This window comes from Theropithecus gelada, chromosome 1 (assembly GCF_003255815.1).
Source record: "Theropithecus gelada isolate Dixy chromosome 1, Tgel_1.0, whole genome shotgun sequence".
In the NCBI taxonomy this organism is placed as follows: domain Eukaryota; kingdom Metazoa; phylum Chordata; class Mammalia; order Primates; family Cercopithecidae; genus Theropithecus; species Theropithecus gelada.
Window position 1 is genome coordinate 145,164,750 of NC_037668.1, and position 576,716 is coordinate 145,741,465.

At 39.6% G+C, this 576,716-nt stretch overlaps 5 protein-coding genes, 3 non-coding genes and 5 pseudogenes across 16 annotated transcripts; 10 read left to right on the top strand and 3 right to left on the bottom strand.

The window, feature by feature from the left end:
- Positions 1-95,663: 95,663 nt before the first annotated feature.
- LOC112606927 lies at positions 95,664-96,653 on the top strand (annotated as a pseudogene).
- A 1,750-nt stretch (positions 96,654-98,403) lies between these two features.
- LOC112630362 lies at positions 98,404-99,616 on the top strand (annotated as a pseudogene).
- A 49,865-nt stretch (positions 99,617-149,481) lies between these two features.
- On the top strand, positions 149,482-268,457 carry RAB3GAP2 (RAB3 GTPase activating non-catalytic protein subunit 2). Its single transcript, XM_025376852.1, has 35 exons — positions 149,482-150,223; positions 184,496-184,560; positions 203,441-203,564; positions 204,395-204,476; positions 206,328-206,375; positions 206,454-206,529; positions 206,842-206,943; positions 211,356-211,455; positions 214,704-214,802; positions 220,604-220,752; positions 221,620-221,699; positions 221,827-221,916; positions 223,603-223,742; positions 225,670-225,886; positions 226,404-226,547; positions 226,771-226,853; positions 227,147-227,211; positions 231,524-231,614; positions 233,224-233,351; positions 234,392-234,605; positions 234,970-235,067; positions 244,550-244,655; positions 245,249-245,409; positions 246,167-246,395; positions 249,494-249,667; positions 249,770-249,876; positions 252,378-252,444; positions 254,542-254,612; positions 257,405-257,440; positions 258,935-259,009; positions 259,318-259,536; positions 262,763-262,852; positions 263,421-263,642; positions 265,031-265,189; positions 265,379-268,457. Exons 1-35 carry the CDS (start codon positions 150,109-150,111, stop codon positions 265,532-265,534), a joined length of 4,182 nt encoding a protein of 1,393 aa, XP_025232637.1. The 5' UTR covers positions 149,482-150,108; the 3' UTR covers positions 265,535-268,457.
- LOC112619064 lies at positions 154,338-155,771 on the top strand (annotated as a pseudogene). The gene has a single exon (XR_003118165.1). The product of XR_003118165.1 is annotated as an aurora kinase A pseudogene (transcript).
- Positions 216,406-216,536, top strand: LOC112616078. The gene has a single exon (XR_003117558.1). It is a non-coding gene; the product is annotated as a small nucleolar RNA SNORA36 family (small nucleolar RNA).
- Positions 268,458-268,701: 244 nt separating the features above from the next.
- On the bottom strand, positions 268,702-340,233 carry IARS2 (isoleucyl-tRNA synthetase 2, mitochondrial). The gene is made up of 23 exons (XM_025376865.1): positions 339,852-340,233; positions 338,008-338,130; positions 316,352-316,511; positions 315,020-315,168; positions 314,885-314,934; positions 314,693-314,802; positions 314,520-314,610; positions 313,736-313,851; positions 311,231-311,400; positions 310,148-310,238; positions 306,372-306,523; positions 302,566-302,726; positions 291,403-291,505; positions 289,734-289,827; positions 282,456-282,564; positions 279,774-279,876; positions 278,322-278,447; positions 277,201-277,332; positions 275,965-276,071; positions 274,592-274,737; positions 273,455-273,645; positions 271,087-271,231; positions 268,702-269,243 (listed from the first exon to the last, which is right to left on the bottom strand). The coding sequence occupies exons 1-23, from the start codon at positions 340,116-340,118 to the stop codon at positions 269,101-269,103; spliced, it is 3,039 nt and encodes a 1,012-aa protein (XP_025232650.1). The 5' UTR covers positions 340,119-340,233; the 3' UTR covers positions 268,702-269,100.
- LOC112619069 lies at positions 272,383-272,771 on the top strand (annotated as a pseudogene).
- Positions 279,114-279,216, bottom strand: LOC112616432. The gene has a single exon (XR_003117635.1). It is a non-coding gene; the product is annotated as a small nucleolar RNA U13 (small nucleolar RNA).
- Positions 340,234-343,321: 3,088 nt separating the features above from the next.
- Positions 343,322-373,855, top strand: BPNT1 (3'(2'), 5'-bisphosphate nucleotidase 1). Of its 6 annotated transcripts, XM_025361261.1 has the most exons (10): positions 343,322-343,489; positions 350,999-351,126; positions 358,350-358,454; positions 359,456-359,563; positions 362,116-362,164; positions 364,150-364,241; positions 368,594-368,791; positions 371,763-371,868; positions 372,562-372,613; positions 373,677-373,855. In XM_025361261.1, exons 2-10 carry the CDS (start codon positions 351,007-351,009, stop codon positions 373,750-373,752), a joined length of 906 nt encoding a protein of 301 aa, XP_025217046.1. In that variant the 5' UTR covers positions 343,322-343,489; positions 350,999-351,006; the 3' UTR covers positions 373,753-373,855. The 6 variants fall into 6 exon arrangements, with proteins under 6 accessions (XP_025217046.1, XP_025217028.1, XP_025217071.1 ...); XM_025361243.1 differs by lacking the exon at positions 373,677-373,855 and having other exon boundaries at positions 372,562-373,014; XM_025361252.1 differs by lacking the exon at positions 373,677-373,855 and having other exon boundaries at positions 343,340-343,535; positions 372,562-373,014.
- A 16,505-nt stretch (positions 373,856-390,360) lies between these two features.
- EPRS (glutamyl-prolyl-tRNA synthetase) lies at positions 390,361-474,158 on the top strand. 3 transcript variants are annotated; one of them, XM_025379008.1, is made up of 33 exons: positions 390,361-390,884; positions 397,025-397,109; positions 406,192-406,291; positions 407,536-407,692; positions 408,675-408,814; positions 410,459-410,553; positions 415,629-415,755; positions 416,743-416,935; positions 418,701-418,872; positions 420,949-421,182; positions 422,085-422,169; positions 422,665-422,724; positions 423,027-423,047; positions 430,037-430,147; positions 433,695-433,831; positions 434,716-434,923; positions 435,641-435,753; positions 440,067-440,184; positions 444,149-444,508; positions 452,666-452,899; positions 454,053-454,315; positions 457,110-457,161; positions 457,953-458,162; positions 458,514-458,586; positions 459,910-459,989; positions 460,491-460,592; positions 461,109-461,264; positions 461,735-461,932; positions 462,627-462,800; positions 468,013-468,173; positions 469,204-469,282; positions 473,641-473,705; positions 473,801-474,158. In XM_025379008.1, the coding sequence occupies exons 1-33, from the start codon at positions 390,839-390,841 to the stop codon at positions 473,949-473,951; spliced, it is 4,560 nt and encodes a 1,519-aa protein (XP_025234793.1). In that variant the 5' UTR covers positions 390,361-390,838; the 3' UTR covers positions 473,952-474,158. The 3 variants fall into 3 exon arrangements, with proteins under 3 accessions (XP_025234793.1, XP_025234802.1, XP_025234812.1); XM_025379017.1 differs by lacking the exon at positions 423,027-423,047 and having other exon boundaries at positions 390,569-390,884; XM_025379027.1 differs by lacking the exon at positions 423,027-423,047 and having other exon boundaries at positions 390,720-390,884; positions 397,028-397,109.
- LOC112616374 lies at positions 453,847-453,950 on the top strand. The gene has a single exon (XR_003117622.1). It is a non-coding gene; the product is annotated as a small nucleolar RNA U13 (small nucleolar RNA).
- A 5,668-nt stretch (positions 474,159-479,826) lies between the features above and the next one.
- LOC112614999 lies at positions 479,827-480,025 on the bottom strand (annotated as a pseudogene).
- Positions 480,026-510,842: 30,817 nt separating this feature from the next.
- Positions 510,843-525,283, top strand: SLC30A10 (solute carrier family 30 member 10). Its single transcript, XM_025404766.1, has 4 exons — positions 510,843-511,693; positions 512,542-512,619; positions 521,102-521,341; positions 523,607-525,283. Exons 1-4 carry the CDS (start codon positions 511,054-511,056, stop codon positions 524,104-524,106), a joined length of 1,458 nt encoding a protein of 485 aa, XP_025260551.1. The 5' UTR covers positions 510,843-511,053; the 3' UTR covers positions 524,107-525,283.
- Positions 525,284-576,716: the final 51,433 nt, after the last annotated feature.

The window sequence follows — 576,716 nt, forward strand, 5'->3', positions numbered from 1 at the left end:
CTAGAAAACCCTAAAGACTCTGCCGAAAGGTTCATAGAACTGATACATGACATCAGGAAAATTTCAGGATACAAAATCAACGTAGAAAATTTAGTAGAATTTCTATACATCCATAACATTCAAACTGAGAGCCAAATCAAGAACACAATCCCATTTATAAAAGCCACATACAATATAAAATACTGAGGAATACATCTAACCAAAGTGGTGAAAGATCTTTATAAGAAGAGCTACAAAACACTGCTGAAAGAACGCATAGGCAACACAGGGCCCGGCACGGTGGCTCATGCCTATAATCCCAGCACTTTGGGAGGCTGAGGTGGGCAGATCACCTGAGGTCAGGAGTTTGAGAATGGCCTGGCCAACGTGGTGAAACCCCATCTCTACTAAAGATACAAAAATTAGCCAGGTGTGGTGCGGGCACTTGTAATGTCAGCTACTCAGGAGGCTGAGGCAGAAGAATCATTTGAACCCAGGAGGCAGATGTTGCAGTGAGCCATGATTGCACCACTGCACTCCAGCCTGGGTGACAAGAGTGAAACTCCATCTCAAAAAAAAAGAAAGAAAGAAAGAAAGAAATCATAGACAACACAAACAAATGGAAAAACATTCTATGATCGTGGATTGGAAGGATCAACATCATTAAGATGACCATACGCCCAAAGCATTCTACAGATTTAATGCTATTCCTATCAAGTTACCAATGTCATTTTTCAAATAATTAGAAAAACCATTCTAAAATTCATTTGGAATCAAACAAAGAGCCCAAATAGCCAACACAATCCTTGCAAAAGGAACAAAGCTAGAGGGATTGCATTACCTAACTTCAAACTATACTATGAAGCTACAGTAACCAAACAGCGTGGTACTGATACAAAAAAAAAAAAAAAAAATACATAGACCAATGGAACAGAACAGAGAACCCAGGAATAAAGCTGCACACCTACAGCCATTTGATCTTTGACAAGGTTGACAAAAATAAGCAATGGGGAAAGGAATCCATATTCAATAAATAGTGTGGGTATAGCAGGTTAGCCATATGCAGAGGAATGAAACTGGGCCCCCACCTTTCCCCATATATAAACATTTTTTCAAGATGGATTAAAGATTTAAAGGTAAGCCCTCAAACAGTAAGAATCCTGGAATTAAAATCTAGGAAATATGACTGTGGGCATCAGCCTTGGGAAATAATTTATGACTAAGCCCTCAAAAGCAATTGCAACAAAAGCAAAAATTATCAAGTGGTGCTTAATTAAAGAGGTTCTGCACACCAAAAGAAAGTATCCACAGAGTAAACAAACAACCTGTAGAATGGGAGAAAATATTTGCAAACTATACATCCAACAAAGGTCTAATATCCAGAATCTATAAGGAACTTAATTCAACAAGCAAAAAGCAAAAGCAAACAAATTCATTAAAAAGTGGGCAAAAGATTTCTCACAAGAAGACATACAAGTGATAAATAAATATATTTTAAAATGCTCAACATCACTAATTATCAGAGAAATGCAAATCAAAACCACAATGAGATACCATCTGATACCAGGCAGAATGTCTATTAATAAAAAGTCAAAACGAAAGCAAAAACAAAAAACAAATGCTGGTGAGGCTGCAGAGAAAAGGAAGTCCTCATACACTGGAAATGTAAATTATCTCAACCACTGTAGAAAGCAGTTTGGATATTCAGAACTACCATTTGACCCACCAATCCCAATACTGGGTATCTATTCAAAAAAAATACAATTTTCTAACAAAAAGATATCTGGACTTGTGTGTTCATCACGACACTATTCACAGTAGTAAAGACATGGAATCACCCTAAGTGCCCATCAGTGGTGGACTGGATAAAAAAATGTGGTACATATACTCCATGGAATACTATATGGCCATAAAAAAGAATGAAATTACGTCCTTTGCAACAACATGGATGCAGCTGGAGGCCATTACCTTAAGTGAATTAAGAGAAGAACAGGAAACCAAATATCACATGTTCTCACTTATAAGTTGGAGTGAAACATTGGGTTCTCATGAACCTAAAGATGTCAACAATAGATATTAGGGACTATTAGAGGGGGAAAGGGAGGGGAGAAAAGGGCTGAAAAACTACCTGTTGGATACCATGCTTAGTACAGGATCATTCACACCTCAAACCTTAGCAATATGCAATACACCCATGTAATGAACCTGCATATGTACCCCTGAATCTAAAATAAAAGTTGAAATTATAAAAAAGAAATATACCATCCTGGCTAACATCATGAAACCCCGTCTCTACTAAAAATACAAAAAAACAAAAAACAAAAAAAATAGCCAGACCTGGTGACACGTGCCTGTAGTCCCAGCTACTCAGGAGGCTGAGGCAGGAGAATAGCTTGAACCCAAGAGGTGGAGGTTGCGGTGAGCCAAGATTGCACCACTGCACTGCAGCCTGGGCAATAGAGTGAGACTCCATCTCAAAAAAAAAAAAAAAGAAAAGAAAAGAAAAAAAAGAGAAATATAAACTAGTTTATGAAAAAGTCAGTTATTTGTTATAAAATGCATAAATTATAAGATTATAAGGAATTTCAAGATTTAGAAAAAGTTTTCATTTACCCACGAGTTTCATTAACCAATCTGTCAAAAATGTCCCATTTCTAGTGGTGTAATGTGTGTTTCATGTTAACTTAATGCCAGCATTTTATCTAAAATCAGCAAGATTTTCAAGGTTTTTGCAGTGTGTTCAGATGACACACTCCTCTTTGTTATTAGTATTATCAAATAATTCTAAAGCCTTTTCATGGCTTCTGCTTGAAATTTATTTCTCAGACATAATGAATTTCTGTTTTGGGTCTGATCAGAAAAAATATGGTTTTTCATTTTACTGTCATCATCTGACGAACTATTTTATTTTTAACATACTTTTTTGTTTTGTTTTATATTCCATTAAGTTTTTGTCTGTATTTCTTTCATGTTCTATTTAATAAATACATTTTAAAATGGTTGAAACAGAAAAAAAGATGACATGATACACACACACACACACACACACACACACCATGAAATACTACTCTGCCATACAAAAGAATGAATCATAAAAAAGAAAGAAATCACGTCTTTTGCAGCAACATGGATGGAACTGGAGGCCATTATCTTAAGTGCGATAACTCAGAAACAAAAAATCGAATATAGCATGCTCTCACTCATATGTGGGAACTAAATAATGAGTACACATGGACAGAGAAAGTGGAATAATAGACATTAGAGACTCAGAAAACTGGGAAGGTGGGAGGGGGTGAGGGAGGAGAAATCACTTAACAGGTACAAGACACACTATTTGTGTGATGGTTATACTAAAAGCCCAGATTTCATCACTATGCAATATACTAATATAACAAGACTGCATTTATGGCCCCTAAATCCATGAAGACAAAAAAATAAATTAATTAAACTAAATAAAAAACAGTGATGATGATGGCCATGGCTTGGAAAGTGCTTCCTGTGCACCAGTCCCTGTTGTATGAGCTCTATGTGTACTGATTTATATAAATCTCATCACAATTCCACGGCAGTTTCTAAGTAACACCCTATGCTTCTGATATTCTGTCTTCTGAAATTTTCTTGCCCTGAGTATGTGAGTTTAGACTCAAGTGATACCTCATTTTTTGATACCTGATTTTTAAAAATTAACACCCATCCTTTAGAACTTATTTTTCGGTAGGGTATAGTATCTTTAACAGTGTGGACTCTGGAGCCAGCATCGCCTGCCTTGATTTGAATCTCAGCTGAACGATATCCTACTGTAAGACTTGAGGATCATATAATATTTACCAATAAGGTTATTAGGAGATGAGGAAATTTACGCGTATTTCCCAAGATTCCACAACTAGTGACAGAGCTGGAACTTAAACCCTGGTGGAGTTGTCTTCATGTCTCCATTCTGCAAAGGGGCTATTGGTGTTCACCGGCTCCCTGCGGTCATGTTTGCACCCAGCTGGCACATCCTCACAGACAAACTTCTTTGCTCTCTACTTAAAACCAAAGAGAAAGAGAAAAGAACTTCCAGCAACCTGCCAGTGGAAGTCCTTGGTACTTCTCTTTTATTGATTAAAATAGACTCAACATATAGTGACTGAAGAAGCTACTACGTGCGAGGCACTAGTTGAGGGACTGGGAGACAGAGCCGAATAACACAGCCCTTTTCTGTGAGTTGCTTGTAGTCTACCGAGGGAGAAAACCTGAAAACACATAAGCTAAATGTAGTATGTGAGGTGAGTGGCAATATTAACATTTCCAAATTGGAACGGATTCATTTTTAAACACTGTTATTTCTCTCCTTTGCCTTATCCTTACTAAAGCAAGGAAGCCAATCCATACCCATGGCCACAGAGAAAGAATGTGACACAGCAGAAAACAGAAAGGAAGGAGCCTTCCCAGCTCCACCTGTACCAAGGCATTGGCGGTACAATTGGAGACAAGAAGCTGATCGCTGGAAGCAGTTTTTTCACTTACCCACTCAGCATTCAGTCACTTACTGTTTTACTCAACTCATGTTTATTAAGTCACTACTATGAGCCAGGTACAGTTTTAGGCACTGGAGATATAGCAGTGAACATAATAAAGTCCCTATACCTCAAGGTCCTTGTATTCTCAAGTAAAAAAGACTGAAAATAAGCAAACAAATAAATATGAGTCACCAGATGATGATAAATGCTGTAGATAAAAATAAAGCAGGGTGGGGGGAAGGGAAAAGTATTGCTGGAGGTGCAATGGGGAGGAGGTTGCTGTCTTATAGAGAGTGGTCCAGGAACAGCCTCTCTAGCTGAGTGACTGGAAGACGTAAGAGAGCAAACTATGCGGCTCACCAGGGACAGAGCATATCATGCAAGGGGAATAGCAATTCAGAGGCCCTGAGGCAGGAGTGTACTTCATGTTATTCATGGCGGCCAGTGTGGAAAGAGTAACTGAAGAGGACAGAGTAGGAGATAGACGTCCAGATTATGTAGGACTTTAGATGCCACTGAAAAATGGCTGGCCCTTCCAATGAATGAGATGGGAAATTACTAGTGTTTTGTGCAGAGAAGCGTCACAATTTGATCTTATTTTATTATTTTGTTTATTTTGAGACAGAGTCTCCTCCCTCTGTCACCCAGGCTCTGGAGGGCAGTGGTGCGATCTCAGCTCAACACAAGTTCCACCTCCCAGGTTCAAGTAATTCTCCTGCCTCAGCCTCCCAAGTAGCTGGGATTATAGGCACGTGCCACCATGCCCAGCTAATTTTTGTGTATGTTGAGCAGAGACAGGGTTTCACCATGTTGCCCAGGCTAGTCTCAAACTCCTGACCTCAAGTGATTCACTCGCCTTGGCCTCCCAAAGTGCTGGGATTACAGGTGTGAGCCACCATGCCAGCCTTGACTTTTGTTTTAAAAGGACATTCTGGTTTCTGTATTGGTGACTGGGAGCAGGTAAGGAGAGAAGCAAGGAAAAGAGTCTGGAGACTATTAGAGTAATGCCAGGAGGGAGGATGTTGCTTGGACCCAGCAGTAACAGTGATGTTGAGACCACAGGATATACTGATGGGCAAAATGTGGGGTATGCTGTAGAAAGAGCTGTTAAGCATTCCAGCTCCAAGAGTTTTAGCCAGAGCAAGTGGAAGCTTAGAACTTTAGGCAAGATGGGATCTTGCCATTCATCCATTTCAACCCATACATTCACAGTTGTGTGAGAACACTGAGACCTAGAGAGATGAAGTAGCTGCTGCTGATTACATCAGAAATGAGAGACCAGAGTAAAGTTTTCTAAATCCCAGAGCACTGCCACTTTTTCTCTCTCTTTTGGGATCATCAAGCTGATTTATTTACCTTGGAGAAGCTGTCACAGGCAGTATTCACTGATGCTCTGGCTGAAGAGAAATGAATATCTACAGAAGACAATAAAAATTAGGAAACCAGTGAATCTGTGTTTTTTAAAAATAGTGGCTCTATCTACTGTTTAAATATTTTTGTTTGAGAATAGTTTTCAATTTTCAGAAAAACACAGATTCATATCCCCACACCCAGTTTTGCCAGTATTAGTGTCTTAGACTAGTAGTACATTTGTCATAATTGATAAACCAATACTGATACATTACTATTGACTCAAGTTCATATTTTGTTGAGTTTTTCTTTGTTTTTCCCTAATGTCCTTTTTCTGTTTCAGGACCCCACCTAGAACACCACATTATATTCAGTCATCACATCTCTTTAGACTCCTCTTGGCTGTGACATTTTCTCACACCACCCTTGTTTTTGATGACTTTGACAGTTTTGAGAAGTATTCATTAGGTATTTTATAGAATGTTCCTCAGCTGGAACTTGTCTGATGTTTTTCTCATGATAGAACGGGGTTATGTGTCTTTAGGAGGAAGAGCACATAAGTCAAATGTCATTTCATCACATCCTATCGGGGTGCATACAATCAACATAATTTATCACTGTGGATGTTAACCTTGATCCTCTGGCTGAGGTAGTGTTTATCAGATTTCTACACTGTAAAGTTACTCTTTTATTCCTCCTTTTCATTCTGTATGCTTTGGAAGGAAATCACTATGTGCAGCCCACATTTAAGGAGTGGGAAGTTATGGTTCTATGTAGATATATGTGGAATATCTATAAATATTATTTGGAAATCTTCTGTATTGATTTGTCTACTCCCCACATATATTTATTTATTCAATCATTTACTTATACCAGTATGGACTGGGCAAGACACCAACAGTGTCCATTATTTCTGACGCAGACAACGAATGAATGAGTGGTTGGATGAATGACAATAGTTACAGTTGACAATAGAAATTACAACAGCAAGCATATGTCCACCCAAAACCTTATACACAAATGTTCCCAGCAGTATTATTCATAATAGCCAAAAGGTGGAAACAACCCAAATGCATATCAACTGACAAACACATGAACAAATTGTGGTATATCTATCCAATGGAATATTATTCAGCTACACAAAGGAATAAAGTGCTAGTACATAATATAACAACATAGACAAACCTTGAAAACATGGTAAGTGAAAGAAACTATCACAAAAGACCAAATATTATGATTGCATTCATAGGAAAAGTCCAGAACAAGGACATTAAATCTATAAAGACAGAGAGTAGTATAGTATTGTTTAGGGCTGGGTGACTGGGGATTAGGGAGCTCGGGGGAATGATAGTTACAAGGTACAGAGGTTCCTTTTGAGGTGAAGAAAATGTTCTAAAATTGACTATGGTGATACTTGCCCATGTCTGTGAACTTACTAAAAACCATTAAATTGTATACTTTAAATGGGTGAATTGCATGTTATGTAAATTATATCTCCGTAAAGCTGTTTTAAAACATAAATTGTAACAGCATGCAAGCTGGGAAATATAATTTGGTCTCTCTTATTCCAACAGTAGGATGGTTTGTACTTTAATTTAGATCCCTGGTTATCTTCGGTGTGGAAATGAACAGAAACAGATCATTTCAAAATGTTAGGCAACAATTCAGAAGCATTCATATTTGGTTCTAGAAAGCATTACAGTGGACAGGTGTAGTGGCTCATGCCTGTAATCCCAGAACTTTGGGAGGCCGAGGCAGGCGAATCACTTGAGGTCAGGAATTCGAGACCAGCCTGTCTAACATGGTGAAACCCCATTTCTACTAAAAATTACAAAAATTAGCTGGGTATGGTGGCACGCGCCTGTAATCCCAGCTTCTCTGGCAGCTGAGGCAGCACAATCACTTGAAACTGGGAGGCAGAGGTTGTAGAGAGCTGAGATCACACCGCTGCACTCCAGCCTGGGCAACAGAGGGAAACTTTGTCAAAAGAAAGAAAGAAAGAAAAAGAAAGACAGACAGACAGACAGAAAGAAAGAAAGAAAGAAAGAAAGAAAGAAAGAAAGAAAGAAAGAAAGAAAGAAGGAAAGAAAGAAAGGAAGGAAGGAAGGAAGGAAGGAAGGAAGGAAGGAAGGAAGGAAGGAAGGAGGGAGGGAGGGAGGAAGGGAGGGAGGGAGGAAGGGAGGGAGGGAGGAAGGAAAGAAGGAAACATTACAGTGATTTAGAGGTCGCTGATACCCCTTTCTAATTATGTTTTGCCTAGATGATGATATAAATGTATCATCCTGGAGTTAAAAAAAAAAAAAAAAAAAAAGACATACAAGAAGAGATGAGCAAGACATTTTCTAAATGGAAAGTCAACTAGGGATAAAATGTGTTTCAAGTAATCCACGAAGAGGAAGAGCAATATGTGAAAAATGGAGAATTGAACACACATATGCACACATACCAAACCACACCATGTTTTACCCTGAAATTCAGCTGACTCTCTCTCCTTCCTGTGTCTTCCTTCATTAGCTTGATTACCACCTCAGCTAGGAATAAATGACACCACACTGTTCTGCCTAAGGCTCAATGAGATGGGCTATTTAAACATTCAGTGGAGCCAAAGAGACATAAGGGGGGGATACAGTGCTAAGCATATGAACTCGAACTTGTTGGCAGATTCTGACCAGCAAATACAGAATGCTCTTACTGAGCAGAAATTAGCTCATCATTTGTCTGTGGAGTTGGCCCAGGGCAATCATTTATTTCCAAGTTCCATCTGCAGCCCTGCCATCCCTGCAAAATGGGGTTGGCATCCTCCCAGAAACATGTTTTCAAAGAGGACTCAAGGAATTGCCTCCAGCGTTTCTTGCAACCTGGCATCTTGTTCTCCCTTTAAGGTAGGACTCACCTAAAAACAACAAAAGCTTTCTGTGCAGGGGAAGGGAAACACCTTAACGGACTGAGCCTAGCAGCTGGGTGACAGAGGTGTGCTCAAGAAAATATTTTCTCTCTAATGAAATCATACACCACTGCAACGGGAGGAGAGAGGAGAAGCTGGGTCCAGTGTCAATATGAGGGGCTGATATATGTTAGGACACACGAGAAAGAGGAGAAGGAAATCTTCCAGGCCAAACAGAGAGCTTTATTCCATGAAAAAACAAGCAGCTGTTAGAGGCTGGTGCTCCATTCCCTGCTGGACTCCCTATTGTGGTCTTTGACACAGTGAAGAAGTATAGAAGACAGAGTTGTGAGGAGGAGTTAGAAAATAAAGAATTCCGGGCCAGCCTTTGCCAGTATTCTGGACCAGTACTGCCAACTAGTGTCTGCATTCCCGGCCAGTGTCTGCTGAGTTGATGAGTTTGCTCCCCACTCTGCCCAATCCACTTTTCTCCATCCTTGGTACCACTCAGACTTTCTAGATCAGTCCTCATTTCCAGTACTCTTTACTGTGGCCCCATAAACAACCAAAATTGCAGGAAATTCTAACTTACCAAACTACATCTTTGAGACTATTGCCTGCATCTGGAAATGGATCATGTCTTATTCCATTTGGGCTGTGATAACAAATTACCATAGGCAAGGTGGCTTAAACAACAAACACTTATTTCTTACAGTTATGGAGGTTGGAAGTCCAAGATCAGAGTTCCAGCATAGTTGCACATGGTTGAGTTATTGGTGAGAGCCTTCTTCTGGTTAAATCCTCACATGGCCTTCTTTTGTATACATATGGAGGGAGGGAGAGAGAGAGAGAGATTGTGTGTCTGTTCCTCTTTTTATAAGAGCACTAATCCCGTCTTGGAGAGTCCACCCTCAAGGCCTCATCTAAACCTAATTGCTTTTCAAAGACCCCACTTCCAAAGAAGTGGACCCTCACATTGGGGATTAGCACTTCAACATATAAAGTTGGGGGGAAGGGGATACAAACATTCAGTACATAGCAGACACAACTGTAGTTGCTATGGTCTGAATGTGTCACCCAAAATTCATATGTTGAAACTTAATCATCAATGTGATATTATTAAGAGGTGGGGCATTTAAGGAGTGATTAAATCATGAGGGTGGAACCCTCATGGATGGGATTTGGGTTCTCACTACAGGGCTTGAGGGAATGGGCTTATTCTCTTCTCTTCTTCTCTCCTGCTGTGTGAGGACACAATATTTGCCCTTTCTGCCATGTAGGAATGCAGCAAGAAGGCCCTCACCAGACACCAAATGCTAGCACCTTAATCTTGGATTTCCTGACCTCCAGAATTGTAAAAATAAATTTCTATTGTGTGACATTTTCTGACGGAAGCACAACCTGACTAAGACACCACATACCTCTACTTGGAGGCCAGGCTATGGACAGAGAGAAGGGAAGAGTGAATTTCCTCACCTGGAAACTCTTCCCTTTCCCTTGGTTCATAGGAAGCTATCAGTTTGCTGGGCAGAGACCATTGTAATATGCACTATGTTGGGTCATTGATGGGAGTGGAAGGGTGGGATAAAGAAAAGCAAATGTTAAAACAAGAATAACATCTTCAGAGTTTCAGCATTGCCTATATTGGCACATTCAATAAAAAAACATAACTTATGTGCGTAATCTGGAATGACCTTTTCACCACTCTCCACACTCCAAAGTACTTGAAGGTGACTCTTGCAAAAACTCCCAGAGAAAATTCTTACTTAAACTCACTCCTCCCATCCCCTTCCCTTAAGTGCAATGCTTGGCACCATCCACTTCATTAAATGACACTTTCTAGGAGCTTGGCAGATGTTTCTGCTCACTCACCCCAGGAAATCCATTTGCCAGGTGCTGTAGCCTTAACCAACACAACATTTTACTATTGAACTTGTCATTGACGTGGAGAACATGAATCTAACAGATGAAATAAATGAAAACTCCACATGGTTACACAATCCTCTTTTGGTAGTCTAAGAGATGTGCTCATCGTTTTCTTATCTCTCCTCTTTATGGAAAAGTTATCTAAATTCTTTAGCAGATATTCAAGGCCCTCTGTGATGGTCATTCCAGGTTCCTTACACTTCCAGCCAATGACAAGGGCTGTAGTTATGACAAGGGTAGCTTAGCTCTCCCCAAGCATGCTCACTTCTTTCTCACTCCAAAGTCTTTGTGTTTGCAACTTCCTCCCTCCATCAGAAGTGCTTCCTCTCAAATTCCATCTGTTGAAATTCTACCTGTACCTCAAAATTTAATTCAAACACCAGCTTGTCCATGAAGTCTTCCCCAGTCTACATCCTGCACCTCTATCCTCTATTGTAATGGACCTGTCTTTCCTCTATGGCCATATCTGTATATGTGATCAGGAAATTTGGCCTAACAATTATCAAATGTTAGCTATCAACAAATATTTTTCACATGCAACCACATATTTTGAGGGATTTTAACTAAACCATCTTTGTGACTATCATGGTATCTAGAAAATCACCTTGCCTGGATCACTCACCATGTGATAAACTCATGGTATGTAGGACTGGACCTCCAGGTTTTATGAATATTGAATAAGAAGGAACTAAAACAATTGTATAAAATAACTGCTTTTGTTTAAGAACTGAGCCTGGCTTTGAAAAATAGTACTGATGCTACATATTTATGGGATTGTCCTGTTACAGATCACAGGATTAGACCACACTCTGGTGGGTGGAGATGAACAATCCTTCAAAAGAGATAAATATCCAGGTTGCTTAATGGTGGGAAAAGAGAACAATCCAGGGGCAGGGAATGAAGACTCAGAAGGTAGGCTTTAGTTTGGCATGAAGGGAAAAATCCCTTTCTCTTTTAGAGCCAAGAATGAGTAGGACTCAGGCTTGGAGACATGGAGATGCCAATAGCAATTCCAGAGGTGGAAGGAGAGCTCCCCTGGCCACATCAATGCTAGTTGCATGTGAGGCAGAGAGCAGGTGTGAGGTGGGAACCCCACACACCCTGGCCCTGTGCAATGTAGTTATTTCCTTTTAATTATACCCAAATTTTAACAAACTCTCATTACCTGTAGCAGCCTGCTGTATCATATAAAATTAGGTGGAAAGTCAACTTATACTTCAGATGAAGAGAAGAGAGGGAGACCAATACCCTTGTCCCTACATTCAGAAGGATTATCACAATGATGGTAACTCAGCATAGGGGTGATCCATGGGGGATTTGGGCAGCTGAAGGAGTCAGCCAGAGTACACATTGGCAATTTGCTACTAAAAAGAATGTGATATTAAATCCTTTGTAATTAATCACTTTCTAATTAACAAGTGTGCTGCGCTTTACATGTCAGGTATTCTTGACATGTTTGATAACTGTAATTTATTCAAGCGATTACAAACATACATCAGAAGTTAACACAACTCACAGAGGTGCCATTAAACGTAACAGAATACCCAAAATGTTTTTAGCACTTTTCTTTAGGGAATGTGCTACTTGAAAGGAAGATGTCTCAAAAGTCGATACTAAATTAGGTTAAAGATAATTACTAGCAGAATGTGTATAAAAGAACAACTCAAATAAATTGCTAAAATTGATATGCCAAAGGTTGATTTTTTGAAAATAAAGTCCAGATTGTTCTACAGTTTAGATACTATTAGTATTGTCCTCAGCCTTGGGTCACCTCTATCTACAATATTCAATAATACTGAGCAAAAATTTATTGAGTACCTACTAGAATCCCTGGCCACACATTGCAAAACCCTTTAGATAATGAAAACACAATTCATATTTCAAGGGGTGCATAGCTTAGTTGAGATTACAGACCCCTAAACAGATTATTAGAAAATAATTTAGTGACTGCACTGACTGAGATATGCAAAGAATAGCATAGGAATTCCAAAAGGAGGCTAGTTATTGAACACTTTTTGGTGAAAAATCTAGAAAACTTCTTGCTTACATATGTCTCACACTGAATTAATTAGTTTTTAAGTCATGCAAATAGATTTTTAATTGCAATTTGTTTGCTGTCATACCAAGCAGTCATTCACCTGGTTTTTGTGGCTGGATTTTTCTTATAATTAATTATAGCACCAAGTGCCAAACAAAGGTGGTGAGAGGGCTAGCCACTTTTAGAATGGTGGAATGATGACATTGGCAAATCCTACCTTAAAAAGCACTGATAGGTTGGGCGCGGTGGCTCAAGCCTGTAATCCCAGAACTTTGGGAGGCTGAGACGGGCAGATCACGAGGTCAGGAGATCGAGACCATCCTGGCTAACACGGTGAAACCCCGTCTCTACTAAAAAATACAAAAAACTAGCTGGGCGAAGTGGTGGGTGCCTGTAGTCCCAGCTACTCGGGAGGCTGAGGCAGGAGAATGGCGGGAACCCGGGAGGCGGAGCTTGCAGTGAGCTGAGATCCGGCCACTGCACTCCAGCCTGGGCGACAGAGCGAGACTCCGTCTCAAAAAAAAAAAAAAAGCACTGATAAAACTAGCAAAATTATCAAAAGTAGTCACTTCAGAACTCTGAAAATAACCAAATGCATAGATAAACTGAAATAACACATCGACTTTGGCCTCTCAAAGTGTTGGAATTACAGACATGAATCACCATGCCTGGCAGGAAATGTGTTTATCTTGCCTTCATTTTGAAAGTATAGTCCTGCTGGATAAAGAAGATTTGCTTAACAGGTTTTTGTTCTTGTAGACCTTTAAATATGTTGTCCCACTGCCTTCTGGTCTCCATTGTTTTTGATGAGAAGTCAGTTATTAATCTTATTGGGAATTCCTTGTATGTGATGAGTTATTTTTGTCTCTCTACTTTCAACATTTCCTCTTTGTCTTTTGAAAATTTTTGACCATGATGTTTCTAGGTGTGGATCTCTTTTATTTTATCCTACTTGAGATTTGTTGAGATTTTTGAATGTGTAGATTAATGTTTTGTTAATCAATTTGGGACATTTTCAACCATTATTTCCTTGAATATTTTTCTTCTCTCTCTCTCTCTCTCTCCCTCTCTCTGTTCCTCCCTGTATTCCCACCATGTGGATATTGGTTTGATCCATGCTATCTCACAGGTCTCTGAGATTCTGTTCATTTTTCTTCACTTTTTTTTCTGTTCTTGAGGTTGGACAAACTTTATCTCCAGGCTTGTTGATTTTTTTTTCTTGCCAGTTTAAATCTGCTTTTGAACACCAGAAATTGAAAAATTTCTAGTGAAATTTTCATTTCAGCTATTTTACTTTGTAACTCCAGAGTTTCATTTGGCTCTTTTTATAATTTCTATTTTCCTATTATATTCTCCAATTGGTGAGGCATTGTTGTCATACTTTTATGTAACTATTCAAACATGGTGTCTTTTAGTTCTTTGAACATATTTATAATAGTGATTTGAAGTCTTTGTCTACTAAGTCCTACATCTAGTCTCTCTTATAGACGGTTTCTGTTGACTGCTTATTTTCCTGTATATGGACTACATTTTCCTGCTCTTTTGTATTTCTGGTAATTAAAAAAACTAGACATTTTAGATCGTATTATAGCCACTCCTGATCTTAGTTATTTTTGGCAAAGTTGGTCACTTTGCTATCGCCCTTATTTTGGTTTGACCAAGATTATTTTAACTCCCTAGGTAAGCAAATGGTTGGAGGAGAAAAAGCTAAGATATCTTTCCAATCTCTAGGAGAACCTGTCTGGCATATTTCTCTCTGTATATCTGGCATACAAAGTTAGAATAAATATTGGCTAAATGAATGAATAAAACTCAGACCTAAAGAGATTGTGTGGTCTACAGCTCAGGATTTCTCAAAGAGATAAGTCACAAGCTTTCAGTGATTAGGTAAAGTTTGAGAGGCAGTAGTAAATGGTAGTGTAAAACCACCTTTTTCCCCATGATCCTTTCTTATACAGTATCTCTTACTTTGCTCATCTTTCTCCTGTCAACCACCATTCAATGTCATTTTGACTTGTGAAGAAGTCAAGAAAGAAAAAAGCAAAGCTGAAGAAATTGGAGGAAGGAAATTCTGGTGACTGCTAGTTGTTTCTTTTTGAGAATCTGCAGTTTTCCATTTTCTGTTTTTTCTCTGTATCAGAAGGACCTATGACCACTTGAAAAGCCCTAACCTCCAGCTTGAAAAACACTGTTTTAGGCCATTATTATCTAGAAATTGGAATCAATTAACAAAAGAAAGAAGATAAATCATCTGCCAGAGATGCCAAAAGATAAAATAATTCTAAGCATCAAAGGTGAAGTAAAATTTGACCATTCAATTTGGAGGTTGGTATTAAATAATTATTGATGATTAAGCTGCCATTCCTTTTCAACTCTTATGTTGAAGACTGATGTCGCTTAGCTTTTGTTTCCTTTACCCTTTTCATTTCTGCAGTTAGGAGGTGGCAGACTGGAGGTGTTACTCGAGTTGCCGTGGAAACCATTCGTCAGAAGCTAGTGTTGAAGACCCGGGCAACAGGGTGGAAATGGATGAGCAGTGGTGGTGCCCAGATCTGGTTACCAATTTGGAAGAGCAGCTGGAAAAGGAGTCTGTTTGAGGTACAACATATCCCCAGGGATTGTAGAGATACTCTCTCAACCTCTCACTGATCTTCAGCACGTAAGTGTTCTCTTCAACAATGGTGAAGAGAACAAGTAAAAGTAACTGCAAATAGCAAAGAGAGGCCCAGCTTAGAGGAAATGGTTCCAACTCCCTTTTTGATGTAAAGGTCTTAGGGATTACTTTACTACATGGAAGTTTTCAAGAACACAGGAGGGCTATTCATAAGCCCTCTGAAACATGAGACATACATATGCAAGTTATGTCAAGGACAGGGCTGTGCTCTGTGCTCAGCACCATCTGGAGGCATTAGCATGAGTGAATCCACTTGTCTTTTTTGTCCTTTTGTGAATTCATTTTCCATACTTATGTGTCCTGTTCCGGGCTGTTCATGCACAACAAATTTGACTTTTACAACATCTAAGGCCATCAGATTTTTATAAAAGTCAAATTTCGGTTCCTTTCCACACTTAACCCAAAGAAAAAACATTAAACTTTGATCTAGTGACAGAGACATTCTCTGCACACACAATTGGTTTGATCACTATAATGGTCAAGAAAATGGTTTAGCTTATTTTTAACATACTCTTTAAAAAGTTCTAATTAGTGGATAAATGTGTGTGTGTGTGTGTATATGTGTGTGTGTGTATGTATGTGTGTTTGTGTATCCCTAAATGAAACTCATAAGCCCTTTGTTCTGTATGTAACAAACAATACAAACATACCTGACTGGTGAGTACAAGTCTGCCTCCACCTCCTGCAAATAAGTATTTCTGTGCAAGATGAAACACACACTTCATCCAGAGAGAAGCCTGTACAGTAAATGGAGACATTGGATTTATGGTACCAGCAAATTTAACTTTGAATTGATAGACCATACAATGAACTCGACAATACTTTTTAAGCTCAGGAAGGGACTGGATCACAAAATATCAGCTAAGCCAAAACGAAGTGTTCACTCAACCCCTTCTATCATCTCTGTGTCCTTCCATAGGAAAAGGTCTATAAAGTGCATTTCTCTGAGAAATTGAGAAGCATAACAAAGGAAAGTACTCTTCGCTTTCCTCTGGCTGTAGGAAGGTAGAATATCTTTTTATGAACAGTTTAAAGTTAAGGAAAATAGATGTTGTAGATTCAGGATTCTCCTTTTTTCCATGCAAATAAAGGAATGATGTGAACAGATTCTTGGATATTTTACGTCTATTGATGGACATAGATTTGGGGTACATAGATTTAGATACAAATGTCTGCTATTCCCCTTTCTCAGTGCATGCTTCAGAAAAGTTGCTTAATCTCTCTGAATCTCAGTTTCCTAATCTGTGAAATGGAGATAATAGTAAGGGAGGAGACCACCCCTCATATTGTCTTATGCCCAATTTCTGCCTCCAGAGAAAGAAGAAGTAAACACTAAAAGGCAGAATGAAATCCACAAGCAGACAGCCTGGCGCCACACCCTGGGCCTGGTAGTTAAAGATCAACCGCCGACCTAATCGGTTATTTGCATAAAAAAGCACTGTGAAGATCCCTGTCCTGTTCTGTTCTAATTACTGGTGTATGCAGCCCCCAGTCATGTACCCCTGCTTGCTCAATCGATGGCAACCCTCTCACATGGACCCCCTTAGAGTTGTGAACCCTTAAAAGGAACAGGAATCGCTCGCTAGGGGACCTCAGTTGTTGGAGACGTGAGTCTTGAGTCTTGCCGAAGCTCCCAGCCGAATAAAGCCCTTCCTTCTTTAACTCGGTGTCTGAGGTGTTTTGTCTGCAGCTTGTCCTGCTATAATAGTAGCCACTTCATGAGAACGTAATTGGAGCTGAAAAAGATGGCACTCGTAAAATGCCTATAGTGTGCTCAAACAGCTGTTACTCACTTGAGAGAGCATCTCTCTTCTGAATGTCTCTTTCAAATTCTGATTCTCAACTCTTCCCAACTTTGGTAGGTTGAAATTGGCCACAGTGGGAATATTTACATCATGGAAATTGGGCAACAATACAAATCAGGGCTTTGTTTTTAGTTTCACTGAGGTCATTTATTAGCACACTTCTGTGCCTATCTCACAGTAAATGCTCAATAGTAGCAACTCATGTTATACTTGATGATGGTCCATTATCTTTCTAAAACACCCAAAGTTCTGAGCTAGTCCATTTGAAGCTGAATATGGAGAAAGAAATATCTGTAAGTGAATTCAATTAGCTTTCTCTGACTGGGTGGCTGGGGTTGCAGAATGGTAACTTCACTAATATTTCCAGTGATCACAAAGATTGAAAGACAGTGAGCAGTTTGGTCAGCACAGAACTTTTAAAAGAAAACAGCAACTGAAATACAAACTTACTTTCACATGAATGGGTGGCCTGGAAGATAAGCGAAGACTCAGATGGCAGAAATTGACACATGTATCTCTGAAGAAGACAGAGTTGCAGTTTCAACCTTCAGATAATGTTAAACATAAGTTTCTTTAGTAACCTGAGGGTTGAGCTATGTAGCTCTTCTGCTTGGATAGAAGACGATGAGACTTCCTAGAATAGCAAATCTCAGGAAATAGATCTTATCCTGGAGTAGGGACCCAAATGAACTCCTGTAAGAAAAGCTGGACAGTGTTTCCCAGTTCATGATGATACTGCATCTGTTTTTATACTTGTCTTTCCTCTGCTTATTTCCTGTTAGTCACCTGTGAAGGTGAAGAAAAAATGATTCCATTTACAAACCAATTTCTTTATCTCTTTTCCCTCCCCCATTTCTTTCTCTTTCTCTTTTTCTTAGTCTCTCTCCAAGCCTAGCAAAGAGGTGACTAGCAGGGAGAAGGAGATGTTCCTACCTGGATTAGGTAGGCAGTAAAATATCCCACACAGAGGAGAGCCAAATCCTAGAGACCCCAGGTATATTAGTCCATTTTCATACTACTATGAAGAAATACTCAAGACTGGGTAATTTATAAAGAAAAAGAGGCTTAATGGACTCACAGTTCTACATGGCTGGGGAGGCCTCACAATCATGGCAGAAAGCAAAGGAGAAGCAAAGGCACATCTTACATGGTGGCAGGCAAGAGAGTATGTGCAGGGGAACTGCCCTTTATAAAACCATCAGATCTCTTGAGACTTATTCACTCTCGAGAGAAGAGAATGGGAAAAATCTGCCCCCATGATTCAATTACCACCCACCAGGTCCTTGCCAGGATGCATGGGAATTATGGAAGCTACAATTCAAGATGAGAGTTGAGCAGCAACACAGCCAAGCCATATCACCAGGGATAGCAAGAATTCAGGCATCACCTAAAAGGCAGATGTATAGGTAGGAAGGTTGTCAACAAGAAGTTCAGCAGTAAGTAGCAAAGACTGAGCCATAGTGATACAGGAGGGCGGCAGGGAAGTGCTGGGAGAAGAAGGGCAGATCCCTGGCGGGGGCTCCACCCCCAGGCAGTGCCCACAGACCTAGGTAAGGACAGGCACTCCTGCCTTGGCACCCAAATGTTACATTTTCCAAGAGTACCCTGGCCTGCCACGCCCCCGTCCTGTTCCTATAAAAATCCTGAGACCCTAGCAGGCAGACACATAAGTGGCTGGACGTTGAGAGGAACACATTGGCGGAAGAAGACACAAGCGGCTGGACGTTGAGAGGACGTGGATGGGAGCACACTAGTGGAAGAGCACACGACAGAAGCTGCCAGGCCATCGACCGGTGGAACAAAGCAGAGTTTGGCCAGGGCAGTCAGAGTTTCCTCCCACTCCCTGAGGAGTTTGCGGCCCAACTCTAGGGGAAAACCATCTCCCTCTGGCTCTCCCACCTGCTGAGAGCTGCTTCTACTCAATAAAACCTTGCACTCATTCTCCAAACCCACATATGATGGAATTCTTCCTGTACACCAAGGTAAGAACCCCGGGATACAGAAAGCCCTCTGTCCTTGCCATAAGGCAGGGGTCTAATTGAGCTAACACAAGCTGCCTACGGATGGCTAAATTAAAAGAACGCCCTGTAACACACGCCCACAGGGGCTTCAGCCTTAAACATCACCCCTAGACACTGCTGTGGCGTCGGAGTCCCACAACCTGCCCATCTGCATGCTCCCCCTAGAGATTTGAGCAGCAGGGCCCTGAGGAAGCGAGCCACACCCCCATCGCACACCCTGTGAAGGGGACAAAGGAAGTTTTCCTGTTTCAGTGGGAACTAGGGAAAATGGGAGGATCTCAGTTCCTAAAGGTAATGAGCTATATGGGGAGTGAAAGGCAAGAAAGGACCCCATCTAAGAAGAATTGTGTTACAAGGAATCAGGGCGGCATTTAGATGGAGGAATAGAGAGGGAAAAAAACCAGAAATGCAGCATGAGTCATGAGGAACACAAGTCAAAATCAGAGCGGGATTAACAAGGAGACGGGCTTAGTGCAGACTGCCTGGCCCAGGGATCTTGGACCAGTGCAAAATCTATATAGAGAGTTGCTTTGGTAGCACCATCTACTGCAAAAAGAGTGTGCAGTCCCAGAGCCAGGAAAACAGGTAAACGATTGCAATACTCAGCAGTGTGTCTCCACAGAGGCCTCAGATCAAGGCTGGTTTTTCATCCAGTAAAATAAACTAGCCTTATCAAACTACGTTGACTAAATTAACTCTAAACACAGTATGTGTAGGCAGCAGCTACTCTGCTTTTGGTAACAATATGATTCTAAGGAAATGAATTCCCAGAACTTTTTATTATTGAGCTAATAAATATAGCATGTTTACTGAGGACCACTGTTCATTTCATATGCTTTTGACCTGGAATATTTATGTTATTTAAGTAGCAAATAACTAAATCCCACCAGAGACCTAGATCTCCCAAGAATGGTTTTCATAAAAGATGTATTTGTTAGCGGGTACAAGTTTGTCCATAAGCAAAGTAGATAGTAGCCTAGGTATGGTGAAATCCTTCCCCAGTCAGTTACCTTCAAAGACTTCAAGCTCTTGGTGTGAGTTGCTGCTTCACAACCCATCTCAATATTTATTGAGCACCTACTATATGCCAGATAACAAGCAAAGCTTTGGGAATACAAAGAAAGATGAACACTGGTTCTTGACACTGAGAAATCCAAGAGTTAATGAGGAGTATGAGTAAGTATGGAGCGAGTGGTAGTTTGGAAGCAAGGAAGAGAAGAGAACCTGAGAGCTCTAGATATCTGAAGTGTGGATCATCAAAAAGGGAGGGAAGGTCAGGACCAGGATGCTGGCCCAGGATGCTGGGGGAAATTCAGCAAGAAAATACTATACAACTTTGCTTATTTATGCATTTACTCATCAAATACTTATTAAATATCTGTTATGCCCAGTAATTGTTTGAGTTTTACAAGTGTGAAAAAGTCCCCTATTTCTTGAGAAGACAATTAACAAGCCATAATAATAACATATGAAAACATAGAGAAGTATAGTATAGGAAGACATAGCATGACAGGGATTTATGTCTTTTCTTATCTCACTGATGTATCTCCACCACCTAGATCAGTATCTGGTACACAATAGGACTCAATGAACATCTTTTGAATGAGTGAATGAATAAATAAATAAATAAAAGGAGCACCCATCTAACTGTGGAGCTGGGCACTACACATCTGGGATATCTTCCAGCAGGAAGTGACATTTAAGATAGGATACGAGCTCGGTGCAGTGGCTCATACCTGTAATCCCAACACTTTGGGAGGCTGAGGCGGGCAGATCACCTGAGGTCAAGAGTTCGAGACCAGCCTGGCCAACAAAGTGAAACCCTGTCTCCACTAAAAATACAAAAATTAGCCAGGTCTGGTGGTGCTCACCTGTAATCCCAGCTACTCGGGAGGCTGAGGCAGGAGAATCGCTTGAACCCGGGAGTTGGAGGTTGCAGTGAGCCACGAGATCGCGCCACTACACTCCAGCCCAGGCAACAGAGCGAGACTCCATCTCAAAAAAAAAAAAAAAAGATAGGATATAAAGGAGGAGAAGAACATAGGCAAAGAAGAGAAGCAGCTGAGTTGCAAGCATAAGAAATAGAAAACTGGTTTGGGAGGCCGAGGCGGGCGGATCACAAGGTCAGGAGATCAAGACCATCCTGGCTAACACGGTGAAACCCCGTCTCTACCGAAAACACAAAAAAATTAGCCGTGCGTGGTGGTGGGCGCCTGTAGTCCCAGCTACTCGGGAGGCTGAGGCAGGACAATGGTGTGAACCCGGGAGGCGGAGCTTGCAGTGAGCCGAGATCGCGCCACCGCACTCCAGCCTGGGCGATAGAGTGAGACTCCGTCTCAAAAAAAAAAAAAAAAAGAAAAGAAAAAAAAAGAAATAGAAAATTGGGAGACAGTTTTGTGGGTTCAAGAAATTTCTATAGATAAAGTTTAAGAGCAGGATGGGGAAGCCTCCTTAAAGTGTTTGAACTTTTTTCTTAGTACAATAGGAAGCCATTGAAGGATTTTACTCATGGGATAAATGCCACCTATTTTCGCTTTTAGAGAGATTATTCTTGCTGCAATATTAGAGAATCAATGGAAAGGACAAAAGCTTGGAGTCAGGAAGGCCAGCTAGGAGGGAGCTATCCAAGGGAGACATGCCAGCAGCCTGTCACAGCTATCCAAGGGAGACATGCCAGCAGCCTGAATTATGGTGGTATCTGGAAAGATATAAAAAGATGAATGCACTTGGTAAATACTTAAGAAATATTTATGAGGTAGCCCATAGCTAATCCTATACACAAAATTTTAAAGACCAGGGCCAGTGGGTCACACCTGTAATTCTAGCACTTTGAGAGGCTGAGGTGGGTGCATTGCTTGAGGCCAAGAGTTTAAGACCAGCCTGGGCAACATGGCGAAACCCTGTCTCTACCAAAAAAAAAAAAAAATAATAATAATAATACAAAAGTTAGCCAGGCATGGTGGTGCATGGCTGAAGTCCCAGCTACTCAGATGGCTGAGATGGAAGGATAGATTGAGCACAGCAGGTGGAGGCTGCAGTGAGCCATGCTTACGCCACTGCACTCCAGCCTGGGCAACAGAGTGAGATCCTGTCTAAACAAAAAACAAAAAACAAAACAAAACAAAACCACACACATAGAAGAATCAGTCTGTTGAGATGAATACAATACTTAGTTCTTTTGTTTTGTTTTGTTTTGTTTTGTTTTATATGGAGTCTCGCTCTGTCACCCAGGCTGGAGTGCAGTGGTGCAATCTCAGCTCACTGCAACCTCTGCCTCCCAGGTTCAAGTGATTTTTCTACCTTAGCCTCCTGAGTAGCTGGAATCATAGGCATGCACTGCCATGACCAGCTAATTTTCATATTTTTAGTAGAGACGAGGTTTCACTGGCCAGATTGCTCTTGAAATTCTGACCTCAGGTGATCTGCCTGCATCAGCCTCCCAAATTGCTGGGATTATAGGTGTGAACCACCACACCCAGCCATTTTTAGATAATAATTTTATGTGTCAATTTGGAGAGGGTTTTGTGTAAGATTAACGTTTAAATCTGTGAACTTTGGATAAAGCAGCTTGCGATCCATGAAGTGGGTGGGCCTCATCCAATCAGTTGAAGGCCTGACTAGAACGAAGTAAGTGCCCCCACTCCCAAGCAAGAGGAATTCTTCAGAAGACTGCCTTTGGACTTCATTTGCAGCACTGGCTCTCTTGGGTCTCCAGGCTTTCAGCCCACACTGCAGATTTGGACTTGCCTGCCTCCACAATCACATATGTCAGTTCCTTCTTTTCTCTCTCTTTCTTTTGCCATATATATCTCCTATTGGTTCTGCTTCTCCAGAGAACCTTAATGAACACATCTTTAAGAAAAAAACCCACTAAATAATGATGCAGATTTCTCAGGAAGCCATCATTGAAATCCACTCTAGGCAATATGTTATCTCAACATACGCTATCTAACCAATGTTCAGAAAATTGATCTAAAAAGTCAACAAAATGTGAATATAAAATTGCATCAAACTCCAAAACAAATCTGAGGCTGATATGCTGAATGGCATTTTAACTGTTAATACAGCTCTGATTCATGAGCCTGACAACTTTGTGAGGAATTAAACACGATCATCAGAGCTGGGTAAGAATTTGCAGATCGTGTGGTCTGACCCCATTACTTTATAGCTGTGAAAATTGCCTCATTTCATCTACACCCCTGAGCACTGCCTGACATTACATGGTCAGAAGGAAACCCTGGGAGGTAGCCTCTCACCCTCTCGACACCAGTATTAGAGCACTGCCCTGTTCCGCTGGACCTGTGGGAAACAGGGACTCCCATGGAGCATGTGTGTGGGGTGTATTATCCATGGATGATTAACTAGATCAGTTCAAGCACAATATTAATGATGCCAGTGTCATGGCTCTAAGTCTCATGAGCTAATTGACGTCGGTTGTATTATTTTGTTGTGGATGATATTATTATTCTCTGTTCATTTTTCTGTCAAAAATATGTGCTATGGGTCAAAACAGGCAAGAGAATATGACTGATTCAGTACAAGTTTATGCCATTGATCAAAATAATAATTACAGTAGAAATCTCTTGATTTTTATCTGCTCAACATCTCATCTCACCTTATGGAAACAGCGGCCTGTTCCTCAGTGGAACTCCCTTTCTGATGCATGAAGACCCATGGCGGGTCACACATCACAGTCCTCTTCACCCACCTGGGTTAACAGGGTGGAAACATCCAATCTTGGCCAAGCAGATCCTCTTTCCCGGGAATCTGGATCCTGATCAGGGACACAGAACTTCTATGCTGTTGCTGCTGAGTCATGCAGGGATTGTGTCCCATGGTTCCTACTACCCTAGACGCATAGTGATGGTCTGTGGGCTCGTATACTGAGATCCCAGCAACTGACCTCAGTCTAGTTCTCCCTGAGGCCAGTTCAGTTTTCTCCCAATGAATTCCTGTTTCTCATTTAAGGTGGGTCTTTGTTACTTTCACCCAAAAACCCTAACTGATACAACAACTCAACATGCCCAGTTTTCACTGGTTTTTCAGAGACCTCGTCTCTGTATATGGAAGGAATATTTCTATGTCTGGACCATAGCTTATTCATTTATTCATTTAATGAAATGAGAACACACAATATTTTGACATAATTTCAGATGTGTTGAGTTTTTTTTTTATCATAAAGCTAACACATGCTTATAAAACTCAATCAATACAACCATATACACCAAGCAGGATGCTTGTCTCCAGTAAACTCATCTCTCTTACAGAAATAATCACTGCATTATACAGTTTGAGTACATTTGAATTAGTTTGATGTACAGAACTTTCTCAAAATGGGATCATACTACAAACTGTTATAAAACTTTGTTTACTTTTAACAACATAACCATGATATCTTTCCACATTTGTGTCTATAGATCTACTTCACTCTTTGAAATGGCTGCATATTATTTTATAGGTTGTTTTGAATGTAACCATTGTGATGGTTTGAATCTGTACCCCAAAAAGCTTGTGTTGAAAACTTAATCACCATTGTAACAGTTTTAAGGGGTGGAACCTTTAAAACATGATTAGTTCATGAGGGCTTTACTCTTATGAATGAATTTAATGTTGCTATTGCTGGAGTAGTTTCCTTATAAAAAATGAATTTGCCCTCTTCTCAATCTTTCTCTTGCCCTCTCTTCCCCTTTCACCATGGGATGATGTAGCAAGAGAAGCCCTCTCCAGATACTGGCTCCTTGATCTTGAACTTTCCAGCTTCCAGAACCATAAGCCAATACATTTCTGTTCATAATAAATTACCCAGTCTGTGGCATTCTGTAATAGCAGCACAAAATGGACTAAGACAAGGATATTCCTAAGACAGGCATATAGGTGTTTCTAATTCTTTGCTAACTCAGCAATGCTGCAATTTTAAGATACCTATGAACCAGAACTGCTTATGAGCTTTTTGAAGAGGACTGCCGACATGGAGGAAGAGAAAATGGAGATATCGTCAGGAATATTTCCTTGAATCCTGGGAGCAAGGAAGAGATTAGTTGCTAAAGGACAATGGGCCAGTGCCTGGATATTAGGAGATTACCTGATAAGACCTTTGCCATCAATCTATATGGGATCACCAGGTTCCCCCACATTTTACTGAAATTCAGGCAGGATTAGGAGTTGCTATTCATGGTTTCTGCACAACAAATTGGATTAATATTTCAAGTCACATCATGGACACAGAAATGTAGTAACATGACGAGGGTTCCCTCCTACTTGCTAAACCCTTCCTCTACCAACACATTCCAAGAGCAGGTGAGCAGTCTGCTAACACAGAAAGGAGCTTCCCACAGGGGCTATTCAAGAGCTGAGGCCCTGGATAAAGATTGAGAAAGCTCGAACCCTAGAAGAAGGAGGAGAAAGCCTGGAACAAAGTAACTGCAAGGTCAGGTGGTGTTAGTGTTCTCGCGGGTGAGGCCGTGTTGACAAAAAGTTACACATGCTACCTCTGACTCCAGGAGTGCCAGCATAGGAGGTCACAGAACACACCTAGTGGCAGCCCAGGGATAGCACCATTATGCAGATGCCTGTGGCCAAAGCCACAGATGCTATCAACAGGGGTCAGGTCATGAGCTCCATGAGGACAATGACCCCATTTTAATCATTTCCCAAAACCCAGAGATGAATTGTTGTTAAGTGATTGTCCAGTTGAATGTAAATAACAAAAGCAGCTCAGCCTTGATCTACCAGCATCACTAGCCCCATGTACAACCCCATGCTCCAGAGATCCAGGGATTATACAAACGAAATTGGTGAGAAAAAGTAGCCACTGATGGGGAAGGTTGGTCAGGTGCAGAGCTCGGCTTAGGTTGATTTTCTCAAAGCAGAGGCAAGGCATGGGAGAGTAGGGGTACTTGTTGTCAGCCAGAACCTGAAATCCTGGGCTCTGCTGAAGAACTGAAGGAGGGTACATGAGAAGGGGCAAGGCTTTACCTCATCTCAGATGAACACATCCACACTTCCAGCATTATGGCTTCTCAGAGGCATCAAAAATGGAATTAATTTTCCTCTGGGAAACCTCAGCTGATCCTCAACTTACAGGAGAGAGGAGAGATAGCAGACCTGCTTTATAATCTCTCTCAGAAGTTTCTGGATCCCTTTTATTTCTGGTAAATATGTATAAGGAGCTAACCAACCATATTAGCTAAACCACGAATGGATGGGAAAAGAACATTCCAGAAAGTTTTAAATTGTAGAAGTTGATGTTCAGATTGCTGTCTTCCATACTTGCTGCAAATTTTCCTGAAGTAGCCAGTTAAAATATAGGGCTCAGAGAGCGGAAAGATGACAGCTATTTTATCAGCAGCTATTCACACTGCCACAACTTTCCCCAAAAGCAGTGTTTACTACTATTCCGCTAACTCTTAACTCAACAAGAGACTCTCACATGGGGATCTCAAAGCTCCTAAATAACAGTGATGCTTGACATAAAGACAATGAAAGGAGACTTCAAAGCTTTGCACAGATACTCCTTAGTGCTCTTCATATCCCATGATCCTTCTGATGAAATCCCAAAGTCCATAGAGTCTCCAGCCTGTGTTCCCACCTCAGGGCCTCTCCACCAACCTCTTATAAATATGAACAAAGCCCTTGAGCCCCCAGGTGACTGATCCGCTGTCATACACTAGTTTAGCACCTGGGCAAACAAAATGTTCCATGACCCAGAGGACTTCGGTATCTAGCTAACAACAGTCACACACTGACTGTAGGAGACCTTCCAGCTATACTGGAACCTCTGTCTTTATTCCTTCAGAAGCAGGGTGCACCCACAGGTTTCTGGCAATTTCTCATCCAAGGACCCAGGGCCACCGACACCACCTTGTGGTTAATCGAAAGGGAGCATGAAAGAAGAGCACTGCATCCTGCCTGCGATCAGGGCTTGCTTGCATTCCTGCTCTCTGGGACCACTGCCTCAGACCCCTCTATCTGTGGAACCCTGAGCCTCCCGGCCACTGTAACCTTACAGACATAGCTAAGACCATTGAGCCTTGCTATTCTCCTTGGACTTGCCACATTCTACCTACCCCATCTGTCTCATCTTTTCAGTTTTTCAAGTCCTGGATTCTCAGCATATTTGTCTGTCACCTCAGGTAACTACCTGCCTGACTTTGTTAAATTCACCTGAATCCTCAGACTCTCTGGCCTCACACTACTTTTAATCACAGCCACGTAACCTGGAGGGGTGGAGAGGGATAGAGTGACAGGTGCCTATCAGCCGACATTAAGAATGTCCCTTGCCCTCTAAGAGTCAGTTGGGCTGACACAAATAAGACATAGCAAAATGAACTGGTATAGGCCAGGGTGCCATAGTTGAGGTCCAGCCTAGTTCCTAGTCTGGGGTTCCCTCTTATCCCCATAGCAGGGGACTTCTGATTCTTACCTGGCTCAGGCTTATCTCCATCTCCAGAGCCTATGTTGGAGTAGGAGAGATTTAAAGCATCTCAGCCTAATCAAGGGTCAGAACCAGTCACACTCACACTCACCACTTGTCCAACCTCGAGACCTAAAATTCTGCCTCACTTCCAAAGCCCAGTGCCCACTCTGGGTCCTGTTTCTGATGCCTGGGACCTGGTCTTCCCTGTATCTCTGCCCATGTCATGCTGTTCTGAGTTAACCTTGTCACTCCCTCTCCCAGGACCTGGAATGACCAGGATTCTGGTTAATCAGCTTGTGTTCTTTTAATCCTGAGCCTTTCTTAGAATCAGAGACAAAGAAAGAGAGCCTGCTGTGGGTGTGTTGAGAGGCGGTGAGGTGAGAGGGTTGGTGGCATGATGAATCCTACAGTAATGTGTGCTCCCAGCCCTGCGAGCCGGCTAGCCGCTTTCCCAGCTGCTGACTAATGCCTTCTCCCAGCCTCATCTCGGGAATATGATCCCTTTCACATCCACTCCGTGAGTGCACTCGCAATGACCCATTAATTGAAAGTGGCAAGACCTCTGAAAATAACCTAGGGAGAGACAGAGCTAGCCAGCCTGGGACAATGCAGTTTCCTAGCACTTGCCACTTGCTCAGCCTAAACTGACTCCATGCGGAAAACTTGGCTACTGTGCTTTAGAGAAAGTAGCTCAAGTCTTGCTTGCTTTTGACAAACGGGCTCCCGAGTAGCTGGACCTGATCCTAACATTTGGTTTGCATTACACATACATTGCACAAATCTATCTGCCTGAGGGAACTGCACTCTTTCTTTTAGGGTGGCTTCAATGAGAAGGCAGAAAGAGCGAAGGGAGGAATCACTACTTGGACTCAAATATGGCCAACTTGCTGACATGGCAGATAATACCTGGGGCTGATCTAGTGATCTAGTCATCTTAGAGTTCATGAATCCAGCAAGGAAACGCTGGAGATAGCCTAGCAGGGAGAACAGAAGTCAGACTCTCAGAGACAACATAAGGAAAATACTATGACCAGAAGTTCTAAAGGGGATCCTGGTTAATAGAAGGTGAAAGTTTTGAGAATAATTTAAATATAATTCTAATAATGTAATCCCAAACAATCACAATGATGATTTAAGTGGGGCTGGGACAAGTAATTTGTGTGTGTTTGTGTATGTGTGTGTTCTTGTGTGTGTGTTTAGTTGACATTTGCTGCATTAAATTCTTAATGTATACCTGAAACCATGCTAAACTCTTTACAACCATTTCCCCATTCAATCCTTAAGACAACTATATTTAGTAAGTACTCTTATTATACCCATTTTACAGATGAGAATACCGAGGTTCACAAGGTTAAGTTAATTGGCCAAGGTCATACAATTGGTAGATTTTTCAAATCTGGATTTAAACCTAGACCATCTGACTCCAGAACCTGTGCTCTTAACCATTACCTACATGAAAGAGAGTCCTGAAAGAACAATACTAGGATGCATAAAGCCTTCTAGATTAAGCTAGAAGTTATGAAAATACTGAACAACTTATATCCAAAACAGTACTAACACGGGAAGGATAGGCCTACTTTCTGGAGGCAAATGATACAGCCCAGAATACAAATAGATTTGAACATGCATAACAATTCCAGTTGACAGGGCAAGGCTACCTGGAGCACAGTGATACGGAAGTGTCTGAGACAGTGTCCAGGCTGAACTGGAAAGAGTACTAAGGCCAATTACCAATATCTGCGATGGATGCAGGAGAAGGGAAGGATGACAGATGTGCTATGTATTTGCTGTTCATAACAGAAGTCCACAGGTGGCAGAGAGAGGGAGCGGGATTCCTCCGAGGAAACAGGCCAAAGTTGAGACAGATATGTGGCCAGCCACAGAGAGGGCTAACCATAATGAAAGGTGCCTGCCTAGGAAGTGGGCTGCATGTGGCATTGGGAAAGTATGCACACTGCTGGTGGTCCCAGCTTGCTCCTCAGCAGTCACTAGTCAGGTATCCAAGAGTAACTAGGAAAGGCAAGATTCCTCTTCCAGAACAGGATTCTGGAAAGAAGTGAGGCAGTGACTCTGGGACTTGATATGTGGTCTCAAAAAAGCAAGAGCCAAAGGCTTGGTCCCTAGAGGACAAATCAGAGTGAGGTCAGCAACAAGGCTGAGGAACGCTGCCGAGTGATGGATCTTGGGTCTGCAGATGTCTCTCCATGCAGGGTCTGAAATGGTTTTAGAATACAGAGAGGGGCCGAGCCAGCAACTAGGAATTAAGTAGCCTTGGTTGTTTGTGAAGCTTGAGAAAGGACAAGGCAGGAAGCAGTACGTCCTCACACCCACCCTATGAATAGAGAATGAGGGAGAACTGGTTTGGCAATCAGTCAAGGGAAAAAGGCTAGGAGGCTTTTAGTTGACCACTAACTTAAAAAGAAACAACAGCTAACAGGGCTGCTACAAAAGCAAATACAACCTGCACCAGCCCCGGTGTGGTGTCCAGATCAAGGGAAAGAATAGTGTTTTGCATTTGTAAAACCACATCTGGGGAACTGTGCCCAGGTCTGGACAGCCCACATTAAGGGGGCTGGGGCAAACTACAGAGGATAGTGTGAGCTTAGATAAGGTGCAGTTGTAGTAACTGAAGTTGGGTTTTGTTCTTGTTTTCTGGTCGAGAGAGAACGTTGGAGGAACATGTTAGCTTTTTCGAGCCAAGTGGCTGACCTTTGAAGCAAGGATTTGACTTATTCATAGTAACTCCTGAGGGAAGAATTAGAACCGGTGGGTGACAGTTACACGGAGACTAACTTTTATACAATAAACGAGGATATTTCTAACAATTAAGACAGCTTTCCCCTAGATTATTTCCCCACAGGCTACTCTCTAGCTGAATGCTAATAGCCATGGGTAAGTCTAGGGATCTTAGAGTTAGTCAAAGTAAGCAGGTTTCTTCACTGCTGGACTCCTCAAATCCTTTAATGTGTTAGTATGCTTTAAATTTCTCCAAGAAAATGTCCCAAACTTAACTGACCACAGACTCAAACTCTTCTCTTATTTATTAATTTAGTTTTCATGACTCATCTCTTAATGTCTCCTGAAGCAAGTCCTCTGTGAAACACGCTTGAGAATGTTAGACTAAAGTCATTCCATCCTGCAAGGAAATGGGTCACTTTGTGAAGAAAGTAAGAGACCTGTGCCAATTTGAGCAGGTGTCCTTCCAACTCTATCTGAGAAAAAGCTTGTAGAGGAAATTGCTTCATAGAGAAGAAGTTTGAATTAGATGACTCTTGATTCCATTGCCTGCTTTAATGACGTTTGTCCCACAAACAAACATTTCCAAAGGAGGCTGAGTTAATTTCAACCTTAACAGATCCCTAAAACGATGTAGAGGTCACGCATGAGAATATTCAGCTAGTAATACCTCCTGAGATTGTATAGGCCTAGCAGGAGTGTGTTTTTGATACGTGTGGGCTTGTAATATTTTATAGGGCTAGTGCTGCCCCCAACAAAATGCCTTACCAAACTTTCAGAACCTTCCAGGAGTCCTCCATGGTCATCTCAAGTTGATTTCTGAGAGTGTTTTACTGCTTCTAATTCTTCAAATCTTGCAGAGTTGCTCTTATCTAAGATATATCCATGACTAACCTTTAAAATGACTTAACTCCATCTGTTATGAACTGAAAGTTTGTGTCCCCCCCAAAAAAAAAATCATATTTTGAAATCTAACCCCCACTGTGATGATATTTGGAGGAGGGGACTTTGGGAGATAATGAGAGCATGAGGGTGAAGCCCTCCTGGATGGAATTAGTGCCCTTTTAAGAAGAGGTCAGAAGACTATGGAACTCTCCCTCCACCATGTGAGGATACAACAAAAGTCAGCAGTCTGCAACCTGGATGGACCAACCATACTGGCACCCCAATCTTGGACTTCTAGTCCCCAGCACTGTAAGAAATAAAGGCTCATTATTTAAGCCAGCTAGTCTGTGGTAATCAGTTATAGCAGCCCAAACTGACAAAGACCACCATCTTAAATTTTTTAGAAGGGGGAATTGGGATATAAATTTTAAAATAATCTTAAGAGCTGTCTGTCTATTGTAGGCATAATGTACAGTGGCATAACTAGCAAAAAAAGAAAAAAGGATGACAGGACCCAGTGTAAAATCTGACACACCTCGGTTGAACGAAAAAGACCCCACCCTTTTCCTTTCAAGCAAAGGACAAGGGTTTAGTTACACAAGGTCAGGTTCTGGTTAAGGGATGGGCTGAGAAAGAGCATTTTTCTTCTGTGAAACATAGCTAAACTGATTAGAAAGAAAAGACAGATGCCTCAGTAGGACAGCAATACAATTTTTGCATTACCATGTACCACTCTAGGGACTTCCATAAACATCCTAGGCAGTTGTGGAATTGAGGCTCATCCTCTTGTCAGCAGCTGGCCCAGCAAGGGTGACCCCACTGACTTTCCCTGTCAGAGGATGTGCTCCTCCTGTACTCACTCACCTAACCTCAGCTCCCCTAGAGACAACAAAGCTGGCTCTCAGATCTGGCATATTCTCCTCGCTCCCGTGCATGCCAGCTACTGGGAAAGGGAGAAAGAACAACTCCTGACTCAAGCTCTGAGGCCTCCTGTGATCTGATCCCTACCCACCCCCGTGACCTCATCTCCCACTCCTCTCCCATCATTCACAATCCTCCAACCACCCCCAACTTCTTGCTGTCTTCGAACCCATCAAGCCAGTTCCTATTTCCAGGCCTTTGCATTTGCCATTCCTGCTGCCTGGAATTCTCTTCCCTAACCCTTTGCACTTGTCTTATTCTCACTTCCTGGAAGCCTCTGCTTAAATGTCACCTCCTCAAAGGATTCCTCTCATTACCCCAAAGTAGCCACCAAATCTTCACTCACGATCCCCTTATTCTACTTTATGTTTTGGTAGCGTTTTTCATCACCTGATGTTAAATTATACATCCATTTGTTTCCTTGTTTACTTCAGACAGGCCTAAAGCATACACCTGCTGGAGGGGTCAGATGCCCAGGAAACAGACTCTGAGAAACTGGACTTCAATCCATCTGGTGCTGCAGCAAGCACACCAAAACACCCAAGGTGGCTCCCTGTCATTGATCCCAGTGGACAAGCATACATCAGTTCCAGCCTCCAGCACCACTGGGAGGGTGCTGGAGGATAGAAAACCCTCCTGAGAGTGGCAAAAGGACCAACTCCTAGCACCTTCTAGTCCAATCCATTCATATGAGAATCATCAGCTGCTGAGGCCCCCCAGGACCAGAAACCCAGGAAAACTTCCACCTTGACTGGAGTCCCACCATATTCTATCTCTGCAGAGCTGTCCATATGGGTGCGGTCAGTTGCAACCTTTATGTGAAAGAGAGAAAACAGATTCTTTGCTGATAGCTTTTGGTATCACCATATCAATCATCATATATCATATCACTGTCGCGTTGTCACCACTGAACAAATCAGAGCTGTCTGTCTCGTTCACCGTTGTATTCTCAGTGCATAAACAGTGCCTGACACATAGTAGGTACTCAATAAATGTTTTTTATGTCCAAATAAAAGAGCAGTGCAAGATCCTCTGCAAGTGAGAGGGCAGAAAATTATAAGGTAAATAGGAAGGAATGGCGGGGTGGAGGGCAGCATTCTCCTTCAGAGGGAGACAACTCCAGAGGTGCTCCTGACCTCGTGACAATAGCTTATGACTCTCACCAACACTCTGTTACCCAGACACAACTCACAGGCTTGTGGTGTCAATGGGCCCATTAGGGAATTTGCCTCCAATGCTCAGCTGGGATTCTTCCCTGATGATGAGCTCCAAAATTTATTGATTGATTGATTGATTGATTGATTGATTGATTTTGAGATGGAGTCTGGCTCTGTCGCCCAGGCTGGAGTGCAGTGGCCGGATCTCAGCTCACTGCAAGCTCCGCCTCCCGGGTTTACGCCATTCTCCTGCCTCAGCCTCCCAAGTAGCTGGGACAACAGGCTCCCGCCACCTCGCCCGGCTAGTTTTTTTGTATTTTTTAGTAGAGACGGGGTTTCACCATGTTAGCCAGGATGGTCTCGATCTCCTGACCTCGTGATCCGCCCGCCTCGGCCTCCCAAAGTGCTGGGATTACAGGCTTGAGCCACCGCGCCCGGCCAGCTCCAAAATTTATGAAATTAGAAGACATCACCCTGCTTGCTCAGGATGATTGTAAACTTCATCTACCAGACTTGCTTCCAATCTCCCTCTAACCCAGGTCACCAAAACTTGCTGTCAGGCTATGACCTTGAACTTGCCCCAGTGGCTCTAAGCTCTGACTTCTCTCCTCCATTATGGCTCACACCTGTTTCCTGGCCTAGCTCTGCTCCTGGGGCTTGTTTCCAGTGCCTCCTCTTATTTCCTTTGTCCTCCACTAATGGGACCTGGAAATGCGCCCCCATAGAGCATCCACACCACTCCAGGAAACAAGACAAGTTGATAGAACATCAAAGGGACAAAATCAAATGCTCATCTCAACATCCGGTGTGGAAAATGAGGAGTGCCTCCAATGGAAGTAGCTGATGACACTGGAGCAAGCTGATCATGGGGAAATGATCTAGTTAAAAATGAATATGAGAAACAAAGGTGGAGGTAAGGAAGTTAACTCCAAAAACTGTAAGTTACAGCACTTTATATCAAAAGCAGGAAAGACTTCCATTTGCTACAAGTTAGCTTGGTTTTTGTTGTTGTTGGTTTTTTTTGAGACAGAGTCTCACTCTATTGCCCAGGCTGGAGTGCCATGGTACGATCTTGGCTCACTGCAACCTCCACCTCCTGGATTCAAGCGATTCTCCTGCTTCAGCCTCCTGAGTAGGCGGGATTACAGGCGCCCACCAACACACCTGGCTAGTTTTTGTATTTTTAGTAGAGACAGGGTTTCACCATGTTGGTCAGGCTGGTCTTGAACTCCTGACCTCGTGATCCACCCACCTCGGCGGGATTACAAACATGAGCCACTGCACCTGGCCAGCTTGTTTTTTTTTTTTTTTCTTTTCCCCCATTTGAAACCACACTCCATTAAAAAGGGTTTGTGTAGGTGGATTACTCTGGGAAACACACACACAAACAAATACACACACACACTGCATTTCACTACACCTTTAAGGAAGTATAATGAAGCAAATGGAATGGTCAATCTGACCTTACATTAAAAGGTCATCATAAGGGAGTTTTCTAAACTATAGTGAATGTTACCATAGAGATTGAGAAGACAAAAAATGTCACAGAGCCAACAACTGCACTTAATGGGAACTGGAAGCTTTCGCATTGCTGTTCCACCCAGGAGTCTCTCAGAGCCAGAGAGCACTGGATGGAGGTCTGTCCTATTTAGGGCCTGCGATGTTGTGCTTAAGTCTGGAGGGACATATGGGTCACGTGGTTCTAATCAGCCCCATGGAGGTTTAGAATCACTGGGATAGTCGCACCTGTCATTTATCTCACACACACACACACACACACACACACACACACACACACACACACAGAGCAGCAAGCAAATGATGCTTTCACAGGAGGAGACAGTATTAAAATCTCAAGAGGGGAGATAGCATCTGGTTCTCAAAAGCATGTTCCATGTGCTTCTGGTGTACTAATACAAACTGCTGAGAGCAAAGTTCCAAAGAAATCTCTGTGTTGATATGCGTTAGCAGACAACACAGTAAGTGAGAAGGCTTTGCTCGGAGATGACTCTTAAAAAGTCATTGAGAACTGCTGCTTGAGTTTGCACCTATCCTTGGTGAGGTCACTAGAGACACAGCAAGGCAGAGGATGCTGCAGGGCCCTCTGTCTGCCCACAGCACATAAGCCTCAGCATTTGGAGGGAAAAAAACAAATCTGACCTCCAAGCAATTGAGTCCACAGGAAAATCTGCTTGCATTAACCAGCTGGGTGCTGGAAAGATTTACCTCTGCCTCATAAAAATTATTTCACTAACAGATGTCTGATCTCCACCTGAAAGGATTACTGAGCAAACAGCAGATTTGCCTCAAACAGCAGCTTAGTGAGTCATCACGGATGTCAGGCAATGCATTAGCTGAAAACATTTAGGAAACGGAGGGGGGATAGCTGCAATCTCCCATTAGGTGGTATCTTGATGAGGAGACCACACTGGAATCTATGTGATTGGAATTTTAATTCATTGAGATTTTCTACAAGGATTGGATTTTCTACAAGGATTGTAGGATTGTAGGATGTCAAAGCTTGTTAGCTGCAAATCAGTGCATTGATTCCAGAGTTGAAAATAGTTCTTCCACTTAAAAAATAAAGAATATTTAATATTCCAACTGTCTTTACTTGGCAGCAATATAAAGTTTTTTAAAAGCTATGCTGTCAAGGTTGAAAGGGACCTCAGAAGTGATTTGGTCTAAGCAATCATGAGGTCACCTTCTATAGCCTCCAAAGAAGCTGAACTTGAGTAAAAGAAGATGAAGTGCTATTCGGTGTAGATACTGATTTTTAAAAAAAGACCTATTGAATACATTCCAAACCCTCCACAAGTAAAAATGTGTCTATGTGAAAATGTTCACACATACACACATGTTCACACACTTCACACACATACACACACATGCTAAGACTCTTGTAACTCTCCGTCTATGACAACCTTGACACTCACTAGAAGAATCTGGGAAGCTTTCAAAAATCCTGACGCTTAGTCTGCACTCCAGACCAATTAAGTTAAAAGCTCTAGGGGCGGGACTCAGGTATCAGTACTTCTTTAAGTTCCCCAGGTGATTCCAACTTGCAGCTGAAGTTTAGAACTGCTACTCCAGAAAGAGCATATTCATTTGTTCATTCATTCATTCAACAAGTATTTATAGAACTTTCAGTATATGCCAGGCACCACACTAGATGCTAGAGATGAAATGGTGACTGAAAAACATTATGATCTTGGATCTTATGGAATTTTCCATCTAATGAGGGAAGATTAATTAGCCGCATAGTGAACATGTCATTTAAAACATACTAGGTGTTCTGGAGGAAAGACTGTGGTTCTAAGAGCAAGTATAATGAAGTATCTGATATAGATTTGCAGTCAGGAAAGTCTTCCCTGAGAAGTTGGCATTTGCAACATGATCTTTTGATTAAGAGGCGTTAACTGGCAGGGAAGGGAAGAACTCTTCTGCTCTTTCTAAGAGGAACAGCGTGTGCAAAGATTCTCTGGCAGAAGGAGGCTAACACATTCAGGGAAATGGGGGAAAATAATATGGAAGACACCCAAAAAGCAATTAGCAAGAGTGGTCTGGAATGACAGACAGGTTGGCAGAGACCAAATAATCATGGCCTTTAGGCCATCATGTTAGTCACCGTTTAAGCAGAATGATAGAAACCACTCTGAACATTTAAAGCAGAGAAAAAAAACACGTAAGGCATTGGTTTTACAGGTGAAGAAAGAGCTGAAAAGAAAGAGGATGATGAGGGAACCCAGAAATCAGCAACAGCAGGAAGCCACTCTCAGCCTTAATCTGGGAGGCACAAGAAAAGGGACAGTGTTTCTGCAGTCCAGGGTCTGGACTCACCTGGTGGAAGCTCAAACCTTTGTGGGTCTATGTAGCAGGCCAGCTCTTATGGTAATTCCTGCTTCCTCCTAATGTGAAGCACTAACCATTGTACAAACAAGGATGCGTCTTCCTCTTCCCTACAAGGGGAGAAGAAAGTCCCATCAGTCTTTGTAGTCATCTCAAGTCTCCAGGTGATATGAAGTCTTCTCCATCAGGTCCTGATGCGGCTCCTGTGGAGGGCAAGGATATCATGAAATGAGTGGTGAAAGAAGGAAATCATCATTCAGCCATGACCCCAAGATCAGCCAGTACCTGCACCAGGCAGAGAGTTCCTTACCTGATGCTGGCTGAATCACTGGGGACAAAGAAGGAAAGCCCATGCCCAAAATGAGTGTCTACTCCACTGAGGACCAACTGCTATGCCCTCTGCAATGGAAAAGCTCTGGGCCTGCCGTAACAAAGTCCCACAAATTGTGTGTCTTAAATAATAGGAATTTTATTTTCTCAGAGTTTCAGAAGCTAGAAGTCCCAGATCGAGGTGTCAGCAGTGGCAGATTCTTCTGAGGCCTGTCTTGTGGATTGTGGATGGCTGTCTTTTCCCTGTGTCTTCCCATAATCTTCCCTCTTTAAGAGCCTGTGTCCAAATTGCCTCTTCTTATAAAGACACCAGTCATATTGAATTAGGAAACACTTTAATGACTTCATTTTAACTTAATTACCTCTTTGTAGACCCTATTTCCAAATATGATCATATTCTTTGGTACTTGGAGTTAGGACTTCAACATATGAATTTAGGGAGGATACAACTTAGTCCATAACAGGCATCAGCAAAATTAATTTGCCTTCAGGTGGCTGGTTAATTTCCCTATCCCACTCTCCAAAGAATGAGGCCATATCCAGGCTTAGCATTGGCCACCAATATGGGCAGTTGGGCACTAAGCAGTAATAAGTAATGGAATCAGCCTTGGAGCCGAGAAGTCCATGCTGATGAGCCCACCCAGCTGTACTGCCAAAAATCCTACCTAGTGGGAAGATCTTCACTGCTGTAATTCACGGCCACCCCTGCTGGGCCTGTGTGCTGCAACAGTCCATTCTGGGTGGACCAGCATACTGAGTAGCACCATCTATAGCAGCAGGTGTTGTGGGTATCTGAGCCACTGGCTCATGGAACTTGCTAGTGCTTTCCAGGCATGCTCAAACCCAATCTTATATATCCCACTTCCACTTGGCAATTAATTGTGCTGCATACATTATGGTCTGGTGAATCAAACGGTGCCCACTTTGGGATGGACAGCTTAGGTCACATGGTCACTTGCTATGCCATGGTAAAGTGTTTGGTCTCTCCTGGGGTCCAGTGGCAATGCAGAAGCTGTTTTTCAAAAGAAGAATCAGCAAAGGAGCACATGGCTCTGCTTCCAAATCCTAGACTGGCCAGAGACTTTATCAAGAGAAGTCTGTAGAGAGAAAGAGAGAATTCTTATTTTCCACTAACATTCTGAACTCCACTGAATCTTTTGGTCATAAGGCCTACGTGGAAGGGTGGCTGATACCACAATCTGGGCCTATTGCAGAGCCGTCTCTCACTCTGGGCCCCATGCTAAACTGTCAGCCCATTAGGCTGCTCGGCAAAGGGCTGAGCAGCACACCTATAAGTGGTACAAGTTGCCTCCAAAATTCAAAGATACTGAAGACCAGTATACTACATTATTATAAAAACAATGAGAATAGGGGAGTGGCATGGTTTGACTTATATGTTTTTAAAGATCGTTCACTGGGCACGGTGGCTCACACCTGTAATCCCAGCACTTGGGAGGCTGAGGTGGGCAGATCATGAGGTCAGGAGATCGAGACCAGCCTGGTCAACATGGTGAAACCCCATCTCTACTAAAAATACAAAAAATTAGCCGGGCGTGGTGGCACGCGCCTGTAGTCCCAGCTACTCAGGAGGCTGAGGCAGAAGAATCACTTGAACCTGGGAGGCGCAGGTTGCAGTGAGCGAAGATCAAGTCACTGAACTCCAGCCTGGGCAACAGAGCTAGATTTCATCTTAAAAGAAAAAAAAAAAAAGATTGCTCTGCCTGCAATGTGGGTAAATGATTGGAGGGAACCAAAGTCCACCTGAGAAGTTTAGGTAGGAAGCAGTACAGTAGGCCGGGGAAGAAATGATGGAAACAATGAAGCAGAGCATAGAAGATGGACAGAAATAGAGTATCAAGGGCTATGAGGATGAAAGAGTGACAGGACTCAGCAATGCTCTGGAGTTAGAAGAAGCGAGAGAGGTGAACCTTGCCCTGCAGGTCCTGGCTTTCCACACCAGGGCATGCTGGTGCCATTCACGGAGATAAAAAATGTTGGAAGACCAGTGAAATCAGGCTGATCTGGACCCGAGTCACAGCGCCATCAAATGCTGGATTATACAAGAGAGCTTGTATTATCTCTTCAACCTTCTAGATGAGCTCCATTTGTTAAAATTACATTGAATAATACATAAAAAGTGTATAGACCACTCCTTGACACACAGTAAATGCTTATAAATATCAGTATCACTACTACTTCTCTTTCTGCTGCATACATCCACATAGATATCAAGGGTCTGTGCTTTCAAACTATCCAGGAAGAACTATACTATGGAAGTGACCCACAGCATTTACAGAGGAAACACAGACATAGACAAATATAAATCCTAAGTAAGGGAGTGTGTATTAGTCCGTTTTTGTGCTGCTGATAAAGACATACCTGAGACTGGGTAATTTATAAAGAAAAAAAGGTTCAATGGACTCACAGTTCCACGTGGCTGGGGAGGCCTCACAAGCATGGTGGAAGGTGAAAGGCATGTCTTACATGGCAGCAGGCAAGAGAGAGAATGAGAATGAAGCGAAAGGGGTTTCCCCATATAAAGCCATCAGATCTCGTGAGACTTATCTACTACCATGAGAATAGTATGGGGGAAACCACTCCCATGATTCAATTATCTCTCACTGGGTCCCTCCCACAACATGTAGGAATTATGGGAACTACAATTCAAGATGATATTTGGGAACACAGCCAAACCATATCAGAGTAGTAGGACAAAAGGAAAGAACACATGAAGTGTATACTAATTTTTTTCCTGAAGAAACATGATGAGCTTTGGATAAAATTTTAAGTGTTATATAAAGTAGGATTGTATCAATCAACATAAATGTGTAACTGCTGGGCAAATATACCTCTGGCTTCACATCCTCAACCCTGACCTCTACGAATTACTGACCAAGAAGCACTGGTGAGAAGCATTTGAGTCTGGGGTTTGCCAAGCAGCAGGATAACTGCCATGGCACTGCTAGAAAGAGATTGCTGGTGTCTTCCTAGGCAGATACCTCCCAGTAAATGCAGCAACCTAAAGTGGAAATCATGATCACACAGAAAGTGAAGGAGATCAAGGCAGAGATATGGCTCTCTTTCATTCTGCTTTAACTAAAAACACCACCTCCAGTTTCTGTAACCCAGAAAGGCTTAACTTCCCAGACAGAATTTAAATCCTCCTTTTATCCACTGACTGATGTGATCCCAGGAGGAGTACTGCAGGTTTACCCAGTTCATGATTCACAAGTTTTCTGCTGTCCTTCTTCACACCAAAGCATAGAAGATTCATGACAATCATTTGGGTACCTTTTTCAGAATGCACAGGATGGTGTGTGTCAGAGAATTAAGGGACTCAGGCTCACTGGGTTCACAGAGTAAGGGTGTGGCTTCTGGAATTGGAGTGGCAAGGTCATTTGCCCTCTTCACAGTGACTTAGATTTTGCTTATCCTGACAAATCCACCAAAATGGTACCAAAAATATACCCTGACTTAGCAACATTGTTCTTGCCTTTTTGCCACCTAAGTAAAGACCGCGAGGTTTGGCACATGTAGGTGTTGACTCAATGATTGTTAGAGCAATGGTCAAAAGAGAAACTAGAAATCATGTCACCATTTTCGATATTCTGATATGTATTTATTCATTCTGATTTATTCATTCATACTTACTGAGGAACTATTATGATTCAGGCATTATTTCTCTATGCTGGTTGTGGGGCTTTACTAGAGGCAATAAGGCAAGGTCCTGCATTCAAGGAATTCACACATCTAATTAGGGAGTCAATGAATGCCACTTGAGCCCAATGCCGGGTGTGCTACGATAGTGCCCTAGCAGGATTGCCACAGGGCTCTAGGCTCCTTATACATGTGATTCAATTGACCACACAGCAGCATGGCTTTTCATGTACCAAATAGTTGCTGAATGCCTACCATGTGCCAGGAAATGCTTAGAACCTACGGGTTCGACGGGAAACAAAAATAGACACACTCCAGGCCCTCATAAAGATGAAGTCACAGTCTTTGGAATTATAGATGTCTGGGTTCAAATTTTATCTCTACTCTTTAGTAGCTAGGTTATCTTGGGCATATTTTATAATCTCATCAAGCCTCTGTTTCTTTATCTGGAAAATAGGTATAATAATAGCACCCACATCTCACCTTATTGTAAGAGAGTAAGAGAAATGAGAAAACGTATATGCTGGTCACCATTCTTGACAGAGTGCATGCATAAGTGCTATTTTTAGAATGTCTATGTGTGTGTGATTAAACCCAAGATGTTGTCTTTATTCAGACCTTAGAAAGTTAACCTGAAATAAAATGTCAGAGCGGAGAGTCCTAGAGAGTATGAAAAGGAACAAGATTCAGGACAAGGGTGTGTGTGTGTGTGTGTGTGTGTGTGTCTCAGTGATTGGGTTCCTAGCTTCTCACCACTATAGACGCAGCGTGCTATACCCACATGTACATTTCCATTTGACTCACTAGTGAGATTTGTTTAGGGTAACAATTTTTTAAAAAATACTTTTAGCCACAGCCAAGGAAATATCAGAATCCAAATATTAATATCTGTTTAAAAAATAAGGTTCCCGGGCCAGGCGCAGTGGTTCACGCCTGTAATCCCAGCACTTTGGGAGGCGGAGGGAGGCAGATCACCTGAGGTCAGGGGTTCGGGACCAGCCTGGCCAACATGGAGAAACTAAAATACAAAAATTAGCTGGGTGTGGTAACGGGCACTTGTAATCCCAGCTACTGGAGAGGCTGAGGCAGGAGAATCACTTGAACCTGGGAGGCAGAGGTTGCTGTGAGCCGAGATCACACCACTGCACTCCAGCCTGGGTGACAGAATGAGACTCCATCTCAAAAAAAAAAAAAAAAAAAAGACTCCATCTCAAATAAATAAATAAGGAAAAATAAAGTTCCCTCCACTAATCTCAGAAAGCTAGAGGTGTTTTTCCACAAGGGATGTAAAATATGAAAAGTATCAAAATCTTATCAACCATGTCAGTTACATTCATTTTTTTGGCCCTGCTATGTTTTGAGTCCTTGTCTCTCCTAGGTAATCAGGTTTTTAGAGAGACAAATAAGGACCCAGGCGTACCACATCCAAAATATCTTAATACAACATATATAAAAAATCATTCACATATTATTACTAAATTAACATAAAAATATGAAAATGGACATTTATATGAAACCATGTCTTATTTTACATTGTTCGCTTTTCTGTTACATAAATGCTATTACTTACACAAAATAATAGTAGAACTAGCTAGGGTGATTTCGCAGCAATTAATAGTAGGACTAAGTAAACAAAAAATATAAAAATATTTTATAGTGTTTAGTCTCATACAGCAGGGGTCCCCACAGTAGTGGCCATGGACCACTACTGGTTTGTGGCCCGTTGGGAGCTGGGCCTCACAGCAGGGGGTGAGCGGCCTCCAGTGACCTTTACTGCCTGAGCTCCACCTCTTGTCAGATCAGCAGGGGTGTTAGATTTTCACAGGAGCATATCTGCTGTGAACTGCACATGTGAGGGATCTAGGCTACATGCTTCTTATGAGAATCTAACTAATGCCTGGTGATCAGTTTCATCCCTAAATCATCCTCCCTCTCCCCTGCTCCTCTCAACCCTGTCTCTGGAAAATTTGTCTTCCAGAAAACTGGTCCTCGGTGCCAAAAAGGTTGGGGACTTCTGTCACACAGCAATGTATTTTAACTCTTCAATTTTTGCTTTGTTTTGTTTTTAGAGAAAGATACTTGCTCTGTCATCCAGGCTGGAGTGCAGTGGCACAATCATAGCTCACTGTAACCTTGAACTCCTGGCCTCAAGCAATCCCCCTGTCTCAGCCTCCTGAGTAGCTAGGACAACAGGAATGTGCCACCACACCCAGCTAATTTTTCAAAATTATTTTTTATGGAGATGGGGTCTGACTATGTTGCCCAGACTGGTCTTAAATTCCTGGCCTCAAGAATTCAGCCCCCTAAAATGCTTGGATTACAGCCTTAAACCACCACACTTGGCCACTTCTTAAGTACTATAAGCTATATTATTGTGTGTTCTTAAGATACATACATGTAAGGCTTTTTTTAACATAACAGAACATAACTACAATTGGACTAATTGAACTGATATTATCAATATTTAACAAAAAATAACAGTGATTCTTTCTGTACCAAGATATAGTAGGCTATTTTACTATTTCCTTTTCGAATGATCCTTCTCTGGACTACCCATGGCCTTTAGTAAATTCTTTTCTTCTTTATGTAGTGATAAATTGAATACAGTCAAGTTCACTTTGACCCATAGCTCTGCTCTTATCAAGCACACATTACATTTACTCCTGGGGTCAATAAAATGTCTAACATCAAGCCTAATGTTCTCACAACAAATGTATTTGAAGTTGGAATCCTTAGGGTTTTTTTTTTTTTTTTTTGAGACAGTCTCGTTTTGTCACCCAGATTGAAGTGCAGTGGCACGATCCCGGCTCACTGCAACCTCCGTCTCCCAGGTTCAAGCAATTCTCATGCCTCAGACTCCCGAGTAGCTAGGATTAAAGGCATGTGCCATGACTCTCGGCTAATTTTTGTATTTTTTTTGTTAGAGACGGGGTTTCACCACATTGGCCAGACTGGTCTCGAACTCCTGATCTCAAGTGATCTGCCCACCTCAGCCTCCCAAAGTGCTGGAATTACAGACCTGACTGGCTGTAATCCTTAGGATTTTATTGATTAGCAACTACAGAGCTTTAGACTCACAGGAATTTATTTTCCGCTCTCCAAAACTATCTACTGGATTGTATTTGCAGGCTCATTGTGGAAGAGCAGTTGTTTGTCATTCAGGTTCTTTGCATCTATAAATTCATTAGGTAGTCTACCATTTCTTAAATGCCCATTAATTTGAAACACTATGAAGTACACTGGATGTCAACATAAGTTAAACATCTCCTTCTCAGGGAAAATGGTTATAAGGCATGGAGATAATTCGAACTTACAAAATAGAAGTTGACTTCCAAATAAGTTACACTTTTCCTAAAGATATTAAGAAAATTCGGTTTACCTTGACTACCCTTTACTGGTTACTTTTTTCTTTTTTTAGCTCTTAAGCAGTCTTATTCCCTCCCACCCCAAAACGAGTCATTTTTGTTTAGCTGTATGAGGTTTTTATCACAACCAACACACACCACCAAGCAACTCAGGTGTGGTCAGCTCATCCTTTTCTAGGCTCCTTATGTCTTCTTAAAAGATCATCAACTAGTTTAGGGGAAAAGCATATAAATTTCTGTTTTACTGTGATCCTTTTCTCCATTCTCATCTTCAATGCTTTTCTACATTAGAAAACATTCTTTTTTCAAACTTTGAAAATTGATTTTACAGCAGGTCAACATTTTAACATATTTTCAATGGCCAGCACCAATGATATCTCGTAGGCACACATCTAAGGATATCTCCTTCCATGTCTATAAAGTTAAAAAATCTTACTAAGTCCTGCTGCACATTTTGAGGAAACTGAAACTTAATTGGCTAGGCATGGTGACTCATGCCTGTAGTCCTGGCACTTTGGGAGGCCAAGGCAGGAGGATCACGAACTCAGGAGTTTGAGAGCAGCCTGGGCAACCTAGTGAGACCTTGTCTCTAAGAAATAAAAATAAAATTAGCCGGTGTGGTAGCATATGCCTGTAGTCCCAGCTACTCAGGAGGCTGAGGTTGGAGGATTACTTGAGCCCAAAAGGTCAAGGCTGCAGGGAGCCTTGATGGCACCATTGCACTTCAGCCTGGGCAACAGAGTGAGACCCTGTCTCAAAAAGAAAAAAAGACTTCATAACCAAAGACTGTATCTTGAGCAAAATCATTCTGTAACTAATAACCAAAGTCTTAGTATAAAAATGAAGATGTATAATACAGAATAGGGGTCTTCTGCATTTCTTGCTTGCATGCCCAAGAACTTTGAAAACTATGTACCCTCTCACAGATTTTAACGCTGACATATAAAAATCATATATACATTTTCTGCTATATTTAAATATGACATTTCAACATAAAACTCTTACATGATCCAAGAAAATGTAATATCATGACCATTTGATACCCACCATCATTTACTTTAAAAACATAAGAACGTTTATTTTTTAACATTTGGAAATTTAACATATTTCTTTGTCCTATTTAAATTCATGTTTCTCTTCTGCTTCCCCACAAAAAAAAATCTATCCTAATATGTTTTATGGTCAAAAGTCTTTTGTTTACCTTCTTTGATCACCTCATCCTAGCTACAATTTTTAAAAAGTATATTAATTAAAATTTAGAATTTACAATTTTTGATTTTATTTATTTCCGGGGACCTAAAGTGTTCAATGTTTTTTAAAATATTGGATTGCATTGAAACTATGATGATCACAACCAAATAAATATTTTTATAAATATTGATTATAATAATATATCAAATCATATTGGGAATATATTTCCTAGCAATATGAATCATGATCAATTTTGATCTTTTCTTGTATACAGATTTGGTCACTAGCACATATCTTTATTGCTTGTTAATGAGTTTTAAATAAGTTTAAAATTTTATAGGATGAAATAAGGATTGGTTGTAACCGTAATAAATGTAACCATACATTTTGGTTGTAACCATATGAAGTCATAATATGACTTTATAATATAGGTTTTAACTATCAGATCTGAAAAAGAAATCACATAAAAGTTTCATCTGTGTTTTAGATAATGTATCTTGAAAAAGCTTCTTGTTACAATGAAAAGAATTAGTGTCACTGAAACAGGAAAAGTTCCCTTGTCCCCCTCACAGGGCATGCGATGAGGGTGTGGCTCGTTTCTTCAGTGCCCCGCTGCTCAAAACCCCCCGGAGGGAGCAGGCAGACCGGCAGGTCGTGGGGAGCGTGGGCTCTGACCCCGCAGCAGCGTCTAAGGGTGAATGTTTACAGCTCCTGAAGCCTCCGCGGGCCTGTGTTACCATGTGCTCTTTTCGTTTTTGCTGTCTGTAGGCAGCTTGTGTTAATCAGCTCAATCAGACCCTCTGCCTTATTTCAAGGTCAGTGGACTTTCTGTATCCCGGGTTCTTGACTTAGCGCACCAGAAAAATCAGATCATAGGTGGGGTTGGAGAATGAGTGCAAGGTTTTATTGAGTGGTGGCAGTAGCTTTCAGCAGATGGATGGCGAGCCAGAAGGGGTATGGAGTATGCAATGGGAAGGTGGTTTTCCCCTGGAGTCGGGTCGCCCAGCGGCTGGGCTCTCCTCCCACCACCCCGGCCAAACTCCACGTCGTTTTGCCAGTCGATGGCCTGGCAGCGTCTGCTGGTGCCTGTGGCTGTGCTCTTCCGACAGTGTGTTCCTCTCCACGTCCACCCACTTGTGTCTCTGCCCACTAGGGCCTCGGGGGTTTCATGGGCGCAGGATGGGGGCGGGGCGGGCCAGGATGGTCTCGGAAAATGCCACATTTGGGCACAAAAACAGAAATGTCTGTCCTCGCCTAGGTCCGTGGGCACAGGCGTGGAGGTGGAGCCCTCACCAGGGACCCTGTCTTTCTTCTCCCAGCACTTCTCTGCCCTCCTCCGGTATCATCCCTACCCTATATTGTTGTTCAGACATGACTTGCTTTATAGCCATAAAGGAGCAAGCAAAACTCCTTTGAAAATAACTGGGAAACGTTTGCATTTAAATGTCTTACTGAATCTATTTTTAGCTTTCCATATTCCTTATGGATAGTTTCTGCTTTCCTTTATAAGACTCTCCCTCAATAGTAAGGAAATGAAAGAGGCCAGGCTGTGAGAAAAAAGTATGGCTTCTCCTGCCACCCCACTCTACCATGTATCTAAATCAGAACTTCCCAGCATAGGGAATGCCACTCTCCACCTTTAATAGCCAGAAAAAGAAACGCCGGGAAAAGCAGGAAGCCTATGATTCATGGTCCCTTCATTACCCATCAAAGGAAATCCTCCCTTTGCCTGGCTCTTTGAGGTTTTTACACCCTAGGGCAATGTGCCCATAGTAAGATATAAAATAGGTGAGGGATTGAGGAGCTGTCAAGCATAGGTCTCTTCTCTAGGAAAGAATATCTCAAGGAGGAGGGTTGAAGATCCAGAAACTGATTTTCTTAGAAGTGCACACTGTATACCTTCAAAAAATGTATGAAGACGTACACACCCTTTTGGGTGTGTACTCCAGTTAGAGGACCACTGAATAGAAGAGTTTGGTTTTACAGTAAGTAATATGTATGTAGATCGCAATCCCAGAGCTGTTATTACTAGTAGCTGCGTGACCTTAGGCAAGGTGTTCAGTCTCCCTCAATCTCAGTTTTCTCGTGGGTAAAATGAGAATAATGGGGCATATATCATAAAGTTCTAGTGACAATTCAATAAGATAATATATATAAAGCAACTAATATGTAACCTAGCTAATACAGCGGTAAGCCCTGAATAAATAGGTTTTATTATATATTTATTATCATTATAATTACCTTTATTTTTATTTTGGTACAGAAGTTGCTATTATTATCCTCCTGAGGAGGCATAATATTACTAAAATAAAATAGGCACCAAAAGAGAATCCAGAGGAAAACTGAGCCTATTTTGACAAAGGATGGAATAACCTAAGATTTCACTGATTGATGGTGGAAAGGCATTAGTGACTGGAATCAGAATCTGTTATACAACTATTTGGTGTGATTTTTACTACAGAGAATGGTTTAGTCCTTCTCAGTAATCCTGCTGAAGTCTTTGGAAAGTTTCTTATTTAAAAACCCCTTTATGATTCTTCATTATTATAATGAAGTTTCTGGTGCTTGTGGTTTGTGCAATTGGGTAAGTAGAACCCTTTACAGAATTCTTTCCTTAATGAGGTAGAGATCACTTCTTTCAGCTAAAGGGCTTTGGAGGCAGGCAGACTAGAGTCTAGGTCTAAGGACAAGTCCAGCCACCATTTACCAGCTAGAATGCTTGAGTGACTCAACTTTTTCCTATTTTGTAAAAGGCTGTAAGAATGCTAACTTTTCAGGTAGTAAGGAAAAGGTACGTAAATCCTCTAACAAAAGTACCTGATATGTAGTAGGTACTCAACAGATAGAAGTTAGTACCATTAAAGAAGATAAGAAGAAAAGCCATGGTAAATAATCATTTCTGGCAGAATGTTAAGTACCATGAAAAACAGTCAAAGGACTATAATAGTTCAAAGAAGAGAGAAAGAACAACTCTTTATTCTGGAAAGGGTTGATGGAGAAAGGTCGTCTGAAAGAGGTTGAGATTGCCCTAACAGGACAGGTTGGATTTTGACAAGTGAAGTTGGGAAGAAGGGACATTTAAAGGATAAGAGATGGAATGAGGAAAGTGCAGAGGTGGGAGATTCTAGGGACTGATTCAAGGGATGAATACTTCCACATGGATATGTGGATGATAGTGAGAGATGCAACTGTTGCCTCGTTTGTGTACAGTCCCTCCCCAAATGTCAGGTAGAAAAACTGGGAAGGCAGTTTGGAGCCATAGTGTGGGGAACCCTGAATGCTGGATTCGGATCTGAAGGTGAAAGAAGCTGATGTCAAAACTGACTCAGAAATGTCAGGTTGGGTGCAGGCCCTTGGCTACAATATGAAGGCAGAAAATAGAACTGTTTTTATATTCCTTACTTGTTTCTTATAATACCTGGGTTGAATAACATAAGGCTATATTTCAGAATACTGTTTGGAGAATGTTCTTAGGCCAGCATTTCCCAAAACAACTTTTGGATACACAGAAATCTCTTACAGTTAACATACACATACCACAAAATAGTCCACCATGATCACACGAACTCTGTTTCCAAGTTACAGTGTCCATTAACATAGTAAAGATCCTGAGCAGTCCTGAAACAAATGAACCTTTTTCCTTAATTTAATTCAGCATTTCCCATCTGTTTTTCAGCCTAGCATAGTGTCTTCACAGCACACTTATTAATGGCTTGGGAAATGTGTCTTATACAAGACCTGGTTAGGCAGCTGAATTATAGTTTTGAGAGGTTTGGTGGAAGCAAGGAGATGGGGGTGAGAGTGGACAGGGTTGCAGGGAGAATAGCTTAGTGTGTAAGGTCAAGCTGTCTGATCAAAGAGCTGTGTAGATCACCTTCATTGCAGAAAGTTAATGAGCACATAAAATAATTTGGTCATCTTGAAATTTGGCAAGATTGAATCATACTTTCTTCTTTAAACTCTAATTCTTAAAAACTTCTTAGGTGGGGCACCCAAGATGGCTGAATAGGAACAGCTCCAGCCTCCAGCTCCCAGCGTGAGCGACACAGAAGACAGGTGATTTCTGCATTTTCAGCTGAGGTACGGGGTTCATCTCACTGGGTTGTGTTGGAGAATTGGTGCTGGTCCATGGTGCAGATGGACCAATGAGAGCTGAGGCTGGGTGAGGCATCGCCTCACCTGGGAAGTGCAAGGGGGAAGGGAATTTCCTTTCCTAGCCAAGGGAAACTGAGACACACAACACCTGGAAAATTGGGTAACTGCCACCCTAATACTGCGCTTTACCAAAGGTCTTAACAAATGGCACACCAGGAGATTATATCCCATGCCTGGCCTGGAGGGTCCCACACCCACAGAGCCTCCCTCATTGCTAGCACAGCAGTCTGAGATCTAACTGCAAGGCGGCAGTGAGGCTGGGGGAGGGGTGCCCGCCATTGCTGAGGCTTAAGTAGGTAAACAAAGCCGCTGGGAAGCTCGAATTGGGTGGAACCCACCGCAGCTCAAGAAGGCCTGCCTGCCTCTGTAGACTCCACCTCTGGGGACAGGGCATAGCTAAACAAAAAGCAGCAGAAACCTCTGCAGATGTAAATGTCCCTGTCTGACAGCTTTGAAGAGAGCAGTTGTTCTCCCAGCATGGAGGTTGAGATCTGAGAATGGACAGACTGCCTGCTCAAGTGGGTCCCTGACCCCTGAGTAACCTAACTGGGAGACATCCCCCACTAGGTGCAGACTGACACCTCACACCTCGCATGGCTGGGTACACCTCTGAGACAAAGCTTCCAGAGCAAAAATCAGACAGCAACACTTGCTGTTCAGCAGTATTCTATCTTCTGCAGCCTCTGCTGCTGATACCCAGGCAAACAGCATCTGGAGTGGACCTCAAGCAAACCCCAACAGACCTGCAGCTGAGGGTCCTGACTGTTAGAAGGAAAACTAACAAACAGAAAGGGCACCCAGACCAAAACCCCATCAGTATGTCACCATCATCAAAGACCAAAGGCAGATAAAACCACAAAGATGGGGAAAAAGCAGTTCAGAAAAGCTGGAAATTCAAAAAAACAGAGGGCATCTCCCCCTCCAAAGGAACACAGCTCGTCACCAGTAACAGAACAAAGCTGGATGGAGAATGATTTGAGGAGTTGAGAGAAGAAGGCTTCAATCAATCAAACTTTTCAGAGCTAAAGGAAGAACTATGTACCCAGCGCAAAGAAACTAAAAACCTTGGAAAAAAGAAAGGAAGAATGGATAACTAGAATAACCAATGCAAAGAAGTCCATAAATGAACTGATAGAGATGAAAACCATGACACGAGAACTACATGACAAATGCACAAGCTTCAGTAACCAACTCAATCGACTGGAAGAAAGATTATCAGTGATTGAAGATCAAATGAATGAAATGAAGTGAGAAGAGAAGTTTAGAGAAAAAAGAGTAAAAAGAAATGAACAAAGCCTCCAAGAGATATGGGATTATGTGAAGAGACCAAATCTACATCTGACTGATGTGCCTGAAAGTGACGGGGAGAATGGAAACAAGTTGGAAAACACTCTGCAGGATATCATCCAGGAGAATTTCCCCAACCTAGCAAGGCAGACCAACATTCAAATTCAGGAAATATAGAGAACACCACAAAGATACTCCTCGAGAAGAGCAACTCCAAGACACATAATTGTCAGATTCACCAAAGTTGAAATGAAGGAAAAAATGTTAAGGGCAGCCAGAGAGAAAGGTCAGGTTACACACAAAGGGAAGCCCATCAGACTAACAGCAGATCCCTCGGCAGAAACTTTACAAGCCAGAAGAGAGTGGGGGCCAATATTCAACATTCTTAAAGAAAAGAATTTTCAACCCAGAATTTCATATCCAGCCAAACTAAGTTTCGTAAGTGAAGGAGAAACAAAATCCTTTATACACAAGCAAATGCTTAGAGATTTTGTCACCACCAGGCCTGCCCTACAAGAGATCCTGAAGGAAGCACTAAACATGGAAAGGAACAACCGGTATCAGCCATTGCAAAAACATGCCAAAATGTAAAGTCCATCAATGCTAGTAAGAAACTGCATCAACTAACGAGCAAAATAACCAGCTAATACCATAATGACAGGATCAAGTTCACATGTAACAATATTAACCTTAAATGTAAATGGACTAAATGCTCCAAATAAAAGACACAAAATGGCAAATTTGATAAAGAGTCAAGACCCATCAGTCTGCTGTATTCAGGAGATCCATCTCATGTGCAGAGACACACATAGGCTCAAAATAAAGGGATGGAGGAAGATCTACCAAGCACATGGAAAACAAAAAAAAAGCAGGGGTTGCAATACTGGTCTCTGATAAAACAGACTTTAAACCAACAAAGATCAAAAGAGACAAAGAAGGCCATTACATAATGGTAAAGGGATCAATCCAACAAGAAGAGCTAACTATCCTAAATATATATGCACCCAATACAGGAGCACCCAGATTCATAAAGCAAGTCCTTAGAGACTTACAAAGAGACTTAGACTCCCATACAATAATAATGGGAGACTTTAACACCCCACTGTCAACATTAGACAGATCAACGAGACAGAAAGTTAACAAGGATATCCAGGAATTGAACTCAACTCTGCACCAAGTGGACCTAATAGACATCTACAGAACTCTCCACCCCAAATCAACAGAATATACATTCTTCTCAGCACCACATCACACTTATTCCAAAATGGACCACATAGTTAGAAGTAAAGCACTCCTCAGCAAATGTAAAAGAATAGAAATTATAACAAACTGTCTCTCAGACCACAGTGCAATCAAACTAGAACTCAGGACTAAGAAACTCAATCAAAACCGCTCAACTACATGGAAACTGAACAACCTGCCCCTGAATGACTACTGGGGACATAACAAAATGAAGGCAGAAATAAAGATTTTCTTTGAAATCAATGAGAACAAAGATACGACATACCAGAATCTCTGGGACACATTTGAAGCAATGTGTAGAGGGAAATTTATAGCACTAAATGCCCACAAGAGAAAGCAGGAAAGATCTAAAATTGACACCCTAACATCACAATTAAAAGAACTAGAGAAGCAAGAGCAAACACATTCAAAAGCTAGCAGAAGGCAAGAAATAACTAAGATCAGAGCAGAACTGAAGGAGATAGAGACACAAAAAAACCCTCCGAAAAATCAATGAATCCAGGAGTTGGTTTTTTGAAAAGATCAACAAAATTGATATGCTGCTAGCAAGATTAACAAAGAAGAAAAGAGAGAAGAATCAAATAGACACAATAAAAAATGATAAAGGGCTGTAATCCCAGCACTTTGGGAGGCCGAGAAGGGTGGATCACGAGGTCAGGAGATCGAGACCATCCTGGCTAACCCGGTGAAACCCCGTCTCTACAAAAAATAAAAAACTAGCCAGGCGAAGTGGCGGGCGCCTATAGTCCCAGCTACTCGGGAGGCAGAGGCAGCAGAATGGCGTAAACCCGGGAGGTGGAGCTTGCAGTGAGCTGAGATCCGGCCACTGCACTCCAGCCTGGGCGACAGAGCAAGACTCTGTCTCAAAAAAAAAAAAAAAAAAATAGATAAAGGGGATATCACTACCGACCCCACAGGAATACAAACTACCATCAGAGAATACTATAAACACCTCTACATAAACAAACTAGAAAACCTGGAAGAAATGGATAATTTCCTGGACACTTACACTCTCCCAAGACTAAACCAGGAAGAAGTTGAATCCCTGAGTAGACCAATAGCAGGCTCTGAAATTGAGGCAATCATTAATAGCCTACCAACCAAAAAAAGTCCAGGACCAGACGGATTCACAGCCGAATTCTACCAGAGGTACAAGGATGAGTTGGTACCATTCCTTCTGAAACTATTCCAATCAACAGAAAAAGAGGGAATCCTCCCTAACTCATTTTACGAGGCCAACATCATCCTAATACCAAAGCCTGACAGAGATACAACCAAAAAAGAGAATTTTAGACCAATATCCATGATGAACATTGATGCAAAAATCCTCAACAAAATACTGGCAAACCGAATCCAGCAGCACATCAAAAAACTTATCCACCATAATCAAGTTGGCTTCATCCCTGTGATGCAAGGCTGGTTCAACATATGCAAATCAATAAACGTAATCCAGCATATAAACAGAACCAAAGACAAAAACCACATGATTATCTCAATAGATGCAGAAAAGGCCTTTGACAAAATTCAACAGCCCTTCATGTTAAAAACTCTCAATAAATTCGGTATTGATGAAATGTATCTCAAAATAATAAGAGCTATTTATGACAAACCCACAGCCAATATCATACTGAATGGGCAAAAACTGGAAGCATTCCCTTTGAAAACTGGCACAAGACAGGGATGCCCTCTCTCACCACTCCTATTCAACATAGTGTTGGAAGTTCTGGCTAGGGCAATCAGGCAAGAGAAAGAAATCAAGGGTATTCAGTTAGGAAAAGAAGAAGTCATATTGTCCCTGTTTGCAGATGACATGATTGTATATTTAGAAAACCCCATTGTCTCAGCCCAAAATCTCCTTAAGCTGATAAGCAACTTCAGCAAAGTCTCAGGATACAAAATCAATGTGCAAAAATCATAAGCATTCTTATACACCAGTAACAGACAAACAGAGAGCCAAATCATGAATGAACTCCCATTCACAATTGCTTCAAAGAGAATAAAATACCTAGGAATCCAACTTGCAAGGGATGTAAAAGACCTCTTCAAGGAGAACTACAAACCACTGCTCAGTGAAATAAAAGAGGACACAAACAAATGGAAGAACATATCATGCTCACGGATAGGAAGAATCAATATCGTGAAAATGGCCATACTGCCCAAGGTAATTTATAGATTCATTGTCATCCCCATTAAGCTACCAATGACTTTCTTCACAGAATGGGAAAAAACTGCTTTGAAGTTCATATGGAACCAAAAAAGACCCCGCATTGCCAAGACAATCCTAAGCCAAAAGAACAAAGCTGGAGGCATCACGCTACCTGACTTCAAACTATACTACAAGGCTACAGTAACCAAAACAGCATGGTACTGGTACCAAAACAGAGATATAGACCAATGGAACAGAACAGAAATAATACCACACATCTACAGCCATCTGATCTTTGACAAACCTGACAAAAACAAGAAATGGGGAAAGGATTCCCTATTTAATAAATGGTACTGAGAAAATTGGCTAGCTATAAGTAGAAAGCTGAAATTGGATCCTTTCCTTACTCCTTATACGAAAATTAATTCAAGATGGATTAGAGACTTAAATGTTAGACCTAAAACCATAAAAACCCTAGAAGAAAACCTAGGCAATACCATTTAGTACATAGGCATGGGCAAGGACTTCATGTCTAAAATACCAAAAGCAACAGCAACAAAAGCCAGAATTGACAAATGGGATCTAATTAAACTAAAGAGCTTCTGCATAGCAAAAGAAACTACCATCAGAGTGAACAGGCAACCTACAGAATGGGAGAAAATTTTTGCAATCTACTCATCTGACAAAGGGCTAATATCCAGAACCTACAAAGAACTCAAACAAATTTACAAGAAAAAAACAAACAACCCCATCGAAAAGTGGGCAAAGGATATGAACAGACACTTCTCAAAGGAAGACATTTATACAGCCAACAGACACATGAAAAAATGTTCATCATCACTCACCATCAGAGAAATGCAAATCAAAACCACAATGAGATACCATCTCACACCAGTTAGAATGGCAATAATTAAAAAGTCAGGAAACAACAGGTGCTGGAGAGTATGTGGAGAAATAGGAACACTTTTACACTGTTGGTGGGACTGTAAACTAGTTCAACTGTTGTGGAAAACAGTGTGGCGATTCCTCAAGGATCTAGAACTAGAAATACCATTTGACCCAGCCATCCCATTACTGGGTATATACCCAAAGGATTATAAATCATGCTGCTATAAAGACACATGCACACCTATGTTTATTGTGGCACTATTCACAATAGCAAAGACTTGGAATCAACCCAAATGTCCATCAGTGACAGACTGGATTAAGAAAATGTGGCACATATACACCATGGAATACTATGCAGCTTTAAAAAAGGATGAGTTCGTTTCCTTTGTAGGGACATGGATGCAGCTGAAAACCATCATTCTCAGCAAACTATCGCAAGAACAGAAAACCAAACACCACATGTTCTCACTTATAGGTGGGAATTGAACAATGAGATCACTTGTGGACACAGGAAGGGGAACATCACACACCGGGGCCTATTGTGGGGAGGGGGGAGAGGGGAGGGATAGCATTAGGAGAAATACCTAATGTAAATGACAAGTTAATGGGTGCAGCACACCAACATGGCACATGTATACGTATGTAACAAACCTGCACATTGTGCACATGTACCCTAGAACTTAAAGTATAATTTAAAAAAAAAAGAAATTAAAGGATAATTAATATCTAAGCTAAATAAAATAAGAAAAACAAAAGAAAAAAAAGAAAAAAAACTTCTTTAAAAAATTAAGTTTTTAAACTATCTCTTCAAATTCTGTTCGCTGGCTCTTTTAAGAGCCAGAGCTCCAGACTGCTTTCTGCTTGTTTTGAAAGACAATTCTGTAGCCTGTCCAAAATTGAGTGTGAAATGGTTAAAAAGTAAAAATCCCAGGTCATGGCAGCCAGAGCTCTTTTTGAACTAGTGTTGCTCCTGGCATCTTTGACCTTTCTCAGTAACAGAGGCCTTTTCAGTTCAGATTGGAGCTACATAGGTTTCTTCCAACTGAAAATGCAGGGGCTAGAAAGCAGGTCTCCTCAACTCCCACTGCCCCGTCTTCCCTCCTCCTGCTTGGCAGCCTGTGGCAAAACTTGTAGGTAGCAGTTAGAAAGCATTTAGAGAAAAAAACTGAAAAATGACTAAAATATATAGAGAAATCCCTTGGGAGTAACATGTGCCTAGTAATAGATATTTTTTTCAAATAAGATTATAAGGTAGAAACTTTGCTAAACTGCAGTTGATAAATTTGCAGTGCTTAGAATCCAAACTTTGTGCCATTGCAGATAACAGAGACTGAAAATTCTCTGTCAATAGAAAAAGGACCTTGATAGAAAAACAGTGAGTGAAAAACAGGAGAGAGCATCTGCAGAACCAGACCAAAATGATCAAAAGATATCAAAACAAAGACAATTTTCCTAGACACATATGAAAAAAGATTTCAATAATTCCTACTGTAGAGGAATTTGAGGTTAGTTATATGAGCCATAAGAGAGAGTATCTATAGTTTGTTGCAGATAATTATGCTTGATTGAGTTCATTATAAAGCAAGCTATATGTCTATATGTAAATTTAGTCATTCTGAATTAGTGCTTTGTGCTGTACTTACAGTCTAGTGTTTTTAAAAAATCTCTTCAAATATGTATATTAATACATATACCTGTAGCAAATAGACTTTAGTGACAACTGCAGACAAGATTTTGGTTCCTAGAATTAACAGACCAGATAAACAGCATGCCTTGCAATAGACCATCTTTGCCAGGCTTACTCTTAGCTGATAGGCCACAGTTATTCTGCCATATATTGGTGGCATGGCTTTCTCCAAATACTATGGCTATGTATTAGCTTTAGAAACCAAAACTGAGCTTGACTGTGCTTTGCTAAAATGAAATGCTAAAGGCAGCATCATGGGTTTCCTTCTAGATGCATTTATGTCCTGATGGAAAGAGCATTAAAGCTTGACTGTCTTTTTTCTATTGTAGGGAAGTGTGTATTATATCACAAGACTGGTTTGACTCTGAAAAATGGCATTGCTATGGGATACCTACTCTCTCTCTGAAAAATAGGACTATCAATGCATAAGAATAACTTTTCCCACCAACCCCTAGGGCTGATGGCAACCTTAATAAAATATCCGTAGCAGGCAGAAAGATGCTTTATAGACATGAAGTATTAGAAAGTTGTGCTATTAGGAAACAGGGCTACCACTTACTGCTCAAGGATCTCATTATGCTGTTGACCATGTGATACAAATGTATCTTACAGTGGAAAAGTCAGAAATAATAAGAGAATTGCCCAGAGACATGACAACTCAAGGACATGGATAGCAAGAAGAATGCTCTCTAAAGCTCTCCCTTCCCTCCCCTGCCCCTTTCTCAGTTCGTTGTGCTGCCATCACAGCCAGACTCTCTCGCATGGTATTTTCTTTCCAGATTGTTCACTTGGCTCAGAGAATGCAGGGAAAATTCATTCACGAAAATCGAAGTGGCATTTAAAGGGGGGTGAATGCTCACTCTTGCTCTCACTGGCTTCTATTTATTCTGGGAAGATAAAAAGAAAAAAAACAAAAAACAAAAAACAAAACAAAAAAAAAACATGGGACCCAGACACACACACTCTGAATGTCCTGTGCTGACGGGAGGAAGATTTGCTTTGGCTCCAAATCATAGACTGTTTGTTACAGGAGGTAGCTAGTCAGGTATGAGCAGGGCAGGAAAGGGCTTCCCCCCACACACCAGGAGTGTTGGGCAACCATCAAGTGATGGTCAGGCGGCTGTCAACTGTTTCTCTTAAGAAAATGTGGCACATATACACCATGGAATACTATGCAGCTTTAAAAAAGGATGAGTTCGTGTCCTTTGTAGGGACATGGATGCAGCTGGAAACCATCATTCTCAGCAAACTATCGCAAGAACAGAAAACCAAACACCGCATGTTCTCACTCATAGGTGGGAACTGAACGATGAGATCACTTGGACACAGGAAGGGGAACATCACACACTGGGGCCTATTGTGGGGTGGGGGTAGAGGGGAGGGATAGCATTAGGAGATATACCTAATGTAAATGACGAGTTGATGGGTGCAGCACACCAACATGGCACATGTATACATATGTAACAAACCTGCACGTTGTGCACATGTACCCTAGAACATAAAGTATTAAAAAAAAAAAAAAAAGTAATAAGTGGTCACAGCCAGCGCCAGGAGTAGGTAGGCTCCCCATAGATAGAAAACACCTGAAACTGATCAGCAGCTTCCCAATAAAATCCCAGAAGTATGCCAACAAATAAAACCCCAAGTCAAGACGTCAGGCTGTGCACTTGGTTTCTCAAGTCGTCCGCTTGGCCCTCTTCCAAGTTGTACTTTCCTTCTTTACTCGCCTTTCCCTCCTTTCTTTCCTTACTGTTCGAAGACTTTTTAATAAACTTTCACTTCTGCTCTGAAACTTGCCTCAGTCTCTTTTTCTGCTTTATGGCCCTCAATCAAATTCTTTCTTCTGAGGAGACAAGAAGTAAAGTTGCTGCAGACCCACACAGGTATGCCACCGGGGTAACTCTGATACCTGCCACCGCTAACATTTGGTGTTGTGAAACTCGGATATTTGCCACCGGTAACACCTTGGGTTCTCTCATTTCTGGCTCCCACTGCAGAAATCCAGAATGCTGGCCAGTCCCATTGCAAGGCGTCTTTCCTCTGGCCTTTAGTTAGCAGTGATTTCTAAAGAACAAACAGGTATAGAAAAAAGACTTACCCCTCTGGAGGCACATCAGATTCATCTGGCAAAAAGGGGAACGTTTTTATTTTTGAGACAGGGTCTTGCTGTGTCACCCAGGCTGGAGTATAGTGACATGGTCATAACTCCATGTAACATCCAATGCTCCTGAGCTAAAGCAATCCTTCTGCCTCAGCCTCCCAAAGTTCCAGGATTACAGGCACGAGCCATCATGCCCTGCTGGATCTTTTTTACTGTAAAATTTTCCTCCCGCTCTGGGAAAATTTCATACACCCTGAGGAAGGCTTGCTTGATCTTCTACCCACTTCTGTGCAGATTCACTATTTTGGGGAGATACTATTTCTCATGGGATTGGACATATCCCTCAGCTGTGTTGAATCAAAAAAATAAAAATAAAAATAAAAAAGGGAAAAGAACCACAGACAGATATCGAGACTCTTCACCCAACTTACCCAACTTTGAATAAGCTGAAATTTGTGCCAAAGGAAAAAACTAAAGCTCTACTAGTTAAAATCTGAATACTGTTCAAGGTCAGGAACATCCAAACCAGACCATGAAAGATATCTAAGGATCAGGTTGCCAGGTAGAGGAAGAGCTGGGAGAATGCAGAGAGCCATCAACAGGCAGCAAGGTCAGTGACACAAAGGGAGGTTAGGCTCCCATCGCAGAATCAATTTCAGAGCAATGGTCAGAGTTAGGAAAGGGAAGGGAAAGACAATGCTTGAGGCTCAAAGGGCCAGCAGAAAGGACTGTCAAATGGGGGTAAACACGTGGTGAGTCTCCCTCTTGATGAGGCCCTCCGTCCAACCCATCTGCTTCTCTGACAATTTGCTAGCTGCAACACTTTCTGCTTCTGGGGTAGCTTTGCTAACAGGTGTTTTCTAATTACCTGTAGACCTCAGGTACCCCTGCTCAGCATCCTTCAGAAGATCACTTTTTTTTTTTTTTTTTTGACGGAGTCTCGCTGTATCGCCGAGACTGGAGTGCAGTGGCGTGATCTCGGCTCTCTGCAACCTCTGCCTCCCAGGTTCAAGCGATTCTCCTGCCTTAGCCTCCCAAGTAGCTGGGACTACAGGGCTTGCCACCACACCTGGCTAATTTTTGTATTTTTGGTAGAGATGAGTTTCTACCATATTGGCCAGGCTGGTCTCGAACTCCTGACCTTGTGATCCACCCGCCTTGGCCTCGCAAAGTGCTGAGATTACAGGCGTGAGCCACCACGCCTGGCCCAAGATCATTTTACGTGAGGAAAGGAAAGCACACTTTTCTATTGTTTGCCTTTGGTCTTCTATATGAAATAATCACAAAATGTTTGTTGTTAAGGGCCAATTTTTTAAACAAAATATTTGGCTTTTCCCCATGCTGAATTGAATCCCACTCTTAGAGAACTCTGGTTTGTTGATGTGGAGATTGAATTTATGTCTCCAACTCCACATTAGCATCTTCCTGAGAACTCAAAGGCAAAACATAGTCTAAGCCACCCTTTTTCTTCCTATCCCCTAACCCTGGAAGCCTAACACCTTACTCATTCCTTAGCTTTGCACAGATGCAAATGCTGGCAAGACGAAATGCCTGCTCAGCAAGTGCTGCTAGACAAGTGAGATGGCTGCCACAAACCATGGGCGGCCAGTGCTGAATTGTGATACCACTCAGGAGGGGCAGGATCAAGAAGGAATGTTTTGGCCCATGTTTTGCCGTGTTACCATTGCAAGAATAACTGCAATGTTCTGCTATGGATCTCAATTCCAATTTGTATTTCACCCTATCAGGCAGATTTCTGATAAAAGAACTTCGACCCAAAGCCCCTTGATGTCCTATCAAGCCTCATTGGATTTGTACCATTGCTTCTGAGACTCTGTCTACATCTTTGAACACACTTCATCAATGAACTAAATCTAGATCCCCTACATCTCTCTCAAAGCAGAAAGTGGGATTCATTTTTACTTTCAGATCATCAAATGGGTCAAAACTATGGTCAGAGAAGGCAGAGAAAAATGTATAAGATGAGATCAAGTGGTAATAGGTGTTTGGGCAAGATTCTGCCATGTATTCTGGCCTCTCTCTTGAGCTGCAGCAATAAGCACCATTAGTGTCCTTAATTGTAACATTTATAAATTAGTGAATTTTTACAAACACAAAGAAACTAGCCCTCTCATTTTCTTTACTGAACAAAATGTGCTTCTTCATGAAATTATCAGGCTATCATTTAAGGTCAGTGTCACTTGTAATTAATTCATTAAGAAATAATTTTGAAGAGAAAATGATCCTTTCTTCTTAGTATGATAACTACCTTATTTTTTAAAAAAATGGAGTACATGTATTGTAACCTGTCAGAGTAAGGTATTTTGATTAGTTCTGAATCATTTTTCTGGTTAACAGAGAGATGCCATAATAAATCTAGGGCTATTACTTCATAAGAAGGAGGGTCAGGATCATGTTAAAGAAGGGTCAATGAAAGAGCAAAGTTGGGGCTCTCCATGGTATGACTGCTTTTAGGTAATTGAAGAAAAATTAGCCTTGGTTTTTGCTGATGGGGTAATATTAACTCACTCAGAGTTTCTCTTATCCCACACCCCATCCACATGGGCCAAGATGAAGGCTAAGTTCAGGCACACATCCCAGCAGAAACCCCTGGGGAAGATTCCACTGATGTCCAGCTGAAGCTTGAGATGGCTGAGTGCACAAGACACAAGAGGGAACAGGACTTGGATCTTCTAACCCATGAAGAAGTGCAGTGTGCCCCCAGGAAGAAAGAGGGACTTGGAGTATTTCTCATGTAGGAAGAGCATGTGGAAGACTGGGGAGATGGAATTATAGAAAGACAGCTCAGTGAGGCCTCACACTGCCCTCAGCCCATCCTGCCTCATTCAGCCTTGTACCCCATAAAGAAGCAAGTTCACGAAATAAACTCAGTTCCTCATCCTGCCCTCCATAATGCTTTTATGGGACACTTGATTTCTTCCATCCTCCATTCACATTTCAATGTGTGAGTTTTAGGGAGGACACAAAAGGCAGCATTCAGCACTCCCTCAGTCATCTCCCGAAGACTGCACTCCCCTTCCTTGCACTTCTCCAGGCCTTACTGTCTCTCAGGTAGAGAGTTAGTTGATTCATGCCTCTCTCTGCATAGTCATGCACAAAGGCAGGATTCATAGGCAATCTTTCCCTGTGGAAAAAGGAAGAGGCAGTCTCTGCAAGCTAGAAAGAAAACACTCCAAGAAACCTTTTCGGCACAGCTTCCTGTGCCAGTTCACTACAAATCAGAGAAGTTTGAGACGATGTAGTTAACCCTTCTTGAATCATAAGATTCTGTTCTTTAACTCCTATTGTTCAAGGAAAGAAGTTTGGATGACTACATGTGAAAGATCAAAACTAGCTATGAATTCTTTCAACTTCTCGCATTAAAAAGTCGAGTGTATTTCCTACTCCTTAAAGCTGGACTGGCCTTGTGACCTGCTTTGGCCAATAGAATGTAGCAGAAATGTTATTTTGCAAGCTTGAGCCTAGGCCTCACAGCTTCCACTCTTTCCCCTCTGGAACGTGATGCCATGTGAACAAGCCCAGGGTCGCTTCATCTTAAAGATGAGAAACCACATAGAAAGAGACACCCCAGACATGAGTGAGCGGTTCGCACTCCACAGAGTGGAGAAGAGTCATACATCTCTTGGTTTTCAAACAAGTCTGCACATTATTTTTTGGCTGGGCACAGTGGCTGACACCTGTAATCTCAGCACTTTGGGAGGCCAAGGCTGGCGGATCATGAGGTCAGGAGTTAAGACCAACCTGGCCAACATGGAGAAACCCTGTCTCTACTAAAAATACAAAAATTTTCCGGGTGTGGCGGCACGTCTGTAATCCCAGCTACTCAGGAGGCTGAGGCAGGAGAATCACTTGGATCCAGGAGGCGGAGGTTGCAGTGAGCCAAGATCAAACCACTGTACTCCAGCCTGGGCGACAGAGCAAGACTCCATCTCAAAAAAAAATCTGCACACTTTTTGATACACCTCACATAACGTGTTAGAGTTTAATTATCTTGGCCTTAGTCGCTTGCTTTCAGTGAATACAACGCAGTAAAAGTGACGCCACATGACTTCTGAGGGTAGGTTAGAAAAAGCAATACATTGTCCACCAGGCTGTCTCTTGTGACACATGCCTTGGGGGCCCTGAGCTGACACATGAGAAATCTGGCTATTCAGAAGCTGCCATCCTAGAGGGAACACATGGAGAAGCTGCATGGAAATAGAACAAGATGCTCCAGGAGCCCCAGCTGTTTGAGTCAGCCCAACACCAACCAGCAGACACGTGAGTGAGAGCCTTCAGATGACGCCAGTCTTTGGGTGACTCTAGGCTGATGCCAGGTGGAACAGAGATGAGCTGCTCCTGCCAAGCTCTGCCCAAATTATAGATTTATGAGAATAAATGTTATTTTATATATTTATTCATTTTTAATTTTATTTATTTAATTTTTTAAGACAGAGTTTCACTCTTCTTGCCCAGGCTGAAATACAATGGTGTGATCTCAGCTCACTGCAACCTCTGCCTCCCAGGTTTAAGCAATTCTTGTGCCTCAGCCTCCCGAGTAGCTGGAATTACAGACATGCACTACCACACCTGGCTAATTTTATAATTTTAGTAGAGATGGGGTTTCTCCGTGTTGGTCAGGCTGGTCTTGAACTCCCAACCTCAAGTGATCTGCCTACCTCAGCCTCCCAAAGTGCTGTGATTACAGGCGTGAACCACCACACCTGGCAATAAATGTTATTTTAAACCGCAGTGTTGGGGTGATTTGTTAGGTAACAACAGATAACAGATACACTATTACATTTTATTTATTTATTTTTTTACTCACAATTTGATGTAGGACAGCAAAGTTTCAACTTTGTAATGGGAATACTCATAAATAACTGTATAGTCACATGGTAGCCAGTAATTCCAATAAATACTGCATTTTCTTTCATAACTTGGTGAATTCTGGTAAGGGTATGCCTAAGCCCCAGCAGCCTGAGTCAGTGAAGAATATACTGAGAACAAGATGCTAAAATGAAGAGGGGCAAGGGCTGGAGATACCGGCCTCAGCTGCAGAGGCAGCTGAAGAGTTCAACACATGATGTCTAAAGTTAGAGGAACTCAAGTGAAGGGAAGCAAGCCAACAGGTGTAAGAGGGCAGTATGCATTTTCAGGTAGGTGAACAGAGACCACATGGTGGCCACCCGTTCCTGGGAGCTCAACAGGGGTAGAAGTATGGGGAAAACTGTTCTCCATCCCGGAGGAGGGACTTTTCTTCCTGTCTTATAGGACCCAGATAAAGAGACAAAAATAATACACACGGAACCTTTAGAGGGATAATGAAGTACTCAATTACTTGGACTGTATGTTCAAAGAACAGAAAGCTTCAGTGTTTTCAACATGAAAATGACCTCCATACTAAACTATGCTTATTAACTCACCTATCACTAGTTGACCTGGCCTTAGGTAGGAAGAATTAGATTGAAGATGGGTCACAGATGCATTCTATGGCTTGGAAATGATACATAAAATTTCCTAGATATGAATGAAAAGGATTTGTGAGAATAAACCACTACTCTTCAGCAATAGAAAAAGGTTTAGATTCTGCCGGCATTTGAATGTGACAGTTAAATTTCTCAGCCAGCCCCAAATCATCTCTTCCCTCGCAGCATGGTTTTTGGAAATCCATTGTATACTCTCTTTGCTTCATGAACTATTCACTCGAGCATCAGCACCATATTTTTGTATAGGTTAAATGAAATCTCTCATCGTGAGAGAACCCTGTGTTCTAATCAGCAAGCATGAAAAGTAATAATGGAATCGAAGCTATAGATGCTGAGCATTTGTTAGAGGTTGAAGGGTAATATATCATGTGTCCGTGACTGTCTGAAATCATCCCATATTCATTCTGTGGGAGGTTACTATAGATTTTCTACACATTTGCCAACAAGAATAAAAAGAAAGAGAGCAATGTTAGAGACTGTGTTCAAAATAACTATCTGTTGCTATTGGTAACTAAGACTTGCAGTAAATTGAAATGTAGGATTCTATGCCTCTTTTTGATTTTCAGATGGTTGAAACTTTTAGAAAAGGGACTTAGTTTATTTTTGGTTTGTACAGTTCAAATACTTCTCAGAAGGTCAGTAGGCCTTGGGAAGGTTTATATGCCATATTTAGATGACTAAAGCTATGTTTTAAATAAGAATGTTTGGGACTTATCAAAAAAATTAAACTTAAAAAATGAATTGGGCCAGGCGCAGTGGCTCATTCCTATAATCCCAACACTTTGGGAGGCCAAGGTGGGCGGATCACTTGAGGTCAGGAGTTAGAGACCAGCCTGGCCAACATGGCAAAACCCTGTCTCTACTAAAAATACAAAAATTAGCCAGACATAATGGTGGGTGCCCATAATCCCAGCTACTCAGGAGGCTGAGGCACAAGAATTGCTTGAAGCCAGGAGGCAGAGGTTGCAGTGAGCTAAGATGGCACCACTGCATTCCAGACTGGGTGACAGAGTGAGACTTCATCTCAAAAAAAGAAAAATAAATAAGAATTGGAAGATAAGTAGGATGTCAGCTGGTGAACCAACTCCTGGCATGTTCCTACTCAGGGCCATCTTCCTAGATCTCACTTCATGGCAGCTATTACTCATACTCCATGAACCTTTCCAGTGTCCTCTTACAAGTGGTTTGGCTTTTTCTCTCAGTCTTCACCCTGTGCTCACTCTTTGGACTTGATGAAGGCATTTGGCTAACCCAGTAACCACATTGGGACTTTTGCAGTTACACATAACAGAGTGTTCAACCCAAACCGGCCTAAACCAAAAAGGGAATGTATTGGCTCACGTGATTGGAAATTTCAGAAGTTCAGGCACATCATGATGCAGGGGTTCAAATGATATTTCCAAGACCCATTTTCTCTCTGTTCCATGACTAAACTGCTGTATTGATTCCATTCTCAGATGGGTTCTTTCCCTGTGGCCTCAGAATGGCGGCCACCTGCTCTGGGAACAACTTATTTCTAGGTTTAAATCTGGTAGAAAACAGTGGGTGTCTTTGATTCAGAATTTTTAAGAAATGTCCAGACCAGGCGTGGTGGCTCACGCCTGTAATCCCAGCACTTTGGGAGGCTGAGGCAGGTGGATCACCTGAGGTCAGGAGTTCGAGACAAGCCCGGCCAACATGGTGAAACCCCATCTTTGTTAAAAATACAAAAAATTAGCTGGACATGCTGGTGCATGCCTGTAATCCCAGCTACTTGGGAGGCTGGGGCATAGAATCGCTTGAATCTGGGAGGCAGAGGTTGCAGTGAGCCGAAATTGTGCCACTGCACTCCAGCCTGGGTGACAGAGTGAGACTCCATCTCAAAAACATATATATATATACAAGGAAAGAAAAAAAAAGTCCAGAAATTCATACAGATAAGACCAGTCTAGATCCCATCCTTGTGCCAAGAAAATATGGTATGCCAGTTGACTCAGGCCTCAATCCAATTTCCACCCCCAGACCTACAGCTCCATCTAGACCACAAGGAATGAAATGCATAAGGGATGAATCCCAAAATGAAAAAAGGGGCTACTGACAGGAAAGGAAGGATTGGATGCCAGGGAGGCACACAAAAAATATTCCTTACATCTGGCTTTGACCATTAGCTCTTCCTGGGCTGAGATTGCACTCAATACTCTAGTTATATTGAACTCTATTCCTCTAACTTGCCATGCTCTCTTTCCTCGCTGTGCTATCCCGCATACTGAGATATGTGCAATGGAGCCTGAGCCTATTGCTTGCCCATCATGAAAGGGTGAAAATGATTTTACGCTAAAACACAGAGTAAGGCTTCCATAATTGAGGTTATTGGACTCTGCCCAATGAAGCACCCTAGCAACCCCAGAGACCTATAGAAATGAGTATTATTGCTTCCAAAGTGTGTTGATTTGTGTATAGGGAAGCACAACTACTTTTCAAAATCTATCCTGATGTAAAATGAACTATAATAGTGAAGGAGACCAGAATATGCCACCCCAAAATAGGCCTCTTTGGCGTAAGGATTATTCTGAGCTGAAGGCAATTGAGGAACATCAGACTCAGAAAAAGCTCTGAAGCAGAGCATAAATTTCCCTTTCTTAAAGGAAGCTTACATTTATAAAAGACATTTACATTTGCAAAAGTGTCTCCCTCTCCCAAACCAGGAAGGAGGAGGATGGCTGTTGCAACTCCTATCAATGGAGAAGGCACCAACTGAAATCTAGATGACAAACCTTAATAAACAACTCTTGTTTCCACACAGTCCTTTGTTACCTTGCATAACTTACCCCCTCAGCAGGCCCCAAACCCCTTTTTCTTTGTGTAACCTAAGAAGGTATGTAAACACTAAGTTCTGACTGCCTCCTTGAGCCACGTTTTACTTTATCCAGAACCATGTATATGTGTAACTAAAACTGTTTTTTTCACTCATTACTCTATCACTAAGGAGGCTAGAGGAAAAGTTTTCCCTTCCCTACAAAAGAATGTCTGTAGCAGATCTGTGGATCTGTAGTGCCCAGAAGCACTTAACATGGTGGTCAATACTATTTGGGAGTGCTGGCCGGGCGCGGTGGCTCATGCTTGTAATCCCAGCACTTTGGGAGGCAGAGGCGGCTGGATCACCTGAGGTGAGGAGTTTGAGACCAGGTGGACCAACATGGAGAAATCCCATCTCTACTAAAATAAAAAAAAATTATCCAGTCATGGTGGCTTGTGCCTGTAATCCCAGCTAATCTGGAGGCTGAGATAGGAGAATCACTTGAACCTAGGAGGTGGAGGTTGCAGTGAGCCAAGATCACGCCACTGCACTCCAGCCTGGGCAACAGAGTGAGACTCCGTCTCAAAAAACATATATATATATAATATATATACACACACACGCATATATACTCACACATATATATGCACATATATATATATAAAATATATATATGTGCTTTAATTGCTCTTGTTTCAAGAATATTTAAGGACTTATCCTCAAGTAATCAATCCCTTTGAGACTGTAGCAGGAGTCACAGACAAAACTCCTCAGACACTGAGCTAAAGAAGGAAGGGGTTTATTCAGCCGGAGGCATCAGCAAGACTCCTGTCTCAAGAGCCGAGCTCCCCAAGTAAGCAATTTCTGTCCCTTGTAAGGGCTCACAACTCTAAGGGGGTGCACATGAGAGGATCGTGATCAATTGAGCAAGCAGGGGGTACATGACTGGGGGCTGCATGCACCAGTAGTTAGATCAGAACAAAACAGGATAGGGATTTTCACAGTGCTTTTCTATACAATGTCTATAATCTATAGATAACATAACTGATTAGGTCAGGGGTTGATCTTTAACTACCAGGTCCAGGGTGTGGTGCCAGGCTGTCTGCTTGTGGATTTCATTTCTGTCTTTTAGTTTTTACTTTTCCTTTCTTTGGAGGCAGAAATTGGGCATAAGACAATATGAGGGGAGGTCTCCTCCCTTTTTCCCCCCTTTTGAGACTCACTCAATAGTGGGAGTTCTCACTTTCATTTTTATTACCTATGTCTTCTTGCAAGACAGATCGATAGTGATTCATATAGTACACTCGTGCTGAAGCATTTTGGTGAACTAAGGTAGCGATGAAGCTTTTTATCATTTGAAGAAGTACAGGTAGCAAACAAGGGAGCAGTAAGCAGGTTCCTATTACTATTATAACTGTTATTATAAGAGTTTTAAATCTTCCTAGTGCTGGGAACCATTTTCTAAACATGGCCCCAGGATCAAATCCATGCCACACTTGCACAGCCACATGTGCCAGTTTTGTCATATCTCTAACTATGTCTTCAACTACTTGCCTTTGATTATCTATGTGTGGGCAGCAATTAGTAAGGTAAAATTTCCTACAGAACTCTCCTTCAGCTGCTAGCAAGTAGTCAAGAGCTAATCTGTTTTTATAGATAGCATTTCTCATATGAGTTTCTTGCTGGGCCAGAATGGTCAAGGCTCTGCCGGTTTTATTAGTGATTATTTTTAAGACAGCTTGTAACCGTATGATTTGGTTGATCACATAAATGGGGGTCCAGTATCCCCATGAGCTGTCCCGTGCCTAAGTAGCAGGCCCATAATATTGTATGATTCTCTCAGAGGGCCATTTATCATTTTTTCAGTTTCTTATAGCTATGTTTCTCTTTTCACGGGAAGCATAGACAGGGAAGCCCAGGAATTCGCCTGTGTTTATGGGCAGTAGGAAGAAAGATGGTTTAATAGTGCCAATAACATTACTACCTGCCTACTGGTCAGGTAATTTGGCATAAGCTCTATGCCTATATATCTGGTATAATCCAATGGGGGCTGTCCAGACCTGGTGGGACTCCGGGTGGGTCCACACAGTTTGCAACTTTGGGAATTTACTAAATGGATTTCTCTCTGTGTGATTTGAACTCCACCAAGTGACTGTTTTTTGTGGTACCATTATACAGTTTCTGTCTCAGACAACTAAGTCATCCTACGGGGTGAGTGAATTATTTTCCTTCTCTAGCTATGCAATACTGTACAATAATTGAGGCTTTTAGGACCCAGAAATTATCAGGGTGATTCTTTTGAGCCAGAAATTCATTAGGAACTGGGTCTGCAGGTACTAATTCTTGGGCTTCCCAAGGCCATTGATCTCCTATTACAGTTCCTCCACATACATAACATGAAGTGACATTGAGAGACTGGACTACCTGCTTGGCTACTTGCAAAAACAAATTTATTGTTTTTCCTGGAATTTCTGGTACTGTCACATTTAGTTCATCATAGAAAGTTTGAAACACTGGCTCAAGAGAGCATTTGTAAACTTCTCCTCGAACCAAGATATTTACTTGAGGATCCAGTCTGGCCTTGTCGATTCCTAAGGTCACACGCTCCTCTTTTTTCCAGCGAGGATCAAGGGGATTGGCTATTACTAGCCTAAGGGGTTACATTGTCACTTAGTACAGGAAGGACCATTTTTTTCCTTTCTGAAAGTGGGTTGGATCCTTTTCATTTTTTTTTTTTTATTCAAGTGGCCTGAATGACACAAGACCAGTATTTACATTTATTTCCCCACAGTCCTAATTTATGACAGATGTACTTATTTTCTGCCATATAGCCTCTTTTCTAATTAAGAGAACCACACCTTATTCCTAACTTATTAATATTAATGACAGCACAGGCATCACATTTTTAAGGTGGCTTGTTTGGGCACCCCTTTTTCTTCTGTTTTGGCCAACACTTTACTCATATCATTTATGAGCCCCCACCAGTCCTCAGTCCTTAATCTTATTTTAAAAACTGTGGTCATGGGAGGCTCAGATGGGGCATAACACACATCAGGTTGGTCATTTCCTGGGCTACATACCTTGTATAGAATAACATTATACAAACAAGTTCTTTTTAGAGTTCCAGTACACTTATAATAACCATAAAATAATAGGACCATAGCAACTTTTTGTCCTACCTCAGTGACTTGATGTATACATGGGAACAGTCTTCAGTCTGAGGAAAGTCAGTTGAAGTCCTTACTGTAAAAGTCCAAATTTTAAGGAAAATGAGTCCCTCAATGAGTTTTCTCATGCTTTGGCCGAGCGTGGACCAATCAGCTTCTGGGTGTGACTGGAGCAGGACTTGTCATCTTCTTCAGAGTCACTTTGCAGGGGTTGGCAAAGCTGCTCCCATCCATGTACGGCTCACAGTCTACTGTGTTTAAGGATGGTCTTGGAGGTTGGGCCCAGTAGAATAAACTGAGTCCAACACCTCTACACAGTTGTATTCAACTGGGCTCTCTGATACCAGGAGCAAGGTGGTATGGTTTAGGGTGTTGCAAGCTTCAATGGTTATGTGGGGATTTTCACATAGCAAGCTTTGGTACTTGGTTAATCTAGCATTTGCTAACCGATGATGTCCTTTGGTAGTCATTAAAGTCACCACAGCATGGGGGGGAGGGGGCTTTATATTCAGGTTTTGCCTAAGGGTTAGTTTATCTGCTTCTTGTACTAACAAGGCCATTGCTGCTAGGGTCCTTAGACCTGGGGGCCAGCCTTTGGAAATCTTGTCTAGTTGTTTTGAGAGATAGGCCACTGACCTTGGTCATGGCCCCACAGTCTGGGTTAAAACTCCAACTGCCATTTTTTCTCTTTCTGACACATAGAGTGTAAAGAGTTTTGTCAGGTCAGGTAGCCTCAGGGCTGGGGCTGACATGAGTTTTTCTTTTAACTCATGAAAAGCTCGTTGCTGTTGGTTGTAATAGATGTAGTTTAATCTACATTTTTATTAACTGTCACCTATCAAAATATTGACTCAAATCCTGCAGCTATTTGATTTCAAGTTTTAAATTGATCTGGTACTCCTCGTGGGACTCCAATTGCATCTAAATAGACATGAGAGTCGAAAGACCTATAAGGGGCTTCCCTCACTTTAGGATGTTATATGTTTTTCCTTCTGGCTGATGAAATGCCAGAGTGAAAGGGATAGCCAAATGGACAAAAGCACAAGTGCCACTCAAGTTATTCGGCAGAATGCCCAGTATAGGTCCACCACAATACCACCACACATCCATTCGGGGATGAACAAGGGCTGACTGATTGATACGTTCTTGAAAATTCTTAAGCTCACTGCATTCTTTCAGGTCTCCAAGGAGCGCTAAGTTTCCTCCTTGTCGTGAGGGACATGAAGTGAACTTAGTGTTGGGAGATGGAGGCTGGATGGCCCTTGGGGGCTGACCCACAGGGTGCCGGACTTTGGGATATAGCAGAGAGAGCTTGGCATAACTTATTACTCCAGGCTGTGGAATCCTGGAAAAGAGCTACCATGCAGCCCACACCTGGTCGACTGGAGGACCACCTTAGTGGAAAGGGGACAATCTGGGCCTCTGGCCTGCCATGTACACAAGCATAACAATTGCTTTTGTTTAATGTGCAGATGGAATATTTGATCCATTTTAACCAGGCATTTGCATCTTGGTATCCTGTCTTAATTGCTAAAGTTTTGTTTTAAGTCTTCAACTTCTATGATCCTCTAGTAAAATGAATGTATGGTTTTAGCAAATTACAAAAACCAGTTGGAGCAGTCCATCCTTGCTCTTTAGTGGTCTACAGAATGTTGGACCAACTATGGCATGAAAGCTCTACATCAAGGGGCAAGACTCCTTGGTGGCACTGGGGTCTTTATCAAAATCTCCCCAGATTAAATGGTCCTAGTTTATTAATGCCCAGTCTGAGGAGAGTCAGGAGGGACAGAAGTACTTTTCTGAAGTAGAAAGCTGTCTTTGACTTGGCAAGTCCCCACAGGGTATAACAAGGCAAGCATTAAATGCAATAGTTTGAAGTGAAATTGACTTGGTTATGTTAATAACTAGATGGTCAACAATAGAACCAGGAAAGAAGAAAGAGTAATAGAATAGATGAAAAGAGTTAAATTTTTCTTAGCGTTAGTTTGGTAGGGTTTCCCCTGGGACTATGGCCCATGAGTCTGGAGTGGGTGGCACTTTTATGACTCAGGTGTGATGAGTCCATCCTTTTTTGCTGTACGAACAGCAGTCTTGGTGGTTAGCAGCACAAGGTAGGGTCCTTCCAAGGCTGGCTCGAGTTTTTCTTCTTTCCACCCTTTGATGAGAACGTGATCTTCAGGCTGGTGCTGCTTTACTGGAAATTCTAGGGGTGGTACATGTGCTAAAAGACTTTTAGTTTTTGAGAGAAAGGAAAGTGGGAGATAAACCAAGTGTATAATTTTTAAGAAATTGACCTTTTGTCTTAAATATGAGGACTTTGGCAGTGGACTTTATAGTCCTTAGTGCCTTTTCACTGAGAAATTTCCTTTAGCATCTATTTTTATTAGTTTTTAAACCAAAGAAAGCCAAATACCATTTTACATTTAGCAATGCTTCTCATATTATTTTTATACTAGATAAGTTAATTTTATCTTTATATAGTGAGTTATTAATGTTAAACCTAATTTTAATAAAACCTAGTGGATGTATTTATCTAATTTTTAATGTTTGACCATAAGGTAAGATTTTATAGACTCTTTTTAACTTTTTATAATTTTTGCTAAAGAGCAGGTTGGTGCTTTAAGAAAAACCTGTTATGCTTTTACTTTAATGTCCAGTTCACAGAAAAACTGGATGATACTTCTTTAACTTTAGCTAATATGCTTACACACAGAATTTTCTTTACAATTAATTGTTTTAAAACTTGCTTAAACCTTTAAAACAATAATTTTTTTAACTTTTTAATGTATGTAAAAATGTACATTCTTATGCCTCCTTATAATCCTTTTACCAAAGGTATATTTTACTTTTCTTATACACCTTGCACATAAACTTTTTTTTTTTCAATAGTTTTACATTCCGGAGGCCTAGTTACTTTTGAATTATACAACATCTTTTGCATAATTCTTTTTTTAATAACATTTTTCTCTTTCATGACTTTCGCAGACAATTCTTCGACATGCCTCAACTTTCTGACTTATTATAAATATGTCTTTCTTTAAACAACAGTTAATTTATTTCAGGACAAGAATTTACCATATAATACTCTTTTTATATAAATTCCGCCCCCTCTATTTTTTTCCCCTTTTTTTAGTTTTCCTTAGGATACTTCTGAACTGGTCAAGTGTGCTCACAATGAGGTTTCCTCTAAAAGTTATTTTTTTTACTTTTTTTTGTTAGCAAAGCAGTTGCCGCTACAGATTGAATGCATCTGGGCCATCCGCAGGTTACTGGGTTAAGGATTTTTGATAGGAAGGCCTCCGTGCTTTTGGGATATGCCCTTGTTTACACTGACAACAAAGTGGTATTGGAGTGTTATAGGACTATGGAGAATACCTTCAATTATCAATTATAGGTTTTAAATTTACCTTGGCTTTTAAAGGAATAGGGTACACTTTTTTTTCTTAACTACTTGTATATCTCTCTCTTTCTTTCTCTCTTTGACTTTGTCTCTCTCTCTCTGACTTTCCTTTTGCCTCTGTCTCTTCCTCTCTCTCTCTGCCTCTCTCTTTCTTTCTCTCTCTCTCTCTCTCCCTCCTTGACTCCCTCTTTGTCTGTCTCTTCCTCTCTCTCTTTGCCTCTTTTCGTTTCTGTCTCTTTCCTTTCTCTCTTTCTGCTGGTCTTTCCTTGCCTCTGCCAGCTGCTTTTGCTGCTATTCTCTCAACCACTGTGTGTTGGGGGCGGGGTTCTAAAACCAGCTGTAACCAAATGTCTATGTATGGGAACTGGTCTGGGTTCCCTGGCTTACAGGTTACCTTGTGCCATACCTTTGAAACAAGGAACCTGTCCAGGCTTCCTTCTAATGGCCAACCTACCTCTAATGCTGGCCAGTCTATCTTACACAAAGTTTTAAGTTTTCTTAGTGTCATAGTACTCCAGAGTCCCCTTTTAATTCTTTTTTGAAATTTTTCAACATAGTTCCTACTAGGGTGGGCTTATTTGTGCCTGACCTATGCTTCTTCAAGACAAAACACCACACTCACACCACACGCACAGCATAAAACAAAGGATTAAAAGGGCACACAAGTAAAAAGGGCACACACACACTTTTGCAGTTTTCACCAAACCAAAATCAAAACCAAAATCACAATATCCAGAAATCCAAGCCAGGTCAAAACAAAAACCAAAGCATCAAGCAAGTAAAGTCAAAAACAAAAACCAAAGTGCCAGTACAGGCACACCGTGGGTGATCAGGCCACACTTCCACGCAAATGGAGTAGGCAAGTTCCCAAGACCAATCCTGTCAAGCAATTCAAAACAAGTCAAAACCAAAACCAAAGTGCCAATGAAGGCACACCATGGGTGATCAGGCCTTGCTTCCATTCAAACGGAGTGGGCAAGTTTCAAAGACTAGTCTTACCAAGTTTTAGATGTCCAGAATTCCAGTGCCCGTTCCTTCCTGGTGTTCAGCCACTGCGTTGACCCTCCACGGGGGCCTGCCACACACTGCTCTGGTGAGGCGTCCCACCGGGGCAAATGCCTACCCAGGAACTGCATCACTGGGACTGGTCGGAGTCCCCCGCAAGGATGTTCCACAGGGCAGGCTAAAGCTGCCTAAGGAGCTGCCTCGACCATCCACCATTCACCTCACTTCCCAGTCAGGGAATCTAGAAATGTAGCAGGATGAGCCGTAGACAAAACTCCTCAGACACCGAGTTAAAGAAGGAAGGGGTTTATTCAGCTGGGGGCATCGGCAAGACTCCTGTCTCAAGAGCCGAGCTCCCCAAGTAAGCAATTTCTGTCCCATTTAAGGGCTCACAACTCTAAGGGTGTGTGCGTGAGAGGGTTGTGATCGATTGAGCAAGCAGGGGGTACGTAACTGGGGGCTGCATGCACCAATAATTAGATCGGAACAAAACAGGATAGGGATTTTCACAGTGCTTTTCTGTATAATGTCTGTAATCTATACATAACATAACCGATTAGGTCAGAGGTTGATCTTTAACTACCAGGCCCAGGGTATGGTGCCGGGCTGTCTGCTTGTGGATTTCATTTCTACCTTTTAGTTTTCACTTTTTCTTTCTTTGGAGACAGAAATTGGGCATAAAACAATATGAGGGGTGGTCTCCTCCCTTAAGACTACCAGGAATCTGACATGGTTGTTCAACCCAGAGAAAAGAAGGCTGACTTCGAGTATGTGCAGGACTGAGAACTAAGTAATGAAATGAAAAAATAGACTTATTCTGTGATTTTTTTTTTTCAGCATACGAATAGACCTAAAAGGAGAAGTTCAAACAGAACATATTTCGTTCCATATAAGTTTATTAAGAGTAACTAAGTGCCAGGGTTAAGTATATAACATTGCAATGACATAAATAAGATCGGACTCTCAAGTAGCAAATAGTCTAACAAGAATCAGACAAATGAACAACACACACATTATCTCCTTATCAGAGAGTGCTAAAAAATAAAAAATAAAAAATACACACATTAACATGCAAATTAACAAATGTTGCCAGGGTGGCAGTAACCCTGCTTAAGAGCCACTACACTCTTTCCACTTCTCTTCCATCATTCCCACCTGGAAAAGAGGTGAGCAGATGCAGGAGGCTCTGCAACATTCTAGTCTCTGCTTGGCATACTCCAGCTGTGGAATCCTCCTCCCCTATTTTTGCCTTCCCTTTAAATCCTGCTGTGTCAAAGCCATCATGGCACTTTGCTGCTGCTTTCCCTACTGTTGTGAAAGGCCTGTGAACTGGAAGAAGGCTCACTGAATAATTTAAAGGCAGCTTCTCACTTCCAGAAGCAATGCTCTAGTTACCTAAGATAGCATCAGGCCACCCAGCATTCCGTCTGTGCCTGAGGCAGGTATACACTGGTGATGCATTGTAGCTAAAACAGCCAGTGAGTCAGCGATGGCAACAACCACCCAAAGAATCTCATTAATTGTGGACTTCACTCAGAGATGGGGGATGACGCTGCATGTGGAAGAGAAGCCGGTTAGATTAGTTGGTCAGCAGCAGGATAGCAGGCAAAAGTGTGCTGTGTCAACACATTCATAAAGAGCTACATGTTTGTGTTTCTTTTTCAACCAAGGATGCAAGTTTTATCTTTTATCTACTTCTTTACTGCCACGAGCCTGTCAGGCTTTTTTTTTACATTTTTTTTTTTTTTTGAGACAGAGTCTCGCTCTGTTGCCCAGGCTGGAGTGCAGTGGCGCAAACTCAGCTCACTGCAACCTCCAACTCCCTGGTTCAAGCGATTCTCCTGCCTCAGCTTCCAGAGTAGCTGGGACTACAGGCACCCGCCACCATGCCGGCTACTTTTTGTATATTTAGTAGAGACGGAGTTTGACCACCTTGGCCAGGATGGTCTCGATCTCCTGACCTCATGATCCGCCCACCTCAGCCTTCCAAAGTGCTGGGATTACAGGCGTGAGCCACCGCACCCAACCAGGTGTTTGAATAAGCATCTTCCTTGGGGAATTCAGAGGAACACAAATCAATAATACATTTGAGTCCTAAACATAAACAGAAGTAAGAATGCCTTCTGTAAGGGAAACAAAATGTAGGAAGACCCAGAACTCCCCAGCAAGCTTTGTTAATTCAACACATTTTTTTTCTAAACATTCCTTAAATTCCGCATGTACTCATAAGATTTCTAGGTGTGACTACCGAAATGTGCTGATTTAGTTAGGGCTAAATAATGAACAGTTGCTAAAGTTGGAGGAAGAATGGAAACAAATCCAAGAAACAAGGTCCTCTTTATATCCACCCTGTAATGGTTGCTCTTGTTAGTTTAATTAAGCTCCTGGATTAAAGTAGGTAAGCCCTTCCTGATTCATTCCTTATGCATATAGGGAACCCAGCATGAGCCTAAGCTGGGTTCACTCTAGGACTCAGGCATGTCAAGGCTTGTTGCAAAAACTCATGGGTCAGCAACAGAGACTTACTTATGAGAAAGGTACAAGAACCTCCCGGGGAAGAACCTTTCTTAGGAAAGAGAGCTCTAAGACAAACGAGTTTGATACAAGGACAATGGTCCAAAGTAGGAGGGGTAAAAGGGCAAAAGAAGTGAGATGGGGGCTCCCTTGGAGGTTGAAGGAGCCTCAAACTCCTTTTGTTTTTGAGACTCCTGAAATATTACATTAAGAAATACCAAAACTGGGTTATATAAAGAGGCATTTTGCAAACTTATATTTAACATATTAATGTCTTTAACATTAACAAAGCACATTGCAAATAATTGTATTATTCACAAGATCATGAATGGATTTAGAAGTATTAGTAATTCAGAATTTAGTATAGTGATGTGGTCCAATATAGGGACACAAGAAAAGGACTGTGTGGTGAGTGCTGTCTTCTTTCGGTTCAGGTGGCATCTCTCTGAGATGGGATGAATAACCTCTTTTGGAGTCATCTCTGTCATTGGCCTGTGTCTGTCCCTCAGAGTGTCCTCTTGCTTAGCCTTCACTGACCCAGCCTGAAATCTATGCCTAGGGGCTGCAGGAAAATAGCAAGTAGAAACCACAAGAGCTCTTAAGCTCCAAGAGATGCTGAGCATGCAAACCTTCTGGTGCCAACAACTTCTTCAGCAACTTTGTTGACTTTGGCGACCACAGGAGTCAGCTCAGACACTATCGCCTTGACCAGGCGTCAGTAGCTTTGGCACAGGTGTTGCTGGGCCATCACAGCAGTGGAAGTGCCTTTGGCCAACAGCAGCAGCGGCTGCATCTTCCAGGCATATTGGCAACAGAACTGTCGCTTTCAGTATTGGTTATAAGAATGATCGCTGATGAACACCAAGGCTAGCAGGAAAATTGCAATAGCCATGGGGTAACCAGGAGGATCTTGTTCCATCAATTAATTATTCCCTGCCCTCTCTCGGGGACTAGCCTTCTGCCGGGTAGTACACATTCTGTTTGTCCATGGCTGATCTCATGGGGACAAACCATGTAAAGAATCAGTGCCTTAATGGAGTGGGTGAGTCTAAATAGTTCTGGGGGGTTAGTATTCAGGAGACCCTTGGCCATAGACATAAGGCTCATTTTCCCATATAAGCTTTATCAGTAATTTTTTAAATGTTACAACTTTGACTCTATATGCTGGTTCTTTTGACTTATTTCTAGATTGATTCATAACTCAGGAATGAGAAGTGCTGTTTTATTAAGACTCTCAAATACTATAGGAATCATCATTATCATCATCATCATCATCAATCCTTATTTCTGCATTCCCAGGCCCCAGTATTTTATTTAGCTTTAGCAGACATGTAAATATATACGTAGCCAGGCGTAGTGGCTCATGCTTGTAATCCCAGCACTTTGTGAGGCCATGGCAAGTGGATCATCTGAGGTCAGGAGTTTGAGACCAGCCTGGCCAACATGGTGAAACTCTGTCTCTATTAAAAAAATACAAAAAATTAGCCCGGCATAGTGGCGGTTGCCTGTAATCCCAGCTACTCAGGATGCTGAGGCAGGAGAATCATTTGAACCTGGGAGGCGAGGGTGCAGCAAGCCAAGATCGTGCCACTGCACTCAGCAAAATTCCATCTCAAAAAAATAAATAGGCCAGGTGTGGTGGCTTACACTTGTAATTCTAGCACTTTGGGAGGCCGAGGCAGGTGGAATACTTGAGGTAAAGAGTTTGAGACCAGCCTGGCCAACATGGCTAAGCCCCATCTCTACTAAAAATACAAAAATTAGCCAGGCATGGTGGTGTGCACCTGTAATCCCAACTACTCGGGAGGCTGAGGCAGGAGAATCACTTGAACACGGGAGGCAGAGGTTGCAGGGAGTCAAGACCATGCCATTGCACTCCAGCCTGGGTAACAAGAGCGAAACTCTGTCTCAAAAGAAAAATGTGTGTGTGTGTGTGTGAGTGTGTGTGTGTGAGAGAGAGAGAGAGAGAGAAAAATAATGAATATACGAGAAAATATACAATACTCACCCCAGAACAGTATAAAAAATATCTGGTTGGAATTTGAGGGATGTGTAATAAGAAAAAGGTATATCCAGAAAAGGATTGTTACAATGACTCAACTTTTACCTGAAGGCTGGTATATCCCAGGAAACATAGCTTATTGATTGACTGATTCATACTTTCACAAAACATCTTTTGAGCATTTAACATGCACTAGGCATATAGAACTAGAATGCCTACACCTAAGCAATTAATAATCTAGTTGTGTAAGCAGATCTGAGTGTGAGTAACTGAAATTCAATATGATGAAAGATTTATTGACAATGTAAGCCAGTTACTATCATAGCATAGAGGAAGTAACAATTTTGCTTGTCAAGAGAGTTAAGAAAGTTCCAGAAAGCTAAAGACCAAAACATTTCAAGTAAAAGTCTATTGATTCACAGTATGGAAAAGAAAGAGAGGCTTGGGACTTTGAGCAAACCACCAGTTAACTGGCAGTTTTTCTGGAAGCCAGCAAATGGAATGGTTCAAATCAACCAACAATCCGTTCATTCTATAAGTATTAGTTCAGGGCCTACTTTGTACTAAGAACTGCCCAAGGCCTGTGGTTGATGCAAGTATTACCAAAAAAGGACCAAGACACCTGGAGCTAGATGTGAAAGGGGAACATAGACCTTTCCCAGCTGTCATCTCAGGACTAGCTCTAACTCCCAGGCTCTATACTTGGAAGATGTTTCCTTTCTACAGGGATTCCTACAGGGAAGGGGAAAAACAAGGAATTTGGGCTTCAAACCAAACCTGAACCTGATGATCCCAGACACTTTAATGAAGATAATCAAGACCAGAAAAATCTCAGATCAAAGTTGTTTTTCTTAAAAAAGACAGGATCTACCTCGGTCACCCAGGCTGGAGTGCAGCGTGGCATAATCATACCTTACTGCAGTCTTGAACTCTTGAGTTCAAGTAATCCTCCCACCTTACCCTCTCAAGTAGCTAGGACTACATGGCATGCCACTACACTTGGCTAATTTTTAAATTTTTTGTAGAGATGGAATCAATGTTGCCCATGCTGGTCTCAAACTTTTGACCTCAAGCAATCTTCCCACGTCAGCCTAGATCAAACTTTTGAGCAATATTCTGTATCATTGGCAGTAGAATATAAAATTACCTTTGGACAAGAATTCATTTGCCCTGGAATCCTCAATTTTCATAGAAATAACCACCTCAATTTACAAGGTACACACTGGCAGAGCTGTTTATACCATATGATACTTTCTTCCTGGCTATAGTTAATAAGATAAAGAGTGACCACGTAAGATGAACCAATTTTTCTATAGAATTAAAAATGGGGCTAAGAGACACTTGCGAATTAATGATGGCTGCCTGAATTGAAGCAATATAAACTTGAATACTGTGCAATCTTCTTTCTACCTTGCGCATGGACAAACAGAGGCCAATTTGTTAGAGAGGAAGCCGATGCACACTGAGAAAGAACATGAATGAGCCTGGCTGCTAAAGGCTTAAGTCCCTATAAAACAGCCCTACCTCCTGCTCTTGGGTCCTGTTGCCCTCTGATAAATCCTCTACACACCTGCTTTTCTGCTTAAGTTATTTAGCAGAGTCTTCTTATTTGTCATCAAAAGAGCCTTAGACTTCAAAAAAAAAAAAAAAAAAAAAATGGACAGAGGCCCTCTTCTGGGATGTACGGTTTGCAACTCTCCAGCTGCAAAAGGTTCAGTTAGTTTGCATGGTCCTACAACTTCTATTTCATTGTGGAGAGAGTGACTAAAGATGAACTTACACACATCATCCTACAAATTATTGCTTCTTCTTGGAAATGCAGTTGCTCAAGGAGGTTGGCTGCTGAGACCTCAAGATGGTGGTAAGGATGTGCAGGCATGGGTGTTACTTCAAACAGATAATAAAACTGAAAATAAACTGGACTGAATTTAGCAATGCTTGCCCTAGACTGCATGGATTATGCCTCTTATGTGGTGTTATTCTAACTCAGTTGAGAAAACAACTGATGTCCTGTTTTTATGCGCTAAAGGGACTTTGCTTCTGAGTATAGAGGCCACTTTCCATGGGTTGAAGGTTGCACTTTTTCCTAAAGGAAATAGAAATTTCCAGAACCTATCATATTGAATGAACAGATCCAAGTCAGAAAGAAAAGACAGAGAAGGCAGGGAACTTTTTACCTTTTGGGGGATATGGAGACATGAGGCCTGGGGCTCAGCAAAAACGGGGACATGCTGAAGCTCTTCCTCCTATGGTAGGAAGAAGAAAACTGACCTCTACCACTGTGAGGCAGGCCAGAAACTATGCAGGCTTCAGTAGTCTACTCTGAGAACAGTCAGATCTAACACCAGTTTTACATTTCTCTACATTGTAATTTCCTTCTGCAGAATTGAAGCCTTCAGTAAAGTTTTATTACAATCTGGTCTTGGCTCAGATGCAAGTAAAAGACGGTGCTATATGGAATGGTAAAGGGGGTGCAGTTTTTCTTCATCCTGAGGTCAGCTTTATGGTGGCAGCACTGATTGAAGGGAGGTAGAATGTTCTGGAACTGTATCAAGTGACCGGCAGAGAAGTGAATGATGGTCCATGGTAGAGTGGAGTTTGCCAGTCTGGAATCAAGCAAAGCAGAGTCATAGATGTGGCGCAACTGACTTGGGAGCCATCATGAGACAACTTTCCCCCACCCACGTCTTGCTAAGCATGCCTGAGGGAAAGGACAAATTATAGAAGTGATTGGCTAGATGCTCAACAATATCCTTTTCCTCTCCTGAGCACACAGATGACTACATCTTCCAGCCCCCTTGCATTGGCCAAGGGAACATCACTGGAAGGGATGTAGCCCCTTCAATGTAGGGGTATAGACACTTTAATGCCTGGACCCTAAAATCTGCAGGCATCCTCTGCTCAATCTCTCTTTGTTTGCTGGTCAGCTCAATTCAGATGATGTGCAGAGGACTCCGAAAGTAGAAGACAGCAAGCTCCATTGATAGAAGAAGCCCGAATCCCTGAGTCATCACTTAGAGGGGAGCTGCCAGAACTATTTTGAGTTGTGATGGGAGCAAAGAATAAACATTTATTGTGTTAAACCACTGAAATTTTGAGGTTGTTTGTTACTGCAACTAACATTAATTACTCTAATATGGCAACATAAAAAGATGTCTGAAGTCCTATCATTACACAGATGAGGGCCTTTGAATGGTCAGAGATTTGGGTTACATGAATCAGACCTACATCCCTCCCCCAAAGAGTTTGCAGTCCAGTAAGAAGCTTAAAGAAAAAGTAACAATAGAAGGATAGGCAGGAACCTCATAAATGACTTTGTTTTCCTGTTGCAGACTTTAGTGATGAGGCACAGAACACCCAGAAAAGGTTTAGACAAAGATTCTCATTATATTATTCCCTTGACAGAACAGTCAAGAATGGAGAGCTTGTTTTACTAAGGTGGTAAAGTCATTGAAATTCTACCCTTGAATTAAGAGAAACCTTCATTTTTTTCCATCTCTGATCAGGTCATAGGTTTTTGTTTACAACTTTTATTTCTGCATTACCAAGACTGTATTTTACTTTCCTGAAACTATGGGAAAACAAAAGTAATTAAAGAGACAGTATACTAGGTCAGTTATTACTAAACCAAGGTCTTGTTAACACAATGCTAATACAAGTCCACAAGTAGCTACAAATCAAAATGTAACTAAAACTTAAGAAAGAGTTCACCTGGGACAGAGGAACTTTATTTCTTTTAGTCCCCTTTGCCCATTTCCTTGGGATCTGGATAAGGCGCCCAGTCAGAGGTTTGCAATGGCAATTAGTTCACAGCCTGCCAAGTAAAACTGGGTGGAAGGGGATGATATTCAGCCATGTGAAGCTGGCCTGTGACATTTTCCCCTTCTTTAATTTTTAAAAATTTTTTGTAAAATTAAAAAGTAACTCACAATACATGCTATAACATGGATGAACTTTGGAGACATTATGTTGAGTGAAAGAACCCAGACACAAAAGGCCACATATTGTGTAATTCCATTTATATGAAATGTTCACAATAGGCAAATCCGTAGAAACAGAAACCAGATTAGTGGTTGCCAGGGCCTGGAGGGAGAGAGGGGGCTGGGGAGTGACTGCCGCTTAATGGGTACAGGGTTTCTGGAACTAGATAGTGATGATGTTTGCACAACATTGTAAATGTACTAAATGCCACTTATTTACACAATTTAAAATGACTTACATGTTATGTGAATTTTACCTTAAAAAATCCCGATTGAAAAAAAAAAAAACTGGATTTTTTTTTATGGCCTTCCTTGGCACACACATTCCTCCTCTGTCTCCTACTCATTCTTATTCAAGCAGTAGTATAATAATGAGAGTATTAATAATAGTAGAAATTAAATGCAACTCACTGCCACCCGACTGGCAAAAACACAAAACTCGATGTTAGGACAATTGACTCTGCCGAATCAATAGGAAATCTGAAAGTGGAAATCATGTGCTCTTTAGTGAAGTCTCAGGAGAGACTATGCTTCTTCTGCTTGAAGCAGACATAGAATTGCAAGTTCCTTGATGAGAAATTAAAAAACAAAGTGAAAAACTGCTATCTGGGTCCCTTCTCCTTCCCTCCTCCCAATGTGTGTTGATGTTATTTATAAGCCTGGCTGGTTTTTTAAAAAACCCTTACCTCCCAGAACTGGTTTTCACAGCAAATCAGATTTAGATGGTGAAGAATAATGACTGAAGGGCAGAAAACGGGCTGGGGCTGGGTGGTGATTGCCCTGCCAATCCATGAAGAGTCACCCTGTCCGTATGACTAATGCTGCACCAAGCAGGTGTGTAGAAAGACATGAGACTTGAAGAAAATACACTGAAAAAAACTTGCTTTAAATTCCTACCCTCTCCCCTTCCCAGCCATGCTTTCTCCTCAAGGAGAGGGTTTAGCATCTCTGCTGGAGCTGGGAAATAAAGGGCATGGCAGGTGACAGGTGGTGTCACTTCAGAAAGAGGCTCAAGTTCTTGACCAGAGGTCCCCTTGTGTTCTGTTAGGTGGTTTCTAGAAGTCTCAGTATGTAAGGCTATGGAGATGTCAGCAGACTTCCCATGGTCTGGTGCCACAGAGAGCAAACACCATTCCTGCTTCTGGTTACTAAGTCCTACATTCGAGCCCTGCTCTGCAGAAGGCGTAAAGAGAACCAAGTCAGGTGGCTGCCAGCCCCAAAGGCAGAGGTGTGCTGGAGCTGGCTTTACTCACGACAGCCAGTTGTTAAATTGTCAAGAATTCTGCAAGCCAGTTCTTAACCAAATTATTATTTAGGAAAATAAATTATGTTACAAATATTAGTAGAACTGAGAGACCTCTTAGTTTAATGATTGTACTTTGTAACGGAGTGATGAATAGTAAATAAAATGTAGACTACATACAGATGTAATGACAATGGCTTTATTGGGAAAAGATTTAGGAGATTGAAGGGTACACCTTTATTTGTCAAATCACAATGGGATTGCAGTCATAGGTTGGCTGTGGATATATGAAAGCAGCAAAAAGCAACAAAAGCATTTTGTGAGTCAATCGGCTATATGGAATTTATAATGAATTATGTTATGTATTTTGTTAGTTATAACTTGTATGCCACATACCCTTCAAATCAGTAAAATCCATAACAAACTTGTAAACTTACTTTTTTTTCCAGCAAACCAGTTGTTAAACACCACCACAACACCACTGCCTGAAGATCTACAACCCTAGGAGACCTGAATTGAGTTGTTTGTTCATCTTCTCACCTGTGAAATGAAAGAAAGAGGGAAGAAAAGGGAGAGGGAGGGAGAGAGATTACTTCCAGACAATCCTACTTCTTGCATTTCAAGTCTAAAATAGTGAAGAAAATAATAGTGATGGCAAATGCAGGGCTCACTCTGCACACGTAGAGCAGGTGGTCGCCTGTCTGGTATGGTTTGAAAGGTACTCTGAAGCCAGCCAGCCCAGAAATATCTAGCCCTCTGGCTTGCCCAAGCCTGCTTTTTGAAATTCACAGAATTTGAGTATGCTTCCTTTGGATGAGCTTCGTCTCCCATGCCTTTCTCTTGCCTCCAATACTCCTCATTATCACCTTAGCTCATATTTGAGTATAAATAACTAGATGTGACCTTGAAAAGCACTAAACTTCTTCCCAGGAAAATAAGGTGTAATAAAAAGCTCTGATGTGGGGAGGAAGCCGAAAATAATAACAACAAACCAACGTCAGACATGCCCTGACAGCGCAGGCCATAAAATGGGGATCTCAGACACCATGGGGCATAGGCACTGAGGGAACTGTTGGGAGCATAAAGGCTTCAGACAAGGGAAACTGGAAAGATGCAAGAGGAAAGGGACCTGGTGCAGACCCTGGTATTGAGCTTGCACCTTATACCCCTTATGAAAAATAAGGAGGTTAGAGTGAGCTGTAGTGAAAACTATGGAGTCTGGGTAATAATGACGTGTCAATGCGGGTTTATGGACTGTAACCAATGCATCACTGTGACCATGAGCAAGGCTGTGCGTGTGTCGGGGACTGAAGGTGTACAGGAACTTCCTGTGCTTTCTGCTCAATTTTGTGCAAACCTAAAACTGCTCTAAAAAAACAAAAACAAAAACAAAAAAAAACTCTTTTCAGAAAAGGGTGGGGGGAGTTCAGATCCTCAATGTGAACCTCATCACAGTTCCTGTCTTCAGCAGCCCACCCAAAGCCCTCCTGCCCTGCCTGTCACGATTTTCATGCCCTCTAGAGTCACTTATCACAACAGCAACAATCACAATCCTTGGAAAGGTGTCACTATATCTTAATAAATAAACAGGTATACATGTGTGGATTTGTACATCCCAAGAGGTGGGACTGATGAGAGACAGCAGCACCCCATTCCCCCACAATCAATGAACAAAACCTAGTAAATACTCTCTCCATCCCCTGTGCCCTTCAGCTCAAATATTATGACTCTCTTTTTTTCAAATATATCTCAATCTCTTTTCGGATGTGTATTTTATCTTGTACACTGCAACAATCCTGCTTTACAAAATACATATTTTTGAATCTCTTTTCAGAAGTTTATTAAGCGTCCTTCCTGTTACTCCTCTTCATCTCCGAATGTCTACTTGAACTCCTCTTCAAATACTATCATCAAATCTTTGAAGTTTGTTCACTTGCGATGTAAGGGGCTCCCTCCCTTGGATGTTCCTGGAAAGGCTGAATGATCAGGAGAATATTGGGTTGTACTTATGTATAAAACAGATTCTAGGCCGGGCGCGGTGGCTCACGCCTATAATCCCAGCACTTTAGGAGGTCAAGGCGGACAGATCATGTGAGATCAGGAGTTCAAGACCAGCCTGGCCAACATGGTGAAACCCTGTCTCTACTAAAAATACAAAAATTAACTGGGAGTGATGGCACACACCTGTAATCCCAGCTACTCTGGAGGCTGAGGTAGGAGAATTGTTTGAACCCGGGGGGCAGAGGTTGCAGTTAGCCGAGATCATGCCACTTGTACGCCAGCCTGGGTGACAGAGCAAGACTCCATCTCAAAAAAATAAATAAATAAAAATAAATAAAAAATAAAACAAATCCTAAAGCTGATGTGAGACTAGCCTGACTGGTCTTCACTCCCTTCCTCCCTGCCTCATGCATATATTTTATGGGAAATGACACATATTTTTGAGAGGCGAGTTAAGGAATGACTCATTGACTGCACACAGAGAAAGTTAGCTTTCAGCAGCAACTGTAAGTAGCAGGATCAGCAGGGCCAGCTGGAAGTCGGTTCAGGGATGTGGCTCACCCTTTCCCTGGGCTGGGCCTGACCTCCACCTTGCTTGCCGCAGTGTCATTCTAATGAATCTTAAACCTGCATATCTGAACCTGCTTCATTGAAAAAGCGTTCTGGGATGGTTCCCAGGCAACCCACATCACCCCTCTCCACCCAGAGCCCAGGCAACAGCTGTTCCCTCGCCTGTCAGACTTGAATCGACTGAAACTGAAAATACAACCCAGCGTCTAAGAACATTATATTTTTGGTGTATTTTTTTCTCTGTTTGAAAGTTCTCATGAAGACAAATTGAACCTTACTTCCACAGTTTGCGAACAACTTTTACTGAACAGTTTACCACAGTGGGACTGTTCTGGGAATCCAGAATATGTGACCACTGTGCCTGATGCTTCTCACAGGCCATTGGTCCTCAAGCATTGACATCCACAGATATTTCCACACCATGATTAGACGGCAGGGATCAAAACCAGAGGGCAGTTATCCCCACCTAAAAACTGCAGTCTTGGACAATTATTACTATTGTTTTTGGAGACGGAGTCTCACTCTGTCCACCAGGCTGGAGTGTAGTGGTGCAATCTTGGCTCACTGCAAGCTCCACCTCCCAGGTTCAAGTGATTCTTCTGCCTCAGCCTCCTGAGTAGCTGGGATTACAGGCATGTGCCACACTACGCCCGGCTAATTTTTGGATTTTTTAGTAGAGACAGGGTTTGAACATGTTGGCCAGGCTGGTCTCTAACTCCTGACCTCAAGTGGTCTGCCCGCCTCAGCCTCCCAAAGTGCTGGGATTACAGGTGTGAGCCACCATGCTGGCCTAAATTATTCTTTTGTGACTGTTTTCTCACCTGCAAAGGGGAACAATAATAATACTTTTCTCATGGGGTTGTACGGAATATTGAGATAATGTGTGTGTAAAGGAGAAAAATAGCAACCACACTATTAGCTACCACAATTGCTTTCTAAGGCAGAGGGATCTATGGCAGAAGGATCCTCTTGTTTTCCTGAGATTCTTGCCGGGTCTGCTCCGTTTTGCTTAGTAAACAAACAAGATGTATACACGAAAGAAGAAAGAGAGAAAGAGAGAAACAGGAAGGAAGGAAGGAAGGAAGGAAGGAAGGAAGGAAGGAAGGAAGGAAGGAAGGAAGGAAGGAAGGAAGGAATTAATTGAACTTTCCAGGAATAGTTCAGGAGGACGCTCCTGAGGAATGGGACGAAAATAGCAAAAAAGAGAGGATCCAGGCCCGGCGCGGGTGGCTCACTCCTGTAATCCCAGCACTTTGGGAGGCCGAGACGGGTGGATCATGAGGTCAGGAGATCCAGACCATCCTGGCTAACACGGTGAAACCCCGTCTCTACTAATAATACAAAAAAACAAAAAACTAGGCGGGCGCGGTGGTGGGCGCCTATAGTCCCAACTACACCAGAGGCTGAAGCAGGAGAATGGCGTGAACCCGGGGGGCGGAGCTTGCAGTGAGCAGAGATCGTCCCACTGCACTCCAGCCTGGGCGACAGAGCGAAACTCCGTCTCAAAAAAAAAAAAAAAAAAAAAAGAGAGAGAGGATCTAGTGAGAACCTGTGAGGCCAGGAGAGGAGCTTGCAAGTTTAGAGGATTTAAGACCTGGGTTCGGATCCTGCCTCTACTGCTTACTAACCACGGATCTTTGGGCAAATTATTTAGCTTTGTTTTGTTTCAGTTTCCTCATATGGAAAATTGGGATAATACCACTTCCCTCTCAGAGCTGTATTGAAGATTAAGTGAAATAATCATTGTGAAGTGCCCAGTAACAGTATCTATTGTTGCTATTCCCCTGAATAACATTGAGAATGTACATTCTGACCTCTGTAACAGAGAACATCTTGGCAAAAGCACATTCCCTGCATGTTCAACTAAGAATGAACATATTCTTGGCACAACTTCTCCAGAGTCCAGTGTCAGTTCAGATACGGTTGAGAGAACCAAAGGGACATCCCGAGGTTCTGGTGGAAGCTACCCCAGCCTAAGCCCCTTGCCAGCTCTCCAGTCTTTCCACCCCTGCCTTCTCCCTTTAAGATTTTTCTGGTCAATAAAAGCAGCATTGCTTTCTGTGATTCAGATGACACTTGTGAAAGACTTATATTTATGTAAATAAAATAAACTAATTTTCATAAAATAGTTTTAGAAACAAGCTCAACTCTGTTACGCAAAGTAAGGCATTAGAATTATTGTAAGAAAAAAGAGACTTAATGAACACAAGGCTGGATATCCCTCTTTTGTGTCAAGTACAGTTTTCTTCAGCTACATCATCTACGCATTAAGAGGTTTTGAGACCAGGCACAGTGGCTCATACCTGTAATCCGAGCACTTTGGGAGGCTGAGGCAGGTGGATCACGAGGTCAGGAGTTCGAGACCAGGTTGACCAACATGGTGAAACCTCATCGCTACTAAAAATACAAAAATTAGCCAGGTGTGATGGCACATGCCTGTAACCCCAGCTACTCGGAAGGCTGAGTCAGGAGAATTGCTTGAACCCAGGAGGCAGAGGTTGCAGTGAACTGAGATCATGCCATTGCACTCCAGCCTGGGTCAAAGAGAAAGACTCCATCTCAAAAAAAAAAAAAAAAAAAAAAGAGGTTTTAAAAAATTCCTCTCTAGAGAGACACCTAGTTTCTCCAAAGTAACTGAATGAGTGCTAATTTTGCACATAGCATAGTTATATGGTTTCTGCCAAGGTAGAGCAGGCCTACTGATGTGTCCTGGAGGAGGATCAGAGAGCTGTGGCTACCTCCTGCTCTTCTACCTTGGTACCTCCATCCCAGTGACTGTGAGTACCTGCTAGTCCCAGGGCTAAGCACTGGACATAAGAGAGAGGAAGACAGGCAGATCTGTGCTACAAAGGCACTACTGTTGAAAATATCTGACACAAACAAACAATTAACAATATTCATTTACTTCCTTCTCAGTGAGAAGTGATACAAAGCTAACCAACAGAGGTATGCAAATGAAGACCTGGCCAAGTCTGAGAATGTGGGCGAAGACTTTCCTGAAAGTAATTAACACTTACACTGCAGCAAGAGATTAGAATGCACAGAAGAGGGATACAGAGAGAACTCCTTCCGGGAAGAGGGAACAGCACGTGCAAAGGCTCAGAGGCAGAAAGGAGTCTGGTGTTGAGGATATGAAAGCAGATCAGTGCATCTTGAGTCTGGTAAGCAGATGAGGATGATGGGGGAACTGAGAGTGCCCCTAGGAATGAATCTCCCAGTTGTTTACCTTGGAGAATGGTGGAGATAAATTTTACTTTTCACAACTAAGGGAATAACCATTCATAATAAACAACAGAGAGAGGTAGCAGAAAAGTGAGGTGTGTGAGCAGACAGTTGTCGTTAAGTGTGTGAATGCTTTATTCAGCTAACTAGAACCCTGAGACGTTGGGTCCGAGATCAAAGACAGATTGAGTGTTGGAGCTGGCTAGTCTTCCTCTATGTCAAGGCCAGCTTGCAAAAACCTGGGCAAGAAGGAGGCTATTTGAAACTGTGGGTGGTTTTGTGCAAATCTGTTCCCACTAGTAGATGATCATCACAAGTAGAGAAGAGAGCATTAGACGTTAGACACTAACCAAACGTGTTGTCCCAGGTATTCCAGGCACCAGCACACTTAAGAACAGAACCCAAGCCTACTCCTCAGGTAACTCCTCTGCTTCCAGGAAACTTTCCACATGGTGACTTACTTGAGTGAGCAAATCTGCCTGTCAAGACCTGCTTATTTTGCCCTGACCACTTGGAGGCATGAGAACATAAGGGTGTCCCGAGCTGGCCACAAGCAGCCATGCAACCTGCCTCTAATCCTAGCACCAAAGGCCCATGCCCATGACAGCACCAGGACAGAGTAGAGTCCTCCTGCTGGGCTGTCCTAGGGCCTTTAACCCATGCATCCTGGGATGGTATGTTCTACCACAGCACTACACAGATTTATGCATAGTCCCTCCACGTGGGACACACCTACAAGTGTGTCAAGTGGAAATCATCTCATGCCAGCAAGGAGAATCAGGAGAAACCATTGCCCCCACCACCTTTGGATTCACAAGGGAAATATTTTTTCTTTGTAACACAACTGCTGAGAAACACCAGAGAATTTCCAACCCTCTTTGTCTTCCTCCTCCTCCTCCTCCATCACCACCACCACCACCTCTCCCTCATCCTCATCCTCCTCCTCCTTCATCCTTTTCTTTTCCTTCTCTTCCTCCTCCTTCCTTATCTCTCTCTCTCCTTCTCTTCCTCCTCCTTTCCTTCTCCTCCCTCTCCTCATTTTTTTCCCCATTTTTCTCCCCCTCCTCTTACTTATCTTTTTTTCTTAACACTTCTCTATACATTCCAATTTTTCTATAATGAAGACATCATGTTTGAATAAACAGGAAAAAGCAGAGGGGAAAAGAAAACAGAAAGGGGAAACTCAATCCCCAAGTCACCGAAGACTGACTACTGTGTGGCAAGAACCCTGGGGTCTGGCCCTGAACGTTTCACTAATAATCCCTATAACCATCAGCTCCATGGGAGAGGACATGATTTGGATCCTTTCTAAAGTCTGTTCCAGGTCTAAATGGAGCTGGAATATGTGAATAAGTTTATTTCTCAAGGCAAAAGAATCCTTCAGAGACTTCATTGTATTCTCCAGGAACATCATTATAGGCCAATGAAACAAAGAAACAGCTTTGAACAAGGCCACTGGACTCATCCAGGGACCTATCATTTAGCCATGCTAAAAGGATTTAGCTCTCAGATGTCAAGGTAGTCCCACCAAGGGGACAGTGAACACACACACACATATACACACATATACACACACATACATATACACACGCATACACACACATACACACACACACACAAGTACCACAGGAGGACTGCTGAGCTAGCAGGATTTCTTTCGTCACTGATTTGCTTCAAATTTTGTCTAAATTAGAGTCTCAAAGTAATGAACTTGTGTTCATCCTCAGCTTTAGGAATATGTAAGATTGTGGTGTTAGTAAACAGTGCCTATTGAGTAGAACCATTACTAATCAATTATTTATTTCTAAAAATTCATTAATGCCCCACCCTGAAGAAGTCTTCTACTCCTTTCATATCTGGGGCAGCTCTGATAAGTGAATGGCATCAGTCTTCAGCCCCATAACCTTACAGAGGTTCTCCACGTTTTGAGGGACAGGTGGAGTTTTTTCACCCACTTGAAAGAACATGTCTTTGTATATATCACTCCTACCCTTCAGGAAGCCAGAGCCTGGAGGCCTATTGGTAGAATGAAAACTAGAATTGACTTAGTTGACTTTGAGTTTCTATGGGAGTTTTATCATGTGAATACAGTAATGAGGTTCCCTCCCCATCTCTCCCTTCAGTTGAACATGGTGCCGGGTGCAGTAGTTCATACCTGTAATCCCAGCACTTTGGGAGGCCCAGGCAGGTGGATCACTTGAGGTCAGGAGTTAGAGACCAGTCTGGCCAACATGGCAAAGCCTCATCTCTAATAAAAATGCAAAAATTAGCCAGGCATGGTGGCATACCCCTATTCCCAGCTATTTAAAAGGCTGAGGCACAAGAACTGCTTGAACCCGGGAAGCTGAGGTTGCAGTGAGTTGAGATCATGCCACTGCACCCCAGCCTGGGTCATGGAGTAAGATTCCATCTCAAAAAAATATAATAAAAATAAAAATAAAAAAGATCATGGTCGCACCTCACCATCACCACCACTCACTATTTGCACATCCCCAATCCCCAGTGCTCATGGGGATTGGCCTTAACTTGCGAATAGTGATTTATTGATGCCACTGTAGGGGTGGAACCCTGAATCACAAAAATCAATGCAGAAAACTGACTGTCTTAGTCTGTTTTGTTTTGCTATAAAGGAATACTGGAGGTTGGGTAATTTATAAAGAAAAAGAAGGTTTATTTGGTTTATGATTCTGGATGGCTGGATAATTTATAAAGAAAAAGAAGGTTTATTTGGTTTATGATTCTGGGTGGCTGGGAAGTTCAATATTGGGCATCTGCATCTGGTAAAACCTTCAGGCTGCTTCCACTCATGGTGGACGGCAAAGAGGAGCCGGTGTGTGCAGAGGCTGCACGCTAAGAAAGGAAGGCAGGGCAGGAAGGAGCAAAGATGGTTTTAGCAACCAGTTCACATGGGAACTAACAGAGTGAGAACTCACCAGTCCAGAATGGAAGGGCATTTGATATATTCATGAAGGATCCACTCCTGTGACCCAAATACTTCCCACTAGGCCCCACCTCCCAACATTGCTACACTGGGGATTAAATTTCAACATGGGATTTGGTGGGGACAAACAAATTATATCCAAACCATAGCATTCCACCCCTGCCCCCAACCCCAGCAAACTCATGTTATTCTCACATTGTGAAATACAATCATCCTTTCCCAATAGACCCAAAAGTCTTAACTCATTCCAGCATCATCTCAAAAGTCTAAAGTCCAAAGTCTCATTAGAGACTCAAGGTAAGTTCCTTTCAACTATGAGCCTGTAAGATGAAAAACAAGTTATTTACCTCCAAGATACAATGGTTGTTCAGGTATTGGGTAAACCCTGACAATTTGCAATTAAGTGAGAAAGCTATTTTCATATTTTGAATTTATGGTTTAATTATGTCATTTAATCTCCACAGCAGAAAACTGGTTATTAGCACTCCCATTTCATAGATCGAGAACCTGAGGCTCTATAAGTTGTATCAGCTATACATGAATATTAATCCATACCTTAACAGCAGACCTAGAATAACCAGGAATAATCAATCAAATAAAGATGGAGAGGCTAAAAAGAGAAAACAAGACTATCATGAGAGTATCAGCAGATTTCACAATTCCCTGAAATACCTAGAGCTTCACTGTATAATAGGATCACCACTATCCACATGGGGCTATTTAAATTCAAGTTAGTTAAATTTAAGTAAAAGTTAAAATTTAGTTCTTCAGTCATGCTAATCATAAGTTCGGTGATCACACATAGTTAGTGGCTACAGTATTGGACAGGACAGATTTAAATAGCATCTTTATCATCACAGAAAATTCTATTGAATGGCACTGCTCTAGAATATGTCCTCATGAGTGAAGGGGTCTATTCTTAGAAGATGGTAATTTTTCAAGTGCTATTGTGCGAGCTGTATTTATGTGAAGTTCCTAGAGTACAGAAGGCATCTGCTTCCTCCTATTAAAGGGACAAAATGCAGCAGAAAGCCTTTGTTCCTACTTTTTCAAGAACCTCCCCACGTGCCCAGGAGACAGAGTTCTTCAATGGCCAAAAGATAGGATTCCTGGGGTCACACAGGCACATTGTCTTTCTCTGAGCTCTGTTTCCCACTCCATGTGGCATGATAAATAAGTGGACTCAGGCCTTCTCCCAAGAGGCTCTGGCAGATCTTACCTTGACATCCTTTCATCATACAGCAAACCACAGGTAGGTAAGATCCTAAGCTTCAGATTTGACCCACTGTGGGGAACAGGGAGAGAAACACAGGGTAGAAAATCTCATTTATGCCTTGAGCCTAAACCAGAGGCCCACCTATCCCCACCAAAGCTGCACTGAGTGTTATTGACATTGACTTGGGCCTTAATAAAATTGCAATTTGGTTATTATTTGATATTCCTATGTGTACCACTCCTTGGGGAACCTGAAAGGTAGAAATTAACAAGCAGGGAAGAATGAGGGTATTTCTTGGTTGCTAAACATTAATTATTGCTATTAAAACTTTATCCGCTATAGTTTGAATGTGTCCACTCCAAAATTCAGATGTTGAAACTTAATGCAATGTGATAGTATAAAGAGGTGGAGTTTTCTAGAGATGATAAGGTCATGAGAGCTCATCCCCTCATGAATGGGATTAAGGCCTTTATTAAAGAGTCTTCTTTAAAGAGTCTTATTTAAAGAGCTGCAGCACTCAGCTGGCTTGCTCTTTAGCCTTCCACCATGTGAGGACACAGCATTCCTTCCCTCTGGAGGATGCAGATCTCACCAGAAAACATCATCTGCCGTCATCTTAATCTTGGACTTTCTAGCCTCCTGAACTGTGAGAAAATAAATTTCTTTTCTTTATAAATTATCCAGTCTCAGGTATTTTGTAATAGCAGCACAAAACAGACTAAATCACCATTTCCCAATCATTAATAATTAATCAATTTTCTTTCTTTGTGACATGCTATTCTCTCCTTTCTGAAAGTCTCTTTATTTTTCTTCAATGACAGTACTCTCTGAGTTATCTTTCTACCCCTGTGGCTATTCATAAAAAGTGCCTCCTCTCACCAGGTGTCCTCATGAAAGTGACATCATCTTTAAACCCTGTGTGACAATCCCTGATGCACCACTATGATGCCCAGGGAAGACAGGGTGACCTGGAAGTCAACTACTTCCTTAAAATCATCCGACTTTTGGATGATTATCTGAAATGTTTCATCGTGGGAGCAGACAGTATGGACTCCAAGCAGATGCATAGATCCGCATGTCCCTCTGCAGGAAGGCCATAGTGCTGATGGTCAAGAACATCATGATGCGCAAGGCCATCTGAGGGCACCTGGAAAACAACCCAGCTCTGGAGAAACTGTTGCCTCACATTCGGGGGAATGTGGGCTTTGTGTTCACCAAGGAGGACCTCACTGAGATCAGGGACCTGCTGCTGGCCAACAAGGTGCCAGCTGTGGCCCATGCTGGTGCCATTGCCCCATGTGAAGTCACTGTGCCAGTCCAGAACACTGGTCTGGGGCCCAAGAAGACCTCCTTTCTCCAGGTTTTAGGCATCACCACTTAAATCTCCAGGGGTGTCACTAAAATCCTGAGTGATATGCAGCTGATTAAGACTGGAGACAAAGTGCGAGCCAGCAAAGCCACACTACTGAACATCTCTCCCTTCCCCTTTGGGCTGGTCATCCAGCAGATGTTCCACAATGGCAGCATCTACAACCCTGAAGTGCTTGACGTCACAGAGGAAACTGCATTCTCACTTCCTGGAGAATGTCTGCGATGTTGCCAGTGTCGGTCTGCAGATTGGCGACCCAACTGTTGCATCAGTACCCCATTCTATCATCAGTGGGTACAAACAAGTCCTGGCTTTGTCTGTGGAGACTGATTACACCTTCCCACTTGCTGAAAAGGTCAAGGCCTTCTTGGCTGATCCATCTGCCTTTGTGGCTGCTGCCCCTGTGGCCACTGCTGCCACGACTGCTCCTGCTGCTGCTGCAGCCCCAACTAAGGTTGAAGCCAAGGAAGAGTTGGAGGAGTCGGACAAGTATATGGGATTTCGTCTCTTTGACTAATCACCAAAAAGCAACCAACTCAGCCAGCTTTATTTGCAAAACAAGGAAATAAAAGCTTCTTTAAAAAGAAAAAAAAAGTGCCTTCCTCTGGGCATGGTGGCTTGTGCCTGTAGTCTTCGGTACTCCAGAGGCTGATGTGGGAGAATTGCTTCAGCCCAGGAATTCAAGGCTTCAGCAAACTATGATTGCACCACTGCACTCCAGCCTGTGCAACAGGGCAAGACTCCATCTCTCTCTCAAAAAAAAGTACCTTTAGCTTATGCTTCTTTTGCACCCCTTTAAATGTTGATATTCCCCAAGATTTCATATTCAACTGCTTGCCCATTCTGAATTCTTCTTGAACTATTGTACCTACATTTATGATTTATCCACTTACCATATATTAATACTTAAATGTTCTATTTACATCTCACACCTCCACACAGAGATACTCAATGACCTATTACATATCACCTCTTGGATGTCCCACAGATAATCCAAATTTATCTTAGCTCAAACCAGACTTATCATTTTCTCTTCCCATTGCTAAATCTTTTATTTCCCCCCACTGTCAGCCAAAACGAGTCATTGCTAGCACCACTCATCTTTGCTGATCAATTTTAACCAGAATTATGTTTGTGTTATCCTAGGCTTCTTCAAAAAGCCTGAGCCACAGCACTCCACAAAAACAACTAGTAATACATCAAAGGTTTTTAAAAGATAATATTCCATGCTGGTGAGGATACATTGTAAGGAGCACTATTACATACTCTTATGATTGAGTTGTAAATGTATACATTTCTAGAGAGCAATTTGATGATGTGTATTGCTACCAATATCAGAACATTCCTTTGGAACACTCTTGGGTCTCTGAAATAATGTAGTGAGACAGAGACCAGACTGGCAGAGAGAATCTTAAGAGACCATTCTGCCCTGGCCCGCACCAAAGTGAGCAGTAAGCAACATGTCAGGGTGAAAGTCTTTTTTTTTTTTTTGAGACGGAGTCTCGCTGTGCTCCCAGGCTGGAGTGCAGTGGCGCGATCTCGGCTCACTGCAAGCTCCGCCCCCCGGGTTCACGCCATTCTCCCGCCTCAGCCTCCCAAGTAGCTGGGACTACAGGCGCCCGCTACCGCGCCCGGCTAGTTTTTTTTTTTTTTTTGTATTTTTAGTAGAGACGGGGTTTCACCATGTTAGCCAGGATAGTCTCGATCTCCTGACCTTGTGATCCACCCGCCTCGGCCTCCCAAAGTGCTGGGATTACAGGCTTGAGCCACCGCGCCCGGCCAAAGTCTTATTACAAAACTGGAGGCGATCAAGAAGCAGAATAAGAACATTTTGAACTGGACATCACTAAAGAGGTTGCACAGACCCACAGCACTTCAGCATTACCAAAGGCTTGAAACCCATGAGAATCATGTGAAGCAAGTGGAGACTGTAAATATGCAGGAAGAAATAGTTTGATTTTTTTGGTTGATGCCTCCAGAGCGATGTGTGAATCTCAGAGTGAAGATGAGTTGACTCCTTTTGACATGAGCATCCAGGAGTTGGATAATCCAGGTGCAAAACAAATTCTAGAGCTTGACCGGTTTAAGGGGCAGTAGGGACAAAAACGTTTCCAAGACCCGATGGGCCTGGACCTGACTACTCACTCAGTGAAATGTTGTGAGTCTGTGCCAACAACCTCTTCAGCAATGTACTGTACAAGAGGAGTCATGTTGTTCACCAAGGAAGACAACCCCCAAGGCAATGACAGTGTCAAAGCCAGCTGGGCCAGGACCAAAGCCAATAACCACTGAGATACAGGCATCTTCCTTGACTTGATGCACCTGAAGAAACCTGGAGGCTTTGACATACCTTTGTTTTACAGAGATATCATCAGCATAGCAGAGGATGAGGATCTCAGGGCCCACTTTGAGGAATCCAGCAAGCTAGAAGACCTGTTGAGGCAGTTTTGAGCCAAGGAGATCAGGAAGTGAACACTCAGCAGGTTAAAGCTGAAGTTCAACAAAGATATAGTGCTCTCTGTGGGCATTTATAATCTGATCCAGAAGACTCTTAAGCCTCCTCCAATAAAATTCTATCGAGAAATAGATGAATCGGTGAAAACTAAGACCTGGACATGTAATGTAAATACAGGCAGTTTGCTTCTGCCTAGAGATACCATGAGGTTTCAGATCTATGGAAGGCATCAGATTATACTGGAGAAAGAGGAAACAGAAGAGCTAAAATAGTTTGATGAACCAGGTTTGATTCTCATGGGTTTAAGCCCTTGGTAAAGCTGAAGAAGCACCATTACCCAAGGCCCTCCTTCTTTGTGTACTCTGAGGAGTCGCCGATGAATGGGAGCTCAACCCTGTTCAGTGCTCTACTCATCACATGTCTGGAGAAGGAGGTCACAGCATTGTGCAGATACACACCCTGCAGGAACATCCCCCCTTATTTTGTGGCTTTGGTGCCACAGGAAGAGGAGTTGGATGATCAGAAAATTCAGGTGACTCCTGCAGGCTTCCAGCTGGTCTTTTTATGCTATGCTGATAATAAAGGGAAGGTGCCCTTTACTAAAAAAGCCACGGCAACCCCAGAGCAGGTGGACAAGGTGAAAGCTATTGTTCAGAAGCTCCGATTCAAATACAGAAGTGACAGCTTTGAGAACTCTGTGCTGCAGCAGCACTCCAGGAACCTGGATGCCTTGGCCTTGGATTTGATGGAGCCTGAACAAGCAGTGGACCTGACATTGCCCGAGGTTGAAGCAATGAATAAAAGACTGGGCTCCCCACTGGTGAATAAGTTTAAGGAACTTCTCTATCCACCAGATTACAATCCTGAAGGGAAAGTTAGCAACATAAAACACAATAATGAAGGTTTCAGAAGCAAAAGGCCCAAGGTGGAGTATTCAGAAGAGAAGCTGAAGAACCACATAAGCAATGGCACACTGGGCAAGTTTGCTGTCCCTATGCTGAAAGAGGCCTGCTGGGGTATGAGCTGAAGAAGCAGGAGCCACTGGAAGCCCTCACCGATCACTTCCAGAACTGACCAGAGGCCACGCATCCAGCTGCGCTTCCACATTGTAGCCAGGCTGCCTGGCCTTGTTCTCAGCCAGTGAAAACTGGTGTCAGCTGAGCTAGGAAGAGCCTGCCTGACAGAAGCAGAGGGATTTTATCTTTATGAGGCTTTCTGTTGCCATGGCAATGGTGTAGCCCTCCCACTTCGCTGTTCCTTACTCTACTGCCTGAATGAAGAGCCCTAACTTTGTACTGTAAGAAAAAAAAAGAGAGACTATACTGCCCTCCTGATGCCAAGTGTCACTCCGAGCAGCATTAAGGGAGTAAACAATGTGATGTCGGGATTTTTTTTGTTTGTTTGTTTGTTTTCGTTTGTTTGTTTTTTAGAGAGAGAGGGTCCTAGGCTGGAGTGCAGTGGCACAATCACGGCTCAGATCTTCCTCCGGTTCAGGTGATCCTCCCCTGTCAGCCTCCCAGGTAGCTGGGACTCCAGGCATGAGCCACCACGCCTGGCTACTTTTTGTATTTTTTTTAAGAGATAGGGTTTTGCCATGTTGCCTAGGCTGGTGTCAAATTCCTGGGCTCAAGCAACCTGCCCATCTCAGCCTCCCAAAGTGCTGCAAAGCTCTGGGATTACAGGCATGAGCCATCAAACATGGCGTGATGTCTTAAGATCAGTTTATCAGAATGATTTTTCACAAAAGTTTATACTGAACTCCTCTTGAAATCACATCATCCATGTTATCTTCTCAAGCCATTTGTCTTCCACGATTATAACAACTCACAACTCATTACGTCAGGAATCAGGGCTGATGATAGAAGTCTGACTGCAAATGCAGACACCTCTCTCAATTTGAAGGGGTTTATGCTCATGAGTCTCATCCAGTGCTAGTTTCTTTCTCTTGCACCTTCTTAGAATGCTAGATATCAGGCCCCAGTCAGCCAGCCTCAAGACACTCTGATATTTCTGTTGCAATATTGTATAGATCCTAAGTAGCTAATATGAAAAGAGCAAAGAATTCTAACTCTATCATACTATACTCCAATCACAAAAGGAGACTTTCTACTCATTTGAAGGGGCACTTTCTGATGGCGCCTGGTGGCATTTTGCATTAAATAAAATTTACTTTGCAGCAAATAAAATGTAATGCAAAATGCCATCAGGCACCACCAGAAAGTGCACCTTCAAATGAATGGAAAGCTCTATTCAGAGAAATCAAGGAAGCAAAGAATGCAGACCACCTGGCGAATGAATTGGAGATATAATGTGGTACTTTAGCCTCTAGGGCCTGGTGCCCCAAGTGGTGGTGCCCAAAGTGGTGCACCCGAAATCTGTTTAGGGATCTCCATTCTATCTTATGTCTTCTCAACATATATCAGGAATCTCCAGAAATTTATTCTCGATTCCTCCTGAATAAATTTATCCTAAGTCAATAAGTAGAGACATGAGAAAAGATTTGTGGTCTAGGATGTTCAATGCAATATAATTTATAAAAAATTAAAAATATTAAAAACAACCTAAATGTCCAGAAGACATTACAAATTAAAGTACTATGAATATTTTTCTGCCATTAAAAATTATACATTGGAATAATATAATGTCATGAAAGAGTGCTCATAATACAATATTCAATAAAAAATAGGATATACAAGTGTTTATAAATATCATTCAATTAAATGTCTAAATATACATGTGCATTGAAAAGAAGAATTGAGGAAATGATGATGAGATTAGAGGAGATTTTCCTGCAATATGTAGTTACTATTTTTAGAATAAAAAAATAGAAGAGATATTAGGTTGTCTCTGGCTAATTAATTAGTATCTGGTGATATATAGTTTTTATTTACATGTTGTCTTCCTCCAATTAGATTTGAATATCCTGGAAAGCAAAGATCTTGTTTGCTATTCTTTAGTGTTTCTGTCTTATAACACAGAGCTTTTTGCACACAAAGGCAATCAACCAGTAACTCTGAGGAGAAATAGCTAACGCCATCAGTTCAGTGATCACTTCTAGAAAGGCCATATGGTCAATCTGTCAACAAAATGAGTGGTGGCTAACTTCATTCTTCTACAGCAATGAAGATGCCAAAATTCCACGTGTAGAGGAACAGCAATAAAATGAGGGTCACACACATCTGGGTTCCAATTCCAACTTCACCGCTTAATGGCTAAGTGATTTTGACCAAGTTATCTACTTCTGTGAGCCCGTTTGAGCACTAATAAGAATACCACTCCTCACAGTGGTTATGAAAATTAAAGAAGATACAGTGCCTGGCAAATCATTGGTATTTTCCCTTTTCCCTATTGAAGCATGGCTCATTTTACTGAGAAAATTACATTGTAAATAATTAAAAGTGTCATCAGCTCCCACAGTTTGTTAAATATCTTCTTTTGAAGAACTCAAAGGATCTAAAATTAAATTTTACATGATATCTGTATTGGACAGAATCCACCAACATCTGGAAAACTGGAGGCCAAATTTTTTCTTTTTGCCGAAATTAGGTTTTTTGGTATTTTCTTGGAAACCTCTTGCTGTTTTATCAAATCTGATTAAGGAGGGACATCCAACTCCCCAGGGACTAGAGTTAACATTAGATATGAAAGACTCATAGAGACAAGAGAGATGAGTAATATGTTTCAGCTCATTTATTTTCAAAAGCTTCTCTAGGTAGGAGAAAAGAAGAATGGAAGGAACTTGTAAAGAATGACCAGTTTTATGAGGCAAAATGATATCCCTTTCATAATTTAATACTAGGAAGGAAGATTACCTTTGATAAAATAGTTATCTTAGAACTGTAGTTAGAAATGGAGTGATATTTCTTTTGTGTTCCTCCCTTATAGTATGAGGATATTATAATGAATTTAATAAGGTTATATGAAAATTTATTCCTTTTTATTATTATACTTTAAGTCCTGGGATACATGTGCAGAACATGCAGGTTTGTTACATAGATATACATGTTCCATGGTGGTTTGCTGCAACCATCAACCCGTCATCTACATTAGGTATTTCTCCTAATACTATCCCTACCCTACTCCCCCAAACTCCGACAGGCCCCAGTATATTATGTTCCCCTCTCTGTGTCCATGTGTTCTCATTGTTCAATTCCCACTTATGAGTCAGAACATACAGTGTTTGGTTTTCTGTTCCTGTGTTAGTTTGCTGAGAAGGATGTTTCCAGCTTTATCCATGTCCCTGCAAAGAACATGAACTCATCCTTTTTGATGGCTGCAAAGTATTCCATAGTGTATATGTGCCATATTTTCTTTATCCAGTCCATCATTGATGGACACTTGGGTTGGTTCCAAGTCTTTGCTATTGTGAACAGTGCTGCAATTAACATATGTGTGCATGTGTCTTTATAGTAGAATGATTTCTAATCCTTTGGGTGTATACACAGTAATGGGATTGCTGGGTCAAATGGTATTTCTGGTTCTAGATCCTTGAGGAATCGCTGTCTTCCACAATGGTTGAACTAATTTACACTCCCACCAACAGTGTAAAAGCGTTCCTATTTCTCCACATCCTCTCCAGCATCTGTTGTTTCCTAACTTTTTAATGATCACCATTCTAACTGGCATGAGATGGTATCTCATTGTGGTTTTGATTTGCATTTCTCTAATGACCAGTGATGATGAGCTTTTTTTCATAAGTTTGTTGGCTGCATAAATGTCTTCTTTTAAGAAGTGTCTGTTCATATCCTTCACCCACTTTTTGAAGGGGTTGTTTGTTTTTTTCTTGTAAATTTGATTAAGTTCCTTGTAGATTTTGGATGTTAGCCCTTTGTCAGATGGATAGATTGCAAAAATTTTCTCCCATTCTGTAGGTTGCCTGTTCACTCTGTTGAGAGTTTCTTTTGCTGAGTGGAAACTCTTTAGTTTAATTAGATCCCATTTATCAATTTTGGCTTTTGTTGCCATTGCTTTTGGTGTTTTAGTTGTAACGTCTTTGCCCATGCCTGTGTCCTGAATGGTATTGCCTAGGTTTTCTTCTAAGGATTTTACGGTTTGGGGTTTTACATTTAAGACTTTAATCCATCTTAAGTTAATTTTTGCATAAGGTGCAAGGAAGGGGTCTAGTTTCTGTTTCCTAATACAGCTAGCCAGTTTTCCCAGCACCATTTATTAAATAAAGAATCCTTTCCTCATTCCTTGTTTTTGTCAAGTTTGTCAAAGATCAGATGGTTGTAGATGTGTGACATTATTTCTGAGGCCTCTGTTCTGTTCCGTTGGTCTATATATCTGTTTTGGTACTAGTACCATGCTGTTGTGGTTACTGTAGCTTTGTATTATAGTTTGAAGTCAGGCAGTGTGATGCCTCCAGCTTTGTTCTTTTTGCTTATGATTGTCTTGGCTACATGGGCTCTGTTTTGGTTCCATATGAAATTTAAAGCAGTTTTTTTCTAATTCTGTGAAGAAAGTCAATGGTAACTTGACAGGGATAGCATTGACTCTGTAAATTACCTTGCGCGGTATGGCCATTTTCCTATCCCTAAGCATGGAATGTTTTTACATTTGTTTGTTCCTCTCTTATTTCTTTGAGCAGTGGTTTGCAGTTCTCTTTGAAGAGGTCTTTCACATCCCTTGTGAGTTGTATTCCTAGGTATTTTATTCTCTTTGTAGCAATTGTGAATGGGAGTTCACTCATAATTTGGCTCTCTGTTTGTCTATTACTGGTGTATAGGAATACTTGTGATTTTTGTGCACTGATTTTGTACCCTGAGACTTTGCTGAAGTTGCTTATCAGCTTAAGGAGATTTTGGGCTGAGACGATGGGGTTTTCTAAATATATAATCATGTCATCTGCTAACAGAGATAATTTGACTTCCTCTCTTCCTATTTGAATACCCTTTGCACTCAGAGAAACATACAAAATTAAAGGATTTATTATACTCACAGGCCCTAGAATGGGACACAGACCACACCATGCAAGGGGCCTCGTGGGAAGAGTACTAAAGAAGCAGACTCAACCAAGCAGGAGTGGAGCCAAGAGAAAGGACCCCTGGGCAAGTGGATTTACTAGGAGTCCAGCTGAAGTACACAAGCAAAAAACATGAGGGGGTTTCATCGGTGCATTTGAATGTCTCTAGGTCACAGTCAAGTTATGGTAAAAAGTTAACTTGTAGTAGGGACCAGCTTCATCCAACTGGTGCACCTGGTTGCTTAGGCAAGATGCTCACAGCTTGTTTGTGGACATGTTGAGACACCAGAAATATATGAAGCTTTAAAAATTTACAACATACCCTTCCTCTGAAAGGTAGTTCAAGGATAGTTGCAATAATAAGCTTCGACTATTTGTGCATTAAGCAAGCCAGTCATTTCAGCAGGGGAAAAAAACAGTGATAATGATTGGCTGAATTTTAGTGTATGTAACTCAAGGCTGTTTAATGCTACGTCTGGGTACAGTTCCATAAAAAATGGTCTCATTCCCTACCATGCTTTGGAAAATACTGCTTCTGTTAGTTATAATATCATCCATATTGCAGAATTCTTGATCCTTGTCCTACAAAATCTTTAGTATGTGGTTTTTGTTCTCTTGGTCTCAAGATGGTTCCTCTATGTCCTTCAGATACCACATCCTCATTCCAGGCAGGAGGAAGGAGTGAGGACACCAGAGCGAGTGTGCCAGCTGGTCTTTGATTTTTCATTGAAAAATAATAGTTTTCCTAATATTCTTACCCAGTAGAAGGCAGCTTGCATCTCACTGGGCAAAATTATGTTACTTGCCGATTCGTAAGTGCAAAAGAAGCTGGGAAATCATCATCATGAAACATTTTTTTTCTCTGCAAGTTCATCAGATACTCTATCAAATCCATTTTCATCCCTAGAGACATCTCTCCTGGTGTGCTCTGTCATCCCACCCCAATCTGAGCTGGATACACCGTAGGCTGGATGCTCAGTCAGAAAACTTGGGACACTTATATTTCCACCATCTTAGAAATTTTCTTCCTTACTCCGGTGTTATATCCTCTGTTTCTTGGCTGCTTAGTTCTTGGTTTACTCCCTTGTTTGGTGGTTCTCATCCTTCAGTAGCTTTTTGAAAGGGGAAGTAAATATTTGAGACCTTACATGTCTGAACATGTCTTCTATCTAGTATCAAACTCGACTGGTAGCTTGGTTGAGTAGAATTTTAGATTGAAAATAATTTTTCTGGCAGGGTGCAGTGGCTCACACCTGTAGTCCCAGCACTTTGGGAGGCCAAGGTGGGCAGATCCCCTGAGGTCAGGAGTTTCAGAAAAGCCTGGCCAACATGGCGAAAGGTCTCTACTAAAAACACGAAAATTAGCCAGGTGTGGTGGTGGGTGCCTGTAATCCCAGCTACTTGGGAGGCTGAGGCAAGAGAACGCTCGAACCCAGGAGGCGGAGGTTGCAGTGAGCCGAGATCACACCACTGCACTCCAGACTGGGCAACAGAGTGAGACTCTGTCTCAAAAAAAAAAAGAAAGTAATTTTTCTTTGGCATTTGAAGGCATTGCTTTCCTATGATTCCAGTGATTGAGAAGTCTGGTCACATTCTTATTCCAGAAGTTATGTATATATTCTATTTTTCTCTCTGAAGATTTTCAGTGTGCTCTGTCACTGGTGTTGTAAAAGTTGGCTTGATTCCTTATTTATTAGGCAGTTGTGGGCCTTCGTAATCTGGGGATTTATGTCCTTCAAATCTAGGAAAAGTTCTCTTACTCCTTCTTTGATCATATATTTTTGTTTCCTCTGTTCTCGTTACCTAGAATGACTATTAATTAAATATTGCACCTATTGGATGCTCCTTTTAGTTTATTGTTTTTGTTTTTTCTCGTTAACCATCTCTCTTCCTATTTATTCTACTTTCTCATGATTAGTATTTGCATAATATATCTTTTCTATCATTTCACTTTTAATCTATGTGTTTCTTTTGATTTCATGTACATGTCTTGCAAACAAATACAATGTGATCTTGCTTTTTATCCAATCTGACAATCTTTGCCTCTTAATGGGTTTAGTTCATTTACATTTATTGTAATTATTGATATGGTTGGATTTAAGTCTTGCTGTTTGTTTCTTATTCATCCTATGTGTTCTTTGTTCTTTTTACACCTCCTTTACTGGTATCTATTGAATTAGTTATTACTTTAATACAATATCAAAGCATACAACATTTTAATGCACTATATTAATACAATATATTTAATAAAATATTTGATTGTATCTATTACCTTTTTAGTTATACTTCTTTGTTTACTTTTTGTTTTACCTTGAATTAGCATTTTACAGTTCACATGTAATGTAAGAACCTAACAACACAATGCTCTCACTTACCCCTTCCATGTTCCTTGTGTTGATTTTGTCAAAAATTTTAGTTCTATATATGTTATAAAACTTATAATATATTATTATTATTATATTCACTTTGAACAGTCTATTGTCTTTTAGAATATCAAGGAACAAGAAAAATTATTGTCATTATTATTATTTTGAGACAGAGTCTCTCTCTGTCACCCGGGCTGGAGTGCAGTGGTGCAATCTCGGCTTACTGCAACCTCTGCCTCCTGGGTTCAAACAATTTTCCCCTTCAATGTCAGAGTAGCTGGGACTACAGGTGTGTGCCACCATGCCTGGCTAATTTTGTATTTTTGTTGGTAGAGATGGGGTTTCACCATGTTGGCTGGTCTCAAACTCCTGACCTCAAATGTTCTGCCCACCTCAGCCTCCCAAAGTGCTGGGATTACAGGTGTGAGTCATAGCTCCCAGCCTCAAGGAACAGGAAAAAAGTATTTTTTAATAATTACTCACATATTTACTATTTACAGTATTCTTCATTTAGGTTTGAGTTTGTTTTATGTTATTTTCCTTCATCCTGAAGAACTTACTGTAACATTTCTTGTAGTACAAGTTTGGTGGTATCATATTCTGTCAGCTTTTTTTTTAATATCTTCTTTTTTAATTTCTTTTTTTTTTTTTGTGACAGGTCTCAGGTCTTTCTTTGTTGCATAGGCTGGTCTGGAACTACTAGGCTGAAGCAATCATCCTGCTTCAGTCTCCCAAAGTGCTGGGATTACAGGTGTGAGCCACCAGCCTTAAAATATCTTTATTACCTTCATTTTTAATGGATATTTTCCTTCTAGGCTAACAGTTTATTTTTTCTCTCAGTACTTTTCTGTCATCAGTACAACTGATGTCATTCAGTTGTCTTCTGTCTTGCATTAGTTCTGATGAGAAGTTCAGCAGTCATATCTATTATTGTTGTCCTGTATTTAATACATCCTTTCTTCCTCTCCAGTTGCTTTCAAGATTATCTTTGATTTAGCAATTTTACTATGATGGGCATACCTATGATTTTCTTTGTGTTTATCCTGATTGAGGTAAGTTGAGCCTGTTGAATCTCTAGGTTGATATTTTCCATCAAATTTGAATTTTTTTTTAGTCAAAATGTCTTCAAATACATTTTTCTGTCTCTCCTTTGCCTTGGACTCTAATTACAAATATGTTAGACCACTCAATATTTTTCCAAAGGTCACTGAAGTTGGTTCTTTTTTTCTGCAGTCATTTTTTTCTCTGTGTTTCTGTTTTGCTAGCTCCTATTGATGTGTTTTAAAGTTTATTGATTTTTTTTTCCCTTCTGCAGTGGTCAAATTAATGTTAACCTCAGTCAATAAATTTTTTATTTCATGTTTTTTTTTTTTAGAATTTCCACTTGCTTCTTTAAAATAGTTTCCATTTCTGTATTGAAATTTCCCATCTGATCATTCATTTTTTATACATTTTCTGTTATGCCCTTGAACATATTTATAAGTTATTTTACAGTCTTTGCTAATTCCAATACCTGTGCCATATCTCAATATCTGGATTTGCTTCTACTGAATGTCATTTCTCCCTATTATGGTTCCTGTTTTCTAGTCTCTTTATAGATGAATAATTTCTTTTATTGAAGTTGGACATTATGGATAACACAATGGATTTTACTGTCTTCTTTTAAGACTGTTAAATATTGCTCTTGCAGATAGTTAACTGGTGATTTAGTTTAATCTTGCTGAAGCTTAGTTTTACTATGTATTAGGCCAGGTGAAGAGTTACCTTTACTCTAGGACTGACTTAGCCCTTCCCTTAAAGTGTAACCTTTCTATGTTCTTATCTAAATATTCAGAGTACATAGAATGGTCTCTTTACTCCGGTTAGAATTTAAATGCTTCCCCAGCACTGTGTATCCTCCAGGATCTCCAGTTGATTTCATAGAGTCTTCCTATCCACTTGTGCAGCTTAGTATTTGACCAAAGATTGAAGAGGACTCCCTTGCAGAATTCTAGGTCTCCCTCTCTGTGCAGCTTTCTCCTTCCCAATACCTTGTCACACATATTTCAGCTATTTCATCCCTGAATTCCAATTTCTGTTTTCATCACTCTCTGACTCCATTTCCTTATGACATATTTTGGAAATAGCCCCCAAGCAGAAATCCAGGATGAATGTGGAGGTGACTGTGCATTTTCTCCTTTTCTCAAGAAGCTTAGTGTTCCAGTGTTTGATGTTTAGTAACAGAAAAAATCATTTCATATATTTTGTGCAGTTTTATAGTCACTTGCTATAGGAAGGTAAATCCATACCAGCTACTTCATTATAATTGGAACTAAAAGTCTGATTAACGGAATTTTTCACTTTTGACTTTATATTTTCAATGCATATATAATAAAATTTAATTCAACACTTTTAAAGGGAAAATTTTTGTAGTGTTATCAATTCTAAAACTCCTCACCCCCAGTATTTAATGATCAGTATAGGAAAAAGTGAGAGGTTTTAACTGAGGATAGGTGATATAAACACTTACAGCATAAATGCTGGTAAGATTGAGTTCTCACTATAAAGTGAGGCATGAGTCAAAAAGTATGTTTGTCATTGGAATAATCCAAGGCAGGCTTAAATTCCTACCTTCACTGGCTACCCAGAGGCTTTTAACGTTAGCTCCAGATGAAGCGGTTCCCAACTTAGGAATGGAGAGAAGATTCTGCCAGAATAGATATATGTAGTGGTATTTTCTATTGTAATTCTGGCACTTAGCTTAGTGAAACAATTTGTTGGACCCAGAAAGCACCAATAGACAATGAAAACCAATGTTCAAAAGAAAAGCTTATTTATTTATACTCTAATACATGCTGTGGACAGAAACAGCAGCTGGGCTCCTTTTCTAATAGCTGCAGAGCCTGAGTCTGCACTTCTGTGGTTTGGAAGGTTATTAGTATACTCCTCACACTCTTACGGATTCAGGTTTTGCCTTTCTCAGGCGTTGAGAATCTAGCACTTGATAGTCTCTCAGCACAGAGGTGCTGGACCTAAACTAACTAGTATTCAGGCCCCAGGTGCTTCCTACAAGTTGTGTGTCCATTAGCAAGTTACCCCGTCTGAGCGTTGGTTCCCCACCAGTAATATGGCAGAAAGCACCACTCTTTCAAATATTTGCTTCTGCTCTGCCAAGCTGTTGGCACTAAAGATCCATCACTATCTAAAGGCAGTGCTTGAAGTTGAGTCCCATAAGAACCTGTGCTGCAGTGGCGCGATCGTGACTCACTGCAGTTTCAATCCCCCCAGGCTCAAGCGATCCTCCCACCTCAGCCTCCTGAATAGCTGGGACTACAGGCACTCACCACCATGCCCAGCTAATTTTTTAATTTTTTGTAGAGATGGGGTCTCGCTATGTTGCCCAGGCTGATATCAAACTCCTGGGCTCATCTGCCCACTTCAGCCTCCCAAAGTGCTAGGATTACAGGTGAGAGCCACCATGCCTGGCCTGCTTCTCTTAATATAGCGTGCATCGCAAGTGTAAATATTTAATATCAGTTTTCTCTGCTAGATTTTAAACTGCAGGGGAGCAGGAGTCATGCTAGAGATCTCCAGGACCTAGTAGATGCTCAGTAAGCCACTGTTGGTTTGAGCTGTTAACTTTAGTGGTGATGCACACGTGCATATATATTTGGAGTATGCTGAGTGTTTGAAGACACAGTATGCGGAAATGGGAAGGCAAGGTGGGGGCTTAAGAAGGGGTTCAGCAGAAAGGTATTTTTACAGTTTATCTTTTTATATGAAAAATTTCACACATTGAAGGAGTCAGATGGCAGAGTAGTGACTGAAGGATTCAGAGTTGAACAGCTGAGTACTCTGCCCATGAAGTTCCTTAAGGAACCTTTGCTGAATATGAGACAGAACAAAAAAACTAAGCATCACAGAACAACTCTATTCATCTGTGGTTGGTAAAAATGGGTGGAAACTGAAAGTATTCGAATCCTGGCCATTGTCTCGTTTGGCCAGGACTCCAGATAATCCATTTTACATGCTCAGCACTTGCCTTTCTTCTTTGGTGAAATTCAAGAGGCAGACAGTATGTTTATGTTAGTGACAGCTGTCTTCTTTTTTATACTGAGAGGGTAAAATCTCAGTATTTTGAGAGTAAAATTATATAGCTTATCTTTAAGTGTAAGAAAGCCAAATACGAGAACAAACTTCTTGATTCTAAAGAAGAGATTCTCAACATGGGTGAGACGATTGAAAAGGAGAGGAGGAAGTGACCTTGGTTGTAAAAAATGTGTATACTTTATCACAATGCTTCAGAAAATTGACTGATAGGCAGGTTGCTTTATTTTTCCTTTTATGTAATGTATATGTAACGTTACCTGAAGGTGTGTGTGTGGGTCTGTTTAGGGAATATCACCTAAAGACATTTATGTATGTATGTGTGTGTGTGCGCGCACGCATGCACACTAATGGGAGAAAAATTAAGCACATATGGAAAAACGTTAATTGATGAGTCTAGGTGAAGGACATATATTGGTATTTCCTTGCATTTTCTTGCAGTTTTTTGACAAATTTGAAATTTTACAATTAAAAATGTCATCATGATTAATAAAGGCAAATCTTTGAATTTAAAAAAACATATTTAGTCCATCCAAAAGGCTACAGATGCTTTATTTACTGACCTTTACATTTTTCTCCCCAAGATTCCATCTCTCTTCTCACAAGATTGCATATGAATCTCTGCTGGAGGAACATGCCCAAACCCTCCCCCGTGGCCACCCCTTCCAGACATGGGGCTAGGCCGGCTGAGTCTTTAGAGCCAGTTCACTGCTCTAAAGATAGTGACATTGGAGTCACTCACCAAAGGAGGTTATGCATCATCATTCTCCTGGAGGTTTTCATATGCTTTGAAGTTTTAGATAGAATCTTCCTTAGAGGCAGAAGTTTGAACCAGATAAAGCCTCCCAAGTTCCTTTCCATTACAAATTTGTCTGAGTGCTGAAAAGTGAAGGTTTAGAGTCTCTGGAGTAAGTATTACAGTTCTCTTTCTCTCCCCTTGTGATTTGACTGCTCAGAGTTTTGAAGCTGGCATGTAGCTTTTGTTTTGCTCTGCTTTGTTTTCCTGTCTGTCTCCTGAAAGAGCTGTACTCCAGTGTCTGCCCAGTAAAGTTGCTAGAGGCGGCATTCCTGGAAGCTCCCTGCTCCAGATGATGTCAGACCTCATGTGACCCAACCATCGCACGTCCGGAAACATTACATCATTCTAGGAAGTGATTCCTTTTAACACAGAGCTTGCTGTTATTGTGCTGTTGCTGTTGCTGCTGCTGCTATGAGCAGTAAGCCATAACCTCAGGCGGAGGCAGCATTGTACAGATCAGCAATAGACTCACCTGAGGATCATGCTGTCCCCCCAAAAATGCAATGACTTCTGGGCAGCCCACATGCCACGTTAAACACGAATAAAACATTTCATAATTAAAAATCAGAAATAAAATGAAGATGATATTTTTTTCCTGGCAAGATACGGTAACATGTAGTTCATATTTTATTGAGTTAGATATTTTGGCATATCAGGTTCACATTATGTGGGCAAATAGTGCCTGTTGATTGGCTGAAGGAAACTGACTCTGAGTGTGTAATTCTCTTTTTTTTTTTTTGAGATGGAGTCTTGCTCTGTCGCCCAGGCTGGAGTGCAGTGACCGGATCTCGGCTCACTGCAAGCTCCGCCTCCTGGGTTCACGCCATTCTCCTGCCTTAGCCTCCTGAGTAGCTGGGACTACAGGCGCCCGCCACTTCACCCGGCTAGTTTTTTTGTATTTTTTAGTAGAGACAGGGTTTCACCGTGTTAGCCAGGATGGTCTCGATCTCCTGACCTCGTGATCTGCCCGTCTCAGCCTCCCATAGGTATATGAATGGGACATGAAATCTATAGAGGGCCATTAAAAGAAGACAAGGCAGGCTGGGCACAGTGGCTCACGCCTGTAATCCCAACACTTTGGGAGGCTGAAGTGGGAGGATCACTTGAGGCTGGGAGATCGAGGCTGCAGTGAGCCATGATTGCACCACCGCAATCCTGAGTGACAGAGCAAGACCCTGTCAAAAAAAAAAAAAATATATATATATATATATATATATATAATTTGTAATTCATGTCACTTCAAAATAATTATACAAGCAAAATCTTAGGGGTGAAGGGAGTAGAGGAATATTCAATACCCATTGGTAAGGACCCTTATAACAATAACAATTTGAAAACCAACCATTTCTTGAGCTCTTACCATGTGCCAAGACACTGCGTCAAGCAAATTCGTGGCCTTGCTAACAGCATGACTGAGTAAGTAGAGTGCCCTTTGCTTTGGAGTGGCCTTAACCTTGTGTCCTAAGGGTGTCCCATCAGGGTCCAGTTGACCATTGCTCCCCACGCAGTAACACTGAGCTCTACTGGATCACCCTCTTGCTATTCAGAGCAATTCAAATACATCTGCACTTGGATCAGTGCTTCCTGGAGACGAGATCGGGCCCAGGAGAGATGGCATCAGACAGTCAGTGGATCTTAGCAGTCCTGCAGGCACCCAGCCATCGTGGCAGCCCTGAGGAAAGCAGACCACTATTAGTCTCATTCAGGTTCACCGGGAGTGTCAATCAAAATGACTTTTGTTTTTATCTCCTCTGAGCAATAAGCCTTTGGTGTCTGCCATCTACGCAGCCTCCTGCAGTGCTCACCTCCTGTAGCGCTTCATGTCGCATCCCCGCCTCTGATCTAGATTCTCTTCCCCGAAACTTCCTCCCTTTCCGTTCCCAGCCCACCCCCATGTGTATTTACCTCAGTCTTTTAAAACTAGATCAGGAGTCCAGGAAGTATTTGTTTCCTTTTTCACTCAACTGTTGTGTTCACCCTTGCAGCTTTCCCAACTAGCTGAGCTCCTCTGGATTCTGCCTGTCTGCCACCCTGGTCTCCTAGCAACCCTCCACTCTGCAGTCTGGGAGGTGGATGTGTCAAAGGGAGTCTGGGCGGCAGAGGTGAGAATGCGAAGAAATCACTTCCCTCCTAGGCCCTGAAGTACAGAATCGCTGCTTCACAGTAATGAATATTTCAGAAGAAGAGATTCGCTTTCCCTGGCATAGCTGAAACAGGCCTAAGGGTAACAAATAATAAGGAGGGCAAGGGTTCCTTTGTGCCAGAAGCAGAGATTTCTATTTGAAAGATACTGAATGATATTGCAAGTGGCTTGCCCTAAGGACTAATGAAAAAACAGTGGAGTTAAATTGTGATATCTTTTTGATATAAGAACGGAGAGGTCAATGCCATTCACAGGGGATGCATTTGAGTTGTTCTTTGATAATAATGTAATTTTAGAGCCAGAAGGTATCTTAGGATCTTGTCCAAGTATCCCTTTTTTTGTAACCTGATAAACTAAGGCCCAGAGAAGTCAAATGTCTCAGCAAGGGGTCTTCCAATAAGAAAAGAATGGGGTTGGGACTGGACCCCTCTCTCCCAAGGCTCAGTCTGGTGCTCCTTCTATCACCCCATGCTGGCTTCCAGAGTCAGTGTAGACATGCCACACTAGCTCACACCACTCAAAGGTACGGGTTGCAAAACAGCTGGATATTTGGGTAGTAAGTCTTGTGCTGTAGACAGAAAAGAACTAACTAAGCCACCTGACCACCGCTCTTGGCCTCAGTAGCAACTTGTCCTTCCTGGTTGAGCTGACCAAGACAGACAATAGTGAGGAAATACAAAAAGCTGATCACTACTCACCCATGAGGTTTATACTGAGAGACTGACTTCTGGCTTATCCTTCCTTAGTTTAGGGTCAGAGGAAAGGCGATATTACCCTACACCCACAGTGACTACAGACAAACTATTTACCTAAAACAGGGGGTGTTTTTTGGTATGTTTGGTTTCTAGAATTTCTAGTCAAAATTTTTCATTGTGAGTGATAAAAATCTAATTCCAACTATCTTTAAACAAAAGAAGGGAATTGATAGGCCCATGTAGCCAGGCATAATAAAGTAGGGTAACTTGAAGAATCTGAGAAAAGATGTCAGATCCAGGGCTGAAGAATTGGGATTGTGATTCAATCTTACATCCAGCTTTTCTCTCTGAGTCTCTGCTTAACTCTCTGATCTGCTCCTATAGCAGGTCTTCTTTGTTTGGTTAGAAAGATAGCCACAGTCTTCTAGCTTCATATCCTTATGGTACCATGACCCCAAGGAAACATCACTGCTTCTCTTGTTTTTAAACTCAGAAATCTCAGGGAAGGACTATAACAAAGCCAGCTTGAGTTTATACCTTCTCCTGAACCATTGCTGAATGGGAAGAAATGGGGAGCTGTGATTAGCCAGAACTGATACTGGCCCCTGCCTCTGCAAAGGGAGTGAGGAGGAGGGAGGGCAATTACCAGAATAAAGGGAGATGAGAAAGCTTGCTTGGATGACAAAAAGACAATAGCTAGCAACATCCACTACATCTTGTTTTCCACAGGTGGTGGAATAGAGCATAATTTCCATTACCTCTTGCTACTCCTCCCTTTAGCCCACACACATACCTATGGACCATTCATAAATTAATGTGGATAATCACATTGGTGGTTCAAGGAATTCTTGGTGAGTTCATCAGTCTTGTCAAAATTGATCCATAGCTGGCCAGGTGCAGTGGCTCACGCCTGTAATCCCAGCACTTTGGGAGGCCGAGGCGGGCAGATCACTTGAGGTCAGGAGTTGAAGACCAGCCTGGCCAACATGGTGAAACCCCATCTCTACTAAAAATACAAAAATTAGCTAGGCGTGGTAGCAGATCCCTATAATCCCAGTTACCTGTGGGGCAGAAGCATGAGAATCACCTGAACCTGGGAAGCAGAGGTTGTAGTGAGCTGAGATCGCGCCACTGCACTCCAGCCTGGGCAATAGAGCGAGACTCAGTCTCCAACAAACAAACAAACAAACAAACAAACAAACAAACAAGCAAACAAAATTGATCCATATCAGTAGACCAGACCCTGCAAGAGTCCTCCAAGGACTGCAGGGCAAGAGGCAGTGTGCTGGAGGAGAAAGCACAAGGTCTGGTATCTAGGCCTAGTTTTGTCACTGATCAAGTCTGTAGCCTTAGGCAAGTTTCTTCATCTCTATTTGTTTAGAAGATGGGAGAAGGTGGCCCAGGAAGTCATTAAGATCCATCTAACCCTAATATCCCACAGGTACAATGCAGGTGCAGCAGCAGAGCAGGTCACTGCCCCCTCTAGTGGTTCATTTAAAGCAGGGAAAGAGCTCAGGCAGTCTCAATTTCTCATCAAAAGGAGGAATAACTTCTTCGTAGAGCCTGACAGGCACATTCCCAAGGAACACGTTAAAAGGCAAAGTTCTGAGGGTGGAAGGACTCCACTGCCTTATCAGTCCAAGCCCTGGAGAAGTGCAAACAATAAGAAACTGCTCTCCAAAATGGAAATGTGTAGCCACCCTGACATCTACTCCCCAAGACATGGGTTCAACCAGTAGTGGGTAGGAATGGGAAAGTAACAGTAGGAAAACAAAAATAAAAACACAACAAAACAACAAAAAAAAACCACACCAGTTTGGAAAGGATGTAAATCACCATGTAGAGTAGAGGATGAGAAGAAGAGAGAGACTAGTCTCATAAATGCGATTGATCAAAACTCATTTATTCCAGAAATGTTTACTGAGCATCTATTGTGTCTTAGGCATTGATTATAAATAATAGCCCTGAGGATAAGGGAATGTTACAGACTTCCTGGGGTTCTTATTCCAGTACAGAACACAAACATTACATAAATAAAAGTATAGTAAGTGCTATAAAGTAGAAACCTAAACCTAAGGTGTTCTCTGAACTCATAATAGGGGGCCCAGACCTTAGCTTTGGTATTAGAGAAGGTATCCCTGAGGAACTGATCTCTAAGCTGAATTATCAGTTCCTGGACTAGGGGGTACCAGGTCAGTTGTGTGGGGTAGATAGTAAAGAGAGCAAACCGTATGCACATTGTTTGTGAGAAATAACTTAATTTTTTAAAAAACATTATTTAGGCTTGGCGCGGTGGCTCACACCCATAATCCCGCCACTTTGGGCGGCTGAGGTGGGCAGATCACTTGAGGTCAGGAGTTTGAGACCAGCCTGGCCAACATGGTGACACCCCGACTCTACTAAAAATACAAAAGTTAGTTAGGTGTGGTGGTATGAGCCTATAGTCCCAGCTACTCAGGAGGCTGAGGCAGGGAGAATTGCTTAAACCCAGGAGGTGGAGGTTGCAGTGAGCCAAGATCGTACCACTGCACTCCAGCCTAGGCAACAGAGCAAGACTCAGTCCCAAAAAAAAAAAAAAAAAAAAAAATTAAACTATTATTACATGCTATGCTCTGGGGATGCAAAGATGAATAAAATACAAAGTTCTTGCCCTCACAGACAGCAATCTATGAATGACAGAGGAGAGGGTTTGGAGCCAATAATAGCTGTAGTCCCAGAAGTCTGTGGTTGCAAATTGAGGATGGTTATGATTTTACTAGAAATGTTGGAGGATATAAAAGGTGAATTTTTTCTTAATAAACACCACACTTTAGGGACTTAGACCTTTCTGGACATGCATTTTGACAGAGTACACTCCTGCAACAACTGAGGAAGGGAGGCAGCCTGTGTTCTCAAGTGCCATGTCCCAGCATCCACACGTCGCATGTGATAGATGATGCATAAATGAATCACATTGCTTCCCTCAGACTCTTCAGCCTCATCCATTGAATTCATTCAGAATGTGGAATGGATATTGAGACAAGGGGCAGGGAGGAAGCGGTGGCCAAGTAATGCCTGGCACAGAGTAGGTACTAAAAAGCATTTGCCAAAGGCATGGTTGAATGAATGAGTACACTAATAGCTCAAACTGGTGTTGAACAACTAGATGATGAGAAAGTATAATCGTCCCTTAGAGATCTGAATGAGATCCTGACAGGATTTTAAGAATCAGAAGAAATCTTTTATTTGAGGCACAATTAACTTCATGTTTTTGTTAGCCATTCTCACTGCTCAGCACCCGAGGCTTGAAATCTTCCTGTCTATAACCAATAACTCGAACACTGGTAAGTGCAGTCTTCTATTATTCTAAAGATGAAGAAATCCAGTCCCGGCTCAGCAATGCCTGGGCTGAGGACCACTTAGCAAGGTGCTGAGATAGAATAAACATTAAAATCCCTCTTCCCTTCACACTTAGACTTTATTTCATGGAGTCAACACATATATCAAAGACTCGGAAGAGAATATGTTGGAAATTAAATCATTTAAAACATATGGGAAGGTCTCATCATTTAAAGGATGGCAATTGATGATCCCTTTTTCACAATTAACTTCTTCTGACTGATGCTCTGTGTGAACTTTCACCTTGAGTTTCTGAAATTGTGACTGAGCTTTAAGGCTGAAATTTGTGGTGAAAAACAAACTGGTTTCTTATCTAAAAAAGACTTTTAAGAAATCTTCACCTCATTATCAGTAAAGACTTTTTGTTATAAATAATCAAAAACAACTCCAACTGAATTAAAGAGAATGGAATTCATTAAAATGATAGGTATGTCATAGAATCACAAGTAAGGTTGAAAAACAAGTCCAGGGCAATGAATCAGAAATGAAGCCTCAAATCACACCCTAGAACTGGCCCCCTGCAGCCTGCACACTTTCATATTGCAGCTTGTACCACCAACAATGCTTTGATTAAGATTAACTTCAGCAGCAAGTAACAGAGACCCCAAATTACTGACCTTAAATAAGATAGATGTATACTTCTCTTTCTCATATGAAAGTCTGGAGGTCCAGGACTGATAGGTAAATTCTGTTGCTTGGAGTCCCCAGAGATGCAGGCCCCTTCTATTTTCTTGCTCCCCCATGCCGGGCCTCCACTACTGTAGTTATCTCATTGTTTATGGTACTAATCCAGCTTCAGCCATCCTGATCCACATTCAAGCCAAAAGAAAAGAGAAACGGATGAAACTCCAGCTGTTCTTTAAGGAAAGAAGATCCCCGAAGAGGTAAGGCAACACTTCTGGTTACAGCTCATTAGCCAGAATTAGCCAAACCTGGCCCCAAGGAGACTGGATAATATAGTCTTTATCCTGAATGGCAAGTGCCCATTTAAGAAGAAGAGACTTCATTACTACTGATGAAGGAAAGAATAGACAACCAGCAATCTCTCCCACACATATCAAGCATAGACACAAAGCATTACTATTACCTCTGCTGCCCCTGCTGGTACCCAAGAATTCGGGTTTTCTATAATCCTTGGCACTGCAAGGATCTCTGGTATAGGTGCATGTGATTGCAGGGCCAAGGTCATATGCCTACACCCCAGTGAAAGGCAGTTTGAGAAATGAAGTGTCTGGCCTAATCAGCATTTAGAATGGGAAGCAGACTACACATGCAACAATATTCATAAGATATGAAAATGCCCAAACATAGAGAAGGGTGGAAGTATTGAGTTGCCTAAAAGAACAACTCCTTTTCTTTTTTGCCACCAAGGCAATCTGAATTCTAGATAGATCCTTAAATAATTATAATTCTAGACAATGCTGATTGTTCTCTTCCTCATGTGGGATTCCATTGTGAAACTATACGAAAATACTACTTTTGGCAATGGTTTCCTAGATATGATACCAAAATCATAGGCAACGTAAGCAAAAATAGACAAATAATATTCTACTAAACTTAAAAACTTTTGTGCATCGAAGGACACAATCAACAGTGAAAAGAGAACCTACAGACTGAGAAAACATTTGCAAATCATATATTCAACAAGAGGTTAATATTCAGAATCTATAAAGGGCTCCTATAACTCAAGAACCACAAAAAAATCAACAACCCAATTAAAAAATGGGCGATGGACTTGAGTAGTCATTTTTCCAGAGAAGATATACAAATTGTCAAAAAAGTACATGAAAAGATGCTGAACATCACTAATTATGAGGGAAATGCAAATCAAAATTCATACCCATTAGGATAGCTACTATTATAAAAACAAAACAAAACAAAACAAAAAAACAAAAAAAAAAAAAACCAGAAAATAACAGGGGTTGGCAAGGATGTGGGAAAAGTGGGACCCTGTAGACTGTTGGTGGGAATGTAAAATGATGCAGCCACTATGGAAAACAATATGGTGGTTTCTCAAAGAATTAAAAATTGAATTATCCAGCAGGGCACAGTTGTTCACGCCTGTAATCCCAACACTTTGGCAGGCCGAGGCAGGCCGATCATGAGGTCAGGAGATCGAGACCATCTTGGCTAATGAGATGAAAACTTGTCTCTACTAAAAGTACAAAAAATTAGCTGGGCGTGGTGGCAGGTACCTGTAGTCCCAGCTACTAGGGAGGCTGAGGCAGGAGAATGGCGTGAACCCAGGAGGCAGAGCTTGCAGTGAGCAGAGATCATGCTATTGCACTCCAGCCTGGGCGACAGAGTGAGACTCTGTCTCAAAAAAAAAAAAAAAAAGATAGAATTACCTAAGATTCAGCAATTCTACTTCTTTCAAAAGAATTGAAAGCAGGTATTTGAACAGATATTTGCACACTAATGCTTACAGCAGCATTATTCACGATAGACAAAAGGTAGAAGCAATACAAATGTCCCTATATAATGAAATATTATTCAACCTTAAAAAGGAAAGAAGTTCTGATGCATGCTACAACATAGATGAACCTCAAGGACATTATGCTAAGAGAAATAAGCCAGTCACAAAAAAGATGAATACTGCATGGTTCCACTTACATTAGGTGCTTAGAGTAGTGAAATTCATGGAGACACAAAGTAGAATGGTGGGTGGCTGCCAGAGGCTGTAGGTAAAGATAAATGGAGAGTTGTAAAATGGTTCAGCTGCAATGGAAAGCAGTTTCAGTTTTGCAGGATGAAAAGAGTTCTGGAAATTGGTTTCACAATAACGTGAATGTACTTAACACTCCTGAACTATACATTTAAAAATTGTTAAGATGGTATATTTTATGTTATGAGTATTTTATTGTAATTTAAAAGAATATTAGTACTACTTAGCACTATTTTCCTGGTGTACACAGCAGTGGGCAAGATTTTCAACTCCCTTGGCATATACCTTGCCCAGAATGTGCAACCACTTAGTAAAGAGACAAATGATAAAAACTATGGCACACAACTGAAATCATAGAAGTCCTTGCCCTTGAGTGAGAAAAAGAAGGGGCATTTTTCATTTTAATTCAATGGAATTTATCTCTTATGGATATAGGGAATAAGGTTAATTATAGTTTTAGTATTCTATGAAGGGTTAATTCACCTTTCTCTTTTACAAAAAACAAAGTTCTGGGATTCAAATATAAGCATATGAGTGGGCCAGACCCACAATTCTCAGAGACATTCAACTGCAGGGAACAAATGCAAGCGCAACTTACCAATCCTATTACTACTTGAAAGTACCTAGCAGTAACTATCATTTGCATCATGTTTTACAATCTACAGAAAGCTGTCGCCTACTATATGTTATTTCATTTGAACTTCTTAATAACCCTAAGAAGTAATTAAACAAGTATCATTTTTCCTATTCACAGGTGAAAACTAAGGATGTCAGAGGATAAATTACATATCCAGAGTTAAATAGAGAATAACAGAGAGGGTAAAGACTCAAACCAGAAGGCAAAATATATTTCTTTCAATCACATTATGATGCCTCCTTAGCACTTCGAAGAGCAAGTTGATTAATACAAAAAGCAGGCAAGGATGCTATGTCTTTTAAATACATGTACTGATTTAATTTTCATTCAGATTTTTGTGCTTTGCTCTTTCATTATATTTTTTTCCCAAAGGAAAAAAAATACCTCAAAGTTTATTTTAAATAAAAGCAAAATTTAAAGCTCTTAAAAAGAAATTTGAGAGAGTTCTGGTTCTAGCTACAAAGAAAACTATAAATATCTGACAAACTTTCAGCTATAAGCACATAGAAATGCTGGATAAAATATAACACATACTCTTTTAAATCATAGTTAAGGCCACCCAAACAAAAGGAATATCCCAGGTGATAGAAATGAAAAAGGAAAACTAAAAAACAGAGAAGCAAGCTTGTGGGCTGACAGAGACTATGTCAGAGCAACAGGCTGTCTCAGCCTTCATAATCCAGGGAGATTTAATGCCCATCTGGAAAATGGCACTTATGTCTTAAGCTTGCCCAAAACAGTGTTTGGAACTGAGAACCTCCTTCATAAAACCAGTATCCTAAAAGGGCTGCTACATTAGTGAAAGAATAGTTTAGGAGACAATTCACCTTCCAGCCCTGGGAGTTAATAAAAGAGCTCGTCTGAGTAGTCCTAGCTCTGTGTGGGAAAAAGTCTCCCTGAAAATTTAACTATGGGAATCCACTTCCTCACCACCCCAACAAGCAAGCCAAATAATTAACATATAAATTGGTTCAAGCTTCTGATACTCTTATAACATCTGGTCAAGGCAACCAAAACCTACTCCAGAAGACCACACCCTTAACCCAGGCTGCAAAGGGTTCTCACACATAAATTCTCCTAAAAATTAGAGAACAGTCCAAAACTACAAAACAGATGAAGAAACAATCCACTCTGAATCAGAGTCAGAATAAGATCCCCAAGAATATTTGATATTAAAACAATTTAATAGAAATCATAAAATAAGTATATTTAAATGTATTAAAGATATAAAATAAGAAATTGAAATGAAAAAATTAAATCATACCATTTAAACAGGGAATATTTTTGAAAGAACCAAATGAATTTCTAAAAATTAAAAACATTGTAATCAAAATTTTAAATTACAATAAATAGGATGAATAGTAAGTTAAATACAGCTAGAGAGAGAATTTGTGAACTAAAGGATAAGTCTTAGAAAATTGCCCAAACTACAGCTCAAACTAAAGAAAGAGATTTAAAAAAAAAAAAAAAAAAAAGGACAGGAGAATGAAAAGTGAAAACCCAGCATATGTTAAATAGAAGTTCCAAAAGGAGATAGAGGCAATTTTGAAAAGCAATGAAGAATTAATGACTAGGAATTTTCTAAGATGAATGAGAAGACATGAATACGTGGGCTCAAGAAGTCAAGAGAATTTTGAAATGTATAATATAAATAAGTTTATGCATAGAAACATCACAAAAAAAATTTCAGAACACCAAAAAAAAGAAAAAAGGTAAACTAAAAGCAACCACAGAGAAAAGATAAAAATATCTTCAAAGAAAGAAAAATTTCCAGCAGACTACTCAACACCAAACATAGGAGACAGAAGAAAATGTAATACCTTTTAATACTAAAGTAAAGTAACTCTTAACCTAAGAAACTATAACGACTTTATATACTCTTTAAGAGGAGAATGGTACTAAGACATTGTCTGAAAAACACTGAAAGACCTACATTCATGAATCCACAATGAAAAATACTATCTAGGAACGCACTTTTCACACCTGTAACCCCAGCACTTTGGGAAACCAAGGCAGGCGGATCACCTGAGGTCAGGAGTTTGAGACTAGCCTGGCCAACATGGCAAAACCCCATCTCTACTAAAAATACAAAAATTAGCCAGGTGTGGTGGCGTGCACCTGTAATCCCAGCTACTTGGGAGGCTGAGACAGGAGAATCGCTTGAACCTGGAAGGTGGAGGTTGCACTGAACTGAGATCGTGACACTGCACTCCAGCTTGGGTGACAGGGAGACTCCGAGAAGAAAGAAAAGAAAAGAAAAGAAAAGAAAAGAAAAGAAAAGAAAAGAAAAGAAAAGAAAAGAAAAGAAAAGAAAAGAGAGGAAGGAAGAAAGGAAGGAAGGAGGGAAGGAAGGAAGGAAGGAAAAAAAGAAGAAAAGAAGTAAAGAAGGAAAGAAGGAAGGAAGGAAGGAGAGAGAGAGAGAGAGAAATAAAGGAAGGAAGAAAGAAAGGGAGAGAAAAGAAATTGACTGGGCATGGTGGCACACGCTTGTAATCCCAGCATTTTGGGAGGCTGAGGCAGGCAGATCACTTGAGGTCAGGAGTTCGAGACCAGCCTAGCCAACGTGGTGAAACCCCGTATCTACTAAAAATACCAAAAAATTAGCTGGTTGTGGTGGCACATGCCTATAGCCTCAGATACTCAGGAGGCTGAGGCAGGTGAATTGCTTGAACCCGAGAGGTTGTCGTGAGCCGAGGTCACGCGGCTCCATTCCAGCCTGGGCGACAGAGTGAGACTGTTTAAAAAAAAAAAAGAAAGAAAGAAAAGAAAAGAAAATTTAATGCAGATGGAAGGAAAGGGATCTGAAAAACAATGGTTCCTGCCATATATTTCTATGTTTGAAGTGCTAAATAATTTTTTCTAATTCTTAAACAATAAATTAAATCCAAATGCACAAATCACTTCTCTTTCTACCCATCTTAAGTCCCATATTTTGCTTTTACAGTGAATTGTAGATCTTACCAGAATCATGTATTTATTTTTTCTTTCAGGTATTTTAAGGGATGGTCAAATATTTAAGCAGGATAAGATAATGAAAATAATTTTCAGACAAATAAAATAAGAGAACACCTTTTGTGCAAACATGCGTATTCTCCTCAGAACAGACACCTTGGAAGCAACACAATTTTTCCAAAGCTGGTGGATTGCTTGACTTATATAACTCCTCTTTTTAAATGTACTTAAAAGAAATGAAACCTCCAGGGAAAAATTATCTCTGGGTCTGCTACTTAAGAAAATTTTCCTACCGTTCCTTGCTCTGCTCAACTTCACTGTACACCATCCCTTCTTGCTGTCTTTCGTAAGGTAACTGACCAATGACCCTGGGGCTGTGGTTTTTAAATAAATGTGGCCCACATGTCAATTTTGTTCAAACCAGCAAGCATTCAGCAAACCCTCACCATATATATATATATAGTTTTTTTTTTTTTTTTTTGCTTTCAGAGGAAGCAAATACATAAGCAAATAATGGCCGTATTGTGGTCAGTATTATGATAGAGCTATGTACAAAATCAAAATTAGGCAGCAATTCCTTCTGAGGAAGAAGCAATGGGGAAAATGAGAATCGGGGGCTTCAGAGAGTTGACGCTTGATTTGATTATAAAGGAACAGTGGGGATTCTGCAGGTTGACAGAGTGTGTGGGTGTGAATCCTAGGCCACAGTAATGTCATGGACAAAGATAGAGCAGTTGGATAGTGCACAGAACGGAGAAGACCCCAGTGTTTCTAGAACACTGGACGCATTTTGGAGAAGGCAGTGAAAGGTAAAGAAAAAGAAGGGAGGATGGGACAGTCCTATAAATGAGAAGTCAATTTGGAAGGGCCCTTTTATGCCATGATAGGTTGGGGACTATGATTTATTGAGCTTGACACACTGCTAGAAGCTTTTCATATATTCCCTCATTTAAGGAGTGTGTTAGTTTATTCTCGCATTGCCGTAAAGGAATGCTTGACACTGGGTAATGTATAAAGAAAAGAGGGTTCATTGGCTCACCGTTTTGCAGGCTGTACGGGAAGCATAATGCTGGCATCTGCTTCTGGTGAGGGCCTCAAGAAGCTTCCAATCATGGTGGAAGGTGAAGGAGGAGCAGATGCATCACATAGCCAGAGCGGGAGCATGCAGTGAGTGGGAGGAAGTAGGTGCCGCAATCTTAACTGGATCCTGCAGGAACTCACTCACTATCACGGGGACAGAAGCAAGCCATTCATGAGGGATCTGCCCTATGATCCAATACCTCCCACTAGGCCCCACCTCCAGCATTGGGAATTACATTTCAATATGAGATTTGGAAGGACACACATCCAACCTAAGGGAGTTTGAGCTTCACTGTCTGTGTACTGAGGGACATTCAGAAACAAGGCAGTGACACCATTAGATAAGGAAGGAAGGATAATGTAAGTTCATTTGTATCTGCTTGCTTACTTTCAAGGCACAAAGTGGTAATATCTGGGAAAGTGATGGAATGCCAGAAATGTAAAACAGTGGGGGTAGAACCACCCAAATCTGAGAACTGTCTACATTAACTCCAAACTTCACATTCCTTGTAGGCCCTCCAAGGACTCTAACTGCAACTGATTCCCTTTTTTCTTTGGACTAAAGCAGTAAAAATTTCCTGAAAATTTTACACACTAATTAGGAAATACCACAGTTGGAAGTGGGCTAATCTGGAACCCCCACCCAGATAGCCCTTTCATTTATACACTGCAGCACCTTCTTTGCCAGGAGATGTGGTATATTAAAATACAGAATTCCCTGGGGAAAGAGCTACTAAAGAATAGTATGCGTGTTCCTCTTCATTCTAATCATCCTATCTCCATCATATTTGCTGTATACTCACCATGCATGCCTTATTTAACAAAGACGAACTCCTCTATGCAGCTCTAGCTCTAAAACAGCCCCAGTATTCTGTCTCCATTGGTACAACAGTGAGAGGAGAATATTGGACTATGGTGGTCTCTATATTTTCAGCTCTAAATTTCTATGATTCTAATAAAGTGCATACTTACTTAATTACCTTTTGTTAAATGACTGTTTTATCTAGCCAAAGGAATTTCATTCAAATTCTAGATGTTGTGTGAGAAATATCACAAAGCATTGCATTATATTTACAAACATCAGTGTTCTACACTGTGTTAATATCAGTTTATTTAGTTAGTTTACATTGAGCCATACACATGCACACCTGCTTAGGGGAAAACACTTCAGAACCTTTGATAAAGTAAATGTTGTTTTTTTAAAAAATTGATTACAATGATTACAGAGTTGTTGATAACTGTACTGGAGAGTGAACACTTTATATATATAGGTACTACAATTTATAACTATGAAGTTTTCCTATAAGCAAACCAATTACATGAAAATAGAATAAACTCACGGTTAGATGGTTGCTTTATAAAAATAATCTCATAAGGATTTACTTCAACAATGAGGTCCTCTAAATGCAATCTTGACAGTGGTTTTGATTTTTTGTTCCCAAAAGATAATTAATAACCTGGGATGAAATATTCACTGTATATATGTACACACAAACACACACAAAAGGACGGGACTTGTATCCAGAATATATAATGAGCTCTTACAACTCAACAAGAAAATAACCCAGTTTAAAAATAGGCAAAGCCTTAAGTGGACACATCACAAAAGAAGGTGCATGAATGGCTAATTAGCACATGAAAATATATTCAACAGCATTAGGGAAAAGTAAATTAAAATCACCATGAGATACCCCTAGAGATCATTAACAATACCAAGTGCGTTGGTGAAAATGTGGAACAATTGGAACTCTTGCCCATTATTAGTGAGAGTGTAAAATGGTACATCCATTTACCTATGAAGATAAACAAAATCTATCTTATGATACAGTAATTCCTGCTCTAGGTGTTTACCCAAGAGATACAAAAACACATGTTTATAAAAAGGCTTGTTCCTGAAAGTTCAAAATGGCTGTTTTGTAGTAGCCCAAAACTGGAAACGACCCAAAGTCTTTCAACAGGTGAATGAATAAACAAATTGTCATGTCATCAAACAAATGAATATTTCTAAGAAATAAAAATGAGGCCGGGCGCGGTGGCTCAAGCCTGTAATCCCAGCACTTTGGGAGGCCGAGACGGGTGGATCACAATGTCAGGAGATCGAGACCATCCTGGCTAACCCGGTGAAACCCCGTCTCTACTAAAAAATACAAAAAACTAGCCGGGCGAGGTGGCGGGCGCCTGTAATCCCAGCTACTCGGAGGCTGAGGCAGGAGAATGGCGTAAACCCGGGAGGCGGAGCTTGCAGTGAGCTGAGATCCGGCCACAGCACTCCAGCCTGGGCGATAAAGCGAGACTCCGTCTCAAAAAAAAAAAAAAAAAAAAAAAAAAGAAATAAAAATGAACAAATTTCTAATATACACAAAAATGTGGATAAATTTCACAGAGATTAGATTGAGTGAAAGAAGTCAGACATAAAAGGGTATATACCTGTACTTTCTTATTATATTTATATGAAGTTCCACAGCAGCCAAAACTACTCTATTGGGATGGAAATCAGTGCACTTCTGGGGCAGGATTTGGATTAGTGTAAGTCAGGATTGACAGCAAAGTAGCATAATGGAACTTTTTAAGGTGATGGAAATGTTCTATGTCTTAGTTGGGGTTAAAGTTACATGGGTACGTCTATTAAAATTCATCAAACTGTGCACTTAACATCTGCATGTTATTGTATATAAGTTATACTTCAATAAAGTTGATTATACAAGAGTGATCACTGCAGAACACTGATCATTTTCTGTCACTTAAGATAAAGGATTTTCGAGACTGCCTTATATTAGGACTCCTAAGCTTAGATTCCTTCTATAAAACATTTTATGGTAAAATAGAACTGCTTTATAAGGGATGATTTTGTCCTCCAGAGAACATTTGGTAATGTTTAGGGAATGTTTAGGCAATGTTTTTGGTTGTCACAACTAGTTGAAGGTGCTCCTGGCATCTAGAGTGTAAAGGCCAGGGATACTCCTGAACATCCTACAATGCGCAGGATAGGACAGCCACACAACAAAGAATTATCGGGACCAAAATGTGAAAAGTGCCATGCTGTAGAACATTTTCTGAAAGGATATTCTGCTGTGCTGCTTATATAAAAATTGGTGAGATTATTTAATATTCTCGTTAAATGTGAGCAGCTATATAATATCACTAGTGTGCAATGAGTGACCAAAGCAACAGTTTTGCAGTTGAGAGGACTAATACATTCTTCATCCCACCTATGCAAAAATGTCAAATTTTTGAAAATACACTGTTTGCTAAAAGTTGAAATAATAAAATTACAATTTGAGTTTATAAAGTGCATTCAAAAACATTTCAGGCACATATATACGATATGGTGAGAGGCTGTGCATTTAATGAAACAGCAATGATGCTCTTAATATGTGTGTTCAGAATTCATCCTGACAACCTATTTCAAATGGAAAGAATCCTAATCATACAATAAAATCAGATTTAGGGTATGACAAATAAGTATCTTTGCCTGTAAATGTCTTGCACTATTAATGAGTTCATTTATTAAAACTTCCCAAAGTGCCCTTTTCATATTTATTAGTGAGTTTTGTTAAATATTTTATCTATAGATTCATGGTCAATAATACTAAATACTTTAAATTGTAACATATAAAACATTCAAAGAACTCCACTTACTAAGATATTAATGTACATTAACCAGGACTCCATTTAGCACTGAAATATTTATTAATACATTTATGAATAATTTACTCCCTTGTTTTATCCACTGCTTAACATCTCAGCACTTTTTAAATTTAATTTCTTTGAAAAAAAGCTCAAATGGATTTTGCTAGTTTACAGAGTTTAATGTCACACCTCACAGAAAATATTGTTCTCCAAAGGGTAAGTTTTTTCGGGAATGTGATTTAGGTAGAATGTCTGAGATCCAGCAAGCCTGCATATTATAGTACAGTGTCATACACACAGAGTATACAATGAGTGTTTGAGGATGATGTGATGGTGGAGAGGGAGGAAGGAGGAACAGAATAGACAAATTAAAATAGAATGCAAATGGATGCCAAAGGATTAATACTATGGAGCTAAATTAGCTAATAAAATGTGAGATAAGGTTACACATGTTTTTAAAAAATAAAATATGGGTGGCTCATATCCATACATAAAATTTATACTGATTTCATATCATCATTAATGATAATAATTTTTAAAATTGACAGTGGTTATATGTACCACAAAATTAGAGTATTTTATCTGACTAAATAGCAAATCATTTCCTTATCCCAAAGGTTAAGAGACATCCAGTGTGTGAGACCCCTAGAGTTACTTAAAGCATAAACTAAATAATAAACGCTTCTTGTTTTTATTCCTCTTCTATATAAATGATCACTCATCAAGCATTTGGTAACAGTAGCAAAGCTGTTTCAGGGATACATTTTTAAAATTACTGGTCTCAAAAGAAACTACTGGACAATCTAAAGGTTATGGCACTTGCTTTTCAAATTCTGTAACAACAAATTATATCTTATTTTGCTGCTTATAAATGATTATCCTTGTTATTGTCTTTTCAAACACAAAGTTTACTCAGGATAAATTATTTCTACGGTGAATTGCGTTCTTCAATTTGCTTAGATTTTTGACCTTTTAAGAAGCAGCGTTTATTGCCTCCTAGATTTTTTTACCATGTACGTTATTGTTCAATTGCTTAAGACTTTGTTGGTATGACTAAGGCCATGAGCTACCATAAATTATCTGCGGACCAGTTGTATTTTGAACATAGTGAATTCATAATTTACATAATTCCTGATTATTGGTCACAAGTGTCACAATTAAATTTTGTCCTTTAAGTAGCAGGTAGATGTATTACTAAAATGGTTTCCAATAAGATATAAATTATCTAACTGGCAAGAGAGAACCAAATAATTTAGTTCAGTGTTACTATTTGCCATGGTTTATATATTTGTCCTCTGAAACTCATGTTGAAATGTAATTGCCAGTCTGACCATATTGAAAGGTGGGGGCCCATAAGAAGTAATTAGGTCACGAGGGCTCTATACTCATGAATGGATTAATGCCATCATTGTGGGAGTGGGTTAGTTATCTTGAGAGTAGGTTGTTATTAAGTGAGCCCAGCCCCTCATGCTTTCTCTTTTGCACATGATCGCTTGCTCTTCCATCTTTCCACAATGGGATGATGCATCCCAAAGACCCTAACCAGATGCTAAAGCCATGCCCTTTGATTGCCCGGGCCCCAGAACTGTAAGATATAAACTTCTTTTCTGTATAAATTACCCGGTGTATGCTATCCTGTTCTAGTGACAGAAACTGGACTAAGATACTATTGTTATCAATAAATAATTTACCTTGACTCTCACATACAATTTTGGAAATGTTTTTTATTTTCCCTAAACTTTTAAATTTGGAAAAGCCTAGGGAGGAGAGAGGCCATGATTATTAAAAAATAAGTTATTAACATAAACTCCACTTGTGATTTTATACAAACTGACTGGCAAGTCCGAATAAAGTAGAGCTCGAGATGCTAATGCCAATAAACTAACTAATTCGCTTCAAATACTTTTGAAAAGATCACAGAAAAGCGTGGTACTTCTTAAAAGCTTTTTAAAGAAAATGTGTAAACTTGTCCAAAAGTTTAGAAATAAAACAAACCAAAGTCATAGTAATACTTAGGAATGTATTAACGTAATTCCAATGGGAACTCTTTTGTAATTAGTTGAGTCCAGATTCCTCCAAACTATTATTCCTGTAATAAATGGAGTCCAATGTTCTCACTGTAGAAAATATTTGAGTGTTTACTGTCCTATATCATTGATTTTAATATATATTTCCCCATATTTTAACACTTCTGAAATAGAGATGTGTTTTACAAATAATAATGTTATGTTATGGTTTAACTGGCAATGTTTCTTTATTTCTTTGTGATAGACAAAATAAGAATCTGTGCTGAGGCCAGGCACAGTGTCACTCCTGTAATCCCAGTGCTTTGAGAGGCAGTGGCAGAAGGATCACTTGGGCCTAGGAATTCAAGACCACCCTGGACAATATAGGGAGATCCTATTTTTACAAAAAAAATTTTTTTAACTTAGCTGGGTACAGTTACTTGAGAAGCTGAAGTAGGAGGATCACTCGAGCCCAGGAGTTTGCGGTTGCAGTGGGCTATGATTGCACCACTGCACTCCAGCCTAGGCAACAGAGCAAGACTCCAACACTGAAAAAAATAAAAAGAATCTGTGCTAAATCGTTTATATGAATTATCTTTTCCAATCTTCAAAGCAGGTACAATGTATATAGTGTTAATAACCTCATGTTATAGGTGATGAAATTGAGATTATAGAGATTAGAATAACTTGGATGCTATATTACTAAAATATGGTAGTGCTAGAAGTCAGGTTTAAGGTGTTGTGGCTTTAGAAAGAGCCCTTGCTTGAGCCAAACTATACTATCTTACACATTTATGTAAGGCTTAGCAGGAAGTAAGATATGTGCAGAATAGGATCAGTTTCATGTGAAAATAAATGTCAGGTGTTCATCAGAGCCTATTTGAGACTGTTTTTTGAAAAGTGATGTATTAAAAAAACACATTAAGTTAAAAATCTTTTTTTAAAAAATTACCTTGATCACAGTCAGCAGTGTGTTGCTACGCGTTTAACGACTGGCTTTGGCAAGGATAGAAAGGGCAAATCCTAATTTGTAGTGTTTGCCAGTTTCTGTGGTATAAATATTCCCACTGTGGCAGATTTCAGGATACTAAGGTGCAAGCAACTGACTTACAAATTTTTTGAGAAGTTGTCAGTTCTGGTAAGCTGATAGGAGCCACCTCCAACATGCCATTGCCAATAAATATTAACTAATGAAGAAAATATGTTATATCATATGTTATTAAATGTTATTTGCATATTAATTCAAATTACTTGGAAAGGAGGATTGAAAACTGACAAAATTATCATAAGGCAAAGATAATATGGCTAGCCTGTTGAAAGGAAGGTTGTACAAGGGTGAATAATAAATCAGGTCATAATATTTGTCTCAAGTACTTACTGAACTTCTACATTGAAGCCAGCACTTTGAAGTCATAGTCTATAACTGAACAGCATGAATGTGGTGGTCAAACTTCAAAATGTTTTCTATGAGAAAAAAAGCTCAATAATGAAATGTATAGGTTATTCTAAATTTGGAAGTGTTTCAAGCAATAGCAAAGACAAAAAAGCATGCCAAACTGAAAAAGCTTAAAAGACAAAGAACCATGAGGATAAAATAAATTTCAGTTTCATAATGTGAACTATTAAATTCAGAGAAAATAATTTCATACGCTAACATTGGAAATTCTGCAGAAGCTGGGATCATAATTTTAAAAGAGAATTAAACTGGGCACGGTGGCTCATGACTGTAATCCCAGCACGTTGGGAGGCCAAGGTGGGAGGATCACTTGAGGTAAGGAGTTCAAGACCAGCCTGAACAACATGGTGAAACCTTGGCTCTACTAGAAATACAAAAATTAGCCGGGCATGGTGGTGCACACCTGTAGTCCCAGCTACTTGGGAGGCTGAGGCAGGAGAATCACTTGAACCTGGGAGGCAGATGTTGCAGTGAGCCAAGATTGTGCCACTGCACTCCAGCCTGGGCAACAGAGTGAGACTCCATCTCCAAAAAAAAAAAAAAAAGAAAGAAAGAAAGAAATGAAAAGAAAAGTAACATTGAAAAATAAAATTCAAAAATATCCAACTGTGATATGCAAGCTGCAACTGGAAAATGTGTTTACAAGATGATAGGCAAAAATGCCAGAGCGTTGAATAGAAGACTTAGCCAGAACAGAGCAAGTCAAATTCCATTACCCAGGCTCCAAGTAAATGCCCATAGACTTGTTGTTCCAGAATCTTCTCAGTTAAATATTGCCTACAATTTATAGGGTAAATTACTTAGTTGCTTTTGTAAAGAAAAAAAAGATCCTGTTTGAAAATGGCATTTATTTTAGCTGAACAATTAACATCGAGTCTCTGTATACAATAAACATTCATGTCTCTGCACACTTTTAAAAAAGAACTCCAATCCATACCAAAATGTAAATTCCATTCAGGTCAAGCTTATAAGGCTGAGTCTCCTTGCGCTCTAATTCCACGAACAGACCTTCTTTAGATAGGGCCTCTGTCCAGTGCTCTTGTGCCTTTCAGCAAACGCCTTGATGTGCTCAAAACAGCTCTTAAACAGAAGCTAATAGAGAAAGAATCAAGAAAAGTTTGCCCAAAAAATCTGTTCCCTCTTTCTACTTGCCCTTCATGCCTTCGTCTTCATGTGGTAAGATCCAGAAGGCCTTTTTATTCTTTTATTCTTAAACCATACTCATCCTACAGATGCAATTCAGGTTCCATCTCGTTGATATAGGCTCCCTTGGTAATCCCTGGTCACAGCAATCTCTCCAGACTTAACCACACTTGCGTGTATGACTCTTTTTGGTATTAAATCAAATGGGGACTAGTATCTACCGATGTTGACAGATAACGTCTTGTCTATCCAATGACACTGAAGGCAGACAAAAATCTGCATTTCATATTATTTCTAATATATACCACCCACCGGAGTGCTGGGTCATTCCTTTTTTTCTTTGCTCCCTTCCATGAACATTTATTAACCAACCACCTGTTTGATAAGTACAAATACATGAGAGAGGAAGAAATTTAAATAAACTACATAGTCTGTGCCCTTGAGTCATTTTATGATTTTTGTCCCTCCTTACTTCTCCAGTCTCATGTTAACAGTCTTTTTTTTTTTAGCTCCAGACAAGCTGAAAGGTATTTAATTCTTAAATACACTGTCTTCTCACTTATGGAGTTTTGAGCTGTTTCCTCTGTATCTAAGAATGTTTGGCCTCCCTGCTTCCATTCTACCCTGTATCCTATTTATTTCTGGCTTTGGTCTAGTCTTAGCTAACATGGTACTTCCTACAGGAAGACCTCCCTAATCTCCAAAGTGAGGTGACCCTCTTAACTGTTTCTGTGTACTGTTCGCAGCATTGCATTTTCAAAAATGAATTATAATTGCCTGTTTATCTATCTGTCATAGGAGTGTATTATCTATCAGTACACATATGTGCCTCTTTCTGTACTAGGTATGAGTCATGTGTATGTTTTGCTCCTGGTACACAGTATATATATTTTAAATGTGTTGAATGAATGAATGTCACAAGGGTAAACATCACAATTCCTCCCCTTGAGGATATCCCCATCTAGTGGGTGAGACAGTAATGCAGATAAACCATAACACAAGGAGTCAAGGTGTTAAGTTTCAGAATAGACACATAGATTAAAAAGCTATGGGTTGGGGAGTGGGATGTTCGCCTGTAGTCCTAGCTACTTAGGAGGCTGAGGTAGGAGGATCACTTGAGTCCAGGAGTTCAAGGCTACAATAATGCAGTGAGCCACTATCATGCCACAGAACTCCAGCCTGGGCAACACAGCAAGACTTTGTCTCTATAAGGAAAGAAGAAAAAGCTACGGGAGTCCAAAGTGACTAATTTTGCCTGGTAGAGTCAGGCTTTTCACAAAGGAGGTGATATTCGAACTGCGTTTAGAAGGATTTCAACATTTGCTCGGTGGAAAAGAGGATAGCAGATCTTCAGTAATTAACTACTTTCTAATGTTCCAGCATGCCTTTGTGCAGGTCTACAGTCTTGAGTGGTTCAAATCTTCCAAGTGCCTTTCAGTGCAAGAAAGATCGAAAAGAATAGAATACGGCCACAAAGGAGGGATCCAAGTAACTAGAATAGTGGAAAGGATTGAATTTGAAAAAAAAAAGATTTTAAAATTCAAGGATTATATACAAGTCAAATTAGTGGCTACTAGCAGAACAATTAACACTGACCACATCTGCTGGAATAAAGAAGAATAAAACACTCAGTCACCTACGTAAGGAGGGGAAATTGGAGAGCTTCAGAGAGGGAGACACTGAGCAGAGCACTAAAGGGAAACTTCGCCTGCTATGGCATCTAGTAGTCTGTGAAGGTTTCACGAGGGGGAACAGAAAGCCAACCTTCAACACAAATCTAGAGTCCAGTGTAAATGATCAAGGGCACCACGGGGAGCTGGGCTGGGAACACACCTTGACTCTGGACCTACAAACCCTTGTCCCTCCCCTGCAGCTCCTTAGGCTGCAAGCAAGATGTGAAAAGTGGTATTAGTGAAGAAAATGAACCAAAGGAAACATTTCTCATATTTAAGCAAACTTAGATATGTTGCTTAGTCCTTAAATTCCACAGGAAATGAAATCTGACAAAGTTTAAAAATCACTCAGGCCACCTCTGTAGACTCAGCCCCAACCATAATGTCACACTTCACATTTTAGAAAAAGCTGCTTTTGTTTCTCTGTACACACAAGTTACTTCTGCTTCCAGGCCTTTGGTCATGATGTTTCTTCTGCTAGGGTATTTTTTTCGTTTCTCCCTTACGCCCTTGTCAGCCAGCTAAAATCTATTTGGCTTTCAAGACTCAGCTCAGATATTACCTCTTAAAAGTCTTTTCTGAATCCCAAGGCCGTGGTTTTTGTTCTTGCTCTGTTCCCTGGTAATTATCCCTGCTTGTGTATTGGTAAGCCGTACCTTCACCAGTACTGGGTCTTACTTATATTGATATTCTTCGGGCCTCCAGCCATTCATGGCATCTAATGGGCACCCAGAGAATAGTTCTTAAATGAGTGAATAAATTAAAGAAGAAACGAAGGTGTTATGGGGAGATTTACTAAATAATATGATTAGAATTATGCTTCAGGAAGACAAATCTGGCAGCGATGTGTAGGATGATTGAGGTGGAAAGCCCAGAAGCAAAGGCAGGAAGACCGAGGAAGCTATCGAAACAGCTCAGTGAGGAGGTGGAAAAGAGGATGTCAGGAGAGGATCAATCCAAGAGATATTTTGAAAGTTAAATCAATAGAACTTGGTGGCTGATTAGTCAACAAGCAGAGGAAAAAAATATTCATCCTTTCTGTTCATAGCTTATTCACCAACAGAAGAGCGATACCATTAGCAGAAAGAAAAGAGTCTGAAACAAGGGACTTTGAGGAAGGGACTGAAGGAATAGAGAAGGATAACAAGGATGTAGTAACATATTCAGAAAATAAAAAGATCAAAGAGGAAGAAAGGGATCAGGAGGTTGCAGCTTCACTGAAGCTAAGGTTTGGGAAACCTGTAAAGAAAGTGTAGTCCAGAGTAAGGAAACTACAGGAAATCGAAGGAAGGTGTTGGACGGAGCTACTTTATTCACAAATCACAAGGTAATGGCTTCTCAGACCTGTGGTCTTAGTTTATGTACAACTCCAACCAGCAGTTTCCCCTGCTCCTAATCTTCCCTCGATTTTCCATTATGAAATTGTTGATTGGAACTCATCATTCAGCTGCTAAACAACACGGGGGGCATTATTTTACTTCAAAGAATCTTTTAAGAGTCTATTTCAGTTGTGCTAAAAATAAGAAAACAAGAAATACTTGGTCACCTTGGGGCATATTTTTATGTTCAAATGAAGCCAAAAATATTTAAACAATTAAAAATATCCAGGTAATTGGTCTAATCTCATCTGAATTATGCTAGAGAAAAAGACTATCAGAGAAATAAAAATGCTTTTATTTAAAGAAGATACATGGAATAGACCAAATTTCCTTGATCAAAAGTTTCTCTCGTTATTTAGGTCATATTGTGTCAGGATTAGGTTCACCTACAATAACAGAAAACCCAGAATAGCAGTGGCTAGAACACATGCAGATTTATTTTGTCACACGGAAGAAGTCCAGATGTGGCAGTCCAAGCTTGGCATGGCAGCTCCACAAAGCAGAGGAGACTTAGGCTCCTGTCTTCATGCTCCACCACAGTTTAGGTCAATTCATTGTCTAAAAAGGATGCTGGAGTTACAGCCATGGTCAATTTTAAGTAGGAAACAGGAAAGGGGAAGGAGGAGCCAAAAGAGTTTTTCTTAGCAGTCTCTCTTGTAAGTAAACTTCCTGAAAACCCCTCCCAATGATTCCAGCAATTTGTGCTCTATTTCATTGGCCTGAACATAGTGTATGGATACGTTGAGTCAAGAGAGGTTGGAAAATGTGGTTTGTCTTCAAATCTGGGCACATAAGTGTCCCAGTAATATATGGGTTCTCCTGCTAAAGCAAAAGGGGAAATGGATAATGAACAACTAGTAATTTCTTCCACTAATGTCAAATCTCATTGACATTCGGTGGCTTACTTAAACTGACAAGTCCTAAACACATTAAAATTAAGAAGATGGAGACTTAAAAGCACTATGGCACTTACATTTGTTAGCCAACTATGTTAATATCTTCTTTCCTTGGAGGCTGAGGCAGGAGAATGGTGTGAATCTGGGAGGCGGAGCTTGCAATGAGCGAAGATTGTGCCACTGCACTCCAGCCTGGGTGACAGAGCGAGACTCCGTCTCAAATAAATAAATAAATAAATAAATAAATAAATAAATAAATAATAAAGTAGATTTTTGGCCCAATAAAGGTATAAATATTGGAAAATACTGAAAATATAAATATATTTTCTTGCATTCAAAAAAGCAGTAAAACACAATGTTTAGTGAAGCTAGTTCTTCTTTTCCTAACTGATCAATACCAGCAAAAAGAAAAGTCTTCTTTCTGTCTCTATTTTAGTCGTAAAGAAAAAGATGACCTTTTCTTCCCTGGCTATCAGAAAAACAATCAACTTCTGAAGGAAGGTTACAGATTTTCTGCAAAAGAAACAGAGTTTGGCTGTTCTATACACCGGACAATCACTTGTGACTACCTATTCACCAAATGGAATCATCTCTTCTCGGCTTTTCCTTTCTTAAATTCTTTATTGAATTCAATACAATAGGTTTACCAATTTGTGAAAATGTCTTCTTTCTCACTTGGCTTTTGTAGCGTGGTCTTACCATGTGCAGTTTTCTTCTTTGACTATGTCTTTTTTATCTCTTTTGTTAGAGCTTCTTTTTCCATCCACCTCTAAAAAAATAGACAGTTGGTCAGGCATGGTGGCTCATGCCTGTAATCCCAACACTTTGGGAGGCCAAAGAGGGTAGGTTCCTTGAGCTTAGCAGTTCAAGACCAGCGCGAGCAACATAGTGAGATGCTGTCTCTTCAAAAAACACAAAAATTAGCCAGGCATGGTGGCATGCACTTATAGTCCCAGCTATTCAGGAGGCTGAGGCTGGAGGATCACTTGAGCCTGGCAGGCAAAGGTTGCAGTGAGCCAATATTGTGCCACTGCACCCCAGCCCAGGTGACAGAGCAAGACTCTGTACCAAAAAAAAAAAAAAAAAAAAAAAAGATAGTCTTCCCAGTCTGTTTTCCTCATCCAATCCTGCTCTCACGCCATCTAGAATCCACTGGCACTTTCATCTCCTCCCTTCAATATAATTTCTGTGTGGAAGACTTCCATAGGTAGGTTCTAACTCTGGCCTCTGCAATCCCAATTTCCAACTTCAGCTTATGAAAATAACTTTAAAAAAAAAACAAAAACAAAAACAAAACAAACTTTAGCTCTTCCATGGGCACTTCAATTTTAACAAATCCAACACTGAATTTATCCATTTATCTTTTTTTTTGGAGACAGAGTCTCACTTGCTCTGTCACCCAGACTGGAAGGCAGTGGCACAAACATAGCTCTCTGTAACCGCAAACCTGGGCTCAAGCAAGCTTCGTGACTCAGCCTCTCAAGTAGCTAGGATTATGGGCATGCACCACCAGGCCCAGACAATTTAATTTTAATTTTAATTTTGTGTAGAAATAGGGTCTCTCTATGCCGCCCAGACTGATCTCGAACTCTTGACCTCATGAATTCCTCCCACCTCTTCCTTCCAAAGCACAGGGATTACAGGCATGAGCCACCATGCCCAGCCTCATCCTATTCTTTTTTGCCCCAAAGCCATTCCTCCTCTTACATTCTCTATCTTGGTTGCTGACATGACATTGCCACCTTTCCAATACTTTGGACTGAACACTTGAACATCACCTTGGGTCATATTTTCCCTTCCCACACCTATATCTAACTGTAAACCAAAATTCTGTTGATTCAGCCACCAGAGAGGCACTGCCTTTCCACTGTTATTACTTCTCGTTTAGAATATTGCTGTGACATCTAGAGGGGTCTATCTGCCTTCAGTCATCCCACATACTTCTACATCTTCTTTAAAATATCTTCAATTGGCTACACCTTGCACACAGAAAAAGACTAGACCATACTATTGTAACTGCCCAAGGGGTTCACCTTACCCGCTGCCTAGACAGAGTCAATTCACCAAGTCAGGGGAATTGCAAGAGAAAGAGTAAGTCACGCAGAGCTGGTTGTGAGGGGGACTGGAGATTTATTATTACTTAAATCAGTCTCCCTGAGCATTTGGGGGGCAGACTGTCTAAGGATAGCTTGGTGGGTGGGGGAAGCCAGTGAGCCAGGAGTGCTGGTTGGTCAGGGATGAAATCATAGGGAGTCGAAGCTGTCTTCTTCTGCTGAGTCAGTTCCTGCATGGGGGCTACAAGTTCAGATGAGCCAGTTTATTGATCTGGGTGGTGCCAGCTGATCCATCAAGTGCAGGGTCTGCAAAATAGTTCAAGCACTGGTCTTAGGAGCAGTTTAGGGAGGGTCAGACTCTCCAGCTGCATGACTCCTAAACCATAATTTTTAATCTTGTGGCCAATGTTAATCCTACAAAGACAATCTAGTCCCCAGGCAAGAAGGAGGTCTGCTTTGGGATAAGGCTGTTATCGTCTTTGTTTAAACTATAAACTAACTTTTTCTCAAAGTTAGTTCACCTTCTGCCCAGGAATGAACAAGGACAGTTTGGAGGTTAGAAGCAAGATGAAGTCAGTTAAGTTACATCTCTTTCACTGTCGCAGTCATAATTTTGCAAAGCTGTTTTCACTATTTGGATTTTGAAGTTTTCTATAATAACCAATTTGTTTAGTGCCTTTCCTACCTCTTCCATACTACTTCTTTTCCAAGGGACATGCCTAGGAATCTAAATTAATCTCTCCCTTATTTCTCCCACTGCCCTTTATCCAAAAGCCACCCGTGGTACTCATCACACTCTGCTCTTAGAGTATTTATGTTTGTCTGTTTTTAGGTAGTGAATCTCTGGATCGCTTGTCCTTATTGCCTTACTGTGCTTACTACAGTACCTTTAATGTAAAAAGCACTCCATAAGTGTTTGTTGAATAATAATTATAAATAGCCCTTGCTTCTGCTCATTCAATCTTCAATTCAAGGATGACCCTTAGCACAGCTATGAAGTAAGGCTTCAAGGACTCTCCATCCCCTTGCTATGCTCCCCTTACTTTCTCTTAGAGATGTCCAGTACCCTCACCTTTTTTCCTGCAGACCCAAGCTTCTCACTAGGGTGCTTACGCAGACCACTCCTTTTAAGCAATTCCAACTCCCAGAACTTGCCGTTCCCAGTCTCTTACCAAAACCTACCTATCCTTGGGATGAACTTTAGAGGCCAGGCTCTTCATTTTATAAATCAAGAAACTAAGTCCCAGAAACGTGATATGAATTTCCTAAGGTCATGACTCCAAGTCCATTGTTCTTTCTCTCACACCTTCGTTTAGTGCCCGTCTTGCAACTCAACCCCTTTGCTTCAGGCTGCTGCTAAGGATTGGCAAGGGGCTGCTGCTTATCTTCCTTAGTAGCACATCTCTCTCTCTCTCTCTCTCTCTCTTTACATTTTATAATTTTACTTTAAGTTCTAGGGTACATGTGCACAATGTGCAGGTTTGTTACATATGTATACATGGGCCATGTTTGTGTGCTGCAGCCGTTAACTCGTCATTTACATTAGGCATATCTCCTAATGCTATCCCTCCCCCTGCCACCCCCCAGCAGGCCCTGGTGTGTGATGTTCCGCACCCTGTGTACATGTGTTCTTACTGTTCAGTTCCCACCTATGAGTGAGAACACGCAGTGTTTGATTTTCTGTCCTTGAGATAGTTTGCTCAGAATGATGGTTTCCAGCTTCATCCATGTCCTTATAAAGGACATGAACTCATCCTTTTTATGGCTGCATAGTATTCCATGGTGTATACATGCCACATTTTCTTAATCCAGTCTATCATTGATGGACATTTGGGTTGGTTCCAAGTCTTTGCTATTGTGAATAGTGCCGCAATAAACATACATGTGCATGTGTCTTTATAGCAGCATGATTTGTAATCCTTTGAGTATATGTCCAGTAATGGGATGGCTGGGTCAAATGGTATTTCTAGTTCTAGATCCTTGAGGAATCACCACACTGTCGTCCACAATGGTTGAACTAGTTTACAGTCCCACCAACAGTGTAAAAGCGTTCCTAATTCTCCATAGCCTCTCCTGTTGTTTCCTGACTTTTTAATGATCACCGTTCTAACTGGTGTGAGATGCTATCTCATTGTGGTTTTGATTTGCATTTCTCTGATGGCCAGTGATGATGAGCATTTTTTCATATATCTGTTAACTGCATAAATGTCTTCTTTTGGGAAGTGTCTGTTCATATCATTCACCCACTTTTTGATGGGGTTGTTTGATTTTTTCTTGTTAATTTATTTAAGTACTTTGTAGTTTCTGGATATTAGCCCTTTGTCAGATGGGTAGATTGTAAAAATTTTCTCCCATTCTGTAGGTTGCCTGTTCACTCTGATGGTAGTTTCTTTTGCTGTGAAGAAGCTCTTTAGTTTCATTAGATCCAATTTGTCAATTTTGGCTTTTGTTGCCATTGCTTTTGGTGTTTTAATCATGAAGTCCTTGCCTATGCCTATGTCCTGAATGATATTGCCTAGGTTTTCTTCTAGGGTTTTTATGGTTTTAGGTCTAACATTTAAGTCTTTAATCCATCTTGAATTGATTTTTGTATAAGGTGTAAGGAAGGGATCCAGTTTCAGTTTTCTACATATGGCTAGCCAGTTTTCCCAGCACCATTTATTAGATAGGGAATCCTCTCCCCATTTCTTGTTTTTGTCAGGTTTGTCAAAGATCAGATGGCTGTAGATGTGTGGTATTATTTCCGAGGGCTCTATGCTGTTCCATTGGTCTATATATCTGTTTTGGTACCAGTACCTGTTTTGGTTGCTGTAGCCTTGTAGTATAGTTTGAAGTCAGGTAGTGTGATGCCTCTAGCTTTGTTCTTTTTGCTTAGGATTGTCTTGGCAATGCAGGCTCTTTTTTGGTTCCATATGAACTTTAGTTTTTCCCAATTCTGTGAAGAAAGTCATTGGTAACTTGATGAGGATGGCATTGAATCTATAAATTATCTTGGGCAGTATGGCTATTTTCACAATATTGATTCTTCCTATCCATGAGCATGGAATGTTCTTCCATTTGTTTGTGTCCTCTTTTATTTTGCTAAGCAGTGGTTTGTAGTTCTCCTTGAAGAAGTCCTTCACATCCTTTATAAGTTGGATTCCTAGGTATTTTATTCTCTTTGAAGCAATTATGAATGGGAGTTCGTTCATGATTTGGCTCTGTTTGTCTGTTATTGGTGTATAGGAATGTTTGTGATTTTTGCACATTGATTTTCTATCCTGAGACTTCGCTTAAGTTGCTTATCAGCCTAAGGAGGTTTTGGGCTGAGACGATGGGGTTTTCTAAATATACAATCATGTCATCTGCAAACAGGGACAATTTGACTTCCTCTTTTCCTGATTGAATACCCTTTCTTTCTTTCTCTTGCCTGATTGCGCTGGCCAGAGCTTCCAACACTATGTTGAATAGGAGTGGTGAGAGAGGGCATCCCTGTCTTGTGCCAGTTTTCAAAGGGAATGCTTCCAATTTTTGCCCATTCAGTATGATATTGGCTGTGGGTTTGTCATAAATAGCTCTTATTACTTTGAGATACATCCCATCAATACCTAGTTTATTGAGAGTTTTTAGCATGAAGGGCTGTTGAATTTTGTCGAAGGCCTTTTTGGCATCTATTGAGATAATCATCTGGTTTTTGTCTTGGTTCTGTTTATATGATGGATCATATTTATTGATTTGCATATGTTGAATGACCCTTGCAACCCAGGGATGAAACCCACTTGATCGTGGTGGATAAGTTTTTTGATGTGCTGCTGGATTCAGTTTGCCAGTATTTTATTGAGGATTTTTGCATCGATGTTCATCAGGGATATTGACCTAAAATTCTTTCTTTTTTATTCGTCGTGTCTCTGCCAGGCTTTGGTTTCAGGATGATGTTGGCCTCATAAAATGAATTAGGGAGGATTCCCTCCTTTTCTATTGATTGGAATAGTTTTAGAAGGAATGGAACCAGCTCCTCTTTGTACTTCTGGTAGAATTCGGCTGTGAATCCATCTGGTCCTGGACTCTTTTTGGTTGGTAGGCTATTAATTATTGCCTCAATTTCAGAACCTGTTCTTGGTCTATTCAGGGATTCAACTTCTTCCTAGTTTAGTCTTGAGAGGGTGTATGTGTCCACTATTCTGTCAATTTCTTCTAGATTTTCTAGTTAATTTGTGTAGAGGTGTTTATAGTATTCTCTAATGGTAGTTTGTATTTCTGTGGAGTTGGTAGTGATATCCCCTTTATCATTTTTATTTTATCTATTTGATTATTCTCTCTTTTCTTCTTTATTAGTCTTGCTAGTAGTCTATCAATTTTGTTGATGTCTTCAAAAAACCAGCTCCTGAATTCATTGATTTTTTTGAAGGGTTTTTGTGTCTCTATCTCCTTCAGCTCTGCTCTGATCTTAGATATTTCTTGCCTTCTGCTAGCTTTTGAATGTGTTTGCTCTTGCTTCTCTAGTTCTTTTAATTGTGATGTTAGGGTGTCAATTTTAGATCTCTCCTGCTTTCTCTTGTGGGCATTTAGTGCTATAAATTTCCCTCTACACATTGCTTCAAATGTGTCCCAGAGATTCTGGTATGTTGTGTCTTTGTTCTCATTGGTTTCAAAGAACATCTTTATTTCTGCCTTCATTTCGTTATGTACTCAGTAGTCATTCAGGAGCAGGTTGTTCAGTTTCCATGTACTTTAGCGGTTTTGGGTGAGTTTCTTACTCCTGAGTTCTAGTGTGATTGCCCTGTGGTCTGAGAGACAGTTTGTTATAATTTCTGTTCTTGTACATTTGCTGAGGAGTGCTTTACTTCCAACTATGTGGTCAATTTTGGAATAAGTGTGATGTGGTGCTGAGAAGAATGTATATTCTGTTGTTTTGGGGTGGAGAGTTCTGTAGATGTCTATTAGGTCTGCTTGGTGCAGGGCTGAGTTCAATTCCTGGATATCCTTATTAACTTTCTGTCTCATTGATCCGTCTAATGTTGACAGTGGGGTATTAAAGTCTCCCATTATTATTGTGTGAGAGTCTAAATCTCTTTTTGGGTCTCTCAGGACTTGCTTTATGAATCTAGGTGCTCCTGTATTAGGTGCATATATATTTAGGATAGTTAGCTCTTCTTGTTGAATTGATCCCTTTACCATTATGTAATGACCTGCTTTGTCTCTTTTGATCTTTGTTGGTTTAAAGTCTGTTTTATCAGAGACTAGGATTGCAACCCCTGCTTTTTTTTGTTTTCCATTTGCTTGGTAGATCTTCCTCTATGCCTTTATTTTGAGCCTATGTGTGTCTCTGCACGTGAGATGGGTTTCCTGAATACAGCACACTGATGGGTCTTGACTCTTTATCCAATTTGCCATTTTGTGTCTTTTATTTGGAGCATTTAGTCCATTTACATTTAAGGTTAATATTGTTATGTGTGAATTTGATCCTGTCATTATGATGTTAGCTGGTTATTTTGCTCAATATTTGATGCAGTTTCTTCTTAGTATCGATGGTCTTATTTGGCATGTTTTTGCAGTGGCTGCTACTGGTTGTTCCTTTTCATGTTTAATGCTTCCTTCAGGAGCTCTTGTAGGGCAGGCCTGGCGGTAAGAAAATCTCTCAGCATTTGTTTGTCCATAAAGTATTTTATTTCTCCATCACTTATGAAGCTTAGTTTGGCTGGATATGAAATTCTGGGTTGAAAATTATCTTCTTTAAGAATGTTGAATATTGGCCCCCACTCTTTCCTGCCTTGTAGAGTTTCTGCTGAGAGATCCACTGTTAGTCTGATGGGCTTCCCTTTGTGGGTAACCCGACCTTTTTCTCTGGCTGCCCTTAACATTTTTTCCATTGTTTCAACTTTGGTGAATCTGACAATTACGTGCCTTGGAGTTGCTCTTCTCGAGGAGTATCTTTGTTGTATTCTCTGCATTTCCAGAATTTGAATATTGGCCTGCCTTGCTAGGTTGGGGAATTTCTCCTGGATAGTGTCCTGAAGAGTGTTTTCCAACTTGGTTCCATTCTCTCCTTCACTTTCAGGTACACAAATCAGACGCAGATTTGGTCTTTTCACATAGTCCCATATTTCTTGGAGGCTTTGTTCATTTTTTTTTTTTTACTCTTTTTTCACTAAACTTGTCTTCTCACTTCATTTCATTCATTTGATCTTCAATCACTGATACCCTTTCTTCCATTTGATCAAATCTGCTACTGAAGCTTTTGCATGCGTCACATACTTCTTGTGCTATGGTTTTCAGCTCCATCAGGTCATTTAAGGACTTCTCTACACTGTTTATTCTATTTAACCATTTGTCTACTCTTTTTCAAGGTTTTTCACTTCTTTGCAATGGGTTCAAACATCCTCCTTTAGCTCAGAGAAGTTTGTTATTACCGATCATCTGAAGCCTTCTTCTCTCGACTGTCAAAGTATTTCTCCATCCAGTTTTGTTCCATTGCTGGCGAGGAGCTGAGTTCCTTTGGAGGAAAAGGGCACTCTGATTTTCAGAATTTTCAGCTTTTCCACTCTGGTTTCTCCCCATCTTTGTGGTTTTATCTACCTTTGGTCTTTGATGATGGTGACGTACAGACGGGGTTTTGGTGTGGATGTCCTTTCTGTTTGTTAGTTTTCCTTTTAACAGTCAGGACCCTCAGCTGCAGGTCTGTCAGAGTTTGCCGGAGGTCAACTCCAGACCCTGTCTGCGTGGGTATCACCATTGGAGGCTGCAGAAGAGCAAATGTTGCTGCCTGTTCCTTCCTCTGGAAGCTTCATCTCAGAGGGGCACCTGGCCTTACGAGGTGTCAGTCGCCCCCCTACTGGGAGATGCCTCCAAGTTAGGCTACTCGGGGGTCAAGGACCCACTTGAGGAGGCAGTCTGTCCATTCTCAGATCTCACACTCCGTGCTGGGAGAACCACTACTCTCTTCAAAGCTGTCAGACAGGGACGTTTAAATCTGTAGAAGTTTCTGCTGCCTTTTGTTCAGCTGTGCCCTGCCCCTAGAGGTGGCGTCTACAGAGGCAGGCAGGCCTCCTTGAGCTGAGGTGGGCTCCACCCAGTCTGAGCTTCCCAGCTGCTTTGTTTACCTACTCAAGCCTCAGCAATGGTGGAATGGTGGATGCCCCTTCCCCAGCCTCCCTCTTCGATCTCAGACTGCTGTGCTAGCAGTGAGCGAGGCTCCATGGGTGTGGGACCCTCCGAACCAGGCGCGGGATATAATCACTTGGTGTGCCTTTTGCTAAGGTCATTGGAAGAGCGATGTATTAGGGTGGGAGTGTCCCAATTTTTCAGGTGCTGTCATGGCTTCCCTTTACTAGGAAAGGGAATTCCCCAATTAGGTGGGTGAGGCCATGCCCTGCTCTGCTCCGTGGGCTGCACCCACTTGTCTGGCAAGCCCCAGTGAGATGAACCTGGTACCTCAGTTGGAAATGTAGAAATCACCCGTCTTCTGCGTTGTTAATGCTGGGAGCTGCAGACTGGAGCTGTTCCTATTCGGCCGTCTTGGCGCCACCCCTCGACTTTTTTATTAACTTGAACAATTCTTCTTTAGCCTGTTGGAAAAGCGATGTATTAGGGTGGGAGTGTCCCGATTTTCCAGGTGCTGTCTGTCATGGCTTCCCTTTGCTAGGAAAGGGAATTCCCTGATCCCTTGGCTTCCCAGGTAAGGCGATGCCCTGCCCTGCTCCGTGGGCTGCACCCACTTTTCTGGCAAGCCCCAGTGAGATGAACCCGGTACCTCAGTTGGAAATGTAGAAATCACCTGCCTTCTGTGTCGTTCACGCTGGTTGCTGCAGACTGGAGCTGTTCCTATTTGGCCATCTTGGCGCCACCCCTCGACCTTTTTATTAACTTGAACAACTCTTCTTTTGTCTACCTCAGAAAGCACGCATTCCTGGAAAGGAATGTGTTTCAGAAGCAGGGAGAAAGCCAAAAGGAGAGAACTTTTGCTTGCCAGTATATTCCAGTAAAAACCACACCTCCTCCCTGTAGGTAGACATGTTGGGTCACATCTCTGTATCACTAGTTCCACATATCTGGGGAGGCCTTGGAATCATGGCAGGAGATGAAAGGCTCTTCTTACATGGTGGTGGCAAGAGAAAATGAGCACATATCTCTCTCTTAACAGCAGTCATCAGTGCTCTGACTCACACTAATGGATAATGGAGGAAGTTCACATTAGTACCTGGACTCATCCTGCTGTTATTTTGGTCACAGTGCTTTTCCTACCTCCTGAACCCAGACCTCAGAAAGACACTGTCAATGCTGGGATATGTAAGGCCTGCACATTTTTGCAATGTGCTTTCTTATGACTGTGGAATAAGTGATATTCACTGTCTGATGCAATCCTCCCACATGCTACAGAAACCATGGTAGCAGAACTCCAGAGGCATCTCCCCTGCAGCGTTACAACTTCCTGGGGGAAGAGTTCAGTTCATGAATGTGTTGTAATTTCTGTGAAGGGTATCTAAAGTCCTTAAAAACATCCATGAATGAACCCTTTCAACAGTACTTGGAAGGAAGTCAGGGACTTCACCATTAAAACTGAGCCAACACAGTAATGAAATTCAATGACCACCACAGGGGACATATGAATGCCTCAGGGCAGAACAAAGGCCAGCAGAATCAGCCAACAGCGATTACTTCCATAAAATGCATTTACCTGAATAGGAACTTGAATGGTTTTCAAGGAATGACAGTCCCCTTCCAGAAAGAGTCATGTGTTCGTTATTCATCCAGTAACACTAAGAATCTAAATTTAAATTTTAGGTTAGTTTGGGATTGGTGCTGGACTTTAGGGAATAATCATATCAGGGCTGGATTATTCTAGTTAGTGTTGATCTGAGGAAACATTGCATTTCTTCAGATGGAAGAAGGGAGCACCGGCAGCTTGCCTTTTCTGAAAGCTTTGATTACAGAAGTATAGGTCCCTGATGCTTAAAGGGACCTTACAGCATGTCTGATTCAACTGCCTTTTATAGGTGAAGAACTGATTCCTGTTAACCTGATAACATAGAAATTGCCTGCCCTATTTTGTGAAGAGCATCCTACTCTAGAAGTAGGAAATAATGGAGTAGGAACCTAGGTACTAAATTATAGTTGTTATATTATTAGGATTAAGTGTTTATGTCCACAGGACAGACAGAAATGGATGCTCTGGACCCCATCCACTTGCTTTCCATTTATTCCTGTGCCATTTTCTCATACAAAGTGGATGGCCTCTTTAAGTTTCCTTTGGGGAATATGTGCCTACAGGTCTTTGTGTTCACATTAAAATATATTTTTTTGTTTTTACTTTTTGGAAAAATAACTTAAAGTCTGCTCAGAGACGACTCAATTTCTTCATTTAAAAAATGAGATAAGACACACTATTTTTAGATGGTATTTGTGACTTTCCAAATGGACAATGTAAAGTACTTTCAAAAAGAGTGCTTTGTAAAAGAAACAGGTTATTCTATTTACTTTTGTACACATTCCATTTATTTCTTCAGCAAATATTTATGAAGCACTTACTAGCATGATCACAATTTCAGTTAAATAGTTGAGTACAGTAGTCCCCCCTTTTATCCATGGGTTCATTTTCCACATTATTCATTTTAATTATTAGTTATTGTTAATATTTCACTGTGCCTAATTTATAAATTGAACTTTATCATACGTATGTACAGGTAAAAATATAACACACATACATAGGTTTCAGTACTATCCATGGTTTCAGTCATCCACTGGGGGTCTTAGAACATATACCCTTGGAATAAAGTGAACTACTGTAATTAATTTCTTACTGCCTGTATCAGTCACTAGAATTCTAACTTTCTGGGAAAAGGTATTTCTTCTCTTTTGTTCTCTAATGCTCAGCACCCTGCGTGGCTGGCATTTAAAAGACTAACAAATATTTGTTGAATGGATGGATGAATGCATGAATGAAAAACCAAATGAATAATGAAAACGTAAGAGTACAATACACTTTAACACGTACTATATTGGGCTTGCATAGTACTATGGAAATTTATAGCAGGAGCATTTAAAGCCAGCCTTGACGGGGCTAATCTCCGGAAGAGCAATTAATCTTTTCAAAATCCGACTCTTGCAGGATACAGTCCCCCACTGGCCTGCCACTAGTTTAAAACGAATTATTTTCTGTGAAACATCAAGATCGTGCCAATATTAGGGCATCAATAAGATTGGTTGAATGAGTCAAAGGCCTGCGCGGACAAGTCCAATTAGAACACCTCTGGCTAAAAGCCAGAATGAATGAAAGGGTTCATTCCTTGGTGTAGACGCAGAACTGGGACTGAAAATCTGCCCCAAGCCTCCACGTAGACTTTGGCTCCACCTGCAGCAGCGGCGCCCTAGTCACGTGACCCGGGCCAGCCCTCCCTAGGCGCCTGGGCCAGCCTGCGCCTGCGCAGTACTCCGAGACAGCGGACCCGTGTCAGTGACAGCTTCCGGTTTGGTTTCTCCGCCTTCTGCTTGGCTAGAGCTATTGGGGCTCGGCGGCGGCCGCAGTGGGGTGGAGGGGGCAGGGCGTGGTGAGGTAAGGTGAGTGCCGTAGTGGGGTTCCCCGGAGCCATGGCCTGCTCCATTGTCCAGTTCTGCTACTTCCAGGACCTCCAGGCCGCCCGGGACTTCCTCTTTCCTCACCTGCGGGAGGAGATCCCCAGCGGCGCCTTGCGGAGGGACCCCAGTAAGTGCCTCTCGCCTCGCCGTTCCTTCCCCCGTCACCCACGGCCTCTGCTCGGCGGGTTCGGGTCTCCTACTCGCTCTGCGCCTCCTGCCTCTGCCCTCTGGACCCCCAGTTCTCCCCGTGCCTCCCCTCTGTTCCGGGATGACCCCCTGCCCACCTCGTCCTGAAGCCCCATTTGTGTTGTCTTCCTCTCGACCCAGCTATTCTCCTCAGCCCCTCTGATCCCTGGCCCAAAACTGCGTCTCGTTTCCTCTCGCCTCTGCCTATCACCACTTCCTCCCTCCCCCCTCCCCCCTCCCCCCACATTCCTAGCTTTCTCTCTGAGTATCTTCTCCGTCTCCCATCTTCAGCCTGGGGTCGTCCCTTGTTTCATGTTGCCTGCTCCGTGATCGCATCCTCCCCGTTCCTTGCCACATGTCAGCGCTCCACTCTGGTATTGCCCCAGCGCCCACTCTTCCATCCCGGGGACTGTGGCCTTCTGCCACCTCCCGTTCCGAAAGTGTTGACCATCCCCCCACACTCTCCCTTCTTTCATCCGCGTTTCCCCCATTCAGATTTTGAGAACAAATGGCTGACTGACAAATGAGTGACTCTTAAGGTGGTAAGAGTCTCTCAAAGAAGGAAAATAACCTGTCGGGAAGTGAACGAGAATCTACATTAGGAACTAAAATTACAGTGACATAGCCAAGAAAGGTTAATTTGCTTTATTGGGATGAGAAGCCTTCCACCTATTTTTATCATCAAAGTGTTAAATAAGCCTTTCCCCACGTAGTATAAAGTTCCAAGGCTGGTTTCTTAGATACTACATAGGCTCTCAGAATTTCCTACATTTCATCTTTTGAAAGGGTGTGCCTTGTGTATTATTTTATTTTATTTTATTTTTGCATTTCCAACATGAAGCACATTTGGCTTTGTAGTACAGCGTTCTCACTCTGTGCTATGCCGGAACGGTGATATAAGGCCCACTAAGCTCTTCTCCCTTTAAAAAAAAAATTAGAAGATATCAAATCAAACCCATCTGTGAATGATTACATACTCTGTGCCAGTCATTGGTGCTACAAACCAAATAAGGTTGGTGGACCCTGCTTCTAGGAACTTATGGTTTACAGACAAATCACTAACTTCCATTCAATGTGATTGAGATAGATGTGAGGCATTTTCTTCAAGTGGTGATACTTAAGCCTACCTTTGAAGTACTAGTTAGAGGAGTAAAGGAGCGGTAATAGCATGTGCAGAGGAAGGACTGAAATGGCATGGTATTTAGAGAACTAAGAAAAGCTGAGTGGCCAGAGAGGAGGATGGGAGAGGAAGAATTGGGGCAATGAGGCAGTAATAGTGATAAGGAGCTAGACCATGAGAAGCCTTGTGAAAGTTGTGGCGATTCTCTGAAAGTTTAAGTAGAGAAATGACATTGTCAGATTTGTACTTAATGTAATCAACAACGTTTGTTGAAGACCCGTAATGTGCTCTGGTAGCAAAGTGGAGGAGAGATTGGAAGAAGGGAAATGGATCGGGAAGCTCTTCGAGTAATCCAAGCAAGAAATGATATGAGCTTGAATTAAGAACCTTAGCAGGATGAAGATGAAGGACTAGATTAGAAAGACATAAAGGAGTTAGAATCTGCAGGACCTTCTGAAGGTCTGGTGATGGGCATTGTAACTAGTAAGTGAGGGGGAGTTTAGGAAGTCTTTGGCTTGTGGTTTGGACAAGTGTATATAATAAGAGAATAAAGGATACAGATTTTCAACCTTTCGCATTGTAAATGTTTACAGTATGTCCAAGTAAGGACATCTGGTTGAACACCAGATATAGATAGTCTAAACAGTAGGGAGTACTGGGCCAGAGACGTTAATTGGGGAGCTAACAGCAAAAACTGTAAATTCAGTCTCAAGGATTATGTATGTTGTGAAATGCACTGAGTACTAAAGCTGTAAACTTAGAGGAGCACTGGTGTTTAAAAGTCAAGTAGAGGTTACTGGGAAGAAGACTGAGAAGGAGTAAAAGAAAGAGGAAAATCAGGTGAGAGTAAGGCCCTTGGAGCTGAGGAAGGCGAGAACTTGATGAAGGTGAGGAATAGTCAGCAGTTTTGCAAATGCAGCAGAGGTCAGGTAAGAAAAGGATAGAAAAGTGCTCATTGGTTTTGGGAAGGTGGAAGTAACTTGGACCTTAGGACAGTTTCAGTAGGATAGTGGAGGCAGAAAGCATATTTATAGGATAAGGGGTTAAAAAGTGAAGTATACTATTTCAAGGAGCTTGGCTGTGAAGGATAGCAGATGCAGGATTGTAGATAGGGAATGTAGAAAAAAGGAACAGATTTTCTTTATCCTTCTACCACTCTCCTGGTCTAGGCCATGATCTTTTCTCAACCTGGGCTATGATATGATATGTGTCTTCTTCTAGCAGATCTTCCTGCTTTTGCTCTTGGTTTCCCATAATAATTCTCAACAGTAGGTAGAGTGAGCTTTTAAGACATAATTTAGATCACAACATTGCCTTTTTTCTTTTCTTTTCTTTTCTTTTCTTTTTTTTTTTTTTTTTTTTTTGATATGAGGTCTCACTCTGTTGCCCAAGCTGGAGTGCGGTGGCATGATCTTGGCTCACTGCAACCTCCACCTCCTGGGTTCAAGCAATTCTTCTGCCTCAGCCTCCCAAGTAGCTGGGACTACAGGCATGCGCCACCATGCCCGGCTAATATTTGTATTTTTAGTAGAGATGGGGTTTCACTATGTTGGCCAGGCTGGTCTTGAACTCCTGACCTTGTGATCCACCTGCCTCAGCCTCCCAAAGTGCTGGGATTGCAGTCATGAGCCACCGCACCCAGCCTAACATTGCCCTGTTTATAACCCTGTATGGTTTTTGATTGCACTTAACATAAAATCCAAAGTTCTTAAATGGTGTATAGGGCCCTTGAGACTCTGCTTCCTGCCATTTCTTGGACCTTATACACCTCTCCCCTTATTTCTTATGCTTCAGACACTCTTTTTTGTTGTTAAACCAGCCACCCACATTTGTGGCTGAGGTTTTTGCCCTCACTGTTGTCTATGCCTTGGATGCTTTTTGCAGATCTTTGCATGCTAGTTGCATCTTGTCATTCAAGTCTCAGCTCAAATGTCAACTCAGGGCAGCCTTTTCTGACCACCTGATCTAAAGTAGTCAATACAACCCCCTTGTTCCCACTTGTTATTGTCCGTCATATCATCCTGTTTATTTTCATCATTATATCTATACTGTCCAGTATGGTAACCTGTAGGCACATGTGTTTATTGAGCCTTTGAAATGTGGCGAGTGCAACTGAGGAACTGAATTTTTAAAATTCAAGTTAATTTTAATTAATTTAAATTTAAGTAGCCAAATGTGGCTAATGGCTATAATATAGTATGGCACAATTATAGGTGCTAAAACTCAGGTACATACAGATTGAATATGTGTCCAACTTACACAGGCAGTTGGGGATATAAATATACCCCAAACATCTAGATTAATTTGCACTATACCTATAGATTTACAAATACGGTTTAATGTACTACTCTTCTAAATCAAATTCTTGAGTTTGTGTATGTTGATATTATTGTGGCTATGATCAATTCATGTGGAAAATGAACAGAATGGACCTCTTCACCAGTGAGGCCCTTTGCAAAACCTGTACAGATGATCTCACACTTATGATGGTTTGGCTTCCAATTTTTTAGCTTTACAGTAATGTGAAAGCAATGTGTACTTTATAGAAACCATACTTCAAGTTTTGCACCTCGATCTTTTCCAGAGCTAGTGATACAATGGGTAAGATACTCTTTTGTGATGCTGGGTAGCAGCAGCAAATATGAGAGACTGTACTCTACAGTGTACAGTATTCAAGAAATTACATGAGGTATTTTCAACACTTCCTTATAAAATAGACTTTGTGTTAGAAGATTTTGCCCAACTATAGGCTAATGTAAGTGTTCTGAGCACTTTTAAGATAGGCTAGGCCAAGCCGTAATATAAAGAGTTTTGAATGTAAACTTTTGTACAGTGAAATTTTACAGATAAAAAATGAAATTAGCAGAGCAGGTAAATGGGACCTGACTTAAACTGCTGATGGTATTTGCCTTTGCTTTTCTTCACTTTATTTATTAATGTTATAAATGTTTATTGGGAAGCAGAAATCATGAGATCATCTTAAATTTTTTAAGCTGATATAGTTTTAATTTCTTAACCCAGCTCATCTCTAGAGGATATGTAAAAACATAAAACACCCCAATTACTTGTGAATTATAGAGGTGTATCAGTTGGTTTAAAAGTACTTTTATTGGGCTGAGCTCTTGGAAGACTGAGGTCCTAGGGTCACAGGCATCATGGACCAATCTAAAGAAAACTACATTTCAGGGCCTGTTAAGGCTACATCTCCAGTTGGAGGTCCAAAACATGTTCTCGTGACTCAGCAATTTCCTTGTCAGAATCCATTACCTGCAAATAGTGGCCAGGCTCAGTGGGTCTTGTGTCCTTCAAATTCTTCCCAGCGTGTTCCTTTGCAAGCACAAAAGCTTGTCTCCAGTCACAAGCCAGTTCAGAATCAGAGGCAGAAGCAATTGCAGGCAACCAGTGTACCTCATCCTGTCTCCAGGCCACTGAATAACACCCAAAAGAGCAAGCAGCCCCCGCTGTCGGCACCTGAAAATAATCCTGAGGAGGAACTGGCATCAAAACAGAAAAATGAAGAATCAAAAAAGAGGCAATGGGCTTTGGAAGACTTTGAAATTGGTCACCTTCTGGGTAAAGGAAAGTTTGGTAATGTTTATTTGGCAAGAGAAAAACAAAGCAAGTTTATTCTGGCTCTTAAAGTGTTATTTAAAGTTCAGCTAGAGAAAGCAGGATTGGAGCATCAACTCAGAAGAGAAGTAGAAATACAGTCCTACCTTCAACATCCTGATATAATCAGACTGTATGGTTATTTCCATGATGCCACCAGAGTCTACCTAATTCTGGAATATACACCACTTGAAACAGTCAATAGAGAACTTCAGAAACTTTCGAAGTTTGATGAGCAGAGAACTGCTACTTATATCACAGAACTGGCAAATGCCCTGTCTTACTGTCATTCAAAGACAGCTATTCATAGAGGCATTAAGCCAGAAAACTTACTTCTTGGATCAGCTGGATAGCTTAACATTGCAAATTTTGGGTGGTCAGTACATGCTCCATCTTCCGGGAGGACCACTCTCTATGGCACCGTGGACTACCTGCCCCCCGAAATGATTGAAGGTCAGATGCATGATGAGAAGGTGGATCTCTGGAGCCTTGGAGTTCTTTGCTATGAATTTTTAGTTGGGAAGCCTCCTTTTAAGGCAGACACATACCAAGAGACCTACAAAAGAATATCATCAGTTGAGAATTCACATTCCCTGACTTTGTAACAGAGGGAGCCAGGGACCTCATTTCAAGACTGTTGAAGTATAATCCCAGCCAGAGGCTAGTGCTCAGAGAAGTACTTGAATACCCCTGGATCACAGCAAATTCATCAAAACCATCAAATTGCCAAAACAAAGAATCAACTAGCAAACATTCTTAGGAATCGTGCGGGGAGAAGGAGTGTTGGTCTAGTCTATCCAGGAAACCCAGGAAGTCTTCATATAGGAGGTGATATTTTCACATTAATAGTTTAAAGGTGTCCATCAGATGGAGAGAAGATAGACAACAGATGTGAAACAGTATGGGATTGAGAAAGCTGCAAATAGTAAATTGTGGTGGGAGGGTGGGATATGATAAGAGATAAAATTGAAGAGGTTGGTGAAGGAGTTTAGATTTTATTCAGTAGCAGGGTCTTTAGATTGAAGTAAGAGTACCTTGGGATCGTGGAAATTTTTAAAGGTTGCTTGGGAACAGATGATTTTAAGTAAATCATTTTCCACATGTACCTGTGAAAGTGCCTACTGTCCCACCCCACCTTCTACCACTTTACCTCTGACACGTTTGTAGTCTTATTATAGTAAGTTACTTCAAGGTGTAAAAAAACCTTCCCATTTAATCAAAGTGCTGTGAATTCCTCCATTCATTTTATTACGGGTTTTCCAATTTTACTTTTTGTTTAATTATCAAAATATATGGTACATTTATGTTGTTTTCCTCATTTATTTACTTATAATAATTGCAATAACTCAAGCAAGAAGAAAATTGTTAATACTTAAGAGTCTTATGATTACAGGAAAATGTTTTCTCAATTCATATCCTTTTTTGCAGAGAAAGTTTTGTACTGATAATAATAAAAATCTATGTTTATTAGAATAGCATTCTGTGGAGGAAGTAGAATAGAAATAAGTATTTAAGGAGAATGAAGGACTTGTAAAAACTGTTGAGAAGATCAGCATTTTTTTTTTTAATGGATGTTGGTGGGTATCATTTCCCTATAGTGTTTAGAATCCACTAAGTTTTAAAAAGTAATAATAGTTTTATTTTAAAATGTGCATGTTTATAGTATAACTGAAACTACATATTTTTTGCAAGGGATACATACTAAAAAATTGTTTTGGGGCATATATGAACAAAAAAATTTGAAGGCCATTCTCCTGTAAGGCTCAGTGATTCCCAATCTTTTTTTTCTTTTTTTTTTGTTGGCATAATAGCGTACATTAAAAAAAAAAAAGACATATGGACCCCAAACAGCTAAAACAATTTTGGAAAAGAAGGAAAAAGTTAGAAGATTCACACTTTCTGATTTCAAAGCATATTGCAAATATGCTCAATAACAACAACAAAACCCAAACTGTATGATACTGGCATAAAGACAAACAAACCAATGGAATGGAATAGATAGCTGATATGGTCAAGATGATCTTCAGCAAGTGTACGAGGAGCATTCTTTGGGGGAAAAGACAGCTTCTTCAACATGTGATGTTAGAGGAAATGACTATCCATATGCAAAAGAATGAAATTGAATCCTTACACCATATACAATAATAAAATAAAGACCTAAATGCAGCACCTAACACTAAAACTTCTAGAAGAAAACATAGGAGAAAAGCTTCATGACATTGGACTTGCATGCTTTTGGCTATGACACCAAAAGCATAGGCAGCAGAAGCAGAAGTGGACAAATGGGGCTACACTAGCTTAAAAACTTTGTGCATCAAAGGACACAACAGGGTGAAAAGGCAGCTTTCAAAATGGGAGAAAATATTTGCAAATCATGTATCTGATATGGGATTAATATCTAGAATATATAAAGAATTCCTGCAGCTCAATAACAACAACAAAAAATCAACCCTATTTAAAATGAGCAAAGGACTTAAGTATACATTTCTTCAAGGATGGTATACAGATGACCAAAAAGAATATGAAAAGATGCTCAACATCGCTAATCATCAGAGTGATGCAAACCAAAACATAATGAAATGTTACACTTATTAGAAATGGCTACTATCAAAAAAACCAAAGTAACAGGATATGGTGAGGATGTGGAGAATTAGAAACTTTTGTGCACTGTTGGTGGGATAATAAGATGGTACAACCACTATGGAAAAAATATAGAGTTCCTCAAAAATTTTTTAAAAATTATATGATCCAGTAATCTCACTTCAGGGTATATATACAAGAGAATTAAAAGCAGGGTCTTGAAGAGATGTTTGCACACCCGTGTTCATAGACAGTTCACAGTAGCCAAGAGGTTGGAAGCAACCCAAATGCCCATCGATGGAGGAATGGATAAATAAAATGTGGTATTATACACACAATGGAATACTGTTTAGCCATTAAAATCAAGGAAATATCACATGCTATAACATTAATGAATCTTGTTAAATTATGCTAAGTGAAATGTGCCAGTCACAAAAAGACAGCTTCTGTATGATTCCACTTATGTGAGAAAGCTAAAGTAGTCATTTATAGAAACAAAAAATAAAATGGCGGTTACCAGAGGCTGAGGGAAGGGAGAATGGGAATTGTTTCGTGATACAGAGTTTCAGATTTTCAAGATGAAGTTCTGGAGATTATTTATTTATTTATTTATTTATTTATTTATTACAACATTGTGAGTACACTTAACACTACTGAACTGTCCACTTAAAATGGTTAAGATGATACATTTTTTTTTTTTTTCTTGAGACGGAGTCTTGCTCTGTCGCCCAGGCTGGAGCGCAGTGGCGCGATCTCGGCTCACTGCAAGCTCTACCTCCCGGGTCCAGGCCATTCTCCTCCCTCAGCCTCCCGTGTAGCTGGGACTACAGGTGCCTGCCACCACGCCTGGCTAATTTTTTTTTTTTTTTTTTTTTTTGTATTTTTAGTAGAGACGGGGTTTCACCATTTTAGCCAGGATGGTCTCGATCTCCTGACCTTGTGATCTGCCTGCCTTGGCCTCCCAAAGTGCTGGGACTACAGGCGTGAGCCACTGCATCTGGCCTATGTGTGTGTGTGTTTTTTTTAACCAAAATACAAAATGTCAGTCAATTAGATTGATAATAGATTATTTAAAAATGCGACAAAGCTGCTTATGATGGAAAGTGACATAGTTCCAATAGCTCCAGGCCCTACCTGACTACTTTTACTGCTAAAAGGATCAATATCTTGGCTCACCTGTAACCCATTTACAGCATACTAAGAATCTCTGCTATGGGCAGAGGGTAGCCATTGATGGTTTTAAGTAAAAGTATAGCAAAGTATTTTAAGATTTGAGTTTTAAACAGATACATTTGGTAGCTGTGAAGAGAATAGATTGGGCAGTTCAAAGCTAGAGGCAGGTGACCATTAGATAGATAGTTGTAGAAGTCCAAGTTAGAGCCCATAAAGGCAGAACTAAGGTAATAGCAATGGCAATGGAGTTTGAGACTATTAGAATTTGAGCTGAGAAATAGGATAGCCAGACAAATATTTTAGAGACATTTCTTTGTCAGCAAAGAGAAGAATGGATGGGAGTGATGGGTAAAGTGGAAGTAGAGTGACCAGTTAGGAGGCTATTGCGGTATTCCAAAGGAGGAGATTATCTTTTCCTTAGCATGATTTTCCTAAGAGGTTATTTTAGAGTATACACAGTGACAATCCTGGAAGTATGACAAGTAGTTTTGAATGAGTACTATGCTTAATACAATTTGGGACTATTGAGACCTTAAATGAAGAGTAAGTAAGTTGTTGAACCTTCCTTATAGAGAAGAATTCTTGAAACTCCTAAGTATCTGCTGTGACCATATCTTGTCTTTAAAAAGGAGAGCAGAAATGGTCCCTTGAACATAGATTGCTTTTCTTTGTACAAAGTGAGTCTAAGTCTCACATATAAGTTCCCCAGAAGACAGAATCTCATCAGGTCAAGAGAGTAGACATTACTTATTATCACATTGCCCCCTACTTTTTTTAAGGTCTGTGAAATCAGACATAAAAGCCACCACCTGACTACTTATACTCTACCTTTCAGATGTTAAAAGCTCAGTACTGTGCTATCTAACATGGTAGCCACTGGCCACATATGGCTATTTACATTTATGTTTAAATCAATAGTAATTAAATTTTTAAAAATTCAGTCCCTCAGTCACAGTGGCTACATTTGAAGTGCTCAAGCCACATGTTACTAGTGGCTACCATATTGAGCAGCACAGATATAGAATACTTCCATTATTACAGAAAGCTCTCTTGGAAGTATTGCCTTAGTGAGACTTTCTTCTTCAACTTTTAAGTTCAGGGATGCATGTGAAGGATAGGCAGGTTTGTTATATATGTAACTGTGTGCCATGGTGGTTTGCGGCACAGATCACCCCATCACCCAGGTATTAATCCTAGCATCCATTAGCTATTCTTCCTAATGTTCTCTCTCCCCACTCCATTCCAACAGGCCCCAGTGTGTTTTGTTCTTTGTTCTCCCCCATGTGTCCGTGTGTTCTCATCATTCAGCTCCTACTTATAAGTGAGAACATGTGGTGTCTGTTTTTCTGTTCCCGCATTAGTTTGCTGAGGATAATGACCTCCAACTCCATCCATGTCCCTGCAAAGGACATAATTTTGTTCCTTTTTGTGGATGCATAGTATTCCAGGGTGTATATATACCACATTTTTCTTTATCCAGTCTATCATTGATGGGCATTTAAGTTGATTCTATGTCTTTACTATTGTGAATGTGCTGCAGTCAACATATGTGGGCATGTATCTTTATAAAAGAATTATTTATATTCCTTTGGGTGTATATCCAGTAATGGGATTGCTGGACCAAAAGGTATTTCTGCCTCTATGTCTTTGAGGAATCACCACACTGTCTTCCCAAATGGTTGAACTAATTTACACTCCCACCAACAGTGTAAAAGCATTCCTTTTTCTCTGCAACCTCGCAAGCATCTGTTGTTTTTTGACTTTTTAACAGTAGTCATTCTAACTGGCACAAGATGATATCTCAATGTGGTTTTGATTTGCATTTCTGCAATGATTAGTGATATTGAGCTTTTTTTCAATATGTTTTTTGGCCGCATGTATGTCTTCTTTTGAGAAGTGCCTGTTCATGTCCTTTGCCCAGTTTATAATGTGGTTGCTTGTTTTTTTTTTTTTTTTGTAAATTTGTTTAAGTTCCTTGTAGACTCTGGATATTAGACTTTTGTCAGATGGATAGATAGAAAAAATTTTCTCCTGTATGTTATCAGTTCACTCTGATGATAGTTTCTTTTGCTGTGCAGAAGCTCTTTAGTTTAATTAGATCCCATTTGTCAATTTTTGCTTTTGTTGTAATTGCTTTTGGCATTTTCATCATGAAATCTTTGCCTATGCCTATGTCCTGAATGGTATTGCTAGATTTTCTTCTAAGTTTTGGGTTTTACCTTGAAGTATTTAATCCATCTTGAGTTAAATTTTGTATATGTTGTAAGGAAGGGGTCCAGTTTCAATTTTCTGCATATGGCTAGCCAGTACTCCCACCACCATTTATTAAATAGGGAGTCCTTCCCCCATTACTTGTTTTTGTCAAATTTGTCGAAGATCACAGGATTGTAGGTAAGGGCCTTATTTCTGAGTTCTCTGTTCTGTTCCATTGGTGTATGTGTCTGTTCTTATACCGGTACCATGCTGTTTTGGTTACTGTAGCCTTGTAGTATAGTTTGAAGTCAGGTAGCATGATGCCTCCAGCTTTGTTCTTTTTGCTTAGGATTGTCTTGGCAATGCAGGCTCTTTTTTGGTTCCATGTGAATTTTAAAATAGTTTTTTTTTTTTTCTAATTCTGTGAAGAATGTCAGTGGTAGTTTAATGGGAATAGCATTGAATCTATAAATTACTTTGGGCAGTATGACCATTTTCACGATATTGATTCTTCCTATCCATGAGCATGGAATGTTTTCCCATTTATTTGTGTCCTCTCTAATTTTGAGCAATGGTTTGTAGTTCTCCTTAAAGAGGTCCTTCACTTCCCTTGTTAGCTGTGTTCCTAGGTATTTTATTCTTTTTGTAGCAGTCATGAATGGGAGTTCATTCATAATTTGGCTCTCTGCCTGTCTGTCGTTGGTGTATAGGAATGCTTGTGATTTTTGCACATTGAGTTTGTATCCTGAGACTTTGCTGAAGTTGCTTATCAGCTTAAGAAGCTTTTGGGCTGAGACGATGGGATTTTCTAGATATAGGATCATATCCTCTACAGACAGAGATAATTTGACTCCCTCTCTTCCTATTTGAGAACCTTTATTTCTTTATCTTGCCTGATTGCCCTAGCCAGAACTTCCAATACTATGTTGAATAAGAGTGGTGAGAGAGGGCATCCTTGTCTTGTGCTGGTTTTCAAGGGAAATGCTTCCAGCTTTTGCCCATTCAGTATGATATTGGCTGTGGGTTTGTCACATCAGGCTGTTATTATTCTGAGGTATGTTCCTTCAATACCTAGTTTATTGAGAGTTTTTAACATGAAGGGATGTTGAATTTTATCAAAGGCCTTTTCTGCATCTATTGAGATATTCATGTGGTTTTTTTCTTTAGTTCTGTTTATGTGATGAATCACATTTATTGATTTGAATATGTTGAACCAACCTTGCATCCTGGGGATGAAGCCACCTTGATTATGGTAGATAAGCATTTTGATGTGATGCTGGATTCTATTTGCCAGTATTTTATTGAGGATTTTTGCATTGATGTTCATCAGGAACATTGGCCTGAAGTTTTCTTTTTTTGCTGTATCTCTGCCAGGTTTTGGTATCAGGATAATGCTAGTCTCACAGAATGAGGGAGGAGTCCCTCCTTTTCAGTTTTTTGGAATAGTATCAGTAGAAATGGTACCAGCTCTTCTTTGTACCTCTGGAAGAATTCCACTGTGAATCCATCTTGTCCTGGGCTTTTTTTTTTTTTTGGTTGGTAGAGTATTTATTACAATTTCAGAACTCATTATTGGTCTGTTCAGAGATTCAGTTTCTTCCTGGTTGAGTCTTGGGAGGATGTATGTGTCTAGCAATTTATCCATTTTTTTCTAGATTTTCTACCTTATTTCTCTGTGTTTATAAACACAGAGGTGTTTATAGTATTCTCTGATGGTTGGTTGTATTTCTGTGGGGTCGGTGGTGATATTCCCCTTATTTCATATTGTGTTTATTTGATTCTTCTTTCTTTTCTTCTTTATTAGTCTAGCTAGAGTTCTATCTGTTTTATTAATTTTTTCAAAAAACCAGCTCCTGAACGCATTGATTTTTTTTGAATGGCTTTTTGTGCCTCTATCTCCTTCAGTTCAGCTCTGATCTTGGTTATTTCTTGTCTTCTGCAAGCTTTGGGGTTTATGTATTTTTGGTTCTCTAGTTCTTTTTAGTTGAGATGTTAGGTTGTTAATATTCTTCTAGCTTTTTGATGTGAGCATTTAGTGCTGTAAGTTTCCCTCTTAACACTCTTTAGCTGCATCTCAGAGATTCTGGTACATTGTCTCTTTGTTCTCATTAGATTCAAATATCTTTTTGATTTCTGCCTTAATTTCATTGTTTACCTAAAAGTCATTCAGGAGCATGTTGCTCAATTTCCATCTGGGTGTGTGGTTTTGAGTGGATTTCTTTCTTTCTCTTTTCTTTTTTTTTCTTTTTTTTTTTTTTTAGATGGACTCTTGCTCTTTCACCCAGGCTGGAGTGTAGTGCTGCAATCTCGGCTCACTGCAACCTCCGCCTCCTGGGTTCAAGCAATTCTGCCCCAGCCTCCTAAGTAGCTGGGACTACAGGCAGGTGCCACCACGCCTGGCTAATTTTTTGTATTTTTAGTAGAGACAGGGTTTCACCGTGTTGGGCAGGATGGTCTTGACCTCCTGACCTCGTGATCCGCCCACCTCGGCTTCCTAAAATGTTGGGATTACAGGCATGAGCCACCAAGCCCAGCCTTTTGAGTGAATTTCTTAATCTTGAATTCTAATTGGATTGTTCTGTGGTCTGAGAGACTGTTATTTCAGTTCTTTTGCATTTGCTGAGGAGTGTTTTACTTACGATTATGTGATCGGTTTTAGAGTAAGTGTCATGTGGTGGTGAGAAGAATGTATATTCTGTTGAATTTGGGTGGAGATTTCTGTAGGTATCTATCAGGTCCACTTGTTTTAGAGCTGAGTTCAGGTCCTGAATATCTTTGTTAATTTTCTGTCTCCATGATCTAATGTTGTCAATTGGTGTTAAAGTCTCCCACTATTATTGTGTGGGAGTCTAAGTTTCTTTGTAGGTCTCTAAGCACTTGCTTTGTGAATCTCAATGCTCCTGTATTGGGTGCATATATATTTAAGATAGTTAACTCTTCTTTTTGAATTGAACCCTTTACCATTATGTAATGCCCTTCTTTGTCTTTTTTTATCTTAGTTGGCATAAAGTCTGTTTTGTGAAAAACTAGGATTGCAACCCCTGCTTTTTTCTGTTTTCCATTTGCTTGGTAAATTTTCCTCCATCCTTTTTTTTGAGCCTATGTGTCTTTGCATGTGAGGTGGGTCTCTTGAAGGTTTTGGCTCTTTATCCAGTTTGCCATTCTATGTCTTTTAATTGGGGGGATTTAGTCCATTTACATTTAAGGTTAGTATTGTTATGTGTGAATTTGATCCTGTCATCACGATGCTGCTGCTTATTTTGCAGACTTGTTTATATGGTTGCTTCATAGTGTTACTGGTCTGTGTACTTCAATGTGTTTTTGTAGTGGTCAGTAATGGCTTCTTATTTTCATATTTAGTACTTCCTTCAGGAGCTCTTGCAAGGCAGGCCTGGTGGTGATGAATTTCTTCAGCATTTGCCTATCTGAAAAGGATCTTATTTCTCCTTCGCTTATGAAGCTTAGCCAGATATGAAATTCTGGCCTGGAAATTCTTTTCTTTAAGAATGTTGAACATTGGCCCCCAGTTGAGAGATTTGCTGTTAGTCTAATGGGCTTCCCTTTGTAGATGACCTGGCCTTTCTCTCTGGCTGTCCTTAACATTTTTTCTTTCATTTTGACCTTGGAGAATCTGATGATTATGTGTCTTGAGGTTGATCTTCTTGTGGAGTATCTTACTGAGGCTCTTTGCATTTCCAGAGTTTGAATGTTGGCCTGTCTTGCTAGATTGGGGAAGTTCTCCTGGATGATATCCTGAACTATGTTTTCCAACTTGGTTCTATTCTCTCTGTCTCTTTCAGGTACCCCAATCAGTCGTAGATTTGGTCTCTTTACGTGATCCTATATTTTCCAGAGGTTTTGTTCATTCCTTTTCATTTTCTTTCCCTCTATTCTTGTCTTACTGTCTTATTTCAGAAAGATAGTCTTCAAGCTATGAGATTCTTTCCTCCACTTGGTCTGTTCTGCTGTCGATACTTATGATTGCATTGTGATGTTCTCATGTTGTATTTTTCAGCTCCATCAGGTCAGTTATCTTCCTCTCTAAATTGGCTGTTCTGGCTATCAGATCATGTTTGATCATGATTCTTAGCTTCTTTGCATTGGGTTACAACATGCTCCTTCAGCTCAGCAAAGTTTGTTATTCTCCACCTTCTGAAGCTGACTTCTGTCAATTCAGCCATCTCAGCCTCAACCCGGTTCTGTGCCCTTGCTGGAGGGGTGTTGCAGTCATCTGGAGAAGAGGAACTCTGACTTTTCGAGTTTTCAGTGCTTTTGTATTGATTCTTTCTCATCTTTATGAGTTATCTATCTTCAGTCTTTGAGGTTGCTGACCTCTGAATGAGGTTTTTGTGGGGTCTTTTTTGTTCATGTTGTTGTTGTTGTTTTTTGTTTGTTTTTCTTTTAACAGTCTAGCCACTCCACCATAGGGCTGCTGCGGTTTACTGGGAATCTGCTCCAGACCCCAGCTGCCTCAGTTTCTGCTGTACTGGAGGTATCACCAGTGAAGGCCACAAAACAGCAAAGATGGCAGCCAGCTCCTTCCTCTGGAAGCTGCATTCTGGTGGAGTACTGACCTGTTGCTAGCCTGCTGGAGACCCCTGTTGGGAGGTCCCACCCAGTGAGGAGGAATGGGATCAGAGTCCCACCCAAAGAGGCAGTCTGGTCACAGTATGACCAGGCAGCTGTTCTGCATTGTTGGGGACCCTTCCTCACAAACTGTCTATTCTCCACAGCCAGCAGGCTGGAGTGCCTGAGTCTACTGAACCACAGACGGTAGCCTCCCCTCCGCCTCTGGGAACTTGGACCCATCTCAGGTGTATTCTAATCTGCCACCATTGGCTGGTTGGGATTCCAAGCTAGTGGGTCTTAACTTGTGAGGTGCCGTGGAAGCGGGGCCCACAAAACGATGCTGCTTGGCTCCCTGGAATCAGCCCCCTACCTAGGGATATATACAGACAGATTTCCCACCTTGCCAGGGATCCCAGCTGTAGTATGTAAAACTCACGGTTCTCTGTGTGTGCCTGAGTGGCTGCTCTGCCGAGACTCTACACAGCTCTGTGTATCAGACCCAAGGCCCCGGTGGCGTGGCCTCATGAGGGGATCTCCTGATCCGTGGAAAGATCCATGCAGAGATCCATGGGAGAAGTGTGGTTTCCCAGGCGGGGTAGCACAATTACTCACTGCTTCTCTTGGCTGGAGGTGACGGTTTCTTTGGCTCCCTGCCACTTCCGGGTGGGCCGTCACCCCTTCCACTCCCTCACGCTTTTTTTCGTTCTCGTTGGGTCAAGCTGTTCGTCCAGTCAGTCCCAATGCAAGAACCTGGGTATCTCAGTTGAAGGTTCTGAATTCACTTGCCCTTTTTCATTCCTCTCCAGAATTGCAGTAGACCACAGCTGCTTCTAATCGGGCATTTTGTGTTTGAGACTTCTTTCAGACTTTCTGTGCTCGATCAACACATACACACAAGCTAATTGGGAATTTTATTTATTTGTAATTTTATGTTATGATCATTTTTATAAAATGCATATCTGCAACCTTTGGAGTTTAATTATATATTATATAATATCTATATCTTTCCGAGTCATTTATAGTTTTCAGGTATATATAGCTCTAGCATGTTTTTTTCTTCATTTTCTCTTTTTTTTTTTTCTTTTTTTGAGAGAGGGTCTCAGCCTATCACCCAGGTTGTGCCATCATGGCTCACTACTGCCATCACCATCTGGGCTCAATTGATCCTGCTGCTGCCTCAGCCTCCCCAGTAACTGGGACTACAGACATGTGCCACCATGCCCAGCTATTTTTTCTGTTTCTTTGTAGAGATGGGGGTCTCACTGTGTTACCTAGGCTGGTCTCAAACTTGTGGGCTCAAGCAATCCCACCACCTCAGCTTTCCATGCTGGGATTACAGGCATGAGCCGCCCTACCCGGTCTATAGCATGTTTTTTTTTTTTTTTTTTTTTTTTTTTTTTGAGACCGAGTCTTGCCCTGTCGCCCAGGCTGGAGTGCAGTGGCGCGATCTCAGCTCACTGCAAGCTCCGCCTCCTGGTTTCACACCATTCTCCTGCCTCAGCCTCCCGAGTAGCTGGGACTACAGCCGCCCACCACCACGCCTGGCTAATTTTTTGTATTTTTAGTACAGGTGGGGTTTCACTGTGTTAGTCATGATGTTCTCGATCTCCTGACCTCGTGATCCGCCCACCTCGACCTCCCAAAGTGCTGGAATTACAGGCGTGAGCCACCGCGCCCGGCCTATAGCATGTTTTTAATGGTTACATAATGTTCCACTGAAGACTCCACTAGGCTCTATTTAATAATTGCCTGATCGGTGAACATTTTTAAGGTTATTTCTGATATTTTGGCTGTAAGAACAGTGCTCCACTAAGCATCCTTATACATGTGGGTCACAATTGCCAAATTACTCTAAAAATTGGTTTTCAGGTTCAGTCCTATCTATGATAATCAGTGCCTATCTACACATACACTTGTTATCATAATATGATCAGTGTCTTTGACTTTTGATCTTCTAATAAATGAAAAATGGTATATCATGGCTTTAATTCATACTTCTTAAAATTGAGAAAAGCTGAGCATTTTCAATGTGTATCAGTCAAGTAGAACTTGCTTTGTAAATTAACTGTTCACAGCTTTTGCTGACTTTTTAATTGTATCTTTAAACTTTTTCTGTTGTTTTATGAAAGTTTATCATATCCTGTGTATATTTTGCAAATATTTATATAATCATATCTCTTAACCTTTGCCTTTTTAGCTTCTGTTTCATATTCTCCTTTGAAAGATCTTTCCAATCTGAACCTTGTAAAACATTCTACTAGATTTTAATCTAAATCTAAATATCTTTAATCTAAATAACACATTTATGTGCATGTGTGTTTAAGTGTGAAATCTGAGGTGGAACTGTATCCTTATTTTATTGCAAATATATATGCAATTGTTTTAACATAATTAACTAATTCATCAACTTCCTACTAATTCGAGATGCTATTTTTACCCTGTTAACTAGTCAGAAATACTTGCCTCCTTTTTTGACTTCTCTTCTGTTTCACTGATTTATTTGTCAATTCCTGTCCATTTTAATGCGTAGTAGAGACAGTTTCTGCCAAAGTACTTGTATTACTCCATTCTTACACTGCTATAAGGACATAACCTGAGACTGGTAGTTTATAAAGGAAAGAGGTTTAATTGACTCACAGTTCGGCATGGCTGGGGAGGCCTCAGGAAGAACAGTCATGGAGGAAGGGAAAGCAAATACATTCTTCTTCACATAGTGGCAAGAAGGAGAATGAGTGAGAGCAAAGTTGGGGGAGAGCTGCTTATAAAACCATCAGTTCTTGTGAGAACTCACTATCATGAGAACAGCATGAAGGTAGCCACCCCCATGATTCAGTTACCTCCCACCAGATCCCTCCCACAACACATGGGGATTGTGGGAACTACAATTCAAGATGAGATTTGGGTGGGGACATGGACAAACCAAATCATTTTACCTGTCTCCTCCCAAATCTCATGTCCTCACATTTCAAAATACAATCATGTCCTTCCAACAGTCCCCCAAAGTCTTAACTTATTTTAGCATTAACTCAAATGTTCAAGTCCAAAGTATTATCTCAGACAAGGCAAGTCCCTTCCACCTATGAGCCTGTAGAATCAAAAGCAAGTTAGTCACTTCCTATGTACAATGTGAGTACAGGCAAGGGGTAAATACACCTTTTACAAATGGGAGAAATTGACCACAACAAAGGGGCTACAGGCCCCATGTAAGTCCAAAATGCAATGAGGCAGTCATTAAATCTTAAAGTTCCAAAATGATCTCCTTTGACTCCATGTCTCACATCCAGGTCATACTGATGCAAGAGGTGGGCTCCCACAGCCTTGAGCAGCTCTGCCCCTATGGCTTTGCAGGGCACAACTTTCCTCCAGGCTTCCTTCATGGCTGGTGTTGAGTGTCTGTGGCTTTTCCAGGCTCATGGTGCAAGCTGTCGGTGGATGTACTATTCTGGGGTCTGGAGAACGATGACCCTCTTCTCACAGCTCCACAGTACCCTAGTGGGGACTCTTTGTGGGGGCTCGCACCCCACATTTCCCTTCCACACTGCCCTAGCAGAGGTTCTCCATAGGGTTCTGCCCCTGCCACAAACTTCTGCTTGGACATCTGGGCATCTCCATACATCCTCAGAAATCTAGGCAGAGGTTCCTTAACCTCAGTTCTTGATTTCTGTGCACCCACAGGCCCAACATCACGTGTAAGCCACCGACACTTGGGGTTTGCACCATCTGAAGCAATGGCCTGAGCTATATGTTGGCCCCTTTTAGCCATGGCTGGGACACAGAGCATCAAGTCCCAAGACTGCACAAAACAGCAAGGCCCTGGGCCCACAAAACCATTATTTCCTCCTAGGCCTCTGGGCCTGTGATGGGAGAGGCTACCATGAAGATCTCTGACATGCCCTGGTGACATTTTCCCCATTGTCTTGGTGATTAACATTTGGATCCTCATTACTTATGCAAATTTCTGCAGTCTGCTTGAATTTCTCCTCAGGAAATGGGTTTTTCTTTTCTATTGTATTGTCAGGCTGCAAATTTTTCAAACTTTTATGCTCTGCTTCCCTTTTAAACATAAGTTCCCATTCCAAAATGTCTTTCTGAAGTTCAAAATTCCACTGACCTCTAGGGCAGGGGCAAAATGCTGCCGTTCTTCTTGCTAAAGTATAACAAGAGTGACCTTTTCTCCAGTTCCCAAAAAGTTTGTCATCTTCTTCTGAGAACACCTGAGCTTGGACTTCATTGTCCATATCACTGTCACCATTTTGGTAAACGCCATTCAACAAGTCTCTAGGGAGTTCCAAACTTTCCCACATCTTCCTGTCTTCTGAGCCCCCCAAGTCTCTAGAAAGTTCCAAACTTTCCTACATTTTCCAGTTTTCTTCTGAGCCCTCTAAACTGTTCTAACCATTGCCTGTTAACCAGTTCCAAAGTTGCTTCCACATTTTCAGGTATTCTTATGGCAGCACCCACTTCCAGTACCAATTTACTGTATTAGTTTGATCTCATGCTGCCATCAGGACATATCTGAGACTGGATAATCTATAAAGGAAAGAAGTTTTATTGACTCAGTTCAGCATGGCTGGGGAGGCCTCAGGAAATTACAATCATGGCAGAAGGGGAAGCAAACATGCTTCTTCACATGGCGTCAGGAAGGAGAATGAGTGAGAGCAAAGTGGGGGGAAGCCCCTTACAAAACCATCAGATCTCATGAGAACTCACTATGATGAGAACAGCATGGAGGTAACCCCCATGATTCAATTACCTCCCACTGGGTCTCTCCCATGGCATGTGGGGATTATGGGAACTACAATTCAAGATGAGATTTGGGTGGGGACACAAGCCATATCACTACTCTTCTTTCAAAAAAAGTCTTAGGGTTATTCTTATATATTTTTCTTCCCATTGAGCTTTAGAATTAATTTAAGTTCCAAAACAAAACAAAACCAAATTTATACTGGAATTTTAATGAGAATTGTTTTAAGTTTGTATATTAATTTGGGAAGGATTGACATTTTCCCAAACTCTAGGTCTATTTCCCAAACCCCTACCCCTACCCCTACCCCTAGCTTTATTGAGGTGTAATTGACAAATAAAAGTGGTACATATTTAAGATGTGCAACATGATGATTTGATATACATTATGAAATGATTGTTACAATCACCTTACATAGTTAATTTTTTTTTCTTTTGGTTGGGAGAACACTTAAGGTCTACTCCCTTATCTAATTTCAAGTACACAGTACAGTATTATCAGCCATATTTACCATGCTGTACATTAGGTCCTCATAACTTCATCTTGTAACTGAAAACTTTTACCCTTTGACTGACATCTTATTTCTACTCTCTGCTTCTATTAGTTTGACTTTTTTAGATTCCACTTGTAAGTGAGATCATACAGTATTTGTCTAGATAGTTTTATTCATGTTTTTGCATCTTTTAGCAAAGTTTTTTGCTTCTCATATAAATCTTACACTTTAATATATGTCTAAGTGTCTAGTTACTTTATTAAATTTATGCTTATGACCTGGATCTCATAAAATTTTTATTTAAAATTTATTATTTTATTGGTTTTTGTTTACATTTAGTTCTCTTTATCAAGTCTAATTTTTGAAAGTTTCTAATTTCTATTTTCATCTTTATTCATTTTTTTCATTTGTCTAAGATCTGTAGAAAAGTGATACTAAAATTTCCAAGTGGTTCTTTTAAAAATTTTTTCATTTAGTTACCTTTTTATTGCTGATTGCTGTTTTGCTGTATTGTGATTGGAGAGTATAGTCTGTATGTTTTCTGCTTCTTAAAATTTCAACAGTTTGGGGGTACAGGTGATTTTTTTGTTACATGGAGGAGTTCTTTAGTGGTGAATTCTGAGATTTTTAGTGCACCCATCACCTGAGCAGTGTACACTGTGCCCAACATGTAGTCTTTTATCCCTCACCTCCCTCCCAACCTCCCCTCCTCGAGTCCTCAAAGTTCATTATATCACTCTGTATGTCTTTTTGATGGACACTTAGGTTGGTTCCATATCTTTGTAGTTGTGAATTGTGCTGCTATAAACATGCGTATGCATATGTCTTTTTCATATGATGACTTCTTTTCCTTTGGGAGATACCCAGTAGTGGGACTGCCGTATCACATGGTGGATCTACTTTTAGTTCTTTGAGGACTCTTTTCAACTGTTTTCCATAGAGGTTGTACTAATTTACATTCCCACCAGCAGTGTAAGAGTGTCCCTTTTTCAATACATCCATGCCAACACCTATTGTTTTTTGACTTTTTAATTATGGTCATTCTTGCAGTAGTGAGGTGGTATTTCTTTGTGGTTTTAATTTGCATTTCCCTCATTATTAGTGATGTTGAGCAATTTTTATGTGTTTGTTGGCTGTTTGTATATCTTCTTTGGAGATAATGTCTATTCATGTTCTTTGCCCACTTTTTAATGAGTTTTTTTTTTTTTTCTTGCTGATTTGTTTGAGTTCCTTGTAGATTCTGGATGCTAGTCCTTTGTCAGATGCATGGTTTTTGAATATTTTCTCCCACTCTGTGGGTTTTCTGTTTACTCTGCTGATTATTTCTTTTGCTGTACAGAAGCTTTTTAGTTTAAATAGGTCCCATTTATTTATTTTTGTTTTTGTTGCATTTGCTTTTGGGGTCTTAGGAATTCTTTGCCTAAGCCAATATCCAGAAGAGTTTTTCCAATGTTATCTTCCAGGATTTTTATGGTTTCAGGTTTTAGATTTAAGTCTTTGATCTATCTTGAGTTGATTTTTTATGAGATATGGGGATCCATTGTCATTCTGTTTTGCCAAAGATCAGTTGGCAGTAAATATTTGGCTTTACTTCTGGGTTCTCTATTCTGTTCCAGTGGTCTAAGTGCCTATTTTTATATCAGTACCATGCTGTTTTGGTAACTATAGCCCTGTAGTATAATTTGAAGTCCTGTAATGTGATACCTCCAGATTTGTTCTTTTTGCTTAGTCTTGCTTTGGCTATGCGGGCTCTTTTTTTGTTCCATATGAATTTTAGAATTTTTTTTCTAGTTTTGTGAAAAAATGATGATGGTATTTTGATGGAAATCGCATTGAATCTGTAGATTGCTTTGGGCAGTATGGTCATTTTCACAATATTGATTCTTCCCATCGATGAGCATGGGATGTGTTTCCATTTGTTTGTGTCATCTGTGATTTCTTTCAGCAGCGTTTTGTAGTTTTCCTTGTAGAGATCTTCTGCCTCCTTGGTTAAGTATATTCTTAGGTGTTTTATTTTTTTGCAGCTGTTGTAAAAGTGATTGAGTTGCTGATTTGGTTCTCATCTTGGTCACTGTTGGTGTATAGCAGTGCTACTGATTTGTGTAAATTGATTTGGTAACTGTAGACTTTACTGAATTCACTTATCAGATCTAGGAGCCTTTTGGATGAATCTTTAGGATTTTTTATACGATCATATCATCGGTGAACAGCAACACTTTTACTTCCTCTTTTCCAACTTGGATGGCCTTTATTTCTTTCTCTTGTCTGATGGGTCTGGTGAGGACTTCCAGTACTATGTTGAATAGAAGTGGTAAAAGTTTCCTTGTTCTAGTTCTCAGGGGAAATGCTTTCAACTTTTCCCATTCAGTATGATGTTGGCTATGGGTTTGTCATATATGGCTTTTATTACTTTAAGGTAGTGCCTTCTGTGCCTGTATTTTCTGCATTTTGGATGTTGTGTCAAAGTTCGCTTTCTGGGCAGTAACCTAATTAATTTTTGTAAATAGACTTTGGGCATAAGAAAAAACTATTTTCTCTAGGGGACAAAGGTATTTTCTATATAGCTCTCTAGCTTTGATCTCCATAGGAGCCCCTCGTTGTATTGCTTTTTACCGTGTTATGCTGATAGAGAGTGTGAGTGGGCTTAAAACGACCAGTGACAGCATCATACCAGATTCAAAAGACTATCTCAAATAACAGATGGCACTGAAGATGATGTACTCTGGAAAACTGTTAGTTGACTCAAAAAGTAGATGGAAATGACCTCTGAGCTAGCCTGCGTGGGTCTGAATCCCGGTTCTGCCACTTGTCAGTTGTGTGACCTTGAGCGAGTTATGTAATCTCCATTTGCCTCAGAAACTTCATCTTTGAAATGGAAGTAACAGTAGTACATACCTCAGAGGGAAAGCTGTTGTGCTTAGAGCAATGCTTTGCGTGTAGTAAATACATGTGTTTATTATTATGTCTTTTTTTTCTTTTTCTTTTTCTTTTTTTGAGAGTGAGTCTTGCTCTGTCGCCCAGCCTGGAGTGCAGTGGCACGATCTCGGCTCATTGCAAGCTCCGCCTCCCAGGTTCACGCCATTCTCCTGCCTCCACCTCCTGAGTAGCTGGGATACCGGCGCCCACAACCACGCCCAGCTAATTTTTTGTATTTTTAGTGGAGACGGAGTTTCACCGTGTTAGCCAGGATGGCCTCGATCTCCTGACCTCGTGATCCGCCCGCCTCGGCCTCCCAAAGTGCTGGAGTTAAAGGAGTGAGCCACCACGCCCGGCCTATTACGTCTTTTTTTTTTTTTTTTTCCTTAAAGGCTGATGTTGAAGGTGCATGTGGAAGGGTTTTGTTTCCTGAAAAATGAAAATGAATAAAAGCAAGAGTTCTAAGTCAGTGTATTTTCTGTCATTGGGATTTTGAACAGTTTTATCTGTAAATTAATGTTATATGTGACATAATTAAATGTCACATGTAGGCATTTGATTATGTCATCTAAGTGCCTGCATTTACAATGTGTAGTATTCAGATTGCCCAAAAACTTTGTATTTTTGGATCTTCTGTTTGGAAAAATAGATGATTACCTTATATTTGAAGTCAGTTTTTCTTTACTCATTTAAAAAATAATGGTTGGTAAAGTTATTTAGCAAGGTTGGAAACAGTTTATAAAGTCAAAAAATCAGTATACAGTTTCATGTTACAAAGAAGTGTTTATAACTGCAAAAATGTTGAAAACAATACCTGATAGTAGAAGGTTGATTACATTATGCTACATTGACACAGTGGTATAATATGGAGCTGTGAAAGAATAATGGCTTATTATCTATATTAATTGCATGGAATACCTTCATTTCAGAGTATGTGGCTACTTTTTTCCCTAGTTTCCTGTTTTTTTGGTAATATCAGCCTTGTGTTGCATTTGTCTGTTGATGTCTCTGTATTCTGCACTAAATTATAAACCACTTTAGGCCAGGGAATGGTAATGTATTTGTTATATCCCCAGCATTGGTACACAAATGATTTGTAGTAGGAACTTAATAATGAACAAATGTCTACTGTGTGTTGGATTGTGTCTGAGTTGGATGTTTGTCCTTGTTTTAGGAATGCTAACTATGAAATAAAACAATGATAAATATGTTATCTACATTTTTTTCTTTACTATGGAACCAAAATATTCCATGTTATCATGTGATATTGTTAAAATTAGTATCAGACGTTCCTGTGTGTACTTTGAAGAAAAACAGTAACAACAAAATTAGGCTGGTTTAGGAAGGATTTAATTTAAATATAAGGAGATTTTTCAGGGACAGTAGTTGAATAGTAGAGTAGGTTAAGGAAGAAAATAATAGAATTGGTTTCTCTAGGACATGCAGAAGTTAGCTTTAGTTAGCAATTTTTACACACCTTTACCTACATTTCATAATGTTGTACACTTCTTCGCCTTTTTAGACATGCTTATCTTTTTCTGTTGCTTTGGATATTAAAAAAATATATATAAATATGAAGTTGTTAAAAAAACAAAATTGTAATAGACATGTACATTTTTAATGTATGTAATTTAACCCTTTAGTAAGTGACTGACTAATATGAAATTTATTTTCAAATTAGTATTTCTTGCTAACACGAAATTTCATGCTAATATGAAATTTATTTTCCTATTTTCCATTTCCCTAGAAATGGAAAAAATTAATAATTCTGATGTATAGGAATATAAGAGGCAGATTCTCTGTTCTTTAGACTTTTCTTTTTTCTTTTAGCTTTGTACTGCTGGGTGATGCTTTTCTTGCCTTGGCCAAGTAGAGCCAAGTAAAATTCGTTGGATCCCCTGAATTATTTACAAGTCACAGGTTGTAGAGGTTCTTACTTTTTATAGAAGCAAGTACATTATCTCTGTTTTTTCTCATCTCAGAAGAACGGAAATGAATTTACTTCTGTGCTAAGATCTTTTATTAGACCACGGAAACTAAATTAAATTTTCCTTTTCCTAACATTTAATGGTTTCAGTTTCTCATTTAGTATTTGAACTTGACATACTCATATTGGAAAAAGCAAATACTGTCAAATTAATTGCCCGCTTCTAGAATTCAATTTCCTTTCTAGCTTCAGGTTCTTGTTAAATGAAAAAAACATACACTCAGTTTATGAGGACAGACTGTTCAGAAGCAAATTAGGATAATGTATTTTGGGAATTAAATAGAGCTGTGGAAAGCAGAAGTTGAATTTCTTATTTAAACTTCTGTTGTTAGAATAATTCATTGATTGGAAATACCCCTAAATAAGACATCTGTAATTTTTTTGATGATTAATTAAAATGTTTTCTGTATGAAGGTTTCATTTATCAAATGAGAGACATAACAGGTTTTTCATACTAGTATAATCTAATCTCTTCAAAGAAAAAATTCTCTTCAGAAGGGAATTGTGGTTACATTTTACATTTTGAAGTCATTGGTTTTATTTATGCAGTCAAAACATTTAACTTGGTGAGGGTAAGAACAGGAGTTTATGGTTATGTTACCGATTATTCTAGATATTAATAGTTCAAATAGTCCTGTTCAGTGATAGGTATAAAAAAAAAAGTTAAAGATTGAAAAGTCAGGTTACTAATCAATGAGGATGCAGTTGCTTTTTTGTTACTATTATTTATAACTTTATCTCGCTCCTCTTTATTTCTCTTCATATCATGTAAGTTGGTTAGAGATCAGCTTATTAATCTTATTTAGAGAGAGGGTATGATTCAAGATGTGGTATAAACCAGAGTGAAAGAAAATTTCAGCAACTGAGGTGGACAAACAAAATATTTTAAGATGACAAATTTCTTGAAAGACCTAAATGAAATCTTTAATGCAATCTTTGATTTTCTGTGAATTTTAAGGAAAAAAAAATGGATAAGAATGTAAACAGAATAAATTTTAAAGGAAGTTCACCCCTTAAGAAAGGATTGAGGGAAAAAAAGATTAAAGATTTAAAACAGGCCGGGCGCGGTGGCTCAAGCCTGTAATCCCAGCACTTTGGGAGGCCGAGACGGGCGGATCACAAGGTCAGGAGATCGAGACCATCCTGGCTAACACGGTGAAACCCCGTCTCTACTAAAAAATACAAAAAAACTAGCCGGGAGTGGTGGCGGGCACCTGTAGTCCCAGCTACTCGGGAGGCTGAGGCAGGAGAATGGCGTAAACCCGGGAGGCGGAGCTTGCAGTGAGCCAAGATCCGACCACTGCACTCCAGCCTGGGTGACAGTGCAAGACTCCGTCTCGAAAAAAAAAAAAAAAATATTTAAAACAAAGTAGAAATATCTTATATTCCCAGAAATGCTATTTTATCAGTAGATTGTACAACAAATGAGCTGAGAAAGCTCAGTTAAAAACATGAATCTGAAATATTTTTCTTATTGCTGGAACGCTGTCCTGATATAATACAATTGTAACATGGCCACTTTAGGAGCAACATCTCCTAAATGTCTCCTATGGATGTGAATTGTAGCATGAAAGTAACAAGACCTGAGAAGTATTCTCATCGTCTATTTTTAGATTTCTCCAGAAAGCAATATTTGCTATTCTTGAACTGTTTTTAATGTAACCCATTTTATTCACTGTTGGCAAAAAGAATATTTGCATAGTAGACTACATTCCCAAGAATGATGTGGTGTTCTTTTTTTTTAATCTTCAAAATGGTATGGTGTTTATCTGGGAACTCGATGGCTTTTGTAATTATTTCTTCTAGCCCTACCATGAAATCAGGTTGTTGAAAGTCCCATGTAATTGAGCAAATTGGTTTTCCATTACTGATGTAGGATGTTTTGTTAGTAATGATACACATTTTGTTCTGAAATGTTGAAAAATACATTATGTGTGCACATGCGTGTGTGTGTGAAATATAAAAATCATTTAATGCATAGCAAGCCATCTACTCTGAACTAGATTTTTAGAAGATCTTCAGATTTAATCAAATTCTGCCTCTTAGACTTGAATTCAAACAAAATACTATACTATTCCTATTATTTCATGATCAAAACTAAAGCTAAGAAATGGTACTTTTTAATTATTTTTTCTCACTAATTAAAATGGAATGCAATAGAAGAAAATTATTAATATTACAATGTTACATACAAAAGTTATTTGAAGGCCAGATGCAGTGGCTCATGTCTGTAATCCCAGCACTTTGGGAGGCAGAGACGGGCAGCTCGCTTGAGCCTACAAGTTCAAGACCAACCTGGGCAACATGGTGAAACCCTGTCTCTGCAAAAAATACAAAAATTTGCTGGACATGGTGGCGCATGCCTGTAGTCCCAGCTACTTGGGAGGCTGAGGTAAGAGGATTGCTTGCGCCTGGGAGATTGAGCCTGCAGTGGGCCAGGATCACATCATTGCACTCCACCCTGGGTAATAGAGCTAGACCTTGTCCCTCCCCCAAGCCCCACAAAAAAAAGTTGTTTGAAAAAGATGATTTGGATCCTAAATATAAAATCTTTATATGTAAAGTTTATAAAACATAATCTTTTGTATTTCTTGTATTTCTTTTGAAATGCAAAAGATTTAGAAACAACCGCTGATTTGTTCGTTATATTATAAAATATTAATTTAAATACAGCTGCTTTTATGGGGGTATATGGGAAAGTATTTGAGTAAGAATGTCATTTTCAATTACTATTCATTTAGCAAATATTTATTAAGTACTTATGGTACTTTTATGTATGTGTATGTGCGTGCACATACACAGGATACACGTTCTCTGCCCTCTAAAAGCCTAATAATTGTGTAGACAGGGTGTACATTTATGTTAAATCAGATAAGTACCTCTTAACTAACAATGCAGCAAATGACTCAAAACAGTATATAATTAAGTTCTGAATAAGAAACACAGTCAAATGCTGTCGTTTCACAAGAGGGAAAGATCATTGGCGGATACAAGAAAACTTCATAAAGGATTAACCTTAGTTTGGAGAAGTTGGATTTGGAGAGGTAGAGTCACATGGGGAGCATTTAGTTAATGGGTGTAGGATAGGCAAAGGCAAAGAGTAAGAGAGAATGTTGTATTTGGATAGTGGTAATTATAACAGCTATTAAAGGTGTCTATGTGCCAAGCACTGTAAGGTGCAGTTTTTAACTCCATTTTTGCTAAAGTGGAAGCCAACACAGTAAGAAATTAAATTGCCCAAGGCCATGTAACTCTCTAGAAGGTAAAACTGGGCAACCAATCCAGTGCAACCTGACAACTCAATTAAACCTGAGATTTAATTGGTGTTCTAGACTTGAGCTGTCTGATATTGTAGCCACTAGCTACGTGTAGTTTTGAGCACTTGGAATGTGACTAGGAAAAACTGAGATGTGCTCTACATGTAAAACACACATCACCAGCCTGGGCAAAATGGCAAGACTTCATCTCTACAAAAAAAAAGAAAAAAAAAAAAAATAGCCAGGCTTGGTGACACACACCTGTAGTCCTAGCTACTTGGGAGGCCAACATGGGAGGATCAGTTGAACCTAGGAGATCGAGGCTGCAGTGAGCTGTAATTGCACCACTGCACTCCAATCTGGGTGACAGACCCCTTTTCAAAACTAAACTAAACTAAAAAAACACTCATCAGATTTTGAAGAGTGTATATGAAAAATGAATGTAAAATATCTCACCAATAATTTTACATTGATTATGCATTGAAACAATATTCTGGTTGTATTATGATCAACTATATTATTAAGGTTAATTTCACCTTTTTTTTTTTTTTTTTTTACTTTTTAATATGGCTATTAGTTAATTTAAAATTACATAGGTAGCTTGTGATATATTTCTATTAGACAGAGCTGTTCAAGATTGCATACCAGTGAATGAACAGTCCAACTGGAGTGAAAGAATAGAAGAGTGATGACAGGCAAAGGAAAACAATATTTAGGATTAAATTAGACCAGCACTTAGGTTTATCCTTGAGGTGATCCATGCATGCACCATCTGCCTCAAATTTTCAGGGTGGGGAAAGTTGTTAAAATAGAGATTTCTGGGTCCATTGCAGACCTTCTGAAACAGAATCTCTGAGAGTAGGGCCATCTCTAAAACTTTAGTCACCCCCTAAGTCATTATTTTAATTTCTTCATTGTAAAGGTTTTAAGGCCTACCTATCAAGAGGGATCTGCGAGAGAGACTATAATGCTGGTTTTATGAAGACAATTAATGTGAATGCTATTTTCTTAATTTTCTGACCAATTTTGTTGGATTGGACTACAGTAAAATGAAAGACATAGGCAGTTGATAATAGTGTCGTTTAAAGAATTGCTTTTTGGAGACTGGGTGGTTGCTACTTATTTAATAAATAGGGAAAGTAACAATTGAAAAATTGTTGCCGTATAATTTGTAGTCTAGCCTTTCACAGAAATGAGGGCCACATAGCTCTGGCTATGGGATTTGGTGATTGGTGGAATGTTTAGAATCTTTACACTGGATCTAGACTGTCCTAAAGAAGCTGGCTGTCCTGGTGTCCTTAATTCCATGGTACATTTTGTTAAACTGATTTGCCTTTTTAAGTTATACCAGAGCTTAGGGCTTTCAAATTACTCTGTCCTACAAAAGATATTGATCTATTTATTCTTCTAAGAGACAATCATGGTGAGCCATTTTTAGCCTTTTTTGGAAGTAATTGATAATAAGGCAAATCAGTCTTATTTCTTCACGATGACATAGAGTTTATGAACCTCAAGGCCTTACAGTAATATTCCATATTAACCTAAAACAGTGCATAGTTCTCAAATTTATGTTGACCATTGCTTTGGCTACCTACATTCTTGACCAATGATCAATTAAAGAATACTAATGATGTTGATTAAAGAATACCATCCTCCTTAGAAAGGTTACCAGAAGGAAGTACTGTGCCTAAACAGAATTTTTTACATGAATGGCAATTTTATTAGACATTCATCAGCTATCTTCTCAATATATACCTTTTTTTTCCCTAAAGAATGTGCTTGACCTGCTTGCATAACCTGAAGGCATAAGAAATAACTTTGGTAAAGTGCTGGGATTATAACACTTTTTAATAGCTGAAAATAGCTGTCAACTAGCTCCTTGCAAAACAGTCTCAAATGATTTTCAGTAGGACATAGGAGGCTACAAAAATTAAATCACTGTCACTGAGTAGAAATAGCCACAAGGGGCCGAGCACGGTGGCTCATGCCTGTAATCCTAGCACTTTGGGAGGCAAGGCAGGCAGATTACAAGGTCAGGAGATTGAAACCATCCTGGCCAACATGGTGAAACCCCCGTCTCTACCACAAATACAAAAATTGCTGGGTGTGGTGGCACATGTCTGTAATCCCCGCTATTTGGGAGGCTGAGGCAGGAGAATCGCTTGAACCAGGGAGTTGGAGGTTGCAGTGATCCGAGATGGCACCACTGCACTCCAGCCTGGTGATATAGTGAGACTCCGCCTCAAAATAGATAAATAAATAAATAAAAAATAAAAAGAAATAGCCACAAGGGTATTGCCTCACTGGCAAAACGTTTCCCATTTTTTAAGTTGACTATAATTTGGAATGCATTCTCTCATAGTATTATAAATAGACTTAGTCTTCTAGAGCAACCTACAAAAAATATCTTTTAACTTACCTGAATAATAGTGCTGTTTCACCTTCCTTTACCTTGACTTGGTTGGGAAAAATGCATTCCTATGATAATAGAAGATGCCCAATTAAATTCTCCTTCCTTTTTGTTGAAAGAAGCTTTCCAGTCAGGGGCATTGAGAATGGGTAAACCTTCATAAACCTAAATATCTTGTATAAAGTATTTCTCAAGGTCTTTCTTTTCTTGGAGGTTCTGAATTGTGGCATAGGGAGATATTGAATCTCTGCAGGGGTAGGAAATCCAAATTACTGCTGTCTTCTATTTGCTTATATGAGTCATTTGTGAATTGAGTCAGGTGCTTTTTATACCAATATGGAGGAGAAATAACACACTTTTAATAGTTTTATTTTATACACATTCAGCAGAGGTTATGTGCACAAACTAAGCTCCTTGAAGGTTTGTTTGCTTTTATATTTCCAGCATTTAGCACGGTGCCCAAAACATAAACGATGTCGGGTTTGTTGAATGCATGAGTGATTGCAGCCTTCCTGAAGAGTCTAAATTCTGTGTGGTCTTTTCAAGATTGTGGTAATTTGATACATACATTATTTTTATAGCAATTTAAAAATTGAATCATGAACTTTATAGTAATAAGCTCTTTTAGATACTTTGCTTTCTCATATGAGACAATACATATTCTGAAACTTTAAATGGGATAGCCTTGTTGGCTGCCTTAAACCCACAAGAAGACAATTGTTTTTGGTACAGTGGAAAAATTAGCAAAATAAAGATTTGGCTTAATTGAATTTAATTGCCAAAAGACAAACTGTAATTTTCCAAGTTTAAAAAAAATCTCTAAATCACAGTATCAAGGGAATGTGTCTATTTTAAAATAAGAACCTTCTTACTTTTGGCCTTAACTATAAACACCACTTTTCCCTAATCTTACCCTTCACGAGCCATAGTAGGAGTACATATAGTCTAATACTTACAAGCATGGGTTTTAGAACTCAGATAGACCTGAACTCAAGCTTTACTCTGCCACTTACTCCTGTGTGATTTTGGTCAAACTACTTAAACTCTCCAAGAAATCTGTTTTCCCTTTGTAAAATGGGGACAGTAAAGGATCCTGTGAAGTTTAAGTGAACTAATAATGTCTATAAAGCATTTAGATATACAGAAATGTTTAATACATGTTAGTTGTCATATACATTGCATCTTTCTGCCTCTTTCATTCATGCTGACTTTTCCCCCCAGCCTTTCTAGCTACTTTTTAAGGACTTACTCTCTCATCCAAGTTCCCATAGTGGTCCATTACTGTAGTCACCATATATTATGATTCCATGTTTGTCTGCCTTCTGCAATAGATCATGAATTCTTCAAGGGCAAGGAGTACGCTTGTATTTTTCTCAGCTCCTACTACAGGATTTGCCACATGGTGTTTAATAGAGTATTTGTTAAATTGCTAATTGACTTGTATACGGAACTCTTCTATAAATTGTGCAATGTTAATCAAATGATAGTGCTATTTTAGGACTTAATATATGCCTATTAGGAAGTAATTATTTGGCATTTAAGTACAGAAGATTAGACTGTTACTACAAAGCTAATTGAACGATGACTCTAAGTAGTAGACTATAAAAAATTCTTTAATCATCTGTATGTAATTGATTCCAGCAACCTTTAAAACCTTGTATATAAGTGAATCTATTTGCTTCCTTCCTACTGTAAGCCATCAGAATCAGTCCCATCTTTTAAATTGATTTCCTCCCAGAATTTTAAAGCTGATTACTTAAATATAATATTTGATTTAGCTAAACCTTGACCAGCATTGAGAACGTGGTATGTGTCAGGTACTGAGGGCTTTAGTATGCTATCTGGTGTAAGTCCTTACAACAACCCTACTAGATATAGGTACTCTTGTCTTCCATGCCTTTATGATTAGAAACTAAAGTTTAGATGGGTAATTTGCACCATGTCACAGAGATAGTAAGTGCTAGATCCAGGATTTGAACGAGCGTTCAATACTTTATATGTATTACCTCAAGGCCAAGCATGGTGGTCCACGCCTGTAATCCTAGCACTTTGGGGGACCAAGGTGGGCAGATCACTTGAGGTCAGGAGTTCGAGACCAGCCTGGCCAACATGGTGAAACCCTGTCTCTACAAAAAATACAAAAATTAGCCGAGTGTGGTGGCATGCACCTATAGTCCCAGCTACTCCAGAGGCTGAGGCAGGAGAATGGCTTGAACGCAGGAGGTGGAGGTTACAGTGAGCCAAGATCGTGCTACTGCACTCCAGCCTGGGCAACAGAGTGAGACTCCATCTCAAAAAAAACCACAAAAAAACAAACTTTATATTTATTGCCTCAAATTAAATTTTTAAAGATGATAAAGTTCAAATAAAACTTAGGCAGTGTGATTCTGGGGCCTAAACTTTTATTTGCACTTTATTAATGCATATAAAGTATCTCATGCTTGTCTCAGAGTAGTTGTTCAAAAATGATAGTTTTTTCTCTTCTGATAAATTAAAAGATGATTATGTAAAAACCAGTCACCTGGGCCTTGTAAGGAAACATAACTGTCCAAACCTATCTGGGCTTTTACGTTCCTTGTTGCATCGTTGTTGACCATCTTATTTTCCTCTGAGAGGATGTTCCAACATATAAGAAATCAAGAATATCAGAAAAGGGTGCAGAATAATAGGTTTGTCTTGTTTCAAAATTCAGTTTTCTTTTTCACTAAAGATTTGTCTTATCAAAAAACAAGTTACTTTTTTAAGGCATCTGTGTGAAATTTTAGGTGTGGTTTTTTTTCATCACTATGTATATTTGTCTAGTATCTTGAGTAATAAACATTTGTCATTTTTAGATTTTTAAAAAGTCATCTTTGCAGTTTGATTTGAATGTGGATTAACTTGATGTCCAATATCTTAAGATCCGGATAACTCACACACAATTTTAATAATAACTTGCACACAATTTGACTAATATATAAATTTAGAAATTCAGTAGGTCAAATATTTTCTGATTGTTATTATTACATATAGCAAAATCCTGGTATAACACAGTTTACCATTATTTTCTTTCTGAACATCAGCATTATACAGAGGTTGGTTCTATTATGTTTAGAAAAAATGCTTTAAAGATACTTAAAGCCCTATATTTCATGCAGGCATTGTTCATCTTTTTAAAAACAGGTAAATCAACAGACTGGGAAGATGATGGTTGGGGAGCATGGGAAGAAACCGAACCCCAAGAACCTGTAAGTCTTTATAAATGTATGCATGTTTTTTGATAGTGGCATTTTCCTTTTGTAATGATGGTGACATATTTCAGTGTCAGGTTGACATTTTAAAATCTATGTCAAGAACATTTTTGTGCTTACCTAATAGTACTTAACTAGATACTTCTTCTTAAGGAACTTAATGACATTGTAGCTAAAGTGGGTGTCTTCGTTCATTTTGTGTTGCTATAACAAACTACCTGAGACTGGGTAGTTCATAATGAACAGAAATTGGCTCACAGTTTTGGACGTTGGGAAGTCCAGGATCAGCAGCCAGTATCTGGCAAGAGCCTTCTTGCTGCATCATAATACGGTGAAGGTGATAGGACCAGAGGGTGGTGGGGAGGGTGGGAGGGAAGAAAACATGGGCCAAACTCCTCTTTTTATAACCAGTTCGCTCCCAGAATAATGAACCTGCTGCCTTATTAATGGCCTTAATCTATTCACTCTGCTCTCATGACCTAATTACCTCTCATTAGGCCCCACTTCCCAACACTGTTGCATTGGGGATTAAACTTTCAACACATGCTTTTTGGGGGCACATTCAAACCATAGCAGTGGGCTAAATAGAGAATAATTGTTTTAGGATTCTTTATCTTTCATAAATTATTCTTTTACATTCTTTTACTATTCACTCAAATATTTGCTGTACCTACCATATTCTAGGCATTTTTGTAGGTGCCGGGAGTATAGCAAGGAACAAGGTAGACAAAGTTCCTATATATGTTAGTATATTTTCACATATGAGTAATAATAAAAAAAAAATCTAACTTTAATTGGCTTAAATATGAAGAAAACTTATTTGCTTACATAGAAGGAAGTCCAAAGATAGAATGGACTCCTGGGTTGGCTGATCAGGCAATTCAAATATGTCAAGTTCTTTCCTTCTGTCTACTTTGTATATGCAGTGTTGGCTTCATCCTAATGCCTGTTTCACTCACAGATGTAGTGTGGACATGTTTCTTCATTAATGGTTAGAGGGAGAAAAAGACTCCGGCTTTTCATGACTCTTTCAGGAATTGGGGAACTACTTTCTTAGATGTCTGTAGCAAACTTTTCCTTATATCTTCTTGGCCAGGATTGGGCCACATGCTCATTTCTGAACTAATCACTGGCAAGGGATACGAGACATTCATTGTTGAATCATATTATTCCTTGGAGTTAGAGGATAAGAGGGTCAGCTTCTCCTGAGGCCCATGGCAACATGGGAGTTGATACCTGAACAAAATCAGGACTTTGTTTTAAGAAAGAAGAATGAATATTAGATAGGTCTTCTTACAGTCCTATTTCTAGGAGCTTACACTCTATGAGAGGGAGACATAAAAAAGAAAGATGGATGAAAAAGAATTCAAATGGTAGTGTGATAGCAAGTTATCAAGTGACTGCTGTAGGTTGGGTGGTTAAGGAAGTCTTTTCAGAGGATGTGACAGTTCAGCTGAGATCTAAAAGGCAACATGGAGTCAACAACGTGAAAATCTGTCAGAGAGGATCCTAGGCCAGGGCGACAGCTCATGGAAAATCTCAAGGCAGGAATGGGCTTGAGAGTTTGAAGGAACATAAAGGCTAGTGTGATGTAGCAGGACTGAGACTGTTACAAGATGGGGCAGAGAAGAAAGCAGGCCAGATGTCAAACTTTGTGAATTTGGTGTTTATTCTAAATGCAATGGAAAACCACACTTACCTGATTTCTGGCTTTGACAACTCACCTTGGCTGCTCTTTGGAATAGGTTGAAGTAGGGAGCAAAAGTAGAAGCAGGGAGACCAATTTCAAGGCTGTTGCAGTAGCTTAGTTGAGAGATAATTGTGGCCTTGATTAAGGTGGTATTAGTGAAAATGAGTAGATACCTTTAAAGACAGCTTGCCTCACACACAAATGCCTAACTATGTCATTCACAAATATTAACAAATACTATCTTCCCTGATAGTATTAAGTAGGTTAGTTTAATGGATGGATTCTGGATAATTTTCAGAGGTAATGATAAGACTTTCCAGTGAGCTGGTTATGAAGGATGAGAGGAAAGTGAAAAACCAATAATAACTTATTTGATCTGGGGTGTGGTATGAAATAGATAAAACATGATTGTTGAAAGGTTGACATTCTCAAAAGGTGAGTAATAGATGCCATTCTCTTTACTTTTGTTAATATTTGAAAATATCCATAATAAGAAGTTTTTTAAAAACCCTGCCAGATATTTGGCTTGCGTAACTGGAGGGATGTTGTGTCATACTGAGTTGGGGAAGATGAGGAAAAGAAGAGCTTTAGCAGAGAAATCAGAGAGCATCATGTGCTAAGAAGTAGAGATATGCTCATGTAATAGAGATTTATGGAAAAACTCCATGAGGAGATTAAGAACAGGAAACCATTTCAGAAGACCTCTAGGAGAATTAGGATGTGTTGAATAGGATAAAATGCAGCTCAGGGAAGTTGGTTACCACAGCACCTCCATGAACAACACCTGGTCCTCTTCTAATGCTATGTCAAAATGGAGCCTCAGCTACTCTGCTTTTCCTAAGACTGACTGGTTTCTGCTTACTCAGGACTATGTCTCTTGCTTGTGGTTGTCTTAGATTATTTCTCCTTCTTTGTTTCACATTCAGAGCTCATATGAAGATTTTACTGAGTCTGTTGATTACAACCTAATATCCTAATATAGGATATTTGGGGAGGGGGACATACTGTTTATACCAGGCCACTTCATGGGACATCAGCAGCTCTATTTTTGCTGCCTCCTAGTCAGGCATTCATCAGCAGTTTAATTCGCTATGGCAAGAATGAGGAGGGGAGGGAAGGAAAGGAGGGGTTTGTGTAAACAAGCTTGAAGATTCTTCATGACCCTATGAAAGTAACCTTTCAGAAAGGGATGTACTTTGAGAATTTCCCAGAAAGGGATAGTGTAAATGGCAGTTACCTTACATATGGTATTTGGTACACTTACTTTTAGTATTTGCTTTCTGAAATCATGTAGCTAAGTTACCATTGTGAATAATGTAAGAGACTTCCAAGTAAGTTTGAGGTTTTCTGGAATAAACCTCACAGGCATTGCATATTAAAGTGGACACATGCGTTTATAATTTCAGAAGAGGTTCCAGTGCGACAGTTATTATTACATATGTAAAATAGTGCCGGTGCTGAGCTACAGTATAATATTTATTTCAGACCCAGGTGGCTACATGTTAAAGAACCCACTGATACATACTTGGCTTTTTCTGTAATGGATATTTGTTAATATTTGTGAATGACATAGTTAGGCATTTGTGTGTGAGGCAAGCTGTCTTTAAAGGTATCTACTAATTCTTCCCCGATAGTATTAAGTGGGTTAGTTTAGTCATAATGTGCCACAGACTTGCCTTTTGGCTCATCTAAAACGTGCCTTCCTAAGTGTGTGCTGTTTTATGGCATTATAACCTAATGAGTAGAAAAGAAGGAAAAGGTGCTACGCAGTGGGGTCAGAGAAGCAAGTAGGTCTGATGTGAGGCTTTGTAAATTTGAAATTTATTCTAAATATGATCGGAAACCACATTATCTGATTTCTGGTTTTTCAAGCTCATCTTGGCTGCTCTGTGGAATAGGTGTAGTTTTTCTTTCTTTTTTTTTTTTTTCTTAATTAGCTATATTATTCTTTTAATTTCTTCTTAATTAGCTGTATTTCTCATACTCATGAGGGTCATGGGCCTGCAGTATTTCATTTTGATGTGCCAGTGTTGTGGCTGATTCTGAGTGACGTCGACAATAATAGCATAGTTAGAATGCATAAGCGTTAACACAGTTCCTTTAAATCTGACCTGTAAAGCATGGCTTCTTTTTTCAGCAAGGATATACTAAATCTAGAGATAACCTAAATCGAGGGATCTCTAGGGATAAATCTAAGGATCTTTTAACTGATGTAGTTAAAAGCTGAAAGATGCTTCTACTCATTCTAAAAACACATAAAAATACTGACATGTAGAACATTTCTTCATCTGGATAAAATTGGAATATTTACAAATGGCCCTAATAGATGAGAGTAGCTTGGTGTTCTTTTTCTTGATAGATTTGCTCATGCTGTGACTTAACAAACAAAGCAAGTGAAACAGTATTGCTAGACCTCATTCACAACAATTTTGGGTGTACCAATTATTCCTAGCTGTTCTTATTATCCACCTTTGAACCCCTGTACCTTGTCATGGGTCATATGTACATGGTGAGGGAGAATACATTTGAGTGACAGTAAAAGTAGGCAGGTACAATGAAGTTCAGAGGTTATCTAGTTGTTTAAGTTATCCTGTTTGTTCAAGAGAGCTTCTTTGAATTTGGATCCTTTCCTTAAGACATCTTTGTTAAAGGAGACTGGTGGGTGGGAACAAAATGGCACTATGGCCAGAGTAAGGACTATGACCTCTCCCTCGAACAGCCGCTTTCTGTATGTAGCACTATTACGAAGTTTTGCTGAGCAGAATGTTTTATACCAGGCCTATTAGGAATCTACTCAGCTGAGGTAAGAGACTCCTGTTATTTCTACTACCATCTGTGATTATGAACAACTCCAGAACTATAACCAGCTCCAGAGGCAAGAATTAGAATACATGTTGGCAGATGTGTGAAATGTAAAAGTATACGCTCTAGTTGCCTAGTTAGAATGTAAAGGAGTGGAAAGAGAAACTTTTATTCTCTCTTATTAGGAACAGATAGCAGGCTCAAAACCTACCTCCTCTGAGAGTCTGAGTCTTATCCACATTAAAGAAGGAACCAGGATTGGAAGAAGTGGAATGTCTTGAAGTCAACTTACAGTTGTGTCATGGCATTATAATTATAAAAACAATTATAGAGGCCAGGCTCAGTGGCTCACGCTTGTAATCCCAGCACTTTGGAAGGCTGAGGCAGGCGGATCACTTGAGGTCCGGAGTACGAGACCAGCCTGGCCCAAATGGCAAAACCCTGTCTCCAACTAAAAATATAAAAATTCGCCAGGCGTGTTGGCACATGCCTGTAATCCCAGCTACTTTGGAGGCTAAGGCAGGAGAACTGCTTGAACCTGGGAGGCGGATGTTGCAATGAGCCGAGATTGCACCACTGCACTCCAGCCTGAGCAACAGAGTAAGACTCTGTCTCCAAACAAACAAACAAAAAACAATTATAGGATTCTTCACCAGTTGCCATTGGGTTGAGGTTATTATAACCAGAAGAAGGTAAATTTTTCTTCTGCGTTAGTCTGGCATTACGGAGATGGTGTGTTTTGCTCTTCAGGAGTGCTGTGGTACTGCGTAGCTAAGCCACAGGAGGGGAAGCAAAGAGGAAAGGAGCAGCAGCCACTGCCACTGAATGCTGACAGGGAGGCCAACTCGCTGCTACTGAATTCAGCAAAAGACTAAAAACTCCACAGTGCTTTTTATCTCCACAAGTCTGTTAGCTCTTTGAGAGTAGTTTCTTATTTTTATGGCAGAAAATGACTTTTATGTTCAGAGTGACAGTACTGGGATCTGGACAAAGCTTTTTTAGGAAAGGAGAAAGCCTCTTTTTTTTCTGACTCTAGGTTGATTCTGATTCTATTTATAGGTGTTAGCTATAATAATGGCTTAGTGAAGAAAGCATATTTTAATATGCACTATCAGCGTAGCCAGCTATGTCCAAGGAAGTGTGCATGTATGACACTGGTAGGCTTAGGAGCTTTAATGGTTTCTATGATAGAAGACAAACATCTTTCTGCTATAGCTATTTCGTGTCTGTATTCATCTGCTCAGGCTGCCGTAACAGAGTACCACAGACTCGGTGACTTAAACAACAAAAACTGATTTTTTCCCAGTTCTGGAGACTAGAAGTCTAAGATCAAGGTGCCATTGGGGCTGATTTCTGGTGAGGCCTTTCTTCCTGGCTTGCAGACAACTGCTTTCTTGCCGTGTCCTCATTTGGCCTTTCTTCTGTGTACACATGCTGGGAGGGAAAGAGCAAGTTCTGGTGTCTCTTCCTCTTATGAGGACACCAGTCCTAACCAACTCTTATGAGCTCATTTGCATTTAACCTAAATTACCTCCTTAAAGGCCCTATGTCTAACCAAGTACAGTCACTTTAGGGTTAAGGCATCAACATTTGAATTGGGGTGGGGGCAAGGGGACACAAGTCAAGTTCATTGGCAAGTGTACTGAATTGGGCAAGTGACAAAAGTAAGGTTAAGGAATTACTACTTGCCTGTAAATAAGTACAGTAAGAGACTGAAAAGGCAAGTAGAACAAGCTTTTAAAATGGATTGGGATAGAAGAAAGATGGATTGGGATAGAAGAAAGATGGATTGGGATAAAAGACAAGGTAAAACAAAGATCTTCCTCTATACTAACTTGATTTTAAGTGATATGATCACAAGATAGTGGCTGGCTTGGGGACATTGGAAAAGAAGGTAGATGTACTATGCCGTCTACTGACTGATGATCCTATAACAAATAGTAAATAGCTTTGCTGTTGTTTTTTTTTTTTTTTTAAACACAGTATTATAAAGGCTTTTAGTTGGTATTATAATTGTTTTGCTATGAGAAAGAAGTAATTAGAGGAGAATATTTTGTTCAGCCTTATGCTGTAAAGGGAATTGAGGCAGTTTGGGAAGAAGCTTGAAAGGCTTAATTTAATTTCATAGCAAGACTGATTTAATGGACTTTCCTTCATTGGTGTATTAAGGCCAATGGTAGGAAGTATAGACTTGGGAATTTGTGCAATTGTAAATAGGTGGTAAATGGATAGTGGTTACTGGATCAGGAAGCACTGGAAGGTTCTGGGTCAATGTCTTCAGTTAAGGTAGGCAGCCTGGAAAATTTCCATTCAAAGGAGTCTTTGAAATGTGCTCCATCTGTTTTACAGAAACTGTTATAACAGTTTAGAGAGGCAATTATGATTTAGCAGATTAACAGACAATAAAAGCATGCTGATCAGATAGAGGCCCCAGAGAAATGTTTGTTTACAGGCTGAGAAGTGGATATAGCACGACCTGATTAGAGATTCCTAGAATATTAGTAATCTGGGATGATGTTGGAAAATGTTTTGCCTTATTTCATTATTTTCGTTAGACTCTCATGCCACCTGCCACACAGGCGACATGAGCACCAGATTGGCCAGAGGTGGAAGGAGAACACTTGCACAGTAAGGATATGCCCCAGGTTATCCTCTGAGGCTGGGCAAGGGTCTCCTTCTCATTAGGCCATTTCTTATTAGGACTTTGGACTTTGGATTGTCAGAAACACGCATTTTGCCAAAGATCTTCCTCTCTATGTTAATACAAGCTTGGTCTAGCCTAGTAATTCTCAACCATGGGCGATTTTTGCCTCCTCAGTGAATATTTAGCAATGATTTGGCATCATCTGGAGATATTTTTGGCTTTCACAGCTTGAGGGAGGTGCATCTGGTGAGTAGAGGCCAATAATTCTGCTAAGCATCTTTCAGTGCACAGAACAAAGGATTTTCTGGCCCCAAATGTCAACAGCGCTGAGGTTGAGAAACCTTGGTTTATTTAGCCCGTGGCTTTTAATGTAACCCTCCCAGTCTGTCTTTTTGCCTTTTCCCCATTTTGTTCTCCAAAACTTCTTGACCTTCAGAGCATTTGATCTATAAGATCATTAATTTAATTTTAATAGAGTTTGGTGAAGTGATTTGCTGTTGTGAAAAGTGCAGCTAAATAATTGCCAGGAGACAAAACTTAATTTAAGTTCTTCTTGGATCTTTGGCCACAGAGCAACAAGTTATCCAGGCTTGGTCTCTGTGGCATTATTTATGCCTAAATGCTTAAGCTCCATGTAGTCAGCTGCAACTTTTCCTTCCTCTTGTTTATAACTGTTAATTTTAATTCAGATCTGCACTCCTCAGGCATTCCCACAGAGTAGCTTCTGTTAAGTGAGTTTTGGTTTGGTGATTGGGGCCTCTGGTCTTCTACCAGAGATCTGGCTGGGTGGAGTGGGGAAAGGGAGCCTGGGACCTGACTGCTGGTTAAACACACTCTCTACCAAGCCTCCTGATTTTAGCCCCATCCATACCTTTACTTCTAGGGTCCCTGGTGCCAATTCCTAAGGCTGCTGGTGATTTTGCAATGCAACTAGGGCAGCTTCTCAGCTTTCTTCTCCATCAGTTTAGGAGTTAGCTTTCTAGGAACTGTAAACTCAGTTACCACCTGTTCCTTTGCTTTCTAGCTCTCATATTTTGTGCCTTTTCTCCTCTCATTTTTGTTCATTTGTTTTTTGGAGGAAAGTTTTTTTGTCTTTACTGGTTTTGCCTTTTTAAAACAATTCTTTTACTATTGTTTTTAGTGGTGCTGGGGAGACTGAGAGTAAAATTCGTGTGTTTAATTTACCCTCTTTTCTTTAAGGCCAAATAGACTTTAATTTTACACATTATTCTACTTCTTGCTTTTTCTATTTAACGTAATTTGGAGGTTTTTCCATATATGTAAATTATTTTGTTCTTTTCAATTATTGTATAGCTGTACTGTGATTTATTTAATCACCCTTCTGTTGAAGGACATCTAGTTTTTCCTTTGCTCTTTTTCTTTTCTTTTTTCCTATTATGAGCAATGCTACAATAAGCACCTTTACATCTGCCATTCATCTTTGGTTACATGTGGGCACATAGTGTCATAATTGAGAGTCTGTCTGCCTGAATTTCTGTCCGAACTCTGCCACTTACTACTTATGAAACCTTGGGCAAGTTATTTAACTTTTCCTAGCTCAGTGACCTCATTTCTGAAGTGGTATTGATAACAATATCAAACTCATAGGATTGCCATGAGGATTAAATGATATATGCTTAGAATAGTACCTGGAGCATAGTAAGTGCTCAATAAATGTTAGGTAGCCTTAGTCCATCAGAATAAATTCAAAAGATATATACATTTTCCTCTTTTTTTTTTTCTTTTTTTTTTTTTGAGATAGGGTCTTGCTCTATCACCCAGGCTGGAGTGCAGTGGCACGATCATGGCTCACTGCAGCGTCACCCTCTAATTTTTTAGTTGTTTTACAGATGGGGTCATACCACATTGCCCAGGCTGCATTTTACATTTTGACAGAAATTGTTGCATGGTGCTTCTAAAGGGCTACCCAATTTGTGTTCCAAATAGCAGTGTATGAGAGTACCTTTCTCTACTTGTTTAGAGAAATAAAAACACGGCGGGGCGCGGTGGCTCAAGCCTGCAATCCCAGCACTTTGGGAGGCCGAGACGGGCGGATCACGAGGTCAGGAGATCGAGACCATCCTGGCTAACACGGTGAAACCCCGTCTCTACTAAAAAATACAAAAAACTAGCCGGGCGAGGTGGCAGGCGCCTGTAGTCCCAGCTACTCCGGAGGCTGAGGCAGGAGAATGGCGTGAACCCAGGAGGCGGAGCTTGCAGTGAGCTGAGATCGTGCCACTGCACTCCAGCCTGGGCGACAGAGCAAGATTCCGTCTCAAAAAAAAAAAAAAAAAAAAAGAAAGAAAAACAGCTCTGAGCCACTTGTTTATTATCATTGGCTGTGTGCTGTTGTTTATTTTTTTAAGTGAAATATTTCTCTCCATCCAAGACTGTGAAAGATGAATGTGCTTTTCTCTTGCTGTTCTTAAGTATTTGAAATTGTTGACTCCTAGTATGTTATCATACTTTAGTCTTTGCTAAATTAGATCAATGTAAAATGCCATTTCAGTGTTTCAATCTGTGTTTTAAATTTATGGGTAAGGTCTGTCGTCCTTTCACACGTTTTTCACTTATTCTTTTGGGAATGCATACCATTATCTTATTTTTTTTTCTCAATTCCAATAGCAATTTAAGGTTCATTGCACTTACTTTAGCTATTAAATCTATTCTGATTTATATTGAGAGAGAATTCTTATTTACTAGTATTGTTTATCCAACTAGATGATAGTTTCTGAGCAGCAATTTTTTTGTCACTTTCTTTTACTCCATGGCACCTAGATTTAGTATGTAGTATTAAACAGCTGTGGTCAGACAAAGTGACATGTGCCTGTCTGTAGTCCCACCTACTCAGGGGCTGAGGTGGGAGGATCGCTTGAGCCCAGGAGGTAGCGGCTGCAGTGAGCTGTGATTGTGCCATTGCACTGCACTCCAGCCTGGCCGTCAGAGCAAGACCCTGACTTAAACAAAAACAAAACAAAACAAAACAAATAAACAGTTGTTCAGGCAATAGAGAAGTATGCTTTTTAGTTTTTGGTGTTCCATTGTAATTGTTTATGAAATGAACTTTGTATGAGTAATAAAATATATTTGACACGTTTATTATAGAAAATTCAGGTATTACAGAAAAATACAAAGAATAAAATAATCCATCCCTAACATCTAAAAATGATCATCATTATTAATTTTAAGGGGTTCTGCGTAGGGGTCTTTAGGAGGTTTTCTTTGGCACTATATGAATAGAAGGTTGAGTGGGCAGATGAATGGGCGCAAAGAACATTTTATGAAAAGGAGGTCATATTATATATACAATTTAAGAATAAATGGCAGAATTAATCCTACTTGAATTGACAGTTGAAGTAAATAAGAGTCACCGAATTAGTTAAGTTCCTCTAATGCTAGAAAGAAAGGTAATTTTTAAAATTGAGATTGAAGTTACAGTTTTTTGTGTATAATTTATTTGTGAGAATTTTCCTTTGGGCCCCTTCAAATAAAATTTAGAAAGAGTTCATGCCTTTCCTTATGTTGAAAAGATCTCAGGATCTTTCCTTTGAGAATTTTTGTCTCTGATCTGAAATGTGGCCTGGACTAGTACTTTTCATGCTATGTGTGAGAGAGCTCTAGGGTTCCACAGAGGTGCTGTGTAGTTTCCTCATTCATGCTTTTATCTAGTACATATATTGAAATTTTGTATAAAATTTTGTTTGGGAATAAAAAGTTCTGCTATCTAAAACAAGAAAGTTTGAAAAATATTGAGCATTTTATAGTTAGTAGCAGAATAGAGAAAAACGAAAAAATCCTTAGTAACCAGTAATATAGTGATGTTTACTTTCTTTTTGTGTTTCAGAATTGCTGAAGCACTGTCTCTTGCTTTAAAAGTATAGATGAGTGTTTTATTTCTATGGCTTAGGCAGTAAACTACTGAGAATTACAGAGAATGTGCTGACAGCCCTTGGATTACACTGGATCTTTCTGGTACCCCTAAAATGTATAAATATCTGTGAAAGTTAGCATGATGACAGTAACAACATAAATTGCTAATGATGGACGTATCATACAAAAGTTGAAAGCTTTGAAAAACTACTCCTGGCTACTTCAGTGACTGTGTAAATACTACAATAGCTGATAAACCAAAAAACACTGGCCACTGTGTTTACCCAGTAATTACCAGTCCCTATAATGCCAGCTCTAGTTGAAAGGCTGATTTAATTACTACAGTGTTATTGTCTGCCTGCGTTGTGTGCTTAAAATCGAAAGAAAGAAAAATTTAAAAGTATATGCTTTATCCCATATAGAGTTGTTTAGAAAGAATTCCTTTTCATAATGCACATTAGTGGTTTCTGTATTTTTGTAGATTAAGAAAACTTTTTTACTGGTCTTAATTCAAAAATAATTCTTGAAGTTTAGGCCACACTAAAATACAATTATAGATTCCCCCCCCCCAACAACTAGGATTATGTTTTATAGGTGCATTCATTCATTCATTCATTCATTCATTCATTTTTGCCTTTATTAAAGCAAGTTTTATTGTTATTTACCATAGTAGTTTCAGAAAGAGGAGCAGATTAGCTCAGTCCAACAAGATTGGCAGCTGGCAAAATCTAGTGAAGCAGGTGTTCTGATTACTTTAATTTGGGGGGATTTAATTTGGTTGCTTTTAATGCTTAGCCATCTAACACTTCAAACATAATGCAGAATAAATATTTCATCTCCTTCCTTTTTACTTTAATACCACACCCACCTCACTTCAATATGGAAATATCTTCATTAAATATGATTTCTAAAAGAAGAAGCTCCCTGGAGAATATAGCCACGAGGACAGTGCATAAAAAGAAAAACTCAAAATAAAACTCTGTATGATAATTTTCTATTCTAAGGAACAAAAGTTTCCAGTATATGAAGAAATAAACCCAGTCTCAGATGCACTAATAGGTCTGTGAGAAGAGGTTGTGGTATAATAACTGAAAACTTCCAGCTATTTTCAAGATACTCAAGTGGTAATTGTGCACCTAACCCGGCAACAGCCCTCAGAAAAAGCCAGAGTGCTGTCTCCATGTAGGCCAGTGTATTTGTCCATTTTCATGCTGCTGATATAGACATACCCGAGACTAGGCAATTTACAAAAGAAAGAGGTTTATTGAACTCACACTTCCACGTGGCTGGAGAAGCCTCACAATCATGGCAGATGAAAGGCATGTCTTACATGGCAGCAGACAAGAGAAGAGAACTTGTACAGGGAAGCTCCCCTTTTTAAAACCATCAGATCTTGTTAGACTCATTCACTATCAGAACAGGGCAGTAAAGACCCACCCCCATAATTCAGTCATCTCCCACTGGCTTCTTCCCATGACACATGGGAATTGTGGGAGTTACAATTCAAAATGAGATTTGGGTGGGGACACAGCCAAACCATATCAACCATGTACAAAAATCCATCTTCAGCTTTTGCCTCCTCCTCAAGCTGTCCCATGGTTGGGCTGCACTGTCTTATCCACAAACGGGACAGAGGGCTTTTCAGCAGGAAGCTGGATCCTACTGGTGATGATGCACATGGACTGAGTCACTACAATACCAGGTGGCACCAAGGACATCTACTTATCAGGGTCAGCGGTCTGAGAGCCTGGACTTTTTCATAATTGCTGGAACCGGCCGGGCTGTTTTGCATGGATCTTTGGGGACTCCACTCACCTGTGTTCCAGGAGCAGTCCTCTCTGAACACCCACTTCACAGTGGCAGGGAGGGGATGGGCTGGCTTTCATAGCTGTGGAGCTTAGTGCAGCCACCACAATGACGTCAATGGGGGAGACTGCATGCAGATTCAGTGCCAACTTTAGTAACAGGGTTGGGGAGGCAAGTTTTTGTGGAAAACCCAAGGTGGAAGGTGGTCCCTGGTGGAGCACCTTTAAGCAGTGAAGTGCTTTTTTTGTTTTACATTTCAGGCATGGCTTGGGAAATTACCTTGTCAAAAGATTTGTTTTTGAATCACTGGCTTCAAGGGAGCAGCGTTAAAGACTATGGGCCCCATTATTGTTGGGAAGTTTTCCAAAACCCTAATTAGTAGGCAAATGCCTTTATGACACAAAACAAAATGATGAGCTTGCATCTTGTCAGTCACTGAATGTGTGCTGATGCTCAGCAGAGATTCAGTGGCTTCCCAGAGCATTGTTGTTTACAGCGCTATGCCCTATTTCTTGCCTGAGCTTTCTGGAACTGGCACTGGAAATCCTATTTTGTTGTAAAACCTAATACTAGTTCATTGTGATCCAGCCTTGAGAGGGGATTTCCTAATCTCCACTATACCAATATTTTCATCAAGTTATTTGTACTTAGACTTGAGACTTCCCTGAAAAATCTGGCACAGGGGTCACTTCAGACGGACTCACATTCTTTATTCTTGGTTTGTATTTCTACAGCCCTTCTGGAGCAATACTGTGGCAATGTTGTACAGGATACATTAAAGCAGAGAGAGAGAGAGAGATGTGAGAACGTCGAGGGTCTAGTCATTCTCATGGATTCTGACCCACAGGCCATTTCCTCATTCTTCCTCTGACCTCTAATTTTAGAAGTGAAGGACCAGAGTTCTTCTGTAAATTGTCCAGGGACTGTGTGAATCAATGTGTGTTGCTTTAAATGTATTATCTGTAGTATTGGTATGGTTAGTAAAAATCCACTTATTCTTTCTAGAACTTAGTTTCTTTTCTGGAAAGTGAGGAATTTCACTCAGATGATCCCTGTAGTTCCTTCTGTTTCTGTTTAAGATTGTATCATCCTGTCAGTTGGCTTCAAGAGGATTATGACATGTGTAAGAGGGAGATTGTTGATCTATACAGACAAGCAGTTCTAGGATCTTTGATTACATTGTCTTACACTTAGTTTCTTAATTTGTTGATTTATTAAAAGAAATTTGATTTACCTGAGATTTCTCTCATCCACACCTCCAGTGGTTTTCTGTTTTGAATTTGCTTCATAATATGGTAAAATTTACTCTGGCTGGTGGCAAAATATTATAGCTAAGCTTATGGGGAAACAATACATTTTTACCTCTTTATAATTTTAAGGATATTATTTGGTTTGGGTTATTGTCATTAGAGGCTTTTTATCCTTGTATTGAATCTCCTATGTTGAATACTGTGCCTTAGTCACAAAGAAGTCACTTTAGAATTACGTGTGACCAGGAACTTCCAGTTGCAATAGGTATACAGCTGCTCCCCCGTGTGGTTGTGGATCCAAAGAGCTTGTGGAGCTTGTATTAAGAACACAACACCATTGCATTTTGTGACAAATTAACATCATTCTATATATATACACTTTAAGTTCTAGAGTACGTGTGCACAACATGCAGGTTTGTTACATATGTATACATGTGCCGTGTTGGTGTGCTGCACCCATTAACTGGTCATTTATATTAGGTATATCACCTAATGCTATCCCTCCCTCCTCTCCCCACATCACCACAGGTCCCTGGTGTGTGATGTTCCCCACCCTGTGTCCAAGTGTTCTCGTTGTTCAATTTGCACCTATGAGTGAGAACATGCGGTATTTGGTTTTCTGTCCTTGTGATAGTTTGCTCAGAATGATGTGACAAGTTAGCATCATTCTTGAGAAGCACGACTAAAAGTTTAGATCTAGAATTTTATGGCACATCAAACTCCAATGATTATATAATAATATTATTGTATTTTCTAACCTATTTTTATAATATACAATGCTCAGTTGTACATATCCAACTTTACCATGGCAAACCAGGAGGATATATTTTTGGTACCACAGTAACAGAGGAAGTTGGAGAAGTAGAAAGGACATAGAAGAGAAAGTGCAATAAAGAATGATGGAAGATTTTGGCTTTTTGCTTCTTTATTCCCCTGTCTTTGGTAGATGAAACTAGAGTGCTAATCCACATCAAGTTTTATTTTCAGGTTTCATGTAACTAAAAATGTACATGTATAAGATGGCAAAGCAGGGTTAGGGATATAATAATCGATGATGGAATCATTTTTCTGAATTTGCTTCCAAGCAAGTGACGTCTATTTCCAATGCTTTTGTCATGGTTAGTCCTTTTGGGACAAAATTCATGTTTGCTTCTGGGATCACTTAGAGTCCATTTGTTGGGGTAGCAGCAGACAGCTTGATCATAATCTGACACCGAGTTTTAGGCCCAACTAAGAAGACTATGATACATAAGAGGACTATGATACAGTGGTATTCTGTTCTTATATCTCTTTGACTCATGCTTACCATGGATATGTCAGCCAGAATCTTGAACTATTAAATCTTAGTATGAAGAAAAAACATTACTAAGGACTGAATATGCTAGCTTTACATTGATTGCTCATTGTCATACAGTTTCAGGTATATGAATAGATAATATGTTATTCAAGAGATAGGGAATGCTGTTACTCACTCATATATTCTATTAGTGGAGTGTGCTACATGTGGAGTTGAAAAATAATATAAACCATAGGTTTTGCCAGCCAGAGGGCCTCTTGTCTAGTGTGGGAGAAATGTAGTCACAGAATATACGTAGCAGGGAGTGGTAAGACTTTTAATTGCAGTAAGTTTGAAAGAAGGTTAGGAGTCAGGGTAGGATAGGTTTGCCAGAGGAATTGGAACTTATGATGGAAAGACAGAAAGGAGAGGGAAAGTATTTTTAAAGGAGTTCTTGAAGAAATACCTTAAGAATACTCTGGCTCACATATTCAAATACAGTGGTCATCTTTTAGCTCTAAATCGACTCAAAGAACTACAGAAAGATTAGGCTGGAATAAACTTATAGTACAGTAGTTCTTTTGGAGAAAAGGGTTTTCACTGAATATGAGACTAGAGTCAAATCTCAAGTAAAGACAAGCTTCCCAAAGAGCTAGTACAGCTACCTACAGAGATGAGCAGGGTGATAGAATGGAAAGACCACCTGAATTAAGAATCAGGAAGCCTAGATTTTAGTTTGGGCTCTGACACTAATTCCATGGCTGGAGCACATCCGTTAACCTCCCCGAGACTCCACTTCCTTTATTATAAAATTAGATTTTGGACCAGTTGGCCTCTAAATGTCTTCCCTCTTTGACTCTTTGTCTTTTCTGTGCACATAAACATCAGATCTAATCCTTGTTAGTGGCATTATTTTGAAAACATGGGACAGAAACATAGGAACAATATTCTTTATTGAAAAAAAAAGAAAAGCAACTTTTATAATATTTTTAGGATTTACTGATTAAACATAGTTTTGGAAGTGTGATAAGAGGAAGGAATCTATTTGTATAGATGCTTAATTATTAAAACAAATTTTTTTGAGAACATGCCCAAATAAGGGCTGTATTCCCTTCCTGAAGCATTATGTTGATTCTTTTTTATTGCATTGAGAGGGAGATTTTAGGATAAGAGTCAGAGACCAATCAAAGAGTTTTGGACCCTCCCAATTTCTTATCAAATGCAATGCCTAAATAATATTCCTATATAAACTGTCCTCTTCTAAGCTCCTACCTGAAAGTGGAACTCTAATCACTTAGAAGTTCCTGTACCTCACAGTTGGTATAATTGGAGTCTCCTTTATTGGAGGAAACCATAAGGTAATGTTGTCCTCACCTTATAGGCAAGCCATCATGAGGAGGGATGTGTTGGATAAACAAAGACTATCCTACAGCAGAAGCTGTGGAACCAGGGAAAAATTTAATTACAACTAAGTTTTACCTTATGACTTTTATCTTTGGGGGATAATTTTCTAATTTATCTGTAGGAAAACAAACATTAAAAACAACAAGCTAGATACAGAATTCCTTGAGAAAAGTAGAGCTTTAATAAAATGAGATTTTGCCAATGTTATGCTCTCCCTATCTTTCGGGAGATGGTGCAGCCTCCTTAGCTTATTTTGCTTGAGAAAAAAGTTCCAAATGTGTTTGTTTCCTAATATCCCATTGCAAAAGAGAAATAATTGCATGACTGTCCCAGAGGTTTCAGGCTCATTTTGGGGTATTTCTAAAGATTCCCTGTAGCCCATATTTTATTTGTGTTTTAAACATTTCTTTGATGGTATCCCAGCAAGAAATAATTTATTATTCCTAGAAATATAATACTACTATAACATTTCTGACTAGGATGATTTTCTGTTTCTAAAATCTTTAAATTTTATAATGCTTGTAATGCATGCTTAGTACAAGTTTTTAAAAAGCATGAAATTATAATTTTTTTATAAAATGAAATTAACCTGCATAGCTTTCCCCTGCCTTTCCCTCCCCTTTTGAATAATTGAATCTAAAAGACATTAAGTAGGGCTGAGTAAGGTAGGAGTCTACATGACATCAAACCTAGAAGCCATAAGAGAATAGATGGATAATTTAGTTATATGATAATAGAAAATTTCTACATGGAAAAAAATAAGCCATCAGAAATAGGAAAAACTATTTGCATCACTTATTTTCAAAGGGCCAATTTTGTTTTTTTTTGTATGTAAAGAGCATATACAAAGCAATTAGAAAAAGAGCAACAACCCAATGGGAAATCTACAAAGGAAGGGAACAAACTGTTCGTAGAAAATTATGCAGTTTGTTCCTTTCCTTTATATAAAAATGAGAAATTTTCTTAAGTATATGAGAAAATGCCTAAATTCTCATTCATAAGAAAAATGTAATTTAAAAGTATTTTGAGATACTACATTTTACCTATTAAATTGACAGAGATCCACCATTAAAATATTTTTCGAAATGCCTGTGAAAAAGCAAGCACTTTCAAAAATTGCTGATGGAATTACAAATTAATACAACATGTGGGGGGCACAGTTTGGGAATATCCAGCAAATTTACTAATACACATTCCCTTTGACCCAGCAATTTTACTTCTGGGAATTTAGCTTACTGATACACTTCCACACAAACTGACAAATTTATAAACGTATTTATTACAGCATAGTTGGCAACAGCAAAAGATGGTAAGCAATACAAATGTCCACGCATATAGGGAACTGGTTAAATAAATTATAGTGCATCCATAAAATGGAATACTATGCAGACATTAAAAAGAATAAAGAAACTTCATATGGAAGTGGAATGAAGTCTAAGGAATATGTTAAGAGAAAAAAGCGAAGTATAGAAATATGTATATATTATGCTACTATTCTTGTAAGAAAAAGTGAGGAAAAGGGTAGTAACTGTGCATGAAGTATCTCTGGAAATACACATAAGAACTGATTGCATTGTCTCTAGAGTTAACAACTAGATGGCTAGAGTACAAGAGTATAAGAGACTTTTCAAAGAACACCTTTTTATAGCTGTTGAATTTTTTTTTTTTTTTTTTTTTTTTGAGATGGAGTCTCGCTGTGTCTCCCAGGCTGGAGTGCAGTGGCGCGATCTCGGCTCACTGCAAGCTCCGCCCCCTGGGTTCACGCCATTCTCCTGCCTCAGCCTCCCAAGTAGCTGGGACTACAGGCGCCCGCTACCACGCCCGGCTAATTTTTTGTATTTTTAGATAGCTGTTGAATTTTTAACCATGAGAATTTACCTATACAATATGTAAATGTCTAATGAAAAAAGAAAACACCTGTCGCCCAGGCTGGAGTGCAGTGGCGCGATCTCAGCTCACTGCAAGCTCCGCCTCCTGGGTTCACGATCTTTGATAAGGAATATTATGAAAGTGTATGAGAATTGGAAATACTTCCTTTTCTTTTTTTTCTTCCCCCTCACTCCTTGAAGCAGGCAAGCTGAGTTTGAATACTCTTGGTATTTTTGCATATGCAGTAATTGTAGTTTTACCCACAGGAAGAAGAAGGAAATACTTGCAAAACACAAAAAACTTCCTGGCTCCAAGATTGTGTTTTATCCTTATCTCCAACCAATGATCTTATGGTAATAGCTCGAGAGCAAAAAGCTGTATTTCTAGTGCGTGAGTATCCTATTCTTTTCAGCGACCTTTATTTTGATGCATTGGATACGAAGAGAAAATGGATTAGGTGAAAAGAATATAACACTTTATCTCCCCCCCACCCCCATTTCCCTCTTTTTCCCCCTTGCATTCTGTTTGTTTTCTCCCTTTTTTCTGTCTTGGTTGTAGCTACCTTAGCTTATGATACTGCAGGGGCAGTACTGTGCATTGCTCAATTCTTGCAAGGGACAGTCAGAGCTAAAAAGGTCATTGACCTTTTCTTAGTAACAATGTGAGTGAGGTGATTTTCAACTCTTAATTTGAAAACTCATAATATTATCGATTTCTGTTTTGGGCATAGCATTTTAACTCATAATTTTTTTTTGAAGATTAAAAATTGAGGTTTTTTTCATACCTTGTAGATTTCCAAACCTTACTGATCAAAGTAAGATTATGTGTAAAATGTGTATAGAATGGTCTTACAAAGCAAATTTACCCTCAAGTAGCAAAGGTCTAGTAGAAAAATTTTCTCTGTCATCTGAAGATAAAAGTAGTCTTAAACTAGGCAGGGTGCGCACAGGAATTAGTAACTTTATTCTATAAGAACTATGACAACATTATACAGGTTGAATTGGGGGAAGGAGAGGCTGAAGGCCAGGAGACTAGGTGTATTATAAGAATCTATTATAGATATTTTAATCTTATATTTACCTATAAAAAGACCCAAGTTAGTTAACATACAACTGTTAAATTTTGTAATCATATTTTAAGGAGAAAGAGCAAAATTTATAAATTACCTTTTTAGTATATTATAGCTAAAATTATTTTATATGATATCTTCATTCTTTCAGCAAAGTGGAAATATAGTGATAAAGGAAAGGAAGAAATGCAATTTGCTGTTGGCTGGAGTGGTTCTTTAAATGTTGAAGAAGGGTAGGTGCCAATTAATTTTTGTTTCTCTGTGTATTACATGTATATATGAAATTGACTTGTAAGTGAATCTATTCAAAAGTTTCATTATTTGGTTGGGCTCAGTCTTTCACATCTGTAATCCTAGCACTTTGGGAGGCCAAGGCAGGAAGGTCATTTGAGCCCAGGAGTTCAAGATCACCCTGGGCAACATAGTAAGACCCTGTCTCTACAAAAAATTTAAAAATTAGCTGGACATGGTACGCACACCTGTAGTCCCAGCTACTCGAGAGGCTGAGGCAGGAGGATTGCTTGAACCCAGGAGTTTGAGGCTGCAGTGAGCTATGATCATGCCCTGCATTCTAGCCAGTGCAACAGAGTGACACCCTGTCTCTTAAAAGAAAACAATTTTTTAAAATAAGAAAGAAATTTCATTATTTGAAATGTTTAGTGAATGTATATGTATCCTAACTTTATAGGTTGTAGAGAATGATTTGATCAGCAAATTTTATGTATCAAGTAATTTTTTTTTAATTCTGTTGGAAGATTTAAGAAAGAATTCAAAAAGAATCTCATAAAATCCTTTTTAATTTTGTCTTTTCCCTCTGTTCTCCATTACTAATTTTATTCATCCAAAAAGTCAAGGGCAATCATTGTCTTCTCTGCTTTGCTGATATTGGGCTTATACTTGAAGGGTACAGTACTACATTAATTCTTAAAACTCATAAATACTTCAGAAATGCAAGTTGGTACATCAGTTTCCTGCTGACTCAGTAAAACTTTTATAACTATGACCAGTGTGACTACATGATGGAGCTGCTAGCCTAGAACCTTGAACCCAAAACTGGTTTTCAATTAAATTTTTATGACTGAAAGCTGTCTGATCAGAATGAGTAAAAAAATCCTCCAGACTTTGAATTCAGATAAAAGACAACCAAGTAGAAGTGCCTAGAACATAGCCTGGCACATTGTAGATATTTGAAATATTCTCTACTATTATCAAAATAAATGGTAATATTTCTCCTTACACCATTTAGCCTAAGTGTCAGAAATGCAAAGCAAACATGCTTTAAAAACAGCAAACGAACATGAAGATGAATTTTGTTCATGGATTACCTAGTATGATGTATGGCGTAGAAGTGTTTGTAGTTTCTTGGATAAGCTGGTGATGATCCTCACGTTTGACAGATTTAATAAAAGTCAGTGGGTAGGAGTTGTTTTGATTTTGAGACTTAATTTCTGAGCTCCTGACAAATATTTCAAGTCTACATGTCAGAAAAAAAATGTATGTATCTTTTTTATGGAACATCACACCTAACATGTGCTTAGAAATGGATGATCAGAGTAGTTTCTGCAAAATAGAAAAGCCAGCAAGTTGAAATACGTAAGTTCCTAAAATAAGGTACCCTGCAGAAATACGGTTTGCATATAACGTGACTGGCAGTTCCTCAACCATTTTCCCAGCTCCTGATCTCAAACAACGAGGCAGGCTGAAGTTCTTAGCTGAAGCAGAGGAGAGGGAGGGACATAGTAGGAAATGGCTGCATGGGGATCGTTTGAGCTTTGCTCAGTTCTGGGTACAGTCAGTTGTGTAAGTAAAGTTTTGCTTTCTGTACTTTCATGTTTTTCATGACAAGAAGAGTGAAAAATTCTGTTTTTTATTAACCTCAAATGCATGTGGCATTATATTTTGCGTGAATGAATTTTATGGACCTTACTGGTAGTAGAGTTTTACTGTATTTTTACTTATGCATCAAATAAAACTGGTTCACAGAAGTCATCTTCCAGTTATTGTCCTTTAACATCCAATTATAAAGAAATAAAAGTAATTAGTAAGTTCGGTGGGTAAGCATATGATTTTGTTTTTGTTTTTAGGGAATGTGTAACCAGTGCTCTATGTATCCCACTAGCAAGCCAAAAGAGGTAAGGATAAATAAGAGTTATCTGTTTCCTTTGCTTTGATTTATGAGTTGTTAAGATAATAAATTTTGTTTGTAACAGGAGTTCCACTGGGCGTCCTGACTGGACCTGCATTGTGGTGGGTTTTACTTCAGGTTATGTACGCTTCTACACTGAGGTGAGTTGAGTTTTCAACAGCTAGGAAACACTAGTTGACTGCAATATCTGGTTGTGCATCCCCTTTATACTAGTTTGTGACTTTATTACCTGCTGCCTGAAAATGTGTAGTTGATGCTTTATTGGGGTAGAGGCCGGGATAGGCCATGGTAAGTTCTGGTAGAAGATACAGAGAAGAGGAGCTGTATTCTGAAAAGAGTGTACCTGGTATCTCTGGAAAACTGTTGGGGAAATGGTACTCTTTGCCTGGCCATACCTGCTCAGGTATATTGGTAAGAAAACAAGCAGGGACCTTCTCTGTGCTTCCTCCTAGAATGGTGTGCTCTTGCTTGCACAGCTTTTGAATGAGGACCCAGTACTTCAACTTAAATGCAGAACCTATGAAATACCACGACATCCCGGGGTGACTGAGCAGGTAGTGTGAAAAATTGTGTTCCAACAGTAATAGTGGCATTACTTTGAAGCAGTTTCTCTCCTCTTTTTTGGGTGGAAACTTAAAAGATATCTTTGTCTTGTGGCACAGTTAACTCTGCTATCGTAGTCTAGAAATATAATCTATTTGTAGTGGAGTAAAGAATACGTCTTGCTTTTACTTATTTAATGAAATATTCTATGTTTCATTCTACAACAAAGTAAAACCCTTTAGTTAGAAGCCAAGAAAATTTCTTATTTTTAGAATTTAATAGTGACTTAAGGCAAAAATATGATATTCTATAACTTTATATCTTTTTTTAATTTGGATTTAGGTGCCAAAATTACCTAGAGAAAAAGAAAAAAAAATTGGCCGCCTTGTTACTAGTGATACTACCTTGTACTTAACTGTTTCTCAGAAAAGGGGTTACTAAGCTTTTGTTCATAGTGGAAAATACATACATTCATTGAAGATTTCAACTGAGAAGATAATACTGCTTAGTATCTGAGGCTCTAACCTCTCAGGTGCCTTGTAACATTTTGGTTGTCTTAGTCAAAAAATAATTATAGGGCCATTTAAACCAATATGCTTTTATTTGTTTTGCAGAGTGCATACCTATGTAATATGCCTTCCCTTTGTTGTACTACTTAGCCTCCAAAAGATTTCAAGTAAGCAGGTGTATACACTGTATGCATTTGTTAATTGAATTTGCATGGGAGATGGACTGGAGCTGCAAAAGAATCTTATCTAGTAAGAGAGACCAGGATTAAAATCTAATAATATCTGTGGATGAATTAATCAGTAATATAAAGCAATACCTAATTTATTGGTAATTTATTTGGACAGAATACATTCTGTACAAGCTTAGAGAAAGAGGAGTTCAATTTGGACCAGGAAAATAAGAAAATTTCATTGATGAGGTGAGATTTGCATTAAGCCTTGAACAATGGGTATATAATTTAATTAGGAGAAAAGAGGGGAAAGTGTTTCAGGTAATCAGGAGAAAATTTGATAGAAGATTTGAATGTAGAACTGTATATGCAACAACAAAGAAACTTATGTTATAAAATAATGAGAGACTGTCAAGCAGAGTGGCCAAATTTTGCATAAATTCAAAGGCCAAGTGAAAAATTAGAATTGATTTAGGAAATGAGAGAAACTCCTAAAGATTTATAAGAAGGAAGTGATGTAATCAAAGGAATATTGAAGATTTCTTTCTTCAAGATAAACTGGAATTAGGGAGGCTAGTTACCTGGTTTTTTTAAGTTATCTGTAACAGATGTGGAGTGCTGGGAGCCAGGACTAAAATGGCTATGGGAAGAGAGAAAGGACCAGTACAAAAATTGTTTTGGGGCCGGGCACGGTGGCTCACACCTGTAATGCCAGCACTTTGGGAGCCCGAGGTGGGCGGATTGCCTGAGCTCAGGAGTTTGAGACCAGCCTGGGCAACACGGTAAAACCCCGTCTCTACTAAAATACAAAAAATTAGCCGGGCGTGGTGGCGGGCGCCTGTAGTCCCAGCGGCTTGGAAGGCTGAGGCAGGAGAATTGCTTGAACCCGGGAGGCAGAGGTTGCAGTGAGCTGAGATCTCGCCACTACACTCCAGCCTGCATGACGGAGTGAGACTCCGTCTCAAAAAAAAAAAAAAAAAAAAAAAAAAATTGTTTTGAAGAAGCTTAATAGGACCTGGTTATTGTGTAGAGATGTACAGTGCTTTAAAAATGAGCTAAAGATGTCTCTAAGATACTTATCCTGAGGAGTGCCATTGTCAATGTTGGAATAAGGGACTACATTGGCAGTAAATGTTATTAAATGAGGTTTTGCACATGTTGAGTTTGAGGCGATGGTAGGAAATAAAATCAAGTTACTGGTATCATGTAATGATACAAAATTGCTGTATAGGCACAGAGACTAGATTGGACATGATGGCTGAAGTCATAGATAATGAATGAATTCTTTCAAGTAAAGAGTGTAGGAAAATAAAACTACAGGCTGAAGACTTAAGTCTTAGTAACTAATAATACTCATCATAAGGAGATGGGAGAAATTGAACTATTAAAGGAAACAAGGAACAGCTGGAAATCAAAGAAGATAATCTGTGAACTGAAGATAACTTTCCAGAGATGTTTTTCATTTTTCTAAAAATTCACTGGATGACAAAGCTTTTTAAAATACATTAAATTTGGTCATGTCTATAATACTCTTTTTTTAGAACTAGTGGAAAAATATAACTAACATTTAAATATTTGCTTTCTATTTGCTATACAAACCAAGAAAATCATTTCAAAATTTTTATCAAGAAGGAGGTCTTTGTTGTTACTCTGTATGCTTTATTAAACAGCTGTGGATCTGACACATCCATTTATATATCAAAATTATCTTCTATTTGCTTTTTTTTTAATATACTCCCAGATTTGTCAGAGATCACAGAAGCATATTTCCTCTAATTCAGTTCTAGGAGCAATGAGTGTAGTACGGGTGACAGCAGGTCATTTGTTGCAGGAGAGGATTCGAAAGAGAGGGAAAATCTCCTTCTGGAATTTCAAAGACATTTCTTTTGCATAATAGCTTCTGTAAAAAGATCTTCTCTGTCATCTAGCACAGTATCTACAGATCTGGGGCCATTGGTATTTGTGTTAGTGTTTTCTTCAGGAAGACTACCTGGTTTTGGAGAAATTGACTTGCTAGTGATTAGGTCTTTTCTGTTTTCTAGCTCCCCAAAGTGAGTGAGGAGGCTCTCTCCCTGCTGCTGTGCTCACTGGGCCATGCGTGCTTAGCCTTGTGAACTTGTCATGTGAGAATATATGCCATGTCCCTTCCCCACTGGCTTATGCTCCTGTGGCCCAGAAGTCTTTTTTAAACAGAGAAACAGCCTGACAGTCCAGTAGAAAAAGGAGCAAGGCAGATCTCAAGAGAAGAAATTGGCCCAAAAACATATAAGAAACTTTTGAACCTTAATAATGATCTAAGAACTATAAGAAAATACAGTGAGATAACTTTTCACCTTTTGGATTGGCAAAGATAAAGATTAACAAACTTTTGATGACAATATAGAGAAACAGTCACTCTCATGTATTATTGGTGGAAATATAAGTTGATAGGCACTTTTTGAGGCAATTAATATATATGAGAATGAAAACTGTGAATACTGTATGACCCAACTGACCCACTTGAAGGAATTTACACTAAAGTAATATCCTAGTAACATGAAAAGATATAGACTGAAGAATGTTTATTGCAGTGATGTTTATAATGATGAAAATATATTAATTCATAAATATTCTTTACTGCCTATTATTTGCCCAGTTCACTTCTAATCCCTGAGGATTCATTGGTGTAACAAATATGCAAGGTTCCTGCTTTCATGGAGTTTACAGTTTGGGCATGGTGGAGGGAAACCAACAGTAAGCAGCTAGAGATATCAAGGTGATTCCAGTCTCTGATAGGCGCTGTAAAGGAAGTCATGTTGATGAGATAGTAATGTGCCAAGAGAATAGGTATGTTGTTTGAGATGGAGGTTCAGGAGCAGCCTCTCTGGATAACTAACATTTGAACTGAAACCTGAATGACAGGAACAATTAGGCAGGTGAAGATTGGAGAGGAGAACGTCCAAGCACATGCAAAGGTCTGAGGGTAATGATGACCTCTCATATTTGCCAGATCTTGCAGCCATGGTTAATGAGTTCAGGTTTTATTTTAAATGCAGAAGGGAGTCATTGGAGAGTTTTAATCAGGAGATTGGTTTGATCTGTTATATCTTACGAAGAGCACACTGGCTGTGTGGAGCGTGGATTGTAGAGAGCAAGAGTAGAAGCAGGAGGCCATACTGAATGTCTGTCAATATGAACTGGTTAAGTAAAATAGGGTACATATAATGAAAGACTGTGCAGCCACAACCAAAAATGATTTGTTCACTTATTGAAATGGAAAAATATCATTGACATATTATTGAATAGTAAAAACCATGTTAGGTTTTTACTAACATGGCTATATTTGGTATAGCCTTATGCAAATGTTTTTGAATATATTTGGGGATGTGTATTGGGACATGTCTGGGATTTCAGGTGAGTTTTCTTCTGTTTTTACATACTGTTTTATCTGTGCAGTGAGTATATTTACTTTTTATGAAATTGTAATTCTTTGTGTTACTCTCAGCATCTTTGAGACAATTATTTACCATACACAAAAGGTTATATTTTGAAAAGAATTTTAGGTCTTTGGCAAAAAGGCACTCTGAAATTAATTTTTTAATCTATTTTTACTGTTCTGCCTGAATCTGCTTTGGGTGTTGGGTGGTTGATGGTTTAGTCCCAGTATTTTTCATTTTACATTATTCGTGAAATTTAGTATAATAAAAAGTAGATAAGCTTATTTGATGTATCAATTCAAGAACTTTTTTTTTATTTCTTAAATAGAATGAAGAGTTGAGTATCTTATATCCAGCTGCCATTGTGACTATTGATGGATTTAGCCTTTTTCAATCTCTTCGTGCTTGTCGAAATCAGGTAGCAAAAGGTAATATTTTGGCAAGAAATATTTAACCTCTGTTCATGTTTGTTTTATTTAATTTCACCTGCTTATGGAATTTAGGTATGTCTTCTAAATAAAAAAAGGCCTTCTGAACTAGATTTATGGGAAAAACCTGCCTCCTATAGAGACAGGGGAGCATGTTGAGTAGATTGCTTAGTAAGGTAGAGACAAGCGCTAAAACATAAACACTTCACATGTTGCGTTTGGAGAGTGTGGTCAGCGCAGAAACACTGGGCTTTCTTTACGAATTCAGCAGTATGTCTTGACTAGCTAGATTTGCAACTGTATTGACAACCAACATTGGGGTAAAGAATTTAGTTGCATGTGGCTGAGGTACCAGATTTTCACTAGATCAGCAGCTGATCAAGTCCAACGTCCTAAAATCTGGTGACTCCACATTGCTTCTGTCCTCCCTGAGGATAAAGCTGTCCACTGTGTGCAGGGGAAATGCGAGATCCTACCGATATCACTGTCAGCAGGACCCAGCCGGGAGTCAGCATGAGCTGCTTTTTGCTAACTCAGAACACTCAGAATGGAGAAAAGCTAGAGGCCTAAACTTAATGTATATGTGGGCAACAACATTATTTTGTGACTTAGGGATGAAAACTGCCCAAATAATCAAGAATTCTTACCTTTACTACCTATCGTTTACATTCTGATGCTGTTACATCTTTTGGAAGAGATATTTCTTCAAATTCAACATGCCATTGATTGTAAGAAACACTATTATTTTATGTACCACTAAAAAGAAAAAACTATTGCCAGTGAAAGATACACCATCAATTTTCAGATCTCAATTTCAGGGTTGTGAAAATATGGAAGAGTCTTAAAATCAGTGAAAATATGAGTAGTAGCACTAACTTCCCCTTTTCTTCTGGGATTGAGTAGAGGAGCCTTAATGGCCCCAAAACAAAGTTTATTTACTTTTTATGAAATTGTAATTCTTTGTGTTACTCTCAGCATCTTTGAGACAATTATTTACCATACACAAAAGGTTATATTTTGAAAAGAATTTTAGGTCTTTGGCAAAAAGGCACTCTGAAATTAATTTTTTAATCTATTTTTACTATTCTTCTGCCTGATATTGCTTTGGGTGTTGGGTGGTTGATGGTTTAGTCCCAGTATTTTTCATTTTACATTATTCGTGAAATTTCACATTATTTAGTGAAAAATTAAATAGCTGATAATACCGATTATAAAATAATTGTCAATTTCTAGTTTATTAAATTAATGAACTTCTTACCTACAGAAAATTGCCTTTTGATATATAGGTTAATGGTGAGTATTTTAAATGTTCTCAAGATAATGAAGCTTATGGTGGGCTAAATTTAAATAATTTAAAAGATTCTGAAAATAGGTATAAAAATTTAAACAAATTCTGACCTAGTAAAAAAGCTTATACTAGAAAAGAACCACATAGCCAAGACATCAGAAGTTTTACCAATCATATCAACCTGCTAAAAAAGACAGAGAAAAATTTTTGATTGCAATATGAGATGCTGGATTTAGACTAGGTTTAGAAACAATTTTATGAAGCAGTAAACATATCCTAATTAGCCTATGTTTTCAGGAAGCCATTTAGGAGTTAAACTTTGTTTTGGGGCCACTAAGTCTCCTCTACTCAATCCCAGAAGAAAAGGGGAAGTCAGCACCACTACTCATATTTTCACTGATTTTAAGACTTTTCTTTTCCATATTTTAACAACTGTAAAATTGAGATCTGAAATTATTTCTAATTTTAGGTTGGTATGATTGGTAGAATTCTGAAGTCTCGGCTATATGGTTCTTTTTTTACAATTGGTTTAAATTTTTATACCTATTTTCATATCTTTTAAATTATTTAAATCTAACCCACCATAAGCTTCATTATCTTAAGGACATTTAAAATACTCACCATTAATATATATGCCAAAAGGCAGTTTCCTGTGGGTAAGAAGTTTATTAATAAACTAGAAATAGACAATTATTTTATGATTGGTATTATCAGCCATTTAATTTTTCACCATTTTTGAATTTCTGTTTGCTTGTTGTGTATGAGACCATAAAGCCATTTGTCTCCTAGGAAGTAAGGAATTAAGCCACTTAGTGCCCTTGGGTTGTAAGTTGCTATAAAAAGAGTTCTGGTTACTTAGCCATAAATTGTGACGTTTATTTCAGCATATAAGAAAATTATCTTTTCTTGGCCTTACTATCAATCTGCAATATTTAGAGGATTGTATTTTCTCTTTATTATTATTTTTTCACTTTCCTGAATAAACAGCCAGAACTCAGCAGTATTCTGATATGTAACATGGGTGTTTACTGATTGATGGGATGTGCCTGAATCTATGGCAAGAGGTATAACTGTTGCTTTTCCTTTTCTTAGTCACTAAGCAAAGGGACTGAGGTTAAAGATTGACATTTCATTCATTTTTTTCACAGTGCTGTTGCTTTTAATATATCTTTCTATCAAGTCTGGCCTCAGTTACCTAGATTAGAGACCTTGTATGTGTGCTCTGCCAGGTGTATCAGGTTTTTAGTTTTTCACTCAGTAAAGCACTGATTCCTATCCCTAGGATTTTATCCCCTTTGTCAAGAGGGAGAAATTGCTTAGTTGGCATCACTTGCAGTTTGAATTCACTTTGTTTTGGTTCTGTTTTGTTTCGTTTTGTTTTGTTGTTTTCGAGACAGTCTCCCTCTCTCACCCAGGCTGGATTGCAGTGGCGTGATCTCAGCTTACTGCAACCTCCACCTCCCAGGTTCAAGTGATTTTCCTGCCTCAGCCTCCCGAGTAACTAGTACTGCAGGCGTGCACTACCATGCCTGGCTCACTTTTGTATTTTTACTAGAGACGGTGTTTCACCATGTTGGCGAGGCTGATCTCAAACTCCTGATCTCAAGCGATCCACCTGCCTCAGCCTCCAAAACTGTTGGGATTACAGGCATGAGCCACCGTGCCCAGCCTGAATTCACTTTGATTTTTAGTAGTATTCTAGAATTTTTAGTAGTCTTCTTTAATGACTTGAGTGTTCCAGAATCTTTTGTGACGGCCAACTTAGTCTTTTAAATGTTTGCATTTTATGTGCATTGTCTTGGCATGAATAAATCTCACTTTATGCCTTGTTTTCATTACTTTGACTCATTATTAGCTGACATTTTAGAATAACAAATTAGTATGATTTTAATGATTTTTTTGTAAAACTTCATTTTATCCATAATAATTAAGTTTGGATTGTCTATTTTATATTTTGTAGCTGCAGCATCAGGCAATGAGAACATACAACCACCACCATTAGCTTATAAGAAATGGGGTCTACAGGATATTGACACTATTATTGATCATGCTAGTGTTGGTAAGTATTACTAATTCAAATTCTTTTGGAATTTACTTCTTAAACTTTTTTATTAAAGTATCTCACTTATTAGAGATGGACATTATTCTTTATTTATTATTATTATTTTTTAAGATGGAGCTTTGCTCTATCACCCAGGCAGGAGTGCAGTGGCATGATCTCAGCTCACTGCAACCTCTGCCTCCCGGGGTCAAGTGATCCTCCCACCTCAGCCTCCCAAGTAGCTGAGATTACAAGCGTGCACCACCATGCCTGGCTAATTTTTGTATTTTTCATAGAGATGGGATTTCATCATGTTGGCTGGGTTGATCTTGAACTCCTGACCTCAAGAGGTGCACCTGCCTCAGCCTCCCAAAGTGCTGAGATTACAGGCATGAATCACTGCACCTGGCCAACATTTATTCTTATGTGAAAAAATGCATTGCCTTTAGTGAGACATCTGGAAGGTAGTTCAGATTCAGATTATCATAGGCATATATCTTTAAAGCCGGGCATGATAGCAAACACCTATAATCCCAGCACTTTGGGAGGCTAAGGTGGGTGGATCACATGAAGCCAGAAGTTCAAGATTACCCCGACCCACATAGCGAAACCCCGTCTCTACTAAAAATACAAAAATTAGCCAGATGTGGTGGTACATACCTGTATTCCCAGCTACCTGGGAGGCTGAGGCAGGAGAATTGCCTGAACCCGGGAGGTGGAGGTTGCAGTAAGCCAAGATCACACCACTGCACTCCAGCCTGGGTGACAGACTCTGTCTCAAGAAAACAAAACAAAAGAAAAATAAATGGTAGCAGTTTTAATAAAGATTTAATTATGCCCTCAGCCACAGTATTGTACAGTTTTAAATCACTCACTATTTGACTATTCTAGAGATAAATTTGGTCTAGATAATGACCATATAAATCAGTCTCTTAAAAATATAACCTTGGTCAGGTGTGGTGGCTTGCATCTGTAATCCCAGCTACTCAGAAGGCTGAGATAGGAGGATCTCTTGAGCCCAAGAGTTCAAGACCAACCTGGGCAACATAGCGAGACCCCATCACTTAAAAAAAAAAAAGTAACCTTTAAACTAGTAAAATGTAGATAAAAGCAGATTTCTTCTTGCAGCCACTATAAGAGAGCTTACTGTGTTAGGTATTGAGGGTATAGAGATGTAAAGACATGCTTCCCTGCTGTCTTAAAGTGTGAGTCTAGGAGTCTAGTTAGAAGAAACACATGAGAATGGCTGCAGTACTACAACATAATAATTGTAGCAGACAAGGGGACCAGCTGTAGTGGGAGCAGAGGAGGAAACACTCATTGTTTCTCCAGCACACTATATACTTTTACCCCTAGATCTATGTGCATGTTGGCTAGAATGCCTCCTCTGTGTTTGTTCACTTGGTCAAGTTCTACTCATTCTATGAAAACTGGACATTGGGAGAGAAAGAGCAAGGAGAAAAGGAAGGAGTGTGACTCTAGAGAGGCTAACAAGATATCTGACACACAGGCTGTCTTTCTATTTACTGCGTAGCTCTTATATGGTATACTCTGTAATAAAAACCTATTGGTAAACATTTCAGTGTGTCTACTTTTTTGCTAGCATAAAAATGCTACAAAATTCCAAAGTGTTGAGTTCAGTTCAGGGTGGCTTCCCTGCTCTGTTAATTAAACTTTGGAACATTGAAACTGGCTAGGGAAAATGATTGGATAGAAAATGTTATTCTATTCATTTATCCCCAGCCTACAAAATGAAAAAAGGTACAGTAAACTTCATTGTATGTATATCTTTATGTAAAGGTCTGGTTAATTTATTCAACAAATAAATGAGTAGCTATTAATATTTGTGCTAGAAATACAAGATAGGACTCCACCCTGATAAAGCTTACATTTTGGTGATGGGGAGACAAACAATAAACTAAATAAATAAATATGATAATATCAGACTGTTAGTGAGCATCATGAAGAAAATAAGTAGAAGGTTATGATAGAGAATAAAGGAAGAGGGTGTTTTAGGTAGACTAGTGAGGAAAAGCCTCTCCAGGGACATGACATTCAGACTGAGACTTGAAGGATGAGAAGGAGCCAGCTATGGAAAGAGGTGTAGGAAGAGCATTCTAGGCAGAGGAGCATCAGGGATATAGGCCTGGGAGCCTTGAAGACCTGAGTGTTCAAGAAACAGAAAGGGGGTTGGTGTGACTTGACCATAAAGAGTGAGGGGAAAACAGGACAAGGTTAGGTTGGAGATGCAGACTAGGGTTAGATCACGTAGGGATAAGGAGATCCGATTTTATTCTAAATGCAATGGATGTCACTGATGGATTCTAAGTAGGGGGTTACATTTTAACATATCTCTGTTTGCTGGATAGAGAGATGCTTGTAGAAGAAAGCAAGGAGACCAGTTAGGAGTGTATTGCAATAATTCATGCAAGAGAGAATGATGGATTTATGGTGGAGGCAGTCGAGTTGGAAGGAAGTAGACAGATTTGAGATACACTTTGTACTTGCTCAGGGATGGTTTTGAGAAACAAGAGAAAGGAAAGCATTAAGGGTTTCTTAATTTTTAAGTTTGAGCAACAGGGTGGATGATGAGACTGTTTACTGAAATGAGAATAAGGAGGAGGAGAGGCACATAAAGAGTTATGTTTTTACAGGTTAACTTCTGACACAGTTAAACATTCAAGTAGAGGTATCAGGTGTATGAATTGGACATGAGAGACTGAATTTCAGGGAGGAAGCTGGGATTGTAGATATAAATTTGAGAGGGAGTGGTTTACTGTGGAATGTTTCGTAGAATTCAAGAAAAGAAGGTGGTCCATTGGATTTGACAACATGGAGTTATTTAGTGACTTTTGATATGAACAGTTACAGTAGAATGGTGAGGATGAAAGCCAAATTAATATAGGCTTAAGAATAAATATTTTCACCCCCTGCTCTCTAAAATCACAAACAAGGAGCATAAGAAGTAGATTCTCAGTATGTCCGTTTTTATGGAGTCCTGACCTCTTCCTGAAGCCTCATACTCATTTCTCCAGCTCCCTACTGAATAATTTCTACCTAGATATCAAACTTAACATATCCAAAATCGAATTCTTAATTTCCTCCTGCCAAACTTGCTCCTCCTTTTTTTTTTCTACATCATCTTTCTTCTGGTTGCTCCTTACTGTGACATACAAGGCCCAACTTTATCTCGCTTATGGTACCTCTGACACTGTCTCCTGTAGGGTACCCCTCCCCATTCATTGTGTTTCATCACGCAGATCTCCTCTGTGTTCCTCAGACACAGCAAGCATATCCCTACTCTAGAGCATTTAGATTTACTGCTCCCTCTGCCTGGAAAACTTTAGCTAGTCACATGGCTTTCTCCCTGTCTTCACTCAGGTCTCTTAATATATCACGTTGTCAAAGAGGCCTTCTTTAGTTACTCTACTAGGCCTAGAAAATTATGCAATGATTTTGACTTTATGGAAATTTATATTGAGAGGGACTTTGATGTCTTTCAAAGTGTGGAAAGACCTCAGATGCTCAGGGAAAACTCTTAATGACAAGGTAATAATAACTCCAGAAAAAAAAGAATGCACAGCCAAGGAAATGTAATTACAGTAAGTACTGTATCTCAGCAGTGAGTAATACTTATATCATTCCTAATAATAAAAACAGTGAATTTAATAAAAAATTGAGATACAAATATTTTGGAAGGATATAGGGAGAGAAAGAGAGATGTAAATAAGCCATACCACCTTAAATTAATGAAAAATAGTGCTAAAATCGGTGACTCGAAAGATAACAGCCCCCTAAATTCAGTACCAATGTGTAGCAATATAGAGGGCAGAAAAACACTTTAAATAATACTATAGGAATGTGGTCAGCAAAATGTAGACTGTGGGAAATTAGTCTCAAACAGGCTTGTTTCTTCAACAAATAGATTTCAAAGGATTGAAGATGGGAAGGAGGGGTTGAGGTCAGAAGGATTTTGGACCAAACTCTATGTCCATTTGTTTGGGGTCCTTACTTTGAAACCCAGAGGTATTGTTTTTCTTAGCAATGATTAGCTATTTTGCTTCAAGAGCAGAGAATGCAGAAAATTTAGGTCAACTAAGGTTAAGATTTAGCCGGGGGAGTATGTGTGTAGGGGGAGACGAGTGTAGAGAGGTTGTGGATATTTGCAAGAAAGTGATGATGATGGAACTCAAATCTAAGCTGGATAAAAAGGGAACTGATCCCAAGAGGTACTTGATAAATAGTGGAAAAAATAGTAGGATTAATTAATTTAAACTCAAAATTATGAAATTACTGCCGGGAGTTTCTGGAGTAATTGAGATGGAAAGCTAGGAGATGGTGGTCTAAGTGCGGTACGCTTGAAATCATAGTTACAAAGAATCTACAGTTGCTGATGACCAGATCTAAAGTGTGACATCGAAAATGGATTATTTAAGTTATAGGAAGGAAAACATCATTGGTAGCAATGATGGAAAGGACTGATCAACCATTTCCTTACCATAAATTAGAATCCTTTAAAAAAATTGCATATCTATTGCAAAATTGTCCTCTGGATTATCTTGTAGCAATTTATACTCCTGTGTATATCGCATGGGAGTTTGAAAAGAAGCTATTTTAAAACTTAAATTTCAATTTATATGCCGTACAATTTGCCCTTTGATCATGTTCTGGTGGAGTCAGGCAAAACTTATGAAAATTTTGTAATATAGTGAAAACATTTTGTATACTGAATCATGGATTCATTCATGACTATGAGACAGGTGTTCTGATATTTTATAATAGTCCAGGAGGTGGGAGGGGAATTTAAAAAATAGTCCAAGGATTTGTTTGATCACTTTAATTCCTATAAATCCAGTGAATGGTTTCCTTATGAACTCACTCAAAGAATTTCCTTTCCTAGGACACATTTTAAGGACAAATGCATTTTTTGACAGTTTTCAGGCAAAGGGGAGGCAATACATGTATATGAAAATTAGTAGGGTCAGGCACAGCAGCACATGCCTATATTGGCGGGGCACAGTGGCTCACACTAGGAATCCCAACACTTTGGGAGGCTGAGGCTGGAGGATCACCTGAGGTCAAGAGTTTGAGACCAGCCTGGCCAATATGGTGAAACTTCGTACCAACTAAAAATACAAAAATTAGCTGGGCATGGTGGTGCATGTCTGTAATCCCAGCTATTCGGGGAGGCTGAGGTAAGAGAATCTCAAAAAGAGAGAGAAAAAAAAGGTGAATTGATATTTGGGGATAAAAGTGGACTGTGTACTTCTGGTACCTCTGAGTTTCGTATCTGTTCAAAAAATTAAATTTTGTTTTTATGATATTCTATACGTTATAGAAATTGTAGATGGAAATTTTAATATTTAATGTTTTTTGAGATGGGGTCTCACCCTGTTGCCCAGGCTGGAGTGCAGTTGGAGCGATCGCAGCTCACTGCAACCTCCACCTCCCAGGTTCAAGCAATTCTCCTGCCCCAGCCTCCCAAGTAGCTAAGATTACAGGCACCCACCACCACGCCTGGCTAATTTTTGTATGTTTAGTAGAGGTGGGGTTTCACCATGTTAACCAGGCTGATTTCAAACTCTTGACCTCAAGTGATCCACCTGCCTTGGCCTCCCGAGTGCTGGGATTACAGGAGTGAGCCACTGTACCCAGCAGAATATTTTCTGATGTTGATTTTGTAGCTTTTAAAATGACTTTTGTTTATTAAATAAAACGAAACATTTAGCATCTTAGAATGGAACTGAAGTAAAAATGTAATGACCAAAATAACATTGTACATTCAAGTCACGTGTTTGTTTGTTTGTTTTTATCATTAGGTATTATGACTCTGTCCCCCTTCGATCAAATGAAGACTGCCTCCAATATAGGTGGATTTAATGCAGCAATTAAAAATAGTCCACCTGCCATGTCTCAGTATATCACTGTAGGGTCCAATCCATTTACTGGCTTCTTCTATGCTTTAGAGGTATGAGTTTTGTCAATGATCATGAGTAAGGCCGCTCTTGATTTTACAATTTGTCTACAAATTGGATGTGGTAACTTGCTTAGCCTTAGAAGATTAAGCAGTTTACATTTCTAAATTTCAATTGAAACTAAAATTAATCTCAACTAGCTTTCTTCTAAATTCTTTACATTAATTGAAAAGGTACTACCATCAGTGTAAAAGAAAATTCTTTGTTTCTGAAGCCCTGAATTATTTGATAGCTGAGATGTCTTTAAATATTGGTGCAATAGTCAGATGCTCAGACTTGTTAATGATGTCAGCCCACCAGGGATTTCAGTAAATGAGAAATTGTAAAGACAGAACAAGCTGCCAACTATACTTGTTATAAGTGGTGAAAATTGCTTCCTAAAATAGGGGAGAGTTGAGTGTTAGATTTGGCAGCTCTTGTTTCTCACTTAAAAAGCATGCTTCTCAGAATTGTCCAAAATATCTTTTTACTTTTATAAAAATGTGTGTGTATGTGTGTGTGCATTTATATGTAAAAAGAGAGAAAAGAGCCAGTTATGTGTAGATGTGAAATCCATAGTCCAGCTAGAATAATGTAATCTTAATATCCTAGTTTAAAATGTATTTTAATGAAATTACAATTTAAAGAGGGAAATTTTAATGGTAAAATACACTAATTGTGATTTTATTTTTAAACTATAGAGTTAAAACTATTTTTTATATTGCTCCTAAAATAAACTTTTTACTGTACTCTGAAAGAAGCTGAGTTGCTCGTCCAGCCTTTACAACTTTTGGAAGCATTTTAAAGTAAGCTTTATTTGGAAAGTATGTTTGTTCTTTGTAAGCTGCTAAGTTTTCTCTTTCAAATGTTCTGTTTTTCAGGGAAGCACACAACCATTATTATCCCATGTTGCACTAGCAGTTGCAAGTAAACTCACTTCTGCTTTATTTAATGCTGCCAGGTAATTACTTAACAATTAAATAAAAAATATCTCATTTGTATCTAGCTTGCTTTTAACTTATAATTTGATAGTCTGCACTTTAAAACCCTGAAAGCTCAATTTTATTCTAAGTTTTCTTTCTTTTCAGTGGTTGGCTTGGTTGGAAGAGTAAGCACGAAGAAGAAGCTGTCCAAAAGCAAAAGCCGAAGGTTGAGCCAGCTACCCCATTAGCTGTAAGGCAAGTCTGTCATGCTTCCCAGATTTTAGTCCTTTTAGAAAGGTACTGTTAAATGTGTGGTTTTTCTGCGTGCTTGGTTGATTTGCTGATCTCGTAAGTCTTTGGAACTTCTGAAAGCCATTGCAGTGGAATTTTTTTCCCCACTAGAATGTAAAACTCCATGTGAAGAGTGATTCTTACCTGTTTGATTCACAGCTCTATCCTTGTTATATACTAGGTATTCAAGATGTATTTCTTGAGTGTGCTTTTTAACAAATAAACTTAGCTTGGTCTAATGTAGGAGAATTAGTTTAGTGATAACTGTTGCATTTCTTTTAAAGTTTAGATAGTTTGTTACTAAGTTGTGTAAACTTTTTAAAAAATGTAATCCTAGTAGATTACGGTGGCTCACGTCTGTAATCCTAGCACTTTGGGAGGCCCAGGCGGGCAGATCTCTTGAGGTCAGGAGTTTGACACCAGCCTGCTCAACATGGTGAAACCTCGTCTCTACTAAAAATACAAAAATTAGTTAGGCATGATGGCACGTGCCTGTAATCCCAGCTACCCAGGAGGCCGAGGCAGGAGAATCGCTCAAACCCGGGAGGCAGAGGTTGCAGTGAGCCGAGATTACACCATTGCACTCCAGCCTGGGAGACAAGAGCGAAAAACTCCATCTCAAAAAAAAAAAAAAAAGTAAAAGCAGGAGTCCTGTATTCAGGCACACTTTAGACAGACTCCTGGCCTGTGCTTCCTTGTTTACTTCAGTAGTGCTTTAGAATGTGTTAGTGTATTTGTGAGATTTTTTTTTGGTGGAGGGAGCATGATTTTTTTTTTTCCATTATTATTTTTTAGACAGAAGCATTTTTTCTAATGTTTGGTTTTGTTTAAAAATCATTTTTTATTACCTAATATAAAGTACCACCATGAAGGGAAATAGAACACCTCCTCTTTATAGATGTTCTTCACCTAAAGAGAGCCAACTAATTATTAAAATTTATCAAAGTATATCTTCTAAGTTTTTTTTTTTTATCTTTTTAAAAAATACATTGTAACATACCACGTTTCCTAATATCAAGAGTCAAGAAATTAGCCAAATGGCCCTGTGCATCTCAAATAGATGTAACAAAGACTGAGCACCTTTGTTTCAGGGACTTTTCTCTAAGTGAGCTTTCCTAGCTCTCTTTTAGTACCTTTTTACTTTTATTTTACTCACAATTCTAATGAGGTTGATTATAGACCAACAGCAGTTTAGAGATAACTATTTAGAAAAAGGAAGGTTTTTGCTTCGGGCAGATTGGTATCAGCAGGATGTGATATCTTCCAAAAAAGAGAAAGATTAAGAAGAAGAACTTAAAATAGACAAAAGATGCCTATGTGGGAGCAAATTCTAAAATTTAGTTGACGGTGAGGACTTTGTTTCCTGTGACATGCCTTTTAATCAAATATAGTTATACTTTATATTCTCTAAAGTAATAGGATTGTGAGTATCTATTGAAAACCTACATAAGACTGTGGTTTTATTTCTTTTATGTATTTTATATTACAAATGTCAGTTGTGAATAATAAATTAACTATTATTCCAGGCAAAATTCATATTTCTTTATATAAAAACAGATTCAGCCTATTTCATTTATGCATTTCATTATTCTGTTATATGTTTCTGAATTGGAATGTGATTTGAGCTTTTTATTTTCTTTTAAATATCAGATTTGGACTTCCAGATTCCAGACGCCATGGTGAAAGCATATGTCTGTCTCCGTGTAACACACTGGCAGCAGTAACAGATGATTTCGGCAGAGTTATTTTATTGGATGTAGCTAGAGGAATTGCAATACGCATGTGGAAAGGTACTTCTTACAAAAATCCAGAAAAACAATTAATTCACTTTTTACCCCGATAGTTGAGCAATGTTGTCATGCTTCAGCTTCTGGTTGATAACTGTTTAATTCTTTATGTTTATATTTTCTTTTTTTGACATGAACTCAGATCAGCAACCACTTGATCCAGTAGTCAGCTGATACATCTTTTAGGTTTGATCATGTTTAACCTTTATCTTATGTACTTTCTTTCAGTTCTCACTGTTAGTGTAAATTTCTGAGTTCAGTTTCTTGCCCCTGCTACATCTATTCCCCTTCACAAAGCCATTCTTGAGCCAAATGTTCTCCCCAAATCTGTAATGCCAAGTCTTTCAGATTTAAGATAGCAAAACCCATCTTCACTAACTTGACTTTTATATCCATATGCTTGGGTCAATCCACCTGATGTGTCAATAAGTATGTCACTTAGGAGTTTCATTCAGCTATTAGTAACAGACCCGAGTAACAGACCACAGTATCTTCAGGAACCCAGTCTTCTTCCTTGTAGCTTCCCCACTCAAGGTTCTCATAGACAGCCCTCTTACCTGCATTCTGGGAAGGAAGCAGAAAGGAAGAAGGCTTCTCCTGGCAACTGAGTCAATCTACTTTGAAGATATTCCCCCAAAGTCCCTTCAACCATTATCTACATTAGTCAGAACTTAGTGACATGGCCTCATCTAACTATAAGGGAGACTTGAAAATATCTTTTAACTAGGCACATTGTGAATAATATCTCCCTGACAAAGAAAGCATGATTACATTATTTAGAATCATCTGGAATAGTAACATGTCAGCATAGACCACAATTTATGGCGCCATCTTGTCTGTCCTTTAAAATGTGAGGAATAATGGATTGAGGTCATTAAATTACTCTGGACCAGACTGAAGCCACTATCACCTTCTTGCCAAAGAACTCCTGCAGTGACAGACAGAGGCAGTCTTTACCTACTACATGTCTAACTATCTGTAGAAATAGTTTTAGTACTGCAGATACATCATTTCTCCTTGGTGTTTGTCTCCTGAAACAATATCAAAGGTATGTTCTCAGCAAGACTTCTAAAATACAGAAGACAAAGCTGTACTGACTGCTCCAAATCCACTATAGCAATCTTATTCCTTGCATCATTGCCTGCCTTTCTGCAGCTGGTACAGCCAGTTTTCCTTTCCATTGTATCCTTGGAAAGAAGGATTAATTGCCTATGTGAGGGACCACCCTAAAATAGAAAACAGCGTCAGCTACTTCTCCTATGCAAGAGCTTCCTCCCATCACCCTGTAACCCATATTTTCTATCTGCATGTCGCCAAAAGGCTTGGATGGGAAGGGAAGGGAATGACAGCAGGAAGGGTAATCAGGTGGCTTCAATTATATCTATAATCTTTTTTCTTATTTTTTGAGGGAGTTTCACTCTTGTTGTCCAGGCTAGAGTTCAGTGGCACGATCTCGGCTCACTGCAACCTCCATCTCCCGGGTTCAAGCGATTCTCCTGCCTCAGCCTCCCAAGTAGCTGGGATTACAGGCATGTGCCACCACATCCACCTAATTTTTTGTACTTAGTAGAGACAGGGTTTCACCATGTTGGTCAGGCTGGTCTCGAACTCCTGACCTCAGGTTATCCACCCGCCTCAGCTTCCCAAAGTGCTGGAATTACAGGCGTGAGCCACTGTGCCCAGCCAATATTTTCATTTTAAAGAGAAAAAGTGATCAGAAGTAAATATAGCAAAATACTAAGATTTGATAAGGCTTGGTGATAAACTGGTTATTATTTATTATCATTTTTTATTTAAGATATTCCATAATAAAAATATACTTTCATAGCTTTTCTTACCCCACCCCCACCCCCACTATTCCAGAGTACTTCAGGTGGCTACTATGGAACCTAGACTAAGTAATTAACTTCCCTTTCCCTCTGTCTCTAAGGGTACCGCGATGCACAAATTGGATGGATTCAAATTGTAGAGGATCTTCATGAAAGAATACCAGAAAAGGCGGATTTTTCCCCCTTTGGAAATTCTCAGGGTCCAAGTCGAGTAGCTCAATTCCTTGTGATCTATGCACCAAGAAGGGGAATTTTAGAAGTGTGGAGCACACAGCAGGGACCTAGAGTAGGAGCTTTCAATGTGGGGAAGCACTGCAGGTAAGCTGCAAATGCTGGCATTGTGCTGGTTACAAAATGAAATATAGGAATGCTTTTATTAAAATAAAGCTTTTACTAAAGCTGCTTATTAGATTACAAGTTTGAGAATTACAGTATTCTTTATTGTGGTTTTTCCTGTGAGTGTCTGATATATACTTAAGTATTTAATAACCAAAAAAAATTGAAAATGCCATGATACACTGCTGAATTAAAGTTAGCTTGTTGCTGATGTTTGTCCCTTACGTATGCTGTGAAGACTCAAAAGGAAAGGTTCCTTCAGCTTGCCCTAGTCATAAGTGAGGTGAATGCTTTTTTTGCCATTGAAACGTGGGCCTGATTGTGTTCAACAAGGGAGAACTCTGCTAGCTTTACTTATGTATTTGCTATCAGTATTTAGTTGCCTTATTAATGCCCCTAAATTGATAATAATGTTGGGTTTCCTAGCTATAATAAAAGCACCTTTTGGCATTTCTCCTTGTTCTAATGTTTTTACCATATTGGGATGTGATTTCTTTAGGCTGCTGTATCCTGGCTATAAAATAATGGGCTTAAATAATGTTACCAGTCAGAGTTGGCAGCCACAGACTTATCAGATCTGTCTTGTTGATCCAGTGTCCGGAAGTGTGAAAACAGTGAACGTTCCCTTCCATTTAGCACTGAGGTAAGGTGTATCCGGTGTTGCTGACTGACGCTCCTCTGCTAACTTTTCCTAGTTCCTAGGTTTGTTGTACTCTCTTTTGTTGTTGCTGTTTTGTTGTTTCCTTTGTCTTTAGACTGATATCTTTAAATAGAAAAAATTTAAAGAAAAAAAAGTTGGAGTGTGTCAGAATTAGAAAGAAAATAATTTCACATTCTGTAGTAATTTGTTATATTTATTGATTTAGCGATAAGAAGAGTGAACGAGCCAAGGATATGCACCTAGTGAAGAAACTAGCAGCCTTACTGAAAACAAAATCTCCCAATCTTGGTAGGTATTCTGTCATACAAATAATGAAGCATATTGTTCTATCATCTTTTAAATCAATAAACTATTCTGAATGGAGCAATCAAAATGATGCATGGATGAGCTTATTGGAATTGCTCTGTAAGGCTGAAGTGTGCCATCTAGAGGGTGTTATAATTCATAACAAGAAAACATTAATGTGAGAGAACCCAAAAACCCTTTAGACTCAACTGGTAGTACAGATATGTTCATTTTCTTTCAGTATAATGTTTCACTGTTATAAAAATTAAAATTTTACTTTAATTTTTTCTTTATAGATTTGGTTGAAACAGAAATAAAGGAATTAATTCTTGATATTAAATACCCTGCAACCAAAAAACAAGTAAGTATATATAATACACGAAGTTTTCTGCTAGTAGCTATAATACAGCCTTGTTAAGAAAATCTTTGTTTTCCTATTTCCCCCAAACATGACAGGCTGAAGTCTTCTTTTCACGTTTTTATTGTTTATCCCTTTCTGTATTTTCATGTGGAAGTTCCTGTTGTCTCTTTTTAAAAAAAAAAAAAAAAATTAATATTCATGCCTGTAATCCCAGCACTTTGGGAGGCTGAGGCGGGTGGATCACGAGGTCAGTAGTTCGAAACCAGCTGGTCAACATGGTGAAACCCCGTCTCTACTAAAAATACAAAAAAATTAGCTGGGTGTGTTGGCGGGTGCCTGTAATCCCAGCTACTCAGGAGGCTGAGGCAGGAGAATCGTTTGAATCTGGAAGGCCGAGGTTGCAGTGAGCTGAGATCGCACTGTTGTACTCCAGCCTGGGCAACAGGGCAAGACTCCGTCTCAAAAAAAAAAAAAAAAATTAGTATTACTATACATCTGAGTGTGTTTTATATACACACGTAAACATCCCTACATTATATATATTACGTATATAATATATATGTAATAGTAAATATGTGTGTATGACCACCTACCTTAGGAAATACAATCTTACCAGGAACTCTAAAGAGCCCTGAGTGTCCCCCCTCAGTCCCATTCCCTCCTCCCATCCTTAAGGTAACCATAATTTAGAATTTTGTGGTTCTTTTCTTTTTCTTTGCTTTATAGTTACATCATTCCTGTGTGACTCCTTTGAAACCTGTTCATGCATTTCCTGTCTTTTCAAACTTTACATAAATGGAGTCATGCCCTATGTCTTCGGTGACTTTAGTTTTTCCTTCAGGATTATGTTTCTGTGTCATTCATATTGGTGTAGGTAGCTATAGTTATAATTGATTCATTTACTATGCCATACAAATTCCGCTCACTGACTAGAATTTATTTACACTCTTGTCAGTGAATGGTTAGGTTGTTTCCAGATTTTTGACATTACAAACAATGATGCTGTGCTTATCCATGTACATATTTCCTCATTCACATATGCAAGAGTTTTTCTGGCATTTATACCTAAGAGTGGAATTGCTAGGGTGTGAACTTCTTCAGCTGTACTAGTTGATGGCAAATTGCTTCTCAAAATAGTTGTACTAATTTATATTCCCACTTGTTCTGTATGAGTCCCTGTTACTCCACAGCCTCAGCATTCCATGGTATTGCCAGACCTTTACTTTTTGCCAGGCTCGTGGTTATAATACAGCCACCATTGGTGATTTCTTTTACTCCCACTCTTCCTATCCAAACCCCTCATAATGCTATTCAAGTCCTAACTCCATAAATTCTTACATAATGCTTCGATCCCCATGGATAACTCTGAACTCCTACTCTACTTTCAATCAAAACTGGATAGTTAATGACTGTTTTCTGATTATTTTGTGTATGTTAATCATAGCTCCCCCAACTTTTTTTTTTTTTAGGTCTTATAAGCTCCTTCAAGTAGGAACTTTACCAAATACTTGATTTTTATAATTCACAGCATCTAAAATAATGCTACTGTGAAAATGTGAAAAAAACTGTATCACAGGTTTTTTCTTTTCTCTTACACAGTCACTCAACACTTCTGCCACTAGATGTAGGGTTTTTTTTTTCCCCACACACCAGTGAATTTCTTTGGCAGATTCTCCAGCTAACACCAGCTGGTTATTCTCTAATTCAGTTCAATTCTGACACCATCTACCTGGAGATAGCATGAGATCATCAGCACAGGTTAAGAGCTCTGTCCCGCAAGACTTCTACCTGCTTCAGATACCAGTCACAAGTAGTTGGTCATCAGCTATATTTCTGACTGACTGGCTATAAATTAGGGTTACTATGACCCCCTCTTTGCAGGTGATAAATTTGCTAGACCAGCTCACAGAACTCAGGGAAACATTTTACTTGAACGTTTACCCATTTATTATAAAGGATATTACAGAGGGTAGAGATGAACAGCCAGGTGGAAGAGATGCATAGAGTAAATCATATGGGAAGGGTTGCAGAGCTTCCATTCCCTCTCCTGGCAAGCCACCATTCAGGAACCTCTACGTGTTCAGCTATCCAGAAGCTCTTCCAACCCTTATCCTTTTGGGTGTTGTTGGAAGCTTCATTATATAAGCATGATTGATTACATCATTGGCCATTGGTGATCAACTCAGTCTTCAGCCCCTCTTGGCTCCCCAGAGGTCAGGGGTTGGGCTAAAAGTTCCACTGGTAACCAACCCCTTATTATGAAGCTTTGTAGGAGCCTGCCATGAGTGGCCTCATTAGAAGAAAAGATGCTCCTATCACCCAGGAAATTACAGAGGTCTTAGAATCTCCTCATCAGAAACTGGGGGTCAAGGACCAAATGTTAGAACAAAATGTTCTCCTAACACCTCTGTCTACAAAGGGATTAAGAGCGCTGACTGATGAACTAGGGCAGAGACTAAACATTGGAACAAAAGAAACTCCTAGCACCCCCATTGTTCAGGAAATTATAGGAACTCTGTGTCAGGTACTGGGGCCATAGACCAACGTGTATATTTCTTATTATTTTATAGCTACATACATGGGAGAATTTAGTGAATAGTGATACGTGGGAGAACTTAGTGCAGAGTGATTCTGCTGCAGTCCACTTTTAAAACACTTTTTATTGTGTTATTGTAGAACAGAAAAACCTTTGTGACTTTTAATTGTGTTTTCCATTCTACTGACAATGCTAATTGGCTCTCATTTTCCTTAGAGCAAAGTCTCCATTATTAGAGATGACATAATGATGACAAAGTGGGCATCTAGAGAGGCAGTTTGAGAAATCTGTAGTAGAAAGGGTCATAACCCACACAGTTCTTCTCATTTTGATGCCATCTTTCTTCTTATCTTAAATCACAGAACAACAAAATTGGGAAACTAGCATAATGCAAAATGTCTTCTTGATTTTCTTTTTTTTAAATAATACTTCTGAATCATGTATGAAGCTGTGAATTTTATAAAAAATACTAGAAAACCCAATAACAAAAGTTATATCTTGGAGGACTGACTAAAGGGAGGGAAGAAACCAGTTTAGGCTTTGGGAGACTGAATAATGGGGAAGAAAGTAAGCTAGCTGCTAGCCTGTGTAATCACAGGCAGAACAGGAGCAGGTTACACTTGTCCTGGGTTCTTGCCTCTTATAGTCACTTTCTTTATTGCTTCCTGGTAGTTGCTTCATTATAGGCCTGAGCAACATCTTGAGCCACCCTCTAAGCCCATTTCTCCTCCACAAACACACAGAAGTTTTGTGTTGATTGGATATTTGTCTTACCCTACATTCTCAGCCTACTTTTTAAACTATGTAATCTCATTAATTGAAACCCAATTTAATGTGATAATATGAAAGGATAAATATGACCTTTAACTGCTATGTCTGACTCACTGATGTTTCCGATAGTTGCTACTTTAGGCATGAAGAGATATTTTGGGATTGGTTATAAAGAATCTTAAATATCTATGGGGGTAGGGAGAGGGAGGTAGGGAAGGGTGGTTACTATATCTATCTAGCAGGGCCTATAGATTCTGCCTGCCATGCACAAATGCAGTTATTAAGCTATAACTAAGTTATTAGCAGCTTTTGTTATTGACATGACAATAACCACTGCTTTTCATTTATTCCTAGATAGCATAGGCATATTCAAACACTTCTTATTGGTAAATAGCTTTATCTTTGTTTCTGTTTTGATTGGGCTATTCTCTTAAGTAGCAGTTGCCTTCTAGTTGTTTTATTCTCAGCCTGGATTTTTGTCATTTATATCATATTTGGCATGACATAAAGTTGATTGAATATTACTTAACAGTGCAACTTGAGATTTAAGATACGTACACTAAAACATCTTAAATATAGAGCTTCTCTTTGAAATTTGGGGTAGTAAGGCCGGGCGCGGTGGCTCAAGCCTGTAATCCCAGCACTTTGGGAGGCCGAGGCGGGTGGATCACGAGGTCAGGAGATCGAGACCATCCTGGCTAACATGGTGAAACCCCGTCTCTACTAAAAATACAAAAAACTAGCCGGGTGTGGTGGCGGGCGCCTGTAGTCCCAGCTACTCGGAGGCTGAGGCAGGAGAATGGCGTGAACCTGAGAGGCGGAGCTTGCAGTGAGCCGAGATCGCGCCACTGCACTCCAGCCTGGGTGACACAGCGCGAGACTCTGTCTCAAAAAAAAAAAAAAAAAAGAAATTTGGGGTAGTAAAAGTTTGGGCATAAATATAAGATTTAAAAAATAAAATCATTGCCTTATAATTACTAGAACTGTTCAATATCTTTTTTCTAGGCTTTGGAAAGCATTTTGGCAAGTGAACGTTTACCATTTTCTTGCCTTAGAAACATCACTCAGACTTTAATGGACACTTTGAAAAATCAAGGTAATAGGGTTTGTACTGATTGGAGGTTACGTTCTTAACTCAAATTTTGTAACTGATTATAGAAAGTTATTGACTTTGTGATACCATCATGTTACTTTAATGTGGAAATAATATGTATATAAGAAATTAAGAATCTTATTTATTCCCTATTTAATATATGTAGTTGATCTTCATCTAAACTGTCTTTGAATGTATTGAGTGTTTGTTATTGGGAAGTTGTTTTTAATTGTGAGGAAAGAGGTCAGGATAGAATGATAAGTGGTTATTCTGATATAGCTGTAGAACATTAAGGAAAGCATTGGAATGAAGAAGTTATCTGGTGGTATGGGAAAACAACCAAGCTCTCTCGCTGCCATTGTCTTTTCTTTAGCTTCACAAGAGGAGACAAATTTCTCTAGGGGGGCACATAATGTCATTTTGACCAAGATAATAATAAAACATATTTGTACTTTGTATTAATGTTTTATTAGTGTATCACTTTCCCATCAGTTTCCCTCATGAACAGAGTTAAGGACGTCCAAAATCACAGACGACAATCAGATTATTTTTTCTGGTCATTTTTTGATGTTCAAAATTTGTACTATCACATTGTTCTTTAAAATCAGTCAGCCCGTCAAAATGTATTTGTCTGAAAAAGGATTACACTTGAAACTGTGGGGTTGTAACACCATATTCCATCCAACTGAACTAGTAAAAATTCACTTTATTCTGAATTCCTAACATCAGTTAAATTGTAGTGTGCAGTGGACTGGTGTTATCTAGTTGTGACTTTTGTTTGTCCTATTAATTATGTAAAACCAACTTTGTGTTTTAATTATGTGTAAGCCAGCTTAAAGTGGCTTAATAAACAAATTATAATTTGTTCTTTCAGGGCTTCAAACATGCTAATTTTGAGACTCTTTTTCAACCTTTTTTTTAACAGATACATGAAACTGACTGGCAAATGGTGAACTCCTTTAGTGTACACCACTTGTCAGAAATAAATACCTCTTTTAAAAAGCATGGTATACTTATAAAGCCCTCCCACCCCTCAAGGCATTAACAAAATCCCAAAATTTATTAAATGAAAAGTTATCTTTCACTGACCTGGTAGTAAAGCAAACACCATTGTTGGAGTTCTATAAAATCATCAGTTTCAAGTTCTACATAAAAATAAGATTCCTAAAATCTAATTATTTTGTATGGTCAGTTTTATTAAGGCTATAAGAACTTGAACAAAATTCCATGATACTGTATTTCAAATAAGATTTTGGGGGGATTATCATTGTCTCCCTTTTTAAAGAATAAATATTTGTTTTATATTAGATATAAATATTCATACGGTATTCCAGATAATTTCTTTAAATTTTAAGTATTAGATGAAGATATTTCCACTTTCTTTTTTGTCACCCTACTTTTAGAGCATCTTATTTTATTTAAAAATTAGACATTTTGTCATGACAGAAAAATTATTTTTGCTTTCAAAATCTGATATATCTTAAGCATCTCAATATTTAATACATCAGAGCATCAGGGAATTATGTAATGTTGAGAGATTTAATGAAAGAAAAGCCTGTTTATGAGTCTGTTAAATATATCTCTTATATATACTTTTCCTTCTGCCTTTTAGAACTTGAGTCGGTTGATGAAGGATTGCTACAGTTTTGTGCCAATAAACTAAAATTGCTGCAACTCTATGAGTCGGTCAGTCAACTAAATTCCCTTGATTTTCGTTTAGATACACCATTCTCTGATAATGTGAGTAATACCACATTTTATATTATATAAAATAATCTATCTGGTTGCTTTTACTTTTTAAAATCTAACAAAGTAGAAAATTAAGAATTTTTTTAAAGCTTTAAAGGTATATTTTGCTTACCAAGCCCCCTGCTAGCTCTCTGTGCCTTGCTGCTAAATTTATATTATTTATACAAGTGCTGAGATTATAGGCATAAACCATTATGCCCAGCCACAATATGTTTTTGTACGTATAGTATATAAAAATAGTTTGAAAGCCTAACAGGTTGTATCCCTGAGAGCCACATACAGGACTTATATGTGGATACAATGAGAATTGTTTTTCTATGTTTTATTTTATAGTGTTTATGCTGGTTAATAATTAAGCATTTAAATTCAAATATTTAGTTTCCTCAGAATGGTAAGAGTTGCATTTGACACCCTTTTAAATTTTTTTCTGATTATACAGTAGAACATGTTTATTAAAATTCTAGCATTTGCCAGGGCATAGTGGCTTGCACCTGTAATCCCAACACTTTGGGAAGCTGAGGTGTGAGGATCACTTGAGCCCAGGAGTTCGAGACCAGCCTGGGCAACATAGTGGGGCCCTGTGTCTACAAAAACAACTTTTTAAATTAGCTGGATGTGGTGGTGCACACTTGTGGTCCCAGCTACTCAGGTGGCTGAGGCAGGAGGATTGCTTGAACCCAAGAAGTCAAGGCTGCTGTGAACCATGATCTTGCTGTGCCAAGGTACTCTAACCTGGGTAACAAAGTGAGACCCTGTCTTGAAAAAAAAAAATGCTAACATTCTAGAAGATAATAAAGTACCCTCAAGAAATATGCTAAAATGGTACTTTTAGTAGTATGTAGTGTTCAAGATTATAGTTTATTTAAATAAACTCCTACTCATGAAATGTGACTTGTAAGCAAAGTTTTAAGCAGAATACATGATAGCTATTATATTAATTAAAAAGTCAACTTTTGCTTACAATCTTGAATTTCAGTTCAGATAATGTGGTCGATAGATGTGGAATGTTGTTTTGGTTTTCTATTTTAAAGGACTTGGCTGTGTTACTAAGGCTTGATGAAAAAGAACTACTTAAGCTCCAGGCATTACTAGAGAAGTATAAGCAAGAGAACACCAGGACAAATGTTCGATTTTCTGATGATAAAGATGGTGTGTTTCCTGTAAAAACATTCTTGGAATATTTAGAATATGAAAAGGATGTGCTCAATGTAAAGAAGATAAGTGAAGAAGAGTATGTGGCTTTAGGTAGGTAAAATAATACACTGGTCTTTGTATCCGTCTTCTTTTAGAAGAAAACATGGTAGGAACATATAGCATCTCAGGAGATTCTGTTTGTTTTGAAATTTAAATAATGAAAGTATTTAATGTACTGTATTTTTTGGCCAACAAAAGACACTCTGGTCGATAGGTTGTTTTAATAAGTATACTAAAGAGACAATATTAGATCATGATTTGCTTTCTGCTTTAATAAATCAAGCAAATTGAACGATTACTTTCTCTTCCTTCATAATGTTTTGTTTCTCTGGAATTCCAGATTGTGATTCAATAAGATTGTTAGTCCAAATGGTAAGTAGTCATTGATTAATGTGCTTTGTTTTTGTTCTACCAGGTAGTTTCTTTTTTTGGAAGTGTTTGCATGGAGAAAGCTCCACTGAGGATATGTGTCACACTTTGGAGTCGGCTGGACTTAGCCCTCAGCTGTTGTTGGTAAGGTGTTTTTGGTTGCTGGTTGCTGTTCTTCCTTGTGAATGTCACCCAGAAGTGTCAATCTTCTTTTTTTTTTTTTTTTAACTGTTGTCTTTTAGGTTATCATAGAATGTCCATGAAAACTTTCTAAAAATGATCAAAGAAATTTTTAATCACCATATTTAATAGAGTAATATTATTTTATTTTTCTTATACCCTGTAAATTTTTTTTCTTTTTCTTTTACTTTGAGAGAGAAAGTGTCTTGCTCTGTCACCCAGGCTGGAGTACAGTGGTGTGATCGTAGCTCACTGTGGCCCCAACCTCCTGGGCTCAAGCCGTCCTCTCATCTCAGCCTTCTGAGTAGCTGAGGCTACAGGCGCATGCCATTGTGCTGGCCAATTTTTTTTTTTTTACTTTTGTAGAGATGGGGGTCTCGCTATGTTGCCCAGGCTGTCTGAAACTCCTGGCTGAAGCAATCCTCCCTGCTTGACCACTCAAAGCTTTTGGATTACAGACAAGAACCACCGTGCCTGGCCAATTTTCTATAAATGTTAACAAGCATATTCTATAGTTGGCCTAAGATAAGTTTAGAATCTGCATGCACACATCTATATGCATGCATTTACAATAGAATTGGATCATCAGTAAAAAACTGTCATGTTACAATGGAAAAGATCTTAAAAACAAAATAAACTTCCTTTAAAGCAATGTGGAATTGTTATCAAACATTTTCAAACTTTGAATATATATTATAATGTAACCTCAATTATAACAAATATAAAACAAAAGAATCATCCAAGGAGAAGATACAACACTAGATTTTTGCCCTTTCTGAAAAAAATCAAGGAAAGTTACCCCATCTTCCTTGTTCTTCTTTGTTCTTACCTATCCCCTACACATGCATGCATACACAGCTGTCCCTCAGCACCCATGAAAGATTGGTTCCAGGAACCTCCCCCTCCAATACCAAAATCCATGGATACAGAAGGTCCTGATATAAAATGGTGTAATAAAAAATTAGCCAAGCATGGTGGCATGTCCCTGTATTCCCAGCTACTCAAGAGGCTGAGGCATAAGGATCCCTTGAATCAGGGAGGTCAAGGATGCGCTGATTGCACCTCTGCACTCCAGCCTAGGTGACAGAGTGAGACCCTGTCTCTAAAAAAACAAAAAAGTGGTAATTGCATGTAACCTGTGCACATCTCCCGTATACCTTAAATCATATCTAGATAACTTTTAATACCTTATGCAATGTAAATGCTGTGTAAATTATTGTTAAACCTACTGAGGGAATAATGACAAGAAAAAGTCTGTATGTGTTCAGTATAGATGGAACTGTCCATCTTTTTTTTTCTGAATACTTTTGACTCACAGTTGATTAAATCCACAGATGTGGAATGCATGGATACAGAGGGCCAACTGCATACTCTTTCACACACCCCCATTCACATGTTATATTTTGGCCAGGATTTGGGCATCCTACCTCTGTGAGCTTGTTGACGGTTTAATGTGTTGTATTTATTTTGTATGTGTCTGATTTTGGTATCTGGGTAATGCTGGCCTCATAGAATGAGTTTGGAAGTATTCCCTCCTCTTCAGTGTTGTGAAATAGTTTGAGTATAATTGATATTAGTTCTTTGAATGTTTGAAAGAATTCAGCAGGAAATTCATTAGATCTGGGCTTTTCTGTTATGGGAGACTTTTATGACTGATTCCATCTCATTACTTATTACTGGTTTGTTGAGGTTTTCTGTTTCTCTACGGCTGGTTGGCATAAAGCTGTTCATAATAGTCTCTAATGATCTGTGTTTCTAATGATGTGTTTCTGTGGTATCAATTGTAATGTTTTCTTTTTTTCTCTGATTTTATTTATTTGAGTCTTTTCTCTTTTTTTCCTTAGTCTAACTAAAGGTTTATTGATTTTGTTCATCTTTTTTAATAAAAAACTTTTTTGATCTTTTGTAATTTTTTTAGTCTCAATTTCATTTATTTCTGCTTGATCTTTTTACTTCTTTTACTAATTTTTAGGTCGGTTCTTTTCTAGTTTCTTGAGGTGCCTTGTTAGATTGTTTATTTGGAGTCTTTTGTTGAGGTGTTTATTGTCTATAGACTTCCCTTTTTTTTTTGTTTTTTTTTTTTTGAGACTCTGTCACCAGGCTCGCTCTGTCACCAGGCTGGAGTGCAGTGATGTGATCTTGGCTCACTGCAACTTCCGCCTCCTGGGTTCAAGCAATTCTCCTACCTCAGCCTCCTGAGTAGCTGGGACTACAGGCATGCGCCACCCCTAGCTAATTTTTGTATTTTTAGTAGAGATAGGGTTTCACAGTGTTGGCCAGGATGGTCTCAATCTCTTGACCTCGTGATCTGCCTGCCTCGGCCTCCCAAAGTGCTGGGATTACAGGCGTGAGCCACTACACCTGACCAACTTCCCTCTTAGCACTCCTTTTGCTGCATCCCATTTTTATTTTTTTCAAGAAATTTTTAAATTTTATTTTTAGTTGCTTCCTTGCCTCTTGACTGTTCAGGAGCATGTTGTTTAATATCTGTATTTGTGCAGTTTCCAAAGTCCCTCTTGTTACTGATTTCTAGTTTTATTCTATTGTCAGATAAATACTTCATATGATTTTGACTTTTTAAAATTTGTTGAGAATTGTTTTGTGGCTAACATATGGTCTGTCCTGGAGAATGTTTTATGTGCTGATGAAAAGAATGTGTGTTCTGCAGCAGCAAACGAAATGTTCTATAAATGTCTATTAGGTCTATATGGTCTAGTATGTAGTTTAACTCTGATCTTTCTTTGTTGATGTTCTACCTGGAAGATCTGTCCATTCCTGAAAGTGAGGTCAAAGACCTCTGTTATTACTGAATTGAAGTCTGTCTCTCCCTTTAGATCTATTAATATTTGCTTTATATATTTGAGTGCTCCATTGTTGGGTGCATATGTACTTACTATTGTTAGATCTGGCTGATTTGACTCTTGACTCTTTTATCACTGTATAATTACCATCTTTGTCTCTCTTTTTTTTTTTTTTTTTGAGACAGAGTCTCACTGTTGCCCAGGTGGGAGTGTAGTGTCATGATCTCGGCTCACTGCAACATCTACCTCCCAGGTTCAAGTTATTATCTTGCCTCAGCCTCCCCTTCGTCTCTTTTTATAGTTTTCAACTTAAAATGTATTCTATCTGATATATGTGCAGCGTCTCCTGCTCTTTTTTGGTTTTAATTTTTATGGAATATCTTTTTCCATTCCTTCACTCTCAGTCTATGTTTGGCTTTATAGGTGAAGTGAGCTTCTTGTATGCGGTATACATTTGTATGTTGTTTTTTAATCCATTCAGTCCCTCTATGTCTTTTTTTAATTGTTATTCCTGGGCCTAAGCGATTCTCTCATCTCAGCCTTCCAGTCAGCCAGGACTATAGGTGCATACCACTGTGCCCAGCTCACTCTGTGTCTTTTAATTGGAGAATTCAGACCACTTACATTCAGTGTTGTTATTGATTGGTAAGGTCTTACTACTGCCATTTTGTTACTTGTTTATTAGTTGCTGTGTAACTCCTCTCTTTTTTCTGTCTTTTATGGTTAAGTGATTTCCTCTTATAGTATGTTTCAATTCATTGCTTTTGATTTTAGTGTATCTATTGTAGGCTTTGCACTGTGATTACCATGAGGCTTACAAAAAAAAATCTAGTTACAACAAGAATTTGATACCAACTTAACTTTAATTGCAAAACAGCAAAACCAACAAACCATAAAAAGAAAACCTATACACATTAACTCTCTTCTCCCCCCATTTTAGCATTTTTGATGTCATCATTTTATGTTATTTATGTTGTCTCTTAATAAATTGTCCTTTTTTTGGTAGTTTTTTCTTTTAGTCTTCTTACTAAAGATATACGCGGTTTAAACACCACGATTACAATATTAGTACAACAACCACATTAGCATAATTTTCTTTCAGTTTGGAGAACTCCCTTTAGTGTCTAAGAAATCACACATTTCTTACAGGATAGGTCTGATAGCAATACATTCCCTTAGCTTTCGTTTGTCTCGGGAAATCTTTTATTTCCCTTTTTCATTTTTGAGGAATAACTTTGCCACATACAGTATTTTTAGGTGGCAGTTTTTTTCCTTCAACATTCTGAACATATTGTCCCACTCCCTCTTGGCCTGTGAGGTTTCTGTTGAGAAATCTGCTACCAAGCATATTGGATCTGTCTTATACATTATTTGCTTCTATTCTCTTGCTGTTTTCTAAATTCTCTCTGTCTTTGACCTTTATGAGTTTGTAAATTAGAGTGTTCTTGTTTGAGTTAACTCGGATTGGTGACCCTTGACCTTCCTGTACCTGTATATTCTGGTTTGGAAACTTTTCTGTTATTACTTATTTGAGTAAACTTTCTACTCCTTTGTCTTTCTCAGTTCTCTCTTTAACTCCAATAACCCCAATATTTGCTCTTTTGAGGTTGTTTTATAGATTCTATAGGTGTTGTTCATTCTTTTTTATTCATTTCATTTCTTTCTTCTCCTCTAGCTATGTATTTTCAAATAGTCTATCAACGAATTCACTGATTCTTTCTTCTGTTTGATCAATTCTGCTATTGATGTTCTCTATTGCATTTTTCATTTTATTTATTTTTCAGCTCCAACATTTCTGTTTGATTTTTTTCATTCGTATTTCAGTCTTTTAAAAATTTCTCTGATAAATTTTTGAATAGATTGTGTGTATTTTCTTAAAATTTGTTGAGCTTCCTTAAACAGCTATTTTGAATTCTTTGTTAGAGATATCACGCATCTCCCTCATTTTAGGTTCTGTCTCTGGTGCCTTACTTTGTCCATTTGGTGACGTCATGTTTCCCTGAATGTTCTTGATGCTTGTGGAAGTACAATGGTATTGTACATTGATATATTAGGTATCTACTTTAGTCTTCACAGTCTGGCTTTGTTTGTACTTGACCTTCCTCAGAGGGCCTTCCAGGGATTCTAAGCTGGCTGACTGTTTTGTTCCCTGAGCTTGTGACCCTTGCAGCACTAGACAACACTCTAAGCCTAGGCTTGCTGCAGGTCTCTCAAGAGTTCTGAGGTTTATGTGGCTTTCCAGCCTTCATGGACTGGGGAAAGACCTAAGGAGGGTGCTGAGGCTATGTGGGAATGCTGGCCAGGGACCTGGGTCCAGAAGACTGTCCTGGTGGCCCAGACAGGTGTGCATCCCAGCAGGTCTCTGCACAGGTGGATGGGTCTCCAGCTGCAGTGAGAGGGAGTAGAAGTGAGACTGGACCTCTTTAGGATGTGTGAAAAGGAGGTTTGCAGGCCTGTTTTGTTGGCCCAGATGGTTATGTGTTGCCCAGCAGGTTCCTGCACAAGTGAGATAATTCCTCAACTGCAACAGGAGGGGCTTGAGCTGAGACTGGGCCCTCTCGGGATCAGCTGTGGGAATGGAGGCTGAAGTGTCTCATGTTGGCTCAGAGAGGCATGTGTCTTCAGCAAGTTCCTGTGCAGATAGGATAGTTCTCCAGCTGCAGTGAGGGGGCCCTGAGGGGGATCTGCTGAGACAGAGGCTGGTGAGCCTGTCAGGGAGGCTCTGAGTCCTGGGCTGAGAGATATGGGTGAGTCTCCCTCTGGGTCCTTATGCAAGCAACTCTAAGCTGGGACCTCAGCTAAGGAAGGTGAGGGCAGCACTGCAAGGCTACTTTCCAGCCCACTGCTGAGACCAGAGCTAGCGGGCAGACTAGCCTTTCTGCCAAAACACTAGTGTAAGCAGTTCCTTCTGGACCCCATGGCAAATGGTTTTGGTGGCAGGATCATGGGCAAACAGGGAAGTAGCCAGTCCCCTTGTGGGGATTGAGCTGTTTCTGGGCTTCAGTCTGGAAGTCAGTTCAGGGGGACAGATCAAACACCTTATTGTGAGAGAATGTAAGTAGGTTACCTTCTCTTCTGCCATCTTGGTGGCCTCAAGGTTTCTGTTACTCAAAATCTATCATTTAGACATCATCTGGTTATATGTCAATATACAACATTTTTATATATGAGATAATGGTAACATTTTAATATGTGAATTCATAAATATATTATGAATAATGTAATGTGGCATTCTTTGTTGTGACTGTTGGAATATTTTCTTTTGCATTTACTAATTATGGAGGTAGTTACCTTTATACACTAGACTGTCTTCTCCTGTTTTATGTGTCCATATATGTGTTTCTATGTGGTAACTTAATTTATCTCTGTATTCACTTCTTTATTTTTCTTCTTTCATCTTAATGTTTCCTGCAGTTTAAAATATCTTTATATTGCTTGTAAGTGATTCTAAAATTGTATCATTATATTCTGATAGTTTCTTTGGCATCCTCTATTTTATACTGATATCCTATATACAAACAAAAGCTTGACTGTTTGGAATGTTTAATGTTTACAGAAAACAGGAAAAACACACTCTCGGAGATAAACAGAGATTACCTGGAGGGTGAGAAATAGAAGGAGGTAACCTAGGGAGAAATAAGAAGGAAATTTAAGCAGAACAGGTTTTTTGTTTGTTTCAGAATTTTATTACAAGTGATGTTGGGTAGAGAAGAGGTTGGTTGGAGAGAAAAGCAGAATTCATAGTGTGAAGAGAAGTCCAAGGCATGGCATTTAGGTTTTTTGGCTGCCTTAATCTAAAATAACCTTCTGACTGCCAATTTTGATGAGCATTTTGAAACTTTGTTGTTGATGGGGAAATGAACAAAGCTTTAAGAGGCATTAAATCTATAGGTATGTTTAGAAATCTGGTATACTGGCTGGGCGCGGTGGCTCACACCTGTAATTCTAGCACTTTGGGAGGCCAAGGTGGGCGAATCAGGTCAGGAGTTCTAGACCAGCCTGGCCAACATGGTGAAACCCTGCTCTACTAAAAATACAAAAATTAGCTGGGCATGGTGGCTCGCGCCTGTAATCCAAGCTACTCGGAAGGCTGAGGCAGGAGAACCACTTGAATCTGGGAGGCGGAGGTTGTCGTGAGCCAAGATCGTGCCACTGCACTCCAGCCTGGATCACAGAGGGAGACTCCATCTCAAAAAAAAGAAAAGAAAAGAAATCTGATGCCCTTTAATAATAGACCCAGATCATACATTTTGTACGTAAAATTTATCAAAGTGAATCTAGTGGCAACTTAATGGTGAGCCTAAAATGTAAAATAAATTCTGCCCTCCCCCCACGTTTCTTTTCCATCTGCTTCCCAGTATACATGCACATAAAACAGCGAGACAGAGTTATTTTTGATTGAGTATAGAGTGTCTTTGTTAACTATATAGGCAACCATTTTTTTAGCCTACCTAGTGGTGAAAAGCATTAGGTTATGGAGGTTAAGGGGAAGTCTAGCAGAGAGGAGATTCCCCCGATAAATAAACTAAGGTCATGCTGAATTTTGTTGGTTAAACAGGATATTGGGTTGCAAGTGGAAGGAACATGGTGTAATATGATCCCATTGTTGTGACAGTAAATCCCCGTTATCCTCCCTCGAACATACTCTATATGTATCTGTACATATAAAGCTGTTAATGACTTGGAGCATAGTAACCTTTATATAACCATTAGCATTTATTGTTAACATTGTCATTATTTATGAGCATGGAAGATATATTTTTTTAAAAAAGGTTTCTAATGGGTACAAAAAATAGAATGAGTAAGACCTATTTGATAGCACAACAGGGTGACTGTAGACAGTAATAACTGTACATCTTAAAATAGCTTAAAGAATGTAATTGGGTTGTGTGCAACTCAGTGGGTAAATGCTTGAGGAGATGGATACCCCATTGTTCATGATATGCTTATTTCATGTTGCATTACTTGTATCAAAACATATCATGTACCCCATACAAATATACACCCACCTACTATGTACCTACAAAAAGTTTTTTAAAGGTTGTCTGTGTGGGATGAGGTTAAAAGGGAGCTGGTATGAAGAGGCCCTTGGAAGGAAAATTAGACCAAAAAAGGGAAAAAAATAGAAGGCATTGAAGAGTGTGTGTGTGTATATATATATGTGTGGTTTCATATGTGTAAAAATTAAATGTATGTATAAATTTATATATACATGTATATATCCTTATACACATGAACATTTTTAAAGGGGGAGAAAAGAAAATATGCATGTTATTAATAGAATCAGGCAGGTTTATTTTCAAATTTTAGTTCTTTTTTTTTTTTTTTGTAAATTTACCTGAGATCTGATAAACATGGATCCAATTTTAGTTCTTTTCTTTTTTTCTTTTTGAAAAGAAAGACTGGAGTGCAGTGGCACAATCTCATCTCACTGCAACCTCTGCCTCCTGGGTTCAGGTGATTCTCCTGCCTTAGCCTCCCAAGTAGCTGGGACTACAGGCACCTGCTACCACGCCCAGCTAATTTTGTGTATTTTTAGTAGAGATGGGGTTTCACCATGTTAGCCAGGATGGTCTCGATCTCCTGACCTCATGATCTGCCGCCTCGGCCTCCCAAAGTGCAAGGATTACAGGCGTGTCAATTTTAGTTCTAACTCATTAACTGTAGTGCTGGACAAGTTAGTTTTCCCATATGAGCTTATTTCATCATTTCTGAAATCTGGATCATCATCCCTGCCACAGAAGTTGTTAGGATAAAATGAGGTGATGTGCATGTCACGTACTTATCACAGCTCCTGGCCCTGAGTTGTCCTCATAAATTCACTTCCTTCATGAGCTTCTTCTCCTTCAACTCTTTACCCTCCTTAATTTTTGAAAACTATTTGAAATAATTCGTTTAAACTAACAGTCTTTTAATTTAGAGCTATTTTCACATAAAAGTATTGCAGTATTATAATTAATCAAGGCCTTTCAGAGGTACCAGTACTAACAGATGTAACACTATTTCATTAAACTTCATTAGCCCAGAATTGTCTGTGAACCAATTTTATAAATCTTAAAAAAATTTCAGCTTCAAGTAGGTATGCTATGCTGGTTTACAGCCATTTTAAAAGTCACTTATGTTGACTTAAGTTTTTTGTTTAAAGTCTGTTTTTTCATAACTTATTAGTGATTTAAAAATTGGAGTTTGATACTTTTATATATTGTTCCTCACTGCCACGTCTGCAATACCTTTGTACGGCCAAGGCAAGGCTAAGATCCACAGCTCCAGATCCTACCTCTCTCCTGTCAAAACCTACAGCCAAGTGATACCTCGTTAATCAACAGCAAATCTATGCTCACGTAGTAGTAACTCCTATCTGGTAATGTGCTCCTTAATAGAGATTTGGATTGGAAGGCAATGCTTAACCCAAAGAAGAGCTGGAAACAGTGAAGTTTAAATATACAACAGGTTATAGAGAATCTCCTAGGTAGACAAGGGACCTCATTCTCCCTCTCACATTACATGATACAGCAAGCAACTGCTTATTTTTTCACCTCAAGAAGCTGCATCATCCATATGCATGCATCTGCTGTCTAGGAAAGTGTAAGATTTTTCTATGTTAAATTTTTTTTTAGACTGAAAAAGATTTAAATTTGATTTCAGTCTCTGCTCCTGAGTGTTTGGCTTTCGAAGGAAAAGGATATTTTGGATAAACCACAGTCAGTCTGCTGTCTTCATACCATGCTGTCCCTCCTGAGCAAGATGAAAGGTAAACAAAGTTTGTTGCTCCTGTAAACAAAGTTTCATGTTTGAAATGTCACAAAAAGATGGGAGAGTAGATAGGATCCCTTAATAGAAAGAGTCTATAGTGTACAAAACATTTCACCATAGAGATTCTTTTATGTATTAATAGAATACTTTTAATGCATTTGACTTATGCTTTAATTTATGAAATTTTATATTTTGTATCATCATAAAAAAACATGATTTGAACAATACATGTTAACTCAGTAAGGCAAATGGAAATGGTCTTAGGGGAGGTAATGTTTTTCTTGTTATTTTTTGTATGATTGTCAGAATATTAATCTATTAAAATATTCAATAGTTTTCAATAATGATGAAATATTCCAAATAAAGATTTAATATTGATTGAGAACAAAGATGACTAAAAGCGCATAAATAAATGGAATAGAAATGTTCTGAATAAAATAGAGTGTTAGACTTCCACTTCACTGAGAAATATAAAAATATATCAGTAGGGAACTTAGTTTTACATTATGTTTAACATAAATGGTTAGTCCCAAAAAATTGACAGGGTAAGAGTTTATTTTTCAGTTTTCTCCTATCCCCCTATCCCTATAGTGGCCATCGATGAGACCTGGGATTCTCAGTCTGTGTCCCCATGGTGGCAGCAGATGCGCACAGCCTGCATTCAGTCTGAGAACAATGGAGCTGCTCTGTTGTCTGCACATGTTGGGCATTCTGTTGCTGCGCAGATATCAAACAACATGACAGAGAAAAAAGTAAGTGGGTAAAGGTATGGTTTTGATCTGTACACATCCAGTAGGCTAAGGGGATGCTTTCCTTTTCTGGGGTTTTTTAGGGGGTTTTTTGGAGCGGGGAGAGGGATGAGAGGTGCTCCCCTTAATTTGTTTATTCAGAATGATGCCATGGATACTTGAATTTAGCAGTTGCCACATGACAGTATCCTACTGTGTTTTTTTCTCATCTCTTGAGGACTCACATTTCCTTTACAGCTTATGGTAGATCTAATAATTTTTTCCAGGGGGTGTTACATTAATTTGGATGAGACACCAAATAGGTCTGTGGAGATTCACAAGTCACTGTTGTTTATAGGCTAAATTTAATATTGCCTGCTTGCAATGTTCATTATGATGGAGAGAGATGAAATTTCAGATTTTTTTTTAGGTTGAAGAGTGCATTCTGAAGAGATACAAGTTTTTTGATGGTAGTGCTAGACAAAACTGTGGCCTTTGCCAAAGATGGCCCAGAAAACTTTGAAATGTACACTGGTTGAATCAAGGCCATTAGTGCAGGACTCCTTATAAATATCTGAACTCACCATCCTTGCCTATGAGTTTCTAGTCTACTCCTGACCCTCATGTTTCATCCAGCCAAGTAGTAATATTTGGGAAATAGCATTTATGTGTTGCTTTGTGATGTATCCTCAGTATCCATCAGCTTTCAAGTTAAAAGCTCATTCAAGTTAATATTGATTCAGAATCTTTGGCAGAGAATCACCAGTGCATTTTTTATTAGTTTTCTCAAACAGTTTTGGGTGCTGATTCAGAGGCCCTCACTGATTCCTGGGAGGCACTTTCTCTTGACACTGAGTACTGGAAACTCCTTCTGAAACAGCTGGAGGATTGTCTCATACTTCAGACTCTGCTTCACAGCAAAGGGAACACTCAGACCTCCAAAGTATCATCACTGCAGGCTGAGCCACTTCCAAGGCTTTCTGTTAAAAAGTTATTAGAAGGAGGAAAAGGTAAGCTGAAGTTTATTTGAGCATTTACATCCATATTGTTATGTTACGAGGGTTTCTTTTAATAGAAACGATGGAAAGAATAGAGAAAGAAAAATACACTCAGATTTAAAAAATAACAATAACCTTCTGTATACTTCCTCTAAATTAATTTTCTCTAAAGTCTCATTTGGTCAGTTCCATGCTCAGGAACCGCTAGGTGCTTCCCTCTGCCTAAGAAAATTGGCAGTGATTCTCAAAGAGTGGTCAGAGGACCTCAGGAGTCCTCCTTTTTTCACTTACATGTCTGTATGAGGCCAGATTTTTTTTATTTATTTATTTATTTATTTATTTATTTATTTATTTATTATACTTTAAGTTCTGGGATATATGTGCAGAACATGCAGGTTTGTTACATAGGTATACATGTGCCATGGTGGTTTGCTGCACCCATCAACCTGTCATCTACATTAGGTATTTCTCCTAATGCTGTCCCTTCCCTAGCCCCCCACCCCACCACAGGCCCTGGTGTGTGATGTTCCCCTCCCTGTGTCCATGTGTTCTCATTGTTCAACTCCCACTTATGAGTGAGAACATGCAGTGTTTGGTTTCCTGTTCCTATGTTAGTTTGCTGAGAATGATGGTTTCCAGCTTCATCCATGTCCCTGCAAAGGACATGAACTCATCCTTTTTTGTGGTTGCATAGTATTCCATGGCATGTATGTGCCACATTTTCTTTATCCAGTCTATCATTGATAGACATTGGGGTTGGTTCCAAGTCTTTGCTATTGTGAATAATGCTGCAATAAACATACGTGTGCATGTGTCTTTATAGTAAAATGATTTATAATCCTTTGGGTATATACCCAGTAATGGGATTACTGGTCAAATGTAATTGTTTTCATAAAATATTAGCATGTAATTAGTTTATTATTTTCATTTCAAAATGGACTAATAAAATATTTTTTATTTATCAGTTTTAATTTTTAGTGCCATAAAGACTGACAGCTGTAACTCATAAACCAAAGTTCTTTGGGATTGCCAGTAATTTTAAGGGGATCGTGAGATAGTGAGTTCAAGAATTGCCTGAACAAAGCATAAACTCTTAAACTTACTCTCCAATAACTTTTGACTTTGAATCCGACTGATTTTTCTATTTCTTTCTCATTTGCTTCCTAGACTTTAGTTAAAATGAAGCATCCATGTGCTTCCTGTCTTAGATCTGGGCCTATCCTCTTCCCTTTCCCTGCCTCTCTCACTCATGGATATCAAAATCTTACTCATCTTTCAAGGTCCAGCTCAAATGCTTCTCCTCCAGGAAACCTTTCACGATTCACTAACTGCAGATTTTCTCTTCTTCCTCCTAATATCCACAGAATGTTATTCCTCTGTTGTGAAGCATCACTTTCTGCTGTCTGGAGTCATTTGGGTTCCTGTGCTGATATCTTGCAGGAACATAAACATCTTACATTTTTCGTTGTCTTTGGGGGCTCACACTTGTATCAGCAGCTCTTTTAGGCATTTGATACTGGAAGGACTGTATGTGAGGTTTATAAATACCCACATATTTATAGATTTTTAGTTTACTTGTTTTCTCATTCTGTATAAAACTCAGGACCATTTTTTTATTGCAAACTCACCACACTTCATGTTGCCACCTAGTGAAGGGGTAAGGATGCCGTTTGAATATTAACCTAAGCAATGGAATCAGGGGCTTAATTCTGGAATGAGAATTTTCCAATGATTTAGAAGCCAAACATAAGAAATTAGATCACCCAGCATATTGCTCACATTTATTTTCACTGACAATTGTGAATTTACTGTGAGGCATTCTTTTTGTGGAAAGGTTTTTATCTGAATCAAAAGATGAGGAAAGACTGAGAAAGTTTTGGTAAACAATAGAAGCATAATTTGTTTTCGATAATAAACAGTGCTCTTTAAACATCTGGAACATTTTTCAGCATGTGTTTACAATTTTTTGTACTATATTGATGACTGAAACATGATATAGTATAATGCTGTTGAGTAGCTATGGCTAAATTAGGCCCATAAATATTGCATATAGGCAAATTAGTTGATTATTAAAAGTAATAGGGCTGGGCATGGTGGCACATGCCTGTAATCCCAGCACTTTGGGAGGCTGAGGCAGGTGGATCACCTGATGTCAAGAGTTCATGACCAGTTTGACTAACATGGTGAAACCCTGTCTCTACTAAATACAAAAAATTTAGCCAGGTATGGTGGCACATGCCTGTAATCCAAGCTACTTGGGAGGCCGAGACAGGAGAATCCCTTGTACCTGGGAGGTGGAGGATGCAGTGAGCTGAGATTGCGCCATCGCACCCCAGCCTGGACAACAAGAGCAAAACTCTGTCTCCAAAAAAAAAAAAAAGTATTATTTATCGGGTACGGTGGCTCATGCCTGTAATCCTAGCACTTTGGGAGTCCAAGGCAGGCGGATCACCTGAGGTCAGAAGCTCGAGACCAGCCAGGCCAACATGGCGAAACCCCATCTCTACTAAAAATACAAAAAAATTACCTGGGCGTGGTGGCATGTGCCTGTAATCCCAGCTGCTTGGGAGGCTGAGGCAGGAGAAACGCTTGAACCTGGGAAGCGGAGGTTGCAGTGAGCCGAGATCGCACCACTACACTATAGCCTAGGCAACAAAGCATGACTCCATCTCAAAAAAAAAAAAAAAAGTAATATTATATTGGTCTTAGGAGCCTAGACAAGTGTCATTCTAACCAATCTATTTTCACTTATAATTGAAGTAAAAGTGTTTTAAGGATATATTAATTTTTTTGTCTCCTGTAAAGTGTATTTTAAATTTTTGAACATAGAAAGCAAATGGTATACAGACATATGCTTGTGCATTTATATTTATCTAACATTTTCTGAGAGTATAAGGATGCCCTGACATCGTAAATATCCCGCTTGTTGCCCTCACAAGTTGCGTGGTAGGTAGGAACACTGCTGTAAATCTCAGGGCTTTTTTGGGTCACCTTCAGGCTCAGAAATAAATGTGTCGCTTAGATCTCTTCATAAGGAAATTGGCTCCCATTGGCAAACACTGCCGTGTGTGTTGTAAATTTTTATTTTCTTCCTTGTCTCCAAACTATAGGTGGCATTGCAGACAGTGTAGCCAAGTGGATATTTAAACAGGACTTCAGCCCTGAAGTATTAAAACTGGCTAATGAAGAAAGAGATGCAGAAAACCCAGATGAACCCAAAGAAGGTGTTAACAGAGGTTTCCTTGAGGTATCAGAGGTGGAGATGGACTTAGGAGCCATACCAGGTGATACACCAATAATGAGAAACTTGAAATCCAGAGAGGAAAGATGTGGCCAAGTGTTCATTAAGGAAAAAAATAACATCACTGCTTTCTTCTGACTTCCAGACTTACTGCATTTAGCCTATGAGCAATTTCCTTGTAGCCTTGAGCTCGATGTGTTGCACGCACATTGCTGCTGGGAGTATGTTGTTCAGTGGAATAAAGATCCAGAGGTGAGATTCTCGTTGCCTCTTTCATGTTATTTCTGCTTCTGTGTTCATGCTATTCATATGTGGGGACTAATTAAATAGCTTATGATAAACACTGGCTTTTTCCCCATTGTAATGCCTCTGTGATAAACACTGGCTTTTTCCCCATTGTAATGCCTTTCACATATTTCCTCTTATAATCCTCCCAGTAAACCTGTGAAGTATAGATACTGTCATTATCCCTGCTCTAAAGAAGAAAATACTAGGGCTCAGAGAAGTTAAGTTTCTTCCCTGCAGACACACAGCTAAGTAAGTGTCAGGATTTAAACGTAGGGTTCTCTTTATCTAAAACCAGTGTCCTTTGCCCTACTCCCTAGTTAGGTTGTGACAAGTATATTGTTTATTTCCTTCTGAATTCCTACATGAAATGGCATCAACCTAACAGAATATTCTTAATATTATGGTCATCATGATAAAAGTCAAGAGTGAAGGTCCGGAGATTAACCTAGTGTCTGATTGTTCAAATATGTATTTATCTGTTACTTCTGTTTGCCTTAGAAGAACAAAGAGGCAGATTGTGCCCAGGGTTGACTCTAGTCCAAGGTTAGCCTTGCTGCCCTCTCAGCTCTCTGCTCAGGCGTCATTTTCTATTGCTTTTGGTAGCCACTGTTTCTACCAGGGCATTCGCAGTCTAGAAGCAGCATGGGGGGAGGCCCCAAGCTTGGAGGCAGAAGGCAGAGATTTGGATCCCAGCTCAATTGCTGACAAGCTTCTGGCTCAAGAGAGCCACTGAATCTCTGGCCTGTTATTTTCTACCTCCTTCTCCCTCCTTTTTAAAATGAAGGTGCCATGATCAAATAAGATCTAAAAACATATTGTAAATATTCCTCTTTGCCAATCAGTCCTTCACTTAGACTTCCCTAGTCAGTGCCCTGGTAAATTATTCCTCTCAAATCAAAATTCTTACCTTTATCATCCTTATGTGAGATTGTACTATTGTAGAGAACTCTCACAGATGAACTAATTCATGCTAATAGATTAATGGAAACGATACTCTTCCTTCCTCCAAAAAACTGTAATCACATATATTAAAGGAAGACATTATGAAAGTAAGTGATTTAAATAAAGGAATAGTCTTTGATCAATTAAACCTTGACCAAAAAATGATTTTAGGACAGAGGATCCTCTTAATGCCCTTCAAATCATCCTCTTCAGTTGACTACAACCTGAATGGCGATCATATATAGGCTCTCTACTTAACTGTGTTACTTTTCCATTTTATTAAAAAGGAATATTATGTCTAGGATGAGAACATAATAATTTCTAAAATCTGAATGAATTAATTTCAAATTCAAGTCTAAAAAAGTGGCATTTAAGAAGAAAATTCTGCTTTGTAGTATTTGTTTATAAACCAAAAGCAGCTTGCAGAGGGGGCATAGACAAAGCTGATGTCAAGCCCCATGGCTGCTGCATAGAGCTTATAATCATCATAGCACACAGTTTCTGAACTGTTTGTTTCAACATTCTCCTAAAATGAAGGCTGTAATAGTAGTTATCTCAAAAGGTTATTGCGTATTTTGAGAAAATGAATGCATAGTGCCTAACATTTTGACTAGTGTTATCAGTATCATTAGTGTTGCTTACATTTAAAAGAAGTTGTTGTTTTACTAGTTTGTTTTTACCATTAAATATTCATCTTGTCCCATCCAACCACAGTCTCAGCTCCACCATTTGACACACATAATTTTATAAGGCTCAAAACAATAATATTACCTTCGGAGAAATTTCAACACAATATGTATTGGCAATGGATATGCTTGATGATGATGTACAAGCTACAAAATTATTTAGCAGAGATCTGAATGATTTAATCAGTGTTGCATTCTGTATTTGAGTTTTAATATGTAAACTTCTTTGATTAGAAAGAGTTGAATTTCAAACATCCCATCTGATATTTCATATTTCCTTCCTGCTTTAATTGTTTTCTCTTTGGCACTTAACATACTAAATATAATATATTTACTTATGTTTATTATGTAGGTTCCTCACTAGAATTTAAACTCAATGAAGGCAAGACTTTGGGTCTGTTTTGTTCATTATGGAATCCAGCATGCTTCAAATAGGGCTTGGTGCATACTAGATACTCAATAAATATTTGTTGAATGATGAATGAATGAACTGTATCTACAAAAGTAAGCTTATTGTTTTTACATCTATATGAAATTCAGGTATTTATTGGAGAGAATATTGCTATGATATTCAAACCACAGCAAATTTGAATCCAGATGTTAGCCCATATGACCAAGGAGCTTCTAGGAATTAATCACTGTAATAGGTAATGTGAGTTGAAGAGGGACAGTTTAAGTTATCAAAAGTTATTTCTTACCCAATAATTTCATGTTATTATTGCAACATTCTTAGGTAGCTTTATGCAGAAATGTATGTAAGAAGTCTCCATTGATAATGGTAAAACCTATTAAATGATACCTCTTTTTCTTTCTCTTTTTTTTCTCCCTGTATGTAAGGAAGCACGTTTTTTTGTTAGGTCAATAGAACACTTGAAGCACATTTTTAATGCACATGTTCAAAATGGTAAGTAAACAGATGTTAGAAACATCACTGGTTGATCTAAAAGAGGCTTCCTGATTTAACAGGATGTGAATTTAAAGATTCACAACCTGTTACATTTTTATTTGATTATCCTGCAACCTAACGTATTACTGTGTATTATTGGCTGAGGTGCAAGGGTCTCTTGAGCCCAGTAGTTCAAGGCTGCAGTGAGCTGTGATCACACCACTGCATCCAGCCTGGGTGACAGAGTAAGACCCTGTCTCTAAAAAAAAAATAAAATAAATAGTACTGGCCATTTTAACTACTTGGAAAAGTGCTATTTATAAAAGGGCAAAACAACTGGTAGTAATCACCACTTCTGTTCCCCAAGCTGACTACTATTCCTGGGTGTAATTAAGACAGCTGTTCTGCATCTAGTTTTCCAAGGAAAGAGGAAATCAATGATAGAGGCAGAACAGCTGCCTTCATTACACCCTTCACAGATCGTGAAGGAAAGAGGGATGGATTTCTCAGGACTGTAATTCTTAATAAAAAATCTTGATAGCCAAAAGCCTAATAAGATTAGACTGTAGCAACTATCTTTTGCTTCTTATAATGGATGTGAATATTCTCCATTAGCTGCCAGACCTTGGCAACTACTGATGTCTCCTTGAAAAAATATTGAACTTATAAACAGATTCCATTTAATAGATAGATGGGTTTCATTAAGGGAATTGAGGATATCAGCACTAAGCTAGTTAGTAATCTTAGTATGTGATGAGACTTGGTGTTAGGCTGAGTAAGAGGAGATACCAACTTATGTCTCTGTGATAAATTCTGGAGAAGCTATGTATTTTTCACCTCTATCACATTCTTGCAGGTGATACGAAATCCAGTTGCAGAAATTGTAAAATGTCCCATTTTACTTGAAGAGAACTTGAAAATTACTTATTCATCTCTTAGATCTTACCTTCATCCCATACATATATATATATTTACCTTGACTGATTTGGAAAATATCATATTTAGATTATTCTATCCTTATTGATAAAATTAAGTTACTGACTTCAGACTAGTATTTCTTCAAGTCAGGCCTTTACCTATTTGTATCTTTACCCACTGAGTAAGGTTCCTGGCTTCTCAAAGCCTGTGAGGGGCCCTACTCATAGACGGACTCAGCTACAAGGGTAGTAATAACAGCATGTGAAATGCCATGTTTACACTGCCTAATCGACAACTGTTTCAGAAATTTAATTTTAATACCACAGCTCAGTGAGTAGTGATAGGGTCTTGCTTTGTTACCCCAGCTGGGGTATAGTGGCGCAGTCATAGCTCACAATAGTCTTGAACTCCTGAGCTCAAGCTGTCCTATCACCTCAGCCTCCGAGTGGGACTATAGCCATGCGCCACCATGCCGAATTTGTTAAACATTTTTTCATAGAGATGGGTTCTGACCATGTTGCCCAGACTGTTTTATTATTATTATTATTATTTTGCTTTTAATACTTTGTTATATATTACTTTAGTTTGTAGTTATAGATGAAAAAAATCAATTGGCAGACATTGGGATTGTTTCTAGTGTTTGGCTGTTGGGAATAAAACTGTTCCCAACAATCTCATACATATATGTTCTGTATTCATTCCTCTAGTGTATATACCCAGCAGAATTGTTGGGTGATAGAGTAGACACATGTTTAGCTTCAGTAGCTACCCCCCAGCAGTTTTCCCTGTGGTTTTACTAAGTTATTGTACCAGCAGTAATGCATGAGTGTTCCATTGGTTCCATATCCTAATACTTGTTATTATAATTTCAGCATTGTTTTTAGCCTTTTTGGTGGTTAGGCAATGCTGTCTCACTGTGACATTGTATTTCTCTCATAACTAATGATGTAACTCTTTTCTTCATGCTTAGTGGCAATTTAGACATACTCTTACACAGCCCCGTTCTGATTCTTATTAAATCAGATTTTAAATGAAGTTAAAGATTTCAAGAACTTTATAAATATTACATAAGATATAAAAAATGGAATAAAAGCAGTCCATATAGTTTAATAAGCTTAAGAAAGACAGTAATTTGTTATGTGTAATAAAAGTGAGAATATATAAGCATTCTGTTTACTACTTCTGCTTGCTATCTAGGCATTGCACTGATGATGTGGAATACGTTCTTAGTTAAAAGATTTTCTGCTGCTACATACTTAATGGATAAGGTAAGGTAGTTTCATGTATTGACTTCTTATTTATTTGGTTCTCTTAATTGACTAATATTAGAAAGATTGCTCACATTAAGCTTTGTTAGACTATTTTTTAATTTGATAATTAGATTTTACTCATACTCAGTTAAATGTAATGCCCAGTACTGGCATTTTAATGACATGAAGAAGAGCTCTAAATCCTCATAAAGAGACTAACATAAAAGCCTCTTAACTAAAGAGATTAGGACTGGTAGTTGATTCAAGCAAGGATTTGCATTTTATTTTAAATTAAAATGTACAAATTCACACTTACCAATCTTTGATATAAGGCCAAGATATTTTCTTTGAATGGAGTTGATTGCAATTCTCCTTTGGTTTTCTTGCATAAACCTCACCCATAATGTATTGCCTATCATGGCTAGATCTTATTTTTTTAAAGTTGCTATGTAATCTGAGTCCAAACTTTTAGATTTCTATAATTTTTGTAGTTGCTCCCTCTGTATCAAATCCAAAAGGCCTAGGAGTTATTCTCCTCCATAAATCTTTGCAAAGCATTCAACATAGCATTCATGTAAATAGCTGCCCCTTTTTTCTCATTCATATTTCATCAGTTATTGAATTAAATTACATAATTACAGTGACATGTACAACTAGCATGAGTAGCTTTGGGAACAAGCATAACAAGTAAGCATAGAACTCAACTAGTGGGAGCAGAAGCTGCTAGCATGCCGAGAATACCAGCCTAGTCTCCAGCTGAGTGGCCAGGGGCACTAGTTAGTATGTTTTACAGGCCACTCAACAATGTAGATCAGTGTGGCATCAGATGAGTGGATGCTAAGAGAATTACCACTGTAAAGATAACATATTATTTTAAATGTATAGTCACAGTCATTCCTGCATCATGAATAGCACCACAGCCAAGACCACTGCTGCCCTTGAAATTGCTCTCTTTGATGTTATTGCTAACATTTTTCTAGTTAAATCTAACCCTTCTTTCCTCTGTGCTCATCTTCCTTGACTGCTTAACTTCTTTCTTGGAACTTGCATCTTTTGGCCTTTATGATGTTGTTCACCTGTTCAGCTTCACCTCTTACCCCCTCGTCTTTTGAGAGAATAACAACAAAATGTAATTTATGTGTGTGTTACAATTTGTAGTTTCACAGCATTCTCACATCCACAATCACATTTGATCTTCACTACTTTGATTGGGGTGAAAATAGTCCTAAACCAGGAAGTAGGAAATTTGTGATCGGATAAGTCTTTATTATAATGTGTTATCTCTCATGTGCCAAGACTATGCCGGGTTCTGTGGTTGAACCAATGGAAGTTACGGTCCTGGCCCTCAAAGAGCTCACAGTTTGAACACCAGGTAAACAGACAATAGGAGCTCAGAAGAGGAGGAAATAAATAGCAAAACAAGGGGAAGACTTCTGACTTAAATTTTGGTGGATGGCTATATATGAACCAGTAAAAAGTAGGTGAGAAGAAAGTGTATCCCAGCAGTCCTGGAGATACAAGGCAACTTGTTGGATTCAGAGAACTGTAAGTAGCTTCGTATGGCTGGAACATAGGCTATATTAGAAGAAAAGAAAAGCTAAGATTGAAGAATTTCCTGTGCAGGCTGTGGATTTGGATTTTCTAGTAGTATGTGTAAGCTTAGCACAGCGTCTGGCACATGTGGTAAGGGCTCACTAGATGGTAGCTATTATTTTATACTGAAGACACTGAGGCAGTTTTAAGCAGAGGAATTATATATTCAAATTTGTGTTTAAAAAGATGATTCTGGCAACGGACAAAATAGCTTGGGGTTGGGGTTGGCTGAGCTTGGTTGTTCCAAGGCTGTCGTAGTAATCCCAGCAAGTGGTAGTGAGGCGATGTTTTTTCCCACTGTCTCCTGTGAGTTTCCTCTCATATCAAGTAGTATTTCTGAGGGCAGAACTTTTACCTCCCACTTACTACACTGTAGAGAAATACAGTAGAATCGTAGTAAGTACTTATTGCTTAAGGAAATTTTTCTGAGCTGGGAATAGAACTCCCATGTGCTGTTGAGTGTTTTTCCTTTCTTTCTATTTCAAACAATTGTGTCTTTATCAACAAGCTGAATTCTTAGGTGTTCTTGATTAGTAGCCCTGAATTAGGCTCTGGGTTGTTTGTTTGTTTGTTTGTTTGGTTTGGTTTTTTCCCAGTTTTTCTTTGGTGGGAGTGGGATGGAGTCTCACTCTGTTGCCCAGGCTGGAGTGCAGTGGCACGATCTTGGCTCACTACAACCTCCACCTCCTGGGTTCAAGTGATTCCCCTGCCTCAGCCTCCTGAGTAGCTAGGACTACAGGTGTACGCCACTACACCCAGCTAATTTTTATATTTTTAGTAGAGACGGGGTTTCACCATGTTGGCCAGGCTGGTCTCAAACTCCTGACCTCAGGTGATCAGTTCACCTTGGCCCCCCAAGTGCTGGGATTACAGGCGCGAGCCACCACACCCGGCCTAGGCTCTGGGTTTTTAGGCAACACAGTTATTTGACTATGCAAAGTGAGGGCCAGATTTTTAAAGTTTTTACTTATTTAATAGTTCAGAAATATGTAATTTATATTTGAAAAGGATTATTCTTGAACCCAGTGTGAGATTAAGTTTCACCACAAATTTAATTGCATCTCCTGTTGGTAGAATCAACAGCTAATTAATGAAGCTGCCACATGTATTTATAGCTGCATTTATAGTTTTTAATTTTGGTTACTTTTTATTATTTGTGCCATAGTGATGTCTTTGTAAATTATTAAATGTTACAACATTTTGTCATTTTATTTTAGGTTGGAAAATCACCAAAGGATAGGTTATGCCGAAGGGTAAGTGAATCTCCCATAACTAGAATTATAGTTGTTAATTCCACACTTTATGTAGTACTTTATTAACTGTAGGGGTGAACTTTGCCTTTTACCATTGTGATGACGTATCAGGAGGAGATAAGAAAAATGAAAAGAGAATACTGCATTAAGGAAACTGGTCATGAACTATGGCCAATTTTAATTTACTTTTCCAGATTGTTAGATAGCATATTAAACTAGGTTTTTATAAGATGTGTTCAGCTTTGGACTGTGAACAGGATAACATGCTACCATTGCTGCATATTTTTGCTGTAATTCCGATTCAACATTTATAATGGAGGCATCCAACATCAAATTGAAGCAAGTTCATATGAAGTAGTTAATTTGATCTACATATATATATATATATATATAAAATAACATAAGTATACAAATACAACATTAGTCTTAACTACTATTCTAATCCATGGATACGGGACTTGTATTTGACCTGAGAAATTACTAGTACTAGCTTCCATTGTTGAAGACTTTTTCTGGTGTGTTGTTGAGAATGGTTGTATGACTAGAGTTTATGTGTGTGCATATACCAGAAATACTGAATTATTTGCTTTGGGGATGTGAGGAAATTATAGATTGTTGCTTTTAAAAAGAGTATACGGCCAGGCGCGGTGGCTCACGCCTGTAATCCTAGCATTTTGGAAAGGCGAGGCTGGTGGATCACCTGAGGTCAGGACTTTGAGACCAGCCTGACCAACAAGGTGAAACCCCGTCTCTACTGAAAATACAAAAACTAGCCAGGTGTGGTGGTGGACGCCTGTAATCCCAGCTACTCGGGAGGCTGAGGCAGGATAATTGCTTGAACCAGGAGGTGGAGGTTGCAGTGAGCCGAGATCGTGCCACTGTACTCCAGTCTGGGCAACAGAAGTGAAACTCCGTATCAAAAAAAGAGATTATACACAAATGCAGTGGTCCCTTGGACAGGCCCTTTAAAGGAGTCATTGAGAGTCATCTGTTGCTCACAGCATGAATCTGTTATTTAGTTCTCAAGCTTGAGGATTCTAGTTTTGCTCAGAGGGTTGGGTTTAGTCTCTAAAAGACACTCTGAAAGCAGATCAGGCTGTTTTCTTGGAACTCTTCAGGTTAGATTCTCATGTGTGCATCTTCCGTCTACCACAATTATTTGGCTACCAGATGCCTTAGCAAGCTGAACAGTGAGCTCAGAAGTGCCACCATCTATAGTAACTGATGAGACTGTGTCTTTACAGTACACAAAGAACACTACTTGTTTTAAAAGTCAGTATTTGTACCACTTTGTAAAGCTTGACTTTAAAATTGGTTGACAGTAAATAAAAGAAGGAACTTAAATATGCTGATGCCTTGACTTTCAAATTCTTGCCGCCTATTCAGTGTGGAAAGTCAGCCGAACAGGCGTAGTGTATCCTCGTTCTTGTTTTGCTGATAGTAACTACAGCAGTTTTCCTGCAGGGCCTAATTATGTTCCTTTTTCAAAAACAGGATGTGGGAATGAGTGACACAGCAATGACATCTTTCCTTGGCTCCTGTTTGGATCTTCTTCAGATCTTAATGGAGGTAAAAGAGGTGTATTTTCATTCTGAACTGCTCCTAAGATATTAAATATTCTGCAAACCATTGCATTTAATAAATGACTATTTTAATGAGGTTGTTTTTCATTCCCTCATTTCTAAATTTTGACTTAAGCCTAAAAGGTAGTGATATTTTCTTACTAAATCCTTCTTGAAATTAGACTTTGTGTTTATTACAATTTGGGACAGTGTGCAATATGAGTTTGCACTTTGCTGCTAATAAACTCATTAGGATATTTGTAAGCTATTATTTTTCCATTGCTAAACACAGTCCTCCATTCTTAAAACCCTTAGGCAGATGTTAGCAGGGATGAAATACAGGTGCCTGTGCTGGATACTGAGGATGCGTGGCTCTCCGTGGAAGGACCCATCTCCATAGTGGAACTGGCCCTTGAACAGAAGCACATCCACTACCCACTGGTGGAGCACCACTCCATCCTGTGCTCCATCTTGTATGCAGTCATGAGGTTTTCTCTGAAGACCGTGAAGCCACTGTCACTTTTTGACAGTAAGGTAAGTACCTCAAAGGATTTCAGAGCTATTTTGGAGTTGCAGGCTTAGCAGACACATGGATTTTCATATTTAATAGAAGCTGTCCAGTACTTTTGTGACTTGTGTCATTTGGTGTGAGGTTCCAACTCCCTCATTCCCTGCTTGATTCCGTTCTTTTTATTTACCTTCTGTACTGCTCCCCTTGGAGTTTTGCCCTCTCAGCTGTCTGCTCTTCTCGTTCTCCATATTATTCCTGGACAGACTCATTTTCTCCCTCTTGTATATCTCTAGGCCTGACCAATCCCTAGAGTTGGAGGCATGCATTTCAATTGAACTTCTCTCTTTGAGTGTCTTAGAGGGCTTCAAACACCTCATATCTAAAATATACCTGCAAACCTATACCCCCATCCTGCCCCTAACTTAAATTTGCTGTTCCTTCTGAATTCCCTGGCTTGGTTATTTTATTAATGATGTCATCATTTTTGCCCTGGCAAAAACTAGAAACTTTGAAGTTATCTCACCAATTCCTTACTTCAAGCCAATTTTCTTCATTGTAAATTCATTCTTACAAATTCTTCCATAGATCATACCTGTCCATTTCTCTCTATGACTATACCCCTAGTTCAGGCACAATCCTCTTTCCCTTGGCTATTACAACAGCCCTTTCCTAATCACCTGCCTCCAGTTTCTCTCTCTCCAGTCCCATGCTGCAAGAGCTGTCTTCCTAGGAGACAGGTTTAATTGTGTTAGTTCTATACCTAAGATTTTTTTGGCTCCTCTGCAGGATCGAGTCCAAACTTGTGAGTAGAATATGTTTTTACATATTATATTGTAACTTGCACAGTTTAGCTGCAGTAGATAGTAAAATCCTTTCCTTCCCCATGCAGCTGTCAAATTTTGAGAGACAGGACACAAACTGTTGGAGATCAAAATGTCAACTTTATTACTTAGCTTTTTACTCATAGAAGCTGGGTTAGAGAACACAGCTTACGCTTGTGGGAAAATGGGTTTATTATTTCACCCTTAAATAAGAGACTCCCGGACAGGCGTGGTGGCTCACGCCTGTAATCCCAGCACTTTGGGAGGCCAAGGTGGGCGGATCACTTAAGGTCAGGAGTTTGAGACCAGCCTGGCCTACATGGTGAAACCCTGTCACTAGTAAAAATACAAAAACTAGCCGGGCATGGTGGCGCATGCCTGTAATCCCAGCTACTTGGGAGGCTGAGGCAGGATAATCGCTGGAACCTGGGAGGCAGAGGTTGCAGTGAGCCGAGATCACGCCACTGCACTTCAGCCTGGGCCACAGAGTGAGACTCTGTCTCAAAAAAAAAAAAAAAGTATAGATTTTGAAAAAAAAAAAGGTTACTATATCTTTGAGATTATAAAGGATAAGGGTACTTAAAGGTTAAAACAGAGAAAGAAATACCAAAATAAAGTGCCCAGCTCAGTATTCCCCTCAGAAAAGGTCTTTGTGAACCAGAACATACCCAGAATTGGACGAGCACAGTAATGTTTAGTTTCAACCCATGTCATGCCAAGACTACCTGAGACAGCTGGGTGACACTCATCTGCAGAGAGCTAGTACGGTTGAGTGGCTAGTGAAACAATGCCAGTGCTACCATTTGCTAACTAGAATTATTTAGATTTTCTTACTCTCAGTTTTCTCATTCAGAAAGTAGCAATGACTCCCAGCGCCAACCTCATGGTTGTTGTGAGGGTTCCTTGTATTCAACATGAAGTACGTAGTGTCTGGAATGTAGTAAATACTGGTACTATTATAGATGCTTATAGCTAGGACCACCAGGTGGGAACTATCGAGTAACAGATTGTGAATGTGTGCTAAATCTTTAAATACTTCTATCAGTGATGCCCAAAATGCCATGGGTTGCCCTGTAAGTCTGGTTTTTCTTATCACTAAAGGATGAGTAGCTTTAATCTGCTTGGCAGTCACAATAGATGACCTAGAATCACAGATGATCAGGTATGGAAGGCACGTTGGAAGATGTACTTGCAGGATGTATCCTTGCTAGGATGACCTGCATGCAGAAGAAGAAACAGTAACCCAAGATTGGGGGTCAGTTACCCAAGGCAACCTGGTTGGAAGTGGTGAGCCTCAGACTAGACCCAGGTCTTTCAACTCAAAGGCCAGTGCTCTTTGCTCTGTATTACATTTCCTTCCAAGGAACTTCTGAAATCCTGTTTCCTGATATTCTGTTTTTACTCTTTAGACACACATCTGTTCTTTTAAATAAGGTGTTTTTAAACAATTCAACATGTGTTTTTAAAAGGATTCAGCGGCTGGGCGCAGTGGCTCATGCCTGTCATCCCAGCACTTTGGGAGGCCGAGGCGGGCAGATCACCTGAGGTCAGGAGTTTGAGACCTGCCTCGCCAACATGCTGAAACCCCGTCTCTACTAAAAATACAAAAAAATTAGCCTGGGCTTGATAGTACATGCCTGTAGTCCCAGCTACTTGGGAGGCTGAGGTCAGAATCGCTTGAACCAGGAAGGTGAAGGCTGCAGTGAGCATTCCAGCCTAGGCAACAGAGTGAGACCCTGTCTCAAAAAAAAAAAAAAAAGATTCAGGGTACATATATGTATTACTTAGCTATTACTGCAGAGCAAATCATCCCAAAGCTTGGCTGAAAATACCAAACATTTATTATCTCACAGTTGCTGTGGGTCAGTAATCTGTGTTCTCCTTATCTAGGTGCCTCTGGCTTAGTCTCTCATGAAACTGTAGTTAACGTGCTGCATCTGAGAGCTCAGCTGGGATGGGGAAAGGGTGATTCACTTCCAAGCACAATTGTTGGCAAGATTCATTTATGCCACATGTGCGTGTCCATACAGCAGCTCACAACATGGAACCTGGCTTCCTGCAGAACAAGTGAGAGCGAATATGAGTGCCTCAAGGCAGAAGCAGCCTTTGGAACGTGGTCTTGGAAGTAACATGCCATCACCTCTACCTACTTCTGTTTGCTAGCAGCAAGTCACCAGCCTACATGCAAGGAGAGGAGACTATAGGAAACATGAATACCAGGAGGAGGGGATCACTGGGGATCATCTTAAAGGCTGTCTACTCCATACTAGATACTTGTTATAAAAATTAAAGGAAGAATTCTAAAATCTTTCTGTTCAAGGAGAAATGAAAATCAACCATTAAGTGACTTAAGTTTTAAACAGATCTTTCTCCCTTTCCCCCCTTCATAATCCACACTCATCAGTTTTCTTGCTGTCTTTCTCTTTAGGGAAAAAATGCATTTTTCAAAGACCTAACTTCAATTCAGTTATTACCTAGTGGGGAAATGGATCCAAATTTTATTTCTGTACGACAACAGGTAAATTACAGCTATTGGATTTTGTTTTTGTTTCTTGGAAAAAAAAAACAGTAAAGGAAAAATCTAGCTTGCTTTTGAAAAGAATGACCACTTTCTATCGCAAGGACAGAAAACCAAACACCACATGTTCTCACTCATAGGTGGGAATTGAACAATGAGGTCACTTGGACACAGGAAGGGGAGCATCACACACAGGGGCCTATCGTGAGGTGGGGGGAGGGGGAAGGGATAGCATTAGGAGATATACCTAATGTAAATGATGAGTTAATGGGTGCAGCACACCAACATGGCACATGTATACATATGTAACAAACCTGCATGTTGTGCACATGTACCCTAGAACTTAAAGTATAATAAATAAATAAATAAAATTTTAAAAAATGACCACTTTCAAAGTATTCTTGAAAGCTAGTTGTTTACCTTTAAATGATGTGTTCCTTTTTTGATAATTAAACAATTTCATGGAAAAGCCACTGTAAGTGACAAAAAAGCTAACAATACTTTGATTTAGGTATTTTAAAATGAAACAGTAACAATATATTGCTGTATCTCTTTTTCCATTTTCAAGTTCTTATTGAAAGTTGTCAGTGCAGCTGTCCAGGCCCAACATTCAGCCACAAAGGTCAAAGATCCCACAGAAGAGGCCACACCCACTCCTTTTGGGAAAGACCAAGATTGGCCAGCTCTAGCTTTGGATTTAGCCCATCACCTTCAAGTTAGTGAAGATGTTGTTAGAAGGCATTATGTTGGGGAGCTATACAACTATGGAGTTGACCACTTAGGAGAAGAGGTAACATGACCCTTTGAATGTTAATTGGGCTCAAGTTATAAAATTGATAGTTGGAATAAAGACTCTCCAATGAAGCCTTTTGCTCTTCCTTTTGTTGGAACATCTAGGTACAAAAATAGAACAATATACTATTTTTTAAAACATAAAATTGTAATCAAATAATTCCTACAGTGTGCCAGGCCTGCCCTATGCACAGGGATATAGCAGTAAACAAAACAGACAAGGTTCCTTCCTCATGAACTTGATAGTCTGCTGGTAGGAGCAGAAAAGCAGGCTAAATTTTGCATTGATTGGTAGGTGCTATGAAGAAAATAAAGAGGGCCGGGTGTTGTGGCTCACACCTGTAATCCCAGCACTTTGGAAGGCTCAGGCGGCAGATCACTTGAGCCCAGAAGCTCGAGACCAGTCTGGGCAATATAGCGAGACCCCATCTCTAAAAAGGAAAAAGAAACAGGATCATATGAATAAACAAGGAGCCACTACAGTAGAGTGGGCAGAGAATGTGACATTTGAACCGAGCCCCTAAGGAGAAGCAGCAGCCAGCTACTCAGAAACTGGGGGAACAGTGCTTGAGACAAGAATTACAAAGGCCCTGAGGTGGGGACTAGAATGACTAGGTCCAGGACTAGAAAGGCCAGTACGGCTGACCAAACATAGTAAGCAAGGAGTAAAGAAGTGTGGCATGAGGTAGGGAGGCTGGCCCAGGCCATGGCTGTATCCTACGTCTCGGAGCCCATGGTTATTCTAAGTGTATTCAGAAGCCATTAGAGGGGCTGGGCGTGGTGGCTCACGCCTGCAATCTCAGCACTTAGGGAGGCCGAGGTGGGTGGATCACTTGAGGTCAGGAGTTCAAGACCAGCCTGGGCAACATGGTGAAACCCGGTCTCTACTAAAAATACAAAAAATTAGCTGGGCGTGGTGGCGCACGCCTGTAATCCGAGCTACTTGGGAGGCTGAAGCAGGAGAATCGCTTGAACCCAGGAGGTAGAGACTGCAGTGAGCTGAAATTGCACCGCTGCACTCCAGCTTGGGTGGCAGAGTGAGACTCCATCTCAAAAAAAAAAAAAAGAAAAAAAAAGAAGCCATTAGAGGGCTTCAAATAGACATGACATGAAACTCCCTTTATTTGCCAAAAGTTTGAAAACAACACACTGAGTAGCCATATTGAATTGAAAGATTTAGTGATGAGAAAAAAAAATTAACCAAGGAGCAGAAATTTGGGTTTAAATGCTGTTTGATTTGGATTTATCTTTGGTTGTATATAATCAAAAGATAAATGGTCACAGTTCAAAAATCAACTAGAATGTCTTCACTGGCAACCTCATTCCTATAGAAGAAACACATCTGCTCACTCTGACTGTATTATTTCTCCATGTTCCCATCTTCAGGCCATTCTACAGGTTCATGACAAAGAGGTCCTTGCCTCTCAGCTGCTGGTGCTGACGGGGCAAAGGCTGGCTCATGCGCTTCTCCACACCCAGACAAAAGAAGGAATGGAGCTGCTTGCCAGACTTCCACCCACACTGTGTACTTGGCTGAAAGCAATGGTCAGTACAATAGATCGAGATCAGGCAAAAGGTCATTTTCTTGAGTGCCTAGTTAATAAGTTATGAAGAAATTTGACAAATGTAATTCACCTACTTACAAAGAAAAGCATTTTTATGTAATAACTCTTAAGTCAGTAACAATTATTGTTTAGTTGTCTATAATAGGTTATTTTTGTGTCCCATTTGCAGGACCCCCAGGACCTTCAAAACACTGAAGTGCCAATTGCAACAACAGCTAAACTAGTAAATAAAGTAATCGAGCTTTTACCAGAAAAACATGGGCAGTATGGTCTAGCCTTACACCTCGTTGAAGCTGTGGAAGCCGTATCTCTTCCTTCTTTATGACACTTATCTACTGGAAATAGTCTAAAATTATGATTATAACATGAAGTAGTGCATGGTTATTTTATATAGTAAGACCTGGAATTTTATGGGGAAAGTATGTCTTTTTTTTTTTTCCTTTTGTAAAATAAATAAAAGTATGTACAACTTTTAAAAAAGTACAACCCTGGCTAAATTCCACTCCTTTGGTTAATATTGAGGACAAAATATAAACAACTATCAACTCTGTTATAATTAATACAGATGTTTTACTGTTTATTTCTAATTCAAACACTTAAATAGCTTTATTGTTAACCTTTGCTATTTAAAATTGATTATAATTTAGATTATGTTCTTATAAGATTCTATATTTCCTATCGAAAATGTTGTTGTAATTCAATTTAAATGTGTTCATGTACGGTCCCCATCAGTAGAGTATAGAAACACCCCACTCTCCTTTAGTACATGTTGAGAAAATGCCTTTGTTGTCATGCTCCAAATCCCACATGGGCTGCCACCTGGGAGCTCTGGATACTGAAAGCTTCCTTTCCCAGAGGTTCTGCTGTTGCCATCAGAGGAGGATGACCATGCTTGAGGAGGAAGAATGGGTTCAAGATCATCATATTCATCAGAAGGGGACACTAAATAGAACCCTTAACCTGTTGTACTTGCCAAAATTGAGAATAAGAGGTATGTACAATGCAGCAAATTAATTATAATGTAAGTTAAGATTTGCTTTTTGCAAGTTGCAAAGTTGTATCCACATCAGGTCACTGTAAAAATGTATTATCTTGTAAAACTTATGTAAAAAAAAAAAAAAAAAAGGCAAAGATACTAAAAATTTTAAGTCCAACTTTATTTTTCCTACAAGTGTTTAGAAATGCTTCTGGGATTTGCTAATTGTTATCTTGGGAACAGTATTGAAAAAACTGCTTAGTGATATTACAGCTTTAGCAAACCTACCTCACAGCTGGGATGAGAGGATAAAATACAACTAATTTTGTACCCTATAGTGCCTAGAGCAGTCCAAGTGCTAAATATTTACTGACTAAAACCAAACTATAGCTACTCGGGAGGCTGCAGGACGATCGCTTGAGCCCAGGAGTTTGAGGCCATCCTGGGCAATATAGCCAGACCCTGTCTTGGGGAAAAAAAAAAAAAAAAAAGAAAAAACCAAACTAACCAAAACTCTGTAAAAGAGTGCTTTGAGCTCTACAAATACCAAGTATTTATTATGGTATATTTTTAGAATGTAGCCCTACAGTGTAATTATGGGTATGTGTCATGGATCACAATTATTATTCATAGTAAGTCATTGTGATACAGAAGTTTGTTTCTTCACTTCCCCTTAAGAAGCCAACTATAGTAATCATGCAAAGTTGAGGAGTATGTCCTTCAGGGATATAAAGAAAAACAAATCTTGTTTTTTGAGCTAAAAGAGCACATCCAAACAAGAATTTAACTGGCTAAAATTTAGTAATTACTGTTAAGTAACTATCAGACTTAAAAACTTACAAGATAAATGGTTAAGATGTCTTGAGTATTTGGGATGGGGGCCTGTGAGTCTGACTGAGACATACATTTTATAGAGTAGCAGCATTGGAAAGGGCTAGTCCAACCTCCCAGCCTCTGCTTGGGTCTCCACTGTCCCAGCCAGACACATCCTAGAATTCTTGTAAACATATCCGGCTCTGTATTAACAGTCCCTTGTTATATGTGTTCTAAGAGATTAGTTCTTCCTGTGATTTTTCCAAGTACGCTGAAAGCAGTATGAACTTAAGGAGGCTAGTCAAAGAAATTTGGAGTTATAGGTATTTTTAAAGACTAAATCCTCAATTCCATCATCACTTGGAGGGGAGGGGGCACTTATGAAGCATTTTAGATAATAAAACTGGTTAAGCTTACTCTAGTAGAACAGACAATCAAATTTGGGGATTGCTGAGAACAATAATAAGCTGAAGTATGGCTCACAGAATCCTGATACAAACCATTAAGTCTCTAGTTAGATTTGTTATCCTAAAATTTTTCATAGAATTTTAAAATTGAATTCTGACTTGTATGGTTAACAAAAGCAGTTAAATATTTTATTACTTATCAAGGGCTTTTAAAATAAATCTGATAGGAAGAAAGGCAAATAAATACCTATGTAGACATTCTATAATAACAAAGAGCCATAGATGATAAAGGAATTAGATTTTAATGTAGAACAGGTGGTTTCTGAAACAAAGGTGTGTGGCACTTATTGTAGTTATTGATGAGACGCCAATAACCAGTAGTGTTTCCCTAGATATATGCCTACCCTCACACAACTTTCTCCATTAATGTGAAATATGCATTTTTATCTTATTAATTATATAAAGCTGAAGGAAAACAAAGTGTTCAAATAATCATAACTTCTACATTACAGGTTCTGTTTAGATGTAGAACTAGAGGGGCCAGGGTAAATGTAGATAAAGAGATATATAGCACCATGCTTCTAAATGCGTCATACTTTTGCAAACAGAAAAAAAGTTTTAACTTTATTATAAAAATTCGTCTGTGGGTCAAAGTAAACACTGTTACATTTAAATTGCTTTTTAAAAACAATTGCGATCTAAAGTCAAAAATCTGAAATTTAATAATATGAGACTTACACTGAATGTAATGTTCATTCAGAAGTTGCTGTGGTCCATTTCATTTATAAGGGACAAATATTTTTACAGTACACTATAGCAACAGCGAAAGCCCTCTCACCCTGATAGGAATGGGTTTGCTGGGTGTCCACCAAGTTAGATTCCTGCTGAATAGAATTAGGCATCCTTAAAAGATTTTAATCCAATACTGAATTGTTTATAAAATGCTTTCTCTATTGTAATGTACTGTAAGTAGTGAAATTCTGTATATATTGCTATTTTCTGTCCATTGTTGTGAACTTATGTATATTAGTGAAATAAATTTTCAGCTTTCATGTTGTTTCCTAAACATTCATAAGTATTAAGAGATTTCTTCCTCTCTTGAGTAACATATGTGGTGATTATTTTCTTTCTAATCCAACCCCAAAAACTAGCTATTCTGAAAAGGTTGATGTTCACTAACAGGAAGAATGATATGACCCTTCACCTCTTAAGGGAAACACGCCTTCGCCATTCCCTTTCAAAACTCTACTTCTTTTACTTGCTATTGACAACTTCTGCACCAACATCAGTCAGTACTTTTCCAGAATGCCTTTATTTTCAGTGTGATAGAATTTAAATACTGAGTCAAAAGATTTATAAAATATAAAACATTTTCTGCTCGGCCATATTTGAAGACAAGCTGAATACATATCTATGTTCTGAATAAGTCCATTATGGATATATATAGGAAGATATATATATATCCATCCACAGATACACACACACACATATATATATTTCTGCATATATATATACATAATTCTTTCTATAGTTACAGGAAATACTTCTTTTATAATTCTGATTTTGACCATCCTCCACCATTTACTCATCCACTCATTACCTAAATCTTGGCTTTCTTTCCAATATTGTAAATAATCCATCTAAACTTCTAGCCAGTACTGTCAGGAGGGTTCTTGCTCAAGTGAGCTGTTAATACTATTTTCCACTAACAACTTCTGCACATCGAGGACAGAGTGTATCTGAAGACTCCGCTGTATACTTCCAACAACGAGGGCATTTTTCTTTCGTAGTCGGCATGACAATTACTTTATAGGAAGACTCTTCACGAATATCACCACCTATAAAAAAATACATGAAGAGAATTTCTGATAGGCATTCAACTTGTAACACTGTTTCTTAATTGGTTTAGCAGAGGCTTCTTTTTCAGTCTTCTGTCCTGCCTTGGTAAAGCTTGTTAGACACTTCCCCATTTGCCCCATTACATATATAGCCAAGATAATGGGATCATACAACTCGACAACTGAAGAGAGCTGAGGAATTAGAGACCCCGTGACTCTGAGATTAACTGACATCTCCCAAGTCACCGAGTTCTACATCTACTCAGGCAGAGGAAACTTTCTAGCTGTTAAATCTGGATATAGTTCTGATGAATGACACTGCCTCTCCAGCTACATACATGACTAAGAATTTTTAAAATTATAGTGACAACTATGGCGTCCTCACTCAAAATTTCTCATGGGACAGAAGGAACCAAAAATATCTCCACAATTAATACTCTTAGACTTCGGACTGATAAAAATATAAAAGTAATCTAGTCATTGTACAAAGAGTATATTAACATTACATGGCTGGGCACGGTAGCTCACGCCTGTAATCCCAGCACTTTGGGGGGCCGAGGCAGGTGGATCACCTGAGGTCAGGAGTTCGAGACCAGCCTGACCAACATGGTGAAACCCTGTCTCTACTAAAAATACAAAAATTGGCCGGGTGTGGTGGTGGGCGCCTGTAATCTCAGCTACTTGGGAGGCTGAGGCAGAAGAATCGCTTGAACCTGGGAGGCGGAGGTTGCCGTGAGCCAAGATTGCGCCATTGTACTCCAGCCTGGGTGACAAGAGCAAAACTCTGTCTCAAAAAAAAAGGAAAGAAAAAATTATACAAAGTAAATTTAGCCAGAACTTTTACTACATGGTCTATGCTGCCAAGCCCAAATTTGAACTGCTGCCTGTAAGTTAGCTTCCCATCTCCTGGTACCAAAAAGCTATGAAAAACACAAGCAGCATAACCTTTGCCAAGATACCTGCTTATTTTTCTTTTTTTTTTTTTTTTTGAGACGGAGTCTCGCTCTGTTGCCCAGCCTGGAGTGCAGTGGTGTGATCTCGGCTCACTGCAAGCTCCGCCTCCCAGGTTCACGCCATTCTCCTACCTCAGCCTCGCTGGGAGTACAGGCGCATGCCGCCACGTACAGCTAATTTTTTGTATTTTTAGTAGAGATGGGGTTTCACCAAGTTAGCCAGGATGGTCTCAATCTCCTGACCTCACAATCCACCTTGCCTCGGCCTCCCAAAGTGCTGGAATTACAGGAGTGAGCCACCGCACCCGGCCTATTTTTCTTTATTAATGCAGCTCCACCTCCACCAATGAAGATGAACCAGGTTGACTTTTAAAATCTTCTATAAAACAAATATTGACAAAATGCTTGCTTATGAGATACCATCATTAGAATGAGCTCAATAAAACTTCCTCCTTAATCCCTCACAAGAATGGCTAAATATTTTAATCTGGGGTACACATAATAGGAAATTTTAGAATCAACACTGGGGAACAGTGGGCAGGACTGGGCCAGTACTGGGGTACTAAGTATCAAAGCAGGGGGACACAAAAGGGAATGGGAGCAAGTCAGACTAACATAAACTTCATATAAAATGACCATTATTTATTTAAAGGACAGAAAGAAAATCTCTCTCCCTCTTCAGTCCCTAGCCCTCAGTTCCCAAGATCATCAGGCAAGATACTTTTAACAGCGGGCTTAGAAACTTGGCAATTGTTTATATTATTTCCACAGAAAGACGTATTCCAAGTACATATCTACCTTTAGAATCAATCTAGTCCATGGGAAGTTGGAGATGACCCAGAGTTATTCAATTCTCCAGATGTTACTTGTTACTTTCACCTCCTTCTTACCTTCTAAGTTGATGAGGAATTTCCCTTTAAGCTCAATTACATCTGCAGTCATCTCTCGTGGTTCCTGAGCCAGTAAAGTTGACTCAGAAGCCATCATTAATTCATTCAACTGAGAGGTGCTGGAAGTCTCTTCAGACTGCAGCATCTGTAAGAAAGCATGTGAAAGTTACAGTTTATGTTAAATTTTTACCACAAACTGAGGTTATAAAAAGAGACACTATAAATTCTCATGTTTAGAGAGGAACCTTTTGGTATACCATTGCATCCTGAGCAAATACCATTAAATGCATCAATCCTAATTAGTATAAAAGGTTTTAACTAAAAATGCCCATCAACAGTATTTATTGAGAATGCCAGGCACTTCACTTTGCTAGATCCTATAATGTCTCTTATTTCTAATTGTTGCATACACACAAAAAAAACCTATATGGTGTTTATTATCCTCACTTTACAAATGAAGAAACAAGCAAAGAGAGGTTAACTTGCCCAAGATTCTCAACCAGTAAGTGGTGGAACTGCAGGTCAAGCCCAGGTCTGCCAGCCTCAAAGCCTTTTTTTTTTTTTCATGTATCATTGGGTGAGGAGCTAAAATACTATCTCAACAGGTACCTGCTTTTAGTAATGTACACTGATCGTGGCAATCTGAACAACACACAGAACGCTTCTGAAGTAGACTGAATTTGTCTGATGAACACACTTTACTCTGTAATTTTGATCTTCAAAGTGAGTTTTTAAGCTAACCAACACAGACATTCCTTTAAAAATGAGAGTCCATGAGAAACAGGAGACTCAAAGAGATGAATTCGGTTTTAACAAGTTTATACAATTAGTAACGGATGGAACCAGGACTCCATCTGACAGCTACTTGGTATGATTCCTAAGGAAAACACATTCATGTTTTTGAAAATCCCAAAGTATTTTTTCCAATAAAGATTGATCCAAACAAGCTGTTCTTTTCAGTTTATTACTTAGAAAGACTGAAGTCAAAGGAAACATAGTATGCAGGAAAAAAGGCCAGGACTAGGCTGTGTTACCCTGGCTAGGTCATAGCTTCAGCAGTCCTTACTTCCTCGCTTGTAAAATGAACAGCTTCCCAAGTTTTAAATTTTAAAATGTGAACATCTCATCTATTATACCTACTAGCTATTTCAAGCTCAAATCTTAATCACGCTAATCACATCATTAAAAATTTAAATTGAGCTTACCATACAAAATGAGATGGGTATTTTTTAGAAAACTGACACTAATAAAACTTTTTAAAAATGGCTCTTTCCACCATCTTTCTGCACTGCCACGATGGTGCACATGAATGTCCTGGCTGATGCTCTCGAGAGCACCAACAGTGCCGAAAGAGAGGCAAAAGCCAGGCTTTAGGCCACGCTCCAAAGTCATCATCCAGTTTCTCACTGTGATGATGAAGCATGGTTACATTGGCAAATCTGAAATCACTGATGATCACAGAGCTGGGAAAACTGTTGTGAACCTCACAGGCAGGCTAAACAAGTATGGAGTGATCAGCCCCAGATTTGATGTGCAACTCAAAGATCTAGAAAAATGGCAAAATAATTCTGCTTCCATCCCGCCAGTTTGGTTTCATTGTACCGACAACCTCAGCTGGCATCATGGACCATGAAGAAGCAAGATGAAAACGCACAGGAGGGAAAATCCTGGGATTCTTTTTCTAGGGATGTAATACATATATTTACAAATAAAATGCCTCATGGAAAAAAAAAATTATATTCATTGACAATTCTCTTCTTAAGCATTTAGACTGGAGAAAAATCACATCATTATGTGAAGCTATAAACCAATCTGGCCAATCAACCCTAAAGATCCCAAGAAGAAAATTCTCATGGCCCTTCTGGAAATAAAAACAGGATAAATGCTTTGAAATATATGTGGTAACTTGCTGGATAAAATGAATTTTCTCCAGATTTCACAAAATAAAAATGGAAACTCTTTTTGGGTTTGTTTTGAATCTGGTCCAGATGGATGAAATTCTCAGGAAACCGGACCTTTAATACAAAACTCCCAATTTTTATACATTCGAAGGCAATCATGATGAATTTATATGTCATCTGTCTTCTAAATAGTCCTGAGGCCTTTGATTTGAAACAGAACTTTATTTATTCCTTCCCTGTCCCTACACAGTAACATATACGTGTTACATGCATAGAACATGTTTTACAAGACATGGAAAAGAACATGGTGAAGTAGGAAACAAAGAATCAGTGATAATATCAGGATCAGAAGACAAACCCTAATTTCTAAATTAATTTTTTTTTAATGTAGACACATTTTAAAAGCAAATTTCAGGCAAAGCTCTATGATACTAACACCATTTCAAAAGGGACATATTGCTGCATACCTCTATTATCTCGAAAAGCAGTCCAGGTTCTATCACTATGATAACCTTGTACTCAGCTGCATTTTTGCCAGGGATGCTTCCGAGAAATGAATCTCGCATTGCACACGCACTCTCCACAGCTTCTTCCAACCCGGGCTTCTTCCAGATAGAACTAGTACTAATCCACCCAGTACGGAAAACACTCTTGGGCTCTTCAGAAGAACAAAAACAGTAAACTGCTTTACAAACATCCTAAGCTGTATATGAAGCTCTAACCATTAAATATTTACCATTAATGGGAAATAAGAATTGTTATTTACGGTAATCAAGTGATGAAATATTATGGAGCCATCCTAATTATTTACAAAACATTTCTATCAGCACTGGAAAATATTTGCTACCTTTAAACAAAAGAGAAAATATATAATAAGAGCTCAAAGAAAAAAAAGGATGCTTAGAAAAAAATAATATAGAAATATCCCAATATTAACAGCTATCAGTAGTAAGATTATAAGTGACTTCCCCCTCTTTCTACAACTATCACATAATACTCACTAAAAGCACTATATTTTGTTTTAATATAACCTAAAATATATTTCAGAACTTTCTTTTTTTTTTTCAGGAGTCTTGCGCTGTCACCAAGGCTGAAGTACAGTGGCATGATCTTGGCTCACAGCAATTTCCATCTCCTGAGTTCAAGCAATTCTCCTACCTCAGCCTCCCAAGTAGCTGGGACTATAGGCGCCCGCCACCACCATGCCCGGCTCATTTCAGTAGAGATGGGGTTTCGCCATGTTGGCCTGGCTAGTTTTGAACTCCTGACCTCAAGCGATCCACCCACCTCAGCCTCCAAAAGTGCGGGGATTACAGGCGTCAGCCACCACACCTGGCCATTTCAGAACATTTATAAAGGTATTTAAGGAAAAAAGTGATTTCTCAACACAGTCAAGCTGCTAATACATTTCAGAAAACACAGAATTCTGAAATTTACCCTACTCCTCTACAAATAGTGCAGAAACAAATACATGACCAAGATATACTGTCACAGAGCAGTCACTGTAAATGGATAAGTGCCCCTTTTATGAAGCAGATAAAATTAGAAGGTGCACCTTTATCAGGGCTCTTTCTCATTAAGAGAATAAACAAAGTGGTCCTTACCTTTAATATAAGGTATGTGCTGGAACACCTCTTCAGCCAGGTGAGGAAGAATGGGAGCAAAAGAACGAACTATTACATCCAAAATTTCAACTAATGCAGTCTGACAAGAGCGTCGTCTGGGGTCATTTTCCTTTTCACAATAGAGCCTGAACAAGAACAACTTACTCAGCAGTTGACAATACTTTACACATGATGGTCACCAAAATAGGACCTGCCTCAGGTTGAGTTTATTCCTAGTGGCTAATCTTATGGTTCTAATCATCTTCTACTTAAAGAATACGATACACTCTCCTACAATTTCACTCCGTCCAGGTGTACCCACCCCCTCGAAAGCACTCATGGCTAGCTATCTCATTCTGTCTCTCAGGTGGATGACAAGCAGAGTCTAGACTACCATATTAAAGGACTATGAATAAGTTAGTTGACAGTATTTCACATGTGGCTCCTACCCACTACAATGCTATTAGTGTTTTAAGGGAAGGAGTAGGAGTTAGAATCCCTATGTGCAAGGTCCTTGGGGTGCTGACAGGCTGAGGCTAACACCTCAGACTGGACTCATTATCATAAAGATAGGACCATCACCTGCCCACTGGAGCAACAGATGAAGACTTGGCATCCAGCCCTCTTCTACAAGGATACTGCTAATATTATATACTGTTACCATATAATTGCACATACATATCTCTCTCTTCCCCTCAGGATCTGAGAACGCCTGAGAACAAGTATTATGTTCATCATCTGATACTAGCAGTGATGATTTTTTGAACACTTTATCAAGCACAGCGTTAAGCACCTTATTGCTTTTCCTTCTCGATCACGAGGTAAGTATTATTATACTCATTTTACAGATGAAGAAACAGATTACAGAATAAGTTGCCCCAAATCAGAAAGCTAGTAAGCGGGAGGGCAAACCTTTATACTCAGGCTTGACTCCGGAACCCAGTCTTAATAACTGCACAACACTGCCCGTCGTGCTCATCACTGAATCCCCGACGGTTGCCAAACACAAGTAGACACTCAAAAAATAGTTGCCGAGGTTTTGTTGTTGTTGTTTTCTGAGACGACGTCTTGCTCTGTAGCCCAGGCTGGAGTGCAGCGGCACAATCTCCGCTCATTGCAACCTCCGCCTCCCAAGTTCAAGCGATTCCCGTGCCTCGGTCTCCTGAGTAGCTTGGATTACAGGCATGTACCACCATGCCCAGTTATTTTTTGTATTTTTAGTAGACACAAGGTTTTGCCATGTTTGCCAGGCTGGTCTCGAACTCCTGGCCTCATGTGATCCACCCGCCTCGGCCTCCCAAAGTGCTGGGATTACAGGCATGAGTCACCACGCCTGGCCATTGTTAAGCATTTTAATATTTAGTCATACATACCTATCTTTGATTATACTGAAATAAAAGTGAGAGAGCTCTCTGGTATAAAATGTCCGTAACAGCCGAACAACTTTTCCAAAATCATATTGTTTGTATAATTCGGTAATCTAGGGAACAAAGTCAAAATAAATTCGGAAGCTGAGACAGGCAAATGAAAATGTTAAGTCATCACAAGCAAAATATGCTCATTTCAAAAATATATTTCAAAGAGACAAATACAAAACAGGCAATATGCAAGAACTCCTGGGAATCTTCAAAATGTCATTTCTGGAAAACACATTTGACTACACTCAGAAAATACTATTTTACTCTGAGAACTACGAAAGAACATTAATCAAGGAAAGAATGAGATTGTAAATAATAAAATCACACCAGTTTTACAACAGCAAACAGTGGAAGTTACCAACAATTCATTAGTGTTCCTTCACTGATGCCTCATTTATTTTTGATTGGGCAAAACTGGTATGTACACTCTGACTTAAGGGTGCACTAATGCAAATACATTTCCAATTGTGAGAAAACACCATTTTGGTTTTTTTTTTTTTTAAAGACAGGGTCTCACTCTGTCAATCAGGCTGGAGTGCAATGGCACAATCACAGCTCACTGCAGCTCAAAACCCTGAGCTCAAGCGATCCTCCTGCCTCAGCCTCCCAAGGAGCTGGGACTACATGCACTCACTAACACGCCTGGCTAATTTTTAAAACTTTTGTAGAGATGGGTTCCCGCTCTGTTGCCCAGGCTGGTCTTGAACTCCCGGCCTTAAGGAATCCTCCCACCTTGGCCACCCAAAGTGGTAGGATTTATAGGTGTAAGCTTCTGCGCCTAGCCAGAAAACACAAATTACTTAAGTCTATATAAAAATGAGCAAATATCTTATGAGACAAATAGGAATAGTCATTTTGGTTATTTCTGTACTTTATTACGAGAAGCACATCTGCAGATAAATAAAGTATAACTCCACTTTATTCCTTCTTGTTGGAGAAATAGAGCTAATTGTAAGAGAAAAATCTGGTCTGGACATATTTCTCTAATCTTTTAAGAAACTCAAAAGATATGATAACACTTTATACCTAAGGCCAACCTGGGAATGTGTGGAATTTAGCAAGCATAACCTTTTCAAGAGTGCTATAGTTACTATTTCCAGCAAGGTCTGTTCCACTGAGATAAAACTAAAATTTTAACCTAAAATAGTGCTGATATTTCTAGTTTACAGAAGTTTATTAATTTACATTTACCTTGTTTGCCAAATCCTGCAGTAAATGTAGCATATACTGGTCTATGACATACATATCGTTAACAGGGATGGAATCTGCTTCTGGGTTGAAATCAGCCACATTTCCCAAAAGAAAGCGGAGTGTATTCCTAAGCTATTCATAGGAGGAAAATATATGCAGTTAAAAAAATTTAATGATGCCTTCAATGTTCACTGAAAAGTTATGCTTTTACTCTGTAATTAAGTTGGATTCATCCAACTCTTGTCATTTTCTTAATGGGGTATTTTTACTATCATTCCAAATAACACTACAAATGTAAAAAAATAAAAGACAAAAAGTACACAACAAACTCTTATTCCAATAGCCCAGTTACAGAAACAACCACAGGATTTTTATGCCTAACGACTGAATTTTCATTACATTTCTTTATTACGTTAGGACGAATCACCTTTCAGTAGCCCAGTTTATTCATGTGTGTGGGTCAGAATAATGTTATTTCACTTGCTTCACAGGTGAAAATAAAGATACATGGAAAAATGTGAAAGGTTGAGTACATAAATATATAAAATTAATATAATCTATACTATGCTATACTACATTTTATATATTATATTAATAAAATATAAAGGATATTATATACAAATTATATAAAGTTACTGGTATTACTACCAATGTTTTGAAACAAATTAACACAAGACTTTTTTTTTTTTTTTTTTTTGAGACGAGGTCTCACGCTGTCACCAGGCTGGAGTCCAGTGGTGGGATCTTAGGTCACTGCAACCTCCACCTCCTGGGTTCAAGCGATTCTCCTGCCTCAGCCTCCCAAGTAGCTGGGACTACAGGCATGCGCCACCACGCCCAGTTAATTTTTTATTTTTAGTAGAGGCGGGGTTTCACTATGTTGGCCAGGCTGGTCTCGAACTCCTGACCTCGTGATCCACCCACCTCGGCCTCCCAAAGTGCTGGGATTACAGGCATGGGCCACCATGCCCGGCCAACACAGGAGATTTTTAAAAGCTCATAATATATGGAGAACTCATTTTCATTCAGTTTTTTCAGGGCCAAACAAAATGTGTCTCATTTTTTAAAACACAGATTTGGCAAACCTGTCCTTTAGAAATAGGAAGAATAATGGTTCTAACCTTGCTAATATCATCTCTGGCAGCATTGAGCACGGATGGGCCGATTGCAACTTCGGTGAAGACATTGGAATCAGCTACCCACCAGCGAAGGACATCAGCGCCATAGGGAGGCTCTTTGCTCTGATCCTTTTCATTGAGAAAAAATATATAAACACAATGGCTTTCAATTCCAATTAGCTGAACAGATGTTTTAGGTAAAGCTCCTATTCAGAAATTTTTGAGCACAATACAAATATAAACTATATTAGCATTGTAATGAAATGCAGGCTAACAATCTCAAATTAGGCTGTATCTACAAAAAAAAAAACTGGAAAAAGAAAGAGGGTGCTCTGCAATTTTGTTCAACGCACAGATGCTCATACCTAATCTCTTCCCTGGTCATATCTGTTTCCATGTATTACAGCTGGCAGTTAGACACACAGCAATGCCAGGGAGGTCTCTACAATAAGGGAGGGGAAGAGGAAGGCCTGCTTTTCCTTTCACTATTTCCTAGCAACTCTGTATACAAAACAATGAATGGTTACAGGATGTTAGGAGGGCAGTAAAAAGCCACAGGAGTTAAAAAATAAAAAATTTAAAAAACAGACAAACGATTTATTTCACAAAAGCAGCTCCAAAACCCCCCCCAAATTATCAGCAACCTCAGATTTGATGTACATTTAGGACCTGCTTTAAAATGTATAATTTTCAACAACATAATAATGAAATGTGCACTTAGAAGTTGTAATCTCATTTTTTCTTTTATCATTTCCATTTAACTATACAATTACACTTTGCACATTTTTTTTTCCACTTCAGACAGTAATGTGCCAACACTGTAACAAGGTTTGAGGGAGGCATACCTCACACAACAGTGTGAAAACCCAATCATCACACTTACGAATCACAAAAGGATCTATACATTTTAAAGGCTCTTAGACAATTAAAAAAGGCCAGGTGCAGTGGTTCACACCTGTAATCCCAGCACTTTGGGAGGCCGAGGCGGGCGGATCACGAGGTCAGGAGATCAAGACCATCCTGGCTAACACGGTGAAACCCCGTCTCTACTAAAAATACAAAAAATTAGTCGGGCGTGGTGGCGGGAGCCTGCAGTCCCAGCTATTCGGGAGACTGAGGCAGGAGAATGGCGTGCACCCGGGAGGCAGAGCTTGCAGTGAGCTGAAGTCGCACCACTGCACTCCAGCCTGGGCGACAGAGCGAGACTCTGTCTCAAAGAAAAAAAAGAAGAAGAAGAAGGAACAGCATGGTTTGGGACCTAACTAGAGAGTCAGGCCTGAAATGAGGTAAAAGGACCACAATCCCAGTCTCTGCCTTTTTCATTAAAATCATGTGTTATTTGAGAATATAAAAGATAGTTTTTATTTTTATATTGAAGTAACTATCTTAAGGGCTTTGGCTGCCAATTTAAGATCCTTAAAACGAAAATAAAATACATTTTAGAGAATCACCTACTTGTCCTCCATTAACGACAACATCAGGATGAATGACATTCCCAAGAGACTTGGACATCTTTTCTCCCTTTTCTCCAAGGGTAAATCCATGAACAATCACTGTCCTAAAGGGACAAACCAGCTATGTTAATGATAAACACAATTATAATTATCTTTTTGAAGATTACGTATAGCTAAAAAGAGTATCTAAGTTTGACACAAAAATATGATTTTTCTTGACTGATTATGAATGAAAACTTTTCTTTTTCTTTTTTTTTTTTTTTTTGAGATGGAGTCTCACTCTTGTCACCCAGGCTGGAGTACAGTGGCCTGATCTCAGCTCACTGCAACCTCCACCTCCCAAGTTCAAGAGATTCTCCTACCTACTCCTGACCTCAGGGGATCCACTTAACTCGGCCTCCCAAAGTGCTGGGATCACAGGTATGAGCCACCCTGCCCGGTCGAAACCTTTCCTTAAAAGTCAAATTCAGCTGGGTGCAGTGGCTCACGCCTGTAATCCCAACACTCTGGGAGGCCAAGGCAGGCAGATCAATTGAGGCCAGGAGTTTGAGGCCAGCCTGGCCAACATGGTGAAACCCCGTCTCCACTACAAATACAAAAATTAGCCGGGTATGGTGGCGTGTGCCTGTAGTCCCAGATACTCGGGAGGCTGAGGCATGAGAATCACTTGAACCCAGGAGGCGGAGACTGCAGTGAGCTGAGATCGTCCCACTGCACTCCAGACTGGGAGACAGAGTAAGACTCCATCTCAAAAAAAAAAATCATTCTTAGCTCATGTATCACAATGGTTAGTGAACTCTCGACTTACACAAAGGAAAACTTTAGATATTTTCATCACTAAACAGATTATTTTCTGAGCTTCTGCTGTGTACTGATTTTATCATTAAAGCTAACCAGTTTAGAAATAGCAAACTACAGAGACAGCAAGATCAGTGGTTGCCAGGGGCCCTAGGGTGGGAGTGGAGATTAGCCACAAATGGGCATGAGAAAACTTTTTAGTGTGTTGGAAATGTTATAAAACCTTTTGTGGTGATAGCGGAAAAACTATATAATTCACTAAAAATCAAAAAAAAAAATTTAATGAAAAAATAAAACCAAGAAAAAGGGCTGGTCGCAGTGGTTCACGCCTGTAATCCCAGCACTTTGGGAAGCCGAGACGGGTGGATCATGAGGTCAGGAGATCAAGACCATCCTCACTAAGATGATAAAACCCCGTCTCTACTAAAAATACAAAACAATTAGCCAGGTGCGGTGTTGGGTGCCTGTAGTCCCAGCTACTCAGGAGGCTGAGGCAGGAGAATGGCGTGAATCCGGGAGGCAGAGGTTGCAGTGAGCTGAGATCGCGCCACTGCACTCCAGGTTGGGCGAAAGAGTGAGATTCGGTCTCAAAAAAAAAAAAAAACAGGAAAAAGTATGTCTTAAAAGAGCAGATTATCGTCTCAAAATTATTTTCAAAAGACAATTTGAAAAAAATAGGATCCGCCCTTCTAATGGTCTTTAAAACACATGTTAAGAAACAAAAACATGTAAAAGGGCCAGGCATGGTGGCTCACACCTGTAATCTCAGCACTTTGGGAGGCTCAGGAGCATGGATCACTTGAGATCAGGAGTTCGAGACCAGTCTGGCCAACATGGTGAAACCCTGTCTCTACTAAAAATACAAAAATTAGCCAGGCATGGTGGCATGTGCCTGTAATTCCAGCTACTCGAGAAGCTGAGGCAGGAGAATCGCTTGAACCCGGTAGGCAAAGGTTGCAGTGAGCCAAGATCGCGCCACTGCACTCCAGCCTAGGCGACAGAGCAAGGCTGCGTCTCAAAAAAAAAGCAACATGCAAAACGTTCTGGGATGGATTTTTATCCTAAGAGAGCCACAGTCTTAAGCTAAGCTATTTAGGAATCTTTCTGATTAGTATTTTCACCCACATGTTTGAAAAAGTAATTATGTGTACTAAATGAGAATACCTAATTTAATAAAATTCACGAAAGCAATGTTTCAGCTCACTAGCCACTGTGGATATTACAAATATAAAGGACATCTGCACTCAGGCTGTCTTCTCTCAACCTCGAATATCCTTCCCTACATTTCTCCTGGTCAAGTTTTACCATAGATCAAGATCTAGTTCTAGGCCAGGCATGGTGGCTCATGCCTATAATCCTACCACTTTGGGAGGCCAAGGCAGGAGGACTGCTTCAGGCCAGGAGTTTGGGACCAGCATGGGCAATGGGAGGAGAATGCATCTCTAAAAAAAAAGTTACAAATTAGCCAGGTGTGGTGGTGCATGTCTGTAGTCCCAGCTACTCAGGAGGCTGAGGCAGGAGGATTGCTTGAGCCTAGGAGATGGAGGCTGCAGCAAGCTCTGACCACACCATTGCACTCCAGCCTGGGTGACTGAATGAGGTCCTTTCTCAAAAACAAACAAACAAACAAACAAAAAAAGAACTACATAAGTTCCCCCAACTACTCCAGTCAATGCTGACTTTTTCTTCAAGGAGTTACGATCTGCATCACACTCACAAGACACGTTGGTGTTGTCTCCTGTGTCCTTTCTCTTTTTTTTACTTCAAATTCTTACAGGACACTGTAAGCAATCAAGGGTGGTGCCTTATCATCTCTATAGTACTCAGCATAGTGCTTCACACACTGGCAGGTACTCAGCAGGTTGGCTCAGGTATAAATACTTACTTATAAGGTGCTTTCTTCCTTGTGGCCACACTTGTTAATAAGGATGACTGAAACCAACCCCCGAGCTGGTCTTTTCCTTCCAAGTACAAATCTGCTCTTTGGTCAGGACCTCAAAATTAAATATTGAAAGAAAAAGACACCCAGAAATTTAAGTAAATTAAAATAGAAAAAGAAGACACTTATTAATTAATAACAATTAGTGGGGAGGAAGGGAAGCAACTTTACAATAGAGGAAACTGGTAGACGCCACCTTAACCAAGAAAGTGACCAAAGTTACATATCACCAGTAATAACAGGACAGAGATATATCATGTGACTTCTGAAATGATGTATAGAAATAAACACAGTATCCTTTCTGCGATATTCCTACCTAAAATGCATAACGTGAATCTAATCATGACAATGCATCCCACAAACCCGGAGAGACCATCTACAAAATAAACCTGTACTACATGAATGTCAAGGTCATGAAAGACACAGAACAAGAACTAGAGAGACATGACAATCAAATGTGACATGTGATCTCAGATTAGATCTTGGGTCCTTTTTTTATCCTCTTTCCACATAGGAGTGTGGTAAAATTAATAAGTTCTACAGACAGTTAACAGTATGGAATCAATGTTAATTCCCTAATTTTGATGTCTGTGTTGGTTACGTTAAGAGATCATCTGTGTTTTGGGGAAATATATATTAAAGTATTGAGATAAAAGATGCATCTTTTCCTCTACATATACATACATAGAGAGGACACATAAAGCAAATGTAGTAGAATGTTAATGTTAACATTGGAAAATCTAGATGAAGAAGAGCATGCTGTAATTCTTTATAATACTTTATGACTTTTCAAAATAAAAGGGTTTTCAAAAAAAGTAACATGAGGTCTTTGATGAAGATTACATCCATATTTTAAATCTAAACTCATAACTCTCAAAGCCCCCATAATCCCTTTTATTTATAAAATTATGATTTGTCCTTATATCCTAAGATTGAAGATTTAGTGTTGCAAACTTTATGTAAGAAAGATTACCTGAGTGGAGGTGGGGAAACAAAATTTAAATAACTGAATCAAACCAATTCAATTACACCAATATTACTGAGCACTTGTTACATAGCAGGCATTGTGTTAGATCCTGGGGAAATCTGGACTCTGCTTCTTGGAGCTGACATCTAGTAGGGTAGATTTTATGTTAAACAAGAAGTAACTGTGATGGGGCCGGGTGTGGTGTCTCACGCTTGTAATCCCAGTACTTTGGGAGGTGGAGGCTGTCAAATCCTGAGGTCAGGAGTTCAAGACCAGCTTGACCAACATGGCGAAACCCCATCTCTAAAAATACAAAAATTACCTGGGCATGGTGATGGGCGCCTGTAATCCCAGCTACTTGGGAGGCTGAGGCAGGAGAATCACTTGAACCCAGGAGGCAGAGGATGCAGTGAGCAGAGATTGTGCCACTGAACTCCAGCCTGGGCGACAGAGTGAGACTCTGTCTCAAAAAAAAAAAAAACAAAAGAAATAACTGTGATGGGTGTTACCAAGGAGAAAATAAAGGGTTTAACCTAGTCTGTGCAGCCAGGAAAGTCTGAGATAATGTAAGAAAGTAAATGCATATGCAGTGAAAAAAAATCTCTAGCTAGACTGAGAAAATAGAAAAGAAGATCCAAATAAACAAAACCAGAAGTGAAAAAGGAGACATGGGGCCGGGCGCCGTGGTGCACACCTATAATCCCAGAACTTTGGAAGGCAGAGGCGGGTGGATCACAAGGTCAGGAGTTCAAGACCAGCCTGGTCAAGATGGTGAACCCCCATCTCTACTAAAAATGCAAACATTAGCCAGGCATGGTGACAGGCACCTGTAACCCCAGTTACTTGGGAGGAATGAGGCAGAGAATTGCTTGAACCTAGGAGGTGGAGTTTGCAGTGCGACGAGATCAGGCCACTGCACTCCAGTCTAGGCGACAGAGCAAGACTCCATCTCCAAAAGAAAAAAAAAAAGATAAAGGAGACATATAACAGACAACAGAGAAATACAAAGGATCATCAGAGACTACTATAAACAAATGTACACTAACGCATAGGAAAACCTGGAGGAAATGGATAAACCCCTGGACACATACAACCTACCAAGATTAAACCGGGAAGAAACAGAACAGTAAGGAGTAACTGGACTGAATAAGCAACACAAAGTCTCCCAACAAAGAAAAGTCTAGGACAAGATGGCTTTACTGCTGAATTCTACCAAATATATAAAGAACAACAGCAATTCTGCTCAAACTACTCCAAAGAATCCAAGAAGAGGAAACTCTTCTTAAATCACTGTACAAAGCCAGCATTACCCTGATACCAAAACCAGGCAAAGACACAACAAAAAAGAAAACTACAGGCCAATATCTCTGTTGAACAAAGACACAAAAATCCTCAACAGGTTGGGTGCGGTGACTCACACCTGTAATCCCAACACTTTGGGAGACCGAGGCAGGTGGATCATGAAGTCAGGAGGTCGAGACCATCCTGGCTAACATGGTGAAACCCATCGCTACTAAAAATACAAAAAATTAGCCAGGCGTGGTGGTGGGTGCCTGTAGTCCCAGCTACTGGGGAGGCTGAGGCAGAAGAATTGCTTGAACCTGGGAGGCAGTGGTCGCAGTGAGCTGAGATCGTGTTACTGCACTCCAGTCTGGGCGACAGAGCAAGATTCTGTCTCAAAAAAAAAAAAAAAAAAAAATTCAACGTGGCCAGGCATCGTGGCTCATGCCTGTAATTCCAGCACTTTGGGAGGCCAAGGGGCACTGATCATTTGAGGACAGGAGTTTGAGACCAGCCTGGCCAACATGGTGAAACCCCATCTCTATTAAAAATATAAAATTGCTGGGCACAGTGGCTCGTGCCTGTAATCCCAGCACTTTGGGAGGCTGAGGCGGGTGGATCACCTGAGGTGGGGAGTTCGATTCCAGCCTGACAAACATGGAGAAACCCCATCTCAACTAAAAATACAAAATAAGCCGGGCGTGGTGGCACATGCCTGTAGTCCCAGCTACTTGGGAAGCTGAGGCAGGAGAATCGCTTGAACCCGAGGGGTGGAGGTTGCAGTGAGCCTAGGTTGTGCCATTGCACTCCAGTCTGGGCAACAAGAGTGAGACTCCATTTCAAAAAAATAAATAAATAAATAAATAAAAATTAACCAGGTGTGGTGGCACATGCCTATAATCCCAGCTACTCAGGAGGCTCAGGCAGAAGAATCACTAGAACTCGGGAGGCGGAGGTTGCAGTGAGCCGAGATTGTGCCACTGCATTCCAGCCTGGGCGACAGAGCGAGACTCCATCTCAAATAAATAAATAAATAAAGATTCAATGCAATTCCATGCATTGAAGAAAGGAAGGAAGAAAGGAAGGAAGGAAGGAAGGAAGGAAGGAAGGAAGGAAGGAAGGAAGNTTGAAGAAAGGAAGGAAGGAAGGAAGGAAGGAAGGAAGGAAGGAAGGAAGGAAGGAAAGAAAGAAAGAAAGAAAGAAAGAAAGAAAGAAAGAAAGAAAGAAAGAAAGAAAGAAAGAAAATAGACCCCTACCTCTCATCATATACAAAAATCAACTCAAAAGAGAGACTTAAATCTAAGGTCCCCAACTATGAAACTACTAGAGGAAAACATAGGAGAAATCCTCTAGGACATCGGTCTAGGCAAAACTGTTATGGCTAAGACTTCAAAAGCACAAGTAAAGGAACAAAAACAGACAAATGGGACTATATTAAGAAAAAGTTGTAGCACAATGAAGGAAACAATCAACACAGTGAAGAGACAAACTGTAGAATGGGAGAAAATATTTGCAAACTATTTGTCTGACAAGGGACTAATATTCAGATTATAAAGGAATTCAAGTAAAGAAACAGCAAAAACAAGAAACAACAAAAAAAACTCACTGCAAAGTGGGCAAAGGGTCTGAACAGACATTTCTCAACGGATGTCATATAAATGGAAAACAGGTATATGAAAAAATGTTCAACATCACTAATCATCAGGGAAGTGCAAATCAAAAACACAGTGACATATCATCTTACCCCAGTTAGCCCAGAATGGCTATTATGAAAAAGAAAGTAACAAATGATGGCAAGGATGTAGAGAGAACAGAACTATTATACACTGTTGGTGGGAATGTAAATTAGTACAGCCATTATAAAAAACATTATCAAGGTTTCTTTTCAAAAAACTAAAAACAGAACTATCACATGATCCAGCAATCCCACTACTAGGTATTTATGCAAAGGAAATAAAATCAGCATATCAACCGGATACTTACATCTCCATGTTTATTACAACGCTACTCACAATAGCCAAGATATGGAATCGGTCTAAGTATCCATCAAAGATGAATGGATAAAGAAAATGTGATAAATATATACAATGGAATACTATTCAGCCATAAAAAAGAATGAAATCCTGTCATTAGCAGCAACATGGATGGAACTGGAGGTCATGATGTTAAATGAAATAAGCCAAGCATAGAAAGACAAATACTCTATAATCTCACTCACATGTGGGAGTTAAAAAAGTTGATCTTATGGAGGTAGAAAGTAGAATGATAGTTACCAGAGGCTGGGAAGGGTGAGAGGCAGGGATGAAGAGAGTTTGGTTAATGGGGATAGAAAAGGAGTTACATATACGGGATAAATTCTAGTGTTTAATACAATAGGGTAAATATAGTAACAATTTATTGCATATTTCAAAATAACTAGAAGAGAAGATATAAAATGTTCCCACCACAAAGAAATGGTAAATGTTTGGGTAAATGTTTAAATACCCTCATTTGATCATTACATATTGAATGCACCTAGCAAAACACTACAAGTACTCAATATGTACAATTATTATGAATTAATTTAAAATTTTTCTGTTGCAGTGAAAATTATTTGGTTAAGAATATTACACTCTGGCCGGGTGCGGTGGCTCACATTTGTAATCCCAGCACTTTGGGAGGTTGAGGCAGGTGAATCACTTGAGGCCAGGAGTTTGAGACCAGCCTGGCCAACACAGTGAAACCCCTTCTCTACTAAAAATACAAAAATTAGCTGGGCATGGTGGCACATGCCTGTAATCCCAGCTACTCAGGAGGCAGAGGCAGGAGAGTCACTTGAACTCAGGAGGTGAAGGCTGCAGTGAGCTGAGATCGTACCACTGCACTCCATCCTGAGCAACAGAGTGAGACACTGTCTCAAAAACAAAAACCAAAAAAAAAAAAAAATCACACTCTAGAAGTATTATGACTAAACTCTATCAGATAGGCTTTTATGACCGTTTTCATGGATTTTAAACCACTCGACGGCGCCAAATATAACATGCACTCACTGCACTTGGTAATGTAAAAATGATTTCAGAAACTGAAAAGCAACAACGGTAGTACCATTACTTCTCACAAAGCCTAAAGCAGTGAATAAACTTTGAAATACACTATACCTCACGGTTTCACAATTGGCATACTCTTTTCTGAAATTCAGAATGCTGCCCAAAATGTGCCAGCAGGAAACTCTTCTTCCTACTACCTTAAGTAGTGGTATTGACCTGCATTTTCAATACAGAGTCATGCATTGCTTAACAATAGAGATATACTCTGAGAAATGTGCCCTTAGGTGATTTCATCATTGTGTGAACATCATAGAGTGTACTTACACAAACCTCAATGGGATAGCTGACTCTACATCTAGCCAACATGGCACAGTGTATTGCTCCTAGGCTACAAACCTGCACAGCATGTTACTGTACTGAATACTGCAGGCAATGTCAGCACATGGTACGTATTTGTGTATCTAAACATATCTAAACACAGAAAAGGTACAGTAAAAATACAGTAGTCATCCCTTGATATATGCAGAGGATTGGTTCTAGGACCCAGCAACCCCCCAGCCCCCTACCCCTACATGTACCAAAATCTGTGAATACTCAAATACAGCAGTCCCAAAGCTGGCCCTGCTGAACCTGCATATATGAAAAGTCAGCCCTCCCTTTCTATATGTGAGTTTCAAAATCCTGAGAATACTATATTTTCCATCTGTATTTCATTGAAAAAAATTGCATATAAGTAGACCTGTGCAGTCAGAACCCTGTTGTTCAGCAGTCAAATTTATTATCATCTTGTGGGGCCATCATCATGTATGCAGTCTGCTACTGACTGCAATATCATTATGTAACACATAACTGTAATTTAGGGAAGCAAAGTACCAAAACTCGCAGTATTTTCCCTCAAATATGCTGGGAGAAAATTATGAAATAATAATTCTAAAAATCACCAAAAAAAAATTATAAAAATATGTAACTTATATTTGGCCATTATTATTAGGCACGTTTTATCTGTAATAGAGAGAAAACATGAATTTACATGCATTTTGTTTTTCAAATTTCCTAAGCTGAAACAGATCCACCTACTAGGAATCCCATTGTGCGATTCGTAGATAAGCTACTTTTCCCACATACCCTTACTCCAGAAAGCAAACAGGGTCTCTCGGGCCAAAGCTGGCCCTTAGTAAGAGTGTGAGAACTGTGTGATCCATCACTGCTTCCGTGACATCTCATCCCTGTCTCCAACTTCACAGTGATAACAATCCCTGTTCTTCATTTGAACTCTATCTTTTCACTTAGTTGCCTTAAAAATATTTCTTCTCAAGCATCTAAACATATCCTCTGACACGTGCCTTCTCCTACTACTCCTTTCTAAGTCCTGCCCAGTGTCTCTCCTTTCTCTTTATCCAATCAGTCAAAAACATTCCCTAATTATCAGTAAGTATAAAAGTTAGTCGGCTGTTTGTACAGAGAGGAGAAAAAGCCACAAAAAGCAATGTAGTATAGAAGATGAGAACTGAAAATCAGGGTACTTGAGTTCCAGTTTGACACTATTAAGCTATGTGACCATCAACTAACTTGGCTCTAAGTCAATTTCATTTTCTCTTCTGAAAAATGATGAGGTCAGACTATTTCAGTGACTTTGTTTTACAAAACTGGGTGCCTTGGGGTTGCCAAGTGGCCAAGGAGAATGAACTGGTTGAAAGGAGGAAAAATATTCCCATTTTTAACTATTTTCTGTATTGTAAATTCTAAATGAAATTTCATCTAGAAAAACAGAAAAAGGTTTAGAAATCATTGGATTGAGTAAACTCTAAGGGTCCTTCCAGGTCTAAAATATAGCAGATCTCTAAATAAAGCACACACACAAAAAAAGGTTTTGATCATAGATCCCTTCTAAATACCAATTCCATATTTTCAAAACGTCTTGATCAGCATATATCTATTTTTTAAAATTACCTGGAAGAACATGAGACCATGAAGTTCCACTATCAAACCAGATGTCCAAAATATCCTGACCTGGAACATATTCCAAGGCATCAGGGCCACCAAACTAGTAAGATAATGTAAAAGCATGTTAGGTACACAAAGATCACAATACAGACAACAAATACTGTACCCCAAAAGTCTTCAGAAATGAAATGCAACCATTAAGTTCACATTTTTAGATGAAATTTACAGTATTTTTAAGCATTTCACAGTTAAGTACAACTCCCTCCATTCACATTTAAAAGTATCTGTGGCCACTGAATTACACATTTACCAATGTAATATGAATTGGTTTCTATTTTCTTGAAATTAACTTTAAATTTGGATATTTTAATGTGTGATACAATCAGCTAACTCTACTACAGATCCTACAAAGGCCTGATGTAACATTAGGCACTGTTCTCTCACAGTAAATTACATGAGCTTAGTTAACATTAATCAATCCTGGCCTTCAATGAGGTAACAATTGACCCTCGCATTCCACTACTTTATTAAATACTACACTTTTTTTTTTTTTTTTTTGAGACAGGGTCTCACTCTGTCGCCCAGCTTGAAGTGCAATGGCACAATCTTGGCTCACTGCAATCTCCGTCTCCTGGGTTCAAGCAATTCTTCTGCCTCAGCCTCCTGAGTAGCTGGGACTCAAGGCATGTTGCGCCACCATGCCTGGCTGATTTTTTGTTTTATCTTTTCTTTTTTTTTTTTGAGACAGAGTTTCACTCTGTTGCCCAGGCTACAGTGCAGTGGTGCAATCTCTGCTCACTGCAAGCTCTGCCTCCCGGGTTCACGCCATTCTCCCACCTCAGCCTCCCGAGTAGCTGGGACTACAGGGGCTCACCATCACGCCCAGCTAATTTTTTGTATTTTTAGTAGAAATGGGGTTTCACCGTGTTAGCCAGGATAGTCTTGATCTCCTGACCTCATAATCCACCCACCTCGGCCTCCCAAAGCGCTGGGATTACAGACGTGAGCCACCCCGCCCTGCCTTTTTTTTTTTTTTTTTTTTTTTTTTTAGCAGCGATGAGGTTTCACCATGTTGGCCAGGCTGGTTTTGAATTCCTGACCTCAGGTGATCCGCCCGTCTCGGCTTCCCACACTGCTGGGATTACAGGTGTGCACCACTGCGCCCGACCTAATACTACACTTTGTTTTGGGGGGACGGGCTCTCACTCTGTAACCCAGGCTGCAGTGCAGTGGTGCAGTCTCTGCTCGCTGCAACCTGTCTTCCAGGCTCAAGCCATCCTCCCACCTCAACCTCCCGAGTAGTTGGGGCTACAGGCGCATGCCACAATGCCTAGCTAATTTATATATATATATATTTTTTTTTGTAGAGACAGGGTTTTGCCATGTTAACAGCCCAGGCTGGTCTCAAACTTATGGACTCAAGCTATCTGCTTGCCTCAGCCTTTCAAAGTGCTGGGATTACAGCACTTAAATACTACACATCACACCCAGCCTTAAATACTACAGTTCTATAGTTAAACAAAATATCTACTTTCAAACTGCATTAGCTTCTAATTTACAGTAAATAAATTTGTTAACTTTACATAAGATGCCTTTTTAACTCTCAAGAATTTCCCTTGTTGTCATCAAGTCCTGTAATACACACAAAAGCTGTTAAATACAAACAGAAATTTACCTCAGATAAGACTTCTTTTGGAAGAAGTTGCTCAGGGGGAAGAGTCCACCAGACATCACTGCCGTGCTGTTCCACTAGTTTAACAATATGCTCAATGGTTTGGCTATTTCAGGGGGGACATGGCAGAATTATTCAATTAACTATTGTGATGAATAACAAACAATTTAAAATTAACAAATAGTGATTTCTTTTCCTATCTTTTTCCTCAAACCTTAGTTTGAAAAGCTGCTATCATTTTAAATTCAATATAAGTAAAAAATTGATTATACATATCCTTAAAAAGAAAAAAAAAAAAGAACTTCTTCTGACCACCCTGTTTCCATTACTGATTTACTTATTTCTTACTAATCTATTTTCTATACAGGTACTTATACTCGAAACCTCCTAATTATCTTTCCTCTTCTGATTTCTGCCTAAATTAAACCAACACATTCTCTCAGTTCTACCTTTGAAAGTTTACAGTGGTTCCCACTCACACTCTATCAGTCCAACCTCATTCCCTGAAAACTAAACTGATGCAATCAATGGTCTGAAAGCACTTCCCCCTACCCTCATCCCTTTACTTTACAAAACAGACCTTGAAATAGATGCATTCCTAAACTGCTTTTATCACACTAATTCTCTGCTTGAAAACTTTCCAGGACTCCCTCCCTGCTTACAGGCATCTGCATAAGATGCAATGCCATACTAGAGCAGAGACTGTGATGACAGATATCCAGGCTTATATTCTGACTGTCACTTTGTATTTATGATCATGCACAAGTACTAAAACTTCTTTAAGACCTAGCTTTCCCTTCTGTTAAGAACAATCTAATTCATTGTTCAGAAACTACTGAACACCTCCAGCGACTTGGGTACGGGCACTAGAGATACAGCAGTTGGCAAAATACGCAAGACCCTCCCCTGATGAAACTTAACATTGTAGTAATCCTAGACACTTCCCTCGAACAACTACAAACTAAATGAGACTATACATGTAAAACTTACTACAGTACCTAACACATGACAGAAAGCCAATCAAACCCTATCAAATAAACAACAGAACTGGTCATATCTTTGGGAAGATAGACAGTAATAAATTATTTGAAAATTAAACTCAAGGAAATAAAAGCATACTATAGTTTCTCACAAAAATAACATTTTTAATTTATTAGAATATTGACTTTATTATTGCAGCTTTGGTGCTATTACAGCTTCCTCTAGTTGCTTTTCATTTAGTCACAGTACATATAATGGCCAAGAGCATGGATCCTGCCAGCAGGGGGCTTTGGCTTAATTTCTAGCTCCACGACTTGAATCTGGGCAAGGCACTTAACATTTCTGTGCCTCAGTTTCCTCATTTGTAAAACACAAATAGTAAAAGCATCATTAAGAGACTTCCTATGAATATTAACTGAGTTAATAAATATAAAACACATAGAACAATATCTGGCACATTTGAATAAATATTATGTACGCATTATTCAGACTGATTATTTGACGTCAGGTCTGGGCCTGATAATTCACAGATAAATGAAGTGTTTACCAAAAATTGTTGTGGAAGGCAAAATCAAATGAGTATAAATTAAATATGCTCTACAGGCCGGGCACAGTGGCTCACGCCTGTAATCCCGGCACTTTGGGAGGCCAAGGCGGGTGGATCACGAGGTCAGGAGATTGAGACCATTCCGGCTAACATGGTGAAACCCCATCTCTATTAAATACAAAAAAATTAGCCGAGCATGGTGGCAGGTGCCTGTAGTCCCAGCTACTGGGGAGGCTGAGGCAGGAGAATGGCGTGAACCCAGGAGGCAGAGCTTGCGGTGAGCCGAGATCACGCCACTGCACTCTAGCCTGGGCAACAGAGCGAGACTCCGTCTCAAAAAAAAACAATAAATAAACAAATAAATATGCTCTACAAATTTAAATTTGAAATACCTTATAAAAGCTGGATATCACTAAGTTGGTATTCTATGAAGGATAGATTTTAAAAGTATAACGCTACCATCATGTACTTTGAAGAACTTACAATGAGAAAGGAAAATGGGCATAAATGCATGTTTCTAAGACACTGAATCATTTTAGATGGACTTTAACAGTAAAGATAAACTTTTATGTTATCAGACCATAAAAACCTTATGTAATAACTACCTAGTTATATGACAATAGTATTTAGTTACATATTACTATCTTACATAGTTTGTCCAGAACATTTTCAGTTAAGAAAATATGAACATAGTATAACAGAAAAACCTGAATAAATCTAAAGACCAAAAGAAAAAAAAAAACCAAAAGATTACAACCACAAAAGAGAGATACTAGTAAAGTACATTTACACGCAAATATATGCACAATTACAGTACATAATACTTCATACTAATGAAATTCTCATTAAAAAATAATAATTCTAAAAATGGGTGTCATTTGCCTTTCTTTTTTAAAATGTTATCATTAGACTGCCAAGTTTAGGTAAAGAGTAAAATAAAACAGTAAATGTGTTGGAAAAACACATAAAAATAATATCAAAGTAAAAGTAAATGTCTCAAATTTCATATTAATTTAGCAAATACAGTAGAAATGTTAGGATAAAGAATATTAACCAGAAGCATGTATACATATACCACGTATCTTTTTCAAAGCACTTTACAAGCACTTGCTAACTGGATTCACAGAAATACACGGTGGGTCTTGACAGATGATTTGTTCTGCACCTCAGGGTTCCTTAAATTATGAGGCTAAGCAAGTAACAGTCAAAATCAGGACTTGATTTGTGTTTCCTAAATCATATATAGTTTGGTGTGCTGTTTTTACTTCTTTATTCTGCCTCTCTAACTCATCTATAAAGACAACACTGTAACTGAATTCACACTCGTACTCTCTGTAGTTTGCTAAGCAATGGCAGAAAGGCTCTTTTACCCAGGTATAGAGTGACGACTGCGTATCAGAGATGAAGTGAGAAGCTAGGCAGTCCCAGGAGATTAGTATGTTGACACAGCAAGTACTAAGTCCAAAAACCAGACTCTACCTGTGATTTACCGGAAAATGACAGGAATAAATCATATTATTTTTTGAGTTTCAGTTTCTATAAACACTGGAAAAAGTTGTGAAGAAGAAGACTAGGTGAAAATTTTTATTCTTAAAAGAAAAAGTCCTAATAACTAAAGAAAAGTGAGTAACTTTATGACTATAGATGAAACATACACATTTTATTTTAATTAATTACGTAAATTTTTTTGAGACAAGGTGTCACTTGGTGGCCCAAGTTGGATTACAGTGGCATGATCATAGCTCACTTGAAGCCTTGAACTCCTGTGTCATGTAATTCTCCCACCTCAGCCTCCCGAGTAGCTGGGACTACAGGCCCATGCCAAGATGCCCTGCTTTTTTTTTTTTTTCCTTCGCCCGTCTAGAGATGGGAATCTCGCTTTGTTGCTCAGGCTGGTCTCGAACGCCTGGCCTCATGCAATCCTCCAGTCTTAGCCTCCCAAAATGCTGGGATTATGGGTTGGGAGCCACCACACCCAGCTCCACATCCATATTTGAGAAACCTAAATTCAACTTTAATAAAACTAAGCTCTTTTTCATATTCTTGGCCTGGCACGGTGGCTCATGACTACAATCCTAGCACTTTGGGAGGCCAAGGCAAGAGGATCACTTGAGCCCAAGAGTTCAAGACCAGCCTGGGTAACATAGTAAAGACCCCACATCTATTTTAAAAAAATAAAAATGAGTTCTTTTTCATATTCCTAAATATCAGAAAATTCAGTGACATTTTAAATGTTATTTAACTATATTCAAGTAACCTACTAAGTATATAACTAAAAGCATTAAGAAAGAAATATTCCAATTTTGCTGTTGGCATGTTATTAAAGCAACCATAAAATCCTACCAAGTTTAGTCAGATACCTCTAATCTAAAATTCATTTTAATTGCTACATTTTTTATAACGATATTAGTAATTTAGTTAGATATAGAACATATTTTAATATAAGAAATGTAATTTTGTGTTTTATATATACTTTATTTGCAAATTTAAAAAACTTTTTAAAAAACTAACAAAAGTCTCTTAGTGAGGAAGAAAAGTTTTTCCTTTAGCTTACCTAATTACACTTACGAGAAACAACGTAACTACACATTAGCTACACCAATGAAAAGCAATCCTGCAATCATTTTTAAAAATTCAATTTCAGAAAGGCTATTGTAAATAAAACAACATACTTCAGACTTTTTTTCCTTGTTACATATGTATAGGAATCAGAACAAAAGAAAAATTTGTTCAATGTATCCAAAAGAAACATGAAACATTTTTAAGGGAAGAAGCTTTATCTCATTAAGATAGCAAGTCTCACTAATATTTAGAGAGCAAGACTTCCTTCCTTCCTTTATATTGTGAATTATGAAAACATCACGTTCTAAATGAAGTCTACTAAATGTACTTTAGTAAGCATTATGTTCTATAATTAGGTTCTATTTTGAGATTCTAGATAAATTATTTATATTTTTAAAACAATAAAGTTAATTTTAAAATGAGAGAGTAAAGAAAAACCCAACAAATATATGTTAATTAGCTAGATTTAGACATTCCACAATGCATACATATTTCAAAACATGTTGTACATCATATATGCAATTTTTGTCAATTGAGTAAATTAATTTTGGGTGGGCACGGTGGTTCACACCTGCAATCCTAGCACTTTGGAAGGCTGAGGTAGGTCAATCACTTGAGCTAAGGACTTCAAGACCAGCCTGGGCAACAAGGCAAAACCCAGTCTCTACAAAAATACAAAAATTAGCCAGGTATGGTGGTGCGTGACTGTAGTCTCAGCTACTTGGGGGGAGGATCACTTGAACTCGGGAGGTAGAGGTTGCAGTGAGCTGAGATTGCGCCAATGTACTCCAGCCTGGCAATAGAGCGAGACTCCGTCTCAAAAAAAAAAAAAAAAGGCCAGGCGCGGTGACTCACGCCTGTAATCCCAGCACTTTCGGAGGCCGAAGCCGGCGGATCACGAGGTCAGGAGCTCGAGACCATCCTGGCTAACACGGTGAAACTCCCTCTCTACTAAAAATACAAAAAATCAGCCAGGTGAGGTGGCGGGCACCTGTAGTCCCAGCTACTCGGGAGGCTGAGGCAGGAGAATGGCCTGAACCCGGGAGGTGGAGCTTACAGGGAGCCGAGATCGTGCCACTGCACTCCAGCCTGGGCCACAGAGCGAGATTCCATCTCAAAACAAACAAAACAAAACAAAGAAAGTGTGACAGAGAGTTTTGAGGCCAGGTGCGGTGGCTTACTCCTGTAATCTCAGCACTTTGGGAGGCCGAGGAGGGCAGATCACCTGAGGTGGGGAGTTCGAGACCAGCCTGACCTACATGGAGAAACCCCATCTCTACTAAAAATACAAAAATTAGCCAGGCATGGTGGCGCATGCCTGTAATCCCAGCTACTTGAAAGAATGAAACAGGAGAATCACTTGAACCCGGGAAGCAGAGGTTGCAGTGAGCCAAGATCCCGCCATTGCACTCCAGCCTGGGGAACAAGAGCAAGACTCCGTCTCAAAAAAAAAAAAAAAAGTGTGACAAAGAGTTTTGAAAACAAAAATTGCAATAAAAATAAACAGACATATAACCCACAAACTTGAGCTAGGTATAATGATGATAAAAACAAAGATAAATTTAATGTTCAAACAAAATATAAAAAGATAATTTGAAAAAAGTATATAAAGTTAACTGTGAACAAGTGCTGAAAAGATACTCATTATAGAGATGTGACAAACATCTAACAAAATCCGAATGTTGGATATGTTATGTTCATTTGCTTTTCATACACAAGGAACTAGGCAACCGTTAAGAGCTAAGCTGACATTTTTAACAGGTGCATATTCATTCTTCTAAAACTAATTAAATTACATCTTCTTTTGTATATCATTATGTTCCTTTATAAACAACTGTATTGGACATCTTAATACACTTCACACAAGAGGTATTAGTCCTACTTCCTTTGGGTAAATACTTACAGGTGGAATTTTTTTATAATGAAACCAAGATAATACTTAAAAGATTTTTTAAACAATTTTCTGTTTCCTAAAAAAATTTTTAAACAATTTTCTATTTCTTTGTGATATTTAATATTCTTCAGAAAAAAATACAATAAAAATTCTAATTTATCTGAAATTTAAGAATTCTCCCTTTATTTCTTTAATATCCTATACTTAACACAAACTCATAGTTAACCTATAACCCAAAGATCAGTATAAATGACTGCTGATAAAAGTGGGTGAAACCACTTATCAGTATGTAATCTATATGCTTCCACCTTAGTGCTTTATTTCATAAAGTAATAAATCTATCATAAAACCTTGTACTTTACTCAAAGGCCTTATCTCAGCACAAGCATTATGTGTCCCTTCTTAGGTTTCAAACTGAGAAAATCCACTAGGTAGCATGAGCAACTATGATACCAGCCAATCACTCTGAACTTCGATATCAACTGGAATGAGGCTTATTTAGCGTGTTACGGACATTAAGCAGCATTAAGATTACTAAGCAACAAAGAAACTACGGCTGTCATCCCACTGTCTTCTGTGTTTTGTCTTTATAAGCAAAAATATTAAGGATTATTAAGACAACTTTTCTTCTGTAACTTACTGGGAGAAGAATGAGGTAAGAGGCTAAATGTTTCACATTTGTTTACTAAATTTAATTCTAGAACAAAGTTAAATTTGGGAGGGGAAATTCTATTTTTAATTTAATCCTAGATTTATGTTTTAAAGGTGACAGAAAATCATTTTGGAGAAATTTTTCTTTAATGAACATAAATTTTTTGAACAAAAGGTTTATTATTGTTAATTGAGAAAAAAATTGAGGTAGCTAAAGTTAACACTCAAATTATATTGGAAATTCCTTGGCTATTTTTACTAAATTTCTCATGATTTCCAGAAGTTAGGGGCTAAGTTTCCCTATGTTAATCATAGCATTAATAGCATGAAAGTGATTATAACTGTCTGAAATGATGAAAGAAATTTAACCAACTTCTTTTCCTTCCCAGGTAGCCAGTGTTTCTAAATTTTATCTGATTTATGCTAAAAATTATTTCTTCTGTTTTTATTGACTAGTAACAGATTTCAACCTAAATTCTAATGGCATTATATCACAGATTCAAAAAATGACCAATTTCAGTAAAGTCAGAAATTGAATTATTTCTTGAGAAAATACAAATATGATCTAAAATGCAAATGACACTATTAATTCAAATCAAAATAAAACATCAGCATTTCAAATCTACCAGTCCCTAAACTGATTCAGAACATGAATGTTGACTTTCTTCTGTGAAACAAGTATACTTAGAGATAATGTACAGATCCCATGATGAGCAAAAGGAATCTCCTTATATGTTTAATGGTGTTATCAAGTGTAACAGCAACTCCATGTGGACTGTGTACCAATTTCCAGTGGAGATGCTGTTACTTTTGATGGTTACCAACTTGACACAATATAAAGGTATAATAAAGAAAGACAGAAAATTGTGGTCACTTGGACTCTCATTTGATTCTGGTGGAAAAAAAGATAAACTTTCAGCCTGTTTTACAAAATTAACAAGTAATAAGAATTAATATCAATTTTCTTAAATTCAAGTTTTGCAACACCAAAAAGATCCAATAATGGAAGAGGATTAAAGTCATCATTCAGAAATGGTATACAGGAAAATGACCTATGAATTGACAGACACTATAGCTGAGTTTGTCTGTCATTTCTTTAGGCCAATATTCTGTATGACTGTGCTACTTCAGTATCAGAAGTCGACGAACACCATGCAACCAACGCAATGACAGGTACGCAGAAGATAATCTGTAACACTATCATGTAGATGTCTTGAATAATTAAAACATAAATATACCTAATGAAAACTTGTTTGTGTTTTTCTGACAAACCTCATATTTATTTAACCTAACAGTCAACCTATGTACCATTTATTTATCAGAATGTATCAATTAAACCAGTTTGCTATATTTACTAATACATACATATGATCCACCTCAGAGTCCAGAGGGCTGTTTCACCAAGGAATTCCCACCCACCTCAATCACTTCAATGAAATTCCCTAGACATCTTGCTCTCCAAATAATAAAAAGAAGAGTAGCCAGGTACAGTGGCTCCTGCCTGTAATCCCAGCACTTTGGGAGGCCGAGGCAGGCGGATCACTTGAGGTCGGGAGTTTGAGACCAGCCTGACCAACATGGAGAAACCCCGTCTCTACTAAAAAAGAAAAAAGAAAAGAAAAAAATATATATATATATAAAAAAAATTAGCCGGGCGTGGTGGCACATGCCTCTAATCCCAGCTACTCGGGAGGCTGAGGCAGGAGAATCACTTGAACCTGGGAGGTGGAGGTTGCAGTGAGCCGAGATCACGCCATTGCATTCCAGCCTAGGCAACAAGAGTAAAACTCTGTCTCAAAAAAAAAAAAAAAAAGAGGAGACAATGACATGGCTTATAAAACTTTGCAAAACAAAACCAGAAGTGTGAAATTTTAAACAAATGCTTGTGGAAATTCATCTCAGCTATAATCACTTTAATTCTTTTTCTTTTAAACTGAGTTTGAGGCTGGGCATGGTGGCTCATGCCTGTAATCTCAGCACTCTGGGAGGCAGAGGCAGATGGATCCTTTGTGGCTAGGAGTTCAAGACCAGCTTCGTCAACATGGCAAGAGCCCATCTCTACTAAAAATACAAGAATTAGCCAGGTCAGTGGCGTGTGCCTGTAGTCCCAGCTACTCAGGAGGCTGAGGAGGGAGAATCACTTGAACCTGGGAGGCGGAGGTCGTAGTGAGCCAAGATCACACCACTGAACTCCAGCTTGGGTGACAAAGTGAGACTGTATCAAAAATAAAATAAAATAATCTGAACTGGACAGAATTTACATTAATTCTTAATATGGGTATTAAGATATTAGTAGTTTACATCTGACTAAGCTCTATAAGATCAACACAGCAACAATATTTAGATTATTCATAGAGTCTTACCTCAGCTCCAACTTATAATAATATTGAAATAGCTTTCCAATGATTTTCCGGGCTCTAGCCACTACTTTCTTTTCCTAAAACATACTCTTACTCCTCAAGTCTACTTAAAAGTTTAAACTCCTTAACAGCATAACTTAGAAAAAATTCCATTCACCAAATTAAAAGAAATTGCTCAAAGAAAATGAAAATCGAGAATGTGTTCCTAAAAGGAATAATTAACATCCCCCTCTCCACATCTGTGAAAAACAGTAACAACACTCAAAGCCTCCGTAATAGTACTAGAAGATAAACTAGCTAGACTATTATCTCATTAAAAACAGGGGCCACGTCAGTCTTGTTCACTGTAGCTACTAGCAGTTCCTAGCACGGACACATACTAAGTGCTTAACAATGTGTTCTGTTTTGTTTCGTTCTGAAGAGACAGTGTCTTGCTCTGTCAGCCAGGCTAGAGTGCAGTGGCATGATCATAGCTCACTATAACCTCAAACTCCTGCACTTGAGCGATCCTCTCGCCTGAGCCTCCCAAGGAGCTGGGACTACAGGCCCACACCACTACACCAGCTAATTTTTAAATTTTTCTGTAGAGATGGGGTCTCACTGTTGCCCAACTGTGAACTGCTAGCTTCAAGCAATCCTGCTGCCTTGGCCTCCCAAAGTGCTGGGATTACAGGCGTGAGCCACCACGCCCACATAACAATGTTTCTCGAGTGAATACATGAACGGCGCATCATCTATGGCATACTGTGCTTTACACGAAGTAGTCTGCATTTATTATTTAGTATTCATAACAGTCTACCTGCAACCATTGCTTTTCCTATTTTATAGAGGAGCCAGAGGTTAAGTAAATTCCTCAGTCTCACACACAGTGAATGGCAAAGCCTGAGTTCAAATTCAGTTGCCATTCTCCAAAGCTCATAGATTTCCAAGCAACTTCTCTTTCAAAAAGCACAAAAGGGAACTCTTTAGGATAAAAGAATTATTCTAAGACACAATTGTGATAGTGGCTGTTAACTGAATAAATTTAGTATAAATCACTTTAATAAATTTTTTTCTTTTTTAATTTTTTTGAGACAGAGTCTCGCTCTGTCGCCCAGGCTGGAGTCCAGTGACGTGATCTTGGTTCACTGCAGCCTCCGCCCCCCAGGTTCAAGCAATTCTCTGCCTGACCCTCCCGAGTACCTGAGATTACAAGTGCCCGCCACCACGCCTGGCTAATTTTTTATTTTCAGTAGAGACGGGGTTTCACCATCTTGGCCAGGCTGGTCTTGAACTCCTGACCTCATGACCTACCCGCCTTGGCCTCCCAAAGTGCTGGGATTACAGGCAAGAGCCACCGTGCCCAGTCATGAATTTTACAGTATGTAAAGTATGCCTTAATAAAGTTTAAGAATGAGGCAGATCTATGTGTAGTGATTTGGAATAAACTATAACACATAAAGTGAAAAAAATCTAGGCACAGAGCAGAAGATAGAGATACTCCCTTTTGTATAAACATATGTATATGCTGACAGAAGAATTCATTTTTTTCTGGAAAGATTCAGAAATAACTGTAAACAATGACTGCCTCAAGAAAAGGTTCTGGGTACCTGGAGTAGGAAAAAGCCTACTTTTCAGTGTACAAGCTTTTCTACTATGAATTGTTCATTATGTCCCTCTATTATCTTTCCAAATTAAAAAAAAAAAAAGAAAAGAAAGAAGAACTGGGAATATAATGATCAGTGTAATCATGTGCATTTAACTATATTATAATTTCTTAAATTTTAAGTATCTATATAATGACATAGTCCTATTTGCACTTAAAAGGAAAGTAGATTCAGAATATGAGACTGAATATTTTTCCTGAAGAAAAATTACATTTCAGGCTCCCCTGCTAAACATTGTCCATCTTTGGATCCATGATACCTTAATACAGCCCAATAAATTCTCACAGAAAAAAAAAAAATCAGAGCCTTTACTTCTAGGTATCAATATTTAAGAAAATCTAGTTTTTAATATTTTAACTGTATGATAGAATCTTTTTAAGTTTATATTTTAGTTCCCCAAAAGACTATTTTAGCATATTTTATTTAACATATATAAACAGTTCTCAATCGTCCACATTATTTTTCGATTTTTGAAGAAAAAATAATTTGCTTTAAAACACTAAAAAATTTTAGAAAGCATTCTACCTGTTGATCAAGTATTCATCCTTTGTCTTATGATGAAACACAGGAATTGGAACACCCCAAACTCTTTGCCTTGATATACACCAATATGGCCGCCTGTCCATCATTTCAACCATGCCATTCAGTGCTGATCCAGGAATAAATTTCACCTTTTTTAACAATTCCTGCAATTAATTCATAAATCAAGTCTTGTGAGAGAAAGCAGAACAAGTATTCTAGAACAGTCAATTTTCCAAATGCATTTCTTTCTTTTGGATGTTTGTAGCCATTCACATGCCTCCCTTACCCTCCCCTCAAAAAAACAACTAAAAAAACTAAAAGATTTCAGAGCAAATAAGCCAAAGTAAAAATGGAGCCACAAAGAACTTAGTAAATAATATCAGGAGCAGTGATAATATCAGGAGCATTGTTGTATTTTTTAACAATGTTACAAAAGATTTCATACCAATTTCTAATTTACACCAACCCTAGATCAAAACTGGTAATAAAAGCTTTCACAGAACTATTATTCTTCACTAAACTATAGTTAAAATCAATTCAAACTTGATTTCCACCATTTTTTAGAACACTTAAGAAATAAATTACTATCTTAGGCTGCCAAAAAAGATTGTAATATACCTAATTTTACATAATGTAGTTTACACTATAGAAAACACTTTCTCAAAATAAGCCCAAGCATGTGGCTCAAACCTGTAATCCCAGCATTTTGGGAGGCTGAGGTGGGAGGATCACTTGAGCCCAAGAGTTCAAAGTTGCAGTGAGCAAGGAGCATGGCACTACACTCCAGCCTGGGCAACAGAGCAAGAGCCTGTCTCTAAACTAAATAAGTATATATCTCTCTCTCTATCAACAAATGGATAACAGTTATTTCCTCTCAAGAAAGCTCCCTTCCTCCACTTCCACAATAAGGTTGAAAACTACTACCATTTATTTGTCAATTAGCAAAAGATTAATTGTACAGCAAAAATGTTTAACAGGCTCCAAAAAGGTCAAAATGCTAACTTCATTTTAAAAAATTTTTCTATCCATTAATAAAACCATTTTTACATTTTCGGAGAAGGTTTAAATGGTTTCCTCACTCACCATAACTACCAGAAGTTCCCTCCCCCAAAGCTCTCTGTAGCACCACCTATTGGCAGAATGACAAAATCTCTACAAATCAATTTGATTAATGCTATACTTGGTTTAAAAGTCTAAGAAATGTGAATATTGACTAGATATTTGATTTTGCTAAGGAATAAATATTACTTTTTTAAAGGTAGTGATACTGGCATGGGAATTATGCTTTAAAGAGTCTGGCCGGGCATGGTGGCTCACACCTGTAATTCCAGCACTTTGGGATGCCGAGGTGGGCATATCACCTGAGGTCAGGAATTCGAGACCAGCCCGACCAACATGGAGAAACCCTATCTCTAATAAAAATATAAAATTAGCCGGGTGTAGTTGTGCATGCCTGTAATCCCAGCTACTCAGGAGGTTGACGCAGGAGAATAACTTGAACCCAGGAAGTGGGGGTTGCTGTGAGCCAAGATGGCGCCATTGCATTCCAGCCTGGGCAATAAGAGTGAAACTCCATCTCAAAAAAATAAATAAATACAGAATTTATCTTTGGCTCATGCCTGTAATCCCAGCACTCTGGGAGGCCGAAGCAGGTGGACTGCTTGAGCTTAGGAGTTCGAGAACAACCTGGGCAACTTGACAAAACCCTATCTCTAGAAAAAATACAAAAATGGCCGGGTGCGGTGGTTCACGCCTGTAATCCCAGTACTTTGGGAGGCCGAGGCGGGTGGTTCACGAGGTCAGGAGATCGAGACCATCCTGTCTAACACGGTGAAACCCCCTCTCTACTAAAAATACAAAAAATTAGCCAGGCGTGGTGGCGTGCACCTGTAGTCCCAGCTACTCAGGAGGCTGAGGCTGGAGAATGGTGTGAACCCAGGAGGCAGAGCTTGCAGTGAGCCAAGATCATGCCACTGCACTCCAGCCGAGGCGACAGAGTGAGACTCCGTCTCACAAAAAAAAAAAAAAGAAAAAATACAAAAATACAAAAATTACCCAGGCATGGTGGCACAGGCCTGTAGTCCCAGCTACTCAGGAGGCTGAGGTGGCTGAGGTGGGAGGATCAATTGAGTTCAGGAGGTAGAGGTTGCAGTGAGCTGAGATCACACCACTGCACTCCAGCCTATGTGACAGAGCAAGACCCTGTTTCAAAAGAAAAAAAAAAAAAAAGAGAGTTTATCTTTCAAATATATGTGCTAAAATATTGCCGGGACAACATATAATATGGAAGAAATAATGCCTGGAGTTTGCTTCAAAAAAATCCAATTGTTAAAGGGTAAAAAGTGGGTGGTCGGAGGGGTGTAGATAAAAACAAAATTAACAAAAGTTGATTATTGTTGACACTGAGTGATGGGAATATGACAATACATTATCCTATTCTCACTACTTCTGCAAAGAACAATTTTTAACTTTACAAAAAGTAAAAAAAAAATAAATAAACTTGGCTTAAATATATTGTGTCAGACTTAGACGTTCTACAACCAAAAATCGGTGCAGAGCTGCAATTTACAAATTTTAACATTGGCAAATAAGGGAGAAAAAAACAAAACGCACTATATATTACAGTTGTCCACATTACACAAGTATAGAAAGTACAAACTGCTATAAAAAGCTTTGGCAAGGACCCCAGATTGCCAGGTCAATAAATGAACCAGCTAAATACAGTAGTATCTTTCAACTGTAAAGCAAAACACCTATATATTGAACCTGGTTAACACATATATATTTAAGCTCTTTCATTAAATAGACTCAAGTTGTGAGAGATGTTTACACACACACACACACACACATATATATACATACGCCCACATAGAAAGATACATATTAAATGAAAGGGCTCAAATATATATTATTTAGAATACCAGTTATAAGTATTTGTAACCTCGAAGCAATAACTTTGTATATTTTTCTTTTTTTTTTCTTTTTGTTGTTGTTTTTTTTTTGAGACGGAGTCTCGCTCTGTCGCCCAGGCTGCAGTGCAGTGACCGGATCGCAGCTCACTGCAAGCTCCGCCTCCCGGGTTTACGCCATTCTCCTGCCTCAGCCTCCCGAGTAGCTGGGACTACAGGCACCCGCCACCTCGCCCGGCTAGTTTTTCGTATTTTCAGTAGAGACGGGGTTTCACCGTGTTAGCCAGGATGGTCTCGATCTCCTGACCTCGTGATCCGCCCGTCTCGGCCTCCCAAAGTGCTGGGATTACAGGCTTGAGCCACCGCGCCCGGCCAACTTTGTATATTTTTCATATTGTTAGTTTTTCTTTTTAATATGCTTTCTTTGTAACTAGAATAATAACTGTTTTAATTCATTGCAATTTCAATCTTAAGGAAGCAAAGCATTTAAAAAAGTTTTACTGACTGCTCATTATACATCAGACTATCTTCTGGAAACTTGTATTTCCTTACTCCATGAGATAAGCATTATTATCACTTTATATCGATGAGGTTAAACTAGGTAACACAGTTCTGCCAAATTCTATGCAACTTTGACTACACTGGGCAAGAAAGTCTATCTAGTAACTGTGTGATTTGGACAAATCACTTAACCTCTTTATGCCTCATTTCCCACACATGTATAATGAAAACATGGAAGTCCGAGGTCCTTCCAGATCTAAAATTCTACAATTTTATGAAACTAAACCATAATAGCAGCAATCCCTATAACTCCTGAAACCCTACGTCAACCTCACATGCATACCCTTTATACTGAGGGAATGATATGCCCAACCCCTTATAACAGGATGCTTTTTATACCTTGGCTGCAATCTTAATATCTGCAATGTTTATAAACCACTGCTTGCTGGCACGAATAACCACGGGTTTCTTGGTCCTCCAGTCATAGGGATAGCTGTGCACCAATTTTTCTTCTTTCAACAAATTCTTTGCAGTCTGAAGCATCTTTATAACTTTAAAAAAAAAACAAAAAACAAATTATATTAGACATAAAAAGTACTGTGAAAATGCTAAAAAAGCTCTAAACTTCCAGCAAGTACTAAATCTGCAGCAACAGGTGGCAATAGAGTAGTCAACCTGCCGGCCGCAGTGGCTCACATCTGTAATCCCAGCACTTTCGGAGGCCGAGGCAGGCAGATCACGAGGTCAGGAGTTCAAGACCTGCCTGACCAACATGGTGAAATCTCGTCTCTACTAAAAATACAAAAATTAGCCAGGCGTGGTGGCGTGTGCCTGTAATCCCAGCTACTCAGGAGACTAAGACAGGAGAATCGCTTGAACCTGGGAGGCGGAGGTTGCAGTGAGCCGAGATCGCGCCACGGCACTCCAGCCTGGGTGACAGAGCAAGACTCCATCTCAAAAAAAAAAAAGAGTAGTCACTTTGGTTGGGTGTGGTGGCTCACACCTGTAATCCCAACAATTTGGGAGGCAGAGACAAGAGGATCACTTGAGGTCAGGAGTTGAAGACCAGCCTGGCCTGCATGGTGAAACCCCATCTCTATTAAAAATACAAAAAAATTAGCAGGGTGTTATGGTGCACGCCTGTAATTCCAGCTACTTGGGAGGCTGAGGTTGGAGAATCATTTGAACCTAGGAGGCAGAGGCTGCAGTGAACCAAGACTGCGCCACTGCACTCCAGTCTGGGCAACAAAGCAAGACCCTGTCTCACAAAAAAATAAAATAAAATAAAAAAGAGTAGTCAGCTTCCAGGTATCAAAGGCATGCTCTGGGATTCTCCTGGAAAAAAAAGCAGGGACTATAAAATATTAATCAGACTCCAAATTATGCCACTTTCACCTCTTTTCACGTCAAAGAGAAGATGAACAGATTATATCTAGAATTCTAGATTTGAAGTTTAGAGCCATAATCTTTCATACCATGAACCTTAAAATGGTCTCCAATAATCTGGAAGAAACCAGGTGCAGTGGGTTGAACTGTGTCCCCAAGATCTAACCCCCAGCACTAGTGAATGTGACCTTACTTGGAAATTAGGCCTCTGCAGATGTAATCAAGTTTAGATGAGGTCACACTGCATTAGGGAGCACTGGTGTTCTTAGAAGAGGACAGAAAGAAGATTATGTTTTTGCCACTGATTCAGCCATGTGAAACTCATCTAATTACCCTTTTCCGGGTATGAAGCTGCTGTCTCTAAAAGTGCCATCTCATTGTGCTTAGTATCAGTCAATGCTAGAGAAATTCTGAACAGCTGATGTACAAAACTTTTTAAAATTTTTGTATTATTTTGAAACTTTGCTTCTTTGGGTTTGTGGCACCCTGGCCACCCAATTTAACTGTGACAGCCATTTACAGTCCGTGGGCTGGCAGTTTTGTTTTTTGTTTTTTTGTTTTTTGAGATGGAGTCTCGCTCTATTGCCCAGGTTGGAGTACAATGGTGCGGTCTTGGCTCACTGCAACCTCTGCCTCCCGGGGTCAAGTGATTCTCCTGCCTCACCCTCCCGAGTAGCTGGGATTACAGGCACCTACCACCACACCTGGCTAATTTTTTGTATTTTTAGTAGAGACAGTGTTTCACCATGTTGGCAAGGCTGGTCTTGAACTCCTCTCCTGACCTCGTGATCCGTCCGCTTCGGCCTCCCAAAGCGCTGGGATTACAGGCCTGAGCCACCACTCCCGGCCGGGCTAGCAGTATGCTGATCTTTTAAAGTTTCTTTCTCTACCCAATCCCCACTTTCTGGTAAGGTTTCTGTAAAGTCTGTCAGGTGTACATCCTGCAGCTTACTAGCTTAAAACGTACTGTCCTTTGATGTAGTCTCTTTGGGGCCCATTGGGAGAAACAGAAATCAATAGTCCACCTGTTTTGATAATGAATATTGACAAGTGTCTTTTTGAAATAAAGAACCAGTCCCTCCAATAAAACAAAAAAGAGAGAAGAGAAAGGATTCACAGAGAGACATATAAGACCTAAAGAAGGTGGCCGGGTGTGGTGGCTCACACCTGTAATCCCAACACTTTGGGAGGCCTAGGCAGGTGGATCACTTGAGGCCAGGAGTTCAAGACCAGCCTGGCCAACATGGTGAAACTCTGTCTCTATTAAAAATAAAAAATAGGCTGGGAGCAGTGGCTCACGCCTGTAATCCCAGCACTTTGGGAGGCTGAGGCAGGTGGCTCACGAGGTCAGGAGATCGAGACCATCCTGGCTAACACGGTGAAACCCCCTCTCTACTAAAAACACAAAAAATTAGCCAGGCGTGGTGGCGGGCACCTGTAGTCCCAGCTACTCGGGAGGCTGAGGCAGGAGAATGGCATGACCCCAGGAGGCGGAGCTTGCAGTGAGCCAAAATCATGCCACTGCACTCCAGCCTGGGCGACAGAGCAAGACTCAGTCTCAAAAAAATAAAATAAAATAAAATTATGGCCTGACATGGTGGGGGCTCACGCCTGTAATCCCAGCACTCTGGGAGGCCAAGGCAGGCAGATCACCTGAGGTCAGGAGTTCAAGACCAGCTTGGCCAACATGGTGAAACCCCATCTCTACCAAAAATACAAAAATTAGCCAGGAGTGGTGGTGTGTGTCGGTAATCCCAGCTACTTGGGCGGGTGAGGCAAGAGAATTGCTTGAACCCAGGTGGCAGAGGTTGCAGTGAGCTGAGATTGCACCACTGCACTACAGCCTGGGTAACAGAATGAGACTGTGTCTCAAAAAAAAAAAATTAACTGGGTGTGGTGGCGTGTGCCTGTAATCCCATCTGCTCGGGAGGCTAAGGCATGAGAATCACTTGAACCCAGGACACAGAGGTGGCAGTGAGCTGAGAGCATGCCACCTTGGGTGAGGAAGTGAGCCTCTGTCTTGAAAAAACAAGTAAGATCTAAAGAAGGTCATGTGACAAGAGAGGCAGAGAGTGGAGTAATGCAGTTATAAACCAAGGAATGCCAAGGATTTCCAGGAGCCACCAAAAGTTAGAAAGAGGCAAGTAAGGATTCTCCCATAGAACCTTCAGGAAAACATGATCCTGCCAATACCATGAGTTTAGACTTCTACCTCCCAGCACTTGAGAGAATAAATTTCTGTTGTTTTAAACCACCAAGTTTATGGTGACTTTTTACAGTAGCCCTAGAAAAGTAATATATCAGGTCTAATTAGTCTTAGTCTTAGGGTGGGCAAAGAAAGGTTTTCATAGCACCTGGTCTCTGAATCTATAAAGAAAGACAGAAAGACAATTCAAGGCTGGAGGATTCCCAAGATTCTAACACATAAACCATGCCATATAGGTCAGTTATTTACAAGGGTTAAAAAGTGAGTGGGGAATGTGTAATTTACAGTCAACATCCAGCCCTGATCTTGATTTTATCCTTCCACAAAAGTAATACTACTGATTATTATCTCCATAGCCCTAAAATAACTTCACTCCCTGTTGACTGCCCTGACTTGCTTAAATAAAGCAGCTTCAAAGCAAAAGATGAAAAAGTCGCAAACTCCATTTTAAAACATGTGGCAAAACAAGACATAATTTATTCTTTTGTTTCTGTTAAAGTATAAGAAGGGAAAACAGGTAGTAAAGGTTACTGCTAGCTACTTTTCAGAAAATATGTATGATATCAACAGATATGATGCTCACCCACATCAGTTCCCTCTTCAAGGACAGCCTTGTTTTGAAGTTCAGGACCTGCAACATCCGTGAAAACTCCATCTTCATCCACTAAACAATCCTATAAAGTATCATTTTGAACAATTAAAATATCAAGACATTTTCTCTTATGACAATATCTGGCAAAACAATAGATATAAAACATCTCAGTATAGCCTAGTCTTTTTCTACATTGAAACTCTAGGTACTTGGCCAGGCGTGGTGCTCAGGCCTGTAATCCCAGCACTTTGGAAGGTCGAGGTGGGCGGATTGCTTGAGGTCAGGAGATCGAGACAATCCTGGCCAACATGGTGAAACCCCATTTCCACTAAAAATACAAAACTTAGCCAGGCGTGGTGGTGTGCACCTGTAGTCCCAGCTACTCGGGAGGCTGAGGCAGGAGAATCGCTTGAACCCTGGAGGTAGAGGTTGCAGTGAGCCAAGATCATACCACTGCACTCCAGCTTGGGCGACAGAGCAAGACTCCATCTCAAAAAAAAAACAAAAAAGAAAAAGAAATAGGAATTTGTGAATTTTATACATTTAAATCACCAAAGCCATAATGTGTTATTGAAGCATATACATAAAACTTTAATAATAAAAGTAACGAAATATATTAAAACATCTTTGAGTGGTCTCTATTGTTTCCAAATCTATGCCTATGTACACAGTCGTTCCCGTTCAGACTCACCTTTTAACTAAATGGAAATACTTACTAAGTAACTGAAGTATGTAAAGTAAATGGAGAGAGGACTGTTTAGCTAAAACAAACAAACAGGCTTTTTCAGGGAGTAAAAGTAATCTGTCTATGTAACTTAATACTAGAATGAAAGTATTTTAAAAGTGCCCCATGATATATATTCTTCAATTCTAATGTGATAATTTTCTCCTAATTCTGGGAAATCTTTTTCAATTAGTATGAATTAATGAAACTTTAGAGTACTACACAAAGCTAAGCATTTCACAATTATGATGACAAAAGTCATCATTTTAAAAAAATAAAGATGTTGGTTAGAATTTATCATTTCCTTTTATTAAGATGAATAATTAAAAATGAAAAAAGAGGAACAGTACCATGGGCAGGTTGTGCTGAGACGCTACACCATAATCTTCCATACCATGAGCTGGGGCTGTGTGAACCAATCCTGTTCCTTTTGCCATGGTCACATGATTTGCAGGTAAAAGAGGAGAGGCTTTATCAGGAATTAACGGATGACTACAAGTACCATTTTCCAAATCTACACCTGTAGGGAAAGAAATCCATTATTAAGAATCATTTTATACGGCAAGTCTATGTCCTTAAGCTTAGCAACAGAATATCAGGTTAAATGTACCGAATCTAGAACAATACTGGCTAGGCTTAAAGTCCAGCTTCCCTTTTGACTTGTTCTGTGACCTTCTGGAATCTACAAAATTGAGATAATTATGGTTCCCACCTGAGAGGGTTGCTGTGAGAATAAACAGAGTTAATGTAGTTTAAGTGTTTTGATACTTACTCTATCTATCACTTAATACTCTCCCTCACCACCCTCCCAAAAAGATCTCTAAGTAATTAATAAGAAATCATTCATTTTTTTCTGGAAAGAAAACCTACCCCATACAAATCACTTCATTTTTAGCTCTTCAACATTCCTATTACTTTAATAAGTAGTAAGCTACGTGACACCAGCTTATTTTGACAAGGATAAGAAATATACATACTCCTCCACAATATGGTGACTCAAAGAACAACTCAATAATTATCTGATAATAAGAATTTGAAACAATTATGCTATCTAGACAAACGATCTTTAAATTTGACTTGAACATTTTCAAAAATCTTGTGATTTTTAGTTTCTATGATAACATATAACTTGACAATGAAGTCTTTAATATCCTCTGCATTTATAAAAGGGCAGGGGGCTGGGTGCAGTAGCTCATGTCTGTAATTGCAACACTTCGGGAGGCTGAGGTGGGAAGATTGCTTGAGGCCAGCAGTTTGAAACAAGGCTGGGCAACACAGTGAGAGAGGGTGTGGAGTAAATTATTATTTTGGTTTGTATTTTTATTATCCTATTGCACCAAAGAGGACCAAATGGTCTTAAAAATTCTTAAGCTCCTTTCCTGCCTCTGACATAAAAATCTTTTTATTTTTGTTAAGGCTGTTTTTAAACTTCGCATTGGCTTGTATCTGAACCGATTAATTCAGAGGGCTTTCCTATTTCGCTAGGGGGTCTTTCTAGGCAGCTTTTGTATCTTTATTAATGTGATTGATTTTTTAAGCAAGAAATTAAAAGATATGTCATACCTAAGGATCAAAGATAATTTTAGGCTAGGCACGGTGGCTCACGTCCATAATCCTAGCACTTTGGGAGGCAGAGGCAGGAGGAACACTTGAGCTCAGGAGTTCAAGACCTGCCTGGGCAACATAGTGAGACCTCATCTCTTTAAAAAAATAAAATAAAATAAAATTTTAGTCCAGGCACAGTGGCTCATGCCCATAATCCCAGCACTTTCGAAGACCAAGGCAAGAGGATCACTTGAGGCCAGGAGTTCAAGACCAGCCTGGGCAATGTAGCAAGACCTCATCTCTACCGAAATAAATTAAAAATTAGCCCAGCATGGTGGCATGCACTTGTAGTCCCAGCTACTCAAGAGGCTGAGGAGGGAAGATCACTTGAGCCTAGGACCCAAAGGCTGTAGTGAGCCAAGATGGCACCACTGCACTCCAGCCTGGGCAACAGAGCAAGACCACATCTCAAAACAAAACAAAACAAAAACAACAACAAAAAGCTAATTTTAAACTTCCCTAGACTTCCATAATTATATTTCAAAAGCAGTCACTACCTCAAAAGTCCTAAATTATAGCTCACCAAGAATTATGTTGGGCTAGGCAGAGTGGCTCACGCCTTTAATCCCAGCACTTTGGCAGGCCAAGGCAGGCAGATCACCAGAGTCCAGGAATTCCAGACCAGCCTGGGCTACACAACAAGAATTCATCTCTGTAAAACATTTTTTCAAAATTAGCCGACTGTGGTGGCATGTGCCTATAGTCCCAGCTACTTGGATGGTCAGGGTGGGAAGATTCCTTGAGCCCAGGAGTTTGAGGCTGCAATGAGATGACTGGGCCACTGCATTCCACCTTGGGCAACAGCCTGAGACCCTGTCTCTTTAAAAAATAAAATAAAATAAAATTCCTTTGATAGAAGAACTGCTTTCCGAATAATTTTCAGAATTTATTCAATTCTTTATTAAAATTATATATCGAAAAATAAGCACATTCATTTCCTTTCTTGCTACTTTTATTAAAACAGATAAAAACAATTTTAAAAATTAATTTTGCATAAAATTTTACCAAGTAACTATTGGATACTGCCAGAAACTTGTTTTATCTGTTGTACATTTATCAATATTCATATTTTTCTGTACTCCTATCATGCATAATGTATATTCTCCTTTAGTGTAATCAATGTAAAATGTATTCTAGAAAGGTAGAGGCCTTATCTGTTTCAATTCACAATAGGCAGTTCAGCAAAGTAGTAAATTCAAGTCAGCCCAATACTTTGATGACTATGTTGTCAGATATCTAAAAATCTTCACCTGAAAATGTTGAAATAGTCTCAAATGCTGTTTCCAAAGTAGAAGCAACAGTTTCTACTTTATCTGCAGCCAGTACGTAGAGGTCTCCAGACTTAGAACATTTCACAACAGCATACCTAACATAAAATTTTAGGAGAGAATTAATACTAATGAAACAAGAAAAGCCACAGATATCATTTTAATTTTTAAGTATCATTTTAGAAAAAACTGACTTCAGGCCGGGCACAGTGGCTCACGCCTATAATCCCAGCACTTAGGGAGGCTGAGGCGGGCGGATCACCTGAGGCTGGGAGTTTGTGACCAGCCTCACCAACATAGAGAAACCTCGTCTCTACTAAAAATACAAAATTAGCTGGGTGTGGTGGTGCATGCCTGTAATCCCATAATCCCAGCTACTCGGGAGGCTGAGGCAGGAGAATTGCTTGAACCCGGGAGGCAGAGGTTGTGGTAAGCCAAGATCACGCCATTGCACTCCAGTTTGGGCAACAAAAGGTGAAACTCGGTCTCAAAAAACAAAAAAGAAAAAAGAAAAAACTGACTTCAAGATCAAACTATACTATTTTCAAAACACTTCGTAACTTATACTTCTACTTCATTTTCCCAAAAAGCCAGATAAGGTCTTAAAAAGGATCACCTAAAGGTTAATAAAATCTATATGAACCTAATAACTAAGTTATAATTCATTAAATTTTAAAGTAATAAAGAGGATAAAATAAATTCAAAATAATGTTAATGATGGAATAGATTCTATCTGTGTATTAAAAAAATGCAATAATATACCCACTTTGATTCAGGCATATAGCAAACAGCTTCATTGGCTGGAATCGTCCAAGGTTGTGTGGTCCAGACCAAAAAACTAACAGGAGATGAACCATCTGTGAAGATAAAATTGTAAATATGTTAGCAAATGGGATAATTCTATAACTTTAGTACACTCAAGCTATGAATAAATCTTACCTATAAGAGATGCCAATTTAGGAGAAGGTTTCAAGAGAGGAAATTTTACATATATTGAACGACTGACATGCTCAGGATTATACTCAAGTTCTGCTTCAGCCAATGCAGTCCTAAGGTTTAAAAACATTAAACATAAATATTTCGAAGACTCACAAATTTCTCCCTTTCAATTACCAAAAAATGCATATATACCTAGATGAGGGAGACCAAAACACAGGTTTGTAAGATCGATAAACCAAGCCCTATAAACGACAAAAATATGAAGTTAAAGGTAGAATTTTGTAACACATACTTCAACCTACTCAAAGAGAAAAAATACTTCTTTACCTTATCATACATTTGGTAAAAAGTTCTCAACTGTTTGGCTTCATACTTTCCATCAAATGTATAGTAGCAATTATTCCAATCTGCCATTATTCCCCAACGAATAAATGCTGATTTCTGCTTCTCAATGGCTGCTTTAGCAAATGATCTAGCTAAAAGAAACAAACAAAAAAAACACACAGAAAAAAAGCTTTTAAAAACCAACGAATTTGAATTCTTAAACATGGTTTAGCATGTATCTCTCTAATGCAAATGCTGTAGACAGTTTAGAATATAAAAAAAATTTTTTTTGAGATGGAGTCTCACTCTGTTGCCCAGGCTGGAGTGCAGTGGTGCGATCTCAGCTCACTGCAACCTCTGCCACCCAGGTTCAAGCGATTCTCGTGCCTCAGCCTCCCTAGTAGCTGGGACTACAGGCGTGCATCACCATGTCTGGCTAACTATTTGGTATTTTTAGTAGAGACGGGGTTTTGCCATGTTGGCCAGGATGGTCTCAAACTCCTGACCTCAGGTGATCCACCTGCTTCAGCCTCCCAAAGTGCTAGGATTACAGGCATGAGCCACTGCACCCAGCCTATAAAATTTTTTAATAGAAAAATAATTTGAAGGTCAACAGTGTTCAGAAGATACCTACAACAAATTCTAAAATTAACTGAAATTGCAAAAGTCAAAATTTTATTACTGTCTTCTGTATTTTCCAGACTTTATACAATCACTTCACTGGAAAAAATAAACTGGAAAAATTATTCCTTATTGTTTCTTAATTTAAGAAAAGGTCAGATAATAATTTTCATTTCATTATACACAAAAAATTAATCAGAATATCAAATGTAAGCCAATGATTATAGGTTTCACAAGGAAGTAAAAAAATCTTCACAGTTATATCCAAATGTACAATAGTACAACATATAAGAAAAGGAGAGTCCTCCCTGGCCCAGTCGACTGAAGAAAAAGGATCAAATAAGAGATTAATGTAAAATATATGTATTTTAGAATTTAATTGTGGCTTAACACCTGAAATAAGTCAACAAGCCCCCTTGAGGAAAGTAAAAAAAAGAACATACCAAAAAATAATTTTATAAAATATAAACATTAAGAAACTGAGAACGCAATTAGAAATGCTCACAAAGTCTTTCCTTCAATATCCAAACATAAGTTCTTACAAAAATCCATGAAATAAAATCTGAATTTTCTGTGACAGAAAGGCATTTCCAATAGATCTCATTATAACCAAACCAAACAAAAACAAAAGGTTCCTTTGGTAAAACTCTGACTTTTCCAAGGACCCTAAGTGTTTACAAATATCAGTTTAAAACAGAAACAGAGATTATTTACCTTTCTCTCTAATTTCCATAGCTGAAAGATTCTGAGCTTCTCTACCAAGTTCTGATAATACTTTTATTTCAATGGGCAACCCATGACAATCCCAGCCAGGCACAAAATGTACTTTGGAGCCACTCATCATATGGAATCGATTGGCTATGTCTTTCAAAATCTGCAAAGATAAAATGATAATTATCATTCATACATAAAACATTTGGCCTACAATTTATGTTCTTTTTTTACACTTAATACCATTTTTAAAACTGCAATTTGAAAGGAAATGTACAAATTAACTCATAAAAAAACTATTAACACAAATAGTCTAATATTATTTATATTGAGCAAAGAAATATCATCAAACCATCGCAGAACTTATAGTGTACTCAAAGAATGGAATATTGTGGTTAACTCTGTCACTGACAAAACCCTTACTAAAACAGTAGACCTCTCCATTAGGTATAGTTCTAGAACTAATTTACCTTTTCAAGTTCATTTTAGATACTAGAGGGCAGCAGAGCCTTTTAAAAAATGTATTACCATAGTAGAATGGGGGAATCAAAGGCAAAGGATAGATTTGCCTCCAAGCTCAATTTCTTTCTTCCCAAAAGGAAACAGTGCTCTGACCACTAGCCCAGTAGTCCAGAAAACAATTTCCTCCTGTCCATATCTATCAAAAGTAGAAAAGATATTACATTCTCCTCCCATCCCTTCCCCCCTTTAAAAACTCTAATTTCAAACTGTTTACTAATGAACAGGAAGGAGACTTGTGATCTGAGTGGTTGTCATATTTAAAAAAAAAAAAAAATTCATCTAGCTATACATACTTAAGATTGGTACACTTTACTCTGGGTATATTATTTAAATCAATCATCATATAAATAACCTCCTTTCTACTTACCTCTTTGGAAATGGTTTACTTATTTTTTTGTCTCTTCCCTGTAAAACATAAACTCCATGAAATCAGAGAGCTCATCTGTCCTCTTCACCTGTGAATTCCAGCCTTTTGAATGGCTTCTGGCACTAGTCTATATTTATCAAATACATGAATACATGGATGCATATATGCTCTAAACGATGGTATCTTATACAGTAGCCACTGGCCACATGTGATTTTTGGTGCTAGTCCGAATTCAGATTTGATGTAAATTATGAAATATATACCTGACTTCAAACGTGTTACAAAAATGTGATATATCTCAAAAATTTTTTACATTGACTGTATGTTGAAATGATACTTTAGATATCTTGAGTTTAATATAATGTTAAAATTAATTTTGCTTGTATCTTTTCATTATTTTCTGGGGCCACTAGAAAAATTTTAACTTACCTATATGGCACAAATTTGTAGCTTGCATTATATTTCTTTCTTTTATTTTTTCTTTATTGAAACAGAGTCTCGCTCTGTCACCCAGGCTGGAGTACGGTGGTGCAATCTCGGCTCATTGCAACCTCTGCCTCCCAGGTTCAAGTGATTCTCCTGCCTCAGCTTCCTGAGTAGCTGGATTACAGGTGCGCACCACCATGCCCAGCGAATTTTTTTGTATTTTCAGTAGAGAGGGAGGTTTCACCATGTTGGTCAGGCTGGTCTCGAACTCCTGACCTGATGATCTGCCCGCCTCAGCCTCCCAAAGTGCTGGGATTACAGGTGTGACTCACCGCGCCCAGCCGCTTGCATTGTATTTCTACTGAATAGTGTTGCTCTCAGTCTTATGAACAGGATGAAATCAATCACTTGAACTAATAATTAATAGTGTACCTAATAAGGATTCTAAAATGTAATAATAAAATATAATATATGAAGCCTCTAGTGAAAAGAATAGTAGCAATATAATAGGAATATTTTACTAACTCCTCAGTATCACCACCATCCTCCTTCTCCCCAGAAAAAGTTCCTCCATACTTGAGTCACTTATCTCTGTTCCTTTCATTTTTCTAATATTCATATATTGCTTTGTTTGACAGATAAATATCTGAATGCCTACTATATGTCAAGAATATGGTACCTAGAATATGGTAGTAAACCAAAAAAAACATATATTCTGTGTTCTCACGGAGGAACACAGAATATATACCAACATATCACACACTATGGAGAAAAAAGCAAATTACAGGGTTAGAAAATGACATTTAGTGGCTGAGGGTGGTACCATTTTAGAGGGAAGTCAGGAAAGCCTGATGAGATGACATTAGAACAGAACCTGGAAGAAATGAGAAGGTGACCCATGTGAATATTCTGGTGATGCATTCTAGGAAGAGGAAAAAGCAAGCAAGACTATAATTAGCATGTGTGAGGAAGGGCAAGAATTGGTCCCCTCCTAGTTCCAAAGTGCCCATGCTCTTCGTTAAGGCTTCAAGAAGCCATCTCTTTATATGAGAGAGAGTTTTGTAAGATGCCACTGTTTTGGCCGGGCGTGGTGGCTCACGCCTGTAATCCCAGCACTTTGGGAGGTTCAGGCAGGTGGATCACGAAGTCAGGAGATTGAGAACATCCTGGCTAACACGGTAAAACCCCATCTCCACTAAAAATACAAAAAATTAGCCGGGTGTGGTGGCGAGCGCCTGTAGTACCAGCTACTCAGGAGGCTCAGGCAGGAGAATGGCGTGAACCCGAGAGGCGGAGCTTGCAGTGAGCTGAGATCGTGCCACCGCACTCCAGCCTGGGTGACAGAGCGAGACTCTGTCTCAAAGGGAAAAAAAAAAAAAAGATGCCAATTATTCCTTTGCCCTCAATCCACATGGAGCTGGCTCCCTCTGCTCCAGCTCCAAGAGTAAAACACATGATCCATTGTAGTTATTAACATATTCTATCCCCAAGTCTGCAATGACTGATTCAGAGATGGATGTGTGACCCAAATCAGGCCAATGAGATTCAATTCCAGGACTTTTATAAGAATTGTTGGGGGCCGGGTGCACGACTGTAATCCCAGCACTTTGGGAGGCCAAGGTGGGTGGATCACGAGGTCAGGAGATAAGAGACCATCCCAGCTAACATGGTGAAAACCCATCTCTACTAAAAATACAAAAAATTAGCCGGGCGTGGTGGCGGGCACCTGTAGTCCCAGCTACTTGGGAGGTTGAGGCAGGAGAATGGCATGAATCTGGGAGGCGGAGCTTGCAGTGAGTCAAGATTGTGCCACTGCACTCCAGCCTGGGCGACTAAGCGAGACTCTGTCTCAAAAAAAAAACAAAAAAAAACTGTTGGGAAAGAGGAGGTAGATTAATGTAAGCCTGAAACTGCTGGGAAATGTGCTGGGGGTCTGGGGCAGGGCGGTCACCAAAAGTAGAAAGCCTACCAAAGAGTGAAAGACAGAGAGAAACCAATTCTTAATTTTATTTGAGTTCCTGATCCAGCCATGCAGGTGGCTAAAACTATCTGGACTCTACAGTTAAAATTGCCAGTAAATTCTCTCTCTTTTTGCTTAATCCAGTTAGAGTTGGCTCTTCTACTCCTTGCAGAAAGGTCTGAAATACTAAGAGTTTTATTCTGTATTTATATTACAAAACATGATCTTACTGTGTATATTTAAAACTATAGCTGGCCAGGCGCAGTGGCTCATACCTGTAATGCCAGCACTGTGGGAGGTCAAGGCAGGCAGATCATGAGGTCAGGAGTTCGAGACCAGCCTGGCTAACATGGTGAAACCCTGTCTCTACTAAAAACACAAAAATTAGCCAGGCGTGGTAGTGCGTGCCTGTAATCCCAGCTTCTCATGAGGGCGAGGCAGGAGAATCGCTTGAACCCAGGAGGTGGAGGTTGCAGTAAGCTGAGATCGCGCCACCACCACACTCTGGGCGACAGAGCAAGACTCCATCTCAAAAAAAAAAAAAGAAAAGATAATTATTTTTCTCAAATTAATGTCTTTACTCTTTGAATACATGCAGCAGAAAGTTTCAGAAGCAACATGGATAAGAGAAATGAGGAGCCTTACATAATTTAAATAGAGGTAAAGACATAACAGCAATAATTTTAAAGCAAAGATAATATCTGCTGAAGCTTCTAAGTGGTAAATAGTAAGAGTATATTGGACTAGACAAGAGTAAGCCAGACTAATCTATTTAGTTTTATTCATCAGCACCAGAACTAGACTGCTTCAATACTGTAGTATATTCCTCTCTGGTACAGCAAGTCATTCTTCATCTTTCTCTAAATTTTCTTAAATATTCAAACCCATTTACTTTCCAGATGTACGTTTTAGCTATTAAGCTCATTTTTTGTTTGTATTTATATTTGTTGTTTGTGATTACAAGAGTAATACAGCTTCCTTGTTTCAAAAAATGTCAAGCCTGGCACAGGAGCATGCACCTGTAGTCCTAGCTACTCAGGAGGCTGGGGCAGAAAGACTGCTTGAGCCCAGGGTTTGGGGCTAGCCTGGGCAAGATAGTGAGATTCTGTGGAAAAAAATTAAAAAAAAATTCAAGTGTTATAAAAATAATCAATATTGGCTGGGCACAGTGGCTCATGCCTGTAATCCCAGCACTTTGGGAGGCCAAAGTATGCGGATCACGAGGTCAGGAGTTCGAGACCAGCTTGGCCAACATGGTGCAACCCTATCTCTACTAAAAATACAAAAAAATTTAGCTGGGCGTGGTGGCGGGCACCTGTAATCGCAGCTATCTGGGAGGCTGAGGCAGAAGAATCGCTTGAATCCGGGAGGCGGAGGTTGCAGTAAGCCAAGATTGTACCATTGCACTCCAGTCCAGGCAACAGTGTAAGACTCCATCCCAAAAATAAATAAATAAAATAAAATAATAATAATAATAAATATTGACTGGGTGCAGTGGCTCATGCCTGTAATCACAGCACTTTGGGAGGTCGAGGTGGGTGGATCACCTGAGGTCAGGAGTTCGAGACCAGCCTGGCCAACAAGGTGAAACCCTATCTCTACTGAAAATATAAAAATTAGCTGGGTGTGGTAGCGTGTACCTGTAATCCCAGCTACTCAGGAGGCTGAGGCATGAGAATCACTTGAACCCAGAAGCCGGAGGTTGCAGTGAGCCAAGATCACGCCACTGCACTCCAGCTTGGGGGATAGAGTGAGACTCTGTCTCCAAAAAAATAATAATAATAATTAAGTTTTTTAAATTTTTATAAAAGTAGATGTTAATATAATACAGTTTTAAAACGTATTTTTCTACTCTCATTTAATACATGTTTTATGTCAGTGCATGTAGATCTACCTCATCCCTTTTAAGATTATATAGTACTTCATTACCAAGCTGTATTTAAGCCCCACTGTAGCCATCCAAAATGAGCTACTACTGTAATTCAAGATTAAAACAGGTTAGTTAACATTTCTTTTACCTAAAGCGCAGCCACTTTTTCTAACAAAATTTCCAAAATTTCAACTAGCCAAAGCATCAAAAGAATAGAGTTCAATTATCAGAACAAAGATAGCCCTAAAATGTATCTAATATGTATGACTACAAAAGGCTCAGAGAACCATAGCAATGGAATAGTGCTGAAAGAACACATTTGCTGTTTGGAAAAAAAAATCAATTTAGATACTCAACTTATGACATCAACCCCAAAAAAGTCCAAATAAAGAATTAGACATTTATCATCATAAATCAATGCGAAAATCAAAGCACACAGAAATCACAGATAGCCAAATTAAAACATTTAAATATTACATTTGGCCTGTCAAATTAGCAATATATACTCAAGTTAGCAATAATGTTCAATGTTAGTTGTATATAATAAGGTAAGTCTCTCAAGTTTGGTTGTAGTATTAAAAGTGATATAACCAGCCAGGCACAGTGACTCATGCCTGTAATTCCAGCACTTTGGAAGGCCGAGGTGGGTGGATCACAAGGTCAAGAGATTGAGATCATCCTGGCCAACATGGTGAAACCCCATCTCTATTAACAATACAAAAATTAGCCGGGCGTGATGGCTTGCGCCTGTAGTCCCAGCTCCTTGGGAGGCTGAGGCAGGAGAATTGCTTGAGCCTGAGAGGAGGAGGTTGCCGTGAGCAGAGATCATGCCACTGCACTCCGGCCTGGCGACAGAATAAGACTCCATCTCAAAAAAAAAAAAAGAAAAAGTGATATAACCTATTGAAAAGCAGTTTAGCACTAAGTATCCGGTAATTTCTGTGTAGTAATATACCTCAAAGAAATAATCTGAATTTTTCAAAAAGTTATAGGTAGTAAAATATTCATTATATCATACTGTTATACAGTCATTAAAACACCTAAGTAAGGTATAACAATGTGGGAAATTATTTATGTTAAAAACATTAGGAGGGCCGGGCACAGTGGCTCACGCCTGTAATCCCAGCACTTTGGGAGGCCAAGGCAGGTGGATCACCTGAGGTCAGGAGTTCAAAACCAGCCTGGTCAATGTGGCGAAACCCTGTCTCTACTAAAATACAAAAATTAGCTGAGTGTGGTGGCGTAGGCCTGTAATCCCAGCTACTCGGGAAGCTCAGGCACGAGAATCGCTTAAACCCAGGAGGCAGGGGTTGCAGTGAGCCGAGATCACGCCACTGCACTCCAGCCTAGGTGACAGAGCAAGACTCCATCTCAAAAAATAAAAATAAAATAAAATAAAATAAATAAAAACTTTAGGAGAAAAGGGAAGACACAAAAACAACATAAACTTTTTTTTTTCTTGAGATAGGGTCTTGTTCTGTCAACCAAGCTACAGTGCAGTGATACGATCACAACTCACTATAGCCTCCACTTCCCAGACCCAAGTGATCCTTCCACCTTAGCCTCCCAAGTAGCTGGAACCACAGGCTCATGCCACCACATCTGGCTTAATATTTTTTTTTTTTTTTGTAGGGGCAGGGTCTCCCGATGTTGCCCAGGCTGGTCTCGAACTCCTAGGCTCAGGCAATCCTCCCGCCTTGGCCTCCCAAAGTGCTGGTATTACAGGTATGAGCCACTGTGGCTGGCCCACAACTTTTTCTAACATTAAAAATACTAAGGAGTCCAGACTGGGTGCGGTGGCTCATACCTGCAATCCCAGCACTTTGGGAGGCCGAGGCAGGCGGATCACGAGGTCAGGAGATCAAGACCATCCTGGCTAACACAGTGAAACCCCATCTCTACTAAAAATACAAAAAATTAGCCGGGCATAGTGGCGGGCACCTATAGTCCCAGCTACTTAGGAGGCTGAGGCAGGAGAACGGCGTGAACCTGGGAGGTGGTGCTTGTAGTGAGCTGGGATCGCACCACTGCACTCCAGCCTGGGCGACAGAGTGAGACTCCGTCTCAAAAAATATATGTATATAAAAAATAAAAAATAAAAATACTAAAGAGTCCCAATCACTCGGGAGGATGAGGCCAGAGAATCACTTGAGCCCACAAGTTCAATGTGCCAGCCTCAGCAACATAGTGAGACCCAGTCTCTAAAAAATACTAAGAAACTAGCCTAAATTATTAATAGTGCTTACGTCTGGCTGGTAGGATTAGAGTAATTTTAATTTTCTTTTTGTTTTTTTCTTTGAGACAGGGTCTCAGGGTCTCGCTCTGTCACCCAGGCTGGAGTGCAGTGGCGCAATCTTGGCGATTCTCATGCCTGCCGAGTAGCTGGGATTACAGGTGCACGCTAGTACGCTATTTTTTATGTGTTTAGTAGAAACAGGGTTTCACCATGTTGCCCAGGCTGGTCTCAAACTCCTGGGCTCAAGCAATCCACCCACCCCACCCTCCCAAAGTGCTGGGATTACACGTGTAAGCCACTGTGCTGACCAATTTTAATTTTCTTCTTTCAATTTTCTTGTGTTTTCCAAATCTACCTTTATAATCAGAAAACAAAAAAAAAAAAGTTAACTTTTTTAGAAGTTTCAAAATAGGCCGGGTGCGGCAGCTCACGCCTGTAATCCCAGCACTTTGGGAGGCCAAGGTGGGTGGATCACCTGAGGTACAGAGTTCGAGACCAGCCTGGCCAACATGGTGAAACCCCATCTCTACTAAAAATACAAAAATTAGCCGGACATGGTGGCACATGCCTGTAATCCCAGCTACTCAGGAGGTTGAGGCAGGAGAATTGCCTGAACCCAGGAGACAGAGGTTGCAGCGAGCCAATATGGTCCCACTGCACTCCAGCCTGGGTGACAGAGTGAAATTCTGTCTCAGAAAAAAAAAAAAAAAGGTTCAAAACAGACTTTCTGCTTCTGGGAAGATGGAATAGAAAAACATTCCCCTACTCCTTCAATTAAATATAATTTTATCATTTTTTTCTTTATAAAAAAATTCTGAATCATATATTGACTAAAAAATTAAATATAATTTTTAAAAATCATGGATGTTGTATATTTAAATAGCACGAAAAGACTCTAAAAGAGGCTGGGCACGGTGGCTCATGCCTGTAATCCCAGCACTTTGAGAGGCCAAGGCGGGCGGATCATGAGGTCAAGAGATTGAGATCCTCCTGGTCAACATGATGAAACCCCGTCTCTACTAAAAATACAAAAATTAGCTGGGCATGGGGGCACATGACTATAGTCCCAGCTACTTGGGAGGCCAAGACAGGAGAAGTGCTTGAACCTGGGAGGCGGAGGTTGAGGAAAAAAAAAAAAAAGAAAAGACTCTAAAAGCAGAAGACTGTCTCAGGACCTTAGGACCCAGGAACAACATAGTGGCGAGCTTCCTGGGTTTTCTTTTTGCCTTATTATATGCCCTAGACAGGCTAAAGAAGCCAGCCACCTGGAAACAACAACAGGTACAGATCAAAAGAAGCCAAAACAAAAGCCTGTTCTCTCTGGGCCAAAAGAACAACAACCCAAAAACAAAAAAAACCAAAAAACAGGAGAGGGGAACCTAGCAAGACAGGAAACTAAAACGACAGCTCTCACTCTGCTCTAACCAACTACCACAGAAAAAATGCAGCCTCACCCACACCCCTTTGAACAAAAGCGGAGAGGGAAGCCTAGACATCTATCCTCAGCAATGTATCACAAGGCACCCTAACCCCTTCTCCTCCACCAGGGTGGTACAAGAAAGCCAAGTAGGGAGTGAAGATTTCATTCCCACCAGGTAGTAACGAGAACACCTCTGCAGTGTCAGTGAAGACCCGGCGGGGAGCCTGGACTTCCACTCCCACGGAGCAATGAGGAGGCATCCCTCCCTGTTTCCAATGGGTGGTGTCAGAGGAGGATGAATGCAGAGTCAGGACTTTCACCATTGCCCAGTGGAGAGAATACCAGTCTACTCCTGCCAAGGTGTCAGCAGAGGTCAGGCAGAACGCAGTAAGAAGGCACACTAACTAAAACCTTCTAGCCAGGATGGTATCAGGGAAAGCCTAGGGGGAGGCGGAACTCCTACCCTTCCCTGCAGCAATGAGAAGCCCCTTTCTTCAGTGTCAAGAAAGGCTGAGTGGAGAGTCCAGACTTCTGTATCCACCAGCTGTAGCCAGGCAGTGATCCCTGTCTACTGTCAGAGCGGGGTCAGAGAAGCCAGCTAACACAGAACATTTAAATAAGCTTCAGAATCTCACAATACACAAAATGTTTCAACTAAAAGAACCACTCATCATACTAAGAACCAGGAGGATTTGAAACTACGTGAAAAAAGACAACCAATGGATAACCAACATTGAGATGACAGGCAAGTTAGCCTTAGCTGACAAACACTGTAAAGCAGCCATGATAAAAACACACTTGAAAAACATGAAAGAGTAGAAAGCCTAAGCAAAGAAACAAAGTTTCAGCAAAGAAATAGAAGATACCAAGAAAAATTAAATGAAAATTTTTATAAATGAAAAATAGTGAAAATAAAAAGCTCAGTGAGTAGGCTCAAATATGAAATGGAGGGGACAATGGAAAGAACCACTGAAATTTAAGATAGATGAATAGAAATTACCCAGTCTAAAAAGCAGGGAAAAGGCCAGCCACGGTGGCTCATGCCTGTAATCTCAGCACTTTGGGAGGCTGAGGCGGGTGGATCATGAGGTCAGGAGTTTGAGGACAGCCTGGCCAACATGGTGAAACCCCATCTTTAGTAGTAAAGATACAAAATGTTAGCCAGGGGTGGTGGCATGCGCTGGTAATCCCAGCGACTCAGGAGGCGGCTGAGGCAGGAAAATCACTTGAACCCAGAAGGCGGATGTTGAAGTGAGCCTAGATCGCACCACCGCACTCCAGCCTGGGTGACAGGGTGAGACACTGTCTCAAAGAAAAAAAAAAAAGGCGGTGATAAAACAGACTGGAAAAAACAAAAACCAAAACAAAACAAATCAGGAACCTGTGGTCCTATAGCAAAAGATCTAACATTCATATTATGGGTGTTCTGAAAGAAGACTTTTTCAGAGTTGAGAAAATACAGAATAAATAATAGCCCAAAACATCCCAGATTTAACAGGAGATATAAACCTATAAATTCAAAAAGCTGAACAAACTCCAAACACGCTAAATTCAAAGAAATCCATGCCAAAGTATATCATAATTAAACTTCTGGAAATGAAAGACAAAGTATCTTGAAAGCGGTCACAGAAAAATGGCCTCTTACCTATAAGGGGAAAGTAATTCAAATGACAGTAGATTTCTTATCAGAAAACACGGAGGCCAGAAGGAAGTGGCACAGTACTTTTCAAGTGCTGAAAAAGAAGAATCATCAATCCCGAATGCTACAGACAACAAAAACATACTTCAAGAATGAAAGAGAAATCAAGACATTCTCAGATAAAGGAAATAGATTTGTGATCAGCAGATTTACACTAAAAGAATGGCTAAAGCACAATTTCCTAAAGGGGAAAAACAAGAAAAAAAAAAATAAAGCAGGACCTGGAACATCAGGAAGGACTAAAAAACAGTAAGCAAAAATATGGGTAAATATAAAAAACTTTGTTTAGTCGTATCACAAATTATGTTTCACAGTTGAAAAAATAACTGTCAAACACTGTCTTATGTGGACAGAAATGCATGTAGAGGAAATATGTAAACCAAATCACAAACAGGGATGGGTAAAGGGATATAAAAGGACACGTGCTTCTATACTTCACTTGAAATGGTGAAATAGTAATACCAGTAGACTGTGATAAATGTATTCAAATATATGATATATACACATAAACATGATACACATGACATATATGTATATATGTATATGTGTATACATATGCATGTGTGATAACATACACAGGTATCTATAATACACATATATATATACACATATGAAATATATCAACCACTAAAAGAGCTAAAAAAAATACACTCATAAACAATATAGGTAAATCAAAATGTAATATTAAAAAAAAAGTTCAAGTAACCCATAGAAAGACAAGAAAAAGCAGATGGAAAAACAAAAAAACAGAAAAAACAAAAAACAAAAAAATTAAATGGTAGCCTTAAGCCTTAATATTATCAATAATTATGTTAAGTGTAAGCAGCCTAAACAAGCCAATTAAAATATAGAAACTGGTGACCAGGCACGGTGGCTCATGCCTGTAATCCTAGCACTTTGGAAGGCTGAGGTGGGCAGATCACGAGGTCAGGAGATCAAGACCATCCTGGCTAACATGGTGAAACCCCGTCTCTACTAAAAATACAAAAAAAATTAGCCGGGTGTGGTGGCGGGTGCCTGTCATCCCAGCTACTCAGGAGGCTGAGGCAGAAGAATCACTTGAACCTGGGAGGCAAAGGTTGCAGTGAGTGAGACAGCGCCACTGCACTCCAGCCTGGGCGACAGAGTGAGACTCTGTCTCAAAAAAAAAAAAAGAAAAAAATATATATGTATATAGAAACTGGTAGCATGAACTTTAAAAATATGACCCTATTATATGCTATCCACCAAAAAAAAAAAAAAAAAAAAAACACTTTTAATATAACAATACAGGCAAATTGAAAGAAAAAGGATACAGAAAGACAAATCATGCAAACAATTTTAAAACAAAAAGCATGTGCTCTACTAATATCAGATACAACAGACTTCAGGCCAGGAGCCGTGGCTCACTCCTGTAAGACCAGCATTTTGGGAGGCCAAGGCGAGCAGATCACTTGAGCTTAGGAGTTCAAGACCAGCCTGGGTAACGTGGCAAAACCCTGTCTCTACAAAAAAAATACAAATATTAGCCAGGTGTGGTGGCATGCACCTGTAGTCCCAACTACTTGGGGGGTTGACGCAGCAAGATTGTTTGGGCTCGGGAAGTCAAGACTGTCATGAGCCGTGAAAGACTTGAGAACAAAGAAAATTACCAGAGACAGAGAACTACATAACGATAAAAGGTTCAATCCACAAAGAAAACATAGCAATCCTAAATATGTATGCACCAAAAATCAGAGGTGTAAAATACGTAAAGCAAAAACTTACAGAACTTAAAGAAGAAACAGACAATGCACAATTATAAGTAGAGACTTTAATTCTCTCAACAACTGATAGACCTAAACCAAAAATCAGCAAGGTTATATATGAACTCAACAATACATTAACCAACAGGATGTAAAGAACATTACAAACGACTACACCCAACAAAAGAAAATGTACATTTCTATTATGTGTCAACAAAGCAAAAAGTACAACAAACCATATCTTGGGCCATAAAAATAAAACTCAACAAATTTAAAAAATTTTAAATCAGGCCAGGTGCAGTGGCTCATGCCTGTAATCTCAGCACTTTGAGAGGTCAAGGCGGGCAAATCATCTGAGGTCGGGAGTTCAAGACCAGCCTGACCAACATGGAGAAACCCCGTCTCTACTAAAAATACAAAATTAGCCAGGTGTGGTGGCGCACACCTGTAATCCCAGCTGTTCCAGAGGCTGAGGCAGGATCCAGGAGGCAGAGGTTGTGGTGAGCCAAGATCATGCCACTGCACTCCAGCACGGGCAACAGTGCAAGACCCCATCTCAAAAAAAAAAAAAAAAAATGAACTGAAATCATAGAATATGCTCTTCATCCATAATGGATTCAAATATAAATGAATCAACGAAATATAACAGAAAGATCTTCAAACACCTAAAAACTAAACAACTCACATGTGAGGCCAGACACAGCGGCTCACACCTGTAATCCCAAAATTTGTGAGGTCAAGGGCAAGAGGATCACTTGAGGCTGGGAGTTCGAGACCAGCCTGGTTAATACAGCAAGAACTTGTCTCTGCAAAAAATTAAAAATAAATAAATAAAAACCTATAAACAGCACACATGTGAAAAAATCACGAATCAGAAAGGAATTCTCAAGGAAAATTTTTGTTTTAGTTGTTGAAACAGGGTCTCGCTCTGTCGCCAGTCTGAAGTGCAGCAATGCGATTGTGGCTCATTGCAGCTTTTGACTGCCCAGGCTCAGGTGATTCTCCCACCTCAGCTTCCCAAGTAGCTGACACTACAGGCGCGTGCCACCATGCCCAGCTAATTTTTGTATTTTCAGTAGATACAGGATTTCACCATGTTGCCCAGGCTGGTCTTGAACTCCTGGCCTCAAATGATCTGCCTGCCTCGGCCTCACAAAGTGCTGAGAATACAGGCATGAGCCACTGCACCTGTCCTCAAGGAAAATTTTAAAAACGGCTGTAGTCCCAGCTATTCGTGAGGCTGAGGCATGAGAATCACTTGAACCCAGGAGGCAGAAGTTGCAGTGAGCCAAGATTGCGCCACTGCACTCCAGCCCAGGCGACAGAGCAAGACTCTGTCTCAAAAATAAATAAATAAATAAAATAAAAATAAATAAAGAAGCAGAAATCAGTGAAATTAAAAACAGAAAAAAAAAAAACTAAAACAATGAAACAAAGTCTGACTTCAGGAATGATAGCATGAGGAGTTATGTGCATCTGTTTCCTAGTAAAATTGGTAAAAATTATCTTTAAAAACAACCATTTGAAGCCCCTGGAATTGATCCTAAAGATATATACCAAACGCAGAAACATCTATGTAAGACAAATCTTCAAAACTAGGTAAGAAAAGTGAGCGTCTATGGTATTTGACCTAAGACCACTCCCTCTCTCCTCACTACCAGTTAGTTCAAGGAGGCCAAGACTACTCCCCCCAATTCTGCTGCAGCCTAGAACACGAGGATCCCTATTTTCCCAGCTCCCAGTCAAGGGCTACCTTTCCCAGGAAGGGCAGGACATCAAAATGTCTCATCCTTCCCCAGCTACCTATTGCTGAGGCTAAGTTCTGGGCAAGTGTGGTCAAAAGGCAGAAGCTCCCTTTCTTCACTCAGCCCCCACTCACAGAAGAGTGTAGGTCTGCTGGGAATACTGGGAGTCCGATTACCCTTGTCCTCACTCATAAGATGGTGGTTCCATACCAGGAGAGGCTGCTTAAGAGGACCTTATGGTACTGCCCACCCCATGAACATCTGACTCCTAAAGTGGGGGTATCCCTCACAGACGTGTACAGTGGTTCCTACTCCAGAGACCTGACTGGAAGATGTTGCCGGGCTGGAAGAGAAGCAGGCAGTAAAATGGATAGTTCCCAAACTCTTCCCATTAATAGAGCATTGAGCAGTTCAGGCCTAATGGGGCTCTCAGAAACAGTAAAGGCCATAGGAAAAGGCAGTTTAGAAGATCCACAGGTTCAAGATGATACAGGCTAAACTATAGGCCACATAGCTTGGAGGAGAGAACCAGGGGGAGAAACAGCTGAGAGAAGCCCTCTTGCAATCAGAACAAATATCAGACACTGACATTAAGAACAAATCCTTCAAAAGACCTCCACTTTGATTAGATTAGTCTACAGAGCAATTTATGCCCCAGGGAATTACTGAAAACAATAGAGTCAAGAGCCGGAAAATCTCACAGCTAAATAAATCGGTGTTGTCAGGGAAAGACAGGATAGGAGCTCTGCCAAAATCACCGTCAACCCAGGGTGACTGTGGACATACCCAAAGCTATGCCTCCCTAAGAATCAGAGGCTTAACACAAGGGAAGAATGGGAGGAGGCAAAAACAGACTTCATGAAAATAATCCAGTCGGTCACAAGTAAATAACAATTACAAGCTCTCAGAGGTGCTAGAGGCCATTATTCATTTACTACATCAAAAATGCCCAATTTTCAACAAAAAAAATTACAAGACATACAAAGAAATACAAAGTATGATGCACACACTGGGAAATAAAGCAGAAAATAGAAACTACCTATAAAAGTAATCAGATGTCAAATGTGACAGGAAAAGACTGCAAAAGTGACATAAATGTTCAAAGAACTAACAGAATCCATGATTAAAGAGGTAAAGGAAGGTATGATGATAATGTCACATCTAACAGAGAATATCACTAAAGAAATAGATATTTTGCCAGGCAGTGGCGCATACCTGTAATCTCAGCACTTTGGGAGGCTGAGGTGGGTGGACCACCTGAGGTCAGGAGTTCGAGACTAACCTGACCAACATGGTGAAACCCTGTCTCTACTAAATACATAAATCAGCCAGGCATGGTGGCGGGCGCTTGTAATCCCAGCTACTTGGGAGGCTGAGGCAGGAGAATTGCTTGAACGTGGGAGGCGGAGGTTGGAGTGAGCCGAGATTGTGCCACTGCACTCCAGCCTGGGCAACAAGGGCAAAACTCCATCTCAAAAAAAAAAAAAAGAAAGAAAGAAAGAAAGAAACAGATGTTTTTTAAAAAAAGACCCAAAATTAAAAATTCAGTGGAGCGGTTCAACAGTAGATATAAACTAGCAGAAGAAAAAATAAACTTAAAGATAGATCAATAAAGATTGTATAATCCAAAGAAAAATAACAAAACTAAACAGAGCCTCAGAGCCATCATTACACACACCATTCAGCATACCAACAAATGCATAATGAGAGTTTCAGAGGAAAGGAGAGAAGCACGGGCAGAAAAATATCCGAAGAAACAATAACTGAAAATTTCTCGGCCGGGCACGGTGGCTCAAGCCTGTAATCCCAGCACTTTGGGAGGCCGAGACGGGCAGATCATGAGGTCAGGAGATCGAGACCATCCCGGCTAACATGGTGAAACCCCGTCTCTACAAAAAAATACAAAAAACTAGCCAGGTGAGGTGGTGGGCGCTTGTAGTTCCAGCTACTCGGGAGGCTGAGGCAGGAGAACGGCCTAAACCTGGGAGGCGGAGCTTGCAATGAGCTGAGATCCAGCCACTGCACCCCAGCCCGGGTGACAGAGCGAGACTCCGTCTCAAAAAAAAAAGAAAAAAAGAAAAAAAAAAGAAAATGTCTCAAATGTATTGAAGAACACCAATACCAACCCATACATCCAGAAAGTTCAATGAACTCCAAGAAGGAAAAAACACAAAGAGATCAAAAAAAGATATCACAGTAAAAAAGATATCACAGTAAAAAGGTTAGAGACAAAGGGAAAATCTTGAAAGCCACAAGAGAAAAAGTTATCATCACCTACAAGGGAAGCCTAATAAAACTAGCAGCTGACTTCTCAGGAAAAACAAGGGAGGGCAGAAAGTAATGGGATAACACATTCAATGTGCTCAAAGGAAAAAAAAACCTATCAACCAAGAATTTGATATCTACCAAAGTTATCTTTCGAAAATGAAAGAAAAATAAAGCCATTCCTATATTTAGAAAATAAAAGAGAGAGAATTTGTTGCTAGCAGGCCCACTTCACAAGAAATATAAAAGGAAGTTCTCTAGGCTAAAAGGAAAGGACCACAAGTGGTAATTCAAATCCACAGAAACAAACAAAAAGGATCAGTAAAGGTAATTAAGTAGTTATAAATAACAGTAATAAGTCCATTTTTTCTACTTTCTTAACTGATGTAAAAGTCAAAGGAGGCTGGGCCTGGTGGCTCACACCTGTAATCCCAGCACTTTGAGAGGCCAAGGTGGGCGATCACCTGAGGTCAGGAGTTTGAGACCAGCCTGACCAACATGGCAAAACCCCATATCCATTAAAAAATATATATACACAAAAAAATTAGCCAGGTGTGGTGGTGGGCGCCTGTAATCCCAACTACTCAGAAGCCAGAGGCAGGAGAATCACTTGAGCCTGGAAGGCAGAGGTTGCAGTGAACCACGACCGCGCCACTACACTTCAGCCTGTGCGACACAGCAAGACTCCATCTCAAAAAAAAAGGCAAAATAATAATTATAACAATGTAATGCAAGGTTTGTAACATAAATAGATGTAATATGCATAACAACAAAACCACAAGAAGGGAGAAAAGAGAGTATGAGTAACATTTCTATATTGTACTTAAACTAAGCCAGCATAAACCTGAAGCTGATTCTGTTAAAATGTACATGGTAAGCTCTAGGGCAACCACAAATAAACTATCTCAAAAAACACACTAAAAATGTCATTAAAGACATCTAAAAAATTCATTAAAGAAATTTAAATGCAGCTGGGCATAGTGGCTCACACCTATAATCATGATACTTTGGGAGGTTGAAGCAGGAGGATCACTTGAGGCTAGGAGTTTGATACCAGCCTGGGCAATGTAACGAAATCCTATCTCTACAATAAATAAAAGAAACTAGCCAAGTGTGGAGGTGCGTGCCTGTTGTCCCAGCTACTTAGGAGATTGAGGCAGGAGGAATGCCTGAGTCCAAGACTTCAAGGCTGCAGTCAGCTATGATCACATGACCAGACTCCAGCCTAGGAGACAAAATAAGACAGTGTCTCTAAAAAAAATAAAAAATAAACTTACATGCTTCGTTACAAAATATTCACTCAATGTAAAAGATAGCAGTAAAGAAGAAATAGAGAAACAAAAAAGATATTCAAGAAGGTCACAGGATACAAAATTTAAAATTATATTTTATATACTAGCCATGAACATATAGACATAAAAATTTAAAATACAGGTTGAGTACCCTTCTCCAAAATGCTTGGGACTAGAATATTCCAGATTTTGGAGTTTTTCAGACTTTAGAATATTCGCACATACATAATACGATATCTTGGGCACGGGACCCAACTCTAAACACGAAATTCACTTATGTGTCATAAATACCTTATCCACATAGCCTGAAGGTAATTTTATATAATATTTTAAACAATTCTGTGCATGAAACAGTATTCACTGCATCTGTCATGTAAGGTCAGGTATAAAATTTTCCACTTGTGGCATCATGTCAGTGCTCAAAAAGTTTCTAATTTTGCAGTACTTCCAATTTCAAATTTTCAGATTAGGAATGTTCAACCTGTATAATATCATTTACAATCACTTAAAAAAAAAGAAACAGAAAACATGTTACCAGATTATATGCTGAAATTACAAAACACTGATGAAAGAATCAAAGACCTAAATAAACGGAAAGATATACCATGCTCATAGATTGGAAGAGTCAACATAATAAAGATGTCAACTCCCCGCAAACTAACATATGGGTTTTAATATATCCCTATAAAAATCCCAGCAAAAGTTTTTGTGTGTGTGGCAACAGAAAAGATTATTTCAAAATTTATATAGAAAAGCAAAGGAACTAAAACAGCTAAAGCAATTTTGAAAAGGAATAATATAAGAGGAATCAGTCTACCCAATTTCAATACTTATTCTGTAGCTACAATAATCAAAACCGTGGTATTCACAAAGAAATGGACACATAGATCATTGGAACAGAACAGAGCATCCAGAAATAAATCCACACAAATATGCCCAACTAATTTCTGACAGTGGTACAAAAGCAATTCATTGTGGAAAGACAGCCTTTTCAACAAATGATACCAAACCAACTAGACATCCATATGGGAAAAAAATAAACCATGACCTAAGTCTTATACATTATAAAACAATTAACTCAAAATGGATCACAGACTTAAATATAAAATGTAAAACGTTTAGAAAAAATATATGAGAAAGGCCAGGCGCAGTGGTTCACACCTGTAATCCTAACAGTTTGAGAGGCTGAGGCGGGTGGATCACGAGGTCAGGAGATCAAGACCATCCTGGCTAACACAGGATGTTACTAAAAATACAAAAAATTAGCTGAGCATGGCGGCATGCGCCTGTAGTCCCAGCTGCTGGGGAGGCTGAGGCAGGAGAATGGTGTGAACCTGGGAGGCAGAGCTTGCAGTGAGCGAGATAGTGCCCCTGCACTCCAGCCTGGGTGACAGAGCAAGACTCCGTCTAAAAAACAAAAAAAAATATCTATATACACAATAAAAAAAATGTATGAGAAAATCTTCAGGCTCTAGGGTTAGGCAAAGAATTATCTTCGATATGACACTAAAAGTATGATTCATAAAAGAATAAAATGACAAACTGAACTTCATCAAAATTAAAAAATTTTACTATGCAACAGACTCTGATAAAAGAATGAAAAGAAAAACTACAGATTGAGAGAAAATAGTTGCAAATCACATATCTGAAAAAAGGTTTATTACCTAGAATATATAAAGAACTATCAAAACTTAACAGTAAAAAGAAAAAAAAATCCAATTAAGAAATGGACAAAAGACATAAAGAGACATTTCACCAAAGAGATTCAACCCATGGTAAATGAATATATGGAAAGGCTTACAACATCATTAGCCAATATGAAAATGCAAATTAAAAGCAAAATGATACATCACTACGCACCTGTTAGAATGGCTAAAATTTAAAATAGTCACAACACCCAAATGCTAGCAGGAATGCAGAGAAACCAGACCATTCATACACTGCTAAATAAGCATGTAAAATGGGGCCAAGCATGGTGGCTCACACCTGTAACCCCAGCACTTTGGGAGGCAGAAGCGGGTGAATCACTCGAGGTCAGGAGTTCAACACCGGCCTGGCCAACATGGCAAAACCCATCTCTACTAAAAATATAAAAATTAGCCAGGCATGGTGGTGGACACCTGTAATGCCAGCTACTTGGGAGACTGAAGCAGAAGAATCACTTGAACCTGGGAGCTGAAGGTTGCAGTGAACCAAGATTGTACCCCTGCAATCCAGCCTGGGCAAAAGAGCAAGACTCCATCTCAAAAAAAAAAAAAAGAAAAGAAAAATGTAAAATGGTACAGCCATTCTGGAAACCAGTCTGGCATTTTCTTAAAAAAATAAACATGCAACTACCATACAACCCAGGAACTGCAATCTTGGGCATTTATCCCAGAGAAATGAAAATTCACAGCCAGGCACAATGGCTCACACTTGTAATCCCAGCACTTTGGGAGGCCGAAGCAGGTGAACTGCTTGAGTCCAGGAGTTCAAGACCCACCTGAGCAACATGGCAAAACACTATCTCTACAAAAAATATAAAAATTAGCCAGGCATGGTGGCCTACACCTGTGATCTCAGCTACTTGGGAGGCTGAGATGAGAGGATTGCTTGAGCCCAGGTGGTTGAGGCTGCAGTGAGCTGTGATTGCGCCACTGCATTCCAGCCTGGGTGAGAGAAAGAGCCTGTTTCACAAAAAAAAAAAAAAAAAATTACATTCACATAAAACCTGTACATGAATGTTTTTAGCACCTTTATTCATAATAGCCAGAAACTGTAAACAACCCAGTTGTACTTCAACAGGTTCATGGGTAAACAAACAGTGATACATCCACACCATAGAATACCACTCAGCAATGAAAAAATAAAACTACTAAAAAGCTTGGATGACTCTCAAGGGATTCATGCTGAGTGAAAAAAAGTCAACCCCAAAAGGTTATAAACTATGTTTTCATTTGCATAGTATTCTTGAAATAACAAAAATATAGAAATGGAGAATATATTCGTGGTTGAAAGGAATTCAATGGAGGGTGCAACAAAAGGAAGATGACTTGGCTATAAAAGGGCAACATGAGGGATTCATATAGTAAAGTTCAGCATCTTAACTGTATCAATGTTAATACCCTAGTTGTAATATACTATAGTTTTGCAAGATGTCATCATTGCGGAAAACTGAGTAAGATGTACAAGATATCTGTATTCTTAAAATTTCATTTAAATCTACAGCTCAAATATCAAGTTTAACAAAAATAAAATTTTAATGAAATTGATATCAAATAGCATGTACCAAAATAAAATCAAGCACGTCAGTTTTGTCCACTGAAAGAAGTAAATGCTTATTTTTACCATCTGATATAATATGTCTAAAAATTTGAAAGTGAACTATAAAGCAGTAGAGCATAGTTTGGCTTCTGTGGAAGTCACTAATACTGAGAAATATGCAAGATGTATAACATGTCTCAAATGTTTCAGAAGTTTTCAATATAATTTATGGCATAACATGCAATGTATATCACAATATATAGTAATACTACTTTAATAGCAGTTTGTGTTTTTTTTTTTTACTTTGAGACAGTCTTGCTCTGTCACCCAGGCTGCAGTGCAGTGGCATGAACTCAGCTCACTACAATTTCCATTCCCCCACCCCGGGGTTCAAATGATTCTCCTGCCTTAGCCTCCTAAGTAGCTGGGATTACACGCATGCACAACCACACCCAGCTAATTTTTGTACTTTTAGTAGAGACAGGGTTTTGCCATGTTGGCCAGGCTGGTCTCGAACTCCTGACATCAAGTGATCTACCCACCTCAGCCTTCCAAAGTGCTGGGATTACAGGCGTAAGCCACTGCGCCTGGTCTCTAATAGCACTATTGACCCATTCAGTGACCAAATTCCTGGAATCTAGAACAATGTCTCGCACAATAATTATGTACTGAATAAGATGATGCTTACTAATATAACATCAACCTCAAAGCAAATACCACCAATGCTTTTTTCATGCAGTACTAAAATGGTATACTGCTTTCTATGAAAATGTTTTAGTTTTATGTGCAAATGTAAATTTACATAATTATCATATAATTAAAATATACTTTTATAAAAAGTATTTACATAAACACTTTCTTTCAAGTGTCATAACCTAAATTATAGTTACCTTATTTAAAGCATGTCCAACATGAGGGTCACCATTTGCATAAGGAGGTCCATCATGAAGGCAAAATTCTGTCTTTGCTTTTCTTTCTCTTTGCCATGAATAAAGTTCTGAAAATCCACATTTCTGTTTAAAAAGAACAACGATATCTAAACATCATATAAATACATACTGCTGAGTCTAACCATAAATAACAGCCAACACTTGCTTATTTCCATTCCAATCCATTCCATTCCAATCTACTCAACTTTGAAACACAAGGTGAGGTTTCTGAAATGCGTGTCTAAGTACACATCTCTTAAAATCTTTCAGTAGTTTCCCCATACACCTCAGATTGAAGTCTAAACTCTATATGATATGCAGGACCCCACAAAGGTTTAGTTCCACTAAGTTCTCGGGCATTCTCTCATCACTCCCCAGGCTTCACTCCTCATCCCCGCCATGTTGAAGGACCTGCAGATTCCCGACACACATATTCTTGCTATTCTTTGGCTGCAATGCTCGCCATTCCCCAAATCTGGGAACAACGTGCATGGCAGTCTCACTTCCCTTCCCTCACTTGCTGTGATCTTGGCCAAGTTACTGTGCACTTATGGGTCTGCTTTCTCATCTGAAAAAAAAAAAAAAGCGTTAATATCCCTCGTACAGGGCTGGTGTGAAGATCAAACGAGAAAACATTTGAAACTGTCACTCTTTCTGGCATACAGAAGGTACTAAAAAGCCTTTAAAAAACTAGATGAACTCTTATAACTGTCAGAATATTTAGGCTAAGCATATTTACCTAACCAATATCCCAAGAATATCAGGGATTTTTAAAGACTAGAATTACAGAAACTAACAAGAGGAATCTCTGCCCTTAGAAAGTTCAGTCTAGGCTGGGCACAGTGGCTCACGCCTGTAATCCCAGCACTTTGGGAGGCCGAGGCGGGAGGATCACTTGAGGTCAGGAATTTGAGACCACTCTGGCCAACATGGTGAGACCCCATCTCTACTAAAAATATAAAAATTAGCCGGGAGTGGTGGTGCGCACCTGTAATCCCAGTGACTCGGGAGGCTAAGGCAGGAGAATCGCTTGAACCCGGGAGGCGGGGGTTGTAGTGAGCCGAGATCGCGCCATTGCACTCTGGCCTGGGCGAGAGAGCAAGACTCTGTCTCCGGAAAAAAAAAAAAGCTCAGTCTAAAACAGGAGACAGACACATACAGACACATAGTCTATAAAGGGGACTCAGCAGAGGAAGTACTGCTACTATATATTTCAAACGAGTCATAATTCCAACTAGAGATCTAAAAGATCCAAAAAGTGGGCTTCAACTTCCCCTTCATTCATCATAATTGAGGTTTTTAAGGTTTTTTTTAAGGATGGGGGCGGTGAGGCTGTCCAGCCAATATGGTCTCGAACTCTTGGCTCAAGAGATTCTCCTGCCTTGGCCTTTCAAAGTGCTGGGATTACAGGCGTGAGCTACCGCGCCCAGCCTGGGTTTTTATTTACATGTGGACACGTGAATTTGCTTTTTACAAGGCACTGGAAAAGTGCCCTAAGTCGATCTTTTTTGCCTACGACAGAAATGGGGCATACGTGCGATACATGCTGGTATCTGGGCATCACTAGTGACCCCTTAATTTCCCGCTCCGGAACCTGCTACAAAGGAGGGATTCATCTAGAGATTTCTTCACTTAGGTTTTCAGCCCACAAAATCTGTGCGAAGCAGATGAATGCCGTCGATCTGGTCACACCCCCGCCCACCCGCACCCGCGTGGAGCACAGAGGTGTGGCTCCTGCCGAGCGCCCTGTGCCCGCGGCCGGATCGGGTCTCTCCGAAGGCCCTGCGCCGAGGCGGGGCCCGTACCTGCTGGATCTCCAGCTCCTTGTCCGGCTGCTGGCGGCCCAGCAGCTTCATGGGGAAGCTGGTCTGCGGCAGCAGCACCGTGTCCCGGTATCTGCCAGTATTCGAGTTCGGCTGGTGGTTACTGGCCCCGGAGACCGACCGCACCAGAAGTCTCTTCGTCGCCCCTTGCCATCCAGGGCTGCAGGGAAGGCGGGGCGTCCCCCACAAACTTCGGGCAGTGGCCAGGGCGGCCGCCTCCGGCCCGCGAGGGCGCAGCCCCCAACGCATTGTCTGGCAACCCCTGAGCGCGGGGTCCTCTGCTCCCGCCCCAGCTCAAAGGGGCAGGACCCCAGGAAACCTAGGAGAGCCGAATAAGAGGGCGCACGCGCCCGGGGAACGGAAGAGGCGGGAAGGGAGCGGCGGGGAGGGGCGGGGCGGCGGACACCGCCTTCCCGAAGTCCGCGGAGACTGAGCCACCTCCGGGTCCTCCTTGCAGCCGCCGAGGGGCGGGCTCAGATTCACGGGGGCGGGGAAAGGTGGGGCTCATAGTCCAATCACTGTGCCCTGCTTTTTAAAAATATATATATTTTTAATTTAACACAACAGAGCTGTGATTGTATCACTTTAACATGTAGCCAATAAAAAGTAAGATATTTTACATATTCTCTTATACGAAGCCTTTGAAATTTGACATGTACTTTGCACATACTGCACATCTCAATCTGGACTAAACTCATGGCAAGGCCTCAACAGGCACACTTGGGTAATGACTACCATTGCGGGCAGCACAAAGTTCAGCGAAAATATTGTAAAATAATAAAATTTCAGCAAATCGAGTTTTAAAGATCTAATTGGCTATCATTAGATATTCCTAAACCTTTCTACAAAATAGAAAGGATCTCTGATGAGCTGAGGGGACAGGGTGAGGTTTATACGCAGAAAAGGTTGAAGAAAGCAGAAACAGGGAAGGAAAAGCAGACGCCATTTGGCTTAATGGATTTGGCTATCATCTCTCCTGATTTCCTGGAACGCAGACCTTACAAGCAAATAGACTAGTGCAGGAGCTCAGTCCAAATCAATGACTTCCCATAAATTTTAACAATATTATAAAACAATCTAACCTTTTTTTTTAAGATTCCCTAAATCCCTGTTATATCCCACTCATAGAATAGTTTGGTATGTATAGCAACTTCTGCTCCTGTTTCTGACAGATTCTGCTCTATTTGGTTGTCCAATTCATAGTAGTTCACAACTGTTACCATTTCATTGTAGAGTATACATCTTGGGAATAGTCTTCCTAATCATAAAACACAACATCCAGAACATTTAGTTCACATAAATAAGAGGGACAGATTTTCTACAAATATGAAAATATGTATAGACCAAAAAAAGATACCAGAAAGTGAGAAACCAAGTGACAAATAGAAAGCACTCAAACAATATCAGCCTTTCACCAGGCAATGACTCCAGCTCTGTACCTGAATTAACTCATTTAATCTTCAAGACCAGATGAGATGAAGACACAGCATACCAAAAAACCATGTGCGATAGGAACTATGAGTATTTTCATTTCATAGATACGGAAACTAAGGCACATACAGTTATGTAACTTGCTCAAGATGATACAACTAAGTAGCACAGCTGGAATTCAAACCCAGACAGTTAGATTCCAGTGTGTGTGCATAGCCACCATCTTATGTTGCCTTCCCTACACTATACTGTGGAAGAAAGTATTTGCTACACATTAAAAAATAATAATATGCAAAATGCATAAAGAGCTGCTACAGATCAAAAAGATAAATGTAAACAACCCAATTTAAAAAAAAAAGAATAAAAGAAGCTGGACACAGTAGCTCATGCCTATAATCCCAGCACTTTGGGAGTTTGAAGTGGAAATATCACTTGAGCCCAGGAGTTTGAGACAACCCTGGGCAACATAGGGAGACCCCTGTCTCTAAAATAATTTTTAAAATTAGCTGGATGTGGTGGCATGTGCTTGTGGTCCCAGCTGCTTGAGAGGCTGTGGTGAAAGGAACGCTTTAGCCCAGGAGGTCAAGGTTGCAAGTGGACCATGATTGCACCACTGCATTCCTGCCTGGGCAACACAGTGAGAGCCTGTCTCAAAAAAATAAATAAATAAAACCATATATATATGGTTAAAGTGATATAATTTAAGTTATGTATATTTTGCCACTTCCCAAAAAGTGTCTACTTAACTCACAGAGTTACTGTGAACATCAAATGAAGAAGTAAAAGCCTTTTTAGGCTAGGTGCGGTGGCTCACACCTGTAATCCCAGCACTTTGGGAGGTCGAGGTGAGCGGATCACCTGGGGTCAGAAGTTCAAGACTAGCCTGGCCAATATGATGAAACCCCGTCTCTACTTAAAAAACAAACAAACAAACAAAATTAGTCCGGCGTGGTGGCGCGCTTGTGGTCCTAGCTACTTGGGAGGCTAAGGCGGAAGGATCGCTTGAACCCAGGAAGCGGAGGTTGTAGTGAGCCTAAACTGTGCCACCGCACTCCAGCCTGGGCGACAGGGTGAGAAACTGCCCCCTCCCCCAACCACGCCCCCCAAAAAGATCCCATCTGTACAAAAAAAACTTTTAATTAGCCGGGTGTGGTGGCGCGCACCTGTACCGGTAGTCCCAGCTACACGGGAGGCTGAGGCGGGAGGATGGCTTGAGCCTAGAATTGGGAAGGCAGCAGTGAGCCGTAATCGACTCTGGGCGATAGAGCAAGCTATCTGTCTCTTAAATATATATATGTTTATTTTATTTATTTTTATATACTTTATATATATATTAATATTTTATATATATTTATGTATATATAAATACACACACATATATATTTTTAAGAGACAGATAGCTTGCTCTGTCGCCCAGAGTCGATAACGGCTCACTGCTGCCTTCCCAAAATACACATATATGTGTATATATACACATATGTATAAAATGTATATATATTTATATATATAAAAATATATGTGTATATATACATACACACACACATATATGTGTATATATACACACATATGCAAGCATCTTTAACACAATTCTGATAAAGTTGCTTTGTTGTTGTGTGGGGTTTGGGAGGTGGAGGTGTGTGTGGTGGACCTGCTGAAGCCTGTCCACGGACCGCTACGGGTTCTAAGTTAAATAGCCGCAGAGCGATATCACTAATCCAGTGAACATTTTAAAACAGTGAACTCTACAAAGTGGGCTGGAAGACAGGTGAAATCAAAACCAATTTTTTTTTTCAACACACTGTTGCTGCCTTAATGTTTTATTTCCTTCTTCTTGTTTTCTTTTCTTTCTTTTTTCTTTTCTTTTTTTTTTTTGAGCCAATCTTTGAAAGTTGGAACACCTTTCGCTTTTATTTAATACAATAGGTGACTTGCACCTACGGAGAGCTTGGAGAAAACACGGACAAGTGGTATTTTCCCGCGGATCAGGAGTCGAAAGACGCAGTGTTAAATCCCTGGTGTGCGCTTGCGCGGAGTTTCCCGCATGCTCACTAGCTGAGGAAGGGCTGCCATCCATCGCGAAAGATTTATTGACAGTGCCAAAGCTCGGTACTGGACACGACGAGGGACCTGGATTTACGATAACGCGCTTTTGCTGCTCCTGAAGTGTCTTTGGTCCAACGTTGTTCCAGGTTTGTCACCGTAAATTACTCTCCTGCCGGTCAGGGCAAGAGCCAGGTAGATAGGATTTATGTTAAATAAAATAAAATAAAAAAGGTTTATGTGAATCAGATTGCTTCTCCACATATTCTAATTTCGGACTTGGACTCTTGAGTGTCAATATTTTAATTGTTTATCTGTGCTTTTATTTTCGTGATCCGGAAGGTTTTTATAGCCATATATTGTAGAAATAACAAGACAAACCTAGATACTGAGTTCGTTGGTGCACGCAAATTTAGAAACTGCTTGGCACCTAAAAGTAAATTTATTTAAATAGCAAATATTCGTCCAACTGCCATTTCTACATATTTGTAGGTTTGTGTGATTTATTTGGATTTCTCTGGAAATATAATTGCTGGTTCAAAAGATATGTATGTTACACTTTATTAAGGTTCTCAAAGCTCTCCCAAGAGGGTTCACCACTTTGCCAACAATGCTCAGGAACATGTTCTTTCACACCCTTGCAAACTGGACAAAGGACAAACTCCTCTTTCTTTCTTTCTTTCTTTCTTTCTTTCTTTCTTTCTTTCTTTCTTCCTTTCTTCCTTTCTTCCTTTCTTCCTTTCTTCCTTTCTTCCTTTCTCTGCTTCTGCTTCTGCTTCTTCCTTCTTTCTTCTTCCCCCTTCTTCTTCCTCCTTCTTCCTTCTTCCTCTTTCTTTCTTTTTCTTCTCCTTTCCTTTTTTTTTTTTTTTTTTTTTTTCCAGGCAGGGTCTTGCTCTGTAGCCCAGACTGGAGTACAGTGGTGCCATTATGTCTCACTGCAACCTCGACCTCCCAGGGTCTGGTGATTCTCCCACCTCAGCCTCCCGAGTAGCTGGAACTACAGGCCTGACTGAAAAAATTAGGCGTGGTGATGCGTGCCTGTAGTGCCAGCTCTCAGGTGTATGAGGCAGGAGAATCGCTTGAACTCTAGGGAGTGAAAGTGAGTGGAGATCAGCCACTGCACTCCAGCCTGGGCTACAGAGCAAGACTACATACCAAAAAAAAAAAAAGTATTTAAAAGTTTAGCAACTGCCCTGCCATTTATGCAAAATTAAATTTCCCCCATGATTTGAAACACTACCTTTAGTGTGTTCGGTTCTATTTCTGCAATTTATTTCCTTAATTTGTCTCACTAGCCAAACGTTTATATCATATTTTGATTAAATCATACTTTATCATATTTTGATAATTGATAAGGGGAGTACCTCTGTTCATTGTTCTTCTTCCAGAATTTGCTCCATTATGCTTACATTTTTATTTTTTCAGATGACCCTTGAACATTATCATCAGGCCAAGTTCCAAAGTATAAATAATTTTAGTATTTTGATCTGGAACTCATCATTTTTAGATCCTAATCCTCATATGATCACAATCTGTATATGAGAAGAAACTAATGTTTGATTCCTATTGTTTTTCCATCCTTCTGAACTAGCCCTTTGGCAGTTGTAAAGATTTCTCAAATGGATAGGTGTTAGGTCGATGGCCTTAAGTGCTATACAGCTTTTTTTCTTGTCTACTCCAAGCCTCAGGCCCAGAATGTTATGAAGAGAAGCCTGTACTACACTCTGAGGGTCATGTTGATTATCATTTTGTATTCTCAAGGTCAGAATACTGTTGGAGAAACCACATGAACTCTTTACCCTTAACACTACCCTAATGTCCCTCCCTGCAAAATAACCAAAATAAGGACAATCATAATAATGGTTAGCCAGTATATTTGGTGTTTACCTTGTGCCAGGGACAGGTGTTTTCTTTACATGTGTTACTAATTTAATAAGTACAACAGCCCTATACTATAAGTACTATTGTCTCTATTTTACAGATTGAGGTACAGAAAATTTAAGTGGTTTTCTCAAAGTCCACAGCTGAGCCAGGATTTGAACACAGGTAATTGGCTCCAGAGCCTGTGCCCTTAACCGCTATCCTGTTTTAGATTAGGCTTTCGGAAAGACACCTTCACAAGAGTGTTTAAAACACTTAAAGGCCCAAAGATGTAAAACTGGTAGAGAAGGAAGTACAATGGTGTTATTTGAACTGCTTTAAGAAAGTTAACTTGCCTGTAGCTAGTTTAGGCCTTGCTCTTGATCTACCTGTATCATCAAAAGGTAAATCTTATTATAGTATAGGAGGGGGCATAATTAAAAAGGCTAAAAGGGACCTCTTGTATAGATTTTGTGCTTTGATAATTTGACTATTTATTTTTTCTTTTTTTTTTAACCAAGAACCAAAATTGTATTCATCTGTTTAAAAAATACGTAAGAAAACGATTAAGGCTAGGGCATAGTACTATTTCATTACTAATTCAGTTTGGACCAGAGAAGTACTTCAAAGAAGAATGGTAAAATATTTTCCTATTTGCCAATTAAAAGCGATTTGTGGAATCTCTTTATAAATCATTGTGTGTTTTACATCAACATTATTTTTCCCATTTTTATTTTCTTCTATTATTTTTCCCATTCTTATATTTTATAAGCTGATGTTAGCTTTAATTGGTGGTTATTATATATAATATCATTTTGTGATGAAATTAGTAGACAGACAATGCCTGAAAGTTTTTCCTTGGAAGAAAACACCATGGACTTGGCAAATACAAGGGTAAGTAGTTGAGTCATTTATGGAGCCTGATAAGGCTCAAATGGTTGCTTAACTCGTTCAAAGGTAAATGATATCTATGAAAAGTTATAACAACACCCTACAGTGAGGGAAGGTGATCATCCTATTACAAAAGAATTCTTACATAACATGGGAATTGAAGGAGCATATGAACACATAATTAAAATATGGTCAAGACATCTGGGTAGAACAAAACAGTTGCACAAAGACCACATTTCTGGTGCAGAATAAATCAGATATATGCCTGGATATGGATATAAAGGAATAGAAATAAGAGCGACAAAGTATTTACTAAATTATTTGTTTTCTTTTCTTTTTCTTTTTTTTTTCTTTTTTTTTTTTTGAGACAAAGTCTCTCTCTGTCGCCCAGGCTGGAGTGCGGTGGCGCGATCTCGGCTCACTGCAACCTCCACCTCCCAGATTCACGCCATTCTCCTGCCTCAGGCTCTGGAGTAGCTGGGACTACAGGTGCCCACCACTATGCCCAGCTAATTTTTTGTATTTTTAGTAGAGACCGGGTTTCACTGTGTTAGCCATGATGGTCTCAATCTCTTGACCTCGTGATCTGCCGGCCTCCCAAAGTGCTGGGATTACAGGTGTGAGCCACCGCACCCAGCCCCATTTCTCTGTTTTCTATCTGAAGTTCTCCTGAATTAGTAGTAATTGTAACTGGTTTATTCCACATGTAACTCCTAGTATGCCAAGAAAATTAATCTAGCCTGATTATGGTATCATAAAACAAACACTTTATATAGAGTCATCCCTCAGTATGTGAGGGAGGTTGATTCCCTGAGAATCAACTGAGAACCCCTGGGAATATTGAAATCTGCACATACTCAAGTCCCACAGTTGACCCTCCAAAACACTCATAGATGAAAACTCAGTTTTAACAGATCATAGACTCTCTTGAAAATAAAATAAAAATATATTTTAAAAAGTCAGCCTTTCCTGTCTACAGGTTTTACATACCTTTTCTGTCCGCATTTGGTTGGAAAAAATCCACAAAGTGAACCGGTTCAGTTCGAGCCCATGTTGTTCAAGTGTCAGCTGCAGTTAGAAACCCGTTATATTGGCTGAGCGTGGTGGCTCACTCACGCCTGTAATCCCAGCACTTTGGGAGGCTGAGGCAGGTGGATGACAAGGTCAGGAGATGAAGACCATCCTGGCTAACATGGTGAAACCCCGTCTCTACTAAAAATACAAAAAATTACCCAGGCACGGTCGCAGGCGCTTGAAGTCCCGGCTACTCAGGAGGTTGAGGCAGGAGAATGGTGTGAACCTGGGAGGCAGAGTTTGCAGTGAGCTGAGATCGTGCCACTGCACTCTAGCCTGGGCAACAGAGCGAGACTCCGTTTCAGAAATGAAACCCTTTTCATTTTCATCTTAATTTCCAGATAGCTATTGGTCACAGTATGGTATTCATTACCTTACATAAATTTCTTTTTTTTTTTTTGAGATGGAGTCTTGCTCTGTCGCTCAGGCTGGAGTGCACTGGCACGGTCTTGGCTCACTGCAAGCTCCACCTTCTGGGTTCATGTGATTCTCCTGCCTCAGCCTCCTGAGTATCTGGGATTACAGGTGTGTGCCACTATGCCCGGCTAATTTTTGTATTTTTAGTAGACACAGGGTTTCGCCATGTTGGTCAGGCTGGTCTCGAACTCCTGACCTCGTGATCCACCCGCCTCGGCCTCCCAAAGTGCTGGGATTACAGGCGTGAGCCACCGTGCCCGGCCATAAATTTCAATTCCATCTTCCTTCTGAAGAGTTTCAAACACTTCACTTATTGTTTCAGTTAGGTTCGTAATTCCTGTCAATAGAATGTGGATGGTAGAAACAAGATGTAAAGAAGGCTGGGTACAGTGCCTTACACCTGTAATCCCAGGATTTTGGGAGGCTGAGGCAGGCGGATCTCCTGAGGTCAGGAGTTCAAGACCAGCCTGGCCAACATGGTGAATCCCCGTCTCTACTAACAATACAAAAATTAGCCGGGCATGGTGTCAGCTGCCTGTGATCTCAGCTACTCGGGAGGCTGAGGCGTGAGAATCACTTGAGCCCGGGAGGCAGAGATTGCAGTGAGCCAAGATTGCGCCACTGCACTCCAGCCTGTGTGATGGAGTGAGACTACATCTCAGAAAAAAAAAGAAAAAAGAAAAAAAATGTTAAAGGGGTTATAACGCACGTCAAATCAAATATTCAGTCAGAAATTTGTGGTAGAATAATGACTATTGCTGAATGGAGATTTATAATGTCCTTTATAGTCACAGGGCTAAGCGTGGTGGCTCAGGCATGTAATCCCAGCACTTTGGGAGGCCAAAGTGGGCAGAACACTTGAGCTCAAGAGTTCAAAACCAGCCTGGCCAACATGGTGAAACCCTGTCTTTACTAAAAATGCAAAAATTAGCCAACCATGGTAGCAGGCGCCTGTAATCCCAGCTACTCAGGAGGCTGAGGCAGGAGAATCGCTTGAACCCAGGAGGCAGTTTGCAGTGAGCTGAGATTGCACCACTATACTCCAGCCTGGGCAACAGAGTGAGACTCCATCTCAAAAAAAAGAAATTTAAAAAAAACTATATATAAATAGAGACACACCATATATATATATAAAATAGTCCTTTTGTCTAGGGAACAATCATGTGTTCCCTTATTGCGATGAAATAATGTTGATTTCATTTAGAGATGGGAAGTTTTTGTCATAGGTTGATTCCCCATAAAACTGTAAGACAGAGATAAAGTGGAAGAGGTTTATTAGGGAGTGCTTTTGGGATCATTTGTGGGAGGGAAGGGGAGGAAGGGAAGAATATAGGAGAAGGCATCTTGGGCTGTGATGCAGTCTCAGCTAAGGCCTCAGTCGACCCCATAGGGTATTCTGGAAGCTGGATGGCCCTTCAGTGCTGGGGTGGCAGCCCACTTGGGGTAGGAAATGGCCTTTAAATCTCCCTATTGTGACATTTCAGATGAAGTGATCCTTCTCAGCAGATATACTCCCAGAGAAAGATGGCAGCTAAGGGCCTTCTGTTGAGAGCTGTCTCAGCAAGTGGGGAAATAAGCTCTTCAATCCTGAAGGGAATGTGGGTGGTACATCCAGAACAGTCACTAAAATTTCAGGATTTGAATTCATATTTTCTTTCTTTTTTTTTTTATTTGAGATGGAGTCTCGCTCTGTTACCCAGGCTAGGGTGCAATGGTGCGATCTCGGCTCACTGCAATCTCCGCCTCCCAGGTTCAAGTGATTCTCCTGCCTCAGCCTCCTGAGTAGCTGGGATTACAGGTGTGCGCCACCATGCCCGGCTAATTTTTGTGTTTTTAGTAGAGATGAGGTTTCACCATGTTGGTCAGGCTGATCTCGAACTCCTGACTTCAGGTGATCTGCCCACCTTGGCCTCCCAAAATGCTGGGATTACAGGTGTGAGCCACCGTGCCTGGCCAGAATTCATATTTTCAAAGGAATGTACAGGCCGGGCACAGTGGCTCATGCCTGTAATCTAAGCACTTGAGAGGCTGAGGCAGGTGGATCACGAGGTCAGGAGTTCAAGACCAGCCTGGCCAAGATGATGCAACCCTGTGTCCACTAAAAATACAAAAATTAGCCAAGTGTGGTGGAGGCCACCTGTAATCCCAGCTACTTGGGAGGCTGAGGCAGAAAACTGCTTGAACCCAGGAGGCAGAGGTTGCAGTGAGCTGAGATGGCGTCACTGCAATCCAGCCTGGGCAACAGAGCGAGACTCCGTCTCAAAAAAAAAAAAAAAAAAAAGCAATGTGCTTAATTCTAAAGGCTGTTTTTTCTATTTATTTTATTGGAGCTAGAGACTTCTCTGACATGCCTTACTTTTCCAGGTGATTGGTCTTCATTATAATTTGTTATGTTGCTTGTTCTCTTTATTTGGCTACTGACAAAGATGGAGGTAAATAATAGCGGAGAATATTCATTGATTTTCAGAAAATAATTGTAGTTATATGCAATCCCTCTGATGTGGTGAGGCTTTGTTTCCCCACCCAAATCTCATCTTAAATTGTAATCCCCATAATCCCCACTGTCAAGGGAGAGACCAGGTGGAGGTAATCGAATCATGGGGGCAGTTTTCCCCTATGCTGTTCTCGTGATAGTGAGTGAGTTCTCATGAGATCTAATGGTTTTTAAGGGTCTCTTCCCCCTTTGCTTGGCACTTCTTCCTGCCACCTTGTGAAGAAGGTGTCTTGCTTCCCCTTTGTCTTCTGCCAGGATTGTCAGTTTCCTTAGGCCTTCCCAGTCATGCTGAACTGTGAGTCAATTCAACCTCTTTCCTTTATATTAGGTTGGTGCAAAAGTAATTGTGGTTCTTGGCATTGGAAGTAATAAACTACCCAGTCTTGGGTCATTCTTTATAGCCGTATGAAAACAGACTAATACACCCTCCCTTTTTAATTACGCCCTACACACCTACATCCCTTATACTATTCATACCTCTTTTGGCACTTCCTAGTTTTATGCTATAGACATTAGGTTACATTATTTTATCTACAGCTCACCAAAATATTACCTCCTCAAACAAAAATCTTACATCTCATATTTTTAGCCTCCAAAGCACCTTCCACATACTTTGCACATTACCCACCACCTCATACACAAACTTTTTCACATGCTCAGCATCCTGGGCCAGTTTCTCCTATGCTTTGACATGCCTCATCTGCAGACAAACGTAAAAAATACAGAACTTATTGAGAGAGTTAATGCCCAAATGGAGTTTTTTCCAAGTCTCTTTTAGTAAATATATATTAAAGAATTTACTCAGTTAATGGGAGCAATCCCAAGTTAGCGCTCAATTAATATGTGCTGAGTTGGATTTAAGTAAATAAAACCAGTAGTCGACTTTGAAACTAACAAAACATTTTTCTTGATCTCTTTTTAGAGTTTATCATGGCTTCCAGTAACACTGTGTTGATGCGGTTGGTAGCCTCAGCATATTCTATTGCTCAAAAGGCAGGAATGATAGTCAGACGTGTTATTGCTGAAGGAGACCTGGGTATCGTGGAGAAGGTACTCAAACTCTCATATCATTTCATACCAACTTTATTTTTGTTCTTGAGGTTGAGCTAAATGATGTAAAAATGTGGACAGACTTTATCAGTTAAAATAATTGATGGCTCCCTTAGGGAGACTACAAGACCCTTGTTCAAAAGGGTTCGATCTCTGCTTTGAAAATGACTCCAAAGTCGGGTATGGTGGCTCACGCCTGTAATCCCAGTACTTTGGGAGACCGAGGAAGGCGGATGACAAGATCAGGAGTTTGAGACCAGCCTGGCTAAAATGGTGAAATCCCATCTCTACTAAAGATACAAAAAATTAGCCAGATGTGGTAGCGAGCGCCTGTAATCCCAGCTACTTGGGAGGCTGAGGCAGGAGAATCGCTTGAACCCGGGAGGCAGAGGTTGCAGTGAGCCGAGATCGTGCCATTGCACTCCAGCCTGGGCAACAGAGCAAGACTCCGCCTCAAAAAAAAAAAAAGAAAAAGACTCCAGACTTTCTATATCCAAGATCTTTGTTTATATGTCTGAGTCTTCTGAACCATATCCATCCCCAAGGCATTGTAACCAGGCTTCAAATACTAGAGTAATCTATTACATGCAACGCCATGTAATCCTTAGTCAACATGTTCGGTAAAATCTGGCATTTACATAACTGTTTGTTATAATCAAAGTGATACATATTTTTCTTCCTCATGGAAAAGAAACTCAAAACAAGGGTGTTTTTCCCAGTATAGTAATTACAAACTTAAATAGATTATCAGAAAGTTTATAGTCATAGTTAATTCTTAAAAGAAATACCACCATACTTGTGTTCCAGTTTAAAATACAATCTTCTGGCTGGGCATGGTGGCTCACGCCTATAATCCCAGCACTTTGGGAGGCTGAGGCAGGTGGATCACGAAGTCAGGAGTTTGAGACCAGCCTGACCAACATGATGAAACCCCATCTCTACTAAAAATACAAAAATTAGTCAGGCATGGTGGTACACACCTATAATCACAGCTACTCAGGAGACTGAGGCAGGAGAATTACTTGAACCCGGGAGGCAGAGGTTGCAGTGAGCCGAGATCGCACTATTGCACTCCAGCCTGGGCAACAAAAGCGAGACTCCATCTCAAAAAATATGTGTGTGTATATATGTATATATATACACATACATATAATAAAGAATTTAAGGATTAAAAGTCAATATATGAAATACATTATCAGAAAGTTTATAGTGATAGTCAATTCTTAAAAGAAATACCACCATACTTGTGTTCCAGTTTAAAATACAATGAAATCTTAATGAAATCTATTAAAAGTCAATATATGAAACCTTATGTGTAAAATTTGTAATGTGAGGTAATAACCAAATCCCAAGGAAGATTTGTGTGTGTGTGTATATATATATGTATGTGTATATATATGTCTGTGTATATATGTGTATATATATTTCATATATTGACACATATATATATACAAGTTTGTATATATATACACACATACAAGTTTGTATATATATATATACATACAAGTTTGTATATCTTCCTTGGGATTTGCTACATATATATACACGTATATATATACACACACCTGTACTCACACTCTTGTGTATGTGTGTATATATATAGGGAAGATTTGTGTGTGTGTATATATATAGTATGTATATATATACACAAGGAAGATTTGTGTGTATATATATAGTGTGTGTGTATATTATATATATAAATCTTTCCATATATATACACACAAGGGTGTGAGTACAGGCATATATATGTGTGTGTATATATATGTATATATGTACCAAATCCCAAGGAAGATTGTGTGTGTATATATATACACACGTGTATATATATACACACGTGTATATATATACGTATATATATACACACATGTAGATTTGTGTATATGTATATAATATATACACGTGTGTATATATTACATATATAATATATATACACGTATATATACACACACGTGTATATACATATACACAAATCTTCCTTGGGATTTGGTACATATATATACACATATATACATATACACACATACACACACATATATATACACAGAAATCTTCCTTGGAACTTGGTTATTACCTCATATTACAAATTTCACACGTAAGTTTTCATATATTGACTTTTAATCCTTAAATTCTTTATTATAATCTTTTTTTTTTTTTTAAAGAGACAATGTCTCACTTTGTCGCCCAAGGCTAGAGTGCAGTGGCATAGTCCTACTGATAGCTTGTTGCAGCCTCAAGTTCTGGGCTCAAAGGACCCTCTTGGCTTAGCCTCCTGAGTAGCTAGGACTACAGGCAAGCGCCACGACACCCAGCTAATGTTTTTATTTTGTGGAGATGGAGTTTCAGTATGTTGCCCAGGCTGGTCTCAAACTCTTGGCTTCAAGTGATCCACCCACCTCAGACTCCTAAGGTGCTGAGATTATGGGTGTGGGTACAGGTATGAGCCACTACACTTCACCTAAATCTTTCTTTATTATGGTCTTTGAGGAAAATTGTATTGTAATTTCTTCCAAGTGAGAACATTAATAGGATATGATTTGGCTGGGCGCGGTGGCTCAAGCCTGTAATCCCAGCACTTTGGGAGGCTGAGGCGGGTGGATCACGAGGTCAGGAGATCGAGACTATCCTGGCTAACATGGTGAAACCCCGTCTCTACTAAAAATACAAAAAACTAGCCGGGCGTGGTGGCGGGCACCTGTAGTCTCAGCTACTTGGGAGGCTGAGGCGGGAGAATGGCGTGAACCCGGGAGGTGGAGCTTGCAGTGAGCCGAGATCACGCCACTGCACTCCAGCCTGGGAGCACAGCAAGACTCCGTCTCAAAAAAAAAAAAAAAAAAAAAAACATCAGATGGTTGTAGATGTGTGGTATTATTTCTGAGGGGTCTGTTCTGTTCCGTTGGTCTATATCTCTGTTTTGGTACCAGTACCATGCTGTTTTGGTTACTGTAGCCTTGTAGTATAGTTTGAAGTCAGAGAGTGTGATGCCTCCAGCTTTGTTCTTTTGGCTTAGGATTGTCTTGGCAATGTGGGCTCTTTTTTGGTTCCATATGAACCCCCATCAAAAAGTGGGCAAAGGATACTAACAGACACTTCTCAAAAGAAGACATTTATGCAGCCAACAGACACATGAAAAAATGCTCATCATCACTAGCCATCAGAGAAATGCAAATCAAAACCACAGTGAGATACCATCTCACACCAGTTAGAATGGCAATCATTAAAAAGTCAGGAAACAATAGGTGCTGGAGAGGATGTGGAGAAATAGGAACACTTTTACACTGTTGGTGGGACTGTAAACTATTTCAACCATTGTAGAAGACAGTGTGACGATTCCTCAAGAATCTAGAACTAGAAATACCATTTGACCCAGTCATCCCATTACTGGGTATATACCCAAAGGATTATAAATCATGCTGCTATAAAGACACATGCACACGTATGTTTATTGTGGCACTGTTCACAATAGCAAAGACTTGGAACCAACCCAAATGTCCATCAATGACAGACTGGATTAAGAAAATGTGGCACATATACACCATGGAATACTATGCAGCCATAAAAAAGGATGAGTTTGTGTCCTTTGTAGGTGCATGGATGCAGCTGGAAACCATCAGCAAACTCGCAAGAACAGAAAGCCAAACACCACATGTTCTCACTCATAGGTGGGAATTGAACAATGAGGTCACTTGGACACAGGAAGGGGAACTGTTGTGGGGTAGGAGGAGGGGGGAGGGATAGCATTAGGAGATATACCTAATGTAAATGACGAGTTAATGAGTGCAGCACACCAACATGGCACATGTATACATATGTAACAAACCTGCACATTGTGCACATGTACCCTAGAACATAAAGTATAATAATAAAAAAAAAGAAAAAAAGATGAAATGGAAAAATAAATAAAAAATAATAAAATAGATTGAGTTAAGTCACTCACTTATAAGTGATACATCTATCTAGCACTGTTACCATAAGAAAAAGTGAGATATATGAATAAAAAACAACTTAGAAAAAAGTTGACATGAGTTCATTATAAAACATTCAACGTAATTGCTTTTAAAAAATAAACATAAAAATCAGCGTGGGCAACATAGCAAGACCCCGTCCGGCATGGTGGGACATGCTTATAGTCCTAGCTACTTGGGAAGCTGAAATGGGATTATTGCTTGAGCTCAGGAGTTTGAGGCTGCAGTGATCTGTGATCCCACAACTGTACTCCAGCCTGGGCAACAGAGTAAAACCCTGTCTCTAAAATAAATAAATAAATAATATTAAAAACAAACAAAAACAAAAACTCGTAAGAACAAATGAAATAAATCTCATTTGCTTTTTTGTTAGATTTATGGGCCTACTCATAGAGGAAATAGAGGGTATCTTGATTTAAGCAAAACATTTGTTATAGTCTGTCATTTTCTATTTAAGAAAATATTCAAGCTATTTTTAGTTATGTAGATGACATCTCCCATCCTGAGCCACGGTTAGATGTATTCATAACTGGATGAATAACATTATCCACAAATTTAAATTAATGAGTCATTTTCATCCTAGAAAAGGATCACCGCTGGCTGATCACAGGACTCTGCTCCTGACATTGTACTGTTCTCTTTAATTATTAAATAACATACAGTTTTAAAAAAAAACCTAATGTGTTATCTGAAGTGGAAGAAGATGATATAGAAAACATACTTATCAAATTTGCCAATAAGGTAAAGCTGAGCAGTCTAGTTAATACATTTGATCACAGAATAAGCATTCAAAATAGTTGCAACCTCTGAGAAAAGTGGACCAAATTCAACAGGATATTGTAACAGGAATAATATAAAGTGCTGTATTCATGTTCAAGTTATGTCAGATAAATCTGATTCAAATTTGTTTGAAAAAGAGACTTTAGTTGACCACAGACATGCTTGGTAATAATCAACAAAATAATACTGCTGCTTTCAGGGGGCTGCTAATCTTATTATTATTATTATTATTTATTTATTTATTTATTTTTAGATGGAGTTTCACTCTTGTTGCCCAGGCTGGAGTGCAATGGCGTGATCTCAGCTCACCGCAACCTCTGCCTTCCAGGTTCAAGCGATTCTCCTGCGTCAGCCTCCTGGATAGCTGGGATTTTACAGGCATGCGCCACCACACCCAGTTAATTTTGTATTTTTAGTAGAGGCAGGATTTCTCCATGTTGGTCAGGCTGGTCTCGAACTCCTGACCTCGTGATCCGCCTGCCTCGGCCTCCCAAAGTGCTGCGATTACAGGCATGAACCACTGCGTCTGGCCCCAATCTCATTTTTTACAAAGTTTTTTCTATTACGAAAAGTAGGAAATGGAGAAAAATGCCAAAAAGTAAACAAAAATCATCCATCATCCCACCATTGCTAATATTTTGAATTATTTCCTTTCAGATCCTTTTCCTTAACATCACTTATTTTCAGTTGATCTTATGTTGAGATTATATTAGACAAACAACTTTGAAACCCAGGTAGCTAAAAAGGAACAGAGATGTAGTGCCAAGTCAGGAAAAAAAGTAATATTCTCATTGTCTTCTGTACTGCTCAGGCATTTCTAGTACTTTAGAGGTCCAGAGCTATGTTGATAGAGTAGGAAATATTTATCTTAGAGAGGGAAAGAGAATTGCTTTCCTCAGATAGAGGAATGACTTTCAATATATATTTTTTTTCTCTAAAGCAGTGGTGTACAAACTTGATTGATATATAACTGATCTTCAAACTGAACAATTCTTTTGAGTAGGTTCATTCAAAAGATACTTATAGAGCACCTACTATATGCTGGACACAATTCTTTAAGGAATAAAATCCTTTTGTGGAGCTTACATTCTAGCAGAATAGTACTTTGCATTGAGATATATAGCAAATCTCAGTGAGGCATAAAGCAGTTTGCTTTTCATGATGACTCTTTATCTCGTTGCAAAGTATTGTTAAAATTCTACTAAGATGAGGCGGGGTGCAGTGGCTCACGCCTGTAATCCCAGCACTTTGGGAGGCCGAGGTGGGTGGATCACAAGGTCAGGAGTTTGAGACCAGCCTGGCCAATATGGTGAAACCCTGTTTCTACTAAAAATACAAAAATTAGCCGGCCGTGGTGGGGGGCACCTGTAGTCCCAGCTACTCGGGAGGCTGAGACAGGAGAATTGCTTGAAGCCAAGGGACAAAGTTTGCAGTGAGCCAAGATCACGCCACTGCACTCCAGCCTGGGCGACAGAGTGAGACTCCATCTCAAAACAAACAAACAAATTCTACTAAGATGATATAATCTGTAAATCTACTTAACCAGGCATATATCAATTGCAACATATCATAATTCTCTGAAAGCAAAGTAACAAAGGAGGTTGTGGTTGTCACTTGCAAAACTTTTCTCTTTCACTAGCATGATTATCTGACATAGTGATTGAGTGAGGGTACCACAGGTGAGCTATATGTTAAATATTACAGCAGTTCATATTAGTGTTTTTCAGATTTTCAGAAACAGAATTTCTTAGGCTGGGTGCAGTGACTCATGCCTGTAATCTCAGCATTTTGGGAGGTCAAGGCAGGCAGATCACAAGGTCAGGAGGTCAAGACCATCCTGGCCAACTTGATGAAACCCCGTCTCTACTAAGATACAAAAAATTAGCCGGGCATGGTGGCAGGAGCCTACAGTCCCAGCTGCTCGGGAGGTAGGGGAATTGCTTGAACCTAGGAGGCAGAGATTGCAGTGAGCCAAGATCACGCCACTGTACTCCAGCCAGCGACAGCGCAAGACTCCGTCTCAAAAACAAAATAAAACAAAACAAAAACAAATAGGATTTCTTACTCTATACCTGTGAATCAACTTGAGGACCTGTTGAAGTATTATGATTAGGATTAGTGTGGAAGTTATAGAAGGATCCAAGGAACACTTTTTCGAATAACTATTACCTTTGCCTTGAAAAGTGATACATTTCCTATCTCTGAACCTATTTAAGCAAAAGGTTGATGTCTAGAGATAAGGAATTTCTAAACTAGAGAAGAAAATGTTCTAGATTATTTAAAAGCTCCTTTCCAAACTTTAACCACTATTAATCCTTTGAGAAAAACCAAGGCAGGAAACTAGTTAACTCATTTGGTGTTAAGTTCTATGACTCTAAAAACTGACAGTGTAATCTAAATTATGTAGGCACTCATGCACAGGGAATCAGAGGACAACTTATTTCTCGTTAGCTCTGCTAAACTTTGCATTCTTTGTTATAGACCTGTGCCACAGACCTGCAGACCAAAGCTGACCGATTGGCACAGATGAGCATATGTTCTTCATTGGCCCGGAAATTTCCCAAACTCACAATTATAGGGGAAGAGGTAAGAGTTGTCAGAGACATTTTTTTAAAATCCCTGTTTACCAAGTGTACTTATAACTGATGCTTTAATGATTTATGTACCACTCTTATAATTTCAAGCATTATATTTATTGTTTTAAACACAAAAATAATTATTGTATTCCTTGGACTTGGGGGAAATATCTGATTTTAAGACATTTTGGTCTATTTCTAAGCCAGATGTCTTAATTATCGACCATAAAAGATATGGTTACTGTTATACCCAGCATACAAACTGTAAGATGGGCAGAGATCTAGAACTTAGGAATAAAATGGGTTTTGTTGTTGTTTGTTTTTAAACTTAGGCTTATTTGCGTACTTATCCAAAGACTATAACACTTTGAAAGTGAGGGAAGTAGGTCGGGCGCGGCAGCTCACGCCTGTAATTCCAGCACTTTGGGAGGCCAAGGCGGGCAGATCACGAGGTCAGGAGTTCAAGACCAGCCTGACCAACATGATGAAACTGAATCCCATCTCTACTAAAAATACAAAAAGTAGCCAGGCGTGGTGGTGAACACCTGTAATCTCAGCTACTCAGGAGGCTGAGGAAGGAGAACTGCTTGACCCCAGGAGGGGGAGGTTGCAGTGAGCCGAGATGGTGCCCCTGCACTCCAGCCTGGGCAATAGAGCAAGACTCCGTCTCAAAAAAAAAAAAGAAAGTGAGGAACTTGACATCTAATGTAATATAGGGGAACTATCTGCTGTCAGAGACACTTGTTTAAATGAGTGTATAATACTTAAAGAATCTTTTATTTTTAAACTCTGTTCAAGATAATGACATTGCAACCATTTAGTCAATTTTGATGAGCCACATATGGTTGTTTTTGCAAATTTTTAAGGTTTGCTTTAAAAGTTCGAAATATAAATGGTAAACCAGAAGAACTAGCGAAAACTGTGATGCTGCATTTCTTCTGTTAATGAGACAAAGCATACTCTGTAAACGCTAAATGGCTTCAATAACCATTAGGGTTATCTCTGCTTCAGGATCTGCCTTCTGAGGAAGTGGATCAAGAGCTCATCGAAGACAGTCAGTGGGAGGAAATACTGAAGCAACCATGCCCATCGCAGTACAGTTCTATTAAAGAAGAAGATGTATGATCCCTATTTATACTCAACTCTCTATTAACCTGGTCTTTTTGCCATAGTAAAGGAAATACAATTTGCCTGTAAGATGAAAAATCGGTAGTTATAAAATAGGGGCAACCAGAAACTGGATATATTTCAGAGCCAACATGGAAGTATCAGGCAACCATGTGGATTTAGAGTTCAGTTTCTCATCCTATGGGTTTCCTTTCCACTCTAAAACCGTTATTTAAAATACTTTTAGGGCCAGGCATGGTGGTTCACACCTGTAATCCCAGCACTTTGGGAGGCCAAGGTGGTTGGATTGCTTGAGTCTAGGAGTTCGAGACCAGACTGGGCAACATAGTGAAACTCTGTCTCTACAAAAAATACAAAAACTAGCTAGGTATGGTGCCACACACTTGTAGTCTCAGCTATTTGGGAGGTTGAGGTGGGAGGATCACCTGAGCCCATGGAGGTTAAGGCTACAACCAGCACCATCTCTTTTTTTTTTGAAATGATGTCTCTCTCTGTTGCCAGGCTGGAGTGCAGGGCTGCAATCTTGGCTCACTGCAACTTCCACCTCCTGGGTTCAAGCGATTCTCCTGCCTCAGCCTCCCAAGTAGCCGGGACTACAGGCTCACACTACCACACCCAGCTAATTGTTTTTGTATTTTTAGTAGAGATGAGGTTTCACCATGTTGGCCAGGATAGTCTCTATCTCTTGACCTCGTGATCCACCCACCTTGGCCTCCCAAAGTGCTAGGATTACAGGCTTGAGCCACCTCGCCTGGCCCCAGCACCATCTCTTAAAGAGATGATTTTTTTCCCAGTTGAATGGCCTTGGCACACTTGTGAAAAATCAGCAGGCCATAGATGTATGGGTTTCATGCCAGTCGCGGTGGCTCATGTCTGTAATCCCAACGCTTTGGGAGGCTGAGGCAGGTGGATTACCTGAGGTCGAGAGTTTGAGACCAGCCTGACCAACATGGAGAACTCCGTCTCTACTAAAAATACAAAATTAGCTGGGCGTGGTGGCGCATGCCTATAATCCCAGTTACTCAGGAGGCTGAGGCAGGAGAATCGCTTGAACCTGGGAGGCGGAGGTTGCAGTAAGCCGAGATTGTGCCATTGCACTCCAACCTGGGCGACAAGAGCAAAACTTTGTCTCAAAAAAAAAAAAGAAAAAAGAAAAGAAATAGATGTATGGGTTTCATTCTGGACTCTCAGTTATATTCCATTGGTCTATATGTCTATCCTTATGCCAGTAGCACACTTTCTTGCTTTGTATTAAGTTTTGCAATTGGGAAGTGTGAGTTGTCCTACTTTGTTCCTACCTTGCACAGTTTTACACATACCCTCAGCCTGGACAGCAGAGTGAGACCCTGTCTCATTAAAAAAAAATAATACTTTTAGGAAGAAAATCTAATTTGTATTTAGTAGATATTTAGTAGATTTGATAGTAAAACATTCATTGGTAACTGGGGACAGAAGGCTATGAAACAGATTACTACCTTTTATTTTTAAAAGACCATAAATATCATCCTGCTTGCTTTTCATAGTTGTTTCAGTTAAATCTGTGACTTCAGATACCCACCATAACGTCTTTAGTTTTCCAATTTTTAATTATTTAATGCATGTTGGAGACTTACTATGAGTAAGACACTTTGCTCTGTGGTATGGAGGAAACAAAGAAAATGTGACATGGTGTCCTCCATCAGAAACATGCCCTCACTCAGAAATTCACATAATGTTATCATTGTAGTGGTTAAAGGCAGCATATCCTGAATCATATTAAATGTCCTAAACAGAAGGAATTTTCCTTTTAAATCTGCTGCCAGTTTTATTATTCATTTTTCTTTGGATTGTGTGGACTGTGTCCTTGAGATAATCAGACTGTTGTTTTTTTTAAATCAGCGCTTACATATAAAAATGAGTAGCAACTATGCATGTTCAAAACATTTTTTATGCCACTTTACAAGTTTTCTCTGTACCATGATCTAGAGAGTGTGCTTAGTGTCCAAATGAAACAAACTTTTATCAGTTAAGCATTTCATGTTGAAAATCCTTTTTTTTTTTTGAAACAGAGTTTTGCTCTTGTTGCCCAGGCTGGAGTGTAATGGCACGATGTCGGCTTACTGCAACCTCCACCTCCTGAGTTCAAGTGATTCTCCTGCTTCAGCCTACTGAGTAGCTGGGATTACAGCCCCCCACCACCACACCAGCTAATTTTGTATTTTTAGTAGAGGTGGGGTTTCACCACTTTGGCCAGGCTGGTCTCGAACTCCTGACCTCAGGTGGTCCACCCACCTCGGCCTCCCAAAATACTGGGATTACAGGTGTGAGCCACCGTGCCTGGCCTGAAAATTCTTAAATCAGACTTTTCTCTTATTCAAATGAACTTTTTCCATGATTACAAAAGAATAAGGTATTTGTACTATCTCAAAACAGATGACATTAACTCAGGCCATCCATAATATAATTTCAAACAGGGAAAAAAGGTAGTTTTAATCTATTTAAATCTATTTTTAGAATTTTGTATGCTTGATTTAGCTATTTTCCTTCTCTCTTTTTAATTTTAGCTCGTGGTCTGGGTGGATCCTCTGGATGGAACCAAGGAATATACTGAAGGTTGATACCTCTTTTGTATTCATATTTGACAGCAGTGGGACAAGGATATGATGTTAGTTGTAAATATTTGATATTTTGTATGTTGTATGGAAAGCTAGTATCATGTGTTATGTTTTCCCCTAAAGCTATATTTGTGCTCATGGTTCTTATACATCATTGATTGTCAAGACAGGAGAATAAAATTCATCTCCTTCAAATACCACCCCCCACATACTCTACCAGCCCCACACTTCCAATGTCTCCCAGATGAGAATAACTAACATATTAAACCGGTGCTACCAAAATGACTATGCTGAACCCCCAGTTATTGGGGTAGAAAAACGATAATGAGTACAACTATGTAGCTCTTGCTCTGCCAGCACCACCATCCCATGCCCTCCCCATTCACTCTCCCCTAATCTGTAAACTGCTTTCACATTTCACGGCCTCACCTTCTAAAGGTGGGTTTTGAAACACAGTACAATATTTCTCCTTATCTAAGATGAGAACAATTAGCAACAAATTAAAATAAAATTGGCCATATAAATGTAGGAATGAACAGGCTCAGAGCCAGAGTTTTAGTTTTAGGTTTTTTTTTTTTTTTTTTTTAGACAGTCTTGCTCGTTGCCCGGGCTAGAGTGCAGTGGCACGATCTCAGCTCACTGCAACCTCTGCCTCTCAGGTTCAAGCTATTCTCCTGCCTCACCTCCCAAGTAGCTGTGATTACAGGCACCCACCACCATGCCCAGCTAATTTTTGTATTTTTAGGAGAATGGAGTTTCACCATATTGGTCAGGTTGGTCTTGAACTCCTGACCTCAGGTGATCTGCTTGCCTGGGCCTCCCAAAGTGCTGGGATTACAGGTGTGAGCCACCGCGCCTGGCAAGTTTTGGGTTTTAAGCTTAGAGTTTTATTTTTAAAATTAAAATCTAGGCCAGGCGCGGTGGCTCATGCCTGTAATCCCAGCACTTTGGGAGGCCAAGGTGGGCAGATAATTAGGTCAGAAGTTTGAGACTAGCCTGGCCAACGTGGTGAAACCCCTTCTCTCCTAAAAATAGAAAAATTAGCTGGGCCTGGTGGCACACGTCTGTAATCCCAGCTACTTGTGGGGCGGAGGCAGAATTGCTTGAACTCGGAAGACAGAGTTTGCAGTGAGCTAAGATCTCGCCACTGCACTCCAGCCTGGGTGACAGAGAAGGACTCCGTTTCAAAAAAAGAAAATAATAATGATGATGATGATAAAATTAAGATCTACATAAGTTTTCTTGTATTGGCTCTCAGGACATGGCTTTAAAAATTTATCATAATTACTAGAAAAAAACTATTTTATTGTTCTTGAATGAGACATCTCTATAATGAGTGAATCACAGTGTGTGTGTACATGTGTATGTCTGTGTGGGTGCTGAAAACATCTGTAGAACCCATTGTGAAATAAGGAAGCTCTAGACTACTTTAATGTGTATAAAAGCACCTAGAAAGCTTATTTCGGTCTTGTTCCCCACTCCCAGATTTTGATTCACTAGTTCTGGGAAGGAGCCTGAGAAGATCTGTGTTATAAAAAGTATGCCAGTTAATTCTAATGCTGCTTGATAGTCCTTGGGCCTCCCTTTGAGAAACTCTGCTTTAAAGGCTTGAAATACAAGTCTAGATGTAATCCAGGAATATAAAGTGATTCAGCAGGTAAGGATGAGTTGAATGATGGTGGAAGAGGCATAGAGTAATCTGATGATGATAGCTGCAGAGTTATGGCTGCTTTATTTAGTTGGTTTACACACTGTACTAATGAGACCATGATTACCAATTCAATTAAGTGGCCATAGATCCTATTGCTGTTTCTAGCCAGCTCGCTTATCATTTATGCATTTTGCTGTAAATAGGATTGATCATGGATGAATCATTGCAAATTCCATACCTTAACTGCAAAACTAACTTGGAGCAATTGATGCAGTAATGATGAGTCATAACATGAGTAAGTTATATAACTGATATTTATTTCTTCTTTGCAGGTCTTCTTGACAATGTAACAGTTCTTATTGGAATTGCTTATGAAGGAAAAGCCATAGCAGGAGTTATTAACCAGCCATATTACAACTATGAGGTATTACTATAAGTGATACAAAGTAATTTCGTTAGATAAATAATGGTAGTGTTATATGATTCTTTGTGTTATCTAAGTGAGAGGTTTTTAGCTTGGTTGCACATGCAACCATCTGGAGAACTTTTCATTTTTAAAATTGTATTTATTTATTTAACTTTTTTTTTTAGCTGTGCTATTAACTGATGAGGAACTTTTAAGAATATGGATTCCCAGCCCGTACCCCAGACCTATTGAATCAAAATCGCTGGGGGCATTGGTATTGGGTGTGTATATATATGTATGTGTATGTACACAGACACACTGTATGCATTATATATTTTTAAATTTATGCCTTATGATTCAAATATAAATGTCAGAGAATTACTGATAGGGTTCTTGATTACCTTGGGCATCAAGACACCTGATTTACGATTGGTTCCTGAAGCATATTCAAGAAATGAACCATTTCAATCAAGAAAAGATGCTAGGCATGTTGTTTTCCAGGGAACGCTGTGTAATGCCTAAATTGCAGTCAGTGTTGGTAACAGAACTTATTATGCTCTTGCACTCTTTTTTCTTGTCTCTTCTAATCTGCTTTGATTTTCTGTTATACATCAGAGAAATTGTCTTCTATAGAAATAAGAGACCAGTGTAATTTCAAAGCAAGAATGTCCATTAAATTGCATTAAATTTTATAGGAAATCGTGGAGATAAAGTAGTTAAAGTATTTATATTAATGTGACCTTGATAGAACTTTAGAGAAACAAAATAATCAGAGTGGGCAATATTACTTCTGAATTTCCACTCTGCGTTAAAAGCAAGGTTAATCTTTATTTCTAATATAAATTCATTTTTTCCTGCTGTTTGTATGATTATAAATTTTATTAAGAATCATGTGTTTCTTAAGATTTACCAAAATAGTGATATGTTATGGAGAAAGTTTCTTGGGTTAAATCGCCTATGTCTATTAATTCTTTAAATATGATTTTAATGTTCATACTGTTATATGCAGACACAAGTTTGTGGTTTTGTATGTAAACTTTGAGTTAATACTATTACTTTCAAAAGGGGCATTTAATTCATATAAAGCATTGTAATACATGGTACCTTTCATCAGGAAAAAATCTAAGTGCTTAGGATTTAACAATTTTCACCACTTCTTGCTGAGATTAGAAAAATCGTATCCATTTTCCACAGAACAACGAAAAGCAGCAGTTAAGGGAACACAGGAATGAAGCAAAGGTGAAAAAAATAGCTAGGCTTTTGGCTCCACTAGTACGTAGAAAAGAGGTAGGGAACTTGTGGTACCCCAGGTGGCCATTGTGCATCCCATGTACCAGTTCATTTTCTGCTGTTCTGCTTCTCTTCATTACCTCTCTCTGTACCACTTCCCCTCTGGACACTCTGTTTATCCTTTCTTTTGCTTCTCTTGCTTATGCCTTAAAATTCGTTACCACAAATGGAAGTAGAAAAGTTGCTCAGCTGTGTTGGTAGTATTCAGGCTAAAGATTCAATTTTAAATAATAATCCATCATCACCATAATAACTAAAATTAAGACTTTACTGTATGCTGCCAGGTTCGAGGGTTTCAAATATATCCTTTCATTGAATACTCACCACAGGCCTTTAAGGAAACTGTTATCTCCATTTTAAAGAGGAAACTGAGGCAATTAACTTTCCTGTGATCACCCAGTTGGTAAATGGCAGAATTGGGATTCAAACTCAAATCCAAACCTTGCTACTGTATTACTTTATATTGCCCTCCTGAGCCAGAGAAAAGACTTAGAAATTCAAACTTTATTATTGCTTCCAGCGTATACTGAAACTGGTAGACACTTAAAGGAAATAGCATGAAGAAACTCAGTCTATCTTTATACTAAAGCCAGTTTCTTCACCATTGAAGCTTAATTGTCAGAAAATTTTCGCCTTTATTACCCTCCCAAAATTGGTGTGGAGCCTTTGAAAGAGAAAGACAATGTGAGAGCCTGAGAGTCAGGAGCACAGAGGAAGGTAAGCTGGTTGCATCATGGGATTGCGTTGACCACATCAAAACACTAGAGTCCTTGATCCCATCCTTTTTGCCTAGATGTTCATTTACAGAAGGAATATGACCTTGTAGGGCCCAAAATATTTGTGTCTACTGTTTTATTTCCTTTATTTTTTTTCCAGAATAACTGGAGAGCTGCATTAATAAATAGGTCTCTTGGCCAGGCATGGTGGCTCACGCCTGTAATCCCAGCACTTTGGGAGGCCAAGGCAGGTGGATCATGAGGTCAGAAGTTCGAGACCAGCCTGACCAATATGGTGAAACCCCGTCTCTACTAAAAAAATACAAAAATTAGCCGGACGTGGTGGCACGCACCTGTAATCCCAGCTACTCAGGAGGCTGAGGCTAGAGAATTGCTTGAACCCAGGAGGCAGAGTTTGCAGTGAGCTGAGATCATGCCACTGAACTCCAGCCTGGGTGACACAGTGAGACTCTGTCTCAAAAAAATAAAAATAAAAATAAAGTAAATAGCTTCCTTAGACTCCAAACCTCTCCTGTAGTGCAAACTCAGATGGGAACAGAGGAAGCACATTAACATATACCGAGCACCCAGTGCTTGTTCTTTGGCTCCTTTGTTGCCCTATTTGCCATCAGACTCTTGTGGGATTGCCCTACCAATGGAGAGCTGTCTCACCCAGGACCACACCTCTTCCCAATGCAGTCCATTTCCAGTGACTGATTATTGTAGGAGTTTAAAAACCTGACATCTCATCCCAATTTGGGACTACTCTGAAACACTATTGTAGCTCCAGACTCCCTGCATAGGAACAGCTCCCCATAGGGTCAGCTCTTGTTGTACCTGCATCACAGCTTATTTCATCCCTCTGCCCATGCCCTCCTCCTCCTTCCACAGGTGTTGATACCAAGCACACTTCCCAACAAACATACCACCTGCCTCAGAGTCTGCTTCCCAGGGAACCCAGCCTGCAACCTAAGTATATTTCAGAATAACAACACCCAGGGTACTGCTCTAGGACAAATAAGATGATGTGTGTGAAAACATTTTGACAGGTAAACTTAGGCAGTCTAATTTAGTGTTTAAGAATATCATCTTTGAAGACAGATGAGCCAATCTTTGGTTATGAACTTCTTAGAGCCTCTAGTCAGGTTACTTAATGATTCCACATTTCATTTTTCTCATCTTTAAATTAAGGATGAGAATACCTACTTCATGGGGTTACTTTGAGGATTGAAAGAGAGATAATACATGTAAAGCACTTAGAATGGTGCCTGGTACATGTTTAGTGTTCAGTACAATATGTATATCTCTATAATATATGCCTACTATATTAATATAATTGTATTTTGATGACTTTGCATCAATCATTTTATGTATCAATTTTACTTTCCATGAAATACAGATTTTTTTCTATGTCGAGTATATAGTTATAACAATGTGGTTGAAATTGAGTTCTGCAAAGGAAAATACAGATTCTAAGATTGCATTATCATTGTCATTTTGCTACTACAATTGTCAGCAAAATCTTAACTCTGATCCCATTATCCACAACTACTCTTCAATATTGTATTGGCCTATTCAGTTACCCTATCTCCATAGCAGCCAAATACATTGTCATAATTACCTATTCCTGTAGCAACATGATTTTTAATATTTCTTGGAAAATGAAAAGTAGTTATCAATACATGGTATTTCATTTCTTGGGGATCTTAGTACTTTATGAAAATGGTCATTTTCAAATACAACAAAGAGATCATTAGATAATTCAGAAAAACAGTAATCAGTTTATGATGTTTCAGTACATTATAAACAGAAATCAGTTTATAAAGATTCCAGGGAATAACCAAAATTTCTTTGAAACTGTTAACCAGAAGAGTAATGATAATTTTTTTTTTTTTTTTGAGACGGTGTCTCGCTCTGTGGCCCAGGCTGGAGTGCAGTGGCCAGGTCTCAGCTCACTGCAAGCTCCGCCTCCTGGGTTTACGCCATTCTCCTGCCTCAGCCTCCCGAGTAGCTGGGACTACCCACCTCGCCCGGCTAGTTTTTTGTATTTTTTTTAGTAGAGACGGGGTTTCACCGTGTTAGCCAGGATGGTCTCGATCTCCTGACCTCGTGATCCGCCCGTCTCGGCCTCCCAAAGTGCTGGGATTACAGGCTTGAGCCACCGCGCCCGGCCAAGAGTAATGATAATAATCAGCAGATTCTCTCAGGAAAAGTTCTTCGTCAGTGATACTGTTCTTGTGCTTTATAATATTATCATGTTTTTATTTTTTTAATCATGATGCTAATATAACTGAATATTCCATATATGGACTAACGTTCTTCTCCAAATAATCACAAGTCTTGCTGTTTCACTTGTTTACACAGGCAGGACCAGATGCTGTGTTGGGGAGGACAATCTGGGGAGTTTTAGGTTTAGGTGCCTTTGGGTTTCAGCTGAAAGAAGTCCCTGCTGGGAAACACATTATCACAACTACTCGATCCCATAGCAACAAGTTGGTTACTGACTGTGTTACTGCTATGAACCCCGATGCTGTGCTGCGAGTAGGCGGAGCAGGAAATAAGGTATGAAAAAGGTCTGTCATCTGCTCTGAAATGCAAGTGAATCATTGAAATACTCAACTTTTAAAAACACGAAATAAGAGTTTAAAGAGCTGGGAGTAAATAATATAATTTGTACATTTCAGCAGTATTTACATTTTAAAAATAAATTTAAGAGTCAAGGTTTTTTGTTTGTTTGTTTTATTATCTGAGAGAATTCAATGTTTTTTTTTTTTTGAGACGGAGTCTCGCTCTGTCGCCCGGGCTGGAGTGCAGTGGCCGGATCTCAGCTCACTGCAAGCTCCGCCTCCCGGGTTCACGCCATTCTCTTGCCTCAGCCTCCGGAGTAGCTGGGACTACAGGCGCCCGCCACCTCGCCCGGCTAGTGTTTTTTTTTGTATTTTTAATAGAGATGGGGTTTCACCGTGTTAGCCAGGATGGTCTCCATCTCCTGACCTCGTGATCCGCCCATCTCGGCCTCCCAAAGTGCTGGGATTACAGGCTTGAGCCACCGCGCCCGGCCGAGAATTCCATGTTCATGGAAGTCATCAGGGTAAGGCTCCATGCTTCTTGCCAAAGACCTTATTTTGCCAAGGACCCTCTTAGATTATCTCCTCTACCTTCTACAGACTCTAAGATCGGGCCCGCCTGCCCGCTTCTTGTCTGTTTCCCCCATTCTTTCATCCAGGTTTCCAACCTGCTGAGAGAATTATGAAATGGGACACAAATTGATCTACATCCTTAGCCCTGATCTCTTGTCATCTGATTGTCCCCTAGATATCATTATGATGACATCCCTCAGGTATCTCAAATTCAGCGTGTCCAATTTGAGTTCATCCTCTTTCTACCCACCTCTGGATGTGTTTCTCTGCCTGTTTTACTGTCCGGCTAATGGCACCACCGTTTTTCTAACTGATCCAGCCAAACACCTGAAAGTCATCTTAGACTCCTTCCTGCCTCACATTGTATCAATCTGGTCCTACTTATATATCTTCTGAATAGTTTTTGTTTGTTTGTTTGTTTGTTTTTTCGAGACTGAGTCTTGCTCTGTTGCCCAGGCTGGAGTACGATGGTGTGATTTCAGCTCACTGCAACCTCTGCCTCCCCGGGTTCAAGTGATTCTCCTGCCTCAGCTTCCTAAGTAGCTGGGATTACAGGCCACCATGCCTGCCTAATTTTTGTATTTTTAGTGGAGTCTGAGTTTTATAATAATTAATTTACACTATAACCAAAAAAAGTCAATTGACTAATGAAAGCTTGATAGCAAGTTACCATTTAGAGTCACGCAAGTTCTAGCAGTGATCTCAGTTGTGTATCAGTATTAGAGGAATTGTTAGGATGACTCTATGAAACTTTGTATTTTGTGGCGCTGCAAAGCTGTTCTTTGTGGGGAAAAATCTGCATCTGTAAAGAATCTCTGTTAACATAGCTAACTCTTTTTCTTTCAGACCCTCCAAATCCTAAAGAGATTAACTAAAATCTGATTTTTTTTTTATTTTTATTTTATTTTTTTTTTTTGAGACAGAGTTTCACTCTTGTTGCCCAGGCTGGAGTGCAATGGCATGATCTCGGCTCACCACAGCCTCCGCCTCTCAGGCTCAAGTAATTCTCCCACCTCAGCCTCCCAAGTAGCTGGGATTACAGGGGCCTGCCACCACACCTGGCTAATTTTGTATTTTTTTTAGTAGAGACGTGGTTTCTCTATGTTGGTCAGGCTGGTCTCTAACCCCCAACCTCAGGTGATCCGCCCACCTCGGCCTCCCAAAGTGCTGGGATTACAGGCATGAGCCACTGCACCTGGCCTGAACATTCCCTTTCTATAGATCCTGGGTCTTTAAACAAACCCAACCAATTGTCAATCAGAAAATACTTAAATTCACCTATATCCTGGAAGCCTCCTTGCCCCCACTGCTTTGAGTTGTTCCACCTTTCTGGACCAAATGAATGTATTTTTTAAATCAGTCTCATGCCTCTCTAAAATGTATACAACCAAGGTGCTCCCAATTGCCTTGGGCATATGTTCTCAAGACTTCCTGAGGGCTGTGTCACGGGCGATGGTCACTCATATTTGGCTTAGAATAAATCTCCTCAAATATTTAAAAAAAAAAAAAGTTTGTATTTTGGTAGTGAAATGGGAATACGTGTGATCCCAAGACTTACGAAAGTACTTGTTAGACTAGTCACATTGCACATCTGTTAGGATCTATTACAATTTATACATTATTGTACTGCTTGATACTTCTCTGTCCTTTATTTAATAATGGTCAGGGGTTTTTGTTTTTGTTTTTGTTTTTGGTTGGGGGGCTGTTTGTTTGAGACAGAGTCTCACTCTGTCGTCCAGGCTGGAGTGAAGTGGTGCAGTCTTGGCTCACTACAACCTCCACCTCCCAGGTTCAAGCAATTCTCCTGCCTCAGCCTCCCAAGTAGCTAGGATTACAGGCATGCACCACCACACCCAGCTAATTTTTTGTATTTTTAGTAGAGATGGGTTTTGCTATGTTGGCCAGGCTGGTCTCAAACTCCTGGCTGCAAGTGATCCACCTGCTCAGCCTCCCAAAGTGCTGGGATTACAGGAGTGGGCCACCATGTGCAGCCCTCTAATAAATGGTCAGTTTTTTAGATGTTGAAAAAGACTTTAATTCTGCAGTAAATGTATATTGCTTTTACGCTAAAAAAGAAAAACAACGTCAATAAAAGAAACGTGTTACTTTATGTAACTTGGAATGTGGAGACAGTTCAGATATCCTCTTTGTAGCTTTTTTGACCATTATTTTTTCTTCATATCACTATATTATTATGCATTTATTCTATGTATTTCTTCATAATACTGGTATAATTTAAACCTGCTAAAAGTTTTAAGTTGAGTTTAACAGAGGAACTGATTAAATATCCTTGATAGAAATAAGCGGTTTTTCTTATCTGTACCTCAATCTTTTCATGACTTTCAATTATTCTTCCTATTATCAAAGGATAATTCTTATTTTTACCCTTACAGATTATTCAGCTGATTGAAGGCAAAGCCTCTGCTTATGTATTTGCAAGTCCTGGTTGTAAGAAGTGGGATACTTGTGCTCCAGAAGTTATTTTACATGCTGTGGGAGGTTAGTCTGTTTTATTTTGGGAAATTCATAGTTTTTCTACAATTATATCATGCTATGACATAATATTTCAGTAATATTATTTTATTTAGACTGTTATGATATAAAAGGTAGAAGGAAGCTTAGAGATTATCCAGTCCAAACCCCTCATATGATCGATGGATAAAGAGTAGATTTTCAGCAAGTTTTACTTTAGTTATAGTCTCCTTTTTTGAACTTTGATCTGCATACAGTTAATTTAATTTAGCCCTTATTTATAGCCTTTTTTTTTTTTTTTTGACACAAGGTCTCTGTTGTCCAGGCTGGAATTCAGTGGTGCAGTCGTGGCTCACTGCAGCCTTGAACTCCTGGGCTTGTAGTAAACCAAGGTTGTAGTAACTAAGATCACGCCACTGCATTCCAGCCTGGGCAAGACTCCATCTCAAAAAAAAAAAGACAAGAAAAGAAAATGCTAAATAAAATTAATTTTAATCAGAAAAAATAATTTTATATCCTTTAGTTAGTTAAAATTGTTCTGTAGTCTTAAATTTCAAGTGAATTAAAACTTAACCTTTATGGACACTCATTCTTTTATCCAGAATTTATTGGCTACTATTGGATAAGCAAGCAAAAGGTACTTAAAAATAACTAGAAAAACCACAATCCAATTAGCCACTAACTTGAGTGATTGATTAATTGATTGATGTTTTTCTATAGGCAAGTTAACTGATATCCATGGGAATGTTCTTCAATACCACAAGGATGTGAAGCATATGAACTCTGCAGGAGTCCTGGCTACACTGAGGAATTATGACTACTATGCAAGCCGAGTTCCAGAATCTATTAAAAATGCACTTGTTCCTTAAAGGAAAGTTTCATTTGGCTGGGCATGGTGGCTCACGCCTGTAATCCCAGCACTTTGGGAGGCCAAGGCAGGCGAATCACTTGAGTTCAGGAGTTTGACACCAGCCTGGCCGATATCGTGAGACCCCATCTCTACAGAAATACAAATTAACTGGGCATCCTGTCATGCGCCTATCATCCCAGCTACTTGAGAGGCTGAGGCAGGAGAATCATTTGAGCCTGGGAGGCGGAGATTGCAGTGAGCTGAGATCATGGCCACTGCACTCCAGCCTGAGTGACAGGAGTTAAGCCCTGTCTCAGAAAAAACAAACAAACAAACAAACAAAAACACCCAAAAAGTACTGAAAGTTTCATTTACTTAGCTAGGAGAAAGACTTGGTTCTCAAAATAATACATCTTAAAACTAATTGGATAGAATTAGAGTTCCACCTTTATTCATTGTTGAGCAGTGATTTATATTTAGTTATTGTATTTAGGAATAGAAAATAGAATTAAATAATTTAACTTGATTAATCAACCAGACCAATTTTGACATCTGGAGAACTTACAAACTCAACACGTTATATTTGTTTTCCTGTATTTAGGTGGAGAAATGAGAAAAAGCTTTAGTTTCAATTGACAATTCAAGTCAGTGTTCAATCAACATGCCTATCTTTTAAACCAGATTTTTTTCTTTCTTTCTTTTTTTTTTCTTTCTTGAGACGAAGTCTCACTCTGTAGTCTAGGCTGGAATATAATGGCATCATGATCTCCGCTCACTGCAAGCTCCGCCTCCCGGGTTCATGCCATTCTCCTGCCTCAGCCTCCCAAGTAGCTGGGACTGCAGGCACCTGCCACCACGCCCGGCTAACTTTTTTGTATTTGTAGTAAAGATGGGGTTTCACCATGTTAGCCAGGATGGTCTCCATCTCTTGACCTCGTGATCTGTCCGCCTCGGCCTCCCAAAGTGCTGTGATTATAGGCGTGAGCCACAGCGCCCGGCCTAAACCAGATTTCTTTAGGGCACAATTGTTCCTGGAATCTCACTCTTGTTTTTCACAGTAATTTAAAAAATGTTTCTACTCCAATTAAGAATACATATGATATTATCATATATGCTGATGAAACAGATTTATGAGAAAAGTTTTTTTTAATAAATTATTTAATCCTAGCTCTTTGTTATTCACCAACTTTTTAAAAAAGTGTTTGAAAATGATAAATTCTTGACTTTGGGGTTTAGTTTATTCTTATGGCATCACTATAAGGCTTAATTGTGGAAAGCTAAGTACTTGCTTCTGTTCCTTCCAATGAGAGATTATAACATAAACTATCAAAATTATTCTGCTAATATACCTAGATTTTTATTTTTAGGTCTCTATCCATTGCTTTTAATTAAATTTCTCTGTTTTCAAATCAAACAAGTGGTTTAAATTAACAGTTCCTAAACTCAACTGCATATCAGAATCACCTAGGAAGTTTTTTTTAAATGCAGATTCACAGGCCAGGCACTGTGGCTCACGCCTGTAATCCCAGCACTTTGAGAAGCCGAGGTGGGTGGATCGCCTGAGGTTAGGAGTTCAAGACCAGCCTGGCCAACATGGCAAAACCCTGTCTCTACTAAAAATACAAAAATTAGTCAGGCATGGTGGTGCGTGCCTGTAATCCTAGCTACTAGGAGGGCTGAGGCAGGAGGATCACTTGAACCCAGGAGGCGGAGGTTGCACTGAGCTGAGATCGTGCCACTGCACTCCAGCCTGGGCAACAGAGCGAGACTCTGTCTCAAAAAATAAAAATAAAAATAAAATGCAGATTCACAGGGTTTATCGCAACAGTTTTGCTTCTCTGTGTGTGTGTGTGTTTGTTCATTTATTTATTTTGAGACAGAGTCTCTGTCACCCAGGCCAGAGTACAGTGGTGCGATCTTGACTCACTGCAACCTCCACCTCCTGGGCTCAAACGATTATCCTGCCTCAGCCTCCGGAGGAGCTGCGACTACAGGCACGTGCCACCACCCCTGGCTAATTTTTTGTATTTTTAGTACAGATGGGTTTTCGCTGTGTTAGCTAGGATGGTCTCGATCTCCTGACCTCGGCCTCCTCAAAGTCCTGGGATTACAGGCGTGAGCCACCACGCTCAGCTTGCTTCTGTATATTTTAAGAAATTCAGGGACTTTGATAATCATTTAACTCTAGGACTCACTAGATAAGGTAATATAGTATTATTTTACAGAAGCGTCATAATCTAGCAGGAAGAGGTCTCTGTGGCCTTGACACCTTTGAGCACTCCCTCTTATAACTCATTGTCCTGGCTTTCTTTTTTCACCAGGCACTCCTACTCAGTCTCCTTTATTGCTTTCTCTTTGTCTTCCTTCCCTTAAATGTCACTGTTTACCAAGATTCTGTTGTAGTCTCTCTCTCCTTTTCTTTTTTTCCTTTTTTTTTTTTTTTGGTAGAGATGGGTCTTGCTATACAGCCCAGGCTGGTCTTGAACTCCTAGCCTCAAGCAATTCTCCCGCCTCTGTCTCCCAGAGTGCTGGGATTATAGGTGTGAGCCACTGCACCTGGCCTATGCTTTAACCTCCTTTCTCACCAGATGATCTAATCCACCTGTGTGGCTTTTGTGATGCTTTTGATCATTAATCCAAAATCTTTATCTTAGAACTCTCAAACTCTAGATCTATATACCCCAAAACCTACCTAGATGCCTTACAGAGTTGTCTGAATGATTATGTCTAAACAGTTCTTCACTCTTGCCCTGACCCCTCCTGAAATTATTTTACAAACCCACGAGGTGATCTTGATAATTGGCCAAGTTAGAAAATCATCACCTCGAATCCATCTACTTTCCTCTATGGAGTTCTCTATCTGTAAATAGTGGACTAAACCTAATTTTTAAAAAATCTAAGTGTAACAAGAGAATAACTTTATTTTTATTTATGTATACATTTTTTGAGACGGAGTCTCGCGCTCACTCTGTCGCCAGGCTGGAGTGCAGTGGCGCAATCTCGACTCACTGCAAACTCCACCTCCTGGGTTCAAGCGATTCTCCTGCCTCAGCCTCCTGAATAGCTGGGATTACAGGCATGTGCCACCACGCCCTGCTAATTTTTGTAATTTTAATAGAGATGGGGTTTCACCATGTTAGCCAGGCTGGTCTCGAACTCCTGATCTCGGGTGATCCGCCTGCGGCCTCCAAAAGTATTGGGATTACAGGCTTGAGCCACTGCGCCCAGCCCTAAGAGAATAACTTTTTTTTTTTTTTTTTTTTTTTTTTTGAGATGGAGTCTCACCCTGTCACCCAGGCTGGAGTGCGATGGCGCAATCTCGGCTCACTGCAACCTCCACCTCCCAGGAGAAGTGATTCTCCTGCCTCAGACTCCCAAGTAGCTGGGATTATAGGCGCCTGCCACCACACCCAGCTAATTTTTTGTATCTTTAGTAGAGACGGGTTTCACCATGTTGGCCAGGCTGGTCTCGAACTTCTGACCTCCTGATCCACCTGCCTCGGCTTCCCAGAGTGCTGGGATTACAGGCATGAGCCACCATACCTGGCCGAGAATAAAGGTATTTTCTTCAGGTTCCTATATGAAAACCCAATTTATGTAAGTGAGATATGTAGGAGTCTAAATCCTCTCTCCATTACTATTGCCTCTACATTAATTACATTAAGTGATACCCTTACACCCCATTATTTCTTCCCTAGCTCCCTGCAGTGCCTTGACTAATCTTTCTGCCTACACTGTAACCCATCTATCTATAATCCATTTATCACGTCATCTCCAGAGTGATTTTTTTTTTGAGACAGGGTCTCACTCTGTCGCCCAGGCTGGAGTGCAGTGGTGTGCTTATAGCTCACTGCAGCCTTGACCTCCTGGGCTTAAGCAATTCTCCTGCCTCAGTACCCCAAGTAGCTGAGAATACAGGTGTGTGCAATAATGCCTGGCTAAGCTGGGCATGGTGGCTCACGCCTGTAATCCCAGCACTTCGGGAGGCTGAGGTGGGTGGATCACTTGAGGTCAGGAGTTCAAGACTAGCCTGACCAATATGGTGAAACCCTGTCTCTACTAAAAATACAAAAATTAGCCAGGCGTGGTGGCGCATGCCTGTAATCCCAACTACTCAGAAGGCTGAGGCAGGAGAATTGCATGAACTTAGGAGATGGAGGTTGCAGTGAGCCAAGATCACGTCTCTGCACTCCAACGTGGGTGACAAAGCAAGACTTCATCTCAAAAACAAAACAAAACAAAACAAAAAAGACGCCGGCTACTTTTTGTATATTTTTTGTAGAGATGGGGTTTCACCATGTTGCACAAGCTGGCCTCAAAAGGGATCCGCCCACCTCAGCTTCCCAAAACGCTGTGATTTTACAAGCATGACTTACCACACCAGGCCCAAAGTGATTTTTAAAAATCAAATATAATGCCATTCCCCTTATTCAAAATATTTTATGGTTTTCCTTTGCCTTCAGGATAAAATGCAAACTCCTTATAATGATATATGAAGCTCTTAATGGCTTCTTCCTTCTCCAGCATCAACTCAGACCCTAACCTATACTGTAGCCATGCTCAACCATTTAAAGTTCCCCTAAAACACTATCTTTTCTCTTACCATGGCCTCCATTCATTGAACAAATATTTATTGAGCACCTACTGTGTGTTAGGCACTGAACATAGGTACTGAACATTCTTTTCTTTCTTTTTTTGAGACAGAGTTTCACTCTTGTTGACTAGGCTTACTGCAACTTCTGCCTCCCAGGTTCAAGAGATTCTCCTGCCTTAGCCTCCCGAGTAGCTGGGATTACAGGTGCCCACCACAACACCCAGCTAATGTTTTGAATTTTTAGTAGAGGTGGGGTTTCACCATGTTGGCCAGGCTAGTCTCGAACTCTTGACCTCAGGTGATCCACCCGCCTCGGCCTCCCAAAGTGCTGGAATTACAGGCATGATCCACCTTGCCCAGCCAGGTAGTGAACATTCAACAGTAGATGTAACAGTGACCATAAGTCTGTTCCTTTGTTGAGCACGTGTTCTTGTGAAACAAAACAGATAAGTAAATAAAATTTTAGATTGTGGTAAATGCTATAAAGGAAATCAGGAAGATGAGCTAGAAAGCAACTGGGGTGGGGTTGGAGGGCTGAAAGAGGATCTTCTGTATGTAAAATAGGAGTATCTTTTCCGTGGAGATGATGTCTGGTCAGGCACACTAAGAGCTGAGATTTCTAGTGGAAACAGCAAGCAAACAACATCTCTGAGAAGACAAAGAAAAAGAACTTAAGTCACAGTGGCTGAAGTAAAACAAACAAGGGGAAGAGTGTTATAAAATGAGGTTGGGATAGATCCTGAGGCAGAACTTGGGTATTAAAAATTATAAAAAAGAAATGAGGTTGGGGATGCAGGTAGGGGTCATCTATATCCTTAAACTTTTTTTTCTTTTTTTTTGGGAAAGAGTCTTGCTCTGTCACCCAGGCTGGAGTGCAGTCATGCGATCTCGGCTCACTGCAAGCTCCGCCTCCTTGGTTCACGCCATTCTCCTGCCTCAGCCTCCCAAGTAGCTGGGACTACAGGCACCCACTACCACACCTGGCTAATTTTTTGTATTTTTAGTAGAGAGGGGTTTCACCGTGTTAGCCAGGATGGTCTCGATCTCCTGACCTCGTGATTCGCCCACCTCGGCCTCCCAAAGTGCTGGGATTATAGGCATGAACCACCACACCCGGCCCCTTAAACATTTTTTAAAAATATTTTAAGGGTTGAGGGGAAATGGGAAGTGACTGCCAAAGGGTAAAAAGTTTCTTTAGGGGATGATAAAATGTTCTAGAAGTAATTGTGGTGATGATTGACCTCTGAATTGTACAGTTTAAATAGGTGAATTTTATGGTATGTGAATTATATCTCAATGAAGCTGTTAGAAAAAATAAAATGAGGCCAGGCATGGTGGCTCACGCCTATAATCCCAGCACTTTGGGATGCCAAAGCGGGTGGATCACCTGAGGTCAGGAGTTCAAGACCAGCCTAGCCAACATGGTGAAATCCTGTCTCTACTAAAATACAAAAATTAGCTGGGTGTGGTGGTATGTGCCTGTAATCTCAGCTACTCAGAAGGTTGAAGCAGGAGAATCACTTGAACCTGGGAAGCGGAGGTTGCAGTGTGCTGGGATCGTGCCACTGCACTCCAGCCTGGGCGACAGAGTGAGACTCCATCTCAAAAAAAAAAAAAAAAGAAGAAAAAGGAAAAAAAATGGTCATATGTGGCTAGTGCCTACCACACTGTGTAGCATAGCTCTGTATCTTCTTCTCCAGGCTTATCTCATCCATTTTAATAACTACTCACACCTTCAACAAAATATTTCAACTGAGCCCCAGATTTTATTATATTATTATAATCTACAATTTGTAAAGGATATTTTCACCTACATATCTTACAGACATCTCAAAAAATCAGTCTGGAACCAAATAATTTGCCAACTCTGTTTCCTCTCTTGTCTTCTCTCCTTTGATAATGACATAACCATCCACCCATTTATCCAGCTGAAATCTAGGAATAAACCGAGGCAAATTTGCTTCTCAGCTGGGTGCAGTGTAATCCCAGCAATTTGGGAGGCCGAGGATGGTGGATCACTTGAGGCCAAGAGTTTGAGACCAGCCTGGCCAACATGGCGAAACCCCATCTCTACCAAAAATACAGAAAAATTAGCTGGATGTGGTGACACATACCTGCAATCCCAGCTACTTGGGAGGCTGAGGCATGAGAATTGCTTGAACCTGGGAGTGGAGGTTGCAGCGAGCCGAGATTTTGCCTCGGCACTTTAGCCTGGATGCCAGAGGGACACTCTGTATCAATAAGAAAAAAAAAAATTTAAAAGCTGCTTCTTTCACCATCGCCTCCCCAAACATCTCATCTGTCATTATTGATTTTACCTCCTAAATATATCTGAAACTTGTTCTCTATTCTCAGATCTTATTCCACTGCCTTAGCTCAGTCCATCATCTTTTATTTTCTCTAATATGGACTGTTGTAATAACATCATAACTGGTTTCCCTAATGCCAGTTCTGTGCACTCCAAGCCATCTCCTGTATTATTGTCAAAGTCATCCTTGTAAAATGTGATCCTAATCATATCTCCTGCTCCTGCCTAAAACTTTTCACTGACTTTCTATCAAAAGATAAAATCTTGCTCCTCAGCATGATATATAGAACTCTTCATAATTTAGTCTGCCTACATTCCAGCCTTTTAGTCCCTCACTTCCAAAAGATGTTATATTCTGGCAATGATGAACTGGTCAGAGTTTTCCAAGTACACACAGCTTCATGACTTCAGGTTTTAGCTCATGTTCTTATTCTACCCTTTTTTTTCCCCACCCCTTAAATATACCCCCCCTTCTTTTTTTTTTTTTTTTTGAGACAGGGTCTTTCTCTGTCACCCAGGCTGGAATACAATAGCATGATCATAGCTCACTGCAACCTCAAATTCCTGGACTCAAGTGACCCTCCTGCCTCAACCTCCCACATAGCTGGGACTACAGGCATAAACCAACACACCTAACTAATTTTTTTTTCTTTGTGGAAACAGGGCCTTGCTTTATTACCTAGGCTGATCTCAAACTTCTGGCCTCAACTGATCCTCCCACCTCAGCTTCCCACAGTGCTAGGATTACAGGTATAATTACAGGCATACAGGATTACAGGTATATTACTGTGCCCAGTCAAATATGCCATCTTTTAGCCAAAGCTTTCCTTTACCATTTTGTCTTTCCTTCTTCACTCAATATGGATAATCATCTTCCATCTGAGCTATCTGTACTTTCTGCAAACTTTATTATGTTTATTCTCATTTCTTTCTTTCTTTTTTTTTTTTTTTTAAGACAGAGTCTCACATCTCAGTCTGTTGTCCAGGCAGGAGTGCAGTGATGCAATATCGGCTAACTGCAACCTCTGCCTCCTGGGCTCAAGCAATTCTCCTGGCTCAGCCTTCAGCGTAGCTGGGATTACAGGCTTGTGCCACCCAGCCCAGCTAATTTTTGTATTTTTTGTAGAGATGGGGTTTCACCATATTAATCAGGCTGGTCTCAAACTCCAGACCTCAAGTGATCCACCCACTTTGGGCTCCCAAAGTGCTGGGATTACAGGTGTGAGTCACCGTGCCCCCAACCCCAAAATGTTTTTAATATGAACATATTTCTATTGCTACATATATCTCACTGTGTAGCAATTTTTATTTACCTTATGTTTTTGTTTTGTTTTGTGTTTTAGACACATTCTTGCTCTGTTGCCCAGGCTGGAGTGCAGTGGCGCAATCTCAGCTCACTGCAACCTCCACCTCCTGAGTTCAAGCGATTCTCCTGCCTCAGTCTCCCCAGTATCTGGAATTACAGGTGTGTGTCACCATGCCTGCCAGGCTAATTTTCCTACTTTTAGTAGAAACAGGATTTTACCATGTTGGCCAGGCTGGTCTCCAACTCCCAACCTCAGTTGATCCACCCACCTCGGCCTACCAAAGTCTGTAGGCTTCTTGGTCAGGCACAGTGGCTCATACCTGTAATCCCACTACTTTGAAGAGTCGAGGCAGGAATATCACTTGAGTCCAGGAGTTCAAGACCAACCTGGGCAACATAGTGAGACCCCATACCTACAAAAAATAAAAAAATTAGCTAGGCATGGTGCGCATGCCTGTAGTTCTAGCTACTTGGAGGGCTGAGGTGGGAAGATCTCTTGAGCCCAGTAGATTGAGACTGCAGTGAGCTATAATCATGCCACTGAACTACAACCTGCTCTGTCTGAAAAAAAAAAAAAAAAAAAAATTTCAGGTGCAGTGGCTCACGCCTGTAATCCCAGCACAGAATCCCAGCACCTTGGGAGGCTGAGGCAGGTGGATCACCTGAGGTTGGGAGTTCGAGACCAACCTGGGCAACATGGTGAAATCTTGTCTCTACTAAAAATACAAAAATTAGCCAGGCATGGTGGCACACACCTGTAATCCCAGCTACTCAGGAGGCTAAGGCAGGAGAATCGCTTAAACCAGAGAAGTGAAGGGTGCAGTGAACCGAGATCATGCCAGTGCACTCTAGCGTGGGCAACAAAGTGACACTTTGTCTCAAAAAAAAAAAAAAAAAAAAAAAGCTTCTTGAGGACAGGGACTTTGCCTTTCATCTCTGTATCTCCTGTTTATGTACACAATAATAAGGAGTGAAAATCCAATACCCATTCTTGATTTTAAAAAGAATCCAGGGCTGGGTACAGTGGCTCAGGCCTGTAATCCCAGCACTTTGGAAAGCTGAGGCAGGCAGATCACCTGAGGTCAGGAATTCAAGATAAGCCTGGCAAACATGATGAAACCCCATCTCTGCTAAAAATACAAAAATTAGCTGGGCGTGGTGGCGGGTGCCTGTAATCCCAGCTACTTTGGAGGCTGAGGCAGGAGAATCACTTGAACCCAGGAGTCGGAGGGTACAGTGAGCCAAGCTCACGCCATTGCACTCCAGCCTGGGAGACAAGAGCAGAAATCTGTCTCAAAAAAAAAAAAAAAAAAAAAAAGAATCCTGTTAACCTAAAAATATATAAGAAACCAGCGGCAAACACTATTCTTTATTTTTATTTTCAGAAAAAGAGTGTTGCTGTGTCACCCAGTCTATAGCGCAGTGGCGTGATCGTAGCTCACTGTATCTTCAAACTCTTGGTCTCAGCTGATCCTACCACCTGGACCTGCCAAAGTGTTGACATTACTGGCATAAGCCATTGCAGCCAACCTAGCAGACACTATTTTTTTTTTTTTTTTTTTGAGACCGAATTTTGCTCTTATTGCCCAGGCTGGAGTGCAATGGTGCCATCTAGGCTCACTGCAACCTCTGCCTCCTGAGTTCCAGTGGTTCTCCTGCCTCAGACTGCTGAATAGCTGGGACTACAGGCACGCACCACTACTCCAGGCTAATTTTATATTTTTAGTAAAATGACGCAGTTTCACCACGTTCGCCAGGCTAGTCTCAAACTCCGGACCTCAAGTGATCTGCCCACCTCAGCCTCCTAAGTGCTGGGATTACAGGCGTGAGCCATCGCACCCGGCTTACAGACACTATTCTTGATAATGCAACATTAGCAGCATTTCCACAAAAGACAAGAACAAAACAAATACGCTCTTATTCGACATTATTATTGCTCCCATTTAACATTATTGTAGAAGTTCTAGTCAATGAAAGAGATAAGATATAGGTCATGTAAATTTTGGACAGGAAGAAAATGATACTTACCTAGAAAATCCAACATAACTAAACAATGATTAGAACTAGTAAAAACATCCAACAAGATGGTAACTCTAAGACCTAAGACTTTGTGCTATAACTCCTGCTATCCTGAAAGTAGGATTCTATTGGTGTACTACAGTACATCCTTTTTGGTCGTTTTTATACCCATTTCCTTGATGATTCCATGCTTCTCAAAATCGTCAATGATATGTATCTGGGACTGTGAAGAGTAATAAAACAGTAAAACTTCAAACAAATGGGAAGATTATCATTACTTCCTAGGACTAATCTCTGACCTCCCCACTGAATGATCTCTCTCTTCTGAACTCCTAATGCATTTACAGACTCAACCAATTATTGGTGACTTGGAATGCTCTACCTTTACAGTCTTCAGAGCCTTTCATATTGCTTTGAAAATGGGAGATGTACTGAATAATAGAGATGGAACTAAAAAGATCTCAAGCATTAAAATCTAGCAAGCATATTTAAGATGAGAAAGTTTTATCAAATTACCATGGATCAACCCAAGGTAAGTTAACACATGCAGTGTCTTACATTAGCTCATTAGAGAATGGGAATTTTAGTTTATTAAAATTTTAATATGAGTCAACAGTGTAAAGTGGCTGTAAAAAGCTAATGTAGTGTGTGTTGATAGAATTGTAATGGGCAGAATAAAAGTGACAACACTTCCTCCTCTACTTTGCCCTGATCACACCACACCCAGAACATTTTGTTGAGTTCTGAGTATTACATTTTAAAAGACACACTGATGAACGTGAGTATGTTTGGAAGAGGGCAGCTGGAATAGATTAAAAGTATCATTTGAAGGACTGCTAAAAGGGCTGGAGACATCTGGCCTAGATAGCAAAGACATGGAAGACATCACGATGGCCTGAAATATATGAAAGATTGTCATGGAGGATCTTAGGCCTGTTCTGTATAGCCTTAGAGGATAGAAAATAGAGGTATAGAAAAGCATAGGTGTATCTAATAATAATAATAGTTTAGAACAGAGGGGCTGTCTTGGGCAATGTTAAGTTTCAGTCACTGAAGGTGTTCAAAACTGGATTATTTGATTATTCATTTGTTGAGTAAATGATTACAGGATTCTCTGTATCCCTAGTGCATTATGTGGTAAGATACAGTATTTATGAAAAGAATTTTGTTTTTAAATCCTAGGGTTTCTCAGCTTCCTCCTCTATATTATATAGGATTTGATTACTCAACAATATTTAGTTAGCGCCTGTCTGTGATGCAGAGGAAACTGTGTTGGAACCTTTCTGAAACTTCATAATAATGGCCGGGCACAATGCCTCATACCTGTAATCCCAATACTTTGGGAGGCCAACGTGGGCAATTTGCTTGAGCCCAGGGAGTTCAAGAAAGCCTGTGCAACATGGCCCATCAGACTAACAGTGGACCTCACAGTGGAAACCCTACAAGCCAGAAGAGACTGGGGGCCAAGATTCAACATTCTTTTTATTTTTTATTTTTTTGAGACAGAGTTTCACTGTTGTTGCCCAGGCTGGAGTACAATGGCACAATCTCAGCTCATCGCAACCTCTGCCTCCCAGGTGCAAGTGATTCTCCTACCTCAGCCTCCTGCGTAGCTGGGATTACAGGCATGTGCCACCATACCCAGCTAATTTTGTATTTTTAGTAGAGATGGGGTTTCTCCATGTTGGTCAGGCTGGTCTTGAGCTCCTGACCTCAGGCGATTCACCTGCCTCAGCCTCCCAAAGTGCTGGGATTACAGGCATGAGTCACTGCACCTGGTCTCAACATTCTTAAAGAAAAGAAATTCTAACTCAGAATTTTATATCTGGCCAAATTAAGTTTCATAAGTGAAGGAGAAATAAGATCCTTTCCTGACAAGCAAATGCTGAGGGAATTTGTTACCACGAGACCTGCCTTATAAGAGCTCCTGAAGGAAGCACTAAATAAATAATGGAAAGATGATTACCAGCCACTACAAAACACACTGAAGTAGTACACAGACCAATGACAGTATAAGGCAATCACATAAACAAGTCTGCAAAATAAATAGCTAACATCATGATAACAGGATCAAATCCACACATAACAATACTAACCTTAATGTAAATGGACTAAATGGTCCAGTTAAAAGACACAGAGTGGCAAGCTTGCTAAAAATCAAGACCCACTGGTATGCTGTCTTAAGAGACCCATCTCACATGAAATGACACACATAGGCTCAAAGTAAGGGGATGAAGGAAAATCTGCCAAGCAAATGGAAAAAAGAAAAAGGCAGGGGTTGCAATCCTAATTTCTGACAAAATAGACTTTAAACCAACAAAGATCAAAAAAGACAAAGAAGGGCATTATATAATGGTAAATGAAAGGTTCAATTCAACAAGAAGAGCTAACTCTCCTAAACAGATATGCAGTCAACACAGGAGCACCCAGATTCATAAAACAAGTTCTTAGAGACCTTCAAAGAGACTTAGACTCCCACACAATAAAAGTGGGAGATTTTAACACCCCTCTGACAATATTAGAGCAGCAAGACAGAAAATTAACAAAGATATTTAGGACCTGAACTCAGCACTGGATCATATGGACCTGGTAGATATCTACAGAACTCTTGAACATAAAACAATGGCATATACATTCTTCCCATCAACACGTGGCACTTACTCCAAAATCTTTCACATAATCGGAAGCAAAATACTCCTCAGCAAATGCAAAAGAACTGAAATCATAACAGTCTGTTGGACAACAGTGCAATCAAATTATAAATCAAAATTAAGAAATTCACTCAATCTTATAATTCCATTCAACAAGATAAATATATAAGTAAACAACAAAAAAAGAAAATATAAGTAAATAAATACATTTTAAACTTGGGAAGGGCTGGGCATGGTGGCTCATGCCTGTAACCCAAGCACTTTGGGAGGCCTGGGCAGGCTAATTGCTTGAGCTCAGGAATTTGAGACCAGCCTGGGTAACATGATGAAACCCCATTTCTACCAAAAATACAAAAATTAGCCGAGCATGGTGGCACACACCTGTTGTCCCACCTATTCGGGAGGCTAAGATGGGAGGCTCACTTGAGCCCAGGAAGTCAAGGCTGTAGTGAGCTGTGATCATGCCACTGCACTTCAGCCTGGGTAACAGAGCAAGACACTGTTGGAACAAACAAACAAACAACAAACAAAAAAATTGGGTAAGATCCCAGGTAACTTTCTGTCTTCAATTTTGCATGTCTCTTATGTACCTGGCTTCCTAATATACTTCAAAATTAGCATCTAGAAGAGCAAGCCAAGATTCCTGTATTTGCCCCAAAATAAAATAAATAAAACCTATTATTCTAGGTAGTTAGTGAATCACTAATGGACAAAAACACACAAAGTCTTACTATTAAGCAGTCTCCAGGCACTGTGGAAGTGCTTTCCAGCAGGACAGCTCTTTAAGTCTTGGCCTACAGTTCTGGCTTCATCACCTTTGCTCAGCAAAAATCAAACAACAAATATAAACATTCAACATTTAATTTTTTTTTCTAAGAATTAACACAGTTAAAAAATATCTAAATTTTCTAAGCCAAAGATGATGCACGTTTATTTTCATTGTTTCATAATGTTTAATTCCATTTTTCCAAAATAAATTTTGTATTACTTTCCTTTCTTGCCCCCTATATACATGCAATCTATTGCTTGTGGCCTTTCCCAGATACCCATTGTGATAGAGTAGGAAGAACCTCCAGAATTTGCTAGGCACTGTTAAGAATGGAAGATGTCTAAGACATGTTTTCAACAAACAAGAATCTTGAGAGCGTCAATGAAAAAAATCAAACTCTGGGCTGGGCACGGTGGCTGGCACCTGTAATCCCAGCACTTTGGGAGGCCGAGGTGGGAGGATCACCTGACGTCAGGAGTCTGAGACCAGCCTGACCAACATGGAGAAACCATGTCTTTACTAAAAATACAAAATTAGCCTGCGCATGGTGGCGCATGCCTGTAATCCCAGCTACTTGGGAGGCTGAGGCAGGAGAATCGCTTGAACCCGGGAGGCGGAGGTTGTGGTGAGCCAAGATTGCACCATTTCACTCCAGCCTGGGCAACAAGAGCAAAACTCCATCTCAAAAAAAAAGAAAAAAAATCAAACTCTGTAAAATATTTGAAGAGATTTATTCTGAGCCAAATATGAATGACCATAGCTCGTGACACAGCCCTCAGGAGATCCTGAGAACATGTGCCCAAGGTAGTCAGGGTGTAGCTTGGTTTTATACATTTTAGGGAGACATGAGACATCAGTCAAATCCATTTAAGATATACATTGGCTGGGTCCAGAAAGGCAGGACAACTTGAAGCAGGGGATTCCAAGTTATAAGTAGATTTAAAATTTTTCTTTTTTTCTTTTTTTTTTTTGAGATGGAGTTTCACTCTTGTTGCCCAGGCTGGAGTGCAGTGGCGCGATCTCCGCTCACCGTGACCTTCGCCTCCCGGGTTCAAGTGATTCTCCTGCCTCAGCCTCCTGAGTAGCTGGACTTACAGGCATGTGCCACCCTGCCCGGCTAATTTTGTATTTTTAGTAGAGACAGGGTTTCTCCATGTTGATCAGGCTGATCTCAAACTCCCGACCTTAGGTGATCCACCGGCCTTGGCTTCCCAAAGTGCTGGGATTACAGGCGTGGGCCACTGCGACTGGACTGATTTAAAATTTTTCTAATTGGCAGTTGGCTGAAATATTTATCAATAGAAAGGAATATCTGGGTTGTGATTGGTTGTGGAGACCAAAGTTTTATCACGCAGATGAAGCCTCTAGGTAGCCGGCTACAGAGAAAAATAGACTGTAAATGTTTCTTATCAGACTTAAGGTCTATGTTGATGTTAATGCTGGAGAGGCATAATGAGGCATGTCCAATACCCACCTCCCTAAATGCCCTGAATCAGTTTTTCAGGTTAAATTTTAGAGTGCCCTGGCCGAGGAGGAAGTCTATTCAGATGGTTGGGGGCCTTTGAATTTTATATTTGGTTTACAAGAGCTAGCAAGGTGTGAAAAGAGAAATCAATTTCCAGGAAAGGAGGCAGAGAGCCACCATTTGGTGTGCATTTAATCACTTTCAGAACTTGATTAAATTTGATTATGGATCCCATTGGACCAGGAAAAGTTCCCTTGTCCCCCTTCCAGGGGTGGGTGTGTGGCTTGCTTCTTCAGTGCCCGGCTGCTCAAACCTAGAGGGGAGCATACAGATGGGTAGGTTGTGGGGCTCCAACCCCACAGTAGCGTCTAGGGGTGAATGTTTACAGCTCCTGAAGCCCCAGAGGGCATGTGTTACAAGGTGCTCTTTTAGTTTTGCCGTCTGCAGCTTGTGTTAATCAGCTAAATTAGACCCTCTACCTTGTCAGAGGGCTTTCTGTATCCCGGGATCTTGCCTTGATATATCGGAAGAATTGGATCACACTTGGACTTGGAGAATGAGTGCAAGGTTTTATCATTTTTAAAATTTTTTTTAAAAAATTTAATTAAATTATTTAATTTATTAATTTATTTTTGAGATGGGCTCTTGTTCTGTTGTCCAGGTTGGAGTGCAGTGGCGCGATCTCGGCTCACTGCAACGTCCACCTCCCGGGTTCAAGAGATTCTCCTGCCTCAGCCTCCCGGGTAGCTGGGACTACAGGCGCCCGCCACCACGCCCGGCTAATTTTTTGTATTTTTAGTAGGGAAGGAGTTTCACCATGTTAGCCAGGATGGTCTCAATCTCCTGACCTCGTGATCCGCCCGCCTCAGCCTCCCAAAGTGCTGCGATTACAGGCATGAGCCACGGCGCCCAGCCTGAGTGCAAGGTTTTACTAAGTAGAGGTAGCTCAGGGGAAGTCAGGAGGGGATGGAGTGGGAAGTTTTTCCCCTGGAGTCGGCCGCTCAGCGGCCTGGGCTGTCCTCTGACTACTCCAGCTAAACTCCGCGTGTTCTGCTTCTGCAGGTTGGTGGCTTGCCGGTGTGCCGGTGCCTATCTGTGCGTTCCTCTCAACATCCGGCTGCCTGCGTGTTCCTCTGCTGATGTGCTCCTCTCAATGTACAGCTGCCTCTGTTTCTGCCTTGCTAGGGTCTTGCGTTTTCATAGGCACAGAATGGGGGCGTGGCAGGCCAGGGTGTTCTTGGGAAATGCAACATTTGCGCAGGAAAACAAAAAATGTCTGTCCTCACCTAGGTCCATGGGGGTGGAGCCCTAGCCAGGGACCACGCCCTCCTCTACTCAGCACTTTTTTTTTTTTTTTTTTTTGAGAGGGAGTTTACTCAGCACTTTCTTTCCCCACTTCTGTATTATTTAAAGGTACCACGGTGTTCCCTTCCCAGCACTTCCCTATCACCATCGCTAGAGATTCTGATAGAAAGGGAAGGAGAGGGGAGAGTTCTTGTTTTGATGCAGTTCTTGCCGGCTCTGGAGGCTGACTGTACTGTACTGAATGTAGCCATCTTTGGTGGTGGTTTACTGGGGCAGGGGCAAATACAGATAACTCCTCTATAGTTGCTTTAAGCATTCAAGTCTCATGGGAGATGTAATCTAAGGGGCCCTCCCTATTGAAAACAAGGATGTCTTGGGGAGGTTAAGAAAAAATGTGGGCGAGGATGTGGTTGAGATGGTTCTTGGAATCGATCCCTGGCCCCCAAACTTTAACGCCAGCCCTTGAAATGTGTGTGTAGCTCACACACACGAATGTGTGTATACACGTTGGAGTATTCCTGGAGCTCATGCATGCACGTCCGTCACAAAGGATTTGAAAGGGCGAATCAGATGAGATTCTGAAAAAAAATACTTGCGGACTTCATGATTGGGGACAGCGTGGTAGGTTTGTTTTGTTTTGTTTTTTAGATCGGGTCTCCCCCTGTCGGTCAGGCCGGAGGGTAGTGGCTACTCACAGGCGAGTCCACTACAGCCTCATCTTCCTTGGCTCAGGCGATCCCTCCTCAGCCTTCTGAGTAGCTGAGACTACAGGAGCGTGCCACCGTGCCTAGCTGCAGTGATTTTTTGTTTGTTTTGAAACGGAGTCTCACTCTGTTGCCCAGGCTGTAGTGCAGTGGCGGGATCTCAGCTCACCGCAACCTCCACTTGCCGGGTTAAAGTGATTCACCTGCCTCAGCCCCACCAAGTAGCTGGGATTAAAGGCACGCGCCAGTACGGCCGGCTAATTTTTGTACTTTTAGTAGAGACCCCCGTCTCTACAGTTTCACCATGTTGGTTAGGCTGGTCTCGAGCTCCTGACCTCGTGATCCGCTCGTCTCCGGCCTTTCAAAGTGATGGGATTACAGGCGTAAGCCGCCGCGCCCGGCCTCTGCAGTGATTTTTAAAGAGTCTTTTATAAGTATATTTCCTTTAACCATTATTTTCAATACGCAAATCTCTTGAAAATACGTTCCTCTTTTGGAAAAAAAAAGGCTGGGGGAAATGTATTAAAAAAAAAAAAAACAGAAAAAACTTCTTCCATTCCCAACGTAATCATGGCATATCGTGTGTATGCTTCCAGGACTTTTCTTCTGTATGTTTACATACAGATAGTGCATGCTTTTGTTTCGCGCTTCACGTCTATCCCATCTTAAAGATGGTTTTACAACCTGCTGTTTTACGACCTGCTGACTTTACGAAGTGTCGTAAAGTCCCGTCCACTTCAGCGTCTTTCCCACCGCAGCCCAAAAGGCCACGCAGGCCATTCTATCCCTGGCGGCCAAGAGGCGGGGTGGCAGGCTCTAGACCCTGCTGGCGGGGGCGAAGACGGCGCGCGGCGATGACGCACCGCCGCGTGCGCGGTGTCGGCAGTAGCTGCGGCGCAGGGGCGGAGCGAAGGCTGCGGCGGCGTCGGGTACGCGCACACGTTGCATCTTCTTGCTTTCGCGGGGTTCTGCGTGGTTCTGGCACCAGCCGGGCGTGCTGACAGGTAGACCAGCGGACTGGTGGAGATGGCGACTCTCTGTCTGACCGTGAATTCAGGAGACCCTCCCTTAGGTAAGGGACCGAGGCCAGTGACCTGTGTGGGTTGCATCAGCCAGGGAGGGTGCGGGGCGAGGAAGGTCGCTGCGCCCCGGCTTTGCGCAGTGGTGGTCACCATCTGGGAAGTTGGACCTGCCCCACGCCCCAGAATTGTACGTGGAGGAGGCTTCGCTCCCTTCGCCCCCTGTCCCCGGCAGGTGCATCTGCTCCTGAAGATGTTTTTCCCGGGCTTGGAGGGAGGCGCGGTGTGAGCCCGGGCTAGGCAACACGAGACTCCGCTTCGGATCTTCTTCTCAGAGGGATGAACTCCCCGTCAACTCACCTCTCCCTTTTTCCCCCGGAGACCGAGAGTTGCTCGTGGAAATAACGTTTTTAAAACTTAAAATCCAATTATCGTCACTTCTCTTTTAGCATTTTTCTCCGACTAAGCCTTTTTCTTACCTCCTTTCCTGTCCTCTCAGAAGAAATCCTCGGTTCACTTGAGTCAAATTTTCCTTACGTTTTATCGAGTTCAGAAGAAAGAAGCCAGGCGAGCGTATTAGCATTTAGGGTTTCAACTGAGGCTGCATTTATTTTTAATTAAAGGTGTTAGGGTAATTGGGGAAAACACCCAGGTACACTGTAGACTGATGCGGTTGCTTTTACTGCACCCTGTGGATGTGTAGTATATTTCAGAGTAAACATTGGATCTGTCACCTTACTGATACATCTTAAGTTCGGTTTGGAATGACTTTTGCGACATGACCAAGGTTATTGTTGGTGGATTGCTTAGAATTTCTGCTTTTTCATTACTTTGGGAAATTACACAAAAGGATTTAAGTAGTTTGACGATTTTTTTTTTTTTTTCTTTTGAGAGTCAGGGTTTGCTCTGTCGTCCAGGCTGGAGTGCAGTGGCGCTTTCAAGGCTTACTGCAACCTCGAACTTCCGGGCTCAGGTGATCCTCCCACCTCAGCCTGCTTAGTAGCTGGGACTACAGGCGCGTGCCACCATGCCTGGCTAATTTTGTGTTTGTGTCTTTTTTGGAAAGATGGTATTTCACTGTGTTGCCCAAGCTGGTGTCAAACTCCTGGGCTCAAACCATCCTGCCTTGGCCTCCCAAAGTACTAGGATTACAGGCGTGAGCCCCGGTACCCGGCCTGACCTAATATTTGCTAATGCGTATGTATGATAATAGACATACAGTACTTTATAGTGTTCAATAAGCCCATACCTTTATATACAACTGGCCCCGTGGGGCTGATGAAATTATTCATTATGTTCTCTGATGATGTTTTAAGGCTGTTGAACAAAAACACAACTTAATAGCCATTTTAAGATTTAAAAGATGATAATGTTTTGGCGTATTGGTTGCAGTAATGGACTAACCGCACAACAAATCAATGAACTCTAAAAGGAATGGGTTTGATTCTTGGGCTGGAAAGGCACTAGAGTGCCCTCATGTTTGAGAGCAAACACATTTGTTCCTGCAGACCTGAGTCCAATCCTGGCTGCCACTTATTAGTTGTGAAACCTTGACAGGTTCCTTATTTAGCTTCTCCCAATAGTTTCCTTCTTTTAAGAAAGGGAGAATAATGTCTTTCACATAGGATTGGTTGCCAGAGTTAAATGAGACTATAGTTTAAAGTTCCTGATACTGGTGTGTGTTTTTTTTGTTTTTTTTTTGTTTTTTTGAGACCGAGCTCATTGCAACCTCTGCCTCCCAGGATCAAGCGATTCTTGTTCTCAGCCACATGAGTAGTTGCGCTTACAGGTGCGCACCACCACGCCCGCCTAATTTTTGTATTTTTTAGTAGACACAGCATTTCGCCATCTTGGCCAGGCTGATCTCAAACTCCTGACCTCAAGCAGTCTGCCCGCCTTGGCCTCCCAAAGTGCCAGGACCAGAGGTGTGAGCCACCATCCCCAACCTCCTGATACATTTTTCGTTACTTGGAAAATCACCCTGAAGGTGAACCTGTTTCCGTAGTGTATTACAGAACTCAGAATTCTGCCAGTATTCTATGAAACTCTTAAGTCTGTCGTTTTGAACTGTATGCCGGTTATCAGATATATAATTTTTCTAATTGCTTCTCCCCCTTCTTTTTAATTTTTGATTTAATTATTCCCAGTTGTTTAATTCAATTACATTTTATCTTTAAGTAATATAAGTAGATGAAACATTTTTTAAAAATAGGTTGCATTGCTAGAATTTTCCTATTTTATATGCATTCATCATGTTATATATTTAATGTTAATTTCAAACTTACAACAAAGCTGCAAGACTAGAACAAAGACCTTTCTCCCCCCGTACCACCCAAGAGCATACTGTAGATATGAGGCTTCAGTACCTCAGCATAACTCCCGTGTACATCCCCAACAAACTTGGAAACTCCACATGATCTCACACGAGCACCCAAATCAGGAAGTACACTTGGGTAGAATGCTTCCATCTAATGCACAGACCCCATCCTTGTTCTATCACTATTTGTTAAAACGAGACCCTCCATAGTGTTGGGATCAAAATCCTGTATTATGCTTTGTTTGCATCTAGTTGTCACCTCTCTCCAGTTTCTTTCAGTCTGGAATGGTTTACTAGTCTTCCCATGGCTTTCATAGCTTTGACCTTTCTGAAGATTACAGGCCACTTAACTTGAAGAATATCCCCTGTTTAAGTTGTCTGGTATTTCCTGGTGTCTAGATTCAGGCTCTGTGTCTTTGGCAGGAATAGCATAGTTATTCCTTGTTCTTCATTGCAGCCCATCAGTTGGTGCATGAATTTAATTTTCCCATTACTAATGATTCTAACCTTGATTTTAATGGGCAGATGCGTTGGAATCATGTATGTTCCTCTTTGCATCTGATCTTCACCCACTAGTTTCAATATCCAATGATGCTTCCCACCTAACTTGATTTTTATGATTTTATGATGTTTGCAAAATGGTGACTTTCCAATTCTACCATTCCTTCTATATGTATTAGTTGGCATTTTTCTGTGAGGAGAGCTTTCTCTTTTTCCCATTTAAAAAAAAAGTCATAGCAAAATATACTCAAGAAGTTACAATTTGTATTATTTTCTATTTAAAATTATTTTATTTTTAAAAATTAGTTTTATTGAATTATAACTTGTATACAATTAAGTTTACCAATTTTAGGTGATTGACAAATGTATATAGTGTGTAATCTACACCACAGTCATCATTACTTCAGAAAGTTCTCTCATGCCCCTTTGCAGTCATTCCTTTCCCTATCCCTGGCACCTTGTAGCCACTCATCTTTTTGTCACTCTTGTTTTGCTTTTTTTATAATTTCATATACATTGAATCATATCATATATATTCTTATATTCTCATGTATGTCTAGGATAATACTTCTGAAATTCATATATCTTTTTGTCTGTGACAGTAGTGTACTTTTGTTGTTTTGTTTTTTTTTGGTTTTTGAGATGGAGTCTTGCCCTGTCACCAGGCTGGAGTGCAGTGGTGCGATCTTGGCCCACTGCAGCCTCTACCTCCCAGATTCATGCAATCCTCCTGCCTCAACCTCCCGAGTAGCTGGGACTACAGGCGCCCGCCATCATGCCCAGCTAATTTTTTGTACTTTTAGTAGAGATGGGGTTTCACCCTGTTGGCCAGGTGGTCTCGATCTCTTGACCTCATGATCCGCCCGCCTCGGCCTCCCAAAGTGCTGGGATTACAGGTGTGAGCCACCATTGCCCGGCCAGTAGTTCACTTTTTTATTTGCTGGATAAAATTTCATTGTGTAGGTGTGCTAAAATTGATCTCCTTTATTTTGATGGTCAGTACCCTGATTTGCCAGTGGAAGCCCCTCCAACCTGGACTCTATGTCCTTTTTTTTTTTTGGGAGATGGAGTTTTATTCTTGTTGCTCAGGCTGGAGTGCAGTGACACGATCTCTGCAACGTCCGCCTCCCAGGTTCAAGCAATTCTCCTGCCTCAGTCTCCTAAGTAGCTGGGACTACAGGCACATGCCATCATGCCTGGCTAATTTGTTGTCCAGACTGGTCTCGAACTCCTGAGCTCAGGCAATCCACCTGCCTCAGTCTCTCAAAGTGTTGCGATTACAGGTATGAGCCACTGTGCTTGGCCTTTTTTTTTTTTTTTTTTTTTTTTTTGCGGGGGGACAGAGTCTTACTCTGCTGCCTATGCTGGAGTGCAGTGGCATGATCTTGGCTCACTGCAGCCTCTGCCTTCTGGGTTCAAGTGGTGCTCCTGCCTCAGCCTCCTGAGTAGCTGGGATTACAGGCATGTGCCACCACACCCAGCTAATTTTTGTAGTTTTAGTAGAGACGGGGTTTCACCATGTTAGCCAGACTGGTCTCAAACTCCTGATCTCAGGTAATCCTCCCACCTTGACCTCCCAAAGTGCTGGGATTATGGGCCTGAGCCACCATAACTGGCAGACTCTGTGTCCGTTCAACGTATCTCTTCTCTGTCTTTGAGTACTCCTTTGCTTTCTAACACAGTAAGATTTTTCAGGTTTATTTTGTACTTTCCTTGCCACAACCCTGTTTCCACTGGAGCATGGTGTTCATAAATCAGTATCTGGGTGCTAGTTGTCCATCTTTTTTTTTTTTTTTTAAGATGGAATTTCACTCTTGTTGCCCAGACTGGAGTGCAATGGCGCAATCTTGGCTCACCACAATCTTTGCCTCCCGGATTCAAGTGATTCTCCTGCCTCAGCCTCCTGAGTAGCTGGGATTACAGACGTGTGCCACTACGCCCAGCTAATTTTATAATTTTAGTAGAGATGGGGTTTTTCCATGTTGGTCAGGCTGGTCTCAAACTCCCGACCTCAGGTGATCTGCCCACCTCGGCCTCCCAAAGTGCTGGGATTATAGGCGTGAGCCACCATGCCCAGCCTGTCCATCTTAACCAAATTAAGGGACAGAGGATTAATGAATCAATTAAGTGTCAAGAGGCCATATTACACTGTTTTAGAGTTTGAACTGTGGACTGCATTAGACTTGCATTCAGATCCTAACTACCATATATTTTGTCAGGGACATTAGGCTAGTTATTTAACTCCTTTAAGCCTTATTTCCTGTTCTGTAAAATGGGGATGAAAGTATCTCACTCTTTTTTTTTTTTTTTGAGACAGTTTCGCTGTGTCATTCAGGCAAGAATGCGGTGGTGCAATCACGGCTCACTGCAGCCATGACTTCCCAGGCTCAGGCAGCCCTCCCACCTCAGCCCCTTGGGTAGCCGGGACCACAGGCATGTACCACCATGCCCAGCTCATTTTTGTATTTTTTTGTAGAGACAGGGTCTTACTATGTTGCCCAGGCTGGTCTTGAACTTGTAGGTTCAGGCAGTCCTCCCACCTCAGCCTCCCAAAGTGCTAGGATTATAGGCGTGAGATACCATGTCCTTCTAATCTAACTCTACAGGTTACCCCAAAGATGAAAAATTATAACTGTAAAGCATTTAGCATAGTGACTACGACATAATAGTCACTCAAATACTATTAATAATAGCTTTTTTTCTTTTTTTTTTTTTTTAGTTTTTTAAAAATCCAAGGTCAACATATTAACAAAAGCTTTTATATAAGGCACAATACTATTTTTTTTTTTTTTTTTTTTTTTTGAGACGCAGTTTCACTCTTGTCACCCAGGCTGGAGTGCAATGGCTCAGTCTCGGCTCACCACAACCTCTGCCTCCTGAGTTCAAGTGATTCTCCTGCCTCAGCCTCCCGAGTAGCTAGGATTACAGGCATGCACCACCATGCCTGGCTAATTTTCTGTTTTTAGTAGAGACGGGGTTTCTCCATGTTGGTCAGGCTGGTCTTGAACTCCCAAACTCAGGTGATCCGCCTGTCTCGGCCTCCCAAAGTTCTGGGATTACAGGCATGAGCCACCATGCGCAGCTGGTACTATATTAATTTCTTTTTGTCTCTGAAGGGAGGAGCAGATTAATTTCAGTTTCTCTAACTGAAAGCTGAACAAATTCAAAACCAGTTGGATATGCTAGTGAATGGATTCTGGATTCTGATTTGTTGCTGCTCTGAGACAAAAGACTATACTTTCTGTCTACAGACTACTGAGAAAGTCCTTACAGGACTTAATATTGGTTTGTTGACTCATCCTGATTGCTTTATGATTCAAGTTATAAATACTGCATTGCTTTTAAAGATAAAAAATCTTTTCATGTTATTTATAGGAGCTTTGCTGGCCGTAGAACATGTGAAAGACGATGTCAGCATTTCCATTGAAGAAGGGAAAGAGAATATTCTTCATGTTTCTGAGTAAGTGTTTTCATCTTTTTATCTTCAGTACTGATTGGCTTTTTTTTTTTTTTTTTTTTTTTAGACAGAGTCTGCCTCTTTTGCCCACGCTGGCATGATCATAGCTCACTGTACCTAGAGCTCCTGGACTCAGGATCCTGCCATCTCAGTCTCCCAAGGCATGCAAGCACATGCCTCCACACCTGGCTAATTAAAAAATGTTTTTTCTAGAGGTAGGATACCACTATGTTGCCCAGACCAGTTTCGAACTCCTGGCCTCAAGCCGTCCTCCGGCCTCAAGCCATCCTCCAGCCTCAGCATCCCAAACCACTAGGGTTAAAGACATGAGCCACCATGTCTGGCCTCTGAATGGCATTTCAAAAAATATTCAGCATTGCCAGGTACGGTGGCTCACACCTGTAATCCCAGCACTTTGGGAGGCCGAGGCAGGTGGATCACAAGGTCAGGAGATCGAGACCATCCTGGCTAACACAGTGAAACCCTGTCTCTACTAAAAATATAAAACCTTATCCGGGTGTGGTGGCACGTGCTTATAATCCCAGCTACCCGGGAGGCTGAGGCAGGAGAATCGCTTGAACCCGGGAGGCGTAGGTTGCAGTAAGCCGAGAACGTGCCACTGCACTCCAGCCTGGGTGACAGAGTTAGACTCTGTCTCAAAAAAAAATTCAGCATCAAATGTTGTATGCTTGTTTTACTTACTAATTAGGTAGATTGTCCCTAGAAAGAAGTATGCTTTTCTTTATTCTAAAATAACCGAATCTAGAGACTTAAATTTTTCAGCAAACTGATTCCCCATGTAATCTGTTTAAAAGGAACTAGAGGTCTAACTTTGAGAGCCCATCTGCAACACCAGCTCCTGAAATGAGGCACAGTTATTTAATTGGACTGGCCTATTCCCAGAAATGAGTGACTGGTTTAATGGAATCCTTTGGCGCCTGGCTATTGATTTTTTCCTGTACAACCACCAACTCAGCTTTTAACTGAAACTTCTAGGGAAGTTTCAGACAGGGGAATGTTGCCTCAGAAAGTGATATCTCAAAGACTGGCACTTTGACATGCTGAGAGGCCTTAGAAGCTACCTCAGAATCAGGGTACCTCTAACCTTGTTTCCTTTCACAGCCCTCCATGCCCACCTCCCCCATCACATAGAGAGGGACTTTCTAGAATTTCCTCATGTGACCAAGAAAGCATCTTTCCAAAAGAAATGCAGTTGACTTAAATCCCCTCCTTAGGGATCTCATCAAATAATCTGGAAAGGTCAGTCAATCCCAGCTTAGACTTCACCTGCGCTTCTGAGGGCAGCTTCAAGATATTACCTAGGTGACTTTATCCGTATCATAAGACAGTCTTTGTTCCTGTGCAGCTCTGTTTCTTATCTTCCTTTAATGTTGCTCTCACCTCCCTGCGCCCACTTCCTGGTCCGTTTATTCTGATGATTTACTTTTGCGCTAAAGAATTATCTACATTCCCTATCTTTCTGCTCCCCTATGAAACAGGGTATGTGGCCAGGTGCGATGGCTCATGCCTGTAATATCAACACTTTGGGAGGCCAAGATGGGTGGATCACTTGAGGTCAGGAGTCTGAGACCAACCTGGCTCACTTGGTGAAACCTCGTGTCTACTAAAAATACAAAAAAATATTAGCCGGGCATGGTGGCACGTGCCTGTAGTCCCAGCTACTCAGGAGGCTGAGGCAGGAGAATAGATTGAACCTGGTGGGTGTACATTGCAGTGAGTCAAGATCGTGCCACTGCACTCCAGCCTGGGCAACAGAGCAAGATTCTGTCTCAAAAAAAGAACTAAAAAACTTTGCCAGATAGAAGAATCTGGACCAGATTGAAAGAGGGTTTCAAGGATATATTTTCAAGCAGGACGCAGATTTTGAAATGTTTCAACACAATGTTAAAGGCCCCTAATAAACTGACATAAGAAAGACTTGTATTAGGGAAGGGATACAGTATACAAAATAAGAGGTATTACCAGCTTGGTATCATTTTCTCATGAAAAAAAACTTAGGAATAGGTTTGAAAGAAGTGCCATGCAGCTTCTTGACTTGGAGAACTGCAGTCCCCCTTGTTGAGCCTCAAAGGGAAAAATGAAAATAATCCAAGAGGAGGATTTCCGTTCTCTACCACTCTTTTTCCTGATGCTTTATAGTTCTTTGTTGACTAAAAATAATTGAATGTGGCGTAGTGTTATTAAGAGTTGTAATAGGCCGGGTGCAGTGGCTCACACCTGTAATCCCAGCTCTTTGGGAGGCCGAGGCGGGCGGATCATGAGGTCAGGAGATCGAGACTATCCTGGCTAACACGGTGAAACCCCATCTGTACTACAAATAAGAAAAAAAAAAATTAGCCGGGCATGGTGGCGGGTGCCTATAGTCCCAGCTACTCAGGAGGCTGAGGCAGGAGAATGGTGTGAACCTGGGAGGCGGGGCTTGCAGTGAGCCGAGATCGCACCACTGAACTCCTGCCTGAGCGACAGAGTGAGACTCCGTCTCCAAAAAAAAAAAAAGAGTTGTAATGCATAGAATGTCGCTAATTCAAATATGTTGATTTTAAAAGCCAGATGTTATTTATGTAATATCTATAGTGATGCTACTTTCTCCTACCTGCAGTGATTGGAATTAGACTAGTGTTGTCTTGTAAGTTAACTTTAATGAATTAATCTAATGATTTTTGCCTTAATAAAAGTACTGCCCCAAGACAGAAAAATAGTCATTACTGAAATGCTTGGCTTCTGTTAATAGTAGGTACATATTTCACTTGAAAGCCACTAATTCGTCTTTGCCAGACTTACTCTTACTGTTGACTTGCTGGTCAAAAAATTTATAAACTGTAGTGATAATCACAAAGGCGACTGTGCATAATATGAGTAAAGGAAATTAATCTGTAATTGTATTCTCAAAGTACTAACCTAAATAAATTGTCCTGTGTGCCTCTTGCCCTTTCAATCCTCACTGCAGCCTTGGTCTCCTGGGCTCAAACGATTCCCCTCCCTCAGTGTCCCCTCCCCTCTTTCCTGGCCCCTGAGTAGCTGGGACCACAGACACATGCCACCACACCAGTGAATTTTTGTATTTTTGTAGAGATGGGATTTCGCCATGTTGCCTAGGGTGGTCTTTAACTCCTGGGCTCAAGCAATCCACCCACTTCAGCCTCCCAAAATGCTGGGATTATAGGCACGAGCCACTGCACCCAGCTGCAAAGGTAAACTTTTTATGTGTTCAAAATTAATGTCTTTCTGCAAGGTTCCAAATATCTTATTTATTTATTTATGTATTTATTGAGAGGGAGTTTTGCTTTTGTTGCCCAGGCTGGAGTGCAATGGTGCGATCTCTGCTTACTGCAATCTCTGCCTCCTGGGTTCAAGTGATTCTCCCGCCTCAGCCTCCTGAGTAGCTGGGATTACAGGCACCCGCCACCACACCTGGCTGATTTTTGTATTTTCAATAGAGTTGGGGTTTCACCATGTTAGTCTGGCTGGTCTTGAACTCCTGACTTCAGGTGATCCACCCGCCTTGGCCTCCCAAAGTGCTGGGATTACGGGCATGAACCAGTGTGCCCGGCCTTGATCATGTTATTTAAATGTCTTGACAAAATTAGTCTATTAAAAAAAATTTTTTTTTTAAGAAATAGAGCCTTGCTCTGTCACCCAGGCTGGAGTGCAGTGGCACGCTCATTACTCGCTGTTGCCTCAAACTCCTGGGATCAAGCCATCCTCCTGCCTCAGCTTCCCAAGTAACTGGACTATAGGTCTGTGCCACCACGCCAAGCTAATTTTGAGAGACAGGGTCTTGCGTTATTGTCTAGTCTGGTCTCGATCTCTTGACCTCAAGCTCTCCTCCCATCTTGACCTTGCACAGTGCTGGCATTGCAGGCATGAGTCATTGTACCTGGCCCTAGTCTGTTTTTTCATGAAAAGTTTTTGATGTGGTGGTTGTTTTTTTTTTTTAGAGATGGGGTCTCACTCTGTCGCCTAGACTGGAGTGCAGTGGTGTTATCATAGCTCGCTGCAGCCTTGAGCTCCTGGGCTCAAGTTATCCCCCTGCCTCAGCCTCCTGAGTACCTGGGACCGCAGGCATGTGCCACACCCGACTGATTTTTGAAATATTTTGTAGAGATAGCATCTCACTTTGTTGCCCACGCTGGTCTCAGACTCCTGGCATCAGGCAGTCTTCCTGCCTTGGGTTCCCAAAGTGCTGGAGAGTTTTGTTAAGATAGGATCTTTTTCTGTTGCTCAAGCTAGAGTGCAATGGCATAATCATGACTCACTACTCACTGCATACTTAAACTTCTGGGTTTAAGTGATCCTCCTGCCACGGCCTCCTGAGTAGCTGGAACTACAGACATGTACTACTACACTTGGCTAATTTTCAAAAATTTTTTGTAGGAACAGGGTTGTCCGATGTTGCCTAGGCTGGTCTTGAACTCCTGACTTAAAGTGATCCTCCTGCCTTAGCCTCCCAAAGTGCTGGGAGTATAGGTGTGAGCCTGTACCACGCCCAGTCTCATTACAATTTTTTTTTTTTTTTTTTTAAATCAAAGCTATCGCTGAGCTTCGTGACTCACACCTGTAATCCCAGCACTTTGGGAGGCCAGGGTGGGTAGATTGCCTGAGCTCAGGAGTTTGAGACCAGCCAGGCAACATGGCAAAACCTCGCCTCTAGAAAAATTACAAAAATTAGCTAAGAGTAGTAGCACACTCCTCTGGTCCCAGCTACTTGGGGGACTGATGCCTGGGAATTGCTTGAGCCTGGGAGGTGAAGGGTGTACTGAACCTATATTGTGCCCTGTACTCCAGCCTGAGTGATAGAAGTAGAACCCCATCTCTAAAAAATGAAACAAAAAATGAAAGCTACATATGCAAATACTTTAGTGGCATAGTGCTGTAAGTATTTTAGTAAAAAGCACCATTCACCTCCCATCTTCTATTTTTTCCTCTATAGGAACAAACATTTCAACCCTTTTGAGCTGATTCTTTTGTATTGACCTCTGTCTGTAACATTCTAGTATTGTTTCTCCTTATTTTTCCAGTTTTAGACAATATCTTTCCACTAAGAAAGAGAAAGCTGGGCCAGGCACGGTGGCTCACGCCTGTAATCCTAGCACTTTGGGAGGCTGAGGCGGGTGCATTGCTTGAGCTCAGCAGTTCAAGACTGGCTTGGGCAACATAGTAAAATCCTGTCTCTACAAAAAAAAAAAAAAAGCAAAAATTAGCTGGGTATGGTAGCTTCGCCTGTACTCCCAGCTACTTGGGACGCGGAGGCAGGACAATCACCTGAGCCCAGGAGACAGAGGTTGCAGTGAGCCAAGATCACACCACTGCACTCCAGCATGAATGACAGAGGGAGACCCTGTCTCAAAAAAAAAAAAGGAAAAAAAAAAAAGAAAAGATAAAGCTGAGCTGGGTGTGGTGGCTCAGCACTTTGGGAGCTGTAATCCCAGCACTTTGGGAGGCCAAGGAAGATGGATCACCTGAGGTCAGGAGTTCGAGACCAACCTGACCAACATGGAGAAACCCCACCTCTACTAAAAACACAAAGCTAGCCTGGCATGGTGGTGCATGCCTATAATTCCAGCTACTCAGGAGGCTGAGGCAGGAGAATAGCTTGAACCTGGGAGGTGGAGGTTGCAGTGAGCCGAGATTGTGCCATTGCACTCCAGCCTGGGCAACAAGAGTGAAACTCCATCTCAAAAAAAAAAAAAAGATAAAGCTGAAACACTTTCCCCTGTTGCCATTCCGTACACACAGTCACCCCATACTCATAAACTTCTGCTGTCTGTCTCCCCCTTTCTCCCAGTGTAGTTGTACCATAATTGTCATTTGATTACCGTTCTGTATTTACATTATAATGACCATGTAAGTTTTATTTACTGCTGAGCCACATGGTATAATTGCTTTTCATGTAAAACTATTAGTTTTTCATGGAATAATTGCTGTTTGTTTGCTTTGTAATTTTCTTCTGAAACTTTCTGAGTTTTGAACTTTTCTATGTGACTTCAGGAAGTTTGGAGGAATCTTCCCTTAGGAGTCAGTATTCTCAAATTTTACAATCATATGCTTTAGTTCGGGTCTATTTTTCATCTGTTCTGCTGGGCATTTGGTTGCCTTTTTCGTTGTGGAAACTTGGAAATCCTGCTTTCGGAAATTGAAAAAATTTTTTCTGAGATTTGAAAAATGTTTTTCTCTCCATTTTCTGTTGTTTATGTGGGTGTTGGGATTAGTCCTTTTATTTTTCTAAGTTGTCACCTCCTTTTTCATCTCTCTCTTTTTTTTTTTGAGATGGAGTCTCACTCTTGTTGCCCAGGCTGGAGTGCAATGGCGCGACCTCGGCTTCCCACAACCTCTGCCTCCCTGGTTCAAGTGATTCTCCTGCCTCAGCCTCCCAAGTAGCTGGGATTACAGGCATGCACCACCATGCCCAGCTAATTTTCTGTATTTAGTAGAGACGGGGTTTTTCCATATTGGTCACGCTGGTCTCAAACTCCCGACCTCAGGTGATCTGCCTGCCTTGGCCTCCCAAAGTGCTGGGATTACAGGCGTGAACCACTGCTCTGGCCCCATCTCTTTATTTTTTTATATGTTTTTGAGATGGAGTCTTGCTCTGTTGCCCAGGCTGGAGTGTAATGGCACAATCTAGGCTCACTGCAACCTCCGCCTCCCATATTCAAGCGATTCTCCTGCCTCAGCCTCCCAAGTAGCTGGGATTACAGGCATGCACCACCATGCCTAGCTAATTTTTGTATTTTTAGTAGAGATGGGATTTTACCATGTTGTCCAGGCTAGTCTGGAACTCCTGATCTCAGGTGATCTGCCCACCTTGGCCTCCCAAAATGCTGGGATCACAGGTGTGAGCCACCGTGCTCGGCCTCTTTATTTTTATTTTTATAGATGGAGGTCTCAGTATGCTGTCCAGGCTGGAGTGCAATGGATAGTCACAGGTGGAATTGTAGTACACTACAGCCTCCAACTCCTGGGCTTAACGATGCATCAGCCTCCGCCCCCTGAGTAGTTGGAACTACAGCTGTGTACCAACATGCCTGGCCCATTTTTTTTTTTTTTTCTTTACTTTCTGGAAAGTTCGTCAACTTTATTATCCCATTTTTCTATTGAGGTTTTTAATTTTGGCTATTATATTTTTAGTATCTGAGTGTTCTGTTTTTTTACATTCTGGATACTCCTTTTTTAGTATCCTGTTGTTTTATGATTGCAGTATTTTTGTGTTGCTAAAAATAAATTTATTCATTTTTTAAAAACTTATTTTAGGTTCAGTGGTACATGTGCAGGTTTGTTATGTAGGTAAACTTGTGTCATGTGGAGTTTGTTGTACGTATTATTTTGTAACCCAGGTACTAAGCCATCCAATAGTTATTTTTTCTGCTCTTCTCCCTCCTCCCAACATCCACCCTTAAACCCCAGTGTCTGTTGTTCCCTTTTTTGTGTTCATATGGTCTCATCATTAAGCTCCCACTTATAAGTGAGAACATGCAGTATTTGGTTTTCTTTTCCTGTGTCAGTTTGCTAAGGATAATGGCCTCCGGCGCCATCCGTGTTCCTGCAAAAGACATGATCTTGTTGGTTTTTTTTTTTATGGCTGCATGATATTCCATGGTGTATATGTACCACATTTTCTTTATCCAGTCTGTCACTGCGGGGCATTTAGGTCCATGTCTTTGTTATTGTGAATAGTGCTGCAGTGAACATTTGCATGTATGTGTCTTCATGGTAGAATGAACTATATTCCTCTGGGTGTATTGCCAGTAATGGGATTGCTGGATTGAATTGTAGTTCTGTTTTTAGCTCTTTGAGAAATCGCCATATTGCTTTTTACAGTGGTTTGACTAATTTACACTCCCACCAACACTGTGTGGTTTTTCGTGTTTTGTTCTGAGATGGAGTCTTGCTCTGCTGCCCAGGCTGGAGTGCAGTGGCGCCATCTTGGCTCACTGCAACCTCCACTTCCCGGGGTTCAAGCAATTCTCTTGCCTCAGCCTCCTGAGTAGCTGGGATTACAAGTGCCCACCACCACACCCAGCTAACTTTTGTATTTTTAGAAGAGATGGGATTTCACCATGTTGGCCAGACTGGTCTCAAACTCCTGGCCTCAAGTAATCTGTCCACCTCGGCCTCCCAAAGTGCTGGGATTACAGACATGAGCCACCGCACCTGGCCTGTGATGGGTTTGGACGAGGTTTGATCTGCCTTCTTAGCCTCTTTATTAGCAATATATTCTTTGCTCCTTTGCCTTGATTTATTTTATTTTATTTTTTTTGAAACAGGGTCTCTCTCTGTCATCCAGGCTGAAGCGCAGTGACGTGATCTCAGCTCACTGTGAGTTCAAGCGATTCTTGTGCCTTAGCCTTCTGAGTAGCTGGGAGCACAGGTGCATGCCACTATGCCTGGCTAATTTTTGTGTTTTTAGTAGAAGATGGGGTTTCACCATATTAGCCAGGCTGGTCTCAAACTCCTGACCTCAAGTGATTCGCCCGTCTTGGCCTCCCAAAATGCTAGGATTACGGGTGTGAGTCACCACTCCTGGCTAGCATTGATTTGTTTTAAATCACTGTTATTCTCAATATCCCAGTTATATTTTCATATTTGCACCTCTGAATAGACATGTAAAGAACAAATTAGCAGACTGGGCACAGTGGCTTACGCCTGTAATCCCAACACTTTGGGAGGCTGAGGTGGGTGGGTCACCTGAGGTCAGGAACTCGAGACCAGCCTGGCCAACGTCGTGAAACCCTGTCTCTACTAAAAATACAAAAAGTTAGCCTGTCATGGTGGTGGACACCTATAATCACAGCTACTTGGGAGGCTGAGGCAGGAGAATTGCTTGAACCCTGGAGGCAGAGGTTGCAGTGAACCAAGATCACACCATTGCATTCCAGCTTGGGCAGCAAGAGCGAAACTCCATCTGAAACAAACAAACAAACAAATTAGCAGATCTATTTTTTACTATAGTAGAAAATACATGGTAAATATAATAAGGTTTCCATTTTTACATTTCTTCATAAGTCTCATGACTTACTGATTTGCTAGAGCAGCAGTAATATTTTATCTCATGCTTATATTCTAGAAATGTGATATTCACAGATGTGAATTCCATACTTCGCTACTTGGCTAGAGTTGCAACTACAGCTGGGTTATATGGCTGTAATCTGATGGAACATACTGAGGTAAGCAATGAACATTTTGTTGTGTGTGTTTTGTCTTATGCTTCTGTTTTTTTATGGGAACCTCATCATTTATTGTTGGCTTATGAACTATTCTACTTAAGGATATTAACAGAGTGTTAATTATATAGACCAAGGTATGGAATGCTCATCTTGTTTTTGTTGTCACAAGAAAATTATTTTTTTGTAATTCCTAAGTTTGAACGTTTAATCCCCTACCAGCTGTTCTTTTGGGAGCATTTAGTGCCATCTTTGCCTTCACAGATTCCTAGCATTTCATAGCCAATGGGACTGTATAGATCATCTCATCCAACGTTCTTACTTTACGAATAAGGCAGCAAGCCTAGGAAAGTTAAGTTTGACCAGGGTAACATGCATAGTTTGGATCTCATTTTCTTTTCTAAGTGTATGCCTTGTTTAATTAATTATATCAGTAAATTAACTTTTGATACAATCATGTGCCTCTTAACAATGGGATGCATTCGAGAAATGTGTTATTAGGCAATTTCATCATTCTATCAGCATCATAGAGTGTACCCACAAAAACCTAAATGGGATAGCCTACTACACACCTAGGCTATACAGTGTAGCCTAGTGCTTCTAGACTACAAACCTATACTAGCAAGTTACAATACTCAATACAGTAGGCAATTGTAACACAATATGTATTTGTGTATCTAAACATAGACAACATAGATATAACTATAACCTTATGGGACCATTGTCATATATGCAGTCTGTCATTGACTGAAATGTCATTATGCAGTAGATGACAGTACTGCTTTTTAGATGCTGCTTTTTTTCCTGTTTGTATTCTGCTCTAACCTTCCTAAATCTCATAAAATTCAAAGTACACAGAATGGTTTCTAAGTACTAACTTTTAAATGTTTCAAGTAAATGAATCTGTTTGGCTGGGTACAGTCCCTTTGGTTCATTCAGGTTGGTTACTTATTTCTGTACCAATTCTCAAATTCTTATTTTCCTATTCTTTCCTGAAGTGCCCCTCCACACTCTTGTAAAAAAAAAAAAAAAAAGAAAGCAGAAAGCATAGCAAAATAAATGTGGCATTTATTTAAGTTCCATTTTAGATTTTAGGCAATGAGAATTTAATCCACATAATGATAAATTGTATAATTTGAGAAAGGAAAAGCATAGTAAGAGTGTACTATTGCTCTAGTTAACTAGAATTTTTTTATAGTCTTTTTATATGTTGGAGTACATTTCTTTTCTATCTTTTATGTTCACAGATTGATCACTGGTTGGAGTTCAGTGCTACAAAATTATCTTCATGTGATTCCTTTACATCTGCAATTAATGAACTCAATCATTGCCTGTCTCTGAGAACATACTTAGTTGGAAACTCCTTGAGTTTAGCAGATTTATGTGTTTGGGCCACCCTAAAAGGTATCAATAATTCCTAAAATGCTCTGTTTTAATCGTTTAATATTTTGCTGGATAAGAATTATACATATTTCTGTGTGTATGCATGTATGTATATGTGTATGTATATATATGTTTAGACAGTAACTTAAGACTTTATTACAGAGGAATGACCTCCCTGGCTGTTTTATTCCTATCCAGCTACAGGAATTCCCTGTCTTTTTCTGCCGTCGTCTGTCTCACAACCCCAACTTCCTTCTTGCCTTTGGAGCTGATCTTGTTCCTGATAAAGAAGTCTCTATCCCATTTATGTTAGCACCTCTCCTACTTCAGCTATTATTTTACTCCAGACACTTGTCTCTGACTTGAAAAAAAGCCATTATTGCTCAGCGAGTATGTGATTGGGAGGTTAGGGAGTAGTGGGATGATGTGGAGTTGTGGTTTTTCTTAGAGGTCACTTCCTTCTTCTACAACTAGTTTGCAACAGGTAAGAATATGCTTTTTCCAACTTGGAAAGCCAATTTTTTCAAAAACAACTTTCTTGAGGTATAATTGATATACAGGAAACCACACTTATTTAAAAATGTATAATTTGATAAATTTTGACTTTTATATATATATATACACACACACACACACACACACACACACCCCTGTGGAACTATAGTTACAATCAAGATAATAAATATATCCACCATCCCCAAAAGTTCCTCATGCCTCTTTGTAATCAATCATCCACCCTCCCCTGCCTGGTTCCAGGCAACCAGCACGCCCAGCTTTGAATATTTTTCATCTTCAGTTGGTTGAACCTACGGTTATGGAACTCATGGACACAGAGAGCTCACTGTTTTAGAAAACATTTCATTGTATACCCAGATACTTAAATTTCATATTTCCTTAGAAGCACAACTTTAAGCCATCTCATTTACTTCAGTTAGTCACAACTGGAACTTTGCTTTTGAAGCTGCAGATTGATTGAATAGTTTAAAACTATCTTTGCTCATAGGAAATGCTGCATGGCAAGAACAGTTGAAACAGAACAAAGCTCCAGTTCATGTAAAACGTTGGTTTGGCTTTCTTGAAGCCCAGCAGGCCTTCCAGTCAGTAGGTACCAAGTGGGATGTTTCAGCAACCAAAGCTCGAGTGGTAAGCCTTTTTTTCTTTCTTAAAAAAAAAAAAATGACATTTCAGTCTGTCTGAGGCCCTAGGTCTGAAAAGACAATTATTCCTACTCATAAAGTTTATTTTCTTTTAATAAATTTAAAAGGATCTTCTTGCAAGAATCTGACATTTTTATATCTTCGTTTCACTTTTAACTGTTCAGCTATATAAAGCCCTAATCTTTATATAACTAAAGATTTTGATCATCCAATATATGTCCCTTAGGCAGTTCAAACTCCATATAAATAAAACCTCATAATTTTACACCTTTGTAATTTTTTCTTTCTTCTGAATCTCCTGGTTTTTGAACCATTGAGCATCAAGTCCTGGGATTCTGCAGCACTGTTTCATTGATTTTGTAGGAAAACGTGACATAGTGCACAGTACAAAAGGTTCTTTTCTCAACCAGACTTGCTCCACTTCGATCTGTTTTACATTTTAGGAATGTGTTGTAAAGTTTTGATTTAATTAAGGTTTTCTAATGTAAAATTTGAAAACTACTGTCTACTTGGATAAAGATAGCACAGTCCACAAAACAACACAGGTTGTTTTGGCTGCAAATCTTTACTCATCCTTCACTGTATTTCACATTTACTCAACGAGCCCTGTTATGACTTCTCATGTGTGTAGATTTGTTTTCTGTCCTTCGGTGCTATCGCACTTTTTTGAGGCCTAATTGTTCCTTGCTTGGTTTAATACCATAATCTCATAACTAAACTTCCTTTTGTCTCATCTTTCTCTAGTTCAGGGTATCACTTTAGAAAACACAAATCCGTGGTCCTGTTATCCCTGAGGACTGACTCCCCATTGCCTAAAACTTAAAAGCCAAACTTAAAAGGTCCTCTGTGTTTTTGACTTAATCTATTTCAGCTTCCTTCCCTACCCACCCAATATGCATTCCTAACTTTTCATGGACATTGCACTACTTTTTCCTGCCTTCGTGCCTTGCCTACTCTGTTATTTATTTACTTAGAATGAATACTCCATATACTCTTTTTTTTTTTTTTTTTTTTTTTTTTGAGACGGAGTTTTGCTCATCACCCAGGCTGGAGTGCGGTGGCACGATCTCGGCTCACTGCAGCCTCCGCCTCCTGGGTTCAAGCGATTCTCCTGCCTTACCCTCCTGAGTAGCTGGGACTACAGGTGCACGCTGCCACGGCTGGCTAATTTTTGTACTTTTAGTAGAGATGGGGTTTCACCATGTTAGCCAGTCTGGTCTCAAACTCCTGACCTCAGGTGATCTGCCCTCCTTGGCCTCCCAAAGTGCTGGGATTACAGGCATGAACCACTGTACCCAGCATCCCATATACTCTCCATCTGATACATTTCTACTTATCTTTGAGGTCCAGCTTGTTTCTTAACTCCTTTTAAGCTTTTCCTGATAAACCTAGATATTGCTGATTAATTTCAACTGAGTGATCTAACAGTACCCTGAACATATCTCTATTACTGGTATTGGTTTTAGTTATATTCTTATCAGATTTTGCAACCTCAAGTACAGGGATGATGTTCTAGTCGTCATGTTTTTCATAACCAGTGTGTGTAGTGCCTGGCACATTTGTTGAATGAGTGTGTTCTTAGACATTTAACCATAAGACTTTTTGTTGTGATGGTGGTTGTGTTTTTCAGGCACCTGAGAAGAAGCAAGATGTTGGGAAATTTGTTGAGCTTCCAGGTGCGGAGATGGGAAAGGTTACCGTCAGATTTCCTCCAGAGGCTAGTGGGTAAGAAAATGTAACTTACATTTATAATTGAATATATTTAGTGGGAAAGCTTTAAAACAGTGCTTAAATACTTAAAGTATGAATAGGTTAATATTATAGAAGAACGTAAGATTTTAATTGTGATAGGTAAAATTCTAAACATCTTAATAGTTTTTACGTTATTGTTAATGTTGATTTAATTTGTAGTTTTAGTTTGTGAACTTAGTAAAAGAGACAGCATTTTAATTTTATCCTGACAGAACTGTAAATGTAATTAACAAAATATCCACAAATAAAAAACCTTAAATTTCATTTTTAGTTTTAGATTTTTGGGCTTCCATTTAATTGGATTTGTGTTTGTACCCTGAGCAGTCCTTTTAATTAGCAGTTCAAGTTATGATAGCGTTGTTTGGTTTTTTTTTTCCTTGAGATGGAGTCTTACTCTGTCTCTCAGGCTGGAGTGCAGTGGCGCTATCTCAGCTCACTGCAAGCTCTGCCTCCTGGGTTCATGCCATTCTCCTGCGTCAGCCTCCCAAGTAGCTGGGACTACAGGTGCCTGCCACCACGCCTGGCTAATTTTTTTGGTATTTTTTTTGTAGAGACGGGATTTCACTGTGGTCTCGATCTCTTGACCTCGTGATCTGCCCGCCTCGGCCTTCCAAAGTGTTGGGATTACAGGTGTGAGCCACTGTGCCCAGCCAGCATTGTTTTTAAGTTATTTTTTCCCCCAAATAAAGGAAGGGGAGTCCTGAAAAGCCTGTTTCTATTCCTTTCTTTCCATTAGGTGTCCCAACCCCTTTATCTCTTGGCACCCATGGAAAGTAGTATTTGAATAGCTCATTAGGGAAAAAGACTGTTCTGTATGATGATCACCAGGCTGGGGCTGCTTCAGACCTTACCCACCATTCCCCAGGGCTGAAAATGAAGTCTTTGTCTTTGCACACCTGTCATCCTATTTGAAGCATACTGGACAAGCTTTATAATAGCGTCCTTCCAATGATATTAATATAATAAAATACCTCGTATTAAAGCAGTTAGCCTCACTTAGAAAATTAACCATTAGGAAAATGTTCTGCCATGTTTTATAATTGAGGTGATTATTTTTTCCAAATTTAGGATTTCCAAATTTAATTTTTTCAGATTTTGTATTCTATCACCATAACGCAGTTCTCACCCTTATGTAGTACACAGTAGAAACTGGAAGATACAGAAACAACTTTCTTTTAACTATGTATTTAATACTTCTTCACAAACTATTTCATAAGCCTCATTAACAGTAAAATTACTTTCAGAATTTCACATTTTTGTCTCTGCTTTTCTATGTTTGCTGATTCAGGAGGTGAAATAAAGGGTAGATAGAAGGAGATGAAACAAAAGTAATGACTCTGGAAAATTCACAGACTTGATCATTAAATGGTTGATTGGTAATTGACTAAGTGGATTCAGTTATAAATAATGTTTACCTTACATGGTTTAATACCTATAGACATCCTGCGTTCCTGCCGTCCAGTATTCTGCTACTGTGCACTTGGTATGAGAGGTCATGATTGTCCTGTTGACCTTAATTGCCTATAAAACCACCTTTTTTTTTTTTTTTGGCAGTGGCCATTTGTAGCTGTACCACTTGAACATTTGTCTTTTTTGAATCTTCATATTTCGTGTCACTGTCATTTCTTGGAATAGTGAGTTCCCCATGTTTGTATATTTACAGTATAAAATATTTTTTGTTATAAATTATATCAGTTTCAGAGACTATGCTCATGAGACAGCTTTGGGATTTGGAATATAAATCAGTATTTAGTTTTTCTTACTATGCATAATTTTGATCATCTCTTCTTATACTGTTAAAGAGTTTTTCTTTAATTACTATTTTTTCTTTTTTTCTTTTCTGTGTCTTAAATGAAAGGCCAGAAGGCTTGGCTTAGCCTTTTATTCTTATTCTTAGCTAACATATACATAGCACCTATTATGTACGGGTGCTACCACATGCTTTACTTATAGTAACTTATTTAATCCCAACAGCCTTCTAAGGAAGTCACTATTGTTATCTCTGTTTTACAAATGGTTTCAGAAACAGATTCATACAACGTTTTAGTAACTTGCCAAGCTCAAACCTCTACCATCTGGCTCTAGAATCCATATAATTAAAAATTATACTACATGTATCTGTTACATGTGGCAGAAGCCCAATTCAGCATCACTGCTAACTCATGCAGCATGATTCTTTTGTGTGTGTGTGTGTTTAGCTATTCTGATATAGATTGACTTTTTAACTGATGGTTTTAGTTGTTTTGTGACTTATAGTCCTCTTAGCTTTCTTGGGGTTTGAAATTGTTAGACCTGCAGACGTTATTTCAGATTTAGAAATAACATTTTTGAAATAATGTTTTGATCTCATCACCTTTCTTAATTTCTGTATTTTAAAGCTAAGCACATTAACTGTAAAATAATAGGTACTGATTGTTAGTCTCTTCTTGACAATGGTTATAACATGTTATTGGGCGCAACACCCTCAGTTAAAAGTACATCACAGTATTTTTCTTCCTGGGAATTTATGGCCCTTCATTTAGTTTTATTTTTAATAAATTTTTAATTTTAGAATAGTTTTAGATTTACACAAAGTTGCAAAAATAGTACAGAAAGTTCCCATGTACCCTGTACCCAGTTTTTCCTAACATTAACATTTTACATTATTATGGTACATTTTTCACAACTAATGAACTAATGTTAATATATCATTAATTAAACTTCATCCTTTTTTGGGATTTTGTTAGTTTTTCCCTACTGTCTCTTTTCTGATCTAAGATTTCATCTGGGGATATCACAGCCCTTTATTTTTTTATTTTTATTTTATTTATTTATTTATTTATTGTATATTTAGTAGAGACAGGGTTTCACCATGTTGGTCAGGCTGGTCTTGAACCCCCGACCTCAGGTGATCCGCCTGCCTCGACCTCCCAAAGTGCTGGGATTATAGGTGTTAGCCACCATGCCCGGCCTACAGCCCTTTATTATATGTAGAAAGTTTTGAATAGCCGTAAATACATTGCATTTTACTTGTTTGCATTAGCCTTTGTGTATAAACCCTCCCTTTTGTCTTTTTTTTTTTTTTTGAGACATAGCCTCGCACTGTCGTCCAGGCTGGAGTTCAATGGTGTGATCTTGGCTCACTGCAACCTCCGCCTCCCGGGTTCAAGCGATTCTCCTGCCTCAGCCTCCTGAGTAGCTGGGATTACAGGCGCCCACCACCATGCCCGCATAAGTTTTGTATTTTTAGTAGAGACGGGGTTTCACCATGTTGGCCAGGCTGGTCTTGAACTCCTGACCTCGTGATCTGCCAACCTCTGCCTCCCAAAGTGCTGGGATTACAGGCGTGAGCCACCGTGCCCGGCCCAAGCCCTTCTTAAAGTTGAATCATTGATCTGGGATGCTAATGACTTTTAAAAACTTGATTGATTTAAAAATGATATAAATTCATACAAGAGGTTGTACTTTTCCCCTTCCCATATTGATGTCAACTGAGATCAGAGCTGTGTGGGAAACTAGGTAACTGTCTTAAAACTGTACAACTGTTGACTGACGTGGGCAGATCACGAGGTCAGGAGATCGAGACCATCCTGACTAACAAAGGGAAACCCCATCTCTACTAAAAATACAAAAAATTAGCCGGGTGTGGTGGCGGGCACCTGTAGTACCAGCTACTTGGGAGGCTGAGGTAAGAGAATGGCATGAACCTGGGAGACAGAACTTGCAGTGAGCGGAGATCGCGCCACTGCACTCCAGCCTGGTCGACAGAGCGAGACTCCGTCTCAAAATAAAAAAACAACAGAAAAATAACCACAATATAAAAACTGTGCAACTGCTACCATCATTATAATTTGAAACTAATACAAGTTGGTGAAAGCTGATTAAACTTCCTTGCTTCATGCCTTGTTTCCAGCCCAATCAACTGTATTTCAACATAGTGGTGTGACATCTTTTCTTTTACTCATGTACTTGATAGGAGGAGGATCTTGATGTGTAATATTATCAACAGTGCCTCTGATGTATATTCTTCCTTACAATTGTCAGCTGCTCATAAGAACAGCAGAACAGTGTTTTTGTAGATTCTGATTCAGTGAATGTTGGTGCTGATGAGACCTTTGGGATTATTTAGTTAAAATTCTTTTATTTTTAATCTCCCTCACATGAGTTTACCTCTATAACAAACCTTCGCATATATCCCTGAACCTAAAATAAAAGTTAAAAAATTAAAGTTAAAAAACACTCTTTTGGCTGGGCATGGTGACTCATACCTGTAAACCCAGCACTTTGGAAGGCCAAGGCAGGCAGAGCATGAGGTCAAGAGATCAAGACCATCCAACATGGTGAAACCCCGTATCTACTAAAAATACAAAAATTAACTGGGCGTGGTGGCACGTGCCTGTAGTCCCAGCTACTTGGGAGGCTAAGGCAGGAGAATCGCTTGAACCTGGGAGGTGGAGGTTGCAGTGAGCCAAGATCGTGCCACTGGACTCCAGCCTTGGTGACAGAGCAAGATTCTGTCTCAAAAAAAAAAAAAAAAAAATTTTAGCATCTGAGAAAACCAAAGCCTAGAGAAGTAAAGTGACTTTTACTAATTGTCATGTGCTCTTTTCATTTAGCCATCACAGTGACAGTCTCAGAAGAGCTTCTCTCCAGTGGCATAGGTGGGCACCCAGTTCTCAGTAGTAGCAGGTCTTATTAAAGACAAACAGTGGAAGGTAGCATTGGAAACAATTTTGAAGCAGCTTTACTTTAATTAAATTACCATTCTTTTTGATAAAAAGAAAAAGGAGAGTTTCCTTAAGGTTGCAATGTTTGTAAATACCTTGTCCCCTCTGTGAGATTTTACACATGAAGTTGTTTCTTATAATTGTTTTATATATGTTGTAGTCTTTTTTTCTTCCTTTCAGGGTCAGATTTTCTATCACAGTACTTTTTGTTGGAAAATAAAATATGACTTGGGTACCAATTGGAAGGATTTTTGTTTAGTTCTCATCTCCTCAAAAAGGTTAAGTTTAAGTATTTAGTTAAAACATGTTAATGAGTTTCTTTGTGAAATGTTTTTGTTTTAGTTACTTACACATTGGGCATGCAAAAGCTGCTCTTCTGAACCAGCACTACCAGGTTAACTTTAAAGGGAAACTGATCATGAGATTTGATGACACAAATCCTGAAAAAGAAAAGGAAGATTTTGAGAAGGTAATTAAAAGTGTAGTGATGACCCTTTGTCAGAAAAGTTAATTAAAGTTACAGGATTACCTAATACCTTCATGGTATAAAAATAAATTTTGTTCTCATAGCTACTTTTTTCCTTATCTATATATTCCATGTCTGAGACCTAAGCTAAGAAATGTCGAGCTCCCATACCAAAAAACTTAAAATTTATTTTTCTTTTCCCCATTTATAGAATTTACCTGAATGATATGTTTTCCTATAGTACCAATTTATTAAATGAATTGGTCACTGGAGGCAGGTTTCTTGGTCATATAATTTTTTTTTTTTTGAGACGGAGTCTCGTGCTGTCGCCCAGGCTGGAGTGCAGTGGCCGGATCTCAGCTCACTGCAAGCTCCGCCTCCCGGGTTCACGCCATTCTCCGGCCTCAGCCTCCCGAGTAGCTGGGACTACAGGCGCTGCCACCTCGCCCGGCTATTTTTTGTATTTCTTAGTAGAGACGGGGTTTCACCGTGTTAGCCAGGATGGTCTCGATCTCCTGACCTCGTGATCCGCCCATCTCGGCCTCCCAAAGTGCTGGGATTACAGGCTTGAGCCACCGCGCCCGGCCTCTTGGTCATATAATCTTAAGTTTATGAATGAAATAAACACTAAGTAGGTATTGGAAAATGTGAAGGTTTCCTAGCCTCTTATCTTTATTCAGAAGTATGGCAGTGTATTCAAAGAGAGGGCAAATGATTGTCAGTTCTCCCGGTAATGACCAGCTTTTCCAAAGTAAATGGAAAACTCCATCATGAGATCAGCTTTCTCAGCTGGAAATTTGGAGACTAATATAATGAGTATCTATCTCTTTTTTCTTTTTTGATCTAATATCATGTAACTTCCAGAACCGTTTTCAGGCTAAATAAGACTGATGGTTTATATTACATTTGCCTAAATGCAGTATCAAGGGTTGAAAATGCACGAAAGAATGCAAAAGATATACCGATGGTTATTTTGGTTTCTTATTACAGGTTATCTTGGAAGATGTTGCAATGTTGCATATCAAACCAGATCAATTTACTTATACTTCGGATCATTTTGAAACTATAATGAAGTATGCAGAGAAGCTAATTCAAGAAGGAAAGGCTTATGTGGACGATACGCCTGCTGAACAAATGAAAGCAGAACGTGAGCAGAGGATAGAATCCAAACATAGGAAAAACCGTAAGGCACATTGTTTTATGTTTTAATTGATATTTTTATATTCTGCTTCTTTAGTTGAATGTGATTTCTTTTTTGTGAAAGCTATTCGTTTTTTTGTTTTGTTGTTGTTGCTGTTGTTGTTGTTGTTGTTTTGAGGCAAAGTCTCACTCTGTTGCCCGGGCTGGGGTGCAGTGGCACAATCTGGGCTCACTGCATCCTCTGCTTCCTGGGTTCAAGTGATTCTTCTGCCTCAGCCTCCCAAGTAGCTGGGACGACAGGCGCGCACCACCACACCCTGCTAATTTTTGTATTTTTAGTAGAGACGGACTTTCACCATATTGGCTAGGCTGGTCTCGAACTCCTGACCTCGTGATCTGCCCACCTTGGCCTCCCAAAGTGCTGGCATTACAGGTGTGAGCCACCATGCCAGGCAAAAGCTGCTAGTTTAAACATATTTGGGTATATGACTCATTTGTGTTAGAAATCTTTTTTCTTTCTCTATCTTTATGTTCTTATTATTTTATTAACATCACAACCACATATGAATATGCCCTTCATGTCTCACTTATTATGTGTAGTCTTTTGCATTGTATTCATTCAATTTGAAGGATTCCTTCTGCAACATTTTACAGTTTTCTTACTTTAAATACTTAGCCTTTCTATAATACAATGTTTGATGATAATGTTGTCACCCAAGTCTTCCTTTTGGCATGTGGGTAAATGTGAATATAATATATAATATAAGCTCAGTACTAACCTATATCTCTGAACTGTCACTTGACTAAAGAGCATATCTTTCTTATTCATGACTTCTCTCCTGAACTTCTAAATTGGGCTATTTTCATTCTGTAATTATGTTGTCAGAACCACACTATATTAAATCTTGAGTGTTACATTTGGGAAGTATTAGTAAATTAAAATAGTTATAATGAGTCTTTTTTATTTTGAAAAGGTTTTCTACATTTTCAAAGGTGGCTAACCAATGGACTTTTAGACCTATCTTGATTCTTTGAGGGCAATTGTCTTATATTTCTAGTAGCTTCCACAGAAAATTATTGTTTAACAGTTCGTATGCATATGGGGCAGGTTTTTGCTAGATACTGTGATATAGGTGGAACCATTGCCACTTGGAATATGGAGTCCTTTTTTCTAGTATTAAACTCTTTTCTTTCTTGTATCACTGTCTGTTTTCTATCACCTCTTATTTTCTTGGATCCAAGAGTATCCTGCTTCTCACTGGGATGATGAAGGGGCTTCCAGGGAACCCATGAGTTCAGACTGTCAGCCTGAGATGTGTTCTTTAGACAGGCACGGGCTGTAGTGCCAATGCCTGTGGGACCTTAGGGCCAGACCAAACCATTCTGTCCCTTAGGCTTGAGGTGGCAAAAGAAGAGAACGCTTCTGCTTTAAAGGTAGAATGTTAAATTTGAGGGAGATGAGAAGGGGCTGGCCCGTTGTACCATGATGGGAAGGGAAACACTCGGTGAGCGGAGCCTTCAGGCCTTGTACTTTTTTTTATGCTTAATTAATACTACATGAGTGGAATGTATTAGTATTATCTTTTCTAAAACATATTTGTATTTCCTAAATGTATTGTGAAACATCTTTCATTAAAAAATGATGCATTTGCTCTTGGTGCTGGATACTGGAACTATTACAGTGTTTTTAAACTAACACAGGGTGGTTATAAAACAAGAACATGAAATTTTATATCAAATTATAGCACTATAAGAATAATTTCAATTTAACCAGATGAGTTAACTGTAATATAATTATCATTTTATAGCTATTGAGAAGAATCTACAAATGTGGGAAGAAATGAAAAAAGGGAGCCAGTTTGGTCAGTCCTGTTGTTTGCGAGCAAAAATTGACATGAGTAGTAACAATGGATGCCTGAGAGATCCAACCCTTTATCGCTGCAAAATTCAACCACATCCAAGAACTGGAAATAAATACAAGTAAGTGTATCTCCTTCAATATGCTAGGTGACCTTCTGTGCTTTTGTTTTGATCTTCTCTAAACATGGAGTAGAAGCAAAATGGTCAAGAAACCTAGCCTTTTGTTCATTCATGGGTTAACTGGCTGGTGGCCTTTCAGGGGCTGTTTACTCACCTGTCAATTAAGGTTATACCACATTATTTCTAAGATCACTTGTATCTGTGAAAGTCCTGAGTCTTTTTTTTGTATTGATTAGGTAAACTGCGATGTATATCTTTAGATGAAGATACTTTGCTTCCTGTAATAAACTTTGAGTCTACTTTGCACAAATTGATTCCTAAAAGTAATAATATTGAAGACTTCCAGAAGTATGAACAATACAAGAAAGTAACATGTGTTTAGATTAGTTTTCTATGTGGATTTGTGGGTTAACAGATCTTCGTTTTAAATGGACCTTTTCCCAAAAAAAAGCCTACTTTATAAAGTAAACCATAAAATATATTTTTTAATACTTTGAAGAAGCCTACTACACATAAATGCTGAATTAAAACTTCTGAAAAGAATGGTAAATGTAAATGATTACTTGGTTAGCTGATGTGACTGACTTTAAACTCATGGGTGCTGACATGTCTGTCCATATATAGACAAACACACGTGTAATTATATGTGCATACATACTATTTTTACCAGGATTACTCCTTGTTTTACTAAGCAAATCCTTTAAGTACATTTGGAAAAGTGACTTTGGATACACATTTTCAGTATCAAATAATCGCAAAGCATAATGCAATAGTATCTTAATCAAGTTGTATCTTAAAGGTTACAGTGTATAATGGCTGGGCACGGTGGCTCATGCCTGTAATGCTGACAGTTTGGGAGGCTGAGGCAGGAAGATCTCTTGAGGCTGGGAGTTTGAAACCAGCCTGGGAAACATAGTAAGAACCTGTCTCTACCAAAAAAATAAATTAAAAAAAAAAAAAAGAAAAAAACCAGCCAGGTATGGTGGCATGCATCAGTAGTTCTAGCTACTTGGAAGACTGAGGCAAGAGGATTGCTTGAGTCCAGGAGTTCAAGGTTACAGTAAGTTGTGATCATGCCACTTCACCCCAGCCCGACCAACAGAGTGAAACCCTTTCTCTAGATAAACAAAAAGGAAAGCATTGGCTGGGTGCAGTGGCTCATGCCTGTAATACCAGCACTTTGGGAGGCCTAGACGGGTGGATCGCTTGAGGCCAGGAGTTTGAGACCAGCCTGACCAACATGGTGAAACCCCATCTCTACTTTAAAAAAAATACAAAAATTAGCCAGGCATGGTGGCACATGCCTGTAATCCTGTCTACTCGGGAGGCTGAGAATCACTTGAACCCAGGAGGCGGAGGTGGCACTGAGCTGAGATTGCACCACTGCACTCTAGGCTTGGTAAAAGAGTGAAACTGTCTCCAAAAAAAAGAAAGAAAGCATATTTGCACTAATATGTATATTTTTTTAATTCAAATTGATACTGCATATAAATTGTATACATTATCTTAGTCAGAAACTGTTTTTAAGACTATTTCATCTTAAATGTAATTTTAACATAATAATTTTCTGGTCTGTTACCGGTTTTTGTTTTTTTTTTCTTTTACACAGTGAATGGAGCACTGTTTTTGAGTGTGTTTGACTACTTTTAAGACTCTCAGGGATTTACTTGAGTAAGGGATTACTGAAGACAGTGAGACTCCGTCTCAAAAAAAAAAGATGTTCAAAAGCTAAATTTCCTTAAAATTATTACATGTATTGCTTATTGCTTCTTACCATGCCGTACATTGGCCATTACAGAAATATTATGATTATACAATTTGCCAAACCAATACCTAATTTTGTATTAAATTGCAAATTTGCTTTTTTGTTTGACTGCTAAGTTGATAACTGACTCATTGTTCTCAAAGGCTGATAATGTTCTGATATACTTTGAGTATTATAAGTCATAAAACCTTTTGGTTTTTAAGAATCTGTTAACTTGTAAAGAATTACATTTTAAATTAGTATTGTTGTTTATAATGCCTAATCTAAGAGGGAAAGGGTAAAATGTTTTATTTTTATTTTCTTTTTTCTAGTGTTTATCCAACATATGATTTTGCCTGCCCCATAGTTGACAGCATCGAAGGTGTTACGCATGCCCTGAGAACAACAGAATACCATGACAGAGATGAGCAGTTTTACTGGATTATTGAAGCTTTAGGCATAAGAAAACCATATATTTGGGAATATAGTCGGCTAAATCTCAACAACACAGTGCTATCCAAAAGAAAACTCACATGGTTTGTCAATGAAGGACTGGTAGATGGATGGTATGTTTAATGTTACTTAGAATTGACAAGAAGTAGGGACGTAGTAGTTATCAGTGATTTTTAAACTGCTTGAGAGATAGGGAAGGTGATCGGGACGAGGGGGAATGGATAGGCATATAGAATTCTTGTCTTCTTCTCAACCAGTGCATTAGGGCTCCCCATTCTTGTTTTAATGCCACAAATATGGAGTGCCCACTGGGGATCATGGAATGAAAAACACACATGAGGGCACATCCTCTGCAGGTCTTAGCATTTAATAGAAAAATAATTTTGACTTTCTGGTCATTGGTGTATTTGGTTACTGATCTCTATTCTCTACTGAGGCTGAGGTTTTTCTTTTTTGGCTAGGTCCCAAGAAGGTCAAAATACCCTTGAGTCGAAGTGAAGATGTAAAAGTTTATCTTGAGCTCCATTAAAAGGGTATTACTGCATACTTACCGAGGTTGGCAAATCCCTGCAAAATATTTATTTCCTACATATATTTTGTTTTATTCCAAAGGGCTTTATAAAGTACATTCATTTGTGAATGACAGGATACCATCTTTTTTCTGATTCTCATGGTCCTGTGTGGAATAGCGACCTTGAAAATGTTTGTTAAATAAAAATGTATTAATGCATGGGATTTCCATATTTGAAAATGTCACCATTGTGTCTTTTTTTCCAAATGTGCTTCTACTGTTTCCAGTAGTGCATTTATTTTACTGCAGTATTTGACAAGTCAGCAGTTATCCTGTTCCTTGAACTTGGGCTTACTAGTATTGCAATTTACCTAATTCGTATAACCAGCTCTTAGCCAAATGTTTAACAAGCTCAATATAATTTATTATTCATTAAGTATCTTCTGCTCTCCACATCTACACATTACAACATTTCCCTGGTACTTAAAATGTACATATTTCCAGGGATGACCCAAGATTTCCTACGGTTCGTGGTGTACTGAGAAGAGGGATGACAGTTGAAGGACTGAAACAGTTTATTGCTGCTCAGGTGCGTTATAGTTTCTTTTCCAGCTTCTCTGTTTGAAATTTCAGGTACTTCTATTACTGTCCCTTTGGTCTTTATTATCTCTATTGTTCTTTCTATTCCTTGTTTGTGCCTTATGAGCCAAGGGCAGATTTTTTTTTTTTTTCTAACAAACTTTAAAAAAAAAAAAAAAAGTTTATCACTGCTTATAGTAGTGAAAAATTGAAAATGTCCTAAACTCCTACGCTAGGTTTGGACTAAGGCAGCTGAAGTATTTTTAGCAGTGAATTATATGACTTGACTGTGACCAGTCTGTAGACTGAACCTTTGCAGTGAACTTTGTTAAGGGTAACCAAATTAGTTTGTATACACTGAGTTTTACATTTCACTAGAAGTAAACTTGTAAGTATTTATCAAGTTTTTTTTTTTTTTTTTTTTTTCTAAACATGCTTAGCATGAAATAAAGGTAAAGTTCTAATTAATACTTCTTGCCCTTAAAATCTTGTTACTGTTTTTTAGGGCTCCTCACGTTCAGTTGTGAACATGGAGTGGGACAAAATCTGGGCGTTTAACAAAAAGGTATATATTTTAACTCTCTGTCTTCTTTTTTCATGCCTAAGTCCCAAATAATGTACAAGTAGAAGTCATTACTGTGCTCATGGTAGAGAAAAGTTTGTGAAGAATATTAACATTTTGCAGACTTTCAGGAAAATGGAATGTTTTCCTTTTTTAAATACATGAAGAGCATTAATTAAGCCTATTAACTATTCCAAATAAGTAACAGTGATTGAAACAAACAAACTTGGAATTATGGGGAACAGTAATAGTTTTTTCCTTAAATTTTTTATGAACACTCTGCATTTCATTTTTCTGCTTTCAAGCTGCGAGCTCTCTGTAAGAAGGTATTACTTAATGCTTTTATTTGCCTTAAACATAGCTTTTAGCATATTACATGTTAAAACCTGAGATGTTATATGGCTTTGAAGCACAATCACATGTATATAAAAGACTTGGTGTTAAAAACCATGTCCTCTGGTTTTCTTAGTACCAAAGGGAATATTGGGATAACCCCATTCTACCCCATTCCCTTGTGTGCTGAGAGGACATAGAATTTTAAAAGTATATATTTCATTGAGTTGTATTGAAGTTTCATTAATTATAGTTCCTTTGTCCTACTGAATCCAGCTTTTTTTTTTTTTTTAAACTGTTTCTTAAAGTCAAATGAGGAACACTGCCTATTGACATTGTTAATTACTAATTGGAAAGCAGATGCTTGGACACTATAATAAGGCAAATCATTCAAATGCCATGTTTTAAATTATGCTTTCTGTGATTGTGTTCTGTAAATTCTTATTTGGGATTGCTGCTTGATGGTGCTGATGTCTTGCCTCAAGAAATAGTTGCTTGTTTCGCATGTGTCTTGAATTTGTTTTATTTTGGTCTTTCGTGTTTAGTTTTTGATACATAAAGGAATTGTTAATTGGTTCTTTCTGTTGCTGCAGTTACTAATAATAAATATGAGTAGAATTTGCTGGCAAAGTTAACGTTGGTGTACTTTTCATTAACAATACAATTTTTAATGATTTCAAGTTTTAATAAAGTTAAGCATGGACACTTCAGATATCTGAAATATATTTTACTGTAGTCAAATAGTTCTATAGGGTCTGTTAAGATGAATAACACATTCCTCTATCTTCTTTCATAGTTTCCCTGGAGAAAACACTTTCATTTCTTCTAGATAGTTCTTTTGATATTTATTACTTACATTTCTTTCTCTCTCTCTCTCTTTTTTTTTTTTTTTTGAGACAGAGTCTTGCTCTGTCGCCCATGCTGCAGTGCAATGGCGCAGTCTAGGCTCACTGCAACCTCTGCCTCCCGGTTTCAAGCGATTCTCCTGCCTCAGTCTCTCAAGTAGCTGGGACTACAGGCATGTGCCACCATGCCTGGCTAAATTTTGTATTTTTAGTAGAGATGGGGTTTTACCATGTTGGCCAGGCTGGTCTCAAACCCCTGACCTTGTGATCCATCCGCCTCTGCCTCCCAAAGTGCTGGGATTACAGGCGTGAGCCACTGTGCTCAGCCTATTGCTTATATTGCTGAATGAAATATATGTCACTACTTTTTTAGTTATGTTTAGACATATTAGTTGACTTCCCATGATGGAAGATAAATAATTTGGCCTTTTTCTCCTAACTTTTGGTTTGCTTGTAGTTGATTGTCTTGCTTTGTCTCTCCCTCTCATTTGCTTATTTTTCTTTTTTTGTTTTTGTTTTTCTGTTAAAAAAAAAAAAAGCCAGATTCTCATGCCTCTACTCCCAGGAGTTTGGAAGGTCAAGGCAGGAGGATCGCCGGAGCCTGGGATTTTGAGACCAGTCTAGACAACATAGTGAGACCCCATCTCTCCAAAAAAAAAAAAAAAAAAAAAATTAGCTGGGCCTGGTGTGGTACATGCCTGTAGTTCCAGCTACTCGGGAGGCTGAGGTGGGAGGATCACTTGAACCCAGGAGAGCAAGGCCGTAGTGAGCCCTGATCACACCACTGCAATCCAGCCTGGGTGTCAGAGTGAGACCCTGTCTCAAAAGAAAAAAAAAAATTTTTTTTGCCTCAGGCTGGAGTGCAATGGCATGATTTGGGCTCACTGCAACCTCTACCTCCCGGGTTCAAACGATTCTCCTGCCTCAGCCTCCCGAGTAGCTGGAATTACAGGCGTCCAACACCACGCCCAGCTAATTTTTGTATTTTTAGTAGAGATGGGATTTCGCCATGTTAGCCAGGCTGGTCTGGAACTCCTGACCTCGTGATCCGCCCACCTCAGCCTCCCAAAGTTCTGGGATTACAGGCATGAGCCACCACGCCCAGCACCCCTGCGTAGTTTTCTAAATCTGTCTCCACAAGATGTGGAAATTTCCCACCAAGATATTCAGATGCCTTAGGTGTACTTTGAGTTTCATTTTGGAGACATCTCTGCCAGAGGCTTCTGTGCTGCTCTGTAACCTGATTTGGATTCATGGCCCATTGGCTTCTGAGGCACAGCTGTCTTCCTAGGTCTCTTCATCTTCCTAGGGATTCCCTTTGCTTTTGTTCTATAATGGACATTACGGAACATTGCCCTGTTCTTGGATCTTCTTTTTTTTATATTACCTTCTTGCTTTCCTGAAGGTAATACATCATTCTTTGGACACTCAGTCCTACTGTATACCTCTGGTAGCTCCCTGACAAGGGGAGCATGGGATGAAGAAAATTTTTGAAACCTTGTATCTGACCTGTGTTTTTTGTCTGAAATTTCATGATGATAGGCCATGGTGAGGGTCTGTTTTCATCCACATCCATTGGAAGAACATATGGCTTCCAGTCTGGAAACTCATTCCTTCAGTTCTGGGAAATTTTCTTGAATTCTCTCCCTTTCCCTCTCCCTTTCCGTCATTTATTTTCTTTCTCGTGTCTTGTCTTTTCTCTTTTGTTTTATTTTTTTCTGAGATGGAGTCTCATTCTGTCACCCAGGCTAGAGTGCAGTGGCATGATCTTGGCTCACTGCAACCTCTGCTGCCCGGGTTCAAGTGATTCTACTACCTCAGCCTCCTGAGTAGCTGAGATTACAGGTGCCTGCCACCGCACCTGGATAAGTTTTGTAGCTTTAGTAGAGATGGGGTTTCACCATCTTGGCCAAGCTGGTCTTGAACTCCTGAGCTCGTGATCCACCCGCCTCGGCCTCCCAAAGTGCTGGGATTACAGGTGTGTGCCACTGTGCCTGGCTTTAAATTCTTTTTCTTTCTTCTCTGTTATGTATTTCTTCTCTCTGGAACTCTTCTTGGGAAGATGCTGGGCCTCCTGGACTGGTACCCTCGTTTTGTTTTCTGTCTTATTTTCCTTCTTGTCTTTTGGTTTATCACAGATCTACTTAATTTTTATCTTCTCACCTTTCTGTTGAATTTTATTTATGCTGTTATAGTTCCAGTGTTTCTCTTGTTCTCTGAATTTTCAAAATAACTTTCTATTCTTATTTCATGGTATTACTAGTAGGGTTTTTTGCAGAGTAGTGTCTCTTCTCCCCAGTTTGTTTATTTTGGTTTCTTTCACATTAAAGGCATTTCTCAGATGTCTGGTTAGAGCCTTGGTTATCTGCTTATGTTTAATGTGGGGAAATAAAGAGTGACTGGAAGCCTGAAGAATGAGAGTTGGGCTTTCAACTGAGCTTCACTGTACAATGATCTGGCTGGGCTAGTTTGTTGGAGAAATTCCATGTCAGTAATTTTATATCTTTTCTCAAGGATTAGGCAGTTTTCCCAGAGGGGCTTCATTGAATCGCCTTCCTGAAGTGTGAAGACCTGGCTGCCAGGTTTTGAAGTCAAATGGGGGAAGACTGCTGAGGGTTTTATACATCTACTATCATACATTCACTTATTCCTCTTGTCTCTCATGCAGTACCCTTTCCTTTGGCTCTTTCTGGTATCTGCCAGGATCTAGATACCCTCTTATTCACAGAGTAAACTTCCATTCTTTTGTCAAGGAGGGGAGAGGCTGTTGCCTGGTTATATGAAGTGGAGAGGGGATGCTTCTGTGTTTTCAGCGTCCAGAATTTTGTTGCTGTTATCTCTTCTTTTTTTTTTTTTTTTTTTGAGATAGAGTCTTGCTCTGTCGCCCAGGCTAGAGTGCAGTGGTGCAATCTCAGCTCACTTCAACCTCCGCCTCCTGGGTTCAAGCAATTCTCCTGCCTCAGCCTCCCAAGTAGCTGGGATTACATGTGCCCGCCACCATGCCTGGCTAATTTTGTATTTTTAGTAGAGACAGGGTTTCACCATGTTGGTCAGGCTGGTCTCGAACTCCTGACCTCAGGTGATCCGCCCACTTCGGCCTCCCAAAGTGCTGGGATTACAGGCGTGAGCCATCGTGCCCAGCCTTCTCTTCTTTTATTATATTAATCCTTCTGGATTTGTGCCTTTAAACAAAACAAAACCTTTTATTTCTTTTAAGTGGGCGGTTGGGAAAGGGTGAAAGTTGATGAGTATTTTCAGTCTACTTTTTCTCCTAAATCCTGCGAGATCTTTAATCATTAAACACTGTCTTTAAAACGTAGTATTGTTTTTAGACAACTGGTAGTGAAAAGGAAATCATTCTGATCGTTACTTTTTGTTTCTATTGCTGACCTTTATGATGTCTTCATACACTGAAACCCATTCCCTTCAACTCTTAAGGTACATATCCCTCTTATTTAGAGTTCATGGCACTCTCAACCTCTAATTACTGCTTTGTTGTTTTCTAGCTTGCTCTTTCTTCTCAAGCTCTGCAGGTAAGATTTAAGTGAAGCATCGGTTAACAAAATTTAGCGCCATGGAGTTGTGAAGTTAAATGTTACTGGCAGAGCTGATCATCATTCTTTGGACATTCTCCTACTCTTAACTAACTTAGCTTTTTTTTTTTTTTTAAACAGCTTCTGTTTAAAAAAAATTAGCTAGATTTGTTTGCATGATTCTTTGGAGAAAGAGCCTTATTTTAGGAGTGAACGGTACATGGTAAAGAAAAGGGAGAAATGGATGACGGGAAAGGAGACGTGTGATTAGTTATCACAGTATCCCTTCGACAATACCGTGATCCTTTTTTTCTTAGCCTGAGTTTTCATCTTGATAGGAATTTAGTACTTTATTTTTCTGTATCACAGTTAAATAGAATATATCTATAAATAGTTTTTTCCTTGATAGTGGTAGGAGACATTTCAAGAGCTTACTTTGCATTAGCCTCACTAATTTTCTTCTTGCTTTTACTTATGTGTTAAGATTTTAACTTTTCAGTCAAGGCAGAAGAGTCACAGGTTTAAGATGTTCACTTTAGAGCTATTCTCAATCTCTATGAACCCTCATTGACTGCTTTAGTTTTAAAATGTGTGTATTTCAGTAGTATAATATAGTTTTTCCCAACTCGCATCTCAACCCCCTTGCATCTGTTCCCAGCTAATAAAGTATGTGGAGACTTCTCTCCCTACTCCGCAAATAAGGAGACTTCCTTCCAGTGAAAGTTTTCTTGAAAATTAAACCCCAATAAATAAAACAAAAACATAGCTGTTCTGGTTGAAGTATGTGAAGGGGATCAGGAGGCCCTCTGGTCCTTCCCCCTCCACTTAGTGCTACCAGGATTAAACCCCAATAAATAAAACAAAAACATAGCTGTTCTGGTTGAAGTATGTGAAGGGATCAGGAGGCCCTCTGGTCCTTCTATCTCCACCTAGTGCTACCAGGGCACCTCTTTGAAATCTTTAGGACTCTGGAGTAATTTGAAAACCACTGATCCAGAGATTTTTAGAATTGCATATTTTTAGAGCTAAAAATACCTTTTAAGTCTTTTAATCCAAATTTTCCAAATATGCCTGATCCTAACCATCCTATGGAATGCTTGTTAAAAATTAGATTTCTGAAATTTACTTCAGACCATTAAAATTACAATTTTTTCGGGGGTAAGTTGTCTCAGAATCTGTGCTGACAACTGCCCCAAGTGATGATTAAAATTAGTCAAGTATAGGAAACATTCTTCTGTTCCTTTTATCAGCTGAGGAAGCAGCTGCAATGAACTAAGTTTCTCGGGCAGGGTTGTCTAGTTTCAGCTTTTTTAAAGAAATTGTATCTTACTGACTTAAATACTGAGCTGAGTAGCCAGTCACGAATTAAATCTTTGATTATTCCAGCCCAGTAGAAGCTGAAAGGGGAAATCCTTAACTGGTAAGAATGACCTTTAAGCCTCGAGGAAGGAATGAAACAGTAAACTTGAGAAAGGCTGGTACTGATTTAGTATTAGCATGAAATATAAGCAGATGAGGATTAGCAGATGAGGAGAAGTTAAATAGCTTTTCAAACTTTGCATGAATGACCTCTCTGACGATGGCTTCCTCTCTGAGTTCATTCAGAATTTCCACGATATTCTTTTCAGAAGCTGAAAACTACCTTCGACACTGACAAAAAACCGACCCAATAATGGTAACAATGGAAAAATAAAAACAAATTTAATTATACCACCATTTTCTGCATTCTTCTAATGAGAAAAAATAACTTGTATTACTTAGCTCTTTGTTTGCTTTCATATACATTTTTCTCACATGTGCTTTATATATAGTGTCTAAACATTGCTCTTGTGATTGGTCATCATGACTAATTTTACACTGAACTGTGAAGTGAGAAAAATACATCAGCTCCAGAAGGGGATGCTACTAGTGATTTGGAAGTAGAATAGGTTGGAGCATAATGTGTATGACCATTTATTCAGTCAATCTGCAAATATTTATTGATAACCTATATGAGACAGGCCCTAGCTAGGTACTGGGAATATACTGAGAATATACTGGTCTATATATAGTGGCCTCTATATATAGCATATAGTAGAAATACCATTTAGACTTTTAATTTATAGAATTGCCTTATTATAGTGACGGAATGCTGTTCTGCTTTTGACGGTGATGTGTTACCCTAACGCTGATTAAAGAAAACAATACTGAAACAAAAATATCTGTATTCTCTTAAAATGGACTTCTCCAAACTATAAAATTGAATATCACATTTACCTTTAGGATTAAGATACAACCCCACTGGATAACTTTTCCTTACCTTCTAATATCAGATCTTAAAATTATTTTCAAAATAACTCTAATATTATGCTTTAATTGGTTTCTTTTCACCTGCCAGTAGCTATTCTTGTGAAAGAATTCTAAATCCTTCGTGTAGTCTTGGTTTACAGTTGTTTCTCTTTTTTCTGCTTGATGGTAAATATCAGAAAAGAGTTAACAGATGAAAAAAAATTAGTAAATGCAGTAACAAAAATGCCAGTTAGTATTCCTGTGCTATTATTTATTTTATTTGTGGTGCTCTATAAGATATCTCAGTGTTTTAACATGAGGATGTATTTGTTGCAGGTTATTGACCCAGTGGCTCCACGGTATATTGCATTACTGAAGAAAGAAGTGATCCCAGTGAATGTACCTGAAGCTCAGGAGGAGATGAAAGAAGTAGCCAAACACCCAAAGGTCACTCTTACAGTTTCACCCATGTGTTTTTCTCTGTTAAAAGAAAGAGCAGGAAATAAAAAGGAAAATGTGCTTTCATGGCAATGGCATGATTTTGAGATGATTTTCTTTTTCTTTATTTTTTTTTGAGACGGAATCTCGCTGTGTCTCCAGGCTGGGGTGCAGTGGGGCGATCTCGGCTCACTGTAACCTCCGCCTCCCGAGTTCAAGCGATTCTCCTGCCTCAGCCTCCTGAATAGCTGGGATTACAGGTACCCGCCACCATGCCTAGCTAATTTTTGCATTTTTAGTAGAGACGCGGTTTCACCATGTTGGCCAGGTTGGTCTCAATCTCCTGACATCATGATCCACCTGCGTCAGCCTCCCAGAGTGCTGGAATTACAGGCGTGAGCCACTGCGCCCGGCCGAGATGATTTTCTATTCAACATTGTTTGTTGGGATTTGACACTAACTGAAGTAAAACTTTTTGTGGATTTTTTGCCTTAAAAAAGTTTATTTTAGTAACAGTCCACACTACATCACACAGAACTGTTATGCTCAGTTGGTGCTTATTTTTTATTCTATAGAGTTAGCATATTTGTGTGTAATAAGAATTTATCTCTTCCTAGAGTAATTCTGAAAGATGAGTTATAATTCAAACTCCTATCTTTATATGGAATCTGAGGCGCATTCTCTATTAACTAGGGTATTCACTGTCACCTTTGTCTTTAAGCCAAAACATTACACCTACTATCGTGGAATCACAGCTTGACTTCAGAGTCTCTTACACTGTCATTTCCTCTGTTTGGAAAGTATAAGTGAAGTGTCCATCTAAATTCTGAATAGAATTTTTAATTTTTTTTTTTTTTTTTTGAGACAGTTGCGCTTTGTGGCCCAGGCTGGAGTGCAGTGGCATGATTCTGGCTCACTGCAACTTCTGCCTCCTGGGTTCAAGTGATTCTCATGCGTTAGCCTCGTGAGTAGCTGGGATTACAGGTGTGCACCACTACACCTGGCAATTTTTGGATTTTTAGTAGAGATAGGGTTTTGCCATGTTGGCGGCCAGGCTGGTCTTGAACTCCTGGCCTCAAATGATCTGCTTGCCTCGTCCTCCCAAAATGCTGGGATTACAGGCATGAGCCACTGTGCCCCGCCCTGTATAGAAATCTTAAATACAAGTACCATAGAATACTTCTTTGTTAAGCCATGGTCATCCCAAATTCTTATGACTGCTTAATTGACAATTTTGAAGTAAAACAAGTTTTTTTTTTTTTTTTTTTTTTTTTTTAATTTTGAGATGATCCTTGCTCTGGTGCATGATCTCAGCTCACTGCATCCTCTGTCTTGGGCTCAAGTGATCCTTCCACCTCAGCATCCTGAATATCTGGGACTACAGGTTCATGCCACCACACCTGGCTCATTTTTGTACTTTTTTGTAGAGACAGGGTTACACCACGTTGCCCAGGCTGGTGTTTGTAGAGACAGGGTTTCACCATGTTGTGTAGGCTGGTGAAAGAGTTCTTTTATTTCAGCTTTTACAAATTGTCTATAAAAAACTTTATTATATACTGAAAATTACGTTCACAGACTAACTCATATACTAGTAACCAAGCTTATAACTATGTTGGTAAACTAACCTACATATAAGATGATATGCATTGCAAAGAGCTACACTTGTTCTAAATTGTAGCCTTATATGATTGATTATCTCCCCATGTATGTCATTAGCTACTTTTTAATTTGAAAGATTTGAATCCTAGTAAGATTTGGGGTGTGCGTTTACTTGATTGATTTGGGTTTGCCTTTCTTTACATCTGATTGTTTTGACCAGGTAAGTAGTAGTATCTGATCTGCCATATCACCTACTGTACAGTTAGCATAAATCTGAAGCATACTGAATATTTTAAAATTTGAATCATGAGAATAAAAGTTTTGAAGAGTGCTTATTTTTTAAAATGACAGTTGTAGTCAGATAGGTTAGATTAAATTACTAGGCTGGGGGCTCATGCCTGTAATCCTAGCACTTTGAGAGGTGGAGGTGGGAAGATCATTTGAGGCCAGGAGTTCGAGACCAGCTTGGTCAACGTAGCAAGACTCTGTCTCTATGAAAAATAAAAAAATTAGCCAGGCATTATGGTTCCTGCCTGTAATCTCAGAGGTAGGTGGATCACTTGAGCTCAGGAGTTCAAGGCTGCGGTAAGCTATAACTATACCACTGCATTCCAGCCTGGGTGACTGAGCAAGACTCTACCTCAAATAAAATTTAAAAAATTAAATTACTAAGTACTGCTCATTGCTAAAAATAAGAACTAATTGTTAAGGAAGCACACTCTTAAATTGTGACTGGATTGCTCAGTTTGCTCTGTGGAATTTTCATATGACATTTCTCTCGCAAAGTGTTTTATATTTAGCCTGTTAGTATTCTATTCTAAGCTTAATATGTTATTGGTTGTTAAAACATACTGATTTTTCTCAAATGCATTGGTGAATTCATTGAACAGTTGTTAAACACATGCTGGTTAATGTTTATTTCAAAAGGCCTTCTTGCACTTTTTAAAAAAAAATTCTGCCAAGTAAAAACTGAAATTATGGCACTTTTTATTCTCCTCATCTCTTTTTCTTTCCATATCATACACACTGGAAAGGCAGAAAATTTACTTATCTATATCTATATAGATAATACTTTCTTTAAAGTTTGTCTTCTAAAATCTGAAAGGTCCATAATTTCCTCCAGGTGGCATCTGTTGTCCTATAATGTCCCATAGCCACTGGTCAGGAATGACTTATTTTCTCTTTTGCTGCAGAAGCAGTGAGAATCTTTTATTTATTTATTTTTTGGGGACGGAGTCTCACTCTGTCGCCCAGGCTGCAGTGCCGTGGTGCAATCTTGGCTCACTGCAGCCTCTGCCTCCCAGGTTCGAGTGATTCTCCTGCCTCAGCCCTCCCAAGTAGCTGGGACTACAGGCATGTGCCACCATGCCCTGTTAACTTTTTGTATTTTTGGTAGAAACGGGTTTTCACCATGTTAGGCAGGATGGTCTCAATCTCCTGACCTCGTGCTCTGCCCACCTCGTCCTCCCAAAGTGCTGGGATTACAGGTGTGAGCCACCGCACCTGGCGAAGCAGTGAGATTCTAAGGATAGGAAGCAGATTCTAGTTGAAGAGATACTAAGTGATAAATTATACTGTCTTAGCTATGAAATCAATGAATGATTCTTTTAGGCTGGAAGTAATCTCAGGGGCAGGCTACCTCATCTAATTTCATTAATATTAGTGGTCAGGTTGCTGATCTGATGTCACAGAGCTGGAATTCAAACTGTTAATTTCTACTGAGTCCGAGTATGTATTGTTTAAATGGTAAGAACAGAATTGGGAATATGTTTATGTTAAAATACATAGATGGAGAAAGAGTAAAGCATTTTCTTCCTAATACAGCAATGAACTGCTAACAGTTTAGTAACACAGAAGACTTTTGTGTGGTTAAAGAATAGAATGAATTTATAAATTTGCATACTGGGTTCAATAAGTTGTTGTTTCAACAGACACTTTGCTTTTCTTTGTCAATCAGAATCCTGAGGTTGGCTTGAAGCCTGTGTGGTATAGTCCCAAAGTTTTTGTTGAAGGTGCTGATGCAGAGACTTTTTCAGAGGGTGAGATGGTTACATTTATAAATTGGGGCAACCTCAACATTACAAAAATACACAAGTAAGAACTTCTTGTTTGCTTTCAAATAAACATGGGAGAAAAGCATTTTATTTGTATTTACTTATTAAACATTATCAAATTCAGACCTATACATGTTACTGACTAGTAAATCTGCCAGACGTAGCTACTGCAAATTCTGGACACAAATTAAGTTTTTTTCCATATATGCTTCAGTTTATTAACAGGCTATCAAGATGTCTTTTATTTGTGGTGATGAAAATTACTACATCTGGATATAAAAAATAGTTGTAATGCTTTAATGAGAAATTACATGATAAAAAGGGACTCTATACAGTTGCCTGATATGGGGATCTTTTAGACAGAATTTATATGTATAAGATAATCTTTATACTAAAATTTACTTTAAAATTGGTTAATAATGAACTTGACTTTCTAGTTACTATAGTGTGCTACACTTACGAATTTGATCTTCAGATTCTGTAAATGAAACATAGTATACTGAAGATTGATTTATGCAAACTCGGAAATCTTAATTGCGTTGTTATTACATATGATTGCAAGTAACTGCCAGATGTTTTTAAACATAGTAATTCAGATTTTATAATGCTTAATGCAGGTGACTTTCAGTTAATAAATATTTACATGTTCCTCATCAATTATATGTGAATCTGTTCTCTAGTTGATTATTAGTATCTCAATGGCAGTGATTATGTTGTATTTATCTATTAACCAGTATATGTCTGGCATATTAGAAGCTCAAATAAATGTTTAATTTGGAATTTTTCCAAAGAAAATTTCTTATCCATTTATTACAAAATAAAACAAACTATTTTATAATAATATAAAATAATTATAGAATAAAATAGTGAATTTATGGCAGCTGTGGTTAATATTTCTTTGAATATTTTTAATCTTTTATCTAGAAATACAGATGGAAAAATCATATCTCTTGATGCAAAGCTGAATTTGGAAAACAAAGACTACAAGAAAACCACTAAGATCACTTGGCTTGCAGAAACTACACATGCTCTTCCTGTTCCAGCAATCTGTGTCACTTATGAGCACTTGATCACAAAGCCAGTGCTAGGAAAAGATGAGGACTTTAAGCAGTATGTCAACAAGAACAGTAAGGTAACCTTCCAAAGAAACCATATTTCATCTTTTAAATTTTTCTTTAGAATTAAATTTTTTATATTTCGGATCCTCAGATAAAATGGATAAGATGTGTAGAATTTTATTTAAATCAAAAGATGTAAATTGTTTGAGCATGGTGGCTCATGCCTATAATCCTAGCACTTTGGGAGGCCAAGGTGGGTGGATTGCTTGAGCTCAGGAGTTCAAGACCAGCCTGGGCAACAGGCTCTACCAAAAAAAAAAATAAAAAAAGATGTAAGTAATGTTTCCATTTTATAGATGATAGAAACTGAAGCACAGTGAGGTTAAGTAACTTACCTGAGGACAAACAGTAAATAGTAGAGTTGGGATTCAAATCTGACCCTTGTATTTAAGTGCTACGCCAGCATGCCTTTCAGCTAAGTCTGTTATGTGCTCCTTGCATCATATTTCATATTTATAGCAGGAAAATTATTTCTTCAGGAATGCCAGTCAAGTTATTTAAAATGTTTCTTGAGGCCAGTTTATGAAGGTTAACTTTTAAAAATGTGATAAATTGAATTGTCATTTATTTTAACACTTCACCATTTCATTGTGTGTGCTCAAGTAGTGAGCTTCTTAACATATCTGTTTAAAATGGGAATATTTTAGTTAGTGGAAACTGCTTGCATTTTAGAGTTGTTTTACTACTCTGATTTTGAGAAAGTGTACTTTGGTTTTATATCATCTTTACAGCATGAAGAACTAATGCTAGGGGATCCCTGCCTTAAGGATTTGAAAAAAGGAGATATTATACAACTCCAGAGAAGAGGTTTCTTCATATGTGATCAACCTTATGAACCTGTTAGGTAAGTAAATGTAACTGAACATCTAAATGAAAATGCTTAAAGTTATTATAGTGAGTGATATTTTAGAAATTGAACTTTCACTAAAATAACGTACCTGACAGTTTTATTTCTCAGTCTCTTTCTCAGTTTTCTTTGTTTTACATTTAACATTTTGGACTTAAAGTAATGTATTTATTTATTTTTTGAGACGGAGTCTCGCTCTGTCACCTAGGCTGGAGTGCAGTGGCACAATCTCAGCTCACTGCAAGCTCCGCCTCCCGGGTTCACGCCATTCTCCTGCCTCAGCCTCCTGAGTAGCTAGGACTACAAACATCCGCCACCACAACCAGCTCATTTTTTTGTATTTTTAGTAGAGACGGGGTTTCACTGTGTTAACCAGGATGGTCTTCATCTCCTGACCTCGTGATCTGTCCGTCTCAGCCTCCCAAAGTGCTGGGATTGCAGGCGTGAGCCACCGCCTGGCCTTAAGTAATTTATTTTAACAAGGGATCTTTGAAACAACATGCACATTGAACATTGATAAATTATTCATTTCTGAAACTAAAACAACTTGTAATTAACTTTCTTGTAGCCCAAGTATAAAGAACAAAATTTCAGTACTGTATATTACCTATCTTTGGGTGAAAATTACTACCATTATCTTTTTCTTTGTAGTGTATTTTCACTAGATAAATGGTACAAATGGTACATTTAGAGGGAAAAAAATAACCAATATTTGTATTTTTTTAACCATGAAATAATAGGATTATTAGAAGGAGAACTTTGTAAATTTTTGTCCCTTTATTTCTTTTCTGTTTGTCTCTGCTATTTTTCTAAGCGGTATCTCTGTAACTGTGTAGTCAAAATGCCTCTTCTGAGATTTAGTCTTGTGAATCTAACTGCCTTTTAGATATCTCTGAATAGATTCTTTCAAGCATTTCAAACTCAACGTGTTCAAAATTCCAGGATCTAGGTGTCATCTCTGATTTATTCTTCTCCTTCATCCCTTTTTTCAGTCAACAAACTCTGTTGTTTGTGTTGCCCATCTAGTCCATCTCTGTGGATCCACTGCTCTGCCTTATTTCAGGCTATAGCATTGCTTCTTTGATTGCCAAAATAGGCTCTCAAGTATCTTCTTGCCTCCAATTTCATCCTTTTCCTATTTTCCTATTCAGTTTTCACATGCCCACCAGTCTGAAAATTTAAGAGTAACAGTTTTATCACATTTCTCTACTGTTAAGAAATTTCTATTAGTTGGCCAGGCACTATGACTTATGCCTATAATCCCAGCACTTTGCAAGACTGAGGCAAGAGGATTACTTGAGGCCAGGAGTTCAAGACCAGCCTGGGTAACATAGTGAGACCCCGTCTCTACAAAAAATTATAAATAAAGAATTAACCAGGCATAGTGGTAAACACACCTGTAATCCTCACTGCTCAAGCGGGTGAGACAGGAGGATTGCTTGAGCCCACGAGTTCAAGGTTACAGTGAACTATAATTGCACCACCACACTCCAGCCTTGGTGACAGAGCAAGACTCTCTCAAAACAAACAAACAAAAATATTGTCAGTTTCAGGGTAAAAGCTAAACTTTTTAGTTTGACATGCAAGATTTTTCATGTTATGGCGTCTCTTGAGCCATACCTGTTGGAGTTTTCTCTTCCTGATCCCTTCTGTTTAACATATGTACCAAATTGCCTGGGGCTTTTCTAAAGCACTTGATGCCTTTTCCTGGAATGGCCTTGTGGCTTTTTCATCATATAAGTAACCTTATTCATTTTAATATAACATTTCCTTTAGTCAAATAAGCTCATGCATGCATACAGTGTAGCACAGTGCCTGATAGTTACTAAGCCCTCCTTAAGTATTTCGTAGTGGTGGTGGTACCACCAACTAAAATAACAGAGTAGATTCTCATTTTATTCTTAGAAAGTTTTTGAACTTCTCAACAAATAGTTGAAAACTGAACAGCTACACACGAAGAACTGAACAGCTACACACGAAAGAGTGAAGTTGGGTGCTGTTTGTATCATATACAAAATTTAACTCAACATTTATCAAACACCTAAATGTAAGAGCTAAAACTATAAAACTCTTAGAAGAAAACGTGAATGTAACTCTTTGTAACCTCGGCAATGCTGTTTTGGATATAACACCTAAATCACAAGCAACCAAAGAAAAAAAATAAATTGGACTATGTCAAGATTAACATATTTTGTGTTTCAAAGAAAGTGAAAACACAGGTCACAGAATGGGAGAAAATATTTGCACATATGTGTGTAAAAGGACTTGTATCTAGAAGAGAACCCAATTAACAATGGATTTAAATAGACATTTTTCCAAACAGATGTACAAATGTAAGCACATGAAAAGATGCTCAGCATCATTAGTTGTTAGGGAAATTCAGATCAAAATGATAATGAAATATCATTGCATACCACTAGGATGGCTGAAATAAAAAAAGACAATAACAAGGATTAGAAATGTGGAGAAATTGGAGCCCATATGTATTTCTGGTAGGGTTGCAGAATGGTTCAGCTACTTTGGAAAACAGCTGGATGATTCCTCCAGAAAGTAAACACGGAGTTACCATTTGCCAAAGGAAAAGAACACATTCACACAGAAATGTGTATGTGAATGTTTACAGCTGCATTATTCATAATTGCCAAAAAGTGACAATAGAATTTTGCTGATTATCCTTTGGAATTGAGAAATTCTTATAAATTATTATTATTTTTTTAAGAGATAGGGTCTCACTCTCACCCAGACTTGAGTGCAGCGGCGTGACGTCCCCAGGCTCAGGTGATCCTCCCACCTCAGTCTCTCCTGAGTAGCTGGGGCTACAGGCATGTACCACCACACCCATCTAATTTGTGTATTTTTTGTAGAGGCAGGGTTTCACCATGTTTCCCAGGCTAGTCTTGAACTCCTCGGCTCAAGAGATCCATCTGCCTTGGCCTCCCAAAGTGCTGGGTTTACAGATGTGAGCCACCATACCCACCCTTAAATATTTTAAAATAAATAAACATTTTGCAGAAATGTTTCTGCTTATAAGCAGATTAGGTGTGGTATGTAGACAAATTTTCTTGAAGTCAAGAGTATCAACAACATTCACTAACACCCTTTCTAGTGGCAGGCATAGCAGATGTAATTTTGCCCTGGGCTTAGTTTGTTCATATGGATGGAAGTTCATAGATTGGAAGTTTATAATAAGGACTGTCAATTTCTTTTTTCTTTTTTTTTTTCATTGAGGCAGAGTTTCGCTCTTGTTGCCCAGGCTGGGGTGCAATGGTGCAGCCTCAGCTCATTTGCAGTCTCCACCTCCTGGGTTCAAGTGATTCTCCTGCCCCAACCTCCCAAGTAGCTGGGATTACAGGCGCCTGCCACCATGCCCAGCTAATCTTTTTGTATTTTTTTTTAGTAGAGACAGGGTTTCACCATGTTGGCCAGGCTAGTCTCGAACTCCTGACCTCAGGTAATCCACCTGCCTCAGCTTCCCAAAGTGCTGGGATTACAGGCATGAGCCACCTCGGCTGACCAGTTTTGTTTTTTTTTTCTTTGGAGACAGAATCTCACTCTGTCACTCAGGCCAGAGTGCAGTGGCATGATCTTGGCTCACTGCAGCTTCCGCCTCCTGGGTTCAGGTGATTCTCCTGCCGCAGCCTCCCGAGTAGCTGGGACTACAGGTGCCCGCCTGGCTAATTTTTTGTATTTTAGTAGAGATGGGATTTCACTGTGTTGCCCAGGCTGGTCTCAAATTCCTAAGCTCAGGCAGGCCACCTGCCTGGACCTCTCAAAGTGCCAGGATTACAGGGGTGAGCCACCGCACCCGGCCAGGACTGTCAATTTTTATTTTTGCATTTGTTGTTTGTAGAACTTCCCTGAAGAGCCTCTGATTTGAATAAGAGAATGGACTATTTTATACTTCAAAAAGCATTAACTGGACAGGCTCTGTGGCTCACACCTGTTATCCCAGCACTTTGGGAGGCTGAGGTGGCCGGATCACTTGAGGTTAGGAGTTCAAGACCGGGCTGACCAACGTGGTGAAACCCCGTCTCTACTAAAAATACAAAAATTAGTGTGGTAGCGTGTGCCTGTAATCCCAGCTACTTGGAGGCTGAGACAGGAAAATCACTTGAACGCAGGAGGTGGAAGTTGCAATGAGCTTAGATCACATCACCACACTCCAGCCTGGGCAACAGAGTGAGACTGTCTCAAAAAAGAAAAAAAAGCATTAACTTAGTGCCATTGAATTTATCTAGGAATTCAGTGTTTATTGCTGTTCACATAATTTTGTTCAGATGAACTATTTTGTCCCTTTATTTTCTTTTTAGCCCATATAGTTGCAAAGAAGCCCCATGCGTTTTGATATACATTCCTGATGGACACACAAAGGAAATGCCAACATCAGGGTCAAAGGAAAAGACCAAAGTAGAAGCCACAAAAAATGAGGTAGGTAATGACTTTTACAGATATGTCTATAAAAATAAATGGTCTTTCTATACCAGAGTTTAGAATATATTTCTTTACAAATGATTATCTTTCTTACTGTGGAGACTGAAGTAGACAATTAAATCTGCTCTTTGCATTTTGTTGTTATCCTTTCATATAAGATTTTAAAATCTCGCTCTGTTGCCCAAGGCTGGAGTGCTGTGGTGCGATCTGGGCTCACTGCAACCTCCGCCTCCCAGATTCAAGCAATTCTCATGCCTCAGCCTCCTGAGCAGCTAGGATTACAAGTGTGCACCATGATGCCTGGCTAATTTTTGTATTTTTAGTAGAGACAGGATTTTGCCCTGTTGGCCTGGCTGGTCTCAAACTGCCTGACCTCAGATGATCTGCCCACCTTGGCCTCCCAGAGTGCTGGAATTACAGGCATGAGTCACCGTGCCTGGCCAGACTCCCTTATATTCTTAAAAATTATTTGTTTATGTGGGTTATATTTATCAGTATTTATCATACTAAAAATTGAGAAGTTTTAAAAGGATTTAATTCATGTAAAAATAATAAATCCAGTTACATGTTAACATAAAAAAAGTTTTTATTAAAAAAGATTTTCCAAAATAAAACTTTTAGTTTGAGTGGTATGGCTTTAAATTTTTGCAGATCTCTTTAATATCTGACTTAAACCTTCTAAGGTAAAGATAACAACAAAAAGCTTCTAAAAACCTGCATGAACAGTCATAAGAAAATGAGAGCGAAAAAGACAAAATATATCTTAATATAGTGAAAATAGCTGTGACCTTGCAGATCACCTTTAAAAGGGTTTTATATACCCCTTAGGATCTGTGAACCACACCTTGAAAATTGCTGCTATGTATTATTGAATAACTCATGGAGTAAGCATGAGATGGGAAATTTGGTTGCCCTTCCCTCATTGGTCCCAGTTCCCACCTGTGCCTCTCATTTTTTACATATCCTAGAAAGATAACTGATATTATGCTATAAATTAATATGTGTTCTTGAAAAACTTCATGTTCTGCAAAATCGCATACTAAAAATAACAGCTGATTTATCAAGAAAAACAGAGTTGAGGCAAACCACGAAAACCTGTGTATATCATATGGTTTCAGTCAGTTGGTGGCTGGGTAGCAGTCATCAAAGACTCAACTGGGCTGTCAAAGACTCAACTGGGCTGTATTCTGTTTTTATTTTATTTTATTGTTTTTGAGGTGGAGTATCACTCTATTGCCCAGACTGGAGTGCAGTGGTATGATCTCGGCTCAGTGTAACCTCCACCTCCCAGGTTCAAGCGATTTTCCTGCCTCAGCCTCCCAAGTAGCTCAGACTACAGGCATGCACCACCATGCTCAGCTAATTTTTTTTGTATTTTTAGTAGAGATGGGATTTCACCATGTTGGCCAGGCTGGTCTTGAACTCCTGACCTCAGGTGATCCGCCGACCTCGGCCTCCCAAAGCGCTGGGATCACAGGCATGAGCCATCGCGCCTGGCCTGGGCTGGATTCTAAAATTGTTTCCTCACCTGGATGCCAAGTTGATACTGGTGTTGGCTGGGAGCTCAGGTGGAATAGTTGATTGGAATAGCTGCAAGTGGCCTCTCTAGCATGGCAGTGTCAGGGTAATAAGATTTCTTACCTGTCATTTAAGGCCTCCAAAAGTAAGTGTCCGGTAGATGAGGTAAATGGAGCATTCCATTTTATGATTTAGCCTCGGAAGTCTGACGTAGCATCATTTCTGCTATACTCTGTTGCTCAAATCAGTAACAAGCTTGCTCAGATTCAGGAGAGTGCACAGACACCCCCCTTCTTGGTGGGAGGAAAGTAAAAAAAAAAAGTGTGGACATGCTTTGAAACCTGCACACTTTTGAATAGAAATTCAAAATTCAGGTACAGTTGACTGGCACTTATACCCAGTACTGCAGTCAGAGATACTTTGCAGCTTTAAACCTGAAGCATAATAATGCTTTTCCCTGTGATGTGTAGATCTTTGAGGATATTTGTCTCCAACAGAGGCTGATACTATCAAAATTAAATTCTCATCCAGGGTATTGCCTGCTTTGTCAGTTTTTTGGGGTTTGTTTTTATTTTTAAGCTTTAGCAGATGAGAATATGTCTTTGAAGTTTCCATCCCCATGTACTGTTTCATCAGATGGCTTAATGTGACGGTAAAAAATGTTTTTTAAGCACCATCCTCATTAAAGGAAGGCACTTATACAAAAGGTTTTTGGGTTTTTCTTCAGATTGTCAATGTATTTCTAAAGTTTTCTCTTTAATTATGAAAAGCTTGTTCCTGCATGCTTCTTTATTTGACATAAAACTTGAATACATTGGGAAAAATCACATACAAGGCAGTGTTTGTGTGTGTGTGTGTGTGTGTGTGTTTCACTTATATGTTCCCCTATTTACTAACCATGATTGTGATGATTTATGTTGCAAATTAAATGTAGCAGAACAGGCCCGGTGCGGTGGCTCAAGTCTGTAATCCCAGCACTTTGGGAGGCCATGGCAGACAGATCACGAGGCCAGGAGATTGAGACCATCCTGGCCAACATGGTGAAACCCCGTCTCTACCAAAAATACAAACATTAGCTGGGTGTGGTAGTGCAGGCCTGTAATCCCTGCTACTCTGGAGGTTGAGGCATGATAATAGCTTGAATCCAGGAGGCAGAGATTGCAGTGAGCTGAGATCACGCCACTGGACTCCAGTCTGGCGACAGAGCGAGACTCTGTCTCAAAAAAAAAAAAAGGTTGCTGAACAAATATATTTTTTTGATGTAGGGTGGCTAATGATTTGTATTCTTTCTTTAATGTATAATATGCATTTATATATGCATATTAGAGTTTATGAGTGTATATATAGAACCTCACTAAAAATACTATGAGTGATTTAAGGAATTATGGGGGGAAATTTTGAGTGATGGTTTTTTTTACTCACATGCCCACTTGAGAGCCTAACCCCTGTGTGAAATGCAACTGTGATACAGCTTGAGATGCCTGTTAGGTGTTTAGGTAAAGATGTCTTGAAAACATTGAAAATGCTGGGTCTGGGAGCAGGTCAGAATTCTGGAATAGAGATGAAAATTTTTGAAATTTGTACATAAGACTCTGTGAATATGGGTAAGATTATTCTGAAAAATTAAGTGGCAGATCATTTAAAGGAAAAAGGTGTAAAGAAGGTATAATGTGAGCTGGGTTTTAATGTTAGAAAGGTTTCAGTAGGGAAGAATGCAGTGTAGGCAGCAGAAAGCATGCAAAAAGTAGTATATTCACTCTTCACGGTTGATTTTAGTGAACATAGCTCTAGATTTGTTGCATTTACTTATATACAAATATATACCTGTAAACTTATAATTTTACACAAATGAAACTGTTCCACAATGATGAGTTACAATTATATCACAGAATTTCATGGAGCTGTTGCCTTATCAACAATCTAGCTATATTTCATCTCTTAAAAAATTAATAGTGATAGCTAATGCTTATTGATACTCACTTTTTCTCAGCCTTTGTGACTAACAGCTTTACACAGATTACTTTTTATTTTCCCATCAACTTGATGGGTTAAATATGGTTATCCCCCTTTTATAGTAAGGAAACAGCTTAAATAACTAACTCAGAGTTGCACAGTGAGTATATGGTAGAGCAGTGATTTATTCTCAGACCTGATGGATATGTTATAATTTCTTTAGTCCCCTAATGACAAAGATTTAGGGCATTTTCAGGTTTTTACTATAGTAAAAATGCTCCAGTGTACCTCTATCTTTGTTTACTCCTGTCATTTTTCATTAGGATAAATACTTAGGAATGAGATTATTCATTTAAGCTTTTTAAGGGATTGAAGTTTAAAGTTTTTGTTTTAAATTGGAAACATTATAAAACAATCAGTTTGAAATAATTTTGTGGGAAAACATTTAATATGAATTAATTATTTTACTTTTGATTTTCTCTCTTGGTAGACCTCGGCTCCTTTTAAGGAAAGACCAACACCTTCTCTGAATAATAATTGTACTACATCTGAGGATTCCTTGGTCCTTTACAATAGAGTGGCTGTTCAAGGAGATGTGGTTCGTGAATTAAAAGCCAAGAAAGCACCAAAGGAAGATATAGATGCAGCTGTAAAACAGCTTTTGTCTTTGAAAGCTGAATATAAGGAGAAAACTGGCCAGGAATATAAACCTGGAAACCCTCCTGCTGAAATAGGACAGAATATTTCTTCTAATTCGTCAGCAAGTATTCTGGAAAGTAAATCTCTGTATGATCAAGTTGCTGCACAAGGGGAGGTGGTTCGTAAGCTAAAAGCTGAAAAAGCCCCTAAGGTCAGTATGTTAGAGAAAGTCAAGACCACATTTTCACTAAGTGTGTGAATTCAAACTGCTTAGGGTAGTCTCATCTTCTTATAAAACATAGACTGCTCATATTTTGATGTAATAATCAACATTAATTGATATCTGCTGTGTGTCAGACCGAAAATATATGTAAGAAGCTCATAATCTAGTTGAGGCGTGGCTTACTGGGGAAGGAAACGTACAGACTCACTGTACTCTTGTGTGATGTGACTGTAATCCTTTGTGATATGTATAAGTTGCTATGTGAAGGGTTTGTGTTTTTAAGTGGCAACAAAGGCGGAAACAATTTATAAAGGATATTTAAAATCATCCTGAAGTAGAATCAGCCATTATGGAGGAACAAAGATCAGAACAAGGCACGCTTAAGTGTGGAACCATGGTTCTCAAGCTTTACTGTGCACCAGAATTACTGGCTTGCTAAAACATGGATTGCTGGGCTCTGCCCCTTGACTTTCTTCTTCAGTAGATTCAGAGCATGTGGAAAATACACATTTCTAGAAAGTTTCTCAGGTGATGCTGATGCTGCTGTCCCAGGGACCACCATGCTTTGAGAACTCCTGGTGTAGAAGACAGTACCAGCAGAGGTAGAGGTCAGAAGGTACAAGGTGTATTCAGGGAATAACAAATGGATTGTCAAGAGGTTTTTGACCTGTGATTATTTCCAACTTTTCATAGCAGGGCCTTCAAATTATATGAAATTTTGACTGAAGTATAAATTATATTCTTGTTTCAGTATGTCCTTAGGCAAAACATTTAGCCAAGTGGGTGTGGCACCTAGTGTGAAATGGACTTACTTGATGTAAGTAAGAGACAAAGGGAATGGCATCTGTATAGACTGTGAAAGATCATATTTAATAATGAAGGTAGGTAGTCCTATTCAAACAGCAGCATAGTTCTAAGATGTGATCGGATAAATAGTACTGCAACAAGAAACAATTCAGCCCCTGATGAGCTGCAAAAAATTGTAAAATTTAGACTGTGGCACATACACAGAGAGGTATGGTACACCACGAGGCTTGACTTATGTGGCAGGAAGGGGATTTGTTCTAAAATGTCAGATCTGTTGTCCTGTCAGGGTCCTAGGCTCAGGCTGGAGAATTCAGTAAGTTCCTCACCTCATCAATAAGTGGCTAGCATCTGACATGAAACCCTGCCACCTAAGATACTTTCAATCATGAATATTTGACCTCACATTTTGAGGTCTTCTCCCAGGAGTTAATGTTTTTCTGTCACTCCATTGTGAACTGTGAGAAAGCCTTTATTAGGTTGGTGCAAAAGTAATTGCGGTTCTTACCGTTACTTTTAATGGCAAAAACCACAGTTACTTTGCACCAACCTAAATAGCCTGTTGAGATCCCGAAGAACCATGATTATCTAAAACAGCTTTGCTTCGAGGAATAAATGCTGCTGGATGTATGAGTTTAGGATATAAATTCCCGATGTTTCCTACCTCATGGGGAGGTTGGGAGCATTTTGCACTCTATCTGCTGGAAACTAAATATGTACTCCTCTCTAGGTGTAATTTGAAGGGAAGGGCTTTGGTCTTCAAATTTCTTCGTTGTAAGTAGAATATATTGAGATTATGTGACAATTTTTGTCAGCTTAATTATGGGTGGAATAGTAACAGCAGAAACCATTATACTTGGAGTAACAGTCAACTATGAATCCATCACCCATCCTTTTGGGTTAATGGGTTACATCATGCTTTCATAAAATAACACTGTTAAGGTTATGAAAAGTCAGCTTAAGGTAAAAAGATCTAAATTTCTTTGGTAATTGAGTAGGTAATTTATTAGGTATTTAAATACCAATAAATGTGATACTGAAATAAATCTGACTTCAGTTTAGTCTGACTTACATTTATTGAATGCTGCCTACTTTATACCATATCTGTGTTTCAAAATATATTAAGTCTTAATGTTGTTCATAGGTTCTTGGAAACTGAGACTTTAAGCAAAATGATGTATAACAACAATAGGCTAATTGAGATAAACAAGAATTAAGTTACCTTGGCATATTTCTGATCCCAAAAACATCACATTACACAAACTTCTTGTGTTTTATTATTGTTGTTGTTGTCTTCGTTTTTTCTTTTGTAATATTTTGTCTTCTTTTTCTTTTTAAAATTATTATTTTTGCATTACACAGACCTCTAAATAAAGACCCAACACTTCTAATGGAAACAAATGTGAGCTGTATATACATTTAAGAAAGATTAATAACGACAAGTAAGATAATTATTTACTCAGTTATTCCAGTTCAGGGTTTTGGGTGGCCAGCTCAGGACTCAAGGCAGGAACCAGCCCTGGATAAGACATCATTCCATTGCAGGGCACACTCACACACACCGAGACTCAGACCGGGAGCATTTAGACTCACCAGTTCACCTAATGTGTGCAGCTTTGGGATATGGAATGAAACTGGAGTTCCCAGAGAAAACTCACGCAGACATGGGGAGAATGCACATGTTCCACACAGACAGTGGCTCTGGCTGGGAGTCAACGTTTTTTTCCTCTTCAAAGTTATGATGAAATGACATCAAACAAAACAATGTTCTTCAAGGACCTGTTGTACTACATGTATTTTTTCTCTGAATGCTAGTAATAGTAAATGTTTCTTCTCTTCTAAAGAATGAACCCAGTTATTAGGAATGGCACTAGCATTTAGCCTGCATCTGGCGCTATGTACCATACACTTTTTAGTCTTCCCAAGAGCCATGTACAAAAATATTCAAAGAATGCTACTTTTTCTATTTGCCTGTTTTAGCAACAGAGGAGAAACTGAATATGAAAGTAACTTCCTGAAATTTACAAAGCTTAGATTAAAGTACTGACTGATTCCCATGTTATTTACCTTGAGAGGTGGTGACAGTGGGGCATTCCATTGAAAGCGCTAGAGAGTTATAGTTTTACTAGTTTATCATTATTTAGCAAGTCTGTGCTTGTTTTGCATTAATAATTTGCCTAAGCCTCTTAACCATTCAGTTTTCTACAAAGGTGGTTATTTTACTGTGTCATGTTAAAAGGTAAGGAAGGTGACCAGCTGAAGTTTTAGGTTACCAGCTTCAACTAGACTTTTCTTGCTCTGTTTTTTGTTTTGTTTTGTTTTTAATCTTCTCTTTCCTGCTTCAGGATCAGATAGATGCTTCTATGAAATAACTTTTAAGCATAAAGGCAAAGTATAAGCAAAAAGACGAGCAAGTAATAAAAACTTGAAGTCCATCAAGTCTACCATCTTTTGCTCCTCTTACTCTTTTTCTCCTGCTCAGTGGGTTGCTGCATAAAATAATGGATCAAGTTGATATAGTGTGAGGTGCATAACAGAGAATACACCAAAGATATAATAACACTTAATATTAAGTTACTTTAAAAATTAAAGCCACTTTAAAACAAATTTCTTTTCTTTTTCTTTTTCTTTTTTTTTTTTTTGACAGGGTCTTGCTCTGTTGCCCAGGCTGGAGTGCAGTGACTCAATCATGGCTCACTGCAGCCTCACCCTCCCAAGCAATCCTCCCATCTCAGTCTCCTAAGTAGCTGGAAGTTCAAGCACATGCCACTAGGCCTGGCTAATTTTTGTATTGCTTGTAGAGATGGGGTTTCACCGTGTTAACAGGACTGGTCTTGAACTTCTGTACTCAAGCCATCCTCCCTTCTTGACCTCCCAAAGTGTTGGGATTACAGGCCTGAGCTGCTGGGTCTGGCTGTATACCTGTTCCTTGTAAATGAATTTTTTTTTTTTTTTTTAGACGGAGTCTCGCTGTGTTGCCCAGGCTGGAGTGCAATGGCGAGATCTCGGCTCACTGCAACTTCCTCCTCCCGGGTTCAAGCAATTCTCCTGCCTCAGCCTCCCAAGTAGCTGGGATTACAGGTGCACACCACGATGCCTGGCTAATTTTGTAGTTTGTTTTTAGTAGAGATGGGGTTTTACCATGTTAGTCAGGCTGGTCTCGAACTCCTGACCTCAGGTGATCCACCCGCCTTGGCCTCCCAAAGTGCTGGGATTACAGGCGTGAGCCACTGCGCCCAGCCTGTAAATGAAATTTTATTGGAATACAGACACAGTCATTAGTTTACGTATTGTCTATGGCTGTTTTCATGCTACAGTTAAAGAGTTGAATGGTTGCAACCGAGACTCACATAGCCTAAATATTTATTATGTAGCCCTTTTGGAAGAAAAGAGTTTTGAGAACCATTATAGTTAACAGTTGTTTAAAAATCAAGTAACAACAAAATCAAATGATTATTAAATAAAAATAATTCACAACTGTTTTGTCACTAATGTTCTCTCTTTATGCCATACACAGTCTATGTGGAGGGGGGTTGAATCACCATTTGCTTCTGTAGTTGCAGCATTTTAATTCATGGCACCTTGTATTTTATGTCCCCAATAATTCATCTTGCAATCTTTGCTCTTTTATTTTTTACACCAATGTTACTGTTTTTTAAAACCTAAATCACAGTTTATCAGGAAAGGACGTACATCACTGTACCCCTTTGTCCATTAAGCAGGTTGTTCTAGGAAACTGCCACCCTGCACTCTCGCCCCAAATAGCTTTAAGATGTCTCAGGCCAAAAGATAAATGTTGCAGGGAAGGAAATAAGAAAAAAGCCTATCTTTTTCTTGATGTTGTTTGTAACATGTGTAGTGAATTCCAGCTATATCTGTATTTAGTACTTAATGCAAAATTGATTTTGATCTAAACAAATATAAATGCATCTTACATCGGATTGTGGTTCAGGATACTTCACAAGACTTACATCAGCTTGGGGATCTTCTGGAAAATCTTCAGAATTTGTGTTAATTGATCTGTATCAGAGAAAAGTAGCAGGTACATTGTGATTTAGGTAAACGAATCAGCCTAGTTGATCAGCAGGAGAACAGGTGTTGTGTTCTAATTTAGGTTTGACATCAAGATCTGGGGTCTACCCTATGCTATATTGGCTCCTAGAATCATGTTTCAGTAATTGGTTATTCCTTACAGGTGTAGGTATTTAAGCTACACATGATCGGTTAATTATTTTCTTAAAATGTCTTTCTTTGAAACCTGTGAACTTTTAGTTTACTAAATCTCCTAGCAGACTTTAAAAAATATTGTACAAGCATCATCACTCTCTTCCCTCACTTACTTGGAAGGATTTTCTCTTCTGATTACCACTCATTCATCCCCCTCCCCACCAAGTGAGAATCTCTGCTTTCAGGAGTCATCATTACTGATGTGTGTAGATATAGTTCTCTTAGATACGCCAGTAAGGAGCAAAAGTGAGTGACTGGTAATAAAGTTGGAAAAAAACAAGTTTGAAAAAAGTATTTTTGAGAAAAGTTTTTGCATTTAGAATCGAGATACCCAGGCTATTTTGAAAGGTTCTATTATTTCAAATGGATAACATTCCAGGTTTTTTTGTTTGTTTTTTGTTTTTAAAAGTTCACTCCTTTCCCCATGGAGAAACGTTTACATCTAGTGGCTGCTGAAAAAATAGCTGTTTGAGTACTCATTCCGAATGTAATCAGAAGTTTGTCCATTTTCTCCATTTTATTTAACTTTCCAGTTTTTAGTCATAATATTAGCATCACTTTTAGTTATTTCAAATTCCCATCTTAAACCTTTACCAAAGTCTTTTGTGTAGGTTGTTTCTTTTTCTCATTAATCCACATCAGCAGTTATTTGCTGAAAACCTTTTCTGTTTGTATTAGCATACGTTAGGTAAGTTTAAAACAGTCTTTGTCCACTAACAACTTAAATTCTACTAGCAATGCTCTTTCAGCTTCTGCTGTTGTATGATATTGTACTAAATAATAGTATACCACCCAGTTTCTCTTTGTAAATGTCTTTTAATCCAGAAAACTAGTATTAAGAGATAATTTGTTCTCCACCCATCAGTTCTTCATTGTATATTCTAAGAGACAAATTCAGAGTACTATTCAAAGATCTCTTTCAAAAAGCAGTTTTCATAGCATGTTAGTAGGAATAAAGTGCACATTTAGATCATTGTTTTCTGTAACGCTAAGCAAACCGTAGTGGTCAAGATCACAGCCTCTGGAATAAACCCGAGATTCAAATACTAGCTCTACTACTTATTGTGTAACTCTGGGGAAGGAACTTAATCTTTCTAAACTTAACTTCTGTAAGGGTTGTTTTGAGAGTTAAATGATATACCTTGTACAGCATTTAGTATAGTGTCTGGCACAGACTAAATATGCCATAAAATGATAATGATACTTTTCATATTATAATTCAAAGTCAAGAATCTTTAGATACCTTCTGAATCATCAGGGAAGATTGCGTGGTGGTGATTAGTATAATTTCACTCTTTTTGGAAAAATAACCTGAGCAATTTACTTAGTTATCTAAAATATTCCATTTCCCAATGGGAGGGGAAATGTATGAATATATAGCTTTATTAAGAGTATTTCATTCAGTAACAGAGTGGTTTGCTCATCTTAATTTTCTCCTTTATAATGTTTCAATATAATCTTGGCAAACAGGTTTTTTTTTTTTTCTGTGTGAGAAGTGTGCCATCTGACTTTAAGCTCTAATGAATACCTGCTTATAGTGTAAAGTGGAGTTTCTTTCAGATAGTCATCTTTTTCTAGAAATAGTTGCAGGGAAGTTCCTTCTTTTCCATTTTTATTTTAGCTGGTGGAAATTGCCCTTTTTTCCCCCTTGATTCTCATATGTCTGATTAACTTGGCCCTTTTTCTTTTTCTTTTTTTTTTTTTTTTTTTTTGAGACGGAGTCTCGCTCTGTAGCCCAGACTGGAGTGCAGTGGCCGGATCTCAGCTCACTGCAAGCTCCGCCTCCTGGGTTTATGCCATTCTCCTGCCTCAGCCTCCCCAGTAGCTGGGACTACAGGCGCCCGCCACCTCGCCCGGCTAGTTTTTTTTTTTTTGTATTTTTTAGTAGAGATGGGGTTTCACCATGTTAGCCAGGATGGTCTCGATCTCCTGACCTTGTGATCCGCCCGTCTCGGCCTCCCGAAGTGCTGGGATTACAGGCTTGAGCTACCGCGCCCGGCCAGCTTGGCCCTTTTTCTTAAGATAAAGTAGTTTCTGCTGTGAAAACTCTTTCCTAAAAACAGAATAAACCAGAGACAAATCAAGAGTACAAATCAGACAGTTTACTCTCATCTTCTCTTTGTACGTTTTCTCTTAATTTTACTACCTTTATGTGGTGCCTGGTGTGACGCTCTAATGGCAGAAGACGTTATAAAGTAGCTGGACAAGGAAGTGTGCTTTGCTGCCTCATAGATGCAAATTTTTTGAAGGTATACCATTGGTATCCTGCATTCCTCTGACCCCCATTTGAGTATTCTTCATGGCTTCTGCCTGGTTTCATTTAGCTATCTGGAGCATTATTAGAAAGTAGCAGTAAAGATTGGATAGGGTGATTTGGAGACACTTTTCCTATCTATTTTGATTGATACCTCGAGGTTCCCAGTGGTACACTGGTTTGTAGTGAGATAGTAGCACCATTTCAGGTAAGGTGTCCAGCTTGGGTCCTTTGCCTGTGTTGCCGTCATTCTCTGCTAGAGAGTCACAAGTGTCTCGGTTGGGCTGAGTGTATCATTCTTTTTTATTATTATGTTAAAGTATCAGAGATTAAAATATATAGGTAAGTGTCTAAAAACTTCAACATGCTTTCTCATCTCATTGTCAATTTGTGAAATTGATGTAACTATTCGTTAGTTGGACCCAAACTTCCTTTTTTCCCGAAGTTGTCTTTAATTTCTGTTTAATAAGCAGTGGAAAATAAGGTTTGTATAGGCAAAGCCTTTGATCTGATCTTTATTCTGATTTTGTAAATTCTGACTTCACTATTTATAGACCCAGGTCTTGACACTGACAGTTTACTTAGATGTTCTATTATTTGTCTGTTGACTTACGTAAAATAGAAAGTTACACTGTTGTATGTTGAACTGTATTTTTGTTTATTTCTTTGGCTTATATATAATCGATGTTTTTAATTTTTCTTTAGCTTTATCTCTTATTTTAGGCTGATGATTTAACGTAGGTTTCCCCATGATTAACTTATGGGAATGATTTTTTGATAATTAAAAATTTTTAAATGGCATTGAAATTTCCAGAAATTTCCAAAGTTTTATAAATATCTCTATCTCTCTTTTGTTTTAGGCTAAAATAAATGAAGCTGTAGAATGCTTACTGTCCCTGAAAGCTCAATATAAAGAAAAAACTGGGAAGGAGTACATACCTGGTCAGCCCCCATTATCTCAAAGTTCAGATTCAAGCCCAACCAGAAATTCTGAACCTGCTGGTTTAGAAACACCAGAAGCCAAATTACTTTTTGACAAAGTAGCTTCTCAAGGAGAAGTAGTTCGGAAACTTAAAACTGAAAAAGCCCCTAAGGTTAGTGGGTTATTTTGTTTATGTGTTTTTGTTTTTTACATTTCAGAGTATTTTCTTTGCCTCAAGTGTTTTCTGCCCCATCAAATCTAGCTAACTTCTACTCATATTTCAATTCTCAATTCTCCTACCTTGCCTTTTAGAGATATTTTCTTTGTTGATTGTTTCTTACCCCAACTAGATTTGACTGGATGTTTTCATATGACACAGTCCATCACTGACATAGTACTTAAACAGACTGTATTTTAATTGTTAAGTTGTTTCCCTCCAATCTGTAAGATCCAGAATAGTGACCTAGACCCTAGCACAGTGCTCACCCATTGAAGGCCCTTAATATTTACCTTGTTTTTCATTCTTTCTCCTAAAGCTCTGTCAAACTGAAATAGTAGGTTTTATTTTGAGCTCTTAGTAGTCTGTGCTAATTCTGTTATCTTTTTAGGAGTAGATTTTTTTTGTACAGATTCACATGAGTGGAAGACAGTCATTGTAGTTTTGAAATTTAACTTTATTAGAACTTGATAATCATTATCTCATCTTTATAATTGTGAAATGTTCAACTTATGTAATTTAATGGCTTTTAACTTAGATTCCTATGGAATACATGTTAGGTACCAGTGCTTTCTAGTAGAACTTTCTGCAGTGATGGAAATATTCTATAACAGTATTGTCTAATACAGTAGTCATTAGCCACATGAGCATTTGAAATGTGATTATGGTGACTTAGGAAGTGAATTTTTAATTTTATTTACTTTAAATGAACCACATGACTACTATTTGGATAGTGCAGTTATAGACCATGCTATTTTCCAGTCACAGTTTGCACAATTCTATCCCTGTTTATAATAATCTTTATAATTTCAATAGTTGGTGTAACACCTACCCCAAACCCTTCTGTCCCCAAATCCCTGTCTTTAATTGTGTTTGCAAATCTGCTTTTAAACTTTGGACAGATCCTTTTGTAGTTCCTAAGTGTGATGGTTGGGTTTTCACACTCATATGTGAGATATGCCTCCCTCAAACCTTATTACCACCTGGGCACATTACCCATCTGATGTTGGGGGATAAAAGAAAGCTTTGAGCATTGTATTTAAGTGTGCTTAGACAATGACTTGAATTAAATACTGTCTTTTCTTTTTCCTCTTTTGTTAAACTAAAGGATCAAGTAGATATAGCTGTACAAGAACTCCTTCAGCTAAAGGCACAGTACAAGTCTTTGATAGGAGTAGAGTATAAGCCTGTGTCAGCCACTGGAGCTGAGGACAAAGATAAGAAGAAGAAAGAAAAAGAAAATAAATCTGAAAAGCAGAATAAGCCTCAGAAACAAAATGATGGCCAAAGGAAAGACCCTTCTAAAAACCAAGGAGGTGGGCTCTCATCAAGTGGAGCAGGAGAAGGGCAGGGCCCTAAGAAACAGACCAGGTAATGAATTGCAGAAACTTCATTTGAAGCAAAGCAGAGCTTTGAATGAATTCAACTCTTAATATTTTTTAAAACAAATTTTGATTAGTTTATCACATTAAGTTAGAGAACGCTAAAACTGTAATGTCAGCAGATAGCATTTATTAATTTTCCATTTAATTTTTAAAATAGGTAACCCATTTGTTTGGTTCAAGAATCTCAGAATATAAGAAGTTCCTGTGCGTGTTTCCCATCTTTCCAGTTTTCCCTACCACCATAATCAATCGGTAGCCACTGTTAACAGTTTCTTCTGTGTCTGTTGGCGATTTTCATTTATTATTCAAGTAAATACAGATATATATATATATATCACACACAAATATACATACATGTTTTCTCTCCTCCTTTTTAAACATAATTGGTAGCCTAATTATACACATTGTTTTGCACCTTAAGCAGATTTTTTTCAAATGAAGATCTTTTATGGGGACTAAGTGAGAGCTTCATTCTCAATTTAAAAATTGATAGTTTAAATATAAGACAAAACTGACTAAAGACAAAACAGTGGGATAGATGGCTCTTTAAGGATCTTCCAATCTGTGTGAATAATGTGCAGTCATACACCACATAATGATGTGTCAGTCAACAGTGGACTACTTATGTGACATTGGTCCCTAACATCATAAAAGAGCATGTATAGAAACCTGATATATGGCACTTGATGTTGGCATTGAAGTATAACAAGCTATGATGTTTGCACAATGATGAAATCACCTAACAACGTATTTCTCAGAATATATTCATGTTATTAAGTGACGCATGATTGTAATTTTTTGTCTCTTTCCACAATTAGAGTGAACTTTATGATGGGTTTTCCTTAATGGCTTAATAAGAAGAAAAAACTGTTACTGAGATACTTTGGTTTTACATTTGTTTAGCTGAGTATCAAATTTTGCTGCCTCTTAGCTCTCATATCATATACACAGTGTCTCCTTAAACAAGAGAATGCAACAGATATTTTTCTTTTTGACTATTAAACTGAATAGCCAGAGTTATAGCAGGGTAGAAGAGAGTGTAGAACTTTTCACCTTTTACTTTCTTGGTGCTTGTGAAAGTGCTAGGTTTCATAGAGTTATTTTATTGAGGTATGTCACAGTGAAACAATGGAGAATGCAAATGCAAATACATTAAAATTTTTAGCCAGTAAAACCTTGTTTCTAAACTCCAAGAAGAGACCATACTCTATCCTGAATAATTGTTGATATTTCAAAAAAATGATTATTGTCTGAAATAATTTTTTATTACAGACTCAGTTTATTTTACAAGCGTCTATCTCTGCAACTTTTATTCTAGTTAAAAGAAAAACTTAAGGCCAGGCGCAGTGGTTCACACCTGTAATGCCAGCACTTTGGGAGGCTGGGGTGGGCGGATCAGTTGAGGTCAGGAGTTCGAGACCAGCCTGGCCAACATGTCAAAGCTCCGTCTCTATTAAAATTACAAAAAAATTAACCAGGCATGGTGGCACACACCTGTAATTTCAGCTGCTCGGGTGGGGGAAGGGGTGCTGAGGCACAAGAATCACTTAAACCTGGGAGGTGGAAGTTGCAGTGAGCTGAGATCGGACCAGTGCACTCCAGTCTGGGTGATGGAGTGAGACTGTTTCAAAAAAAGAAAAAGAAAAACTTGTATAAATTTGGTTAATATGCACACATAAGTACACACACATATATGTGTGTATTTATAGCCATTGTTTTTATTACTTTTTAGGTTTTACTTTCAGTGAAATGGTGATCTTACTATAATTTTAACTGGCATAAGATTCTTCTTTTTTAGTGGGAGAATAGGTGTGAACAGGCTCTGTCTCTATCACAAATTCATTACCTTAAAAAGAACCTTGTGAAAGAGATGTCTGCATAGAAGCATAGAATCATAGCTTTTGTTACATTTGGCTTTCCTAGATTTTGTGGATAATGTCTCACAACTTTTTAAGAGATGTCTCTGCTGTTTTTGTTTTTTTGTTTGTTTGTTTTTTGAGACGGAGTTTTGTTCTTGTTGCCCAGGCTGGAGTGCAATGATGCAATCTCGGCTCACCGTAACCTCTACCTCCCTGGTTCAAGCGATTCATTCTCCTGCCTCAGCCTCCCAAGTAGCTGGGATTACAGGCATGCGCCACCCTGCCTGTCTAATTTTGTAATTTTAGTAGAGACAGGGTTTCTCCATGTTGGTCAGGCTGGTCTCAAACTCCCAACCTCAGGTGATCTGCCCGCCTCGGCCTCCCAAAGTGGTGGGATTACAGGTGTGAGACACTGTGCCCAGCATTTCTACTGTTTTTTAGGTTAAAAACATTATCTTAGGGGCTAGGCATGGTGGCTTATGCCTGTAATCCCTGCACTGTGGGAGGCCGGAGCAGGAGGATTGTGTGAGGCCAAGAGTTCAAGACTGGCCTGGGCAACACAGCGAGACCCTGACTCTACCAAAAAATAAAAATAAAAAAATAAGCCAGATGTTGTATGCGCCTGTAGTCCTAGCTACTCAGGAGGCTGAGGCGAGAGAATCTCTTGAGCTGAGGAGTCCTAGGTTGCGGTGAGACAGGATCACACCATTGCGCTCCAGCCTGGGTGACAGAGTGAGACCCTGTCTTAAAAACAAAACAAGAAAACACAATATTATCTTGGGGATGAATATAGAGAAGTTACAAATATGGAAATAACTCATACTGAAGAAAAACTAATCTATTTTGAACTTTAGAGGTTTCATTCGACCTAAAAGCAGTTGCTGAATGAAGAGATGTATCTTTTACTTTTCATATCTGCAGGTTGGGTCTTGAGGCAAAAAAAGAAGAAAATCTTGCTGATTGGTATTCTCAGGTGAGTATGCATTCAGTTGATTTTTATGTTTTAAGTCTCAATGGCTGCTTTATGTTTAGATTCTAAAATACACCACAAAGGCAATAGTAATAATGTTATATAATGCCTTTAATACATACTGTAGTCATTTAATATGACACTATTTTTCAACATGTTCACATGAAGTCCTGAATTGAAAAGTAGTACCATGAGATAGTGATTTTTTTTTTTTTAATGTTCAAGTAAAGGGATTAATTCAAGGCCACAAAGATATAGTCAATAGCAGAGACAGGATTGGAATTCAATTTTTTTTTTTTTTTGAGATGGGAGTGTCACTCTGTCACCTAGGTTGGTGTGCAGTGGTATGATCTTGGCTCACTGCAACCTCCACCTCCTGGGTTCAAGCAATTCTCCTGCCTCAGCCTCCCGAGTAGCTGGGACTACAAGCACACGCCACTATGCCCGGCTAATTTTTGTAGTTTTAGTAGAGACTGGGTTTCACCATATTTGAGGCTGGTCTCAAACTTCTGACCTCAGGCGATCCACCCACCTCGGCTTCCCAAAGTCCTGGGATTACATGTGTAAGCCACCACGCCCGGTGGAATTCAGGCTTTATTGAGAGTTTGGAACCCTGTTATATGTTGTTTTTCAGTATAGTCAGGTCTGTTTTACTTCCATTATGACCTCCCACATTATGGGGATGTATCAACAGTAGAAGCCTCCAGATTTGAATTTTGGTTATCATACTCTTGCCACTTACACTAGAATTTTGGTTGAATGTAAGCTTTAAAGACTATTTTTCTTTTAAAAAGGTCATCACAAAGTCAGAAATGATTGAATACCATGACGTAAGTGGCTGTTATATTCTTCGTCCCTGGGCCTATGCCATTTGGGAAGCCATCAAGGACTTTTTTGATGCTGGGATCAAGAAACTTGGTGTTGAAAACTGCTACTTCCCCATGTTTGTGTCTCAAGGTGCATTAGAGAAAGAGAAGACTCATATTGCTGACTTTGCCCCGGAGGTAAGTGAGCTTCTTTTTTATTTTTTTGCAGTGTTCTCTGACAAACTTGAAAATGTATTTTCAACTTTTGAGTTTAACAACCAATTTTGAAAAATGTAAAGCCATTTTTGTTAAAAAGTTCTGTTTCTACCTTTGTAGCAAGTAATGATTTTGTCACATTAATTAACTGACTTTTAATATTTAGAAGGTCAGTAAGTGCATACGTTTCCTCACAGTGAACAGCAGCAACTATTTTAACTTGCCTAAATTGATATAGCAAAAATTAAAACAGAGGAAATTTGCCTGCATTTGTACTGTTGCTCCACAATGCTATTGAAAAAAAATGTATGAAAAATGATTTTTTCTTACTAGGTTGCTTGGGTTACAAGATCTGGCAAAACCGAGTTGGCAGAACCAATTGCCATTCGTCCTACTAGTGAAACAGGTGAGAACAGGCCTTAGAGTGCAGGAGAATGCTCAATGAACAATAAAGACAGCTTCTAGAGTTGAGTCTCAGCTTTCGCTTTGTGATAGGTATAATCCCTGTTGACAATACAGAACTTCATGAGTGTTGATAACGATTGAATGCAGACTTAGGTTGTCTAGAGTTTTGTTCTCTAATAGTCATTGCAGAGCTCTTTATCATTAAATTATAGGATTTTTAATTTAAATACTCATTTTTATGCTGTAAATTTTTAGGACTTTTCAAGGAATTTTATTCTTAGAATAATTTTTATTGTTGGAATTGATTATAATATTGCAAATACAAATGTTTATGCCATAATTATTTTTAAATTTTAATAATACATTTAGATTTGCATTCATGTAGGGTGTTCATAGGTCGCTAAGTACTTCTACATCATCTTGTGTTATTCTTACAACAGTGTTGTGAGGAAGGCAGGGGCAGTTATTGTGATTTCCATTTTGCAGGTAAAGAAAAGTCTCTGAAAGATTAAATAATTTTTCTAAAATTACATATGGTAAATGATAATGCCGTTGGAAAAGTTGAGGTTTTGGGCTTTACAGCGTCTTTCAAAGTGATCATTCATCTGTAGAGTTCAGGATTGTTTGTTCTTATTGATATTTTTAGTGATACTTTTGTATAATACATTATTAATATTGTGATACCAGTTTTTTTCTCTGAGACTATTTGGCAAAGTTGTGTTTGTTTTGGTTTACTAATTACAGATCATGAGAAGGCTATTCTAAGACAGATATCTTTGCTTTGCAATTCATTGCAAGAGCTTTCATACTCTGAATAGGTGCATCAGATAGATATAAATTAATTCTGCTTCTCATACCTAACTGCTGGATTCAGCAAATTGTTTAGCTTCTATAAACTCAGCTTTCCACATCTTTAAAACTGAGATTATGATACTTACTTATGGGTTGAATGCGAGAATTGAACAGGTCAATGAATGCAGAGAGCTTAACGTAGGACATGACCTTTATTTGTGTTTTTAAAAACCAAACGTGAAAACTGTCAAAGTACATTAACTATTATATGAAGAATGTAAAATCTTCTGTGAAGAATATAAAATATGATCAACTTTAGATTTGTATCCTTGAGTAATACACTTTATGAAATAGATAATACTATTCACTTATTATAAACATTGGAAATATATTTACACAAACATACATTTTATTTTTCAAATTTATTTATTACATTTTAATTCCTACTAATTATCTTGCTGGTTTAGCTCTTACAGCCTTAAAGGAGAAATAAAGCCTTAAATGACTGTCTCTATTTTCCCATGTCTTTCAGTAATGTATCCTGCATATGCAAAATGGGTGCAGTCACACAGAGACCTGCCCATCAAGCTCAATCAGTGGTGCAATGTGGTGGTAGGTATTCACTTCCTCTTATATTCTATTATTATTCATGTTCTTTAAAAAATATATATATATTGTTTTTATTTTCAAAGGATTGGGAGTATGGAACTATTTTTGAAGTATTTAAGATAAATTGTGATTTTTGATTACTTATTATATAAAATGGTAATAAAAATTGGAAAGTGACTGGGCATGGTGGCTCATGCTTATAATCCCAGCACTTTGGGAGGTTGAGCAGACAGATCACTTGAGCCCAGGATTTTGAGACCAGTCTAGGCAACATGGCAAAACCACATCTCTACTAAAAATTAGCCAGGTGTGTTGATGTGCACCTGTAGCCCAGCTACTTGGGAGGCTAAGGTAGGAGGATCATTTGAGCCTGGGAGGCAGAGGGTTTCAGTGAGCCATGATTGCACCACTGCACTCCAGCCTGAGGGACAGAGCAAGATCCTGTTTCCAAAAAAAATTGAAAAGCTCTTTATAATGACTAAATTGTTTTCTTGCCTCTTCCAGCGTTGGGAGTTCAAGCACCCTCAGCCTTTCCTACGTACTCGTGAATTTCTTTGGCAGGAAGGGCACAGTGCTTTTGCTACCATGGAAGAGGCAGCGGAAGAGGTATAAAAAGTTATTTTCCATATTAACTATGTTCCATTTTTTTGGTTCAGGCTCTGCAATTTTGTTATTTAAAATGTATGTAACACCTGTTAAAAGCAAAATCAAATTAATTCAAATGTACATGGATTTAAGTAACTGCTTATTGGAATGTTATTAATAAGGGAAATAGGCTCTTAAATTTTTAGGTGAAAATACTTCTGGGCTTTAATGTGTATAAAAAGTTATTTTTCAGGAAATTTTCATTTTGATATTGTGTATCTTTCGTAACATTTATTTTCTCTTATATTCTAAACTTATATATACATTTTAAAAAGTTATTTGACTTCTTTTTACATTGCTTCGTTGAGTATCTTTCTTAATAAATTCACACTGGCTGCTTTAACCTTTTCATAAAAAGAAGTTTTTATTGTTCGAATTGCTTTTCCCACACAATTAGTCTTAAGTAGTGCAGTTTTATAGATCTTAATGAATAAATGTACCCTAAATTTGAACACATTTACATTTAAAATGTTACAGGTCTTGCAGATACTTGACTTATATGCTCAGGTATATGAAGAACTCCTGGCAATTCCTGTTGTAAGAGGAAGAAAGACGGAAAAGGAAAAATTTGCAGGAGGAGACTATACAACTACAATAGAAGCATTTATATCTGCTAGTGGAAGAGCTATCCAGGTATCAGACTGCCACTTAGGATTCATAAGTCACTGTAAGCACAGTCCATGGACAGATCCAATAATTTCTTCTGTCATCACGGAAGTAGACTCTTTTAAAAAATAAATGTTTAGTGTACTGTTGTATAATAATTTCAAGCAAATCTATCCCATTCCTCTGTCTCCATGGTTCGTTAAGTCATGATACATATCCTGAATTACTACTAAAATATGATTTCCTTTTTAACTGTTGTAGGTAAAATTTCTGCTATAAAAGGAGCTGCCCAGAGCAAAATACTTGTAAATAGTATTTTTTGACTAATCTTAATCTCTTGTTATGGTAATTATGCTTATAATTAAAAACCTTATTTAATGTAAAAAAAGGGAGAAAAGACAAGTCTGGTGCCATTTTTAAAGCATGTGATCTTACAGTAATCATTTTCAAGGGTGTAATAGTTTATTAAAAACAAAGCTTATGTTTCTCTACTTTAGGGAGGAACATCACATCATTTAGGGCAGAATTTTTCCAAAATGTTTGAAATCGTTTTTGAAGATCCAAAGACACCAGGAGAGAAGCAATTTGCCTATCAAAACTCCTGGGGCCTGACGACTCGAACTATTGGTGTTATGACCATGGTTCATGGAGACAACATGGGTTTAGTATTACCACCCCGTGTAGCATGTGTTCAGGTAAGGAAAATATTCCTGTTTATCATTCATTTTATAAAATACAAGCCATATTTACTAAAGGAAATTCGAAAGGATAATTTTCTGAATATCATTCAGGCAGATTTCTCTGATAATAAAAACAATGTGGAATGCAATCTGGACCCTAGTGTTTTGTAACTGTGTGTATCATTTACATTATTTATTGTCTCTTACTCTTTTAATTTTTAAGCTACTTATATAAACATTTTTAGAAGTCATTTTTTAAAAACGGTTTATAATATGTTAAATGACCTGGGCATGCAGGCTCACGCCTGTAATCCCAGCACTGTGGGAGGCCAAGGCAGGCAGATTGCTTGAGCCCAGGAGTTTGAGACTAAGCCTGGGCAACATGGCAAAATCCAGTCTACAAAATATTAGCCAGGTGTGGTGGCATGCACTGGTAGTCCCAGCTACTTGGGAGGTGGGGGTAAAAAAAAATATATATATATGTGTGTGTGTGTGTGTATGTAAAATAGATTAAATGAAATATAGTAGGTCAGCTGAAAATGCATTTAGATGGGTAAGTGATTTGCAAGTAATTAGTAGACATTATATATGGATTAGAAATCACACAGCTGATTTGTGTTAATAATAATAGCCACTAGTAGGTTTCGACTTCTGAGAGCTTCTGTATCTGTTTCTTTGCATAAATTTGGGACATTGTGCTGAATTCTAGGTGGTGATTATTCCGTGTGGCATTACCAATGCACTTTCTGAAGAAGACAAAGAAGCGCTGATTGCAAAATGCAATGATTATCGAAGGCGGTTACTCAATGTTAACATCCGCGTTAGAGCTGATTTACGAGATAATTATTCTCCAGGTTGGAAATTCAATCACTGGGAGCTCAAGGTAAATTCCTCAGTTGTATCTTTTACCCTCAACATCTGCAGTTTGAGTTTAGATTTTCCTCTGCATGTTTTTATAAAACTTGAAGTTTCTCATTACTTTCCTCTATTTTGATAGTGGGGGCTTTTTTTCTTCTTCACTTAAACTGTTGAGCACTGACACAGTTCATAGCTTTGTAATAGTGATACCTAAATTTAAAATAGTTTTGGTGGAAGCTTATTTTTATGCTGTTAGAATAAAAATGATCTTGAGCCCTTGTTTATGATTTCCCTCATGTAGCTGGTATACTAAAATGTTTATGCCAGGAGTTCATACAATAAATAAGTTATTTACATAGACCACCGGAATAACGGTGCATGGACATCACTTAGCTGTCTTTTTTATAGCTAATAGTGAAACATCTGAGATTAATTTTGTTCTTGAGTTTTCACACCAAGTATTTCATACCAGTTTGTTGATTTTTATTTTGTTTATTAAAGTCAGTCTACATTCTGCTTTATTGTTTGTAATATAACTTTCATTTATTGCACATTGTCATTAATAGATTGTCTGTGCCCTTAATTTTGTTTTATAAACTTCTGGGATTTAACAATTTTTCTTACGCTGAAAGAGGGAATCTTACTGGATCTAGAAATTAGGAATCGAGACTGTGTAAACTGATATTATAGGCGATGGGATGAGAGAATGTATTGAGATTGCAGCTGCAAGCTTTCAAACTATGGAAGCTCAGCAATATTGGGATTATTAAGTATTTATACATCTAGGGTTCCCAAAGTTGCTAATATTTATCATCTTGTTTGTTTCAAATGGCCCCTGAGGTAAATTTCCTTTGCCAAGGAATGGTAATTATATTGATAATTGTTTCTCTTTTATGTAATATACCAGCTTCTTTACATGCTCTTCTAAACATGAATTTTTTTTCCATGTCATTTCCTTTTTAATTGCACTCTTTTTTGCTCACTTATAAATAGCTATTGTGTGATGCCAGTAGCAGTTTCTCTAAACTAATTTCTACTTAACCTGGGCTATAAAATGTTAAAGGAGAAATTTATTGCTGGGTACTAGCGGGATTAAAAAGAAAAAAACCATCCACATTCATTCCTGAATTCTTCTTTGTACCCTTTCCTCTTTTATTCATTTCTCATCCTTAAACTGACTTGGCTTTGTCTTTGTCACTCTTCTTTTAGTACCCTAGTGAGCCTATACTATGTTGGGGAGGTATGCTTAGTATGAATTGGGTCTGCTACAGCTTCATTGTCTGTATTCCTCAGGAAAGAAAATAAAGCACCTAAGTTCTAAACTTGATGCCTCAAGTTAAAGAACATTGAGAAAGAGAGTTCACTATCTAGTGGAAGGTGTTAGTGGAAGGTATTAGATTAATGCCATTTTAGTTCCATTTAGTCAAATAATTTCTAAGAAAAAATATTTCAGGAGCTCTGGATTTGTATTTCTTTGACAGCGATTGACCAAAGTGTGTGCGTGATGTATACGCACATTTTGAAACTTATTCAGATTAGTAAATGAGCTGTAATATGGTTTGATTGTGAGGCCAGAACCCAGCAACTCCTGTAATTCTTTGGTACCCCTTCCTATAATATGAAAATATAAAGGGGAAAATAATCTGAGTAAATTAACTACTTTTCTTTTTACTATGTGGAGTAAGATAATTTTGTGTTGCTGTTGAAGCAAAACACATTTTTTACAGTTAAATTTGTAACTAGTTTTAGAAAAAAACTATCAACAAAATATTTGCCTCCTCCATGATTTGGCTTCAGATTACCTTTCCAACTTTCGCTTTTCATTATCCCCTTTCATATGCCCTTTTCTCTCTTCACAGACAGCCTGGTTTTTCCACCCCTATGTCTTTGCTTGTGCTATTTCTTCTACCTGGGTTGTAAATTTTTTTTTATCATGCAACAGTCACAAACTTACAATAAAGCAAGTCTAATACAAATAATTAATTTTTCCTGCTTGAATCATTTGAAAATAAGATGCTAACCTGATGTTCTATCACCCTACAAATATACTCTCCTACATAATCACAGCACAACCAACATAGTACAACCAACATATTCTCCTACATAATACAACACAAGTCGGTATAGTAATGTTCATACATTACTATAGTCTAATTCTAGACCCTCATTCAGCTTTCAGGAGCTGTCTGACTAGTGTTTCTTTATAGCAGAAGGACCTAGTTCAGAACTATGTGTTGTATGTAGTTATTATGTATCTTTAGTTTCTTTCAGTCTGCAATCATTTCTCAGGTTTTCGTTGATTATCGTGATCTTGACACAGCACATTTCTTATTAGCCTTTCTATTAGCTAATTCATATTTTATGGATCCATGGTTTCTAGTATTAAGCACTGGGTTACAGAATCTGCTACTAACGTTATTTGTTTTGATGCTCAAAGTGTCTCCGGTTTGACCATTATGATCCCTTAAAGCTGGCTTTTGTGTCCTTTTGACATTCTCCATCATTCTTTAAGAACTTCCTTGCTGCTTGGCACAAGATGTTGTAGGCTTATCTTGTACTTTTTCTACCCTGGCCCAGGAATTTGCCATATCTCTAAGAAGCTCTGGTTCTTTTGAGTGGAGAATGGTGTTTAGTGCTGGGTATGCTCATTGCTTTTGAGCTATCACTTCTCCCAGGCCTTCTCAGTAGATGGAGCTACTGAATATGTATATATACGTAGATGTCCATACACACATACAGATACGTGTACACTTTTACCACCATATTTCCATGTCTATTTATATATGTTGAAAACCAAGAGTTTATATCTATACTTGAAATTCCAATAAAAAACCACAGGGTGAACCCGGTGCGGTGGCGCATGCTGATAATCCCAGCACCTTGGGAGGCCGAGGCAGGAGGATCACCTGAGGTCAGGATTTTGAAACCAGCCTGTACAACATGGTGAAACCCCGTCTCTACTAAAAATACAAAAATTAGCTGGGCTTGGTTGCGGCTATCTGTAGTCCCAGCTACTCAGGAGGCTGAGGCAGGAGAATCGCTTGTACCTGGGAGGCGGAGGTTGCAGTGAGCCCAAATTGCACCATTGCACTCCTGCCTGGGCGACAAGAGTGAAGCTCCGTCTCAGGAAAAACAACAACAACAACAGCAACAAAAACCACCACAGGATGCATTCTAGTTTTTCTCCATTTTGTGCTCATAATTCCCTTTTCTGACAATGAAAAACCTAGCTCTAATTATCCTTAGTACATGAATTTATTAGATTAGTCACCCTGTATGCCACCAATCTCTCATTGCCATTGCCACCCACTCCTCTGTATGAATGTGCTCCTTATCCTTCGTGTGCTCTGTCACTCTATACAAGGTTGTTCTCATGCGCAGATGCCCTCTCGCCTGACTCAGGCTCAGACACCCTGCTGTGGGCTACCAATGGCTCTCTCCTTTTTCGGTGTAGGGTCCAGTCCTATTGCATTTTGCTGTCATGTCCTTTTAGTTTTCTTTAATCAGAAGTAGTTCCTCAGACTTTCATTGTCATTTATGACATAGGCATTTTTGTAACTATAGGTCACTTATTTTATAGAATGTTCTTTAATTATGAATAATTTCCTTATTAATTTTTATCTTCTTCAGTAACTTTTCTTCTCTCTTCCAGCTGAGGAATATTCTCTCACTGCTGACTTTCTTATTAGTTTTTGTTGTTTATATGTGTGCCTTATTTACCCTACAAAGCATGAAGCTTCTTGAGGACAAGATGTATTTCTTATTCATCTTTTAAATCTCATTGCACTTAGCACTGTATCTTACAAATGCATGTAATACATCCAGTATAATATATTGGATAAATAAACTAAAGCAATAAAATAATGTCATATTTAGCATACAACAGTTTGTTCCATTGTGTGTGTGTGTGTTTTTTTTTTTTTTTAAATCTCATTTTGTAAAATAAGTCTTCCCTAGGGGTAAATAAGGACTTCTAGAGTAATATTTAAAATTTTTCCTATGGCATTTTTTGGGTGTACCACCCGGCATCTAAATTGTATATGGAAGCACCTAACTTAGGAAAATCCCGTTAATTTTAGAGGATTATTCATTCAAAAAAATTATTTAAAATCTACTATTTATCAAATAAGGTTCTGGGCCCGAAAAATGTGGTGTTTCCCTAATCCTTAAGGATTTTAATGCCCTTACAGGATACACATTCACAAGATTGAACATTCCCAAGTCTTAAACTTGCATATAGTCCATGCTTAAGTTGCTTTGGAAAAACCAAAGAGTATAGGGGAGTGGTTCTTAAACTGGAGTCCTAGGACCAGCAGTGTCAGCATCACTTGGAAACTTGTTAGAAATATAAACTCTTGGCCAAGTACAGTGGCTCACATCTATAATCCCAGCAATTTGGGAGGCTGAGGCGGGCAGATCAGTTGAGGTCAGGTGTTCAACACCAGCCTGGTCAACATGGTGAAACCTCGTGTCTACTAAAAATACAAAAATTAGCCAGGCATAGTGGTAGGTGCCTGTAATCCCAGCTACTCAGGAGGCTGAGGCATGAGAATCAATTGATCTTGGGAGGCAGAGGTTATAGTGAGCCAAGATCATGCCACTGCACTCTAGTCTAGTCAACAGAGTGAGACTCTGTCTTCAAACAAACAAAAAAACAAATTCTCAGGTCCCGTCCCCAACCTACTCTAATAAAAGACTCTGGAGGCGGGACCCTGAAATCTGGGCATTAACAATCCTTCCAGGTGATCATAATGCATGCTAAAGATAGAGTATCCAGAATGAAGACTTTTCAACCAGAGAATACCACCGTGTCAGGAATGAGTCAAAAATGTGTCATGGTACTGATCCCCTCAGTGGCTTGTAGCCTCAAAAAGTCTTTGTTTAACCCCATTCCTGTGCAAATAAATTTTCTGGATGCTATTTTGTAAGAAAAGTTGGGAATGCTGATCTAGAAACTACTCTCTGTGTTTCTCCATGAAGCACTTCCTTAGCTCAGAACCACTAGGGCAGTAGATTTTTTGTGTTAGGTTTATACCTTCTTACTAGAGTAGGTTTTTATAGTATCTCAGCAGTATTACCTGTTTTTTTGTGTTTTTTTTTTTTTTTTTCCTTGTTTTTTGGCTTTGCCTTTGTTTTTTGGGTTTTTTATAATTTGTTGTAGATAGGCCATGAATTACATCTGTATATTCAACTGGAGACATTCATATATCATTTTAACTGCCTTTTTTATCTTATAGGGAGTTCCCATTAGACTTGAAGTTGGGCCACGTGATATGAAGAGCTGTCAGTTTGTAGCTGTCAGACGAGATACTGGAGAAAAGCTGACAGTTGCTGAAAATGAGGCAGAGACTAAACTCCAAGCTATTTTGGAAGACATCCATGTCACCCTTTTCACAAGGTAGTTTCTTAAAATTGCTTATGTCTCTCTCTCCAAATCTTCCACCACCTTTGAGATCTTTACCAAGGAATTTTTGGGGTTGTCCCAGTTGGAAGCATTTGTTCTCTCTCTCTGAACCCTCATGCTACTTAATTCACCACTCTCTGGGTTTTTTACTTGTATTATGGTTATTTTTCTAAGTGCCATCTGCTTCCTACTAGGTTTGCAACAATGAAGTTTCTGTCCCCCGGACTAATTTGGGTTAATTTAGATCTAGGCTTTTATGAGATATAAATTCAAGGGCTTCAGGTATTGACTGTCATCTGCTGGGTACACATTCGCAGCACCTGGGAAGCTCTAGTAACTACCAGTGCCTTCCTAGAGATACTAATTTAATTGGACTGGAGAAGACCTGGAAACTATACTTTTAAAAGCTCCCCCAGGGGATTATAATATAGCCAAGTCTGAGAACCTCCTGACTAGGATTGGGAATGAGGGATAGAGGAAGGCCTTAGGGCCACCCTCACCTATGGAGAGAGTCTTTTAGAATCACAGATCTCAAGGCAGTCAAGGCAGAGGCACCAGAAGAGAGGGTAATGCCTGCATCTTATATGAGGGCACTTATATATTGATGTAAGATATATATATATATATATATATATATATATATATATATATCTTTTATATATATTTCCTCTGAATCTGGAAATATTTAAGACCAGGGAGGTTTAAAAAATAACACAGACTCCCATAGGTAATGTGTTAATGCCAGGAAAAGAATGTCGGTCATTAGAGATTTAACAGCAGTAACAAAAGTTATGATCACCTGTTGTGTGCTTAACAAATTTCCCATGCATTTAAGGCTCACAATAGTGCAATGATAAGGTAACTCTGATATACTGATGGTCACTGTGAGTGACAGACTTGAGATTCAAATTGAGTCCTTCTGACTTCCAGGTTATCTTTTCATTAAATTATGCTTATGTGTTTCATAAAACTTTGTCATATTTGTGAGAACAATTATGTATTGTTTTCTAATTTTGTTTGGTAGGGCTTCTGAAGACCTTAAGACTCATATGGTTGTGGCTAATACAATGGAAGACTTTCAGAAGATACTAGATTCTGGAAAGGTCAGAGACTTCTGAAATAAAAATATTTCAGTAAATTGTATTTTAAGACTCATTGAATTTATGCATGGTATTAATACCTTTAAAGCCAATCACATAAAAAGATAGTACATTACTCAACATTTATATATATGTATAAATATATAATCTATATAGTCTTTGTTTTATACTTATATGTCATATATAAATATAGTGTGTGTGTATATATATATATATATAGTCTTTGTTTTCTACTGGCTTTTCTAAAGCATTACAACATTATACCATTTTGGGGTAATACTCGTGAACGGATTATGTAAGTTTTTTTCCCATGTTTGATATGCTACTTTCTAAAGAACATTGATTCTGTATGTCTCCTTATTTCTTCATTATTGAAAATCTCTGTTATTTCAGTTTCTTGTAAGTTCCTAAAGTAACCATTGTTCTAGCTTTAGAGCTGTCATATGCGGCTGCCTAAAGCAAGATGAAAAGTCAGTTTCTTTCCATTCCCTGACTGGACATACTCAGCTCTCAATTGATTGAACTTTCTGAATAATGAGAAGAAAAGTGTTGCTTATTCTAAGCCTGTTTTTCATAATGAGGGGCTCTCTGGCTCCTTAGAACTCCATAGACTTTCCTAATTAGGTAGTTAATGGCTCTTTAAGATTTAATTGGTTTTATATATTGGGTATATGCAGTTGTTTTGAGCTGAAACTTTAAATTTTCATAAAGAAGAATTTCAGTTTTGCAAAGTTATTTAATTATTGGAATGAATCACTTATGGTCTTTAGTATTCTGGTATACATGTTTGAATACAACCAATCCTGTGTCCTCAGGTTACAAGTGAGAAAACCATGGGCCAGTGTCTAAATGAATACCCCAAACTCGACAGAATTTAGATCCCTCTTCTGACTAGGTTTAAAGCATTTTTCTCTGTATCTTTTTTTATGTTTTAAATCCATGCTGAGAAGGAGCATGAATTTATGTAAAGCTTTAATTTTTATGGTCATAACGTATTGATATGTCTCTTATTTCTTAAACTGGGAAAATTAATCTCTGGCTTTCATTTTACTATTCTGTAAAATGAGTACAAAATAGATATCGAAATCCTCTTTAGATCTATAATTCTTCAGTATTTAGCCTTCTATCCTTATTGGGTTATTGCTTTTGTAATTTTTTCACCTTTCTGGGTTCTGTAATTTTTCACTTGACTCAAACTTCCTTTTTTTTTTGTTAACGGGGTCTTGCTTTGTTGCCCAGACTGGAGTACAGTGGTGTAAGATCTTGGCTCACTGCAACCTCCATCTCCCAAGCTCAAGCGATTTCCTACCTCAACCTTCCGCATGACTGGGATTTCAGGCGCCTGCCACGACACCCAGCTAATTTTTGTATTTTTAGTAGAGATGGGGTTTTGCCATTTTGGTCAGGCTGGTCTTGAACTCCGACCTCAAGTGACCCATCTGCCTTGGCCTTCCAAAGTGCTGGGATTACGGGCATGAGCCACCGCGCCTGGCCTCAAACTTCCTACTTTTAATAGAAGGCTAGACAGTGGGTAGCCATCTGTAGCACTGTGTTTTTTCTTTCACTCTAATTTATGATTTTTTTGTTCTATTACTGAATTTAAAATTTTCCTTTATTGTAGAAATACTGTAGTCATGTTTGAGCAGTCTATTAAAGACATTGCATAAGAGTTAATAAATCAGTAGAGTAACTATCAGTTAAAACATTGCTTTCAAAGAAATGAATGCCAGCAGGTATTGCTGGAATCATGTCTTTTATTCTAATATTGGATAAGTTACTGTAGAGATTTCAATAACTATTCTGAAGTAGAAGCTGTGGTATTTTAGTCCAAAGAACACAGGACCAGAAAACAATTTTTTGTTTCTTTTATTCAGTAGGCAGTTCCATCCCCCTTTTCACCTTATGTTGGTCAGCTTAGTAGATGTATTGATTGACCATCAAGCAACCTTTGAGGTTGTTGTAAATAAAATTGTATCTGCTAGGAGGGGAGAAGGAAGAAGAGATCTTTGGAACTTAAATGTAGGGGAAAGTTTGGATCTTTCTACTTTTCTTTATTGGTATAAGTGAAAAATTATATCTGTTTTTACTAGGACTTGATTTTAGTACATTTTGCCAAGGGAGAATCTTAATTCAATGAAAAATAAATGCTATGTGTATATAATATTTATTGTTTACTACTGCCATCCCTTACTAATCTCTTGTATTTGTGATTTTTGAGTATTGCCATTTCTTGTTATTGACATTTTCTAAGGAATTTGAGATATTACATATTACAAAAGATTGTGTCTTTTTTATTCTTTTTTATTAATCCGTTTTTTTTTTGAGACGAGATCTCATTATGTTGGCTGGGCTGGACTCCCAACTCCTGAGCTGCAGTGATTCTCTCATGTTAGTCTCTGGAGTAGCTAGGACTACAGTCATGCACCATCACACTGACTATGTCTATGTTTCTTTGTTATGTTTTTGTTTTGAGATGGAGTCTCGCTGTGTCACCCAGGCTGCCAGGCTGGAGTGCAGTGGCATGATCTCGGCTCACTGCAACCTCCGCCTCCTAGGTTCAAGCGATTCTCCTGCCTCAGCCTCCCAAGCAGCTGGGACTACAGGCACGTGCCACCACGCCCAGCTAATTTTTGTATTTTTAGTAGAGACAGGGTTTCACCATATTGGCCAGGCTGGTCTCGAACTCCTGACCTCAGGCAATCCACCCACCTCGGCCTCCCAAAGTGCTGGGATTACAGGCGTGAACCGCTGCACCAGGCCTTGTTTGGTCTTTTTAAAAAGCCAGGCACTGTGTGGTGCCTACCTGAAAATTTACCACCTCTTTATTGCGTTAACCCAGATTATCAAAAAGACAGTTCATCAACTTTGGGAATTAGGCTAATACATTTTACTGAAGGAGCATAAGTTACCTAGATAACGAACGCTTCATCACCCTGCATTAATGTTCACCTAATGAATTACTTGTTTTTCTGTAATTTCCTAGTCCCTATTCACTTCTAAGAGATGTCTTTTGAAACATGTTAAACGAAATCCCAAGTGCAAGGAAGGGGTTGCAGGAGGAACTCGAGTATGGACTGTGTGACTGGGAATAGTTGATGAGAAGCTGCTGAGGAAGCTGGAAGCATGTTGCTGTTACTGCTGATGTCTCTTGGGTCTCCATTTTCATAGATCTCTAGGTTTTCAGCTGCTTCACACTGTATTTCTAATATGTGGAGATATTCACAACTTTGCTATTCCCCTCATTAACTCTCCAGGAATATTTTGTAGGGCTACTACATAATTGTCATTGCAGATAAACCTCATTTTGAAGTAGACATGCTTTAAAAATTAGCATTCACAACTAGGAGAAATTTTAATATTTGTTGGCCAGATCCAGTGGCTCACGCCTGTAATCCCAGCACTTTGGGAGGCCGAGGCAGACAGACTGCTTGAGGCCAGGAGTTTGAGACCAACCTGGCCAGCATGGAGAAGCCCCATCTCTACTAAAATTACAAAAATTAGCTGGGCATGGTGGCACATGCCTGTAATTCCAGATACGCTGGGAGGCTGGGGCACGAGAATTGCTTGAACTCAAGAGGCAGAGGTTGCAATGAGCCAAGATTGTGCCACTGTACTCCATCCTGGGTGACAGAGTGAGACTGTGTCTCAAAAAAAATTTTTGTTTTAATACTTGTCTAGTGTAACATCCACATTTTATTTAAAGAAAACCCAGAGCTAGAGATTTTCAAACACGTGGTGACTTTAAAAATTAAAATCCCAAGTATCTTGATTCGGCCTTTGTTTTACGTAGTCTAAGAAAGAAAAATTAAAAGGTTTTTTTTTTTTTTTCCTTACACAAAATTATTTTTGGACTTTAAAAATGATCCACTTACCTTTATAGCATGTTAGGAACATTGTGGCATAAAGTGAAGTTTGCCTGATTGTTAATTGTTATTGTTAACAACACGTTAAAAATCAGTTTGCTATTTTTGATGTTCCTTTTATCCTCCTCATAACCATTTAGATAGGTGGAGCAGGTGTAGTCCAGGTTTGAAATGAGGGAGATATAACTGGAGTTCAAATTCTTTTCAGCCACTGTGTTGTAGCCCAGTTTATGGGGAGATTTGAGGGTACTGCAAAGATGTCTTTGTTGTGTCTTGTTGTGCTGTGAGCGTGGGTTTTGGATAGTGGAAAAACATTTTTTCCTATTTTTTATAACTGAGCAAAGTTCCTAGCAGGTTTGCAGAGGTATCATGGCCTGAAAAAAGACTGGGAGACCTATCCTTTTTGCTTGCAAGTTTAATATAGAACTCGAATGTTCCTTCTACAGAATAGAATTGAAGGAGTTATAAATACTGAATACTTCTCCTTTTCATAATTAGATTGTTCAGATTCCATTCTGTGGGGAAATTGACTGTGAGGACTGGATCAAAAAGACCACTGCCAGGTAAACCTAATTAACTGGTAAAACTTTATTGCAATGGAAAGGAATAGCAATGTGCACCATAAATGAATGGAATTCTTATTTGTTATTAATTTCAGGGATCAAGATCTTGAACCTGGTGCTCCATCCATGGGAGCTAAAAGCCTTTGCATCCCCTTCAAACCACTCTGTGAACTGCAGCCTGGAGCCAAATGTGTCTGTGGCAAGAACCCTGCCAAGTTCTACACCTTATTTGGTCGCAGCTACTGAGGAATGAACAAAACCCCCCTCTTCAACTCCCCTCACTTTTTAAAACATTGAAATTAGTATCTTCTCAGATACAGACCGTTTTATGATTTTTTTAAAAAGTAAAAGTTCTAAAATGAAGTCACACGAGACAATTATTCTTATGCCTAAGTTAACAGTGGATAAAATACTTTTCGGTAAACAACCCCAGTAATAAATATCATGAACTAATATGGTTTTTGTATTCATTTGTTTCTGAAATGCCTGCATTATGTACTACGAAGAAATTTCTACAAAGAGATGAAGACAATTGAAAGCCAGATACCTGTTGTTGATCTAAGCACTCCCAACACGTCTCAGACCCTGAACCGCCGGTTACACCCTACGTTGATAGGTCTTGAAGCACTTTCTTTCCATAGCTCCTAATACAGAATCTGAAATTGCCCTGAATCTTTCTGTTTAAAAAACAAAGCAAACCCACAAATGGAAAAAGCAACAATAAGAAAGATTTCCCTTGAACTTCTCTCTTTCTCTAGTTACTATCAGGTCTTTGAAGTAAGGGTTACAGTTTCTGTCTGAAAGAGTGATAAACCCTCCTCCCTTCTACTTTTTACTTTCTACTTTTCCTCACCCTTCTGCCCCCACCGTAGCACTGTTTTCACTGAAATCATGAAGGATACTCCTGAGCATAGCTCATGTTGACTTCTTAGTTTCATGTCTTACCATATCACTCTGTTGCATTTGATACTTTTTTTTTTTTTTTTAAATTATTCCTATGACCTGCCCTCCTACATCTCTGACCCTTTCTAGTTCCAAGTTTTTCACTGACTTTTCTTCCTTGGTATGCCTCTTCCACATTGGTTTACTAAACTTCCATATTTGGCTGTCTTCTCGTACCTAATCAGCCTCATCTAATCCCACAGTTCCAAATAGCATTAATAGGCTAATGACTCCAATATTTTTATCTGTAGGTCTGAGTTCTAGACCTATTCCAACTGCATACTGAATTCTCTTGAGTGTCCCATCAGCCATTCAGGTCAACATGTCCCAAAAACCTCATTTCACCCTTTACCCCCAGACCCCCTCCTACAGTATTTCCTGCCTGGAAGATTAGCGTTGCCAAAATGTTCCTCATAACCCAAACCAGAAACCTGGGAGCCCCCCTGGGCAGTCCCTCCAACACCATCATCCATACTCACTCGGCCAGCAGAACATGTTGTTATTATCTCTCATTCTTCTTGAGTCTTCCCTTCCAAAAACCTGTGGATTGCCTGCAGGCCTTGGTACCTCTTGTGCTGATTACTGCAATGGACTCCAGTCTCATCACAAGTCCACTCCAAATTTTCACAGTGTTGTTTTTCTTTTTCCTAACAGTTTATTAAGAATTTTTTCTTCCCCTTAACACCCCTTTGTGGTTCACCATCACTTAAAAGATTAAACTAGCCCATCTAGTTTCCTTTTCAATCCAGCAAAGTCCTTTGCAGCCTAACAATTTGGGGTTTCCTGTAAACAACGTGCTATTTCCTGCCTGTGCCCTTTGCTGGGAAAATGCCTTTCCTCCCCCATTTCTAGTCCAGTTGGTCAATCTTTTACCAATATTTCCAGTCCACTTGGTAAATCTCTTCCAATATGCTTTTACACTTGGTAGTGATAAATACACCAGTATAGGAAAATGCATCAGAAAGGACTTGCATTTTGAGCTGTGCTTTGAAGGATGAGTACAATTTCAATAGGTAGAGGAAGGAGGAAGGACATTCCAGGTAGAGGGAACAAGAGATGCAAAAGAACAAAAGTACAAACTGTGTAAGAACACAAGAACTGTTGTTAATATTGGTAGGAAATTGTCAGTTGAAAGCAAACTAAATAGCATGCTTTCAAGACTCATGTCTTGAGTATGTATATTCATATACCTAAGTTAGTGAAATTGATTTCAGTTGACTGAAATATATATAGTCACATTTTTGTACTCAGAATCATAATTTTGTATTCCTTTATGGCAGTTCAGAATGCTTTGCCTTCTTAGTGTCTACGTAAACTGCCTAAGTTCATTTATAAAATGGAGAAAAGTCTAACAGCTATCTCAGTTACTCTGCCTCAGAGGAAGGCAGTTAATGCCCAGCACAGAATAAATAGCTGTTGGTTATGACCATTATGTAGGGTCAACTGGAAGTTACTTCTAATATATAATTCTAGTTATAGTAGTTACTTTAGCTGCTAATTGTTTTTCTGCAAACAAACATAAATGCTTTTAGGGGACAAGGCTTTTTTGTTTTAACCAGTCCATGATAAAAGCCTGAAAAGTATATTAGAGATTATTCACATTTTTCCCTGTAGCCACTGGCCATTTTGGAGGAGGTGGCCATCTCTGGTGCAAAGACAAATCCTTAGAATTACGTTTTGAAACTTCAGATGAGTAGCACTAACCACAGAAAAGCTTGAAGTTTGCTGCTTTAAAGGAAGTCACTATTTAAAGAAACTCTACACTAAGTACTTTTGTTAAGCAGGGAATCCTTTACCCAAAATGTACCTCTGACAAATTGGCTTTTTTTCATAAGTTGAGGTTCAGCTGAAATATCAAAATATTTTCTTGGATGTCTGTGCTTTTCAAAAGAGTGCATGAACCTGAATGAAATGAACACGATTTTATTTGCAAGTGACAGCTGTAAACTAGATGTATGACTGATAGTTTGTGATTATATGCCTTGTGTTCCTTGCAGCAAAAAGAAAGCAGGTCAAGGCATATTTACTACTGACTCCATTCACTGGGGCTAGTGTACTACATTACATCTTAGCAATTTCTAGTTCATCCATGAGAGTGTGTTTAATACAGTTTTTCATTATGCCAGTAAATCACATGAATCCTTAATGAGAATTGGACAATAATGGTTGGCTTGCCAGTGAAGAGGATTTAAGTCTTGAGAATAGCAGCATCAGAACATTCACAAAGCAAGCAAGGAGGAAGGCATTTTGAATGGAGAGTGGACAGATTACCCTATTTACATCTGACTCTAGTTATTAGTTATCTGCCATATAACCGTGGTCAGGGGTTGCCAGTACCGTCAAAAAGTTGGGGGAAGTAGCTACCACTACCCTGTTATTTTCAAACATAACTTTGGTCCTTTGCTTGTCACTTTTACTATGTCTAGAAAGTGCTAGCCATTTAACAAATTTGAGTGCCTGCTCTGTGCACAGTGCCAGAGGACACAGTGGTGAGTAAAGTGGCTGTATCTCCTTGCAGTAGTTCTGTGTGAGATGCCAAATTAGGCAGTCACTCGGTGGAAAGTGAGATGGGGCACTGAATTGGGCTAAGTGTTGTCAGTAAGAGGCCATAGTCTGGGTGACCCTGACTAAGAGGGTCTTATTATCTAATCATGAGATTATCCCCGTCACCGGTGGCAACATGCCGAGAACTTTGTAGTTGAGGTAATGCCTGGAAAATTACTCTGCCACACCGTCAGGCTTAAAATAACAGGTAGAACCATATGCATCTTGTGGTCAGTAGGCAATTTTAAACCAATGTCTTTGTTCAATTTTACTGGAAAATGTATGAGTTTGGAACATCAATAGTACTGAAATGATATAAATATTTTATTAATATTTAAAAAGCATCATATAATAAGGATATTTCAAAATATATTTGAAGTATGTCACCAAAACCAAATTTTGTGATGAAATACCTGTTGATGAGGAGATTGAGGGATACAGGAACTGGTGATGATGATAATATCAGTATTACTTTATATGTGGGTAAATATGTAATTGTACCATATTTCCCTGATTCATTCTCTCACTCTTCTAGACAATTATTTCATACCTTTCTCTCCTCAAATACAAATGCTTCCTTTTTCTGACTTTCAGTTGATCATCTTGAATTCTTTCACTGAGACGACAGAGGCAATAAGGATAGAACATCTGGGACCTCCCACCACATCTACCTACCTACTCATGTCTATACATTTCACTTTCTTTGCTGTTTCAGGTGAACTGTCTGTTCTCAGAATGGATGCCAGCCCCTCCACGTGTGCACTAAATCTCATCCCCTCTTGCTTCTCAGTCGTGGCACATCAGCATTTCTCCCCTATATATCATCAGGTTTTCTTTCTCTCCTGGTTCTTTCCATCAGCTTACAAACGTGCTGTTATTTTTCCCAGCCTAAAAATACCCTTTCTTGTCTCCACATCCCTTTTAGTGTAGAGCAAAACTCATTGAAAGGATTATCTGTACTTGCCAGCTCCAATTTCTCTTCTCCATTCTCTTGAGCCCCCGTCTCATTTACCCTCAGCACTCCCCTGAAACCACTCTTGTGAAGATCACCCATGGCCTCCATAATGTGCAATCCCATTGGCATTTCCAGCCCTCATTTTGTTTTTGCCCTCTCAGCACTTGACTCGGCTGATTCTCCCTCCTCTTTGAAACACATTCTTCCTTGGCCTTCAAAACACTATACTCTCCTATTTTTTCTTTTCTCTCTCTAGTCCTTCCTTCTCACCTCTTCATACTTTCTTCTCTTCACGTTTTCTTGGTGGCCTCATTCAGTCTTGTGGCTTTTAATATTATCAATTATCAACTCCCGAGTTCACTCTCCCCTGAACTGCAGGCTTGTTCAACTCCCAACTAGCATTTCAACTTGGATATCTAATAAATACCCCAAACTTAACATCATTTCCACCCCTCACTCCATGCTGCTCCTGCAACAGTCAACTTCATCTTATCTTCATCTCAGTTGCAACATCACTCTTCCAGGTCAAAACCCTAGTGCCATCTTTGTTGTTGTTGTTTTTGGAGACAGAGTCTTACTCTGCTGCCGCGAGGCTGGAGTGCAGTGGTGTGATCTCGGCTCACTGCAACCTCCATATTCCGAATTCAACCAATTCTTGTGCCTCAGCCTCCCGAGTAGCTGGGACTACAGGGGTACAACCATGCCCGGCTAATTTTTCCATTTTTTGTAGAGATAGGGGTTTCACCATGATGCCCAGGCTGATCTCAAACTCCTGGGCTCAAGCTATCCAACCACCTTGACCTCCAAGAGTGCTGGGATTACAGGCATGAGCTACCGTGCCCAGCCCCTAGTGCCGTCTTAACTATTGCCTCTCTCATACCTTACGTTTAATTACTCAGCACATGCTGTTGACTCTAACTTCAAAATCTCCTGGATACCAACCAGCTTCATGTGTGTGTGACCTGAGCAGTTGCGCCAGGCTCTGTGCCTGGTTTAGTGCTCTGCTGTTGCTGTCTTGAAATTATTAATAATTTAAAAAAATTGGAGTATGGTAAAATACATATAACACAACATTTACTGTCGTAACCATTTTTAAGTGTACAGTTCAGTAGTGTTAAGTATATCCACATAGTTGTGCAACCAGTCTCATCTTTTTTTATCCTCGCAAAACCGAAACTCTGTACCCATTAAACAACTGCCCCGTGTCAGCTTCCCTTCAGCCCCTGGCAACCATCATTCTCCCTTCCGTTTTTGTGAATTTGGACTTGACTGTAGATACCTCATACAAGTGGACTCACACAATATTTGTCTTTTTGTGGCTCGTTTATTTTACCTAGCAAATGTCCTCGAGGTTTATCTATATTTTAGCATGTATTGGAATTCTTCCTTTTAAGGTGGAATAATATGTCCTTGTATGTATATGACCTCGTTAAAAAAAAATTCTTTCATCTGTTGATGGACACTTGGATTGCTTCTGCTTTTTGCTATTGTGAGTGATGCTATGAACATGGGTACACATACGTCTTCAGGGCCCTGCTGTCAAATCTTTTCAAGTTTTTATACTCAGAAGTGGAATTGCTGGATCATATGACAATTCTGTTTTTAAGTTTTAGGGAACTGCTATATTGTTTTCCATAGTGGTTGCACCATTTTATTTATTATTTATTTATTTTAAGAGAAACCACTCAAGACTGCATCCTCTCCCTCTTACTCTCTCAGAGGAAGAGAGGAACAATCATCAATGGCAAATAGCAGTTGCAGTGAAGCAACGCCAAGAGCCAACTTCACGCTCAGGAGAGAATACTGAACTTCCTCCTCGTGGATTCTGGGGCTGCGCTGTTTAAAAACTCTTCTTCTTCCTTTTTGGGGGCGGGGGCAGGCGGATAAAGTCTTTCTCTGTCACCCAGGCTGGAGTTTAGTGGCACAATCATAGCTCACTGCAGCCTCAAACTTTTGGGCTCAAGCAATCCTCCCGCCTACTTGTCTGCCAAGTAACTGGGACAACAGGGAGCATACCACCATGCCTGGCTAATTAAAATTTTTTTTTTTTTTGTAGATGCAGACCCTTGCTATATTGCCCAGACTGATCTTGAACTCTGGGCCTCAAGTGATCTTCCCACTTTGGCTTCCCAAAATGTTGGGGTTACAGATGCACACCATCAAGCCTGGCTTAAAAATTCTTGATAATTGGCTGGGCCTGGTGGCTTACCCCTATAATCGCAGCACTTTGAGAGGCCAAGGCAGGCAGATCACTTGAGGCCAGGAGTTCCAGACCAGCCTGGGCAACATGGTGGAACCCTGTGTCTGCTAAAAATACAAAAATTAGCTGGGCGTGGTGTCTTATGCCTGTAGTTCCAGCTACTTGGGAGGCTGAGGCACAAGAATCACTTGAAACCAGGAGGTGGAGGTTGCAGTGAGCAGAGACTGTTCCACTGCACTCCAGACTGGGTGATAGAGCATGACTATCTCAAAAAAATAAAAAAATATTGATAATTTTTGAACAAGGGAACCTGCTGTTTCTTTTTGCAGTAGAATGCATGAATTATGTAGCCAGTCCTGCCTTGGTGTTTCCACTTTACACCTAGTCTAAACCACAATCTCATCTAGATTATTGCAGGAGCCTCCTAACTGGTCTCTCTGCTTTCATGTAATCTCAGACACATCCAGTGATTTCCTTTAAAACATATACAGGACCTCCTCATTCTTCCATCTCAGGGCCCCACATGATCTGCCCCTGCTGCATCACCTCTCTGGCTTCATCTCTTTCTCCTCCCCCTCGTTACTCCTCTCCAGCCCTGCTGACCTTTTTAGTGTCCCTTGAATTCCCATGCTCCTTGTTCCTTCTGCCCAGAAAGATCTTCCTTCAGATGTCTGTGTGGTTTAGATTCTTACCTCCTTCAGATCTTTATTCGAAGAACATCTTAGTAAATTCTTCCCTGACCATTTTATTTAAAATTACAATCCATACCTATGCTGACACTCTTTCCCCTGCTTTATGTGTCTTCATCATACTTATCACCATTTTAATATTCAATACATTTAATAATTTATTTTGTTAGTCATTTATCTCCCCCCACCAATCACTAGAATACAAGCTTCATAAGGGCAAAGATTTTTGCCTGTTTTGTTGATTGCTGTCTCTTTGGAGCCTAGAACTCTGTCCAGCATGTCGGCACTCAGTGTTTGTGGCATGAATGGATGAATGAGCTAGTCTTAGAGCAATAATCTTCACAATGTGGTTGTATTGGAAGTCTAACTGTCAGAATATTAACTGAGTTGGAGATAATTTATGTGGTACTATGGGAACTGTTAGGGCTACTGTTTAAATTGTCAGGTTTTAGTCAAAGACTATTAGCCACTGTTCTCCAGAGAAACAGAACCAATGAGACTGTGTATGCAAGGTACACAGATAGTTATATGTGTGTATATATATAGAGAGAGAGACAGAGAGAGATAGAGAGAGAGAGAGAGGTATTGTAAACAATTAGTTCACATGATTAAAAGGCTAAGAAGTCCCAAGATTGATGGTGAATCAGTAGGCAACAGACCCAGGAGAGCCGACGGTGTAGCCCAAATCAAAGACCCACACACTCAAGACCCAGAGAGAGTCCATGTTTCAGTTTCAGTCTGAAGGCAGGAAAAAACAAACATCCCAGGCTGGAGGCAGTCAGGCAGGAAGAGCTACCTCTTAGCGTTTTCATTCTATTCAGGCTTCGACTGATCGGAGGAGGCCCACCCACATTAGTGAGGGCAATCTCCTTCATTCACTCTGCTGGTCCAACTGTTAATTTCATCCAGAAACACACTCACAGACAAAGCCAGAAAGTCTTGCATGTCATTGACCAAATGACCAGTTAAGTTGACATATAAAATTAACATCACATTCAGGAGAAAAAGAGATTATAGTATCACTCTGTTTCTTTAAAAGATTGCCAATAGTCAGGCTGCTCACAACAATAGAGGCCACTGCTGTTTCAGTCATTTAGAAACTGATGGGCCTTTAAGGGCTATGAGTGTTTGACAGATAAGATTTTTTAAAGATAAAAACAAAAACTTCCTTGTGTCAGTGAAATCATTATTACTTGTCTGTCTTCCTGGAAACTAACTGGAATTACATCTTCAGCTCTTCCAGTTCACAGGTTTCCTGAATATGAGGAATATTTATTTTGTCTTACAGAGAATGTTTGGAAGTAGGGTACTTGTTTATTCCAGGTCAGTGGGCGGAGCAGTGGAAAAATCACCCTGGCTTCACTTTTAGCTTTCACTTGCTATAGGTCTGCTCTCTGGGTTAGTGGCCGCTAGAATATTCCCTATTTCACACAGTAAATGACATTCAAAACTGCACACCAGGTGGACAAGATGTAATTGCTTATGTGGAATGACTTGCTTCACCTGAGCTGTTGCTGCACGCACGGAGCGTGGAAGCTGGAAAGGCCATAGTCACTGATGAGCTACATGATTCAAGGCCACAGAAGCTCTTGATGTCTGTAATGAAACACACACACACACACACACACACACACGTCTCTCAAGTCCATATCTGAAGCCAGTGTCTTGTGTTTCCATAAATCCTGGCTTACGTGACATCTCTTGCTTAATTGCCCTTTAAACTGTTTTATGACTTTATAGCAACCTATAAAAGGTGATTTCCAAATATGACAAGCGCCGGCGGGCTGAAGGGAAGAGTTACCCAGGAGTTGTAATCACTGAATCTATAGCTGCTCCCCTAGCAGCTCAGCCTTCCCAAGAAAGGGAGAGGAACTGCCAGGGCACCGAGCCGCCATGGGGCGATACTCCGGAAGAAGCTTCCGTTTAATCCTCATGTGCGTCGTTAGCATCCTCCTCTTCGTGATGGAACTAGTGATCGCTTACATTGGCAACTCCCTCTCCTTGGCCTCTGATGCTTTTGCCGTCCTTTCCCACTTAGTGTCCATGATCATAGGTTTTTTTGGTGTAAGGGCCAGCAACATAAAACAGCACAAGAAGAGCACTTACGGCTTTCTTCGGGCAGATGTTGTGGGAGCATTTGGGAACACCATTTTTGCGGTGGCACTGATGTTCAGCATCCTGGTTGAAGCCATCAAAAGGTACATCAATCCCGAGAAGACAGAGGAGCCAATACTGGTTCTCAGTGCTGGAATTATCGGTCTGCTCTTCAATGTTCTTAACTATGTCATCTTCTTGGACTGCTGTTACTGCGCAGCACCCAAGTCCCAAGGAGACATGGAAGCAGGTAAATAGCTACTCAGAGGGTGGCAGTAAATTTGGTGAGAGTCCTGGCGAGTGCTGTCTGAGGGGGCCTTTATGGTACTATCCAAAGGGGCCCGAATTTTTGAGTCAGCCTCTTGTCCCCGTGATTTTACAATCGACCTTTCTCAGAAGAGTTGCCTTTAGTTTGAGGTTCCTTGTGAGGGTAGCAGCAAGTTGCTTCAATGTTGGGAGGACTTCTTGAATTTTTACTCACAGGGAATGAAAAAGTGTCTTCAGGCAGGCAGAGGGAAAGTAAAGACACTAATCATAGCCACAGAGAGAGCAATTGGAAAGACGGTGGATGTGGCAGTCTCCTTTAAGTGATTCACTGTTGTTTACCCAGATGTGACATGGCTATGTTTGAATTAGAAAAAAATCTAATGTCTCCATAAAATATGTTTAAAGGTACTGGGCTACATAACTGACTTACACAGAGCACAGTATCAGACAATCAGGTATGCTGATTAACTGTTAGGAATATATTTGAGGAATGGTATATAAAATGGAGAGAGAAAAAATAAAGAAGGTAGTCCAGTAAATGTGGCTATGTTTTGAAAGGAAATATTTGCATTTATTTATTGCATACATCTGTTCTGTTTGAGAAACAGGACGATTTACATGTGAATCTTTAGGAGAGACTTAAGTGTGAGTACCAAACGTACTAGATTATCTGTCAAAAGAATGGAATTAAATCTTGGAAGAGAACAATACATCTAAAAGATGCTTATTTTTTTAGATGGAATCATGTTTCTTTAATTTATTGCCACAAGAGTTGTTTGTAAGTACATATGTATCAGAAAGTTCTTATAGAAGAGAAATTTTCAGTGCTTTTTTAATAAAAGAAGTCACATAGCATGAATGGATTCAAATTATGGTTCTAGCACAGGGCAATAGTCAAGTTACTTCACCTAGCCTGTTTCCCTACCTGCAACATGGAGTTAATAAGAACAGAGAGAAATGCTAAGTAACTTATTTAGTATTTAGTAGGCACTTGATAAATATAAATTATTTTCTAAATCACAATGCAAGCCTTTAAACTACATGATAATCCAGTATTTAATTCTAATACCTTATATGAATTTTTAAAAATTTCAAATATTTCCTTACTTGATGCTGAAGAGTTTTCTCTCAGTAGCTGGGGCATTATATAACTGAGTCTGCGGACCTCAGAGGCTAAGTTGCATTTTTTATTTGATTCCCTGTCTTTGCTACCATTATAAATTATGTCAGTTGGAGCTGATGCTTTATCCCACCTCTGTCTCAATTTTCCTATTGGTAGAACATATGTTATAAGAGTATCTGTAGGATGTGGTAAATATAAAAATAAATTAGATACTAGAGTCTAGATTTTTATTTGAGTTAATGAATCACTGAATTTGAGCCTCATCTTTTGTAAAGAAAAATTCATTGTTAAATTGAGACCCTATGCTATGGCTACATCAATCATCATGTAAAAATTACTACCAGAGCTTCCAGATCATGAAATTCACATATTTGATATAGGACAAATATATATTTTTTATTGCTAAGTATAAATGTAAGGCAAGAGAGATGATTTCAAATGATTAGTGTTGACATTACCATTATATTTGTGATTGTTACATAACAGTTCTAATTTTGCCTTTATTCTTGACATAAAATATTTACCTGCATATAACAAAAGCAATTTAGGTAAACGGTCTGACTCTGACCAATATGAAACTTGGTACATACCATAGTTCTATTTTTATAAAATTGAATTATTACTGGATAGGTAGGTCTTAGTTAAGCTCTTGTTTGGGAAGTGGTATTTTCCAATGTGTATGTTCATGCTGAGATAACAACAAGAGGCTTAAGACAAATGTTTTACTCCAACCATGTGGGTTTCTTTTTTTCCTTTTCTTCTTTTTTTTAAAAAATTTTTATTTTTATTAGAAACAGGGTTTCGCCATGTTGGCCAGGCTGGTCTCTAACTCTTGAGCTCAAGTGATCCACCCGCTTGGCCTCCCAAAGCACTGGGATTGGAGGTGTGTGCCACAGTGTCCAGTCCAGCCATATGGGTTTCCACTGGCTTAATTCTAGAGTATCTAGCTTCTTTTGAAGTATTTGATGCTATATAGTGTTCTACTTTAAATAAGTGATAGGTACAATATACATGTGACTCATGCTTTAAAATACATGTTCTATGTTATTATTATTATTTGGGCAGCTTTTGGTGTTGTCAGATTCTTCTATGAGAAAGTTTAGGCTGGGTACAGTGGCTCATGCCTGTAATCCTAGACTTGAGGAGACAGAGGCAGGACGATTACTTGAGCCCAGAAGTTTGAGGCTGCAGTGAGCTATGATCACACCACTACACTTCAGCCAGGGTGACAGAGTGAGACCCTGTCACTAAAAAAGAAGAAAAAGAAAAAAGAAATTTTAGTGTTTAAACTTGCCAAGTTCCTTTAGGATAGCTGTTTGACTTGTTAGTATTTATGTCTGCAGTTATGTGTTTATCACCTTTTCTGAACTATACATTTTGGTATTCTTCCCATCGTCTAAATTAGTTTAAAGAAAAGAATAAATATTGCATCAGATGAACCTCATAAATTGACATTAACCTGATATCAATTGGCTGACATTTTAAGAACAAATATGATTAATCCATCCATATTTATAACAGGAGTCATAAACTATGAGAGGGAAAGACTCTTGATTTCAAAAGTTTCAACCTAAACTTAGGATAAAGAATTTCTGTAAGCCTAGAACCTTAGCTTATAGCACATGGAAGTACCTATAAAAAACTGCTGGGACCGCCTGGCTTCATGATCAGAATCCAGTAATGTAACACTTCTTTAGTGGAATCTCTAACTAGAGGTTTTTGCTTAACAAGCCTTCAGTCTCCCCAAGGTTCTGTGGATCTTTTACTTGTTCTGCTTATCTATCTGGTGTAGAAATTGAATTCATAATATTTGATATTTGAGATCATGGAAAGTAAAAAAAATCAAGACTACTAACTTTACATTAAATTTAATAGAACAAACTATATATATAGGTAAGACTTTATCCCTGGGATTCATGAAAAAAGTTATACTGACATACATTCAGACATACAGAACCAGAAAATTTTTAAAACCTGGGAGAAAAGAACGTCTGGAAGATTTAGCTGAGATGAGAAAACTTGAAAGTTTTAGATCCAGATCTAGCCGGTGGGAGGCGACCCCGACTCTAAAAGGTGTGAGGAAGTTCAAGCAATGGTAGAGCCAGTATTTTTGGGTAAAATGAGAGGCAAAGTGAAAAAAGTAAAAATACAAGCATTAAGTAAAAGACAAACAAACAAAATAGGGTTAAAGTCCACAATGGTCGTGGCTCTGTGTGTGCATATGTTTCGGGGAAGGGAGTAGGGGAAAGGTTGAAGTGGTGAAAACATGTAGGTCCAGATCGCAGGAGATACTTACCATGAGCCAGTTTCTTTCTCTAGGCTGAGGGACTCAATTTGTTATGTTTACACTTTTTCCCATTCCTTGCTTACTTTATTTGATTTTCCTTGATTTTCTTGTTATTTTTCATGTTTAAGTCTTATTGTTAGTTATTTTTTCAGACCTGAGTTCTCTTTAGAATCGAGCTACTAAAACCCTCCATGCCCTTGCCTTGTACTGTATGAATAACCTTGCTATACAGTGGCGTTTATTTTAAGCTAAAGGTAATCTTGTACAGCTCACTTTTCCAGTAGGATGGCTTCTGCTCTATTTTGCATCTTTTTCTGTCTAGGATAGATCAGGCCTGCCATTTATATCATTTACATCAGAAATATCTGTTAATTATTTTATAATTATATATGTATTTATAAGTATATATGATTATAATACTTTCCTTTGAATTTAAGTTTTGTTTTGTTTTTTTGAGATGGAGTCTCACTCTGTTGCCCAGGATGGAGTGCAGTGGTGTGATCTTGGCTCACTGCAACCTCCGCCTCCTGGGTTCAAGCAATTCTTGTGCCTTGGCCTCCCAAGTAGCTGAGATTACAGGCATGTGCCACTATGCCCAGCTAATTTTTGTATTTTTAATAGAAATGGGGTTTCACCATGTTGGCCAGGCTGGTCTCGAACTCCTGGCCTCAAGTGATCCGCCCGCCTCAGCCTCTCAAAGTGCTGGGATTACAGGCATGAACCACCGTGCCCAGTCAAGTTTTGTTTTGATTCCAAATTGTGCTTGCTTTCCCTCTCTCTCCCTCTCTTTCTCATAATCTCCCTTCTGGCATTATGTTTCTCCAGCCAACTCGCTAGAGGCAGTGACAGCACAGCAATCAGCAAAGTGTATTGTTGCAGAAGGTTTAAACGTACTGCTGATAAGTTGCTCCTGCAAGCTTCTAGTTAAGACTCAGTACTATAGCCTGACGGGCTTTTCACATGGACAGTCCTGTAGATGCTGAAACTAGTCAGGTTTCCTTTTGTCGTAGAGGAAATTTTATTCAGTGACAAGCAGAGTAGGCAAGGCCAAGAATTTTAGGAGAGGCAAAGGAGAATTTGCTGTTTCTCTGCCAGCAGCAAATACTTTGGAGTAAATAAAATTTGAGAAGCTGCATAATTGAAGGTAGCTTTTCCAACTAGAAAAGGGAAGGTTTTCTAGGCATAGGTTACCTGAATTCCCTTTCTAGATCAGAGGCAGAATGGTAATGATTGGGAATTTGTGATAATTATTAAATAATTTAAAGAAACATGATGCTTAATTCCCACAAGCTATTACTTTGCATTTTGTCTATATCTGACAGTAACTATTGTTTTCCAAGCACCATCACAGCTGTTGATCAATTAACTTCCACATGAGGATTTGGTGATAAGAATGCACACACCACAGATCACAGTGTCTGTCCCATGGTAGAGGCCTAATAAATTCCCTCACAGATCTTTTGCTACGTTCCTGACAGCTTGCCTAACCTCTCACTTCTCTTGTTGCCCCGTGAAGGGGTCTGGATCAGTTATGGGGAGTGAATAAGAAAGATTAAAGGAAGATAGAAAAATAGGTGCTATTTCACATTTGTGAAACCAAATTCAACTGAAGAAAAAAAGAGCTAAAGAGACCATCTCTTTCTTCTTAGTAAATTTTTTTTTTCCAATGTGCAGAGGCTGCTATGACTGATATCAGGTAAATTTTAATGAAAAATGAGTTTATATTGACATCTGCGCATTGTCAGGCTTTGTCAGAGTATAGAGAGAATAATTACAGCATCGTATCACATACATTTAAAGAACTGTATGTTTTACAAAATAATTAGCTAGAGAGAATACTTGCTATTTATTTCTATTGTTTAGACAAGGAAAACAGGTTCAGAGACAAATCCACAATCATACCGCTAGTTAATGGTAGGATACAAAGAAATTAAAACTTTGAGTTCAGGCCCTTAATTAAAGACTCTACTCTACTTGGCTCCCCTCAGAGAGGAAAACAGTTATGGACAGTGGAAAGTTATTTGGCAATAGTCACAAAAGGGCATATCAAAATGTGCAAATGAACATGCCATAAATTGAATCCTAATTCCAGTAGCTAGGTGACCTCCAAAAAGTTACTTAAACTTTCTAAACCTCAGTTTCTTCATCTGTAAAGCTAGTAATATCTGTCTCTTAGGGATGTTGTAAGAATGAAATTTGTGTAAAGTGCTCAATACAGTACTTGGAATACACTGAACACTCAATAAATGGTAACATTGGTGGTGGTGGTGGCGGCTGGTAGTGATCGTCAAAGAGCTGAAGGGATGAGGAACAAATGAAATATTAGTAAGATCCCTCGGCAGACAAGTTCTTTGCTCTATTTCACATCCACAAACTGGCAGCCCACCTTATGCTTGCCAAGACTCTTATTGTTAATCATATATACGGTTACAGCAGATCCATCAGTATTTCTACAAACCATACAAAATGTATTGTTTTGATGATGGATTAGTGGCATCTCTTGTGGGATGAACCAGAAGGAGCATAGACCAGTAACAAAAATACATATTTCAGCTGGGCACAGTGCTCAAGCCTGTAATCCCAGCACTTTGGGAGGCCAAGACAGGAGGATAGCTTGGATCCAGGAGTTTGAGGTTGCAAAGAGCTATGATAGCAAGCCATTACACTCCAGTCTGGGTGACAGACCAAGTCCCTGTTTCTTTTTTTTCTTTTTTTCTTTTTTTTTTTTTTGAGACGGAGTCTCGCTTTGTCGCCCAGGCTGGAGTGCAGTGGCGCAATCTCGGCTCACTGCAAGCTCCACTCCCTGTTCACGCCATTCTCCTGTCTCAGCCTCCTGAACAGCTGGAACTACAGGTGCCCGCCACCACACCCAGCTATTTTTTTTTGTATTTTATATTTTTATTATTTAGTATTTTAGTCTCAGGGTTTCACTGTGTTAGCCAGGGTGGTCTCGATCTCCTGACCTCGTGATCTGCCTGTCTCAGCCTCTCAAAGTGCTGGGATTACAGGCGTGAGCCACCACACCCAGCCTGCAAGTCCCTATTTCTAAAAGTAAATAAAGAACTACACAATAAATTAACTTTAAAAAAAGGAAAATACATGTGCTCCCTCATCCACTGGTTCTGACACTGGAAAAGATACTTAACAACTTTGAGCCTCATCTTAGGTATTATTACACCTATTTTAAAGAATCACTCTACAGCCAGGGGTGGTGGCTCACACCCGTAATCCCAGCAGTTTGGGAGGCTGAGGTAGGTGGATTACTTGAGCCCAGGAGTTTGAGACCAGCCTGGGGAACATAGCAAGGCCTTATCTCTACAAAAATAAGAAAAATTAGCCAGATGTGGTGGTGCATGCCTATAGTTCTAGCTACTTGGGAGGTTGAGGTGGGAGGATCACGTGAGCCTGAGGACAGATGCACCCTCTTATCAAGGCTGTGGTGAGCCATCATAAGAATCTGTTTTTCTTTTAATAACAACATCTTCACGATGTGTTTATTTATTTATTTACTTATTTATTTATTTTTGAGACGGAGTTTTGCTCTTGTCACCTAGGCTGGAGTGCAATGGCGTGATCTTGGCTCACTGCAACCTCTGCCTCCTAGGTTCAAACCATTCTCCTGCCTCAGCCTCCTGAGAAGCTGGGATTACAGGTGCCCGCCACCACACCTGGCTAATTTTTGTTTTTTAGTAGAGACGGGGTTTCATGTTGGCCAAGCTGGTCTCAAACACCTGACCTCAGGTGATCCACTCACCTCGGCCTCCCAAAGTGCTGGAATTACAGGCATGAGCCAGCACACCCAGCCTATGTGTTATTTATTTATTTGTTTGTTTATTTATTTATTTATTTTTAGACAGGGTCTCACTCTGTCACCCAGGCTGGAGTGCCGTGGTACGATCTCAGCTCACTACAAGCTCCTCCTCCCAGGTTCACGCCATTCTCCTGCCTCAGCCTCCTGAGTAGCTGGGACTACAGGTGCCTGCCACCACGCCCAGCTAATTTTTTGTATTTTTAGTAGAGACGGGGTTTCACCGTGTTAGCCAGGATGGTCTCGATCTCCCGACCTCGTGATCCACCCGCCTCGACCTCCCAAAGTGCTGGGATTACAGGCGTGAGCCACCGTGCCCAGCCAAATTTTTAAAAAGGCTCTTGTAAATGTTAGCTTCCCCATCTTTCGGTGCTCAAGATGGCATTTTGTAACAGGCCATTACTTGTACTTTTAAAACTATATGTTTTAAACTGCCTTAATGGTAATACAATATCAATATGTGGCTCATTGAAATAATGCAAATGTGGTTCATATACTAGACTGTAATTTCCAAGCTACAGATGAAGAAACTGAGGCACTAACCGTTTTATGGCTAACCCGAAGTTGATGTTAGAACTGGACTTCGTATTACTACTCCTCTCTTCTGCCAACAGATGCTTTGCCTCTTGAACACTTTCCTGCAGTCTTGCCTAGTGAATAATGATACTCCCATTTTCTTTGCTGAGAAGCTTAATTTTTTTCAGGAAGGTAGGGTGAAAGTAAGCTTATTATTTTGGTTTTCTTATTGGTTAGCTGTTTACAAGATGTAGACAATATATTTGTAATTTCTTGCCTCTTTCTTGTTCTTTTGATGGAGACGATGGTCATTGTGGCTTTTTAAAGACATCGTATACAACTGTCTCTGATGATTATGAGATATACCAGATTTTCATCTTTTTAAATTTTTAAATTTTTATTTATTTATTGAGACGGAGTTTCACTCTTATTGGTCGCCCAGGCTGGAGTGCAATGGTGCAATCTCAGCTCACTGCAACCTCTGCCCCCCCAGGTTCAAGTGATTCTCCTGCCTTGGCCTCCCAAGTAGCTGGGATTACAGGCATGTGCCAACACATCCAGCTAATTTTTGTATTTTTAGTAGAGACGGGGTTTTGTCATATTGGCCAGGCTGGTCTTGAACTCCTGACCTCAGGTGATCCACCTGCCTCAGCCTCCCAAAGTGCTAGGATTACAGGCGTGAGCCACCGTGCCCGACCTCATCCTTTTTTAATGACAGGCAATAATATCTAGAAATTCCTTACCCTTAGAATGTCTTCCATAGTCCATATCCTGATATTTATTGTCTACACCTGAAAAGGTGTCTTTAGAGAATTTCAAGGAGGTAATTTTTTTTTTTTTTTTTTTTTGAGACAGGATCTTACTCTGTCACCCAGGCCAGAGTGCAGTGGCATGACTGCAGCTCATAGCAGCCTCAACCTCCCACGCTCAAGCGATCCTCTCATCTCAGCCTCTTAAGTAGCTGAGACCACAGGTGCCTGCCAACCATACCCAGCCAATTTTTTTCATTGTTTTGTAGAGATGGGGGTCTTACCATGTTGCCCAAGCTGATCTCGAACTCTTGTCCTCAAACAATCCTTTCACCTTTGCCTCCCAAAATCCTGAATTACAGGCGTGAGCCACCGCACTCTGAGGATGTAGATTTTGATTGAAGTATACCTATGCTTTTGTTCTTCATCTGCCATGATATCTTTAAAAATGTATCAACTTAATAGGAAATAAGATAAAGATGATCCTTACATCAGGTCAATGGGAGGTACGGGCTGGCTCCTTATAGAGGAACAGCAGAGAAGTCAGGTTGAAGGGGCAACTGGCTGAATGGACCATCTGTTTTCTGTAGAATTCTTTACCTGAAGAAACTGTCTTAACGTCATGAAGGAGAGGAAAGAGGGGAACTAACAACTAGCTCCACACATGCTGACCAGAGCCAATTGAGCACATTTTTGGGACTTTTGGGGGCCAATAAACAACTTCATTCATAAATCTGGAACTACTTGAGAAATAAGGAATAAAAGATAGTCCGATGGCAATGAAAATAGTAACTCAGTGTTTGTTTGGTAAAAGCTGTTTTGGAGAGTGTAGCTTGGATGTCACAATTGGCTTCCTAATACTTATTCTGAGGAGTAAACTCACCTATCCTCTTACAAGCAGAGGACAATACTTGGAAGAGCAGGGGTGGGCCCAGGAACAGAGAGAATGTACATTCTCAGTGGGCAGGCAGTTGGAAGGAGGAAGCCCAGGAAGGGCTGAGCCAGGCTTAATCCATTTCTTCAACCTAACCCACCAGTGAGAGAAGAGCCTTCCACCCTCAGAGTGACTACTTACATGGGGGTTGGGGAGGGAATGGAGGCTACACTGGTGGTTGTCTCATGGAAACACAAGACAAGAGGAATGGCAGTCTCCCCCAACACTCTGCAGATTTATGTTCTCTTCACTCCTGGCTCCCTGGAAGGACTAGATAAACAGTTTATCAGGACTGTACTGCTGCATTTCCGTAAAGCTTGTGCTCCTGATATCAACCACTGCTTCCTTTCGATATCATCCTTTGGAACAGGTTTGGCAATTTAGATACCCTCAGTGACTGAAATGGGTTAGAAGAGTAAGTGTACTAGTTAAATTAACTCTGAGACCCCTAAATGTTCAATATTGCTTACTGTAAATTATATAGTGACATAAAGTGATAGTATCAAGACATGCTAACAATTCAATGTCAGCAATATAAAAATGCCCCAAATTTTAGCAATATGAATCCCTTCCTAATATCAAATTATAACAGAAAATTAAATTTCAAAATTAAATATCTTTGAACTTATGCATTAATAGCCGAAAAAATCAAAACCACCAGTTATTAATCTAAAGGCAAGGCCAAAGGCAAGTAAAACCATAAAACCCTCAAGCTTCCTCTTTTGGGCATAGTCTCAGTTTGAGTATAGTTTCATGCCTGGTGGAGTTGGAGTTCCTTCAGCAGTTTTAGTCTGGATTGTTTTCCACTAGAATGGATGCCATTCCTTCAGGCCATCCAAAGTTGCACAAGTTTAGCACCAAGACTTTCATGTTCTTCACCTTTTAAAGATGTTCTCTTTGTCTTTGATGTTCTTTAGTTTTGCAATCATATTTCCATATGTGAACTCCTTTTTAAAAAAATCCCATCTGGGGATTAAATCTAAGCATTTACGTCTTTCATAAATTCCAGAAGATTTTTCAAACATTATCTCTTCTAGTTTTGGCTTTGCCCTGTTCCTTGTACTTCCTCCTTCTTCAATGCTAATTAGATAATGTTTGATCTTATTCTGTCCTCCATGTTTCGTAACTTCTTTTTTCACATTTTTCTATCTTTTTTGTTGTTCTGTGTTGCATTCTACACGGTTTTTCAGATTTACCTTCACTTATTTCTAGTTTTTGCTTTTTAACTTTGGTTCTCATTAATCTGCCCATTCAGTTTTTTAAATTTTTATTTTGAAATAACTTTATATTCTCAGTAAGTTACAAAAATAGTAGATAGAGGTCTCATGTACCCTTTGTCAAGTTTTCCCCAATGGAATGATAGTACAATATCCAAACCAAGAAATTTACATTCATACAATGAGTTATATAATTCTATGAGATTTTTATCACAAGTGTAGATCTGTATAACTATCACCAAAATCATCATTACAAAGATATCCCTCATGGTACCCTTTAGTAGTCATAGCCGCCTTTCCTACCTTTACTTCCTATCTCTATGCCCTGGAAACTAATAATCTGTTTTCCATCTTTATAATATTTTTATTTCAAGAATGTTAAATAAATGGAATCATACATATGTGACCTTTGAAATTGGCTTTTTTTCTTTCGGCATAATGCTGTTAAGATTAATCCAACTTGTTGCATGTATCAGTTGTTGTTTTTTATTGCTAAAAAGGATTCCATGGTATGGATATAGTTAGATATGTGTTTTAGTCAATCTGCCAATTTTCTGTCATTTAACTGGTGTGTTCAGACCATTTACATTTAATCCAATTCTTGAAGGTTGGGGCTTGAGACTGCTATTTTACTTTTCATTTTCTGTTTGTTCCTTCTATGTTTTATTTCTCTATTTTCCGTTTCCTGGCTTCCATGAACATTATTTAGAATTTCATTTTGATTTCCCTGTAGTGCTTTTGAGTATGTCTTTGTAGAGCTTTGTTGGTAGTTGCTCTAGGTATTAGACTGCACATACATAACTTATCACTGGCTAATGCTGTCAATACTTTGCTAGTTTGAATAAAATGTAGAAACCTTACCTCCCTTTATCTTTTCCCATTTATAATTGTTATAGTTACACACAGGTCCCTGAGACTTATTTTATTCTATTTTCTCTCTGTTGTTCAGATAGAGTACTTTCTTTCCTTTGTCTTCCCCATTTCTGCTACGGAGCCCATTTTTTAAATTTATAAATTTTGTATTCACTGCTAAGAGTGTCCCACTGAGGGTTTTTTTTTTTTTTTTTTTAACGAGTCTCACTCTCTCTGTCGCCCAGGCTGGAGTGCAGTGGCGCAATCTCAGCTCACTACAAGCTCCGCCTCCCAGGTTCACGCCATTCTCCTGCCTCAGCTTCCTGAGTAGCTGGGACTATAGGTGCCTGCCACCATGCCCTGCTAATTTTTTGTATTTTTTGGTAGAGACAGGGTTTCATCATGTTAGCCAGGATGGTATCGATCTCCTGACCTCGTGATCCACTCACCTCGGCCTCCCAAAGTGCTGGGATTACAGGCATGAGCCACTGAGCCCGGCCTCCCATTGAGTTTTTACTTCAGTTATTGTAGTTTTCATTTTTAAAGTTTCTATTTCATTCTTCCTTTTATATTTCTTTTCTGAGACTTTGTTTTTTTATTTGTTTCAAATTATGTGTAATTGCTTCTTGAAGCATTTGTATGATGTCTACTTTAAAACTCCTTGCCAGAAAATTTGTAACATTTTGCTACCTCAATGTTAGTGTTTTTTTCACACTCAGGTTAAAATTTTCCTAGTTTTGCTATGATGGTAGATTTTCTATTGAATCCTGGACATTTTGGGTTATGAGGCTGTGGAACTTATTACATTTTCTGTTTGAGCAGGTCTTCTCTGACACTGTGCTACTGGAAGGGGTGCTGCTTGTTATTTTAAGATGAGAATGGAAGTCCAGGTTTCCCACTTAGCCTCTGTTGACACCCTGGGATGGGGGGTGCTTCATTACTGCTGAGCAGGTGCAGGAGATCAGGGTCCCCATTATGACTTCACTGATAGCATCCTGACTAGAAGGAGCAGGGGCACCTTCTATTGAGTTTTCAATTTCAACTAATCTACTTTTCATTTATGATGACTTGTTCTTTACTCATACTTTCCAGTCCTTTATTCCCTTCTATTAAACATACTTAGTTTATATTATGTATCTGGTATTCTCAACATCTGCAATTTTTGCATGTCTGATTCTGTTTATTATTTTTGCTGCTTCTCTCAAGGTGGTTTACTTTCTCACATTTTGTGTGTTTCAGGATTATTTTTATTTATTTATTTATTTTTTTTTTTGAGACAGTCTCAGTCACTGACGCTAGAGTGCAGTGGCATGATCTCAGCTCATTGAAACCTCTGCCTCCCGGATTCAAGTGATTCTTGTGCCTCAGCCTCCCAAGTAGCTGGGATTACAGGCCCCTGCCACCACGCCTGGCACGTTTTTGTATTTTCAGTAGTGACGGGGTTTTATCATGTTGGCCAGGCTGATCTCGAACTCCTGACCTCAAGTGGTCCTCCCTCTTCAGCCTCCCAGAGTGCTGGGATTACAGGCATGAGTCACCATGCCCAGCCATTTCATTATTTTTGATTGTGAATTAATGTTCAACAAAGCTTTATCCGAGGGAATTCTTTGAAGAATAGATTGTTGGTGCATTTTTCCAAGAAGATTTACATTTGCTTCTGTCAGGTGCCTGAGGGCATTACCAACTTGTAAATACTTTAAAAATTATTTGACTGGGCGCGGTGGCTCAAGCCTGTAATCCCAGCACTTTGGAAGGCTGAAGCGGGCAGATCACGAGGTCAGGAGATTGAGACCATCCTGGCTAACATGGTGCAACCCCATCTCTACTAAAAATACAAAAAAATTAGCTGGCATGGTGGCAGGTGCCTGTAGTCCCAGTTGCTCAGGAGGTTGAGGCAGGAGAATGGCGTGAACCTGGGAGGCGGAGGTCGCAGTGAGCTGAGATCGCGCCACTGCACTTCAACCTGGGTGACAGAGCAAGACTCCGTCTCGGGGGAAAAAAAAATATTTACCTGAGTTATTATTGTTACATATGTAGCATGAATTTAGACTGCATTACCACATGAAGACCACATTATAGTTTCAACTTCCCATGGGAGGTAGTTTTCCCCATGTCCACAATCAAGGCTAAAAGATTGAAGTTTCCTTGTTGTCGCCTTTGGGGCAGTGGGTTTTCGTTTATTTGATTGTTCATTTCATTTTGGTTCAACCTTTGACCAAGGAATCAAGGGGATTGTAAGGGGATCTCTGGTCCAACTCTCCATCTCACATGGATCTCAGTTTTGTCTCTTATACCATCCATGAACATGTGGCTGTCAAAACTCAAAGCTAGAGCATTTGTCTTTATTGGATATATGCTCTTAAGTCAGATTCTGACTCCAACTTACCTTTCTGGATTTTGACTTTTACTTCATTTTTGGTCTCTGAGTATGTTTTTTATTTTCTGCCACACTTTCTGAAGATTTCAAAAAGTCTGAAGCCTTATCCCAGAGCTAGAACACTTATAGGAAAATTTAGATTCCCAGAATTTAGCACTTACTATAGACCAGGCCATCTTTATTGCTTTTCATGGCCACAGCAGAGACTCAGAAAGGAAAGAAGTCTTCTTGGTTGCTGCCTCTCCAAGATACCAGCCAGTATGTGCCAGACCTGGCCAGGGCCAAGACCTGGGTACTAAGTTCCACTGGCAGAGCTTTCACAACAGGAGGTCAATTATGGCACCAGGTTTTCCTGTCTAGTAAACACATGGTATCCTTCCTCAGTAAGTGACATTGAAAACATTCTTCCCTGCTTGCAGGAAATTTAGATATGTGCTGCAGTGACATCCTGGGCTGTAGATTTTATTTGTGGTACATTTCCAATCAGCATGTGAAAGAGATGAGGTGGAGGTGGGGGGCAGAGAGAGAGAGAGAGAGATGAAGGAAGGAAAGGAGGGAGGGAGAGAAGGAAGGAAGGAAGGAAGGAAGGAAGGAAGGAAGGAAGGAAGGAAGGAAGGAAGGAAGGAAGGAAGACAAGCAGGGAGGGAAGGAAGGGAAGAAGGGAGGAAGGCAGAAAGGAAGGGAGGGAGGGAGGAAGGAAGGGAAGAAAGGTCTTTAATTCCATTTCCACTTGGAGCCCCTGCTTTTCGGGCTCTGTCTACACTTGGGCACCATCTACACTCACTGCTGCGACTGCCTGTAGCTCTAGGACTGCTTAGACCCGTGAATCCTGCCTCCTAATCCTGCTGCTCTCTCATGCTCACATTTGTTTCTATCTGAAGTTCAGCCTTAGCAAACTCCTGAGCTGAAGTTGTTTTGAAGGCTTCAAGTTTGTCTTGTTTCTGCTTTATGCTCTTCCAAACATTATCTTTCCACAGCTTTTGAAGGTTGCAAGCATATCATTCAACTGAATCTCTCATTCTGAAGTTTGGAACGTGCTTCTCATGTTTTATTTCCTTCTGTGTTCTTCTCTCAGGAAGGCTCAGTTAGGTTGTTAATGGTTTATTCAAGTTCGTAAGCTGGTCTCTTTCCTTCTCTATCTCATGTAGGCTGGCGTTTTCATTGGACTTTCTTCCTTTTACTTTGTCATGGTTTTCTGGGTCAGATATTTATTATTCAAACAGATTTTTTTTCTAATCTCAGTGAGAGAAATGAAGTCAGTGTTTTGTGAGTCTGCCAAAGGCAACTGTTGTCCAAACAAATCTGATCAACCCTCACCTCTCTCAGTTAGATAGTCTCACTTGAAAGGCATTTTCCAATTAAACCAAAAATCGACCCAGACTTGGACTCAAACTATTATTATCCTGCCTAAATCCCATTCAGTATGTCTCGGCCTTCCTGTGCCTATCAGGAGACTCCTACCTCTGTCTGTTTTTTAATCTGTTCACTCAGGACGTGGGACAACCCTGCCCCACAATAACTGTTTTGCTTTGAAGCTCATCTAATAATACCTTAAATATTCTATGCCAGTATCTACTGTCTTCTCCTCTCTACTGGTTCCAAACTTTATAGACCCTTCGTATGGCTTCCCAATCTTTCACACAGTGGTCCTCTCTTCCAGTTAGTGTATAGCAAACCATCCCAAATGTACTGGCATAAAATAACAATTGTTTTATGAATCCAGGGGTTCAGTGGGCTAAAATTTGGAAAGCACACAGTGGGAACAGGCTGTGTGCTTCCACGATGTCTGAGGCCTCAACTGGGAAGTCTCAAAGGCTAGGGGTGACTTGATGGCTTGAGGCTGCAGTCACTTGAAGGCTCATTCACTTATAGGTCTGGCATCCAGGCTGGAAAGTCTCAATGTATAGGACTGCTGGCTGGACCACCTACATGTGACTGCTCCTTGTGTCTTGGCTTCCTCACACTAGGGTGCAAGGACATTGGGTGTGGTGGCTCAGGGTTTCAAGCATGAGTGCTCCATCAAACAAGGTAGAAGCTCCATTGCATTTTCTGATTCAACCTTAGAGTTTATGGATTGCAAGCAAGTGACAAGATGGAAGGAGTGTCAAGCCTGTAGAGTCGGCCTTTGAATGGAAGGCGTATCAAGGTCATCCTTTAGAAGAACATGTGGACTAGGAGAACGTGGAGTAGAGATATGATTATGGCCATCTTTAGAAAAAACAATCAGCCCGGTTTACGCATTGGCTATAATTCTCATCACTTCCACATGCAAAAGACTCTCACTCCTCCCCAAGATCCTTAAAATCTCAGTCCATGTGGCATGAGCTCCAAGTCTAGGATCTTGTCACCTTAAATTGGTCCATGGTTAAAGAGGCTCTTCCGGGACAGTTCCTCAGGTACAGCTCCTTGAGTTATCTCCCTCTTGATTTGAAGATCTGTGAAGTAAAGAAACAAACGGGCCAGGCACGGTGGCTCGTGCCTGTAATCCCAGCACTTAGGCTGGCTGAAGCGGGTGGATCATGAGGTCAGGAGTTCAAGACCAGCCTGGCCAAGATGGTAAAACCCCCTCTCTACTAAAAATACAAAAATTAGCTGGGCATGGTAGCAGGTGCCTGTAATCCCAGCTACTCGGGAGGCTGAGGCAGGAGAATCACTTGAACCCGGGGGGTGGAGGTTGTAGCCAGCCAAGATCATGCCACTGCATTCCAGCCTAGGCAACAGAGTGAGACTCGGTCTCCAAAAAAAAAAAAAAAAAAAAAAAAAAGAAAAAGAAACAAATGACCTGCTCTCACACACACTACATATAATAATAGGACAGGCATGGAATAACTGTTGTATTCCTCAATTGCATTTATTTTCGATGGCATTCACAGCTTTGAGAGGGTAGCTTTTAATAGCTACCTGGATCTGTTTCCCACTGATGGTAAAGGTGCATTCCAAATCCCAGGGAACTATCTGAAATATTGCCTTCCTGCTTCTGAAAGATTTATTTGGTTCCTAGTCCCTAGTTTCATCTAATTCATGCCTCTTTTAAGAGTATTTAGATATGTGGGCATTTTTCTTTTTTGTTTCTTTCTAGCCCCAAGAAAGCTCTCCAATCCTCTAGCTTAGTCTGCTTGTTGTTTCTGAGAGCAAATTACTCTCTCTCATTTTCTTTGCACAGTAATACTGAAGCATATAATAAAAATTGGTCTTAAAAACTCATGCTTATTAAGGTCTGTTAAAACAGCACAGTGCTATGACAGTAGCATTCTTCTGTAGGCAATAAGCTGCTGCAACATGCCAAGGTTGAAATACTGCCTGAGTGCCTGACTCACTCTTACTGAAGCGTTAAAACCTGACAGCTGCTTACCACAGGCTCAATCTCCATGGGTTACTTTGGCCTCTAAATACTCATCTTTATCTTTCTCAAGGTTCCTGCCAACTTACCAATATGTTAGGGCTTCAGGGACACATAAATAGTACCCATTTCTTACTCTCCTAGGTTTGGAAGCAATTGATACATAAGATATGGATGACAGTTGAACATAAAATATTAACCTGATTACTGATATTGAAGGATATGGCTTAGAAGTGTAGTGGCAAAGAGCTTCGTTAATAGTCCACCCCAGAATTAAACTTCCTCACCCAGTCCCAGGCCTCCCTCCACAGGGCAAAACCTGCCCCAGTTAGCTTCTCTCATGTAGCAGGATTGCAGGTCTCTGGGGAAGGCAAATTTGAAAAAGAAGTCCCAGAGGAGGATAGTTGAGCATGCTCCACTCTTTCTCCCAAGCTTACCGGACAGAGAAGTGATCCTGCCTCTGGGAAAAGTCAGGGGAGTGGTAGAAAGAGGTCTAGAGTAATGGTCCTTTGGAGGTGCCCTCATGGAAATGTGAAGCTTGGGAGAATGGAGTGTTCCCCGAACATAAATCAAAAACTGCGCTGGGCAACTCCATTGTGAACCATGTAGACCATCTGCCAGAGTGACTTATCCTGATGGGAAGAAGCATATTTGGGTTCCTCCCTCAACCCCTTTCCCCACTGTTAGCAGATTTGGATATAAGTGCCCCACTCAAAGATGCATGATAATCAGCAAAGATCCAACATAGTAACTACACAGAGATACTACAAAGAAGAAGTTAAAAAAGGAACCAGCAAAAAAGGCAGAAGAAAAAATACATTGAAGAATAATAATTACCCCAGGTGACAGAAGAAATTTTCAGATAAAACAATGAACATGAACTGTCAGAATTCCGGTGGCCAGGGAAAAGATAACAAACATGACAGAAATGAAACACATATAGGAAGCAGTGAGGCATAAAATAAGCACCATTGAAAATCATCAGTAATATAGAAGACAGGGTGGAGAAATTGATTAAGGAATTATTTTAGTTTTTTGAGACTAAGTCTTGCTCTATCGCCCAGGCTGGAGTGCAGTGTCGTGAGCTCAGTTCGCTGCAACCTCCGCCTCCGGGTTCAAGCGATTCTTGTGCCTCAGACTCCTGAGTAGCTGGGATTAAAGGCACACAGCAACATGCCTGACTAATTTTTGTATTTTTGGTAGAGACGGGGTTTTGCCATGTTGGCCAGGCTGGTCTTGAACTCCTCACTTCAAGTGATCCGCCCACCTCGGCCTCCCAAAGCGTTGGGATTACAGGCATGAGCCACTGTGCCTGGCCTCATCAAGGAATTTAAAGCAACTAGAAGAAATATAATAGATATGGAAAACAAAGAGCAGACATGCGGCATATACACACTAAGTATTTCCTGATGTAGAAAGCAGACAAGTGCCCCAGGAAAGAAATTCGAAGATATAAGATTTTTTTTCTGAACTAAACAAAGATAAAACTTTGCATATCAAAAGGGAAAACTGACATGGAATAATCCATACCCACATTCTGGAGAAGTTGCTAAATATTAAAGATAAAGAAAGAATCCCACAGGAATCTAGGCAGAAAAAGCCTGAGAACAAATATCAGGCTGTATTCAGATTTTTCCACAGCAACATGCAATGTCAAGATACAATGATGAGATGTCTATACAGTTCTCAGAAATAAAATAAAACACGAACCTATGAATTTCATACCCATATAATGTAAGTTTTGCTCATTTATGAATGGCAAAATAATGACATTAACAAAAATATATATGTAGATAACACAAGAGCTCTTCTTTTTTTAAAAAAAGACTAGATGAAATCCAGTCAACCAAAATGTGAATCAAGATGAGCTCAGAAATCGGAAAGCCATGGTATGAAAAGACTGTTGGTGAGCATCAAATCAATTTAAATATAGAACTGTGGCTAAGCCACTTTCAGAATTACAGGTACACAATAGAATGTAAGTGTTTTGGAAACTGTCACTGAAATAAAAGGAAAACCAGGAGGGTGCAGCGTTCAAAAGTCAAATTAGGAGGGTAATTGAAGAAGGAAAGCAAAGATTCTCTATCACCGCCTCCCAGCTCTTTCTGCTTCCTCTCCTATTGCAGTTTGAAGGGTACTGGAAAGAAGCAGGGGGAGACACGATTACCAGGGGCTCCAAGTCACATCCTCATGTTTAATGACCAGACAAGAAATGAAGCTTGTCTCCCAGGTTCATTTGAAAAATTCCGAAAGAAGAACTCTGGCCCATCTTGGGTCAAGTGCCCATCTCTTGAACCAAGCATTGTGACCAGGGGATGAGGGACTGTCACTGGCTTACATGCCTACCTCTGTATCCAAGGGGCCAAAGGGGGCAGGATATCTTACCACAAGAAAGCAGGAAGGAGTCCAGGCAATCTGAAACTTTAGCTGACCCATTTAAATACTGGTGGCCACAAATATAGTGCTTGCTTTCTAGAACTCATGTTGGTTGTGGGTCCATGGTTTCATAATTACAGCAATAATGCCTTTTATTTTTCTATATATTTGAACCTTTATTATCTTATTTGATATTCAAACCAACTAGATACACTAAGTAGTATGAGGCTCTTCTTTGCATTTTACAGATTAGGAAACTAAGGCTCAGAAATTCTGTAACTGGTCCAAGTTGTACAATAACTTCATGTCCAGAGGTCAAGAATCTTCGTTCTCTTCCAGACCTCATTTCGATATTCAAAACAGCCTCTCATTTTGTGACAGTAATAGTGTCTCCCAGTACAGATACCCTGATTCTCTCTACTCTTCTGCCACATGACTAGCAAGCAGGTCATGATGGAAAAAGAAGGATGTCAATGATAAGAAGGGGGTTGGGGTTTAGATTTACAAAAGATTTTATTTTAAATATTTTTATATTTGTAACATATTATTAACCAATATTTTATATTCATATAATATTTTATTAGTCAATAGCTAATTTGTTTTAAGATAATTAGCTAAGTAGATTATTTAGATTAAGGGGACATACATGACTTTATAAAAAGGAGGATACTCTAGATAACTATGAAGGAGATTCCACAACTGGAAGTCAATGATAGTTTTGGGTATGATGACAGCCAGAAATCAATGGAAGGAGCCAATGTTTGTTGATTATCCACTAAAGGAACCATGCAAGGCCCTTCACATAAGCTTTTTCATTTGATTCTCATAACTACTGTTTGAGAGAGTGATACCTCTATATCTAGCTTAGAAATGAAAACATAGAGGCTCAGAAGTTGAATGACTTGCTCACTTGCGAAGAGCTGATAGAAGCAAGATTAGATTTTAAATCTGCATGGCTTCAAAGCCTATGTTCTCCCCCTACATATTTAACCAGTGCATTTTGCAAATAAAGTTAAGGAAATTTATTAATACATTTGGTTTTGACCCTCTTTCCCCTCCACACAAAATTATTTCCAGAATTTCTTGGGCAGATGCCTTTTTTCATGTTCATATAGTCTAAAAATTAAGGCGAAATCTAGCGTGAAGAAGGTTGCCGTCTGTGTTGGATTGTTTCTGATGGCATCAAATAACACATAGGAAACCTTTTTGTAACTTATGAAATAACATGATGTAACTTACAGTTGAAACAATGAGGTCTCAAATCAACATCAAGGGGGGAGTGTTTCTCTATTTCTTGCAACTTGTAGTTCTTTTTGCTTCCATTTGAATTGGAAATAGTCTAAAAGCTGATGTTTCCCTCTCACTATTCACCCATCAGGAGGAATCAGACCCCTAATGATATCAGTAAATGATGAACTTTGAATGAGAAGTGTTTCTTAAACTGCCAGTTCTGCCTTTAACCCTTTCCCCTGTTCCTCCTAATAGCCATAACCTCTTTCATTTTTGTGTTTTCACTTACCCTTGTCCCGTTGACAAACCCCAAGCACAGGATTTCTCTATGAGTGAGTCGCTGGGGTTGTCCTTGTGACCTGGAGATGGTAAGAAACACATAGAGCAGTGGTATAGTGTCAAAAATGACAAGCTGACCCCAGATACCACAGTTGGTCTCTTTGCTCTCAAATGAATCTAACAGCCCAAGGAAGTATTTCTCCTTTATCAGCAGCCCATTCAAAGCGGTGTTTACCATTACTCAGCTTTTATCATTCCATATGTCATGGAAAAATAATAGCGTTCACCTCAAGTCAAGAATCTCTTAAATTTAATGCATTCTGAAATACTTTGAGAAAAAAAAGGCATCATCCTGGTGTTATATAAAAATTGATGTCATCTTTTTACATCCATGTGTTCAACAGATGGTAACTTCGGTTCCTATATTTTGTATATGTGGAACTATTGTCTTTCAAACTATACTTTCCTTCTTTTTTTTTTTTTTGAGATGGAGTCTCACTTTTGTCACCTAGGCTGGAGTGCAATGGCATGATCTCAGCTCACCGCAACCTCCTGAGTTCAAGCGATTTTCCTGCCTCAGTCTCCTGAGTAGCTGGGATTACAGGTGCCCGCCACCATGCCCGGCTAATTTTTTTGATATATGTGTTTTTTGAGATGGAGTCCTGCTCTGTTGCCCAGGCTAGAGTGCAGTGGCGCGATCTTGGCTCACTGCCAGCTCCGCCTCCTGGGTTCATGTCATTCTCCTGCCTCAGCCTCCTGAGTAGCTGGGACTACAGGCATCCGCCACCACGCCCGGTTATTTTTTTGTATTTTTAGTAGAGATGGGGTTTCACCGTGTTAGTCAGGATGGTCTCGATCTCCTGACCTCATGATCCGCCCACCTCGGCCTCCCAAAGTGCTGGGATTACAGTAAGCTACCGTGCCAGGCCTTTTTTTGGCATTTTTTAGTAGAGATGGCATTTCACCATGTTGGCCAGGCTGGCCTTGAACTCCTGACCTCAGGTGATCCGCCCGCCTCGGGCCCCCAAAATGCTGGGATTACAGGAGTGAGTCACTGCACCTGGCCTATACTTCTCTTCTAATTGCAGAAACTTAAACATGTTTTATCTTATGTCTCCATAAATTTCACTGCTCCCAAGATGGAGCTGTAAAGAAATCCTTAAAAGTATATTTTCTCTAAAAGTAATCCTTAGCGAATCCTTTGGTGAAGGAAAATACTCTGCTCTCTCTCTAAACTTGGATTTAAAACTCCAGGTGATGGTTATTTTTTGTTAACATTCACTGAGCCTTTCTTATGAACCTGGCACTATCCTAAGCAATTTATATACCTTTTCCCACTTAAGTCTCCTGACGACCCCATGAGGTAGATACTATTATTATCCCTATTTCACAGGTAAGGAAAGAGAAGGTTTAGTAAGGAACATGCCCCCCAGGTCACAAGAGCAGTAGCAAGTAAGAAGCACAGCTCAGATTTAGTTCCAAATCTGTCTGACTCCAAAGCTCAAATTATTAACTGCAGCGCTACTCTGCCTTTTAAGTTTTCTCAAAGTGACTGCAAAATTAAAATTATTTAGAGTCTGGTATTTTCTCAGTAAGTAGGTGGTATCATGTGATGCTATCCTCGTGCTCCTAACACTTCCTGGGCCAGGGCTACTAGGAGACATACTCTTTCATTGCAAGAACAAGTGGCATTTTGAAGAAACCATGGAGGTGGCATTTGGGTGAGGACACTGCAGGCTGATAGGCACAGCTTTATATTCATATTAGAGCTGCTTCCTTCTAGGTGGGCTACAAGTCACAACTCCCTTATAAATATAGCCCATTCAAATTAGTATTGACCACCACCTCAATTTTTTTTTTTTTTAAGACGGAATTTTGCTCTTGTTGCCCCGGCTGGAGTGCAATGGCACGATTTTGGTTCACTGCAACCTCTGCCTCCCAGGTTCAAGCAATTCTCCTGCCTCAGCTTCCCGCGTAGCTGGGATTACAGGCATGCACCACCACGCCCAGTTAATTTTGTATTTTTAGTAGAGATGGGGTTTTTCCATGTTGGTCAGGCTGGTCTCAGACTCCTGACCTAAGGTGATCTGCCTGCCTCAGCCTCCCAAAGTGCTGGGATTACAGGCATGAGCCACCTCACCTGGCCTCACGAACTCATTTTTAATCTTTTGCACATCTCATGCCTCTATCATTTAAAAAAAAAAAAAAAAAAGAATGATTACTCAAGTCAAGAATCTCTTAAGTTTAATGGATTCTAAAAAATTTGGAGGGTCAATATGCATACTTTTGGGATACAAAATTTACCTTTGTACAAAGTGTTACAGACGTACACATTATATAAATTCACCAATGAGGAGCTGACTTCATCCACATTAAGAATTTGGTGCTTTGGAAAGATGTCCATTCTCTTCTTCAAAGGCAATGTCATCTCTTGTCAAGTAGAACTAAAAATAAAAACAGATGTTTTTTCAGTTTCAGAAAAAATAACTAATTGTTAATTTCTGGTCAAATAGCAGTACAAAAATTATTTTTAGTGTCATAATCTCTGAATTTATGAATTGTAGCATATCAAATTTTGCACCAATACCAAGATAACTTTTAAAAACCATTTCATTTGTTTAGAACAAAAGAAGCATTAAAGGCCAGGAGCAGTGGCTCACGCCTGTAATCCTAGCACTTTGGGAGGCCGAGGCGGGCAGATCACTTGAGGTTAGGAGTTGGAGACCAAACTGACCAACATAGTGACACCACATCTCTACTAAAAATACAAAAATTAGCTGGGCGTAGTGGCGGGCGCCTATAATCCTAGCTACTTAGGAGGCTGAGGCCAGAGAATTGCTTGAATTCGGGAGGCGGAGGTTGCAGTGAGCTGAGATCATGCTATTGCACTCCAGCCTGGGTGACAAGAGCGAGACTGTCTCAAAAAAAAAAAAAAAAAAGATTGAGTTAATATAATCTAGAAGAAAGGGTGTAAGCTCTAGAGTTTGATGCCTAGTTCAGATCTCAAGTCTATCAATCATTTACAGCTTGTGTGATCTTGGGTAAGTTACTTAAAATCTCAGGTTCTTTCCTATAAAATAATACTTATTTTATGGGGCTGTGATGAGGATGAAATGAGATGATGCTTATAAAACCCTCATCACAGGGCTGGGCAGAGTAAGAGATCAATAAACAAAAGCTATTTAAACCTCACATTTTGCTGTTAAGTAGGAAATGCCAGCCAGGTGTGGTGGCTCACGCCTATAATCCCAGCACTTTAGAAGGTCAAGGCGGGCAGATCATTTGAGGCCAGGAGTTCGAGACCAGCCTGGCCAACGTGGTGAAACCCTATCTCTACTAAAAGTACAAAAATTAGCTGAGTGTGGTGGCACACGCCTGTAGTCCCAGTTACTCGGGAGGCTGAGGCAGGAGAATCACTTGAATCCGGGGGGCAGAGGTTGTGATGAGCTGAGACTGGGCCACTGCATTTCAGCCTGGGTGACAGAGTGAGACTCTGTCTTTAAAAAAATAAAAATAAAATGCAGCCTATATTTTTAGCAATTAACTTAGATGATATATACTGTGTGTGTGTGTGTGTGTAGTTTTAGTACAAACATTTTTCTATAGTGCCTTTTATAGACACCATCTGGAAACACTTACCCTTTCTTAAAGTCAGGAATGGTGCCCCCAGGCAGGCTGCCTCTGCCACTTCCAGCTCCTGCAGCTTCCTCAGCCACAGGCTTTCTGGTTCCATCCACTGCACTCCTGGGGCAGTGACACAATTCTTATCTGCCTTTGGTTAGGAAAATAATTGGGCAATCTGCTCCAGTGATACATTTCTGCTGATTTCAGGTTTTCTTTCAGTGGTGAATGACAAAGAAATGCAATTAGCAAGGAATGCTTTAGTTTGTCAACTTTAGTTCCACAAGGCCTCCCTCACTTATTTTGACTGTTTTGCTTGCTGTCATATTAAATGTTTCAGAGGCTTTACAGTTTGAAGACAGTCTAAGCCAGAAACTGTAATGGGTACAGTACTCTGATAAATCTCTTTTGTTTATTAGAGTGTGTCATCTGTTGTTCAATAGTAATTCCATCACATATGTGCTGTAGTATTAATACTATTGATAACAATAATAGAACATTTATGGAGTGCTTACTGTGTACCAGGCACTATTTTAAGCATTTTACACATATTAACTCATTTAATCTTCCCTGTACTATTATTATTCCCATTTTACTCTAGTGAAAAATACTGTAGTCTGTATCTTCTTACTTCTACATTATTAATTATTTTTATATTGATTTTTAGAAAAATACTTCCAATGATCAATTTTCTGTAGTTTTCAGTATAAGGATATTTTCCTGGAGGTGCGAATATTTAATAAGCCCTCTGAGTTTGGAGGCTTATCCTTGGATCAAGGATGCTTTAGCATGGCTGTTATGGACCTCAGAGATACCGAAAGGCAAGGTTATGTTTTACAAGGCTAAGGACAATGAACAGGGCTAGAGGTTAGGATGTTCTGCTCATGGGTTCTGTGGTTGGGGGGAGGTGGAGTTGAGACAGGGCCTTGCTATGCCACACGGGCTGGAGTGCAGTGGCACCATCACGGCTCACTGCAGCCTCGACTTCTTGGGCTTCCTCCCACTTTAGCCTCCTGAATAGCTGGGACCATAGGCACACACGCCTGGCTAATTTATTTTTTATTTTTTTATTTTTTGTAGAGATGGGGTTTCCCTATGTTGCCCAGGCTGATCTCGAACTCCTGGGTTCAAGTGATCCTCCCACCTTGGTCTTCCAAAGTGTTGAGATTATAGGTGTAAGCCACCATGCCTGGCCTCTGGTGTTTTTTTTTTTTTTAAGACATTTTTATTCATTTCCAAAGCCAAAACTACATGTGTATTTTTCAGAAACGGTTAAAGTTCAGGGGTTGAGGACGGGGAAGGAGAATAGAGATGACCGGACTGCACCTTCAAATCCTCTGTGAGATGAGATAATGAGATAACAAAAGAAACCAACAAAGAAACCTAGGAGCCAGGACTCCCAAACCTCCACTGCTGGAAGAGACCAGCAGCAGACACCCTTCTTCAAGGGTCCCTTCCTCAGCCTCTTCCTGAGTCCTGGAGACAGTTACCTTCTGGATAACTTTTATTTGGAACAGAGCCTGTTGTCAATAGAAGAGTCTTGGTCAGGCGCAGTGGCTCATGCCTGTAATCCCAGCACTTTGGGAGGCTGAGGTGGGCAGATCACTCGAGTTCAGGAGTTTGAGACCAGCCTGGCTAACATGGTGAAACCCTGTCTCTACTAGAAATACAAAAAAATTAGCCTGGCCTGGTGGTGGGTGCCTGTAATCCCAGTTATTCTGGAGGCTGAGGCAGGAGAATCACTTGAACCCGAGAGGCGGAAGTTGCAGTGAGCCGAGGTCGCGCCATTGCACTCCAGCCTAGGCAACAAGGGGGAAACTCTGTCTCAAAAAATAAAATAAAATAAATAAATAAATGAGTCTTTATTTGGAATAAACCTTCATGTAGGTCAGTCGATTGTACTGCGTTACAGGTCATGCTGTCAGGGACACCTGGGGGTGAGTAGAATATTCTCTTCAATGGAGAATGAGACAAGTACACAGAGGAGGTCAGCCCTGGTTTCTTTGGCGGCCAAGGGACTTGTGTCTACCACAGAGTAGACCAGCCTTCGAGTGCTGTGCAGGAGTGCATGCTTACAGAAGTGGGCTCTGCTCTCCTGAGGGCTGCCTGCGATTCCCTGACACCCAGGGAAGGAGGCCTTGACAGCGAAGATCCTGAAGGGGAGCGGGGACGATCCTGTGCCATGAGTCGGTAATAGGAACGATCCTGCACCGTTTATGACGGCTGTGAGGAACAAGAGAGGATTAAATAGCTTTATCCCGGGGTTAGTGGAATGAGGGTGGAGGGCTGAGTGAGGGATGAGCTCACATTTCACCAAATGAAAAGCAGGAAGCACCCTCAAGGGCAGGGTTGCCCCAAGCCTGTGCTCTGAGACCTTGCACCTGATTAATATGGAATCTGCGCTGCAAGGTGCGTCTGGGCACGTATTCGAAGGTGTCCCCGTCCACCGAAGCGAACACACCCCACAGCAGCCAAGGCCCTTACCACTGAGTCAGCAGGACACTGGCGACCCTGAGGGCCAGGAGAAGCGGGTTGTCTGGTGAATCCCATCTCTGCATGGGGGAGGGAGTCTGTGAAGATTGACATCCAGGCACGCCCCCTCTCCTCCGCAGCGCCCCTCTCTGCACTGTCCTGTCCCAGAAAGAGAGGCATCGGCTCGTGGCCACCTGCCAAGTCAGGCCCAGGCCGCGAGGGAGGGGAAAAGGGACGCGGGAGGCGGCGCACCGGCTGTTCAGATACAGCCGCTGCCACTCCTTTAGACTCTGGACGTGCGGGGACTGGCGGCGCTCGGCCTCGCGTTATAAAAAGCTGCGGGGCAGTATCGGCGAGACAACCTGGGAGGCGGGTACCGGACCTCACGTATCCGCGCCGCGCCCCCCACCTGTGGCTACGCGCGGGGCTGGCTGCGTTCCCCTGGGCGGCGCCGGGCGCCCGCGGCTGGTGGCGAGATGGGCCGCTACTCGGGCAAGACTTGCCGGCTGATCTTCATGCTGGTGCTCACCGTCGCCTTCTTCGTGGCGGAGCTGGTCTCCGGCTACCTGGGCAACTCCATTGCGCTGCTCTCCGACTCCTTCAACATGCTCTCCGACCTGATCTCGCTGTGCGTGGGCCTGAGCGCCGGCTACATCGCCCGGCGCCCCACCGGGGGCTTCAGCGCCACTTACGGCTACGCCCGCGCCGAGGTGGTGGGCGCGCTGAGCAACGCCGTCTTCCTCACTGCGCTCTGCTTCACCATCTTCGTGGAGGCCGTGCTGCGCCTGGCCCGGCCCGAGCGCATCGATGACCCCGAGCTGGTGCTCATCGTTGGCGTCCTGGGGCTGTTGGTCAACGTGGTGGGGCTGCTCATCTTCCAGGACTGCGCTGCCTGGTTCGCGTGCTGCCGCCGGGGCCGCCGTCGCCGCCTGCAACAGCGGCAGCAGCTGGGGGAGGACTGCGCCCCCAGCGCTTTCGGGGGGCCTCAGGGCGCAGAGGACCTCCGGCGCGCTGCGGCCCCGACAGCCCCAGGCTCGGACTCGGCCGTAACCCTCCGGGGGACCTCGGTGGAAAGGAAGCGAGAGAAGGGGGCTACCGTGTTCTCAAACGTAGCAGGTGCCTTTCGGTTGCATCCTTTGGACCGCTTGGCCCGCCCTTCCCCCTCCCACCAGTCTCTTTCTTCTCACCCCACGCCCTCTTTTTCTTCTGCATGCTTCTTTCTTTCTCTTTTCTTTCTTTCTTTCTTTCTTTCTTTCTTTCTTTCTTTCTTTCTTTCTTTCTTTCTTTCTTTCTTTCTTTCTTTCTTTCTTTCTTTCTTTTTCTCTTTCTTTCTTTCTTTTCTTTCTTTCTTTTTCTTTTTCTTTCTTTCTCTCTCTCTTTCCCTCTTTCTTTCTTTCTTTCTCTCTCTCTCTGTTTTTTAAAATAAATCCATTCCCTTTACAGTCCCGCTTTACTTCTCTTCTGCCAATTTAACGTATTCCCCATCCTTTCTTCTTTCTCCTGGATCCTCGGGTAGCCCTAGCCTCTTTTCCCTTACCCTGTTCTCTCTATATGAGTATCAATTTTCTGGGAAATCAGTCATTATTATTGGGCAACAGGCAGCACTTTCCAACCCCTCCTCCCTCTCATTACTTGCTCTCTGAATTTTGTTGTTCTCCCTCCCTCTTTGCCCGTCCACTTGTCTTCTTGGGTGTCACGGGTTTGGGGGCTGCATGTGGGCTCCCATTCACCCTCTTTTTGTTTTAACTTGAAAGGATGTGTGAATGAAGTCCAAAGGTGGATCACAAGGCTATTTCAAGGCCAAAATGTACTGTTCTGAGCTGTGGGTGTGCAGAAGAAGAGTCTCCCTTAAGCTAGTAGGAATTTAAAATAACAAAACTTTATTTTGAGTCCATTGGTTTTTTTTGTTTGTTTGTTTGTTTGTAGAACTTATACACAACACAAGGTTTCTTCTTTGAATGCAGGTGATTCCTTCAACACCCAGAATGAGCCAGAAGAGATGATGAAAAAAGAGAAGAAGTCTGAAGCTCTGAATATCAGAGGTAGGATTGACTTTGGGCCTATTTGAAATCCCTTTCTATGACATATATGGACTGTGCTGTTCATTTCTGTTTGACTTTTAATAAAGCAAAGGTGTGTTTGAAAGTAGGCCAGTTACATGCATAGACTATGACCTGACTCTCTTTCATAATCACTGCATTGATCCTGAGGGAGAAACTGGTTACTAATGATTTATCTTAGCTCCACTTAGATCCATGCTAATACTGCCTGCTCCAGAGCTGCACATATCAATGTTATGTAACTCTTTTACTTGGTTTTATTGGTCCATGGATATTGCTAACAAATCATGCAACCTATTAAACTGATTTTGATAAAGGTAGGAAAAGAGTAGGTGAGCTGCTATCCAAGGTTGTGCCCTATCTGGCATTGCTGAGTGACCCTATTGCATCAGTTGTTTCTGCCAGAAATCTGCTTTTGTGAAGGGACTGTGGGCTCACTAAAACCTCCACTCCCAGGACCAAAGGAAGTGTTCTGGTGAGGCCCAGGGCAAGCACCTCATAGCATTCTTCTCACCATGTGGTCAAGGTCAGAAGCACTGGACTAAGGGTCAGCCCAGGGGTTTCTGAGATGTGTTTCTCTCTGGACACCATTGTATCCAACATCTCTCCTTTCCAACTTCTTTAGCACAGACTTTGCTTTAGAGTGATTCCAGAAGGGGTTAATCCCCAGTCTTGACTTTGAGAATTCCAACAAGGATTAAGCAACCCTCTACTCTCCTGTGGTTTGGGGAAAGCCTGTAAGTGGGGCTTTGATGGAAATAATATAATGAAAAATTAATAATTCTGGAGATACGTTCACTTTGAGTGTCTCGCATCTGTTTTACAAAGTAATTCTCAGAGTGAACCTATAGGGAAAATCCAGAAGATAACAACAATAACAGATGAGCTCCTAAAAATTTCTAAATTAATCAAACAAATTTAAAGGCAACAGGGGAATTTGCTCTCTGAAAGAGCTTAGTTTTAAAAGATAGTCCATAATGAAAAAAAAAAATCATCATCCTCTATCTTTCTTTTTTAAGGTCCAGTTTAAAATATATATACATTGGGGTGGGTGCGGTGGCTTACGCCTGTAATCCCAGCACTTTGGGAGGCTGAATGGGCAGATCACCTGAGGTCAGGAGCTCGAGACCAGACTGGCCAACATGGCGAAACCCCATCTCTGGTAAAAATACAAAAACTAGCCAGGCGTGGTCGTGGGCGCCTGAAATCCTAGCTACTCAGGAGGCTGAGGCAGGAGAATTGCTTGAACTCTGGAGGCGGAGGTTGCAGTGAGCCAAGATTGCACCACTGCACTCCAGCCTGGGAGACTGAGCTAGATTCTGTATATATATATACACACACACACACAGAATTTTTAAGGAGGAGTTCACCATCAGAGACTTTAACTTTTCAAAGCCTGTTCTGTTAAGTATCCTCATTTTTTTCCTTCTTTGAGACGGAGTCCTGCTCTGTCTCCCAGGCTGGAGTGCAGTGACGCCATCTCTACTCACTGCAGCCTCCGCCTACCACGTTCAAGTGATCCTTGTGTCTCAGCCTCCCAAGTAGCTGGGATGACAGGTGCGCACCACCACGCCTGGCTGATTTTTGTATTTTTAGCAGAAACGGGGTTTCACCATGTTGGCCAGGCTGGTCTCGAACTCCTGACCTCAGGCAATCTGCCCACCTCAGCTGCCCTGGATTACAGGCGTGAGCCACTGCACCCGGCCAACTATCCTCATTCTTATGTTACAAAGTTGAGAAAGAGAATAGGTAGGTGGATTGAAGCAAAGAAGAAGAGTAGGCCCTCGAAGATATAGTGATCTTGTTTGGGAAACTCATATGAACTTGCCAAATTTTAGTCCTAAGCTATTGAAGTTTCTTGGTAGAAAAATGTCAGTAGCAGAATGCCTTGCTATTCCTGGCTGGGCCCTGGTTTACAGATACCGACACCAATGCACCTGTAACTGCTGATAGAGGTGAACAGTGCAGTGGTTGAAAGATTGGGATTTGGCTTCAAACTGCCTGAGTGTGAATCATGGCTCTGCCACTTAAGAACCATGTGACTTTGGGCAAGTTATTGAACCTCTCTAAGCCTCCAATCCTCTCATCTTTAAAATGAGGATAATAACAGTACCCACACCTTATGGGATTGCTTTGAAATAAATGAAACATATAAAGTGTTTAGGCTTATAGCAGGAAAACTAGCTAACATTTTTATTGAGTACATACTTTGTCCCTGGTACCATTCATGAATGAGTAAACTGGTAGTCACAACAATCTTACTGAGTGGATACAATGATCGTTTAATTAGTGGGTGGAACTGCTGGGCTCAACCCACAGTGCTTCCGTGTTAGCTGAGATCATTCCTGCTGCTTTTGACAAGTACCTGTGCTGTGGCTAATAGGAGCCTTTCCGTATTCCCGGCTAAGTGTGAAGCTGGCCTCCCCTTTGGTGCTGTGTTCTTATCTTGGAGCCACAGTTCAGGGAAGGATCACAGAATGGTAGAACTGGAAGGACCTTAGGGAAAATGGACTTTTCACTTCACAGATGAGGAAGCAGGGTGCAGAGAGTTTGATGACTTCCCCAAGTCACCACAGCTCAAGCAGAGACAAGGCTGGAATCCTGGGCTCCTACATCACATATCTGGCCCTTTCCATGATCACACATTGCCTCTAGACTCCAGACAGGGAGGGCTTGCTTCTCTAGTACACGGTCCACTGAATGGTTGTATTTCTAACATTTAAGCAACTGCTTTAGAAAGCAGGACTGTGTCCCAGTCTCCAGATCTGCAGAGGAAACAGCCTACGGGGATCTCTGTGAATAAAAACAATTTCTTCATTTTCTTTACCATTTCTCTTATTCCAGTGGGAATAAACAAAAATGAGTTCTTTTGTTTTTTTGAGACAAAGTCTCACTCTGTAGCCCAGGCTGGAGTGCAGTGTCGTGATCTCGAGTCAACGCAAACTGTCTCCCAGGTTCAAGCGATTCTGCCTCAGCCTACAGAGTAGCTGGGATTACAGACGCACGCCACTGCACCTGGCTAATTTTTTTTTTTTTGTATTTTTAGTAGAAACAGGGTTTTGCCATGTTGGCCAGGCTGGTCTTGAACTCCCAACCTCAGGTAATCTGCCTGCCTCGGCCTCCCAAAGTGCTAGGATTATAGGCGTGAGCCACCGTGCCCAGCAAAAAAATGAGTTCTAAGGAACACACTCTGTCTTCTAGTGTAAAGTATAGTAAAAACACAATCCTCTTAAAATTCTCATCAATGTGCTTTGTAGCGGTCAGTTTTATTTAATAGGATCAGACATGATATATTAAAAATGTTGTAACAATATGTCAGAAAGACAATTAGTTTTTTAAAGTTTGGTATAAACATAAATAGATGAATAGCCATCTTGACATCCCTTGAAAAGAAAACCCCTTTGATGAGATGTTTCTTTGTGATTCTTACTTTTTTCCAATAAGAAAGATCTCATTTTTTCATTGCCATTTGTCCAGTGCAAATGCACTATTTCCAGTCATTCAACAAATTCATCAGCACTGATGGCTTTCCTAAGTGCTGGGACACATCAGATTTCAACTTGTGTCAAATTGCCAATTTATGTTATATGCTAGTTTTTTGGGGGTTTCGTTTTAATCTAAAGGCAGCAAGTGAGGGCCAAGTACAGAGGTCTGCTGTCTTTGCAAAGCTACCTTGAGAGCATTGTGACTAATCGGGTGATTGAGTTGTCTACTAAGTGGTGTTCTTTGTGTCTCAGATAATGCCGCCAGATTTATCTTTCTGAATCATAGATGTGATCACATCGGAGTCTGCTCGAAGCCTTTACTGCATGCAGGATACGGTCTAAACACTGCTGACATTCAAGAGCTTGCTGTTCCATGCCAATACTCCTTTCTAGACGTTTCTGCCCTTCCCTTCACCCCTTCATGGCCTCACCTCCCCCATCAGCTCTTCACTGTCTCCCTGCATACCCATCAACATTTAATGTACATCTGTAGTGAGGTGAGGAGCGCTTAGACCCTGTGATCAGGCAGATTTGGTTTGCGTTCTGCCTCTCCCTTTTCCTAGCTAGGTGACCTTGGGCAAGGAACTTAATCTCTTTAATGTTCAGCCCCCTCATCTATATGATGGAGATAATACGACCAACATCACTGTGTTGTGCGGATCACATGGGTGGTTAAAACAGCACAGAGGACCCACTCAACAAATGGTGCCCGTTATCATTATCTTCACCTCTTGGTCATTCTCAGAGGGTTTGCAGACATTTGTTTACATAATCTACAGAACTAGCCTCTGAGGGAGGTGAGGCAGATATTATTACTACCTCATTTCACAGATGAGAATCTTGCTCCTCAAAGAGGTTGACTTTCCTAAGGTCCGTGGCTTACAACAACAGCGTCAGGGTCTGTGAGTCCAAATTTAGCGTGTCAGCCTCCGGTGTTGCCCCACGAGCACGTCCTCCATCTGCAGTTTCCCACGAGTCTCCCGCGAGGTGTTTCTGTCTGAAATGCCTTCTCCTGTGGTTGCCTATTGAAGTCTGCCTCCTCTCCAGAGGCCTGCCCAAATTACCTACCTCTCAACAAGACTTTCCTGAGATTTCTCATCACACAAGACTCTTTTCCTCCCTGAGGAGGTTATCCATGTATTTATCTCAGAATTTTCCATTTTGAGAGGCTGAGGCGAGAGGATTACTTGAGGCCAGGAGTTTGAGACCAGCCCGGGTAACATAGCAAACCCCTGTCTCTGCAAAAAAAAAAAAAAAGATAAAAAGTTCTTTTAAAAAGTAAAAAAATTAACCGGTGCAGTGGCACACACCTGTAGTCCTAGATACTTGGGAGGCTGAGATGGGAGGATCATTTGAGCCCAAGAGTTTGAAGTTGGAGTGAGCTATGATTGTGCCACTGTACTCCAGCCTGGGCGACAGAGGGAGACCCCATTTTTTCTCTGTCTCTGTCTCTCTCAGTCTCTCTCTCTCTCTCTCTCTCGGTCTCTCTCTCTCTCTCTCTCAGTCTCTCTGTCTCTTGGTCTCTGTCTCTCTCTCTCGGTCTCTGTCTCTCTCTCTCTCTTACACACGTGCACACACACACACACACTCACAAACACTCACAGACACCCCACAGAATTTTGCCAGTGCACTGTAGTTAATGGTCATGACCAGGCCTTCTTCATCTTTTCATGGGCAGCTAGAAGACACATTGCATTATTAAATGTCGGGAATTGAGTGGGATGCTGCTTTAAACAGTTTTTCAAACTGAAGGCCGTGACAATTTGGGCCCTAGAATTAGTTTAGTAGAAAATTAATTATAATGGAATGAAATAGAATAGATAATAAATAGTAAGAAATCATATATAAGGATGAATTTTGCTTTCCCATGAATTATTTATTTCAATTGGTATCTCTGTGCTAGGATGCAAAACATACTTCTTACTGTGGATTAGGGGAGAAACAAATTCGAAAGTTACTATTTTATGTAATTCTTAGGGAGTAACAGTGGGATTTCTCAGAAGGAAAAGCTGAAATTGAATTGTAGAACTTACATGAGGCAGGATGCACAGCAGATCTCTGGTCAGACTACCCAGATTGACATCTCCAGTTAACACTTTTTAGTTGTGTGATTTTGGACAAGTTACTTAGGTATTCTGTGCCTCAGTTTCCTCATTTGTAAAATGAAGAGAGTACCAGCCAGAAATAATCAAAAGGGTCAGATTCCAATTTTCAGGAGTTTATTCAAGTGAAAAGCTGGCAATGGCCATTCCGGGACTCATCACTCCAGAGAAATGGGGATAGGGTTCCAAAGTTAAAGGCCAAATTCTTGCTTATATATAAGACAAAGAAATTTAGCAGGGTTACAACATTTTGTATACAAGCCTGGTTTAGGAGTTAAAAAAATTAGCTACAATTTGTTTTCTTTTCCAAGTGGCTTGTTTTCTTTATAGCTGGTTTTCATTTCCTTTCCAACTTAAAAGAGTGTATTTAACATTCCATATTAAGGGACTGTGATAGCCATGGTGTCTTGTATGAAAAAGGTAAGAGGGAGGATGAAAATCAACAGTAAGAGAGAAGGGGGTCTTCCCTGGGGCCCTTCGCCATTTACAACATTTTACAGAGCAATGCAGGTAAGGAAAAAGACTGGATTCAGACATACAACAGCTTACAGCTGCCTGTCACGTAGCTCAGGCCCTGTAATTCACATTCCTTGAAGGCTCAAAATACTTTTGAGTTCCAACAGCTTAGATTTTGCATTACTTATTTTCACAAGGGTAACCACTTTACAGTCCTTAAAAGGATGTAATGGGTAAGTATAACACGCTTAAAACAATGCCTGGAGCACATGTGTTAGTTGGCATAACAATAATAATAGTTATTATTATTGAAGACAAGAGTTACTGTATGTCATAGGAGTTATGATAATCAACCAGAAGCTACTGTTTTATTGAATGCCTACATTGCTATTACATAAACAAAGGCAATTTGGAGTATGACCCTGATCCTCATGTTACTTACGGAGGAAATGGATCTAACATGTATGAGACAATCAGCGAATAAAAAACTGTCTCACGCAGTAAACATGATGTCACATGTGTATAGGAAATATTAAGCTTTCATATTTTTATGGTAGCATTTTGTACTGTCCTGAAGCAAGTTAAAGCTTCGATTCATAGCTCCTTGTAGAGGAACAAAGTATTTTTGAGTTTCCCTTCGGTGGTTCAGGACAGGGACTGGGGAGTTAAAATCTCCTTTGGAGGTGGGGTGTTGTGAGAAAGGAGCACAACATGAGAAAATGGGAATGTTAATGTATATACTGAATCAAGATCTTATTATAAGTAAACACTCAGTCAAAAGGACATATGGGAATTCTTTTTATTCCTGTAGTTTTTGGGGAAAATTTGAGGCAATTGCCTCAAATTACATTTAGTGTTCACAGAATGCCATTTTACCTATGATGTTATTTAGAATTGTGGAGGTGTTGCCAAGAGGAGGAATTAGCTCAATTAAAGCACCTTCCAAGTGAGACTGTTTAGTCTTAGCCATGAGTAAGTTGTTAGTAATTTGGATTATTATTAATTCTACTGCATAAGTCTGTGGAATACATGGAGAGACAAAGCCGACCTTTCTTAACATATATGCTTTCTTCTAGAGCAGTGCTTTGGAAACTAGTATGTGCATTCCAATCATCTGGGCTTTTTTTTTTTTTTTTTTTTGAGACAGAGTTTCACTCTTGTTGCCCAGGCTGGAGTACAATGGCACTATCTTGGCTCACTGCAACCTCCGCCTCCTGGGTTCAAGTGATTCTCCTGCCTCAGCCTGCTGAGTAGCTGGGATTACAGGTGCCCTAACAATACCCAGCTGATTTTTTGTATTTTTAGTAGAGATAGGGTTTCACCATATTGGCCAGGCTGTCTTGAACTCCTGACTTCAGATGATCTACCCGCCTTGGCCTCCCAAAGTGCTGGGATTACAGGAGTGAGTCACCGCACCTGGCCTCATCTGGGCATCTTTTTAAAATGCAGGTTCAGATTCTACAGATCTGAGGTGGGGCCTGAGATGCGGTATTTCTAACAAGCTCATAGGTGATGCTGATGCTACTGGTTTGCAAACTATACTTTGAATTGCAAGATTCTGATGTTGCTTTCTGTAAAAACAAACAAAACCCCCCAAAACCAAAACCCAAAACTTTGTGTTTATATTTTATAATTTTTCTGACCAAATTTTTATCTAATTTACTTACTAAATCCCAATTTAGTCTTTGGCTAACAATTGGGCACTCAAATCTTTGCTGAGGAATGAATATGTTCTATATCATAATCAGTATCTTTAGAAACAATTCCCTTAATTAAAGGCACCCACAATTTTAGTGTTTTTAGTATTATCTGTAGAATTTTAATTTTATTTTATTGTGATAAATGGCTGTTTATGCAACGGAAATGTTGCTGGAGTCCCTGTTCTTGGGCACCTCTTAAACCAAATGCCATTTAAATGACCACAGACTAAAAGCAAAGTAGGTAAATGCTTACAGAGAAAGGGGAAAGCGGATCAAGGTAGAAAAAAGACAATTTGTTTTAAAGACTCTCTTAATACAACTTGTTCCCTCTCCCCTTAAATATGTTTAAAACAACGTAAAGCACAGATACTTGTCTAAAAGAAAAATAAATTGTTTGCACAGCCTCTGTTTTCCAACTTGGTGCCCTTTGATGGGTGGTGAGCGGTAGTGATGTGGCCCAGTGAGATGCACAGGCATTCTTCCTGCAGGTCAGAATCTTCCTAGGCTATTGCTCTTCCAAGGTACTCTGAGTCCTGAGATGGTGACCTGGGGTTTTGTTTCCTAGGAAGTAGTTGCCATTATTTTGATTCATCCTACTGCTCTAACCAAAAACCTCCAAATGGTAACAGATATTCGTATACCTGGAAATCCAAGCCAATGAGTGTCACGTGGCTTCCAGATTTGCATCTGTGCTGCAGTAGTCTTTCTTTCTTCCTGGCAGGTGTACTTTTGCATGTGATGGGAGATGCCCTGGGGTCCGTGGTTGTGGTCATCACGGCCATCATATTCTATGTGCTTCCCCTGAAGAGTGAGGACCCGTGTAACTGGCAGTGTTACATTGACCCCAGCCTGACTGTCCTCATGGTCATCATCATTTTGTCATCTGCCTTCCCGCTCATCAAGGAGACCGCTGCCATTCTGTTGCAGATGGTCCCCAAAGGAGTCAACATGGAAGAGCTGAGTAAGTAGACTGAATTTTGATCCAGAACCACTCTCACTTTAATGTTATTCAGGCCAAAGGACAAGCATTATTTAAGAGCAGTGTTTGAGTTATGTATTCTGAAACACCTTAAATCACCAGGTAGTAGAGACATCATCATATGTTTTATAGCCTATTAAGATGACTCAGCTCCAAGTACCAAAGGTCCTTTGCAATCTGTGATTCTCTGATTCAACTGCAATGCAATGCTTGGTCCGGGCGTGGTGGCTCATGCCTGTAATCCCAGCACTCTGGGAGGCCAAGTCGAGTGGATCACCTGAGGTCAGGAGTTCAAGACCAGCCTGACCAACATGGTGAAACCCTGTCTCTACTAAAAATACAAAAAATTAGCTGGGTGTGGTAGCATGCACCTGTAGTCCCAGCTCCTCGGGAGGCTGAGGCAGGAGAATCGCTTGAACCCAGGAGGCGGAGGTTGCAGGGAGCCGAGATTGCACCACTGCACTCCAGCCTGGGTGACAGAGCGAGACTCTGACTCAAAACAAAACAAAACAAAAATGCAATGCTTGGATAATACCTATTCCTGGGCTACTTAATTTCATGTCAAAGATTTATTTTAATCCAAATAAGGCCATTTCTGCCAGGAACTTTATTTTATTTTCCTTATTCTAAAAACACAAATCATTCATATTCTAGACTCTACTTTCTAGTTAATGCGGGCATGCAAGTCACTGTGTCTCTCACAACACTGCCCAGAGCTGCAGGCAGAGTAGGTGGGGGGAGAGGGAAGGAGACAGAGGAGCAGACATACAGCATTGCCTTTGCCTTCCCAGGAGCTAGTTCATTTCCCAATTGAGGAAATAAGATAAACATATACAAAGAAATTTGTGATATATACTGGATATGTTTTTAATAAAGTGATATATTTAAAAACAGATATTTTTAACAATAGAGAGTTACTTGTTGTGACTCAAGCCTGTAATCTCACCACTTTGGGAGGCTGAAGGAGAAGGATTGCATAAGGCCAGGAGTTCAAGACCAGCCTGGGCAACATAGTAAGACCTCATTTTTACAAAAATAAAAAAATATTTTTTATAAATAAATAAAAAAGTAAAGGTTGTAATGTGTGCCTGTGGTCCCAGCTACTCAGTGGGTTGAGGTGGGAGGATCACTGGACCCAGGAGTTTGAGGCTGCAGAGAGCCATAAACATGACACTGCACTCTAGCCTGGGAGACAGGGCAAGACTCTCTGTCTCTAAAAAACCAAAAAACCCCCGCAAGATGGTAATAACAATAGCAATATTTTCATAGCATTTACCACATGCTAGAAATGTAAGTGTTCTAAGTGCTTTACTTATAATAATGTATTTTAACCCTTAAAATAATACAAAAAGTTACTATTATCATTTCTATTATACAGACAAGGAAACTGAGGCACAAAGAGGTTAGGTAATTGCCTAACGTCATGCAGTTAGTAAATGTCTAAACTCGGATTCATACTAGCTGGCTGCAGAGCCTTTGCTTAAATCAGTATTGAATACCATTTCTCTAAATACATACTCATTTTGGAAAGTATAGAAAATACAGAGGAGCCTAAATGAGAAAACAGAAATCTCTCATAATTTGACTGCGGAAACTACCACTGTTAATATTTTCTTCTATATGCAGTAAAAAGAAAAATCATACCATATACACAGTTTAGGAAATTGCTTTTTCACTTAAAAATACCTTATGTACATTTTCTCATATCCTTAAATATGCAACTTACTTTTAAACAACTATATCTTATTCCATTACATAATTGATTTAACTATTTCCTTGTTGGTTCCATCTTTTTAATGAATACAAGGAGCATTGTCCAAACCATTCCTGTACATAAATATTTGGTTATTTCTTTTAGGTTAAACTTTTAGCACTAGAATTGCTAGTAAAGGTTTTTTTGATTCATGTTACCAAATCATCACTTTTAAGAAAAGGCATTGCATTTTATAATACTATGGGAAGTTCATTCAAGTGTCCATTCCCTTGTATACTCAGCAACCCTGGGGACTTTTTTCTTGTCGTTGTTAGACTTATTTTCTTAAATGACTTTGTATGGGCTAACAATGTGTGGAGAAAGAAGGTGAAGGGCAAATGGACCCAGAGAGGTAGAACTAATTTCTTCCTGCTGTTCTTAGTAAGTATGCAGCCATTTTGGTGAAAATGCTTGACGGGACCATATCCCTCCCTTAGTTCCATGCTTCAAATGCAGCACTCACCTTGGCTTTTGTTTGCTCTTCTCTGTTATAGTGAGCAAACTCTCTGCTGTGCCCGGAATTAGCAGTGTACATGAAGTGCACATCTGGGAACTTGTAAGTGGAAAGATTATTGCCACCCTGCACATCAAGTATCCTAAGGACAGGGGATATCAAGATGCCAGCACAAAAATTCGAGAAATCTTCCACAGTGCGGGAATCCACAATGTGACCATCCAGTTTGAAAATGTGGACTTGAAGGAACCCCTGGAGCAGAAGGACTTACTGTTGCTCTGCAACTCACCCTGCATCTCCAAGAGCTGTGCTAAGCAGCTGTGTTGTCCCCCCGGGGCACTGCCTCTGGCCCACGTCAATGGCTGCGCTGAGCACAATGGCGGGCCCTCTCTAGACACATACGGAAGTGATGGCCTCAGTAGAAGAGACACAAGAGAAGTGGCTATTGAAGTGTCTTTGGACGGCTGTCTGAGTGACCACGGACAAACTCTTAACAAAACTCAGGAGGACCAATGTTATGTCAACAGCACTCATTTTTAATCTGGTACCCACATAACCAGACCGTATAGTCGAGGCACTTTGGAACCACCATCTTGGCTCATAAAAAGAGCTTTCCGGGTTGTAGGCTCAGACCAGACTTGCAGCGTGCATGCTCTGTGTTCACTAGGGGTTGGCTGTTAGGGATTTTAGTTAAACTTGTCTGTGAATTTTTATGTAACCCCTTTCCATTCCCCTGGGTGTCTCATGCTGCTCTTTGACTGTTTCAGCTTGAACATGCATTTTCTAAAGCAAACTGCACTAGTGTATATATCAGGGACACTGAAGTCTGGGACTGGGGCTCAATAGCTGCGGATACAGTGTTCAAAGAAGTTCTTGTTTCTAAACTGATTAGAACTTCTAGCTAATGCTCAGGTGAGATCATAGCTTAAATACATTCAAAAAACTAAAGTACCACAATAGGTGTATTTTTCCCTTTCCCCTTAATGATCATAAAAGAGACAAGTTAAGTATTTCCGACACTGAAGAAGTATCTTTTTTCTTTGATTCATTTTTGGATAAATATAAAATGAATAACTATTACGGTAGAAAATATTCTCAGAACATTCTAGAGGAGGTAAAGATTAGTAGGGGGGTTTTGGCCATCTCTACATTTTTGTGAGGTGAGAGAAAACTAATGTTTACTTTCTGCTGTGAAATGAATTGCGGCTATAGAATGTTTCAAATGCTTAAATATATAATACATGTTTTTCACATGGAAGTGAGGGAATATTTCAGCTTTCTTAAGTATGACACAAATACTCAGCTGTCTTTTAGAGTCAGTATAGTTGGAGCTGTTTTCATTTAGTGCTTTGGTAATGATTTACTTATTTTTCCAAATGTCCTTTGACTTTTCTTTCATACGATTGCATTGATCTATGCAGCATTTACCAGAAAAGAGCATTCCTGGGATAGCAGAATCCTTAACATTGAGTGTTAATTCTTGTGAAATAAATAAGCTAGACTGCCTTCTCTTTAATTAGACATATTTTAAAATATTTATTATAGTTGTCAACTAGTGACTCAATGGAAAAGTTGATGTCCAAGGAAGAAATGAGAATTAGCTTAGTTGCTGCCTTTAATGTGTTTTTGAGAAACTTAAAATTTTCTTTCATGTCTCTGATCCATATTACCAAGTTCAAATAAAATTTTTATAATCGGATTCAGACCCATAGCCAAAGTATATTGGCAGTAGAGAAGCATCTGTCATGTATTTAACACATTGTTCAGCATCAGTATTTAAATCAGAACAGTCTCGCAGGTATGAGAAAATGGGAGGTGCATCACTAGACAACTAGTATCATCTTTGCTAGACTGCAAGATTGTATGAAAATAACCGTCTCTTAGTGTGTAAAGTCCTGTTTAAAATCTGCACAGGATTTATCAGAGGTGCTGGGTTGATAATGAAGGCAGCATCCACAATTTTTTAGAACAAACATCATATTTAAACAATTTATCTTAGTCCTGAATTTGAAGGCTAAAACAAATAAGCAGCTCTGATCAGTAGGCTAGGAAATCATTATTTTTTCTTTTTTGTAAAGACAGGGTCTCGCTGTGTTGCCCAGGGTGGCCTTGAATTCCTAGCCTCAAGTGATTCTCCCACCTCAGCCTCCCAAAGCACGGGGAGAACAGGCATGAGCCACTGCGCCTGGACAGGAAATTCTTTGTTCCCTGAAAATGTATTATCTGAGTTTAAATTGGCTGTGAATTAGGTAAATAGAAAAATGCCTAAAAATGTTTTTATTTCTGGGAGCTTATTGGGCTAGGCTACATGCACTTTATAAGCATAAAGGGGTTAATAAGTAAGAATTTCCATTTTTAGTGTTAAAAGTGTGGCATGCACTCACACAAAACAGTGGATCCTCTAAGAAACTCAGCATGGAGATAAGTGGGCCAGATTCTCCTACATAAACATTGGTTGAAATTCCTTAGAGCCAAAAAGAAATTTTTCTCTGACTTCCTAATCTGAAGGTCTAATTTGATTTCACATCATTCTGCCTTTATTAAAAGGTAAAATTATAATTTCACAGTTTTTGTGCAACTGGCTGAAGGAATGCATATTAGTTTGCATTTAAACACTGTTCTTTAATCTCTAAAATATTTTTCTGGGTAAGAAAAGGCACTTAATTCCACTATAATTAAACCTAACTTTAGAAAAGTATCTTGATAGACAGTTATGCCAGATTATGGTCTGGAGTCAATGTGAAATAATACCTTTTTAAAGACAGTTTGGCTGAGTGCGTTTAATAATGTCCAATCATGCTAAATGCAATAATTTTGTATTGGGTTGGGTGGCTTGCATGTGCCACCTGTGGCACTGTGATGCCTGCTGTATGCTATTTTCACTTGAGTTTAACTCTCTCTTTAATTGTCCTGCCTTTTAATTCTCCCAAGGAAATACAAGAGTTTTCTTTTTCCCTTTAAATTAACCCTGCTTGGTGGCAATAGCAGCTGATAAATAGATTCAAAACAGCACTGTTTTCCTTTAAGATTAGAAAAACACTGGCACTCAGTTTGGTGCTCCTGTATACTTATTTACAGAAATCCCTCCCCCACCCCACCTTTTTTTTTTTTAAGAACTGACATAATTTTCAAAGTCTATGGCATATTTTGTGTGTCAGGTCGGGGACCAGTTGTCCTGTGTGCTAACCTGGCCTTCTACACGGCCCTACTGCACTTCTGTTTCTATAGAAACAGTCCTTTCCACATTATTGTAGCATTGGCCATAGGAAATACTATATCTGCTTCATTTTCTGACTCTCAACATTGGTTTTGAAAATATAATTATTTTTTTTACATGATATTGGGCCATTAAGAATATCCACAGATAGGATCCATTGTTGACAGAAAATAAAATTACTCTCTAACTTCTTGATAAAATATCAATAAAATACAAAGACATTATTTGAGGAAGAATTAAGAATATTCTCCATATTTAGTTCCTTTTTTTTTTTTTTTTTTTTTTTTTTGCCATTGGTAGAGCAAATTCCAGTGGTGGTAAATCAAGAACTCTAAAGTTCAGTAGGAATAGGTGTTTTGAATGTCAAGGAAATCACTGAGGTAGATTTGAGATGACAATAAGACAGCTGCCCTGTGAGGTCATAAGAGCTTTTGTGAGGCTTACTCCGGGGGTTCTCAGTCTTGGCATTATTGACATTTTGAATTGGATGTGTTCTTGCTCCTGATGTGTGGATGTGTATTGTAGGATGTTTAGCAGCAACCCTGACCTCTATTCATAAATGCCGGTACTATCTCCCCAAGTTGTGACAACCAATGTCTCCAGACATTGTCACATATAACCTGGGGGAAAAATTGCCCCAAATTCTGAGCCACTGGGTAGAACTAAGGGTAGTTTAGGGACAATGTTGATGAAAGCCTCTCCAAAGTCCCATAGTCTTTTTAATAATTAATTCTGCAGAATTTGCTCTTTAAAAACATATTTTTAAAGGCAAGACCCGTCTATTCATAAAAGTTGCAGTTGTTTCCACACAGGAACTTTGGACATTTAAAGAAAAATGTAATTTGAAATGAAAAGCCCTTATGAATCCCTTTATACGTATCAGTCATTATAACAGTAAATGAAATGAAGAAAAAAGCATTTGGTCTCGCTCTTCTGTGCTGATCTCTTTAATTCCTGAATATCCTCAATTTGATGAGCCCACTACCAAATGAGACTGGATAGTTATCAGCACAATTGATAGATGGGGTTAAGATGTTTAAAATCTCCTTCATATTTAAAATGATCAATTTTAAACTTGATGATGTTTCTTCTTCTTAGTTCCTGGTAAGCAGCTCATCTTAGTGCTAATGACAAGTTCAGATGTTAAAAAAAATCCTTATCATTTATAGCTAATTTTATCCTTTGCCAAATCATATCTATTTTCTTCAAGAGAGCAAAATACATTTCCTGATTTTAAAGTATCCTGCTTTTAAATATATCTTCACATTCCTTTGGTAAAAGACTTCAAAAAACAAAACAAACAAGAAAACCTGATATAGAAAAAATGAGGAAACATGACCTGATTTGAATTTTGAATTTGGGTGAATGATCACTGACTGCATGCCTGCTCTACAGATGTCATGCCCCTGATAAAGTGTTGCGTATTTGTGCTTCTTAGTTTATTTACCCTCGAGTAGCCACAGGTAGAAATGAGGTTGTTAAACCAGGAATTTAGTTTCTCAAGTGGAAATTGCATTGAACAATAATCCTCAATGTAATCTGCATGTCCTTACCCATCTGGAGTTTAGATAATGCAGATGGGTCATTTTCTGGTGCTTCTCTTTTCACGTGTTTTATTTCATACCTTTTTGTTTACATGGAACTTTCTTGAATGTTTGATAGATGATCAACTGTCACCTGTTAGTACAAAGCCATGCCAGAGACACTGAACCTGCTCTGCATTCTAATGAGAACAATCCAGAAAGGATGATTTTCAAGGGAGAGTGACCTCTTCCTGGAGATCTGAAGTTATGTTACAGTATTGTGGAGTTTTGTTGCTTAAAATTCTCCTCCTGTCCTCACAGGCAATTGTGCTAGAGTTGCAATCCTCACATTTGAGAGAATTGTCAAAACTCTAAGACATAAAGTTTAAATAACTCATTAATAATTGCATGCAAATCCCCCAGTAATGTATGTGCATAAACATACCTTTTAAAGATGTTCAATGGTACTGTAAATAAAATTTTTTTAAAAAATAAAAACATGACTGAGATATGTCTGTGTCAATTAAACGGATAACTAAAAGTAGTGGAACTCATTTTGTCTTTGTCACTTACCCTGGTAAGTTTATTATTCAGTAACTCCTTGGATTGATTTTAATAATTTGGGCCTATTTTTCTTTTTCTGTTTTGCTAATCTTCTTCACACCCCTTCCTCTGTCACCTAGGCTGGAGTGCAGTGGCACCATCTGGGCTCACTGCCACCTCTACCTCCCAGATTCAAGCGATTCTCCCGCCTAAGCCTCCTGAGTAGCTGGGATTACAGGCGCCTGCCACCATGTCCAGCTAATTTTTGTATTTTTAGTAGAGATGGGGTTTTACCACGTTGGCCAGGCTGGTCTTGAATTCTTGACCTCAAGTGATCCACCCTCTTCAGCCTCCCAAAGTGTTGGGATTACAGGCCTGAGCTACCATGCCCCGCCCTGATTTGGTTTTCTAGAAGGACCGATTTGGCCCTGGGCTCTGACTAATTTGGCTCAGTAGGCTTTGTGTAGAAGGGAAAGCTGTTTGGATTCAGGGAAGATAGAGAGGCCTGGCTTATTTTGGAGAGGGTCTCTGGATTTGAAATCTCTCCAATGGGTTGACTGTAATCTTTATAAATGTTGGATTAGAGGAACAGTCTTCCAGTTTTTTTCAATTGCTTTTATCAATTAATTGATTTATCAGCATACACTTATTGCAAAGTGTGTGCAAGTGATTCTTGTCTTCAAGGAGTTTGTAATCCACATGTGAAGTTAAGTAAGGCAGTGCGACTTAGTGGGAGTTTAAGGGTAGCTACGCATAGCCTGTGATTGCTGAGATAACCGTGTGCTGGATGCGTTCTGTGATCAAATGTGCACATGCCAACCCCTGGGCAGCATCTGCAATAAAGGGGGCTACACGACATTTCAAGACCATCAATTTCTTTCAACAATAAGAGTCTGTAGTATGAAGCAGAGGACTGAACCCAGGAGTTAGAGTACAGACTCTCTATTCCGTATTCTCTATTCCACAGGGTTGTAGGAATTAAAGGAGATAATGCGTATGAGAACAGATTTAAATGTCAATGGATCTTATTCTTTCACACTTTCAAACTGGCATTCATATTTTTCCTGTTCTTATCCTGCCTCCTGCCATCTAGGTAACTCCATTTTGTCAATTAATTAAACATCATTCAATGCTAAACAGCACTAAATGGTGGTATAAGCAACATGGGTGAAAATGAAGAAGAAAGAATGAAGAGTCAAGGACAGCTTCACAGGAGAGTTGGCATTTGAAATCAGCCTTGGAGTGGTTCAGCGAGTGGAGAAAGAGGGGAAGGACCTTCTGAATTGAGAGCTTAGTTTTAATTCTTTAGGCAGTTGCCCCTAAAGCTTTGGTGGGAGGAGTGTGAGAGGGCAAACTGGGGAAATGCCAAGAATAGAATATTTTTCAGGAGACAATTTTCTCAAAAAGCCTTCCTCAGCTGCTCTATGTTGCTCTGTACAGAGCCTTTCACCCAACACGCACCGAGCCATTGGCATCTCCAGTCCTGCCCAGGATGCTGAGCTCCATCAGTGAAGGACCCACTGTTGTTAAGTCAAGTTTAGCCTAAAACTGCCTCCTTACATATTTAACTTCAGCCTAAAGGTTTCTCTGTACATCATGAACTATAGCTCATGACTGTAGCCCACACTTGCACCAGTCACCGAGTTTTGGCCAATCAAATGTGGCTCTGTTCCCAGGCTGCAGTGCAGTGGCGCAACCTTGTCTCACTGCAACCTGCGCCTCCCGGGTTCAAGCGATTCTTCTGCCTCAGCCTCCCAAGTAGTTGGGACAACATGGACAGGCCACCATGCCCGGCTAAGTTTTTTGTATTTTTAGTAGAGACAGGGTTTCACCATGTTGGCCTGATGGTCTTGAACTCCTGATCTCGGGTGATCCACCCTCCTCAGCCTCCCAAAGTGTTGGGATTACAGGCGTGAGCCACCCATGCCCAGCCTATCCTAATTTGAAAATCAACTTTCCTTGACTCTTCTCTGTTCCTTTCAGTGGAAGCATGCTGCCCCAGATTCCCCGTTACCTCCTGGCTTTTCCCCACAAACCAGCTCAAACCTTGCAGCCATGTTTAATGCTGCCTTTACGCTTATCCTATGTCTAACTCGTCATTACGCTCAACTAATGCTCCCCACAAAGTATGACTCAAGTCAGCGCCTCCTTCCCATTCCTGCGTGTTCCTCACCTCAGCCTGTGCTGTTGCAGGAGCCTCTTGGCCAGCTCCCTAAACTTCCTCTTGCCAACCCTCTTGCTTCCCTCTGCTCCAGGAGAAGGGACAAACTTCCCCAGCCTGTCACTGTGGTTCCCTTCTCACCCCAGCCCCGCACCCCCACCCCCAGGGTTTATCTTCTTCAGCAGACAAGCAGAGCACAAAGATACCTAAGGAAGTTAGAATGTAAGAGGGTGCAAGGATGCTTTTTCTCTGTAGGCTAGTGAATCGAGTTTTGTATTAGCTAGGGAGAGAGTATTATAGAGTAGTCTGTTTCTTCTATGCCAAAAAACTTTCTTCTTGTTTTTGTTTTTGTTTTTTTTTCTTTTTGATTTTTACATTACATTTACCAAATTATTTCTTTTCTGGTTTCTCTTTCTGGCTGACTTCCTTTTCTATGTGAGTGTGTCATTTTGCCCCAAAGTTGACTTCCTATGGATGACCAACTGCGACCTTCCTTGACTAGTGTCCTGATTCCAGAGCACACTCTGATATTGACATACCCTGTGAGCATAAGCAGAGCCATGGTTTCTCTCATCTTGTGTGAGGCAAAAAAGAGGGTGGACTTTTCCTTTATCTCATATTTTCACCACATGGTCACATATGCGGCTGTGACATAATAATGAAATCCAATATAGAGCCAAGATATTTGACACATTGCACGATTCTTTTAGGCTTGAAGATGCAACAGTAAATTTGCATGGGATTTATAACCACAGGGCTGGGTGGGGACAAGGCGAAGGTGGGGGAGCAAATTGTTCCAGTGGCCAAGGTCGATAGAGGCTTGCAGTGGTGCTGATAACAACCAGGTCTCCTATCTGCCTCAGAAAACTGGGACCAAAAGAAGACTACGTTGGGGTACTATGAGTCTGCAGATGTCATCTGATGCCCAAAAGCATTCAGAAAAAAACTATTGACTCTTTTGGAAGGCGAGATTATTGAGAATGTTTTATAGCGTTTACTTTCCATTGTTAAAAATTGCACTATTGGTTGGGCGCAGTGACTCACGCCTGTAATCCTAGCACTTTGAGAGGCCGAGGCAGGTGGATCACTTGAGGTCAGGAGTTCAAGACCAGCCTAGCCAACATGGTGAAACCTCATCTCTACTAAAAATAAAAAAAATTAGCCAGGCGTGGTGGTGGGCGCCTATAATCCCAACTACTTGGGAGGCTGAGGCAGGAGAATCACTTAAGCCTGGGATGTGGAGGTTGCAGTGAGCCGAGAGGCACCACTGCACTCCAGCCTGGGTGTCAGAGAGAGACTAGGACTCAAAAACAAAAACAAAAAAATTGCACTATATAACACTTCCTGAGTGGGGAGACGTGACTTGACCCATGGTATGACTAATCTTAAGTTATAGGAAAGTGTTTACAGAGAGATTTTATTATAAAAATCAATACATACTATGAACAATAGCTTAAGGTTTAAACATTCTGGCCTTGAAATCTGTCTGCTTTCAAATCCTAGCTCGATTGTTTGTTAGTTATTTGACCTGTGAAAGTAAATTGCCAGGGAATTTAAAAAGTTCTCTGGGCCTCGTTTGTGCCATATGTGGAATGGAGGCAATTAGAGTTCCTGCCTCATGAGATTGTCGCACAGACTAAAGGAAATGACCCATGCAGAACGCTCAGCCCAGAGCCTGGGTTTCTCAATGCTCTATGAATGCTATTAACAAATCTTCTTTACATGCCAACTTTAATCAATAAGTAAAATTTGAGCCAGAGTTATTCCAATTGTTAACTCACAACTCGTGAAATGTCAAAAATATATGGTGTAGATTAGCCTGTTAGCACCCAATTAGATTTGGAACGGCAGAGGCTGTATTACATGACTGTAGCAAAGAACTATACAGACCTGGACGCAGAACCCTGCACCTCCACCCCCAAATTCCAAGGGCCCTTATTTCTAAGAAAACACAATTCAACGCTGAAGTGCTTCAACAAAATACCAGCGCTTGAATCAACAGGACCTCATCTCCCAGCCATACACAGGTGGCATCTTGAACAGTAATGTCACTGCTAGAGAGCTACTGAGTCCAGGGCTCCAGTCAGAGGCCGCGAAGGCTTCAGCTGACTCTGAGTGAACCTCCATTCTGTCAATGCCTTCCAGCTAGAGACGAACACACCTGTGGTTAAATGAGTTGGGTTTAATAACTGATGCCAAGAGGAGAAGGTACACCATGGGAAACCATGGGGCATATCAGCAAGAGGGCGTTCACAAACTTATTTGAGGATTTGCGTTCATGTTAGGTGATTTTGGGGGAGGATTAAATGAAACGAGGCTTTGCTTTGGATTGGATGTTGTCAGCAAGTGGGGATAACACTGACTAGGTATCTTAATAAATCCTATATCTAAGGGAAGCAGGGAGGAATGAAGCAAGGCTCAAGTTTTAATTGGAAGCAGTTGTCACTTTTTTTTTTTTTCTGTGAGACAGAGTCTAGCTCTGTTGCCTAGGCTAGAGTGCAGTGGCAGGCCCGTAGCTCACTGCAGCCTCGACCTCCTGGGCTCACGTGATCCTCCCATCTCAGCCTCCTGAGTAGCTGGGATTACAGGATTTCACTACCACTCTTGGCTAAGTTTTTTGATTGTTTTTACTTAGAGACAAGGTCTCGCTATGTTGTCAGGCTGGTCTTGAATTCCTGACCTCAAGCGATCTTCCTGCCTCTGCCTCCCTCTGCAGTGGCTCACACCTGTAATCCCAGCACTTTGGGAGGCTGAGGCTGCTGTCACTCATTTTATCCAGGGTGGGGGTCTGGTATTTTAGTCATTTGCGCAGTGCTCTTGTTTTTGTCTGGGCTTAGACGGTATTACAGAGTGGTCTTGTTTCTCACCTCACTTCATCACAGTCACAGTGGCCTCTTGTCTGGTACTAGTGTTCCGAGAGATGGTTTGTACTCCACAGGAGAATACAATGGCTTAGCTGTGAGAGCCAGGCCAGTCCCACCAACACCAAGGTCTTGTATAGTATCAGTTTCCAGATGCTGGGGGTGTACTTTTCTTTTTATTATCTTCTCAGTACTTAATATATTTGGGGTACATTTTAATGAAGCAGGCTATGAGCATTGAAATCCTGGCTGAAAGGACACCTAGAAGCTGTGTGACCCTGGCAAGTTACTTCGCCTTTTGAGGCATCAGTATCCTCCACATTTTATATGTGAGGTCTATACCTGCCTCCCAGGGGTGCTGTGAAGATTAAATGAGATAATGCATGTTCCTGGCAAATAGTGATTTAAAAAATTAGCTATTTTTGTTGAGTATAGTTTGGCCTCCATGGCTGCCTGATTTTAGGACATGGATCAAATACATTCTCTCTGTTTCTTTTTTTTTGAGATGGAGTCTCACTCTGTTGCCCAGGCTGGAATGCAATGGCACGATCTCGGCTCACTGAAACCTCCGCCTACCATGTTCAAGCGATTCTCCTGCCTCAGCCTCCCGGAGTAGCTGGGACTACAGGCACGAGCCACCATGCCCGGCTAATTTTGGCATTTTTAGTGGAGATGGGGTTTCATCATATTGGCCAGGCTGGTCTCAAACTCTTGACCTTAAGTGATCTACCTGCCTTGGCCTCCCAAAGTGCTGGGATTATAGGCGTGAGCCACTGCATGCAGCCTGCATTCTCTCATTTTGCTTCATTTTATTTCCTTGCATCATGTGACCCTTTTTTTTTTTTTTTTTTTTTAAAGTTTTAAGTATCATGATCAGAAGGCCTGCCAGAGGCATAAGGTTATTTCTTCCTTTGTATTGACTTCTAGGAAATAATCTTATGTTACTGCAGCCATTACTGTCATCGTAACTGCTATGATGGTGTCAAATAACAGAGCCAGAGAGAGTCCGGCCACAGTGTACATCACAGCACAGGAGCTCCCACCACTTGTGAGGGGCCGGGCTATCATCCTGGCTGTCTACTCATCAATGAATGTTTGTTTAACACATGAATGAATGAATGAATGAATGAATGAATGAAAACAGTGAATGAAACTTAGTTTACTTTTCATCTTACAGTCCATCAAGCAGGTATTTTCTTTGTTCTTTGATATCAGCGTTCCACTGGGCTTTGCTGCACAGTTATTGAGTGATGCTCAACACTTCAGTGGAAAGAATGCTACAAGTGAGTTATCTGTGGTTCCCAAGAGGCGACAGCACGTAGTGCGGCAGGACTTCTATCTCCCCTTTACACGGCCTGGGACTCAGGCTACTACACCCACATCCATTTCAGGCCATCACATTTGGAACAGATGTTTTTAGCCTCTTTGCTCATTGATAAGAAAGTATTGTTTGTTTTACTTTGGGGCTCTGTAGTATCTCTTGCTTTCCTTCGTCACCTCCCTTATATGTTCTTTTTGCCTCTCTTAGATCATTTTTTTATTACTAAGTGGCAGTAGAACAAAAGAGTGCAGGAGCAAGTAAAGTGAGAGAAATCCGAACCTTAGAGGAAAACATGTTGAACAAAATAACCACATATGGTTTGTTCTTCAACTTGCTTTTAAAAATTAACAATATATTCTGATGATCTTTCCCAGATAAGACATAAAGATTTACCTCATTTTTATTAACAGGTATATAGTATTCCATTATGCAGCCATATCAACTTAAATATCTACTCTCCTACTGATAAATTTTACTTCCTTTAGAAAATCATATAAACTTTAAGTACCATTGGCATAACTCTGACACTTTCTGGTATTAGGTATGTGTGGATTTTGTCTTAATGTCCTTAAAACACTTCTTCTTTATGCTTTTTGCTCTCTCTGCCCATAGTTTCCTATAATGAGTATATACTACTTAGATAATATCATGAAAGATTTATTTAAAAATAGTATTAATCTGATATTTTCTTGAGTTCTGGTTCTAATGACACTTATTGCTACTACTAATCCATTTAATATTTGATTACATATTTCATATCTTCAAATAAATAGCTTTTTTCTTGAGAACACAGAATATATATTAATAATAATAATAAAAATAACAATAACATTGACTCAGTACCTCTTTGTGGGAGTTACTTGACTTGTACGTATCATCTCATTTAATCCTCACAAAACCCCTGAAGAGTCAGTTCCCTTTTTACTAATGAGGAAAATAAAGCTCAGAGAGCTTATTTTATTTTATTTTTCTTGAGACAGAGTTTCCCTCTGTCGCCCAGGCTGGAGTGCAGTGGCGTAATCTTGGCTCACTGCAACCTCTGCCTCTTGGGTTTAAGCGATTCTCCTGTCTCAGCCTCCCAAGTAACTGGGATTACAGACATGTGCCACCATGCCCAATTAATTTTTGTATTTTTAGTAGAGACAGGGTTTCGCCATGTTGGCCAGGCTGGTCTCAAACTCCTGACCTCAGATGATCTGCCTACCTCGGCCTCCCAAAGTGCTGGGATTATAGGCGTGAGCCACTGTGCCCTGCCAGCTCAGAAAATTTAAATGGATTGTCCAACTCAGTTACAGTGGAGCCAGGATTAGAACCAAGCTGTTTTTGATTCGAGTTCCTCTGCCCTTTTCACTATTCTGTGATGCCCTCCACTTCAGAATCCAATGAAGTCCCCAACACAGGGATGGACACACAATTTATGTTTAATTAAAACGTGTTGGTTTAACTATTATCGAGGACAATAACTTCATCTAAACACAGTTGGTCAGCATACCCAAGCCAGTCTCCTCAAAGACCAATGCTATATAATATGTCCTGACGAGTGATGCTTCTTTTCTTTATATTATTAGCCACTGGATTCTCTTCAGTATTTGGCCTTGACACACATCACAACACGGAAGGAGAAAAGCAAACTGGAGAAAAGGTGAAGTGGTTTCTTGAAGCAGTAACGTATGGTGGAAGACAGAGGCCGAAGCTCAGTTGATCCCAGGGAATGAGTCCTACAGAGCTGAGATTATTGATTGCTATTGAAATGTAGGGTGCCTATTCGTTGTCACCCTTATCTAAAAGTTGTTCATTAGAATTCATAATTGCCTTGTCATAAAAGAGGGCTTGCATTTTGAATTGCTGGGCAAGCGAAAACTCTGGACTTTTTAATGTTTTTGAACAGCCTACTCCTTATGAAAGCAACCACACCTCATGGCGATCTCATCAGGTCTCTGGAAAGCAAGTCATGCACTTAGAGGCAGGTCATGCAGCAGAGTCGTGATCTTCCCTCTTTCTCCACGGTGCTCTTCTCTATGAGAGCTCTAAGTACCTTAGATATATAGTAAATCTGTCCTTAACTACAAGTTCTTACTCCACTGAATTCTAACATAAGACGATTTGCTTCTGTATACCTTTTCAATATCTAGGAGAATTTGGATTCTAGAACATGTAAATTGCGTGTCAACTCCTGTGAGGGTAATTTGGAAGAACAGGAAGCTACGTATCTGGAATAGTGACAAGGATATCGTTGACAGAGCAGAATTAAAGCCCTTTGCATGGACGTCTTAGGAAAGATAAAATCAAATGAGGGAAATGAAACCTTGGTCTTGGTACTGCATGTGCGTGAGAAGAGCCAGGAGTAGGCAAGGTCAGGGACTTTGGAATGCAGAGACAAGGAGAGGGGCTAAGGGGATAAAAGGCTAGATGTGTGGCCTGGGGTGAGACTGAATGGTGAGTCCTGGAAGTCAGGGGTTAACATAGCCATGTATCAACCTTGGAAAAGCATTCAACATTTGGCTCATAAAAAAAAAGTGCGTTGCAGTATGAAGACTGTCTGTTTAAGAAAACAATTCGAAATGGACCAACAAACTTATTTTCAAAATTAAGGAGATCATGGACCTTTTCTAGCAAGCAAGTGATGATAGCATGAAAAAATAAAGCACCTTTATTACTTATTTACAATATATAACTATTATTACTGTTGCTTATATTTTGCACTTTCTCTGCAGGTTTATTTTAGTGGATGTATAATATTTATTAGGCCTTTCATTCTCACCTTTGCCTTCAATTGAAATTTCATAAATAAGATTTTAAGTCCTCTTCTACTCCCACAGTGAAAAGTTCTCCTTTCCGGGAACTTTTAGATACCCAACACCAGTGTTTAGGGAGAGCGTTCTGTTTTATGAATGACTAGTAATAACATCAAAAGGATGCAAAAACAACAACAAAAAATAGGCATGGGTACAAAAGAATAACCAAAAATGCTTATCTGCCCATATTAACTTCATTTAAAGACATTTTGAGAATGCAGCCCCTCACTTAAATGAAAAGGTAGTTTGCACTGAGCTGAAACATTTAACTATAACAAAATTTGTTGTTGGGCTACTTAGATCCCCATTCTCAATTCCCTTTTCTCCTGCCTGCCTCCACTGTAAAGGCTGGAAATGACACCTGCTTACTGTCCCAGCCTCACCTGCAGTTCGGGATTCCCATATGGCAGTTTTGGCTGATGGTGAGAATGCAGGAGTTTTTAGGTTTGGGAAAGAAAGAGTGCTGGGAAGGCTTTCATTTTTTTCTTCACAAAAAGAAGAGATATAAGTCTTATTTCCCTTTCTCTCTTCTTTTTCACTTGAATGCAGATTAGATGCACAGAGCTATGATAACCATCTTGTGACCAAAAGAAAGAAAAAGACACACACACACACACACAAGAAATTAATCACAGGGATGCAGGTTGTGATGTTGCTGGGCTGTGTAACCACAGTCAGCAGCTGCTGATCTCTAGGCTTCTTTTCACAGGAGAAGAGTAAACTTGTAGTCTTTTAAATACATTGTTAGAAAATCTCCTGTTACTTGAAGCTAGAAGCATTCCTAACTGATCCACAGTACTGTAATTGTCTTATTTCCTCATTGGCAAACATGAGTCTGTTCATGGAATCGTATTAACAATTGGTAGTGCCTATGGGGAGTGTATATGTTCCAGCCTTGTCTTTAATTCTTATGGATTCCCAAGTCATATTTCTTTTTTCTTTTCTTTTTTTTGAGACAGACTCTTGCTCTGTCACCCAGGCTGTTGTGCAGTGGCATGATCTCAGCTCACTGCAACTTCCGCCTCCTGCCTCAGCTTCCCAAGTAGCTGGGAATTCAGGTGCGCACCACCATGCCTGACTAATTTTTGTATTTTTAGTAGAGACGGGTTTTCACTATGTTGCCCAGGCTGGTCTCGAATGCCTGACCTTAAGTGATCCACCTACCTTGGCCTCCCAAAGTGCTGGGATTACAGGCCCAAGTCATATTTCAAGAATCACAGTATTTTAAACTGATATCCATATTATATATCCATACTATAGGCTGTTTTATCTACCTAAAATCATTTCTCTGTGTTTTATATTGAAGGAGACAAAGATATTTTGTGAAAGTCAGGGAAAAATCTATGTCAAGAGTTTTTATAGCTTCATTAATACTTGGGGCTAAACAGTATACATTGTCATCTCATACTAAAACTTCCATGCAAGGTGGTAGGCAGAGTTCAATCCACTTTATAGGTGGAAAAGTGGACTTAAATAGATTAAAACTATTATGCAAAATTTTACTGCAAATCAGGCTTGGGGGTAATAATAGAACATTTGCATTATATTAGGAAACCTCAAGTACTTTCTTAATCTTTTAAGTTCTTAACAAGTACCACAAGCCCTGGATTTATTTTGCCTACTTAATACATCTTTTACCATGTGGCCCTATGTCCTCCCCTCCCTCCATCCCTTCCTGTCTTCCTGCCTTCCTGCCTTCCTTCCTCCCTCTTTCCCTCCTTCCCTCCCTCCCCCTTCCCTCCCCCAACCTCCCTCCCTCCCTCCCTCCCTCTCCCCCTTCCTTCCTTCCTTCCTTCCTTCCTTCCTTCCTTCCTTCCTTCCTTCCTTCCTTCNCCTTCCTTCCTTCCTTCCTTCCTTCCTTCCTTCCTTCCTTCCTTCCTTCCTTCCTTCCTTCCTATTTTAACTCCATCCTTTCAGCTTTTGTGTAGCCTTGTTTTCAATCAAGTTTATTATAAACCCCATTTTTTTGAGAAGTAAAAGCTTTAAAAGAAGATTAAATGATTGTCTCTTTGAGAATCAGGTCTTGAGTTTCTCTCACCCATTTAGGCGACTTCTACTTTTTCCTCAGGTGAAACAATGAATTTCTATTTTGCTGTCACATTTTGGATGTGGAATCTGACTTTAGAGAAAGGACCCCAGGTTTTTGAGTCTTGGGCAGGTCTTTTCAGCCTGGGCTTTCTTTTCTCCCTCTGTCAAATAAGGAAGGTGGGCTGAATGATCTCCTTCCCAGCACGTCCACCCTAGGATTCCATGGTTCATGCTGTGAGCTTCCTGGCCTTATTCTTGAGAGTCTTGAGTGTTTCTTGTTCTTCTGCTGTGGTATCCTTCTCTGTTTGTACAGCTGTGGCACATGATGAGTGTTTTGATTTTATTCTTGGCTAACTGTATTTCCCTTTAGCTTCCTTCTGATTTGTTTGTTTGTCTAAAGATTTTTTTCTCTTAAATTCTTTGCCTGTGTTCTTGCATTGATTCTTTCTGGACTCATATCCCCATTGTAGTTCCATCACACAGGACCTCTTTGTGCCCCCAGTGTCAGGAGATAGGCCTAAGGTCTGTTTTGAAGGCTACTTGCGTTCTTTCAGGACCTGCTCTTCCCACGAGATAGCTGGGCCCATGGAAACAGGAACCTTGCCAAAACTGGTTTTTCTTTCCTTTGCTACATGGTTTTGGCATTTGTTCCATTGTATTCCATTTCTCCTCTTTGGTTTTCTTTCTTTTTTCTCATTTTGCATAAATCTAGTAAGCTTGTAACTACTTTCTATGGATTACATTTAAGCTTTAAATATCCAACATTCTATATTCTCTCTATGGGTAGAAAACAGCCTAGTGTGGGGTCATATTCTCAAAACAGAACCTGTGTATGGGAGATGAGTTCTAGGTGATACCTGACTGAATGTCTTTTCTTTGAATATTATGTACTTATTTTAATGTTTACGGAAATATAGCTATCACATCAAACTTGTTAATTTCCGTTGTGCTATAAAAACCTCCCCCTTTAATACATTTACTGACATAGCAAAAGCCTAATTTAAAAGAAATTCTGAAATAATGCTAATTAGCGTGGATCGAACACTTACTACAGTGCATGCATTACATATATTAATTCATTTAATCCTCAAAACAACCCTGAGGTAGGTACTACTGTTTAACCCCATTTTAAACGTAAGGAAACAGGCATAGGTCAAGTCAGTTGGCCAAGGTCACAAAGCTAGTAAGAGGCAGCACCAGGACTGGAACTTAGCTGGGGTGACTTCAGACCTATGTTCTACCCACTGAACCATGATCTTAAGAAATCCTGTATGTAGTACATGATTTTGGAATAAATAATGAAGATAGTATTCGAATGATTGAAGTTTAGAAAGAACTTATGTAATGGAAAGCACTTGGGTTTGGAGTTAGGCAAACCTTAAATGCTAGACTGTTAACTGGTCAATTATGTGTTTCTAGACACAGCACTTAATCTCTATTAAAATGATGGAAAAAATGTAAAATGCCCATCTCAAGTTTTTTTTTTTTTTTTTTTTTTTGAGATGGAATCTTGCTCTGTCACCCAGGCTAGAGTGCAATAGTGCAATGTCGGCTCACTGCAACCTCTGCCTCCCAGGTTTTAGCAATTTGCTGTCTCAGCCTACTGAGCTGCTGCAGCTACAGGCGTGTGCCACCACACCTGGTTAATTTTTGTCTTTTGAGTAGAGACGGGACTTCATCATGTTGGCTAGGCTGGTCTCGAACTCCAGAACTCAAGTGAGCCTCCCGCTTCAGCCTCCCAAAGTGCTGGATGTTTATCTTATTTTATTTTTTGAGATGGAATCTCACTCTGTCACCCCGGGGGAGTGCAGTGGCACAATCTCGGCTCACTGTAACCTCTGTCTTGTGGGTTCAAGCTGTTCTCCTGCCTCAGCCTTCAGAGTAGCTGGGATTACAGGCATATGCCACTATGCCCAGCTAATTTTTGTATTTTTAGTGGAGAAGGGGTTTTACCATGTTGGCCAGGCTGGTCTTGAACTCCTGACCTCAAGTGACCCACTCACCTCTGCCTCCCAAAGTGCTAGGATTATAGGCAGGAGCCACTGTGCCCAGCCCCTATTGTAAGTTTTAACACATATGAATTCCCTCTTCTTTTTGTGACTCTCAGTCTTTTCATCTGTTAAAAAATCAGGATCCGTGAATATTGAGAGGTTTAGAAAAAGTTATGGTTGTCAATATACAGTAGGTGTCTACCAAAAATACACATGAATGTCTTCCATTTTGCTGGCCTCTCATAGTTCGTATTTTGACATTTACGATCTCCAAGTGCTTTAAGAAAAGATCACTGTCTCCTGTTTCCCACCAGTGACCAAAATAGGGTCAGCCTGGCGAATTTCTTTGATGCCAGTTTCCCCACTGTGGGGAAGAGCACAAAGTATCGAATAACCACAGCCAGGAAGACAACACATTTCTTGTGTGAAGCTGAACTGAGAGGAAGGGGGTTGTATCTCCATCAGAAAAGAAACAGGGGTGGGTTACCTTTTAGGGTTCACATGGATAACTTCTGAATTGGTTTGGTCACTATGTGGGTCATCATAAAGTAAGGTTGTGACCTGCAAGATGTGACTGTGGGTGAGGACAGCTGTGGTTCAAAATGGGAAATGCCTACAGCAGCATTCTAGTGGTAAAACATTTCCAGATTTTACAACTTTGAACTTATTATCCCATAAATAATAATATAAATGACTCCAGACTGTTTATCCGAAAGTGATTACAACGACGTTTGACAAAGAAGGCTGTTTCATTCTCCACAAATGATTAAACCTCTGTGACGAACACATGGACAATTGCATTTTAAAGACAGAGGTTGATTAGTTAAGAATTTTGAAAATAGCCAGATGCTCTGATCTAATGACTGAAATAAAATTTCATGCATCTTAGTTGAAAGAGCTTTTTTATAAGCCCACCTCCTCCTCCTTGAATGTACGTGCCAGCTTTTTGTTTTCTGGTTTTTTAAGAAAACAATTCCACATTCTTCTTGACTTCTTCCATGATATAGGGAATGCAGAATTAGAGACCGAAGCTCTACACTCAAGTTTCTGCCCTTTCATTTAAGGTTGCTGGGTGACCTTATTTGTGGTATTTATGAAACCATTCTGGACCTGAGTTTTTTTTATCCATAAAAGGAAGGGGTGAGATCTGCCCCTGCCCGCCTTGCAGGTTAAGATGGGGGTTATCAGGTAAGATACTGTATGTAAAAGCGTTTTAAAAACTGTGAAGAGCCATACCGTGCAGTGTTGTTATTCTCTATGTCTTCTAACCAGATGCCAGGTCATTTTCCCCTTTCAAGTTCCATGTGCCTTTCCTGATCTCGTCCCTAAAGCTTATCTCCAAAATCTTACAGGAGTCAGAGTCTGGGAGATTCCGCTGTCCAATTTAAGCCTTGATGGCTCCTTGTTTGTTTATTTTTTGTTTTGTTTTGTAAACACAACATGAAATCTCATTAATTTTGGGGCAAGCTAGTGAAAAGCTACAGGGAAAAAAAGGGTAATTCGAAATGCTGGCACACTATCTCATTATGTTTTTCCATTATAGCAAGAGTTTTAAGTGCCTATCATATGTACTCACCAATATTAGATGAAATGCAAAAGAAACCTTCAGTGGATCTTTAGTCCACTGTGTATATGTGTATGTATATTGGTGGCGGGGGGGTGTGGGGGGGGGTGGGGTGAGGAGGAGAGATGCTCAAAATGCATGAAGCAAAACTAGAACAGACACTCTTACCTGAGAGTTCATGGGCTCCATAAGGGTCCACAGATGGTCTTTCAAGGGGTCCTTGAAAGCGTATGTCAAGATTTGTGCATATGTGCATGTGTATATTTTCTGCAGAGAGGACCCATAGCTCTCATCAGGTTTTCAAAGGATCTGTAATTTAAAACAATAACAACTTAAGAACCAAGACAGAGAACATGGCCAAGCTGCAGATAGTCTGTCTAAATGGCATGTAGATTATTTACATGGTGAGCTCAGTCAGAAAAAGCTTTTGAAAGAATGGTTAAGTCAGGTCCTGAGTCAGGAAAAGTTTCTGCTGGGTCTGCTTGTATGTGTAGATATGACTAATTTATTAAATATAACAAATCATTACAGTAAGAAGCTGTAACATCTGCCACTTCACTAATTGGGAAAGCTTTATAAAATTGCACTGGAGTCCAGGGGCAGTGGCTCATGCTTGTAATCTAAGCACTTTGGGAGATCAAGGCAGGTGGATCGCTTGAGCTCAGGAGTTCAGCCTGGGCAACATCGTGAGACTCCGTCTCTACAAAAAATACAAAAATTACTTGGTCATGGTGATATGCATCTGTAGTCCCAGCTACTTGGGAAGCTGAGGCAGGAGGATCGCTTGAGCCTGTGAGGTGGAGGTTGCATTGAGCCAAGATGGCACCACTGCACTTCAGCCTGGGTGCTACAGCAAGACCCTTTCTCCAAAAAAAAAAAAAAAAAAAAGAAAGAAAACTGCATTAGTCATAACTCCTAATTTTACTGTTTAACCTAGTTATCAGACTTTATTTCTAATATGTTTTGAAACTTCCTTGAATAAATGCAAAATTCAAATGAACTTCTTCTGTATATAATTTTGGGGAAGCAACATAAAGCATGAAGGTGAAAAAAAGTGGGACTTCTGGCCAGCTAACCTCCTTTCCCCATATCTACCAATTTACAGTATGGGTAACCTTTTTTTTCCTAGTGATTCCACATTCTCAACTATTTTATCATATGAAACATATGTTTATTGAGTTCCTATTTTGTAAAAGCCCCCAAGTCTGGATTTTAAAAGTTGTCTGTGACCACGTCACAGAATCTGTGGCCAAGTTCTCTGACTGGGGAATCAGGAGGCAGCAGGAACCATGGAATGAGCTCAGGAGGCCCTCCATGCAAGGTTCAAATCCCACCTCTGACATTTTGTCACAGGGAGGTAGTGGTGGTAAGTTTTTTAATGAAACTTAGCCTAGATCTCCCATGAACACAATGGGAATTTGATTTTTTGCTTCCTTCATGTGCTGAGTAAATTTCCTCTCATTTTGGCTTGCCTATTAGGTTGAGTAAGTTACCTCATCTCAGATTTCTTAGTGTGTAAAATGGGATCAAGAGATCTATTAGCATAGGAGGAGAAACATCTTCAGGTCAAAGAGGAGAAGGTGAAGAAAGAGGTGGGTGCATGGGTAGCTGATGGAAAGGAAGTTAAGAGAGTGTCCATTTAGTGAGTATTACTGCTCCAAGCACTTCATGAAAATAGTAGTGAGTCATTGTGTTTATATTAAATTGGTGTTCTTATTACTCATCCTTCCATCCTCCCCCAATTTTAGTTGAGAAAGCTGAGGCCAGAGATGTAAGTAATTTGCTTAAAACAACATGTGTGAAGTGGCAGAACCAGGAAACAAACCCAGGTATTCAGATGCCAAAATCTACTCTTAAGTGTATGAACTGGATCAACTCTTCTACATATGTTATGCAAATAATATAGTTTAAAAAATTACAGGCTGGTTGTGGTGGCTCATACCTGTAATCCCAGCACTTTGGGAGGCTGAGGCAGGAGGATGGTTTGAGCCCAAAAGTTGGAGACCAGTCTGGGTAACATAGCGAGACCCCGTCTCTACAAAAAGTAAAAAAAACTTTGCTGGGCATGGTGGAGTGCGCCTGTAGTCCCAACTACTCAGGGGCTGAGGTGGGAGGATAATTTCAGCCTTGATGTCAAGCCTGGATGACAGAGCGAGATGGTGTTGAAAAAAAAATTACACTGATTTAAAATAAATTAATACATTTTCTATTTGCTTTCCAAGTATTTAGAGTGTTTTAATTTTTCCTTCCTTATCAATTTTATCACAAGATGGATTTAGCATGAAAGAAGTCAGCAAAATGATGGGATTTTTATATAATATCTTATTAGATGTTTGAACTTGTCTTAAACTTTGGTTTTAAAATCTGATGGAAGGAACTCTTGTCTTTGTTTCTGAGAAAAATTTCTATGAATTTTATGTTTGGGATTAAAGATTTTGCTTTGCATACCCAGAGACTAAAGTTCTCCTTGTGCTATATTGCTGAAAACTCCTAACCTTACTTCTCATGTATTTGATTTTTCTAAACTCTCAGAAGGCTTTCAAATATCTAATATAGCACCAGTTTCATGCCCTCAATATTAGCACTCAGAGACGAACCACAATCAATTCAAGAATGAATCTGATTACTGAAACATTAAAATCTAAGCATCAGTTTCCTTTTTTTAAGAGTGTTTCCTAAGATAAATATAAAGTATTTTCTAGGCTCAGTATATATGCAGCCCTTAGTTTACATTCTTCTACATCAATGATCCAACTATCAGTTGTGAAAAATAGCGTTTCCTGAGTGGGTTCCAAGATGGCCAAATAGGAACAGCTCCAGTCTACAGCTCCCAGCAGGAGTGACACAGAAGATGGGTGATTTCTGCATTTCCAACTGAGGTACTGGGTTCATCTCACTGGAGCTTGTTGGACAGTGGGTGAAGCTCACAGAGTGTGAGATGAAGCAGGGTGGAGCATCACCTCACCCAGGAAGTGCAAGGGGTTGGGGATATCCCTTTCCTAGCCAAGGGAAACCATGACAGATGGTACCTGAAAAATTGGGACACTCCCACCCTAATACTGTGCTTTTCCAATGGTCTTAGCAAACGGCACACCAGGAGATTATATCTCGTGCCTGGCTTGGAGGGTCCCACGCTCACAGAGCCTTGCTCACTGCTAGCACAGCAGTCTGAGATTGAACTGCAAGGCAGCAGCAAGGCTGGGGGAGGGGCATCTGCCATTGCTGAGGCTTGAGTAGGTAAACAAAGTGGCTGGAAGCTCGAATTGGGTGGAGCCCACCACAGCTCAAGGAGGCCTGCCTGCCTGTCTAGACTCCACCTCTGGGGGCAGGGCATAGCTGAACAACAGGCAGGAGAAACTTCTGCAGACTTAAACATCCCTGTCTGGCAGCTTTGAAGAGAGCAGTGGTTCTCCCCACATGGAATTTGAGATCTGAGAATGGACAGACTGCCTCCTCAAGTGGGTCCCTGACCCCCAAGTAGGCTAACTGGGAGACACCTCTCAGTAGGGGTCAACTGACACTTCATACAGCCGGGTGTCCCTCTGAGACAAAGCTTCCAGAGGAAGGAACAGGCAGCAATATTTGCTGTTCTGCAATATTTGCTGTTCTGCAGCCTCCACTGGTGATACCCAGGCAAACAGGGTCTGGAGTGGAACTCCAACAAACTACAACAGTCCTGCAGCTGAGGGTCCTGACTGTTAGAAGGAAAACTAACAAACAGAAAGGACATCCACACCAAAATCCCATCTGTACGTCACCATGATCAAAAACCAAAGGTAGATACAACCACAAAGATGGAGAGAAACCAGAGCAGAAAAGCTGAAAATGCTAAAATTCAGAGCACCTCTTCTCCAAAGGAGCACAGCTCCTCACCAGCAATGGAACAAAGCTAGATGGAGAATGACTTTGAAGAGTTGACAAAAGTAAGTTTCAGATGATTGGTAATAACAAACTTCTCTGAGCTAAAGGAGGATGTTCGAACCCATCGCAAAGAAGCTAAAAACCTTGAAAAAAGATTAGATGAATGGCTAACTAGAATAAACAGCATAGAGAACATCTAAAATGACCTGATGGAGCTGAAAACCATGGCACGAGAACTACTTGACACATGCACATGCTTCAGTAGCTGATTTGATCAAGTAGAAGAAAGGGTATCAGTGATTGAAGATCAAATGAATGAAATGAAGCAAGAAGAGAAGTTTAGAGGAAAAAAAGTAAAAAGAAATGAACAAAGCCTCCAAGAAATATGGCACTATGTGAAAAGACCAAATCTACATCTGATTGGTGTACCTGAAAATGACGGGGAGAATGGAACCAAGTTGGAAAACACTCTTCAGGATATCATCCAGGAGAACTTCCCCAACCTAGAAAAGGCAGGTCAACATTCAAATTCAGGAAATACAGACAATACCACAAAGATACTCCTCGAGAAGAGCAACTCCAAGACACATAATTGTCAAACTCACCAAAGTTGAAATGAAGGAAAATAATGTTAAGGGCAGCCAGAGAGGAAGGTCGGGTTACCCACAAAGGGAAGCTCATCAGACTAACAGCAGATCTCTTGGCGGAAACTCTATAAGCCAGAAGAAAGTGGGAGCCAATATTCAACATTCTTAAAGAAAAGAATTTTTAACCCCTAATTTCATATCCAGCCAAACTAAGCTTCATAAGTGAAGGAGAAATAAAATCCTTTACAGACAAACAAATGCTGAGAGATTTTGTCACCACCAGGCCTGCCTTACAAGACCTCCTGAAGGAAGTACTAAACATGGAAAGGAACAACCAGTACCAGTCACTGCAAAAACATCCCAATTTGTAAAGACAATCGATGCAAGGAAGAAACTGCATCAACTAATGAACAAAATAACCCACGAACATAATAACAGGATCAAATTCACACATAACAATATTAACTTTAAATGTAAATGAGCTAAATGCTCCAATTAAAAGACACAGACTGGCAAATTGAATAAAGAGTCAAGACCCATCAGTGTGCTATATTCAGGAGACCCATCTCATGTGCAGAGACACACATAGACTCAAAATAAAGGGATGGAGAAAGATGTACCAAACAAACGGAAAACAACAAAAAAGCAGGGGTTGCAATCCTAGTCTCTTATGAAACAGACTTTAAACCAACAAAGATCAAAAGAGACAAAGAAGGCCATTACATAATGGTGAAGGGATCAATTCAACAAGAAGAGCTAGCTATCCTAAATATATATGCACCCAATACAGGAGCACCCAGATTCATAAAGCAAGTCCTTAGAGACTTACCAAGAGACTTAGACTCCCACACAATAATAATCGGAGACTTTAACACCCCACTGTCAACATTAGACAGATCAATGAGACAGAAAATTAACAAGGATATCCAGGAATTTAACTCAGCTTTGCAACAAGCAGGCCTAATAGACATCTACAGAACTCTCCACCCCAAATCAACAGAATACACATTCTTCTCAGCACCACATCACACTTATTCCAAAATTGATCACATAGTTGGAAGTAAAGCACTCCTCAGCAAATGTAAAAGAAATTATAACAAACTGACTCTCAGACCACAGCGCAATCAAATTAGAACTCAGGATAAAGAAACCCCACTCAAAACCACTCAACCAAATGGAAACTGAACAACTTGCTCCTGAATGGCTACTGGGTAAATAATGAAATGAAGGCAGAAATAAAGATGTTCTTTGAAACCAATGAGAACAAAGACACAACATACCAGAATCTCTGGGACACATTGAAAGCTGTGTGCAGAGGGAAATTTATAGTACTAAATGCCCACAAGAGAAAGCAGGAAAGATCTAAAATTGAAACCCTAACATCACAATTAAAAAAGAAGAAAGAGGAAACACATTCAAAAACTAGCAGAAGGCAAGAAATAACTAAGATCAGAGCAGAACGGAAGGAGATAGAGACATAAAAAAACCTTCAAAAATCAATGAATTCAGGAGTTGGTTTTTTGAAAAGATCAACAAAATTGATAGACTGCTAGCAAGACTAATAGACAAGAAAAGAGAGAAGAATCAAATAGATGCAATAAAAAATGATAAAGGGGATATCACCACCGATCCCACAGAAATACAAACTACCATCAGAGAATACTATAAACACCTCTATGCAAATAAACTAGAAAATCTAGAAGAAATGGATAAATTCCTGGACACATACACTCTCCCAAGACTAAACCAGGAAGAAGTCGGATCTCTGCATAGACCAATAACAGGCTCTGAAATTGAGGCAATAATTAATAGCCTACCAACCAAAAAAAGTCCAGGACCAGAAGGATTCACAGCCGATTCTACCAGAGGTACAAAGAGGAGCTGGTATCATTCCTTCTGAAACTATTCCAATCAATAGAAAAAGAGGGAATCCTCCCTAACTCACTTTATGAGGCCAGCATCATCTTGAGACCAAAGCCTGGCAAAGACCCAACAAAAAAAGAGAATTTTAGACCAACATCCCTGATGAACATCGATGCGAAAATCTTCAGAAGAATACTGGCAAACCGAATCCAGCAGCACATCAAAAAGCTTATCCACCATGATCAAGTGGGCTTCATCCCTGGGATGCAAGGTTGGTTCAACATACACAAATCAATAAACATAATCCATCATATAAACAGAACCAAAGACAAAAACCACATGAGTATCTCAATCAGTGCAGAAAAGGCCTTTGACAAAATTCAGCAGACCTTCATGCTAAAAACTCTCAATAAACTAAGTATTGATGGAATGTATCTCAAAATAATAAGAGCTATTTATGACAAACTCACAGCCAATATCATACTGAATGGGCAAAAACTGGAAGCATTCCCTTTGAAAACTGGCACAAGACAGGGATGCCGTCTCTCACCACTCCTACTCAACATAGTGTTGTAAGTTGTGACCAGGGCAATCAGGCAGGAGAAAGAAATAAAGCGTATTCAATTAGGAAAAGAGGAAGTCAAATTGTCCCTGTTTGCAGATGACGTGATTGTATATTTAGAAAACCCCATCGTCTCAGCCCAAAATCTCCTCAAGCTGATAAGCAACTTCAGCAAAGTCTCAGGATACAAAATTAATGTGCAAAAATCACAAGCATTCCAATACACAATTAACAGACAAACAGAGCGCCAAATCATGAGTGAACCCCCATTCACAAATGCTTCAAAGAGAATAAAATACCTAGGAATCCAACTGACAAGGGACAGGAAGGACCTCTTCAAGGACAATTACAAACCACTGCTAAACAAAATAAAACAGGACACAAACAAATGGAACAACATTCCATGCTCATGGATAGGAATAATCAGTATCGTGAAAATGGCCATACTGCCCAAGGTAATTTATAGATTCAATGCTATCCCCATCAAACTACCAATGACTTTCTTCACAGAATTGGAAAAACTACTTTAAAGTTCATATGGAACCAAAAAAGAGACTGCATTGCCAAGACAATCATAAGCCAAAAGAACAAAGCTGGAGGCATTACTCTACCTAACTTGAAACGATACTACAAGGCAAACAAAACAGCATGATACTGGTACCAAAACAGAGATATAGACCAATGGAACAGGATAGAGCCCTCCAAAATGATACCACACATCTATAACCATCTGATCTTGGACAAACCTGACAAAAACAAGAAATGGGGAAATGATTCCCTGTTTAATAAATGGGACTGGGAAAACTGGCTAGCCATATGTAGAAAGCTGAAACTGGATCCCTTCCTTACACCTTATACAAAATTAATTCAAGATAGTTTAAAGACTTAAATGTTAGACCTAAAACCATAAAAACCCTAGAAGAAAACCTATGCAATACCATTCGGGACATAGGCATGGGCAAGGACTTCATGACTAAAACACCAAAAGCAATGGCAACAAAAGCTGAAATAGACAAATGGGACCTAATTAAACTAAAGAGCTTCTTCACAGCAAAAGAAACTACCATCAGAGTGAACAGGCAACCTAGAGAATGGGAGAAATTTTATTACAATCTACCCATCTGGCAAATGACTAATATCCAGAATCTACAAAGAACTTAAACAAATTTACAAGAAAAAATCAAACAACCCCATCGAAAAGTGGGCAAAAGATATGAACAGACACTTCTCAAAAGAAGACATTTATGCAGCCAACAGACACATGAAAAAATGCTCATCATCACTGGCCATCAGAGAAATGCAAATCAAAACCACAATGAGATACCATCTCACACCAGTTAGAATGGCGATCATTAAAATGTCAGGAAACAACAGGTGCTGGAGAGAATGTGGAGAAATAGGAACACTTTTACACTGTTGGTGGGACTGTAAACTAGTTCAACAATTGTGGAAGACAGTGTGGCGATTCCTCAAGGATCTAGAACTAGAAATACCATTTGGCCCAGCCATCCCATTACTGGGTATATACCCAAAGGATTATAAATCATGCTGCTATAAAGACACATGCACACGTATATTTATTGCGGCACTACTCACAATAGCAAAGGCCTGGAACCAACCCAGATGTCCATCAGTGACAGACTGGATTAAGAAAATGTGGCACATATACACCATGGAATACTATGCAGCCATAAAAAGGATGAGTTCATGTCCCTTGCAGGGACATGGATGAAGCTGGAAACCATCATTCTGAGAAAACTGTTGCAGGGACAGAAAACCAAACACATGTTCTCACTCATAGGTGGCAATTGAACTATGAGAACACTTGGACACAGGGTGGGGAATATTACACACTAGGACCTGTCGTGGGGTGGTGGTAGGAGGGAGGGATAGCATTAGGAGATACACCTAATGTAAATGACGAGTTAATGGGTGCAGCACACCAACATGGCACATGTATACATATGTAACAAACCTGCACATTATGCACACGTACCCTAGAACTTAAAGTATAATTAAAAAAAAAAAAAAAAGAAAAACAGGGTTTCCCAAGATTGTTCATAATACTTTTGTATTTGATAAAGGAACATAGGAAGAAAGATGGAAAAACAACAGCAACAAAAAAGTTCCTCAGAGCTGGAGGAAAGTTATGCCACTTGCTCACAGCGTATCACTTTCAATGTAAACTTCTCTGGAAGGAATATTTCCAATTAAGAACATGGCAGAGATTGCTAGTTATTCCTCTGTATACATTCCTTTTTTCTTCTTCTTGATATAACCCTGAATATTAGCTGGGCATATGGATACTCAGAATGAAATCTATGTCCCAGTCTTTCTTGAAGCTAGATGTGGTCTTGTGACAATTTTGTAAAATGGAACGTAAATAGTAGTGCAAATTCTTCCCCGTTCCTTACAGCCTGGCTGGCTAGAATACAAAAGTAATGGCTGGAACACAGGGGAAAGTGAAGAAATGTGGTCACTTTGCAATCAAGAAACTACAGTCATTCTAAATGTATCTGCTAAAAGTATCTTTTCTTATTTGATGCTTACCTTTTCATTGTTTTAATGGTGTATTTTGATAAACAGAAGTTCTTAATTTTAATTAATCCAATTTATTAGGTTCCCTCCTTTTATATGGTGGATGTTTATTGTGTACTGCTTAAGCATTTTCCTGTCCCAAAATCATGGAGATTTGCCTGTGATATTTTCAAAAGATTTGTTTACCATTCACATTTAGATATATAATTCACCTAGAATTAATATATGAACATAGTGTGAGGTTGGGTCAGGTTTCATCTATTTTCTAATATGACTAACCAGTTGACCCAGAACCATTTATTGAAAAGACACCCCACTACTCTCTAGTGCTGTCTTTGTCGTAAGTTGTGTCCATATGTACATAGGTCTATTTGTTTAGCCTTGTGTCAGTACTACACTGTCTTCATTACTATAGCCTTATAATAAGTCTTTACTTTTTTTCTTTTTTTTGAAAATTTTTATTTTCAGTTGAGGGGGTACATGTGCAGGTTTGTTACATGAGTAAATTGCATGTCACTGAGGTTTAGTGCATGAATGATCCTATTACTCAAGTAGTGAGCATAATACTCAGTAGGTAGTTTTCCAACCCTCATTTACTACTCATTTAGTAGTCTGCAGTGTCTGTTGTTCCCACATTTATGTCCATGTGTACTCAATGTTTAGTTCCCACCTATGAGTGAGAACATGCGATATTTGGTTTTCTGTTCTTTTGTTAATTTATTCAGGATGATGGCCTCCAGCTTCATCCATGTTGCTGGAAAGGACATGATCTCACTTTTTATGGCTGCATAGTGTTCCATGGTGTATATGTACCACATTTTCTTTATCTAGTCCACCACTGATGGGCATCTAGGTTGATTCCATGTCTTTGCTATTGTGAATAGCACTGTGATGGACAGAAGACTGCATGCGTCTTTTTGGTTATGTCTATATCAGATTACTCAGCAGTCATTTTCTTTGAGAACTTAAATATATCATTCCTTTGTCTTTTATCTTTTGTTGTTTCTGTTGAAATGTCAGCTGTTCTGCCTTTCTGAAGACAATCTTTTCGTTGCTTTTCTTTCCTTTTCTTTATATCTTCAAAGATTCTTTTTGAGATATCCCCATTGTCTTTGGTCTTCCACAGGTGTATACTATATACACCCAGTGCGTATTTCTCTTTATTTTTTCTATTTGAGGTTTGCAGGTTTTGATTCAGTCATTTGCTATTTTTTTAAATCAGCTATTATGTCTTCAAGTATTGCTTCTTTTCCATTCTCCTTCTTCTTTCCTTCTAGGTATATTCATATGTTAAATCTTCTCACTGTGCTTTTCATATATCCTATCATCTGTTTCCCATCTCTTTATCTTTCCATGCTTTATTTTGAATATTTTCTTATGATTTATCTTCCAACTCATTACTAATCTTTTCAAGTGTATGTAAAAGCTGTTATACTCTGTCATCAAGTTTTCAATTTTAATTATTTTACTTTTTAGTTTTTCAATTTTCATTTGTTTCTTCGGGTACATGCATACATATTTTTCTCAGTTCTCTGCTGAAGTTTTCATGTCTTTTATCTTCTTGAACTTGTAAACTTACTTATTTTAAAGACTATCTCTGAAACTATAATAACTGAAGTACTTGTTGATATTTACATACTCTGGTTTTTTCCTTCTTGGTTTTTATTCATATCGCATTGTCTTCCTGTTTGTCTGCTTATTTTTGATTGTGTGCTTCATAGTGTTTGGAAAAATTTTTTTTTGTATAAATAAAATTTATACAAAATTTTAGACTGATAGACTGATATTATTAGACTGGCTAGACTGATATTATTTTATCGCAGAAAAAATATAATTTTGCTTTTCCCAGTTATCCAGGGATCACTAACAATACTGGATCATCTCAATCCAGTGTTACAGACTGAGAGGATTCATAGCTGAATTGCCCTTCTGTAAGAATCTATTTATATCTGGTTTACACTTACTTCAAAATGGATCCTGTCAAGATTCTAATCTAACGCAAGGGATGTTTATCAGGTTCCCCTGTTGGCAAACTCTCACTCCAATACCTGTCCCCCTAAAACTGCAAGAATTTCAAAAGTGACACGAAACTTCCTAGGAGTTCTTAGGAACCAGCAGTCCCAAACACTGGGCTTACTTTCCTGCACCTTCTCATCCCCATCTCCTGAAGTGGTAATTCTGCATTTGCTTGATAGTTCTCTATTGCTGCTAATCGTATTTAAATTTCCGTTTTTCTAGTTGTCCTCAGCTGAAGAGTTGACTGGAATGTCCTGGTTTGCGTTTGCTGGAAGCAAGGTCCTCTTAGGCATTTAAATAATATCTTAAGGCATGCTCCTTCTCTCACACTTTCCCTACTACTGGAAGTTAGATAATTCCCTTTCAAAATGTTCCTGAACTTCAGTTGTCTGTGAAAGTGTTTGCTGGTAATCTGTTTAGAAAATTGACTTGGCTATTCTTGAATCTTTATACTATCAAATACATTTTTGTATCTGTTTACAGGTTTTCATACGCAAAGATATCCTGTGGGATTTTGATAGAAATGGCATTGAATTTTCATGTGAGTAGGAGATGGAAGATTGGCTTTCTGAAAACATGGCGGAGACACAGATCGCTTTGTAGCAAGGTTCTATGCTGCAGTTTTGGTAGATTTTCATGGAAGCCCAGTCTAGGGCTGTTTCTTGAGCCCTTCTATTGATTCTATGAACAGCTTTCACTGTTTTTTGTTTTGCATATTTGTATATTTACCTTTTATTCCTATGAAATAAGAAAGAAATAAAAATTATTTAAATTACTATATCAATTTAGATTAAAAATTCTTATCTGTTAGTATAAATACATGTCACCCAACTATTATTGCTTATGTGGAAATCATTTTAATTTTTCAAATTTTAGTAAGAATACTTAACATGACATCTACCCTCTCAACAAATATTTAAGTGTACAATACCGTATAGATAACTATAGGCATGATGCTGTACAACAGATATCCAGAACTCAATCATCTTGCATAACAAACTTTATACCTGTTACAGAGCAACTCTATTTCTCTCTCACCCAGTCCTTGAGAACTACTATTCTATTCTCTGTTTCTATGTGTTTGACTATTTTTAGATACCTCATGTTAGTGGAATCATGAAGTATTTGTTCTACTGTGACTGGTTTATTTCACTTAGCATATATAATGTCCTCAAGGTTCATCCATGTTGTTGCACATGGCAGAATTTCTTTCCTTTTTAAGGGTGAATACTATGACCTTGTATGTCTATACCACATTTAAAAAACCCATATTCATTCATCCATTTACATTTAGGTTGTTTCCACATCTTGACCATTCTGAATAATGCTGCGATAAACATGGGAGTGCAAATATCTCTTCAAGATCTTGATTTCATTTCTTTTGGATAAATACCCAGAAGTGATTGCTGAATCATATAGTAGTTGTATTTTTATTTTTTTTGAGAAACCTCTATACTATTTTCCATGGCAGCAGCATCATTTTGTATTCCCACCAACAAAATGCAAGCGTCCCAGTTTCTCTATGCCCTCATCAATGCATGTTATTTATTTATTTTTAAATAGCCATTCTAATGGATGTGAGGTGATACCTGCTGTGCTTTGAATTTGCCTGATGATTAGTGGTGTTGAGTGCCCTTTCATATACATATTGGTCATTTGTATGTCTTTTTTTGGAGAAATGTTCATTTTTAAATTGTTTTTTTTTTGCTAGAATTGAAGGAGTTCCTTATATATTTTGAAATTAAACCCTCATCGGATATATGGCTTACAGATATTTTCTCCCACTCCGTAGACTGTATTTCACTCTGTTAATTGTCCCCTTTGCTGTGCAGAAACTTTTTAGTTCAATATGACTCATCTTGTCCATTCTTGCTTTTGTTGTGTGTACTTTTAATGTCACATCCAAGAAATCATTGCCAAGATCACTGTCATGAGGTTTTCCCCTATATTTTCTTATAGGGGTTTTACATTTTTAGATATTACATGTAATTTTTTAGTCTACTTTTAATTGATTCTTGTATATGGTATAAATTAAGGTTCCAATTTTATTCTTTTGCATGTGGATATCCAGTTTTCCCAACACCATTTATTTATTTATTTATTTATTTGAGACAGGCTCTTGCTCTATCACCCAGGCTGAAGTATGGTGGTGCAAACATGGCTCACTGCAGCCTTTACTTCCCAGGCTCAAGTCAATCCTCCCACCTCAGCCTCCTCGGTAGCTTGGATCACTGGCCTGGGCCACCACATCTGGCTAACTTCTGCATTTTTTGTAGAGACAGGGTCTCACCATGTTGCCTAGGCTGGTCTTGAACTCATGGGCTCAAGTGATCCATCAGTCTCAGTCTCCCAAAGTCCTGGGAATACAGGCATGAGCCATTGTGCCTGGCCCCGATACCATTTGTTGAAGATACTGTTCTTTCCCCATTGTGTATTCTTGGCATGGTCAATTGATCATAAATGAATGGATTTTTTCTAGGCTTTGTATTTATTTCTAGGCTCTGTATTCTGTTTCATTATTCTATGTGCCTGTGTTTATGCCACTATCATCCTTTTTAAATTACTGTAGCTTTATAATATATTTTTGGGAAAAAAAAGCATGATGCTTCCAGCTTTGCTCTTTTTCAAGATTGTTTTGGCTATCTGGAGTCCTTTGTGGTTCCGTAGGAGTTAGGATTGTTTTTTCTATTTCAAAATGCCACTGGCATTTTGATAGGGATTGCATTGAATCTGTAGGTCAGTTTGGATAGTATGGCCATTTTAACAACATTAAGTTTCCAGTCCATGAACTAGGCATGTTTTTCCATTTATTTGTGTCTTCTTTAATTTCTTTTATTGTTGTTTTGTGGTTTTCGGTGTACAAATCTTTCACTTTGTTAAGCTGTTAAGCATATTTTTTCCCTTTTGAAGCTATTATAAATAGGATTATTTTCTTAATTTCCTTTTTACATAGTTCATTATTAGTGTGTAGAATGCAACTGACTTTTATATATTGATATCGTATCTTGCAACTTTACTGAATTTGTCTCAGTTCTAACAGTTTCTGTGTGTGTGTGTCTATATTCTTTAGAGTTTTCTATGTATAAGATCAAGTCATCAGCAAACAGAGATAATTTTACTTCTTTCTCTCTGATTTGGATGCTTATTTCTTTCTCTTGTCCAATTTCTCTGGCTGGAACTTCCAGTACTGTGTTGAAAAGAAATAGCTAGACTAGACTGGGCATCCTTGTCTTGTTCCTAATCTTAGGGGGAAAACTTTTCAATTTTTCACCATTGAGTATAAGGTTAACTGACTTTTCATATATAATTTTTTTTTATGTTGAAGTCTCCTTCTATTCTAGTTTGTTGAGAGTTTTTATCATGAAAGGGTGTTGAATTTTGCCGAATGCTCTTTCTATATCTATTGACATGATCGTGTGGTTTTTACCCCTCATTCTGTTTATGTGGTATATTACACTAATTTTTGTATGTTGAAATACTTTGCATTCCAGGGAAAAATTTGAATTGATTATGGTGTAGGATCCTTTTAATGTGCTGTTTAGTGTAGTTTGCTAATATTTTGTTTTGTTTCCTTTTGTTTGAGACAGGGTCTTGCCTGTTGCCCAGGCTGGAGCATAGGGGTGTGATCATAGCTCACTGTCACCTCAAACTTCTGGGCTCAAGTGATCCTCCTGCCTCAGCCTCCTGAGTAGCTGGGACTACAGGTACATGCCACCAAGCCTTGCTAATTTTTAATTTTTTTGTGTGGAGACAGGGTCTTGTTATGTTGCCAGGGTTGGTTTCAAATTCCTGGTCTCAAGCAATCCTTCAGCTTCAGCCTCCCAAAGTGCTGGGATTACAGGCATGAGCCACCACAACTGGCCTTTGCTAATATTTTGCTGAGGATTTTTGTATTTATGTTTATCAGGGGTATTGGTCTGTAGGTTCCTTTTTTCTTTTTTTTTTGTAATATCTTTGTCTGGCTTTGGCATTAGGGTAATACTGACTTCAAAAGAGTTCGAAAGTTTTCTCCCCTCTTCAATTTTTTTAGAAGAGATTGAGAAGAATTGGTGTTAAATTTTCTTTAAATGTCTGGTACAATTTACCAGTGAAGTCATCTGGTCTTGGACTTCTCTTTGTTGAGAGGTTTTTGATTATTGATTCAATCTCCTGACTGGTTATAGGTCTGTTCAAATTTTCAGTTTCTTCGTTATTCAGTCTTGTTAGGGTGTATGTTTCTAAGAATTTATCAATTTCTTGTAAGTTATCCAATTAGTTGGTGTATAATTGCTCATAGTAGTCTCTTACTCTTTTTAATTCTGTGGCATTAGTTGTAATGACTGCTCTTCCATTTTTTATCTGAGTTTTCTCTTTTTTTTCTCTTAGCCTAGCTAAAGGTTTGTCAATTTTATTGATGTTTTTCAAAAAAGTGTTGCCGATTTTTAAAAATTATCTATTTTATTTATGCTCTAATCTTTATTTTTCCCTTTCTTCTGCTGAAATTGAACTTAGTCTGTTCTCCTAGTTCTTTGAGGTTGGTTTGTTAGTTTGAGACTTTTCCTCTTTATTAATGTAGGGGTTTATTGCCAAAACTTTCCTCTTGGTAATGCGTTTTTTGCTGCATCCTGTAAGTTTTGGTACATTTTGTTTTATGTCCATTTGTTTCAAGATGTTTTCTAATTTCCCTTTGATTTCTCTTTTGACCCACTGGATATTCAAGAATGTGTTGCTTGATTTCCACATATCTGTGGAGTTTCTAGCTTTCCTTTTGCTGTTGTTTCTAGTTTCATTCATTGTGGTTGAAGAAGATACTTGGTATGATTACAGTCTTCTTAAGTTTGTTCTACATATGTCTGTTAGGTCCATTTTATCTATAATGTTCTTCAAATTTGCTGTTTCCTTACTGTTTTTCTGCCTGGATGTTCTATCCATTATTGAAAGTGGGGTATTTAAGTCTCCTATTATTACTGCATTTGTGTCTATTTCTCTTTCAGTTCTGTCAATGTTTGCTTTATATATTTAGGTGCTGTGATGTTGGGGATGGATATATTTATAATTGTCATGTCTTCCTGGGTCAACTGACCCTTTTATGATGAAATAATGTCTTTCTATATCTCTTGTGATAGTTTTTGACATTATGTAATAATAAATGTCAACTGACCAGGAAGACATGACAATTATAAATTATAGTTTATGAAATATCTGTTGCTTGAGTTTGGTTAGATTCATTTGTAAAATTGTCTAGGGCCTATACCCTTTTGGTGTGGGATAGGAGCAGATTTTTGAATGACTTTTTAGTTTCCTTAATGGCTATTGGTATATTCAGGTTTTCTATTTATTTTTACTTTTGAGTCAATTATGGTAATTTATATTTTTTAGGCATTTGTATATTTCATTTTCCAAATTTATTTTAGTAAACTTGTTCAGAGTGTACTCATGTTTTTAAATCTCTACCGATGTATAGTTACCAGCGCCTTTGTTCTCATATTGCTTATTTTGCCTTCTCTTTTTTGCTGTGGTGATTTATTGCAGATTGTTTTACCAGACTTTTCAAAGAATAAACTTCTATTTTTATTGTTTGACTCTTCTTTTTTGTTTATTTAATAGTACTGTTTTGGCCATGTTAAGGTTTGTATGCCTGCTTGACATCCAAGTGGAGATTTTAAGTAGGCAGTTGGATATCCAAGTCTGGAGTTTACAGAAGAAGTCAGAGATGGTGACATAAATTATGAGAATGATCAGCATAGAAATATTGTTAAAAACTATTGGGCTAGATGAGATCACCCAGGAAATAATGTGGATCAGTGCTTCTCAAAACTGTCTGTGGGGAAGGACCAGTTTTATTTTTCTAATCCAATCTGATGCAAACCAATACTTTGTAAAATACAATGGTATAAATCATTATAAAAATGAAATATAAACTATTAAAAAAACTATCAAATTCAAGCCTAATTTTTTATTCTTAGATACAAGACCATAAACATATACTGTCAAATTGCGATTAGAACTTTCTAAAGGCTTAGTCAGTTTCTGTATTTCTGTCATTGCAGTCTGGTAACAAACAGTTAATGGACTGACACTGGCATGCATACCAAGGCTTTGAGTGACACTGTGTGCATGGAAAAGAGAAGAGAATCAAGGACGGAGCCCTGGGGCACTCTGACCTTTGGCGATCTGGTAGTTGGGGGAGGAGCCAACAAAAAAGCTGGAGGAAGAGCAGCCATGAGGTAGGAGGAGAACCAGGCAAGTTTACAGTCAGGGAGGGATGGAGAGCATAGTGTTTCTAGGAGGAGGCAGTGGTCAGACGTTTCAAATGCTACTGAGTGGATTGGGTTGGGTAACACAAGGACAAAGCATTGATCATTGACTTTGTCAATATTTGACAAATATTAGGGATGAAAGTCCCTTTAGAATGACTTGGAGAGAGGATGAGAAGGGAGAAAGTAGAGCCAAGTACAGACAGCTTTTTCTAAAAGTTTTACTCTGGTGGAGATTAGAAAAATAAGGCTATGATTGGAAGAAGATATGGGGTCAAGAGAAGGCATTTTGTTTAAAAAACACAAGGGATAAATATTGTATGATTCCATTTATGTGAGGTCCTTAGATTGGTCAAATTCATAGAGGCAGAAAGTAGTATGGTGGTTGCCAGGGGCTGGGAAAGGAGGGAATGAAGAGTTAGTGTTTAAAGGGTCTTCAGTTTTGGTTTAGGAAGATGAAAAACAAAATGGATGGTGGTGGTGATTGTGCAACAATGTGAATGTGCTTAATGCCACAGAATTGTGCATCTAAAAATGGTTAACGGGTTAAAATGGTAATATCGTAAATTTTATGTTACATATACTTTACTACAATAAAAGGCATATTATATATGAAATATTAAGTGATACTTTTATGTGGATGGAAATAATTCAGTAGAAAAGAAACTGATGGTGCAGGTGACCCCCATTCAGAAGAAGTTTTACTTCAGTGGCTTTCATGTTGGGAAATTACAGTCTGAGTCCCAGTCTGTGAGCAGGGTCTGGTGGTGGGTGCGTCCTCATCTGTTTTCCAAAAAAGCAGCTTGTTTCTCGTGGTAACTCCAGCCTTCATTCTTGTGTGTGCAAACCAGGCTGGTGGCTTTATGTAAAAAACCTGGTTTGGGTTAGTTCCTTTCTTCCTGAGAAAGTTGAAATTCCACTACCCATTGTCTGCTGTGTGTATTGAATTGAGGCTTGAGTCTTTGCAGGCTTATTATGCAGAACTAAAGGTAATAAAAGGTAATAATTAATATTAGTTGAGTAAACTGTATACCAGGTACCTTACACTTACCCCCCATAAAGCTTCACAAGAGCCCTACGAAGTAGGTGTTTTTATTAGTATGACCAGTTTACAGATGTGGAAACTGAGGCACAGCGATGTTAAGTAATTTGCCTATCGTCATAAATTCAGAACATAGGAAGTGGCAGCTTTGGGATTTGAACTAACGCAGCCTTACTTCAGAACTCCAGTTTACACAGAGGGTAGATACAGAAGTGTGAATTCATCATAACGTCAGCACTATGTTTACATTGTGGGTAGTGGATTTTGTTTTAGCAAAATATGATTTATCACATTAAAGTAATGTCATTCGCTTAATTTTTTTGTTGGCATTACATTTTTAAATGTGTTTCTTTTTAGAGCTATAAATGATCTAAAATATATAACCTAATTTTATGTTTTTACATACTTGCTTAATATTATAATAAAATATTATTTTAACCAACAATGGAAGTCTTAAAAACTTTTTGTCCTTAGAGTTTAAGTTAAAAAACCATAATGGTGTAGTTTTTTTAAGAAAAAAATTTTTCTGGAAGAAAGAGGATCTTTGTTTTTTTTTCTTAGTTCCCTGAGAATTAACCAGACTTCTGTTTGTAGAGAGGAATTAGTGTATGACTTAACAGGACTGTTCTCATTTGACCTGAAAAGACTGTATTTGAGGGACTTTCTGAGACCTGTTCAAAGGCTTCAGCTGCCTGGGTAACCGAGCAATGTAAAAGCAGAATTCCAGTTTTGAATTGCTTCCCAAGGCAGGCTTTATTTAGTTCAGGGAGAGATGGAATGCACTGTGATTCTTAAAGAAACTTGGTGTGATCTTGCATTGTGATAACAGATTTGTGAGACACTTTTCCATGGGCATTTTCTTAGAGGAAAAAACAAACACACAAACAAACAAACCAGTAGATTGCAATGATCTGTTGTGTTTCACGAAGGTTGCAGAAGATGTTAAAAACAGGAGCAACTAGATGACAGACTGTGAAGTTGATCAGGGACCTTTGTATTGCCCCATTATGTATCCATTCCTACTCCTAACCAACTTAGTGCAAGCATATGCCTTACTTTTTGGTGTGGGGGTCAGGAGTCATAGCTGTTACTGTAGCCCTATAACAACCTTGTAAGGGTTGAATACAAAATGAACATCATTTTCACAGGCTTTTAGGTTGACTCCTTGGTGACAATGAAAAGGTTTAATCTGAGCTCACAAAATTTCTCCTAGACACTATAATAAAGTTTTACCACTCCTATAAGGTCTGCTTTGAATTCCAGTTTACCCTGTCAAATAATGGGAAATCATTAAATATTTCCTGAATGAATTACCGAATGATACTTTCATTCCTATCTGATACTTTCCAATATTATTTTGGAATATTATTTGACAGGGGAGTATATACTTTTTAATTTTGATCCTTTACTGTCAGATATTTCATCCTTGAAAAACCCTAATTCTGAGCTGGAATTCTTCATGGCATGTGAATAAGATAATAGAAAAATAAAATATTACATGTCTTAACAGTAACCACATTTGTTAATAACATGTCTGGGTTAAGCACTTTTTTTAAAAATCGTAACTCATGGTCATCTTATCTCCAACACAGCTGCTAAAAGCAAAAGCACAAGTGAGTTATTACTTGCTGGTTTTTCACAATAAGACTTAAACAGGTAATCAGTTGCAAAGGAAAGAGGAAAATCTGAAAGAAAAGTTGGAGTTCCTGCTTATTGCCTTTTGCTGTGATAAAGTATTAAAGACTAGTGATAATAAAGGCAGAGTGATGACACCCAGCATCTGCAAGATTGGGATAATAAAACTACCACTCTGATAAGATTAAGTGCAAATTCACAAAAAGCATATAATTATTTAAAAACCAGTAAACACACACAGAGTGCTTAGTACATTCCAGACATTCTTTGCCTTAAGGTGTTCACAGTTTAAACTCATTCAGTTCCTACAATGATTCAATGAAGCAGGTCATTGAATGATGAGGTCATCATCATTTATTCCTCTTTGATAGATGAGGACGACTGAACCATAGGGAAATGAATTTGCCTGAATTCATCAGCTAGTAGGTGACAGAGCCAGGACTTGAACCTAGGTGGTCTTGTTCCAGAGCTCACACTCTTGACTATGAGGCTAATACTGCTTCTCAAAAGATGGCAGCAAATGTATGAAATGTTGATTATCCTCAAATATCATTGATGACCCAGATCTCACAATCTATGCTTTGGAAAAAATGGAAACACTTTTATTGTGATAAAGTCTTTCTTATTATCCTTAATCCCAAGGAGTTAGAAAGGATGCAGGCATTAGTGCCAGTAAATTACTTTTAGATTTCTGTTTGGAATTTACCATTTAAATGTGGAAAGGCAATCATTATCTATAAATTTTAGCAGCTAATATTTACTGTAAGTGCACATAGAAAAGTGCACATAATAAGTCAGATAAAATTCTGGCATCAGACAGAGAGAAAAGCAAAATAACTTAAAAGAGACCTAGAGTTCATCGTGCACTTTTTGCTACATTATTGATTAGGACATTGTTTCATTCATGTTTTCTTCTGTTAAAGATCAACTAGAGCAATAGCTATAAAGAATTTCAGATATTAAGGTAATAATTTTTATGGTACTTTTATTCTAGAAAGACTACAAAAAGTTTCCAAGAGATAGACTGAAATCTTGAGTATTAAGATCTCTTCATGTTTCAGAATATAGAAAATTTGCATTCAGCTTTAACTAGTCCCTGAACAAATATAATTTTGTTTGGGAGACATAATTTAATTCACAGACAAAACAGGTTGAAGATGCAGATGCCATTAAAAAAATCACCCAAATAATGAACATTGTAAATAAGGTAGGTATTTCATTATATTAGAGAAAAATGAATTCATTTTATGTGGTTATTGGTTTCCCAGTAACAGCATTGAGATAAATGTAATGCTATATAGATATTTACTTTTGATTTGCAAGGCAGCTGAGAACATCATCCAAACATTTTGCTGCAGTGGCTAAAAGAAAATAAATCATTGATAGTGGTTATTGCTTGTAGGAGTATTATGTTAGGCAAATAAACTTTTAATTACAATTTTTTTACGGACATCATAATCTCATTACATTTCTCAAAACTTTTAGATTAGTCATGGTTGCCTGATGCTACTTAAAGGAGGCAATTTTCAATTTGTAGTTAATAGATAAGAGACTCACTAATCAATTTCAAACTTGAAATATATTTAAAAGAAAACATTTCATTGCCAAACTGTCAATGTACTTTTTCAGTGATTTAACTTTCTCTTGTAGAACCAATAACATATTTGGTATAATATTAATGAGAATGTTACAGATTAAATATTTAACTTGAGCACATTTATTTACTTTCATAGTATCAATTTTGTGTCATGTAACATACATCAAATTATACATCAAATTAACATGAAAGTGACATGGAATTTGTGAGTTCAATAATTTTTTTCTAAATGTATAAAATGAATTAGAAACAAATTAAAGAATATAAAATTCAATGTCTTCTTCTTAAACACCTGTTTATTTCCTTAGAAATCTAGTATTTCTCATGAGAAATATCGTATCATCTGGAATAGGTTAGCATGACATTAAAAGCTAAAAATATGTAATCCTCAGAACAATTTTCTCTTAGTTCAGGAATGGTCAGTTGTAATAGCCTTGTTAACGTCTCTCCATTTATGCTTTTCAGGATAATTTTCTATGTATTCTCTTTATTCCTGAAGTCCTGAATTTATACATTCTACAAAACTGAATAGAGTCCTTTAAAATTTTTTGAACATATTCTGCATTTTCTCATCTAATGCCCTTAAGCTGAATAGTGGAGTTATACTTAGTTTTGTTTTGAATATCCTTAGCTAGAGCGAAATGTCTTTACAATGACTATGACTGAATGGCTCAACATTTTAAATTGTGAACAACTCATCAGCTTACCTAATTAGTTGTATTGTAATTCAGTATTTATATTCCCTTAATATTTTTCCCTTTAGTTGTCTTCCAAAAATCGGAATAGTTATTTGATAATTTTTATACATAAATAAAATAATCTTTCTGATTATAGTTTAGATTGTAACAGTTATAAAAACATATTTATAACATAATACATTAGTGTGTTAATGTATTCAGTCACAAGGAGTTAACTTTTTAATTCTTGCAGGAAAAAAAAATGAAGACTTTTTAATATCAAATGTTAACTTTTCAAACTCTAGTCGTTAGTAATTAGAATACTTCTGTTTTTATAAGTGGCACAAGAACTTTGTAAATTCTCAAGATGCAGAGAAACATTTCTGGAAAAGATGGATTTGGAAGGTATTTTTGAAGAGCCTATTCCTTAATTAAGTGCCAACATAGTGACTACAGACTCTGAAATTTGGTCTAGAATTATGTCCCATGTGAGCTAATGTCATGTTTTCTATTTTACAGGTTTATCAAAGGATTAATCTAAGCAAAACTAGCATTTCCAAGGTTGAATTTAAAAGGAGTGGGCTATTTTACACATATATAAGTGTGGAGCTTGAATTTGTCTGAGCAGTCATTCACGTTTATTAACGTATAGTGTAAGAACAAAGAAAGGAAGCATTTGAATGAACAACTGATTAGCAATTATCTTAGTAATTTTTTGACATGAAAAAGTTTAGTATATGGCAATATGAAACCAGCTAAGTTGCTGACATAAAGAAAGCATAAGAAGTGATCTAAAAATCAACAAAAAAATTCTCCAAGGTCTTCTCAAATTTTGAATTTAATGGTGCTTATCCCCCTCCATTAAATAATTTGTAGGAAATTCTTTTCCTGGAGTTTTGACAGCCTATACTTTTTAAAAGAGTTTGCCTATTAGTGTATTACATTTATTGATATTTGTTAAGCACCTTAATTTCATCTTCATCAACCTGAAACATCCTCTTCATTTCACGTAATTTCTACTGTAAGAAAAGTATATATTATACACATATACATGTTGCCTCTATTTCCTTAAGGACACCAAAGTCAAAACATGGATGTGTAAATTAATTTCTCTCAACATAGGTAGGGACACTCATCAATCATTTTATCTCTTGAATTTGTTTTCATATTTTGTTCTGCCTCATTTAATGTTTTTATATGAAGTCTTATATCATATGCAAATCATATTGTGTCTAAAAGTTTAGTTTTGTAGGATTGTAAATGATCAGTATGAGCTCTTCTTTCCTTGATATGTGGTCATGGATTGCATTCCTACTGGCATGACCTGACCTTACTCATTTCACTTTGGGGATAGTCTACGAATTTTCCAGAGTTGAGTTAAACATTTATCTCTCTCCTAGGAAAATAGCTTTGCTTCCATTTAAGCATCAAAGCTTAAAATTAGCCTTAACTTTCAGATGATCTGTATTTAATATGTTCTTTGTAAATTTCTTTTGTAGGATCAGGAAAAATAAAAACAGAAAAGGTTAAGAAACGAACACCATGTTCATTCATCTTTAGACACTTTGAAAGGAGAAAAATCTCCAGTCAAGAGATTATTTGATATTTTTAACATATAAACTTGTACTGAATTTAATTTAAAAATAAACAATCTTTTTTTTGTTTGTTTGAGGGAGAGAGAATATGTCTTTAGAGATAGAAGAGGAAATCTCATTGAAGCAACAGAGATGATTTTTATAAAAAACATTTTGAACAAAATTTATTAAAAAAATTTTTATTTGTTGTACAATTTTTGGTATTGGTGGTCTGAGTCACTGCTTACAATTGCTTTTAAAAGTAATCTATTGGATGTTTAAAATAAGCATGTTTATCATTTTAAGGAACTGCAGATTCAGATGAAATACTATAACTCATCCAATAAATTATGAAGTTGTTTGCAAGTGATGGCCATGGCGAAAAATAACTGGTAGCCTTATTATTATCATCATCATATTTTTTTATGACTGCATAGTCTTCACCTTGTAGTGCAATGAAAGTTTTTGTAGGTCCTCTTGAATTGGATGCATTTTTACAAATCCTCCACAGTTAGATAAATACACGGCAGCTGCCAAGCCTATAAGGGCTGAATATATCTGCTGAGAAAAATTCTACGCTTTTCTCCTTGGGGCTGCAACAGTCTAATGACTTTTGGAAGTTAAAAAAGCAGAAATTCATTCCAAACCTTATCTGTGGCCTGGAGGCGCCCCCATATGTCCAGGATCTAGAATATACAGCAAATGAAATCTTGTTTGAGTATGAAACAGCAATGGTGCCTTTATTCTTGGACAAATCAGCAACAGAAAGGGCTTTAACTTGCTGCTGCCCCATTTGTTGTACCCCAAAGACAGAGAACCTGTAATCCCTTGTTTTTTTCCAGCCCCCCAAAATCTGTTTTCTAGAAGGCACTTGGTAGGCTAATAAACACTAGCATATAATGTTGTAATATATTATATTATTTATAATTTGCTGAGATTTAATACGCTGCTTCCTCTCAGAAATTTGCATGCTCATTATAGACAATGATGTAAAAAGAGGGGCTTCTGAAGTGTGAAATTTCTGGGATCACTAGGTCAGGCCAGAAGTGCCAGCGTTAGGTGAGGAGAGTGAGGCTGAATCATGCAAGTGCAGGCTCTAATTCAGTTTTTATTACAATTTTTGATATTTCCCTCATCATGATTTCTCTGTTAATTTTTTATTTTTGAAAAGATTGCATCAAAATGTTATTTATCTTGATTACTAAGTTTTTGGACACATCCTTAAATTCTGCACGCCAACCCCCCTACCCCCAAGTTCAGTGCCTTACTTGCTTCACCCCAGTCCTTGCCCATTCAGGAGGAAGTGATCTTTTTTGGGGGTGGTGGAAGGGAGGTATCCACCATTCCCAGTATTCTAGATATCACAGTGCAACGTTGCCACCCAGTCCACCTTCCCAACTGAACTCGATGATCACCGATAAATAGTTTCACCATGTCTATCACAAATACGCTGCGTAGGGCAACTGAACTGGAAACTTGCCACGAGTCCAGTGATGTTGGAAAGGTTTAATGGGTTCATGTAACAAGGGAGGAGGAGGTCCACGGGTTCAAAAGATCATAAAATAATAAAGTCATATAACATTTTTGAATTACTCTAATAAAAAAATAAAAGACTTACCATATTGCCATGATATCTGCAGCCCCGGAATGATATTTCACTTTACATAGCTAAGTGCTCAGTAGTCATTATTTTTAACATTTCAATTCGCTGGCTTTTTCCGGTAGGATGAAATAGATGTAACCAGGTTGGAGATAATATATCCTAAAAAGCATAGGATTTAATATTGACTTTCCAGAGAGACAAATGAGGGCTTCTAGTGCGTGCCTCAGTTGCCTTGGGTGAGAGCTGAAGGCTCAGTACTCCCAAGCCTGGAGTGTGATCAGATTTCAGCCTTCAAAGGTCAGCATCTGAGGCTTCTGAAGTGCAGTATTTGGAGTGCTTTTGAAGCTTATGACAGGCAAGAAGAATAGTTTAGTTGTGTTCAGCAGCCCTGAAGATTCATAAGCAGTGCTGTTTGGAGTTGAACCTATAATGTGTTTTGGTGGAGTTTGTTTTCGTTTTGTAGATCAGTTTCCTGGTTTTAACAAAATAGGAAACCTAAATAGGGAAGCTCTTAACTGCAGCTGGGCAAGAAGACAAGACTACAGAGGGGATAATCTGGGTAAAAACCAAAAGTTTAAATTCATTGATAACTTTACTTTTATATATGAAAATAGATCCCCATCTAATAAAGGCTTTTAGTTTCATTTCAGTATGACTGAGACATCTTCATCATTGTGTTTATGAGGGATTAAAATCTTGAGGGGGAAGGGTCTAATAGATTCATTTAAGAGCTGCCTAGAACTCCTTGTGGAAGAAACCTGGCTACAAATAATTAGCCAGTTTCATAGTTGATTCATGCTTGATTAACAATGGTGACGGCAGCCATGCATACTCTTTATTTTTCTACTTCCACAAAAGTCAGAGAAAAGGAATAAACTAACCCTATATTAGGAGATAACTTTCTGTCATGTTTATAAAAAGCATTAGGATATATTAGAAATGAGACTATGATAAATGTTGCTTTTCTTGATATCCTTTTCATGGGAAATTTTGTGTTTGTGTGTTTAAAGATTTCCCCCCGATACATAGGGTTTTAAAACAGATTTCATAATGACTTTCGAACCTTGAGTATACTGAAATTGGATAGAAATTCAGCTAAAATCCTCATACTTTATTTAATAAGACCTTCAAATTCGTATTTTAAAATTAAGAAAATTATTTGTTTTAATACATATTAGCTGCCAAACACATAAATAAGAGTAACTGATATAATTGGAGTGTCTTCTTTTAATTGTATCATTTAAGCAGCACTATTAGGCAACACTTCTGTCTAGGAAAAGCAAAATCAAAACTCCTAGAGTTAATACGTGCAATGAAGAAACGTTCATTAATCTTGTAATCCCTTGCAAGTGTCCACAAGGTTGTAAAAGTGTTTATACAAAAACTCCCCATTTGTCTTTTTATTTTTCTATATTTAAACTTTTCATTATTCAATACTGATTTGTTTGCTTTTTTCAAGATGGAGTCTCGCTTTGTCTTTCAGGCTGCAGTGCAGTGGTATGATCTCGGTTCATTGCAACCTCTGCATCCCAGGTTCAAGTGATTCGCCTACCTCAGTCTCCCAAGTAGCTGGAATTACAGGTGTGCCCCACAATGCCTGGCTAATTTTTGTGTTTTTAGTAGAGATGAGGTTTCACCATGTTGCCCAGGCTGATCTTGAACTCCTGTCCTCAAGTGATCTGCCCACCTTGGCCTCCCAAAGTGCTGGGATTACAGGTGTGAGACACCGTGCCCAGCCATGATGTTTAAGATGAATAGACATTTAAAAATGAAGTTTTATCCTTCTCAATATATTTAAGTACTAATATCAAAACAACAATACTTCTTTTTATGGCATGTACACTTTCCTTTTTTGGGCTTGTTTTCCATTAGGTAGGTTTTTGTGATTTAGCCTTGGAAACTAGCCACCACTACTATGGGAAGATGAAGCAAACTTTTGGAACGTAACATTTGCATTAGGAATGACTCTATTTATTATAAAGAATCATGGACCCCAGGATAGTCAGGTTTTCTCACTGAAGTAGCAAAATGAGCTCAGTTTAAGGCCATTTTCCCCATCAGGTGGTACCTTGGTTAGTTGGACCTAGATGACATAGTTTGAGTGTATTAAATTCTGTGTCATTAACCATTAAGATACAGCAGAGCGATTGATACACAAAACAGTTTTAAAATAGCTCAGAGAAACAGGGAAGTAGGGCAATAATCAGAATTTTAAAAGTCAACATTACCAATGGGATTAACTTTAATCATGTTAGGCTAGATGGTCAATTGATTTATAAAATGCAGTGACTCACTTAAGGTGTTAATTCAATATGTCAAATGGATTAAGCTGGCCTGAGATCCTGGGAGTCACAAAGGAAACTATATTTTGAACAAGTTTAGTTTCATGAACTTTGTTTGCCTTTTGTTTTAAATAATTGAAAGGGTTAGTTAGAAATAGCTCTGTTTATTAGCCATTATTCATGATAGTCATTAATGTCTTTACCTCATATACATATTAGGCATCGATATATTTGAGTTATGATGAATTATAGTATCAACCCCAAATGAGATTAGGGAGACTATAATTTTTAAGTTTTAGTGACACAGATTAATTTGGTATTGGTCATCCATAGGTTGATCAGAAAGCAGAGTCAACTGTATGTTATCTATAAGAAATACACTTTAAGATACAGATAGGGTGAAAATACAAGATGGAAGAAGATATACCATGCAGATACTTCTAAGAAAGCTAGAGTGGCTGCATTAGCACCAGAGAAATAGATTTCAAATGAAGAATATAACCAGGAATAAAAAAGAGACTTTGCATAATAGTATAGGGGGCAATTAATCAAAAAGACATCACAATTCTAAATGTGTATGTGGCAAATAACAGAACTTCAAAATACACAGAGGAAAAACTGACAGAACTGAAAAAGTAAACAAATTCACATTGTAGTTGGAAACCTCAACATTTCCTTTTTGACAATTGATAGAAGAAATTGTCAGAAAGTCACCAAGTATATAGAAGACCTAAACAACACTGTCAGCCAACTTGACCTAATTGACATTTGTGGAACATTTCATCCCTTCAAAAATTTTATCTTATTTTCAACCACACGTAAATGTTGATCAAGATAAACCCTATGCTGGGCAAGAGAGCAAGTTTCTTTAAATTTAAAAAGCTTGATTTCATATGCAGTATGTTATCTGACTACTATGAAATTAAATTAGATAGTAGTAGTAGAAAATTATGTGAAAAACCTCTCCATATTTGAAAATTAAGCAACACGGTTCTAAATAACCCAGGGAGGGAAAAAACCACATTGTTTTGTAACCTGCTGTATTTACTTAACAGTATGTTTTAATGTGTTGATGATTCTGTTGTATAGAGGTACCCTAATTTACTTAGCTGATTCACAGAGGCTGCCCATTGAGGTTGTTTCTTAGTTTTTGCTTTTGTAAAGAAATGTTGCTATGAACATTGTTTATACTATTGACTCCTTTCTTGATTATTTATTTAGGAAAAATTCTTAGGAGTCAACTTTTTTTTTTTTTTTTCCCAGAGTCTCACTCTGTCGCCCAGGCTGGAGTGCAGTGGCATGATCACACTTCATTGTAGTCTCCACCTTGCAGGCTCAAGCGATCCTCTTACCTCAGACCCCCAAGTAGCTAGGAATCCAGGCACATGCCACCATACCAGCTAATTTTTTTTTCTTTTTTTTGGAGAGACAGGGGTAGGGTTTTGTCATGTTGCTCAGACTGGTGTGGAACTCCTGAGCTCAAGGCATCCTCCTGCCTCAGCCTCCCAAAGTGTTAGGATTACAGGCATGCGCCACTGCACCCAGCCAAGTCAATTATTTTGACCAATTTCTGATCTAAGTGTCTTTGATACATATTGCCAAATATTCCTTTGGAAATTGCACCAATTTCCTCTCTCAGCGGCAGTTTATTAGCATTCTTGTTTCCCTGTATCCTGAATAACACTAAACATTATCTGTTTAGATGTAAGGTGTGAGGTAGCAATCTAACTAGTTAGCCAGTTCACTTACTGTATTTCAGGAAATACCTTTTTTATTTGAAAGAACGATTGACAGACAAACTATGGTTACTCATACTTCGGTATTTCACAGATACGTTCTTGAAATAAAAAAAGTGAGTATGTCACTTCAAGGAAAATAACTGACAGTATTTATTAGCAATGATAAAATTCAACCTTTCAACTAAAAATTAATATTCTGAAGAACTTGTTTCGCCCATCTTGATCCCGTATTGCTGTATTTTCCTAAGAGTGCTGGGGATATTAATGAATTTGATTTGTTGATATTGCATATTGAAATGCATCAATATTTGAAATACCTGCATAGCTCAAAGAATCAATCTTTCCCAGTTTATTGGTATTCATAAAATAAGTTTCCCTGATTCTCAGACCTTAGAATTCAGACTGGAATTATACCACTGGCTTTCCTGGCTCTTCAACTTGCAGACAGCAGACCGTGGGACTTCTCAGCCTCTACAATGGCATTAGCCAATTCCTCATAATAAATCTGTTTATATCTATCTATATCTATATCTATATCTATATCTATATCTATATCTATATATTGGTTCTGTTTCTCTAGAGAGCCCTGATTAATGCAACCAAGGTTATCACACAATTATACGTGGGTAAAAGGTTCGTTTAAAGTACAAGATGGGCAAATGATTTTTAATATTTCAGAATATGGAAAGCTTGTTGTTTATGGTTTCAGATTCTGCATTGCAACTAATCATACAGAAATGATCATTTATTGTGTTTTGGTATGTTCTACCAATGAAGAATATTGATGATTGTCTGAAAAGTCTATTAAAAATCTCCTCCTCTTTCCAACTGCAAATCTGTGTGAGGCCACGTGTTTTTCATACACTTCAGACTTCAATCAAAACAACATATTGAATGCAGAAGCAGATAAAAGCGGTTTTCTATTAAGCCAGATATTAACTAGATTTCCAAAATGTAAAACAATGACACTTTCTTAACAAATATTTTTTGTGTGTAAATATGGCCATTGCTCTTAAAATATGTTACTTATGCTAACATACATAGAGTTTATTATATCTAAAGAATTTAAAAACTATTTTAAAATACCTTAATTTAATTTCTAATATGGTAAATACCCACAAAAATGGAAAATCTTTGGTGTTTTTAGTCATTTTGTGTGTAAAGAGAGTTCTGATACCTGAAAAGTTTGAGACAACTGAAAATGATACTTTAGTATCTTTGTGCCAACTGTCTACCATGAACCAGGTCCAGTTGGTATAACCTTATACATGTACTGGGTCAGGGCAAGGTTCTGTGAAGTGTTAAGAAGATCAAGATCCCTGTAGACTATATTATCACAGAAAGCAGGACAATTAACTTTACCCTGAAACAAGCTATGTAAAGATAAACTGATTTTGATCCTTGCTTTTGGCTATTGATAAGTTTTCATCACATTGACAAATACATTCAAAGTAACAGGGTCTGTGTTGATTGTTCCTGTAAAGATGCAGATTCAACATGGCAGCCATGGTTTGGGCTATCATCTAGTTATGATTATGTCACCAGCCATCTCCTTTTTTACAGAGGTCAGATAGGTGAATTGAATGAGGCTATAATGAGGCTCACCACTTGTGCATCCTTCGGGTTTTCAATGTTGATGACAATCTTGGCTGCCCTCCAATAATTCAACATAGCTTCTGATTTGCTGCTGCCTTTCAGTTTCAGGGGCTCTCATGTTGTTCCTCCTGCCATAATAACTCTTACTCTCTAGGTCAGGGAACCAGTGTGAGGATTCTGCCAGCTGAAAATTGCATAGTCCCAGTAGAGTCACTGTGAGACAGACTTGGGCCAGAACTCCATTTATTACTTGGCTTCCATTAAGTGTATTTTTTTGTTTTTGTTTTTGTTTTGTGTGTGTGTATGTGTGCATGTGTGTGTGCATGTGTGTTTGAGATGGAGTCTCGCTCTGTCTCCCAGGCTGGAGTGCAGTGGCGCGATCTCAGCTCACTGCAATCCCCCGTCTCCCAGGTTCAAGTGATTCTCCTGCCTCAGCCTGCTGAGTAGCTGAAATTACAGGCACGTGCCACCACATCTGGCTAAGTTTTTTGTATTTTCAGTAGAGATGGAGTTTCAGCATGTTAGCCAGGCTGGTCTTGATCTTCTGACCTTGTGATACACCCTCCTCGGCCTCCCAAAGTGCTGGGATTACAGGCATGAGCTACCGAGCCTGGTCCCATAAGCCTATGTTATAACCAGAGGACCATAGTGCCCAAAGCAGCTGGTAGAAAAAACAGCTGAGATCCTATGTACACTCGTCCTTAAAAAAATTCTGGCCTTTCCACTTTGTTTGGAAGTTTGTAGTTACTCTGTCAAATCATTGCAGGTCTTCTTGGGGGAAGGATGGAAAGAATATTTAGAACATATCTGTGCAGTGGTTACAGGGTTGTTTCTCAAGGGCACCTGACTTTGTCCTCAATCAGTGGGCTCTGGGCCTGTGAAGAGATTTAGATCAGGACACTGGATGAGCAACTGTGGTATTTCATTGTGAGCAACTGCTATGAGCCTGTAGGTTGTCATCTCTTCATTTTTTCCTATCATCAGAAATTATCCAATATCTTAGGAGCTGTCAGTCTTGTCCCTAAGAATACTGTGATCTATTACTTTTACTCTAAATCCCTATGTCTTATGGAACTTGACTGCTGCTCTGAGCTTGCTGACCATTAAGGTACAATTATATCTATCTTGCTTCAGTGGTTAAGTGCTGCTACCTGGGATCCACTATTCTGAAATTTCATCTTCTTATTGGATACTAGGGAATCTTAGTTCATGTCAGTATGTCCTACCACCAATTCTGGCTTGCAGAGTCACTGCTGAACTTCTCACCAGTATACTCCTTACTGTGTTAGCAAGGGAAGTGTCTTTTGGGTTCTCCAAGAGAACGTGGAAATATGGTAGATTCTCAGGTTTTAAATAACATTTCTACCTCTCCAAGGCTTCTAATCTCTCTATTTCAGTGCCCAAGAAATTCTCACATTTCAACTTCATTTACTGTCAGCTATTGTCAAATTCAGTCTTTAAAGAGCCATTCCAGTAAGCTCTCAGGACCAACTATTGTTCCCTGCTGAAGCTTTGAATCCTGAAGAACAGATGGGTGGTGCCATATCAGAGAATTATCCCCAAACCACATTTATATTCTTACCCAGTCCCCTCTTCTCCAGAATAACACCCTCAGTATCCACTTCTATGTATGTTCCCTTCATTTCTGCTGATGCATTTTAACACTAGGATCAGTTATTTCCACAATAATTCTACATAATGAACCACCAAAAAACCTCAGTGATAAACAATAATAAAC

Coding starts and splice junctions, on each gene's coding strand:
- RAB3GAP2 (XM_025376852.1), top strand. CDS start 150,109: ATGGCCTGCTCCATTGTCCAGTTCTGCTACTTCCAGGACCTCCAGGCC. Junction 244,656..245,248: donor CCTCCTGAGCAAGATGAAAG/GTAAACAAAGTT, acceptor CTATCCCTATAG/TGGCCATCGATGAGACCTGG. Junction 245,410..246,166: donor ACAACATGACAGAGAAAAAA/GTAAGTGGGTAA, acceptor ATTTTTTATTAG/TTTTCTCAAACAGTTTTGGG.
- EPRS (XM_025379008.1), top strand. CDS start 390,839: ATGGCGACTCTCTGTCTGACCGTGAATTCAGGAGACCCTCCCTTAG. Junction 390,885..397,024: donor TTCAGGAGACCCTCCCTTAG/GTAAGGGACCGA, acceptor TGTTATTTATAG/GAGCTTTGCTGGCCGTAGAA. Junction 422,725..423,026: donor TCTGGGCGTTTAACAAAAAG/GTATATATTTTA, acceptor TCTGCTTTCAAG/CTGCGAGCTCTCTGTAAGAA.
- BPNT1 (XM_025361243.1), top strand. CDS start 351,007: ATGGCTTCCAGTAACACTGTGTTGATGCGGTTGGTAGCCTCAGCATAT. Junction 351,127..358,349: donor ACCTGGGTATCGTGGAGAAG/GTACTCAAACTC, acceptor TCTTTGTTATAG/ACCTGTGCCACAGACCTGCA. Junction 359,564..362,115: donor GTTCTATTAAAGAAGAAGAT/GTATGATCCCTA, acceptor TTTTAATTTTAG/CTCGTGGTCTGGGTGGATCC.
- SLC30A10 (XM_025404766.1), top strand. CDS start 511,054: ATGGGCCGCTACTCGGGCAAGACTTGCCGGCTGATCTTCATGCTGGTG. Junction 512,620..521,101: donor TGAAGCTCTGAATATCAGAG/GTAGGATTGACT, acceptor TCTTCCTGGCAG/GTGTACTTTTGCATGTGATG. Junction 521,342..523,606: donor AGTCAACATGGAAGAGCTGA/GTAAGTAGACTG, acceptor TCTCTGTTATAG/TGAGCAAACTCTCTGCTGTG.
- IARS2 (XM_025376865.1), bottom strand. CDS start 340,118: ATGCGTTGGGGGCTGCGCCCTCGCGGGCCGGAGGCGGCCGCCCTGGCC. Junction 316,512..338,007: donor TTGGACATGCTTTAAATAAG/GTAACTATAATT, acceptor TTATCTTTGCAG/ATTTTGAAAGACATAGCCAA. Junction 310,239..311,230: donor CTCAGCACAACCTGCCCATG/GTACTGTTCCTC, acceptor GATACTTTATAG/GATTGTTTAGTGGATGAAGA.